The sequence below is a fragment of the Zootermopsis nevadensis genome, unplaced genomic scaffold, assembly GCF_977971745.1.
Source record: "Zootermopsis nevadensis isolate Lab colony 2312 unplaced genomic scaffold, Znev_1.0 Znev_ptg000031l, whole genome shotgun sequence".
Taxonomy (NCBI): Eukaryota; Metazoa; Arthropoda; class Insecta; order Blattodea; family Termopsidae; genus Zootermopsis; species Zootermopsis nevadensis.
The window spans coordinates 4,698,171-5,191,420 of record NW_028259163.1 but is presented as its reverse complement, the minus strand read 5'-3'; the positions used below and the strand labels follow the sequence as shown (position 1 = coordinate 5,191,420).

At 35.3% G+C, this 493,250-nt stretch overlaps 5 protein-coding genes and 1 long non-coding RNA gene across 19 annotated transcripts; 3 read left to right on the top strand and 3 right to left on the bottom strand.

Annotated features, from left to right (window-relative positions):
• Positions 1-1,907: 1,907 nt before the first annotated feature.
• On the top strand, positions 1,908-16,143 carry LOC110834456 (cell division cycle protein 20 homolog). Of its 5 annotated transcripts, XM_087359497.1 has the most exons (9): positions 1,909-2,019; positions 2,719-2,886; positions 8,508-8,727; positions 10,579-10,766; positions 11,258-11,379; positions 12,152-12,377; positions 13,165-13,354; positions 14,656-14,784; positions 15,668-16,143. In XM_087359497.1, the coding sequence occupies exons 2-9, from the start codon at positions 2,719-2,721 to the stop codon at positions 15,916-15,918; spliced, it is 1,494 nt and encodes a 497-aa protein (XP_087215623.1). In that variant the 5' UTR covers positions 1,909-2,019; the 3' UTR covers positions 15,919-16,143. The 5 variants fall into 5 exon arrangements, with proteins under 5 accessions (XP_087215625.1, XP_087215623.1, XP_087215624.1 ...); XM_087359499.1 differs by lacking the exon at positions 8,508-8,727 and having other exon boundaries at positions 1,908-2,019; XM_087359498.1 differs by lacking the exon at positions 14,656-14,784.
• Positions 16,144-21,303: 5,160 nt separating this feature from the next.
• LOC147872023 (uncharacterized) lies at positions 21,304-106,159 on the top strand. 6 transcript variants are annotated; one of them, XR_015538071.1, is made up of 4 exons: positions 21,304-21,778; positions 71,278-71,377; positions 85,603-85,653; positions 98,802-99,443. It is a non-coding gene; the product is annotated as an uncharacterized LOC147872023 (long non-coding RNA). The 6 variants fall into 6 exon arrangements; XR_015538068.1 differs by lacking the exons at positions 71,278-71,377; positions 98,802-99,443 and adding an exon at positions 106,080-106,159; XR_015538067.1 differs by lacking the exon at positions 71,278-71,377.
• LOC110834433 (uncharacterized) lies at positions 46,231-73,164 on the bottom strand. The gene is made up of 2 exons (XM_087359509.1): positions 70,885-73,164; positions 46,231-47,595 (listed from the first exon to the last, which is right to left on the bottom strand). Exon 1 carries the CDS (start codon positions 72,335-72,337, stop codon positions 70,901-70,903), a length of 1,437 nt encoding a protein of 478 aa, XP_087215635.1. The 5' UTR covers positions 72,338-73,164; the 3' UTR covers positions 46,231-47,595; positions 70,885-70,900.
• A 30,116-nt stretch (positions 106,160-136,275) lies between the features above and the next one.
• On the top strand, positions 136,276-493,024 carry LOC110834443 (kielin/chordin-like protein). 5 transcript variants are annotated; one of them, XM_087359511.1, is made up of 6 exons: positions 136,276-136,561; positions 154,054-154,117; positions 275,153-275,208; positions 309,585-309,711; positions 314,183-314,274; positions 490,715-490,869. In XM_087359511.1, the coding sequence occupies exons 1-6, from the start codon at positions 136,502-136,504 to the stop codon at positions 490,730-490,732; spliced, it is 417 nt and encodes a 138-aa protein (XP_087215637.1). In that variant the 5' UTR covers positions 136,276-136,501; the 3' UTR covers positions 490,733-490,869. The 5 variants fall into 5 exon arrangements, with proteins under 5 accessions (XP_087215637.1, XP_087215636.1, XP_021929291.1 ...); XM_087359510.1 differs by lacking the exon at positions 490,715-490,869 and adding an exon at positions 395,744-395,983; XM_022073599.2 differs by lacking the exons at positions 136,276-136,561; positions 154,054-154,117; positions 275,153-275,208; positions 309,585-309,711; positions 314,183-314,274 and adding exons at positions 409,940-410,194; positions 429,862-430,938; positions 491,658-491,864; positions 492,313-492,503; positions 492,609-493,024 and having other exon boundaries at positions 490,715-490,927.
• Positions 178,327-185,139, bottom strand: LOC110834442 (achaete-scute complex protein T3). Its single transcript, XM_022073598.2, has 2 exons — positions 183,700-185,139; positions 178,327-179,601 (listed from the first exon to the last, which is right to left on the bottom strand). Exon 1 carries the CDS (start codon positions 184,783-184,785, stop codon positions 183,802-183,804), a length of 984 nt encoding a protein of 327 aa, XP_021929290.1. The 5' UTR covers positions 184,786-185,139; the 3' UTR covers positions 178,327-179,601; positions 183,700-183,801.
• Positions 400,394-405,122, bottom strand: LOC110834444 (uncharacterized). The gene is made up of 2 exons (XM_022073608.2): positions 404,991-405,122; positions 400,394-401,727 (listed from the first exon to the last, which is right to left on the bottom strand). Exons 1-2 carry the CDS (start codon positions 405,004-405,006, stop codon positions 401,168-401,170), a joined length of 576 nt encoding a protein of 191 aa, XP_021929300.2. The 5' UTR covers positions 405,007-405,122; the 3' UTR covers positions 400,394-401,167.
• Positions 493,025-493,250: the final 226 nt, after the last annotated feature.

Below are 493,250 nucleotides of genomic sequence, written 5' to 3'. Positions count from 1 at the left end.
AGAATTGTGGGGTCTTATTAGGAGTTCCTTTTGTTACGCGTAATAAATAAACATTTCTACCACGAGTCTAACATTGGTAATAAATCGGACATACCACGATAAAAGAAACCTTGTAATACAACGCGGTAAATATGTGTCATTTGCTTCAGTAATTAAATCTGTTAGAATAGCCTTCCTTGGGTCAATGTTTGAACCCGGGACCTCCAAAATACGAAGCAAGAGTGCTAACCATTCCCTACAATGTTCTATATATATATAAAGGGTTATTCGGTATTACCTTTTATAATTTTGAGAATATTTTATGGCCATAAGAAGTAAAAGAATGCAAATACACGTTTCGGAAACTATTTTCTTTTTCTCAGTTTATCCAGTACGTAATGAGAGATACCGGATTGTAAATTTCTTGGTCAGTATGGTACTTGTCATTGGTGAATGTATTCCGGTCATCTCATATTTATTATGGTTTCGGATGCTGGTAAGTTCCTTACCTACGGGGAAGGAAAAAATACGTGTGATCTGGGATGATTTGTATCTCAGTTTGGATGTTGAAATAAAGGTGAGTGTTTCTGTGTAAAACCCTGACAAATTTAAATATAAACACGAATTTTCAGGTATGTATATTCGTGAAGAGCCCAGAAATTCAGCTGATTGTAGGTTAGATTGTAATATATTATGAAAGATTCCCCAGTTGTGAATTAGTACATTTGTATGTATTTCCTTCTCAAATTATCTTTTATTCACCTTTCTTTTCATGTATTACTACGTCACAGGAGACGTCACGCTGGTTTACGACTCACGTGGTTACGATGATGCAATAGTAATTATTTTTGTTAAACAATTATTCAGTTCTCATGGTTATTAATGCACAACTGTGGTTTTTATACCCGAATAAGTTTATTTGCATAGTTGAGTAATTCCCTAAAAATATCTACGTAATAAACGCCCGCATTTGACTACCTAAAACAGGAATACAGCTACATGAAAGGTGGATATATTTATGCACGGTCTGTACGGATAAAGAATTTTGCAACACATATCAATCGTAATGAGTTGTAAATTAAATCAGAATCGTTTCCGGCTTAATAGGTATTTGCATTTTGAAATCTTTCATGATCGTGTAACATATCCTCAAATTTATGAAAGGAAATCAACTTGTATATTTTTATTACATTCATACAAATTGGATGAAGTATTCAGGGTCTGAATGACGCTACATAAATACGAAAACATGTACGAAAATTAACAAAAAATAAATAAAGTCCTTTTGAAGTATTCAGTTGTTTATTGTACAAGATACATTTTACAATAATCCGTCTAAAATACGTTTTATTATAACCTGTTAATTTTGTTAAGGAAACATGTTTCGGTGCTTACATTGCCATCTTCAGGACTTCTTATGAACCCGTCAATTACATGCAGAATTAGATGCAGATTATAGACGCCAGATGTCTATGACTACAAAACAAATCCCCATAGCATACAAATTTATTATAATAAAAGTTCATGTACACTTGTTATTGTAAAAAATGTCGAAACATGGCAGAGTATACGAGCGATCTGTTCTTAAACCGCCTTCTTCTCAAGTTTCAGAACAATACTGAGTAAAATGAAGTGTCGTTTAATGTCTACTCAGGAAAAAAAGGTTAGAACGAACTCCCGGTCAAATATAAAAATTCCAATCATTCCTCTGTACACTCAGTTTAAAGAATTATCACAGTTTATACACGTGGTTCAGAGCATATCTTCCTGTCACAATAAAAACCTGATATGGCCATAATAATTTAGAATGAGTCGCGTTCAGTAACTTACGTCTTATGAGTGTAATGTTTAAGAGCATTCAATATCACGTTCGTAAAGGTTTTAAAGTTACATTTTTAGGGAAAAACTTCCCTTTCAGTTTCTGTGCATGTCATATTTTAAGAGCACTGAACCACTCGTCAAAGTTGGTACGAGTTGATTCAAGGTGCGTGCAGTATCGATCTAAAGACTTTCCAGCACAACAGAAAGATACGTGGTAAGGTAAGGGCTGTTTAATTTGCGTTATGTACGTTTTAGATTCATATTTTGTGTATTATTAAGCAGTTAGGAAATACGACTTTAGAGAAGTTGTCTTTATAAATAATAATTTAGAGATTTATTCATAAATCAGGTGATATTGTAAGTTGTAAAAGTGTGTATGTGTTTAATGATTGTTTTATACATATCGTACATATTTGTAGTTTCGTGATATATTGAATTATTTATTATAGCAGGAATGTGTATCTCTTCCTTACTAATAACTTTTCACTGTCAAATACATTTTCAAACGGGATATTAAGGGTACAATAACCCTATTTCTTCCCAAATATAAATTCTCATGAAATAAAAATTTTCTTTCCTGATCACGTTTAATTAGAAACTAACGTTTACTGGCTAAATTGAAGTGATTGTCAACCACTTGAATTTTCGTATTATAATTTAGTTCCTGGTTACTGATTTTTAAATCACGCTTGGATTTTATTTAAAATATTGATAATTATCTGTAAGACTACACCGTCACAACTCAGAAGACCACAATGAACACGAAAATGTCTGCACCTTTCAGGTATCGAACCCCTGTCTTCCAGTCTATGAGAAATATCTTTTTAAGAACTAAGCTGTACTGGATAAAATAGTTAATATATATTTGTAGCTTGTTAAGTTAGATGGACTGTTCAGTTTTTATTGAAATGTTTACAGATGTTTAACATGCCTTTACAATCTTTTACATCAAAACACGAATGGCACGTTCCTAATTGCCTTTCTGGCGACCGCTTCATTCCTCTCCGATGTCTGCTCAATACAGAAAATTTTCGTTATGCCAAGGCATTATCACAGACCCAACAAGAGGAAGACATCTTGAAACAGGTAAGGAGACGCAAATCATGGAGCAAGGTTGCGATGCATTATCAGTCTTTCAATATTACCATCAGCACCATTGAATATAGTTATAATACATGGAATAATTTTTATAAATTACTCGCAAATGATATGTATCAATATTGTAAAAGATCTGAGACTTTCAAAACAAAAATATTATTTTTACATTTTCTTTTTCGTATATGCATCTAGTTGAAATATTACATTTTTGCATTATTTGTCCTTCGATACTGACCAAAATTTAATTTTTACTGATGTTGTGCTATCACAATTTAAATATTTCAAAATAACAGAAGTGTATTCATTAAATTTGTGGTTTTCTGTATTATTTGTCCTTAGATAGTGACCAAAATTTAATGTTTACTGATGTTGTACTATCACAATTTAAATATTTCAAAATAACAGAAGTATATTCATAAAATTTGTGCTTTTCTGCATTATATGTCCTTAGATAGTGACCAAAATTTAATTTTTACTGATGTTGTACTATCACAATTTAAATATTTCAAAATAACAGAAGTGTATTCATTAAATTTGTGGTTTTCTGCATTATTTGTCCTTAGTGATCAAAATTAAATTTTTACTGATGTTGTGCTATCACAATTTAAATATTTCAAAATAACAGAAGTATATTCATAAAATTTGTGCTTTTCTGCATTATTTGTCCTTAGATAGTGACCAAAATTTAATGTTTACTGATGTTGTACTATCACAATTTAAATATTTCAAAATAACAGAAGTATATTCATAAAATTTGTGCTTTTCTGCATTATTTGTCCTTAGATAGTGACCAAAATTTAATTTTTACTGATGTTGTACTATCACAATTTAAATATTTCAAAATAACAGAAGTGTATTCATAAAATTTGTGGTTTTCTGCATTATTTGTCCTTAGTGATCAAAATTAAATTTTTACTGATGTTGTACTATCACAATTTAAATATTTCAAAATAACAGAAGTATATTCATAAAATTTGTGCTTTTCTGCATTATTTGTCCTTAGATAGTGACCAAAATTTAATTTTTACTGATGTTGTACTATCACAATTTAAATATTTCAAAATAACAGAAGTATATTCATAAAATTTGTGGTTTTCTACATTATTTGTCCTTAGATAGTGACCAAAATTTAATTTTTACTGATGTTGTGCTATCACAATTTAAATATTTCAAAATAACAAAAGTATATTCATAAATTTTGTGGTTTTCTGCATTATTTGTCCTTAGTGACCAAAATTAAATTTTTACTGATGTTGTGCTATCACAATTTAAATATTTCAAAATAACAGAAGTATATTCATAAAATTTGTGGTTTTCTGCATTATTTGTCCTTAGTGACCAAAATTAAATTTTTACTGATGTTGTGCTATCACAATTTAAATATTTCAAAATAACAGAAGTATATTCATAAAATTTGTGGTTTTCTACATTATTTGTTCTTAGACAGTGACCAAAATTTAATTTTTACTGATGTTGTGCTATCACAATTTAAATATTTCAAAATAACAGAAGTATATTCATAAAATTTGTGGTTCTCTGCATTATTTGTCCTTAGTGACCAAAATTAAATTTTTACTGATGTTGTACTATCACAATTTAAATATTTCAAAATAACAGAAGTATATTCATAAAATTTGTGCTTTTCTGCATTATTTGTCCTTAGATAGTGACCAAAATTTAATTTTTACTGATGTTGTACTATCACAATTTAAATATTTCAAAATAACAGAAGTGTATTCATAAAATTTGTGGTTTTCTGCATTATTTGTCCTTAGTGATCAAAATTAAATTTTTACTGATGTTGTACTATCACAATTTAAATATTTCAAAATAACAGAAGTATATTCATAAAATTTGTGCTTTTCTGCATTATTTGTCCTTAGATAGTGACCAAAATTTAATTTTTACTGATGTTGTACTATCACAATTTAAATATTTCAAAATAACAGAAGTGTATTCATAAAATTTGTGGTTTTCTGCATTATTTGTCCTTAGTGATCAAAATTAAATTTTTACTGATGTTGTACTATCACAATTTAAATATTTCAAAATAACAGAAGTATATTCATAAAATTTGTGCTTTTCTGCATTATTTGTCCTTAGATAGTGACCAAAATTTAATTTTTACTGATGTTGTACTATCACAATTTAAATATTTCAAAATAACAGAAGTGTATTCATAAAATTTGTGGTTTTCTGCATTATTTGTCCTTAGTGATCAAAATTAAATTTTTACTGATGTTGTACTATCACAATTTAAATATTTCAAAATAACAGAAGTATATTCATAAAATTTGTGCTTTTCTGCATTATTTGTCCTTAGATAGTGACCAAAATTTAATTTTTACTGATGTTGTACTATCACAATTTAAATATTTCAAAATAACAGAAGTGTATTCATAAAATTTGTGGTTTTCTGCATTATTTGTCCTTAGTGATCAAAATTAAATTTTTACTGATGTTGTACTATCACAATTTAAATATTTCAAAATAACAGAAGTATATTCATAAAATTTGTGCTTTTCTGCATTATTTGTCCTTAGATAGTGACCAAAATTTAATTTTTACTGATGTTGTACTATCACAATTTAAATATTTCAAAATAACAGAAGTATATTCATAAAATTTGTGGTTTTCTACATTATTTGTCCTTAGATAGTGACCAAAATTTAATTTTTACTGATGTTGTGCTATCACAATTTAAATATTTCAAAATAACAGAAGTATATTCATAAAATTTGTGGTTTTCTGCATTATTTGTCCTTAGTGACCAAAATTAAATTTTTACTGATGTTGTGCTATCACAATATATTTCAAAATAACAGAATTATATTCATAAAATTTGTGGTTTTCTACATTATTTGTCCTTAGATAGTACCCAAAATTAAATTTTTACTGATGTTGTGCTATCACAATTTAAATATTTCAAAATAACAGAAGTATATTCATAAAATTTGTGCTTTTCTGCATTATTTGTCCTTAGATAGTGACCAAAATTTAATGTTTACTGATGTTGTACTATCACAATTTAAATATTTCAAAATAACAGAAGTATATTCATAAAATTTGTGCTTTTCTGCATTATTTGTCCTTAGATAGTGACCAAAATTTAATTTTTACTGATGTTGTACTATCACAATTTAAATATTTCAAAATAACAGAAGTGTATTCATAAAATTTGTGGTTTTCTGCATTATTTGTCCTTAGTGATCAAAATTAAATTTTTACTGATGTTGTACTATCACAATTTAAATATTTCAAAATAACAGAAGTATATTCATAAAATTTGTGCTTTTCTGCATTATTTGTCCTTAGATAGTGACCAAAATTTAATTTTTACTGATGTTGTACTATCACAATTTAAATATTTCAAAATAACAGAAGTATATTCATAAAATTTGTGGTTTTCTACATTATTTGTCCTTAGATAGTGACCAAAATTTAATTTTTACTGATGTTGTGCTATCACAATTTAAATATTTCAAAATAACAAAAGTATATTCATAAATTTTGTGGTTTTCTGCATTATTTGTCCTTAGTGACCAAAATTAAATTTTTACTGATGTTGTGCTATCACAATTTAAATATTTCAAAATAACAGAAGTATATTCATAAAATTTGTGGTTTTCTGCATTATTTGTCCTTAGTGACCAAAATTAAATTTTTACTGATGTTGTGCTATCACAATTTAAATATTTCAAAATAACAGAAGTATATTCATAAAATTTGTGGTTTTCTACATTATTTGTTCTTAGACAGTGACCAAAATTTAATTTTTACTGATGTTGTGCTATCACAATTTAAATATTTCAAAATAACAGAAGTATATTCATAAAATTTGTGGTTCTCTGCATTATTTGTCCTTAGTGACCAAAATTAAATTTTTACTGATGTTGTACTATCACAATTTAAATATTTCAAAATAACAGAAGTATATTCATAAAATTTGTGCTTTTCTGCATTATTTGTCCTTAGATAGTGACCAAAATTTAATTTTTACTGATGTTGTACTATCACAATTTAAATATTTCAAAATAACAGAAGTGTATTCATAAAATTTGTGGTTTTCTGCATTATTTGTCCTTAGTGATCAAAATTAAATTTTTACTGATGTTGTACTATCACAATTTAAATATTTCAAAATAACAGAAGTATATTCATAAAATTTGTGCTTTTCTGCATTATTTGTCCTTAGATAGTGACCAAAATTTAATTTTTACTGATGTTGTACTATCACAATTTAAATATTTCAAAATAACAGAAGTGTATTCATAAAATTTGTGGTTTTCTGCATTATTTGTCCTTAGTGACCAAAATTAAATTTTTACTGATGTTGTACTATCACAATTTAAATATTTCAAAATAACAGAAGTATATTCATAAAATTTGTGCTTTTCTGCATTATTTGTCCTTAGATAGTGACCAAAATTTAATTTTTACTGATGTTGTACTATCACAATTTAAATATTTCAAAATAACAGAAGTGTATTCATAAAATTTGTGGTTTTCTGCATTATTTGTCCTTAGTGATCAAAATTAAATTTTTACTGATGTTGTACTATCACAATTTAAATATTTCAAAATAACAGAAGTATATTCATAAAATTTGTGCTTTTCTGCATTATTTGTCCTTAGATAGTGACCAAAATTTAATTTTTACTGATGTTGTACTATCACAATTTAAATATTTCAAAATAACAGAAGTGTATTCATAAAATTTGTGGTTTTCTGCATTATTTGTCCTTAGTGATCAAAATTAAATTTTTACTGATGTTGTACTATCACAATTTAAATATTTCAAAATAACAGAAGTATATTCATAAAATTTGTGCTTTTCTGCATTATTTGTCCTTAGATAGTGACCAAAATTTAATTTTTACTGATGTTGTACTATCACAATTTAAATATTTCAAAATAACAGAAGTATATTCATAAAATTTGTGGTTTTCTACATTATTTGTCCTTAGATAGTGACCAAAATTTAATTTTTACTGATGTTGTGCTATCACAATTTAAATATTTCAAAATAACAGAAGTATATTCATAAAATTTGTGGTTTTCTGCATTATTTGTCCTTAGTGACCAAAATTAAATTTTTACTGATGTTGTGCTATCACAATATATTTCAAAATAACAGAATTATATTCATAAAATTTGTGGTTTTCTACATTATTTGTCCTTAGATAGTACCCAAAATTTAATTTTTACTGATGTTGTGCTATCACAATTTAAATATTTCAAAATAACAGAAGTATATTCATAAAATTTGTGTTGCTCTCAAATGATTTTATTAAAATGGATCTTCGTGAAATAAGATGTCAGGTTATGGGTTTGATTCATCTGTCTGAGGACAGGGTCTAATAACAAATTAAGTATCTCTGAAATGTCATTAATTTTCTTTGAGGCTACGTGACACATCCTAGAAGAACGTTGTCATCTGTCTTAGGAACACGGCATCATAACACGGCTTAGTATATGAAATGCTCCGTGTGGGTAAACATAAACATTGATCCTTAATCTTTTATGAATGTCCCGAACTTAGAGTGGCTCATCAAGTGCTTCATCCTTCGGACACTTCTGTTCGCATATTACTCGTTGTATTGTTTTAGGATATCACCAGCGTCTGCCTTGAAGAGTATAGGAAGAATCTGCAGTTTGCTTTAAACCTTGGCACTCCCCATTCTCGGCTGTTAAGGTTTTCCTGTTCGTCTCCATCGACAGAGTTACCACTCAAACAGGCTTATCACTGGCCTGTCAGATGTCGAAAACGCCCACTCATTAAGCAGCCTCATCATTTATTGGATTTACCAAACTTCAGATATAATTTTTGTATGTGTTATATTTTTGTTATACTATCTGTTAGTTCGTCTCTGTTTAGTTTACTTAACGACGCCTTCTGGTTTCAGCTGTAGCGATTATATAGCGCTGAATGGGAGAATGTAATAAAATAGTCAAGGCCTATTTTAATGTACCGTCCAAGCTGTGAGGACAGCATGTCCATTGACTAAGGATCAAATTTAGAACTACAATTTTACAAATTTGAAGCAGGAGTGCTAACCACTCAATCACAGTATTAGAAGTAATCTTTTACTGTTAATAACACTGCGTCTCCGTAATTTTAAAATAAATTTTAGTATAACTCGTATGTTACAGATATTGGCAGTGTAAAATATAAAATTTTGCATTTATATGATCTATATAAAATCATATATATATATAATAAAGATGAAATTATGATATTAGCCGTTCTAAATAGTGTACTTGTGGTAAATTTCGTACCAAATTCAGTAAATTTTGAGGAAGTTAATGCCATTATACAGGATTAAATCAATGGCTGTGATAAATTTTGCTGTCTTACGTTCTTAACATAAAGTGTTTATATCTGTTTTCTAAATGTTTTTGGTTATTTGCTAGTCCAAATCCCCACCAGATAAAACAATTTAAACATTTCTTTAAAACACTGAAGTTAAGATAGAAACGAGATAACTGAATTGTAAATGATATTTTGATAATTAATTTTAAATGACAAAGCTGTAAGGTATAACTTTCGGCCACCAAAATTTTTAGGTTAGAAAACCAAGGAATAGTATAAGGAAGACAAAAAGTTTCTTATAAAATATAATGAAACAAATGAAGCATAAAATATTTATTGCATTCCACAGAATTTTTTATGATTTGATTTTATCATCAGCAGAGATTTTACAATTATTGTTAAAATTATTTCGGTGTCACAATAATAATATGTCTTATAATAAGCATTTACAAATTAACGTACCTAAATAATATCTGAAATGCATCGAATTTTAGCTATGAAAAGTACATCTTGGGTTATCTTCATTATAATAGGATATTTTTCATTCAAACATTTGCGTAGTATCACGAAAGTGCCTATCATAAATAATATTTTATTATAAATACGCGTCTTTTTGGTAATTCTAGATTTTTCATGAGGGTACAGAATTTGTTTGTGATAATTCCAGTGCAAAACAGAATTACAGTAAACCTTCAATTATCTCTTAAATTGCACAGTTCCTTTTATGATGCCAATAATGTATTCTTATAACATAATTTTCATTAGGAAAACCATTAACCTAAAATTACGCAAGGCTAATTAAATCACTACAGTGTAAAAAAGTTAATTAAAAAAATGCAAGTCATTAGTGGACTTTTTAAAGTTTTATTGGATGAAATTTGTTAAAACTGAAAATGTCCATCAATTACTCATGTCCGGAAAAATAATTTGGCAACACCAGACAGCGTCTTCTAAACCTGAAATTTATTAAATCACAGGTTCACTCTACTGGAACTATATTGATGATTTTGGTGATAATTGCCTTATCGTTCTTAGGGAATATATGTTTTGTTACTTTTTCTTGAGATTTTTGTATATATTAAATCTTATTTATTGATTTAAATCTTTATATAATTATATACACCTGAGGATGGTTCTTTTAGGAACTGAAACATGAAAAATGATGGTCTAATGTAAATCGAATATTTCGATAAAGAACATCATTTAATATTTTAAATATTTTAAATGTTAATTATTGTAATATTTTAATATTTAATAAGAATTTATTGTGATTAGACGGACAAGATTTAATATATACTTATTATATCACAATATGACGCAACTTTACCATCTTATTGAGATTTTTGGTTTAAAAAATGTTGTCGCAGTTCTCAATCTGCTAGACTGGGGGCCTTCGAAGTACTTAGCCGCTGCCCTCTACAATTCCGTTTACCTCTACGCTAATGGAGAGAACACAATTGAGCTCACTGCCTTTACAGGTAGTTACTGTTCGGCAGTCAAATGGGATTCTAATGGAGAGACATTGATAGTAGGAACAAATAATTCTGTAATTCAGGTGAGAATTTTGTTAAAACAGTTGAATATTCATAACATTTTTTAAAAAAAAACAAGAGAGATTTGACAAAGCCGGTCGCAGTGGGCACGAGATCTGAGGCATAGATCTCATGCGCTTCGTCGCTGAGACCGTGGGTTCGAATCCGACTCAAGCCAGAGATATCTGCCCTTGTCTTTGTGTTGTGCTGTCCTGTGTACAGGTAGAGGCCTTACGACGGGCCGATCCCTCGTCCAAGGAGTCCTACCGAATACGTAATAAGATTAAATAAATGAATTTGTACCTCGACACCTGCGGGTATAAGACGATAAAGATTTTAAAAAATATATATATTAAAATATCGTGAATACATTGTAGAATTTGCTGTTTAGATATTTTGCTGAAATTTATTCTTACCGTAAAAGTATATATAAAAAAATTAAATAACAATATAACCTCCGAGTTGTTTAATTTAATAAAATTGATAAATATCAATGTATGTTTTTTTTCTTTAGGTATGGAATACGGAAAGCAGAAAACTTCTGGAAGAAACAGTCTGTAACTGTACGAGTACATTATCTATCAGTTGCGCTATCAATGCTCTCGCGTGGCATCCCAGTAACACATTATTTGTAAGGTAATATTAATTCAAATATACAAATGGGAGAGATGGCTTATTGACAGATAATCAAATTAATTCAGTGTTTATTAACTCCCTCATATTTTAACTTCTCCATCTACTTGTTTACTAACTCTGTTCGGTACACGCTGAAACTAATACCTTTGGTTGAATATTAGTGTGAATAATACAAAATTGCATTATTTTATGTGTTATGACAGTGCCTTAAAGTTTCGATATTAAAATATTTTTTTTCCAAAAACTTTCAATGTACAATCTCTCCTGCTAAAAAGCTTCGTTAAATACATCAAGAATTAATCAAATTTCATAGACCTTTGATGGAAATTTAAAGGATGTTTTTGATATACGAATTACCATTTAGGGTCATATTGTGTCGTAAACAATAAAAAATTTGTTTCTGAGTGCGGGTCGTAAGATTATCGTGCGACAGTCCTTAACGAGATGTACAGCAATTGACGACACCGTGAATTTTCTGTATTATGTTAAAAATAGCAATTCGTAAACAAATATTTTTCTGTGGTTAGATCTGCAATCTGTATCCTTCTCCTTCCAAAATTAAATAGGCCTTAACTGGAAGATAAAACACCTAAGGAAACGCGTTTACAAAAACTTTTTTCGGTGCTGCGTAGAACACGTACCCAAAGCGATACTCTTTATTTCATAAACACTCCGTGTAATGTCTCAGTTTGCCCAAAAGTAAACACAGTATATTTTTATATTTGAGTAGAATTTTAAATTCCACTCGGTTCTGGGTATATTTTTTTTTCAGTGGTTGCTCAACTGGAACTCTGCTTCTGATTCCACTTTCATCCTTCCAACTTGAGTGCGAACAGATATCTATTTTACGTGCACACAAAGGTCAGATTTCCAGTCTGCGATGTTCTCCGGATGGTCGCTTCCTGGCGTCGTCAGGTGAAGACAGTGCAGTCAGACTCTGGCACTGGCCCCATCTAACACCAGGAATGGAAATTACGAGCTTCGATGACCCAGTACGAGTAAGTTTGACGATAAATTTTTGCCTTGTCGTCTTTTAGAAGTCTTTATTGGTCTTCGTGCGTCGAAGCAGGCATAATTACAGGAAATGGAGAAGTTTATCGACGTTTCGGAGGTCCTTGTCGTCTCCCTAATCACGGCGTACCTAGGACATTCTTCATTGCTGTCAGAAGCTAATACGAAGTCATCGGAGCTGTAGACGTCAACATCCCTTAGAATTATATTTCTTGTCTTGTTACCGTAGAATTTCTTCAGATTCGTAATTTAAGATCTAAATTTAAGAACAAATGGGAATCAAAAGGTGGTACAGACTAAGATTTATAAAGAATGCGATGGAAGGAGATGGAACTATACGGTATGAATATCACGCGAACGGTTGTCGTTTTACGATTTCAAGGTCATTGTGGTTCGCAAGGATATGGAGGGTTAAGATGAAAACTATAAAATGTTACAAAGTTTTTGGATGTATAAAGAGAAGTTTTGCAGCGACTGAAGTTGATGAAAGGTTCCTGGGTTACGATCCACGTCAGGTGGTGAATAAACCTCATCTTCTGCCGACATTTCGAGAACAATCTCTGCTCATCCTCAGGGTTTCTGGGTAACAGATTTATTACCCAGCAACCCTGAAACAAAGATACAAGACTAAAATTTTAGAAAATATGCTCCTGGTAAAAGGTAACATTGCATTTCGCTGGTGTATACGAAGTAGATGACTTAACCGTCGTGTTCCTTAAGACGTGACGCTGATATTACTAGAGACTTTAACTGAATGAACGAAAATGTTTTCAGACTATGGCGTGGCATCCATGGAAACCCTCGTACTTGGTCATTGGGGGTAGCATAAGCGGATCTATCACTTTATGGAATGTTAATAAATACACTCAGGAGGCTCGTAAGACGTTAGATTCTTCAGCAGTTCTTTGCAGTTTGGAATGGAGTCCAATTACGGGAGAACTTGTAGCTGGAATCTGGGTTCCGGGTGAGTAAAAGTTTTAATCTCCTCTACTGACTTGTCCCTAGCACAAATTCTTTTATTCTGAGATATATAAGAATAATCACCAGATTCACGTATTATTAAAATTCCGATACGAAACTCGCATCTGATTAGATATTTCAGATAAATATTTGAATATTTTATTGTAATCCCAGAATTTTAAGATTTATTAGATCTGGGGAGATTTTAGATTATCGCAGTGGCAATTAAGGCTTCCGTGTAGTCTGGTAGAAGTTTAACGACATTTTATATTTCCTCGATGTCTTCATTATCAGTGACAAAGCTTATTCAACACCCTGATTATGAAGGCAGAAAGCAGTTCAGGAACATCGATCAACTTCTGTCGGACTACGTGACGCAAAAACATCGTAGTAATTGAAGACATTCGACTTATTGTATAATAAATGCGTACGGAATTCTGATAATATTAGTGGTAAAACATTTGTGAAGGCTGAGATAACCAGAATCTTGTATTATATAACCCGGTCACATCGGAACCTTGATGAAGGGGGCGGAGACAGTCCTGAAACATCGGTTTTATTGTTTAAACATTTGACGCAACCGATTGGTCGAGATGATTTTATAGATTCATGTCGCCGTGAAAGTTTCAAATCGTAAAATATATCCTGTAGTTTACACAAAAAATATCTAAGTCTCTCACCATGCTAATCTTCATTTATTACGACAAATTCTGTTGTAATTTGTAATATTATAATATAATATAAGAATGGTATAATAATGTTTTAAAAAAAGATCCTGTGTAGGTTTTCGTGTAAAGTTTCAATTACTCTTGTCACTAGGATGATAATGATAATTTTTAGTAAAATTCCCTAATATTAAATGTTATAAAATCTATTAAACCATATTTGAGTTTGAATTTTCAGGTTTTTGGTCTGTGTACGTGGTTTGATTTTATAGAGATTAGATCATTATAGCAGAACCCACAGCAAAGGTGCACTCGAGAACATGTCCAGTCCTAGAAACGTGTAAAAATATAAAATCAGACGACGGTCAAAATCCGATAACGTAACCGACCGGATTATATTACGCCATTGTCAGAACACTTCAGAATATATTTTTGAGTCGTTAATTGTATACGTACGTCTGAATAAATTGATTTATTGTTTTCGACAGGAACTTTTGCAAGGTCGTGAAATGCTGTAGAAAATAATATATTCACGTTCTTAAGCCTTCCTCTTAAACATGTATATTATATTCATTAACATTTATCGTAATGCGTAATATTACATCTATGAAACAAGCGAAATTTTATTTTTACGTAATAGGTGAGCAGGGACTATTGGGCCGATCTGTTCTTGTGGTTTTGGCAACACTGAACAAGGTTGTCGACAGATTGGACTATTATGCCGGCCAAATCTACTATCTCCTGTGGAGTCCAGACGGCAAACAAATCGGTGAGGCGTCTATATTTCTAGAATGTAACACAGCCAATAAATTATACTACGAATGCAGGTGATGAGAATTACTGACCTTGTGGGTATACTAATTAGGATTTGAGGTTATCACAGCAGTGAGTTGAAGATGACTGTCTTCTGGTTGACGTTTACCAGACTACACAGCACTAAAACCTATATAACAGCCATCTTAATACGATTATACTGTCCAGATGTCAACATTTCTTCAAGACGTCAATGACAGTTGATGAAATAATTAATATCTTCTTCATCTATGGCTCTCTGGTCCGTATTCGGTCCACGTCCTCCTCAATTCTCCTCTTCCATTCGGTCCTTCTGTTAGGTCCGTCTGTCCGAGGTTGAGGTTTCGAAACATCTTCCTTTTTACGGTGCAAATTTGTTAGCCTTGCGACCAACCCCCAACCTGGAAGACCTTAGTCTGCCCTCTCCCCCATCCAACACGTCATCTAATTGCCATACAACCTTCACAGATAATGATACAAACTTTAAGGGGAAAATTACGTATTTATTTTGAACGTACGAGGTCTGTTCGAAATGTATCGGACCTTAATTTCTCCCACGGAAACAAATGAAGTGCGGGCGGTGTCCTCCGCTGGGAGAAGTGTGTGCAGTGCCAAGGAGAGTACTTTGAAGAGGATTAGAGTTTCAGACCTCCAGGCGAGTAGTCGTATTTTTCCCGGCCGAAGGTCCGATACATTTTGAACAGACCTCGTATACTTGAAGGAGGATTTATTTTGTCAGTAAAAATTCCATTTTTGACTCGCTGAGCATATTATTAGCTTCTGAAGAAGGATTCTGGAGTATTGTTAGAGACTTTTCCTGTAAGAAAATGTAATTTTTTACGTGATTTACTTATTTATAGCTACGGTTGGCTCTGATGAAACGCTTCGAATCTGGTACTTCCTTGGACCATCATCAGCGAGGGAAAAGGATATTTGGAGGTTCTTAAAACCAGTGGTTCCTGCTACTTTTAGCATGTCACTGTGTAACAAAAGAAAGAAAGTGGGTGAAAGTTGTCACGCGTCAACAAACGACAAAGGAAAACGAAGTTCATTTAAAAAGGAAGATGTTTTCAGTATACACAACAACAGTTTTGGCTGCGTAATTCGTTAAATATTATTGAATTAATTATGTAATTTAATGTAAATGTTTTCTTTTTAATTTGTCTCGATACGGAGTATGACTAGGGCCTAATACGAGTCCGAACGACTATTCTACGGCTCTAACTTTCTAATTTTTTTATATAATTCTATGGTCATTTTAAATATAATTACCAGACCATGCAATGTACAGTTTTATATCACGATACTCGTCATTAAATAACAGTTTTCTCGTAAATGATCCATTTTCATTTGCCTCGGTGTTACGAAATTATTATAAACTGACATCTTAACGATAACCGATTTAATCATAAGTCTGATGTGCAAAGTAATTTATTTCTTTAAAGATATATTTATACAGTCTCATGTTGTGATGTTTTAATACTAATTACCGCGTAAGAAATAAGGTTTCGTCAGTGAAAGTGCGATAAATACCACAAATATTTTGCTGTTATTCTGTTATCGTATTGTATATTTTGTACATTTTCGATAATGTCACAATTTAACAAAGAAATCATATTATTAGAGTTTATAGGCAGTATTTTTAAGAATATCATGAAAATATTAATATATCTGATTAAGCAGTAACCCACGAGGGATTTCTTGAATAAGGATCCGTGAACTCGCTCTTAACTTACAAGCCGATTAATACATTTCTTCGTCTTTAATGGGAATAAATCGCTAGATCAATCGCAAATAAAAAACGGATTTCTTCAAAGAAATATCGAGATATTATAGAACATTCAAAATCCGATTTTACGTGCAGTGCATACAGTTTTTTTTTGTTAAAATTATTTTATTCTGAATAATTTTTCAGCTAAATAAATTAAATAATGTGAATGAGGCATTTTAATGTAGTGTACTGATTTACGTGTGTTAAGCGTTAACTGCTGTAGTTACTAGAAATAATGGAGTCATGGCTGAAAATGTGATAATTTTTAATGTTTCCAAGACAACATAATACATATAGATTTTTATATAATTTTTAAATGATTTAAAATTAGATGTCGCAAACCTTACACACCCAAATGCCTCATAAACTTTTATTTCTTTATCACAAAAGTAGCGTCCTCAGTGATTTATAAACGGCATAGAATTTGTTAAACCATGAACGTGGTATATTTTATTTGAAGGTTGGACTTCTGAAATGTGAAAGTTGGTATGCTTTTAAATAAGTGGGTGGATTGGTTGAGACGACAGAGTTACATCTTCCACCGCTAGGTGGGAGGACACGACTGTAAAGTCTTTACGTAATTCAAACTGCTACCGCTGTAGTGCAGCACTAGTATCGCTATGCGTTCTGTTGTGTTCTTTCCCACAACGAAGTACTTGAATTATTTTGCATTTTAATAAGTTCAATCGTTGTCTGTTTTACTATTAGGACTATTAGAACGGAACATGTTTCTGTACGCTAACGATTAGTTGGTTTTATTAGATCGACAGTTGCGTAACCAAATACTGATGTGGTAGATTAACAGAATTACGTTCAGTTTTTGTCGAAAAGCTTCTAAACATTTCGCTTTGGAATAATTTTACAGAAGGAATTATCATTTTCAGACAGGATTCAATAATTTTGTATCTGTTACATTTTTAAATAATCTTAAATTTGTCGTTTTTTCTACATTATCTGTACTAACTCTATTACTCGTGTACCTATAAATATATTAATCCTTTAAAACCGAAGCTCGTCTAAATAATATTTAAGAATTCAGTCCGTACCGCAAAGAAAACACGACAACTCACCATTACAAAGATCAGCTGTTTAAGGAGATAATCGCTTTTTACAGTAAATATCATACGAAACTTAATTACAAAATTAAGAGTTACTGAATATTGGAGAAGACTTAAACAAACACAGGGCTAGATATGTACCTGTTAATTATTTACAGAAAAGATTGATTTTCGTATAAATTAATTTTAATAGAGCGTTTTCAGTGGTAACTTCTAGAACATTGAATATAACGATGTTACGTGAAATAATATAATACATAATACATTTTTCGGTCTATTTTGCATGACTATACGTGAGCTTGGAGCATGTTAAGGTGTGTATGAAGTCTGTATTTCCATTGTTTTAAAGCGTTTATTAATCTTTTATTTATTTATTTAGTGTTCTGTCTGACGACAGGTCCATATGAACAGGATCCTTCCATCCTTTTCTCGGACTGGGACCTGTTCATATACGTTCTTGGCAGATGATCCAGAAGTGGTTTGCCATTGCCTTCTTCTGTGTGTGAATGGAGTAATTGTTGGGATGCCACGGAGGAAAACTCCGTGTTGCCTAGACCACGGCCTTGCCCAACACAAGTTATAAATTCGGGCACCGCTGGGAATCGAACCCGAGACCCCAGGATTACAAGGCCAGCGTTCTAACCGCTAGACCACCTCATCTTAGTTAACAAAATTTACGTACGAAATACGTGGCCCTCACAGTAGGCTACTGTTCGCCTGTTTTAATTTGATTAATGCATAAGATCACTGTCTTAATCGTTGTGCAACTACGCAGGAAGTTGGTCTTATAAGAGTTTCTGTTTCCTGTTAGCTCGTATTAAATATGAATTCCTGGAAAGGAAGACTCATGATGAGAATTACAAGGTGAAGGGCTAAATCGAGTCATACATAATGACATCGAGGCCTTTAACCGATGCAGATGTCCTTGAATATTGTTGAAAGGGATGTCTGTAAAGATATTTCAGTCTCGAAGAATGTCGTGTGTCACAAATGGCTTGTTTCAAGTACAATGATGTTAATTAACAGTGAAATATTTACATTTACCACGCCTTTAAAAACAATTACACCAACATCGAAAGATAAAATTTCCTGATGTTGACGTAACTAAATCTATATTATCACGCCCTGCTCATTTAATATCAATTTATCCTCCATCTACGTCTTGGTTTTCTAAGTTAGTATCTTACTTGTGGTTTTTGAGACTTGTATTGTTACATTCGTTCTAAATGCCCTGAGAATGTTTATCGTTCTTGGTTCAGTCACCCTGGTGATATTTTATGGCGAAGAAAGCCAGTTACAGGCGCTGTGAGATGATGTTGCTTGTGGTCCAGATACAAATGATAAAAATGAGCTGAGTGGCAATTGGGCAGGTGAGGGAAGGAAGGAAGGCAGGTAAACCGAGGCTGGTTGTTCATCTGTGCAACCTAAGTCACAATGTCTGCAGGCAGGCACACGTACTGAGAGAGACAGAGTTGGAGACCGATTCTTTTGTTGGCAGGGACTCGTGCTTCGCAAGTTGTTTCTTTGCGTTCGTGTGACCACCAGAGCTAAGGTTTCTTCATCTATTTGCGTCACTTGTGATCTGTAAGAGCCGGTTCAGTGCTGAAGACTTTTCTCCTTCTTATTTCTACACTTTCACGTCCTTTCTTTCCTATTTATTCTCTCTTTCATGCTTTATCTTCGTATTTTCTTAAATCAGACCAAGACCTTTTCCTTCCTAATCCTTTCCGATGTATTATAATCCTCTCATTCGACGATATATAGTCTGAGCTGCTTTAAAAGCTATTATTATTATTTTATTTATTTAGTGTTCTGTCTGAGGACAGGTCCATATGAACAGGATCCTTCCATCCTTTTCTCGGACTGGGACCTGTTCATATACGTTCTTGGCAGATGATCCAGAAGTGGTTTGCCATTGCCTTCTTCTGTGTGTGAATGGAGTAATTGTTGGGATGCCACGGAGGAAAACTCCGTGTTGCCTAGACCACGGCCTTGCCCAACACAAGTTATAAATTCGAACTCGAGACCCCAGGATTACAAGGCCAGCGTTCTAACCGATAGACCACCTCATCTTATTATTATTTAGTGTTCTGTCTGACGACAGGTCCATATGAACAGGATCCTTCCATCCTTTTCTCGGACTGGGACCTGTTCATATACGTTCTTGGCAGATGATCCAGAAGTGGTTTGCCATTGCCTTCTTCTGTGTGTGAATGGAGTAATTGTTGGGATGCCACGGAGGAAAACTCCGTATTGCCTAGACCACGGCCTTGCCCAACACAAGTTATAAATTCGGGCACCGCCGGGAATCGAACCCGAGACCCCCCAGGATTACAAGACCAGCGTTCTAACCGCTAGACCACCGTGGCAGTTTTTAAAAAGCTACAAATAAATAAATATTTTTACTCGTAAAATATTTTATTTATTTATTCATTCTCTCTCTCTCTCTCTCTCTCTCTCTCTTACTTCCTACACCCACACACCAACACTTCCTGTCGAAAATAAAAGTGTCCGAAATAATTGCCAACTCTTGGATGATGAGTAATCCCTGAACAAGGCTCCACGCTTCGACTGTCTCACAATAACCACGCGAGTACCGTGGGAAGATTCAGTCCCGATATCACGCGAGGCCTTCAGCGTGTCAGTAACACCATTTTGTAACTACGAGGGAGAGATGAACGTTATTTATCTCTTTATTTATTTCTAGAATATTCTTAAGCATCGTCCAGATGACGTGTACGTACGCACAGAGACCAGTGAAGTTACTTCGGTAATTTAGACATTCGATACGTGTCCTCGGTTCGATTCTTGCCAGAATTATCTGGTGTTTTGTCTGAGGCATCTATCAGACATTACAGCCTTCGTCCAAACACAAACAGAGGACTGTAGGTCATATTCCACAATTTTCATCGTGAATTTTATACGAAAAATATTATTATTTCGTTCTACCAGAAAGAATAATTGAGAGTTTATTTTTATTTAGGTTAATATCATTATTATTATGATTAGTGGTAGTAAAATCTACATGGGAACATGATTTAAGTGTCGGAAATATCAATTATCTGAGCCAACGTAATTTTATGGTATACAAATTTTGTATTTGAGAGAAGCCGTCTCTATTAAGCATAAGAAATTCCGACTAAACTAATCTTAAATCTATTAAAGAAACTTTGGTCTTGGAGCTGTTCTGTTATCAAACTTAGTTTCCGAGCTACAACAGCCGCCCTTTCAGAGACTCGAACTCAGGATATTTTTCTAGAGTTACGACCTTAGTAAAATATCTTTCTGATCTCAACAAATAATCATGCGAAGTTTGGTTTTAATCAGTATATTCATTCTCGTGCTGTAAGCGAACATACAATTTGAATTTTATGTACGAGATATTAAAATTATGATTAGGCCTATGTGAACCTTAATTTGGTCGATTAAAATTCTGCCGTTTTTGAATAAAGTACGACGTATTTTATATACATATTATTTGGGGATTATTTTTAATCAGGCAATTGTAAACGTGTTACTTTAAACGTTTACATGTATAAAACGATCTGAATGAAATTTCGTTATCACAAACTTATAAGATTTAGTTACAAAAAAAACCTGTTGGCAGCGCGACTATACGTAAATGAAATAGTAATTGATAATTTAAACGTTAGATGTCACTAATTTGTCTTGACTCTGAAAGCACCCGACATTTTGGAATCACTGTCGATTCGTGCCGTTCTGAAGGTTAATTGTTCTTCGATTTATATTCTTATTGGTGTTGTGCTGTTTAGTTGTGAGTGTTTTAGATTATATTAATCTGTGCGATGAATGTTAATAAACTGTTTTGTATAAGTCTGGATCGAAATTTCATCGGGTATGATATTAAACAAGTGTGTTGATGACTTGCACATTTCAGAGTAGTGCAAGGTCACCAGAAACTGTATTACGTGTTTGGTTAATAATACCTTACGGTAATTACTTGTGGAAATAAAATATTCTTGCTGATGTATGGAGCAAACTGTGAAACGTGGATAAACGGAGCTCATTTCGTGTGGATGATGTAGGTTAGTGGCACAACGTGGAACATCTAGTGGTAAAGGTTTGCAAGCTTACTCCAGACGCCATTGGACTTTCGTGACGTCATGGGTGCACGTGTACTTGTAAGTAGACGATTGAAGTAAACAAAAGTGTTAATTAAAATAACACAGATTTGCTAGTTACATCAGAGTTGACATAATTATTCCCTATTTTGATATCTCTAGATAAATGTATTTCTGAACTTTATTAATATTAAATTATTTTAAAGATGGAATGTTTATTCAACTCGTTAGGTGGTTAATTACTCTTGTCCGTCTAATCACAATTTAAAATTTAAAATTAAAATTAAGATAATTAAAATATTATGTGATGTTATTATAGAAACATTCGATTTACATTTAGAACATCTTTTTCAGAAATGTAAATCGAATGTTTCGATAGGAACATCACATGATATTTTAATTATCTTAATTTTAATTTTAAATCTTAAATTGTGATTAGACGGACAAGAGTAATTAATTAAATATATTTTCACAATATGACGCAACTATACCATCTAATGAATCGTTAGGTGATGGTTGGTATTTATACATTTTAAATCAACTTAAGAAAAAAGTGTGTTAATGCAAATCGTGAAGACAGTAGATAGAATTTTTAATTTGAAAAATAGAATTTATTCTGTTTTTGTTGAAGTTTTGGCTAAATTTGCGATCTATTTTAAAATTTAACTTCATTTTATATGTATCATTAATAGCACTTGTGAGCATTTTGGTGGGTAATTTATTATTTTAAAAGGGAAATAAATTATTAGATTTAGGTTTTGGTTGCAGGTAGATCCTTAAATTTTTAAACATTCTTTGTTATTTGGAGAAACTATATTTGTGAACCGTAATGAAAGTTATATTTATTATTCTGAATTGAATCAACTGATGAAGATCAGACTGGTGTATTTCACGTTTTAAATATAAGGAATTCTATCAATTCTGAATAAAGTTAAGGCTCTGTAAGATTTTTAAAGTTTCAGTGATACTGAATGACACGAAATATTATCGAGCGATCAACCGCGTAAATATGGAGTTGATGGAAACAGAGACAGTGATTGGTTAGCCTGGCACTCCGTACTTAAATGGTTGACCGCCTAGAAATGCTCCGTTGCAAATTTGCGTTCTGTTTAGATTTTGATGATATTGCAACTGAATTTAAACTACATTTTCATGCTGTATTTGATAAATGACACGAAGATTTAATTCTCATATTATCCTGAAGAATTTGATAAGGGTTTTTCTTTAGATTTTTAATATATATTCACATTTAATTTAAAGAAGTCTTGTACGTTATAAGGATTGTGTTTGTGATACATCATGACAATATTTTTATTTTCATCTCTGTCTAGTACCGAAGAAAAGTTTACGTGAAACAATACGTCCACTTCTCCTTACGTATGCATGTCATAGTGATTAGTTAAATACTGGGGAAAAGTAAAATAAAGTTATCTTTCTAGGCGCGCCAGATGGGCGCTCAGGGGGAGAGAGAGTATAGCTCCTACTAATTCTTAGCCTCGGCACTAGATGGGGTGAGTGGTCAGCGTCACTCCCCGGTTGGGCCCCAGAATCGGTCTGGAGGAAAATTCTCTCGCTTGTTAAATGATTCAAGAAAGATAAATTTATTTTTAAATTGGTCACCATGTTTTAAATCTGAAGTTCCGCTGTCAGTTCGTCGTTTTTATCTCGCTTTCCTGTTTATTGTTCTCATTGACTCAAGATTTTTCTCACGATGCTAATGATAATATTTCTTCGTAACATTATTCTGTAACGACGGTAATGTCCCAGACCTTGAGACGGCGCTGGAAAATGTCTCGACGGAAATTCCAGCAAGTGGAACCAATTACTGGTCATAGACCGAACTCTCTATTCAGTAAAAACTAAAGGTATCTCTGGGTTGTAGGGCCATCAGGTCTTGTAATTTTTAACAGACGTTTCAGAGAAACGTCTTGCCTCTGCCGTCCGTAATGACAACTATCTTAAAATTCGTCACCACGAAAAACTCAACTTTCAACCGTTTGAAGCCAGAAGAGAGAGAGATAAGAAGGATAGCAGAAGAGTAGGATTTGCAAAGAGGAAATTCTTAGGGGGAGACGTGAGAGACACTTCGATTTTAGGGGGTAGAAAGAGCATCTTATAGTTAGAAGGTCTCCAGGCAATTCCCGCTCGTCCTGGTATGATAACGGTTAAAGTAACCGTTAAAACAGTTAAAATAATAGCTAAAATAACTGTTAAGTAACGGTCAAAATAACAGTTAAGTAATGATTAAAGTAACCGTTAAAACCATAGTTAAAATAACTGTTAAGTAACGGTCAAAATAACAGCTAAGTAACGGTTAAAGTAACCGTTAAAGCAGTTAAAATATTAGTTAAGATAACTGTTACGTAACGGTCAAAATAACAGTTAAATAACGGTTAAAGTGACCGTTAAAGCAGTTAAAATAACAGCCTAAATCCAAACTGAATTTGACCTATCGGCTGGACTGCGTAGTGCTAAAAATCACTGTCAGTTTATGTTTGCATGCGTTACTGAATCTTACCTTTGTATTCCTTTGTGTTGACTTTTAAATCTTAATTTTATAATTAAATTCCACATTGAATCTGCTGCTAATAACATTATAACTTAGTTTATATAAAAAATGACTAGACTTTTAAGGGCATTACGTGCGTAAACATCACAAAATTTTTGGGGATGATAGAATCTCAGTATTTCTTCCAGATACTCTCACTTACTATCGCAAACCGCGTGTGGCGTCGATTATGGAACGATTTCGGGTTGATGATCAGCAGGGAAAAACCGAATACCTCGGGGGAAAAAACTACCCAGTTCCACTTCATCCACCACGAATCTCGTTTAAACAGTCCAATTACGTCTTCGTCTGTGCCGGAGTACGTCTTTGTCCAAGTGCGACGTCATTCCGTTTCACCGATTCGGCGGTAGATGCCACCCCAGTCGCGGGTCAGACGCGTAGCATTGCGGTTTCGCCTGCTAACACGTACGAACTCGCTTCGACACGGATACACCCACAGTCTGCGATTAATGTGTGCGGTACAGTCAATTCCGTAACCTCAGGCTTTCGCCTTCAGTACAGACTTCATCACGGTATTCTATTTCTACTTTCGCGAATATCTTCCTGGAGGTGGCATAGAGAGGTTTCTCGTTCTTCACAGTCTTTTCAGCCATATTCTGGCACAAGTAACTAGATTACTTTTTGAGAAGCTTATAGTCGCTCAGATAACCAATAAATCCTTGACCATGTATGAAACACGAAACTTCATTACAGTGTTCACAAGATTTTGTCACTGGTCTCGGTTCTGAACCAGAAGAATCAGTTCATATCCATCGAGTTCCTCAGGTAACATTTTAATATTATCCTCTCATCTACCCTGTAATCACTATCTGGGGTGGCTCAGTTAGTATAGTGACGGGCTGGGATGGGGTTCGATCCCCGACAGGGCTAGAGGATTTTTTCCTCTAGCCTCTGCGTCCAGACCGGCTCTGGGGCCCACCCAGCCTCTGCTACAATGGTTACCGGGGTCCTTTCCCGGGAGTAAAGCCAGCCGGGGCGTGATGCTGACCACTCACCCCCATCTAGTGCCGAGGTCAAGGAAGAGAGGAGCTATACCTCCACTCCCCCCAAGCGCCTACATGGCGTATAGTGGGACAAACTTTATTTTGCTTAATTACCATGCCATTTATAAAACGAATACAACCAACATCACATTCTACTTCTGATACAACAGCCACTGCATAGTTTACTAAATGGATATTATACATCTCAATGTATTTGATTTATTGTAAATTGTGAGTTGACCTACACGTGTGACCTTTAATTAGACAAATTTATGTGCATCTACATGTTCGGTGTCGCAAGAAACTTCTTGGGTAAACCAAAAAACTTCTCTGCTCTCGTCCACGTGGCTGCAAACACAGCAGATATAAAATATATTATCACAGTAACCAAAAACTTGGATAAATTCGACTTGGAAGACTAATGGTCAATTTGGTCTTAACCCGTGGTCACGTTCGTTCATCAAGACAGACTAAACTGGACACCCGTCCAGAACATATTTCCTCCTCGAACCACCGCCTTGTGTTTTGGTGGTACATACAATTCTCTGATTCTATGTCGTTGACCAACTGTAAGCTTATTCCGGCAACACACGGTCCCCGTCTACCCTGGCAACTTATGGTGTTGCCAATGGTATACCTTGTCTTTGTATAGTCCACAATAATTCATATGGATTCGATCAAATATGTGATATATTTCACGCCTACAAAGGATCTAAGTAGCTCAGTCAGTATAGTGACTAGCTACGGGCTGGACGACCGGGGTTCGATCCCCGACGGGGGCAGAGGATTTTTCCTCTAGCCTCTGCGTCCAGACCGGCTCTGGGGCCCACCCAGCCTCCTCTACAATGGGTACCGGGGTCCTTTCCCGGGGGTAAAGCCGGCCGGGGCGTGATGCTGACCACTCACCCCCATCTAGTGTCGAGGTCAAGGAAGAGAGGAGCTATACCTCCACTCCCCCCAAGCGCCTACATGGCGTATAGTGGGATATCTTTGTTTTTACGTTACGTTACACTTAAAATCTCATCATGCATGCTACATGATCCGTTATTAATATTTTTTATTTGATTATCGTAATATTTTGTAATATTATCTTAAAATTAACAATTACCGCCTACGTCCTGCCCAATGCATTAATATTAATTAAATACACTGTCATTTCACGCTGGATCTCAAATTATACGAGAAATCGTAAAACTAAAGACATTATCAGAATATCGCGGGTTTGAACCTCAGTCCTAATACTTTGTATCGTAGCATAGAGTTATCAAAATTTCCTCAGTCACTCCATTCAACTGCTGTGATAATTTTTTCCTTCGACGTCTATTTAAAATCTTCATTTATAATCACCGAGTTATTTAAATCTATATAAGGCCTAGACCAACCTATGTATTTGGTAAAGCGGTGTTTAGTTCTTAAACAATAACAAAGAAGCCCTGACGGTTTGTAATCACTAGATTGTGAGTTGTCGACTTACTCCACAAACTTGTCCAAATTCTGAGTCATATAGATATTAATTTTAATATTATCTTCTCATCTGGATATGTTTAGGTATTTTAAGTGATGTCTTCCTTTGAGTTTAATACTATCTGTCCAATTAATTAAAGAAATTTTCCCAAGATTAAAGCATCCGCAGATTTAAAATTAACTCGCAACATCATTTAGAGTTAAGTTGAAGAGTTCGTGTAGAATGACATCCATTTCTCCAAACGTTCTGGTTGAATTGAATAAAAAAATTTTCTTGGATATTATCCATCGTCTAGTAAATATAAAACGTAAAACGACGTTTCGGAGATGGGTCTCTATCTCAGTCTTCAGGTTCCTACACAGTTGGACCCACTAGATAGAGCTAATCCCTATCTCCGTCGAATAAAAATTTCCTTGGATATTATCCATCGTCGAGTAAATATAAAACGTTAAACGACGTTTCGGAGATGGGACTCTATCTCCGTCTTCAGGTTCCTACACAGTTGGGCCCGCTAGATAGAGCTAATCTCCGAAACGTCGTTTTACGTTTTATATTTACTAGACGATGGATAATATCCAAGAAAATTTTTTTATTCAATTGACTCTTCACCATCGTCAAGAAGTTTTAGGTTCTGGTTGAAGTTCCAGTCGCAGATTTGCAAATCGTCTCTGACTCTGCCGAAGAACGCTCTTAAGACGTCCGACTTTATCCTAACCAGCGGCTTGTGACGAAACCTCAGCCCTTCAACTTTATCCTTGTTATTGTAACCGGTGGTCGCCTTTAAATAGATGGAAATCATTGCACCTGTAACAGACAATGTCAGAGCGCCCTGCAGACGATAATGTATCGATGTCGGGACTTCGGTTGACTTCAGGGTAGATACCGACGTTTCGGAGGGATATACCTCTCTGTCCACACGACGTTGCAACCTAGCAGACCAACAGTGACGTATTTGTAGATGATATTAATGAATCTCTGGGTTTAAGTCACTTAACTGACCTTTCGCACTTAAGTCGGTTTTATATTCCTGGGTTATTTGATTACACCTTGTATCACCTAATGTGTGTATCTCTGTACGATTAATATAATGAACAATGTCCGTAATGCGTTGATATTTCAGAGCAGGAAAAGAATTAAATTAAATTCTGACTGTAGCGACTCTGGTAACAAGAAATGTAAACTAGGCTTCAGTCGCCGTGAAAATATTTTTGTGTTTTAAACGCGATTTACAAAGGTTAGGTTAGGTTATTGTTTAACACAAAAAATGGTCTAATTCTCGTCAATTTTGACGGGTCGTAACACGCCTAAACTGTATGTAAAATTAATTATAAAGGCTGAAATATTTTAAAGTCATTTCACAGCAGATTCCTGGAGGGACTGAGGAAGACCGTAAAAGCCTGACTTAGAGTAGTAGCTCTGAGTATCATTATTCGGTCCCTGGACCTCTTTTATTTGTAGTGTTCTGTCTGACGACAGGTCCATATATTATGAACAGGATCCTTCCAACCTCTTCAAGTTGTCAGGGACCTGCTCATACATATATACATTCTTGGCAGAGATGATCAGAAGTGGTTTGCCATTGCCTTCTTCTGTGTGTGAGTGGAGTTGTTATTGGGATGCCACGGAGAAACCGGGGAAGCCCCCGGAGGAAAACTCCGTGATGCCTAGACCACGGCCTTGCCCAACACAAGTTAAAAATTTGAGCACCACCGGGAATTGAACCCGGGACCCCAGGCTTACAAGACCAGCGTTCTAACCGCTAGACCACCGTGGCGGTCCTGGATCTCTAGAAAGCAAAATATGTTTTGTCAATTCAGTCAGTGTCCGTGGAAAGATCAAATGTTACTCGGGTAATGATCGTGTGTGGGGGGAGTCTGAAGACGGTGTGCTGAGGAGAGCAAGGCCTCTGGTAAAGGTCGTGCCGCTAGGCTGGTCTCAGCTTCCCACGGTGGAGAGAGAATGGAAACCAGGCGCTTTCTATACGCATCGTCGGTTCTTTGGCCAGGAGACACAAACAGCGTATATCTCTCTGCATTCTACTATCTATATACTGAGTACAGGGCATACCATCACATAATAGACTGGCTGTTATCAAAATCTGTGAGTGAATATGTCGATGTTGCCTGTGACACCGATCAGCCCTGAAGAAGGTGGCAGTATGTTTCTCCGAAACGTTCGTATATACCTACAAATCCATATGGCCAAGGCCAAAATGTGCTTCAACATCTGTGGTCTGTTCTGTCTACTATTAACCCTTACCGTGTTGCTGACGAGATATGTCGTTCGGAAGTACAATCTAATTACTGCTCTGAACATTTGTAGTGTTGGATTATATCAGTGTAAATGTTTTAAATCGTTTTATCTCATGATACGTCAGCCTTAAAGTGTGAAATGGTATTTAAATGTATAAACAAATTATGAATTTTATTTCGTTTATAAAATTAAAGCGATTATTTGTTTGTATCATTTCACGATGCTCAACACAGAAGCTTTGATCACTCGACGTCAAAATCAAATTTATGAGCTGTCTTACTTATAACGACTCATAAAATTTATTATGACAGAATAACCTTTCCACTAGATGATTTTAGGATCGAACGAAAACCTTTATGGACAGACGGCAATTTGAAGTCTCTCCAATGGGTTTGTGGCCTGCCTGTTGGTGTCTTCCACGTACAACAGATGGCAGGATATCCTTCGGTGTGTGTATGAAGGTTTCGTCACGAGACAAAAATTATTCTGGAACTGTCTTATAAAAATTTCAAATCTGTCATTATATTGGGTAGGTTCAGATGATTATTTGAGTGTAAAAGAAGCTACTAAAAAGACGTAAAAATCAAAACGACTAAGCTACTGGCAGACAACCGCGATTTAAGCGTGCCAAGCAAGTCTGCTTTGCCGCAGAGAAAAAAGATTAGTGTGGGTGGTTACTGTTTTTGCCGTCCGCGCGCTTCATTTCACGGTTTGTGATTCTGTTGAGCATCGCTAGATATCGGTAGTGCGCACGAACCATCTCGCTTCGATACACACCGTGGTCCAGCGGATTATGTCAAATGCCTCGTGCAATATCGGTATAAGTCACCTTTTTTAACGTGTTTTTACTACGGACGCTGATATTGAATGCGGGAACATGGCAGAAGCCTGTCGTGGCCAAAGTAACTGACGAAGACCACGATAAAACCAATCCTGGCGAACATCAGACTAGAGTAGTGGTATTCAACCTGGGGTAGGCGTATCCCCGGGGGTACGCGAAGACATCTTAGGGGGTACGTGAAATTTAAAAAAATATATATATATATATTATTTTATGATAAACACTGAATAATCAGTAATGTAATTTATTTAATTTATTTTAGATGTAGATTATATACTATGTATAACTTGAATTATACACCAACAAATTTGGGGGTACAAATTTGAAGAGAAATTATATCTGGGGGTACGTGAAATTTTAAAAAATATATATTATTTTATGATAAACACTGAATAATCAGTAATATAATTTATTTAATTTATTTTAGATGTAGATTATATACTACGTATAACTTGAATTATACACCAACAACTTTGGGGGTACAAAGTTGAAGAAAAATTATATCTGGGGGTACGCGAACAAAAAAGTTGAATACCACTGGACTAGAGCGTAATTTCTATATTGATTCCTTTGCAAAGAGATTTTATATGTTTTGTTGGTTAGTTTACGACGCTGAATCAACTGTGAGGTTTGCAGAGACGTCCCTCGGATGTTGAGGTTAGTTGTGATGAAGTTTAATAAACTGTTTTTGGATATCACAAGCTATGGTTGTCTACAGGAAGTGTTTGAAACGGAGATAACAACCGATATCAGTACAGGAAACCTTACACAAACCGTGAAGAATTAACTTTACTAAGGGCAAGCTAAATGCCGGGTCAGAGGTGAACCCTCTATCTCAAGACAAAGGGTATGACGATGTAGTGTTTGGTCAGGGGTGTAGCACATGTAATTGGGGGGGGGGGGTGATATATGAGCGTGGTCAAACTGTGGGATGAATAGATGAGAAATTTTAGTTGGAAGGTCCCGGATTTTAATCTCGACTCACAGAATAACTTTCGTAGCGTCGTAGTTTTTCTCGGGGTCTCTATTTTTTTTCCGGTGATAAAATCACAGATGATTCCGTGTCCTTTACATAACCAGTCGTCAAAGTTGGTGAAGTGTTTTAAAATAAGTATGGGAAATGTAGTGCTTATACTGATTTCTGATAAGCGTATCTTTTTTTTTGCTTCAAAGATAAATGACCTCGGTCTATATGGATATTTGCGAGTATTTCTAGTTCTGTGCGTTCGCATTAAGACCCCGTTAAAATAAATAAATATATATATATATATATATATTTCAGATCCGCCGCGGTGGTCTAGCGGTTAGAACGCTGGCCTTGTAATCCTGGGGTCTCGGGTTCGATTCCCGGCGGTGCCCGAATTTATAACTTGTGTTGGGCAAGGCCGTGGTCTAGGCAACACGGAGTTTTCCTCCGTGGCATTCCAACAATTACTCCATTCACACACAGAAGAAGGCAATGGCAAACCACTTCTGGATCATCTGCCAAGAACGTATATGAACAGGTCCCAGTCCGACAAAAGGATGGAAGGATCCTGTTCATATGGACCTGTCGTCAGACAGAACACTAAATAATAATAATAATATATTTCAGACTTGATCCTAGCCACCGTATGAATTTCTAACTATTGTTAGCAGTAATTTCGATATATTTATTTATTGATTTAAACGTTAATAAAATTATACTTTGAAAATATAATTCTTTCTTAGCTTTTACGTCTTCATTTTTTTGGTCTTTCTTTTGTTTTTAACGACATTTTACATTAAGATTTGTTCACAGTAGATGGCATTAGTGTTATGGCAAAATGTACTTCAATAACAACGTTGAAAATGATTTCTTTTAAAAGTCGGAACCGATCTTGGAACAAAACTCAAAGCTTAAAAAGTACGACGTTCCGACTATGGTCTTCTGGGAACGTTTAAGAATTCGCGAATTAATGCCTGTGGAATATAGTAAAGCTACAATGTAAAAAAAAATGTAGTAATGTTGCGTGTGGATGCAATGACCTCGGTGGTATTTATTTATATGGTTGGGTTTTTTTTTATTTGGTATCTGGACCCCGTAATGAGAGTCAGCAGGTGGCAATCTGAAGCCGAACTTGCCCGATCAGTGTTCGGGTATCATCGCACGAGCCGGCACGCGACTGCGCGTGTCGCTGTCAGCTGTCTCTTAGCCATGCGCCGTGCGGTACACGCAACCCTCCACACTCCACCAACATCAACGAATTATTTCTCGATCTTGATTATTTAAATGTGTATCAAATATAAAAGTTCGTGACGATGGTGAGTTATTTAAAAAAAAAGTTCTTTGGATATTTTCTATCGTGTAGTAAAATAATAAAATAGAAAAACGACGTTTCGGAGATAGGGATTAACTCTATTTATTGGGCCCAACGGAGTAGGTACCTGAAGACGGTGATAGAGCCCCATCTCCGAAACGTCGTTTCTATTTTATTATTTTACTAGACGATGGAAAATATCCAAAGAACTTTTTATTTAAATTATTTAAATGTGCTTCGTGCTTTAAAGGTCCTGCATCCGGTAAATAGATCAAAACTTTCCGTGGTTTATCTCAGTCCACAGCAGATTGGTACCCAAATTTGACGATGCTGTCTATGTCACTCATGCATTATTCACAGTAGTTACATAATCACGTTTCATCTGGCATTTTCTTGAAGGAGTGACGGAAATTACAGCAAAACCTCGGTAAAAATAGTTGGTTTGCAGACCGAGACTTAAACCTCTAACCATCCGTGTACGAATCAAGAACTACTCATCCACGACGTACTAAGCCACCGGGTTCACACACCTTGGGTCGTGACCCAAAAGTGGGTCCCGAGGAAGTTTTATGGATCGCGTTGCGAAAGCCAAGACATACATGAAGATTTTTGTCTTCTGGGTTGTTGCGCTGTGTAGTCTGGTCGATGTTAACCAACGTTTCAGAGGTCATACTGCCTCCATCATCAGAGCGACGAATACACAACGCAACAACCCAGAAGACAGAAATCTTCATACTCACTGCTGCAAAAACCTCAAATCTTACAAAACATACGTCTTTATATTATTGTTAATTCAGTCAAATAAATATTACCGATGGATTTTTAAGTCTATCTTTGTAGTTTTATATACACCTCTATTCATAAATATCAATAAAATATAATAGTTGTATATTTACAAAAAAAAATTGTTTGTAATTTGCGCGTAATTGACAAATTATGGGACGTCAGGCTGAATAATTATAAAATGTTGAGTCACGAACATTAAAATTTGGAAATCGCTGTTTTAGGCTACGTTTTTCTTTGTGTGGTTGGTACTTCTCGTTCGGACAAAATTACGTTTCTTGTTGTAGAATTACAGAGTCTTTGTTTTCATTGCGTCCTTAAGAAAGTAGCTGACCTTGTTAAAGGATATTTCTGTTTGCCGTTCGGGTAACTTCCTGTGTCCACATGCGCGATCCAGAATCTGTAATGTGATTAATACTTCGCCAACGGTTGTGAGCACGAAAGAAAACATTAGTTCAACGGTTTTCTGCCGCCTGCAACAAGTGAGCTAGTTCCCATGGCGACGTCTGTCGGTTGGAGTACGTTTCATGCTACAGGAAGTTCGTTCTACGTAATAAGGGCTTAAAGCCAGGGCTGTCCACTTCACTGTCCGGAGGTATTAGCGATGGTTCACAAGTACAGTCATCAAAAATTTATCTGAATTGTTTCAACATACATTTAATAACACAGCCACGGTGGTCTAGCGGTTAGAACGCTGGCCTTGTCTCGGGTTCGATTCCCGGCGGTGCCCGAATTTATAACTTGTGTTGGGCAAGGCCGTGGTCTAGGCAACACGGAGTTTTCCTCCGTGGCATCCCAACAATTACTCCATTCACACACAGAAGAAGGCAATGGCAAACCACTTCTGGATCATCTGCCAAGAACGTATATGAACAGGTCCCAGTCCGAGAAGAGAAAAGGATGGAAGGATCCTGTTCATATGGACCTGTCGTCAGACAGAACACTAAATAAATAATAATAATAATAATAATAATAATAACATTTCATAAGAACTAAACAATATACATTAATGAAATATAAACAATTAGAAGCGAAGATTTTGATGTGTCAGTAAAATGGCGAGGTACAATGTACAATTTGTAACGAAACCCAGCAACGTTCAACAGAAGCTGGTACACCCACGTGTAATATACTCTCCCAACTTACCACGTGGCACCAGAGTCAAGGTCATTTCAGTTGCTAGGCCTCTGCTAACTACAGTTGCGCAGATGTTCAGGTGCTAACATGGTATATTAAAAAATACTCTGCTTCTGTTCATGAAGTATTTATCAAACGCGTATCCTTACAAGGAAGTTGCTAATAGGACAATACACAGACTGGTAAAAATATTTCGGGTGATTGTTTGTCTTCTAGAAGGCTGTGGGTATTTTTAGTAAATGCTGTAAAACTGTTTTGTAACTTTTCTAACAAATAAACTAAAAAATAGCATCTGGTTTTATGTTGTTATATTAATGTTACCGAAACATACGTAAAAATATTGTTGTAGTTGGGGTTAGGTTATAAATTTAACATTAAATGTGTGTTAATGTATTTTATCTGGAAGGGTCGAAAGCTTTCTTAGGAACTATTGCCCTTCGGTTTTTTGTAAAAGATTTTCAGAAAATGATGTAGCTACTTTAAGCGAATGCGTTATTATAATATATCCTGTTTGCAAAGAGAATGTATTTTGTTGTGATATGAAGATGGAGTTCTTTAGGACAGAACACACATTGCTGTATTAAATGTTTTAAGAGTAAAAGGTTAGCATGACGTAAGACAGGTTGTCGAAATGTAAGAGATTAAGAAAGAATATAAGAAAATAAGATACCCACGATGTAGAGAATAAGAATATGTTTTATTTATATTATTAAAATGTTCTGAAAGAAGGAAATTTAGAGAAAAGTTTTTAAGTATAAAATGGCTTATTGTTTATAAATACGTAACTTAAAAGAGAACATAATAAATTTTGCAGAATTAAGTACTGTAGAAAAATATTTACATGGTATACGTAAATGTGAGAATTAAATGAGTAATATATAATTGTAAATGGAGAAGGGAGTTAATTAGAGCTGTGGACCTCAGTGAACTCAATAAATGATTTATGTGTAATATAAATATATCCTATCCAATGGGTACCTGGATCCTTTCCTGGGCGTAAAACACGACCGGAGCGTGACGCTGACCACTCACCCCATCTAGAACCGAGGTCAAGAATGAGTAGGAGCTACACCGCCTCTCCCCCCAAGCGCCTACATGGCGTATAGCGGGACAGGTTTACATTTTACTTTTTTAAAAAATATATCCTACATGGCTTTTGCTCAACTAATATCATTGTTACAAAAGTTTTAGCGGAAACATTGAAAACAAATTCTGTTAAATATGTTTTACTTAACAATATCATTTCCTCTTCGATAGCGTGAATTATTTCGGATGACTGAATGGCTGATTCATTGGGTGCAGGTCTTAACAGCAATGATTAGCGTCTGTCCTGTGATCAACTGGTTTTTGGGTCGACATATTATCCAACATCGTTCTATCGGCGATGATAATAATGATGATGTTCTGGGTTTTGGCACTATGTGCCCTGAAACCTTGAAGATGAAGACAGTGCGTTTCTCTGGCACGTAGCCATCTACCGAACAGTCCCCACGACTCCATAAACTCAGAACATCTTCAATACTTATCGCGGTAAATGAACATTCTTACGTCGTAAAGAAAAGTATAATTAAATAGCTATTAATGTAATTGATGTAAAATATGTTTGAAGTTCGTAGCAAATAAAACTTGGATTGTAAGAGTGTAAATGTTAGGCTCAGCTGTCATTTAGCGATTTCTTAAAACCGCGTCTCTTAGTCAAAGAAACCCGCGTTGTCCAAGTCCTGCTTACGCTGTAACCGTGGAAACTTGTGTCTTACTATTTTGCTGTATTTTTCTCTAAATGATATTGTCCTTAGACGACATTTTGGAATCGAAACGTAAATGCGAAAGTGTAATGAAGCAAAGAATAGTTGTAACTTGATGATAAAATACATTTTAATTAATTTAACGCGGTGGAATCAGCAAATCAGCTGTTGGCCTGACATTCCGTTGGTATTTTGTTTTAAAATCTAACATCCCGTATATATTTTAGCTTAATGCACATATTTCGTATGATATTTATATGTGTGATATTTATTAACTTTGACTTCCGTGGCCGTGTTCCCATATCATCATTAATTCCATACAGTATTAAGTTTATACAACGCGGATTCGCCAAATGTACCGTTGTCGGGGAATGTAACCCCCGCGTTTGACTTCTGTTTTCTGTTTACGAATGCTTCAAATTTGATCTCGACATTTTTCTATTTGACAGCCCTGCTTCAGAAAAGAGATTATGAAGAGAGATGGAGAAAAATGTAAAGCGAGAGAATTGTGTGCAGGGGGAGGTTTCAGGGTCCCCTCCACCCTCAACTGACAGCTAGACAACCCTCACGTGGGAGTTGAACCATCTGTTGCCAAACATCGGGGTAACCAACCCATGCAGTTTGGATGAAAGAAGGGTGGATGGCCTATATCTGGTGGCGTATAGTAATTTTAAAGGTTGCAGTAACGTATTTACCGTAGTTAATGAAGCAGAAGGCACATTACAGTCCTCTTTGGTGTATTTATGACGCAGTTTAATTGTGAAAATTACGTAGAATTGCTCCGGGATGTTACATTCACTCCAGCTGCTTTTAATGCGAATAGAGTTTTTACGTGTGTAACAGGGAACGGTTCAAAGGAGCTGCGAAATACAAGGATATAAAAAAGATTTATTTAAACTTTAGTTTACAGGTATTAGCAAATATCTTCGCTTGTGGGTGAAGACTGTTTTAAGAAATTTAAGGATATTCTACTGCTAGTAATTGAAAAAGTAGTTCACCTCAAGAAGGTAAGCATTTGAATAAAATATAGCACACAGATGGAAAAATGTTCAGCAAGGCGTCTCGAAGAATTTTACTGTGACCTTGACGAGCTCACGCGCAAAGTATCTGTAAGCGGATTGCACTGAATGATCCTAACCTAACCTAACCTAACCAAACCTAACCTAATATAACCTTAACTAACCTAACCTAACCCAATCTAACCACACCTAACCTGACCTAACTTAACCTAACCTAATCTAACCTAACGTAATCTAATCTAATATAACTTAAACTAACCTAACCTAACTTAACCCAATCTAACCACACCTAACTTGACCTAACGTATCCTAACCTAATCTAACCTAACCTAATCTAACTAAACCTCACCTCATCAAATATAGCCGTACCTAATCGATCTCAACCCAGTCTAGTTAAAAAGATTATCCTAACCTAACCTAACCTAACCAAACCTAACCTAATATAACCTTAACTAACCTAACCTAACCCAATCTAACCACACCTAACCTGACCTAACTTAACCTAACCTAATCTAACCTAACGTAATCTAATCTAATATAACTTAAACTAACCTAACCTAACTTAACCCAATCTAACCACACCTAACTTGACCTAACGTATCCTAACCTAATCTAACCTAACCTAATCTAACTAAACCTCACCTCATCAAATATAGCCGTACCTAATCGATCTCAACCCAGTCTAGTTAAAAAGATTATCCTAACCTAACCTAACCTAACCAAACCTAACCTAATATAACCTTAACTAACCTAACCTAACCCAATCTAACCACACCTAACCTGACCTAACTTAACCTAACCTAATCTAACCTAACGTAATCTAATCTAATATAACTTAAACTAACCTAACCTAACTTAACCCAATCTAACCACACCTAACTTGACCTAACGTATCCTAACCTAATCTAACCTAACCTAATCTAACTAAACCTCACCTTATCAAATATAGCCGTACCTAATCGATCTCAACCCAGTCTAGTTAAAAAGATTATCCTAACCTAACGTAACCTAACCAAAGAGAGTAAAGCAGCCGAATCCAACCTAACAAATCCTGACTTGCACCACACGACGCGACACTAGCAAACCATCGCTGAGCGTCACGACGACCGTCGCTGCGACGCCAAAATAAATGTTTACTCATTTGTAAGCATTTATCGACCTGAATATGAAAGTAGTAAGCGCGTCTGAAACGTCAGTCAGTTTTTAAAAAAGCCTTCACGACGTAAAATCCCATAAACCAGACGCGTCTATTATCTGTTTATTTTATAGATTCTTTACCTTTTTCTCGTGATGCCGCCATCTGACGTAACTTTATCAAACTTGGTGATAAGTAAGAAATTAATGGGACATGTAAGTAGTGGTAACTAAATGTACCACCTGCTTTAACGACAAACAACTCAACATTTCTTTCATTTATGAGTTTATTATGATTTTTAGAATATATTTCTCTAAACAGCCTTAACCAGTTAATTTTTCTAATGTGAAGTGGTGTGTTTACTTTGCGGTACGGACCGAATTCTTAAATATTTTTAGAAGAGTTTGAGCTTTAAAGCGCTGCGACCGGCCATCTTTACACAGGTTTTCCTTGGTTTTCCTCTGTCTTCAAGCAAATGCTGAGATGGTTCCCACGTTCCAAGTTGCCACTGCATGATTCTGATGCAGCCCTCCCGATTTAAATTAATCAAAATTTACCACCCCTTAAAGCCGTTAAAATTTACCCCCTCCCCTCAGTGAAACCTCTAAATTATGTACCAAACTTCCAAATTAATAGCCTCAGAATTTTCTAATACACAATTCAAAATTTCGTCGAGCTTTAAAGGGTTGAACAAATATACGGATAAATTTAAAAACCGTCTACTTATTTGAATTAATCGGTTTTTAATATTTGTGTATATTATTAATAAATATAAAGTGAAATTAAATTATGTAATCGCACTGGTAGTGATGGAACTTATAATGAAATAGTGTTTCAACAGTTAATTTATCGAAAAATATCTGTAAAACATATAGGCCTTCACGTGCTAAATGTCGATAGAAAATATATGGAAACGTTTGCAACAAAGTTAAATAAGATGGTAAAGTTGCGTCATATTGTGATATAATAAATATATATTAAATCTTGTCCGTCTAATCACAATAAATTCTTATTAATATTAAAATATTACAATAATTAACATTTTAAAATATTTAAAATATTAAATGATGTTCTTTATCGAAATATGGTCTAATGTAAATCGAATATTTCGATAAAGAACATCATTTAATATTTTAAATATTTTAAAATGTTAATTATTGTAATATTTTAATATTTAATAAGAATTTATTGATATTAGACGGACAAGATTTAATATATATTTAATATAATATATATACAGTTAACTAAGGAAATATTTCCTTGTGATATAAAAGTGATATTAAATGCGAATACTTCAGCCATCCATAAGAATCCATAAGCCCGCTGTGAATACAAGCAAACCGGGCCAACCAAGTATGACGTCGTGGCTTGATGTAGGACTGGTGATGCGAGTTTCCCGGACGCTATCACCACAAAGTCCGTATCACCACGTGTTTTGTACGGGCCATTGGCATTGCTACGGAAATGTACATTGTCGCACTCTACTCTACAACTTTCACAGGACGGTCGGAAATTTATAATATCTTGTTCTTCTTTTACTGAGAATTACTTTAACGAAATTGCAGCATTAAATTATCGTGTTTCCCGGATTTTAAAACGCAATTTCTTAACATTTTAAAATTCGTATAATTGAAGTCTTACATGGATGGTGTCTTAAGAATCTTTTTTCTTTTCCTGAAACCCGTTACTAAGTCGAAAGTGTGTCTTAAAATCGAGAAAACGCGGTATTAGAATTTGGTCCTAAATTAACTTGCGATTGTATTTAATATTTTTCTAATAGCTGATAGCTGACAAGGGATGTTTCTCAATCAATGCTCCGAAGGCTGGCATAAACTTACCTTAAAAATTTCGACGTAACTTATTAATTTAACGGTTTGACATTAGTTTATGAACCAAACACGTAAAATGTCTCTTAAGGTGGGTGTATCTGAGGAAAAAGTTACATGTGACGTTAGTGTACACTTTAATTGAAGGTTTATGTATTTAATCAATGTTTTTCATGTGTAAATATTCTATTCTTGGAACCATCGTTTGCTTACTCCAAAAGAATTGTTAATGTGATTAAAATCTAAATATCGATAATAAAATAAACAAAACGTTAATCAATACATGTCTAAACAACAAGAGATAATTGAATCATCCTGTGACCCAAAAATACAAATAAGACTTAAATAAACAACAAACAGAATTAAAAATAATTACGTCAGAGTTTATAGTGTCTTCTGGACTCTGAAAATAATTGGGATATTTTGTTACTAAAAATCCAGATTCAGTATTTAATTACATTTATTAAAGATGAAGTGTTTAAGAAGGGGAAATGAGAAATGTATAGAAGATTTTTGTTCGAATATCTCCAGACCATAAAATATATGTGGAGAGTAGATGAGAGGATATTATTATAACTGATCTTGGAGACGTGGCATGGGAAACTTTGCACTGTGGAGGAGGTTAAGTTGCTTACCCGTAAGTGAGTCATTAACAAACATGACGCATACAGAATTTTATAAAAAATAAATACCTTTTGGTTTTGAGACGTGGTACGTTCTGTCTATCAGCAGATGTACAGAACAAATCATTATGACGTTAAAGTGATACAGAATTTTAAAAAATATTAAGATGCCGACGAAATTTGGATCTAATATTTTAAAAGAATTCTTTGATAAACATTCATTATTAAATATTATAAAAACTCCCTGCATTGATTAACGAATGTAAAGATAATTGTTTTTGGATATTGCACCATGTAGTATGGTAGATAATGACCGACGTTTTAGAGGTTATTATTCTTCATCAGGATGATTATTTGTAGCCCTGATGATGGAGGCAGTAAATATCTCCGAAACATCGAGAAATTTCTAAAAGTCTACAGGATGAAATACATTCATTTTCATACTCGTCCCTGTGACAATTTGAGATATTAAGAAATGTGAAACATTTTGTAGCGATTTTAAAAAATGTGGAACAATATTTGTCTAACTTCCTGTGATGACGTTACGGGTTAGTAAACACGGGGCACGTGCCCCACTGGAGTAGAATGCTTCAGTTGACACTCAAGCGTTCAAGTGGGCGCAGGTGAGGGAATTGAAATAGCTGACAGAGCAGTGTTGGCGCGGAAGTTGCCAGTGGTCACGATTGTTGGGAAGGGCGTAGACCTATTTCCGTCAAGTGTCTTATTCCCTCCGGCTCTGTCCGTTTAATTTAAATTGGTTCCTTTAATAACTCGTTCATTGGTTGCGAATTGGGGAGGAAACTGTCATGGAATACTTCATCCATTATTTTTTTACTCTATAACTGTTAACCCTTTAATATACGAGCTTATCTCTGTCCGTACCGCAAAGAAAACACAACACTTCACCATTACAAAGCTCAGCTGATTAACGCTGTTTAAGGAAATAATCTCTGTTTGGACAAAACGCAGGTGGTACATATGGTTTCTGCTAAGCTTAAAGGGGTTAATTACTAATAAATTAATAATTTATTTTTATATTTTTTATCGTTTGTTGATCCGTTCGAATGATGGAACATCTTTCGTAATCATTTATAGAAGAAGACGTTTAAATTACTCAGGTGAATTTGATAAACTGAGGTTTTTCCTAATCGTGGTTTAGAAGAATCATAAGAAGGAATAATTTACTTTGCCTAACAATATATTTATTACATAAACTTTTTTATCTAATCCCGGCCATGCAACGCAGTTGATTAACCTTTTTTTTTGGAACGGAAATGTTACTTCAGTTTCTCGGCTGAAACTGATTGATTCTGACTCGTATTGGTGCTTGGCTTGAGTCACGTGTTTCCAGCCGGGAACTGGGAACTGGCATTTGCGTTCAACTTTATCAGTGAACTCACGTATATATTGATGTAATGACGTTTTATATTAGAAGTATATAATCTATTTAGAATAATACGTGTTCCACTGTATACTTACGTGGTTTTTGTCTCTTGAAGCCGAAAGCTGGTGTAATAATTCAGATATTTATTTGTCGATATTAGGGAAGAAGGTTTACACCCAATATAAAACATAAATGGTGTAAAGGAACAAGGCAACTAAGGAAAAGTAGACATAAAAATGTTAAAAATCAAAATAACGAAAATAAATAACAGTAAAACAAATTTAGTGTTCAATTTGTATCTTATATGCGTCATGTTTGTGTTTGATTAAATATATTTATTTTGTACAGTCTATACACAAAACGTTTGAAGTTTATTGGTGTTGTAAAAAATTATATAATATTAAAACATTTTGTTGTGTAAAATATTATATTAGCGCTCTTAATCGTAAATACGATTTTACATTATATTTTTTTAGCGCTTTTATTAAAATGATTAAGAGCGTTAATATAATATTTTACACAACAAAATGTTTTAATATTATATAATTTTTACAACACCAATAAACATCAAACGTTTGTGTATAGACTGTACAAAATAAATATAAATAAATTTAGTGTTATTTATAAATACAATGCATATTAAAGAATGACAAATGCAAAGTTATAAAATTAAACATTAGTTATCCAAAATGTACACGCGTCTTGGAGCATAGAAATACGCTTAAAAACAAATGACAGACTGAAATGAAGTTTTTGGATATTCCTAGTTGCAACACTGTTTTTGCATTAAACATTCTAAGCAAAGGCTTGCTTTTAATATTAATGTTATCTTGGATGTGATAAGAGAAATGAAATTTATTACGTTCTGTTTATTTTTGTCAGACGTGTCTGTTAAAACATTACATTATGTACAGTTGAAACTTCATAATTTTGGCAAAGTCTATATGTTTCCTGATATTAAAATTTAATAGCTTCATTGAGGCATGAGTTGCAGTTTTGTATAGGAAACTTATAATACCGCTGGCTTGATTAACATTGTGCAACCATCACCATGGCAACTACGAGCGTGGCTTCTCTGACGTCACGTGCGCCCAGGAAGTGACGGTATAGTTCAAGTTCTGGTTGAGTGGTGGCAGCACAAGCCATGCGTCTGCTTCAGGTGTTGCGTGTCCTGCCCAGTGTTATTAGGTAATGACGTATTTCCGCCGGAAGATAATATTAAAGAAGGCAGTACGCAGATAAAAAAACATTTTTATCAATTGCACAAGTTCTATTGCAAAACCGGAGATCGATTCATAATTTTGTTGTCATGGACAGAGATCACAGCTTTGTTACGTCGTTTAATTTATTTTTTTTAGAAGTGAAATTAAGGTAGTATATTTGCGTCATATGTGAATTAGGTTAATATTTTAATATTTTCCGTCAAATCACAATTTTAATAAGATAATAAAATATAAAATATTTAAAATATCATTTCACGTTCCGCATCGAATGATCGATTTACAACAGACGTTCCAATTTGTAAATCGATCATTCGATGCGGAACGTGAAATGATATTTTAAATATTTTATATTTCATTATCTTATTAAAATTGTGATTTGACGGAAAATATTAAAATATGAAGTGAAATTGTAAGTGGACATCACCATTCCTTATTTCAAATTTAAGATAAGATACTACAGTTAAGAGTTTTATAATTCGTATTCCATCAATATTATTAGTACTGAAAAATTAAGGGCAATGAGATTGCCTGGACGTGTAGCGCATATGGGTGAGAAATGTGTGTAACATTTTGGTTTGAAATAATTTTTTGAACTTAAATGGAAAGAATTTTAAAATGTTGTGTATTTGTTTAGGTTTTTAAATTATTTTTTTAGAAGAATAATGAAAGAATTTTAGAAAATAAATTTTGATTTACAAAAATTTAAAAGTACTGAAGTGTTAACTGATAAGGAATTTAAATCTCTGGGGAATGTCATTGTTTACTTTTGTTTCCATTGAAATTCGTAAACCAACATTTTAGACTTTAATACTCGTGATGAAAATTAAGTAGATCTATGCATTTCTAAGTGAAATTCGAGGTTCTCACGGCTGTGAGTACGAAGATGGCGGTCTTCTGTATTATAAGGTCGTTTAATGTCCTAACTTATTACTCTGTAGATGAAGGCAGCATGTACCTATGAAATATCTTATTCCATACTTTACAGGTCCAAACCTATGTAGAAATTATACAATTACTAATGTATAAAATTATTTTTGTCAGAAAACGTGAAGGAAAGAGACAACTTGGAAGAAATAAGCATAGATGGTAAGCAAATTTTAAAACTGGTCATAAAATAAGATAGTTTGGGCTGGGTTAATTATGCAGACTTTCATTAAAACTGTAATAAGTTTCTGGGATTCTGTAAAATACATAAAACTATTTACTATGTTAGCAACTGTTAGCTTCTCAAGAGAGAATCTACTACATGAAATTAGTTAATTAATATCGTCGTAAACATTCAATCATTGGGCATTAAAATCTTGATCAAAGTTTGGTAGATAACGAGATGCAATGTAATATGTCCGTCACTGAACACTCGGTTGGTAGAAGTGACAAGTGAATGAATTTGATTGACCTTTGTATACTAACGTACCAGTTAGTCCCCTACACCAACGCACAATTGAGATCAACCCTCAACAGTCTGGCTCGCTTATAATTTTAGTAACTTCCGGGCTTAAAATGTCATGGACAGCTAACGTTTTAACTTTTACTCCAGAGAGAAAAAGAGAGAAGTGTTTGTCTCCTATCTGAAACCATATTTCTACATCCGGTATTGGACAGGCATAATGCCTCACCCCCAAGGAAAAACAAAAAATAAAGGAATCACCCTTCGTAAGGTAAATTCATTCTATGGTAACTTGGAAATTGGGTGTAGTTCCGTTAGACGAAATCATTTCCCCAAAAGGGGTTCAGAAGCTTATTGGACCCTTCAAACGTACAACCAAGCATGACAGGGATATGATTTTTAAATGATGAATCTATGTGGGAAGTATCTTTTGGTGCAGACGTCATCTAGACATCTAGAACAGTCGTATTGAACCTGGGGTACGCGTACCCCCGGGGATACGCGAATGCATCTTAAGGTATACGTGAAATTTAAAAAAAATATTATTTTATGGTAAGCACTGAATAATCAGGGCCGGATTTAATACATTATTTTGGATGTAATTTATTTAATTTATTTTAGATGTAGATTATATACTATGTATAACTTGAATTATACACCAACAACTTTGGGGGGTACAAAGTTAAAGAGAAATTATATCTGGGGGTACGCGAACAAAAATAGTTGAATCCCACTGATCTAGAACAGTGGTATTCAACCTGGGATAAGCGTACCCCTGGGAGTACGCGAAGACATCTTAAGGGGTACGTGAAATTTAAAAAAAAATTATATTATTTTATGATAAACACTGAATAATCAGTAATGTAATTTGTTTAATTTATTTTAGATGTAGATTATATACTATGTATAACTTGAATTATACACCAACAATTTTGGGGGTACAAATTTGGAAGAGAAATTATATCTGGGGGTACGCGAACAAAAAAGGTTGAATACCACTGGTGTAGAAGACCCGATGACTGGTGACAGACGCCATATTGGTTGTCTTAAGATGTGGTACCCTCTGTTCTGCTACACATGAGTGACGTTTCGGAGGGATTTACTGCCTTTATCATCAGGGTTATTGAAGATGAATTTTGACGCGAGTGTTACTGGGTAGGTTGGGAGAGTCTGTTGCTTCTGATTTCAACCTCCGCCATGATGGTAGTGATCTCTGTTAGCATGACGTTATATTCAGAGGGAGGACCCGGGTTCAAAAGCGTTAGCAAAAGAAATATCATAGGTCCGTGGCTTTCTGTCTGGGTGTCGCCTTACTTCTATGATAACTAGGCAACCCGAATGACTCGGACTCGTTGCAACAATTGGAATATATATCATTGTTATAAAAATTGTTTTAACATTGGAAATGGATGTAATTTTTGGAAAACTTAGGTGGATAACAATATTGACATCGTATCAAATTATTGCAGTAATAACCTTGGACAAAATTGTTGTATATCTTATACGTTTCAAGTAAATATTATATACGGTCATAGACTTTGAGGCTTAATTATAAACGAAGCAACCCTCTGACGTTAACTCCCATGATATAGCGTGAATAACACATTTTTTAATTATTGTTCATGAATTTCCTCACTGTCTAAGGTAAATGCAAAGGATAGTGCTTTAAATTATATAAATATCAGTCCTTTAAAATGTTCAAAATCGTTTAATCAATCGTCATTGTACGTTTTCTAAACTCAGATATTGGCAGTGTTGTTAAATGAATCGATTAAGATTTGAGCCTGTATTCTGGCTGTATAAATGTGAACTGTAGATCTTCAGGTCTGAATTAATAGAATGACATTTTAATAGCATTAACACTTTATTGAAAGTGGTACATGTTTTCATAACTGGATGTAAAGTTTACAAATATTCGATAGAAAAATAATTAACATTCTACTAAACAGCAAGCATTTCATGAAATCTGACGCTACGTTACAACTTATCTACTGGATAAACAGTTTGTAAAACAAATGTGTTGCCTAAAATAAATAAATGGAAATATTAAATAACTTCTCTTAGTCATATAACTTCTTAAGACAGATTTTGGAAGTCTTCATTCAGCAACTTTTGTACGAGATCAAACTTAAACATTTTTAAACAAGAATATTACGCAGTCTGGAATTAATTATAATTATCAGAGTAAGGGGCGAGGGGTGAATCTTAAGGCCTCTTATTCTGCAAGTTTCATGATTAACACTTTTCCTTTGACATTGAAATAAATTTTCTGATGTCAAATTCTGCTCCAGTGAAGTTCGTTCGAACACAAAATAAACTCTTTTTTATTTTGTTTTAATTTCCTTTCTTTGTGTCTTTCTCTCTCTCTCGTTCTACTCATTAATCAGTTGTGTCAGAAAATATTCAGTTTCTGGGGTCAAATTTTGTAAATCTCTACCACTGCTTGATTACAAATTCCTTTCTTTATAAGTAAAATTTTCTATAAGGATTTTCAGATTAATGTGCCAGAATACGTGTTTTAATTAACTGTACGTATAGAACTCCAAATAAATTTTGACTTTGTTCAGAGTTACTCGATTTTAGCCTCGCAATTAAAGTAACCCAACACATTAATCCATTTACAGTACTTCTAGACGTAAATGGGAGAAACATATTAAAATTCATCCCACATTAATTAAATATGAACGTGTGGACTGAATTCGGTAATTAACCTTCGTGTTCCAAGAAAGGTACATAATTTCTTGGCCAGATGAGGGACTATTAGCTTCTCGAAATTACTGCCGCATATAATTATTTTCATTGTTCAATTGTAGGTACATTCAAGCTTAAAAGCTTTTATGGTTTAGACTCTTGTTCTAAATTTATATAGATAAATAAAAACAATGAATAATTTTGTTAGTGAGGGCCTTTGTATAGGAATTTAACCCCAGTTTCTTTAGTTTCGTCTCCTGGAAATAAAACAAGCTACTATTTACTCTATTTTACTTTTCTCGAAGTTACCAGCTATGTAACTACGTCGTAAATTTAAAAAAAATTCTATATCACAATTTACAAAAGGCACTTGACAGTTATTCACTTCTGATAACGTACGTATTTTATCTTACAAAGGTCTGTTTCATATCACTTGCATTAGCAAATCTTTATACAGTTGTCACAACCATAGATGAGTGTTTTCTTGTTATTCGCCCCCAGGTTGTCCAACCAAACAGCATTCCATTCAAAAACCTGAAAAATAAAAGAATAATGTACTCATAGTTTGAAACGTAATCAACATATTAATATGTGGTGGTTACTGTAACATTTCTTTGTTATTTTATGTCTGTTATAAGTTATAAGTGTTATGTCCCATCTCCAGTGTGGAATTTGTTAAAAGCAAGCCGTGAGATACAGGGTGTCCCACAAAGATGTGTGCATATATTCAATGAATGAAATTCGTACGTTTTAATAAGCTGAATAATTATGTACGTCAGCTTTGGCACTTAGTGAGTTATAGAATGTAGTGTTGGTGTTCAAAATGACCATCGTTAGATTCGTGGCACATTTGACAGCGGAGAACAAAGTTGCTACTTTCTGTACATATTTTGGGACACTCTGTATAAGACAGTTGTTTGAAAGTTTTTTTTTCTTTTTTCTAGAAATACTAATTGAAATACTGTAAGATCATAAAATGGTTTACCGCATTAAAACATGCTATTTATAGTCATGCTACTTTTTAGCTCTACACTTTGTCGACATCCTGTTAAAAATTTAGAAACATAGAAAAGTATATTTCAACCTGTTGCATTGTGATTGTGAAATTTGATTTTTTTCAAATTAAGGAAGGAATGTTGATTAGGGATATTTCAAAACGGGATATTGAGAATATTTGGGCTTTAGAAGGGGTAAATAGCAAGAGGTTGTAGGATAATTAAAATTTGTACTCTTTAACAAATTTTATTACAATGATCAAATAAAGACTATTGAGATAGGTAGGGCACGTAGTACGAAACGAGGGGATAAGAAACACATTTACATAATTAAACTTAGTCTGTAAACCAGCAGGGGAAAATACCATCTGGAATATATAAACGTCGATAAAAACATAATATTAAAATGTATTTTATAATAGTAATATTTGCTGCCATATAAGAGAGGATCATATCATAATCGGGGTATCGAACCGGGACTGTAAGATAGAAATCATTCCGGTGTTCTGGTCGTTGTCTGCATCCGACTCTGAAGGATGACTTGTTCTCTGTCATACAGCGAAAGTTCCTAAGTGCTGGCAGACATAATGAGTGACCGCCTCACTCCTCATTACAGAAAGGTCACAATTTCCGTTCATTTGGAGCAATAGCTATGCCAGTTGTCGCCACAAGTTGACAGACGTTGTATTATCCTGTCTACAAAACATGTGCTCTCAATGTGCGGACCAACAGAAAAAAAAGACACATGGCTTCCATCCGCAATTAATGCTCAAACAAATTTGTAATACTATTTTTGTAAATTTTTCCACCAGTTCAGAAAATTCTCTGTTCATATTCGACTATTAACATGGACATATCATAATTAGATGAGCCGGGATAGCTCAGTCAGTGTAGTGACTAGCTACGGGCTGGACGACCGGGGTTCGATCCCCGACGGGGGCAGAGGAGTTTTCCTCTAGCCTCTGCGTCCAGACCGGCTCTGGGGCCCACCCAGCCTCCTCTACAATGGGTACCGGGGTCCTTTCCCGGGGGTTAAAGCCGGCCGGGGCGTGATGCTGACCACTCACCACCATCTAGTGCCGAGGTCAAGGAAGAGAGGAGCTATACCTCCACTCACCCCAAACGCCTACATGGCGTATAGTGGGACAAACTTTACTTACCATAATTAGGCCAGTATATTATAATGAGGATACATAATTAAGTCCAGTAGACCGAGTATTTTACAATTAATGTTGAAATTATACCATTATCTGACTTTATATTCGTCAATCTCTCCAATAATTTGTCTAGAATGACAATAAAAATAGATAACGCATTGAAATATATCTCGATGGCGTCAGATAATATGAATTTATTTTTCCGGGCGAAATAACGTTTGTATTTGAAACATCGTAGTTAAATAACTGATGAGCCTTATAGTATATAATTTGTGGCTTTGGCAAGTTAGGGACTGTACAGAAGAAATGTATTTGGGCAAAAATTGTAGCCAAAAGCAAAATTAACTTCGAAAATAAGCCACGTATTATTATAAAAGTCTGAAAATATAAACGTGTTTACTGACTTCAGATAACGGACACCCCTTATTGGTCGATTAAAGAGCGAATCTTACTATAGATGTTCAAAGTCTATACAAAATAATTCATATATGTGAATAGAGACAACTTTTTTTCTCTCATGGCTTTGTTATAGCATATAGTAACTGTTACAAAATTTCATGTTTTAAGGCCACGGTAGGGTCTTCCGACTCGTTACAGCACGGTTATACAACTGTCCTATCTTTGCTACGCTGCAAGTTTTGAGCTGTGTTTACTCGTGTTGGGCTGTGGACTTAATTCTGTTTTGCTGTGATCTTGAAGCATGCAGTTTGGTGACGATTGTGGTTTGAAATTCAGAGGGGTCTCGTTGTCTTCTGGGTTATTTAATCGTGACTTACTGACTTTTCAGAGGTCCTTGCTGCCCCCATCATCATGGTTTATCGCCCTAGCAGATTACACGACATAACCCAGAAGAATAAATTTCAATAAAGACCTACCATTAAAATTACGCTGTTATTGAGAACCTTAGTAGAGGAAACTCCCGAAACGTCGATAAATGTACCATTCTATTCTCGTTTTTCCTATACCACGGACATAATAACCGCTGGTACTATTATTCAAATGTTAATAACAGTCGCGTTTGGAGGAGTGTTATTAAATAACTTTAGAATAACTTTGCATAGGTGGAAATAAAAGAACGTCATTGAGAGGATGATTATGGATTTGGATTTAAAATGTATTTTAAAGGAAGTGGTTGTGGCTTGTTTAAAGTTACTGTTCTAACTTTTGCATAAAGGTTCTGTTGAAATTACGATAGTCTATATTTTAAAATGGGTTTGACGTATTGTGACTGACAGTAGTGTAAAATTATTGATTTGTTGATTAATTTGATCGGATGATTAAGATTACCGTTTAGATTAAACACTTGAAGAGTTGACCAAGCATTTTCTAGACTACTTCTCTGGCAACTTGAAAGTTTGCCGATGTTTTTGAAGACGCAATAGAGAGCAGTGGCTCGTGGCTTAAGAGGGGAGGGGAATACATGAAAAATAAGAAGAAGAAATAAACTGGTGGCACAAGGCCTGAAAACCTGTGGCGCGAACACCGGAAACCACATATGGCCCACGATTTCAGCAGCTATGGTTAATGCCATATGCACGTGCAGATCTTAGAGAGGAGACGATTCATATGCATGGCTTCTGTTATTCATATGCAAAAGACTTCATTGTGATACGACAATCATTCAACAGATTTGAAATACAATGACAGTAGGGCAAGGGTGCGTTCGGGCTAGTGGCTTCTTATCAGACAGGTCTGGAGTTCGATACCAACATTGTTTATAGAATCTATTTTTCTTGTAGTGGACTTACTGTTATCATGAAACTACTTTATTAACTGATTAGAATTAAATAGATTTTCTTTAGAGTTATAATTGCAAATAGATATATAATATTCTGGTATAGGTTTCATTCTTGTTATATATTTACAACGCACGATTCTTTGTCTTTTTATATTCTACATATATTTTACCAAAGATACAATACGATACAATGAAAAGATACATGAGCTTGAAATATAACAGGTTTGTTAGTAGCTGAAGAAATTGGTGTTTTTAACCGTGATATTTTGTATATACCACGAAAGGAGTTAAATGTTACTCCTGGCATTTATAAGACTACAATTTTTGTAATGTACACTGTATGGGATTATGTTTTCTGTGATGAAGTGGCCTATAATGGCGTGGAGTTCCTTGTTAATTTATAGAAAATTAACGAATTAATCATGTCAAATACTATCATAGTTATATATATATATTTATTTTCACAGTCTATACACAAACGTTTTAGTTAAATTATGTTGTTAAAATTATATAATATTAAAACATTATGTAATATAAAATATTATATTTTGGCGCTTTTTATCGTAAATACGATTTTACATTTTTACGTTTGTGTATAGACTGTGAAAATAAATATATATTTAATCAACATAAACATGACGCATTTAAGCTACAAATATCATAGTTATGTTAGTTACAATCTTAAACCCAGAAACAAGTATCAGTCGCGGACATTATACAATAGGTCTCTACTTTATTATCTTAGAAGAAAAGATTAAATATAATAAACACGATGAAAACAAATATGTCGCTCTGATTCGTTGTAATTTGTCGAATGTGAATGTAGTTTTGTTATTTGAAAAAAATAATTTTATTCTAAAGATGACTGTCTTCTGGGATATTGAGCCTTCTAATCTTGTGGCATGTACATCTGAAACGTCGATAAACGTCTATCAGACGTCACATAATCCTAGACGATAGTCGTCATCAAATTCGACTCCATGAGAAACTGAAATCTTACGTAAAAGTTTAAAAAAAATAGACTTACCCCCATTTGCTTCGTGGCAGTATCGAATTGTATGACAATAAAAAGGGCATATTTATAGCATGAAATTGCTATGGTAACCCTACAAACAATTTTTTGCGAACTATTTTTTGGTCCCAGTAAAAGTTGTATATTATATTGACAAGGACAGAACGTTAGTTAAAAAAAGAGGTTCTATCTATGGAAAGAGAAAATCAGAGAGAGAGAGAGAACATACAAGCAGAATCAAGTATTGAAAGAGAAAAGTTTTAACGGTATTTAACTATGATTTATTCTTGACAAGTCTTTCTACTTCTGTATGTGTTTATCCGAGAGCCATTATGTTAAAGAAATAGCAAAGACCTCGCAGACTAGTCCTAACTTTTCTACTTGTTACCTTTACTTTAAATTTTCTCTCCTTTTTCATTCCTTCTCAACGATAAATTAAAATTGTCATAATTATATAATTCGTTAGATATATTTTAATTAGTATCAGTTGTTTTCAGGAGATTTATAAGCCCTTTTATACGTCAATTAAAATTATTCCATCTGTCCGTCCGTGTTCATGAAGTAACTGAAATATTTTCAATCGATTTTGATTGAAGATAATATTAAAAAAATAACAAATAACTGTGGAGACACTGAAATATTAATTTAGATCGGATAATTTTAACCACCAATTTACGAAAAAACACTTCTCTGTGCTTATGGGCCAAAATTCTTAATATTATATACAAGAATAATTTTGCAATCTTGTTATTTAAGGGTTTAAACTGGTTCATACATGAATCTTCTACGCGTTTCCTTTCTTGATATTATTAAAGTAGAACAGAATAGTTTGGAATAATACATGCTATATTAATGTGCTGACAATAAAATTATATTACGATACGGAATGGTTAGACTCTTTGTATATCTGAAGTGTTATTTCAGTGATTTTTTTTTTGCTTTGTATAAAAGTTTCATGTAATATTTGTTTTTGTTATTCGTATGTTCTGGGCTATAAATTTAAATTTTGCATTCTGTGACATATCTCATATCGAACTATCTGGTATAGATTCATTTAGTGGTTGAAACAAATGGTAAAAGAAACGATTAACAATTAAAACTCCAATTATTCAGCAAAAAATTTGTACTATCTTAGAAATGTTTCTCCAAGAAAATATTTCTTGAAATACAAAACCAATGGTTGGTCTGCTCGCCATTTGTTAATATATCACGTTCTCACGTTTGAAGATGTATATATTCTAGGATGTTGCACCGTCTGGTCTGGTATAAATTTACTCATGTTTCAGAGATGCTTACTACAGATGAAGGCGGCAGGAACCTATAAAAAATTGTTATACTTCTGTCAGACTACAGGGCTATTTTGTGAACACTGTTTATACGAATTACGTTTATTTTATGCGATGTATTAGTGTTTTAATCGTCTTTACAAAACTCGCCAATCAGAACAGCGAATTGAAAGTGTACTTGTACGACAGGAAAATGAAATGAATGGATTCTGGGAGGTTCCGGTTGAAATTAAGCCTTGAAGTTTGACATCAGTCCTAATTTTATCCTGTAGCATTATTCAATTCTTCAGGAGAATAGTGGAGGAAGGTATCCACCTATTCATTGAGCAGAAAATATGTAAGTTCCTTAAGGGCCTACTGAATACGCAGTTTCTCCTCATACAAATCCATTATTTTTTTGAAAAAAAAATATAAAGGCCATGAATACGTCGTTACACCTCATAATTCAATACATTAAGTCTTACAATATCACATGGCTATTTTGTGTTATGAAATGAGATGCATCTGTGTATCAGAGAATCGCAGATCCACCTCTTCCTTTCAGATCCACCCTTTAGGAGGAATAGAAATGCTTCAGGTATAAAATAGGGGATGATACTAGGGGAGGGGATTTGGAAGGAGGGGGGTTAAATGCGAAAAAAAAATCTTTTATGTTGCTAAGTTATGTTAATGTTATGCAGAAGGGACCACGTTTGCATCACAACCAATTCTTACTTACGGTTTACCAGACAGGAATATTAATCCAAAGGTGGCATAGGTAGTATAGATTAACTATGGAATATTCCTCGAACTTAAAAATTGTTATAGCATGTTTTGTTACATTACCGAATATTGAGGACAACTAAGAAATAAATACATCTATTTCAACGTTTTTAATAAATACCTTGACCTCTTAAAAGAGAAAAATTAAGCCAAATACCGAGAGACATTACATTTTAAAGCGGGGTTATAAATGAAAATTTACAGCTACGAAGGTCCCCAGGCAATGCCCGTTCGTCCTTACAATAAAAATAGAATAAGAGTTTAAACGTTACGGCGGTAATTAGTGAGAGGTTAATAACAGATACAGCGAATTTGTATTTGCATGTTTTGAATGTTGAAGCTTTAATTTGGAACGTTAAATAATAAAGTAACTTAATAGATTGCACGTAAAGGGATAACTTTTTGATAAATTTAAATCGAAAAGGCTGTATGAGAGGAAGGCAAATTTCGTATAAATAATATCTAAGAATTTAGTCTGTATCTCAAATAAAACACATTACTTTAACATTATAAATATCAACTAATTAACACTGCTTCAAGGAAATAATCCCTTTTTGCAGTAAGAACCATTCTGATAGAATAAATACAAATGAAGTACTATTCATTGTTTAAGCAGATTGAACAATTGGGTTTTGAATGTTCCTCGAAATATTGTCACGTTTACAGAACAAATTACGGTTCATTTAATTTCTCGTGATTGTAAAATTCATCATCTGTACAGTAACACATTTAAACGATTTAATCGATAAAGAAACAATAAAATGTTACATATATCGATTGTTATTACGTCCATATAGACCCAAATTCTTCATTGTAGTCACGGGTTGTTGTGACGAACTGGTATTAGGATCATACAGATAAGTTGAAGTTTCTTAGGAAAGGCGAAATTATATCGCTAGTTTTTCAGGTATATTTGCGTGTTTCAGTAAACTTTCCTTTCAAATTTTAGGAGACTTATTTGATAACAGAAGACTGAGTCAATTTTCTTGGCGTAGTTTTGAGAATGCATTCCGTGGGAGGGGGGCGAGATTAATTAAGATCTAACTGTACTGACGTCTAATTTTATTACTCTAATAGAAAATAACCACTTTATTTATACTAATTAAGTTTCGATTGATTTCATTTCAAGGTACAAAATATCTTTATTGTATTGTACAAAACTTACAATTGTTTTAAGGACATTAGAGAGGTTTATTTGAACAAATTGTTTAAGTTTTTTAATTGTCGTGTTTTAAATCGCTACCCCTCTTGCACACCCCACTTTTAGACTACATGTTTCGACTGTGTTCTGTCATCATCAGGGCTTTATAATTATTATATGTGGGTTAATAGGAAAGGTGGTAAATAAATTTAAATTTAAACCTGCATACACACTACGATGCTGCACTACAGAACTTATTAAAGTTTGTTTAACATTGTTTTTCGCATCGTCATATCAGACAGTTTTAATATGTGTTCTTGGTTTTGGAAAGAATTGAGAAGGATATTTACCTTTGTATATTAGAGTAATTATTTAAAATACATTGAATCCATTTACTGAAGAATGGTAGATATTAGTAAAGTTGAATGTAAATTCCTGGACATTGAACATTTTTTTTTTCATGTGTAACTCTGTGACGAATTGAAAATTGTACGTCTGTGATTCAATGGCAGTAATTTATGTGTATCTTTCTCTGGGGGAAGTAAGCATTGAATAGAATCAGACCAGTTCTTTAATACTCGAAAGGTAACCATAGAATACCGAGCCAGAATCCACAAATTTGTGACGGCTACTTTCAACTCCCGGACTGTCGACATTTTTTGTATGGTCCGGGCATATTTTTTGTAAATACTGTTGCACTTTGAATTAATCAAATATTTCCTCGATGTCGGGAAACATTTTCTTAAAATAAATAACACTGTGAGCAAATGTTTATCTTAACGAAGAACGCCAAATCAAGAAGTAGAACCTGTCTTACTGATGAATACTAGGAGTGTTTCCTGCTGATAGTAGCGATATAAAGTAAACCTGATTATAAAAGATTATTAAAGCAGAAGCAATGTCAAATATTTTATTAATAGCTGAATTGTTAATTAAAACTATCGGAGTGATACGCGAAATTCTTTGCACTATTAAGTATAATTTAATGGCATTTTAAATTAAGTGACCTTCCGATTAATTGTCCACATTTGTCAATCTTGCGGTCCGAGGATCGTTAATAGAGAATAAACGTGGCCCCAAGTCTGGGAAAGGTTTCGAACCCCTGATCTAAAATCTTTTCCTGGTCTATGTTCTTCAGAAATTTGCTTCAATTTCGTCAGCGTCCTACCCGTCACCCTTTCCTGGCTTCGATCCATCTACATTTTTGACTCCGAAGACGTTACTTGTAAATTCACTACCCGAATTATCGTTTGAGGTTACTCCAAACAAATATCCTATTTGATAAATTTGATGAGGGTAAGATTGTTGGGGTACGTGGTACATTTTAGAGTGCTGAAAAATGCGTACGCAATTTTAGTCAGAAGACCCCAGTGGAAGAGATAACTCCTGAGACCAAAGCTTAAATCGAATGATAATATTAAAATGGATTTTAATAAATATTTTCGGAGCGCTTTGAAATTATTCAGGTGACACTAGTGGCTGAATCTGGTGAATATGGTAATAAACCTTCAGATTTCATAAAATGTGGGGAATTTATTGACTATCCGAGCATAATATTACATTCACAAGACGGATTCTGCCCCAATTACTTTGATACTTATTTGATATCTTTGAAGACCTATACTGATTTACGCACACGTAAAATCCCCAAATATCTACTGGATTATAGATTGGTTTGACTGTATAGCTGTTCCAGGCTTGGCTCAGAAAACAACTTCTATACACAACCTGGAATCGATCCCGGGTCTTCATACCCGTAGACAGTTACGTCACTGACAATTGGTATGTTGGATCATAGAGATTATTGTAAAACGTTGAAGACAAGAGATTTCTTGATATCCGGTCGAAATGTTTCAGTCTCTTACGTATTGTCATTTCATGAAACCGGATATCGTATTCGTGCGACTGGATTTTGAATATTTCATCCCCTGAGGTAGAAAACGTTGTGTCCATTCAAACTTTTCTTCGTGTGACTATGGGTTATTACCTGAATTCTGTTGGTCATCTGTGGTGAAAAACGTTGATTCTTACAGACACTAGTAACACAGGGGTTTGTGAAACGGAATCAGACAGAATGTGTATAATCTGCCCTGACCCCGTAGAAAACCTAGCCTCCCTTTTGAAAAGACCTGATGAATGGTTCATATTTTATATCCGCTTTGAAGGGATAAACTTTGAGAAAGGAACAGCTTTTATGAGAGTTTCCCTTACTTTTGAAATATTTAATGAAAGCTATTGAACGAAATTGGTACGTTTCTTACTAAATCTATATTTGAAAAGATATCAGAAAGCTGAAAGTGGTCCTATTTATACACAAATGAATAAAAGAGGAGGGGAGAATTTTGAGTGTGCAGTTCTAGAATTTTGTGAAAGGGAACCGAGTCTTTTTATGTGGATAAACTTCGAATCTGATCAGTTTGAATGGAATTTGAAATGTGAAGGTCAAATATTCCGGTACAATAAAGAGATTTTTTTTTTGTTCCCAGATCTGAACTAAACTGAAAATAATTAAATTTTTAGATTTATTTCTTTCTTTCCGTGAACTTTATTAAGTGAACGCATGTAAGATAAGCCGTTTCCGTCCGCGTGTTATAATTCGAAAGTACCGAAAATATTTTCGATGTGTAGGAAGTCTGAAATTAAAATTTACGGAAGGAATTTTGATTTGGTCTACCAAAGCTCTTTACCTCATCTCAAGAACGAATTTAAGCATGTTGCTTTTCTCACGTACGTAACGTAAAACAGACATAGGCGAAGGCTTTGTAACGCCAACAGTTTTATTTAAAACGTATTGGACAAGTAAAGTATTTGAAGAAACACATTTGTTTAAAAATCTCCATACAACAGATAAGCAATTTGTTAGATTACAACTTAATGATAATGGAAACGTGGCTATTTTTTTTGTCTAGGTTGGTAGCATAGATGTATGAGAGTCTATTATTGTCAAGAAGTGCTTGCAAGTTAATGGATATTGTTCACAATATTTTTTTTGTGAATAACGTAAATGTAAGTAAATGGTTTGTTTTCTACTGTACATAAATTTTTTTAACACTTTGTATAACGAAAAATAAAATCTACTTTCCAATCTCATATCTACAGTATGACTGGCTTTAAATGCATATTAACTAACCAACTAACTACATGGCTTAGGGAACCCGTAGGTTCATCACCGAATAAACCAAAGCCCTCCACCGGACCCTGTCCTGGGCCCACAAACTCCAGTCCCCTTCAACTCCTATCTCCCATAGATCCCGCCTGAGATTATCCTCCCATCTACGTCTAGGTCTCCCCAGAGATCTCTTCCCCTCAGTCTTCCCAAATAGTGGACCCAACCAACTAGATGGCTTACGGAACCCGAAGGTTCATCACCGAACTAACCAAAGCCCTCCACCGGACCCTGTCCTGGGCCAACAAAATCCAGTCTCCTTCAACTCCTATCTCCCATAGATCCCGCCTGAGATTATCCTCCCATCTACGTCTAGGTCTCCCCAGCGGCCTCTTCCCCTCAGACTTCCCAGGCAATACCCAGTGCTCACCTCTTGCCCCATCCATGCGCGCTACATGCCCGGCCCATCTCATTCTTCTCGACTTAATCACCCTGACAATATTGGGGGAGGAGTACAGATTTTTAAATATATATATTTTGGATATATTTTCATAATCGTGTAGTGGAAAAATATGTAACTATTTAACATGTGTTAAAATGTGAAGGCTATGTGACGTAACTGGGCTGTTTATTAAACGTAGGCCTAAGTTATTGTGTTCCATTTAAAACACAACCCTAATTGCTGTAAACGTAACCCTTCACGCACGAAAAGACTATCCAATGTCAATATTTAATTCCCGCAGCATTTTCCCATTGTAGCAGCTTATAAAAGACAGGGCCCTAATTCCAGCTGTTTCGTCGCCCGACGAACAATTGTCACAGATAAAACACCTCCCTTGTCTCGAAATTTTGTTGATATTCGGCGTCTTGTCGTCTTATTGGGTACTTCCTTGTGAGGATAAACGTTTAATAAATGCATCACGTACAACAGAAAACTATTTGGATGTGGAGTAATGTTCAAGTACACAACCGCGCAACTGGCTTTATCAGCGGCCTAGCAACTAGGGTGACCTCGATTTGAGTGTTAGTGGGGAGGTATTAGATCTCTTACACGGGGGTGGACATGCATGTTATTTCATTTTTTGATCATAGATTACGTTTAAAATTGTACAGTCTACATGTAAAATGGTGCAACACAGACGCATTTAACGTGCAGGTCTGCTGGTGGAACTTCTCCGTCGTTAAATCGATATTTTCTTGGAAACAAGACTACTTCAATTTTACAAAATTCTCAGATTGATAATATTAAAAAAACTGACATTTCTTTTGCAACTGTTCGTTGTGCTTCATAATGAAATGTTTCAGTATCGATAGATTACAGCAATAAATTATCAGGACAAGGAGAGTCTAAGGACAGAAACATACTTTGTTTAGTGTAATAAAATTCAGGGGTTTATTAATTAAGAGCAAAGTATTTTGCCCGAAATCGAATAATTTAGAAATTCCACCCGTTGAATCATGCGGCAGACAGACAGACATGGTCAGCGCCATATGCGTTTATTTTATGACTCGTGCAAAAAAAAATAACAAAGTGTCTTAGAAATAAGACTGGCTACTATAAGCTAAAGAGTAATGTTGATTTGTGGATAACAGACAATAGTAATCATGGGCTATTCAGTTCTGATGAGTCAGGGTTTCTTAGAAACATGTGTATATGAAAGATAGAGCAGCAAATTCTTAAACTAAAAGAGAAAGTCTAGTAGTAATAAGTAATCGTGAGAGAGAAGCATTGTTAAGGCGCTTACTAGCCAGCCATATGTTGTGCTACCGTCTGCAATGTGTCGTACACACAACGGACATAGCGTCTCCTGTTGGCGGCTAACACCCACAAAGTGAAGATACAGACCGGATCGTAACATTGAACTACTTTGTCAGACTACAGTGTGCTTACTGCTGTCAAAATGCTGCAAAACTTGGCATATGGCGCATAACTATTGCAGAGAATTCGTCTGTACGCCACGCGAAATCGTCACAAACGAACAATTGAACCACACTCGCAGCATGCCAAAATGTGACCTTGAGTTAATGAGTGTCCAGGCTAGAGCGGTGTTGCCAAATATGTAACGATAATACATTTGGCTATTCGGACCAAAACTGAACCACACTATTAGAATTCGAAAGCTTGATCTTGAGCTAGGATATTATTTCTACTGCTCATATTATTGTTATATTCGCCCTAACGATTGAATCCTTCTGGAAAACGATCTCTAGGCAGACCAAGAAGGAGATGGGAGGATAATACCGAGATGGATGTTAGGGAGGTGGGCTGTGAGGGTGGTAAATGGATGTAGTTAGCTCAGGATCGAATCCGGTGGCGGGCTTTAATGTTGTCGGTTTCTGCTACCACAGAGTTAGTTTTTATTTATCCTGACGATGGAGGCTGCATGCAACTGTGAAACAATTGTAAGCCTACACGGGACAACCTTTTGGAAGACAGCCATCATAATATCTGCCAGCATTAGAACCTGAACTCTCACTTATAGTGATGTTGATTGTGGAATAAGCTAGTCGCGTAATTTTATACAATTTAGACAAAAAAGGCTTTTACCATACTTCAGTTTACGTGAACATTAAATGAATACTGAGACATACTAAAATATTAATTAAATTTAATCTCATCATCTGAAATTTATTTAAGTCAAAAAACAACACCATCACAGCTAATTCTTGAAGAGGAAATACTGTCATGCTTATGCCCTTGAATCCACAACTGTTAGCACAGAGTGCTAAGTCGATTAAAGTCGATAATGATATAGAAAAATGTAAATCGTCTTGTCCGGACAGGGACCAGATACGAATCGAAAAAGAATAACGAAATATAGAACGTCTTCCATATTGAATTTTGAGCGGAAATAATTTTACGCGATATCACACACCTTCTATAACTTTGATAGATTATTTGAATTTACAGGCGGAGACTATGGCACAAGTGGGGAACATAAGAATGTGTACAAAATTTCTGGTAGGAACAACTGAAGGAAATGGTCGCTTTTAAAGGTTAGGCCCCTACAGTGGAGGATAATATCAACATGGGTTCTAAGAAAATAAGGTAAGATTGTGTGAAGGGGAGAAATCTGGCTTAGGCTAACGGCTGGTGGCGGGACCTTGTGGGCAAGGTAATAAACTTTGTAGTTACTTAAAAGATAGTGGAGTTTCTTGAGTAGCTGAGAAACTGAAAGTTTCTCCAGAATTATTGTACTCCAAAGAGTTAGTGTTGGTAAGCTGATAAATTAGCTGTATTTTATTTATTTAGTGTTCTGTCTGACGACAGGTCCATATGAACAGGATCCTTCCATCCTTTTCTCGGACTGGGACCTGTTCATTTACGTTCTTGGCAGATGATCCAGAAGTGGTTTGCCATTGCCTTCTTCTGTGTGTGAATGGAGTAATTGTTGGGATGCCACGGAGGAAAACTCCGTGTTGCCTAGACCACGGCCTTGCCCAACACAAGTTATAAATTCGGGCACCGCCGGGAATCGAACCCGAGACCCCAGGATTACAAGGCCAGCGTTCTAACCGCTAGACCACCTCATCTTATTATTATTTAGTGTTCTGTCTGACGACAGGTCCGTATGAACAGGATCCTTCCATCCTTTTCTCGGACTGGGACCTGTTCATATACGTTCTTGGCAGATGATCCAGAAGTGGTTTGCCATTGCCTTCTTCTGTGTGTGAATGGAGTAATTGTTGGGATGCCACGGAGGAAAACTCCGTGTTGCCTAGACCACGGCCTTGTCCAACACAAGTTATAAATTCGGGCACCGCCAGGAATCGAACCCGGGACCCCAGTATTACAAGAGATCCTAATAATTCCAGCGAATTAAGGAAAAGAAAAATAAGTTAGTGAATTAGCAATGATGAATATAAATAACTTTTCTGATTATGTAAGCTTATCAGAAGCGTCACGAAACGTAAATGTTATAATATAAAAGCCCATAAGTACGAAATTATGTCGGATTTACTTTAAAGAACTCATGCTCATCAGTATTTATTACATCCTGGACGAGGTCCACACACGTGTGAACATAAACGCGTCTAACTAATCCCATAGAGCAGAGTTTTTCATAAGATGATAATATTACATTCAGCATTTTATAGAATTTAAAGTTTCATTACCGTGTTTACAGCCACGTATCTCTATACTGATTTTGATAAATACAGTTCACATATTTATTCCATATTTTAATAAGATACATTTTAATATTATTCTTCTCATTTTGTCTAGGTATTTTGAATGGCCTGTTTCTTTTGGGGTTTCATATATTTACAGGATTGCTCAAATCCCCATGCGTGATTCATGCTCTGTCCACTAATCCACTCAATTTAATTTTCCTAATAGTATTTGTTGAAAGATATAAAAATGGAACTTTTCATTATGTAATTTTCTTCAATTCCTGTCACTTTACCCCTGTTAGGTCCAAAAATTCTCGTAAGCACCCTGTTTCATATTACCCTCAATCTGTGTTTTTAACGTGAGATTTCACGTGTATTATATTTGTGCAAAACAACACGTAAAATTATAATCTTGTATATTCTAATCTTTACTTATTCACACAGGGTAATCAAAGATTCTGGACCACCAGGTAACAAAATTTCCCCTTAATTAACAGGCTCTTAATTTCTTCGTGAACATAATTTTGATGTATTATCGTCCTTGAAAAATATTTATACCTTGTCATTAAGAAAGAAAGTAATTTCATCAGATTTCGGTAAATAAAATTATCCCGTCTCCTATCTCTATCGAAGGAGGGGGGTATTAGTCTACGTCGATTATGCCATGTTATCATCTGCTTGTAATAGGACAGACAAAATAATACGTCGTTGAAAGTCGTTAGAGTGGTTCGTGTGTTTGTTTGTCACCTTTTTTTTGGAAGCCCTGTGTGTACAACCGACAATTCTTTTCCGTTTGAATGACAGCTGACTCAAATTATAGAGCACGTTCTGGACAAATGAGGGACTGAAAACATATTTTCTATGATAGATGATGTCTCTCAGACATTTCGTCATCATTCTAGATGACAGCTACTTAAATTTTTTTCACTTTATTGTAATAAGACAATGTATTTCGAATGATGTATATTTATCAGTGGGAAAAGAAATCAGGAAAGAGATGGATTATGGATTTTACTATTTGTGTCGGATCCGCTCTGAGCACTTGAAATTGTTAAATAAGCATTTTTCTTCAGGGGTCAAGGCGGCCGGATGGTGAACATTCCAAGGTCAATATATTAAAAATTTAAATTCAGTTACTGTATTATTTATTTAGCCAGTAACCGTGTCTGAGGCTTGGACACAAGGACCGTGGGTTCGAATCCCACTCAAAGCATGGGTGTTTATTCGCGTCTTTTCGTGCTCTGTACGGATGGAGGTCTTTTGACGGGCAGACCACTCATCTAAGGAGTCTTACCAATGTCTGATTACTGAAATATTTTTTAAAAACCCTATGCTTCGCGTATGTTTATTATATAATCCATTTGCACCAGCTACATTGTAATTTTTTTTTAAATATTAATTAGTAAATTGTTTTTCTCCCAATTTGTTCAACGTTAAATATGTCATCTTTTGGTCACACTTGTATATTACAAAGCAATATTTTGCGCAAATTTTAAACACGTATAAAAGTCTGAATTTAAATTATTTTTATGTAGGTATATGTGTACTTGTATTGATCAAGTGTGTTTGAATAAGTTATTTAACAATGCTATATCAGGTGCTCGGTTGCGAAAGCTTCGAAATGATACAGTAAATCATCGTGAGTCTAAAGTAGGTAAAGAATTGTAATGATGCCGTGGCTGATTTTATTGCTCTGTCCCGGAATTTGTCATGGGAAAGTGAGAAGAGTAGAAAACACTCAGTGACACGGGGCAGATTTTTTTGATTAATTGATTCATTGGCTATTTCTGCGATAGTGTCAAAATGTGACTGGAATTTCAGCATTAAGTTTTCTGTTGGGGTTCGTAATTTTCTGCCGAAACTATGGCGTTTGTAAGCCTTCGGAAGGCCTCATAAAATAACTCCGTCCGTGTGTCTGTAAGCAAGAAAGAATTCAAGAACGGAGAAATTGATTTTCGTGAAATTTAATAATGGAAATTTCTACTAATATTTGTCAACACATTCCAAATTTGGTTAAAATCAGACAAAAATAACGGATACTTTACATGAAGACCTGCGTTTTTACTCGTCTAAGTTTCTTGGTGATAAATATCAAGGTTAATTTGATTTAAATTCAAAGGTAAATTATGGCGAATGCTCCGGATTTGTTAAGCGATAAATTTATCACTTGTAAATCGCACGATTACTCAAAACATTCTTATGGCTTTGACCGGGATGTTCTTTTGTTAAATCTTATGTGATACCGCCTGATTCGACTTCTAATGGTTAAGTGAAGTGTTTTCTTCGCGGTACGGTCTGGATTCGTAAATATTATGAAGACGAGCTTCGGCTTCAAAGGGTTAACCAGCTGATTTTCGTAATGGTGAGTGTTTTCTTCGCGGTACGGACTGAATTCATAAATAATATTCAGACGATCTTCGGCTTCAAAGGGTTAATCAAGCAAATTGGAGGTAAAAATTCATGTAAAAATTTTTTCCCGAAAGGACCTAATTTCTGGCCGGATTTATCTAGACACATTTGGTTGGTGCCTTGCGCCGGGTTTGAGGCTATGCCATCGTGCACCGCCCGGTTGTTTCTGGTCATCGGATAACCTGTATTGAGCTCTCGTCGGACGTTGGTCTGAATAGGAGTGAATATAAACGTCTTACAAGAAATACCGTTGGGCCCAGACAAGCAGTTGCCTTCGCTTCTCTCTCCAGGATTAAAAGAAATGGTTGCCCTACGGAAAGGCAGGTATGAGGGATTGAAAACTAGTTAGAAACGGGATCATGTGATATTCAGGGGGTTGTTGACAATACGTCGAAGGTTTTGTTGAGATGACTGAACTGGATACGAGGTAAGTTGTTAAGTTCGTTATCTGGTGCAAAGACCGCGCTGGGATAGTGATCAGACAGGAGAATTAAGCAACGGAATTAGCATTTTTTTTTAAAAAAAAAATCTAAATGTACTATAAATATTTTAACATTAACACATTTTGTCCTCATTGTCGAAAGCGATTTTCGTATTAAAAAATATCCAGTGTTTCGTTTCTCAGACATGAGACCTAATATCCTATGATGTTATTGTATACACTAATTTTGTACTTGTAACGACTAAATTTTAAATTTAAATAACTCATGGTCGTTTATTTCCTGATTCGTCACAGAGAAATGTACTCGGAATATTTCCGTTAACATTTCCCATTCGACATCTTGACTTACGCAACTGATACAGCGTTGATAAACAATCTATGATCCATCCCCATTCGACGCTGTGTTCAACTTATGCGGATCTATACGTTTTGTAGTTGATTAACTGCCAAAAAATAAGTATAAACGTAGAAACAAAAATAACAGATATTATGAAGATATCCGTCTTCTGGGTTGTTGCGCTGTCGTCCTGATGATGGAGGCAGTATGACCTCTGAAACGTTGGTTAACATCAGCCAGACTACACAGCGCAACAACCCAGAAGACAGAAATCTTCATACTCATCGCCCTGATGACGGAGGCAGTATGACCTCCGAAACGTTGGTAAACATCGACCAGACTACACAGCGCAACAACCCAGAAGACAGAAATCTTCATACTCTGATGACGGAGGCAGTATGACCTGTGAAACGTTGGTTAACATCGACCAGACTACACAGCGCAACAACCCAGAAGACAGAAATCTTCATACTCATCGCCCTGATGACGGAGGCAGTATGACCTCTGAAACGTTGGTTAACATCGACCAGACTACACAGCGCAACAACCCAGAAGACAGAAATCTTCATGCTCACCGCTGTGAGAACCTCAAGTCTTAAACAGATATTATGTTTACATCAGAAAATTTTAAATTTTAGTACACGTAAGCGTCTCTAGATGCCCGCAAATGTAAAATTTGCGTTTTATCGCATTTCGCTATTCGTTTGTTTATAATATAGACACACGCAAACGATAGTGTAACAGTTGTACCATGTTGTAGACACCATGGAAATTTTCGTATATTTTGTCCACCAATAGAGAATCTCAAACTGCCAGAAATTAAATTCTGAATTTCTAAAATAACTTCGTAGTCAATGTGTTATATTGTATTGAAAAAATGGTGGGTTTTTTCCAATAATATCACATCATATAATTGTATTAGTTCGTTTCTTAAACCCTGTTTAACTATTTGGTGTTTAACTTTTGTAATAGCTCAGTCAGTATAGTGACTAGCTACGGGCTGGACGACCGGGGCTCGATCCCCGACGGGGGCAGAGGATTTTTCCTCTAGCCTCTGCGTCCAGACCGGCTCTGGGGCCCACCCAGCCTCCTCTACAATGGGTACCGGGATCCTTTCCCGGGGGTAAAGCCGGCCGGGGCGTGATGCTGACCACTCACCCCCATCTAGTGCCGAGGTCAAGGAAGAGAGGAGCTATACCTCCACTCCCCCCAAACGCCTATATGGCGTATAGTGGGACAAACTTTACTTTACTTACTTTACTTTAATACATAGGGCACAACGTATTCTAGGATTATGATTTTTTTGGAACGCGTGTATTTTGTAAAAAATTGCCCGTCCTCGGAAGCAAGTCTTAATCATTGCATGAATATGTATTTTACACTGATACAGCCAGTCATTGAAATGATGACTCTAGTGAAGTGGATGATTTATCTATCATTATCGGTGCTGGTGTATTCGGGATATCCTCGGTTCGAATCTCAACTGTTCGTGCCACAATGCACGTAAATTTTAAAATATAATTCGTTTTATATTTCAGCTTAACATCTGTTTATAAAAATTACTGACAGAAAATAAAACACATTGTTCTTGTTCATGGTAAATAAATGTAATTTGAATGTTATTTATATTTTTCACGTTTATAAATAAATGTTTTGAAATATCCGTTTGGTATGGGAAAGAACGACAAATGATTGAATATCTCACGGCTTATGGAAGGATAATATTAAAATAAATCTTAGAGAAACAAGGTAAATGATTGGTTTAGGATAATGTCAGATAAGGCCGAGTCCTTAAACTAGATAACAAATCTAAGAGTTTCTTAATAGCAAGGAATATCTAGGCTAGTCGAATAAATTTTAAATCGAGAACAATATATGCCTAGAATGTAGTTGATACAATTTTCTGAACAAACTAATGTATTAACCGGCAAACCTTTTAAGACATATTCTGTAAAACATTTCCCTTGAAACATCAATCCAATTTTGGTTACATATGAGCAGGGTCTCCGCTCTCAAAAGAGTTAATATACTGCAATTTATTTAATTTCTGTCGTATTAAGAATCTGGTACGGCACAGTGACCACATAATGTACGTAGGTCCCATTCTACTGCCCTCTAAAGGAATGCAAGGTCGATTTTGCAGTGTGTGTCTTTGTGGGGTGGGGTGGGGTGGGGGGGTTTCGGGAATGTATTCAGTATTTCCAAGACGAGACAGGGGCATTCCCTCTCCCATTTAAGACGTTAGAGAGGGGAATAAAATACATAATACAGGAGAAAAGCTTGTTCTGTGTCACGGCTGGATTTATTTCCCTTTGCAATGTTCCTTTCAGACCTACTTACCCAGTAGGAAACACATATGAGCGAAATCTGCGTGGTTGACAAATTTATTTTATTTTGTGATGTTGCCAGTTGTATTAATTTTTACTGTACTTCTTTGTTATATTTGTAATGTTATTATTTCAAGGTCATTGCTTGTTTTAACCTGTTTGCTTTTATATATATATATATATATATATATATATATATATATATATATATATAAGAGGAAATTCATAAAGACAATTTTATGTTTAAATTCTGTGATTTAAAATTTAAATATAGGGATAGTATCTCGTAGCTTCGATCCCCTCTTAAACTACCTTATGTTGAGATGAAATCTGTTTTTTTATTCGTAATAGCGAAAATTACTCTGGCGTCCTGACGAAAAGAGGGTTTTACTGAGAAAATACACGCGGGGCTGTGTTTAGCATACATTTCTATTCTTCCTGTTTTAGTTTAAACAAGTCTGAGATTATATGAATGACCTTCAGTTTATGGACTGCTTGGGACAAACACGTGGTAGGAAGCAAGTTTTGGATAATTTATATTCCTTTTAAAATAATTAGTTACTTTGAACAGAATTTATTGGCTTGTGTAAAGCAAACAAAAAATATAGAATTAAACTAAGATTATAAACAATGCATAAATGTTATTTCCTCATCTGTATATTACACATCTTTCGTCAAGTAGACTTCCTTCATCAGCAGGTCTCAAAAATTGTGTATGTGATTTTAAAGGAAAAAAAACATTAGACCGATTACAAAGACAATAGACCGGTTATAAATCAGTTTATTCGAATTTTAGACGTCAAATTCGCTTTGGGAACCCCCCGGGCCCCTATCCAATGACACTGATCTCCAAGTGGGTAAATTTTTCCATTCGTTTTTAAGTCTCAGCCCATTCGTATTTCTTTTAAGGTGCCTAGAATTTTTGTTGTATGTTCCGATATACCGGGTTCGATTCTTTGTCAGGGTTTTTGTAATTTTCCTCAGTCCCTCAAGTAAACGGACAGTATCTGAAATGAAGCCGCGACCACTGCTAAAGTATCCAAAACCTATTATATAACAGACTTTTGAATGCTCGTATGTTAGTATTAGTTGGAACTTCTTAACGCCTCTGAGATCAGTTCACAGCTTCAAACAGCTGGTTCGTATCGAGCACCAGATGTGATCTTGTAAGGGTTGGTTTATGTTCCAACCTCAAGGATGTTTGTTAAGAAAACAAACCACATAATCGTGGAGAATTAACTCAGGTTCTCGAATCAGCCCATTTCTTCGGACTGAAACATCAAGAACCATATAAATACGACGCCTCTCTTAGTGCGTGGTTTGTATCCTGGAGTTTTCTGGAATGCGTTTTCTTATTTTTCGCGGTAAACCTGTCTTATTTATATCATTTATTTGTTGTTTGTTAAACGTTTCTGTCAGTAGCTGAGACTTTTGAATGAATGTGTCATTAATGTAAGAAGGAAGGAAGTCATCGTTGTCTGCTTTGAGGTATTCCTGTTGTATGGAGGGACTGAGAAAAACCACAAAAAGCCTAAGTCAGGAGTGTTTCATATTATTGATGTTTCCTATGATATCCTTTCGAATTCATAACTTTTAAATATTTTTTATATTTTGTTTTATGATAATGTGTAATATCAAATCTAAAACTTCTTGACGATGGTGAAGAGTCAATTGAATAAAAATTTTCTTGGATGTTATCCATCGTCTAGTAAATATAAAACGTAAAACGACGTTTCGGAGATGGGACTCTATCTCAGTCTTCAGGTCCCTATCTCCGGAGATAGGGATTAGCTCTATCTAGTGGGCCCAACTGTGTAGGAACCTGAAGACGGAGATAGAGTCCCATCTCCGAAACGTCGTTTTACGTTTTATATTTACTAGACGATGGATAATATCCAAGGAAATTTTTATTCAATAATGTGTAATGTTCATCTTTGATGTTTTTTAAGTTCTATTTTTTAGGCGTGATCTATTTTTGTAATATTTTGATTTGTTTCTCCAGGAGTTGAAGGAGACTGGATTTTTTTTAATTCGGTGATGAACCTTCGGGTTTTGTAAGCCATCTAGTTAGTTAGTATGTTAGTTGATTATGTAATAAGGCTACGTGTCAGCGGAGAGTTGTATCAGGGGCTTAACGTTTCTCGTTCATATTTCTTGTGATTATTTCAGATAATCCAAAAATATGGTTAACCCATAGGAAAAGGCTAGACTGATTATTGGAGGCATTAATTTGCTTTATCTGTGAACAAGATTATAAATGTCTTTGGTCTAATTCTCACATTTCTGTAGTCAGTAATCCTTCTGTTACGAACGCCCTGTGACTTACAAACAAGCATGAAAGCTACAAACATAAATTTTATTTATGCTAATGTTTAAGTTTATGTTGAGGATACGGTGTTGTTTCTTATAATAGTGAAAGTACACAAAGACTTTATTATGAAAATTATGAAAATTTTATTGTTCTTAATCAACGATTATTGTGGTAGTAACAGGTAACAGAACTTAAATTGGTTAAATAATTATTATAAATTTTCGATTATTTTATAAAAAAATATTGGTCCTATGTCAGTAAAGTAGAGAGCTTCGTCTCCGTTAAAGTTTGTCTTAGGTGCTTAATTTAACACAGCGTTCTGTAGACACTCGGTAGTAATTGACTTTTTCCTGCCGGGAATCGAACCTCGGTAACAGCCGACTTTTAACCAAATTTGGATTCAGGTACGAATATTTCGCTTCAGTATAGAATTATTCGTAATAATCCATTTAACGTAAGAAACAAATTAAAAATCGGAAGAAATACCTGTGAAGCTGTATGAAAAATAACCGAAGTCTCGTAGTTTGGATATAAATCGAAGAAGGATTTGAAATCGTCTATGAACCTACATGAAAGCGTAAAAATTAACGTTAAATAAACTTCATAAGAAACAAGACAATGTTATCAATCCCGTCGGAATCCATACGTACAAATTAATTAAGCAGTAATAACTTTGAGGAAGCCTACCTTTTTTCCCATCTCCTCATGACGACGAAGTGGCTACAGACGTGATTAATCTCAACTTCTGTTCATGTTCCCACCAAGCCATCATGTCCATCACATCTTCTCCTCCACCTGCTATAACATCCTCAGACACACGTTCCTCCCCTCTTAACCGTTCCTCCATCTTTACATGTGTTAACACACCGGCATTAGCCTGAAAACTCTGATGATGAATTACTGACGTAGAATTAAAACTGGCTGCGGTCGGCGACGAAACGATTTGCAGAGTTGGCGGTGATGTTACGAGTTGAAGGGTCGTCGGTGGTGATGTCTGCAAAGACGTGGGAAACGATGGATGGTAAGATGCTGAACACGTGGCTCGTAACATGGCAATATCGTCGATATTTGTGGTTTCAGGCGACAGGGATTGTTCACTGTAGTCTCCGGGTGATAACGAGGACGTTGGGTGAGGTCTGATAGTACCGAGGATAACAAGTTCGTTAGAAGATGGCTCTTGGTAAGTGTTAATGGATGTCGTCACCAGAGGATGTGTCTGAAGTTGATGAAGATGGCTTTCTGAATTGATATAATGTTCGTCTTTACACACGTTTGGAAACGAAGGAGATATTGGAGTAAAAGAATCTTCTACGTCATAACCGGAGTTTTCTACGCTGTTGGTAATGTCTGATTGAGCTTTTACAAGTTGGATGAAAGTGTTCGTGCCTCTTATACGGTGGTATTGAGGAGCGAAACAGGGGGTTGTCAGATTTGATGATGACGACGGTGATGTTGGATCAATGAGGGATGTATCATCTTCGTCTTCAATGAGGTTAGGTGGATTTGTGAAAGAATTAGCTGGTGACGATGGTGATTGAATGATGATAGATGTTTGTGATGATGTATCGGATGAATTTGGTGAATTGCTAGCTTGGATGTTGGTATCTGAATCATTATTATCATCCATTGATAACAACTGTTGAAGGCTACGTATATAATCCACAGCCATTCTGAGGGTTTCAACTTTGCTAAGTTTTTTGGTTGAACGACCACCTGAAGGTGACGCACCGGATGAATATGTTGATGATACCGACAGGGGGATGTGTTGTCTAAGGGTAGCGAATCCGTTGTTAACCTGTTTAACCCTGTTTCTCTCACGAGCATTCCGACGGGCGACAGCCACAGGAGGAGGCTGATGGTGGCTTCTGGGGAGGTTAGCACCCAAAAGGGCCGGTTTCTTTCTTATCTTAGTCGCACTGTTGACCTCGACAGTGCCGTTGCCAGTCATGGGTTCGTTGCTGTCTGATACGCTCTCTACTGGCTTGGTCTTTTTCCTTAAGATTAAAACTTCATGGCGTTCGAGATGTTCATCAGAACCACTGTTATTTGCACTGTTTGTGGTGTGTTGAAGAATCTGAAGTTTGTTGGAATGTGATGACGTCATTGTATTAGAAAATGGCACGACACTCAAAGTAGCCATGACTTGAATTTATATGTTATTCAACTTAATAATGTCACTTCCTAACGCAAATCACAATTGTTCATATTTGTGTGTAATTAAATGTATTATTTTATTTATAATATAACTACATGACGTTACTGCAGTTAAACTCGTCGTTTTAGTATCATATATGTAGCAATTAAACATTTCACTGTGTTCTTGCGTCTTGTATTTGTACATGATTAAGTACCGTGTACAGTGTTATGACGTTACATCCACCATGTTGGTATTAGTACGCACTGACATATTTAAAATAACACACAGCGTTCTTCATGTTATCATTCATCACTAAATACACAGAAAGAAAATTTAATTACTATCGTAAACACAACGAAAAATAATCTTAATGAATGGTGTGACAGGAAAAGTAGATTTTTATTTATAATATTCAAAACACGTTTTACGAACCTCACTTGTTTTTTTTTTTATATATATATTCGCCGCCTGGTTCAGTTTACCGCCACATACGCCACCGAGTCCTATACACTCAAGTATTCATGAAGTGTCTTAAATTACACAGTTATTCGTCTTGAATGACTACGACGTTGAACTTTTTTTTTTTAATTCCTAATTTCTCGCCACTTGCGGCTACCAGTTAAGAGATTACGTCATCACAGTCGCGTGCTGAAACGTATTCATCGCTACTGTAAACCCACGTCTCGCGAACGTTTGAACTCGTACAGTTATCGACACTTTAAAGCAGAGGCTAGAGAAATCGAACCATCGTCTTCATACACAAGAGACCCAATAAGGAAGTTTTTCCGTTCTTAGACCAACGCAACCGACGGATGACGAAAGCTAGAGAGAGAAACATAGGGAAAAAAAAGTTTCCCCTACTAATCCAAACCGTCCCCCCCCCCCTCCCCGTGTGTGTGACTTGGTCTGAGGGAGCTCTTATCCTTTCATTCTGTGTAAAAGAAGTGTGGCACATACATTCTGTCGCATGGCTCTCGCGTCCTATATTTGGGTAAGAGGGGTCCGCGGGGGTTGTGGGGGGGGGGGAAGGGGATTTCTGAAGGGGAGAATATGAACAACAGAAGGTCTGTTGCGCGCATTGTGCGTAGAAACTGTGGTGAGGGGAGAAGTGAGGTTATGTCAGTTGCGGAACGGACATTTTCGTACGTCCCGTTTATCTGCAGGTACTAAACCCAATTACGAAGACTTACATCAGCAGTATTCGATTAAGTTTACAAAATTCTAAGTTCGTAATCATTTTGCAATGAATCCGTAACGATTTATAATCTGTTATAATTAAATCTATAGTTTATATAATAAAAATGTTTTAACTAAATAAAATAGTGTCGAATGCAATGGTAATACACGAAGTTGCTTAGACGAAGGGGGGATGAAGATTAAACTCCACGAATTCTTAACCCGGGCATTAAATGGTGATGTTATATTTTATCAGGCGTGAAGTTTGTGGTATATTTGAAGTAAATGCCACAGGATTTACGTGGAAATAAACAGAAACTTCGTCTAAGACTCGAAATTCATAACCTAAAGAAAGTATCACAAGGCTTGAGTATGAGCTCTATAGTATTTTTAAATATGCCACGACATTTTTAACCTAGTTTTATATTCTTCGACGTTCAAGAATCTGTCAGAAACAAAAGTAACAATTATTTTTTTCAGTTCTTAGCTAATAGGAGTTACGATTGGTGGTTTGGATGAATGTCCAGTGTGACGTTATCAATTAGAAATCTGAAAGTAATTATGACACAACCGTTATGAATTGGTGCCACCTAGAATTGAAAATGGTGGTTTATGGTAGAAATGATACAGGATTTTATTTTTATTTTACATGTTTTCTCGACTACAATTCGAAATTAAAAACTTGTAACTAGATTTACGGAATTCTATTTTCAAGGTCGCATCTAACACGTATGATTTGTTGTTTTAATTCGATCTATTTGTTTCCTGGCTACGAAAGTGTGTTATAACGTCGACACACGTATTACAGTATGAACTATGACGTCCGGAATTTATTATTAAGAAAGGAAGTTGCAGTCTGATTTTAACCAGTAACAAATACCAAATTTCATTTGGAGGTCATGCAGTTTTAGTGAGGTAGGTACACACAGCTGTTAGAATTTGGAGTGTGGCTAGAGGAAAACAAGTTTTTTGTATCCAGTAAATAGTTGACACTGCTTGATTCTTACGTCATGATACTGATATATCATAAATGTATAAGAAATTAACGCATATAAGGCTGGTCATGTCTTACTGCGTGTATGATTCAACTCGAGAACTGCTGGACAGATTTTGATTAAATTTGGCTTTCTTAACCTCGTTATCAGAAACTTATGTGAGGTTTACTACAACCGTCGGAACGTAAATAAAAGAATTCATAACCAATGCATGGGAGATTATGTGGCCTGGGAAATGACTTGCAAGTTTTTTCGCCTTTGTCGGAAATCGAACCAAGATCATTCTGCGTCTAGCCAATCATTTTATTCACTGAGCTGTCTAGTCGCAACAAATACTGAAGAAAAAACAAAATTTAATTAAAATTGCTGATTTAAGAGCCCTGATGATGGAGGCAGCAAGGACCTTTGACTCTTCTGCTAACTTCTACCACATCTTAGGACTCACTGCCGTGAGAAATTTAAATTTTAGTAGAAGTCTACCAAGATACCTCCTGGAATTATTATTTATAACTGCGAGAGTTTTATCAGTTCTGTCAGGAAACCAGAAACGTGTTGTTCAAGTAATAAGCAGTTGAAATTCACATAACGTACTGAGATTTTGCACACGCTTTGAGGTACATGCTGTGTGCAGTCGAGGGAGGAGAATGGTCCACTGTTCGTGATAAGGAAGTAGATAGTGGGTTTCGAGCGACTGGAACCGAAGGGTTTGAGGATTTACTTTTCATGTGAGGAAGATAAGTATTAGACTGAAAAACAGGGTGGTTCGAATTTTGTCTTGTAGTGGCAATCTGTAGTCACTCCTGGTACTATTTTTAAAAACAAATATTCAGTTAACATTTTTAACAGTATTTAGACAAATTATTATAATTGTCTTCTAGGTTGCAGTACCGTGTAGCCTGGTAGAAGTTTACCGACGTTTCGGAGATGATTGTTGGTTCCATAATCAGGCCCCTGATGAAGATGGTAAGTAGCTCTGAAACGTCGGGAAACTTCTATTGGAATACACGGTGCTGCAACCCAGAAGACACCAAACGTCATACTAATAATACTTATTTAAATATATTTTATTTAAATAGTACGTAGATTACTGTAGAGTGGCGTAGTATTTTAAATTTGGTTTGTATCTAACACGAATTTTACCCGAAAATTTTTGCGTTAATGTTTTAAAGTTAACAACAAACATTTTACACATACTTCAAGCAGCAGACGAGATGTGAACCATAATTTTGTTATCATTAAAATCATTGTGTGTCAATGAATAAAGAAGCTTGTAGAAAGAAATTAATAATTAATTTCACGAGACTGCGTAAAAGTGGTCTCTGGCCCGACGTGGCCCGCGGTCCGCAAGTTAAGAACGCTGCTCAGGACAAAATACAAAGACAAGGATAAATAATTGTTATGTGCTTTCGTATGAAAAGGATGGTCTCTGATGAACGTATTTGAATGAGGACCTTGGATGAGGGAAGTGTCAGTTTTTTTTGGCTCGATTGTGGGGCCGGGTTTTTTGGGGTTTGGGTGAGAGGGGCGGGGGGGGGGGGTACAACGACGTGCGCGAGGAATGGGGCGCGTGGCTATAAGCGTGGCAGACAAACCGCCTGGTTCACTTTTAGCTGGTCCCTTCCATACCTTTACAATCCCCATTCAGACAAAAAGTAAAATATAAAATACTGATGGTTGTTAGAGGTATAAAAGGTAGGCAGAGGGGGGGGGGGTGGTAGTTGTACAGCAGCCCAAGATTCTCAACATCTGTCGGCATGTGCTAACCAAACCTACCTCCTGTTCTGTTAGACGGGTTGCCTTCACTTCACCCCTCTGCCATTTGAGCCACGGAGCTAAGATTTAGATCAAGAATGACGTAAGTGACAGGGTTCTAAAGTAACCATTAGATCCGATACGAAATTTTGCAGCCTGTTGCTGTGTCTTGCTTTGATGGTTCATCAAATGCGTAGGTTATCGTTAATTGATATTTCTCAGCTGGTCCAGAATTTTGTAACTGCTTCTGTTCTTAAGTTGTTTATTTAAACACGCTTCATAGTCTATATCAGTGATGTTCAACCTGGGGTACGCGTATCCCCGGGGGTACGCGAAGACATCTTAGGGGGTACGTGAAATTTAAAAAATATATTATTTTATGATAAACACTGTATAATGTGTAAAGTAATTTATTTAATTTATTTTAGATGTAGATTATATACTATTCATAACTTGAATTATACACCAATAACTTTGGGGGTACAAAGTTCAAGAAAAATTATATCTGGGGGTACGCGAAGACATCTTAGGGGGTACGCGAAGACATCTTAGGGGGTACGTGAAATTTAAAAAAAATATATATTATTTTATGATAAACACTGAATAATCAGTAATGTAATTTATTTAATTTATTTTAGATGTAGATTGTATGCTATGTATAACCTGAATTATACACCAACAACTTTGGGGGTACAAAGTTAAAGAGAAATTATATCTGGGGGTACGCGAAGACATCTTAGGGGGTAGGTGTCTGCTGCATGGAGTTAATTTATTGAAAATGACAGCGCCTTGTAGTGTCATATAAAAGTTTGCCGACGTTTCAGAGATGCTTACAATCCCCATAAGCGCAGTACACCAGAACTCTGTCATCTTTAAATTAATCACTACAAGATACTGGTATCTCACCAGATAATTTGATTTATCCAAAGTAACCCTAAAATTCTGTACAGAAAGTACTAATACTTGTTTAATTATTACAAAATATAATGAAAGATACATTTCAGTTACTCAAAAGGCAAAGAAATATGTTTAAGTGACCTAAATGGTTAAGTAAAGTAAAGTTTGTCCCACTATACGCCATGTAGGCGTTTGGGGGGAGTGGAGGTATAGCTCCTCTCTTCCTTGACCTCGGCACTAGATGGGGTGAGTGGTCAGCATCACGCCCCGGCCGGCTTTACCCCCGGGAAAGGATCCCGGTACCCATTGGATAGGAGGCTGGGTGGGCCCCAGAGCCGGTCTGGATGCAGAGGCTAGAGGAAAAATCCTCTGCCCCCGTCGGGGATCGAACCCCGGTCGTCCAGCCCGTAGCTAGTCACTATACTGACTGAGCTATCCCGGCTCGACCTAAATGGTTATTACCCTGTTTACAAAATTTAACTGTTGGACCATATTTTGAGTGAGTTGAAATACCCGACTTTAGACCGTAATTATCTACGTTTTGAATTTATATTATCGCCCCATCTACACATGGATCTTCCGAATAGACTCTTTCTTTGAGATTCTCTATTCAATATCTTATATGCCTTTCTCATTTCACTATGATTAAAATGTATTCTCGTACATTTCATTCTCGTGTTTATTATTATAATTATTATCGGGCATTGTTAATTGTTATTCTATACCTTATAAAGATTATTTCCGTCCTGTGTGGGACAGAGCTTATTTACCTTCACTTTTACGGATCCAAAACGTAACACTACAAGAGACACGTGTCCTGTGATAGTAACCAACTGAAATATCTTAATTTTGTGATTTATTCCGCTGTTGCATTAAATCTATCGAAATGCGACCCTCTGTACCAGCTACCTTGCTCCTCTCTCACCCTTTTATATTCACAACTGCTTATCGGTCTGTGCAAAGATCCCGTTTTGAGAGCACATGTGATCTGGCACCGGTATTCAGAAGGGATTTATTATTTTATAAGCGAGGGGGTGAGGTGTTGGAACGTGTTATGGGGTGGAGAGTGGACACTTGCGAACTGGGGGTTCACCCCATAATAACGTTAGCATTTGCAGCAAGAATTTTCCACCTAACAAGTCTGTACGTAGCGTTGTTTTATGATCACAGAGCAAAATGTTTGAGGAATCATATTACACAAATAGAGGAAAATGGATTTGCTTGAAGGAAATATGTAAAGTAGATACAATGATCTTTTATGTGTGAATTTTGTCTCGTCCTGTCCCAACACATTGAAGAATATTAAATAAATTGGTAGTTGTAAATAATTTGCCCGTAATGTTATGCTTATAACATGGGGATATAAAACTCTTGGTTGTTTTATATGGACGTGAATGTGAATGGACAATATGGAATAATGGATCTCGGGAACAAAGTCGAATGAAGAATAGTCGATTCGGACTCAAGAATGAGTGAGTAACATAAGGATTATGAAAATGTCATGACGTATTGTAGGCCCTAATCTTAACATAATAGTATTAGAACGTTAGTTGGGGTGGAGGGTTATGTGGCAAGCAGGAGGGGAAATAAGAAATACGTAGAAAATTTTAGTCCGGAAATTTAAGAGAACACTTGGGAAGGAATAAAATATAAATGAAAGTATAATATTAAAATGGATTTAGTAGAAATAGGTTATGAAATTTTCGTCGTCTCCACCTTCAGGGTTGCATGTTCACGTGGTATTAAAACCGAGAAGCCCTGTTCATTTCCGTGAGATAGCCAGGACTTAAAGTTCGTGAAGTTGTAGAGTTATTCAACTGGCTTAAGATGGAGCCCGATTGTGGGATTTTGTCAACGCGGTGATGAAGCTGTGGGTAACTATTCTTCGGTTTGTTGATCACCAGAGAAATTATATAAACTTTAAATGAGATCTCGCAAAATTAGAATTTTGGTAGCATTCACAAATAGTTTTAAATGTTTAATTTTCTTTTTATTTCAACAACAGTGTGGTATATTTAACAAATGCTCTACGTTCTTTGCTGAACTATTTCTATGTGCCTGCTAGATTTATTTATTTATTTATTTTAGTTTATTTAACGACACTAACTCAAACTATATAGCCTCGAACCAGGGGATAACAGTCAATAATGAACTGGAAGAGATGTGGAAGGAAGCGATAGTGGCCTAATTCAAGATACTGTTTCGGAATTTGCCTGGAGGGACTGAGGAAAAACACGAAACACCTCAGTCAGGTTAACCGGACTCCGGGGCCGAAGTTTGAACCCGGGAGCTCCCAAATTCAAGGCAAGTGTGCTAACCACTTGACAGCGACGTTAGGAATTCTGGGATCTCAGTGTTAGAAGTGACGCAGGCGTCTGTGGCCCCGCGGTGTCAACCCCTGATGAAATGTTTCGCCTTTCCCGTGGCTCGCGTCACTAATAAGGAATTAACTGGCATCACTAGTACCTTATAGTGCGTGGAAACCAGCCATGGCCTCTTCGTTGTCTTCCACAATTCCACTTTCTTTCTTATCATAATTCGCAATTCTTTTTTTTTTTTTCAAATCCCTTCGTTGTTCTAACTTTATACAGAATAGGACAGGAAGACTGGGGTTCGATCCCCGACGGGGGCAGAGGATTTTTACTTATCCCATTTAGTGCTGAGGTCGAAAATGAGTAGAAGCTATACTGTCTCTCCCCCCAAGCGCTTACGTGGTGTGTAATGGGACAGATTTACTTTATTTACCTTACTGTTAACTGTATGTACCAGCTGCGGTAATAATAATTTTTCTTTATTTTGTACTTTTGGGGGGGGGGGGTCTTTTATGATTCTCGGTGTGAAAAGCGATTATAGTTAAGGAATTGGTCTTTGTAATGGTGATATGTTGTGTTTTCTTTGCGGTAAGGACTTGAATTCTTAATTATTATTTAGATGAGCTACGGTTTCAAAGGGACTGACGTATTTGAACTGCGATGATTATGTGTATGTCAGTCTCATGGGGGATAAGATTGTGTATGGTGACTACGTATGGTTTTGGGGCAGGGTTTTTAGTGCATTAGACAAGCGTCAGACGATAGACAGAGTCCAAAATTCGGCAATCGAGATTAATTATTCGTGCTCTGTCCGAAAAAAAAATTGTCACACGTTTCTGGAAATGAAGTTTAAGCAAATAAATTTTGCTTTATTTTTATTTTAAAATAATAAAAGAGAATTCACATATATATTTATTATTCAAGTCATATACACAAACTTTTAAATTATTGATGTTAAAATTTAAAATTTAAAATTGATATTCTGCGCCATTCATCGTTATCTCGATGTTACAATGTGTATATAACTTGAATAATAAATATATATGTGAATTTTAAACACAAACATGACGCATCAAAACTATAAACTATAAATAAAAGAGAAATATCCCAAAATTAGTGTGTCTATTCTCCTGGATCTGAACACTGTAACGCAGAATATCGTGACATGAGATCGCGCGGGAAGTGACTAATTTCTGAGCCGCCCACATCATTGTCATCGTCATCATCATTTTCTACGCGGAATGTTTTTCTTTTTCTTTCTTTCTACAAAGCAACGATGAGACCTTGAGACATCCCATTATTTCCTCTTTTACGTCGTTCGTTTCCTTTAATACACCGAGTAATTTCGGTTCCTCACTTCTATTCTTTTGTGTTTGACTAAACTTGGTATTTATTCTCACTTCTCCTTTGTGGCCACTACAATTCTTTCATTCTTCCTGTCTTATCAACTCTTGTAATGGGTTCCAGAGATGTTGCTAGCTTCTGGATTTGAAACACTCATTGCGTGAAGCACGATTCATATGGTCCAATTTGTGTGCAATAGAATCCAGCGTGATGATGCGCAGAAGAGCTAAACTGTCTTTCTGCGCACTAGCATGCTAGGTACAGCAGTCAGGGTAAAACTGCTCGCGCGATATTCGTTACAAGTAGAAATCATAGATGTCTCAGGGTTGGGAGGGGTAGCAGATAAGGAAACATATACTGTCCATGCAACAAACATTATTTCTCAGGTCCTTTGTGGTTAATGTATTTGGTTTATGTAGTATAAACGTTTGTATTGCTTTCTACAGGGAAGCTAGTGACGTAAGCGAATCGTAAGGTTTGTCTCTGAGTACCGTATATATTACGAACTCGAATTTGCTTTTCTCTCAGTCTGTCGGACTTAAAAAATGCTGCTTCCATCTTCAGGGCGATGAATTATTAGATAATGGAGACAGCACCTCTGAAACATCGACAGACGTCTATCAGACTACATGACGAATCAACTCAGAAGGCAGCCAACGTCATAATCTGAAATATCACTATTTTTTTTTTCGATTATGAAGAGACAGTGATCTCTAGCGGCCACTGTTGACAATACTAGTACTTGCGGCTTCTTGGTTAATTAGGAGGTATTATAATTCTTGCTGGCCGCCTGCCTTGCAAGTGGTCATTTGTAAACACTTGTTGCGCCTTTAGTGAAGAAGAAGAATAATAAAAAAAGGCCATCAAGTTGGGTCCGTCTGTCTGCCTCTATGGCAGGTGCAGGTGCAAGGCGGGCTGCCAAAATATGGTGATTCTGTCAGAGCAAGAACGGAATATAGTTACGTTATAGTCTTAGTAATTCGGAACAGAGCTCTTCGTTTGTTTATATAGCTCAGTTCGAACCTAGGCGTCTTCTGATAGGAAAGAATAATTATATTCAAATAAAAAAATACTGTAAGTGGGATTTTGCGCCCTGTAGTGTGTTATTAACCATTTGTATTGAAACACAAGACTGAGCGTGCAACTTCTGGTTTTTGATTTAATATGGTGATATTTGTTAAGCTAAATCGATGTTTTGGAAATTTAAATTGTCCCGAGAACATTTTATGAACACTTAAAATAGAATATTTCATTGGAAATCCATTCAAGTAAGTTACCTGTGTTGATTCGTAGATAAAATATGTAAAAATATGCGACATTTGTATTACGCCATAATTGTATTGAACGCACTTTCGTACAAAAAGTGTTTTTGTCTTAATACTACTTTTAGTACGTTATAATTGCCGACCTGAACGTGTTCTACATTTGAAAATTATTTAGCTGCAATTTTTTTTTTAAAAAATTTACAATTTCTTGTCGCTGGACATCAAATGAGAATTTTAATGCTACTGTTCTGCCAAAAAATTTGCATGGTAATATGTTAAAGAGTTGTAATTTTAATTCTATTTACTGTACTCTTCAAGGAAATTCCATTAATACATGCAAGAGGACAGCAGCTGCAAATATACATAACCTCCATTCTGACTGTCTGCCTTGTTTCTCCGTATAAATTTTCTGTTTTCTTTATCTCTCTTGTTATTGTTATCTCTTGTAACTGCTGCCAAAGCTATTAACAACGAGAGAATACTTGTTACACTACAGTGTTTGGAAATTGAAGAGTTAAGTAATAACGTATTTAATCGATTTTAAGACGCCATCGATTGTAACACGTTCCTCAGTTTAGAAATAGCAAAGTTATTTTTATTACATTAAAATTATCAATATGAAACATCTGTGTGTTAATACTTTTGAAATATTCTGTTTTTTCTCTATTGTTTTGTTGTGTTCCTTCAAAACGTTTGTAACCACCTACGAGATTATACGACGTCATAATCCATAATCCAATTCAATTCATTTATTTACGTTCTTGACAAAAGCCAAAAATGCCAATAACAGCCAAGCACTAACAACAATACAGAATAAATTATAATAATAATAAAAGTAAACATTACAAATACAAAAGCAAAGTAACAAATGTAACTAAATATATAAATGTACCATATTAATAATAATTCAATTCATTTATTGCATAATTATTAACAGTAAATGAAATAAATAAATTTCCTAAGTAATATAATAATTAAATTAAAATCAGTTCAATTATAAACAATACATAGATAACATACAAAATAAAATATTAATATTAATAAAAACAGTAATAATAATAATGCTATAATCTTAATTAATTAATAAACACAAAGCGTTTCAGATTTGTCTGATATAATTCCGATGATTGAATTCAGGTCTGTGAACTGTCTTTACAGTAGATTTTGTAAGTAAACTTCGGGCACGTGCTGTGTCGCTTGTCCCAAATAACCCCCCCCCACCAAAACTCCCCCATCCACAATCAAACAGGACCGAGGAAAAGAAATCAGAACGATAAGAAAGTGAAGAAGAAGGAGCCTGAGTTTGTTCAGAAGTAATCAGGTGCAACGGAAATTGTCATCGTGGCTATGTATTTGAATTGTGTAGAATTTTTGTAAGGATTAGATTAATTTCTATTGCCGTTGACTCGACGAGGTCTAAACAGAAGGTATTGGTGACATTTTCAAATGTGACGTACTGCTCCGTTAATCGTGATATACAGTCGACTCTCGATTATTCAATTAATTTATTTAAGTGTTTGCCAACAGCAAGAAGCCAATAAGAGGCAAACACTGATAATACATACAATAATAATGAAATAAAAATGAAAAATATTACACAAACATAATAATTAAATATATACATGTACAGTATTAAATATAACAGCCAAATACAGACAAACCCAAAATAGAAACAATATTATACCAAAAGAAAAATAAATGAAATATGAATAAAAACAAATAATCCACCTAGGGAACAATAATATAAATGTAAAACTTTAAAAAATATAAAAAAACAGATAATGAAGCTAGATCATTTCCCTTATTGAGAACGTGTCCTCAAGGGAGACAATGTTTATACCAAATACGTCCAAAGATTTGGCAGGAGATTAACCGTGGTCTGTCTGGTTTATGCCTTCTGAACATTTAGAGTCGCACTTTTTTGTAGATAAACTTGAAGTAATAATATTTATTTGTTACTCTTATTATGAAGTCAAAGTAAATATAAAAATAGTTTGATTTTGAATTTACAACTCTTATTACTAAATCCTTCTGTTTAATTAATTTAAAGAAGGCTTGTATTTTTATCTACTTTAACCTTGATTCTTTTTGAATAACTTTTATCAACTTTAAAACTTGTAAATACTTTATTTATCACCTAAACCAGATCCACACTTTAAACAAACCAGTCGTTTGCGTCTTATACTAATAGCCAATCAGACTGGATTTTTATATTCAAATACAAGTTTTAAAAAATTTAAGACTTCATTATAAAATCGGTCACTGTTTAAAAGAGTTTTAAGGTTCAATTTAATTTTCATGTCGGCTTTAGAGGATAATAAATTATGGCTTAATTTCTAGATAAAACGTGGCCTGACATGTGGTTCTGCGAAACACACTTCAGTACGTGACGCGTGTAACAGTATCACACTCACCTTGGCTTTTCTACGCTTCTCACTTGAATATAAATCGTGAACTCGGCAATTTATTACGGTATTTCGCAACTGAACCCCACATGGAAAAAGTTTTTAGTTAAATTTCTAAAATGCACTTCAATTAGTCTTGTCTGATGTTCAGCTGGTGCCTGCATTAAGTACTGTATCTAACCAGCAAATAGGTACTATTTATAAAATAGTGTAGTTGCGTCATATTGTGATTTATTAAATTAAAATTAAATTATTTGGTTATTCCGTCAAATCACAATGTATTTAAAATAAGATAATTAAAATATCATTCTTTGTTCCATATCGAATAATCGATTTACAATTGTAAATCGATTGTTCGATAATTTAATTTTAATTAGATACTATTTACTAAAATTACTATTTATTGTCATCTACAAGGGTGTATTTGTCCAATCTTATTTTTATACTTAATATATTTATTATTTATTGACCTAACATAAAAATTTTAACTGTGGCGGTATCTTAATATTACCTTTATTAATAACTTCGATTATAATTTCTCAAAGTAGCCTAATTTAATTTAAATTCACTATATAATACGACTTATCTTTAAAGTAATTACTTGTTACATTTATAGATAACTTCAATAACAAATTTCTGCACGTTTAAGATATTTAATTCAAATTCATTTAAATTTATTATACGATATACAAAGATTTTAATTTCATTTCTGATCCAAGGCTTATTTCTGCATTTCTTTATTTAAAACAGCCTCTTTAAAATGAGCATTTTAGGAAGTACCAACATCATGCCTACCAATTTGCCTTTGGAAAATATTATATTTCTTAAATTACTGAGAAAGATTATATTAAATTTCGTGTTCGATATCTATTCTCAATGCAAGTTATGTAGATTTAATTTTGGCCAATAAAAACCGTAGTTCATACGAAGATAAAATTTATCATAATTTCACTCTGGAAAACTTTTATTTCAACTTTCAACTTTTCAATGTGATGTAGGTCTGTAGTTACGTAATTGCTGTGAAGTGGTTCATTAAATAAACGCACAACAATAAAGTATTTTATACAAAATATTTGCTACATATTATAGTAACTTCAAATTTATTTATTTCATTCTTTGCAGGAAGAAGAAAATGGATTTTGAAGAATCAGCGGGTTTCTTAAGAAGTTTGAAGTAAGTAGTCTACTAGCTTTCTTATAACTGGTCACTAGCACAAAGTAAAATAACTGAAATTTTTGGTATAGCCAGGAGTTTATGTTATGAAGCTCATCCAAATTAACCACTATAAAGGACCCACGACTACAAGTCTGAATTGAGCTTATATTTGGGACTTTAAATAATATATTTATTTTAGAGCACGAATATTTTAAGATAAAGTAGTATTAAATATTTTAATAATAATATAGAGTATATGCTTTGACCAAAAGATATGATAATGTATTTATAAACAGCGGTTCCTTTGTGTTACCAACTTTCGCAACATGTCTGCTTCGTAATTCATTTGTTTTCTAAACCCGCCTTTCTGTTATTTTAGGAATTATGTCTTTTGCGATTCTGATATGAAAAGTTTGCATGTATATTTTTCTTCTTGCACGCAGAAAACTGTGCTGAGTACACGCGTTTAGAATTTGTGAAAAAACTAGTTGACATCTTGTGTAATCTAAGATATCAAATGCGATAAAAACACCGCATGTCATTGGCCAGTAATGGAAGTATTAATTTTAATATTAATATTGTATTTTATCTGTTGTTTTTTGTTACGGAATCGCGTTCTTTTCTTTGATACAGGAATAAAATTTTAAATATTTATATAAATATAATGCTTCATATACGATCGTGAAGAACGGATTTATACTTCTTTCTGCCACAAAGTCTTTAAATTCGTTCTACCTTTATCTGTAAGACGAGCGAGCAAAGTCTGGGAACCTTCTAACAAAATTTTACTTATTCTCCCCATAAATATTTTTATTTGGTTCTACTATTCAGTTCTAAAATGTTAAACGAAATACTTTAACACTTAAGACAGTGAGTACTTAGTAATTCTGTTAATATATACACATCACGAACATTGTGGTTAAGTGGTTAGCACTCCTGTTTCGTATCTAGGAGGTTCCGGGTTCGAATGACTCCCTGGAGGCAGGCTCTCGTGAGGGTTTCGTAGTTTCTTTCAGTCCCTCGAGGTAAATACCAGGATAGAACCCTGAATTAACTCACGACCGCTTCCTTCCACATCTTTTCAAATTCATTATTCACTGTCTTCCTCTCATTAGACGCTGCAAAATCTATCATGCATCTAAATTACAATATACCTTTGTTTTATGTTAAATTGAATTTTCCGTCCTTTAAGTATAAAATATTATATTTAGATGTTAGTACTAGTAAAAACAATTCTTATGTATTAATATATAATTTTATATTCAGTGTAAAATATTCTTTCTATCCACCTGTAAGTATATATATATATTTATACAGGGTGATTCAGAAGTATGTTTACAAACTTCGTGTTCGTGTTCCAGGATCAGAAATAAGAAATAATGTTCCTATGAACAAGGGGTCGCAAATGTTTCATTTTCTAAATAATAGCCAAAATTAAGTTTCAATGAATTGACTTTATATCAAAGCGAATCCAACTTCCAGCAAAGAGTTTCAATTAAACAAACTTCTGACTCACCCTGTATAGTAATTTTCATTTTCGTGTGCACTGAATTTACCTGTTTAACTATTTGCACTCGCGTTGCCTGAGAGAAACATGACTTTAATTTCGAAACATTAAAAAGAAGTTTGTTTTATGACTCGAGGAAGTAATTAGCTGGGGCTACAATTGGAAGACAATAAAAATGATTTGTGTAAAGTGCATTTGGAACCTGTAAATAAGCTGAATTAACACTTGCTTCACACGCAAAGCGATGCACCTGATTCTATACTGAGGGAAGAGGATAATGATAATTGGGATGAGAAATACAGGAGGAATGTTTTATTTTATCTGTAGCACGAGATGACGAAAGGGAAACGAATGGAACTCGTAAAAAATTGGGATAGGGTTTAGATTAAGGTAGGTTGGACCACAATAAAGGCGCCACATTTTATGTTCTTGAAGTTTAGTATTTCCAGCCAGCGTCTATAAAAATGTCTCTGATTATTCGTAATGACTTCGCATTCTTTAACAGATTAGTTATCGTAATGTTTTGGCTGTTTAAACAACTTTCTTCCAACTACTGTTTTTTGGAGTTTATGCATTAATTGGTTTAACGGCTGTGTGCCAATTAAATTTTTTTTTAATTGTTTGAGTAAATTGCTATTTACTAATAATGTTTTATCAGGTTTTTATAACTTCGAAATTATTTCCAGTATGCTTAAATATAAGTTTAAATCGTAAAGCCTGAATTTTCGAATGTATTTAGGAGTTAAGGAACGCCATTACGAGAATTATTCATGTGTTGGTGAACTTATTGAGATGAAAAATAGTCTAAATGCCTTAGAGAGTTGAAGACAAGGAAACTAAATAAAGGACCTGGAAGTAAGAGAAATAAAGCAGAATACTCGTTAATTCAGTTTCTATTTGTTTCTGAGATTGAGATTAAAAGCTGCTGTTGAACCCAGGCTTAGGTTTCAGAGGTACTTGCTGCCTCCATCATCGGGACGATGAGACAGTAAGGAACTCTTGAAACGCTGGTACGAACCTCAAATCCTAATTATTTTTTCATTTGATATTATACATTTAATAATTTATTTTCACTTTACTCTTTTTAGAATGAAATAAACGTGTCCGTTGACTTGTTATAAACTTAAAAAAAATGGTACAATATTAAATTAAAGTGAGAAAAATTAGATTTTTCTTTTATTTATCCCTTGTAGAATGATGTTGATGGAATTGATAATGTGAACCATACATTGCTTCAGCATGAAGAAGTCTAGAAGTGATTTGCGTATTTAATTAGTATTTCGAAGTCCAAATAGAATACCTTCAAAAGAAAGATTGGCTTCACATCCACTTATGAATAAAATAATTGTTTACTGATCTAACAGGGTTTAGCTTTTGTTTTATAATTCATCGTAAAATAGCAGAGTGCATATAAATTATTCGTTATTTCAGTAGATTCTATTAATGAATTTAGACTGATGTTGTGATAAATATTACGTTCTTTCTGTAAGACGTAGTAACGAACACCAAACTCTACGAAATGACATAATTACGACGTAGATCATTAAAGGCCATGTCAGTTACGTTAGAATTCATGTTCTAAACACTTCGAATATAAAGATGTCACTCTTCTGGGATAGTGATCAGTATAGCCCGGTAGATGTTGATCGACGTTTCAGAGGTGTTTACTGCCTCCATCATCATCGTCCTGATGATGGAGGCAGTAAGCTCTTCTGAAACTTGGGTCAAACTTTACTATACTACGAGGCGTAGTACCCCTGAAGGCTATAAGCGAGTTGTTAGAGATAATTTTAAATTTTTCTTTGTCGTATTTCGACGATGAGAAAATGTATTTTTCGATACATTCCTAATTAACCAGATGAAAGGTTAATACTTCGAAAAAGGTGAGTTATGAGAAAGATATCAGAATTAGTTCTAATAAATTTCAAATGCGAAATTGTAAATCGAAATGAGTTCTTTCTTACGTCAGGACGTGTTGTTTGACTGGTCGACACATGAAGTAGCTTCTTCTCCGTGAGTTGGTCCAAAGATACTTTTTAATATTGTCGTGAGGTTCGACTTCTGCTGCTTTTAAAGGGCCTACTGTTTATCCCTCAGGTGATTCATGCGTGAATATGGAGCAGCGGAGGGAATGAATTAACAGTGGAAAATCGAACGACTCGGAAAGAAACCTGTCCTATAGTTCCTTTGTCTACCACAAATTTGACAGGTCTTAGACGAGAACTCGTGTCTCTCAGGTTAAGAAAATTAGTAAGTAACAGGTTATTTACAAAGAATCTGTTATTTCTGATTAATTTTAGGGTTTCAACAGGCTCTCCTTTCATGACAAACCCCAGCTCCTGAATTGTTGACATCTGTGGTTAGAATTTCGTCTCAATCATACACATGGTCTGGCCATTGGTACATCATTTTGGTCTCATCCGTTATGTCATCCATTTTCCTTTTATTATGTCCAAGTCGTCTTTATCTTGTTTAGTTAATTTTTCAAATTTTCTTTAGGAATCTTTATTCTTCGATAGGTTAGGTTAGGTTGGGTTACGTTAGGTTAGGTTGGGTTAGGTTAGGTTAGGTTGGGTTGGGTTGGGTTACGTTAGGTTAAGTTGGTTGGTGGACACAGTGAAGTCAATTAGCGATCTAAATATGTTTCTCCTTCACGCCTGTAACCATATGCTTAGAAGATTAGACAGCAACCAGGTCTATTAATTCCTGATATAGAATTTTCGATACCTTTTAATTAAGGTAAATTAAACATTGATTAACAAGACCTAGTTACTTACTGAATATTTATGAAAATATGAACGTGCTTGTAATTTATGATATAATACTTTTACAGCGACTGACAGTAAATTATTCTGAAGCTGTCTGCCTTGTCACTTCAATAAAAATCGACGTTTCAGTGTCCAGCTTTGTCCCTGTCATAAGGATTTGACGTCTGATAGCCAGAGAATATTTTATTAGTGTTTGTAATGACTTAATGGTGCTCTTGCTTTAATGTATCGTGAAGTGTAATGGTATTATTATGTAGGGCTTCTTTAAAGCTATAAATCAACGGTTAGATCTCAAAACCCCTATCAGCATTCAAAGCCATCGGCCTTTCTACCCAGCAACTGACACGCCAGAAAAGGTGTTAAAATGATAAAAAAATTGAGGTTCAGCTAATTTCTTACATTTATGGAAGTGATATCAGTATTGAAAATAAAATCCACGACCACAACAATTTAAATTTAGATTCCCTGATCATTGTTTCTCCATCTTCAGTAATTGAAAATTTAATTCAATTCAGTGGTAATAATATAATATATAAACGTATTTCCTCGATAATACGCTATCGATTGTAAGACACGACCTTGATTTAGTAGAACGTTTTGATGAAAAGAGTTATGTCGATTCTGAGACGTCAAATGTAAATCACAATCAAATTTTAGAAATTTTGAAATTTTAAATATTGCGTCTTAAAATCAAGGAAATAAGTTAATAAATTTGATATAAAATATTACATACTGTGTCAGGTTATATTATGGGTTTAACGTATGGAAATGTTTCATAATGACAAATCGAATTTCGCTGTTCTGAATACGTGTAATTAATATTTTCAACACCAGTTACAAGCTTCTCACAAAAGACGGCTGAATTTTGTGTAATTTATTAGTCATATTTTAATACGCGCCCCGAAATCACGCGCTATAAACGTGAGTTACAGCTGTATTTTCAACAAAACTTATTTCACCTTTCAATTCGAATGACAATCCCTTTGTGAAATAAAATTTACAACACAAAATTTATGTTCCTAAACACGCAGTTCATAAACATAATGACACACTTAATTTTACATTCCCCTTATGATAACATCTTTCAAATTCTTTGACCAAAATTTTCTAAAGTACAGAAGTGGACACTTTTAACCCCTGTAACATTTTATTTCACTGTTATTTGTATCTCATCTTATCTCAACTAGAAAGGATTATTAAGAGAAATTCAAGGTCCTTGATGAATCTCGTTCAAAATGCACCCAAAAATAAAAATAAAAAAAATTGTTGCCTGTTCGATGGTACAGGGAAGCATTCTGTCACCCTTTTGGTTTAAAAGAAATAAGATTTTTATCTGCAGCCCTTTTTTTACTAAGGGTTGTTCGTTCGTCGTTCTTTTCAACACCATATTTAAAATATTCTGCCCGAGAGATTTAAAGCCTTTCTCGGCACAAACAATACACAGGCGGGTATGAGAGGAAATCTATGGGCTCCGGGTAGCCAAAGGTCGAGATTGTGATCGATTGGGACTGTGGCAAACGATTTTCATTTGTTTATTTTTTTGTTTCGTACAGAGACTTCCGTCCAGCCGAATATTAGAGACATCCAAGCAGAATTAAATGAGGAAAGTTATGGGTTATATTCTTTACGCTAATTATATTTTACCAGTTTTCTAATTTTTTTACTTTGAATGGAAGACAAATAACAAAACAATAGCTGTCTACTACAGCTACTTTGGTAGAAAAAGGAATAAAGAATCTTTAGCTATGTTTGTAATTATATACGTGATTTGAAACAAATAGTTCTGTGTCATACTATTAATTACGCAGTTAATAATGTTCTAATATTTGTTTTTGTCTACTTAGGCCTAGTTTTTAATTTGCATTGGCGTAACAAAAGAAAATGATTTTATGTACGAGGTGCGATCGGAAAGTTTCCAGACTGCGCGTATAAAAACCCGTACACTTATCTCAGGTATTAAATTCATCCATCACCCTCGGAAGTAGTTCCCCTGGGAGTGAACACAACGATCCCAGCGCCGCTGCCAAGCCTGGAAGCATCCCTGGAAATCTTTCTTTGTCAGCCTGTCAAGCACCATCTGCGATTCTGCCTGAATCTGTTGCCAAAGACTCGCCAAAACGGCTACGGAAACCTATGAAAGGCTAAAGCAAGCATTTGGGGAGTCCGCAATGGGTCGTGCACAAACTTTTGTGTGGCATTCACGTTTTAAAAATGGCCGAACCTCTGTAGATGATGACGAGCGTTCTGGACGATCATCTTCGAGCACAACGTCCGAAAATGTTACGAAGATTCGGCAGGCCATTCACGAAGATCGACGTCGTACCATCAACGACTTGTGCGACATTGTTGGGATAGGCTATGGGACCTGTCAGCTGATTCTAAAGGAAGAACTCCACATGCGACGCATCATGACAACGCGCCAGCGCACACCGCCCTCAAAGTTCGGCAGTTTTTGGCCTCAAACACCATGGCCGTCATCCCGCACCCTCCTTATTCGCCGTGTGACTTCTTCCTCTTCCCAAAGATGAAAATTCAGCTAAAGGGAAGGAGATTTGAGACGATAGAAGAGATTCAGACAGAATCGCAGATGGTGCTTGACAGGCTGACAAAGAAAGATTTCCAGGGATGCTTCCAGGCTTGGCAGCGGCGCTGGGATCGTTGTGTTCACTCCCAGTGGAACTACTTCGAGGGTGATGGATGAATTTAATACCTGAGATAAGTGTACGGGTTTTTATACGCGCAGTCTTTAAACTTTTCGATCGCACCTCGAATAATGAAATTTTAATAATATATTATATATTATTATATGTTTTACCTTCGCTGACATTCTACCTGACAGCCCACATTACATTGTCAGTACACGAAGTAGTAGCATTTGAAACGCAACGGTACTTTACCAAAAATTAAATCAGAAGCAGTTCAACTCCCTTGACTCTCCCAACTCCCTCCGTGACAATAGAATCAAGGTCACCTCAGTTGCTAGGCCGTTGCTCACAACAGTTGCGCAAAATCTATACAGGTGAAGATTTTTTAAAAAAAAACATTCATACGATTTAGTAGTAACTCGATACTTAGTGGAGTAGCTATATTATAAAAGGCATATCACGTGTCTGGTACAAATTCCCTGGAGTAAAAATCATTTAGACCACGAGTCACGTGTATACATTATAGTGTAATTACTTTTCAGTATCAATTGAAGAATAAAGCAATTAAGGAAAACGTGGTTTTTTTTTCATCAACTTAAATTTTTGACGACAGAAAAGGCGATGCTTCGATGATACGGTCAGTTACCTTTAGATTATATGAATCTAAATCGCTATAATTATAGAGTTTGAAATATATTCCCGAAGTTCCCTGTCTGTTACGGTAGAATACATTACATAATCTATAATTATAATGCATGACTTCAGAATGTCATGTAATTCTATGACGTGTTATTTAAAGACATCAAAAGAAGTTTCTTGTGGACTTTAGTATTATAGACGTTGATACTCAATATACAGTCGTTTAAAACCTATGTTAGGTTTGCTCGTCAGTAGTAAGCTTAATTTGAGAAACGTGTGGGTAAGAAGGTGGTTGTCTTCTTGGTTTTAGCGCTGGGATAATAAAGGCTGCAATGATCTCTGAAACGTCGGTAAACTTCTACCAGACTACACGACGCTATAACCCAGAAGACAGCCATCTTCATACTCATCGCCGTGAAAACCTCAAATCCTGAGATAGGGATTAGCTCTATCTAGTGGGCCCAACTGTGTAGGAACCTGAAGACGGAGATAGAGTCCCATCTCCGAAACGTCGTTTTACGTTTTATATTTACTAGACGATGGATAACATCCAAGGAAATTTTTATTCAATTGACTCTTTACCATCGTCAAGAAATTTTAGATTTGGTACCTCAAATCCTACTATGAATATCAATATTTGATTTCATTTTGCGGTATTTTATAAGTTTTGTGAAGAGACTTTAAATAGTATTGAGCCATGTTTTAAATTCCCAAGACGCACTGCCTCTAGTATATAAATATGTTGTGTGTTTATGGCATTCGTCCATGTTTTTTATTACTACATCTTTGATTCTTTAAGTTCTAAATTAACTTATGGGTTTTCATGAAAATTTGTATGAACGTCATAGCATTAGAGACCGCCAGACATATTTATATTTGTAAGACTTGAGGTTCTCACAGCGGTGAGTATGAAGATATCCGTCATCAGGGCAGGACGGAGGCAGTATGACCTCTGAAACGTTGGTAAACATCGACCAGACTACACAGCGCAAGAACCCAGAAGACAGAAATCTTCATCGCCCTGATGACGGAGGCAGTATGACCTCTGAAACGTTGGTAAACATCGACCAGACTACACAGCGCAACCCAGAAGACGGAAATCTTCATACTCATCGCCCTGATGACGGAGGAAGTATGACCTCTGAAACGTTGGTTAACATCGACCGGACTACACAGCGCAACAACCCAGAAGACGGAAATCTTCATACTCTGATGACGGAGGCAGTATGACCTCTGAAACGTTGGTTAACATCGACCAGACTACACAGCGCAACAACCCAGAAGACAGAAATCTTCATACTCATCGCCCTGATGACGGAGGCAGTATGACCTCTGAAACGTTGGTAAACATCGACCAGACTACACAGCGCAACAACCCAGAAGACAGAAATCTTCATACTCATCGCCCTGATGACGGAGGCAGTATGACCTCTGAAACGTTGGTTAACATCGACCAGACTACACAGCGCAACAACCCAGAAGACAGAAATCTTCACACTCACCGCCCTGATGATGGAGGCAGTATGACCTCTGAAACGTTGGTTAACATCGACCAGACTACACAGCGCAACAACCCAGAAGACAGAAATCTTCAGACTCATCGCCCTGATGACGGAGGCAGTATGACCTCTGAAACGTTGGTAAACATCGACCAGACTACACAGCGCAATAACCCAGAAGACGGATATCTTCATATTTATATTTAATTGTATTCAACCTAAAATATCAAAATGACTAAAACCTAAAATGTCATTAAAGTATTTACCAGGGCATAATAATGTAGGTTTTTATTGAAACGTAACCCACTTGCGTTCATGTTCTGTTGACTGGACTCAAGAACATTCCAATTCTATGGTAGACTTATTAATAGGTAATCAGTGCAGTGGTAATTACACTAACAAGAACTGGCTTACAATTACATCATTTGCTGTCCTAGAGCCGTGTGTAATTGCAGCAAGAACATAGGCGTTCTTTACCTGAGGTGAAACTGCATTCCAGAACAATTTATTTTAAAGTAGAAGTTAAGTTGACAATAATTACGTGCGAGGTATTTCTTCGAAGACATTTATAAACACGTCGAGGGACTTCAGTCGGCAAGTTATAATTTAGTAGTATAAACAGAATTGCATTTAACTGCCGATTAATATAGTGTAAGTAATAGGGGAAGATGTGGCGCATTGCAACATTTAAATTTATGCGTTTTTGTAATGTAGATCGCGCCACTGTTAGCATAAGAACTGATGTCACGGTACGTTCGACTACAGATAATAAAAAATTATCTGTAATTTCTTTGGCACGTATAACGTGGTTAGTGAATTTTTGATTTTTTAAATGTCGAGTAGCTTTTAGCGTTTAATATGTTGTAAAGTTGTTCTTGCTTGCTGAGAATTGTGTTTAAAAGCGATTTTCTGTCACCTATCATTTGCGTAATTTGATCGATTTGGTGAACAAGAGTGACTTTGGGGCAGGTTGCAAAATGCATTGAGAATGGACTTGCAGTTTTCTCAAAATGTGTATTTAAATATTTTAGTTAATTAAATACTTCGACTAAAATGAGGCATGATAATTGTTAATGCGATAAAATAATATTATTTTAAAATTTAGAATAGAATACTGAGGAAATTAGTAATTTTTCGTACACAAATTTATGACACCATGAATATTTGCATGCTTAATGTTGCACCCAAAATTATACCACTCAGAATATGGTATTCTGCAAAGCATCATAATATTGCAACATGGATTACTAGAGGGAACATTTGCAGTAGTTACACTTGTGTTTCTTGTAATGTTATTACTTTAATATTACGGAAAAGTAATGGTTCGTATTTTTTGTATAGCTACGTCTTCATAGAATATACTATTAATATGCATTACGAGTTTTAACATAATCACTAAATACTACTGAGAAAGGGATTCAGAGTTAAAATTTGTTGCAATGTGCCCCTGTTTCCCCTACTACTTTGAATACTTAGGTTCTGAAACAAAGAGTGCATTGAATTCTGGGAATGTTTATTGTCACGCTATTCGGAATAACTTGTCTTTTCTTTTGCTGTATAAAAATTTAAAGAATGAAATTATCCCTGTTGTTTTGTGTGGGTGTAAAACTTGGTCGCTCACATTAAGCAGACAAAACCGGTCAAGGGTGTTTTGAGAAAAGGGTCCTGAGGACAACATCTTGGCGTAAGATGTATGAAGTAACAGGAGGATTGAGATAAATGCGTAATTATGAGCTTTATAAGTTTTACTCCTCGTCAGATATAATTAGACTGATCAAATCAAGGAGCATTGGATGGGCGAGACATATAGCACGCATGGGGGAGATGAAAAATGTATCGTAAAAAAAATTAGGTTGGAAAGCTTGAAGAGACGAAAACACTCTAGAAACTTTATCTTAGATGGAAGGATAATATTAAAATGTATTTTAGGGAAGTAGAATTTGAGGGATTTGATTCATCTATCTCAGGACAGGGACCGTTGGCGGGGTCTTTTGAAGACGATAATAAACCTTTTGGATATTTCTTGAGGAACTGAGCTTACTGTTAATTTCTGAATAATAACTCCGTTCCATGAATCTGTTTGCTTAGTTTCTTAGTTGTCATACTTGGGTTTATGATCTCAGGGTGCAAAACCTCCCCCCCCAAAAAAAGAACACCATTGACGAGTACTTCCTAATTCTAATCTTAATCTAAACTTGTTTCTAAATTTTAAGTCTCACTTTGTGATATTCGCAGGTCTTATTTGATATTGATATATTGTTGTTGTTATTGTAGATCAGTGGTTTCAACCTGGGGTTCGCGTACCCCCGGGGGTACGCGAAGACATCTTAAGGGGTACGTGAAATTTAAAAAATGTATATTATTTAATGATAAACACTGAATAATCAGTAATGTAATTTATTTAATTTATTTTAGATGTAGATTATATACTAATGTATAACTTGAATTATACACCAACAACATTGGGGGTACAAAGTTGAAGAGAAATTATATCTGGGGATACGCGAACAAAAATAGTTGCATATACTACTGATGTAGAACAGTGGTATTTAACCTGGGATACGCGTACTCCTGGGGGTACGCGAAGACATCTTAAGGGGTACGTGAAATTTAAAAAATATATATATTATTTTACGATAAACACTGAATAATCAGTAATGTAATTTATTTAATTTATTTTAGATGTAGATTATATACTATGTATAACTTGAATTACACACCAACAACGTTGGGGGTACAAAGTTGAAGAGAAATTATATCTGGGGGTACACGAACAAAAAAATTTGAATACCACTGTTGTAGATTACTTAATGATATATCTAACTTATTTATTATTGAGCGTCGAATGAATTTTAACGAATTTTGAATCGAATGAACTGAGAAATTATCTACAGTGGCCTAACTTAAAATAATATAATTTATTTTGTATATGTCTCAATATACTAGCTAAACTTCAGTCAAGATATCCGGTCTGTTCTCGGGAATCGAAGCGGCTATATTTTAAACATCGAATCAAGTAGCCATGAGGCTTTAACCAATTACTTCAGTACGTGCTGAGTTATCATGACTATTAGTTCGTATGTGAGAATTTTGTATGCTCTTGGAGCCAACAAAACTAACGACTAATATTATGTTGCCACGAAAGCGAGGTATAAAGAATGTTCTAGAACAGCGGGTCATGCCGACGAGGCAGCTGTTCGTACAGAAAGAGAAGACGAATGAGAGAAAGGAGGAGAGGAGATTCGGTGTGTTTTGATCCTTTCCCTTCCCCCGCTACACCTTCACAGGATCCCTAGAACTTTCAATGCACCCCCTCCCCTCGGGGTTACATTTTATAATACCCCACACCACTCGAAACACCCTCCAACCGAAGTAACCTCATGTTTTTAAAATCACCATTGATAAAGGCCACGTGTAGATGTGATAACATACGTGGATTAAGTGATGTCTTCTGGTATGTTGCACCTACCCTCATGATGGAGGCAGCAAGGACCTCTAAAACGCTACTGAACGTGTACCATCTTCATACTAACTGAACTTCGTAATCGATTGGTTAACACTCTTATGTCGTAATCTAAAGGTCCCGGGTTTGAATCTCGGCCTGGACACCGGTTAGCCTCACTGAAATTTTTAATGTTTTTCCTCAGGACCTCCTGGCCAAGACCGATTCTTTCCAGATGCTTTACAGTTTCATAATTTGTTAGTCTGAGAATGGCTTTTTACAATATGATGTTTCAGACACGTATTTGCATTTTTAAAATATATTAATTTTAAATATTTGTCAGGTTAATTATAATTATAGGTGGTGGTCTATAGTTTTTTTAGCAACTCTGTGTAATATTTTGTTTAAAAAAATTCACTTTACACGATTTAAGTTTTATTCAAGGTCACAGTACGTAAATCATTGAGTAATAATAGGTTATGTTTGTTTATATTAGCGGAAAACTTACTAGACGTTTAAGAAAGAATCTTGAAGCAAACAACGAAACAGACATACGTAGAATGTAGGATTTGAAACGTCCAGTATTTTGTAAGGTTATTACATTCGTACGCAACCATTTCAAAGGTACAGAAAAGAAGTGGCTTCATGCTGCTTATTATTCCGTAGTTTCGAGAATCTCCCACCAGAGGCGCGCGCGCAGCTGAATGGCGTGTGTTGGTCGCGTGGCTTCGAGTGAAGAAGACGGAACATTTGAACATCGCGATGCGGAGAGAGACGGATATAGGACAGTGACCCAGGATACGCAACAGCGAGAGTAGAAATAGAAAGTGATATAAAGGAGAGAAGAACGAAGGTGTTAGAATAAGGGGTTTATGTATCATCACTCAGTTTGTGATGAGACACAAGAATATGTACAATTTGTTGAGATGTAAACTCTTTGTTCTAAAGTTGGTAATTATTAAGCGTACGAAGGTCTGTTTTTACGATGGGAAAAATCAAATTATCGCTTTATATCGGTGGTGGTCTAGCGGTTAGAACGCTGGCCTTGTAATCCTGGGGTCTCGGGTTCGATTCCCGGCGGTGCCCGAATTTATAACTTGTGTTGGGCAAGGCCGTGGTCTAGGCAACACGGAGTTTTCCTCCGTGGCATCCTAACAATTACTCCATTCACACACAGAAGAAGGCAATGGCAAACCACTTCTGGATCATCTGCCAAGAACGTATATGAACAGGTCCCAGTCCGAGAAAAGGATGGAAGGATCCTGTTCATGTGGACCTGTCCTCAGACAGAACACTAAATAATAATAATAATAATAATAATAATAATAATAGCGATATGAAATAAGATCCTTTTATTTTACATAATATTTAAAACCAAGACACTCTTTGCTGATATAATTAACAACCTGGAACACTTGCCACACTGGTCCTCGCTTCATATCAGTAGGAGGATATTACACAACTGTGCCAGTGGAAACTACCGCTGCACAACATCACTGTGTCGGTTACCGTGTCTTCTAACCCTTGCGGCACAGCTGCCAAATATACTTGCTATGTTTTGTGATAAAATTGTGATACAATGCTGTGAAGGAGATTCTGGTTTTGAGTATTCGGTTAAGATCCTTATATTCTACCGACCAAATCGGATTTTGAAGTCCGGTAACACAGAATGAAATCCACTTATATTTATTTGTCTTGAGTGTTACCTTCTAAGGTTTTCCAGCCCGAATAATTATTATATTTTAGTGTCAATAAATCACATGAACTGCACGTCATTCTTTTAACCATTTAAAGCTTATTGGTGATTATATGTACCACCTGCTTCAACAGCCAGCGACTATTTATATTTTTGTTTTATACGATTATTATTGTAAAAAGTGATGATTTCCTTAATTATCATCAACCAGTTGATCTTTGTAATGGCAAAGTGTGTTCTCTTTGCTGTACGGACTGAATTTTTAAACAATATTTAGACTACCGTTTCAAGTCTGTCATACAGCCCTCCAGTGCTAATATCAAAATTGGGTCCTAAATTAGCGTCCCATATCAACATAAATTTTTTGTACTAAATTCCGCTCTTACGAGGTATATTATAAAATTTAAAAATTGTGTTTTGAACATCGGTAAGACCCTAACCAAGTTCTCCCGTTATCCATTTCGTATCCCACCTTTTCCAATTCCAAATTCCTTATCTTTACAAACCTATCTACACCAGTAGGACGAGCGGGCACTGCCTGGGGACTTACGTAGCTGTAAATTAAAAATTGTGCCCCACCTCGTTGAAACAGTAATGTCTATCGCTAACCCCTCCCCTAATTTCTCAAAGGTGACAATGGGTTAAAATACCACAACCTTCTCCATCCCATTACTCACACTTAAAGATAATATTAAAGTGGCTTTTCAATTAATGCTACGTCAACAGCGCTGTAGGTCCATTTTCTTGTGTGTTCTGAGTTGTCCTGTGATCCGGCCGGCACTCCGAATGCATTCAAAAGATTCGATCAATAAAAACTTGGGGAAATTATCCCAAGATCCCAACTTTTGTCTTCTGTTCTAGATAGAACAATGAGATACTGCAGATAAAAAGTTCTTCATTCACAAAAGAAAAGGCATTGAAAAAGCAGGGACCCTGTTCTTTTCGATAAGATTATGGCGGCATTTTAAAGTGCCTACCTGACAGAACTCTTGACGCAGGGGTGTGTAAACAGTATGATTTGAGGTTTTTATGGCGGCTGAGTATAAAGATGGCTGTCTTCTGGGATATTACCCCTTGCATTCTGAGAGAAATTTACCAACGTTTCGGAAGTCTTTTTTGTCTCCATCATCAGTGCCCTGAAACGTTGATGGCCTCTACTAATCTATAGAGTGATTGCTGTATAATTGAACGTTCCAGCAGTGAATTATTAAATTACTCAGTGCAAGAGTACTCAATAAGTAGTTAAACATACGGTCAGATAGTCAAGAAATTGATTGATGTGATGAATGTAAATAAATATGACGTACTGTAAGAGTACGTGGTCTGTGTAAAAATGAATAGATATTTCTGTAGTCTGCATTTTGAATCTAGTAAATATAAAATTTCTGGACATAATAAGGAAGGAACTACACTTACATTCTAAGTGAAGGAGAATCAGTTAGAATTTCTGCTTTGTGTTCTAGATGTCCTGGGTTTAAATCTAGGCCGACAGGCTGGCTAACCTAACTTATATTTTAGCGGTCCTTGTTATTCCCACCAGGCAAGTACCTGAATAATGCCTTAAATTTAGAAATTTCCGCTTATTTTTATGTTATTTCAAATTTATTCTTATTTTATCTTATGATTCGACTCTGTATTTGTGAGATAATACTCGTTAAAAACCATATGCAAACAAACTCTTATTTCAATGATTGTGCATGAAATAATTTAATTGTCCTTAAAATGTTTCGAACGGGACTGGCTATTATCAGTGTTTCTGAATGAGATTTACATTGCCATAATTATGTATCCTTACCCTATAAGAATACAGGCATGTGAAAATAAAATGTAATACGTGTTGAATAAAGTTCTGGATTACGAATCATTCCTCGCGTTCGTGTTACTTGTGTCTGTGTATTGCAGTTTATTACGAATTCTTATTACGAAAAAGAAGATAATTTCGTTGCACTCCTGTCGTGAAACACTGGCCTACAGGAATTTTACCACCAGAGCTAAGATGTCCGGAACATTTCACTTGGTATCCAATTGACAACCTTCAGTAAAATAAGCCTAATTATCACCGATAATATAGCAACTGGCTACAGACTGGATGACCGGGGTTCGATCCCCTACGAGGGCTGAGTATTTTTCCTCTAGCCTCTGCGTCCAGACTGGCTCTGGGGCCCACCAAGCCTCCTATCCAATGGGTACCGGGATCCTTTCCCGGGCGTAAAATACGGCCGGGGCGTGATGCTAACCACTCACCCCCATCTAGTGCCGAAGTCAAGAATGAGTAGGAGCTATACCTCCTCTCACCCCAAGCGCCTACATGGCGTATAGTGGGACAGATTTACTTTTAACTTTAATCTTATCACTGATTGTAAAGGAATTATTTCAGTTGCAGAAAATAACAGTTCCGATGGATGTACTTACGAATGTTTGTTTGGTGGATAAGAACTCTGAAACTTAACGTCGTGGCCTATTTTAAGATGCGTCTCGTGGAGAAACTGGGGAAAATGCAAATTACTTATCAGGTTAACTCATTACAGCGCCGGAATCCGAACCTAGTACTTCTTCATATATTAGATTATCACAGCGACGAGTGTGTTCTGGGATGTACTGCATAGTCTCGTTGATACGGAAGTTTCACAGGTATTTACTGTCTCCATCATCAGGGCAGGCTTTAATCGTACTGTTGATGGAGTTAGTAATCACCTCTGAAACGTCGGTCACTGTCCATCAGACTCAGTATTTGGGACGAGTCATCTTGAATACAAGTGTTAAGTTGTGTTTGTATTGTAGATTACTCAGACGATGGTTTTTGGTACGGATGAGACAAATGAAATATTCTGTCCCTCATCTAATGGGATATATTTTTTTTTTTTTTGAGTAGCGGCTGCAGTTGGGAGGAGATTTGAAATGGATGGACAAAGATTTTTCTAGATTTATTAATTTTCCTCCCCCGTCCGTTCTCGTATTTACCCCCTGAGGCTGGGTTTTGTTCTGTTTTTTTTTTACATCTGTACCTGCCTGATAATGTGTGTGTGTGCGTGTCTCACCCGGGCCAATGACCACACAGCTTTGACCCTAAGTGTGTCTATACAACTTCTCTGTTCCTTAACACGAAGTTCCTATCGTCTAACACAAGCCTAAAGTTTTTGGTTTACGTAAGCATTACCAGTAATGCTTACACATAACCAGTGGCTTACCGTCTACTCTGATGTACTCCGTGGTATTTATTATTTATTTAGTGTTCTGTCTGACGACAGGTCCATATGAACAGATCCTTTCATCCTTTTCTCGGACTGGGACCTGTTCATATACGTTCTTGGCAGATGATCCAGAAGTGGTTTGCCATTGCCTTCTTCTGTGTGTGAATGGAGTAATTGTTGGGATGCCACGGAGAAACCGGGGAAGCCCCCGGAGGAAAACTCCGTGTTGCCTAGACCACGGCCTTGCCCAACACAAGCTATAAATTCGGGCACCGCTGGGAATCGAACCCGAGACCCCAGGATTACAAGGCCAGCGTTCTAACCGCTAGACCACCTCATCTTATTATTATTTAGTGTTCTGTCTGACGACAGGTCCATATGAACAGGATCCTTCCATCCTTTTCTCGGACTGGGACCTGTTCATATACGTTCTTGGCAGATGATCCAGAAGTGGTTTGCCATTGCCTTCTTCTGTGTGTGAATGGAGTAATTGTTGGGATGCCACGGAGGAAAACTCCGTGTTGCCTAGACCACGGCCTTGCCCAACACAAGTTATAAATTCGGGCACCGCCGGGAATCGAACCCGAGACCCCAGCGTTCTAACCGCTAGACCACCGTGGCGGTCCACTCCGTGGTAATCCTCAGTATTTCCAGTTGAATACCTTAGAAAAGATAAAAGTTGTGTTTTTTTTCCGTGTTTAAGATTTTAAAGCCGAGTGATACAGACTAAATTTTTATATGTGCTTCAGTCTTCAGAAAGTTAAATTTTTATAAGACAGTCACAGAAAATGAAAAGTAAAAGTTAAAAAAAGATTATGTTAACCTAAATTACACCTACATTTAAGGGGAACATTTGTTTTTGTATCTGAACATTGAGCATAAAGATATCTCGTGTAGAAGTTTATGGTAATAAACATACGCAAATCGTCAAGTTCATTCTACTGCACCACCCCATCAAAAGGCACCATGTAACAGGTCCCTTTACTTGTCACGATTCAAAATTTGGACGTTTATAATAATTAATTATCTGATAGATTACTCAAGATGAAACCTTACATCGAACAAGTAGGTTCATGTGTAAAAAAGTACCTGCAGTTTACAGTAGGATTTTGTAGTGATATTGCACGTTTATACGAGGTGCGATCGGAAGGTTTCAAGACTGCGCGTATAAAAACCCGTACACTTATCTCAGGTATTAAATTCATCCATCACCCTCGAAGTAGTTCCCCTGGGAGTGAACACAACGATCCCAGCGCCGCTGCCAAGCCTGGAAGCATCCCTGGAAATCTTTCTTTGTCAGCCTGTCAAGCACCATCTGCGATTCTGTCTGAATCTCTTGCCAAAGACTCGCCAAAACGGCTACGGAAACGTATGAAATGCTAAAGCAAGCATTTGGGGAGTCCGCAATGAGTCGTGCACAAACTTTTGTGTGGCATTCACGTTTTAAAAATGGCCGAACCTCTGTCGATGATGACGAGCGTTCTGGACGACCATCTTCGAGCACAACGCCCGAAAATGTTACGAAGATTCGGCAGGCCATTCACGAAGATCGACGTCGTACCATCAACGACTTGTGCGACATTGTTGGGATAGGCTATGGGACCTGTCAGCTGATTCTAAAGGAAGAACTCCACATGCGACGCATCCTGTCTGAGGACCAGAAGCAGAATCGACTTCTCGTTTGTCAGGAGCTCAAAGATCTTGCAAGAACCGACCCCAACTTCCTTTCTAAGCTCCGTGTGACTTCTTCCTCTTCCCAAAGATGAAAATTCAGCTAGAGGGAAGGAGAGTTGAGACGATAGAAGAGATTCAGGCAGAATCGCAGATGGTACTTGACAGGCTGACAAAGAAAGATTTCCAGGGATGCTTCCAGGCTTGGCAGAGGCGCTGGGATCGTTGTGTTCACTCCCAGGGGAACTACTTCGAGGGTGATGGATGAATTTAATACCTGAGATAAGTGTACGGGTTTTTATACGCGCAGTCTTGAAACTTTCCGATCGCACCTCGTATCAAGACCTCAGGATAGAATCTCCGTTAAGATCCGGCATTGTTTAAGCTCACGTTTACGCCTTGGTCGTGCCTATCTACGCCTGTGCCGTGTTACTGATGCTACGGCTGTTTGCGGACGTGCGTTGACAATTTAACTATCTCAGGTATGTCTCGCGGTCTAATATTCAAAACGAGAGACTGTATAATTATAAGAAGCAGAAGAACTTCGGAATTTATAATCAGAACTCAGTGTAGAGCTAAGAAATATGCCTCCTTGCGATGAAATAAATATTTTACTTTATCTCAACCTTCTTTTGCGACTTTTAATCTAATTAATGTGTAGAATTCGTCTATTATCTTTGTCACGTTTCGTCTGTCTGTCTGTCCGCATGCAAAAACTCGTGAAATCCAACTAGAATTTGATGTTTTCGCGGCGGTGGACTAAAATTTGTCTAAACATATCAATTTTGGTAAAATTCCGGCAACAGTATCAGGTAACTTCTACGCATAGAAATGACTTTGTTGGGAATCCCCGTGTTTGAAATCATTAGAAATACAGGTTCCGAAGGAGGATAGTTAGGGAATCCTCTGAGATGACGTCCTCCTTCATGCCATCACCATGTTTTTTGAAGATTTAATATTAAAGTGAATTATGCTGTCTTCATCACTAGGGTGAGTAAGGACCTTTGAAACGTCGGAAAAATCAGATTACACGGCTTAAAATTCCAGAAGACAGCCATCTTCATACTCGCAACCGTGGGAACGTAAAATCTCACAAGAGTTGAAATTATTCAGTTTTATGAATCTTCCGAACAGTTGTTGTGTCTTAGGTCTCATATTTCGACTCGATTACTCTCAATTTTATCTTTTTCCTTTCCGAGTTTTACAATTAGGCTAAAAAAGCAACAATTAAGCTTGTGATTTTGCATATTTTATCCGCCGAGCTTTCAGACTGCAGACGAGTAGACAAAACGATTATCTTGTAATTAAACGTGGTAATTATTCTGATGACGAAGATGGATGTAGAAGAAGCTATTATTAGTATATTATCCCTTCTTTCTGATGTAGAGATGCGAGCTGTTAGTGAAATGACTGCAACACTACGTCGTCTGATTACAGTCACTGTAGACGACCAACATCTTACTGTATTCCTCTGACGACATGGACCAATAACCACTTTTAGTGAAGACAAAATCTTGTATAAATACAATCGGAAACTAATGTACTGTTTGTTAACTTTATTTCTGCAAAATTAAAAATAATCAAATAAAAAAACAAAGTTATTTAAAATTTGATGATTAATTGTTCGCCACTCTGTATTTGTTAACCGACAGTAATTAACTTTTCATTGTCTTGTATGTAGTTAGGAATTTTTGGTCATCATGTATGATGTTCCGTGCAGTCTTACGAAGACGAACAAATAATACCTAATTTAGCAACTTCGTAATTTAGACAATTATTAAGATTTTGAATAAATATGGCCTAGTTTTAAAACCAGAAATACCATTCTTTGTTTCGAATTTATTCTCTGGGATAAAAATATATTTCCCTTTTCATGTCTTTCTCAGATTATATACAGGTTTGTTCCAATTTTATAGACATTTTTGGAATCCCTGTCTACAAGAAAGGTAAAATTTTAGAAGCCTGTCTATACCATTAAAATGAATCAACAAATTGTCTGTCTATTAATCTGGTTTTACTTATTGGAATACTAATTCTACTACTTATTGCTAATACTGCCAATACTAGAGTATACGATCTTTAAGAGCTGGTACTTTTGTTTCTGAAGTGTTACATATCTTGAAGAGTATTTCCTATAGGTGAAAATGCATTATCGATTGAACTAAGCAGGAACGGACAGACTGGAGACTGGTCTTTCAGATAAACTTTTGCTTTACGTATTTATTTCAAATAATGTATAAAATGATTACCTTTTTGTTATTTTTTAAATGGGAAATACCTTTGGAGATTTAAACTGATGGATAGAATTGCAACCTATGTTTTGTACACTGATTTTTCAAAATTAATTGATTTGTTGGTAAGAAGAAATTTGTTTTAAGAAGAAGGATAATTAAAAATATATAAATTAATAAAGAGAAATAAGTTTAAGGTTTACATGCGTCATGTTTGTGTTTTTTGATTAAAATATATAATAAAATTCAGGTCAATACACAAAACTTTATTTAGATGTTAAAATTTAAATGTTAAAATTTAAAATTATATATTGAATATATTGAAAGACATGCATTAAAATATAAAATAGTTTTAAAAGACAACACCTGAAGATGATGTATTACATCGAAACATGTTGTGAAGTGAATGAAAGCGCTCTATTGTAACATCCTTATAGTGATGAATGGCGCAAATTTAAAATTTTAAATTTTAACATTTAAATTTTAAATTTTAACATCTAAATAAAGTTTTGTGTATTGACCTGAATTTTATTATATATTTTAAAGAGAAATAACTCTAAAACGATGAGAAAAGAGAAATCGAAGAGGATGAGGAAGTTTGGGTAACAAAATTGAAGATCTTATTGTGTGTACAGATGCTGGTTGTCCATCATATCAGGACAAATACACTTATGTTAACTCCGTGTAAATGAATCTGGACAGAATAGAATAATATACATACACAATTTACACGTCTAATGGATGTATATGATTCATTGTTCTGTTAGTCAGACCTTTGTGTTGTGAGGTCACTAAAATTATAATTTATTTCCTCATTAGTGAAAAAAATATCGTGACGAATTATTTAGCTTGACGATCCGTGAAAAATCTTTGAAAGCCTAACGGCGACTACAAAACCAATGAAGGTTGGAAAATGAGATAGTCATATTTTGAGATTATATTTTGGGGCCTTCTTTGCGTGTATGAGCAAAAAATAACTCTTTCTGACTAAACCGCGTCCTGTTGATTATTTTTCCACTTGAACCTTTCCAAATCTTATTTCATGCTTCACGATAAGAAAAAGGAGGTTCTTAAACCATTAACTCCTATTGGTAACTATATATACCACTAGGATATTAATAATTCCATGTTTTGCTCAAAAGTTTATTTATCTCTTTTATATGTTTGTCATTTTAAACAGTGATTATTTCCTTAAACAGCGTTACTTAGTGATTCTTTGTAATGGTGAAATGTTGTGTTTTCTTTGCGGTACGGACAGAAGTTTCAAATATTATTTAGATGACCTTGTTCTTCAAATAAATTCAAAATTAACGCAGGGTCCCTGATCAAATTCCACCCCATATTCCATTTCTTATCTCACCTTTTCCACTAAACCTATTTCTACCAGGAGGACGAACGGGCACTGCCTGGGAACCTTCGTAGCCTCAAACCAAATTTATGCCCCACCCAATTTTCGCGGTAGTGTCCATCAATACTCCCCCAACTCTCTCTTCTCTCTCTCTCCCTCGTCTTCAAAGGGTTAATTAGCGTTCTTTATCATATTATTATTACGATGATCAAATCAAGGACCATGAGATTGGTGATTTGCAAAAATGAGAAATACAGTAAAACCCCTCTAGTTGGACACCCCTATATCTTGGACACCCCTTTATATTGGACGCTTTTAATTGGAACCGGCGAATATCCTATAATTTTACATGTCCACAATACCCTATATCTTGGACACCCCTTTATATTGGACACTTTTAATTGGAACCGGCGAATATCCTATAATTTTACATGCCCACAATACCCTATATCTTGGACACCCCTTTATATTGGACGCTTTTAATTGGAACCGGCGAATATTCTATAATTTTACATGTCCACAATACCCTATATCTTGGACACCCCTTTATATTGGACGCTTTTAATTGGAACCGGCGAATATCCTATAATTTTACATGTCCACAATACCCTATATCTTGGACACCCCTTTATATTGGACACTTTTAATTGGAACCGGCGAATATCCTATAATTTTACGCGTCCACAATACCCTATATCCTGGACACCCCTTTTGTTGTAAGTTGGACAGGTTCATGCACTTAGCTTCGATGCTTTTCAGGGAAACTTTTTCAGTTACATATTTTGTTATTTTGAATTTCTGACTGATGAATGCCTCCTCCCTGGAGGATTATCTTATGGACATTGAAGCCGTCATTGGAATGCATTGCAAGTGTTTAACTATTCTTTTGCTGAAACCTTAACTGGACTACAGTTTTGCAGAAGACGCAGTTTTAACTCCATCAGTTCTGTGCTTGCATTTGAGTTCAGACTGTGTTAACAAAAATGGAATTTTTCTTTTTGCGATGGGGAATCGAAAATTGGTGGAATTAACTTTAGAAAATGTTATTGAGGCTGGGGTGTAATGTGCAATGCATGGGAGTGGGCTTCAAAAGATTATTATTAATACTATTGTCATTAATACAGTAGTTAGTGTATATAAGTAAATAGATTATATTGTCATTATAACACAATCTGATTTTTCTGTTTCCCTCTATCTTGGACACTTCTGTAAGTTGGACACATTCTCGTGGAACCCCAAGTGTCCAACTTAGAGAGGTTTTACTGTACATAGAAAATTTTGGTTGAAAATCTGAAGGGAAGACACCAGTTCAAGGATCTAGGAGTGAATTAAAAGATAATATTAAAATGGATTTTAAGTTAATAGAGCACGAAGTTACGGGCAGGTTTTATCTGGCTTAGGATTGTGTTCACATTCAATTGAGTGTTGCGGTGTTACTGATTCAGTTGAGAATTCCAAGAAAGAGTTCAGACATGTTCTCTTTCTCTTATTTCAAAAATAAAACCACTGTGCTTCAAGATATATTTAAATGAAACGTAATTTGGGTTTTGTAGTGACGTCTTTCCACTGAAAATACTCTAAAGCGTGCTACAGAATTATACACAGTTCAGTTTAGAGAAACAAGATAACACAGTGAAGAAGGGTAGAGAGAAGTTTGGTATTTAAATTATTGTCAAGTTGGTATTTCATTTGAGAATGGGAAGAAAGGTTGGGTGCTTGATTTAACTCCTGGTAGGGGCGAGGTATGAGTTTGAACACCTGCAAATGTGTTTTCTGCAGGAGGCTTTGACCGACTGCCTGGCTGGCTCGCTGGCCACTTCAGAAAAAGAAGGGGTTAAAACGCCCGCCAGGAATGAAAAATAGGGGGGCAGGGGGGCACAGGGGGGGACCATGGAATGGGAAGACGGACGAGACACGTGCCTTCTTTTGTCTTTTTTATTTTGATTATTTTTAGTTCTTTTTATTTATTTTTTTATGTTTATACATATTCATCGGTTCATTCGGCTGGTCTTATAAAATGATACTACCATTTCGGAACATATTTACCTCGAAAAATACTGTAATACGGACGTTTATGATATCAAATGTACTGTGATTTAATATACTTCCTGTCACCGATTCAGTATCAAGTATTTAAATTTTATCACATTTATTCGAAGATATTTTTAAACTAGGTCATCGAGGTTTTTCAAGTTGTTTAATTAATCATTAATTTATAGAACAAATTCTGTAACAGAATGCCTCAAAACTGTATGCACACATTCATTGCATTAAGTTAAACATTTTAATAATCTGAACGGTTACATACGTTAACACTGGCATGTTATAAAGTAACGAATCTAGAGTAGGTGTTCGAAGTGGCCACCTTTAGCTTCGTGGCACAGTTGACAGCGGTGAGATACAGATTTATAAGCGACCACCCTCTTATAATGTACATACGTATTTTTGGGATACTCTGTAGTTCATTTTGTAAAATTAGTGCCTTCTGGCTGGACGACCTGGGTTTGATTTCCGAGACGACTGGAATATTTATTTCCGCTTCTAAGTCCAGATCAAAAATTATCCTGAAGATTTCTGTCTTCTGGGTTGTTGCGCTGTGTAGTCTGGTCGATGTTAACCAACGTTTCGGAGGTCATACTGCCTCCATCATCAGGGCGGTATTTGAAGTTTTCACAGCGGTGAGTCTCAAGATTTCTGTCTTCTGGGTTGTTGCGCTGTGTAGTCTGGTCGATGTTTACCAACGTTTCGGAGGTCATACTGCCTCCATCATCAGGGCGGTATTTGAAGTTTTCACAGCGGTGAGTCTCAAGATTTCTGTCTTCTGGGTTCTTGCGCTGTGTAGTCTGGTCGATGTTAACCAACGTTTCGGAGGTCATACTGCCTCCATCATCAGGGCGGTATTTGAAGTTTTCACAGCGGTGAGTCTCAAGATTTCTGTCTTCTGGGTTGTTGCGCTGTGTAGTCTGGTCGATGTTTACCAACGTTTCAGAGGTCATACTGCCTCCGTCATCAGAGTATGAAGATTTCTATCTTCTGTGTTGTTGCGCTGTGTAGTCTGGTCGATGTTTACCAACGTTTCAGAGGTCATACTGCCTCCGTCATCAGAGTATGAAGATTTCTATCTTCTGTGTTGTTGCTCTTTGTAGTCTGGTCGATGTTTACCAACGTTTCAGAGGTCATACTGCCTCCGTCATCAGAGTATGAAGATTTCTATCTTCTGTGTTGTTGCGCTGTGTAGTCTGGTCGATGTTTACCAACGTTTCAGAGGTCATACTGCCTCCGTCATCAGAGTATGAAGATTTCTATCTTCTGGGTTGTTGCGCTGTTTAGTCTGGTCGATGTTAACCAACGTTTCAAAGGTCATACTGCCTCCGTCATCAGGTCGTAGCCGGAGGCAGTATGACCTCTGAAACGTTGGTTAACATCGACCAGACTACACAGCGCAACCCAGAATACAGAAATCTTCATACTCATCGCCCTGATGACGGAGGCAGTATGACCTCCGAAACGTTGGTAAATATCGACCAGACTACACAACGCTACAGTCCATACGACAGCCATATTCTTATGAAGCTTAACCTTTTGACTTCTTGCATGTATTTGATTGCCTGATTCATATAGTGTACTCGTAGTTAATCTAATGTCTGGACCACTTTAAATTGCTGTGTGCTTACTAACAGAATATAAGCGAGAGATTATTTCTAATTCTGCAGTTAGTAATTGTATTGTTAACTCAGTACCTATTAATCACTAGTCTAAAATAATAAACCAGTTATTAAATATTTTTGAAATTCATAAAAGCTCTCTCCTCCTACATCGCCTCTATTAGTAAGCGGCTTACAAAATACGCAATTACAAGTAATTATGGAAGTTGTATTGGCTACTTTAAAGCGGTAACTTTATACCTCATTTTGAAGATTTCAATGTCTGGGTAGAAGAGTAATCTTATATGGATTTTTTTATTATGAAAACAATTTAGCGCGTGGAAAGAATGGTGAGTTGATGTTTTAGAAAATTCTTTACGCATGGTTGATTGCAGATAAGTAATCTAGATTCCAGTCGGTAGTTAATAGACTTAAGTGATTTGCCAGAATAGTAGATCCAATCCCGAGCAATTATTGGTAGCGGTGTGCCTTAGAAAATAATGAGAAAACCGAATTAGAATAGGGAGAGGACAAGCCGAATTCTACGTCCACACTCCATCCACAGGCCCACTGTCATTTTAGAACTCTCTTTTATTTTTCGACACTTTTCGGACTATAAAAATTCTATCATGCACCTTTCTTACTGATGCATTATTAATCCACTGAAGACGAAACTCGTCTGAATATTATTTAAGAATTCAGTCCGATCACAAATAAAACACCAAACGTCAACATTACAAAGATATACCTATTAAAGCTATTCAAGGAAAAGATTGGTGATTGAACTGGGAATCGTACAAAGCTGTAAAAGAATGCCGTGACACAGTGTTAAGGAAGCTTATAGTTGTCGCTCGAATTGAAAGGTATAACTTATAATAGTAACCACAACTGACGTCAGACAAGCATATGAATAAAAAAATAACACATTTTAGATAATGTGTATTAGGAATTATAATTACGAAAGATGAGATACAGTCTTTTTTTACAAAAATTCGCGACACATTTAAAAATTAGTGAAAGCACACTAGTTACGAAACATTTTTCTAGTATTTACCACGTATAGACCTGCTTTGATTTCCACTTGGCCTCAAATACCTAGTGCCGAGGTCAAGAAAGAGTGGAGTTATACCTCCATTAACCCGTACATTTTCATAGCTTGGTGCTTAGTTACCCACCAAGGATAAGTTTATCTTACGTTAAAATATTCTAAAAGGTGTCCGCACTTCGAGACCAGGTTACACAATTGTCAGTTTTGTCATTGGAAATACCGCTAAAACCACAATGACCTCGGATTCTGCCCCAGACACTGAACAAATGAAACGATAGTAAAAGGCGGAAGATTGCCTGGAAACGTAATACAATTTGTCTAGAACTTAATACAGTTTGTCCAGAATTTAATGCATTTTGTCGCGAACTTAATATAATGTGTCCAGAACTTAATGTACTTTGTCAAGAATTTAGTACCGTTTGTCAAGAACTTAATACAGTTTGTCCTGAACTTAATATAATTTGTCCAGAACTTAATGTACTTTGTCAAGAACTTAGTACAGTTTGTTCTGAACTTAATATAATTTGTCCAGAACTTAATGAACTTTGTCAAGAACTTAGTACAGTTTGTCCTGAACTTAATATAATTTGTCCAGAACTTAATGAACTTTGTCAAGAACTTAGTACAGTTTGTCCTGAACTTAATATAATTTGTCCAGAACTTAATGAACTTTGTCAAGAACTTAGTACAGTTTGTCCTGAACTTAATATAATTTGTCCAGAACTTAATGAACTTTGTCAAGAACTTAGTACAGTTTGTCCTGAACTTAATATAATTTGTCCAGAACTTAATGAACTTCATCAAGAACTTGATACAGTTTGTCCAGAACGTAATGCATTTTGTCCACAACTTTCACTGTTAAATATATTTATGTTTATTGATATATGAGACTGTGTTAAGTAAAAGTAAAGCTGTCCATAATACTTGTCAGGCAAAACGCCATGAAGGCGTGTGGGACGGTGGAGGTATGGCTTGACCCTTTCTTGACCTTGGAGGTAAATGTAAGTGAGGGGTCAGTTTCAGGCCCCAATCGCTTCAACCTTTCACCACGAAAGATTCCCTAGTGCCCCATGGATAAGATGCTAGCTGAACCCCGGGCCGGACATCGAACCTCGGTCTTTCAACCCGTGATTAGTCACAAAACTGCCTAAGCTACCCCCAGCTTCCCTCAGGCTATTTTAAAAATTCTGATCTTTGTTTAATTTCCAGCATTACAGGTTTTTCACCAACGGACAGACAGATGTTTTCAAAAGCTACTCTTATGCGTGCTGGACCTATTACTCGTTTAATTAACTGTTGACAAGTCACACGCAGCTCAACCACCTGTAACTTTCATCATTATCATCATCATCATTAAATATATCGAGATTCTCGTATTATACTAATTTTCTTTACGTCTAAATTCTTCTTCCAGTTCGTCTCTCTCTTCTTTTCGTCTTTTCCTTTCCTATTTTTCATTGTATTCTTATCTTTCACCATCTTCTACTTATTTCTCCTTTGTAACTTCTGTTCGTAAGATTTGAGGTTTCCACTGCCGTGAGTCTCAAGATGGTTGTCTTCTGGGTTGTTAAGCCGTGTAGTCTGGTAGAAGTTTACCGACGTTTCAGAGGACCCTGCTGCCTCCATTATAGCCCTGATGATGGAGGCAGCAGGGACCTCTGAAACGCCGGTAGACATCGGCATTAATGTTTCCTAGGAAACGTTACATTGCATTACATTTCATTACCTTACATTACATTCAGCTACCACAGACCCATTTTAAGCGTAACTAAGTTTATATAATTTTATACACCTGAAGATGGTTAATTTAGAACTGAAACATGTCAAAGTGATATTCTAATGTAAATCGAAAATTTCGATAGAGAATATCATTTAATATATTTTTAAATATTTAAATGTTAATTATGGTAATATTTTAATATTTAATAGGAATTTTATTGTGATTAGACTGACAAGATTTAAAAAAATATATATTTATCACAATATGACGCAACTTTATCATCTCGTAACTAATTGAAGTTGAATAATCAATGTCTTAATCAAACTTATCTGAACTGTAAAGCATGTATGAAGGAAATATTTAGAATAAAGCCAATATATAAACTTCCTTTCCGTATAGACGTATTTACGTCAAATTATCCTGAACCGTGGTTCCACTGACAACTTTTCTTGTTCTTATAAGTATCCACTCTTCGTTTGCTATTTCTTCTGTCCACTTTGTTTGTTCAGAAATTTTAGTTCAATTTCTTAACATTAATCTCTTCTGAAGTAACATAGTGCAGGTGTTTTGGTAGAACTATAGTTTAATGAAAATAAACATCTTTATGGATTAATGTCTTGGTAGTACACTTAACAAGTATCGTATAATTCTTAAATTTAAATAGAAATTGTATAATTAATAAAATATACACTGGTCACTCGTCGGAATGACTTTACAGACTTGTTATTAGCGTCATCACAGCTGGAGGTAAGGACTGATTTATGTCTGAACTCCGAGCTTTAACCTGCAACCAATTATCGTTCTGCACGTGGCCAAATTGCTTAACCAAAAATTTAAATAAACCTTGGAATTAAACTCTTACGGTGTTTCATGGTATTTGTTTAAAATACCTTTAAATTAGCGAAGATTTTTTTGTTCTATGGACCTCACAGTTTGACTTAGGTCAGCGTACAGACCTCCCATACAGTAGAAACGGGTTCAAGACCAGACAAGTTTATTTGGTATTTAATTTATGATTGAACAGGTCTTCATTATTCGTCTTATTGATCGCACAGGGCAACTGCCAGCTCGAACTAATCCTGTTTAACTACCGGTTTCAGGAAGACAGGTGTCCATTTCGAATCTTGATTGCAGTACGTGTTGTAGAGTTTGAGCTTTCTTTAATTTTTCTGTAATTTCATGAGGGCTGGGGGATATTTAGTATGGAATATGTCTTGAAGTTTTCTTTACTACCCCTAACTCCCTTAACACTCTGTTAACTCATTTCCCGAAACATAACCTCCACAGAAGATACAGAATCGATAAATGTTGATCAAGATTTATTCCTCAAAATCAGGTTCATAAATGTTGTTGACATTTTGGAGAAATTTTTGAAGCCGATATTTATAATACGTCGGTCTACGGCGAGGTAATTTCTTAAAGTCTCTCTCTCTATGTCCGTCTGTCTGTCTTAATTTTTAACGCCTTAAATAACATTAGAGCCACGAAAATTCTTTGCATCGAGTAAGGACATGTGAACTCTAATAAATAGAAGTAAGTTGTTGGCGGGGGAGGGGAAGGTAAGGGGAGGGGAAGGGGCCCCCTTCGGGCCGGCCGGCTGTGTGTCTCGCTGGCTGGCTATCTAGGAAACACGTCCTGTTAGTCCGGGCAGCACTTTTATACCTTCAGGGCATTCTTGCTCGAGCCAGAGAAAAGGAGATTAATGTCTAGTACCAAACATGCAGGCTGGCAGCTTGCTAGTCGTTTGGACTGCTGAGATGCTCGCCAGCTAAAATGCGTCTGTATCCTAGCCGAAACATTCTGCTAACGTGTGTGTAAACCTAGGAGTTCCACTAAGATGTTATGAAACCAGTCAGGTTTTGTTTCGTGAAGGTTTGCATTAAGAAATGTAGCTCATACGAACTTTTTATGACGAAGCACGTACCGCTAGCTTCAATTGTCACCCGAACGCAAACGATCTTAGCCGAAATTTTACGAACAAAGCCGAACGCTTAATAATGGAAACACAAACCATTAATTAATTTTGAATGTTGTGAAAGATTCCGTTGTTTAATTTAAAATTAATGTGATTTGTATTCTGTAAAGAATATTTATCTTTTAATTGACTTTTAACTAATTTCTTATTATTTTATAGAATTTTTCATAGGTTGATGTTTCCGTTGCTTATATGTTTCGTTTCAGGAAATGAAATTGTTAATTTCTATTCAATTCTTTATTTTGTGGCTATTTTTATATTGTTCAGGAACATAACCTTCGATTATAACATTGTGCTTGTGGGAATTAATTACTCACTTTACGAACTGTCTTGAGTAACATAACTCTTTGTAAGACCGAAAACTAACTGTACACATGGTTTTATTCTCATAAACGCTAAACTCTATGCAATGTCTGGAAACGTAGGAGTCTCCCTCAGAAGAGGAATTAGACGAAACTTTTTCGTAATGATCACAATTCGACTGTGTGTGTATATAAAATTAGCAGGTGATTTATCATGTAAAGAAATTTCTGTAAAACGCGTAAACTCTTAAATAAGAACAAATAGTTGGGACATACTTGCATTTTCTCTTTCAAATAAAAAATTTAAAAGTTTAAATTCCTCTGGCATAGTTTTATAATTAATTTCTGCATAATATGAGCATGAATTGAGATGTGCTGAGCATTATACAACCAAAAATTTATTTACAATCTTGATCTCTTTAATATTAACCTATATGTTAATTGACAGAATTGGTGTATTTTTTAATATAGTTATATTTAAACTCAGCGCCGTGGAAACCTGATATTTGTCATAACAAGTATGTGAATTGTGATGTGTAGCAACTCGGTCAGTGAAATGACTTATTTCTGACAAAATACTAGTGTTTAATCCTCATATGTTCCCATATTTGTTGAATACCTTCATATGTTAATATTTTCTTTGTTAATATACTATAATAACAAATAGATAATCTAACTACAGTAATTGTCGAATCAAAAGTTATAGTCTATAAAAAGCAGTTAGTATTTAAAATTATTATGATTATAGATCTGGCAATGGAATGACTATCAAATGGAGACAAAGGCAGATGAACCACTCACAGCGTCAAATATAAAAAATATGCCTCGGAAAATGGGCAACGTCTAACGTAATTAGAGTTAATTTAATAAAATATTGTCACAGATCTTACAGATTCATCTTAATATCCTCCATTGTTAATGTATGTTCTTCGGAAAATATTTTAGACATTTAACAATAATATTATTTATTACGATCTGTTGCGTTTATATTTATGATTTTTAGCTCTTTTTCTATACAAGGAACAGCAAAAGTCAAGAAAGAGTTTGCAATATGTCACCATCTGGGACCTCTTCGTAAATTTGTGTTATGAATTGTAGTTTAAACCAATCTTCACTGTACTTCAAAATTTTGTCCAGTAATAACAGCGGGAATCCAAGCGCATAATAAGAACAGCTTATAACATTCAACACTGAGGTAGAGCAGATGTTTCTTAAATTTTTTTCTCTGTCCCCCCCCCCCTCAGACATGTAGGCCCATTTATTCCATTCTTTACCTACATCGCAATTCAGGAAATATCTTAAAAAATTCTAACCCTTATTTAAAAAAAGAAACAGTTCATACATTGTCACTGTAACCAATCGAATTTAATGCTTATATCATAGCAAACACATCATTGGTTCACCCTAATTTTTTTCTGTTGCATGTGCAGTTCTCATTGGCTGCTACAAATGGCTCCACATTCTGGTCTTCAGCATATAGTGTACATATCAAACCGATACCACCTTCTAGTTGATGTTTGATCAAGTCCGATGTGTTCTGTAGATCATCTGTTTGATTTGAGTGTGACAGGATGTATTCACTGACGTACATGATCTATTAGTTTATGTGCAGAACATATATGAATAGTTATTCTTTACAAAGATAAAACTAACTAACCAACTAGATGGCTTAGGGAACCCGAAGGTTCATCACCGAACTAACCAAAGCCCTCCACTGGACCCTGACCTGGGCCAACAAAATCCAGTCTCCTTCAACTCCTATCTCCCATAGATATCGCCTGAGACTATCCTCCCATCTACGTCTAGGTCTCCCCAGAGATCTCTTCCCCTCAGGCTTCTCAAATAGTGGACCCAACCAACTAGATGGCTTAGGGAACCCGAAGGTTCATCACCGAATTAACCAAAGCCCTCCACCGGACCCTGTCCCGGGCCAACAAAATCCAGTCTCCTTCAACTCCTATCTCCCATAGATCCCGCCTGAGATTATCCTCCCATCTACGTCTAGGTCTCCCCAGCGGTCTCTTCCCCTCAGGCTTCTCTACCAATACCCGGTGCACACCTCTTGTCCCATCCATGCGCGCTACATGCCCAGCCCATCTCATTAATCTCATCTTAATCACCCTGACAATACTGGGGGAGGATTACAGATTTTTAGGCTCATCATTATGCAGTTTTCTCCTAGGCCCATCGTCTTCTCTCCTAGGCTAAAATATCCTCCTCAACACCCATTTAGATGCTTCAAAAGACAACTTAGAATTAGTTTCAGATTGTCTTCTGTCCGATTTATTTCGTACATACGTATCGGCTGTGCCTACAAATAAAAAGATTAAATAAAATAATTTATACCTTTCTTTTTTATATCTTTATATCTTTACAAAGATATAAATTATTTTATTTAATCTTTTTATTTGTAGGCACAGCCGATACGTATGTACGAAATAAATCGGACAGAAGACAATCTGAAACTAATTCTAAGTTGTCTTTTGAAGCATCTAAATTTTATTTAAAAATAAAGTCCGCTCGTAACGGCAGCTCACTCGTCAAGAATTTTGCTCAGAACTATACTTAACGGAATTGCAGTAACTCGAATTAAAATCAGATTAATGTCCTCATACTTTGGGCTTGTGTTTAAAATAATGTTTGTATACATAGGTTGATGGAAACAAATGCTGTATCGCATTAATTAAAGTATTATAAATATTTATAAGACATTGGTGTTGCAGAAACTCGCTCGACGAAGATTATAGCAGGTTTGCACCTGCTATAATCTTACGGCTATGTTCCTCTGTGTTTAAGAGACAGTTTCTTTTTACTAACACATAATTCATGACGTCTTGTTAACTTCTAAGAGACAGGTAAGTGGTTAAAAATTATTTTACTATTTGCAGTTATAACATCGATATAGACGTTAAAAACAGAAGAGAAATTTTGTAAAGCAGTTTTAATATTACGTCTTCTCATCTAGTACAAAATTATAATATTATCTGTTGTGAAATATGGATGTGTGTAAATTAGTTTTTCATAATAGGGGATTAATTTTGATCGTGTTTGAGACTAAGGTTGTGAAGAAAATATTTGTACTTTAGAAGGAGGAAATGACAAATACTGCAGATAAATACATATTAAATATATATTTATTTTCACAGTCTATACACAAACGTTTAAGTTAAATGATGTTGTTAAAATATATAATATTAAAACATTATGTAGTATAAAATATTATATTTTCATGATAATAATTAAACATTAATTCCACAGAAAATAAACGTCTGACTACAAACAAACTACTCATCATGAAAATAGAAAATCTACAAGCAAACCACAGATTAATATAATACATTGCATAAAAATATCTAATAATTTTAAAATATTATAAAATTGATATAAACCTGAAGATGAAGTCTTATCCATCGAAACATGTCTTTTAATGAATAAAAAAGCGCTAAAATATAATATTTTATACTACATAATGTTTTAATATTATATATTTTAACAACATCATTTAACTAAAACGTTTGTGTATAGACTGTGAAAATAAATATATATTTAATCAACACAAACATGACGCATTTACGCTACAAATACATATTAAAAAGCTCCATAATTTATGTTCTTAATTAAATATTACTCATTACTTTAGAAAATCGAGGTGAGATTAGGAGAGCATGTAACACGTTTTGGCTCATACATGATCTTCTGTTTCAAAGGTTTAATATTAATGATTTTAGGCTTAGTTTTTGGAGCGTACTTGGTGTATAGATTCTATTGAAACGAAACAAAATGAAGTTACTAGTAACAAGGCCTTATGTTAAGGTAACATCTGATATGTTATATCACTTCCCCAACTGGTAGGAACCATTAGCTGATAAAAAATACATTATCACAGTGTAAGTTTCAGCTTGTATAAATTAACGCCTCTAATCGACTTTTTTTTATCGGCGTGAAAGGTTTCTAAAGGTTCAAAGGTGAAACAGTGTACACTGATTCTGCAGGGAAGAAAGAACAAAGTTTTGTTCATACAACATGACTCTTCATTCTGCCGATATACATCAGCAATTTAAAACTTCTAACCCCCCCCCCGCCCCCATCCCTCATGTATCAAGAAACGGCGCTGGAAATATAATGTTTAAGGGTGATCTGATAGCAAGTTTATTTATATTTTATAGGACTAGTAAGGTACATCCGCTCTTGGGAGGAAACACTTCATTGTCTTCAGCAAGAGATTAATCAAAGTCAGGACTGAAGATGGACGAGTCGTGAGATTATACAGAATATCCCAAAAATATGTATACACACATTTAATGAATGATATAAAGGTTTTGATTTGCTCCTAACCCAATCTTCGTAATTATGATTTATATGGAGCGTGGGGAAATATATTGTGGTGCCATCTGTTAAGTGCATGCAACATTATGTTCCCCTCGTAAACACAACATATTTTAGAATGATAAGGTTAAAATTCCGTTTTATATTTGTATACGTGTTTTTGGGGCATTCTGTATAACCGTACGATAAGTCTGCCCTTGTACACATGGGGACGTGGAAAAGGAGTTGAATATCATGAAGGGAGACGATTAGAAACCGGGTAAGTTACCAGTAGCTTGTCGGTATAGGTGGGAAAAGGTCATACATCTGTCACAGTTGACTTCAGATTATAGATATTAAATTCGTGAAGGAAATTAAGTTTGAATATGAAAGTCATCTCTGGTCTGCCTCAGAATTCGTTGGTAATTTTTCTTAAATTATCACGTTATATACAATTTAGTATAAGTTTATAAACATTTGTAAGACACGAGTCTTAAGGGATTCATCCTGTTGTGTGTTAAGCGTCAGGTTGAATGTCTAACAATTCCTAATTTCAAATGTTTCTTTTTAAGAATCCACTCATGTTTCGACCTGAATTAGTCGTTTTTAAATGGTTCTCTTTAAGTGTTCGAAATTAAAGATGGCTGTCTTCTGGAATGTAGTGCCGTGTAATTTTTTAGAAGTTTACCGACGTTTCAGAGGTCCTTGCTGCCTCCATCACCTCAGTGAGAACCTCAAATCTGACATTCTTTATATTGCTTTTATCTAATTTCTCTGAATCGTACATCATTAAAACAGATTGCAAATGTACTTGTAATTAGCGTAGACTTTTATAGTTGCATTCACAACAAGTCTGAATTACATTACCCTCTGGCTATACATAATTTGGAGGACATAATGTAGATATTATATTACTGAGCAGATCTTATAATTTTATTTGTCGAATGGTATCGCTTATAGATTTACAATTAGTAACAGTAGACATCTGAATTTAAATTATACATTTCAAATATATTCCATCATACTAATTTGGGAACAAATTTTTGTAGAATGTCCGCTGGCTTTTACGTTTTATGAATTATTATCGATTATAATTTTTGTAAGTGTGGATATCCTGGTACTCCGAGCGTGTAATTAATACACTATTCATTACAGACTGCATACCAAATTTGTGTCCCCACAATTTCCAGCCAGAACAACACTTCCACAGCTGAGTGCTATGAACCCAGTATAAAATATAATGTAGCCTGTGAGATGTTTCTAAAAACTTGTTCACGTCTACCTTAATGTGATATTCTGTTACTAATTACATGGAACAGCGTCTTTATTGAGAAGTTGATAATCTATCAGCTAATAAAGAAATCCCCTGTCAGTTACAAAAACCGAATTTTAATTATCGAGTTCACAAAATCCCTCTATCTGTCTTATCTAGAATCAGATGACTTAAATTTCACAACCTAGAACAATACTTTCCTATGGTACATTTTAATATTATACTCCCGTCTACGCTTTACTTTACTCGTCATGAAATTATTTCGATTCCCGCCACTCTATCTCCTTACATCTGAATATTTTCCTCAGTACCCATTTTTCGAACGCTTTCATTCAGTGTTGTTATCGTAATGTAAGAGATCAAGTTTCGTATCCATACAAAACAAAATGTATAACTATTTTTTACGTTTTAGATTGAAGGGAAGATATTTTTTACTGAGACACAAAGTAACAGGCTTAAGCTATAAGAATAAAGATAAGTAACTTACTAATTCTTATTAATTAATGATCTAACGCCATGTTACAAGATGTTATTGGTCCATATTTCAGCTAAAACATTGTTTATTCGACAAATCTGTTCTGGTTACAATTGTAACTTCACAGGCCACTTTCCTACGATAATTTGGATATTTTTACCGATTCAGAAATTTTATTTTTACCCTGAAAATTATCGCCATGTTTAAATGTCATTCTTTATAAAATTTTGCAATTTATCTCCAACTTCTTATTTTGTACATTCAGTCAATGATTCAAAAATGTAAACGTATTATTTAAAATTAAAACAATATTTACCTTTGTTTTAGAACAGAAGGCTAGGCAAATAGGCTGTGTGCTAAATTTGGAAGTTCTATGTTAAATTTTACGTAACTGATGGATATTCACGTCTGTGATTTAAAATTTAAAGTCGGAACGGATAGTATGATGGAGGCCACGTTAAATTTAGGGAAACATCGTGTTTGTTGGTGTTCAACGCAGATGATAGTTTGCCTAAAGCTAGATGGCTCTCGTGAAGCAATTGCTAACACTTGCACGCGATGGGACGAATGGACCAGTCAGCGCGGCCCCACACAAAAAAATCAACTAATAAACACAAAAAATTCGAACTTCTTTGTTTACGTGTAACTGATTTTATAATCCTGGAATAGTATTTTATGTTATCTGAGGAGGATGGAAGTATGTAAGCTAATTTCAGAAGATGTGGTGCATTTGTTAAAAGAGCAAATTCAAATACTGGATATTCCATAACATAAAACTTTTACAATGAGAAGATATTTTGGTTATTATCATTATATTAATAAAATACGACATTTTTGAGGATTGTTCTGTCTGCATCTTCAGGTAAGAGGAACGACACTTATAATTACCAATCTGAAGTTAAAATATTTCCTTTCCTTTTATAAAAAAACGGAAAAGTGACAAACTACTGAAACGTCTTACTATCTTGTCGATGTTTTTAACCAAAAACCAATTCAAATTTTCTATCTGACGCTGAAAACATTAATAATTATTTTCATATAATGGTGACCGTCTTCTGAGATTTAACGCCCTGATAATAAGTAAAGTAAAGTAAAGTTTGTCCCACTATGCGCCATGTAGGCGTTAGGGGGGAGTGGAGGTATAGCTCCTCTCTTTCTTGACCTCGGCACTAGATGGGGGTGAGTGGTCAGCATCACGCCCCGGCCGGCTTTACCCCCGGGAAAGGACCCCGGTACCCATAACGCCCTGATAATGGTGGCATTAATCACCTTTGAATCGTCTGTAATTTTTAAAATCAGTGAATTATGAACTGTGACGAGACAACTCCTGTGTTAATGATACTTAGTTTATTAAGCTTCACATTTACATGCCAGTAATGATTTTTTAAATTGAGATTCAAATGTAAATCTAAACAGCTTTAAATAGGACAGCACTGATAAGACCAAGAGTTAGATGAGATTATAATATTAGAACGGATTTTCGGAGAATTTCATTTCGGTATCTGAATTGGATTATGTAGCTCAGGATAGTTACTGGTGGTAAGATGTTTTGAAGACGTAATAAAACTTTGTGTTCTATAAAAGGCGAGGAATTTGTCACTATTTAAGTGTACTATCAGCTTCTGAAAAAGGGCTTTCTTCGGTGGGGTTGAATTAGTTTGAAAACTGTATTGAGGAAATTGGTAAAAAATTCGAATGATTTTTTTAAGTTTTATGATAAAATTTTGTACGTTGAAGGATTTAAATTATTTTAGAGCTGCGAATATAAAGATGGCTGTCTTCTGGGTAGTGGCACCGTGTAGTCTGGTATATTTACCAACGTTACAGAAGTCTTTTTTGCCTCCATAATCAGGGTCTTGATGTGGATTACAGCGCTATATTACACAAGGCAATCATCTTAATTTTGTACACTGATGTGAATATACTCATAACAGAGCATACGGCCATGAAACGGATTTGAAGAACTACATTGCCTTCAATTATATCCTATCTGGTTTAAATATCTACGCAGCTATGTGAGATTTCAGACGTATATGCCGCTGGGTCAATGGTCTTTGCGAGAAGTCTGGAGAAAATTCTTAAGACATAAGATTCTTTTTTTCTTTATTTCTTTATATAAGTTTATGAAGATGTTGACTGCGAGAGAGGAAGATTACTTAGCTGCTAGTGTGTGGCCTTCAATTCTAACGCGAAAATGTTCTAACCTCCACAAAAAGATCATAAGAAATTTAAAGACTTTTTATTGCGGGCTCAGCGTGTTATCATTATCGTCAAATTAGTTATTAAAATAATACTTCAGACTTTAAATATTTGTAATAGATAACTATTAACAGATCGAGGTGGTAAAATGGGTTGGGAATGAAACGCACATGCATACATGACTTTGATAAGGGTATCTGAAGGGTAGAGAATGTAGGATAATATTAAAGTGGATCTTACGAAAATATGTCGCCATTTGATATCCTCACAAACTTTTCCCTTAGATCTGTTTTAATATTATAACCGCATCTCTGTCGGTTTTAATTGTAAATTTTTTTCAAGATTTCCCAACAGAATTCTGCTGTTTTTTTAAATGTATTTATCTCTGCTGTATGTTCGATCGACTGGAATTTCTGTGGTGTGAATACAGTTATAATAATAGATCAGCTGTGTGTTTCTAACGGGAAAAATTATATTAGCAGAGGTTGATACATTCTCTTCAGCACCGGTTATCAAAAAACCCTTTGGAAGACAGACCAAGTTTCACACCCAGTTATCTCTAGGAGGGGTTGTCGAACGTAATGTCATTTAATTAAACCTTTCTTTTAGACAATAAGAATATAATAACAAGTAAAATACAGTACAAGTCAAAACAAAGTTACTCAAAAAGTGACATTTAAGAAATAAAACCGATTTTTTTCAGTTTATGATTTAATTTAGTTATATTCTGTTCATGGCGTTGTCATAAGTTGATCGTAAGTTGTTGGGAAAAATAATACTGGAATCCAGCGGCTATAATTCATGCATTTTATTTTTTAACTCTAAGTACGTATTTTAATCTTACACGTATTCAGAAATCTATAAGACAAAATATTCCTAATTCATGGCTATTATAAATGGTCATTTAATCCTACATCCTAAAGCCAAACATGTGACAACTCACAAGCTATTATCTTCTTTCAAAACAAAACATCACTTTTCATAACCAATAACCGATACGTTAATATCTATAAATCCATCTGCTTAGGCATTATTCCAACAATATCACGGTTTTGGAAAAAGTTCCAGGATTCAACTTTCAGACGATGGTGCGTGTGTTTCTTAAGTTGTCCGCACAGAGTGATGATCGCTGCTTGTATTTCCCCACACATGCCGTCCTCGTGTTTTGCCTCAGGGCTTTGTACCCCTCCAGCCCAGAGGTCTACACCTCCTTCCCCTCCTACCACAGCCATCAAACCACCCAGAAGGGTAGCTCTCACTTTCTATGACGAACAAAAAGTCGATTACCTGGTGAACCGCTCTGGCCCAGTGCAAAACACATTCCTCAAAACTCAGTACAGACCTAAACTTCCATTCAGAAATACTCTTCGTCAACTGATATCGTCGTTAAATAAACATGTATAGTGTTAGTCTACCGCCACGGTGGTCTAGCGGTTAGAACGCTGGTCTTGTAATCCTGGGGGTCTCGGGTTCGATTCCCGGCGGTGCCTGAATTTATAACTTGTGTTGGGCAAGGCCGTGGTCTAGGCAACACGGAGTTTTCCTCCGTGGCATCCCAACAATTACTCCATTCACACACAGAAGAAGGCAATGGCAAACCACTTCTGGATCATCTGCCAAGAACGTATATGAACAGGTCCCAGTCCGAGAAAAGGATGGAAGGATCCTGTTCATATGGACCTGTCGTCAGACAGAACACTAAATAATAATAAGATGAGATGGTCTAGCGGTTAGAACGCTGGCCTTGTAATCCTGGGGGTCTCGGGTTCGATTCCCGGCGGTGCCCGAATTTATAACTTGTGTTGGGCAACGCCGTGGTCTAGGCAACACGGAGTTCTCCTCCGTGGCATCCCAACAATTACTCCATTCATACACAGAAGAAGGCAATGGCAAACCACTTCTGGATCATCTGCCAAGAACGTGTATGGACAGGTCCCAGTCCGAGAAATGGATGGAAGGATCCTGTTCATATGGACCTGTCTTCAGACAGAACACTAAATAATAATAAGATGAGGTGGTCTAGCGGTTAGAACGCTGGCCTTGTAATCCTGGGGTCTCGGGTTCGATTCCCGGCGGTGCCCGAATTTATAACTTGTGTTGGGCAAGGCCGTGGTCTAGGCAACACGGAGTTTTCCTCCGTGGCATCCCAACAATTACTCCATTCACACACAGAAGAAGGCAATGGCAAACCACTTCTGGATCATCTGCCAAGAACGTATATGAACAGGTCCCAGTCCGAGAAAAGGATGGAAGGATTCTGTTCATATGGACCTGTCGTCAGACAGAACACTAAATAAATAGTGTTAGTCTAAGTGTGTAGCGGTTAGTGACCTGGTGGTTCGTTACAACCCAGATGACAGCCATCTTCATATTCGCAGGCGTGAGAATTTCAAATCCTACGGAGCTTTTAGGAGACCGAATGGATGTGAGCTTTAGTCTCTAAGATCCGTCCGTTACTTTGAACTTTCTTCGTCAAGAGACCTGTCCTAAGCGATTCGTGTTGTAACATGGCGATGGCTGTCAGATGGTATGTCGTAGAATTTGAGGTTTTCATGGCGGTGAGTCTGAAGATGACTGTCTTCTGGGTTATTCCGCCGTGAAGTTTGGTAAAAGTTTACCGACGTATCAGAGATCCTTGCTGTCTCATAGCCCTGAATTTGAAATTATATTTTAAAGTCAATATGAATTTTTATAGTGTAATAGCGCCACTAGATAAAACGGATACTCTACCAAGATTCTGTCTCCAGGTACTCGTTTGTGGAAGCGGTTTGCATCACGTGAAGTTGCCAGTTTTGTTAACATTAACTTTAGAATATTTGTTCTTTATCACCACCTGTTAACGAACGTAAACATTCTAATGCAATTTTTATATAAAATTTAAATATAATGTTGTCTGAAGATAGCTTGTTTAACCGTGCAGTCTGTTGGCCCTGATCGTGGAGGCAGAAATAATCTCTGAGACGTCGTTAAACTTCTACCAGAATGCTCGGCGTAACAAAGCAGAAGACTCATTTTTATACGCGCCGCCACGAGAACCCAAAATCTTACAAACTTTTATCTGCTGTTTTGCATGAATATAAAATGTTGCTTTTTCCTTCAGTAAAAAACATAGAATGAAGGTTTTTGAATGTACCCACCTGAATATTTTTGCCAAAGAATGATCAGAGAGAGATAAAGTGACAAGATTTTAAAGAATATTGCAAAATTTCGAACTGCGTTATGTTTTAGTGCCCCCCAAAAATCATTTGGTTTATTAAATCACCGAGGAACATATGGCTGGAGTTTGGGCCTAAACAGAGTTACATTTAATGTGGAAAATCTCAAGTGAAATGGTCTCTTGGTGAACTTGGTGTAGATGGGAGGATAATATTAAAATTAACCTCAAGGAACTTTTGGTGTGACGATGTGGAATGGATTTTGTTAGGATCCAGTGGTAAAATTCTTCAGTATAGTGCGGTAAAACTGTAGGATTTGATGTTCTCACGAAGAAAACTGTCTTCTGGGTTGTTGCGTCGTGTAGTCTGGTAGATGTTTACGAACTTTTCGGAGGTCATACTGCCTTCATCATCAGGGCGATGAGTCACAAGGACGTATTCGGAATTCATAAACGCTGAGGAATATATTGTCAACCGAAGAAGATTTTAGCTTCTTCAGAAGTACTCTAATAAATTTTAATTTTTTAGAAGTTGAGGTTATCGTAAAGTTGTACTCCATGCTACGTGTGTAATTTCTATGTCATTAATGAAACATAACAGAATACAGTTATCTTCACTGAGGAGAGATTCAATTGTAAGGGCTGTTCACATCGTCCTCTTGATGAGTTTCTACAGAAATGATAAGCATACTTGTAAGAAAATGGCTAATTTTTCTCATGGTAGGTTCTGTACATGTGAAGGTCAACCGGTTTTCGACGAGTAGTCAGGCTACGGTGCTGCATTCTACCGCCAGCAACTCACTTCACTTCATTGGTAGCAGCTGGTGAAATGGCCACATCACAGTGCCTAGTTCCTTGGCCCGTTGACTCTTGTAAATAGTAGATCTAGTACAGCTGTACTAGTATAGTAGATCTAGTACAGCTGTACTAGTATATTAGATCTAGTACAGCTGTACTAGTATAGTAGATCTAGTACAGCTGTACTAGTATATTAGATCTAGTACAGCTGTACTTACGATCGGCTGTACTTATAGCACAAATAATAATTAATAAAATGAATACAGAAATTTTAAGCGGCTATCTCTTGAAAATCTGACACACAGAATGCTTAAAATAAGTTGGAAAAATTATTAATATCGATGGACCACAAAACAGTAACACAAAATGTGTTTTTTGCTTAAATTAGGAGAAGGAATGACCTTGGTTTTTAAATATATATTCTATTTATTTAAAAACACGTGTACATTGTCGTCTACTTTCCACTGCCACTGATCTCCTAAGCCAGTTTATATTTTATATAACGAGGCAGTTTGTAGTTCAAGCAACTTTTTATTATAATGGTAATCGCATGAATGACATTTCGTTATATTCGACATGTGTCTGGGTTCAATCAGACTGTGAATTTATAAAGAATTTTTGAAACGTCTTCTTCGAAGACCAAGAAGGAGATGGAATGACATTAATGTAATGGTGTTTGAAAAGATTGAATGAGCTCAGACTCGTTTATTTTTATATTATATGCGTAAATCATTGGACTGTAATATCAAGGTTAATGTCAGCCAGTTTCTTAGTGAGTTAATATGTTAGTTTATCTCTGTTCTATGAATAAACCGTGGACAGAACAGTTCTGTTTAATTGTGCGTTTAGCAAGTTTTTTTTATATAATCTGTCTCAGATAAATGTTTTGTGAAATAAACGTCTTTTAGGGTTGTTTTTATTTATAAGAACTGGCGTGTTTTTGACTCAGAACAGATTATAATACAAAACTTTGGTGATCATGAAAACACGTGAATACAAAATGCATAGTTGCTGATTTTTGAAGCAGGTGGAACATATATTTACCATGTCTTTGAATGATTTATCAACTCAGAGATCTTCAAACATTTAGGTCATCTTAAGGTTTTCTGTTAAGCACGAATTATTAAGGCTTTCATTAACCTTTTAACAATATTTTACAATAAATTCTGTCCAAGTTTTGTTACATTATTTTATTTTAATAGTTCTCAGAGTTGCAGCCGAGTGGTTCGCATTTCTGATTCGTATTAGTGAAGTCCCTGGTTGGAATCCCGGCTATGCAACTGGCGATCCTGACATGTTGATGTGTTCTTTCTCAGTTCCTGCAGACGAGAGTAGGAATATTTCCCTGAAATTGGCCACGACCTTTTACAAACATATCTTTACCTTGTCTGTATGCAGTAATAATCGAGACACCACATAACACGAGGTACGACACTAATTAAATATCACAAAATTTAAGCCAAGTGAAATAGATTTTGCGTAAAGTATCTTATCCCGAAATAAGATCTTGTTGAGAGTGTGGTGGTTGAGATTAGGCAGTTTGAGGGAATACTGCGAGAAGAGCGCTGGGTACCCAGGATGGCTGGTTTGCTCCTTTGGGGTCCTGGCACGCGAATTGCAGCAACGGACATCTTCCCGTACAAAAAAAGAAATGTCACTGTTCGCCAGACTTCGTGCAAACTTGGTCTAAGGATTTTAATTTATTTGTCGAATTTCCAAAAGTCCTTCCAAACTAATTCGTTTAACATCCTTTATCTTCATTCACCGGGTTTGTGTAGGTTGTTACTAAAGTTTCGTATAAATTTATCGTCCTGATGATGGAGGCATCAAGAACCTCTGAGACGTCGGTAAGCTTTTACCAGATTACAACCCAAAAGACAGCCAATACCATTTCGTTTTCTGTAGACTCAATCTTTTTTTGTGATCAATAACAAAAAATCTCAGAATTACAACTAGAAACAGATGTTGGTTACTGTCTTATACACTCATTGAAATTCCCACAGAAAGTCTTATATAGATCCTCTCCCATTAATACAATTATTTCGTAATTCAGAATAAGATACGGACCATAATTTTTTTTTAAAATCCTCCAGATTAATGAAGATAAAATGTTCTTATGCCTGGGACTGGTTACAGGTGGTCTAGGGCCGGATGTGGCCTGTGGATTGCCAGTTGCGTCATCACTGATTTAGAAGACTTCTATCGACAGGCAAACAAATTAGCAAGAGAATACAGAAAATAAGACAAAATTACGAATGAAGTAGTAAAAGAGTAGGAGCCACGGTGGTCTAGCGGTTAGAACGCTGGCCTTGTAATCCTGGGGTCTCGGGTTCGATTCCCGGCGGTGCCCGAATTTATAACTTGTGTTGGGCAAGGCCGTGGTCTAGGCAACACGGAGTTTTCCTCCGTGGCATCCCAACAATTACTCCATTCACACACAGAAGAAGGCAATGGCAAACCACTTCTGGATCATCTGCCAAGAACGTATATGAACAGGTCCCAGTCCGAGAAAAGGATGGAAGGATCCTGTTCATATGGACCTGTCGTCAGACAGAACACTAAATAAATAATAATAAGTAAAAGAGTGGGTGAGTAATACTTTATAGATGAATAAATTAACTTCTAGGGTATATCCTCTGAAATTGCAGGTAACTTAACATGCTACTTTGAGTAACGTGTTGCAGTTCCCACCGTTGGTGTGATTTTGCTGCTGGCTGAGAGGTAAAACTTCCTTCAATGTGAAAGAAAAGTACATCCCATACGTATAATAATAAATAATGAAACCCAGGAGAAGCGAAGACGTGAGGTAAGATAGGCAGGCACCAAGTCTCGTCTGCCTGTAATTTCCGAGAGGTAAGAAGCCTCTAGGGTGTCGTAGACATCGGTGCCTTCGTTTCAGATAAGAGTGACCCAAATGAATCTTACTGAAACTTACATTTGTAGCCTCGATTAATTTTGAAATCAGGCGATATAAATTTAAGCAGCTCATTTGCCCTTGACTTCAATCCTGTTTCTCATAAAAAGAAGCCCAAGAAGGATGACGTAATTGAAAACCAGTTGAAACCTATTGGTCCTAATCAGAAGTATCGCAGTTTGTCCTCGTAACTAAAGATTATGACATTTACATTATACAGGATATAAATTGGTGTTAATTTATATGTACAAAGAATTCGAACATGAGAAATTTATCCTACAATTTTAGTCAGGTAACTTCGAAGGAAGACCCAGATTGTGTAAAAACCTGTTGATTGGAGGATGAACTCAAAACAAATTTTGAAGAAATAAGATTAAACGTAGATTAGATTAAACTTGTAAATAATGCGCTTTAATATCGAAATTTCAACTTAACCTAACCTGCATTCCTACGATCTATATTAATGTTAGCTTTCTTATCTTCTAACGTAGTCGCTTTCCAAAATATTATGATAGCGATAAGAGTGAATATGTTTTTTGGGTTGTTGCGAAGTACAGTCTGACGTTTCCCGACGTTTCAGAGGTGATTACTCTCTCCATAATCGTCCTCATGATGGAGGCAGTAGGGGCCTTTAATATGGCTTATAATTTTCCAGACTTCATGGCCAAAAAGTCCTGAAAGACTTTTCCCCTTTGAAAACAATATTTTTATGAATACAATTGGCGTATATCAGTTGATTCTTGACTTCATATTTTCTCGGTCTAAGTTTTAGACATCATTTTCCATTTTAAAATCTGTTGTTGATATATGACGCATATTTCGTCAAAAACTACTAATACCATCATCAGACTTGACAAGACGTAAGAATTCTATGCGATATGTGTCTACCATCATGTTGTTCATCCTATAAACTAAATTTTCTACTTATATCAGGACTTTTACATAATTCACATAATTAATAATTGAATCATATCCATAAACAACATAAAAAATTCAGTTTGGAATAATTTATAGTAGCTGTACAAGTAACTTCTTTCTTATTTCTAAGTTAGACGGTTTGATTCTTGTTAAAACTTGGCTTTCAGTTATGTAACATCATCTCATGTTCTCTTGAGTATTAATTTCAGTGTTTCGCAGACGATATAATGCAACATAATGCACTTATTCCGTTCTTACTCTGAGTATCGTCGTGACTTGCGTTCTGTTGGTCTGGGCGCGTGCCACTATATCGTCTTCCCCTCTTCCTCACCTCTCTTGCCATGTAACCCTTCTTTCCGTAACATTCATCTCGAGCTCATGAGGTTACAACGGAAAATTAACTTCTCGCATTTTGTACGCATTTCGCTTACTTATCTTTCAGAATACACATCTAGCTATAATTTCATACAGTACTTAAACCTTTGAAGACAAAGCTCGTCTAAATTACATTTAATAATTCAGTTCGTACCGCAAAGTAAACACATCACTTTACCATTAAAAAATCATCTGGTTAACGCTGTCTAAGGAAATAATCTATGTTTACAGTGAGAGAAACTAACCAAACACATGCAATGCAGCGTTAATAATTACGAAAGAAACTGGAAACATAAAATATATTAACCAACGAAATTTAAATAGTTATTAAAAATAACGTATTATATTCGTGGTAACACAATCTTGCCACCCGAAGTCACAAAATAAGATATTTATAATATGGAATTTAATTCTTTTTATCTTAATGTCACATTGATTTACGTATCGATATTCAGTAATTATTTTTTCGGTTTTTGAATAAATCAATTACATAAAATTAACATCGTACAATGAATTTATGTGTGAGATTTTTTTTATTTTTAATGTAAAATACAATTCTAATTTAACCTCTACCATGATTAAGGGTTGTAAGCCAGAAATTACAACAGAAGTATGATTGGCACTTTACAGACTATATATTTATATATATATATATACATATAATAAATCATAGTTCCTTAAATTGTCACAACAGCCTCCCTTTACATATCGATAAACGTAATTCATATCGATAACATTTTCACGATATATCGATATTAACTAATATATGAACTTAGTACAGGCAGTTCGCTTAATGCAACCCTATCTGCTGTTGGTTCATCAAAGTCGCGACATCCGGGGTTCGATTCCCTAAAGGACATGAGTTTTATTTTCGTCACAACGTCCATGTCACTATGTGGGCGCTGCTGTATCTATTGCCGTGTTCAAGAATACCAGGAGATATACCTCCATTCCTTCTCATCTCTTCATGACGTGATGCTTAATTAAACAAGAGGGATAAAGAATTTTGTGAAATTATTCTAAATAGGACCCGATGTTAAAACTTACTTTGAAGTAGCCTCTTATGGCACTGAGCAAAAATTATGCATCACGCCTTATCAAGATTTTAATACATTTTATTATACGTGCTATGTTTTAGATCACTGTGTCTGTCGTGACGATTGAATGTTTACAAACAAACTTGCAGTAACTGAAAGTGGTCATGTAGATGTAGATATTCAGTTATTTTGTAGCATTCAGAGCGTTAATAGCGAGTCTATACAATATCGACTGATGTTTGTGTTACGGTATGTACAGCACAAGAATAATCTTATAGTATCTTGTCTTTTCTTGTCTCTTACGGTCCATTATAGTCTTGTTTTCTAAATGTAATCATTTAAGTAAGGTTAAGTCACGTGTGTGCAGTTCTGTAAACATTATTAAACTGTAAACAATATTACGTAACCTGGATGTTTCTGAACGGAACATAAAATGTGGGACGTTAAAAGTAAATCACCTATTGGAATTTATTGTTTTGGGCCTTGATTTAAGAATCTTTGTGCCGCGTTGTGTACAAATGGATAACAATTTGCCAGTTTATACATTACAGATGGTACAGTACATTCACATCCTTGTGCGTGACTTGATTCCAGATCTCTCGTTCAGTACTTATTCTATATGTTCTGAATTCCTGAACGCTGTCAAGTAAAAACTTATAAATATCACCCATTGAAACTTGTATTTCTTAAAGGGATTTCATATATTATTATGTAGTGTTCTGTCTGACGACAGGTCCATATGAACAGGATCCTTCCATCCTTTTCTCGGACTGGGACCTGTTCATATACGTTCTTGGCAGATGATCCAGAAGTGGTTTGCCATTGCCTTCTTCTGTGTGTGAATGGAGTAATTGTTGGGATGCCACGGAGAAACCGGGGAAGCCCCCGGAGGAAAACTCCGTGTTGCCTAGACCACGGCCTTGTCCAACACAAGTTATGAATTCGGGCACCGCCGGGAATCGAACCCGAGACCCCCAGGATTACAAGGCCAGCGTTCTAACCGCTAGACAACCGTGGCTACGTTTAGATAATAAGCAAATGCTTTAACCTCGTATGACAGAACTAAACCAGTTTTATTCAATTGAGTTTAGAGACATTCTTAATATCTCTGACGTGAATATATTACCTTATCGTCACTTGTCAAGAAATTTAATGCAGAGAATAAAATACTTCCTTGCTTTTATTGGAACTGCAGAATAATAAGGCAACAAGACGAGTGGTTGTAGTAACGAACCAACTTTGATAATTTATGAATTACGTTCCAAAATTTTGTCCAAATAAATTATTCTTTAACAATTACATTATTAGCAGTTATGTAATCTCATTTATTGGATTGTCGCAGTAGGATTTGAGGTTCTCACTGTGGCGAACTTAAACCTTTTAGACGCTGCTGGTAATTATATGTACCACCTTCTTTAACAGTCAGTAATTCTGTATTTTTCCCCACAATGTATTAATGGGTTTCTTATGATTCTCAATGTAAACAGCGTTAACCAATTGATCTTTGTAATGGTAAAGTATTGTGTTTTCTTTGCGGTACGGACTGAATTCTTAAATAATACTTAGACGAGCGTTGGACGTCAAATAGTGAAATTGGACACAAGATAAAATTTCCACAGCCGCTTACACACCCTTAGATAAATAAACAATTTATTCTCGTCATTTAAACCATCTAATTTCGCATTCGATGCTAAATAACCTCTGCAAGTGATGCAGCGTCTTTTAAGTAAATCAAGACGGTAGAATTCTGTGTATGACTTGTCCACTCATGTTGCCATTTCTGTGTTTCTACCCCCTCTACTCTCCTTCTGTGGCTGTACCGATAATTGTCGAACTGTCTGCCGAATTCATCCGATTAAACGTAGACAAATGAACATCGTGCCTTTACATGCATGGCGCTGGTGCGAAGGTTTCTGTGTTGCAAGGTGAAATGTTTATTAATAACAGTGTTATTTGAGGTGAATATGTTAAAACAAATATGTAACAGAGTGTTTAATTACCTATTGTTTCGTGTGTTATAATTTTCGTGCTTTAAACTGTGCTAAATGAGGTAAAACCAGTGAGATATAAACTTGCTCTAACGACATGGGACATGATTCTGTGTCAACGTAATGGCTTGATGCGCATCGTTGAAGCTGCTTGTTCAGCCGAGGTAAGAAATGCCGGGGAGTAGTGAATATGCATGCAAGAAGGAACATTTATACAGAACGTAGTCAGACTTCTGAACTTATTTAATAGATACGTCCGTAATAAAAGAGGGAGCATAATTTATGTTTGATCAGAAAACACTGGTTACAGATTAAATTCAATGCCAAGGATTATAGAATTATTAAGCTATAAAATTTAGTACGTATCAGAGGGTATGAAATCTGAATTTTACTTTACCATTGTGGGGTGAGGGCCACCGGTGGCTCAAGGGACGAAATTTTTGCCTTACAAAACGTGCATGTGATATGTGTCTTTAGCAGTAAATGTATTTATAAATTATTACCGTTGTCAAAAGTATAGTGAAACAAATTTTAAATTCAGTAAAATTTAGTGCAAGTAGATTTTGGAGACACTGCGTTTTCCCAAATGAAAATTTTCAGCTTTTAACACGAGTCTCGTACTGATTGTGTTAATGAACACAAGTTAAAAAAAATAAAGACGTTTTAATAAACTAAACCATTACATACGTCAACATTGCAACGTTTCGAAGATATTGTTAGTGTTCAAAATGGCCACCTTTGGCTTCGTGGCGCAGTTGACAGCGGCGAACAACTGACAGTCAAGCGATCTCTGAAGTTGTTGCTCAGACGACTGAACAAGGTCGTTCGATTTCTTTGCTGAATTTGCACTGTACATCGCGTTTTGCATGTGACCCCACATGAAAAAGTCAGCTGGGGTTAAATCTGACGAAGTCTAATCCACACTCACTATCCCTATTTCCACAAGATACATTTTAATATTATCCTCCCAGATATGTCTATGTCTCTTCGCCTCATGACCTGTCCATTTTCTCCTGTTTCATTTGGTTGTCATAATAAAATTTGGTGAAGAATCCTTCGTGTACAATAAAAATATACATTTGTTTCTATGTGACGCGTAACTTTGAGTTTCTAGTAAACGAGGTTGTGTTATCGAGTTACTGCAAAGAAAATACGAAACTTTACAAAAACGAAGATCAGTTTGTGGAATTTGGAACAACAGCGGCGAGTACAAAGCCAGCCATCGTTAAACATCAATTTGTTGATGCTGTTTGAGTAATTTCTGTTCACACTGAGAATGAAACAGGGCTCATTTGACAGTTTCCGACTGTTAAATCACGTCGTACCTTTGGCTTTAAAGGGTTAGATTGTTTAGAATCGTCTTATTAGGTTTTGTCGTGTGGATTTGACGGAACTGAAAAGCCGGTTCTGTTATCGGTTTAACCTTCCTGTTGTGATGACATTGCAGTGAGTTTCGAATTAAATCAACAGACACTGATGCACGCTTATGAATGGAGGGATATGGCAGTGTCGGATGACGTGAGCAGAACACAATGACCGCTATTGTTCGTAATCTGTTTCGCCTTACGTGAGTAAGGATATGATTTCCGTGAAGTGTGGGTGTGAGATTCTCTTATCTCGTCCAACTTTACCCCGTTCGCGAGCCATAACTAGCGTTGATTTTTGAACCACGTGTGAGGCATATTCCTTCACAAACAGAAAAAAATATACCGATTTCTTTATTGATGTTACTGGATTGTTTGGGAATATTGTCGAAAGTATTTCAAGATTTAACCAACTGAAGCTGGTGGTAAAGTACAGGCAACTCTCGGTTTACGAACGTCACAATTCATTCAAAATTTCTTAAAGTCGTCAATAGATAAGAGTTTCTTAAAAAACGGAATTTCAAACGTATAGTAAACATAATTGTAAGATTTAAATAAATAAACTTTTAAAAAATTTATTTGTTACAATTGTTATCAGAAAATTATTATACGATAATTAGTACATGGTTTTAATGCTATAAAATGGATGCTAATGAATACGATACGTATCGTAAAAGCTCAGAAATGCAAGAACGTGTTGAAACGGAGCTCGTTCGTAAATCGAGAGCTGCCTGTAAATAGTATTTAAAAATTCAGTCCGAACCGCAAAGAAAACACACTTCTTTATCATTAACGTGCTGTTTAAGGAAATAATCGATGTTTATCGTGAGAATCTTTCGACACTGAAACACAAAATGAAGGCTTCATTTTGTGTTTCAGTGTTTTACTCGGAAAAGTTCTGATGATGGTATATTATATTTTTCCTGATGTTGAACTTGGACCATTGTTCAATTTTTTTTTTAGACGGAATTACTACGTTTCGGAAGCCCACTCTTTTAAGGTGAAATTAATTTGTTGGTAGCATTCTATCATTTAACGCTATACAGTTAAATAAATTATAAATAAATAAATTTCAATTAAAGAGACAATTTTACCTGCCGAAACTTACGTATTTTAATATCCTGATTAAAGTACTGAAGTTCAAATGTACATAATTTATGTTATAATATTTGAGGTTCTCATACTGTCTCCATCTTTAGCCCTGAAGATGGAAACAATATATCTCTCCGAAACACCAAAACTCAGAAGAGTATTATTAAGCCACAAAAAGATTTACTTATTAATTTTTTGTTTTCGTTTGTAATTTGGTGCTGTGCAGTTTTCTGTCAGGAATTTCTGTCCATCGTCGTCTGTTAATATGAAATGCTGTTTGCATATTTACGGATAACGTACATCGGATGTGTGACGTACGTGGATGTCACTGGCAGCCATCAGCGCCAAATATTGACATTTGTTTCCTGTGTTACAATAGCATACGCTGCTTTCTAATGTTGCAACTGTAAAATATTTGTTTACAAACCGAAAAAAAAATGTTACGTTACTTTCAAATGCAGCTGCGTCATTTTATCCTGACATTTATCGATGTTATTATGAGACGTCGTAACACAAAAACGTAGTTCGGAAAGCAGCTCATGATATATATATATATATATATATATATATATATATATATATGGAGATTAAGAAGATTTAGCTGTTTTCTTTAGTCTGCGTAGAATACAGTAAAATATACCACGACATATTTTGTAAACATCATCAAAAACGTACGACATGAAAATGACTCATCGCCCTGATGATTTTGGCAGAAAGCACGTCCGAAACGTCGGTAAACGTCTACCAGACGAAACGTTTTTAACAACCCAGAAGATCATCTTTTTTATGTTTTAATATTCGCCCCCCGTGAGAACCTTAAATCTCACATCGTATGACATGTCACTGTTAGTATACCCCGACAGTTGAAGGGTTATCTTAAAATAGCGTAATAAATCAATGACGTCACAGAGTTTAGATATTGTGAGATTTATCGAATTTTGTGTGGAGTAAATTTCAAGTTGGATGCCATAGTCCGATTTCACTGCAGATTAGTTGTCATATTATTTATATTTTCTCTCGGATTTTCATTCATATGAGTGAAGAATTTTAACGGATTTGAGGTTAATTATTTAATTAATATTGGTATTTAAGAACACTGTATGGTTATTGAGCATACCTGGTGACGACTTTCGTAACGTTGGTATATTCATGGCCATAGAATACCAAAGATGGTAAAATATCTTCATAGATTGTAGGGATGTAGCCTCTGAAATTCTGTGATAACAATTTAAAAAGAACAATGAACTTCATGTTAAAGTCAAATTATTTTAGAAAAGAGAGCAACATTTTTGAACGTCATAACTTATTTTTCAGTTCGACGAACGAAATCATACAAATCAATTGTAATTCAAACGTAGTCATTAAATGATAATAATTACTAGCGATAAACATTTTTTTAACCCTTACAGAATAATTTTCAGGGCCACGTCTAGTCCTTTGAACGTGGTAGTAAAATATATTTCAAGGATATAGGGTCTAATGCTTTTGAAGGAAATTAGACATTGATTTTTGCGGTAGAAATTTTTTTTTATCTTATAAGCAGTCAAATAGGGAAGCTGATTTTTCTGTACATATGACCACGTGTTTTCACAAACGTCAATCTGTGCTTTTTATAATAGTTGGGGCATGTCAGTAGCGTACGTCTTAAAAATATCTCGTTTCCATTTCTAATTTCGAAAAACCACGAAACCACTCCCGTCTTTATATGGTCCAATTTCGAGGAGAATCGACAAAAAAAATTTGTATTCATTGTAAAGAAATACGTAAGTAGGCTTACATGACCGAAGAAATATAATAATAGTTTGCTGACTTTTCTCGACGTGTTAACAGGAAGAACGTGCCGATAAAGGACCACTTTCTAACATGAAATTCATGTTCCCGTTAGGTTGTGTCATATGGAGTCCTTGAAAAAGGGACGGAGGTAGACATCTTCCCCATATGTTACGGTGCAACGAACCCTGTATTCATTATTTTTTGATTTCGTGTGTGAAAAGTGAAAAGAAATATTTTCAAGGCCACAGAAGCGTGCTTAGAGCGAATTGGATAGGACGACGTGTTATGTGACATAACGGTGCAGGAAACGTCGACTCGGATGTCAAGACCGGATCGCGAATTGTAGGAAATTGAAAGTGGAGAAGAGATGTTGCAGGAAGGGAGGTCCGTTATTTATGAATCTGTAGGAGTGTGCGCATTGTGTGAACATCATAACAATGCTTACAGTTGTTCTTGAATTGTTTGTATGGCCCAACCTCTCGGCTCTTAACAGATAGGAACTTCCCACATCCACAGCTCGTGATAGGATAAAATGATATATCGGACTTACGTAACGAAAGGAACGAGGAATAGAATTAAGTAAAAAACGGACAAAGAAACGAAATATATAGGAAAAATATTTTCATTTTGACACGTATATTTCGAGTGAAACATTGTGCTACTCAAATTGCAATTTTGAGTAATGGAAATAAACGTATGAAAACACGAGAACATAACGAAATGAGAAATTAATCCATGATCTCTTCTATTTCATTATTAGTTCGTCATTTATATTTTTAATGAGACGCTACGAGGTGCGATCGGAAAGTTTCCACACTGCGCCTATAAAAACCCGTACACTTATCTCAGGTATTAAATTCATCCATCACCCTCGAAGTAGTTCCCCTGGGAGTGAACACAACGATCCCAGCGCCGCTGCCAAGCCTGGAAGCATCCCTGGAAATCTTTCTTTGTCAGCCTGTCAAGCACCTCCTGCGATTCTGCCTGAATCTCTTCTATCGTCTCAAATCTCCTTCCCTTTAGCTGAATTTTCATCTTTGGGAAGAGGAAGAAGTCACTCGGAGCTTAGAAAGGAAGTTGGGGTCGGTTCTTGCATGATCTTTGAGCTCCTGACAAACGAGAAGTCGATTCTGCTTCTGGTCCTCAGACAGGATGCGTCGCATGTGGAGTTCTTCCTTTAGAATAAATCAGCTGACAGGTCCCATAGCCTATCCCAACAATGTCGCACAAGTCGTTGATGGTACGACGTCGATCTTCGTGAATGGCCTGCCGAATCTTCGTAACATTTTCGGGCGTTGTGCTCGAAGATGGTCGTCCAGAACGCTCGTCATCATCGACAGAGGTTCGGCCATTTTTAAAACGTGAATGCCACACAAAAGTTTGTGCACGACCCATTGCGGACTCCCGAAATGCTTGCTTTAGCATTTCATAGGTTTCCGTAGCCGTTTTGGCGAGTCTTTGGCAAAATTTGATGCACACGCCATTCCGAAATCGCAGGAGGGTCGGTGTAATGCACTACCAAAACGCCCGTAACTAAGAAAGAAATGCTAATTCGATGATGCCGGCTGGTACACTGATTCACTATGAATGTAGGCCGCACGCCCTAAAGGAAGAAGCTCGTACTACATCCGGTTCGCCCTCTATTGACACAGTCTTGAAACTTTCCGATCGCACCTCGTATATGGTCTCAGCTACTGACAGCGTCGTTAAACGAACAATACATACATAAAAAATGAAGAATAGAAGAAATATTTGAAATCAATATCTAAAGACCGATTCAGAAAAATATCGTTATTAATCAGGGCTGTGGAGTACCAACAGTAAACATTTTTTTTACTCTAAGGAATTCCTTCTAACTTTAGAATTATGGAGGTCACGAAGTCATAAAATAATATAATTAAATAACAATGCATTAAAATGTGTACATAATATGGTAGTAATGAGTTAGTACGAATAAGAATAATATTTTATTGAAAACGATGAACTTAGATCACCGTGTCAATGTAAACAAGTATTTAATTACTTAGGTGTGTTTATTATCCAAGGCCATGCGTGTTTTAACTCCTCATGTGGCCTTAGAATACAGGTTGATCGAACAGTCTCGCAACACATATTAAATATTTGTTGATAGTTGTATTTCAGTACGATTAGATTCGATTAATAAACGCACAATAGCTCACGCAGGCCACGTCATGTTATATAACCTGCTCGCGCCAGTCCGTCATTTGTCTTTTTCAAAAATCGAAGTGCAAGTATGTATTTTTCTTAAGTGCAATGAGTGTTCAATGTCGAACACTGCCTGGCGTCTCATTCTTACTTAATTTTCCAGAATGAGTTTAGGGATATATTTATCGATTCTCACGTGACATCGAAATCGATAATATATCGACTGGTAAATCGTTTCTGTAACATAAATTCTTCACCGGGTTGAATCAGATTTGAGGAAAACAGCGAATGTATTATCACTGAACGCCGAAGACATCTTAACACTTATTATAACACTTTTTTGTTTTGTGATTTAAATATAAAGTATTTCTTGACACATAGAACTTACGTCAGGAACGGGTTGCGTGACTTTTAAATCACCTTGTACTATTTATTAATAGTACCTGTTTATGAAGGAATGTTAAGCCCTGCTTTACTTTCTCATAATTACTTAAAGTTTAGGAACGATAAACGTTTGTCTAGACTGAGTTGTAGGAACGGCGTCTTCTCGTTATAATTAATTTGTTAATTTATTAAAACATGTTCTGCTTTTTAGTTGGAGTTATCTGAATTATCATTTATCATTTATTTAAACCAGTTAAGTATTCAAGAAGAAATTCAGTAATAACTTTATAGTAATATCATTCGTTCTGAAGATGACGCGAGAGTTTTCGCCGAAACGTTGATTACTACCTAAAATACTATAAGTTGTCATAGTCTATCCCAGAAAAATACGATATAAATTTACACAGATGTGTATACTTAAGAATCTCAAATAACGAGATCACCATTGCCTTAATAAAATGATTACTCGTGTCAAAAGAGTTTTTCATTATTTTTAGACAGGATTGTGGATTTCTATAAGAATCTCTGCATTCGGTTTTGAATCATTGTGAGATCTGAATTTCTTACGGTAACAAAATATAAGATGGCTGTCATTTGGGATGTAGCAGACACCCGAATTTATAACTTGTGTTGGGCAAGGCCGTGGTCTAGGCAACACGGAGTTTTCCTCCGTGGCATCCCAACAATTACTCCATTCACACACAGAAGAAGGCAATGGCAAACCACTTCTGGATCATCTGCCAAGAACGTATATGAACAGGTCCCAGTCCGAGAAAAGGATGGAAGGATCCTGTTCATATGGACCTGTCGTCAGACAGAACACTAAATAAATAAATAAATTCACTTTGAATCTACGTTGCAATACGAACATATCGATAACCAGTTTTTTGACCTAATTTAAAAATTAAAAGGGAAAGTGTTTAATGAAATGTAGTGTCTTCCGAAAGACATGCATATGCTATACGAAGTTGCTATTCGTATAACTTTGAGCAGAGTAAAATAATGACGTATATTTCCTGTACTTTTCTTTAGGTTTTCGCTGCTGGAGTTCATTGTGTAACTTCGGCTTTCAACAAACATTTTATTTGCCATCTTCAAGGTAAATCTGAAGTGGTCGGTCAAAGAATGACATCTCCTTCCCATTCCCCTCTCAATGCGCTTACCAGAACTTGTCACATTTTCCTCACCACGTGTTCCTGAAACTTTTTTATTACTTTTTGTTTCCTCAACCACATGTTCTTCTTCCATTGCATAGCTTTTCGATGTTCCATTCCACCAATCATCATCATATCCAGCTCACAATCTACTGCGTGCCATATATAAGGCTTCCAAAAAGGCCCATCCACTATATATTCTCCCTGAAGATGGCATCTACAGTGTTTGCCGAAACGATGGGTAATTCTTAATTTTCTGCGTCGATAATCCAGGAAAATTGAAGTTACAGGTGTTCTTTGTTAATGAAGATGAAGAAATCAACCCAAGTTTACAGGCTTAAAATCTTACTTCTTTGATTAGACTAACCACAAAAGCTATCTTACCTGATATTAAAGCATGCACAAAAGTCACATAATTCCATTATTATAATTTTATTTCTGGCTACACACTTCCTAAATATATATTTACATAAATTATTTTATTTGATAAGAGGTTATTATTTTTTATTATTAGTTTTCTGTCTAATGACAGGTCCATATGAACAGGATCCTTCCATCCTTTTCTCGGACTGGGACCTGTTCATATACGTTCTTGGCAGATGATCCAGAAGTGGTTTGCCATTGCCTTCTTCTGTGTGTGAATGGAGTAATTGTTGGGATGCCACGGAGGAAAACTCCGTGTTGCCTAGACCACGGCCTTGCCCAACACAAGTTATAAATTCGGGCACCGCCGGGAATCGAACCCGAGACCCCAGGATTACAAGGCCAGCGTTCTAACCGCTAGACCACCTCATCTTATTATTATTTAGTGTTCTGTCTGAGGACAGGTCCATATGAACAGGATCCTTCCATCCTTTTCTCGGACTGGGACCTGTTCATATACGTTCTTGGCAGATGATCCAGAAGTGGTTTGCCATTGCCTTCTTCTGTGTGTGAATGGAGTAATTGTTGGGATGCCACGGAGGAAAACTCCGTGTTGCCTAGACCACGGCCTTGCCCAACACAAGTTATAAATTCGGGCACCGCCGGGAATCGAACCCGAGACCCCAGGATTACAAGGCCAGCGTTCTAACCGCTAGACCACCTCATCTTATTATTATTTAGTGTTCTGTCTGAGGACAGGTCCATATGAACAGGATCCTTCCATCCTTTTCTCGGACTGGGACCTGTTCATATACGTTCTTGGCAGATGATCCAGAAGTGGTTTGCCATTGCCTTCTTCTGTGTGTGAATGGAGTAATTGTTGGGATGCCACGGAGGAAAACTCCGTGTTGCCTAGACCACGGCCTTGCCCAACACAAGTTATAAATTCGGGCACCGCCGGGAATCGAACCCGAGACCCCAGGATTACAAGGCCAGCGTTCTAACCGCTAGACCACCTCATCTTATTATTATTTAGTGTTCTGTCTGACGACAGGTCCATATGAACAGGATCCTTCCATCCTCTTCTCGGACTGGGACCTGTTCATATACGTTCTTGGCAGATGATCCAGAAGTGGTTTGCCATTGCCTTCTTCTGTGTGTGAATGGAGTAATTGTTGGGATGCCACGGAGGAAAACTCCGTGTTGCCTAGACCACGGCCTTGCCCAACACAAGTTATAAATCTGAGCGTGTTTGGTAAATATCATAAAAAGTTGGTTATTAATTGTTTTGCCCACGTTATATGACATTTTAAAATAAATAGCCCAATTAATGCTTCGCAGATAGGTGGAAATTTGGCAATGAGATTTTTGCTTCATGCCATCAAGGAAACTGACTAGATAAAAAATACCAAATAAAACAAAATCCAGCATTAATGTATTCTGGTTCCAGTCCGACCACACACTTGTGAAGGTCGGATAATTTATTTATAACGACAAGTAGAAATATATTCAGCTACAAAGTGCCGTTAGACAAACACAAAGGCCTAGTTAAATTTTAATACAACTAAAATTTCTTTACGTATTTCACTATCAATGCAGTAGGAAGGCGAAGCACTTAGATTGGTTTAAATCGGACTGTTTAACGATGCTGTGAGTAGTTTACGACTATACAAGTTCGAATGGGAGAATGATTAATGAAGAGTTAATTGAAATTAATATAAAAGAATACAGGTACGGTATAATTTAAGGTAATAATATTCTGGAATATATCTGTAGTGACCAAGGAAAATCACGAAGAAATCTGTGTCATTAAAGCCGGTCTTTGGGCCAAGGTTTGAAACTGGGAGCTACAGAATATGAAGCCGCGATATTTGGCCAGAGGACGTGGGAAATTGTGTAATTTTAAGACCAAGAGAAATGTGAAGATGATTACGAGGTGCGATCGGAAGGTTTCAAGACTGCGCCTATAAAAACCCGTACACTTATCTCAGGTATTAAATTCATCCATCACCCTCGAAGTAGTTCCCCTGGGAGTGAACACAACGATCCCAGCGCCGCTGCCAAGCCTGCTTGACAGGCTGACAAAGAAAAATTTCCAGGGATGCTTCCAGGCTTGGCAGCGGCGCTGGGATCGTTGTGTTCACTCCCAGGGGAACTACTTCGAGGGTGATGGATGAATTTAATACCTGAGATAAGTGTACGGGTTTTTATACGCGCAGTCTGGAAAATTTCCGATCGCACCTCGTATGTTGAATATCGTGGACATTTAAATACAACGAAATTCTTATCGTGTTTAAATTTGTATGAGGAATACGCGGAATAAATTTGTATCTGCAGTGATTAGACTTCGGAGCTATCGCGTTATCCAGAATTGCAAAGAAGGGTTGTATTTGGTATGTTTGTGTATGTACTAGGATTCCAGTCTTGTTAAAACATAAAGCAGATCTTATTCTGATAGGACTAACATGTTTGTCACGTCACCATGAACCCCCACTGAGGTAACTGTTGCCCTCAGATGGCCCCTACATGAAGGTTTCATACGTGTTCAGCACTGTATGGGCTCATTATTCGGACAAAACGCCCCATAGATGCTGGAGGACCCCTGAAGTGATCGATGAAAACTTTCTCCACAGTTTTTTTTAGACTAATCTCACGTGACACGCATTTAAATTCTCATTTTTTTATCATCCTTCATACTTTATCATTCTCCTGATGATATTTTCCTCACGGCACGCAAATAATTCCATTGAGACTTGAGCTGAATTGAGACCGGGAAAAATGTTAATGTTGATTTCGTATGCCGTGTTTAGATACACGGTAGATTTAGCAAATATTCTCTTCATAGGTTTACGTTTGGCTAATCTATGTCTCTTCCTGTCAAAAAATGTGTATTTACCCATCGAAGCCCTAAGAGAGATTTAGCAAAAAAGTAGAAACAAAGAGAAAAATATGGGGCAGAAGTGAGAGACATTATTTCTGGTGGTAGGAGAGCATCATGTAGTTAAAAGGTTCCCAGGCAGTGCCCGCTTGTCCTTCCGATATGACTAAAAAATATTGAAGACGTTAAGGATTTAGATTTGGTTATTAATTAATGTAAGTAAAGTAAAGTAAAGTTTGTCCCACTATACGCCATGTAGGCGTTTGGGGTGAGAGGAGGTATAGCTCCTCTCTTCCTTGACCTCGGCACTACATGGGGGTGAGTGGTCAGCATCACGCCCCGGCCGGCTTTACCCCCGGGAAAGGACCCCGGTACCCATTGTAGAGGAGGCTGGGTGGGCCCCAGAGCCGGTCTGGACGCAGAGGCTAGAGGAAAAATCCTCTGCCCCCGTCGGGGATCGAACCCCGGCCGTCCAGCCCGTAGCCAGTCACTATACTGACTGACCTATCCCGGATCATTTATTAATTAATGTAGAAATTATAATTTGTTGAGTAAGTGATTTAGAGGCATTCACAGTAGAGAGTAAATTTATATAAATTGATATCGGATGTGCCGAATTAGAAGCAGGTTTGAAGCCGAAGCTCGTATAAATTATATATTTAAGGATTTCAGTCCGGACCGCAAAGAAAACGCAGTTCTTAGCCGCCACACTCATCAATTTATTAACTCCGCTTAAGGAAATAATATCTGTTTAAGGTAAGAACGTTACGAAATACATAAATGCAAAATAAAATAATATCCGATTGTTAAAACAGGTGTTATAGACAGATACCATTCGGCTTTAAGGCGTTAAAATTCTGAATTTATACATACGTAATGACAGCAAATAGGCTGAAAGTTCTTAAGCCAGCATTGCCCCGAAGCCGATACAATTTTTGGGTTACAGTTGGCAGGCAGGGAGGCTACTGGAGAATCCTTGTTTGTGGCAGGAAGTATTAAGCTAGAAGCGTTTATTCAAATGTTTATTATGGACTACGCCATAAAGACTTTATGACGTTACTCTGGGATTACAATAAAAATGTTATGTTTCGCCGTGTAGTCTGGCAGAAGTTTACTGACGTTTCACAGATGCTTGTTGCTTCCATCTTCAGAGCGATCACTCATATCCCTGATGATGGAGGCAGCAGGCAACCATATATCGTCGGAAAAAATTGTGCGAGACTCCAATGTGAAACATTTCAGAAGAATCATCTCAGTAATTGTTATCGTAAAAACCAGAAATGTCACAGAATTAAATATTTTTTAAGATGTTCTGTCACTGTAAGGACTTCGTAGGATATATTATCATCGATAGTTTTATTCAACATGTATCGTGTGATTAATATTTTTGCATCTTATGCAGGGTGGTTCCGGGTTTAAAGTTTAGACCGGAAATTCGCTGTAATCGCTGGTATTTTCCTGGTTTTCATCATCTGTGGAGACAAATACAGAGATAGTAGCTTATATTAGGCCCTGACTGATTCTTTCTATATCCTTTCTAGTTAATTATTAATATGATACCACCATCCGAACTTATATAATATGAGCTATTGATAGCTTCTTTAAAAAGGATTAAATTCGTCAACATATTTGAAGTGTGATGACAAATATAGAGATGCTAAATGTTAAAGTAGGTGGTAAGTGTAGCTAAGGCCATGTTTTGAAGGCTTAAAATGTAGGATTCAGACGAAATATCAGCTTGTCAAATGAACTTGGGATTTGTGAGTTCTTGGTAATGTCCTGGGAAAACGAAATTTAAACTCGTACATTTGAAGTATTTTTGTACTCAAGGTGTTGGGTAAGCCAGTTTGTGTTCTCAAGGTCCAAACCACTTACAGTTATTAGAGCAGATGACCCACATGTTTTTAATTTGCATCGTCATTCAGGAAGTAACACCCCCCCTCCTCCTTCATACGTTAAAAACTGATAATTACAGAGCATCGCGTATTCACGCCGAACGAAATGTGTTTCTCAGTGCGAGAAGTGGACTTAGTAACAAAAGACAATACTCCGCACCTAATTGAAGAGCCATCGCGGTTTTTTTTAAAGGTGTAACAGAGTCTTTCATACAATACGTGAATATCAGCAATTAAGTAAGTAACTTATTAATTAAGTCACTAAGTCAGACGGGCACTTAACAAAGTTAGAACAAAAGAATTATAATTCATTTTTGTAGATTTGCAAATGAGGATGTACTGTTTCTAACTGCAATTTCTGCAGAACAGTTTCTTAATAAATTTTGATGCAGTTAATATTAATTTTGCGCTACAAGTGTGCGTACAATATTAATGTGCCTGAGATTAATGCATTTTCACAGTTATTTAATTTTTTATTGTTTACTGTATAAAGTATGCCAAATAACATCTAACAACATGTTAGGCCAATTGCTTCATCGATGTTATGTGTAACATTACATGTACTGGACCAGATAACCAAAGGAAAATAAGTCAAACATACTCAGCTTAATGTGTGTTCTGATGAGAAGTCTCTAGGCAAGTTGATACAGAAGACATTATTGTACGTTTGTCGTGTGTTTTATTTTCTACAATTTGTTGTTTCATTACTAAACCAGGAGAGTATACAGTCCTGATGAGACCGAGGTTTGAACCAGATACCCCTCAAGTATCTCTTAGACCGTCAACACAACACTAACCATCTCGTTCATTTTCTAGAAGTTCCCTTTTTCGAATCTCGGACGGTAGCCCTGTTGTGCTGCTAAGGTTAATATCAGAGGAATTAAAATATATACGAATAACTAACCAACTAGATGACTTAGGGAACCCGAAGGTTCATCACCGAATTAACGAAAGCCCTCTACCGTCAGCTGTCCTGGGCCAACAAAATCCAGTCTCCTTCAACTCCTATCTCCCATAGATCCCGCCTGAGATTATCCTTCCATCTACGTCTAGGTCTCCCCAGAGATCTCTTCCCCTCAGGCTTCCCAAATAGTGGACCCAACCAACTAGATGGCTTAGGGAACCCGAAGGTTCATCACCGAACTAACCAAAGCCCTCCACCGGACCCTGTCCCTGGGCCAACAAAATCCAGTCTCCTTCAACTCCTATCTCCCATAGATCCCGCCTGACATTATCCTCCCATCTACGTCTAGGTCTCCCCAGCGGTCTCTTCCCTTCAGGCTTCCCAACCAATACCCGGTGCACACCTCGTGTCCCATCCATGCGTGCTACATTCCCCGCCCATCCAATTATTCTCGACTTAATCACCCTGATAATACTGGGGGAGGAGTTTAACAAGAATATATATACGAATACTTTTTTTAAAAATTGAAATTAAGTTGAATTTAAAGTTGTAACGTAATTGAATCTCTACACCTTACATAGTCTCTCGTCAAAGGTTATTACGCGATTAATGTTTTTTTCAAATATTAAGTGTATTTCCACGCTCCAGAGCAAAGTTACTTAAACCACAAACACTAAAATGAAAGTTTAAAGGTTATTATCCTACCAGAGACGTTTTGACATCGCTCACTAGGAAACAAGAAATGGTGGGACCACGAAATATGCAGACCGCGGGGTACGCACGGTCGAGACCTTCCGTGCTTTGAATTATTAAAAACGTCTGTCTTCTTTTAACGAAGTGTCTTGAACGACAAAAACTCGGGAAGATATAAGAAATAACTTGGCCATACGACGACGGGCTGAAGTTATAAGAATAGTGGGTGAATGTATACAATGATTTCGTAACTTCGGGTTTGAGGCTTTATTCCTATAGGAACAATAATACTGACTGCGTTGTTCGCTGTTATTTATTCGAGACAATTTTTATGAGAGTAACGTGTCGGTTACATATTTTTTTTAAATTATTTCAAGAGTAAAAAATATTATAAAATACATACTTTTGAAATGTTTCCGCTGATATTTTGCTTACGTAATTGATCTTGAAGTTTATTACATTGTATTTTTCTTCAACCGCCTGAAATTTCATCCCGTTTGGATTAAAATATTTTCATCAGTACCAACATTTCAGAGGTCCGTGCTGCCTCCATTATCAGGGCGATGAGTGACGTTGATAAACTTCAATAGAATAGCTATTTTAATATAAATCGTAGTTTTTGTTCTATAAATGAATCCGCTATGTAACTTGTTACAATGTTGCAGGTTATTGAATAATTAAACGTTATTAATGTCGCATATAAAGTTAGGATGGAAAGGACTAATAGGTTTATATTGCTCTTGAGCTAAGTGTATGATTCTGAATAAGGAAAAGGTATTAATCTACATATCAACATGGAACTTTGTGCTATTTAGCTGTGACCTTGACGTATGAAAATATGACGATGGATACTACGAGGTGCGATCGGAAGGTTTCAAGACTGCGCGTATAAAAACCCGTACACTTATCTCAGGTATTAAATTCATCCATCACCCTCGAAGTAGTTCCCCTGGGAGTGAACACAACGATCCCAGCGCCGCTGCCAAGCCTGGAAGCATCCCTGGAAATCTTTATTTGTCAGCCTGTCAAGCACCATCTGCGATTCTGCCTGAATCTCTTGCCAAAGACTCGCCAAAACGGCTACGGAAACCTATGAAATGCTAAAGCAAGCATTTGGGGAGTCCGCAATGGGTCGTGCACAAACTTTTGTGTGGCATTCACTTTTTAAAAATGGCCGAACCTCTGTCGATGATGACGAGCGTTCTGGACGACCATCTTCGAGCACAACGCCCGAAAATGTTACGAAGATTCGGCAGGCCATTCACGAAGATCGACGTCGTACCATCAACGACTTGTGCGACATTGTTGGGATAGGCTATGGGACCTGTCAGCTGATTCTAAAGGAAGAACTCCACATGCGACGCATCCTGTCTGAGGACCAGAAGCAGAATCGACTTCTCGTTTGTCAGGAGCTCAAAGATCTTGCAAGATCCGAATCCAACTTCCTTTCTAAGCTCCGTGTGACTTCTTCCTCTTCCCAGAGATGAAAATTCAGCTAAAGGGAAGGAGATTTGAGACGATAGAAGAGATTCAGGCAGAATCGCAGATGGTGCTTGACAGGCTGACAAAGAAAGATTTCCAGGGATGCTTCCAGGCTTGGCAGCGGCGCTGGGATCGTTGTGTTCACTCCCATGGGAACTACTTCGAGGGTGATGGATGAATTTAATACCTGAGATAAGTGTACGGGCTTATATATATATATATTTATATATATATGTATATATATATATATATGTATACATATACGCACATATACGCACGCGCAGTCTGGAAACTTTCCAATCGCACCTCGTATGCAGTATTAAACGTACGCGTGTGGTTAGAATTATCTAAATATCAGCTCTGTAATTATTTAAGTGACAGTAGAATACATCTTACGAAATCGTTTTGACTATATGAAGTAAGGTAGGCTATATGATTAAAAGTCCTTGAAATAAAATAATATTTATTGCAGAGGTATTATGAAGATTGTAAAACATGGATTATTTTTTTTTTATAATTTTCGGTCAATCAAAAATTATGTTTTTGTCCGTTATACTCATTGGATGTGATCACCCATTTAACCAAATGTCACTGCTATGTGTGTTTTACTCTCTGGGACAGTCTACTGTCTGCTGTTTATATGCTGTTGCTGAAGATGGTTGGCAGATGTCAGGTAGGTCGACCCACTGCTGTTACAGTGGTCAGATATTTTCCTACTGCAAATTTGACCACATCTGCTATGAAATGTCATGTCCAGTCTCGTTGATAAATGAAGGACGGTTATTTATTTTGTTGAAACCGAGAATTCTTCGCTTTTCCTGCTATTAATTTAAAGGAGTAGCTTGCCGTGAGTTCTGAATTTTGGTTGCCAAAAGTAATTTCACTTTCCCTTGTGTCTGTACTCAACGTCAGATTTTCAATAAATTTCGCGTAAATAATTTGGCACTAGAGCCATGCTGCTTTCATATATTTAATTATTTCAGTAATACCTTAAAGGTGGTCTTACGAATGTCTGAGAGCGACACTAGCGCCACGTAATATAGGTTCTTAAGAGGATCATCGCCCAATCAGGAAATATCCTTAAATATTATAAATAAATAAAAAATAACGAACTACTGTAAACTAGGATATTCATATCATAAAATGTATTGCCATAGCTTGGTTTCTGGATTCTGTAAGCTTAATAAAAAGAGTCCAAGTTTTCGAATTTTTCAACTCCTAATTAAGACCATATAGTGCCGTCTTCATGTAAATATGGCGTCTGTTCGTGTAATATAATATAATGTGTTTGTCTAATATAAAACACCATAATATATAAATGGTACAATAGGATATAATACAAAATAATTCAAAATGATGCAATTTCGTGCATGGTAAGATATAATTTAATATAATGTAATATAATACAATAAATACCTTTATTGGGGAATCAGTCAGAATTTACTAAGATAATTATAATATAATATAATTTTTATATTATTGTTTATAATTATTTGTAATTGTTCCAGAACATCTTTCGTGCATCCTACCAGCGAATGCGAGAGATTGATTACGTTTACAGAGACGTCAATGGTAAGTTAATGGTTTACGTAATTAAACAATAGAAACTCTTTCTTAATTTGTGCAACGTAGCAGAATCTTTAACCCGGATGATCGGGTGATAAGGTTCAAAGTACAAAGCATTTCTTTTCACACATCGAGTGAGGGAACAACATTTTGTCGCAGCGTGTACTATTGTGTTGTTGGGTCGTTTGCGGTTATATATTCTGGCACGAAGGATTGAGATTTTTCAACAAGAAATCGAAGGGCCTCTATATCGATGTCATCGCCTTAAACCTGTCCATTGATGACTATCCACCCATTTTATTTCAGTCAGATTCGCTGAGGTTCATGAAGACATTAGGTCGTACCAGTTTGTACTGTCGCCTAGCAAATGTAGGTTTAAGCTGACGAACATTTCCCAAAGATTCTCTGTGTCTTATCCATCGGTCCTGGGAAGTTTTGTCGAAATACGTCCTGACATCGGGATTATAATGTCTTGTTGATATGTCATGTCCTCGTCTACGTACAGCTGATTAACGGCGGTAATAATTAATTCTTGAAAGCGTATACTTATTTTTGGGGGCGCCTATATTAATAACCCCTTTTCGCATATATTTACAGACAGAACTAAATGCGAAAGCCTGTGTCACGAAAAATAAAAGTATTATCTGGTATTCATTTGTCATGGTTGACCACAAAATGGTAAGTTCGTGGACAAATCTGCAGGCCTGATGTGCAAGAGAGTGAGTGAGTGTTAACTTATTTGTTACGCGATCACAAAGCGGTTTCTGTTTACGTGTGGTCAGCGTGAGACGTGTCTTGAAGAAAGTGTCGTCAACCCTTTACCGATGACAGGGGTGTTGGAAGGGTTCCGTAAGTGTATAAAACGTAGAAACTTAAGAAGACAAAAAGTTTTAACCTTTTGACAGTTTGCTAGCAGAAATGACGGAAATTTTTGAATTGTGAAAAGAAAAATTTTGAAGTTGTAATTTGGAAAGTTGAAGTAAATAATTTTGCGGTATTTTGGGGGTAAATTTTGACGAGTTTAAGGAGGTAAATTTGGATGAATTTAAAAAGGGGGGACTGCACGACAAACATGCACTGGAAACTTGGAACTTAGGGAACTATCTCAGCATTTGCTTAAAGACTTTGTAGCTGTAGCTCGTCTCAGTAACAATAATTGTTACAGAGATAAAATTGTTAACGCTGTTCAAGGAAATAATCGCTGGTTAAAATGAGAATCATATGAGACTTACGAATACAAAATGAAGTGTTATTGAGTGTTTAAGCAGGTGGTAAGTATAGTTACCACTGGACTTTAAGGGATTAAAAAAGTGACGGAAAGCGAGGAGAATAAAAGGTGGGAATAAATTTGTGGAAAGCTATGAAAGACGAAAGAAAGAAAATTATATTATTATTTTATTGATACTGGAATTGGTGATGCAAACAATATGAACAAAAAAATCATCGTTATTGAGTTGTCTCTGGTCTGTCCCAGTTTACAAACTTTTTTGTTAATCCTCTATATTTCATCGATTATGTTTAATATAAGTTGGCTCCTACTAACTTTTAAACATTTATATGTAATGCTATTATAAGTTATTTTTATCTACTGCCTACAATCTTTGCCTTTGAAGATCTCTCAGAATCGTATCTCGGCATATAAACAGAAATCAAAATTTTTAACTGTTTTAAGCCCGAACCGATTCTCACGTAAATAAAATTTAATATTCAGTAATTTTTACCCTTATTTATGGATTTCGAATGATTTTATCAGTAAACAGCGATTATTTTCATAAACAGTTTTAAACTGTTTGTCTGTGTAATGGTAGGTTGTTGTGTTTTCTTTGCGGTACGGACTGGTTTATTAATTTTGTTTGAAAGCACAGTTATCAACGTAAGATCATCTTCGGAGTCAGAACGCTATGTTACAGACATGAGAAAATTAAGTTTGGTTTATACGTAGATCTAGGTCGTGGGTTATGCTCTTTCGACAGTTCACATAAAAGGATTCTAATGTGTAATTCCTTGCCCTTTTGTGGGTCTCCCACGCTCTGTGCCCCGTTCTTTTGTCGTCGTTGCCAAAGGCACGCTCCCGTGGACAAATAGCCAGGCGTTGTGTATTACCTTGGAAATGAGAGGGCGCATGGCCCGAAATAGATGCTGCCTGTGTTATTTATTCTTTTACTCACAGAAATACAGACTATTGACGAAACTGCTGGTTGTGCATTTGCAATATCACGAGTTTATCCGTTGTCTGCCTAATATTACGTCGAAACTCATCATTTTGATACACGGTTAGTGAAATAGGGCATTCTAATTCTTTGTATTTGGATGTTACATTATTATACTACTTGTAGGTAGTTACTAAATCATGGCAGAAACGTACCACACCCTGAAGATGGAGGCGATATTTTACTCCGAAACGTTGGTTGCAACCTATGAACTATACCACTTTAAATCCCAGAAAGCCGCAAGTGATAATATTGTGGTCGATAAATGAGGAAGGGTATTTAACAATGCTTTATCAACTGCTTAGTATAATACCTTGGGAGGAAGATACTGAATGCGGTTTGAGGTATTGTCGATTGTGATGTGGATTGGATTTATGTGGTTTAGGATGGGAACCGGTGACTGGCTTTTGTGGATACTGTAATGAACCTTTGTGTTCCATAAATTGAGGGGAAATTTAAGACTAGGTGAACATAATATGTGTTTTCTCGAGAAGGACTCGTTCCATATAGTAAATAAAACTTTAAGTGGATCGTTGCGTGGTGAATCACTGGGAATTAATTTTTGTCGTGTCTGTAACACTTCAGGAAAGTTCGTTGGAAATTAAACTAAATTTAATACCGATATAAGTAATGCGTGGATATTTAAATTTGCACTCCATGTACCCCTTGATTGCATAATACTGAAATACAGATATCATTTATCGACAACCAACACCTTAGAATAAGCTTCATGGAAACCTGATTTTTTTTCAAGAAATTGCCTGCTTTTGAGACACCGAAAGGTCTTATCAGATTAAATGAATACATTTATATGAATTGACGAGTGAGTTACTAATGACCATTACAAAAGTTATATTAAGAGCGGAGTAAAATTACGTTTTTGTGCTGTGATTAGGCAGTATAGAAACTTCCTAGTCTTCTGACCGCTGTGAAGATTGAAATGTCCACAGAACTCTTCAAACTGTCCAGCCCTTTTTTTTTTTTTAGGAAGAATGACCAACACTGGTCATAACAATACTTCACCTTCGACCCCCCCCACCCACTCTACAATTCCACACCCTTAGAAACCACCCCCTACCCCCTAGTGTTCTCTTCCTGGCCTAACAATCGAACACGTACCACGAAACAGAGAGCTAACTTTTGTTGCACTGATCTGTCAATAGATGTCCGTAATGGTCATTTTGTCTTTGGAAGTTCCTGATCATTATCGACAGCATTTTCAGTGTCCAGTTTTTAAAGTAGAGGAATTGGGATTCTAGAGATAAAATCAGAATTAAATTATGTGGACTGACAGTGGACTTTCCCTCTCGAAACGAGAAGGTATAATTTATTTAAGCGAAACAAATACTTGTGAGTAGTAATCCGCCACTGTTTGTACCGGCAGAGAGTAGGCTGTATTATTTTTACGTAAAGAAGACTTTCCCCCCCCCCCTTTTTCAGGAATCACCAAATTGGCGAAATAACTCCTCACAGACGTAACGTATTCATTTATGTTTCGATATCCATCACAATTCATCGTCTCCCAGGTTTTGTGGGCCGTGTTATTTTTTTACGACGTGCAACCGTGTTTTCAAAAAATGAACTACACACATGAGCGGTGTTGTACGGCGTATTTTTGTTTTATAAATAATTTTGTTTGGTAAAAGCCAATGTTGTTGTTGTTATCTGTGTTGGATTTGTGTTATTTTTTAACCATTTCTGTAAACAAAGAACCCAACTCTTATTAAATCATATTTTCGATTAAGAAACTTATTAACCGTCATGTTTACCCAGGTTAAGCGGATGTCCGTCCGCTCTATTGTCTTCATGTTATGGACGTCATTTTAATATAACCTCAACGTATGAGTCCTCTTGTAACGTCTTCCTACGTCTCTTTATCCTTTTGGTTTGTACTGAATAGCACGTTTTGGATGTCTGTCGTTGTCCTCTGAATTTAGTTTAACAATTTTTGTGTAGTATTTTATTTTAGTGTTTTATATATTTCATTCCTCCCATTTATGTAGACCAGTGGTATTCAACCGGGGGTACGCGAAGACATCTTATGGGGTACGTGAAATTTAAAAAATATATATATTATTTTATGATAAACACTGAATAATCAGTAATGTAATTTATTTAATTTATTTTAGATGTAGATTATATACTATGTATAACTTGAATTGTACACCAACAACTTTGGGGGTACAAAGTTGAAGAGAAATTATATCTGGGGGTACGCGAAGACATCTTAGGGGGTACGTGAAATTTAAAAAAAAACTATATTGTTTTATGATAAATACTGAATAATTAGTAATATAATTTATTTAATTTATTTTAGATGCAGATTATATAATATGTATAACTTGAATTATACACCAACAATTTTGGGGGTACAAAGTTGAAGAGAAACTATATCCGGGGGTACGCGAACAGAAAAGGTTGAATACCACTGATGTAGTTGACGAACTTTAGGGAATTTGTGTCGAGTATTCTCGTAGAAGTTTACCGACGTTTCAGAGACGTGTATTGCCTCCATACTCATCGTCTTGATGACGGAGGCAGTAACAATGTCTGAAACGTCGGCCAAGTTCTACGACACTGCACGGAGCAATATCTGTGAAGTCTGGTATCTTACCTTCGACCTATCTTCATTTTTAGTTTTCTTTAAGTAAATGTGTTTATACATTTTTCAAAAATTTATTTCCACTGCTAGAGTTTTGGGACTATAAATCTTTTTAAATTTTCTATTAAATTTACTTGTGTATGAACCTGGGTATTTCCACTCATTCGCTTGTTATTTTAATTCTGTGTTTGTTATCCCAGCTTTTCTTATTATCGTTCTATAGAATTGAACTGTTTTCAAAGGTTTTGTAAGTTGACGTTGAAAAGGGAATGCATTTTTGTAGTGACATTAAAAATCTACGTTTTATATGCTTAAGACGTTTGTCTGCAGCCTGAATAGGCTATATGAAGTAGTACGTTGCAAATTGGGCAAACTTGAATCACTATATTTCGAGGTAAAACAAGGCTTTCAATGGTACTGTTGGACAATTTTCGCAAAATCAGGGGTATCTAATATATATATATATATATATATATATATATATGTTTTATGTTATTCGTTACGTCATAATATACGTTATTCAATGTTTTTTCCTTTTGTTTAAGGTCTTCGGGTAATAATGACTTTAAAACGAATTATATTAAATGCAACACTCTTATACTTTTATAAAAAATAAAGTTATAACGGTGACTCAAGTTTTACATATGAAATGACATTTAGACCCATGAAATAGATAAGCTAAAGTTATGGAGTTTAAGTTCCGATTATAAAGTTTCATCAGATCTGTCTTGAGATGCTTTAAGGTTCAATTACATTCTTAAGTAAAGTATATTTTACAAGGAATTTATTTAACTTAAAGTTAGAGATGGAGATACGTAAGGTGTAATTTAATTAAATAATTAAATAAATGTGTTTCTAAATACTTACCGCCTTCGTACGAGAAAATAAATGTACGCAGACTTCGAATATTATAAGGAAGAGTGCACAAACACGAATTTAAAATCAGTGAAATATATGCAGAATAAATAAGCAGATCGTAAATAAATAAGACGGGCATGTGTACATCTGCTGTTTTCGGTCAGCTGCCGGTCAGTTTACGCTCTTACTTCCACCCTCAATATCCCCCACTAATCTTGTTCGTATAGAATCCTGCATCTGTCCTGCGTTGCCTTCCATTGTCCTAGACCCATGATTCTTCATTTGTCCAAGACAGGCCTTTCGAACTTTCAAAGCCTAAGACTAAAGGTTTGAACTGTGGAACACACTGTCTCTCAAGATAGGGCAAAGAACAATTTATTTATTTTATTTATTTGGGCTCATTATGGTTTATTTAACTACATTGTTAGTACCTCAGCTCTTAAAAGCCCCGATAACCTCGAATATTAGGATGGTTAATTAATGATGAACTATAAAGGATATGGAAGGAAGAGTCGGATATTTAATTTAAGGTACTGTCATTGAATTTGTGTAAAGAGATTGAGGATATCCGGGATTTGGATCGAAATATGAACCCAGGACCTACCGAATACGAAAACGTGGCTAATTATTGGGCTGTAACGTTCGGTATCAAAGTCAAATTTTATGAAGATATCCGTCTTCTGGGTTATTGCGCTGTGTAGTCTGGTCGATGTTAACCAACGTTACAGAGGTCATACTGCCTCCGTCATCAGGGCGATGAAGATTTCTGTCTTCTGGGTTGTTGCGCTGTGTAGTCTGGTCGATGTTTACCAACGTTTCAGAGGTCATACTGCCTCCATCATCAGGGCGATGAGTATGAAGATTTCTGTCTTCTGGGTTGTTGCGCTGTGTAGTCTGGTCGATGTTAACCAACGTTTCAGAGGTCATACTGCCTCCGTCATCAGGAAGACGGAAATCTTCATACTCATCGCTGTGAGAACCTCAAGTCTTCAAATTTTATGATTATTTTTTTGGATATTTCGGCCCTGTAATAGGGGAAATTTGTGACGAACTGAGTAATTATCAGCTGGTTTGAAAGTATCGTAATTGTACAATAAGTGGGTTAGTTACTAAAAGTAATCTTTGTGGTACTGGAAACAACCGCGATTATGATCTATTTGGCTCTTAAAGAGATGTCGTAAATCGAAATCTTGTTTCCCGTAGGCGCAGTATTATATATGGCAGTTTAGCTAATTTAAATACATGTAATTCCCTAAATATATAAAACATTTACCATTCAGATGGAGGGGAAGCGAATAAAACACTAATATACCTTTAAAAAATATTTGTTTACACTAAACAAACTTTAATTATGAAAGCAATGTGTAGAAAATATATTTGAAAATTCTAAAATTTGCAGTAGGGTTGCTGTAATTATCGCAAGTGTGCAATTTACGAAGTTCTTTAAACTCTGCTTCGTAGAACGTCGTAAATTCTCGCTGTTGACGTAAATTGGGAGGTTTTAAGGCTATATCTCGTTGGAAAGTTATTGTCGTATATGCGGTGGGCTAAATTCGAGGGTCTTTTTGTATATGGAATGTATTAGCAGAGAGGCCACATGCGACAGACAGATAGATTTGTGATATTCCTGAAATTTTAAAATTTTGCCACCGAGGAGGAAAATAAGAGGCTTGTGTGGACAGAACATCGGAGTGCCCTGGGCCTCTTCTCGCGGCTTAAAGAGACGAGAAAGTAATTTTTGATTAAATTCTGTGGGGTCAGAACTCTGATAAGCCCGTCTACACCTTAAAGGACCCTTATCCTAAATGTATAAATACTTAACCTGAATTTTGTTGAAAATTTTCGTGGTTTTATAAGTCTACGTCAGATAGATTATTATCAGACCCTGGCGGTAATTTAATAAATTGACACTACGTGATAATGAGTGTCCAGAAATGTAAAATTTTATGTTTCCACTGCGAATCTCACTATTTTCTGGATCGTTAAGCCGTTAAGTATATTTTGAATGTATGGCAACTTTTTAGAGGAACGCAATGTCTCCATCAACAGGTCTGAAACGTTGGTACAGAGTCAAAGTTCTGACCGCATCAACATACGAGAAGATTATCAGAATGTTTAGTAATTTAAAAAAAAAATATTTCTGTTCCTCGTAAATTGTAAGTACGAACACATTGGTGCTACAGTACTCGTTCGTTAATACTTTCGACCAAGCCTAACCTAACTTAACCTCATTTAATTCTACTTAACTAAATCATTGTCACAGTTAAGTAGTGTAAGAAACATAAATATTAAGCGAGATTTGGGGTTTTCAATGCTGTATTTATGATTATGACTGTCTTCTGAGCTATTGTGCCGTGTAGTTCTGTGGACGTTTCGAGATTGCATGCTGCCTTCATCATCAGGGCGATGAATCAGTGATGTAGGCAGCATGTACCCCCGAAACGTCGGTTTACCTCTATCAGACTACGTGTCGTAATGACACATATGACACTGGTTTTTAACAGAGATGTTAATTAAAGTAAATAAAAGTAAAGTTTCTGAAAAAAATGTTTTACATGTTAAAATTTTGGTGTTAGCGCCTGATAGCTAGATATGTTTTTCTAACCGTAGATGTGTCAATTCTCAGATTTTAGATACGTTTTATAATTCAGACCCTGCAAACGTGGGACAAATGCAAATGGGAAAAAATTTAATGACGTTTTATCAGTTGCGTAGATTTTATATAACGTCAAATTGGGATCGCCATTAGGATTATTAATGATAAAATGGATGTGCTGTATAATTAAACGATCATGGGTTATTTTAAGGTATTTTGTTCACAAATTCTTGGAATGACTGAGAAAAACGCGGTAAGTTAATCGAACACTGGTTCCTCCCGATTTCGACGCAGACGATATAACCGCCATATTGTGACGTTATTTTCGTCTCTTAGTCTCGTTCACTGCTACATCAACTTATGAAGTTTTTTGAGTCTGCTTATATACACATGAACGGTAAATAAATTCGACGATGCTGAATGTGAGAATAACTAAAACTTGTGTGAATGTTCAATGCAAGCGAACAGTTTCAAAGAAGCGAACATCGTGTCGATCACTCGAATTGTGTCGAGGTCGAGCTCGAGCTGTGGATTCCTGTCTGAAATGATACGATCGAAACAACCATGGTCAATGACCTGGGTTTCAAGGATTCGTTTCCATGGAAGCTGTCAGAACTGAGAAACCTTGATTGTTATCTGTGAAATTTTTCTGGCTCTAGTTTAAAGGGTTTTGACGTAGCAACGTGCAGAAGGAAACGATAACTACATATTTTCTTGATGTCGAGTGAGACTTGTTATGTGTACATTGAACTCCACGCCTCCACCCCCTCGAAACATAAGCATACTTTGAGAATATCTGTGAGAAAATTAGCGATTTATTTTATACATACACACATTATCGTACAGTATTTGTCAATAAACGTGTTTAAACCATGAATAAAACGTGTTGTTCTCAAAATCTTTGTTCGCTGGTCACCTGTAAAATCAATGTTTTTGTCTAGTTTCAAGTAGCGAACCCAGTCTCGTAAAGTAGTGGTAGGCTTTTGTTTTAGGATTCTGTAACTGTACCATTCTAATAACGATCTGATGACAAAACTTTTCTGACTGATGTTTGAGTTTTTCCTCAGTCCCTCCACGCGAATGTCGGAACTGTGCCTTAAAGTCAGTCATACGATAACCTGGAACAGGGCAGAAGGATTAAACTGGCTCAGGATAGAGATAAGGAATGATGAAATATTGTGAACCCAGAAATTAATCTTAGATTTCCGTACAAGGCTAGGAATTCATTGACTTGTTAAAGCAACTGTTAGCTTATCAAGGTATACTCCGTTTCATGATGTTATTTAATATGATAACCTGAAATAATACAGCAATAGTAAGGAAATTCGCATATATTAATTATATAGGAACTTTACAGAAACACTGATAAGTTTTAAGAATCTTAATAGCGAAAATTTGTTAGTTAAATGTAATAAATGTATTTTATTCCTTATATGCGTGTAAATAATTTTAATTATTCCTTCGAAGCAGAAACAATTCTAAATAATATTTCAGAACCGCGGAGAAATTAGAAAAAAGTGTTATGTTTTCTTTCGGTACGGATTTAATTCTTAAATATTATTTAGGTGAGCTCCGGCTTCAAAAGGTTAATTAGATTTGTATAAACGCGTTTGTTCAATATGGTACTAACAGATATTTTTTTAAAAAAATTCAGTCTCTGTCACAGAACATCTAAAGTTTGTTTTAAGGGGGGGGGGGGGTAACATTTCGACAGATTCCATACAATCAAATTTTGTTGGGGAAATAATTTATCGGACCAAATCTTTTATAATAGGTACGTATATTTTTTGTAACCCTGTCATTTACGTTTCTTGTGGCTGAGGGACTTTGGGTTTAAGCATCCTTACCGTTAGATCACTAACGCAAGTTTCAAAAGGAATTATCTTTTCAGAACAGAACGTGTAATCCTTTCATGCCCTACTGCTATTACCTGTTACATTCCACCAGATGGAACTACAGTCGAACTCTGAGGCTCGAAAAGAACTTAAATTTTTGTAAGCGTTCTTTTTGAGTATCATTTCTGTGAACACAGAAAATGTAGATGTTCAAATGTAACTTATTTTTGTTTCTTTGGTTTATTACTTTGCCCAAATGTTTCATTTTTCATCCCTTATTTATCCCTATGTTACTCTCTTGATTTTAAGGGTTCCAGATTGAGTTTTACAGAAAATCTCAGTTGCCTAATAACACTTCATGTGATATTTGTGGGTGAAGGTAACTTGGAACTACAACTTGCTAGCAGTTGACGTATTCACACAAAAATTTATTTTGAAGAAATGTTTAAAAGTATACATAAAATTTGGCTGTTGAATAACAACAACTACTCTTGATGATATTTTAAATACTGCCTGTCCACTGAGTAAAGATTTGAAGGTTCACGATACATTACCTTAAAAATGTTACATGATATTTAGTTTTTTATATATTTAATTTTGTATATTTTAATTGTTAATAATTTATTTTTGTTTATTTACGGGATAGCTCAGTCAGTATAGTGACTAGCTACGGGCTGGACGACCGGGGTTCGATCCCCGATGGGGGCAGGATTTTTCCTCTAGCCTCTGCGTCCAGACCGGCTCTGGGGCCCACCCAGCCTCCTCTACAATGGGTACCGGGGTCCTTTCCCGGGGGTAAAGCCGGCCGGGGCGTGATGCTGACCACTCACCCCCATCTAGTGCCGAGGTCAAGGAAGAGAGGAGCTATACCTCCTCTCACCCCAAACGCCTACATGGCGTATAGTGGGACAAACTTTACTTTACTTTACTTTACTTTACTTATTTACGTTTATTTTATTAATTATTGGGATGTTACTAAATTATGTATTACGTAAAGTTATGTTGAGTATTAGATATAATATTTAATTTATTTTGTAATTGTTTATAATGTCTTCAAAGAAATTTAAAGATAGCCTTAGAAATGGCCACTTTCTAGGAGTTAATCCACACAAATTCTGAATACATTTCTCGTTTCCTTATTATAAAATTAAATTACAGTCATATGTAAATAAAAACCCATTACCTTTGCCTTTTAATTTTCCTCTTGTGCTACTAATTAATGGAACATAATCGGATTTGATATATCAAAAAGACTGTTAATATTCGTGATAGGTTAGGTTAGGTCAGGTTAGGTTAGTTTAGGTTATGGCAGCTTAGGTTACGTTAGGTCAGGTTAGGTTAGGTTATGTCAGGTTAGGTTAGGTTAGGTTTGGATAGGTTAGGTCAGGTTAGGTTAGGTTAGGTTTGGATAGGTTAGGTCAGGTTAGGTTAGGTTAGGTCACGTTAGGTTAGGTTAGGTTAGGTCAGGTTAGGTTAGGTTATGTCAGGTTAGGTTAGGTTAGGTTAGGTTGACTTGATACTTGTAATAGAGCCACATAGTCATGTAATGTAAAAGATTATCGGAAAATATAAACCTTTGTTTTAATAATTTTTTGCACATTGTAAAATATCAACATGGCCACTGTATGACGGAGAAAGAATTTCTGGCTTCACCAGAAATATACACTACATATTAGTCCAGTATATTACCACAGAGCCAAAGCGCCACATTACGTGTCAGTATTGATTTACATTACTTAAAGAAGACATAATTCCACTTGATTAATGCATTTCGAAAGTAAAGTTGTCCAGGTATGATAAGTGACCTAAAAATATACATCTTGATTTCCCAACGAGATGTGTTTCAGCCTCTCTATAATGCATTGATTCAGTAATCAGAAATAGAAAGACAAAAAAAAAATTATTGGAAAAACAATTCCTTGTACTCCATCAAAAGAGAAGATAGTTCTTAAAATAAAAAAATCCATTTAGGTATCACGCACGTAACTGTCCCGGAAATAAAGTTTTCACAATTCTGTCTCTCGCTCATGTTTGGTAGAGACTTTTTTAAATCATTTGAATAAAAATTTTATTGGATATTATCCATCGTCTAGTAAATAAAACATTAAACGTAAAACGACGTTTCGGAGATGGGGCTCTATCTCCTTCTTCAGGTTCCTACTCAGTTGGGCTCACTAATTAGAGCTAATCCCTATCTTTTTTAAAGATTAACTTGTCCTTACGAATTTCACTTATTTTTTTTTATAATCCTGTCTAATATTTTATCATCAAAACCCGTGCCTTTTTATATATTTTTTTAGACACACAACCTTGAAAGCATCTCATTTTCGGTCGGGGTCAGACGCGGTCTCCCGTTCCCTCTAAGATGGAAGCTGTTTAGACCGATGTAGGAAGACGGGGTGGGTTAGATTAAGGGAGACGAAGGGTTAGTAATCAAGAGGGGAGGGAGACCCGACGTTCAGTGTTTTGAGCCGACATGCTGCCAGAAGATTTTTTTTCCTCCAAAGATATGTTGTGGAAAGGGGGGGGGGGGGTTCTGTAAAGAAGCTCCGACTTGAATAACGGGGTAAAAAGTTGCAGTTGTAGGGTTAGGTAATAGCATTTTTATACGGCTGTGCTCCCACGGGAAGAACACGTATTTTGTTACTTAGTTCCAGGGAATTGTTTTGGTATATTTGAATATTTGGATACAGTGAAATCATGACCACACAGTGGAAAATTACAAACGTGTCTAGAATTTAATTTTTATATAAAAAAATAAGATTTTTATGATATTAAATATGTCAGCAGCGTATGATCTAATGTTTTTACCGTATTTCTAAGTGAATAATTTCTCTACAGATGGCAGTTATGACTGTTAAGGATATGAACGTATTTGATATGTTGTGATATGATTTGATATGAAGTAACTTGCGTTGTGATTTGATTTCTGTATAAAACTACCTCATATTTTGTGCTCGTTCACGAGTTGGCCTCTTGCAATCTTTTATGGAACAATTTCTCAAAATGTACGTTTTTGAATTCGTAGATGCAATATAATTATGTCGTAAAGTTTCAATGTTTTTAAAGTAAAAAAAAAAGTACTTCAACTGAATAAGATTTCTCAGATATAAATAGTTTTTTTTAGCGAGTAAGCATAATTAATTTTTGATTTATTTAACTTTACTATCGATAGCCTAGAATGTATAGCGTTATATGTTAGAATTATTAATGAATTGGATATGAGATGGAAGGAAGCTGTCGTGGCCTGGAGTAAGATAATGTACAGATGATGAGGAAATGTAGAAAATCGCCAAAAGACTGTCAGTCTGTAGGTCGGGATTTTAACCGAGGACCTCGCAGATATTAAACATGATTTTTAACGATTCAAAGGGGACGTTCGGTGAATAAAAATGATGATCATGTGTTTGGAAATGTTATTTTATGTGTGTGACCTTGAAACTTATCTACACACGCGCTATAAAATTCACTATCAGTATGACCATGCCTGTTTTATTGGGGTAACAACCTTTTGCATCTTTATACTTGTGTTTAGAGGGTAATTATAATTGTATATTGAATAAAAAAGAATAATTTATTTATTTATGTAAAAGCTGAGTAGAGTTTTCGTTTGATTCGCAATGGTCAGATACGTGTACACTTGTAATATTAACTATTACCATCTGAATTTCGTCTAGAATTCTATCCGTACCGCAAAGAAAACAAAGAATAACTGGTTGACGCTGTTTAAGGAAATGTTCCATTTTTAAGATTTATAGATACAAAATGAAGAATTATTTATTTCTAAGACTGGTGATACATGTAATTACCACTGGCGTTTAAAAGGAAATAAATGGTGATTTATATTAAGCGGTGATAGCCTAATTTTAAATAATATCACGGCGTTTGCCTGGAGGTATTGAAGAATATCCGGACTCCGGGCGGAGATTTTAACCTGGTACCTTCCTAATATGAAACAGCTAATATGCTCGGTAGTATTATTGGTATGTAGTCTATGAACCTTTAGCAGTGTCTGCCGTCTTTTCGAAGTCTTAAAATTCTTTTACATTTCCGGTCGCCTGCGTTGCGGGGTCCTGTTCAATGTCCAGTGACTAAGCATGATGCTGTTAATAAGGTTTCGTCTTTGGTCCGTTGTTAAGCATTGACATGGAATCGTCTATGGCTCTATGGCACATAATTGAAGATTATTAATGCTCCCGTGTTAAAACGGGTGTGTAATGAAGGCGGTTTGTGTATTGTCATAATTACGTCTTATTATGTCTCTATGTCATTAATATTTCTTACTGATCATTATGTTAGACAAGACAAGAGGAACGTGAGGGAAAAATGTCAGTCGGAAATGAGGAGCAGATGGTAGAAGATTTTTACATTTTTTTTTAAAGGAATGTTTTTAATGAAACCATGTATACATGTTTCTTCTGTTGCATAACAACAAAGTCGGATTATGGAGACTTATTTTTAATGTCGACTTATTGTAGTGTATTTCATCGTAAAAACAAACCACAACCATACTGAATACGACCCCCCTCCCAAACTCGTGTTTAGAATCCCTGTTTCCATGAACAGGATTAATCTTTGCAGAAGCGAGAGTCTCTTAATTCTTTACTGTTACTGATGATGGCGACAAATACAAGTTATTTCAAGCATACTTCACTCCATATTGACATGGTTGTTCGAATGTTGATAAATAAACTGACTCTGATTGGTGGAATTTTATTTAAATTTGATGGCGTCTAGTCGTCTTTGAAGACATATTGCTTATAATTTCCTTGAGAACATCAGAGTTTGTAATTTGGCAAAAACACGACGGCATATTTTAACATAAAAGTCCGTAACCTATAATGTGTGTTACAGGAAAAATATATGAAGCTCACATACACTCATTTATAAGGACATTTAAATACAGCACGCCCTCTCTGTTTGAGGGGATTACATTCTTGGAATCCCCCCTCCCAGGCCCGTGAACTGTAAAATTGCGTGAAGTTTAAAAAGTGAGGTTAGCGTACAATAGACACACGGATCATTACACTTAATATTTACAGTAAAGTATTAATTGACATGAAAAATTAGTGTTGTTGATGTTTATTGGGATGACGTCAGCGTTTCTGGCTGGAAGTTATCAGGGTGATAAAACACAAGGGCAGCAATCGGTTAGACTGGAAATGGTTCTTCTGTTATCCTGTTACTATCAGATTGACTGAAGATGGCTACTCTGTTACCTTGCTGTTACCAGATGTTGGACTCACGATGGTGGTTCTGTTATCCTTTCGGTACCATCTTCTGAACCAAAGTGGCTGGCGTACCCGTATTTAGGCATCTTGAAGTGTACGTGAAGCCTTCAGCACTCGAATCTCGTTCAGAAACAAGCTATTATTATATTACAGTATTCAGGTTGGCTTATGTCTAAAGACGCGGCTTGAATTTCTAAACACGAGGGTTTGAACCCCCTAGTGACAAGCCAGTATTGTTATAGTGGGGTTGCAGAGTACACTTACCTCACTGTTCATCCTGTTACTAGCCACTACGATAGCTGAATTGTGTGTAAAACTGTTGTAAGTCACATCTAAAATGTAGCAATACGAGAAGCACAATGTAAGTTAATATTTGTATATTCCCCCATAAATGTTGAAGTATTTGAGTAAGGTTGCATGTTCTCTGTTGTAGAATTTCGTTGTTCTGTGGAGAAATATGCACAAGAGAAATGTATGGTTTTAAGTTGAGTGTGACTTCAATCCTGAAGATGTAGGCAGAATGTCCGTCATTAACTTTGGCGTGCAATAAAATTAATACGGGCTACAACAGTACAGAAGACTACAATCTGAGTACACTGTCGTGGAAGTTTCAGATAACACATTTTTGGTCGTACGCCCTGAATAAAAGAAACAAAGTGGAATCCTATGTATTATGTCCGAGTCTCAGGATTTTTTTGTGGGCACAGTAATGGAGTTCCAAGATCCGAAAGGCAGGGACTTTTATCACCAGCTGAATAGTACTAGTTTGGAGCCTGATAGGTCAGTCAGTACACTGACCGACAACGGACTGGACGACCGGGGTTCGATCCCCGAAGGGGGGGCAGAGGATATTTCCTCTAGCTTCTGGGGCCTACCCAGGTTCCTATACAATGTGTACCGGGGTCCTTTCCCGGGGGTAAAGTACGGCCGGGGAACGACGCTGACCACTAACTCCCATCTAGTGCCGAGGTAAAGAATTAGTAGGACCTATACTGCCTCTCCCCACAAGCGCTTACATGGTGTGTATTGGGGCAATTTTTTTTAGTGGTATTAGTTTTCGTGAAAGATACTGCACCATGAAGTTAGTTAATTACTACAATTATGTTCTGTTTAAACACGGGAATTGGAATTTTAAAAAAGAGTGGGTTGAGTGTAACAGCGTTACGCGGGGTCGTTTTAGTGCAGTGCATGTAGATAAGTGTTCCCAACGGCTGAGTGCTAACCACTCATCCGCTACATTTAGTGAACCACGGAGATGAATAAATGCTGGAAGGCACTTACAAGCTTAGTTAATACTGCATAATTTACGTCGATGAGCCTTAATCTGTGGATAATCGGTCTATCCTCAGAACTTTTTCATTCATGATGCAATTTGGATTTGTTGAGGTGTTAGATTCTCAGGGCGACGTCTGTCTCCTTAGATGTTGCGACGTGTGGTCCAGAATATATTGACCGATGTTTCACATGTGTTTACTGCTTCCATTATCAAGGCGCTCTGTTAAAATTTGCAGTTATCACCTCTGAAACGTCGGTCGGTTTCTACTGGACTTCACTATTTAATTCCCAGAAGACGCCCATCTAATGTTTGGACGTTTTAAGGCGATGAATGACAGTTTTGCTTCGTATTCTGGAGGTACCCTGTTCGAAACCCAAAAAATATGCACCTGTATTACATGAATTGTGGTTTACAATTCTCTAAAGACAAAAGCTGGGATAATATTAAAAGCAGGCAAGCTATGATGTATATTTTCTTGGTTTTGGGGCCGTGTAGACTCGTCAGTAGATAACAACGTGTCGGATAAATATATTGTCGTCATCTTCAGGGTGAAGGAGAGCAACATAGTTCTTACCATCGTGAAAACATTAAATATCACAAAGTTATCTTACCTTTTATTTTTTTTAAAACAGTGACGTAATGTAATATTTCTAAGTCCGGATCTCAAATGAACATGCCAGAATTCTTAAAAAAGATTTGTTCTAAATCATGTTACAAAGAATTTGTTGTGGTAGGATATGATTTTATAACAAGAACAAACAATTAATTAAGATTAAAATTACTGTTGATTTTATTCTAATTTATCTTTAGTGTGAAATGGAAACGTTTGATTTACGTGGTTCTTCAAATTAGTAAGTGGCATTTAAAACAATTCTCAGTATCTGAAAGATCTTGAGATAGAGAAATAATATGTAGCGTTTTTTTTTTTGAGTAAATGAAAAACAGTTACTGGCAACTGGAAAGGGTTACGATTTTGTGCTAAACACATGTTTACGAACGAAGATATGCTAAAGTAATTTATGGGAATTGCAAATTGTTCCATGTGTCTTTCTTTCTCTGATGTCCGTCTGTTTGTTCCTCTTTGCTTCATTATCGGACACGCGCGTCCTCACAGACGCTGCTGCCTGTAACAAGTACAGGCAAGTCCATAAGTATCCCAACATAATCCTCCAATAACATGAAAGTTATACTAGAGTTACGAAATACAAATATTCCAATAAAATTCAAGCAGTAAAAACGAAATTTTTAAAATGTTTCAAAGGAAGAAAATTTTGATTAGAAAAAAATATATATTCCAAAAATAAAAAATAGAATACTGTATTAAAAAAATTGTTACTGAGAAAACTTCCGAAACTTGGTCTGGAAAAGAGAATAGAGACAAATACAGCTGAGTATATATGGCGACTCGCAGGGAATGATATTTGAATTTCAGCTCTAGAGTATAATAATTCAGTACAATTTAGTTCATTAATTTAACTTACTAAATTGCCAGTTACAGGGATGTTGTCTATAATAATGGGTTTTAAAATTTAAATAGCTAAAAATTAAATAATGATTACGTAATATATGAAAATGAAAGAAAATATAAGACAAATTGGCAAATTTCGTTTTGTATAGAGACCTTCGACTTACTTAACGAGACAGACAAATACTCTAGCTTTGACGTAATTGAAACTCTTTACAAAACAATGTAATGATATTTCGAGGTACCACAAATTTCTACATTCAACTCAAAAATTAGCTTTTCACATCACGTAAATTCTATATGTTAATATAACAATATATACGCTTGATGTTTGCCTAAATCCAATTTAACATCCCACACAGGCCTATAGTTTTTGTTCATAATCCTGTAGATTTGTGAATATTTATTTCAAAAGCTTGGTTCATACTAAATATGTCAATAAGTTGATATATGTTCATTTTTACATTTTACCTTCCATTTTTATTTATTTTTACCTTATTACATTTTGTCTTCTATACTCGTTCTTTCAAGTTCAGTAATATTTAAAAATATTTTAAATTATTTACGTTACAGGCCAATGTTAAACCACTATCACTTCAAAATATACCCTCACTCCAATGAATTTGGAAGCAAACATCATCAGAAGTTACACAACAACAGTAATTAAGTTTTAGTTTATAAGATTATAATTTTTAACTTTTAACTTTACACCTGAAGATGGTTCAATGTAACCGAAACATGTGGTAAAAAGTTGTACCAAATATGTAAATGATATTTTAATATCTTATGTATAATTTTATTTATATACAATTGTGATTAGACGGGAAAAAAACACGAATAATTAAATATGTCAAATTTATCGTCGTTAATTTAGGGATTAGATTTGTTTCTTCCTGCTCTAGCAGTATTTACCTTAAACTGTTGTCGTTGAATCCATTTTCTCATTGTATTTCTTTATAAACTTTGTGTTACTTATATAACGTGCGCGTGTTACATTTGTTATGTGTCAAGATGTACTTGTGACTCTCTCATTGAATAGTCGTACGTTCAACAATACGTCGAGAAGGAACCAATAAAAGAATTTTCAGTGAAATAGAAGTCAATCTTAAGTGAAGCATGAACATAAAGTCCCTTACCTTATTCTTTTTTTTCGACTCGTACGTATGGTTCTCCATATTTCAATACCCACAAACAATTCTTGCCTTGGCGTTCCCTCTATCGGGATCGGCCGTAACTAAAGTTTAGCTGTGCATGAAAGCATTTGGTGCAATTAGCTGTGAAATCTCGAAGTCTGTTCTATTCTTATTTCGGTGGTCTTGAAATTATTTCATCGTTGAGTAGATTCTGTGTTAGTAACCTTTGTCCGTGAATTTGTGCTTGAAAATTGTGGTGATATAATCGAAATCTGCGAGGTACATTAATTTATAGTTTTATAATATATTGTAGGTGCGTCATATTGTGATTTTATTTAAAAATAGTATTAAAATATATTAAAATTGTCCGTCAATCACAATAAAGTAATATAAGATAATTAGATGGTTAAAATATTATCCTTTGTTCCGTATCGAGTACTCGATTTACATATGGAACATTCTCGACATGTTTCGGCTTTCATAGAGCCGACATCAGGTGTATATTATAAACTCTTAATTCAATTACTAATTTTTAATTTTTTAATTTTCTTATCATTTCTTCGTTTTTCCTTGTATCAACTTATTTGATGTGTTATATAACATTGATGTAATCGTATTGTCGGAGTGATGTTGATGCTGCGTATATTGGTCAGAGAAGTAATATCGAAGTTGTAAGAGGAGAGATCAGATGACGGCTCTATGAAAGCCGAAACATGTCGAGAATGTTCCATATGTAAATCGAGTACTCGATACGGAACAAAGGATAATATTTAACCATCTAATTATCTTATATTACTTTATTGTGATTGACGGACAATTTTAATATATTTTAATACTATTTTTATAGTTTTAGTTTAACCGGTTCTAACACTTGGTTAAATTGTTTCATGTTCAGGGCTCCACAAATTTTATATAAATTTATAAAATAAATGCAAGAATTATTAGCCATAAAAATCGTATCAGAAATGGAAATAATATTTCAGGCAGGATTTGAGGTTCTGGCGGATGTGAATAAGAAGATGGCTGTCTTTTGGGTCTGATAGAAGTTTACCGACGTTTCAGAGGGCCTTGCTGCCTCAATCATCAGGGCCTTGAAACGTCGGTAAACTTCTACCAGACTACACGGCGCCATAACCCTTAGAACCGTCATATTTTGCTGTTTATAATGTTATGAAATACACAGGTTTCCACAATTAAAATGAGAAATATCATGAATTTGAGAAAATAATTTTATGATATGTAAAAATAAAATATATCATAATAATATGTATAAAATGTAATGTGCTAAGGAGACCTGGAATTTTCGCAGGCCCGTTGAATCTTACGTAGCTTATATAATTTATTTATATATCTTTTAATTGAAGCGTACATTTTTACTTTCGTATATTCGTTTATAGTTTTAATTTGTAAGTCTATTTTATCAGTCATTCACATAACTATTCAGAGCCAGCATGCGACTTGGAAAATACCTTAATAAATCCCAGTTAAGGCAGATGATTATGTGGTTAGAAACGTAAATAACCCACTCGTCAGTCTACGTAGTTATTATCTAGACGTGGACTTGAGCTCTCTTTTGGCCTTTGGTGGAATGTGATTGCTGTATTTAAATCAGTATTACAATAGACCTTAAATAAGGCGTAGGGTTTTTTTTGTACTAAGTGTCCGGAAGGAGCTATTTTGTAATACCCACGGATTTCTAAGTCTAGTGAAAAGGCTTATGTATTTAAAATATAATTTTAAATAATTATGAATTGTTTGTAGTAGCTGAACATATGATAATCGTAATTTATAGACAGATCAATTTTTAAAATTATATTTAACCCTTTAAAGTCTAGTGGTAACTATATGTACCACCTAATCTGAAAATCATTAACTCTGTATTTTGTACTTAGGTGTTTTGTATGTTTTGCAGAGTAAACAAAGATTATTTTATTAAATGTGGTTAACAAATTGATCTTTGTAATGTTGAAGTGCTGTTTTCTCTTTGCGGTGCGGAATGGATTCTTAAATATTACTTAGAAGAGCTTCGGTTTATTAAAAGAGTTAATTATAATACACCTTTATTATTACGGACTTATATATTTTTTAAATATATATTAAAATTAAACACTAAATATATGTGTAGTCATTTGACGTATTATACCTTGTAGCCTTGTAGATTTTTATAAACTTTTTGTGAGAGGTGTTTTCTCCATATTCACTCGCATCCATTCGAATTTTTCAGACTCAGGACTAAATATGATAAGTAAAATAATAAATGGACGCCAAAATTTGGATTTATTCTTAATATTACTATTATCATAATAACATATCTTTTCATTTTTAATATTACTGTTATCATAATAACATATCTTTTAATTTTAAATCTAACCTACATCTAAATCGTCATAATTTTGTTAAAACAAAATCTACCACAAATGATTTAGTTACTTACTTAATGTTTTATATTCTTAAGTTGATATAATTGCGTCATATTGTGAATTAAAATTTAATTTTTCGTGTTTTTTTCCGTCTAATCACAATTGTATATAAATAAAATTATACATAAGATATTAAAATATCATTTACATATTTGGTACAAGTTTTATTTTATTTTATAAGATTATAATTTTAACTTTTAACTTTACACCTGAAGATGGTTTTAATGTAACCGAAACATATAGTAAAAAGTTGTACCAAATATTTAAATGATATTTTAATATCTTATGTATAATTTTATTTATATACAATTGTGATTAGACGGGAAAAAACACGAATAATTAAGTTTTATAGTCTGTTTGTTCTCTGGAGTTGTTTCACTCTGTATTTTGATCTTACGTAGGCCTTAAATGAAGTTTCTCGTATTATTTTATTAGCCAAGCGTAATAATTTTTGACCACATTAATTTCGTATTAAACCAAAGCTACATGTCAAATAGAAGTTCCTTTATTCGTATCTTAAGAAGGTTTTCTTATCTTCTCCATGTATCGTCTGCAGTAACGTGATTTTTCTCTCGGACATGTATTAAAATATATGTTAACGACCTTTCTGATAAAATTGACAATTCAGAATTTCTGTTTTTTTTTCCTGATAATCTGAAAATACACAAAGCCCTTTGAAGTTTGCAGATCAAAGAAAACTAACTCTTTGGAGAGGAATAATGTTTGAGAAGCTAATTGTACGTCCTGTTAGTCAAAACCTAACCCGATGTCTATTGAACTAGAAGGTACAGTGCTATGTTAATAAGAGCCAACCACAGGTCCCTATACTGAGCCATATGAATCCAATCTACACCCCCAAAATCATGTTTTCCTAAGACCAAATTTAATATCTGTCTATCTCCGCCTATTTTTCTGAGTGGTCTCTTGTTTTTAGATTTTCCAAGTAGAATTCTGTACGCATTTATCAGCTTCTGAACTCACGCTGCATACCCATATTTTATCATCACAATAATATTTATTATCGAGTACAAATTATGGATTTTTCTTAATACAATTTGTTTAAAATCCATCTCACTTAATGCTTTTTAGCCAATATCATCGGTCTCTGTTCGAGGTCTTATGTAGAATTTCGTCATATGCCAGGTATGAACTTGGAATTATGGGAATTATTCTTTAAGTAGTCGAATATATTACATAAAAATACCTTCAAATACGGAATTACAGTCTCACGAATGGTTTGGTGTATAAAACTTTATATTCCGGTGTTATTTAATTTTGTTCTGTTGGTACCTAAATTCTATTGTAACGTGTTGATTCATTTGTTAAAAATACTGATGAGAAATGTTAAGGATTTATTTTATAGATTTTATTATTACGCTCTTAAATCAAGGTAAGAAGTACCACAGAGTAAAGGAAATATATAATTACGTGTTAGAAAATAGAATTTGTCAACAGAGTTGAGGTTATGGATACTTCGCGCCACTTCTGAGTGAACAGTTTGTGTACTACTTGGAGCTTGAAACTTCTTCCTGTCAAGTGTTGACGGTTAAGATAATGCACTTGGCTGGTCGAGGAGTGTCGCTACTAGCTTTTTTTTTTTTTTTTTTTGTATAGTTACGCCGATAGATTGAGAAACCGTGTTTCCCATGCAACACACGTGTTCCAAGCGAGACACTTGTGTTTCTGCAGAATGTCGTTCGTACTGTTAGCGTGGGAACGTCTGCTGGCAACTGCACAAATTTCGACCATGAATTCAGTTTATCGCCAGACTTACGTTACGTACAAGAAACTTTCTTTTCCTTATTTTGTAATCCCACGTCATTCAGACTGAAGTTTTACGTTTCTTTCATCAGTAACTCTATGAAAATGACATGACACCGGGTTCAGGGTTTGATTGTAATCTTAAATATATACAATATTGGTTGTATTTTTTTTTGTTTGCATTATTTTCACGATAATTATAAGCTAGTAGCTCTCGATATTTCAAACCAATTACTGTCACAATTCGTATTCACCGCCCTGATGATGGAAATAGCAAATACCTCTGAAACGTCGGTCGACATCAAACCAGAAAAGTCACCTAAAACATTTTTATCAGTACCCTGTTATCAAATACACTCAAGTCTGTTGTTAACTGTAGATGTTTATCAACGTTTCAGAGGTCCTTGCCGCCTCCATCGTCAGGGAATTGAGACGATGGTAAACTTAGACCATACTACACGATCCTACAGCCTATAGGAGAGCCAGCTTCAAATGTAAAGTTTTAATAACATCAAATCTTACCCTCAGTTTATTTTGACAGTGTTTGAGACGAAATGTTAACAGTTATAGAGTTGAATCATTCGATTCTAGACGTGTAATGGAACAGCTTTTAAAGAAATAGGGTGGAAAGACGATGTTCAAGGTGAAGTTTTAAAGTCGGTTAAGGACAGAGCTTATGTTTCTGGGTTCGTAAGATAAAGGTTTAATTTTTATCGTAAATCATGAATATGGAGTAGCAGAGGAATTACAATTACGGGAGAAGGGAAAGACTGAAGGACTATTGGCGTGATTAAATTACCTGAAAGAAAGACAATAATGAAATTTACGTAATACAAAAAAAATTATGTATTCTCAAAAATGGCATATAAAAATGAGCAGGAATATAAAATTTGCCCTCACTTTTTTGAACATTACCTTTCATCATAATAAAGTACATATTTACAAACATAACATTATAACAAACATTGGAATGCGTCATGGAGAATAATTTTTAAGAAATATTTCGTCCGAGTACAAGTTCTTTTAAGGCACGTCGTCTTATGATATAATCACAAATGATGTATAAAATACGTAAATGACCAAACAGTCAACAAGATTAACTTAAAATTATACAAGAAAATGTTAATTATCGGAATGTATGTGATGTGTTACGTTTTATCTCCACAAAACGTACATGCCTAGTTTTTGTTCGTTACCTGTAAAAAAAAAAAAGCTTCTACCTATCAAAACAAAACCTACTTACACTTTCATTGTCTTTGAAGAGAGAGATCATATTTTATAGGGTGAGTGTATGTTTTATTACTATACCTAAGATAAATCGTACACTCTTAAGTAAGAACAGATACCACGTCACTTTCCTGAGTACGTACTTTATGGACGTATTTAAATTTTACGAAGTTGTAAACATATTCTGCAAGTTTTTTTAAACAAATGATATAGAGTAATTTGTCAAAATAATTATCAAAATTAAATATATTCACTGGTGGTTCAGACATTCTTAACAAAAGACGTTATTTGACAAAGTGATTCCAATAACATTAAATTACTCGTGATGATTAGTGAAATATTACTTAATTAATTTAATCAAATACAATACTGAGATATATGGCAATATGTAAATTTTTCCTTGAGGATTTCGAAAATTGAACTGTAAACAATACGCTGACAGTTTCGTGTTTGTTTTTTTTTCTTCTGCAAACATTACGTAACAAGTATTAATTACAACTTTCTAAATGCAACTAATATCATTTTATATTATTTACAAATGTACAATATTCTATAAAATATACTTGAAATCTGACTAGATAAATCAACGGTTCAAAATACGCGAGAGACATTTGTAACAGTTATCACCTAGTTTCGATATATCAGTCAAAATATATATTTTATTAAACATAGTCTCAACTTGGAAACATAATAACCGATGAGAGATTTCTCATCTTTATAAGGCACGCCTATTCTGAAAGACAGCGAAGAATTAAGCTCTTCCTAAGGCTAAGTCCATGACTCAGTCCGCCAAGGCGTTAGTAATGTCAGACACATTCAATTATCACTTCATCTTGTGGCTCTGTGCTGTTTGTTCAAAGACGGGAAGACGAATATCTGAAACAAACAGAAGATTACGTCACAAATCTGTTGGAAATGAAACGTATTTGTTTTAATATTCGGATTATTATTACGCAAACGGTAAATTAAACTAATTCCACGGACAGAGTCCTTTTTGTGAATATAAACACTGCTCTCAGCTAATCAAGAAATTCCCCGTCTTATATATAACCCAAGGGTTCATTACCTTGTTCAGAAAATCCCGCTATTGGTCCGAAACCCGAGCCAGATTAATTCATTCCACATCCTGTAGCATTATTTCCCTGTTGTACATTTTAATATTATCCTTCAGGGTTTCAAAGCAAGACGTACGTATTTCTTATATAAAATTTTTTGTTGTTGTTGTTGAAGGGGTCATTCTAATTGTGAGTTTTGCTAACACGTGCGAAATTGTAAAAGGTATAGTGTGACCCAGCGTTCGGTTCTCTGTGTCCCGGGTACAAAGGTGCCACGACAAAAACCTCCCAAACCTCCGTCGATCGTAAAGGTTCAATTTGAGATTTGGGAACACTTAAACTGTTTTTCCACTCCCCTATACGTCATGGTGCTTAATTAAACGTAGATATAATATGATTCACATCGTCCGTAACTTTATATATATTTTAATTATTTTACTGATTTTATTCAATATCATAAATAAATTTTGTTCTGTTTTATGAATTATCCTTCAAATATAGGAATATGACGTCAGTAGAAATATGTTTATGAGTTAAGATCCGATTCCAAGGGTTTTTTTTATTAAAATGTTGTATTAAGCAATAAAGATTTATTTACGAGATCTAGATTTAAAAAAAAGTTGAATTTTATACGTTATAGTAGTTAGTAATAATTAGACGATAAGATAGTGTAATTGCGTCATATTGTGAATATTATAACAATTATTTATTTTAATCCGTCTTATCACAATATTTTAAAATTTCTTATAATTAAGATAATAAAATATCATTGATGTTCCATATCGATTGATCGATTTACATTTCGGAACATGTTCCGAAATGTAAATCGATCAATCGATATGGAACATCAATGATATTTTATTATCTTAATTATAAGAAATTTTAAAATATTGTGATAAGACGGATTAAAATAAATAATTGTTATAATAATTAGACGTTGCATGCAGACTTTATATTATGCAAATTATCAAAGGTTATATTTGAAATGGTTAATACATGGTGTAAATATTTGTTTTATTTATTAATTTCGAATGTGTCCTAGGGTTTCGTTTCTAAACTGTGGCCTCAGACACCAAAAATTCTTCATAGACCTGATCCTTAGCAATAAGGTAATCATTGTGCAAAGCCACCTTAGGCTACGTCTGGTAAGAAGAATCTCTTTTGAAGGCCGTGGTTTCTTTTATATTCCTTTTAGAAATATTTTTAAAATGTCCTTTCAAAAGCTTCTAGAAGGAAAAAGGGACGCAGACGAAAGGAAAAAGAAGTTTCTTATGCTTTTTTTTTCGTCGCCTTGAAAAGAACTTTTAAGAGCGACGTAACGTAAGAATGAGTTTTCTGAATGGGGGTTATGGAATACGAGAGCATTGAACGCGAAAGTTGCTTTACAAAGATCGAAGTTGCTTGAATTCGTTATGTACAGGTAGACCAAGATTCTTCTACCGGCAAGGAAGCCCCAAAGTTGATAGATGCTCTGATGTAGGATGTTATACGTCTCTCCTGCTAAATGAACTCAGTCCTATTTCAGTTTTATTAACGCTGTATCAAATTCGTAAGAGGATTAAGAAAGTTAGGTTATAATTCTCTCCAAAATTTATACTTGTTACGGTATTTAATAAATGCGTACATTTTTTTAATAAAATCATTTCAAGTAGAGATTACGTTGGTGACTTTGACGTGGGAGGATAATATTAAAATGGATGTTACAAATAAATTTTGTAGGAAGTTTTAAAATAAGCGCGACTGGTCTTGGGTGAGATACTTAAGTTGGGATTTTAAACAAAGATATGAATGAGATGATAATGTTGCGTCATATTGTGTTGAATATATACTTGTTAAATTTTATCAGTCTAATCACAATAAAATATTATTATTAAATATTAAAATATTACAATTAACATTTAAATATTTAAAATATATTAAAATGTTAATTGTAATATTTTAATATTTTAATATTTAATAATAATATTTTATTGTGATTAGACTGATAAAATTTAACACGTAAAGATATGAATATTCAGGGTAAAAAATTAGGGAATTTTATGACGAACTTAGAGATCGTAGGAGGTAGGATATGTCTCATGCAAATTCGAGGAATATTTTATAATCTAATGTTTTACATCGCGTCCTTGAACTGTTAGACGTTTTATAAAATCAACAGAATATTAACATTTTTTTTTAAATGTCTATAGATTTTTCTTAGAAAAAATATTTTTTTTTCAAAAACAGACTTGGTTTTTATTACATCCACTCTGTTTGTTGACGTTTATAGATGTCATATTTTATGGATATACTTTAACGCCTTAGTTTTTCTGTTAACGCTCGTCGTCTGTCTCTTGTTTCGTAAGTTTTAGCGTAACCTATGAACAATCACTGACTTTGGAAACACACTGTAACAACAGTTACCGTTTTATACACCTTAGGAGCTGTAGGTGTATAGGGGATAAAGGAAATTTCTCCCACACATTTATTTATCACTTCCTCGTCTTTACACTATCCATCTTACCTTCCCACCCGAAACTTAGGTTCTTAAAGCAACCTGTCACACACTTTTTCATTCTACCTGAGGTTCGGGAAATATATCTTTCACTAACTTCTTTGCTGCGTCTGTGGAATTTCTATAAGCCTGAATTAGCAAAGAATCCATCGAGAGATATTAATCGATATTTGGATATAATTCTGAACGTCTTAACGAGTTTACTGCGAACTGTGAATTTTTGGTGATTGGTTTAAGTTCGCCTGGTAAAAATGTATTGTTTTTAACAACATTTATGTCTCAAGGCAACGGTTTGATTTAAGTTAAATTTATTTATTTATTTAGTGTTCTGTCTGACGACAGGTCCATATGAACAGGATCCTTCGATCCTTTTCTCGGACTGGGACCTGTTCATATACGTTCTTGGCAGATGATCCAGAAGTGGTTTGCCATTGCCTTCTTCTGTGTGTGAATGGAGTAATTGTTGGGATGCCACGGAGGAAAACTCCGTGTTGCCTAGACCACGGTCTTGCCTAACACAAGTTATAAATTCGGGCACCGCCGGGAATCGAACCCGAGACCCCAGGATTACAAGACCAGCGTTCTAACCGCTAGACCACCATGGCTCTCTAAGTTAAATACTTATTATTAAAATCCGCACTGAAATTTAGTAACGGTCGTGAGTATTTTTTGTTTGAATTATTGTAGGATGAGGGTTTAAAAAACATGGGAATATAAGATTGTGTGTGAGGCGTACGAACTTTTATTATTGATGTATTTTAACCGGCGTTTTTTTGGTTTTATCGCATGTCTGGGCAGGAATTTTTTGTTAAGTTACTGAGACATGACGAAACTCAACGTCTTTCTTCGAATTACGTCTACCGTAAGAGTTTACAAAAAAATGTTGTTTAGAGTTACAAGGAATTTAGCCATGTAAGAATAATTCTGGATTGTTTTCTTGTTATTAAGGAAATAAATTTTTTACTAACCATCGTAAGGGAAATATTTTTTTATATCGATTGTATTACATGCAGTGGGTAAGAAGTGATTTCTGTTACAAAGAACATGGCCTTGTTATGTTTCTTTTCGAGAAATATCGTGAACGATATATCTCGAAAAGAAATATCGTTCACGATGCTTTCAGACATGTTCTAACAGTCCTGCCAACTTTTTTTGCATTACGTCAGCTAAACTAAATCTGATTTTATGTTCATTAAAGATGAACTGAGGTCAGACTGTATAAAACTGTCCAATAAGTAATGTTGGCGTTGTACAAGCAACTAGAAACGTGGATGTGAAGTACAAAGGATATTCTGCCATTGAAATCTTTAAAGGCGAAAGAGTGAGACGATAGATTGTGTGTCAAGGCCATAGCACACTCCATGTGAAACTGGTCCGGCCGCTTTATAAGAAACATTATTATATAATGGAAATTGGCTTACTTACCTTTTCGTTGGGTTTTCCTTTCCTCGACCATTCTTCAACGTCTGCCAGATTGATGTCTCGTCTCGGCAGGCTGGTTCCAGAATCAAGGGATGTGAGTAACCGTCACTGGCTTTGTTGCCACCAAGAGATAACGTCCAAGAGTTCTTCATCCTCCGGACTCATCGGTTCGTAGTTCTCGTAGTTTTCCTGTTGGTACAAGGACGTCGGCGCGTACGAAGACACAGCAGAACCTGAACCTTCGGACGCGTAAGATGGCGTCGGCGAGGAAGACGCTTCTGAACAAGGCGGTGACAACGAGGAACCAGTGAGAGGTGCCTGTTGTTGGATCAGAAGGGGATGGGTGTTCCCAGACGTGTGATGACCGTAATGTTGTGACGCGACTGGTAAAGTCGTGGTAGCTGTAAGGATCGTTACAGTCGATTCCGGACTACCGGAATAATACCCCGTCTCACTTGTAGTCGTCGTCAAGGTCGAAGACCCTGTTTCTGGTATTGAGGAAGTCGTTGAAGATGTTTCTGCAGCGTGGTCGTCCAACAGCTGCTGAAGACTTCTGATGTACTCGACTGCCATCCTCAGGGTCTCGACTTTGCTTAGTTTCTTGCTCGCACCGCGACTTCCAGAACCGCTGCTGGACGCTGTCGATGAAGACAAGGCGACGGCTACTGAAGGAGGGATGTGGGATCTCAGGGTGGCGAATCCGTTGTTGACCTGTTTCACCCTGTTTCTCTCGCGAGCATTGCGACGTGCCACTGACGCCGGCTGATGTCCTGGAATACCGGAATATGTGAGATGAGTGTTGTGCGAGAAGTTTATCCGACGTTTACATCTCAACGTATCAGCTGTGTTGTTGACCACGACGCTGGTCCTGCCGTTGTCTGCCATCGACGTGGACGCAGGAGTGGAAGTTCTCTTCTGTTGGACTAGGACGGTCTTAGCTGCTGTACCAGGGTGGTGGAGAGGTGAGGGGAGGAAGTGTTGGGGGTCGGAATCACCCGTCGTCGAAGCGGATGATGGCTGAACGAGATTTGCCATCGCCTTTTGCTGGTGTCCGAGTGTCATAACGCTTAAGGTTGTAACTGCTGCCATGAGATGAACCGATAAGAGACTAAAACGCACTTGAAGAATTCACTGAGTTCATAATCTTCTGCTCTGAAATGTTTATAAAGAACCGTTCTCACGTTAACGTCAGTCGTGTTTCCATAACAACTAAGACGCGAGGTCTTTGCAGGGGGGTTTTCCAGTACGCACGTTCACTTGTCTTTTACTTATCGTTACAAGTCTAAATAATGAACAGGATTCACCGCCACTGTCTCGCGCGCACCGAACTTATTCTATGATTTCGCTATGCAGACGCGTGTAAGAAACTGACACTGGCTCTCAACGACCTTGTACCTTCGGTTACAACTCCCGAAATGCTTCTGTCTGCTCTGTTACACTGGTCTATGTACTAAACCAACCTCTACCCCCCCCTTTCCTCCCCACCCCTCCCTACCTCACTCTCACGCACGCACACACACACACAAATACCCCTCCTCTACGTTCTAACATAAGTTTTTCTTCTCTACTTCTGTTCACTATTTCCAATCTTCCTTCCTCTCTTTCACCACATTCAACTTCCCCCTTTTCTACACCAGTACCACAAAAAAAACATTTCAGTCTCGCTCATAAATCCGTCTCTCTCTCTGTCTCTCTCTCTTTTGGTTCGCCGCTCATCCCAGCTGAACGGTGAAGCAGTGGATGTTGGATTCCCGCCTGCACCCCCCCCCCCACCGCCACTCACACACATAGCAGAGTTGCACGTTGATTTTGGAAGGGGGGAACTTTTCAGGGGCAGCTATTGTAATGTGCATGTGCTCAGGCGGTTTGCTACGGTATACTGAAGAACTGCGTTATGCGGACGTTTTGTTTCTCACGCACTGCAAATGTATGCAGTTACTACTGAGTTATATTATTTTTGCAACAGTTTCTTTATATGAATATCAGGTACGGGAATTAATGAATAAAGAGTTCAGTCATGTGTTCGAGTCCATAGTGTGAGTTAAGTTGTTACTTTTTTCTGTGATTAAGTATTATATTTTTTATTAAGTTGGTTCAATTCTTGAGGTTAAGTGCGTTTTTAATGAGTAGTAATTTCACTGTAAATTTTCTGAAATTGTGACGTCATTTCTTCTCACGTGAACTCGAGAATTTTTGTAGGATTTTATGTTTTGATAAGTATGTAAGTCTGTATTGTTCTGTGAGTGTTTGCCCCCGCCCCCGGCAATCTTATGGTTGTATACCGGCTTTTTTGAGGTACATGTTGCCGCCATTTTCAGTGTTTAAATGAAGGTTCGATGCTAAACAGTATGAGCTATAGAAAAGAGTTGTTGAATAAATTAAGTGAAGGTATCCAAGCAAAAGACTACTTAAGGCTGCAGTTATTATAGTGTGATAAGCGCCTGCTGTTCCTGCATGCCCGCTTTACAGACGTGGCGGAGATGTTGCCGAAGAGTGTAGGCGATAACAAAGAAACACTTTATTCTGGCATTACTGGCTAATGCTATTTGATGAATTTGTTGTTTTGTTTTTTGATAATAATACGAAAGCCATAAACGCAGAATTGAGAGGTATCGACTGTTGAAACAGGTGGTACATATAGTTACCACTGGGTTTCGAAATAAATTTTAAAACTATGTAATTGTTCTGCAGCACGCGTTCCTGCAGTGTGTGATCAGAATCCTTGGCTACGAAGGGAGACAAACTGAGGTAGTATTGGCCGGCGGCTGGCAAGTTTTGGTCCGATGCTGAGGCGGCAAGCCACGTCGAGAGGGAAGGAGGGAGGGAATATAAGCATCCACCCCTCTCCGACCCGCAACAATCTACCTTTCTAACCTTACCTGGCGAGACAACCCAAAACTCCGAATTCAGAGCAACAACGGCGAACAGCCTTGTTTCAAGTATCTCAGTCAGAGTAGCATAATTTGGCTGTGGTGTTTATTTGTATTTGGGTCTGATAAATTTATATTATTCCATTTATTCACAATGCGATGTATTTATTTATATGTATCTGAGACAAACCTTGCCCCTGAGGTACAGCAGCTATTTCTGAAATACATTTTGTTTTATCATACGTGTTACATGCATTAAACGGATTTCGCGTGAGGTATTATATATTTTACATGAGTTTCTTTCGAATGATGTTTGATGTTTCTAGAATGACTGTTGAAGGCCCCTAGTGTCGTGTTCGCACTGGATGTTGGCCAAATATTTTCTGAGTGATTGGAAACAGTTCCAGTTGCGCCTATAAAGTAAAGGTAAGTAAAGTAAAGTTTGTCCCACTATACGCCATGTAGGCGTTTGGGGTGAGTGGAGGTATAGCTCCTCTCTTCCTTGACCTCGGCACTAGATGGGGGTGAGTGGTCAGCATCACTCCCCGGCCGGCTTTACCCCCGGGAAAGGACCCCTGGTACCCATTGTAGAGGAGGCTGGGTGGGCCCCAGAGCCGGTCTGGACGCAGAGGCTAGAGGAAAAATCCTGCCCCCATCGGGGATCGAACCCCGGTCGTCCAGCCCGTAGCTAGTCACTATACTGACTGAGCTCCTATAATCATTGTAATTGTTTTGCATTGTCTACGAAGAAGAAGAATCAGAATAAAGATATAAAGAATAGATTTTCCCCAAGATTTACGCTTTTATTTCAGTTAACGCTGTAATGTATTGACGATAATTAAAATTAATAATTAATTAAATAGTGGCTTGAAAAATTTTTAGTCTGTTATATGTATAAATTCTTTAAATATTAAACTCTTGAAAACATAAGTTTGAAGTGACAATAAGTTTACTTCGAATTTGACTGAAGATTTGATAGAAGAAGCAAATGGTACTTAGTTTGAGTTAGGCCGCTTGATTGTTATTAGCATATTTTGTTTTAATTTTATTATATTGAATATTTTTTTTTGTAATTATTCAATCTAGATGAATATTGATCCATGTCTGTTTATTAAAAATGACAAAAATTCAATATTATAAAGAAAATTCAAATTTGAGAAACAGCCTGAAAATTAACTTATCAAAATCGCATTATCAAGACTTTTACGAAAGCTCAGTTACTGCTAAAATTTTCATGTAATGTATAAGAAAGATTGTTCATAACCCACTTTTCATAGGCCAAGCTCACTGACGTACACGTTTCCGAATCAGAAAGATAAGACATTTTAGAATATAAAATTCCATGCAAACTTTATAAATAATTAATTATCGAAATCGTAGTAGGTCTAAAGCAGACACTGATAGAGTTTCAGTCAGTATTGGAAAATAAATAATATTTTTATATGGTTTACGTTGCTGTAGGTAATACGGAATTCGGAATTTTTTAATTACTAGAGCAGAACGCAACCAACCTTGAGTAAGAAACTAAACTAACCCCCGAGAATTGAGGGTTAAAACAATTGACCAACTCCCCATTCTGGGGGGGTTGGTTGCGTTTTGAAATCTTGAGTAAGACACTAAACTAACCCCCCCCCCCCCGAATGGGGGGTTAAAACACTTGACTAACACCCCCCTTTGGGGGGGTTTATTGCATTTTCAAATCTTGAGTAAGACACTAAACTAACCCCCTTCGGGGGGTTAATTTAGTGTCTTTGAATGAGCAGTATGACTTGGATGAATATTATTATTAGTATCAGATTACCTTTTTGGTGTTGGCAACGTCTTCTTTCACTTTTCTTAATTTCTTAAATAGTCTAATGTCGGTGTTCAGAGGCGATGTGTTGCTTGTAGAGCAGTGATAATGCGACTGGCTTGGTACTAAGCGTTATTTGTTTACTCGGCATTGTTGTGTTCCACAACAATGCCGAGTAAACAAATGTAAGGTGGCATTGTTGATGACGTCATTTTTTGACGACAATGACTAATCACAAATTTTTATAGGAAGACTCGGCATTGTTGTGTTGTACTCAGCATTGTTGTGTTCCACAACAATGCCGAGTAAACAAATATAAGGTGGCATTGTTGATGACGTCATTTTTTGACGATAACGACTAATCACAAATTTTTATAGGAAGACTCGGCATTGTTGTGTTGTACTCGGCATTGTTGTGTTCCACAACAATGCCGAGTAAACAAATATAAGGTGGCATTGTTGATGACGTCATTTTTTGACGATAACGACTAATCACAAATTTTTATAGGAAGACTCGGCATTGTTGTGTTGTACTCGGCATTGTTGTGTTCCACAACAATGCCGAGTAAACAAATATAAGGTGGCATTGTTGATGACGTCATTTTTTGACGATAACGACTAATCACAAATTTTTATAGGAAGACTCGGCATTGTTGTGTTGTACTCAGCATTGTTGTGTTCCACAACAATGCCGAGTAAACAAATATAAGGTGGCATTGTTGATGACGTCATTTTTTGACGATAACGACTAATCACAAATTTTTATAGGAAGACTCGGCATTGTTGTGTTGTACTCAGCATTGTTGTGTTCCACAACAATGCCGAGTAAACAAATATAAGGTGGCATTGTTGATGACGTCATTTTTTGACGATAACGACTAATCACAAATTTTTATAGGAAGACTCGGCATTGTTGTGTTGTACTCAGCATTGTTGTGTTCCACAACAATGCCGAGTAAACAAATATAAGGTGGCATTGTTGATGACGTCATTTTTTGACGATAACGACTAATCACAAATTTTTATAGTAAGAAGTAGAAGAAGATTTTATAGTAGATTAAGATTAATTGTTTACATTTATTGTTATTTGGATTTATTTGTTTAATTAGTATCTTGATTTTAGTATTAGTTAAGCCTACATTTTAATATGTAGGCTTGCATAAAGTTATCATTCAATTCTTTCTTAAAGGTGCATGGTTATAAAGTTGATTTCCTTAAATAAATACATTCGCGAATTTCAGAATTTCTTACAGTTTGTAAGAAGACTGTGAATTATATGCCTGAATTCCCTTCAGGAAATTTGTTAATTGGCGTATCTCCGTGTGGAGTGCGGAGAACATAGAACGATATAATTAGCAAACTGTAATAACAGCTGAATGTTTGGCAGGAAGATAGAATAACTTCTTCTTGTCCTCCAATGCCTACAAAACGCTTGAATTAAACTTTTTATGATAATTCCGTGTTTCTGTAAACTGTAGATGGTAATTTATACCGTACTCGTATTACGTATGGAATGTGAAATATAGTGTTCGTAATTTTAAATTCGTAATTCCTGTCGAATTTTACAAGTTAGAAGACGCCATTTTGAGGCAGTTTAAAATGTAGGGTCGAATATATCGATAGAATCGATTAGATCGATGTTCTTATCGATATGTCGATAAGTCTTAGTCGTGAAAAATCCCAGTTAATATTAATTCCGATTGAAAGATGTCCAGTTAATAGTCTTTGTTACATTTGCACATATGTAGGGCTAAAAGACTTTTGAATGTTAATATTATCAAGAAATTTGAACACGTGTCGGACACGTTATCATCGGGGTGGAGGCAGTAATAACCTCTGAAACGTTCTATTTCTACGACATTACACGGCTCAACAACCCACAAGACATTCATCTTTAACATAAATACATTTACAAATATTTGAATTTAAAGACGAATTTATTGAATAAAGTATCACGGTAAGCCATAAGTTTGTTCTGCCTTCATGTAACGGCTAACGTGATCCAAGCCTAGCGTAAAAGAAGGAGAATATTATGGACATGATTTGGCAGACTGTGGAAAGGAAATTTGTAGATTTCTGTTGGAAACCTTCAGAAGAAGCCACCACAGGGATGACCTAGTCATAGATGGTAGAGTACAAATAGTATTAAAAATGGATCATGCAACTTCTGAAGTAACAAGTAAGACTTTCATATTAATGTTTTCGGAAAAGTTCACATTTCCGAATTTTTAATACAAAACTTTAATGTCAACGTTGGACCGTATAAGACGTTTCATGTAGAATCTGGCTGAATGTCATTACATTTTAAGATCAGGTGTGTAGAATAGTTTATATGCCTATCAATTTATTGGTTTGTTTTAATATTTTTGTTTATAAATTTTTGTACGCTGAGCAAAATAGGGGTTACAAAAATGAAATGAAAATTAACAAGAAATTGTTCTAGAACTTGTCTGTTTATATTCAGTTTGGCAAGACTGTCATTTATACTGTGTCTTATTCAGTCAGTCCAAGAGTAAGATTAATATCAGGGTACCGCAGAAGGACACCCGTTGACGAAAAGAGAGTTGTTTGGAATAATTCCACTTTCTTCGTATGCAACGTGATGCTTGTTTGTACAACTGATTTCGATTCGTTATGTACACCCATTACTTGGTGACATCAATTTTATTTGAAATTAAACTTTGTTCCTTTTGCTATACGGGGTTAATTCACAGTAACTTTATATTTTTTATTGTAGTTTTACGTTATGCAGACTTATCGTAACATTTATTGTTTGTAATAAATTATTCTTCCTTTTGATTTAGGATTGTAAATTCTGGAGACAAGGTGTGGTTACAGAGTCTTGTAGAGGAAATATCTTGGAAGTTAAAACAAGACTAAGATGTGTTTTAAAAAAATGGATGATGGATGCAGTTGAAATTGGTTAATGCTATTAGAGCCATGAACTTGCGTCTAGCTGATGTTTGCAGTTCGTTGATGGTTAGGTCTGCTATTAAGAATGAGTGTTTTAAACGAAGGCTGTAAGCATTTTAAATTAATTTTATTGTATCTCGCATTATTTTAGTTAGTTAAAATAGCATATTAATAAAATTTAAAATTAAAATTTTAATTATTTTGTTAACATTTAAACTGATCAAACATGTGTCAATACCAGAAAATGTGATTTTTGCCTTATTTTTGTTAATTTTTAATATCCTAATAAAATATCGGGTAAGGAAATTCTTGAGTTGAGCGTTGAGGTTCTGAGAGCTTTAAAACGTGCAGGGGTCATGGTTCGATTCCTGTCCGTCTTGACATTGAATTTATAACATTGCGTTGAAAACTCAGTAACTTCCAGTGGTAACTTTTTATACCACCGAATTTAACAGTCAGCAATTCTTCATTATGCCCACTTGCATATTTGGTATGAATCTCACGATAAACAGGGGTTATTTCTTTTTAAAAACGTGAACCAGTCGATGTTTTGTAATGGTGAAATGTTGTGTTTTCTTCGCGGTACGGACTTAATGCGTAAATGTTATTAAGGTAAGTTTTGGGGGTTTAAAGGATGACGTACGAAGCTTGTATGTAGTCAGTCCTCTTTTACAGTCGTGGTCTGTCCGAGCTGTAATCTACGATTACACGTTTTTTGGACTGACCTTGACAAAATCTCCTCGCGACTTGGAAGACACCAGAAGTGATCGGATCGCGGAGGTTTGGACACTGTTGCTCTCATGCGTTGTAATGTCCTCTTTTCTCTTTCCTTCTTGTGACCGCACAGAAAGGTAGATGAAACGAATGGTTGGATAAAGAGATGGAATGAGATGGATGTAGGGTCGCACGCGAGTTGCTTCCCCAAGCCGCCAGGCGGCAGGTCCACAACTTCAGAGCGCGTGCCTCGTACGCGAGGCGCATGCCCGCAACAGTCTCTCTCTCTCTCGCTCGCTCGCTCTCTCTGTATGCTCTCCCTGTAATCCGACGTAGGTTTACTGAGGGCTGCCTAATCTCAGGGTATCAATAATACGAGATACAGAACTTAAAGGCGCGGACGTAGGGATCGAGGTGACGTCATGTACAGTTTTCGTTACAACGCTGTACGTTTTGATTTCACAATTTACACGTTTTTTTTCCAGAGGATCTATTTTAATATTATCATCTGAGTGATGTTTTCGCTTAAGGATTTCCGGACGAAATTCAAACTTGTTTGTAATCACTGACATGTCTTTGTGATTCGATAATCCTATTTTTTTTTGTTTTTTACTAATTTATCGTCTCCTGTCACTTGATGAAAATATTTATCTGTATTTTTCCTTTAAAGTGAGAGACCAAGTTTTGCAACCACACAAAAGAAGGACGAAGAGATACGGAAATAATTTGTGCCGGTGGTAAATTTAGCGGATAGAGGTTGGCAGGAAGAGACTCTAAGGTTTTCCATTGTTACGCACAGCAATGACCTTGGATCAGTCTAGTTCACCAATGGCCTTGCGAGATGTTACTGAGGAAGACCTCTAGAATGTCATTTCAGTATTCGCGTGGATTATGTGTTTATGAATTATGTTTACGTTTTGGTTATACCTATGTCTTCCTTTGTGCAGATTAAAGTGGCTTTAGTGTCTTTGTTTGAAGTCTTTGTGAACATATTTTGAGGAGACGTTAGTAATTTAGTGATCTAATGCTTGCTGTTTATATTTTTTGTGTAATTATTTTTCAGAATTGAATCAACAATGAACGAAAAATGTAAAATTAGATTTATAAAAAGATATACACCTATAATTTGCGTGTGCTTAATATATGTGTAGATTATACAATATTAAAACTGACATATTAGAATTTATTTCATAATGAGCAGGTGGTAATTAACTATTTTTATATTTATTTAGCGTTCTGTCTGACGACAGGTCCATATGAACAGGATCCTTCCATCCTTTTCTCGGACTGGGACCTGTTCATATACGTTCTTGGCAGATGATCCAGAAGTGGTTTGCCATTGCCTTCTTTTGTGTGTGAGTGGAGTAATTGTTGGGATGCCACGGAGGAAAACTCCGTGTTGCCTAGACCACGGCCTTGCCCAACACAAGTTATAAATTATTGTGTTGGGCAAGGCCGTGGTCTAGGCAACACGGAGTTAATTAGTTAATTAGTTTCTTTAACTTACAGCCCTCGTAACCATCGAGTTTTGTCGTAGGTTTATTGACAGAGTTTTTATACTGAGTCTGCAATAGAGAAATTTGGTAATATATTAAGAGCTTAGCGTGATTTTGTAGGTCGTTTGGTGTCCGTAATGTGTCTTTTATAAAGAATTAACTTGTTTACACTACATGTTAAGGTGTGGTTACATTTATTTCACGTTCGCATATTCCTGAGATTAAAATTTATTCTTGTAGTCAAGTCGTAGGTTGTACGTACCCACGTATTCATCCAGCAAGAGAATGCACGAACGTAGAAGAGTGTTACAACCGCTTGGGATAGTGTAGAAATGAGTGGTTCTGCTGGATTTATGTTTCTCGCAGTCCCGATGCTTCGGGGTGGAAGGTAAAACGGAATAGCAGAGAATGAGGCCGGTGGCTTTGCCGATGGTTGTTCATCGCGTACTGCCTACCAGCTAAAATACGACACGCCGTCAGTTTCTAAAGTAAACTATAGGAAGGCTACGGAAATAGTTGATTTATCGAGGTTTATTTCTTGTTGTTACAAACGATACGTAAATGTTTAAACATTTCTGACAAAAAACACCCTCTTTTGAGGACATTTTATGAATACGTGAAATTATGTTACGTTGATTAATGCACGAGTACAGATGTTTAATATTGTTTTAAATTCTTTTGTTATTTGTATATATTAAATATTCTTACGCTAATTCTGTACGTGAAATTATTTATTAAATTTCCTCTGCGACTGTAATAGTATCGAATACCATTTAAGGATGTTGATATCAGAGAAGAATTTCAGGTTTTGAAACAAGTTGAAGAAATACAAAAATATTAACAAAATTGGAAAGACAATTTGCAAAGCATGGACTGAAATAGGCTTCCAGAACTGGCATTCCGTTACCAACCACGAGGATATAGAGATGTGTGACGACTGAAACGTCGATTGAATAAGCAGGAACATTTGTATTGGGATTCATTGGAACAGACCATAAGGCCTAAACCCTAAATAGTTCATGATGATGATGAAGAATTTTGGGAAAAAGGTTGGTTAAGAAAACAATATGGGAATCAAGAAAGAATTGTTTTTATTGCCTGAGGTAGTTATTATATATATTATATACTAAAAATATCTTCCGCCAAAAATTTAGTAATTCTCTTATACAAAGCAAGAAATGAGTATTAGGATCCATCAGCTTTTAGGTGCTCTCGATATTTTTGCATTTAATTCTATATTATTTAAATTTTGTATGAATTTCTATGTTCCTGTCTATTACAAACCGCATCCGAAAACTAGAAATACTTTGAAACTATTGACTGGAAACTTTTAACGGAAGACGCCACTCGGAAGACATCGGCGTAGATTAGAGGATAATATTAAAAAGGATCTAGCGTGATACGGTTGGAAAGTGTGGATTGGATTGGCTCGGTGTTTGGTCGATCTTATTAACTCGGTAGTGAACCTGTGGGATTCATGAAAGGCGTGGAATTTTTTGACTAGCTGAGCGACTATCACCTTACTTCATGTACAGGGATATCACTTCACTTTTAGGATAATGTATTGGAGAGTTACATCATTTTCAGAATAATACAGGATACTGAATGTCATTTCTGTGTTAGGTTAACCCACTGGTGGAAAATTGATTTTTTTTAGGGCATTACACTCGGAAGTAGTTTCTTTTGTTATGCCCTGGGATTACATTTCGTTTTTAGGATAATATTACAGTAGAATACTGATTATCCTGTTTGTTAATCCTCAAAAATGAAAAAAAAAAAATCACGCAAATGTAACAAATACACAAGTATATTTACAGAAAATTATTTTTTTAATTTTCGTTTAAACGTGACATACCCTGGTTAATCCGACCCCGGATAATCGGGAGTCCAATGCAGTGCTGAAAAATTATTATCACGTAGATTATATTTTATATAATATTTGACATATGTTGTAACTTCTCAGTGGCCTGTTCATGAAATGCTCAACACAATTTTGAATTCCCTGATTTTAATAATCTGTTCTCTTTCACTCAGACTTAAAGGCTGTTATTTTGTTGTTATTTTGAGTAAAAATAATGCAGGAAATAGGATTCACTTATAACATCACGTTCTCTGTAATTTTAAATCCGTTTTTACTACCAGTTCTCGCAGTGAAGGAATGTAATTTTGGATTTGATGTAATGGTTAATAAGACCAGTTAAGAAAATTGAGTTGTTAGGAAAAGTACATACTTGCTAGATAATTTATGAAACTTGTTATTATACGAGCGATGATTTTGCGGAAATTATACTGTTCAGGCCGTACCGAAAAGAAAACCCGAAACATATTTGAGTAATCACACGAATCTGTGTCCCCTTGGGAAATCTACAGGCTATATTTATAAAATCTGTTAAAGTTAAAACCACTATTAGATTCATTTCAGTTTATTAGCTGAAGATTTATTGTAATTGTGTCACTCTGTATTCATAGACGTTAGAGATCTGCCCAAATACTTGAAGGAAACAGATAGACTGATAAGCAAAACTGATGTTAATATCTGCAATTGAGTTTAACAGGTCAGTGATAGCTTTTTCCTGCTACGTGGTTAAATTAAGTTCAGAAAGTCCATTTGCGGGTATACGCCTTGATTCATAGTTCCCATTTTGACCACCATATCGTAGCACCTTAGTGATCACCTCACAAATTTCCTCATCCGTACCTGTAAGATCCATTTTAATATTATCCTCTTGTCTGAATTATCCTTGTGATATCTTCCTTCCTGGCTTCCCAACTAAAATTTGCTCGAAATTCTTATCTACTCTGGTGCTTGGTACCGAAATTTGTTGTTGAGTGGTTGGAGGTTCTGGGTTTATATCTAGGCTTCCGTAACGGATGTACTGACCGAGGTTTTTTGGCAGGTTTTTCTAAGTCCCTCCTGGAAAATACCGGGATATTATCTTCCTTTCATATAATTTTAAAATTGTTATTTATTAGCCGTCCTGTCATTCGACAATAGCCCTCGATTTACGCCGGGGATGCGTTCCTGGACGAACCGGCGTAAATCGAAACTCTTTTATAATGTAAATCAATGGGAAGTCAATGACATGCGTTCCCGGCACCCAAACATTGACGAGTAATATAATGGCATTACATTTAAAGCTCTGAAATAACGTAAATAAAATAAAGGGAATTAAAAAAAAAAATATTTTATTCACTTACAATCGGCAATTCGTTGGTCATCTCTGCTGTTATGCGATAGTTGCATTCATGTAAGACGCCGACCTATAGAAAATCGCGTAGTAAAAATAACCCCGGGACCTCCGCAGAGATTAAATTAGTCCTTTGAAAGTTTATAGCGCCGGGAATGAAATTGCATAAGAGCAAACTTGCATATGCAAAAGTTTGCGTTTCACAAAAAGCTTTTACCGATTCATCGATCTCATTGGAGCAAATTCGCGTTAACGAAATATACGTAATTGCAGAGATGACTGTATTTATAAATTTTATTCAAAATCAGAGATGTAAGAATTACGATTTAGTATAAGAATCAGTACTAGAAATATTGTAAAATGTTGTAAATAATAGTATAATATATTCTTTTCCACTTTTTGACTTTCTGGTTTCAAAATCGGCGATATTCTGAATTGGCGCAAATTGAACCGGCGCAAATCGAGGGATACCTGTACAGTCTGAACAAGTGATTTTGTCGTCAAACAAACCGCAATAACAGTGACTGTAAGATACACCACCTATTATCATCCATCATTTCATCTGTGTAATAATATTTGGTGAAAAGCAAGCTCATTGTTTTATTCTTTAAATTTGTGGGGCGTGAACTCTCATGAGGGTGATTTGAGGTTCTCATGGCGACGAGGTTAAAGTTGTCTCGTGGTAGTGTAGTCTCGTAGAAATTCACCAACATTTCAAAGCTGCCTACTGTCGTGATAATATTCAGTATCTATCTCCGAAACGTCGGTTAATTTACGCATGACTACGCTGCGTAACATCATAAAACATTGTCTCCCTTGAGCGAACGTTCTCAACAAGGGAAATGATCTAGCTTCGTTATCTGTTTTTTTATATTTTTTAAAGTTTTACAATTATATTAGTGTTCCCTAGGTGGATTATTTGTTTTTATTTATATTTCTTCATTTTTTGCTCTGTGTTAATATTGTTTCTATTTTGGGTTTGCCTGTATTTGGCTGTTATATTTAATACTGTACATGTATAAGTTTAGTTAATCCGTTTGTGTAATATTATCCATTATTATTTCATTATTATTGTATGTATTATCAGTGTTTGCCTGTTATTGGCTTCTTGCTGTTGGCAAACACGTAAATAAATTAATTGAATTGAATTGAATTTTCTGGATCATTTATAATGGAAAAGCTTGTTAAATTTCAAAGCTTTCGTAAAATTTCTATCTTTAAAAAATATTGACTTTTATACGAGTACTAGTTTAGAGACTTTATGAACAGGTAGACATTTGGAAGGAAGAACGCGCACGTATTTCTTTTGTTTCCGAACACCTTCAAGTGTCATTTTTTATTTCCTGGCAAAGATAGTTTGTGTTTTGTTTTGGCATGAGTTTCGATAAAGGTCGATTTTTATCGTTGTACGTGGCCACGTGAGAAACATTTATTCTCTAGGTACAGTATCGCACGGACTACAGAATTCACTTAATCCGGCAGTAAATTACACAACACGTATCTTTCCTCGTTTATTTAACAGTACGCAACAAATTTCCTCCTCTGAAGTAGGAGCAGATTTAATGATCGCTTTCACTTTTTTGTACAGTAAAAAACAATGGGAATATTTTCTAGTATTTATTAAGCAGAATCTAAATGAGAGATAGAAATGATGCTTAGAACATTGGAAGGGTAACCTAACTTTGTATCCCATACAATACGAGGTGCGATCGGAAAGTTTCAAGACTGTGTCAATAGAGGGCGAACCGGATGTAGTACGAGCTTCTGCCGCTAGGGGGTGCGGCCTACATTCATAGTGAATCAGTGTGCCAACCGGCATCATCGAATTAGCATTTGTTTCTTAGTTACGGGCGTTTTGGTAGTGCATTACACCGACCCTCCTGCGATTTCGGAATGGCGTGTGCATCAAATTTTGCCAAAGACTCGCCAAAACGGCTACGGAAACCTATGAAATGCTAAAGCATGGGCTATGGGACCTGTCAGCTGATTCTAAAGGAAGAACTCCACATGCGACGCATCCTGTCTGAGGACCAGAAGCAGAATCGACTTCTCGTTTGTCAGGAGCTCAAAGATCTTGCAAGAACCGACCCCAACTTCCTTTCTAAGCTCCGTGTGACTTCTTCCTCTTCCCAAAGATGAAAATTCAGCTAAAGGGAAGGAGATTTGAGACGATAGAAGAGATTCAGGCAGAATCGCAGATGGTGCTTGACAGGCTGTCAAAGAAAGATTTCCAGGGATGCTTCCAGGCTTGGCAGGGGCGTTGGGATCGTTGTGTTCACTCCCAGGGGAACTACTTCGAGGGTGATGGATGAATTTAATACCTGAGATAAGTGTACGGGTTTTTATAGGCGCAGTCTTGAAACTTTCCGATCGCACCTCGTATATAACTTTTGAGACTGATTCATGAAGCTTCAGTAGCTGATGTTTTTTGATGTAAATCGTCTGTCAGTATGGAGACACTATCCTGTAAGAACATTAGTATTCTAACGAAATATAAATAAACAATTTTCGTATGCTTGTCTGATTTCAACAACGAACATCTAGGTGCCATTTGGAAATCCCTACTATTTTAAGAGACAGATTATGGATTGTCCACCTGTAACGAATTCCTGGAATTACAAGGTTATTCTCAATGCTTGTAGACTTCTGCACCTGACACCTTGGTACTTATTCCGTACTTCAGTCGCGTTCAAGTAGAATTATAAAAATGTATCCATTTGCTAAGCAATGTCTACGTGTCCGCATGTAACACATTCAGTATATGACATTTGGGAGGATTACTATTTGTAATCCATTCCAAATTTTCTTAATATCTTACTACAATAATAAAAGAGTCTAATGCAGACGTAGTAGCCAAGGTGGTCTAGCGGTCAGAACGCTGGCCTTGTAATCCTGGGGTCTCGGGTTCGATTCCCGGCGGTGCCCGAATTTATAACTTGTGTTGGGCAAGGCCGTGGTCTAGGCAACACGGAGTTTTCCTCCGTGGCATCCCAACAATTACTCCATTCACACACAGAAGAAGGCAATGGCAAACCACTTCTGGATCATCTGCCAAGAACGTATATGAACAGGTCCCAGTCCGAGAAAAGGATGGAAGGATCCTGTTCATATGGACCTGTCGTCAGACAGAACACTAAATAAAATAATAATGTAGACCTACGATGATTAAAGTACGCGATATTTGATATTTGGGTAGGGGATCCAAGCATGGAGAATCCCCAGTGGTATTTTCATATCAAGACAGGGGTATATACAGTAACGTGGTGGATAAATCGCCAGTGATGACGTCACCCTGTCAGACACCTGCTATCAGAACTACGCAAGGAACACTGGATTTTGAAGTCACTGGTCACATGTCAAATCCTTCGGAACACGTCAGATTGTAATGCTCTGCGTATGTCTTAAGCTTTCAAGTTAACGGAGTTTTTTTGCGCCCTTGAATATGTAGGCAAAATGACGTCATTAGGTCTTGTCGCGTGCCCTTTAACCCGCATATAGGGTAGGAGGAAGGTCACTTTTTTAATAAAGAGACGCTATCTAGATTAAGCAAGGTCAGAGCTACAAATACATATTCTGACGGACCGAAAGGTTTAAGAACGAGATTTATTTTGCTGATTTATCCTGTAAAGAGTTTACTGAGAAGTTAATTTAGAAATATTGAGAGTAATATGGATATTTACATGATGATTTTGGTAAATTACCCATTAATTCTGCTGCCTAATTTCCCGTTTGAAGGCTAAACATTAAAGTAGGAGTTAATTTGATTTATACTACAGGATTCTGAGGTCGTAATTTAAATATATATGGTCCATGTCACGAAAATTACTTTTACTAAAATATAGAAATAATCTTATAATAATAAGTGTTACGTCTTAAAATTGAACAGTATTGATGTGTTTTATTGGTGGGAAATTACGTTTATATTTCTAATTCTTTCTTCTTAATTGGTTTCATTTAGCACGGTGGTTCTCAATCTGTGTGCCGCGAGTTTTTGGCAAGTGCGACGCGAATCTTCGAATAGAATAATGATTATATAAAATTAAATATTTAAATTAAAACAATTAAATAATCGTTAATATTAAACTATCATCCATAATTAAGTATATTTTGTTGTTACTTAAAGTTCGTCATCTTTGTGTTTTGAAATAATTTTATATTTTTTATATAATAAATAAAATTACTTTAAAACGTTGTACTCTTATTATAAATATTATTAATATGTTCTGATATGATACGTTTCGCTTTCGGAATACTTCGATACTGGCATAAAACTAACATCTGATGACAGTTGCATACAGAACGCAATGTTGGACTTCGGCCAGCACGATTTCAGAATATTGCTTAGGATCAAATATTTTGAAAACGTACAGAACCGTTCTTCAACTGATTTGTATTAAGACCTGAACCAAAGGCCATATAACCTTTACTGACCGCTTTCTCCTGTGTAGAATGTCGAAGCATTTGTTTTCTTTGCAATGACCTTGAAATGCAATATGTGTTACGACACACAGGAATCTTACTCGATGGAAAAGATACAGTCAAATTACAAGCCTTTTATGAAACAAGATTAATATAGTCTACGTTTTTGAATATTACTTTAAAGTCTATTTTAATATTATACCCTATTATAGACTTTTATACCAATTTTCTTTTCTTGACTTCTTTTACTGACATTTTGTATGCATTTCTCAGGTCTCTTATCGTACATGCTTCGTGTGTCTTATCCTGTTTGATTTAATGCTCATCATTTTATATTTAATGGAATATTTTAATATTTTCCGTCAAATCACAATTTTTAATAAGATAATAAAATATAAAATATTTAAAATATCATTTCACGTTCCGCATCGAATGATCGATTTACAAATTGGAACGTCTCTTACTAAATCGATCATTCGATGCGGAACGTGAAATGATATTTTAAATATTTTATATTTTATTATCTTATTAAAAATTGTGATTTGACGGAAAATATTAAAATATTAACTTAATTCACAATATGACGCAAATATACTACCTTATTTAATGGAATATTATCGAGCTCCTAGTAATGCAACTTTGCAGTGCCTTCTTACCTCTGACTCTTAATAATGGTTTTCTTATTATTATTCTGCTATCAAATACCCTCAGGGTTAGAGACAAAGTCTAATATCTGTACAAAGTGCAAGTAAAATTAAAATTTTAATAACCGTGGACTTGTAGGTCTCCATCATTAGTGCCCTGATGATGAACGCGGAAGGGCGAAATGTTCTGAATTTATTTTTATTCAGAATTATCCCAGTTATTTTATTTGTTTTTATGCAATCAATAAAATTATACTTTACTGCGTCTGAAAGTAGTAATGAATGAGGAAGGCCACATAAACATGAATACAGAAACAAAATAAATCAAATAAGAATGAAAACGGAAAAATATGGAGAAAAATATATTAATCACAGACAGAAGAGAAAATACATGTGTAGGAGGTGTAAAAAGACCCCCAAATTTGTTGGTGTATAATTCAGATTATATATAGTATATAATCTACATCTAAAATAAATTAAATAAATTACATTACTGATTATTCAGTGTTTATCATAAAATAATATATATATATATATTTTTTTTTAAATTTCACGTACCCCCTAAGATGTCTTCGCGTACCCCCGGGGGTACGCGTACCCCAGGTTGGATACCACTGCTGTAGTCGATTGAAGTTGACCGAAACGTCCCATTCCCTGTTGTATGAACCTAAAATCTCACAGTAATAATGGAATTAAGAACGAAAGAAAGCTAGATGGGAAAATGAACTGGTATTACAGCTTCAGATGCGGTAAATTTAATGTAGTTTACCAATAAATCAAAACGCAACTGATACGAAATCTGGTTTCTTAGTTGTTTAAATATTTTGTGTGTATTACTAATTATAAACGTGAGTTTCTGTACTCAGGGCAGTAATGTTAATGTAACTGTACATATTTCATGCTCTGTTACTGGCCGCTAGAATACCGGAATAGACGATCCATATACGTCTCGTCAGTAGCGCTGTTAGGTTGGTAGTTAGCGGATAATCAATCAAGCGACTTAATGGATTGTATGCAGGTGCTCCGGTAGTCGCTTGCCGTGTGTGACCTTACAATTATTTTTCTTGTATACCAGTCGAGATTTTAACTTTAAATTTAATACATCGACTGTAGTTTTTAAAGCATCTTACTTGTATTTGGTGTTAGTAAATATTGCCCAGATATCCCATCATTGCATGATTAACCCGTTGAAACCGAAGCTGGTATAAATAATATTTAAAAATTCAGACCGTACCGCAAAGAAAACACGAGTTACCATTACGAAGTTCAATTGATTGACGCAATTTAAGGAAATTATCTCTGTTTACAGCAAGAATCATTCAAGACACGTAAATATAGAATGTAATGATTGTTAAAGAAATAAATTAGGTGGTACATATAATTACCACTGGGCTTTAATAGCTGTAATTAAACGAAGTAAAATCGAAATGTGGTTTATTATATCACGATATGGAAGGTTAAGTTTCTGATCTAGAAAATCAACGATTTGGATTTGTTAATCTCTAACAGGTATCAGATTTCTTATAAACTTATAATAATTTTGGTTCTGTGTTCTAGACTGAAAAATGCCATGTTCTACGTGATTTAAGATTCTGTTAGCGGTGATTATATTGATGTTAGTATTCTGTGTAAGGAAATCTTGTGGAATTGTAGAAAGATAACCAACGTTTGGAATGAACGTACTACCTCCATTTTCGTGGGTGAAATTCACACTATGCAGAAGACCAACTTCGCAGTGTATTTTCCGTGTAATATATATGAAACTGATCCTATGTGATCCTTATTATGTTGACTGTGGCGTCTCTGGTAGCAAAAATGTTCCATAGGCAACTGTTAGGTTCTCAAAATGAACTTTGTTTTATAAAGTCAGTTGGTCAGTTACATGTGTAAAAGTGATTATGATGGCGCCTATGGTGGGGTCTGGCGGAGTCTGGAATCAGGTTGTTGATTATTTGTTGGTGCGCTCGGTAAAAATCTGGCTTCATTCGCCGTGAAGAAGCTTTTGCATTTTGTTTAAACAAAAAAAGTTTACAAATCTTGTACTTTGAATGCTATTTTAAAAGGTAATGCCGACAAAATTGTGTTACTCTTCAAAACTAAAAAGGTTTAATTCCCGTTATCCTTCAACGGTCGTACTAAATTATTAAGCATAAAATATAAGAGTCACAGAAGATGTCACAATAGTAAAAATTAAATTTTAAAACCGGTTTCAGATGTGATTATGTTTGGGTAATTAATAAATATGGATTTCTTGGCACGGAAGAAAAATACTTTACTGAGTACAGAAATTAATAACCATGGATATTTGATATCCACGGAGACGAGGTATATAGTTTCGACGTTTCGGGAGATGATTCAAGTCTTATTTTCAGATAAATGTTTATAATTATGATATTTATTGTTTCTTTTATTTTTGATGTTAGTTTTGTAGATCGTTATGAAAAATAATCCGATTAATTTTATTCAAAATTTAAAGCTAAACTTCAACAAAAATTGTGTGTTTAAGGTAGCGTACAAAATAATTTCGGTAATTAACGTATATATATAAAACATTTTGTTTGATGCTATTACGAGGCGCGTCCTCAAAGTAAGTTTCCCTGGGGCCGTTTACAGAAACAAAACACAATTTCATGGAAATTTTTATTGCAACAGATACAGCAAGTGTCCAGCTATTTTTCAACATATTCGCCACCGGAATTGAGACATTTGTCATACCGTGGGACCAACGTTTGAATACCTGTGTCGTAGAAGTCTGCCGCCTGGGATTGGAACCACTGTATGACAACCATCTCCGCCTCTCTGTCATTCTCAAAACGCTGTCGCTGACCGGACTGGACAGGAATTTCTTGAGGTGTAGGAAAAGATGGAAATCACTGGGAGCGAGGTCCGGGCTGTAGGGTGGATGATTAAACACCTCCCAGCTGAACTCCTGCAGGAGACTTGCTGTCCGTCGACCCGTGTGCGGCCTAGCGTTATCACTGACCGCACTTCACAGTCGGCGGGAGCTGGAATAAGAACCTCCATCTTCAACAGCTGCAACGATGCTACTGTGAGAACGCGGGAGGTGCGGTTAGTGAATGCGCCATGCTACGTCATTGCTCTATCACGTACGCACAGTCGCTTCGCGCAATATAAGGTTTGCTAGCTGTGGGACGAGTGGGAAACTTACTTTGAGGACGCGCCTCGTATATTGTTGATTCGATTCACGGACTCCCCGGATGTAAGTCAGACGACTTAAGTAGCTTCAAAAACATTTACTTAACATAATCAGTGACCAAACTGCGCGCGTGTGTGTGTGTGATCTGAATGTCTGTCTGTCTGTCTGTTAAGCCCCCGACCTGTTAAGAGAACCTGCCAATAGTAAATGATATTTATTTACGATAAAAGTTCTGCTCTCCCTCACCACTTACATTTGTCGCCACATTCCACAGCTTCCGCTTAAGCATATAGATTATAGACTGTATAAAAAGTTACTTGATATTCCTGTGGTACGAGGGTCATCTATTCTACCATTCCAGAAGCAGCTGCAAAACCACGGGCATGTTACCACCTTAAACCCACTCCCCATGTCGCGTGCCCGCCATATTACTACCTGTTCAGAAAACATTTGTCACTTTTCTTATTAGACGAATAGCTTCATCATGACGTTGGTTGATTCTGTTTTAATCCGAAGCGTTGTGCGACGAACAGGTGTGTTATCCACATTTAAAGACCTTGGTTTTTATATATTAACCAAGATTATTAAAATCTGATTTTAATATATGCTATTGCGTATAAACTTGGTAATTTATTTTTATCTTAACAAGCAGGTCGGATTTATCTGTGATGTGATTTATCTTCTAATGTTTTTACTAACCAACAGCTTTTTTTGGTCATTTTGTAGTATCCAATTTTAGTACAAACGTCTTCAGTTTTCTGCAAACATTGGCCACATTCTCCTGCAGTTTGTCTTTTCACATACGACGTTCATGCATGTTACAACACTTCCATCTATTCGTGATTGCCGTTATACTAAGAACGGCTACAGTTGGTCTATCATCGTTAAATAACTTACTGATCTGTTATTAGTCTGTGTAGTGAAATAAATCTTGTCTCTGAAAAAACTTTATAGCTGATCCAGCGTCATTAATCTAGAAATCATCGACATAGTCAATTGATGCAACGTCGTTAAACAACGTATATAAACTCATGTTTTGTAGCGGAAGAAAACCTGTTCTTTCAAATCTCCCATGAGATCTAGCGTCTTTGAACAATTTGTGTATTAATCGATATAATTTTTTTTTTCATTTGATCAAATACCCGTCTAAACGTAACATTCCACAGTTGGTTCAGCACCTTTAAATAACATGTAAATCAATCATTCTTACTTTTTGCAGCGGAACAAATTACTATGTCGGATGAAGATTGCGTCAGCTAAACCTGATTCCTTCTTGCAGCCTCCGAGTACATGTGTTGCATATCGATATCAAATTGTCTGCGACTATCGATAAAATCTTCGACATGACGGCCGAAATACTAATTTACTGACATTACTGTTTAATTCTTTCCAGACGCCATAGAGAGAGAGAGAGAGACAGTCTGTGGAAAGAAATTTACCACACACGTGTAATACAAATTATTTTATGTTTTCGTTTCTTTGTCTAATCGAAGACACACGATCTGATTCTATCGATATTGAGATCTAACCGATTAAATCAGATAACGAAGGGATATAATGGAAAAGTTGGGGGGTAGCTATAGACACTGTGTTTAATGAGAGGTGACAAATTTTGATTTGCAGCTACTAAGATCCCCAGGCAGTGCCCGCTCGTCCTACTGGTGTAGATAGGTTAGTAAAGATAAGGAATTTGGAATTGGAAAAGGTGGGATAAGAAATGGAGTAGGGGAGAAGTTGGTTAAGGGTCTTACTGCGTTAGTGGACAATTTTAAATTTTGATATTAAGCCTCGGAAGGGTGGCGTTTAGTAAAAGTTTTTATGTTGATATTGGGCGCTAATTTAAGGTAGAATTTTGATTTTTTTTAAAAGAGGAAGTCTGCATTTGGTAATAATTTTGCCGAAAAAAGATCTTGACAGGAACTACATGTTTACACTAATAGCTAACGTATTGTGTGTGATCTGAGGGATTTTAATTCAATTCAATTCAATTAATTTATTTGTGTGTTTGCCAACAGCAAGAAGTCAATAAGAGGCAAACACTGATAATACATACAACAATAATGAAATAATAATGAAAAATATTACACAATAATTAAATATATACATGTACAGTATTAAATATAACAGCCAAATATAGGCAAACCCAAAACAGAAACAATATTGAACCAAAAGAAAAATAAATGAAATATGAATAAAAACAAATAATCCACCTAGGAAACACTAATATAATTGTAAAACTTTAAAGAAATATAAAAAATACATAACCAACCTAGATCATCTACCAAGACAACCTATCTAGATCATTTCCCTTATTGAGAACGTGCCCTCAAGGGAGACAATGTTTATGCTAAATACGTCCAAAGATTTACATACGTCATTTGCAGCGATGACGCACCTCGCTGAAGGACTATGCCTTAGTGCACTGCTCACATTAAAAGTAGAAAATTCTCTTATTTGCCTCGCCGGCACACGTAAACCAGCAGCGTCCATAATGGAATGGCAATTTATTTTGCCCTTAAAGACATTAACAAGAAATAACGCGTCGAGATGTCGTCGTCTGGAATAAAGTGTTCTAAAATTTAAAGTAGATAAGATCAGTTCATATTTGCGGGGGATAATAAACTGGAAAAATCGGTAATTGCATAAACTGGCAAATTTTCTTTGAATATTTTCTAATTTATTAGAATCTGTCTGTGTAAGATTATTCCAAACGACCGAGTCATACTCAAGCTTTGACCTAATTAAAGCTTTATATAAAACAACAAGGCTGTCTAGAGAGGAAAAATTATAAGTAATAAAACGAATAAGCCCTAAGGTCCTTAGTGCCTGGGAATGAACACAATTTACATTACAGTGAAAATACAGTTTACTGTTTAAGAAAACACCAAGATCTTTTATACAATTAGTACGCAAGATTAAAAAGTCACTAACAACGTAATTAAAATGGATACATTTGGTTTTACGTGTGAACGATATAATTTTGGTTTTCTCAATGTTAAGTTCCATATTGTTAACATCGCATCACTGATGTACGGAATCGATATCTGCTTGAAGAGCTCTGCAGTCATGCACAGATTTAATATCACAATATAGTTTCAAATCATCAGCAAATAAGAGAAATTTAGAATACTTAATTTTATCGCAAAGGTCGTTAATAAAAATATTAAATAAGAGAGGTCCCAAGGTAGAGCCTTGTGGAACTCCAGATAACACCGAGTAAAAAGATTAAGACTGTCCTAAAATGCGAACAAAGGCAGATCTGGATGATAAATAATTTTGGAACCATTTGACATGTACGTTAATTTAACTTTATATATGTTGTTGACAAGGTCCTAAAATATAATATTTCAGATGTCGAAATCAGCAGGAGATTAAAAATGATGCAAATAAATAATTTGTTTTACCAAGATTTTATGTACATAAACTTGAGAACTCAGATATAATTCATGCCTCAACTAACAGTTGTGTTAATGGATTGTGGTATTCTGGGTTGTAACGCTGTGCAGTATTGTGTCTCCGAAAACTATAGTAACCACATACAAGACACCAAAGCCCATCAGATAAAGAATCTTATCTCCTTAAATACTTTAAAATCTCACGTATTTCTGTTTAGAATTACAGTTTCATTATGAAGGCAAACAAATTTGTCGCTAAAAGTCAATTTTAATGCAGTTACATTACCTTACGAGTTGTGATTGCTGAATTAGCTTAAATTAAATTTAAAATTAACTGTTAAAATACGCATGTAATCATATCGTACAGTTAATGCACAGATAATGAATTTTAAAATTTTAATACAAATATCATAACGAATGTGTACTGCTGGTAAGTGAGGTATTAATTAACTCATCCTTCGCTGTTTTATTCAAATAATGGGGCGGGTAAAGTGTACTTCTGTGGTTTAAAGTTTAAATAGTTGACATCGACATAGAAGTGGATGGAAAATAAAAGACCAAGATTTAAAATGTTAGGAATGCTATAATATTCAGATGATATATCACAGTGGCCTCTTTAATATAATTTTATCTATTTTAGTAGTCACAGAACACTTGCAAACAAAACTCACTGTAACACAAAATATTCCAATAAAAGTAATAATACATATTAATGCTTAACCTTAGATTTGTATGAATTTTATGAACGTGGTAATGAACATTCGTGTAAAATAACGAACACGGAGTTTCGTGACCAAATGAGTGACTGTTAGCTTTAAAGGAAGATTTTTTCATTGAGTTAATTAAATTAGATACGAACATTTATCTTCTGTTAAATCTGGATAAAGATACAGGAGATTATTAGAGCAGAAAGGCAAATTTATCTTGCACGTAAAAACTAGATCAAGACGGCTTAGTTACTGCAAAGTAAATTTATGGTTCGTTAGTCATGAAACTAACGTACCTGGACAATCTACTTAGAATTATGTTGTGTTTTATTGATCCAATATTTTTATTTTCCGTCTATACAGAAACTTAAAATAATGTTGTTTAAAATTATCTAAAATTGTAACATTCTCAGTAGACACTGCATCATGCATGCAGTTGCAGTTTACCGTCTCTTAATATCGGACACACAACACATCAATTACAACCCGATATAAAACATCCAAGTACAACCTCCAAACCATAAGGAAGAGACAAAAAACTTAAAATTAAACAAATTAAAATATTCAATAAACGCAACGCAAAATGTACTACAGTTTTTAAAATATATTAAAATTGATAGACCTGATGATGATGTAATACACATCGAAACATGTCGTCGAATACAAAAAAATGTAACATGATGCAGTGTCTACTGAGAATGTTATAATTTTAGATAATTTTAAACAACATTATTTTAAGTTTGTGTATAGACGGAAAATAAAAATATTGTATCAATAAAACACAAACATGACGCAATTAAGATATAAATTGTGTTTTATTGTTTCGTTATTGTTTATATTTAAGATCTGATGACCTTATTGGTGTAAGAACAACAAGTAATATCTGATAAGACACTTCAACAGAATCCAATTACCATACGAACAAGATTTCGTCTGTAGTAACTTTATCATACATCAACGTGTAAGAGAAAGGTTTGCAGTACCAAAACTATTGTTTCTGTGTGTTGATGTTTTTTCAACACAGTTTGTATTGTGATTTAATTGAGATGTCATGTTTTTTTGCGATTCTAACGATGTTAAAGCCTGAGACAAAGTTATAGCCTCATAGGTCATGCTAATACCTCGATTTTGACGTAATATCTGGGTCGTGATAAATCTATTCATCGTTGAAAGGTGAAAATATTGGTCTGTAAAGGAAATCTTAATTTTATATCTTGTTAAACCCACATATTGTGCACTTCACTTATGTACCACGCCTATGGTCGTATTCGCAGTCCCGAGAGCGTCTGTAAGAACATCATTATTATTATGTAGTGTTCTGTCTGAGGACAGGTCCATATGAACAGGATCCTTCCATCCTTTTCTCGGACTGGGACCTGTTCATATACGTTCTTGGCAGATGATCCAGAAGTGGTTTGCCATTGCCTTCTTCTGTGTGTGAATGGAGTAATTGTTGGGATGCCACGGAGAAACCGGGGAAGCCCCCGGAGGAAAACTCCGTGTTGCCTAGACCACGGCCTTGCCCAACACAAGTTATAAATTCGGGCACCGCCGGGAATCGAACCCGAGACCCCAGGATTACAAGGCCAGCGTTCTAACCGCTAGACCACCTCATCTTATTATTATTTAGTGTTCTGTCTGAGGACAGGTCCATATGAACAGGATCCTTCGATCCTTTTCTCGGACTGGGACCTGTTCATATACGTTCTTGGCAGATGATCCAGAAGTGGTTTGCCATTGCCTTCTTCTGTGTGTGAATGGAGTAATTGTTGGGATGTCACGGAGGAAAACTCCGTGTTGCCTAGACCACGGCCTTGCCCAACACAAGTTATGAATTCGGGTACCGCCGGGAATCGAACCCGAGACCCCAGGATTACAAGGCCAGCGTTCTAACCGCTAGACCACCTCATCTTATTATTATTTAGTGTTCTGTCTGACGACAGGTCCATATGAACAGGATCCTTCCATCCTTTTCTCGGACTGGGACCTGTTCATATACGTTCTTGGCAGATGATCCAGAAGTGGTTTGCCATTGCCTTCTTCTGTGTGTGAATGGAGTAATTGTTGGGATGTCACGGAGGAAAACTCCGTGTTGCCTAGACCACGGCCTTGCCCAACACAAGTTATGAATTCGGGTACCGCCGGGAATCGAACCCGAGACCCCAGGATTACAAGGCCAGCGTTCTAACCGCTAGACCACCTCATCTTATTATTATTTAGTGTTCTGTCTGACGACAGGTCCATATGAACAGGATCCTTCCATCCTTTTCTCGGACTGGGACCTGTTCATATACGTTCTTGGCAGATGATCCAGAAGTGGTTTGCCATTGCCTTCTTCTGTGTGTGAATGGAGTAATTGTTGGGATGCCACGGAGGAAAACTCCGTGTTGCCTAGACCACGGCCTTGCCCAACACAAGTTATAAATTCGGGCACCACTGGGAATCGAACCTGGGATCCACAGGATTACAAGGCCAGCGTTCTAAATAAGAATATATTCTAGCTGGATACAGTAGTCTATGTAGGTGTTGATCTTCTGGGTAGTGAAGCATGTGTAGGTAGGTACCAAACTTTCGGAGTAGCACGCTGTCTTCCACAAAGATGTTTTTCGTCCGGACCATTGGTTTCTACCCGCAAGGCCACACGACAGCTATTTCAGAAATGTAATATCGAAGTCTTCACCGCTGTAAGAGCATTAAAATTTACAGTCTAATTTAATTTGTTAGTTATTTATAATATCGACTGTGTGGCACTTCGGTTTCTACTTTGCGATAAAATGCCTTTATGAAAATAAATAGAATAATGTTTTGATATCTACACGTCAGGAAGTTATAATTGTATTTCGCTACCGATATTTTATATTTTACTCTGAAAATCTAGGTTGTAGACGTCTAGAAAAAGTAAAATTTCTTCCAGCACCACGAGGTGATAAAACGCAGAAGAAATGTAATAAGAAACGCTTTATGAGTCACTTTGCACTGCCTCGGTCGAGAGTTCTAAATCTTTTTCTTGCCCAAAGCTTCTGAAAGCGGTAATGAGGCGGAGAACTTGCGATGGTGCTGCCACGTGAGCATTAAATAACGATGGAAACATCCCGAGGGTTGTACGGGACATTAACCACTTTGCTGGACCAAGTGGCATCATCTGAAAATTACAGTTCTTTTAAGTTGCCCATTCCTCACCGCTACCGGACATCGGCATAGCAAATTCTGAATACGTAATGATTGTTTAATTTTTTTTTTCAGTTGTACAGTGTTTTGGTACATGACTCGTTGAGTCGCGGGCTGTTTAATGACGTACCGTGTTAACCTGTTTTTTTTTTAAATTTTTCTTATTGTCTCTGGTTGAATACTGATTGGAAAAGTCTTAAAAAACATAATTTTGCTGTCTTTCTACGATCAATCCATCCATCCATCCAATGGCAATACAACAATCATTCTTCATTAACGTATGTAGCTGTATTAAAATGGTGTAAAAATAACAGTTAAAATATTACATTTGCATATTATATTTTTTCCATTTACGTGGCAGGAAAATATATATATATATATGTATATTATTTAAATCTTGTCCGTCTAATCACAATAAATTCTTATTAAATATTAAAATATTACAATAATTAACATTTAAAATATTTAAAATATTAAATGATGAATTTATTGTGATTAGACGGACAAGATTTAAATAATATATATTTATTATATCACAATATGACGCAACTTTACCATCTCAGGAAAATATATAGTTTAAAATATATTAATATAATTCCAGCGAGTATAGTGTGATAAATATATGTAATTCAATACAATACATGTTGCAAAATATGTAGTCTAATAGTATAATATAATGTAGTTTTAATTTGATAAATTGCAGTAAAATGTATTACATTCGTGAATAAGTTAAAAGCGGACTGGGTTATCATTACCAAGTACAGAGAGAAATTATTTTCTCAGAAATTAGCAAACTGTGGATACAAACTTCAAGTATGTTGGTATAATTTAAATTTTAAATAATTAATTAATATCCGCGTCTTCTAGATTTTTTGCCAATTATCTTATGTTACAAATTATACAATGTTTCGAGGAGTGGACTCGAAACATTTTGTTAATTTTATAACATGAGGCGATGGCCAAGGTCCTGAAATGTAACAATGCAGATTATATTATACCGTTATCAAAATACTTCATAACAGATCCTTATTTTTGTGCATTTCAGAGTTGTAATTATTTTTTTTTTTAAAATTCGGGACCTAATTTAACAGACTCAGTAGACTGCAAACGAGATTAGTCTGTGCATTGCAAAAACAGAGCACAAAATTAAATTCATTAGCCAGAGACTGACATCGGCACCCTCATGTAGCTGAACACTAGCCTTTGTCGGGATGTACTAGGCCCCTTAGCGCGTGTTTGTAGCCATTAGTTGCGGGATCTTCCACTGCTATCGGGCGGCAAGCCATTAGACTAGCTTGTGTCCTCGATGTTTGAAAGGAACGTTAATTGGCAGTTGGACTGGTTTCTGTAGTTCTATTAAAATTAACCCTTATTGGGCAACAAACTGAAATATTGCAACCAGTGTAACTGACAACATATTAAGAACTATGAATGTTGATTCCGTTAAATATAAAGAACCCTGTTACTGTATCCGCTGATCATTTACATAGTTTATTGGTTTTCAGTTCAGCTAATAATTCTGTTAAAGGTATATTTATATTTACTCTTTTAGAAGCGTTTTTATCGCAGAATTGTTTTGTAAGAAGTATAGAATCTATATTACTGGAATTGATCCTTGAAGGAAATACTGTGTGAGCCTCACAGCTGGTCTGTTTGTGATGATAGGACGCGGAATGACCCTAAAAAACCCCGGTTATTCGGTCATTTGTCAGTAATATCAACAAACGTCTTATTCAACGTCGTAATTTTTGGTAAACTCTGATTGTCATTAACTGATTTTCAATTACACCCATCACTCGATAGACAAATTTAATTCATTCGGTAAAAACTGCGAAATTTCGTAAAAAGAAACTTAAAATAACATTAATTTAAATGTAAAATTTCGGGCTGGTTCCCGATTTCGAGAAATATTACGTAGTATTTTTCTCAAATTTGTTATAATAATATGCAATCATATAAATAATAACAGTGTTATAATATGTTTAAATGTATAAAACATTATTGAATTAAATAAAATATTAATATTGTGCAGTAGTTTCTGTAGTAAAGGTAAAAACTTATTTAAACAAAGAATAAATAATTGGCTTCATTAAAAAAATTGATTATTTTACGTATAATAAGCATGAGGAGTCGAGTCAGTGATTAGAAATTAAATCGATCTTCGTTAAAGCGAAAATAATTTTCGATAAGTCATAAAAATGGTATAAATATACATGGTTCGTTGCTTAAAAATTATAAATTTGAGGTTTATTAGTCGGTATACTGCTCTGAATCTATCACTCACTTGATTCTTAGGAATTTTATTTAAAGAGCCTTTAGTACGAACAGATTAAAGATTACGACACTCTTGTCTAATACTACAATAAAGTTGTTTGTAATAGTGTAATTTCCATTGAAAATACAATAGAATGTATTCTTATGTAACACGAACCGTAAAACTCGCAAATGACTACCATTTATATGTCGTCTCCACGCTGGATATCGTATAATGATGTTTTTTTTTTTTTTTAGCTTTTGTATACTCTGGTGGCCCTCATACGAACGAAGCGTTGCGTGTAGGATTTTGATTGGCAGAGGAATCTCGTAGACACAAGAAAAGCGACCGAAATTGAAAAAAAGAATAGAGTTTTGATAATAGTGGCCTCAACTGTACCAGTTAACACAAGACAGGCGTGAAATTTCGGTTGACAGTGACATCTTTTGAACATATTATATTAGTGAGCAACGCAAACACACAGAGTTTATAGACCCGTAACAAACTCAGTTTCAAAACGACGTAAAGACGATGTATCAGCTACAGAGTTTATTTAGCGTAGGATGAGTAGATGAAATTTTGTAGTGGCTGTAATACACCGGAAGGAATAGGAAAGGAGTAGTTTTTGAACTATTTGCAGGGATTTTCTCGATATTTGTTCAGAATGACTGGATAAAATCACGGAAGCTTCCCTCGGGACATTCGGTTTTTGGGCCGAGATTGTGCACATAAACACTCGGACAGGTAATGAAGTTTTAAAATGTGTACATGTACTGTAAGTAAGCTTATGTTACGATTCATTAACGAGGTTCTACCAATATCCGTTTTAATTTGTATTACACTTTCACTTTGTTAATATATTAAATTATTCAGTTTTAGATATAAGTAAACCTTTAAAATATCAGATAGTAGGATTTTAATAAAGTTGATATAAAAAAATGTAATGTGTTATGTGATGTGTCTGTAAACAAACATTATAAGACATTTCTAAGAAATATTCTTGTATTGTCTGACTTTGTTCTGAGTTAAAGTAAATATCTAGTACGTAGGACCAGTGGGTGGTTACGTAGAAAATTCTGTGTACCAAGAACACTTTACAACTAGGACTCTTCAGTAACTAAAAACTTATTTGAATAAAAATTTCCTTGGATATTATCCATCGTCTAGTAAATATAAAACGTAAAACGACGTTTCGGAGATGGGACTCTATCTCCGTCTTCAGGTTCCTACACAGTTGGGCCCACTAGATAGAGCTAATCCCTATCTCCGAAAGGTCGTTTTACGTTTTATATTTACTAGACGATGGATAATATCCAAGAAAATTTTTATTCGACGGAGATAGGGATTAGCTCTATCTAGTGGGCCCAACTGTGTAGGAACCTGAAGACTGAGATAGAGTCCCATCTCCGAAACGTCGTTTTACGTTTTATATTTACTAGACGATGGATAATATCCAAGAAAATTTTTATTCAATTGACTCTTCACCATCGTCAAGAAGTTTTAGATTTAAAAACTTATTTGTTTGATAGTTCAGGTCTTACAAATTTTAAAACGAAACTAATTTAAGCTCATCTCATATTTAGATGGCTGTCTTCTATGATGTAGCGTCGTGTAGTCTAATGGAGGTTTTATCGACATGTAAGAGGTTCTTGCTGCCTCCATCATCAGGGCAATAATCGTCAGATAAAAATTCGCGAAAATTCAAAATACAACCATATTCATACTCGCCTATGTGAGAATCATAAATATCACTTTAAATATTTACGTAGTATATTTTTGGGGAAAGATATTAATAATTGCATATGGACCCGGAACATTCTAAAAAATACAATCTGTGATACTGTTATGAAAAAATTATCCTTGCGTATGGCCAGAAAAAGTACGTGATTGAGTTAATGGCACGGAGGTTTAGTAATTTCAATGCTGGAGTAGTTTCTAACAGCGGTTGAAGAAAAGTAGAGTTAATGATCAGCTCTAACCCGCGGGGGGAATATCACGAAAGCTGGTGCCCTGATTTTCAGTGCAAGAGACACGCGGTAATGTTACTGGGGAATAGTTTTTATTTTTATTTTCGGGGGGGCCTTTGGTGAATCTGGCCACTAGGACAATTTGCTCCACCCCACCATAGATTCTTTGATGTGCTCAATTATTACGCATGCCCAGCTGGAAAAGGTATTCGTCACTTGGGATAAAATGGAAAACGCATTGAGTAAGTCTAAACCAGCTCCGGGCACTTTCGTATTTTCTGATACTGGATCAGTCAGATGTTAAGGTCGGCAGATGTTAAGGTCGGCAGATGTTAAGTTTTACTCGCAGGTGGTTTCTCACCAAAAAAAAAATTAGTTTACAGACGAAATAAATCAGAACAGATTGAAATATTAAAAGCGTTACTCTCGATGCTAATGAGTTATACCACTTATGACTTTAATAAACCTGATATTTGTACGTCTCGTTTACACATTAGAAATTTTTTTGCGTTCTATTCAGCAGCTGCAATTATTTACCGTTATGTGAAACCATAGCAAGTATAGAATATTTGGTTAATTTAACTCACGTATGTGGGGGATCTACCTGCTAAAGCTCACAGGCACAAATATAACTTCAGAAACAAAAACTAGATAGACAAGGTATTAAACGGTGGACTTGTATGAAAATTAATGATTCCAGCACATGCGTACATAATCGTATCGAGATCTTATCCTAGTTGAACTAGATTGTATCTCAGATCACCTGCTGAAGCTGCGACAAAGAGGTTACTGAATAAAGTGGTGATAACAGGACTAGCACTTGTTTCTAAAGTGTGGTTTAACAAGCAATATTGTGAATAAAGTAAGAACTTCCGGCTGTATAAAAGATGATTGTAACCTTTCATGTTTCCAACGGTACCTAAACGTCTTAAGGGGGTTCAAGCATTTGATGACCGACCACGACTTAAAATATTTGCATTGCCGTTTTGAGACGTACGAGGTGCGATCGGAAAGTTTCAAGACTGTGTCAATAGCGGGCGAACCGGATGTAGTACGAACTTCTGCCGCTAGGGGTGCGGCCTACATTCATAGTGAATCAGTGTGCCAGCCGGCATCATCGAATTAGCATTTGTTTCTTAGTTACGGGCGTTTTGGTAGTGCATTACACCGACCCTCCTGCGATTTCGGAATGGCGTGTGCATCAAATTTTGCCAAAGACTCGCCAAAACGGCTATGGAAACCTATGAAATGCTAAAGCAAGCATTTGGGGAGTCCGCAATGGGTCGTGCACAAACTTTTGTGTGGCATTCACGTTTTAGAAATGGCCGAACCTCTGTCGATGATGACGAGCGTTCTGGACGACCATCTTCGAGCACAACGCCCGAAAATGTTACGAAGATTCGGCAGGCCATTCACGAAGATCGACGTCGTACCATCAACGACTTGTGCGACATTGTTGGGATAGGCTATGGGACCTGTCAGCTGATTCTAAAGGAAGAACTCCACATGCGACGCATCCTGTATAAGGACCAGAAGCAGAATCGACTTCTCGTTTGTCAGGAGCTCAAAGATCTTGCAAGAACCGACCCCAACTTCCTTTCTAAGCTCCGTGTGACTTCTTCCTCTTCCCAAAGATGAAAATTCAGCTAAAGGGAAGGAGATTTGAGACGATAGAAGAGATTCAGGCAGAATCGCAGATGGTGCTTGACAGGCTGACAAAGAAAGATTTCCAGGGATGCTTCCAGGCTTGGCAGCGGCGCTGGGATCGTTGTGTTCACTCCCAGGGGAACTACTTCGAGGGTGATGGATGAATTTAATACCTGAGATAAGTGTACGGGTTTTTATAGGCGCAGTCTTGAAACTTTCCGATCGCACCTCGTATAGCGTTCTAAAGTTATTATGTCAATTGCGTTTAGTTTTTATAGTTTATGGCTGATTAAACTTGTATTAATTACGTATTCTTTAAACGAAGTGCGTAATATTGACGTATAATAATTATGCTTTTCAGTATATTCTAACAGAATAGCTGACTGAGTTAATTTCAATAAAATGTGAAATTTGGACTTCTACCAGGCTACAACGCAGGAGGCAGCGATCGTCTTGGAAAAATTTTGTCTCCCTCACAAGTTTCTGCGATAAGCCTTTGCTCGGAAAGTTACTTTGTGACAGTACGTAAATGTGACTTGACAGGTTAATTGCTGTTGAATTTATAGTCACTTGTTGCTCACGGATGTCATACGTCGTTAATGTTCTTATTTTATTAATCGTTTTTTGTATAAATTAATATCTGTACCTAAGGCCTTTTATCGAATGTTATGAATTATCGTTATGTAGTTAATTATGCTTTTTGAAATTTTTTGAAGATATATGAGAACCTGTTTTATTAACAGGGCCACTCCTTAAACGTACCACTGAATGACTAGTTAGTGGAGACAGACAGATGTGTAGTCCTAATTAAAGTGTTTATATTTATTATTTATATGAGAGCCCTATGTAAATAATATATTTTTCTCTCAAATTTTGCTACATTTTCTCTGGATGAAAAGAACTTTTAATTTTCTTACAGTAATTTGAGAAGTGAGGACTTAATTAGATATGGATTGATTTGGTTTAGGAATGTGTTTTGACCGAATGAATTACCTGACATTATCAAAAAGGTTCTCTGTTTAATGTAGTTAATAATGCCTTTTTTCCATGAGAAGAAATTAATAAAATTATATGTATTTATCCACGTGTTTTATCTACGAAAGTACTTGGAGAATTTAGAATGATTTTCGCATTGGTAGGTCTCCACGTATAACTTTGGTTTATGTTGGTTGAACTTGTACCGTGCATGAAAATATTTGAGATTTTTAGTCAAAAGCGCCTTAGGCCAGTCTCCCACGAACTTTGTCCCTCGCAATACGTTTTAATTTATCAGAGACACACCACATAATTTCGCCTCACGGAAAGGGAGTACGAATTTATACGTGGTTATAATTATGTATCTACATATGAATCGATGCACTATAAGAATGTATTCGTATGGAAACAAAGCAACACGTGTTGTATAAAGATGGTAACCTGTGTGAATGTTTGAATAAATCTGATTAAGAAAGATAAGAGGTTTGTATTTTGATAACTGTAAAGTGCGAAAATGAAGTTTACTGTGAAATTCACGGGGCACCTGTGAAGTTATTGTATACACTAATTACGCAACACTTAGAGTGAAATTAACTTAAAATATGGACGTTATTAACATATAAATATTTATATATTAAATCTTGTCCGTCTAATCACAATAATTCTTATTAAATATTAAAATATTACAATAATTAACATTTAAAATATTTAAAATATTAAATGATGTTCTTTATCGAAATATTCAATTTACATTTCAAATACAATTTTCATATATTTCATAATGTATGAAAATTGTATTTGAAATTATTTATCGTTTTGAAGCTTTATATAATTATATACACCTGAGGATGGTTCTTTTAGGAACTGAAACATGTCGTGAAACATGAAAAATGATGGTCTAATGTAAAATCGAATATTTCGATAAAGAACATCATTTAATATTTTAAATATTTTAAATGTTAATTATTGTAATATTTTAATATTTAATAAGAATTTATTGTGATTAGACGGACAAGATTTAATATATGCTTATTATATCACAATATGACGCAACTTTACCATCTTATATACATATTTAGTTTGAAAGAATAGGCTTTATTTATTGTGACACCTATTATGGTTTATTGTTTATAATCATCCATCCATTCTGGACTATGTGACGTAAGCAGTCGTAATTTACGCAGCGGAATAAGATCCAATATAATTTACTAAATTGCATAAAATATGGAAAGATTCTGATACTTTGATATTAAGCTCTTAATCTGAAGATATACATCAAATTAACCTTCTTTGTTATGTGAATATGAAACCTAAATTTACAAATCTTCTTTATATGTAATTCTGGTTCACGTGACTTTCATCATGCGCGCTTTCGCAGTCTGTTTCTTAACTATCGATAGAAGCATCGATATATACGTTGTCGAATTTTTAATATTATTACCTGCTTCATAACTTTTCCCACTCATATCAGAGAATGTGATGTATCGACGACTTTTTCGCCAGTTTAACAACAAAATGAAGGATATTATACGATTCCCGTTTCACGCGTTTTGTTTATACGCGGTGATCAGCTGGAAAGTAACATTCGCTTTCTGGAGAGTCACATGTACTGTACATAAAATCATCACATCATCATTATTTGGCAGTCAGGGAGGTGTTGAACCGGTCTGTTCTGAGTTTTCCAAAAGTTTCTTCAAAGGAAGGCGCTTGTGTTTTATCGATGTAGTTTATAATTTTTAATATTTTATTTATATTCCCTGTCGCTTGGTATCCTGTCTAAAACTTTTGAATCCAGTTTGTTTTATAATATAAATTTTGTCACATACACGTCATGTTCTTGGCATGCGTAATAGATGTTGGTTTATTTTAAGGTCTCTCCAAATGTATTTCGTAGCTCGTGTCTTGAATTACATGCAGGAAGATGTAGTTCTCGATTGCCCTTAGTGTTCGGTTTTCAGTCCTGTAAAGACGTGTTTGTAAAACTATAGTATTATATATTTTAGTGTGTTTCCGGACTATATATTTTCTGAAGAAATTAATTATATGGTATATAAAATGTATAATTTCGGTTTTTTTGGGGGGGGGGATGAGTCAAGTTTTCTCTTTCGGCAAGCATTTAAATTTGCCGTCCTTTTACCCTTCGTGGTTTGCTGAAATGTTGGGAGAATTTCGGTATTCGACACGGCCCATCCTCGAAAGCTTATATCATAGATTAAACTCCAGTCTTGGAAACCTAAGGACTTGAAACAACGTTAACAGTTTCAGAATTTAGAGATTTTAAAATTTGTAGTTATTTTTATGACATCCTGTATCTCTTCTTCTGGTATTAATTTCTTACTGTTTTACTTTGTACTGGTTTTCGGACAAACAATGCCATTGATTTTTGATCACGTGTCCTTATATTAGCGGACCATTAGAAATGATTGTAATTATTTATTTGTAACGCACACGAAAAATTTAAATACTACAGAACAGACATAATATTAAAGGTAGAATATTTGCGTCATATTGTGAATTAGGTTAATATTTTAATATTTTCCGTCATATCACAATTTTAATAAGATAATAAAATATAAAATATTTAAAATATTTAAAATATCATTTCACGTTCCGCATCGAATGATCGATGGTATTTTAAATATTTTATATTTTATTATCTTATTAAAATTGTGATTTGACGGAAAATATTAAAAAATATAATATTAAAGGTTTTTCCACACGTTAGGGAAGTTCATACATAAGTTTTACGTTAAGTTTTCAAATCGTCAGATAATTTATGGACATCTTCATTTTTATATCGAAGTTTTTATCATGTATTTAAATGACAATTTCTTGAGTTTATGAGCTGATTATTTCATACTCTGAATTTGACATTATCGTTTAGTTGTATAAATGTAGCACTAAGTAATAAGTAAGCGAGTTTGCAAATTTATTATTTATTTTTATTTATTTCTCACTATTTCGCAGTTAAAAATGGTAAAATTAAATTCAGAAGATTATTACATAAAATTTACTGACTGCATTCTGAGTATTACATAATTATTCTAACGAGATGTTCTGTTTTCGTATGACAGATGTTCAAGGACTTTAAACTTGACTGAGACATGATTCGGTTTAGTCTAATCATATTTCTTAGAATTAAAATTACCTAATAGGCCACTGTTATAGCAAATAAGTCGTTTATCTTTACAAACCAGTAGTTTCAGATCTTTTCAATCTGTAGTTTGTAAAAGCACTTCGAGTATATTCAATCACTGTCAGAATTCTTTTTCGATGCTTTTTCAGCATAAAAAGACATTACTCGGTAACCTTCTGCATAATCACTTGAGTATATGACGCGTTTCGTGTAATAAAGGCATAAGTCGCGTTTTCATCGCAGACTTATCTCAGCTTTTACATTTTACGTGTGACTGAAATAGGTTGACTGTAGGTTGTCGCTTTATGAATGAGTATATGTCGTCATATCTAGTTTCTGAAGTCACTGAAAATATTATTTTTAAGTTTTACGCTAGGTTTCTACCCTAAACATTTTCGAATAATTTTAATTTTTGTTTATATCTGTGGATCATAAACTTTACGTTATGTTAAATTTATGTTATAGATTTTATAAAAGATGGTTAACCGTGAACAAAGTTGTACGTGACATAAGATGATTGCGGCAAAGAATTCTCACCGTCAGATGACGCCATTACAAGATCATCGGCATCTGAAGATAAAGAGTTTGTGCCAGAAACGTTGCCTTCTACATCTCACAGAGTAACTCAAAGTAAACTGAATGATCCAGCGAGAGATTTAGACTCGCCTAAGTATAAGGCAGAGTTGCTAGGATCGCGACTTAGGCAATGGAATGTACTTAAAGAAAATGTTAAAATATCCTGTTATCGCGTTCGTCAGATTCCTTTACAAAATATTTTTTCCATGCAAGATGATCTCGTATTTTGTGATGACGAAGATGGTCTTATGGATGCCCTGCATATAGAACATAACCCAAATGAGTGGAGGAGTTTTCGTAGGTCTCCAAATAAGAAACCTGCTTGTTGATGAACATTTTGTTGACATTTTGATGGGAGGGGAGAAAAATTCATGGGAATCCTTCAAGTCAGTTTTTAGGAATTTTCTTGGAGACAACAGGGCGCCAAACTATAAGGAATTAGTAGACAAATTGTTGAAAGCATACAGTAAAATGGGGTGCAATATGTCTCTTAAAATGCATTTCTTCAACACTAACTTAAACTTTTTCCCTGATAATTTTGATTCGGTTAGTGATGAACTTGGCGGACGATTTCACCAAGATATTTCTAATCTTGAAAGGCGTTATCAGGGGAAATGGAGCTGATTACTGCTGGTCCGTGGTAAGAGATGTTCCTGAGGTAAAATACAAAAGAAAGGCCAAAATATAGGTGAAAAGTTTTAAACATTTGCATATCATATGCATGAATTTATTGGTGATATTTTACAAAGTACAAAATATCTTCAAAACGCGAACTAACTAAGCTTTTTTATTGTCATTTTCGAATTTAGCGGACGAAAATACATAAGAATTGAGTAGTTTCATTTCCGATATATACAACTCATTAAAATTTGTTGTCTAGTGTAATCTGATGTCTCCAGTGGATTCTTTAGTGTAATGATGTGTATATCAAAATATTTTATTGATGTATGAGCATATAATGTTAGTCTATTAACGTATTACATAGGATTAAGGACATTATCTTGTTGAGAACGGTCAAGGATGTCGATCGTATCCATTGTATTGCGTCATAATTTGAGTAAAACACAGTTTTAACTTATCAGTCACTAAAATAACGCTTCTCCATATGGGTTAACCGAGGCAAGTGACTTAGGCGTGAAGCATGTCGGCCATTTTGGATTAATATCAATTTTTAAATGCGTTACTCATTGAATTTCAGAACAATATATGAGGTCAAATTGATTTATAGCCGCGGTTTCCAGTGTGATGTTTAAACAAGGAAACATTGTAAGACTTGAGGTTCTCACAGCGGTGAGTATGAAGATTTCTGTCTTCTGGGTTATTGCGCTGTGTAGTCTGGTCGATGTTAACCAACGCTTCGGAGCTCATACTGCCTCCGTCATCAGAGTATGAAGATTTCTGTCTTCTGGGTTGTTGCGCTGTGTAGTCTGATCGATGTTAACCAACGTTTCAGAGGTCACACTGCCTCCGTCATCAGAGTATGAAGATTTCTGTCTTCTGGGTTGTTGCGCTGTGTAGTCTGGTCGATGTTAACCAACGTTTCAGAGGTCATACTGCCTCCGTCATCAGAGTATGAAGATTTACGTCTTCTGGGTTGTTGCGCTGTGTAGTCTGGTCAATGTTAACCAACGTTTCAGAGGTCATAATGCCTCCGTCATCAGGGCGATGAAGATTTCCGTCTTCTGGGTTGTTGCGCTGTGTAATCTGGTCGATGTTAACCAACGTTTCAGAGGTCATACTGCCTCCGTCATCAGAGTATGAAGATTTCCGTCTTCTGGGTTGTTGCGCTGTGTAGTCTGGTCGATGTTAACCAACGTTTCAGAGGTCATACTGCCTCCGTCATCAGGGCGATGAGTATGAAGATTTCTGTCTTCTGGGTTGTTACGCTGTGTAGTCTGGTCGATGTTAACCAACGTTTCAGAGGTCATACTGCCTCCGTCATCAGGGCGATGAGTATGAAGATTTCTGTCTTCTGGGTTGTTGCGCTGTGTAGTCTGGTCGATGTTAACCAACGTTTCAGAGGTCATACTGCCTCCATCATCAGGGCGATTGGTATGAAGATTTCTGTCTTCTGGGTTGTTGCGCTGTGTAGTCTGGTCGATGTTAACCAACGTTTCAGAGGTCATACTGCCTCCGCCCTGATGACGGAGGCAGTATGACCTCTGAAACGTTGGTTAACATCGACCAGACTACACAGCGCAATAACCCAGAAGACGGATATCTTCAAGGAAACATTGTTTCACATAGTAATTATACTTTTACATTATCGAGCTATTTCTTCACCATTAGAATTTAATGTATTTTAAACTGTAATTTTGCAATTTATTTGGTACATATTGTTTTTTTAAACGTTTTTATATTACGTTATTTTCAATTCCCTTCGCTGTGTTTCAGATTGTCAGGAGCGTTTGTTTTAAGACTTGGAATTTCCGATGGATAAACTCGTTAATTTGTTAGAGTTGATAATTGGGACGAGTAGATGGCAGGACTATCTAATCGAGATTTAGGGTCTGGTAAATGAATAGTTAAGTAGGTATTTCGTTACATGCAAATTAAGTTGTTATTGAATACAATATTATAGAGAGGCTGGTAACAAATATAATTTGTATGACACAATCAGATTATGTGGAATTCAGATGTAGCAGTAATAATTGTACGCCTGTCTCGTCTCGAGCGAATGCACTGTCCATTACAGTCGATATTAAATTGTGGAAAATTAATGCAAAGTAAAACCTGTTTTCGCTAGAGTTATGCGGGCGTATGCCCTGAGAAGCCATGATAAGGTACAGTCAGTCTTTACAGTACTAAGATTCGCGTTTCGAAATATCGCTCATGTGAACTGTTCGTGAATTCGCTCATTCGAAATCTTATGAACTAACCCGAACACGTGCTAACGGACGCAAAGACGACCTGTCATTGAAAACAGAGAACGTGTATGAGGAAGAACACGTTACTCTCTTCTTTGGTGTGCGTCTGATGAAATGTTTTGCTGTTTTGTAGTTTGTTCCGTAAATTATGTTTAGTTTCAGGGAATAAAATGTTTGATTTATGTTTTGTTTTCGTAAATTTAAGATCGTTAAGGGAGTATAATCCCAAATTATAACATTGCGCTTATGAGAATTAGCTACTCGCTTTACGACGTCTCTCCAGGAACGTAACAGTTTGTAAGCGCGGGGACTGTCTGAGTTGTAATAAGACGTTAATGTGTTTTTTTTTGGGGGGGGGGGGACTGAGACAGTCGCACGATGACAGAGATATTAATTATTCACCGCAAGAAAAATTTTAAACTAAATGATTAGGTATATACTTTGATTTATTTGGTGGAAAAGTGTCATAATTTCCATTTAATCGTGCGGAAGATGATTTTAAACAAATCATTGCTGTGATATGCCTTATATGAGATCAGTTATTCCTAAATTAATTTTAATTAAACTTGGTTTGAAAACCTAACCGTCAAAGTCCTTTCCGAATAGATTCTTGGTTTTACTCAAGACGAATACCGAGAAACTGTCTCAAGGTAGACTACTGTGATCTACTGTTCCTCGTCTGATCACCAGATTTTTTATAACCATTTTCACATTTCTCATTCGACTATTCATTGTTCCTCGTAGTTCATTAGTAGCGGTAGAGTTATCAGAAATTCTGCTTCCTATCTGTGAGGTCTGAGTTTCGAATCTCACTGGCTATCCTGAGTGAAGTCCTTATGGGTTTTTCTTAGTCTCATCAGACAAATGCTGAAACAACACACTTGTAGTGTAACGTGAGATTTAATATGATTATTTTGTTATGGGTTGTGACGCCGTGTAGTCTGGTATCTGCCTGTGAGTCTACACGTCGTCACAACGCAGTAGCGGAACTATATAAGATTTAAAATATTCTCGGTGCGTGAATATCATAAAATTCTCTCTGACAAACCATCTACGTCAGTGTCGAGTCAGATTCCAAAGTTTCGTACTCAAGAGTCAGAGATGTGACCACAAAATCTGACCTCATCCTCTGGTCGTATAATGTACCATTTGAATGAATATTGAAGATTTTATAACATGGCAGCAAAACATTCATCAGCAACTATCTAAGAGTCTGCATAGCATGGAATCTAGACCAATGACAAAGTAACGGAACATTCAACTACCTAGGAGTCTACACAGAGCCGCAACATAATAACGGAACATTTAACAACTACCTAGGAGTCTACACGGAGCCACAATATAGTAACGTAACATTTAACAACTACCTATGAGTCTACATGGAGAAATATGATAATAACGGAACATTCAGAAACTACCTAGGAGTCTACACAGAGCCGCAACACAATAACGGAACATTTAACAACTACCTAGGAGTCTACACGGAGCCACAATATAGTAACGTAACATTTAACAACTACCTATGAGTCTACATGGAGAAATATGATAATAACGGAACATTCAGAAACTACCTAGGAGTCTACACAGAGCCGCAACACAATAACGGAACATTTACCAACTACATAGGAGTCTACACATAGTCACAACATGATAACGGAACATTTAACAACTACCTAGGAGTCTACACGGAGCCACAATATAGTAACGTAACATTTAACAACTACCTATGAGTCTACATGGAGAAATATGATAATAACGGAACATTCAGAAACTACCTAGGAGTCTACACAGAGCCGCAACACAATAACGGAACATTTACCAACTACATAGGAGTCTACACATAGTCACAACATGATAACGGAACATTCGACAACTACATAGGAGTCTACACAGCCGCAACATAATAACGGAACATTTACCAACTACCTGGGAGTCTACACTGAACCACAATATAATAACGGAACATTCACCAACTACCTAGGAGTCTACATGGTGTAACAAACCCAGAACAACATATTAACGGAGAATTTGTCGACAGCTGATCGTCTACGTGTTCCTTAACACATTTCGTGGCAACTTAGCAATTCCCCCCACTTTGTGATTTAGCCGGAAGCAGCGCCTCGGCGAGTAAGTTAGCAACGACAGGTGTTTGTGGGCGCCGTCAGAGGTACGGCACGCGCCATGTTTATGCAGCACGAGTCGAAGCTGGCGGCATCTAGGACCTTGACAGACGCTGCGAGCAACAACGTCGCAAGCAACATTTACAACTGTATTTTATAATTATTCTTGATTGGGGAAAGGAGTTCACTGCCAGTAGCCTCAAATTTTTTTCGGCGTTGTATCTAATAGGCAGTACTTGAATGAAAAGAGACAACTTATGATTTAAGTTTATTTTTTCGTAATACTAACGCAAGTATTTGTTTGTTTGTTTAGAGGAATATCTAGTTGAGAAGCAGATGTGTTGTAAATTTTCTTTTATAGGATGCAAGTGTTCAGTAGGCTGGTAAACACAGAATATCGTATTTCATGTCACTGAAGTCTTAAATCTGATGGGAAATCGTATTCATACGTAATTTTAAGTGTTTCCTGGCTTTCGATAACCTTCATATATTTTTAGACGGTGAGAAATGTGATATATGAAGGCAATATTTAACTATTTGTTCTGTATGTAGTTCGTGTATTGTTTATTACGAATTATATAAAAAATGCTCTGACCTTCAGTTAATTTGATATAGAAACATCAAGAAATTTCACTTGATATATTTATTTATATATTTATTTAGTGTTCTGTCTGACGACAGGTCCATATGAACAGATCCTTTCATCCTTTTCTCGGACTGGGACCTGTTCATATACGTTCTTGGCAGATGATCCAGAAGTGGTTTGCCATTGCCTTCTTCTGTGTGTGAATGGAGTAATTGTTGGGATGCCACGGAGGAAAACTCCGTGTTGCCTAGACCACGGCCTTGCCCAACACAAGTTATAAATTCTGGCACCGCCGGGAATCGAACCCGAGACCCCAGGATTACAAGGCCAGCGTTCTAACCGCTAGACCACCTCATCTTATTATTATTTAGTGTTCTGTCTGACGACAGGTCCATATGAACAGGATCCTTCCATCCTTTTCTCGGACTGGGACCTGTTCATATACGTTCTTGGCAGATGATCCAGAAGTGGTTTGCCATTGCCTTCTTCTGTGTGTGAATGGAGTAATTGTTGGGATGCCACGGAGGAAAACTCCGTGTTGCCTAGACCACGGCCTTGCCCAACACAAGTTATAAAATAATGTTCAACAATTAACACGCTATATATTGTTGAAAACAGCATGGCGCTTCGTACACAAAAAAGTGGCTAAACACCAAGGGAAGCAAAGAAACATAGTTAAACCAGCAATGTGTTTACTGGTTACAGAAAATTGAAATTTCTCTATAACACTGACGAAATATTTACCTTTGATCTTCGAAGTGAGTTTTTGTTTGGACATTCCGTATAATGTCGTGTTTATTAATATTCTGGTTATTAATTAGCTTGTTAATATGCGCTCTGATACAACTAAAAGCTTTACAGTTCGTTTTAAATTATATGTCATTAAGATTCATATCGTGAACACAAGTTTTATTCTTATTAAGTATATCTTCAATTAAAATTAAAACGTTGGCAAATTTGAAACAAGATTTCTATCATCTTGACCAGATGACCCATTGGACAGCAAATGATTCTTCGCTATATCTCGAGCAAGGCCAGTGGTTATGTGGCGTAAAACTGAACTTTTGGCGCCAGCATCCTATATGTTAGCCAGACACGGATACCAACGCTCTCATTTGTCTTAGAATACAAAAGTGTTCTATTTCAAGGACAACATGTTATTTTGCATTTATTTCAGTTTGTAATCATAAGAAAATTATATAAACTCTGTGATTTGTTTAATAATGCGAGATACTAGGTTTTCACGGACGTGTGAATGATGGTATGGGTTTTGGCGTCTTGTATCCTTCGTCGGTAAATGACGTTTCGGAGAAACATACTGTGTTTGGATCTGAAGATGGGAGACAGTTTTTTCTCCGAATCATTATGTACCGATGGGTCTACATGACACGAAAACCCACTAAACGACCTTTCTCACCACCGTGAAAACCTAATATTTTAAATCATATTTCACAGAGAAACATCATAATTTTCAATATTTTCTGCTATGTTTATATGAATGTATAGAAGGACGAATTTTCTTAAAGAAACTAGCGATTATTGTTCACGTTACCAAAATTTTGTTGGATTATGTATGTTGTCCGATCATATTTAATATATTACACGACGTTTCGGTGGTGTATTTATAGTTTGTGGTCTAATGGATAACATAGATTTTGGTAGTAGGCCGTATAGAAATTGTTCTAGGTTTGATTCCAACAGTTTCCAATAATATCGAAAAATAATTAAGCTAGAGTTGTGTTTATTAATCCAAATTACCTTAAGACAGCGTTAGAACTAAGTCCCGAAACGCTTATTACAATCTACGCATATATCTTAAAACTGGTAACAATATTGTCCAGGATAATTATTGAGTAATATATCAATATTTACCACAAACCTTTAGAGAATTGTGATTTTTATGAGATTTCGTTCTTCCGTAAAAATTTGGGTTCATTTTCTACAAACAGAAGTCTTAAAGTAACAAGTAATGTAAAGTAATTGAGTTCGGTTATGTTACTTCACTGTAGGAGGTCCAAAGTCGTGTGGGACAGGTGCACTGAGGAGAGATGAATGCGTTCATGTGTTACAATGCACACGCGTGTGTGAGGAATCAGGGTCAGTCTTCGCTGTCAATGGACATGATCAGACTTCGTCTCGTGTTGGATAAGTCTCTGTTTTATTTTTGAAGACAAGTTCACTCATGATGGCTGTTGATTTAGCTGTAGTGTGTTTCTGGCCTTAGATTAGTATTCAACGAGACGACCTTGAAATTTGTTGGCTTATAACTACAGATCGTGATTGGTTTTAAATAAGGAAGTTACTCGGTATGAAAACTGATATTGAATACATATAAATCTCTTATCCTTTAAAGCTATTTAACTATATTTGGGCTGTAACACATTATGAAACTCTGTTGTAATTAATTTTAAAGGTAACTTTTGGTTCACGTTTAAATAGATCACGATTTGTTCCCCATCAGTATAAAAATTACGAGGTAATAACAAGTAATAAAATAATAATATTTTCCTAATATAAGAGCTAATGTACGTCACGCTTAAAGTCACTAATGCGCCGTTGGTACAATGCGGATAAAATTGAAACTAATATTTTAAGGTGTTGACTTTGGTAGCAAGTCATTAGCACGAATGAAATTCAATTCAATTTATTTATTCAAGCACTAACAGCAATACAAACATTACAATACAAAAGTAAACAAACAATGAACTAAATATATTAATGTACAATAATAATTTATTGCAAAATAATTAATAAGTAAATGAACTAAATATTATGCATAAGTAAAATAATAATTAAATTAAAATCAGTTCAATTTTGGAAAAAACAACATACAAAATGAAATGTAATACTAAGTAAACATTAAAAACAATAATAAATAATAATTTTTCGTGTATTTAAGGAAACATTTATAAGGACGCATATCATTATAATTACTGACATGAGATAGATTAGTCAGTCCGTCCTGAGGTGTTTATGTACATTTCGTGTGAATAACGTGTTTACTGCGTGGGAATATTTATATTTTTCAACACGTGATTTGACGGTAGTTACTACTCGCGGACCAGTAAGCCTTAATATTGATTCTAAACATTTACGAAGCTACAGATATTTATTAAAATTCAAAATAATTTAAACCTGATATAGAAAACCAGTGCCATTTATTTCTCTTACAACTAAAGAAATTCGATGATGTTGTATGCGCTGTCCTGTTTGCTTTGATTTCACACGCTACGATTTTCATGTTACATTGAAATTAATGTGAGTGAGATCCGGTGACATCGGTGGCCAGTCCTCCGGACAATCGTAACTGGTCACTCTTTATAAAGTAACTGGACACTATATAATATAACTGGACACTCTGTATAATGTGACTGGATACTGTATAATGTAACTGGACACTATATAACGTAACTCGGCACTCTTTATAATGTAACTGGACACTATATAATATAACTGGACACTCTGTATAATGTAACTGGACACTGTATAATATAACTGGACACTCTGTATAATGTGACTGGACACTGTATAATGTAACTGGACACTGTATAATGTAACTGGACACTATATAACGTAACTGGGCACTCTTTATAATGTAACTGGACACTCTGTATAATGTGACTGGACACTGTATAATGTAACTGGACACTGTATAATGTAACTGGACACTATATAACGTAACCGGGCACTATAGAATATAACTGGACACTCTGTATAATGTGACTGGACACTGTATAATGTAACTGGACACTATATAATATAACTGGACACTCTGTATAATGTAACTGGACACTATATAACGTAACTGGGCACTCTTTATAATGTAACTGGACACTATATAATATAACTGGGCACTATAGAATATAACTGGACACTCTGTATAATGTGACTGGACACTGTATAATGTAACTGGACACTGTATAATGTAACTGGACACTATATAACGTAACTGGTCACTCTTTATAAAGTAACTGGACACTATATAATATAACTGGACACTCTGTATAATGTGACTGAACACTGTATAATGTAACTGGACAGTGTATAATGTAACTGGACACTATATAACGTAACTGGGCACTCTTTATAATGTAACTGGACACTCTGTATAATGTAACTGGACACTATATAACGTAACTGGGCACTATAGAATATAACTGGACACTCTGTATAATGTAAGGAGACTATCCAGTTGGAGTTGAGGCCCAGAAGTTTTAACTTCCTGCTGTCCGAGACAACCTGCTGGCAGGTGGAACAGAACTTGTACGTAGCGAGGAAGACAACTGGACCAGTCGGCTGGCTCTTAAAGGAGTCCGTATGCAGCATGACAATAAAATTGACCGAGTAAATATATCTGCTTTTTGAGAACCCGATGTTACAGTAGTTGCAGGACGGACAAGTAAATCTATCAGAAACTGTAACATGCGCCGACATTTTAACGAAGTGCTACCATCTCGTCACTGTTATTTCAAGTTGTTGCACCATCTGGTAGAGCTAATGAATAAGACCAAAAACGTAGTGGTAGATTATGTTCTTGAAGATAATGTGTAATTCTGTTCATATCTTCAGATGTTTTTCTTCGTCTGTTAACTTAAAAAATATGACATTTCGGAAGCCATATTTCTTCCATTATAAGACAAAATTATACAACCTAACCACTTGGGTTTATTACATAAAGCCAATCAAGAATGTGTCTTCTGGACGTTGCGCTGTGTAGTCTGGTAGAAATTGGTTTTGTTTCAGAGGTACTTACTGCTGCCATCATCAGGGCTATGAACCGGTCTTAGTCTCCGGACAATTCACTGTCGAATTCACTTCAGAAATGTTTGCAGATGTAATGAAATGTATTTCACAGTGCAAATGTGATTGACACGTGTTCTTAAGTGACGCTGTACCATGCTAGATTCATGAAGGTAGTGTATTAATGAGATACATAGGTATTTTAGTTGTTTTACAAAGATAAGGGATGATGAACAGCAACTGTATAATTAACACAACAAGATTCCATGGTATAAGATTATATATTATATTCTTGATCAAGGAATGGACACCTGTAGTTCATTAACGTGTTCATCAGAGCTCGCCACCATGACTTATCCTGAGCCATTTTAATTTTGCAACTGTATTTCAGGTTACTTTTGACTGTCTTCAAATTTACGAGATCTGAAATTTCTCACGGAATTAAAGATGTCTATTATTCAGGGTTATAACTCTGTGGGCTAATCAGGTTGGTACCAATGTTTCCGATGAATATTATGCATCACTAGTCGGTATCTCTCTGCAGTCTGCGTGGCGATACTACCCAGAAGTTCGATGCCTTCAAATTAAACCTTTTAAAGCCGAATGGTAACTGTATATACCATCTGCTTGAAGGAACAGTTTATCTGAATTTTATATTTATTGTTTTTGATATGATTCACACAATAAAGACAATTTCTTGTTATTTGTAGTAATATTTTAATATTTAATAATAATATTTTATTGTGATTAGACTGATAAAAATTGAACAAGTATATATTCAACACAATATGACGCAACATTATCATCTCAAAGACAATTTCCTTAAATAAGGTTAACTAATTGAATTTTGTAATGGTGAAATGTAGTGTTTTCTGTGCGGTACGGACTGGTTTCTTAAATTATATTTACATCAACTTTGGACTTCGGAGGTCTAAACGGGTACCAACTATACAAAACATCGAGAAAACGTAACGTAAAACTTTCATTCCGTGGCATTTATGAGTATATAGATATATTTATCTGTTTCATGAGTCGCTCTTGCCCTGTATGTTCGCTACACGACCTACGCTGTAGACTGCTAATTCTATAATAAATTACATACTTAAAACAGCAGTTATTATATACAGCGTTCACACTCACCCACACAAAGTCTGACGTGTCTTGAAATTATAAACAAGGCTGAAAAGGTGTAATTCATACCGAAGTGCATATTTTCTACGTATGTTCTTTGTACCTCTGCAAGTCTGAAGGTAAAGACAGACTATAGTGTGGCCCTATATAGTACACAGACTTAACCATAAAGGATTCACATAAACGTGCCAGTAGATCACAAACGATTTAAAAGTGTGAGAATATGTAAGAACGTAAACTAAGATTTATTAATGAACTTTGACCTACTTATCGTCTTATTCGCTAGAAAGGAAGTACATAACGAATACTGAAGTGGATTTAAATCAAATTTTACACACTTTCCAACGTTAATGTCACGAAAACCACATGGATATAAGTTACAAACCGTTCTCTCTGTCGTGTTCATTCGTCAAACGCAAAGTCGTTCAGAGGGAACCATAGCGTCGATATATCGAACTATTTCGATATGTCGAACTGTTTCGATATATCGAACTGTTTGTTACGTATAATACGTACAGTTGGCACTGAGATTTCTCTTAACTTTTTGGATCTCGAGAAACGTATTCATAAAAAAATAATAATAATTATAAAAGAATTTTACTCGTTTAAATGCACAAATATGGTAAACGTAATTTAAACGAGAATTCACTAAGAAGCAAATGAAGATTCTGCCGGGGAACATAACCTAACTTTTAAAATGCTCTCTTTCATCTACCCCCCGGAAATAAATTGTTTCTCACTTCTCCTCCACAATTTTCTCTTTGCATCCGCTCTTTTGATATTATTCTTAATTCTCTGTCCCTTCTTCGGCTTCAAAGGGTCGAATGAATCAGAATTGTGTTTAAAAACGTCTAAATATAGGCACATTCATCAATTATCATTTATTCTTCTAATTGAAATCAGCTATTGATCTGGATAACGTCTGTACATTTTAGTTGTGTTGTAAATGCTACGACATAACCCACTCTTCATTGTCAACTTACAAGAGCTTACCTAAAACATCTGCCCCATTGTTGAAGCTCGTTTCACGTCCAAGTGTAGAACGTGATGTGATGAAAGCAGGAGACAAGGACGGAAAGCGGAAGGAGGAAACTCCGACGTAGAAACAAAGAACGAAATGGAGACACTAATAATTACGTTCTGAAATAAAAGTAGAAATATTGAACATAATATACGTGATATGAATAACTAACTAGTAGATGGCTTAGGGAACCCGAAGGTTCATCACCGAATTAACCAAAGCCCTCCACCGGACCCTGTCCTGGGCCAACGAAATCCAGTCTCCTTCAACTCCTATCTCCCATAGATCCCGCCTGAGATTATCCTCCCATCTACGTCTAGGTCTCCCCAGCGGTCTCTTCCCCTCAGGCTTCCCGACCAATACCCGGTGCACACCTCTTGTCCCATCCATGCGCGCTACATGCCCAGCCCATCTCATTCTTCTCGACTTAATCACCCTGGTAATATTGGGGGAGGAGTACAGATTTTTAAGCTCATCATTATGCAGTTTTCTCCATACCCCATCGTCTTCTCTCCTAGGCCCAAATATCCTCCTCAACACCGTGTTCTCAAACACCTGCAATCTGTGTTCCTCCCTCTGAGTGAGAGACCATGTTTCGCACCCATACAAAACAACAGGCAAAATTATTGTTTTGTTCACTTTAATTTTCAGGTTCTTAGAAATCAGACGGGAAGACAAAATATTTTGAACTGAGAAGTAGCAATCATTTCCGGAATTTAGTCTCCTCCTAAGTTCCTCATGAGTGTCATTTTGATTTGTTATTGTTGTTCCCAAATATTTGAACTTAGTCACATTTTCAAAGGAGGTAAGAATTAATGACAGAAATGTAAGGAATTTTGTTATAGGATTCATCAGTTTCGGTTTATTTAACTGTTTATAAGTGACACTACGAGTCCTTATTACAGTAATAGGATGGAAGCGGTGGTTTCGTTTGTATTAAGATACGAGCAAACATGTTTGTGGAAAATGGTCCTCGTAATTTTAGTTTCAAATATGAAACGGGACTTTTATAGTTCTTCAAAATGAACTTCGGCATTTGAATGTCTAATGAGAAGATTGGTTTTATAATTAGTAATCAAATGCAGCATTGCAAATAAAAATAAAGTTTGCGAGTTGAGAATGTTGAACTTTAGCTGTGTTTATTGGAAGGAAAATAAAGTCATGACCCAACTTTGATAATTTAAATTTATAAAGGAATTAGTATCTTAAGGAAGTGTAAATAATATTTAAAAATTCAACCCTTACCACAAGGAAAACACTATACTTTACCGTTAGAAATATTAAATTGTTAATGATTTTTATTAAAAATAATCTCTGTTTAAAGCGACAATCATTCGAAACGCAAATTTAAACTAACTGATTGTTAAATGAGGTCGGACATACAGTTACCATGGTGCTTTAAAGGATTAACATATACTTATATAGCCAGTAACATTCTTATAATATAATACAAATTATGATTATTAATGAAATTTAATGTGTTAAATGTTCTATGGAATTTTTACGAATAATTAAGTTAAAACGTATTATGGGATTTTATATTACCTTAGACGAAATGAAGGTATCATTTTCCAGACAGAATTTTTGCTGACTCTTAAATATTCCTTACCAAAATTATGTGATGAGGAGAGTTTGTAAGACCGAGTGCATGTACTGTAGTTTACCAAACTCAGCCCGGAAGACGGAAAAAGTAGTTCCTCCGAAACATCTATATTTATTTAGAATCTATATGCATTACGACCCAGAATAACAACATTGATGTCTTCACCATCTTAAGAACGTCAGATAACATATAGTGTTTTGTATCAGACTGAATGCGATAATTTTTAAACTTGAATGAAATCTATTTGACTTAGCTGTATGTGGTTTTAAAATAAATGAACTTGTCGAAAATCACTTCGTGAGAATGTTTTACTTGTCTTTCAATAAATATGTTGTTCGTGGCCTTGTCGAATGGTGATAGAACGTTTCATGCAGTGAATTGTTATTAAAATGTTAACCCAAACTAGATAATGTCACGTGTCCATAATTATTTTTGAAACGAATAAATAGCCTCAGATATTAGGGCGTCTGTCTGTAACTACTCAAATCTATTTCATTGTCACTGGTTTTGTAAATTATCGTGCTTGAATGATGTAATATGGTTTTCAATTGATACTTTCAATAAGAAAGATTCAGCTTTTAACAAATAATAGCAGAATTAAACATCAGATTTATATTCAACCTTGTAAGTTACGAGATATTTGACAATAAATTCATATGTTTCGATCTGTTGAGTCTTGTAGATGGCTACAAACGTTTCGAAGGGATTTATCGTCTAGATCTTCAGGGTAAATTATAGTGGCAATACGCGAGTCAGTGTTGTAGATTATGGAATAGAATTGATAACGAAATAATGAAAAGGAATCGATTAGTTTTCCTTTATCAGGAGCGAGTGAACATGGGATCAGGTAATCGTGGTTAGCAAATCGAACCAATTCGAAGCTGTTTCGTTAATGACGCTAATAATTTTAGGAGAAATAATTGGACTGAAATAAAAATAAATCAGACGAGAGGAAGTAAACAAAATTTTGGCGTGACACGAGCCAACACATAAACATCGAGTGACACCAACTTAAAAGCAGGTGTTAACAACTTCCAGAAAAATTGCATTATTTATGAGTTGCGTCATTTCGCCTCAAATCTGCAGATGGCCTACGAAGCAGAGGAATTCTTGCGTAAAACGATGAATCATTAAAGAAATCAGAGACGCCATGGAATTAAAGTAAAGAGATTTGGATGTCTATTACAGGCAACTCTCGGTTTACGAACGTTCACTCTAACGAACGTCACATTTCTTACAAAATTTCTTAAAGTCGCCAATAGATAGAGTTTCTTATAAACCTAAATGCCAAATGTTTAGTAAACATAATTGTAAGATTTAAATAAATAAAATTTTAAAAAAATGTAGTTATTAAAATAATTATCAGAAAATTATTATATGATAATTAGTACATGGTTTGAATGCTTTAAATGGCTGCTAACGTATACGAAACGTATCGTAAAAACTCAGGAATGCAAGATACACATAACGAACAAAAACTTGTAACCAACAACGTCTTGGAACGGAACTCTTTCGTAAACCGAGAGTTGCCTTTATATGCAGCATTCATAAGGAAAACATAAACTTATCCTACTCAGTTTTGGTTGGAAATCCTGAAGGAAATGGACTACTTGGTAGATTTAGAAGTAGATGTGAGAATAATTCAAAATAGGGGAATATAATGTTTTTGGATTGGATTTAGCACGTTTATGATTCTGTCGAGAACAAATTATTGAACCTTTGGGTTCTTTAAAGTAGCAGAAATTTCTTTACCGGGTGATAACACCATTAGATTCTCAAGCAGGACTTTGCTGGATGAAGTACGGACGAGAACTTAGTTCAAAATTATCGCACAAACAATAATTTACAATGAATATTTCTGTCTTCTGGGTTGACGGAGGCAGTATGACCCCTGAAACGTTGGTTAACATCGATCAGACTACACATAGCAACAACCCAGAAGACAGAAATCTTCATACTCATCGCCCTGATGATGGAGGCAGTATGACCCCTGAAACGTTGGTTAACATCGATCAGACTACACAGCGCAACAACCCAGAAGACAGAAATCTTCATACTCATCGCCCTGATGACGGAGGCAGTATGACCTCTGAAACGTTGGTAAACATCGACCAGACTACACAGCGCAACAACCCAGAAGACAGAAATCTTCTTACTCATCGCCCTGATGATGGAGGCAGTATGACCTCTGAAACGTTGGTTAACATCGATCAGACTACACATAGCAACAACCCAGAAGACAGAAATCTTCATACTCATCGCCCTGATGATGGAGGCAGTATGACCCCTGAAACGTTGGTTAACATCGATCAGACTACACATAGCAACAACCCAGAAGACAGAAATCTTCAGACTCATCGCCCTGATGATGGAGGCAGTATGACCCCTGAAACGTTGGTTAACATCGATCAGACTACACATAGCAACAACCCAGAAGACAGAAATCTTCATACTCATCGCCCTGATGATGGAGGCAGTATGACCTCTGAAGCGTTGGTTAACATCGATCAGACTACACATAGCAACAACCCAGAAGACAGAAATCTTCATACTCATCGCCCTGATGATGGAGGCAGTATGACCTCTGAAACGTTGGTTAACATCGACCAGACTACACAGCGCAACAACCCAGAAGACAGAAATCTTCATACTCATCGCCCTGATGATGGAGGCAGTATGACCTCTGAAACATTGGTTAACATCGACCAGACTACACAGCGCAACAACCCAGAAGACAGAAATCTTCTTACTCATCGCCCTGATGATGGAGGCAGTATGACCTCTGAAACGTTGGTTAACATCGACCAGACTACACAGCGCAATAACCCAGAAGACAGAAATCTTCATACTCTGATGACGGAGGCAGTATGACCTCTGAAACGTTGGTTAACATCGACCAGACTACACAGCGTAACAACCCAGAAGACGGAAATCTTCATACTCATCGCCCTGATGATGGAGGCAGTATGACCTCTGAAACGTTGGTTAACATCGACCAGACTACACAGCGCAACAACTCAGAAGACGGAAATCTTCATACTCATCGCCCTGATGATGGAGGCAGTATGACCTCTGAAACGTTGGTTAACATCGACCAGACTACACAGCGCAACAACCCAGAAGACAGAAATCTTCATACTCATCGCCCTGATGATGGAGGCAGTATGACCCCTGAAACGTTGGTTAACATCGATCAGACTACACATAGCAACAACCCAGAAGACAGAAATCTTCATACTCATCGCCCTGATGATGGAGGCAGTATGACCTCTGAAACGTTGGTTAACATCGACCAGACTACACAGCGCAACAACCCAGAAGACAGAAATCTTCATACTCATCGCCCTGATGATGGAGGCAGTATGACCTCTGAAACGTTGGTTAACATCGACCAGACTACACAGCGCAACAACCCAGAAGACAGAAATCTTCTTACTCATCGCCCTGATGATGGAGGCAGTATGACCTCTGAAACGTTGGTTAACATCGATCAGACTACACAGCGCAACAACCCAGAAGACAGAAATCTTCATACTCTGATGACGGAGGCAGTATGACCTCTGAAACGTTGGTAAACATCGACCAGACTACACAACACAACAACCCAGAAGACAGAATTCTTCATACTCATCGCCATGATGATGGAGGCAGTATGACCTCTGAAACGTTGGTTAACATCGATCAGACTACACAGCGCAACAACCCAGAAGACAGAAATCTTCATCGCCCTGATGACGGAGGCAGTATGACCCCTGAAACGTTGGTTAACATCGCCCAGACTACACAGCGCAACAACCCAGAAGACAGAATTCTTCATACTCATCGCCATGATGATGGAGGCAGTATGACCTCTGAAACGTTGGTAAACATCGACCAGACTACACAGCGCAACAACCCAGAAGACAGAAATCTTCATACTCATCGCCATGATGATGGAGGCAGTATGACCTCTGAAACGTTGGTTAACATCGATCAGACTACACAGCGCAACAACCCAGAAGACAGAATTCTTCATACTCATCGCCATGATGATGGAGGCAGTATGACCTCTGAAACGTTGGTAAACATCGACCAGACTACACAACACAACAACCCAGAAGACAGAATTCTTCATACTCATCGCCATGATGATGGAGGCAGTATGACCTCTGAAACGTTGGTAAACATCGACCAGACTACACAGCGCAACAACCCAGAAGACAGAAATCTTCATACTCATCGCCATGATGATGGAGGCAGTATGACCTCTGAAACGTTGGTAAACATCGACCAGACTACACAACACAACAACCCAGAAGACAGAATTCTTCATACTCATCGCCATGATGATGGAGGCAGTATGACCTCTGAAACGTTGGTTAACATCGATCAGACTACACAGCGCAACAACCCAGAAGACAGAATTCTTCATACTCATCGCCATGATGATGGAGGCAGTATGACCTCTGAAACGTTGGTAAACATCGACCAGACTACACAGCGCAACAACCCAGAAGACAGAATTCTTCATACTCATCGCCATGATGATGGAGGCAGTATGACCTCTGAAACGTTGGTAAACATCGACCAGACTACACAACACAACAACCCAGAAGACAGAAATCTTCATACTCATCGCCATGATGATGGAGGCAGTATGACCTCTGAAACGTTGGTAAACATCGACCAGACTACACAGCGCAACAACCCAGAAGACAGAAATCTTCATACTCATCGCCATGATGATGGAGGCAGTATGACCTCTGAAACGTTGGTTAACATCGATCAGACTACACAGCGCAACAACCCAGAAGACAGAATTCTTCATACTCATCGCCATGATGATGGAGGCAGTATGACCTCTGAAACGTTGGTAAACATCGACCAGACTACACAACACAACAACCCAGAAGACAGAATTCTTCATACTCATCGCCATGATGATGGAGGCAGTATGACCTCTGAAACGTTGGTAAACATCGACCAGACTACACAACACAACAACCCAGAAGACAGAAATCTTCATACTCATCGCCATGATGATGGAGGCAGTATGACCTCTGAAACGTTGGTAAACATCGACCAGACTACACAGCGCAACAACCCAGAAGACAGAAATCTTCATACTCATCGCCATGATGATGGAGGCAGTATGACCTCTGAAACGTTGGTTAACATCGATCAGACTACACAGCGCAACAACCCAGAAGACAGAATTCTTCATACTCATCGCCATGATGATGGAGGCAGTATGACCTCTGAAACGTTGGTAAACATCGACCAGACTACACAACACAACAACCCAGAAGACAGAATTCTTCATACTCATCGCCATGATGATGGAGGCAGTATGACCTCTGAAACGTTGGTAAACATCGACCAGACTACACAGCGCAACAACCCAGAAGACAGAAATCTTCATACTCATCGCCATGATGATGGAGGCAGTATGACCTCTGAAACGTTGGTAAACATCGACCAGACTACACAACACAACAACCCAGAAGACAGAATTCTTCATACTCATCGCCATGATGATGGAGGCAGTATGACCTCTGAAACGTTGGTTAACATCGATCAGACTACACAGCGCAACAACCCAGAAGACAGAATTCTTCATACTCATCGCCATGATGATGGAGGCAGTATGACCTCTGAAACGTTGGTAAACATCGACCAGACTACACAGCGCAACAACCCAGAAGACAGAATTCTTCATACTCATCGCCATGATGATGGAGGCAGTATGACCTCTGAAACGTTGGTAAACATCGACCAGACTACACAACACAACAACCCAGAAGACAGAAATCTTCATACTCATCGCCATGATGATGGAGGCAGTATGACCTCTGAAACGTTGGTAAACATCGACCAGACTACACAGCGCAACAACCCAGAAGACAGAAATCTTCATACTCATCGCCATGATGATGGAGGCAGTATGACCTCTGAAACGTTGGTAAACATCGACCAGACTACACAACACAACAACCCAGAAGACAGAAATCTTCATACTCATCGCCATGATGATGGAGGCAGTATGACCTCTGAAACGTTGGTAAACATCGACCAGACTACACAGCGCAACAACCCAGAAGACAGAAATCTTCATACTCATCGCCATGATGATGGAGGCAGTATGACCTCTGAAACGTTGGTTAACATCGATCAGACTACACAGCGCAACAACCCAGAAGACAGAATTCTTCATACTCATCGCCATGATGATGGAGGCAGTATGACCTCTGAAACGTTGGTAAACATCGACCAGACTACACAGCGCAACAACCCAGAAGACAGAATTCTTCATACTCATCGCCATGATGATGGAGGCAGTATGACCTCTGAAACGTTGGTAAACATCGACCAGACTACACAACACAACAACCCAGAAGACAGAAATCTTCATACTCATCGCCATGATGATGGAGGCAGTATGACCTCTGAAACGTTGGTAAACATCGACCAGACTACACAGCGCAACAACCCAGAAGACAGAAATCTTCATACTCATCGCCATGATGATGGAGGCAGTATGACCTCTGAAACGTTGGTTAACATCGATCAGACTACACAGCGCAACAACCCAGAAGACAGAATTCTTCATACTCATCGCCATGATGATGGAGGCAGTATGACCTCTGAAACGTTGGTAAACATCGACCAGACTACACAACACAACAACCCAGAAGACAGAATTCTTCATACTCATCGCCATGATGATGGAGGCAGTATGACCTCTGAAACGTTGGTAAACATCGACCAGACTACACAGCGCAACAACCCAGAAGACAGAAATCTTCATACTCATCGCCATGATGATGGAGGCAGTATGACCTCTGAAACGTTGGTAAACATCGACCAGACTACACAACACAACAACCCAGAAGACAGAATTCTTCATACTCATCGCCATGATGATGGAGGCAGTATGACCTCTGAAACGTTGGTTAACATCGATCAGACTACACAGCGCAACAACCCAGAAGACAGAATTCTTCATACTCATCGCCATGATGATGGAGGCAGTATGACCTCTGAAACGTTGGTAAACATCGACCAGACTACACAGCGCAACAACCCAGAAGACAGAATTCTTCATACTCATCGCCATGATGATGGAGGCAGTATGACCTCTGAAACGTTGGTAAACATCGACCAGACTACACAACACAACAACCCAGAAGACAGAAATCTTCATACTCATCGCCATGATGATGGAGGCAGTATGACCTCTGAAACGTTGGTAAACATCGACCAGACTACACAGCGCAACAACCCAGAAGACAGAAATCTTCATACTCATCGCCATGATGATGGAGGCAGTATGACCTCTGAAACGTTGGTAAACATCGATCAGACTACACAGCGCAACAACCCAGAAGACAGAAATCTTCATACTCTGATGACGGAGGCAGTATGACCTCTGAAACGTTGGTTAACATCGATCAGACTACACAACACAACAACCCAGAAGACAGAATTCTTCATACTCATCGCCATGATGATGGAGGCAGTATGACCTCTGAAACGTTGGTAAACATCGACCAGACTACACAACACAACAACCCAGAAGACAGAATTCTTCATACTCATCGCCATGATGATGGAGGCAGTATGACCTCTGAAACGTTGGTAAACATCGACCAGACTACACAGCGCAACAACCCAGAAGACAGAAATCTTCATACTCTGATGACGGAGGCAGTATGACCTCTGAAACGTTGGTTAACATCGACCAGACTACACAACACAACAACCCAGAAGACAGAATTCTTCATACTCATCGCCATGATGATGGAGGCAGTATGACCTCTGAAACGTTGGTAAACATCGATCAGACTACACAGCGCAACAACCCAGAAGACAGAAATCTTCATACTCTGATGACGGAGGCAGTATGACCTCTGAAACGTTGGTTAACATCGACCAGACTACACAACACAACAACCCAGAAGACAGAATTCTTCATACTCATCGCCATGATGATGGAGGCAGTATGACCTCTGAAACGTTGGTAAACATCGATCAGACTACACAGCGCAACAACCCAGAAGACAGAAATCTTCATACTCTGATGACGGAGGCAGTATGACCTCTGAAACGTTGGTTAACATCGACCAGACTACACAACACAACAACCCAGAAGACAGAATTCTTCATACTCATCGCCATGATGATGGAGGCAGTATGACCTCTGAAACGTTGGTAAACATCGACCAGACTACACAGCGCAACAACCCAGAAGACAGAAATCTTCATACTCATCGCCATGATGATGGAGGCAGTATGACCTCTGAAACGTTGGTAAACATCGACCAGACTACACAACACAACAACCCAGAAGACAGAATTCTTCATACTCATCGCCATGATGATGGAGGCAGTATGACCTCTGAAACGTTGGTTAACATCGATCAGACTACACAGCGCAACAACCCAGAAGACAGAATTCTTCATACTCATCGCCATGATGATGGAGGCAGTATGACCTCTGAAACGTTGGTTAACATCGACCAGACTACACAACACAACAACCCAGAAGACAGAATTCTTCATACTCATCGCCATGATGATGGAGGCAGTATGACCTCTGAAACGTTGGTAAACATCGATCAGACTACACAGCGCAACAACCCAGAAGACAGAAATCTTCATACTCTGATGACGGAGGCAGTATGACCTCTGAAACGTTGGTTAACATCGACCAGACTACACAACACAACAACCCAGAAGACAGAATTCTTCATACTCATCGCCATGATGATGGAGGCAGTATGACCTCTGAAACGTTGGTAAACATCGATCAGACTACACAGCGCAACAACCCAGAAGACAGAAATCTTCATACTCTGATGACGGAGGCAGTATGACCTCTGAAACGTTGGTTAACATCGACCAGACTACACAACACAACAACCCAGAAGACAGAATTCTTCATACTCATCGCCATGATGATGGAGGCAGTATGACCTCTGAAACGTTGGTAAACATCGACCAGACTACACAGCGCAACAACCCAGAAGACAGAAATCTTCATACTCATCGCCATGATGATGGAGGCAGTATGACCTCTGAAACGTTGGTAAACATCGACCAGACTACACAACACAACAACCCAGAAGACAGAATTCTTCATACTCATCGCCATGATGATGGAGGCAGTATGACCTCTGAAACGTTGGTTAACATCGATCAGACTACACAGCGCAACAACCCAGAAGACAGAATTCTTCATACTCATCGCCATGATGATGGAGGCAGTATGACCTCTGAAACGTTGGTAAACATCGACCAGACTACACAGCGCAACAACCCAGAAGACAGAATTCTTCATACTCATCGCCATGATGATGGAGGCAGTATGACCTCTGAAACGTTGGTAAACATCGACCAGACTACACAACACAACAACCCAGAAGACAGAATTCTTCATACTCATCGCCATGATGATGGAGGCAGTATGACCTCTGAAACGTTGGTTAACATCGATCAGACTACACAGCGCAACAACCCAGAAGACAGAAATCTTCATCGCCCTGATGACGGAGGCAGTATGACCCCTGAAACGTTGGTTAACATCGCCCAGACTACACAGCGCAACAACCCAGAAGACGGATATCTTCATATTCATCGCCCTGATGACGGAGGCAGTATGACCTCTGAAACGTTGGTAAACAAGACCAGACTACACAGCGCAACAACCCAGAAGACAGAAATCTTCATACTCATCGCCATGATGATGGAGGCAGTATGACCTCTGAAACGTTGGTAAACATCGACCAGACTACACAGCGCAACAACCCAGAAGACGGATATCTTCATATTCATCGCCCTGATGACGGAGGCAGTATGACCTCTGAAACGTTGGTAAACAAGACCAGACTACACAGCGCAACAACCCAGAAGACGGAAATCTTCATACTCTGATGATGGAGGCAGTATGACCTCTGAAACGTTGGTTAACATCGACCAGACTACACAGCGTAACAACCCAGAAGACAGAAATCTTCATACTCATCGCCCTGATGATGGAGGCAGTATGACCTCTGAAACGTTGGTAAACATCGACCAGACTACACAGCGCAACAACCCAGAAGACGGAAATCTTCATACTCTGATGATGGAGGCAGTATGACCTCTGAAACGTCGGTTAACATCGACCAGACTACACAGCGCAACAACCCAGAAGACAGAAATCTTCATACTCATCGCCCTGATGATGGAGGCAGTATGAGCTCCGAAGCGTTGGTTAACATCGACCAGACTACACAGCGCAACAACCCAGAAGACGGAAATCTTCATACTCTGATGATGGAGGCAGTATGACCTCTGAAACGTTGGTTAACATCGACCAGACTACACAGCGTAACAACCCAGAAGACGGAAATCTTCATACTCTGATGATGGAGGCAGTATGACCTCTGAAACGTTGGTTAACATCGACCAGACTACACAGCGTAACAACCCAGAAGACGGAAATCTTCATACTCTGATGATGGAGGCAGTATGACCTCTGAAACGTTGGTTAACATCGACCAGACTACACAGCGTAACAACCCAGAAGACGGAAATCTTCATACTCATCGCCCTGATGATGGAGGCAGTATGACCTCTGAAACGTTGGTTAACATCGACCAGACTACACAGCGCAACAACCCAGAAGACAGAAATCTTCATATTCATCGCCCTGATGATGGAGGCAGTATGACCTCTGAAACGTTGGTTAACATCGACCAGACTACACAGCGCAATAACCCAGAAGACAGAAATCTTCATACTCTGATGACGGAGGCAGTATGACCTCTGAAACGTTGGTTAACATCGACCAGACTACACAGCGTAACAACCCAGAAGACGGAAATCTTCATACTCATCGCCCTGATGATGGAGGCAGTATGACCTCTGAAACGTTGGTTAACATCGACCAGACTACACAGCGCAACAACCCAGAAGACAGAAATCTTCATATTCATCGCCCTGATGACGGAGGCAGTATGACCTCTGAAACGTTGGTTAACATCGACCAGACTACACAGCGCAACAACCCAGAAGACAGAAATCTTCATACTCATCGCCCTGATGATGGAGGCAGTATGACCTCTGAAACGTTGGTTAACATCGACCAGACTACACAGCGCAACAACCCAGAAGACGGAAATCTTCATACTCATCGCTGTGAGAACCTCAAATCATACACAATGATTGACAAAATAAACGCAGAATTTAAAAACTTAAAAGAAGTTTTCGCCACGACGAAAGGGTGGAATTCGTTGTTGTCGATTAGGCAGTATGTCGATACAGGAGATGGCGTACAAGTTGTCACCATAGGAGCCAAACGACCAGAGCACAAGCAAGCTGCTAACAGCTCGGGCAGGTGCAACTATCAGCTGTTCGTATTACAAGTCCACGCGCCAAAGCCAGCAGCTGTACGACTGGAATCTTGCATTCACCGACGGAAAACAAGCACAGACTTAGAATGCAATTAGTGTCTACAGTTGTTTATAAACATCGTCATTCCACGAGTCTGATTAAATGAGTTTATGTGGAAATTCGGACGCTGACGGGACCATTGATGGTTCATGAGTGAATTTGGGGTTGCTGTGGAATTACTCTGACGGGGAGAAACCGAAGGTCTCGGAAATAAACCTGTCCCGATGCTATTTTGTACATAACAGATCAAACGTTTAATTCCCCGGAAGAGATTAAAGGCGTGTGTTGTCAGAATACGCGACTAGCCACGATGTTGAAAGCTGATAGTTACACAGACGGTCTGTACTCGTGGAACTCACAAGGTTCGTCACAGTTTTCACAAAATCCCACGGTTGGATTCTGTTCTCAAAGAAATTTGCCTCCCTAAATTATAGAGTGAATATACATGATAATATTCGAATAATTTGCGTATAAAAATTTTAAGTGATTAATTATCTTTGCCTAATTATAAATGATACAAATCATTAACACATAAAAACATCTGCTTTGCTGCGTTGTGTAGAAGTGAATGTACACTGTAGGCCACCGATGGGTAAACAGTCTTTTGATACAATATTTTATTTTCCGTCTATACACAAACTTAAAATAATGTTGTTTAAAATTACTTAAAATTATAACATTCTCAGTAGATACTGTATCTTGTTACATTTTATATTGACGACATGTTTCGATGTGTATTACATCATCATCAGGTCTATCAATTTTAAAAAATGTTGCACATTTTGCGTTGCGTATATTGATTTGTTTGATTTTACGTCTCTTCCTTTAAATTTGGAGGTTGTGCTTGGATGTTTTATATCTGTAAAATTAATTTTTAAATCGTGATTTTGGATATTGACATAGGAAATATAATAATTTACTAATTTAAAGAGTTATTACGTAATATAACGTAATAGAATGTAAAAGAATCATAATAAATAGTAGTAAAAAGTAGTAAAACATACCGGGTTGTAAGTGATGTGCAACAGTTTTTAAAATTGATAGACCTGATGATGATGTAATACACATCGAAACATGTCGTCAATATAAAATGTAACAAGATACAGTATCTACTGAGAATGTTATAATTTTAAGTAATTTTAAACATTATTTTAAGTTTGTGTATAGACGGAAAATAAAATATTGTATCAATAAAACACAAACATGACGCAATTAAGATATAAATTAAGATATAAACAGTCTTTTGTTTAAGTGGATTGTTACCACAAAGCAAATATCAATTTTAAAATTCAAAATTGTTTTTAAACAAATAATAGATTATTATTTCTCTCACTTTAATTAAAAATTTAATAATAGTTAATGTAGTGTAAATTTAAATATATTCTAACGTGGATGTTATAACAACTCACACATAAATATTTTACCTTAAAGCCCGGTATTACTTAACAGAAAATTATCCCCGATAAATCATCAGTGATACCAATATTTGCTTAATAGGTATATTGTAGTTTAACGTTGATCAAATGGCAATGTGGATATTTTTTCTGGGCGACGGACAGTATAATTGTAGACTTTATTGTTGACGTTTCATGACCTTACTATCTGTATCTACCGAAACGTCGGAAATAAATTCTACATCTGCATGATATCATCACCCAGGATAGAATCTAATTTAATACTGATAATTTAAAAGTTAGATATCATATCTACATTTATCGTAAGGAAAGAGTAAACAATTATTTTTATTCAACAAAGCAAGAAAGGACGTGTTATGAAACTTTTTGGGGCAGTCCTAAGCAATGGAGGTAAAGATTGCCCCAAGACCACATGCCTAATGCAATTAAATGTACACAAATTTTACATAACAGTTTCATGTGATTATAGGTTTAAACAGCGATTATTTCATTAAACATCGTTAACCAAATGATGGATTTGACAAAGGCATGCAGATATTTCGTCAAGAAAGTTTAAAGAAGGAGATGAATAAACGGTAGACCTAGATGTAGAGGGGTGGATAGAATTAAGATCAGTACTGGACTATCACATGACATCTTTCTGTGGCGAAGCCCCTGAAACCACGATAATTAACTTCTTGGGTGATTTAGAAGACAAGATATTACTTAAATAATTGTCATGATATTAAGATTACCAATTCTGGGGTTTTGCACCTTGTAGTATCTTAGAAATCGGCCGACGTTTCAGAAGTCCTTGCTACCACAATTATTAACATCTCAGAAGACAGTTATATTTATATTCGCCCCTGAAACAAACTCATGTCTCACCAAAAAAGAATCCTTTCCAAATGCCAGCGGTGTTTGAAACTTCGTGCGAGGGTTAAGGCACGTCCACACTAACTGGTGTTCGCCATGAAGACTCGTGGTTACTTGTCGATGTGTACAGAAAACTACTTTACCGACACTGTAGAGAATCGCATAAACACATGGATACGTTTGATCGCGTTGTTTGGGCTCGTGAAACCGTCTGACATGTACGGAGACACACGAGCACGAACACGACCGGTGTGGACAAACCTTTATATGTGTTAAGACACTGGAGTCTACCGCAGTAGCCGAAACTGGAAATTGACTTTTTTTTATCCTCTGTCCTCGAAAGGTTTAAAGTGAGAAATGTTTTCGTGTTGCACCACAATTAACCTTCGTTAAAATATTTTAATAAAAATAGAATGTCGGCTAGTAGAAGGCCAGATAAACAAGTTAGTTGATGTTTATATAAATTTAGAATACGTTATTACATGGATTTCCATATAACATTAAAACGACTCCCATAAATCAACAGTTTTAAACAAATTAAAACTCACTCATCATGAAAGCTGACGTTCACGTTCAGTGACGGACTGTAACGTTGAAGATGTCAGTTCTTTTTTGCAATTTATTTGTGGGTTTCGTATGTTTCTCAGTCAACGATGGCTATTTCCTTAAACAATATAAGCTAGTCGACATTTGTAACGGAGACGCGTTGTGTTTTATTTAAGTAAGGAAATTAATTTTGATACTTATTTAGATTAACTTCGTGCTTCACAATTTTTAACACTGCCTGTATTACTTTACATAACTGCAAATACCGAAAACAAGACGTAAATATTTTAAAAATTAGTTTTTCGCGTCAGAGGAACATATATTACATAAAAGACTTATCACGTTATAATATTTTATTTCATAAATTTTGGAACAGAATATTATTAAAATGATAAAGATAAAGAAGGAAATAATATATAAATAAAAAGGTAATCAATTCGTGTAGAATAGTTTTTATTTATTTAAAATATTAGTAGCAACCTTCTGGTTTTCAAAAATACCGAATTTTAAAATTTCAGTGATTTTATATTTGTTTTGTATGTACTTGAACCATTGTATCCTCCTTATTTATTTTTCATGTTCTGCCTACGAGGACACTTGGAACTTTTCCGATACTGAAAACTGTTTCGACCATCTTTACTGTGATCTTCCAAATGAGTTTTATTTTGTGGGGGAGGGGGGTTGTTATAAAATACCCCCCCCCCCCTGGCAAGTCGTGTATCTTACGTCTTTCCAAAACATTTTAAAACTTCCTTTTACAATATTTTTTTCTCAGAATTGAAGACTTGGTCAGAGAAAGAACTGTTTTAAATATTTACTATTGAAAGCAGTCATGGTGATAATTTATTTAATTTTATTATATAGATCTATTTGTCTCTTAGACCATAACACAGGGCTTATTTTTTCCTATTTTAATAATTTTAGAAACGGAAAGATGAAATTCTATGTACCTGCCATTTGACATGAATAAAAATAAATAATTTTAGCAACAGAAAAAATTGATTATTTGGAGTCGTCATCTTTTTGCGCTACTCTTAAGTTATTTTCTAATAAAATCATCATTTAAATGGACTCTACTTGAAGGACGTGGAAGTGGTCAGAGGAATTTTGCATGCTTAGCTTAAACAATCTTCTTCTTTCTTAGCGTTCAGCTTTTAGATCTAGTCATATGTTGCTTTACATACCAAATTGGCTTATTTTAAAGCGCTAACATGCCCTATTTCTGTCGCAAATATACCGCCGTGTTAGCGAGTAGTTTGACGTATCTCTCCGAATAGACAAACAAAGTGACAACTAAACTTATCTGTTCGTTTGTTTCTTAGGCTCAAGGAGGTTTTGTCCTTCGGCGTTCACAACTCTACGTCACTGTGGTTATTAACTTAACCGACAGACGTATTCCTACCTGCATAGAATTTGCTTCTATTCACTGTACCCACATCTCACTCAATATGAGGGCAGGGCACTTAAGATAAAAGAGAATTTCTTTAGTCTAAACCATTAATTAGATTTCTCAGTGTGTTCCTGCAAGTCCTTATAACTACCCGCATTCTTATGAGCATTAACCGGGTGTTTAAGAAAGTATTTTATTTCTACTGTTCCACTAGATATTCTACCAGATGTAGTTCATTGGAAAATGTACTCCAGAGGAGCATATGCATGTTTTTTCAAATACCTCCCCTGTTGTTATTTTTCGTAACTGACTGGTCTTCGTGTAAATTTATTACTCGTAAAGATGTGTTATTTCAGGGGTAATTACAAATATGACATTACTTAGTCAAAATATTTTTAATTTTATTTCGTTAAATAATTGTGCACTGAAAAATATTTAAAATGAAATTCCTTGATTTTAATATGATTTTAGTGATGATGACCTCGAATTAAGTTGGCAAAAAAAGTACATTTGGAGCTGCAATGGAAAGTATTTTATGTATCTATCGAACTTTTTTTTTTCATAATGAGATATAATAGCGTGAAATCGACCACTTCAGTGACGTTCCTATTTTGCCTATAATTTCCCACAGTTGTCAAAAATCTGTTGAATAATTTTCAATCAGTTATTTTAATTTCGTCATCTGAATGATGTACATCCCGCTTTGTATTTTGTAGGCCTTGGGCTGAAATCTTTGCCCGGAGACTCGAAATCCTCTTATTTTGAAGATATCCGTCTTCTGGGTTGTTGCGCTGTGTAGTCTGGTCGATGTTAACCAACGTTTCAGAGGTCATACTGCCTCCATCATCAGGGCGATGAGTATGAAGATTTCTGTCTTCTGGGTTGTTGCGCTATGTAGTCTGGTCGATGTTTACCAACGTTTCAGAGGTCATACTGCCTCCGTCATCAGAGTATGATGATTTCTGTCTTCTGGGTTGTTGCGCTGTGTAGTCTGGTCGATGTTAACCAACGTTTCACAGGTCATACTGCCTCCGTCATCAGGGTATGAAGATTTCTGTCTTCTGGGTTGTTGCGCTGTGTAGTCTGATCGATGTTAACCAACGTTTCAGAGGTCATACTGCCTCCGTCATCAGAGTATGAAGATTTCTGTCTTCTGGGTTGTTGCGCTGTGTAGTCTGGTCGATGTTTACAAACGTTTCAGAGGTCATACTGCCTCCATCATCAGGGCACTCACTCCCTCACTCCCTCTCAAATTATGTTATGACTACTTATATTAAACAAGAATTAATAATATCCAGTTCTTTGTTGATTAATTATCACGTCGTTTGATATATTTTCTGGGTTACTAAAGACATGGTTAAATAAACCGTAAATAAATCAAGTTAAACTAATTTTTATTTTACGTCAATGCTAGTCTATAAAATCTGTGTTTAGATACGGCGTGTGGCGACAAAGGTAAATCCTCTCCTCCCCCTAACACAGAAGGTACTTGGATGAGTTAACGCTGAAATAGTATAACCCTTCGGCGTGCCAGTATTTGTCACTTGGAGGGCTAATGACGTAATGCTCCTTACGTAACGTGGTACATATGCGGGTCCTACTGTGGTAGAACATTCCTGAGGACGACGGTAATCAGGGGTGACAAGATTTTCTTTACTATCTGCCTTATAGGTGAGATTTGAGGCTTTTACGTCGGTGTTTATGAAGGTTTCTCCTCAGGGTTGTAGAACCGTGTAGTCTGATGATTGAGGCAGCAAGTACGTGTGAAACGTTGGTGAACTTCTACAAGATTAGACGGTATACGCAACTATGAAGACCGCAATTTATAACTTCACTGATTTAGAAAACCTTAGATCACACACATTTCTTATGGGTAATTATTTTTGTAATTAATTTAATTAATGATAGCTTAAGGAATAAATTGATATGGCAGATGTCTGAGACGCCGCCATCTTAATGCTTCAGGAAGGGAAAGTCTTAACTGGAATGCCAGGTGATAATTTTTTCTCCCATTACAGACGTAATGAGTAAGATCTCATTATACCTTTAAAATGCTTTAACGACATTTGGTTACCAAACTGAAGCGTATCACAGATAACAACCTGTTCAGAACGTTGTTAGGTAAATACCAAAAGGCTTTCGTTTAACCTGTGGAACATTGCAGCCTGTACTACTCCTAGATGTAACCAGTTATTAGGGCCGTGAAGTTCTTTAAGAAATTTAATCCACTTTTTGGAAACCTTAAGTTTGTTATCGTGTTTAAAAAAACTCGCTGACGGTTTTTATCATGAGTTAGATGAATTCAATACACTCACTCCCCAAAGCACTCCATGACCTATTTACTTCCTGTGCAGTAGTCTTAATGCTTCAGAAAAGAAATGTTTATAATTTTTTTTTAGAGGAAACTGCATTTAGAACAACGTTCATTAAGACAGAAGTGTGATAAACACGATAGGATGAATGCAATACTAAGCATGTGTATGTGTGTGTATGTCGACTGCATAACTTAGTAACGTGATTATGTTTGCAATAAATGTTTCGGGCTTACAAGACTATATTCAGTGTGTAACTTAAATATAAAAAAAATATTGTCGTGGTATGTATAAAGATTATGTAACTTATAAATGTACGTCTTGGATCAACAGAGGTAATTTTATTTTCAGTAGATTTTGTAGATACAGTGTCTCTACAATATACATTTGAAATTCGATATGATTCGATTTTAATCACTACTTTAATAAAATAAGTTACAGGTTTCAAAGTTGTGAGGGACAAATTATTTGTCTTCAATAACTTAGATACTTGATAAAGTCTGGCGGTAGAAAACATAAAATTTTTGGTAATGTTAAAAGAATTATAATACGTTATGTACTTTTTAAAATAATATCAGGCAACAAACCTATCAATTCAAGATAGGTGCTCAGCGTTTCGGAGACCTTATCCGCCTCCATCTTCAGGTGAATAATATTATCAAGGAATGATGATACAATTCTCCTGATGATGGATGCGGATAAGGTATCCGAAACGCTGGGTTCCGTACGAGGACTGACAAGATTTGTTTTCCGAGTGGATTTTATTGCGTTTACTCGCCGTTAAAGCTTGTTTAACATAAACAGAAAGACGTAACGTATTTTAGAATTTGTCTGTACGTTCAAGTTTCGGTCAAAATCGGACACCAATAGTAGGCACTTAACTTAAACACTTGAATGCGTTTCTGCGCCCCGAGGTGATTGGGTGGGGAAATCTCCATCTATTTAGAGGTCAAAGATCAGGAAAAATTGCGTTTCGGGATCTCCGAGAGATTAATTTCTCGGCAACTTACAAAGGTCAAATTCTTTCAGAAGGCGGAGTTAGAATTTTTATGCAACATTTAATTGTGTGCTATTTTCTGTTTTACGACATCCATCTTAAAATTGTGATAAAATATTTTCGAGTTATTAAGCTGGTCAGTCCATATTTTGACGTGAACGATGATAATAAATTAATTTAAAAATTATTTTGCTTCGTATCTATTACTTTCGGGGCGTTAATTTTAAATTTTACAACAAAATGTAACTGCACATTATTATTTAGTGTTCTGTCTGACGACAGGTCCATATGAACAGGATCCTTCCATCCTTTTCTCGGACTGGGACCTGTTCATACACGTTCTTGGCAGATGATCCAGAAGTGGTTTGCCATTGCCTTCTTCTGTGTGTGAATGGAGTAATTGTTGGGATGCCACGGAGGAAAACTCCGTGTTGCCTAGACCACGGCCTTGCCCAACACAAGTTATAAATTCGGGCACCGCCGGGAATCGAACCCGAGACCCCAGGATTACAAGGCCAGCGTTCTAACCGCTAGACCACCTCATCTTATTATTATTTAGTGTTCTGTGTGACGACAGGTCCATATGAACAGGATCCTTCCATCCTTTTCTCGGACTGGGACCTGTTCATATACGTTCTTGGCAGATGATCCAGAAGTGGTTTGCCATTGCCTTCTTCTGTGTGTGAATGGAGTAATTGTTGGGATGCCACGGAGAAACCGGGGAAGCCCCGGAGGAAAACTCCGTGTTGCCTAGACCACGGCCTTGCCCAACACAAGTTATAAATTCGGGCACCACCGGGAATCTAACCCGAGACCCCAGGATTACAAGGCCAGCGTTCTAACCGCTAGACCACCGTGGCTCCTAACTGCACATAACATATATTATTTATTTACGTACATAATCCCGAACATCTTACAGTGCTTTTGCCGTTGAGATGTTTCTAACATAGTTTAGAAACACTTCTAGAGGTCGGCCTCATATTCAGTTTGTAATCATAATTCTGGAACGGAAGGCAAGTGAGCTTACAAAGCGTACCTTACTTGCATTAAATTTACGCATTAATACATTATAAACAGATATACCTGAACCACAATGCAGCTGCAAGTAGATTCTGAACATAACGCAAAATGCCGTGGTTTAGGCGTGGACTCTTAATTATACAAGACATGAAGGGTTGAAGGGGTTTGGGTGTACCTGTACAAAAACCCCGCACGAGTTTCTGTCAGGGTTAGAATTCATAATGAGGAACAGCATCTTAAAATAATGTGCAATACATGGCTCTCAAATAGAGCAGGTCACAAATGCTTAAAGTGAATATTTATGGGCAGGCTAAACTACCTCTTCTGAGTTTATTTAATCCATCAGGTGTGACGATTTTAAAAGCACCCTTTTCCACTACTCAACCCCTTGAATTCTTAATCAGACCCTTATTTATATACCTACTAACTAAAGTAAATATATCGACCGTTAGAATGTTTCCTGTTCGGACATGAATAAATGAAACAGCCGTTATTAAATAATATTTTTAAAAAATATTTTCAGAACTTTTTATAAACGGGATTTTCTTTGTGAGATCATTTTGGCGTAGTTTATAATATTCCCCAAAACTCTGTCGAAATTATGGTTTAAGGGACCAATGTTTTTTTGTAAATGGTATACCATAACTTTGTCACGGTATTTGTATATTAGTGGTATGAATGTGTGTAGATTCAGCATACTTTTCGCCCTAGAACGTAATTTCAAAAAAATTTTAAGAATCTTACATCCCAGAAGACGTATCTGCATTAGATATTCTGCAGAATAAAATTATTTATGGAGAGGAGATTCTGAAACATTCTAACACTTTATACAGAGTGATATTTTAAATTACAATCTTTATAATATTAAAGGTTGATTAAATTATATATATAACTAAGGTGCCCTACTTGTTTAAGTCGGTAGTTTCAGCGTATCTGTTTGTAATTCACCCTTCGTAAAGGATGCTGTGTTACATATCAAATCTAAAGTAGGTAATTCCAGTGTTCAACCCTCCATAACCAAACCCTTTCTTTTGTTACAAAATGTCAAATGACCTTTTCATTTTGACCTGTAAAAGACGACCTAGAATTTTGGTTCACGAAACAAAGGAGAAGTGTAAATGCGGATTTGATGCTGACGTTAAAATCTTTTTGTGTCATGAGACCCAACGTTTTTTTTTAAAAAAAAATATTTATTAATGTCTGCGCAGTGGACTGCGAAGGGATTATGTAATCGTACTGATTCTTCGTCTACCTGAGATGGTTTGGTAAAGAATAATCCAGTTCAGGTCAGGTTAGTCTTTGAAGACTTAGGCAAACATTTATTGCCATAACTTAACTGCAGCAGAATTCATTTAATAATGATATTGGTGTTTAAAATATACAATATGAGTGGTTTATGTCCTTCTGGTATTTTATAATTTTATTTTTATCAGAAAATGCTTATTTTTTTTAAAATTCTGGCACTGATATCTCAACACACGTTTATTTTTAACTTTTTTTTAAAAAAAATTGTTTTGGATTTACTGTTGGCCAGTCAACACATTTTTCAGTTTACCGGTGCATTATATAAATAAGGTGGAGTCAGGAAGACGTTTTCAAACTTTGGAATCAATGCTATTGAAATTATGAACATAAATCAAATTTTAAAAAAAGACGGTGGGAAATAACTTATTTATTCTGGCAGTTAATATGTTATGTACAAATTATTTATATTCACACGTTTTTATTCCTTGCCTCAAATATAAAGTGATTTACATTTAGAACTTCGCCATAACACTGGTTAACAAACACGAAATTACCTGAAAATCGTCTGTATTATATAATACACATTTTAATGATTTTTGAATGAGAGAGAAGATAAATGGATGGAGAAAAGTGAGAGACACAACATAACGGAAAGAACAGAGGTAAATTTGTGTTCATGAAGGTTCCGATGCAATGCCCGTTCGTCCTTCCGTTAAAAAGAAGGTTAGGCTTTCGGAAATGGGGGGAGTAGAGAGATAAGTCTATTTATTGTTCAATTACGCTCTGTTTAAGCGGAATACGTTCAGGTAACTGAAAACGTTGCACGGTTATGTCTTTCATTGTCGTTGGTGTGTGTTAGTGTGTTTTGAAGAAGGCAGATTAAAAATAAGCGAAATAAATAAGGTTGTATACGGAATAAAGACACAAAAGCTTTTACATTTGAACTCTAACGGTTTTTCAACGCGGAGTAATGTATAATTCATTCTGTTAACTTAGACGTGGTCTTTACTAGCTTTTCTCAGAATTTCTTTCGATGTTTTGTGGACATTGGATTAAATAAAAAAAATGACACACATCGTTGCCAAAAATTACATATGTATGTCGTGTCGAGTTTAAGGTGAGCAAGGTTCCCTCCAGATAATGCATTCGTCACCAGACTTCCTTATCACCTGCTGGTACAATAGGTAGCGCCAGCAGCAAGTGTTTTCGAATTAATATTTTTAAATAATTCTCAAGGTAAAAGAAGCAAACAGGCAGTGCCTACTATTGTTTAAGGCCCCGAAATGTTTCTTGGGCGTGTTTTGGTTAGCGTATGATGGTTCATGTAATACTGACTTACGTACAACACGGGTGCATTATGTTATTAGTTTTGTGTACGAAATACATACCTAGGGCACTAAAAGAAGGGATATTTCTTGGCGTCACAGATCATATTATCGAATGTCTTTCTCTTTTATCGGCACAGTTAGTAACCGTCGATTTGTCGGCACTGTTACTAAGCGCGGATTTATCGGCACAGTTAGTAACCGCGGATTTATCGGCACAGTTACTAACTGCGGATTTATCGGCACAGTTAGTAACCGCGGATTTATCGGCACTGTTGCTAACCGCAGTTTTATCGGCACAGTTACTAACTGCGGATTTATCGACACAGTTACCAACCGCGGATTTATCGGCAGAGTTACTAACCGCGGATTTATCGGCACAATTAGTAACCGCGGATTTATCGGCACTGTTGCTAACCGCGGATTTATTGGCACTGTTACTAACCGCGGATTTATCGGCACAGTTACTAACCGCGGATTTATCGGCACAATTAGTAACCGCGGATTTATCGGCACTGTTGCTAACCGCAGTTTTATCGGCACAGTTACTAACCGCGGATTTATCGGCACTGTTATTAACCGCGGATTTATTGACACTGTTACTAACCGCGGATTTATCCTTACCGACCTATTATGCATGTATGTGCTTATGTGCCAATACATAGGCGTGAATGTAGATTAATTCTGGAGAGACATAAAAAGTTATGTATCTTAAAAAATCATTATGGTCGCGTATGACTGATAAATTAGACGAGAAATTAAGCTGTTGCGTCTTACGCGGACTGACAAAAGCCAGGAAGATCCTCATGCAGTGACTAGGTAGTCGCCGTCTGGTCCTAGACTCCAAACCGGAATCCCCAATTATTATGTATTTATATATTCTATGTAGATGTGTGTGTGTACAGAATAAGTAGACGTATGTTTAATTACAAAGTGTTTAAACCCAATGTCTGATCGCTGTACAACGTCGTATGCTTTTAGATAGTTCAAATAACATTCCGCATGTATGATCAGGTTCATCGGCATAAATAAATGAAATAAATTAATAAGCTCAGGGAGTCTGTATTTTTCCGTTATGTAACAGTTCCCTTCCATTTTTATTCCGACCTAAACCAATAACGGCATAAGTACTAATAAACGTAGTTAGTATTTAAATATATTTATTTAAATATATAGCAATTTCGTTCTAAATATAGTGCAGTATGTACTGATGAGCAGTTGCAGATAAAGTTTGTGATCTTATGCTGTACACGTTCGTCTGTCTGTCCGTCCGCCAATGAAATATTACATACGTGCGTAACACAAGAATTAAAAAACATCTTCACAGTACAATCAACATATAAACAGTGTTTATCACAGAAATCAACTCACGTTATTCAAATGTGAGACTCGTATTATTAACATACTATGATAGTTGACTGCCTTCGGTGCATTAATTAAGAAATACGCAAATGATGCAGATGGAAATTTGCATATGGACCAACTTTACTGTACGTGATATTACAGGTGAAACATGCAGTCAGATCATGCCCAAGGTCTTCTACTTATCCTTATAACCTTACCGCCATTTTAGTACACACAAATCACGTATAGATGATATCAATCTAACGTATTTGATTCTACGAAACATTATATGTAAAGTATCTTAAATTATTTAACTCTATAGAGCACAATCTTTCTTATGAGAAATTACACTCAGTTAGTTATGAAATTTACCTCCGTTTTATAGAACTTGAAGATGTATGAACGTATTCAAAAGAGACCGCCAGCTGCCCCTGTCCTAAGTCAGATAAATAAACTTCTTAGATATATTTCATTAGTATCCTTCCTTCTTCACCTTTGCCTTTGCAGTTTTCTCTTTTCTTCACGATTTCCAACCTGTTTCTTAAGCATTTAAAACCTCACTCATGAAAGCTACATGCGTACATTTCTTTCGTAACGTCTGTAAGCATGGATTTAACACTTTGTAGTCGTAGCTCGTCGTAGTAATATTTAAGAATTCAGTCCGTACCTCAAAGAAAACACAACACTTTACCATTGCGAAGAATAATTGGTTGTGCTGTTTAAGGAACTAATCCCTGTTTACGCTAAGAATCATATACGGAACAAATAAATACATAATGAAGATTTGTTGATTATTAAAACACGTGTTACATTTAATTACCACTGGACATTAAGGGGTTTTGTTACAACAAAACAGTAAAATTTTGAGGTATTTTTTAATAAACGTTTTTGATCTTGCTACCCAGAGCAGCTAAGTCGGTTCTTTTAGCAACCGCTTTCAGACTGGTTCTGGGGGTCTACCTAGCCTCGTGTCCAAACGGTACCGTTCTGTTTTCCCCAAGGGCAAAGCAGACGGGGCGTGATGCTACTATTCACCTTGATATACTGACAAGGTCAAAATAACCTTGAAGATGGGAGCAGTATTTATCTCCGAAATTATGATACACGTGTTCATATGGTTTCATAATCCATCGTGGATATAGTTGAGTTATGTTGTGGTATGGTTATTATATACGAGTAAATTTACCTTCGTACACCGCGAGAGAAATTTAATAGTTTGTGTGTTATTTGATCTGTGTTTATATCTCCAGGTGTGACCACTGACTTAAGTTTATTTGGGAACACACAGTGGCCCAGATAACGGCTTATTCCCCGGTTGACATGATGAAATTTAAATTGATGGTTGCCGGCAGATCTTACAACGGCTTAACACGAGATCACAATCACCACGGGAGGTCTGATTTGGTGATATTGATAAGATGAGTATAAGATCTATCAAGATGACTTTACTGTGACGATGGAAATGTTACTTTATGTTGGTAATACTTATGATGATTGATTGATAAACAAACAATGCGCATTATAACTAACAGGAAGAGATAAACACAGCTTGTATTTTATATAGGCTTCTTATCACGAAGACCAATCAGTATACAGAAAATCTGGTTTTGAAGCAAGGACCCCATTAATCAATCTGCCATCACATGTGTATAAAGTAGACCACACCACACGAAATAATGAAACAGAAGTACTGTTAACACGTGACTTTATTATAAACATTTGTCCCCCGGATATTTATCAACAGTTATGATTTGATGTTCATTAGCACTTATACTCTTTAATAGCCTCGGGTATCGTGTTTAATTAATTATATAAGAGATCCGTTAATGAATGACTTGGAAATAATACGTTAAGTGACAGGTAGCTGGATTGCTTATGTGGATGGAATTTCTGGGGTCACGACTTATGAGGTGGAAAGACTGTCAGTTAGTTATCTGTGTGCTGTGAAGATCTTGCTACAGGAACCAGTGTTATGTACAGGAGATGAAAGTAATCACTTAATGTACAGTTATTAATCAAACGACTTAAGTGGGATTTGCAATTATAATATTGACTCAAAGATGTTTAACCCTTTAAAACCAGTAAAGAGAGAGAGAGAGTATAACGTTGGTGGACAGATATTGGCACTACTTTTTTAAAGGGGGAGGGTCTTAAATTTTGATCTGAGGCTACGAAGGTCCTCAGGCAGTGCCCGTTCGTCCTTTTGTTAAAGATAGGTCTAGAGAAATTTTGGCGGGTTTTAAAGCCGAATATCGTCTTAATAGTATCTAAATACGTATTCGGTACGTACCGCCAAGAAAACAAACCATAACCATACAAAATATCAATTAGTTGATGCTGTTTAAATAACTAATCACTGTTTACGCTGATAATTATATGAATCCGATAAATGAATCATTTCGGAAAACTCAGAATTTATTTTAAAGAATTTGGTATATATGCTTACCAGTAGATTTTATTAAATGAGGAGAAATAAATGCAAAAAAAACAATAACAAAATTATGACTGTCTTATGGGATTTTGCGATTTGTAGTCGAAGTTTACCGATGTTTCGGAGATGCTTAATGCCTCCATCATCAGGGCGAGGCCAAGATGACATATCAGTTTAGAGTATACAAAGGATTATTTAAAATTCTGCCAAATTTAGGCCTTATTTGGGTGAAATATCTTTGTACCTATACTCCAAACTAACAAGAGATAAGAAGTAATTCGGCCCTAATATTTTGCTAGAACACTTTATTACAAGTAATGTTTAGTTAACTTTAACAAGACCAACAAGGTGTTTGTCAACTTTTTTCGCTATAGAAATCAAATCAAGATCATTAAGGTGGAAAACAAGGTCTGGTTCGTCTCACTACACATATCTTATAACGTACAAGTGCTCTCTCTTATTAGTAAATTTAACGAAGTAAATGCTTCCTACACCTGCCTGAAGCAGGTGTTTTGACATCACCTAGGCACAGAAAAAGTGTCTGCTCAGTGCCTTGGTATTTATTGTTTGGTGCAGGAATTATCCCGTTATATATTTAAATATTTTTGTCAGTTTCCTTGAAATAAAATTTATAAAAAACGTAATATGAAAAAATGTGGATTGGATTCATGGAGAAGTTGAACCTCTTGACGGAATCAACGACTAATAGCCACTAAAGATGGCATTAATTAATACATTTCAAGAAAATAGAATATAGAATTATGTTACACGTTAGTTCTCATAAATCGGTTTTGTGCTAAATAAGACTAGATAATAAATACAAAAACAAATCTACAATTTAAATTACTGGGATAAAATATTTGAAACTGTTTAAAACATAAATATGAAGATGTGATTTTTGAAATTGCCAGGCAGTTGAAAGTTTAATTTGTTTCTTGTAGATTGTAGCCCGTATATAGTTATCGACGTTTCGGAGGATTATATAGTCTCTATATTTTTGGTATTATCACAGTATATTCGTAATAATTTACAAGACTTACATAGGATAAATGAACAAAATACCACAATACATGTAGACTGAAATATTATAGACGGACAGATAAAATACCAAATTAGCATTAACAAAAATTGTGAACTACAGATAGAAATTGATTTGTCGAATTGATGATTAACTGTTTGAAACTTAATGGTAACTGTATGTACCATCTGCTTTCACAATCACTAGCTCCTTATTTTCTGTTTGTTTATCGTAACGGTTTTAAATTTAAAAAGAGTTTACCAGTTGATCTTTGTATTAGTCAAGTGTTGTGTTTTCTTTGAGGTACGGACTGGATTCTTAAATAACATTAAGAGGTAAAAATTTTATATTTCTATGTTGTAACATTCGTGTTATGTAAAAACTTCTTGTGATCTATAATTTAACGATTTTGTTTAACTACGTGTATTTTCTTCTCAAAGAAAGTTATATCACCTATTAAAGCTACGAAGTTTGTTAATATAACTGTCTTCTGGAATGTTGCGCTGTGTAGACTGGTATAAATTGATTTGCGTCTCAGATATGTTTATTGCCTTCAAAATATGGGCGAAGTTTTGCAGAACACGGCTTGGGAAAGTGCTTGATGCTTAATACTTACCTGACTTCAGAACATCGGTAACTGAAATTGTTACAGCCACTAGACGTAAGACAGACACAGTCTTAAGTTAGTACTTTGAAAGAAATGCTAAAAAAAATATTAGATGTTGTTATTCTTCCGGGTTTCTTTCCAGTCATCTTCAGAGCACAACATTGTAACGCCAGCTCTGACATCGGATTACCTCTGAACATAATTTATCATGTTTGTTATGTCAGGCATTAGAACCTCACACAAGTAAATTGCCTCCAGCCCTTCATACAATGGCAGTAACATTAGAGATATTAAAGGGTTAAATTAGTAACAGCTTCTTACTGTAACGATAATTTTAACGCTTTGTCTTAGTGACTTGAAGTGGAGAATTAATCGTCTTTACAAAGACGCCTGTCTTCTGAGTTACAGCGTCATGAAATCTCGTAGAAGTTTACTAGAGTTTCAGAGGTCCTTGATGCCTCCATCATCGCAATTCATTGATCTCTGAAACGTCGGTTAAAGTTCTTCAAGACTACACGGCGCTAGAACAGACATCTTCAGACTCACCGCCTTCAAAACCTCAAATCCGTCTTCAGGAATTTTATGGACAGTTTGAGCTAGTGAATAAGAGATTATTAGGTTGCTCGTGCAAGATATGAGAGATATCGTGGAAATTGTATTTAATTTTTTAAAAAAAAGTTTAAACAGTAATGTAAGATTAAATCAAATCAGATGGTGATGAGTCATTTGAATAAAAATATTCTTGGATGTTATCCATCGTCTAGTAAATATAAAACGTAAAACGACGTTTCGGAGATGGGACTCTATCTCCGTCTTCAGGATCCTACACAGTTGGGCCCACTAGATAGAGCTAATCCCTATCTCCGGACCAATAAATAGTCCGGAGATAGGGATTAGCTCTATCTAGTGGGCCTAACTGTGTAGGAACCTGAACACGGAGATAGAGTCCCATCTCCGAAACGTCGTTTTACGTTTTATATTTACTAGACGATGGATAATATCCAAGGAAATTTTTATTCGACGGAGATAGGGATTAGCTCTATCTAGTGGGCCCAACTGTGTAGGAACCTGAACACGGAGATAGAGTCCCATCTCCGAAACGTCGTTTTACGTTTTATATTTACTAGACGATGGATAATATCCAAGAAAATTTTTATTCAATTAGTGAATAAGAGATTATTAAGTTGCTCGTGTAAGATTTGAGAGATATCGTGGAAATTATATTTAATTTTTTTAAAAAAAGTTTAAACAGTAATGTAAGATCAAATCTAAAAGTTCTTGACGATGGTGATGAGTCATTTGAATAAAAATCTTCTTGGATATTATCCATCGTCTAATCAATAAAATATAAAACGACGTTTCGGAGATGGGGCTCTAACCTGAAGACGGAGATAGAGCCCCATCTCCGAAAAGTCGTTTTATATTTTATTGACTAGACGATGGATAATATCCAAGAAGATTTTTATTCAAATGAGTAATGTAAGACATAAATCCATGGTTTTATTCATGATCATCCTTGTTATGTTTGTGCTACAAATTTTATGAATTTAAATATGATTAATCCGAGATAGTAACATCATCGTTAAATAATCTACCAATATTTGTTAATGTATTTTTATAATGACGTATTCTTTTTAGTAAACAAAACGAATCGACCACGAGGTGAAATCTTACATTAAGCACACTATTAATTATAGTACCAAAATTTACCATTTGTCATCATTAATAAAATCTTAGTGGTTGATATAACGAATCAACTAGTGACGTCACTCAGCACTAATCACAATGTTGCTACAGATTTTTGTGTGGGATGTAATGTCGCATGGAACAAAGACAGTGAGACAAGACTCCACCATAAAAATTGTGTAGGATTTTATATAAATCAACTCAAGGCAAATTGTCTCTGCTATGTCATTATAGGTCGGGGACATTCATAATTATGTTTCTGGGTAAATCGTATTAAACTCCCATGGGCGTTTGTTACTTAAGGTAAGAATGAAATAGATTATATGTAACGTATTAAAATTAGTGCATATTTTTGTTATTATGAGAACAACCTAGTATTATAAAGATAATTACTTCGACATACCTATTCAAAATTGTCTTTAAAACTCTTACAGTACGTAAGATGTTCTTAAATGTGGGCTCTATCCAAAAAAAATATCAATCTATCCAAAATATCCCACAATACTTCCCTAAGATTTACTTTAATATTATACTTCTCATCTATACCCACGTCTTCCAATCAGTTTTATGAACATTTCTAGTGTTTCACATGTGTGGTAAACCCCGACTCATATTATCCTCGTGTATTTGAGCATCTTGATAATATTTGGTAGAGTACAAACCATGAAAATCCTCATTATATAATTTTATCTAACTTCCTGTTTGTTAAGATAGTGTAGTTGCGTCATATTGTGATTTATTAAATTAGAATTAAATTATTTGGTTATTCCGTCAAATCACAATGTATTTAAAATAAGATAATTAAAATAATTAAAATATCATTCTGTGTTCCGTATCGAATAATCGATTTACAATTGGAACAGTTACAACATGTTTCGGTTTTATTAAACCATCATCAGGTATAAAATTATATTAAATTTAAAACTCAATTACAATTTTTCGTAGTGTAGTTTTTTTGGAGGTCGTGTCCAGATATTTTCATATAATGGATCAACTTTATTGTTTGAAGTGATGCTTTTGATGTTTACATCGGTCAGAGATGAAATAGTAGACAACACAGTTGTGTCTGGAGATGATCCAGAAGTATTACCGTATCCGATCAAGGTTGAATTCCTGTTTGTTATCACTCTTAGGCCTAAAGTATTTTTCGAAACACCTTGTTGTCTAACATCTTCAATGTCTGCAGTAGTATAGGGTACAATATTTTATAAGACAGCCATTTTTACTGTCAGTCTAAATTAGATTTAATTTTATTCAAATTTAAACATCTACATATTCCATCAAAAATGTCTAAGCACTTATTAAATTTGATATATCAGGTTGCTGTAACCTTTATGAGTGATTTGAGGTTCTCACGGCCGTAAATATTTCGATGTTATGTTGTTTTTTTCTCTCGAAACGTTGGTATCTCTTTGCAAGCCCATACGGTGTCACCAACCCAGACGAACATTTGTCCCATATGTTCGTATTAGTGTTTATCTATCTCGTACTGAAATGCGAAAGTCTACTTCAAACTTAAGTGCACATGTCAAAATGTTTTATATGTATTTTTACACCCTCAAAGGACTCAGAATGATTCAACTGCACACGCATATCTACGATAACTTTACTTTGAGAGGCCATACTCCAAGCTGTGTCTTTTATTGAACATTCAAGATAATCCCATACCATCTCGAACCAGGCTATGCATGTAATTCAGTAGTTGATAAAACCCCGTAAATATTACAATATAAAAACAACATAAATTGAGTACAGAGTTAGAAAAAGATGCTTAAGTTGTGCCTGCTGTCTAGAAATAAAATTTTCGTATCCTTAAAAATTTAAATACAAATTTATAGGTCGAGCAGAATTCTAGAAAATACAGAGCTTAGAGTATCACATATTTCTTAATTTTAAAGAAAGCCAATCTCTTTTAGGTTAACGTATACACTTTGGTACGGTTTTATGTAAGATTTCACTTCCGTCTTGGACAGTAATTAAATTTGTACGTGTTTTAACATGCCGGTTTAATCCTCATTCTAAAAACAAAAAATCGTAATACTTTAATCAGAATGTTTTAATTTATGACGAGTAAATGTTTTATATGTTAATATTTATCCTAAGAACTTGTGTGCGATTCATTAGTGATATAAAATGGTCAATAGAACATTAAATTCTCCACACTTTTAGTTCTCTGGATTCAGAAAGGTGTATTTTAACCTTAACAGTTATCATTAATAGCGGGGTGGGGAATTGTGTTCGTTACCCACTGAACCAGGCGGTACAGTTGACCTGAATAGTTGTGGCGGATAAGAGGGAAATTCTATACGCGCCTAGAATCAATCCTCAGTTGTTCATTTGTTTCAAACAAAAGAAAAATAATTAAGTCACATATGTACTATCTAATTTAAAGTGTAATTCTTCGATGTTTTTATCACTGATTTCAGTGATAATGCATTTATTTACGTTTGTTAACTATAGTTGGAGTTAGACTAGATTCCTGAGAGACGTTTCCTTCCGAATGAAAGAGTCAAGTTATAAGAATACGACGCTGAGAATTTTTTTCCTCACAAAATATTGTCATAGATTGTAATTATGAAAATATTGTACGTCTGATTGCATATGATATCGATAGTGTGGAGGAAATTAGAAATAATTGAATTAGAAGGTAGAGAAAATACATAACAAAGTCGAGGAAATTTGATTGAAATAGTTTGGAAAGGTTAAAAGAATTGATAAGTAAAAAAATACGTAGAATATTATTGGAAATATAGATGAGTGGAAGAAGACACAGGGCTAGACCAAGCACACGATGGATATACCAAGTTAAGAGAGTTACAGGGACGATAAGACGAGGCTAAGGGAAGTGGATGAAATGCAAGAATGGGCATATAGTGAGAATATTCTATGCGACAGTCGACCTACACGTGTCGAGGCGACATTAAAAGACAAAAGAATATTTTTATTGCTGTCTGATACTTTTACGTCGTCCGTGTGGTGAATAATTTGACTGTGGTCTTCTGAGTTGTGACGTCACGTGTTCTTGTGTGTGGTTGCCAACATTTCAAAGGAACATATTGCCGCTATGTTGACATATCAACACTGAAGATGGAGGTGTCAGTTCTTTCAAGGTTCAAACGAATTTTGAGGCGATGTTTTTTTTCGAAATGTTGGTAATTATTAGAATATCTACACGGCGTTTTAAAGCATAAGAACAAAACCAATTTTTAATACTGCCTTGCATTTGTTTGTAGGAATACTATGTTGGAAATTTTCCTATGTTTGAAGTATATTTGATGACGTTTCGAGACTTGTCTCTGCTTCCTTCTTCAGGTGATCTGTTGTCATAATTGCCTTCTTTTTTGTACTGTTAGTCAAGGTGGGCGAGATGTAACCCGAGACGGATCATAACAACCATTTATCTGAAAACTGGAATGAACTCCAGAAACGTCGTGTTCCTCAAATACATCTTTATATAATTCATCAAACATTGTCACAGACGTTTAGAAAATAGTCGCATTATTTTACCATGTACTTAGGCTGAAGCTTTGTAGACTCTGTTCAACTCTGATGACGTCACAGTTTGTACTACGTCGCAAACATAACCCTCCAATTCACAATAAATTCTTATTAAATATTAAAATATTACAATAATTAACATTTAAAATATTTAAAATATTAAATGATGTTCTTTATCGAAATATTCGATTTACATTAGATCATCATTTTTCATGTTTCACGACATGTTTCAGTTCCTAAAAGAACCATCCTCAGGTGTATATAACTATATAAAGCTTCAAAACGATAAATAATTCAAATACAATTTTCTATACATTATGCTAGCGTACATTTTTATCAGATTTTTACCACATATCAAACGATGTTCTTTTTCAGATTTTTTTTAAATATTTTAAATGTTAATTATTGTAATATTATAATATTTAATAAGAATTTATTGTGATTAGACGGACAAGATTTAATATATACTTATTATATCACAATATGACGCAACTTTACCATCTTATTACCCTTAAAATTGATTGATATTGTACGACAGTGTCACTGCTGACATCTGTCTTTGTTTATTTGTGCTCTTTATATTTTTAATCGTTTATGAGCTAACGTGCTTATAGAAACCTTATGATCATGTACTTTTCAAAGTAGCACGTGGTAAATATTCTCGGTCGACCGTGGAAATTTTTCAACATTTTTTCTTCGATTTGTGTGCTTTTAAATCAGTAACCGTTACATCCGTTTGGCGGTTAAAAATGGCGAGATTCGAGTAATATTGTGTTTTGGTATTATTACTGGTTCCCCCGTGAACTCTTGGGAGCAGGCTAATGCGTGGGAAAGGGACCATATGGTCCTCAGTCTACCCTATGTCCAGCGCGCAACTCACAAAGCAAATGGAAAACCAGCCATTGGAACTGCAGATTAGTAGAAATGCCGGAAGTTATACGACAGGACCCTACATTGCTTAATTAAAGTGCGCTCTGTTCTCTTCAGAACGCACAATCGAGTTTTACGATATTTAAAAGGCGAAACGAAATAATATTTAAGAATTCTGTCCGTACCGCAAAGAAAACACTAAACTTTATGATTAAAAACATCAGTTCTTTGATGCTGTTTAAGTAATAATCTCTGTTTATCTACGAGTCAAACGACATATAAATATGTATGCTGTGTGGGCAAGATACTAAGTTACTGAAAATGAAATGAGTACGTGTAATTGTCATTTAACCTGAAAAGGTTAATTGGACATTGCCCAGGTACGTTGGATAATGAATCAAACTAATCTCGGAATGGGAAATGTTCAAATATTATTTATAAAATGAAATAAAATTGTATCACAAATGTTTAAATTAATAGGTTTTGAGTAGAATTGTTATTGAAAATTTATTAGGTATCGAAAAATCTTAAACATAGAATCGGTGGGAATACCTGAGTTAATATTTAAAGAATCCGTAAGTAACTTATTTGAGAAGTTATTCGTTGCTAAAAAATTCACGAATTTTACTCTTATGGAATGCAATGGTTCATTACCTTGTTATAAACAACTTGTTAACGGGTCTCATCATATGCAATTTACATTTATATAAAATTTGATATTGTAATTCAATCTCGTACAACTAGTTCTTGCATGTGAAATTTTCTTCCCGACTAATTAATTTTATTTTTTAATCATGTTACGTCCTCCATCTTAGTCCTAATTGTTCTCAAAGAGACATATTTATTTGTCGTAGACTGTGGGAATTTAAATAGGTCTAAGTGAGATTTTCTGGTAAATACTTCAGCGTTATTATTTAGTAATATTTTGGTTTCTACATACGATTTGTTGTTATATTTTCTTTTCTTTAGGGTAATGCTTGTAGGGTACATGCGATGTAGAAGAATATTTACATAGAAAAGACCGTTTTAGAATCCAGACATTACAAATTGTTATAATATAGAAGTAAATCTTAAGAGGAATAGATAATTAGAATATAAAGTTTAATACGTGGGTTGAAGGTACATTGAAGTAAAGGGATTTTAATAAACGGTATTAAATCTTACTTGTTTAAGTACAGATAATTTGTTGAACAATTAAATTGTTTTCGACGTATGTATAACCCGTCTGATTTCTTCAGAGGGCGCAACTGACCGTTTACGTCGTGCGACGGCAGGGGGGGGGGGGGGGGGGCTGAATGCTATACTATATAGCTTACGTCACTAGTCAACGAGGTAGAGTTTCCAAAATTCGTTACTGGTGGGATATAATTGTATTACAGAGGCGTTTGATTTTAAACACGCTAGGACTAATGACATTAACAACGCTATATTTAGTTAATCAGCCAATCTTACGTGTCAGACTGAAAATTATGAACTGGTTTTTAGTACTCCGATTGAAAATCTCCCCCATTAAAAATTTTACCGGACGTAAATAAACATTTCAAATTCATATCTGATACAATATACAGTGTACTGTCCAGAAATGTAATATAATATTTAAGAGGGGAGATTTTATGGCATATGAGAATGTGATAAACCGGTATATCAGTAGAGATCGAAACGTGATTAGTTAGAGGTTTATATGAATCTGGTACCAGATGTTGTTTTCGGTTGGTGGTTTGAATGGGGCGACAGATGTGAACCGGACAAATTAGACCCCATATGGCAGAGGATGCAGACATCAAGCAAGTGTTCTTGTAGAGGTTATGTTCTACCGTGGTTATTTAGAGACGCTTTGACCTTAAATTAACGTCAACTAATGGTGATCCCAAAAGTTAAGGAGGTGTAAAGTGAATATTTAAAGATTATTTTCATAACGGTTGTTAATTATTTTCACCTTTTCATTTTTAAGAATTCCAGACTGTCCTCCCCCCCTCAGTATTTTCTTTCGTTTTCTAAGGTTTTGTAAATAAAATATTTTTAGACCCTAGTTCAATTCCCACATTGTTTTTTATCTAATAGTTTATATGTCGGAGTACAGATAACGTAGAAAATTTTTATTAAATGATGTAAAATATAAAAGATATTTAACCCTTTAAATCCCAGTGGTGACTGTAACACCTGATTTTTAAAATAATAACTCCACATTTTGTTTTTGTGAGACTTGTTTGATTCTCACTGTAAACAGAGATTATTTCCTTAAACGGCGTTAACTAATTGATGTGTGTAACGGTAAAGTGTGTTTTCTTTGCTGTACGGAATGAATTAGTAAATATTATTTACTATGAATAAAGGAATTTCAAAATAATTGCATAGTAAATTTTGGGATTGGGAAGAAATATAAACGTATCGGATTATTTTGTCACATTTGTGTACTATTGCAATTAATGACGTCAGAGCAAAATATTTCGGGTCCTCGCCATGTTTATTTTTACCATTTTGCCGAGATAATTACACCAATAGACGATGGGCAATTTCTTCCATAGATTTGCATTTTTTTTTTCTGTACTGTTCGTGCTAAATGTCCCGCTCATCATCTTCAATGTGATGACCGTAATTATATTTAATGAATAATACAAATTATGAAGGTCTTCATTTTACAAGTTTCACCAGACTTCTGTCTGTGGTTTAATTTATTATATTTATCCTTTGAACCAGTAACTTATGGTCATTTTTCCCTTATCAGAATCGAAACAATTCTAAGTGTTGTCTCCTTTCCATATACAGGGGTTTATTATTATTATTAGTGTTCTGTCTGACGACAGGTCCATATGAACAGGATCCTTCCATCCTTTTCTCGGACTGGGACCTGTTCATATACGGTCTTGGCAGATGATCCAGAAGTGGTTTGCCATTGCCTTCTTCTGTGTGTGTGATTGGAGTAATTGTTGGGATGCCACGGAGAAACCGGGGAAGCCCCCGGAGGAAAACCCCGTGATGCCTAGACCACGGCCTTGCCCAACACAAGTTATAAATCTGAGAACCACCGGGAATTGAACCCGGGACCCCATGATTACAAGGCTAGTGTTCTGACCGCTAGACCACCGTGGCATTATAATACATTATAATTAAATACGTCACTAGCAGTTGATATTTTTATTAATCTTCTACGTCTGTGTAATAAAGTATGGTCTAGTCGTAGATAAACACGCTTTTACGTCTGTAATCTTAACTAGGAAACCGGATATTTGACGTCACTAGGAATTTATTTAGATTGTTGATAACAAGACATTTCATTCACAACTGGATTATCATCAAAAGAGTGACACGTACGCCATATTTTTCTGGTCTGACTGTCAATAAATTGATTGACTGAGATTAACTTGCTCTAACGGGACGTTCTGTTTACGTTCCAACACTCTCTGTCACGCCTGATGACGCAAAAGGTCTGAGTTTGTGAAAAGTTGTCCAACTCGCGCGCACAAAAAACACGGTTAATAATTACCAAAAACGTAAACTGTTGTAAATATAAAATTTTGTAACTTTTCATAAAATTATGTTTATTTTATTTTAATTTTGTAGGTTATTAAGACTACGTGTAGCTATGTTACACCATTTTCGACATTTCCATAGTTAACCTAATTGTCATACCAACTTTTCGCGACTAACTTACGCATAATATTTAAAAATTTTGTTGTTGTTTAAATCTTGTCAGTCTAATCACAATAAAATTCCTATTAAATATTAAAATATTACTATAATTAACATTTAAATATTTAAAATATATTAAAATGATCTTCTCTATCGAAATGTTCGATTTACATTAGAACATCACTAATGTAAATCGAATATTTCGATAGAGAAGATCATTTTAATATATTTTAAATATTTAAATGTTAATTATAGTAATATTTTAATATTTAATAGGAATTTTATTGTGATTAGACTGACAAGATTTAAACAAATATATATTTATCACAATATGACGCAACGTTATCATCTCATTTAAAATTTTCTTGAAGCGATGGACCAATGATTGAGATTAACTCATTATAATGGACTTTACAGAGCAGCACCACTCCTGAAGACAATGGCAGATCCAGTCCTCGAAACTTTATAACTAATTTTCATCCATGTGATTGTCAAAAATATTAATGTTTTGTTTATTATAAAGTGTTAAATTTTATGGAGAATATTTATTGATGTTTTCTGTTCACTTTTCTTAAAATAATGACTTGTAGATGATTTATCTAAAGATTATCGAGGTAGAAATCCATATATATTTATAAATTCGTAAACTGGACCATTTATAATCAGATCATAAACTGTTATTTAACACTACATTAACTCAGCACTTAATAAAATATTGTTACACGAGTTAAATTAATAAGAAATATTATTTTTCTATCTCTTTCAGATTCCTCTTACATGCTGCGAAGTGTTCTGTCAAATTTGTTGGCATTTTATTTGAAGGTAAGTGAGTACAAAATTTTATTATTTCGTAATTTTGTTTCGATGTAATAATAAGAGCAGGTGAAATTTATCCTTGGTCTTAAAATCATTTGATGAGGAAATGCGTTTCTGGTTAGGTTAGATGGCGTATACGAAGTGTTATTGAAACAGCAAATAATTGAGACAGAAATTGTTCCATTTACTATAAATAAAATGAAAATTGCCAACTGGCACAGACCTTATGTCGGATAACAGAGTGATTACACCTCAGTCGATTTGTAGATTAGTTTACAAAGAACCCCGCCCACGTATTTTTAGAACAATACAAAGCTGATTATGGCTAACGCTGTTCGGTGCAACAGCGGCTTAAAGTTAAAATACGTATTCCTGGAATTTCTCATATAATACCTTTAATTTCTGGAGAGAGATATTTTTAATCAAATATTCCAGATCATTTCTGTGTTCCAATAAGTTTTATATCCAACGTGCCACTGAATAGAATAGCCCATTCATGAAATGTAACTCATTTCAATGTGGTTCGTAGCTTAAAAATGCATAGAGCTTTACCTGAACTTCCCAATATGAATTCGAGTAAAGAAACTTTGGAACATGGACAGCTACACTTTTAATTGACACACGAGTCTGAAATCGGCTGAACCAAATTGTACATTAGCTGTAATTAACCTGGGACGGTGATAAAAACGTAACGTTAACAGGACAGAAATGTAGCACATCTTTGCCGTCCGTGGAGGCTACATTCTTGAGAATCTTTCCTGAACCTCTTGAATCCATTCTACATTCTCCATCTTCACAGTATATTCAGTTTCCATTTTAATATTATCTTCTAATCTACGTCTAGGTCTCGCAGGTTTTTTTCGGGATATATATATATATCCGTGTGTGTGCCCTATAAATTTCGCCTTCATTGAAATGATCGCTAAAATCATTTGACGAAGATTGACAATTGTGGAGCTGCTTATAATGCAGTTGTCTCGATAGAAGACAAGACCACTGTTTTGAAATTAGTGGTAGCAAGACATCGAATTTTATCTACATTTAATTTCTTTATGAATTAACTTTTTATTTCTAAAGATATTTAAATAATATCACTCCTAATGATATTATTATTATTATTATTATTATTATTATTACTTCCAATAGCAGAGGTATTACTGAAATTACTATTAATAATATACTAATAAAATTATACAATACGAGAAAAAGTGTTCTGTTTGAAATTGCAAGAGTCTTTACTTTGTGGATTTACATGCACGATAAATACTTAATATAATATATACCTTAATTATTCGGTTTTTGTCCGTCTAATCACAATTCATATATAAATTTACAATTAAGATAATTAAAATATCATTTTATGTTCCTCATCGAACAATCGATTTACAATTGGAACATCTTTTTACAACATGTTTCGGTTTCTATATAAACCATCTTCAGGTGTAAAAGTTAAAATTATAAACTTAAAACTTAATTACAATTTCTGATATGCAACTTTTTGGTGATGTTCCGTCCAGATTCGATTGTTCGATGAGGAACATAAAACGATATTTTAATTATCTTAATTGTAAATTTATATATGAATTGTGATTAGACGGACAAAACCGGAATAATTAATTAAATTTCACAATATGACGCAACTATATCATCTTATAATATATACCGTAAAAATTTGGTCATATTTCAATTGATTTTTAAGCTTGTAACAAGTAAAACGCTTAACTTAAAACGATGTCCTTTTGGTAATAAATATAACCAGTGTTACATGTCGAAATTAATCTATGGATTTGTACTTATAACAACAGGATTGCATGTTTCTTCCATTTGAGTTATTAAAGTGTCCTCAGTACACGGCAACAAGCTTATAAATGTCATTTAACACCAGAACAGAAGCCAGAAGCGCCATGACCTCCGTCACAGGTCAACTGCAGGCCGTAGAAAGATACCTCTTAAGTATACGACTATTTAACTCTGGTCATGTAACCTTAGGTTAACCTTGGTCACGAGAAGTGTTATCTTGAGATTAAAAACGTCGTACGTAACTTGAAAACCACTGCTAGCAGACGGTCTGTGGTTTTGTGAGGGGCGTAGGCAAATGTAACCGCCATGGTTACCGACTGACGATGTGTGTCTGGTCAGTGATCCCAATGCCCCAGACATCGATTCCTGTCAGTCGAAAAATTGATTGTCGTTCGTTGTTATAATTATAGGTGCTTTCTTGATTCTTTGAGTCTTTGGTGGGAATGACAAAGCAATTGGATGTTTCTAGCCACGTTCTCAGTCCTGTAGAGCTTTTAACAATTCTTTTCATCTGTATCAGTGCAATTGCTTAAGAAATGCCCGATGGATTATCATAAAATTTTACATTAGGGAAATTTATTAAAATAGACTCGTTCCAATTCTCGTTTAGATCGGATAAAATTTACGTAAATACATATATATGTGCGTTTTCAAGTTTGATTTTGTTTTCTGTACGTTTTTGATCAATACATGTACTTAACTGAAACATTTAGAAGGTTTTAAACTTTATAAATGCTACACTTATTCATTATTTGTGTCGGTATAAAATATATTTGTGCTATATTCGTGATCTGCAGTTACAGAATAGTACACGTAAATGTTTTTATTTGTAATATATTAATTAATTAATTTATTTTTGCCGTCGTTTCTTACTTTCTTCAGCAATCCAGTACCTTATACTGACATTTTGTCGCCTGTCAGATTTCATTTGTTTTGTCATATGTTTATACGAATATACTGCCATGAATTGTAAGTGACTGTACGGAATAAAAAAATCACGTGAGGAAAAAACTACAGGCATACCAGCTGACTTTTCCTGTATTCACAGTTAATTTTATTTTGTTCATGTATCTAACAGCAAATTTATTTTCGTATGAAACTTCGTTCCAGTTAATTCCAATTTTGTTTTTCCATCTACGTCCAGGTCACACGATTGCTCTCTTCCATTCAGACTTTCCGACAAATTCAATATAAATTTAACATCTATCCCCTGCGTTCTACATGCCCCACTCATCTCATTTTCTTTGTTCATTCTAATATCACTGACAGAAGATTATAGTTTAAGAAGATATTTACATGTCTTTGGTATTTGATACGTGATATTAAAATAGGTTCAAGAAAATTAACAACTTAATTATAATTGATATTTAAATTTATGTTGATTAAATCCAGATGACTAATAGAGTATTAAAATTTATTATGTTTGTAATTTATTTTAGAGTTATGCCATTTCTACGTAGAGGTTGTATGGTATCGGCATTACCTAATGCAAATATATTTAATGAATTTTCTTAGAATGTGAGTACAAGCAAGACAACCATATATGGAAAGGTTGAAAAGTGATATATGAGTTTTTCTACTGAAGGTTTCAGTCTGGCTTCTTCCTGTTTATTACGTAACATAAATACTCCTGTAATAAGGTGTTGTATTTTATAGGTAGGCTCACACGTGTGTATAATAATAACATTTATTAAACACGTAGGTAAACCTAGGTTTTGCTTACCCAATCACGTATGCCGGGTTCGAAATTATTTACTTTCTGTGATACAACCTCTTTGGATATGAAGGTTAAAAAAGGGAGCCGTTATTAATCGTCAGACGTGGAGTTACTGGCTGGAATGTTGGAGTTCGATTCTCGAAGAGAGATTGGATTTTTCTTTTCGACATCGATTTGAACTTTGATAATGTTTGTATTTAAATAGATACTTTTTGGGTTTTGTAGACAGGAACAGGGGTTATTTTAATTAATGACGTTTTATTAGTTGGTTAGACTATATTGCTTGAAGTGTTAGGCCAAATATTAATGAATAAATACGAAGGATTTGGACTCTTAGTGGTTGTTATGTGTTTGATAAATACTACAAAATTCTGAGACGAAAGACTGAGGGAAATCTTTGTCAGATTGTTTGACTTTGGACGTTGGATGGAACTTGGGACTTTTAGAAAACGAAGTGTGAATTTTTATCTAAGACGTTTGATATCACGTAGTCAGAAGGTGGGAAGATGGTTATCACTGGTTGGAGAGGTATTGTTAAACCACGAACACTTTTTCAGGACAGGCAGTAACCAGGTCTCCTCACTGGAGTTAGAGTTACGTCAACTTGTTCGATATATCAAATGGAACGAACCGTGGAGGTGTGATGTCTGACAAAGACACTGTTTTTCAAACTGTGTCCCGACTGCCTGACTCCAGACACTTGCAAACTCAGATCCCGCCACACCCCACAGTAGGCGCCACCATAACTTCATTTGCGTTTATTGCTACCAGAGTCACCATATTCGTACCTTAATTTCAATTTCTTCCGCATAATACTAACAGCGCTGTTGTACAGTCAAGTGTTACGTGAAATGGCAGTTGTGTTGGAAGTACTTTGAAGGTTTGTGTTTAAATCAGTATTAGTATTAACAGAACCTTAGGAACAATTGCAAATTCCCTAAAGGCGAACTGAGATTGTAGAGATAAGTTTGTGTGTTAGTCAGAAAGTGAGATCACGTGCTCTTGAATGCACGGTGGAACTTAGTTGTAATTTACGAATACACTGGCGCTGTCACGACGTAAGAAAAAGAGATAGACGAAGTGTGTATGTGTGTTCCGATAGGGGCTTGTAAGGCGTTCAAGTCAGTAAGTCAGTAGGTTGTTGGGTCACCCGTATAGACAGCACCTGCAATGCGAGATTTTCTTGCAGTATCCGAAAGATGCTGGTGTCTCAAGGACTAAAAGGTTTATTTCTTTTTGAAACAGAACCTTGGAGAGGCGCCCCTAGACACGCGTCTTATAAATTAAACATCTACACTTTCACCTGTTAACGGCTGACCACTGTGCCTTATTTTATAGACAACGTACGAAAAACATCTGCATCTTAAAAATTACGTGATATGACAGACTGTCGAATATTCAGCGTTGTGCAGATAGAGTAAATTTATTCTTGAGAAATTCTTTGAATTTTTATGGAACCCCGAAGATAAAGAATGAAACACCATTGGTCCATGTCGTGAGCAAGATAAATACACTCCATATATTTGTGTTGCATTTATTTAAGGGTAAATTTAATATTATTCCATCATTTGTACTTGGGGTTTTAGAAGTGATCTTAAGGGTTAAAATTTTGTACGTATTTCTTATGTCATCCTGCAAAAAACTTTAATTTATTAATTCTATTATTGCTTGGATATGCAAATAGATTAATGCTGAAATGTGAAACAACGTATTAGTTAATCGATTACTACTAATTGGTGATGTAAAACGATTAAATTTAGTAGGCGTAAATTTGTATCCCAAAGAAAGTAGTTTGACTGATGAACCATTTATTTATTGTATTAAATCTCAGGTGACTGGACGATTGGGTTTAATTTAAAGGCAGTCCATGTTAAATTTGCACTGAAACGAGTTGACCTCCGAGTATAGGAATCTAGACTAATCTGTGCGCTCTATATGAGTTAGAATAAAAGTCAGGGGGTCAAAGGGGAAGGATACACAACAGGTATATAAGTCTATACTACCCACGCTGCAAACATTATCTCTTAGCGATAGCACTTTGTAACTCACTGTCTGAGTTTCTGTGTGGTTAATGTTTTTGGTTTACGTAGTATGTGTGTTTTGCCCCTAATACTGTACTTCGGGCTTTCCCCGCCAATCAGCATTCCACCAAGATTCTATTTTCATTTTAATAATATCCTTTACGTCTGCGTAAGGCAACATGGCATTACGGACATGGTCCTCACTAGGGGATTCTCGTGTAAGTAGTATAGTTGACTGTCGTCATTAAAATTTAATTCTGTCGTTAACGAAAAAAGCAAGTGAGAAGTGTCACTAATGGAACTGAACATTAGCCAGGGTTACGTAACGTATTCACTTAGTAAAGTTTTAATTTACCAAAATGCATGATAAAATATAGTAAAAAGTAACTAACAAATCCTTCGAAAATGCGTCGAATTTTAATTTTAAAATTTGGGATCCACAGTAATAAATCAAAATTCCATTGATGAAGAAAATATAAAATAAATTTTGCTCATATCCGAGAAATACTTGCTATTTCAAGACAGTTATCTTCATATAAAAAATATATAGCTTACAAAAATTCTAGATAACGTAAAGGGGACAACTTGGGAGACCTAGTTGTAGATGGGAGTAACATGATGTGTGTTGCGGGTCGTGTTTCGTTTGGAAGGTAAACCTCATATTTCAATTCATTTGGTCAGCTTCAAGTCTCAGTCCGAATACTATTATTTTCTCCAAGGTTTCTCGTGGTTTTATTCCGTCCCTTCGTGCAAATGCCGCGATAGTATGAGGACACGATCGTTTCTTTAAATGTACTTTCCGATACTGTATTTATCAGTCGGCCTGTTTGCTTGAACACTGGGACCCCTGGTTCGAATCCCACACAAGGTATGGATATTTGTTTTGCGTCGTTCTGTGTTGTATTTATCACTCGTCCAAGAAGTCCTACGAGATGTCAAAAGAAATTAAAAAACCTCCAGTATGTGAGGATGCCAAGGTCTTTCAAGGACCCCAGAGGTAAATTAATTGTTAAAACGTCGTTAAAAAGAAGAAGAATGGTATAAATGACTATTTTGTCGCCTAAAATATGTAGTTGAAATTATAAGTAAAATAAATTTAAGATTTAATACGAATGATATTTCACGTTCTCAAGGCGGCGAGTTTGAAGGTCACTGTGACGTACCACCGACGTTTCAGGGGTGTCGTGAGAATGTTCTAATACAGTTCTTCAGCTGTTATTTCGTAAATTTGAAAATTAATTAATTATTTTGGCATTGCCTTGGTAGTTTCGTCACGGGATCGATTCCCAGCTGATTAAAAACTGTCTCTTTTAATTTTTTCCAGAATACATGGAGATTTATTCCATCTTCCATGCGTCTGTTGCTAAATTAAGCGTCAGAGGTAGGTTTGGTATTTTTCTTCATGCGGGTATAACTTTCGCGAAATAACGTTCGTTCGCCTGTTGATGTGTTACATACAGGAAATGCGTGCAACAGGTTAGAACTGTCAGAATGATGGCGGGTGTCAACAGCGCTGATAAGACATACTGACACCTTCCTATTGTCACAGCACACCCACAGCCAGTAACTTGTGCTAATATTTGAACAGGAAGAGACTGTGATAAAGTTTAACTGCATAAAAGATTATGTTATATAGTCCGATGTTTGTATTCAGAGAAATAAAGACATACAATTCTGTCTGTCCTTGGGTTAGTTGGGTCCCTAAACCGGATTAAAAATGGCTCTGTAAACCTATGTATGTGATTCAGATCAATAGAAGTTCCAGTGAGAATAACCAACAGAGTTATAAAATAAGTCATTTGCTGTAAGACACGTAATGGAATTTGATATGTGTTGTCCCGGGAACTATTGTTAACAATGCATTCATCTACTTAAAATAGTTACTTTCCTCCTTTGAAGTCAAGGATTTTAAAAACAAGCTCGGAAAATGTATTCCCAGCCGGAATACACAATATATTCTCGTTCATTCTTTTTGGCATATATTTAAAGTTATTAAATGCGTCTTGTTCAATTATTCCCACTTTGACCACCAGATCGCAGCACCTTAATGCCCACCTTACAATTTTTCTCCTTCGTCATTTTGTTAATGCCTTACGTATGACATTCGGAGATTCGATTCCTAGGTCGGGCAGAATGGCACAACATGTGCGCCAAATTTCATCCATATCCGTCCAGTGGTTCTCCAGTTGAATCGCTTGGACAGACAGACTCATGACCAGCTCGTAAAGCGTTCTCGTTATCCACTTCCTGTAATGAATGCGTAATGATATTTAAAAATTCAGTACGTACCGCAAAGAAAACATTGAACTTCATCATTACGAAGGTCAAGTGGGGATCGTGTTTAAGGAAACAATTTCTGCTTTATATATATATATATATATATATATATATATGTGTGTGTGTGTGTGTGTGTGTGTGCAGTTGATTGGAAGGTCACTGAAAATTTGAGATCGTGTTACCCGCTTTGAGGCAGTGATATAGACGACCCTCATTTTTAAGAACTCACTACATCATTGTCTGCTTTTATGGATGTGTCATGTGGGATGGAGTAATTATATTAGAAATTTAATGACACTGATGTAGGATAATAGCTCTGTTTCAAGGCTAAAGATTAAGGTTAAGACGATTTTCGTGCTAATTATCATAGACTGCATATATCTGCTTATATTATGAAACATGGCAATTTAATTAGAATTTGTAAGAGTTTTATAAAATAAGATTTCTTCCTCTGTATCACTCGTCTGAACTGTTTCCATAAACAAATAATGTCCGGTTCTTATTTTAATTTCTTTCAAAACAGTTGGAGACATTTTCTTAATGTTGGCCAAATATATTCAAATTTTTAGGTGGGTTCGCGAGTAGACTTTGCAAAATTATGTCTAGCGTCTTTGTCATACCTATATGCCCGTCTGTCCACACACAAAGAAATTAATGAACCAACCACTAAGTGGATTTTCGTGAAATCTGATATTAAAATTGTTCGCTAAAATTTGTCGTTACGTTTTGTTTTCGTTTGAAATTCAGACGGAAGTAACCGTCACTTTTAGTGAAGAATTGCACGCGTTTTGGTTTAACATTCACCAACAAGCAAATAAAAATTTCCGTCTCTATTTATCACAATAACAAATTAGTTAACAACTTAAAAAATATTCATGTGATAAGCCAAGTGTAATCAGAAACACCGGAAATATTTTTTTTGTACAGTACTTTTCAGTAAATTAAAATAGTTTTATTTTGAGTTATGTTTTCAGTTTTGTTTATACCTTTGACCTTACTCAATGAAGTAACATTCGATGTAACTGTTGTCAAAATTCGAGAAATTAAAATATGTAACAAGATTTATCAGAAAATTAATTTTAAAAATGTATTATTTAAATAAGTGATTTTCGCAGTTTTAATTCCTAGATTGTCTTTGTAACATGTATTACTTTTGCGTTATTTTACTTACCCTAAATGTTATTTGTCAAAAACTAGTCTGCCTTAAAATTAAATGTATATAAAGCAAATGATTTTTCTATGTACTGTCTAATGTAATGTTATAAATATTTATAACGAAGTAATTAAAATATTCTGTGCCTTTACACAATATGTTTCGACAAAAATTTCATCATCTTGAGAGTTAAAGTCAATATCTGATTTAATGAAGGTTAGCTTTAATTATTCTTAAAATTTATACTGAACTGAAAATTCAACTTTTTTTAAACAAAGAACATATTACCTTTGAACATTGTAGATTTTAGTGTTATTTATCGCATCAGCTTTTTCTAGGTTTCTAATTTTTGTATCTTTGTTTTTGAAACCTGTATTACAAATAGTAACTTGAATTGTAGGCGTCCTTCACACGCAGATTGAAAGCCGTACTTTTTTAACGCCTTACAATTTGCAATACCAACGTAACGGATGCACAAATTCGTGAGGCGGGTAGATTATCATTTATGATGAAGTTAATACCCATGATTCTTTGCTCTAAGACAGTGGTATTCAACCTTTTTTTGTTCGCGTACCCCCAGATATAATTTCTCTTCAACTTTGTACCCCCCCAAAGTTGTTGGTGTATAATTCAAGTTATACATAGTATATAATCTATATATAAAATAAATTAAATTACTGATTATTCAGTGTTTATCATAATTTTTTTTTTTAAATTTCACGTACCCCTGGGTTACGCGTACCCCAGGTTGAATACCACTCCTCTAAGACACGCGTCTTATCTCTCTCTCTCTCTCTCTCTCTGTACGATATTTACCATGATATTAAGACGTAACAGTGACCTCCCTGGTGAGATTTCAGGTCCTCAAGGCGTCTTGTATGAAGATCACTGTGCTTTGGGATGTTGAGTCGTGTAGGTTTGTATGAGTTTAACGACGTTTCAGAGATATTTTCTGCTTACGTCATCGGGGCATTAATCACATCTGAAATGTAGGTAAACGTCTACCAGATTATAGTCAATAACATCTTAGAAGACAGTCATCTTCGCTTATTTGCATATCCCTACAAAATTTGAGACTTTGAACAAAAAAATTTTCTTTCACTGTTGATTCCTCAGCGTAATTTCTCATTGTTATACAACAATTTATGAAATTTGAAGAAAAAGTATAGTGTTTTTTGTGTTGTCCGTGTCTTTGTTATTTTTACCATAATTCATAGTTTTATTTCTGTTTAATACGACGTTATAAATCTCTGGAGTTGAAATAATTTTGAACAATATAAAAAAAATTCTTTGACTCAGCCACAGTAAAAATAATTAATTTTTGAGCTAATGAAATCCTGGACTAAAATAAAAATTGTGACAACAATAAACTGTTTGTACAGCCCTTAGAAATAATATGGCAATCACTCATAAATATAGGGTGCAGTTATAAAGCCACATAACTGGGATTTAATTATATTACGTTACATATATGGAAACGTTCAAGCGAGATACAAATGTTTTTTACCACAGTCAAATACAACTGAAAATGTTAGAGAACACATTAGGTACTTTGTGTATTATAGGAATGGTGTTTAGTAATTTAACAGGTTGTCATTATAGAAACAATCACAGTTCTGATTAGTAATTTGTTTTAACTGTCGTATTTGAATAGATGGTAAAATAATCACTGCGTTCTTAAGATGCCAGAAAGAAAAGTAGCTGTGTAACTGTAAATTAAATTAAAAACAATGTCATTTTGTCTGTTAAATTGAGTAAGAGGACCAAATGTAAGAATATTTGTTTAAATCTTGTCAGTCAAATCACAATAAAATTCCTATTAAATATTACTAAAATTAACATTTAAATATTTAAAATGATGTTCTCTATCGAAATGTTCGATTTACATTAGATCATCACTTTAAATCATTTTAAATATTTAAATGTTAATTTTAGTAATATTTAATAGGAATTTTATTGTGATTTGACTGACAAGATTTAAACAAATATATATTTATCACAATATGACGCAACTTTATCATCTCACAAATGTAAGAACTTAATATAAGAAAGATTGAACGATGGTGGAATAACTATAAGACACATGGAGATGAAGACGGTAGGTACTCTGTGTTGAGATGCTGTCGATGTATAGCCGCCATATATTTTTCTCTCTAATTTCTTTCGTCTTTCAAGTCGATGAGAGAGAAAAGTGTGGGGAAGGAAATTTTGATTTGCGGCTAAGAAGGTGCCCAGGCAATTCCCACTCGTCCTTCTATTAGAAATAGGTTTAGTGAAAAAGGTGGGATAATAAATGGAGTAGGGGAGAAGTTGGTAAGGGAATGTTTAAGTTATTTATTCCATACCGCAAAGAAAACACAGCACTTCGCCATTACAATAATGAACTCGTTAATTCTCTTCAAGAGATTAATTACAGTTTATATTAAAAACCATGCGATGGCTATTAATATAAAATGAGCTATTAAGAGTTAAAGAAAGTGGTAGATATAGTTACCACCATGCTTGAAAACGTTTACAGAGTACATGACCTTGAAAATCCTGAATTGTAAGGGGTAGTTGCAACCAACCCCACCGGTTCGTAATACAGCCTGTCACAAACGTTGTCATGGAGCTCAAACAATGGGTCTGTAACCGTCGCGTATCTGAAGGCTTAAATGTCGCGATTTAATACGAGATAAGTCATTGTGGTACAAACATTGCGTCTAGTATGGATGAACTGTCGCTACCAATAATTAAACTTATTTACGTCTGCGCCCAAAAAGTAGTTCTCAACAAGGGAAATGATCTAGATAGTTTGTCTTGATAGATGATCTAGCTCGGTTATCTGTCTTTTTATATTTCTTTAATGTTTTACAATTATATTAGTGTTCCCTGGGTGGATTATTTGTTTTTATTCATATTTCATTTATTTTTCTTTTGGTACAATATTGTTTCTATTTTGGGTTTGCCTATATTTGGCTGTTATATTTAATACTGTACATGTATATATTTAATTAATCTGTTTGTGTAATATTTTTCATTATTATTTCATTATTATTGTATGTATTATCAGTGTTTGCCTCTTATTGACTTCTTGCTGTTGGCAAATACTTAAATAAATTAATTGAATTGAATTAATTGAATTGAATTTATGTTAATATTTGCGTGTAACTTCTGTTTAAAAGCATATAAATTTGTTAGGCAAATATTTAATATTCTTTTCCAGATTTCAAATTTATATTTAATTCCCTCTTTTGGGGCTGAGAAACTTAAGTGACTTATTAATTTCGTGGAAAAATGTGTTTCTTGAGATGGATAAATGGAGAAACTTCCACAACTCCGGATTCTTATTTTTCTCATTTATTTAATTATATTGCCGTACGGAGAATAAATTTGGCAGTCGCATTTTTAACTGAATATTTACAGAATTTACAATTGTTTTAATAATTTCTTTTAGAAGTGTAATCTGATAACATACATTAGGAAAATTGGGTTTAGGTGTGTGGATTGGACTGATTTGGATGAGAATATAGACCGGTGGTGGGCTCTTTTGAACATGATACCTTTTTAATTATACAGAATGGCTTACGAAATTATACCCGATTGAAAGTATAAATTGAAAATTTAATATTCTTATAATGCTACGTATATATTTATGAATACGAAAAGGAATTTATTGGGAATACGAAAGTGATGTCGAGCGTTAAATCCCGTTGGAATCATGGATAAATGTTCGCATTGTTTTGTACATGTAGAGGTTTTATGGGAGACAGATTCTTCGTCAAAGAAAATTAGAAATATGAAGTGGTATTTCTAAATTAAATATTAATTATGAAGGCCAGAGGGCTTACCAAACCTTGTACAGCTGAAGATGTGGAATTTTGAACTTAAATACAACTTTCTTTAGTTTAAGGACAGGTTGAACGGAAATTTATTGACAGTGTAAGTTGTGGTATCTCTTAGCTACACCTTCTGTTGTGTTTGTGTCTGATACCCGAACGTTATTTATCAATACACAGTATTATTATCAGTGAATCCACTGTTGTGGACAAACGGAAATATTTTCTTATCACTGAGTGGTACGTGGTTCCGTCTCAGACATGAATCCTTATGTAAACAGCTAAATACCTTAATTAACTATATAAATAAACAAAGAATTTAGTAACTTAATAATTAAATGATAACTTATTGACAATAATAAATAAATGTATTCTTATCCTGTGCGTAAATTTATTGTTAGAATAAAAATGAATACAGTTTTATTGTAATACCAGCCACAGTGTTAAATTTCGTATCTGGATAAAAAATGGTACAGTCAGGGAGGCTGGAAGAAAATTTTTCGAAAAATCTGTAATGTCTCTTGCTGTTTATTGGATTTAACGTAATTCTTTACATGCTACGAATAAAATAAAATGTCTTTGAACTTAACTTCTCTGAATTGATTTGCTTTATTTGTAATTTTATCAGTCAAAAGAGCGTGTTACTTGCCACAGAAATACTTCAATATAATAATTTTTAAATTAAATATTTTACTACTGTAAAATTGCCAAATCAATAATAATGGGGGATAATCTAAGGTAGTTCTTAAAAGACACATTTGTATTGACGAGTGTAATAATGCAGTGTGTAAAATTTAAAATTATCAATAATTATGTTTAATTACAAAAGATACAAACCTTTAACATTTAAATATCTCTTTTGCTGCATTGCATAGAAGTACATGTAAATAGCAGATCCTGGACGAGTGATATTTTTCTGTATCAGTGCTTTGTTTTAAAAAATCATGGTATAAAATTAAGTACTGTTTAACAAAAAATTCAAATCATTGCTCAATTAAATGATATAATAGGATTTAATGTACTTAAATCTTAAGTGTGATATTATATCTAGGTTTTAATAACTGTTCATAGTAAGTTATGTAAAAATGATTACTAACAGTTACCTGCTCTACAGACGGATAAAAAGTTTAAACCTCTAGTCAAACCTGCTAACGCGGAATAACAGCAAAATACGACGAGACTAATATTCGTTACTGAAGCGTCTATTTTGAAAAATATTACATAATGCAAATTCTTAATTCAAGCGAAAATTCGTAGCGCCTCACTGAATTCTGGTACCAAGATTACTAACACACAGACACCTACACGTTTACAGGTCAAAGCTACCTTTCTTCCTAACCCTGAAGCAGAAAACCTCTTTCCTTTCACCCTTTCGTTTCTCGTTTTTAAAATCGGGGTGAAGGACCTAATAAGGACTTCTTCTTGCCCTTGAACTGAACCAAAAGTAACATCTCTGTTCACATTCTGACTGGGAGGAAACTGTCAATATCTATAGCACACATTTCAGTTAAAGGGTTCCAGAACACTGTCAGTGTTAAAGCAAGAACGGAATAAAGTCATATGTGAGGTTCTGGGTTAATAATGACTATTCAAACCCACTGAAACCCTTTGAAACCAAATTACGTCTAAATAATGTTTAAGAACACCAGTCCGTACCGCAAGGAAAACACAGCACTTTAACATTACAGTGATAACTTGTTAACGCTGTCCAGTGAAATAATCGCTGTTTGCAGTGAGAATCATAACGAAACTCATTAACAAAAAAACACAGAGTTATTGATTGTTAAAGTAGGTGGTACATTACAGGGTTAATTAGTCTTCAATTAATCATTAATTTGTTATCATTCACAGTAGGGGCTTCATAATTTTTATTCTTCAAATATTATTATCATTATTATGTTTAATCAAATTATGGCGGATAAGATAGATGGAGATATTATGAAAGAGTGCATTATTTTGTTTGGAAAGTCTGAAGGGAAGAAAACCACTCGGAAGACATATGCATAGAAGGGAAGATAATATTAAAATTTATCTTAGAGAAGTAGGTATTGAGTTAATCTGATTCATGGAAAGTACCTGTGAAGAATTGTGAACGCTGTAATAAACTCGGTTACGTAAAAGTAGGGGATTTTTTAAGTAGTTTTCTTATTAATAAATTCTTAAAAACTTCACTTCATAGGGTTATGGAGTTGGAATGATTTAATCAGTGAAATGTATGTTGCAGATAAAGACCCTGTTGATGTTTGCACTCACGTGTCGGAAATATACTTTACAATTTTTTTATGTAATAAAAATCGACTTTTGTACATAGTTTAATTTACTCAGATACCTTCCTATGCTTTCGTATTTTTAATTAAAGATTTAAATAGAATATTTTCATTCTTGTAGAAGTTTAGAGGGGTCGCATGTTGAATTTAATTTATTCTGAAAATAAAACCTGTTATTCTTTTATATTCCTTAGTGTAAATCCTGGCCACGGTGGTCTAGCGGTTAGAACGCTGGCCTTGTAATCCTGGGGGTCTCGGGTTCGATTCCCGGCGGTGCCCGAATTTATAACTTGTGTTGGGCAAGGCCGTGGTCTAGGCAACACGGAGTTTTCCTCCGGGGGCTTCCCCGGTTTCTCCGTGGCATCCCAACAGTTACTCCATTCACACACAGAAGAAGGCAATGGCAAACCACTTCTGGATCATCTGCCAAGAACGTATATGAACAGGTCCCAGTCCGAGAAAAGGATGGAAGGATCCTGTTCATATGGACCTGTCGTCAGCCAGAACACTAAATAAATAAATAAAAAGTGTAAATCCTATCGTTCTATCTATTATCATTTCTTTGTATCAGACACATTAATTAATATTCCAAAACGTCCGTCACCTATTCACAGACATATTATTATTTATTTAAAAGTTATAGTAAACGTACATCTAAAATAACGTTAAGTGAATGTATTATCAGCAAAGCACACATCACAACTTTGGCCTGTCCTTGTCCGCCGCGTTACTGTATGATAGTCCCTTTTTGAATGTAGATCGATCAGACTTGCATAAAAGGGTTGCAGTGAACTTTCCCCCTGGGTACACTTCGAAGTGGCACTGATGTTGGGAGTTTTCATCCGCCAGCTTAAATGTGTTCGTATGAAGTAAAAAGGCAAACTTCAGTACTTTTCTCTTGTTTACTTGATGTGACGGAAAACCAGACCTCACTTCAACCCTTCTCTTGAAAGACGAGAAACATTTCTCGCGAGATAGAACCCCTAACCCTTTTCAGACCTTCAGAAATAAACAAACCCCCTTTTTCCCCAGTTGATCGTCAGATACGAAAGTTACCTTTTCCTAATGTGGCATTGATGAAATCAGAAAAGCGGAAGATATGGAATCCATAACGTGAAATTAGGGCTAAGAATTCTGCCCGAGTCGAATTTCTAACATAATATGTCTAGTTTGGTGCAATTGTTACAAAATCTGATAAGCGATTTCTCAGTATGCTACTTTGTGGAATCTTAAATTTCTATGAATTCAAAATGTCCGTTAGAATTGGTTCAAAACATCACAGAAATATTTCTTTCATTCCATTTTAAACTTCCTTTTCTCAGAAATTAAAGAAAACATATTCCTTTTCAAACACGTATCCTATTATGCGTTTCCAAAGTTCATATATAATACTATCTAAATGGACTGTTTACAGGACAAAAATATGTCGTAATTTGTATTATATAGGGTGTCCCATAAGCCTAGGACCGTCTGCAACATTGGAGTATTGCGAAATACATTCTCTATGTCTCAGTGATTCATTCTCTTTGAAATATGCAAACGTTGTTGCCAGTCGGCGTGAATATATTCTGATATTGTCTCATTGCAGGCTGTGAAATTTCGTTCAATAACCCGCGTGCTTTCAAGACAAATATATCTACGTTTTGTTTGGTCTCTGATGTAAATATTGAGAGGTGTAAAGTCAGGAGATCGTGGTGGTTATTACAGTGGTTACTTACATTAAACGCTTAGCTTTCTCTCAGACGTTCTAAACTTAAGGTCACTTTGATAATTAGAGATTATCTTCGAACTTTTCACATTTTGTGAAGTTTATTAATCTTTGAGCACTTGGAAGGATTCGGGGGGTAGTTCAGTAGATATAGTGACTAACTACGGACTTGGAACATTTAGTTTGACCTGAACACGTGTCAGCAGACTGGCAGTGGAGAATTGTTTTTCGACAAAATGGCACATGGCCCGTCCACCCCATTGCCTCGACACCCCATTCAACAACCCTCTCATCTCACGCCTATATATATCAGATTCAGGGATGCCCACTGATAACTGATTCCATGGAACAGAAATGATTTTGAGGACCTAACAGTCACATGGTGAGTCAAGTAATTACTATCCTTTTATGGAACAAAATTGTTCATTACAGTACTCACAAAACCCCAAAGTTATTTTGTCCTGCTAATGAGGAATGCAGTCCATATTATTATATCCTGTGTCATTAAAATCGGAATTTGTATCACCGTACCAAATTCGATTAGATATTTTAAGTGACCCTGCTTTCAAGATGCGGTTATTAATTGGTTTATTTTTTTGTGATGTGTGCTACATGTTCAACCCAATCTATCCTCTTTGAAATTACAGCCCAAATAATTTTACCTGAAGATTACAAATCATTAAGTTTGTTCATAGGAAAAATTTCTCAGATTTGAAAGTGCTATTTTTTATATCCAAATATTATCTTCTTGAACCTGTTGTCAAAGACAATGTCTGTGTGAAATCTGAAATTTTCACGGTGTAGAAAATTTTGACATTGCTTTTCTTAATTATAGGGTCGTGCTTCTTTGTAGTTATTTATTATCATCGTGAAGGAACGTATGGTCTATATTTCAGCCCTGAAGATAGAGGCAATATATTCCTCCGAAACGTCGGTACTCACCTGCAAGACTACGTGGCGTTATAAGCCAGAATACAGCCCAGACACTGAAACTGCGTTTCACCTTTTGGTGAAAGACCAATTTTTACTCTCATACGAAATGAGACAGAATTAAAATTTCGTAATTTTAATCTTTTTATTTATAGTAATGTTGTGTCTTAAAAATAGAACATTCTTATTCATATTACAGCAAAGTACCAGACTCTACAAATAATAAACGAGGAAGGTTAATTAAATTCTGGAACCTTCGAAGACATCAAAACTAGTCTGCATGTAGTTTATAGTTCCAGAATAATTTGTGCGTTTAACTTGATTGTGATCGAAGTCGCTTATCTGATGATAACATCATTCAGGGATTAATACTGTCACGTAAATGCATTATGTTAAACTAGATTAAACATTTACTATTCCAGGAGACCACCAGTAGCGTATCGAATTCTATAATCACTTAATCGACAAGTTAATAGCACAAAACAAATTTATGAATATGTATGTTGACTTTATGAAATAACAACTTTTATTAACATCAGTGTAGACCTATCTAAGTTTACAGAATGAAGTATAAAGCTGTGGGCTTAATTTATTATTGGCTAACAAAATATCGGAACCTGAAGTAAAATTAATTTGCATGTAAACATTTTATCAGTGGTTCCAAATTAGAGAGGGTTTTCAAACTTATTGCGTCTGGCAACCTTGATGATGCTAAAGGCAAAGTGTTGCGCCTAATTCAAAAAAAGGAAACTACACTTATATTGCTGGTAGAATTAAATTGTAAACAGATCTTGGTTATAATTGTTTAACTTTAACCGTCTAATCACAATAAAATATTTTATTAAATATTAAAATATTAAAATATTAAAATATTATTACTACAATTAACATTTAATATTTAAAATATTTAAAATATATTAAAATGATGCTCTATCTATCGAAATGTTCGATTTACAATTAGAGCATCATCTTTTTGACGACATGTTTCGGTTTTCAATGAACCATCCTCAGGTATACAATCGATATAAACTCAAACGTAATATTCCAAATGCAATCTTTCGTCAGAATGTCTATTAAATATCAGAAAGTTATCTAAGTTTCTCTAAGTTCTTAAAGTATCTGAAATAATTGTAGGTTTCAAGGAGGTTCATTAGTATAACTAATGCCGTATGTATGTATGCATGCATCTATATAAATTAGGATTTATGACAGGCTGGAAAGCATCTCTCGTACCCCAATGGGTACCAGTATCACAGTTTTAGAACCGCTGAATTAAACATGTCTGGCTGAAGGGACCGGTGATTGGATTTTGTAACGAAATTTAGCATTCAGTTTCAAGCGAGGAATTTATTTACTGTAAAATAAGCTGTTTCCTTCTTTAAGTGGGCTTCACATATAGAGATTTATAGATTTAAAATCTCGAAATTTTCCCTTCTTTGGTTTGCATAAATTAGTATCTGGCCTTCGACCAAATTAAACTTAATTCTGAAACACAACAGTTAGCAAAAGAATAAGTATGCCTCGTCCTAAGACCACTGCCTGAACGGTATAATACACAAACGTACAGACCGTGCTCTAAGCGTGATCGGATAACACATTTCTAAACTCAAGAAATTAATTTTGTCGTATCTGGCGAAAATATTACTTCAAAATGACAACTTTATATGAGGGTGTCTTTAAAATTTTCATTGCTTTATTCATTTATGAAACTATTATTTATATTTATAGCTCTCTAGTGGTCTAGCGGTTAGAACGCTGGCCTTGTAATCCTGGGGTCTCGGGTTAGATTCCCGGCGGTGCCCGAATTTATAACTTATGTTGGGCAAGGCCGTGGTCTAGGCAACACGGAGTTTTCCTCCGTGGCATCCCAACAATTACTCCATTCACACACAGAAGAAGGCAATGGCAAACCACTTCTGGATCATCTGCCAAGAACGTATATGAACAGGTCCCAGTCCGAGAAAAGGATGGAAGGATCCTGTTCATATGGACCTGTCGTCAGACAGAACACTAAATAATAATAATAATAATAACTTATATAAAATTCCGTTTGAGATACTCATATAGAATATCTACCAAACAAAATAACACCTAAGATACAGTCAGTACATTTACTTCTCTCAAAATGGCCACTTTTGAAGTTACTATTCATTGACCAAACACCAGAGAAATATTTTTAAAATTTACATTTCTTATTTTGATTCCTGGATTGATATTTGAAATATCATTGTGTTACACTGTTTCTTTAACCTCATTCATGACTTTCATTCCATTATTTCTGAGCAATTCTTTTGTAAAATAATTTATGGACAAACGTGTTCCACACAGATTTTATCTCCAGACTTCGTTGTTGTCTGTTATCATCTGTAATTTTTCGTTGCCAACTATATTGTTCGTTACAGCGTGACATTTAACAAAGCGCTTGGAATATGTCAGTTGATAAAACAGCAGAATACCACTGTCTCATTGAGATACGTAGATGAGATACAGTTTTGTTTTTACAGATGTACGAGGCGCGTCCTCAAAGTAAGTTTCCCTGGGGCCGTTTACAGAAACAAAACACAATTTCATGGAAATATTTATTGCAACAGATACAGCAAGTGTCCAGCTATTTTTCAACATATTCGCCACCGGAATTGAGACATTGGTCATACCGTGGGACCAACTTTTGAATACCTGTGTCGTAGAAGTCTGCCGCCTGGGATTGGAACCACTGTGTGACAACCATCTCCGCCTCTCTGTCATTCTCAAAACGCTGACGCTGACCGGACAGGAATTTCTTGAGGTGTAGGAAAAGATGGAAATCACTGGGAGTGAGGTCCGGGCTGTAGGGTGAATGATTAAACACCTCCCAGCTGAACTCCTGCAGGAGACTTGCTGTCCGTCGAGCCGTGTGCGGCCTAGCGTTATCACTGACCGCACTTCACAGTCGGCGGGAGCTGGAATAAGAACCTCCATCTTCAACAGCTGCAACGATGCTACTGTGAGAACGCGGGAAGTGCCGTTAGTGCATGCGCCATGCTACGTCATTGCTCTATCACGTACGCACAGTCGCTTCGCGCAATATAAGGTTTGCTAGCTGTGGGACGAGTGGGAAACTTACTTTTGGGACGCGCCTCGTAGCATACACATTTCACGACTTTTTGTTTGTGAAGGAAATAATTATAACGTTATTGGACACCCCTATCGAGAAATTCGACGTATTTCTCCTTTTTTCACGCAAGTTTTGCTTCGAAAAACTTTTGAAAATCTGAAGTACCAGTAAACAACTTCATTATTTGGTATAGCGTCGATTCTTTTGCAGAAAGTGATCGGTAGGGGTTATCTGTCATAAAAGGGTTTTAGAATCTTTCGTCATCATGACAGATGCAAAAATGAGTTAAAGGGTGGGAGTGAATGGCAGATTGAATAGTTTAAGAAAGAATAATGAATATTGTGAATGATGATAACAAAAAGCCATTCTGAAGAGGATTTGAAGACCGCGAATACAAAAGTTTAAAATGAAAGAAAAGGGTTGAAGTTTGAAGAAAGATGTTTCTGGTGTGTGTAACGTGAAAAACATGTTTTCCGCTTTCTGACATCTCCCTTTCGATAAATGTAAACTGGTGTGTGAGAATTTCTCGCAAAATCAGGTCGGTTATATATTCTGTCCAGGTAAAATGTTGGTAGACTAAAGCCTCTACCTTGGTCGCCTACAATATACGTGATCCAGAAACGCAGGTATTCCTCGGTTAAAGTGTAAATAAATTCACGTGCATACGTAAGTAAACAGTCGGTTCAAAGGACACATAGTTTAATATAATATAATAATGTGATTTTCGTATTTATTAATGTGGAATTTCAGAGTAAATAATTCCTTACCTAGAAAATATGATGACAGTTTTAAATTAAGTTAATTACATTAAAATTGAAGATTTCCGTCTTCTGGGTTGTTGCGCTGTGTAGTCTGGTCGATGTTAACCAACGTTTCAGAGGTCATACTGCCTCCGTCATCGCCCTGATGACGGAGGCAGTATGACCTCTGAAACGTTGGTTAACATCGACCAGACTACACAGCGCAACAACCCAGAAGACAGAAATCTTCATACTCTGATGACGGAGGCAGTATGACCTCTGAAACGTTGGTTAACATCGACCAGACTACACAGCGCAACAACCCAGAAGACGGAAATCTTCATACTCTGATGACGGAGGCAGTATGACCTCGGAAACGTTGGTAAACATCGACCAGACTACACAGCGCAACAACCCAGAAGACAGAAATCTTCATACTCATCGCCCTGATGACGGAGGCAGTATGACCTCTGAAACGTTGGTTAACATCGACCAGACTACACAGCGCAAGAACCCAGAAGACGGAAATCTTCATACTCGCCGCTGTGAGAACCTCAAGTCTTACATTAAAATTGTTAATTTTTCGGGTTTTTTTTTTAAAAATAAGTGGTGATAAATTACCAACATTTACGTAGTAACGCATTGGATTTAATTAAACATTAACCTGTAACCAGAAGTGTCTCACTTTTATAAAGTATTACAATTATTAACGCTATAGGATTTGAGACTTTCGCGGCGAGTACAACCAATGAAATCTTCTCGGGCAATGAGCCGCGTTAGCTGGTTACCGTAGTAAACCGACGTTTCGGGAACAAACTCTGTCCCCATCTTCAGGGTTCTGATGTGACTGGATCCTCGGAAGGACTGGATGGATGGACGAACGGGGTTCGATCCCAGACGGGGGCAGAGGATTTTTCCTGTAACCTCTGCGTCTAGACCGGTTCTGGGGCCCACCCAGCCTGCTATCCAATGGGTACCGGGGTCCTTTCCCGGGGGTAAAGCCGGCCGGGGCGTGATGCTGACCACTCACCTCCCATCTAGTGCCGAGGTTAAGAACGAGTAGGAGCTACACTGCCTCTCACCCCAAGCGCCTATATGGCGTGTAACGGGACTATTTTACTTTTTAAAATTGTTTCTTTCTTTCTGTGCGTAAAGATGTTTGTGCGTGTGGTAGTTAGGGTTGCGTTTTAAATGGAACAAACTGTATTTCAGGACACGTATCATACAAAATGCAACTGTACATTGTTCTACACGTTTATCCGTATTGATTTTCGGTTTGTTGTGTTCCGAGGCATGTTATGAAGCTCGAAGAGGATATAATTCAAGTAGTAATATTCTCTTTGCAAAAGAAACCTGTTGAACATTACACGATCCTACGTTATTAAGCCATTGTATATGGATCAGTCTGTGTTACGTTAAGAGACTTAAACCGATACAGCTAATGGTCTTTTATATGCCTCGTACAATAGATGTTACATAAAAATTATACAAAGGAATGCTGAGAGAAAATAAGCAGAAATTTGTTCCTGACCGCAAAATTGTACGTTTAAAGGTATCGGTATCTTTCTGATGCAGTCAGGCTTGTACGGATTTTTTTTTGTGTGTTTACGTTAGAGGTCCAACAGTTACAATACATCTATATGATCAGTTTCTTTTTAGATGGATCTCGGTGGGCGATTTTAAATTATGAAACTTAGAGAGGATGAATGTCAGTTGTTTCGTATCGAATTACTCGTGAAATAGACTCAGTCTGTAACTGCATCGTGCATAAGCTGATACTCGCTTAGCTGGTCAGGAAATTTCAAGTCATGAAACTACAAGTTTTGTTACCATGTTGACGTAATGTAAAAACCTGTTACTGAATTATGTGCCAAGCTAGTTAATCCAGTCCATAATTATATTTTTAATATACAGTTTAATATTATCCTCCCATTTAAACTTAGGTATCGATAGTCGTATGTTATGTTCATATTCTACTGTATGCGTGTCTTAAAAGTACTTCGTGTTTTGCGCAATATCTGGGTTTTTTTACACTAATTTTATTACAGAATCACATTGGTTTTCTATATAATTATACACGGATTTTGAAAGTCAGATTAGAACTTTATAACTCATTCATAATGCGTACTAAACGTGTACCTTATAATTCCAGTATATACGGTGTGTTTCAAAGGTCGTGCAGTTTAAACGTTACGTGTGATTGGGAAATTTAAACATTTTTAGAGCGGAGTGGTAACACTGAGCGCTTTGTATTTGTTTCACTTGATTTAACTATGTAGGCAACAGTCGTGGTGTTTTCATCATTTCAGCGCGTTAAAATATTTTCTGAGACAGTCGCTTGAAGCAGATAAACTCTCACTTAAAATTTCAGCTTTCCTGATTCTGAAAATCAATGACTTTACCTTTCGCAGAGTTTATAATAATTCGTACCTCCTTCGTCAGGGCGAGACAGCAACGACCTCTGAAACGTCGTTAAACTTCTACCTGACTACACGGCGTAACAAACCATAAGACAGCTATCTTAAATTTTAAGTCCATTTGTAATAAAAAGACTCCTGGTTATGGGATTCCGAGTAATATCCCGAAACGTCGTGTATATTAAATAAAATGAGTGATTATTAACATAATTGTGGATGAACGTGTAATTTGTCGACATGGTCCCTTGGAAAATGGTAAGATTTGAGTTTTTGAAGGCGACGAATATGGATGTGGTGTTGTTGGAGACAGTAGGCTCCTCTGAAACGTCGGTCAGATTAGACTGCATTGTGCAAAATATTAGAATATACCTGGACAATGACTTGATGGTTAATGTTTGTTACGACCTGTGTGAGGCCGATTTTAAGATTCGTGTGCATACGAGGGAGGAGACAGACAAGGGGCAAACGATAGAAGGGCATATTTTGATTATTGTGCAGTGCAACACGACGGGGAATTATCGCCCAAAGAATAAAAACAGCAACACATCGTGAATGAGAGAATTGGGCAGGCAAACCGCTCCATCAATGTCCAGTGCTTTCTTTTGAAGCTTACTCAAGTCTCCAGCGTACCTTATCTCACTCATTATTCAACCCAAATACTCGACTGACCCTCGGTGGGAATACATAAACGGACAGGAGTTTTGTTTATTTGTGGGTGGCGTAGGAGGTCCCACATATTTTACTTTATATCTTTTGAATATAAAATATTTAAATTCTCGACGTGTTTGACTAGCTCTGTCTGTACATAACTGCCTAATTCAAGTGCCTGTAACTCGTTAAGCAGAGGCTCTGTTGAGAAACTAACAGTTGCTTAGCTGTCATGAAGGTTCGTTGCCGTGGTCAGAAGAGCTTACCAATGTTCCCTGTCCTTAGCCAGATGAATCCAATCTGTTTTTAATAATCATTTATTTTTACTTAACGTGTTGAGGTAATTGTTTATAATTGTTTAATTTTAACCGTCTAATCACAATAAAATATTTTATTAAATATTAAAATATTATTACTACAATTAACATTTAATATTTAAAATATGTTAAAATGATGCTCTTTCTATCGAAAGTTCGATTTACATTTACATGTACTTTTTAACATATTTTAAATATTTTAAATATTAAACGTTAATTGTAGTAATAATATTTTAATATTTAATAAAATATTTTATTGTGATTAGACGGTTAAAATTAAAGAATTATAATTCATCACAATATGACGCAACATTATCATCTCATTATCATCTCGTGTTGAGGTAAATTTTCTGTATTTGTCCAGTTGCAAGTTATTTCTACATTAGTTGAAACTATTCTCAAATAAATGTTTTGATAAATTTTGTTTTAAATCGTAAATTTGTTAATGGCAGTACGGTGAACACGTGACCATATGAGCCGAATTGTGGAACAAACATACATGACGTGTTTGAAAATTCCCCAGAAGTGTTTGTATCGGGTATAAAGAATAACAGAATCCTTTGTTTGGTGTCCAGCCATGTTCTAGCCGAGGCTAAACCAGTTACAAGTCGGAATCTTTAGGACTCGTCACAGAACAACTAACCTTCTCAGTCGAAAGGTAAACTGCTAGAGCCATGATTATAGTTAATCTGATAGGAAAATTTGTTGACATGTTTTGGTAGTAAAACTTGAGTTTAGTGCTGATAGATCTTATAAATTTATAACATTATGTGTTTTTTAAAGTCCGCGATATAGCTCAGGTGGTTACTCATACACTTCTCAACACTGATATCGGTTTACGAGCCCAGGATAGTCCATTTGTGATTTGTGGTGGAAAAATTTGTACTGGGACAGACTTCCTTTGTCAGTATAATTTCACCGCTGCTCCATTTTTTGAGGATTAGACAAAGGGTCCGTTAGTGGTCGAAGATCCACAGAGGTTTAATCTCCAGTTAATCCTCTGTAGGTTAGTATTTGCCATGAAATACGTGTCCTGCTTAGCAGGATCTCAGTGAAAGCTCTGTGCTAAATATCTCATTTTTGATATTAATAAAGGACTCTCTGCAGATCGCAGGACGTATAAAATCCACGATCCGTTATAGCATATAATTTACACAGTATGAGGGTATAAAAATTATTTTTAAATACTGAAGTACTTAAAAGAGACGTGAGATCAGGAAATAATCAGTAAATATTTCAATAATTGTTAAAAAGTAGGCATTTATTCGGTCTGGTTAACCGTAATTAAGAGGCCTAAGTTATGATAATACATAAAACGTATCATTGCGTCTGACAGACATTATATCATGATCTCTGATTCGTGTTATCATGAGTTAAATACAATATAAAGTGAGCCCCATTTGACACACAGTAAATTACAATATTAAAAACTTATTCTGAAACAAAAAATAATCCTCATTTCCATAAATACGTATATTTTTTTTTCTCTCTGTTACGATACATTTTCTGTGAATCGGCCTTGTTATGAAAAATACTTGAACAAGTTTTGTCTGAACGAACTAGAATTTTTGACGACAAGAAGTTTGTGCACTCCTGCTTTATACGAAAATGAGATATAATGTGATTACATATTTAATTAATGACTCCTAGTATGTTACTGACAATTCATGTAGACCTTCACATTTTGTTTTATAATTTACAATCTTTGAAATGTTTTGCAAAATACGAGATATGGGCTATTCTAACTATACCGTAGCCTTCAAGGGTATTACGTGATTTTAAGTAATAAATTTATGTCTTCATTGGCACATAAAATACATCAAGACTAGTAAAATATGGCAACAAAACAATTTGAAGGAGTGTGTACTTACGCCATTGAACACACCTGATCCTCATAAGGTTAAAATATATGTACGATACAGTTGTGTTTTAAAGTGTAAAAATTTATTTGTATATGTGAGTTCATATAGTGACACCTGATATATATTTTAAAGATGGCGGTGTTCACAAGCTATTTAGTAAAAAGAATCTCCCCCTAACTGAGCTCCAGCTAACTGAACCTAATCACAGCGAAACAAAATGGTGGAATAAGCATGTTTTGATGCAGTAATTAGACGGATACAGGTGTTTTAAGTTAGAAAAATCTCACAATAGATCCATTAGACACATTAAGTATTGTAGTATTACGCAGCTCGTGTTTATGTTCGTAAGTTGCGTGCATTTCGACATGTTCCACAGTTGTATTTCACGGGACAAAATTTTTAAAGGGATCATTACCTGTAGATATATCATAAGCACACAAAAAATGTCATTCATGTAATGTACTCTGCAGAACGGAAGCGATTTAAAAGATTGTCATAACGTACTTTCATCGGAAGTAACTTCTCTTCACGTACTGTTAATATAACTATAAATTGCTATGAAATATTCGCGTACCTAAATTATACTTTACTTTAACACAACTTCCGTTTGTAATTGTGTTGAAACCACCCCTGCACTTTTAACTGAGTTATATTACAGCTTACACACCTGTTCAGTAAATCACACTCTTCTAAAAGTACGAATTATGCTTGCTAAATAATTGTCCTCTATTTTTTTAGACGTGTCAGTATCACGCACATGCGCAGTTGATTTTTTTTCCTGACAGCTCAGAGTACTCAGTAAGATCACTTACCATTTAGTCAAACAGGTGATAAGGAATTTTAAAACAGTAATTTAACCCATTATAGAGTAGTGGTAACTATATGTAACAATTTTTTAACTTTCAATAACTCGGCATGTCGTCAGATAGTCTTATTATAAGTTTAATTTTCATGAGATGGTAAAGTTGCGTCATATTGTGATATAATAAATATATATTGTTTAAATCTTGTCCGTCTAATCACAATAAATTCTTATTAAATATTAAACTATTACAATAATTAACATTTAAAATATTTAAAATATTAAATGATGTTCTTTATCGAAATATTCGATTTTTATTAGACCATCATTTTTCTAATGTATATCGAATATTTCGATAAAGAACATCATTTAATATTTTAAATATTTTAAATGTTAATTTTTGTAATATTTTAATATTTAATAAGAATTTATTGTGATTAGACGGACAAGATTTAAACAATATATGTTTAATTTTGTTGTGAAATAACTTCTGTTTAATATATCACACGGTTCTACAGTAATAATCTTGATTACGTCCGGGTTTATTAGCAACTGAAGAAAATATCCCCAAATTTATAGTGGCTTATAACCTATATAATATCAGGTAGCTTTTTAGGGAATTTGATACTAATATATTTTTCCCAAAAAGGCATCTCAGTGTCTGATCACGAAATATATTTACAGGAGGTGTTTCAGACTGTTTCCACTATATTAAAAAAACATGAAATTCACTGGCTGAATGTGTATGAATTTTTATAAATAAGACAGCTCGAATTATTTTTAAAAAAGTAGGCACATATATCAGTAAAATTTTGTTTGAAGCATTATAACTTCTTATTAACAATTAACAAATGGAGACTTTTAACAAAACTGTTTAATTCTATGTTGAATATGAATTTTTCTTTACAAATTTTATTGATTAAATTAAATTACTTTTTATGATATCAATAACACAATAGATGACGTATTTTAAACGCAAATGTGAATATTAATATTTTTAATATAGAATATAAATATTTAATTTTAATACGGGAGTAATAATGCATAAATACAAGGAAATAAATGTTAAAAATAAAGGGTACATTCAACAAGTGGGCTTAATAAACATATAAGTATATGGATGCGTACGTTTGGAAAATACGTGACAGATAACCTAATAATAAGCAATGGAACTAAAACATTTTGCCAAGAAGAAAATCCACACATGAAAAGTGAAAATTATTGTGATAACAGAATAAGTATTTGAAGTAAGTAACGTAACACACAGGGGTGTCCAAATATATAATTAATTATATTTCTGTGGTAATGTGAAAATAAAATTAATATTCACCATAGAATAAGACTTCTCCATTTGTTATATATTAATTAGACGTATAAACTCTAATGCTTCAAACAAAATTTTACTGTTAAATTTTTATCCTTTTTGTTTAAATTGGAGCTGTCGGATTTAAAAAAACCTCATACACACAACTAGTTCTTTACAAAATGCATACAACGTAAATTTCTACTTCTTTTTGAGCTTACAAGTCCTCATACGTTTATAGTAAGCTTTTATTTCTTATCCCCGTTACAAACACATGCCAATCTTGGACACAACACTAACCAGTGGATACCCGATCTTTTGTTACATCCTGTATCATGAACAATAACTCTTCACAGGGCCTCAAAGGTACATTTCCACGTTTTATCATCCCCCCTGTATACCTACGCAGTTCAACAATAGATTATAGGGCACAGGGGTTGGGGAATAAAGCAGGGGGTAGAGGAACAGCCGAGGATGGGAGAATTGTATAATTTCTTAAAATATAATAGGTTAAGGCTGCGAGTCCACCATCTACTTTTAGGTCATGTATATATTGCGGAGTACTTTCTGTCTCTTTATTCTGAACCCTCTCGCCCCTCGATTCAACCCGAGGCACGAGCTCATAGCTACATAAAAAACTCGTTTTGAAAAGTGAAGAGGAAGTGGCTTCCCCAAATCATTTTCCTTTCTTACAGCAATACTTGTTTTTATGCATACATCTTACTATTTTTTTTTATTCCTGTCATATTGAATATAACACCGCAGAAGATTTGCAATATGTATGCGTGCTATTATGAAAAAGAAATCACCGCTGTCCAGTTCTGCATCCATCTGCTGACAAAAAGAGAACTAACCACAAATTACGCATCTTAAGATAACTTTCATGAGATGTAATTGGTAGTGAAAATAATGGCTGTCGTAATTATGCTTCAGTTTTGTAACGGGATTTAAAACTACTTTGATATTCTTAAAATTATTCATTGTCAGGACTTTTTCCATCGTCTGTTCTTTAAAATCACGACGTTTCGGAGGCTGGTTCTGTCTCCGTCTTCAGGTGAGAGTCGGGTCCCTTAATGACAGAGAAGGAGACAATGTATAGAAGTACATTTTTTAAATAAATTATATTATTATATAATTGGTGGAGAGAATTGCCTGAGGATTTTGTTCAGTGACTAAATTTGGTATTAATTTTGATCTGGTTTTGTTATCATAGGGTTAAAAAATGTGTTATAGTGGAAAGGTCATTGATAGTTTGGTTAATTCAACAACCACGACATATAATTATTATTTTATAATTACCTGAGATTAATTTTTATGATGGTGAAGATATCAGATTATGGTCTTCAGCGTTGAAGACTGAGGGGATAATTCTTTTTCGTAATGTTGGTAACAACCTGTGAGACCACATGGAGTTACAGCCCGATATTAATAGACTATTTTGTAACTGAATTTGTGAAGGTTTTTCTCTTAAAAACATCAAATTCTTTATAAGATATTGTAGGTGCGTCATATTGTGATTTTATTTAAATAGTATTAAAATATATTAAAATTGTCCGTCAATCACAATAAAGTAATATAAGATAATTAAATGGTTAAAATATTATCCTTTGTTCCGTATCGAGTACTCGATTTACATATGGAACATTCTCGACATGTTTCGGCTTTGATACAATGAAAAACGAAGAAATGATAAGAAAATTAAAAAATTAAAAATTAAAAATTAGTAATTGAATTAAGAGTTTATAACATACACCTGATGACGGCTCTATGAAAGCCGAAACATGTCGAGAATGTTCCATATGTAAATCGAGTACTCGACACGGAACAAAGGATAATATTTTAACCATTTAATTATCTTATATTACTTTATTGTGATTGACGGACAATTTTAATATATTTTAATACTAATCAAATTCTTTAATTATACAGTTATTACCGTGGTTATCATTGGTAGATGAATAGTTTTCGGATTAAAATAGTTTTCGACTGATATTGTTTCCACAAAAGAGACACGCAGGCTTATAAATAGTGTGATTGGTTTGGGTGTTCTGACTTCAGTTGTTCACTGACATAAAAACTTATTTCACCTTTGGCAGATATATTTTCAAAGACTCTTTTATATCGATTTTCCTTCCGTTAAGGACACGTAAAGGACAAAATGGCAGTTGACAATGAAAATTGTTGCTTTCTGCGAGTCCTTTAACAGGAGCATTTCTGGTGAAACGAGAAAGAATCAGCTTGGTGTAGAAAATAGGATAAAAAAAGAATGAACACTTACAGACCCAAGGGGGGGGAGGGGGGTGTGAAGAAAGAAAGATAGATCCTAAAGAGGACAAAATAGGCGTGAGATGGGAATTGTGGATTCGCGTCCCAGGGCAGAAGAAGAGATGAATATGGGTATAATGAATGAAATTGTAAGAACACACCTTTCATAACGAGAACTTGTCATTCAAGGTGTGACAGATGTCAACATACATAGACGTCAATTCAAGTTATGAACTGTCATACAACACGAACTACTGTATCAGAGTTGATGGAACAATGGATTTGACTTTACCTGAAAGTCAGAGACCCACTTTCGGAATTAATACCTGTTTTCCTCTCCTATAGTTTGCATGTGTTGTGACGTAGATTTCTGTAGTCGAAACTCAAATCTGTTTGTATATCCGGGTCACAGATTTGGGGGTACAAAATCACAAGTATTGTCCCACCGACTTGAATAATGGGAACAAATATAATTACAGAAGTGTTTTTTTTTATAAATAAATATTTATAATGACCGTTTATTTTAAATCAACTGTTTTGGAATTTAATATCTCATTTACGAAGCCACTCAGTTGATAAAACACATTTCAGAGAAAATTTAAGAAAAATTCTAACAAACACACTATTTGCTTTAAGATTGATTGATGTTTACCGAAGATCAGGATAATTACAAGTATTTCAGAAACATTTATAATTCATTAACTTATTCTCGATTCAAAAAACTTTATCTAAAGTTATTTTTGCTTAGAGTATAGTTAAGCACTGTTCATATTACTTAAGATTCGTAGAAGAGATCTAAGTTCAAATGATAATAAGAATATCTCGTCATAACTGACTTACCCACAAATTTTTTTAAACCAATATTGATAAACGTAGAATATTTAAAAGTTACAAAAGAACAATAACAAAAATTTATAAACAATCTTAGAATCTACTTAATAACGTAACTTCGTATATAAAAACAGAGTCAGAACAAATACTATACCCAAACTGTACAGAAAAACTATTAAATTTGTCTGAAAATTTAATTTTCTGTTTACTGTTTTAATGCTGAAATAAATTCTGAGAATAAATTCCCTTATCCTTCTATATTCTCTCTACACGTTATGATAATTGAGCCAGCTTAACACTGACATGTGACGTTGACTCCCCTAACAAGTTAGGGAATCACTTTGCAAGACAATAAGTTGCTAGTAAAATAAACACAATACGAATATTCAAAAGCAAACTAGTTAACACTGTTCCACTAACCGGGGCTTTTGAATTTCTCCTTGTTTTCAAAGTTAAAAAAAAATAAAAGTAACACCACATGTGACCCGCTAAGCTACCTTTTCTGACGCGTCAAACAACAGAAAACCGTGAAGGAAAAATTACATATTCAACAGTTAGAAAACACTGTAAGGGAGGGAAAGTACATTTTTCTTCACAAAGATTAACTCCATGCTCCATATATATATTTTTTTTTACATTGTCAATAGGAAATTCAGTATAAACTCCCCTCATTTTTTTTACTAGTCTAAAAATTTGTGAACTTCCCTTATGCAGTATTTAGAGCATTTTAAATGTGCACTGACCCGCAATGAACTTTGATTCTGGTACCAGTTTTCTTGCCAAAGTTGTTCCGTTCTTTTCTTCAAATTGAAACTGACATTCTCACAGACTGGAAAAGGAAAGAGTAAGAAGGCAAGATCACACATGTTGTTGAAACTAACAAAAAGACAAAGCCACGAAAACCAGTCCAGTACAGAAACACAGCTTTGAAGACTTTCAGAAGGCATTATGTACTTTTGAAAAATAAATTTCATGAATTTTTAACAACACTTCCAACCAATACGATGGCTTTACATCGCTTTTAAGTATAAGAACACAGTGATGTAATCAACAACTCAACTTCTGTATCGATTCTTGATTGTATTCGCTGTTTGATCGGTGCGTAAAATTAAAGTATGTCTGTCCGTCCGCCATCGTCAGTCTCAATGTTTTTCGGTCTTCATGTTTAATCTCCAGAACAATTTTATTAAATTTTGGTCTAAGACTTCTTCACTAAAATCTGTGAAGGAAATTGAATTCTGGTTCAGACAAAATCAGTAGAAGCCCAACACGAAAGCCTTCAGCCGCATTAAAGCTGTGTTAAAAAAGACGTTTCGGAGAAGTGATATGCTTAATTTACACATAAGCCCATTTATTGTTTGAGCATCCGATGCCTGGTCTATCTTCCGTTTCCCGTGAAAATAACGTAAGTTATGGACTCATGTTGTTTTATTAGTAAATTTTATTTAGATTTTGACCGTAAAGAAACAACCGCGACAGGTCACCCCAACAGTGACAAAAGACATATAACCACACAGCTAGTCAGGAAACTCGCCGTCTTTAATCGGAATCCGGCAGTTGATTGACATATTCACCAGATGATTTCTGTCAACACGATTTCACCTATTTCCTTAAACAATTTTTATATTTTCGTCAATTGTTAAACTAGGTCTTCCAAGTCACCATGTTTTACGTCCAACATATGTTCTAAGTGATTCATCTTTATCATTAATTTTTATTTTGCTCTGTGGACCTAACATTCGACGAAGGTTAAAAACCTGTGGATCTCGAAGAAGGATTAATTTTGGTAAAACTTTCCTTAATGAAGGTCAGTCAATTTTCTGTTTGCCTTCCCTACGCAAAACTGTAACTGTACCTGAGATTATTAGTTTCTCACGGTGGTGAAAATGTCAGTCTTGGTCTTCAGGGTTGTAGTTACGTAAAAAAGAACACAAGTGTAATACTTCGTTATAAGTTGATTTTAATTTCGCTGTGATGAGGCTATAGATTAATCTATACGACTTCAATAAACTTCAGAATATCTGTTGTCTTAGGAACTTGTTCTTTGTTTTGAAAATTCTAAGCAGTTTGCTTTCGAAGACAGGAAACATGCCCAAATGTTGTGGGATTTCCCTGTCTTACCTGAGGACTACGAACTTTCTTACATGCATCCACAAAGTCACTTACCCTTGAAAAACACTTTTAGCTGACAGACGACGGGGAGTAGATACACGCGGCAAAAACTACTTTTAATTGAATTTTAAATATTTGCGGTAGGAAAACTTTTAAATGTTAGGGGGGTTAAGGGATGGAGAAGGAAATAAGAGTGGTTTGTGTCAGGTTACACCACGGAAGGCCTGTCTGTCTATGTTGTGTCAGGAGCGAACTGGCTGATGGTTCACGGAATACATTTGGTAATGGTTCTGCCTCTAGGTTTTGGGATGCGTCAAGACAAATAGTGTGGCCAGAGATACCAGAAGCCGGTGGTCCTCGAGATCTGGGACCCGCATCGCAGATCACTGTGTAACTGGGCTCCTGAGTTTGAATCCCGCTCAAAGCTGTATGTCTGTCTTCATATTTCTATGTAGTTCTGTCCTTTGTAGTTAATGGTCTTACTCGTCTAGGGAATCCGACTAAATATCTAAACAACTTAAGAGACGAAGATGGTTATCTTCTGGGTTGTAGCGCCGTGTAGTCTGGTAGACGTTTATCAACGTTTCAAGGCCCTGATGATGGAGGCAGCAAGGACATCTGAAACGTTGGTAAACGTCTACCAGACTACACGGCAGAACAACCCAGAAGACAGGCATCTTCAGACTCACCGCTGTGAGAATCTCAAATCCTACACAGCTTAAGAAGCGACCAAGATCCTTTAATGGTTGTAGAGAAATGTGTGAGAGTAAATTCTACAAAAAGGCCATATCTCTTTAACATTATAGGTAACAAGAAAATATTCCTTACTTCTGTTTTCCTTTCTTAGGTAAAGAAGTTGAAAAGATTAAGGGTTGAATGACGTATAAAATGTGAGAATACATGGTATGGATTTCCAAGCGTTAAATTAATATAAATATTGCAATACTTTCTAGGATAACAAAGAGTCTTTACACTATTGTATATTATTAAAATAATTGATTCACCGTTTTTAAATTTATAAGCCCGCCTAAATAATATTTAAGAATTCAGTACGTACCTCAAAGAAAACAACTTGTGACCATCGGCTAGTTAACACTGTTAAAGGAGCTGTTCGCTGTTTATTCTTAGACTCGTAGAAAACACAAATACAGAATGCACAGGTGTTGATTGCTAAAAGCAGATTGTTCTACAAAATTTATAAACTTTGTTATCTGAGAAAAAAGTCCTCTCTGTGAAAAAATTAGATGTAGTAAGGCTGTGTTCTTCTCATATGCCATAATTTTATCCAAAAGTGACTTCGCCAGTCTCTGAGGTCTACGTTTTTTGTATTATTTTATTGGTTTTAATATTTAATTATTCGTGTTTTTTCGTCTAATCACAATTGTATATAAATAATTAATAATAATTAAATTTTAATTCACAATATGACGCAATTATATCAACTTATGGTTTTAATCGTATGTTGCGTCAAAGAGTTTACCGCATTTAATGTTCGTTGAATGTGGTTGACCACTGAAGTCGTTCACACTTCTTATGTTTTATAATCTGCAGTAACAAAATTAAAGATCCAAGAAAATTTGACTTCCAGTTGGACGTCTGTGACGGACTAAAATGAACAGCTTAATAGACCTCCGAGTTATAAACCCATACGCACACTTCGACGTGTGCAGAACGTCTTTGTATTTTCGTAACTTTAGGTAATTTTGACTGGTATAAAATTTCATTGGATGAAATTAATGTTATTTTACTTATTATACAATAAATGGTCTTTGCTAAAATATTTCGTTGTTGATTTTTAAATTCATTTTAGGGTTGTTTTGAATAGAAAAATTAAATAGTATTCCAGTATTGTATATAAATAGATTTGTATCGCTGTAAAAAGAAGAAGAGTACTTGACATTGAGTGAGCAGAAGTTGAAAATACGTTGTGCGCAATCGTCGTACGTTACAGCCATGTGCGCACAGTTCAAGGTCATGTCCGAACTTATAGCGATTCACCACTATCTACTTTTCAAGACTTATCTTACAGAATAAAGTTAGATCTGTTGATTAGTAGTAGCCACGGTGGTCTAACGGTTAGAACGCTGGCCTTGTAATCCTGGGGGTCTCGGGTTCGATTCCCGGCTGTGCCCGAATTTATAACTTGTGTTGGGCAAGGCCGTGGTCTAGGCAACACGGAGTTTTCCTCCGTGGCATCCCAACAATTACTCCATTCACACACAGAAGAAGGCAATGGCAAACCACTTCTGGATCATCTGCCAAGAACGTATATGAACAGGTCCCAGTCCGAGAAAAGGATGGAAGGATCCTGTTCATATGGACCTGTCGTCAGACAGAACACTAAATAATAATAATAATACTAATATACGTGACGTAGTTTTACATTTTATTCCAGTGGGGTTGTAGATATTTCCTTTGACAATCCACCATTTTAATATAACAAACATCAGTTTTGGATCTTAATGAAAATGTCCTTACGTTTTTATATATTTTAACAACAAAAAAACTTGAAATGTTGTCTCAGGAGTTGGAGGATCTACTTCAAACATAATATCCCTTTTCTTAATGTTTGATCCGGTCTGGAGTCGGGAGTCATGGCTTCCTAAATTCAAGGCATTACAAGTCAGAAGCACGAAGAGACAATATCCGGCCGAAACTCCTGTGTTCCTCTCGTCATTTTGGAGTCAAACTTTTCCCTCCCCATTATTTGCTTTCGGAATATTTAGTCTGTGCGCTTGTTTGTATTATTTTTTCGCTTTATTACTTCTACCCTTGTTCTACTCCCCTCTGTGTTTCGTTGATTGTTTTAGGTTTGTTTTCTCTCTTGTTTCTAAGTTTGTTTGAAGTCCGTTTAAGCGTTTTCAGCTAACATTGTTCCGGTTTCCCAAGCTTTGTCTCACAAAGGGGAACTACAGAAATACGTAGGGGACAGGTAAGCTACTGCCCTCACAGGGCAATTTGTATATGAGGGTACATGTTTGAATCTCCCTTACGTGCCTGTCATCAAATGAAACAAATTTAAGCTATTTTTAAAGTAAAATATGATATATAATTGCACGAATAATGTGATTTGAGTTGAAAGAATGAAGCGAAGAATCCACCTGGTATAACAAGTCATAGAAGGGATGATAATATTAAAGTGGATATTGAAAATAGATTTGGAAAATTTTGAATAAATTTTTATACCGCAGTGGTGGACACCTGTACAAATTTAGTCTGTAAATATTTTTACTCTGAGAAGTTATTAGCTTGTCGAACAGTCTATTTAAACGGAATTAATTTTTGAATACATTAATATAATGATTTTAATAATAATATAGCTTATGTAACAAATGTAAGTTTAATGCGTCCTTTATGAAATGGGTAATGCCACATCTGCATCTGGATCACAAATATGTCTACTTATCTTAGTGTTTATATTTTCTGGTGGAAATGTCAGACGGTGTATATAAAGCCTCGATCTGTCGAATATTTTCGAAAACCGACACACACGCACGTGTAGTATGTGCAGAGGTTATAGATTATAAAAAAGTAAAGATGCTAAAGTGGAGATGAATTTATCTGATTTTGTCTGTTATCAGTTCTTCCACGTGTTTCGTCCTCGAATTTAACATATATTTTTTTAGTCTGATATTAACAGCTTTGATATAAAATCACAATTTTACATCAGTATGCAAAGTCAAAATTTATAAATCTTCGCAGTTTTTTCTATGAACATGCCTGAACATGGCATAGGCGTTTATAAACATAATTAATACCTAACTTTTCTGTTGTATCGTCACAAAGATCGATTTGTTAACGCTGTTTAAGGAAATAATCCTTGTTTACACTGAGAATAATATGAAATCATTAAATACAAAACTTAGAATTATTGATTGTTAAAGCAGGTGGTATATATAGTTACCGCTGGGCTCTTAAATGGTTAATATTTAGAGGAGCGTAGTTAAAACAACCAGGTAACCAACAAACAAACTGATTTGACCATGTAACAAATTATCAGAACTTCAGTCTCTGAGAACAGAACTTAAACTGCTTGTGTTTTTGATTTATTGAATAAAATAAGCTTAGTTGTCTCTCTTACGAGGAAATACGATTTCTAGGGGCGATATGTGTTTTCATGAGAGTCAGCTACGAGTATACTTCGCCTCACACTGCTTTAAACTCGCAGACGATAAGACACACAACTCATCATTAGGTGCGCTATTCATCCGTTTGCTCTAACAAGCCACAATCCATAAAACAAATGTACCTTGTATGAGGTAACAGTATGAAGTTATCCCCAAAAGTTATATGAAGATGTTTTTTTCTGGGCTGGCGGCTGTCCTGAAGAGATAATCGAGCCAAGGAACCCGTAAATCACGTCTGCCTTGCTGGAACATATGTTAGGTTGTGGGAGGTTATTCTCTCTTCAAAAGAAAGGGTTGTCCAAAGTTTCATTTCCATCTGCAATATGCAAAAACGAAATATGAATTCGAGACTTTTATAAATAATATTTAAGAATTCATTCGATACCGCGAAGAAAACAACATATTTGACCATTACAAAAATCGACTGGTTAACGATGTTTAAGTTAATAATCGCTGTTTACACTAAGAATCATACGAAAGTCATAAATACTAACGCGGCTTTGGTGATTATTAAACGACATGGAACATATAATTAACACTCAGGTTTGAAGAGTTCAATTAGTTGTTTTAATATCTTAAAATAAATATTAAATTATATTTGTTGTTATTTTTTTTTTATATTACGTATTGACTTGTGTCATTTAGTTACATGTTTTGTTATCAGTAAAGATGACTCTGAGATGAACTAATCCATACTCGGTTATTTAGCGAGAAATTAGTTACGTAAGTTTGTCGTATTACGTGTTAAATGTTTTCTCTTATATCTGACAGGTGCTTTTTTGGCTTCAATGTACCCCTCACCCCTTGCTACATGTGAGCTCCACGTAGCAGTCATACTTGAGAATCTGACAGTAACTCATCTGGTAAGTAAATGATGGGAATATTTCTCATTATATATTAGTATATTGAGTTAGTTAGAAATTATTAGGACTGTTAATGCTAAAAATGTTCTGCATTCATAAGAGTTGATTTTCATTTCTAATTCCATCTCTTTCTTACCTAAGATTTGCAGGTTTTATATTACACAGTTGGTTACTCGTGTACTTAACAGACAATAAGTTTTGTAGCATTTTCTAATCTTGTTTTGTTAAACATCCTACATTTGTGCTCTTATATAGTATATCACTTCTGAACAATAGGTTAAACCCCATTTATTGACAGTCTATTGGTCTGCATCAGTATGAGATGGAACAAGATAAAATATATTCAGTTTCGAAACTAGCCTTTTTGTACAACGAATTGGATATCTTATCTAAATCTCACTTTACGTATTAAAACGATACTGGATAACATTTCATCACACGATAAAACGATACAATTTGCTTTCAAAAAGATAAAATGAAAAAAAAAAGTATCTAGGCGTATTATGTGGAGGTTGGTATGGAGAGGTGATGCGCGCGCACATTTCCTCGTTGTTAAACCCACCACCAGAGCTCTGCATCGTACAAAACCATGCAATTGATTATGCATTTAGAGCAACATAAAGGTTGCAAGGGATAAATGTAAAACCATTCATACAGATCTGCATAGGATGCTTGTTCACTGCAGGCAGTTGGTTTACCAGCTACCTAGCTAAGCTTGCTTTCTTTGCTTTATTTTGTATATAATAAAATCTCATCTCTCATACATCCATAGCGATAGAATATCAAATCTCAAACCCTCTCGACAGCAAACAACGAGTTGTATTAGCATGAGTAACTTGTAATGTACAGTCAACGGCGTAATTCAGTATTTTTTTTTCTTAGCCGTATGTAAACGAAATGCATTGTCTCTTTTGAAACTGTTAAAACGCTGCATTGTTTTTATCAAAATTATTTTATTAATACGAAAACGTACCTTTTAAGTAATAGGAGAGCGATGTCTTCCGATAACACATTTAGTTGAAATATAGTAATATTTTCTTGTTTGTTATTATCGATATTATTATCAGAAATTAGATTACAAAATCTAATGAAGTGACTAACTGTAGCTAGCCTCGTGTTTCATTTATTTATTTATTTATCGGAACGTGAAATACAGTGAAATTTATAGTCTTGATGGCTGTAAAATTATCCTGTCCTATGATACAATAATAGGCTTATAGGTAATTATCAATGAATTTTTGAAGTTTGTAACTTATATTTTCTACCCTGAAAATGAAGGCGTTGCTTGTATTGCGACTACTATGTCTGGCGGCGTGTTTTGACATGTCTTCACTAAGGTGTTTTATAAAACCTTATTTGTACGTCGTAGTTTAGAATCTCTATCATTTATTATGAAATTAATGGTTGCCTTGTGTTTCCATTAATTATAAGTATATGAGAGTAAAATCCTTCAATATAATCCCACAATTAAAAGGGTTTTTTTTTTGTAGGTAAGGTATTGCAAAATTCTAACCTTGAAGATTAGTAAGATATAACCTGACTTAAATCTCACAACTTGCCTTGAAATGGCTGCATTGGCGTTTAAAATCCCCGAGAATAATTTTATAAGCGTAAAATCACATTCAGGTTTTATACGTGACAGCGTCATACTTTGTGCCATTAAAATATATCAGTCTTAAAAATGATTTTGCTTAGCTGTTAATGGCGTATAATTCCGGCGGTGATCGGATATTTCAGCTACATAATATGTTGAAAAGAATATAGGCTTTACTTTTGAATTTATACATATACATTTATTTCGTAAAAGTATTAATATTACATGATTAATATTTCCCGCAAATTCGATCGATGATTTGTTGCAACAAGTTTTTGACTAAGATTAGATCATTGCAGAAAATTATAACACTGCATATAATAAATTCAAATTAAGCTACGTTTTAGAAATAATTTTGAAAATGGCTAGGCACAAATAATTTGTGAGGTAGTTTGTAACCGATTCTGTTATTTTTGATTCGTTTATCGTCGATTTTAATTTTAATTTCATTGTGGTGGTTTAATAAATTTACATGTGCGTACATAAACGGAAATAGTGACTTAACGAATCTATTCTATATACTTTATTTTTTTGGTTATTTTTCTGTATCTGAACCACGTGTCATAATCGCACATATTTCGACAGGAGTCTGTACACGAGACCCATGTTTGATTTGCCCATCGGTTTAGAACGTTGAACTCTGGTACTTGCCCCGGTCTTCACTATGAGTCACGCTCCAAAATGGGAACACCAGTTCTATCCCATAAAATCTAATCACAACGTAATTTCAAGCTCGATATTAATTGTTAATTTGTTACTCAATTTATCAGTCAACACGTTACTAAGTTAGTAATTTACTTAATTAATAATTAAATCGGTAATTTTTAACTGGACTGCGACTCCGTGATTTAATCTTCCTGAAGAAAGAGGAGATTTATTCCTCCGAAACGTTGGTAACCAACCGATAGATTCCATGGGGTCATAACGTACAAGACGATGAAAATCTCACCGCTCAATTAGTATCCTAAGTTTGTTATAAAGTTAAGTTACTTATCTGTGTTTAACGTATATTTACCTTCTTCAACCCAAGATAATTAAGGTAAGTGGAATGGTTACATCGCGTTATATTTCTTTATGCTTTATTAAGCAAATGAAATTATTATTGATTCTAACTTCATGCCACGTTTACTAGACACAAACGAACTACTTGCTGAACCACACTCGCAGCATATTACCGTTTGACCTTGAGCTACAAAATGACTAGGCGTAAGCAGTGCTGCCAATCGTACAATTATAAAATTTAAATATTGTCTTTTTTCTTTTATTGTAATGCAATTGTTTGTTCTGGACAAATATTTTGACCTTGAAAGTGAGGATAAATGTTGTAAGGGAGAATATACGAACTTTGTAAGGAATATGAGAATTTAATTGTACAAAATGCTAGTCACAGATTAGATAAATGCTTTTATTCTTAGCATATATAGACATTGTTATTGATACTCCGTATTATTTGGGTATATTTCACATTTACTGGATAGTGATTTCGTGACTTTTCACTGAACATGTTGCATTTTTGACGGATTTTCGCGGAACCATAGTCTTTTTTTTTTTTTTTTTTTTTTTTTTTTTTTTTTTTTTTTTTTGTGCTTCATAAGTATGGAGAATAAACTGACCCTCGTGGGAACATTTCTCGAACATCGCAACCAACACGCGATTTCTCTGATTCCAACACACATGCCTGACAGAACATTTCCCTAGGCTATCGCTAACAAACCACTATTTTAACCGCCTGAACGCAAGAGTGACGCATGAGTTCGCAAATATTGTATAGAGTGTCCCGTTAGTCAGGGCCATAGCGGAACCCTGTTTTTTTTTGTGTGCAAAATACGTATAAATTTATCAAATGTTGGAATTATTTTGCCAGGGACGAGCTGTTACGAAATCGACTTTGTACCTCGTATTTTAATAATACAATATCAATAGCAGCGAATCTTGAAAACTTAATAATTTATGTATAATACAAATAATAGATATTTTCTTATTAATAAGTAAGTTACTTTGAAATATTATAACATATCTCGCTCTGGAATTATGTAACTCAGATAATGAATAATATGGTCGAATAAAATGCAGTGAATTTCTTGACAAATAAATAAATATCAGCTTCTCAAAAACGACTTTGCTCCACGAAGTTTGTTTGATATCGGTATAAAATAAAACACGACGTATGATTATTTAATTATATCTCCGCGTTTCTTTTAGCTGAAATGTCTCCAGCAGCAGGTGGTTAGGAATCCAATATCTGGGTTAGTTTATAGAAACCTCTTAAGTGTATTCACAGATTGAAACAGTCGTTCGCTCCTATAAACTCTGCAAGGCTTCCTTTCTCATTTTAACTTACATGTTCCACTTAACACTAATGAACTACACAATTACTGTAACCTAAAAAGTGCAACCACGAGGATCGATGCAGAGTGTTAAAAATACAGTATTAATTGTTTCCACGCTATGAACGATATTTCTCGATTAACAACGTCGGAAAATTATCTTAATAACTTTGGTATTTAACACTTTAAATAAAATATTCTTATCATAGCTTATCATTTTTAATTTATTTGAGTTTTTTATGAATTAGTTACTATGGAAAATATACAAAACGAAATTAGTTCTTAACAAAAACATTAAAAGGTTTCGAGCGACAGATATATTTTGCGATGTTTTAAGGCAGTTTATCACTACATTTTATTCACTTGAACACAACTTCGAGATATTAATTTATGTATTGGTGGTTTATTTTATCAACCCCTAAACGTTATATCTTGTAGTGTACTAATCATTTATTATATTACTAACCAAATACAGATTTTATGACAAAATTGTCCCGAAAATTTATCGACGCACTTACAGAAGACCTCCATCGGACACAATCTTAGGTCAGATGCGTGACACCTCATCCTCGAAATCTGTTTCCCTGACGTCCAAACCGAAGTTATCCTGAGGAAAAACACGACAGATCTTTAGGATAACCTGTCTCCTGGCCGAGATTTGAACCAGTGACATACAGAATACGATTTTGAAGTTCTAACCCCACGACTTCCATCATCAAGGCCTTGATAACCCAGTGGTAATTATGTATACCATCTGCTGTAATATTTAATAGTTTTGTATTTTCTCCCACATTGTTTATCGGTATTGTATAACTCACAGAATAAACGACATTAATCAGATGGTCTTTGTAATAGTGAAGTGTAGTGTTTTCTTTGCGGTACGGACTGAACTCTCATATAATATTTAGATGAGCTTTGTGCTTCGAAGGTTTAGGAGTTTTATTATAATTGGCTTTATTTTTAAATGGTTACACAAAATCCATGTGGAAAATACGTAAATTTGAGATAAGCTGGCACTTAATACTAGTGCCACTGGCAACTGCATGGTTCCTGGAGATACCAAATGACATCACTTGACTCCGGACCGATCAATACCAAGAGAAGGAACCCATCAGGGACGCCTATGGTATTAGACCTGATGGTCAGAATTATCTGATAGCTAGTCGTTTGTGTCGACAATTGTCAAAGGATTGTTCGTGATGTACGCGCAACAGAAAGTATTTTAAGCCTTAGCATGACCGTCATTAACAACCGTCCTCTAGGGATTTTCGAATCCGGGATATGAAAAGTGAAGACGATGTTATTAGCCCATGTTATAAAGAGTAGGATGGTGAGATGATTTACGAAAAAAATATTATAAAGAGTGTACAGCGTGTCCCAAAAAGAAGCAGGTTTGGTGGCCCGTTTTCAGTAAATTTCTCACGGCTGTCATCTGTGACACAAATCCAACGGTGGCCATTTTGAACACCTATAATAGATTTTGACGTATGTAATGGTATAGATAATTAAAATGTCTTTGAATATGTACTTCCATTTTGTTATGCCTAATTTAAGATGATATTTCCTGAAGGAAGTAAGAAATCTACGAAATTTCTGTCAGAATATGTAGTTTCCCATTCCAAATTTGAACTCCTTACCTCATGATGCAAAGTAGATGTGTTAACCACTTTGGCGTGATGTATACTAAGACGCCCGGGCCAGCGGGATGTTCACGGCCCCCTCGGTCGGTGAACTTCAGACGGCTCAGTTATGCTTCGAGGCATCGAAAATATAATATTAACGATTTTATAAGAATATATTTTAATGTCAATCAAATAGATAAAATGTAGTAAAGTACATTTGGATAAATACGTAGTACGAAGACATTATATATAATATGATTTTACTTGTATCGAGAATATTTTTAATTTAAATTGTTAACAAAGTTAGAATGATGTATTCCGTACCTGAATATACGTAGTATGAGCAATTTTTACGTGTCATAATGGCGCTAACAACGCCGTGTAGAATTTTTGCTGATGGATAAATACCTGCTTTGCTCTTACCGTTGTATATATATCTATCAGTGACGAGACGAGACAAATTTACTTCTATGGAGTTTAATCGCGGATTAAACCAATGCGGATAAAACATACTATACATCATAATCTTCTAGGCATATTTGTCGTTCTGGGATTTCTTCAGTTACATGAATAAACATTTTTAATTAATGTGTCAGCCGGTCAAAGCAAGGGATTCGCGACCCACTGTTTGATTAACAAAGCCGTATGGAAAGCAAGTAATTCTTATTCCTAAGCTATGGCAATTGATTCTTATAAATCAACATAATCCCATGTAAAGTATCATGTTACACTGGCACAATACGGCTTCAGAATGCTCATGCCCTGTATTTCGCGTTTTTACCAGAACCCTCCTCACACGTGGCAAATGCGAGCTTCATAGTTCTTCATCTGTTGTTTACGTCACCGCCAGAGTACCAGTATCAGTTTCCAAAAGACACAGCTCTCCCCCCTTACCAAGAGAGGGTCACTGGCGGTCAAGAGTAGAACCCCCGTCCACTTGGGCCCTTATTTATTCCATCGTACACCTGGTGTGTTCCCCTCTCTCTCCCCCCCCACCCCATCTACGTACAAAAAACGCACCAACCCTTTCACAACACGAGAGGTGTATCCTAGCATTTCACGTATCTTTGTACGGACTCCAGACGCTGGGGGGTTTTGAACTTCACGTTCTGAATACAAACTTTTGCAAGTTTGGAACGCCGATGCAAATTAAGGATACACCGAGATGCGCGGGGAATTAAAATTTATGTATGACCCCCCCCCATCCCCCCCCCCCCCCAAGAACATCGTCTGCCATCCAAGAATCTTTAAAAGAAATATTAATATTACAGTATTTTATCGATTTTAAAAAGACGTCTCTTGTAAACGCAGATTTTGATTTAAAAGTGAAAAAAAGAGACGATTTATCTGTTGTTTGACGCCACTAAAATTTAAGATGCACGCCGATTAAACAGATTTTAAAACGTGGAAACTTGAGTCTTAAAAATCTAGAAAATAAATAAATCATCGTCATTACCTCATGTTACTGAGCATATGTAGACGAGAGAGGGTTAAATTTTGTCCCCTCAGTTAATTAGATAGAACTTCCTGGGGAAAAGAATATTTTAAATTTATGTACACATTATTTATTATTAATGTTGTTATAACAATTTCCACCAAAGTACAAGGTACGTTATCTGTCAAATTTTCATGTCTGACGCATATCATATAATTGTGTATGAAAAATTAATTTGAATTTAATAACTTCGTATTTCACTCAAAAAATGTTATGAGCCCGTAATGGCTCCATGTTTTTGTTGTTAACAGTTATATTGGTAAATAACAATATAAATGTCGCATTGTCAAAACCCAAACCGTATTGATTTAAATCTTAAATTGTATTTATTTAAAGATGACTATGTTCTGGGTTGTTGCGCCGTGTATTCTGGTAGAAGTTTACAGATGTTTCAGAGGGCCTTGCTGTATCCATCCTCAGGGCGACTATACAACGTAGTAACCAGAAGACAGCCATTTTCAGACTCACCTCCGTGAAAACCTCAAATATTTTATTTATTTATTTTTAATTCGATAATAAACTGTAAAATCTCTTCGCTACATTTAAATAGTTTTTACTTTCAATTATGTATCCAGTGTACAGTCGACATAAAATTCAGTAATGGTAAAAGTATTAACAATCAGTAGATGTCGTTTCTGTGTCAAATTTGCAATTAAAAACTACAAAAAAACGTACATATTAGCTTTACCCTATATATTTGCGTCTTTGTTCTTCTGTTGAATCTGCTGAAAAGATTTTAATTAAATTTCTTATTGGGAATTTCAATAAAATTTCTTAACATATTTCAATTTTGTCACTAAATACACAATTATTAAATTCTCTTGTTGGTTTCATCTATTCGCCTTTATATTCTGCTATTATTCATTAGATTATTTTATCTGTTACAGTTCAAAATGTGTTCTGAAACAGTCTACAGGAATTATTCACTGAAAATCATCTCACTCCAAGATATATTATTTTGTAGGAATATGTTGATAAAAGTAATGCTCTCATACACCCATTTCTCGATCGATATTATAACTCTGGGTATCATTACCGAGTGGTTTTAAACTTTTATATTAATAATTATGGTTCAGTCATTGACATATACAGTCACTTACCTTGATCAGTCACACGCCTTAAAGACTTAAAAACTTCTTCGACTTTATTGGTGGTACAGGTTTATGAAGCAGCCTTGACAGTGCTGAAGTTATTGACGTAAACATTGGATAACAAACCTGAGATTTATTCCTTCTACCCTACAGCAACAAGTTAGAGCATTAACATTCTTGGACAAATAACTCACGCTGAATTCAAATTGATTGTTACTTTATAATCTATGTCTGGGCGAGATGGCAAGGTGATGATTACTTGAATGTTTTTTTTAATGCAAATACGTGTTTGTCCCTAGGCAGTCTCGCGCGTTTACGAGGTGTAAATATCGTCCAAGGTTCTTTGGATTAAAATTTTATGTTTCGTGTCATGATAGGCTTCAAGCTGTAATCGTACCTTTTTTGTCATAACAGTTTATATAATTGGTGAATGTATTTAATTCTATGTAAATTATATCTTTTTTTACTTAATTTCGTATTATTCTGGTTTATTTATTCTGTTTGTTATCGCAATCTGTCGTTTCATAATTATTACTTCTGATCAAACAAATTGATGTTGTAACTAGCTTTATGTTAGGTTACTAGAAAAATATGTATTGATGTCGTTAGCTCTAACTTGAGATTAATAATAATATAATATAATATTAATAAATATTAAAAAATACAAGAAAAGATTTAGAACCTGCTTAGTTTTTATATACCAAAAGGCAGAGTGGAATGAACGTCTTCCAAAGAGACATAAATGAATGTTTGATTCCTTGTAATCGGAACAGACGAAGATATTAATTCATGCATAATCTAGAACTTTGGCGACGACTAATTCTAATTGTTTTCTTGGGCAGTCAACTGCGTCAAATTGACAAGAAACCGACGTTTCGAGAACTATCTTGGTCCTTATCATAAGGATTCCTGGGTTTGGCAAACATCTGATTCTCTGGTGATGAAAACCGAGATGGTTCTCGAAACGTCGGTTTATTGCGACTACCTAGCGCAGTTGTTTGCGCGAATAAACTTCATTCAGATTTGTTAATGACTATGAAGATTATTTTTGTAGTATATTTATCTCATTTTAAGTCATCATCATGTCTCATTACTGTTACTAGGTTAATATTTTGTTGAACGTCAATCTAAAATTGTTTACTTATGTGAACAGGTTAACCTTTAACAAAACTTAAACTTAACAGGTACGTAATGTTGGACTTTAAATGGTTAAATTAATTGGTGTTGTATTTTAATAATTTACATTCCTTCTACCTTATCAAATTTTCGAGGTTAAAACTGTGATGCCAAATTCTTTCTAAATATCTACTTTTTAATAATATTTAGGGAAGTAATCGATGTATAATGTTTTGTAAATCCGGTGAATAAAATATGCAGTGTTATTTATTGTTAAAGTAAGCGGTACGTATTGTTACCACCAGACTTAAAAGGGTTAGCATGTTAATGAAGCAACATACACAGTTTAATTTTATTTAAGCTTACTTATGCTACTTATGTTGTTATTCCTCTCATATTATAATCAATTCAGTGGTTTATGCCACGGGGGATGAATCTTTTCAAAATTTAAAGAATAAAAATAATAAGAGGAGTTGGAGGTAGGGTGTAGAAACCAACTATAAAAACCGGAATATGCGATACAGAACAAAAAGGAATTGCAAAACTGGACTGATAGATATCATCCCATTCAAAGACTTGAATCTATTTAGGATAAAGAAACAAGGGAGCAACTTTGCATCTTTCCCAGCGAATAAAAACTCTTAGAATAGCTTCGGGGGTTAGAAATGATGATATCGCATTGAGCATGACAGATAACGTTGCTCGTATCTCGATTGTTTGCTGAGGGGTTTATACCGTCGAGTTATTATTTTATTATTCAACGGCGCAAGTTTTGCACCCACCACAGACACACAACACAAACTTATGCAATGTTATAACACGCTGAAACCAAAGATAATGTATCATATTAACCCACTGAAGTAAAAAGAGTATCTGAATAATATTTGCGAACTAAGTTCCTACCTCAAAGAAAACACAAACACGTAAATATTACAAAACAAATCAGTTGGTTATGTAAATAAGACTGGAAAGGTGTTTTCCATACCGGATACGTGCATTATTTTGGAAATACTCAATTATTAATAAACAAAACCTTGAGCAGAAATTGTGGGAAATCGTATCAGGCAATGAACGTTGATACTTTTACAAATTTAAAAATTTTACATTTACGCAATTACGAAGTCCGAAGTAAACAAAGATATTTAGAAATTAATTTCATAAACCATACATGTTCATGTGACGATATTACATTTGAGTTATGACACTGCGTGTACTCCTACAATGATACCAACCTTTCGGAGAAATATACCTACTCCATATTCAGAACAAGGCAGATAATTTCATGAACATCTGAGTCATCGTTAATATTTTAATGAAAATTACGTGTTACTTAACTAATAATTAAGATATGATGATGAAACTGATAGCAAAGATGACGTCATAGTTATGACAGCATTAAATACGTCGTATTTCAAACCATAATACGCGTATTTCTTGTCGCACTTTGCAATACGTCATACAACATTCTAATTGGACAACTTGACAATTCATATATAGCAGAAGTGCCTCGTTAGTACTAATGTAACTACATTAACACGCCACGAGATGTTATTAGTGTCAGAACGAAGCACGAATAATGTTTCGGTGAAAAGACTTTATACCTTTTACTACGATTGGAATTTATTACACGACGAAAGATAAGTCACTGTGGTTGCTGGTCCGAAACAATGAAGCAAGGACCCCTACCGTTCTAGCAACATAACCTTAGCAACAAATCTGTGGACGGCCATTAAATCCGTGTTCACAATGGCGTTTAAATTACGTCATGTAATTGACACACACCTTCCAGTTTTCGACAGTACTTAGTCACGGGAAATATTCAGATGAAGACACTCAGTTGTTGATTTAAATTAAAATTAAAGACGACTCTTACGCGATCTTGCGCTGTGTATTCTTATAGCAACTGGCCGACTTTCTAGAGGTGCTTGTTGCTTCCGTCGTCAGGGTGGTAAGGGCATTGTCCCTGATGATGGAAGCAGAAAGGACCTTCGAAACGTCGGTGAATTTCTCCCACGACACGGCGCTCGGTCCCAGAAGACCTTCATCTGTTTTGCTGACGTTGATATAATGCATATATCGCTCTTACAGCAGAATCGGGAGATGATGAGACTCTGTCAGTTTGCAGCGTGGTATAGTCTGGTAGAAGTTTACCAACTTTCGGAGGTATTTTATGCTTCCATCATCAAGGAGATTAAACACACAGAGTGGTTTGGAGCAAGGTTTTGAGGAGAATATTCGTACACTGAGAAAATGAAGTGACACGGGAATGGAGAACATTACATAAGTGGAGCTTTATAACTTGCACGCCTCAACTTTTGAATGTCTGAGCAATCAGATGCTTCTAACTAAGTGGTCAGCTTCGTGAAATCAAAAAATATATTTTTGTCTATCAGTGTATTCAGACGTTTAATTAAGATAAATTTACAAAGGTTTTATTTTTATGTATTCTGACATTACGTTTGGATATAAAATACCTTTTCATTCATTAATACAGGTTAATTCTTTCGATTTCGAAGAAATACTTTGTACCATGTTGCCAAGTTTATTTACAACACATAAAAAGATAGAAATATTAAAATTAATTTGTTGAATTACTGATTTTACCTTCTGCGACAACTACAATCAAAGGTATGTCCAGATCAACAGCTGTACCGAAATTTTTAGTAAAAATAATTGAAAGACGCCCCTAAAGTACATCCAAATGGAAGAGCTACTAAGCTGGGATTTGATTATACCTCCGCCCGCAAATGACGTAGCATGACCCAGCACTGGCTGAAGAATATAGCTGTGTTGTCGCACCCTAATTTAAGTATAAGAATGCTTAAAATACGGACAGTAAACCTCTGTCACTTCACGATGGTAGAACAGAACTGAAAAAAAAAAATTCACAAATGACATTGTATCTGAAAACACGTAAATCCCTGCCAGCGCTGGTCTCTGACAGGCGGAACCTTCAAAACGAGACCGGAGTGTGGCACCAAGAATAATACGAAATCACCTGGTGCAGTATTTAGAGCCAAATCAACTGAGACAGGGTATTTAGAAGAGATCTTGACACCTGATACGTAGGTGGTCATGTCACTAGGCGGTCAGCTCATTAGAAACATCTGGGCATTGTCATCGGCGTCTCTTTAATGATGTCTTCTGTTGGCCACAAACAGTTTTTAAAGCTTGACAAAGCCTCTCCAGAGTTTAGTCAGGCAGAAGGGCTTAACATGCTTAAGGTTACACCTCGTTTTAAAATGCAAGAGTGGTTTAAGTTCTGTTACAGTTAAGTTCTCAAAAAACATCTTCAAAACATTCATACCTAAAATTAAAGTATAAGCTCCAACAGGGTGTGTCCAAACGAAAAGAGCATTTTTAAATTTCAAATTAAGCATAAAATATATTAAATGACCCAGTACAGTGGTATAATATTTTCGTTGTTTCCTGGATAGGGCTGGTTCAAAGCTCGGCCAAGTTATCAGATATTCTGTCACAATTTATGTGATTGATTCTTCTTAATACATCCAGTAGAACAGACCGAATTCACGTCTTCAAACTTTTCCGAATTCAATGTTCAAACTTAAATTTTGAGCACTAAAGAAATTCCGATGAATGAAATCGAATTCAAAGTGACCAAGAAAGGTCTCTGTTCGCATATCTGAAGACACTTTTCAAGGTACGTCTTATAAACTTTGTTGGAAGTTCCAAGTGATAGTATTTATTATAACAAGGTTTACGACAATCTATAAAGCGTTGGTCAGACTGATTTTAAAACCCTACTGTAAAAGATTTCCTGCTAAAATTTGTTAGATACAAGCTGTAGTTAGGAAAAAAAATTAAAATAATTTGTAATTACAATATTTTATTCACACACATGAATGAGATTTCATCTTAGGGAGTACAGAGCTAGTCTATCAGACCAACAAGAATTTACCTACCTTTATGGAAACTGAAAGTTCATTACAGTGTTTACAAAAGCCTGCAACCTGTCCTTGCCCCTATCCTGAGACATTAATGAAATACATAACTTATCAGACTATTTAATTAATAACCATTTTAATATTATCCTCCCTTCTACGCTCTGGTCTACCTTCAGGATTTAAGACAATATTTTTTTATTCATTTCTGAAAATATTCGTGCATAATGCGGTCTACATGCCCGATCCATCTCGTCCTTGTTTATTAAATTATTAAACTATTTCTCAGTTATATGAGTCCTTCTGTTAAGTCCTTTGTCGTACGACCAAATAAATTATCTTCTGCGCTCTAGTCTCGAATGTCCTTCCTTTAATGAGAGAGATCAAGTTTTGTGTAAATATGGCCTGGAACTCTGGCCTAGAATTTTTGGCTAGCAGAGCGGTCAGGTTTTCTATAATTCTGTTAAGCGCGTTTAGGTTTTAATAGCTATGTCAGGGTCTTTTGTCTATTCTAAAACTCCGACGTTATATTATCACAAAGCGATAGCTTTCGTACCACGAGTCCGTCACTACAGGTGGCACACTTCGTTTTGTATGTATTTTACACAGCCCCCTGCAGTGTTCTCGAGTGTCCTAACTTTTGTATACAAAATATCAGGCATTTATGACTGATGGGCCTTGCTAATTGACTCTCCTTAGACGAATAACTACCTATGTACATTTACAAACGTCACATTATCTAGCGCTAAGAATATTTTGAGGTTTTCAAGGCGGTGTGTCCGAAGATAGCTGTCTTCTGGGTTGTAGCGGCGTCTGGTAAAAGTTTACCGACGTTTCAGAGGTCACTGCTGCCTCCGATGTACAATAATATAGAAAATTTGTCCGACGTTTCAGAGGTCACTGCTGCCTCCGATGTACAATAATATAGAAAAATTTTAAACACAATTTTATTTGTTATATTCTGATTAATATTTTAAGGGCGTTGATTAGGCTCCACTCATAACACTGCATGTTTATGTGACATTTTTCCATGTCGAAATTCTTGAGGTATTTTATCTTTTTCTACTGTCTGATATCTCCTGGTCAGTTGGTTTAGAAATTTCCCTCCCTTTGTGGGACAAGAAAGCCAGCAACCGACCCCTGTATGAACCCTAAATGATCCTTAACTATATGAATCGAAATCCACGTCCTATATTTCTATTTATCTATGTTCCATTTTAATATTATCTTCCCATCTGCGTCTAGATGCTTAGAGTGTTGTATTCCCTCCAGGCTGTCCAAACAGAAGTTTATACAGATTTATAACCTTTCCCATGCGTGCTACATGTCCCGTCTATATCATTTTCCGTGAAAAGTACAAATTTCTTTATTAAGTAATTTTCTCCATTCTGTTGTCATTTCATTCCACTTATGTCTAGATGTGAACGTACAACCCAATTATTGAAACTTCAACAGTGTTCATTATTTAATGTAAGAGACCAGGTTTTACAGCCATACAAAACACCTAAATCACAAAAGATTACTGTATTCTGGATTGCTGTGTCGTGTAGTCGATATTTATCGATGTTTCGATTGTACTTGTTTCTGCCTTCATCAGGATGCCACATCTTCGTACACGACGCCGTGATAGCCTCAAATCCAGCAACGTAAATACTAGTAGAGATTGTGTGATGTTAGAAACATGGACTTGAGTAGTTGTTGACGTGAGTCAGTTATCACCGACCACCGGAATAGAGAAATCTTTTTAAAGTAAGTGACAAAAGAGTTACCCGTGGCCGACAGACACCTTGGGTCTCGCTTAAATGGCCGCTCCTGCCAGGTAATTATTGCCACTGGGCAAGGGAACCCAACCATCTTGCCACTTCTGTTCAACGCCAGTCTTACGTGTAACGCGGAAGCAACCAACCATCTTTAAATTGATGGTTTAAACCACTTTTGGCTTTATATCTTTCTGTTAACATGCTAATAGAATGTTACGATACCTGTGATCTCTGATTCTAGTTATCATGTCTTTTTCGAAAATTGGTTTGAAGTTACAGAAATAATGTAGTGTAGTCATTTCAAAATAGCTGACAAATTTATACCAGAATAAACACAGACTTCGTGTCTACAGGTTACGGAAATTTTACTCAAAGAATTCATAAGATAATGACATAAAATGTTATTGGAATCATATATAAAATAATAATGATATTTTATGTTGTTTTGTAGGTATGTAAAATGTGGTATATTATTTTGATAGAAAACAATTTGTAACGTCTGAAATAAAGTGTTTTGTAAAATATGTAAATTTAAGAAGAATAAAGAATAAGTTATCACATGGAGAAAGAATTATAATTTAGGTTCTATTGAACTGAAATTAATAGAAATGATCTATCCATCTCAAATGCAGTGGTCATAAAAAACATTCCTAAAAATACCCTTCAACGTTACAGTACTATTTAAACTTCAATTTATTACGTTTACTGTAAAACGGACAAATCAACTTACAAACAAACTAAACTTAAGACACGTGTGTGCAAATAATGACTGACCGAATTCTCAGTCATGGTAATAGATTGAAAAAGTTTTGTTTTGGAAGTGATGCTATCATTAGGTAGGTTTTAGAAGTGCTGCAATAAGAGATAGAGTATTTAAAGAATTAAGTATAGAAATAAAGGAAGAAAAATATGCAGATACAAAATAAATATTCACCCTCTTGTTACAGCAGGCCTCTTCCAGTATTTATTTATTAATTTATTTATTTATTCGCGTCGTTATGGTTACGACAGGTCAACTTGTCGTAGTTAATAGATTTGTATCTGTTTTACACGAGCATTTAAACCAAAGTTGCATACAAATGCGTCTCTTCAGGTTTGTATGCTTTTGAATTAATCTACTTGCAGACGAAGTCTTTGTTACCAGACCTATTTAAATACAGCATATTTTCAACACTGAAGATTAACTGATAGTCTCTTATTTTTTATAATTTTTTTAAATTAAAATATTAACGACAGCTTAATGAGATTCGTTGTTATAATGACTTCTTTTATCTCCACTTCAGTGGATTCAGTTATTTTTCAATTACTTATTAACTTTATAATCTGAGTTTGGTTCTGTTCTTTTTCTGATATTATGAAAGAACATCAAATCTCTTGAGTTTGATTTCACGAACTTAGTTTTCTTATGATGTGTCAATTACTAACAGAGACAGGTTTAATACTTGACTAGAGCGATAAAATGTAGTTGGTTGTGATGGGTAGGATATACAGCACGCATGGAAGCAATAAATACACAGTATTAATTATAAAACCGGAGGATACGCCACTATGATTTGGTCATAGTTGGTACGATAATATTAAAATGTACCTTAGCAAATCATTCAACTGTATTCAGCTAGCTGAGGCCAGTATAGTGACTGATGTGAAGACGGTTATGAATCTTTGGGTTCCTTAATATGCTTTGAAATATTTGAGTATGTCGTTTTTAAGATAGGATCTGCTATGTTGCAGATAACACTGCAACCTGCATTCCCACCACTTAGACTTCGTAACTGTTCTGCATAACTGTAGGAATTATAAAAGAATGTACTAATCCCTTGAGGATAGCCTAAATGTGTACATGAATTCTGGAATAACTACTCTGTTTACATTAACGACGTACCGCGAGACGGTTGTGTTTTTATTATTTAATTAGAAAAGTGCTTTCAGAAACTTAGCCTCGTATACATTGTATAGTATCTTCATGAGTGATGCCACATATTCTAAGACTCGGTGGAAGGTTGGGGGGGGGGGGAGATTTTGAATGAGTACGTTTGGATCCCGCCTTTTCGTTTTTCAAAAGGATGAGTTACGCGGTTGCAACTTCTTTTGTCTGATGATAATAAGATCGGTAACTAGACAGCGGACACTTGAGACAAGTACTGTAGCTTTCTATTCACGTCATCTGCTACATAAAACCTACTTTTGAAAATAAAAAATGTCGGTATTACAAAAAGTACTCCCTTAGTGATGAAGAAATTCTTTTACCTATCTTCATGTCGTGTTAATACAAAAATGACGTATATCCAGATTTATTTGATTGTACGACAACGCATAAAATTGTATTTTAAGTTAAGTTCTTTTTAAGTTTCAAGCTTCTTTTTTTTCTGAAATACTGGTTAACAAAAGATTACGAAATATTGTACGCCTTACAACACAACAGAACGAAAAAAAATTTGGATTTCAACCAAACTCAGTGGAAACAACACAAAATCGAGATTACAATGACACAAATTGTAAAACAGCCATTTTTTTTAACTTAAAAATTTTAAAGTCCATTTATCATTGTATGGACGACCTGTTTTAACACTTTGTAGTTCTATGTTTTGTTCAAATTACGTACGTAAGAAGCTTGATTCCGATGTAATAATTAGCAGTTATTAAAGGATTTTGTTCTATATGGGATAATATAACATTTGCCATAGTAATTAATGAATATCATTTTTGTTACAAAATTCAGCCACTCTACTTTAATTTGTATATGCTGTTTGTAACTTTTCAGAAGAGATTTGTTTTCAGACACTGCTTTGGACTTTCTCCTCTCTCTGAAGTGACAGTTTTCTATCGATTCTCAGAGTAAAAGTAGATTATTTTATTCAGCAACATTAATTAACTTATCTTTGTAATAGCAGAGTATTGTGTTTTCTTTGCGGTAAGGACTGAATTCTTAAATATTCTCTCGAGCCATGAGGACAATCGGGCACTAAAGTGTTAAAACATGGCAATTCTTTAAGCAGTTGTCGTAGAAATTTGCAACTGATACTGCATTCAATGGCGGAACTACTCAATTTTGTTTCTGTCCTATGTTCAAAGACTTTTCCTATCGTCTTACGCTGCTTTGCAACTAAACTGCATAATGGAAATTAGATGGATAAGTGCTTCACCATATGTTAACACAGCGCTTTGCAGCCATATTGTGCGTTAGGTTATGTTGTTGAATTAAGAACGTATCAACTTGTCTTTTTAACAATATTTCTGTACTTGTAAAAAAAATATTTTTAAGAGGATTCCCTCTTCAAATGCCCTATTTAATACTTTACAAAGGAAGTGGATGATCGTTCTTATGCACGAAGTGATTTAGTATCCAGGTAGAGAATATAAAAACGTAATTTGTTGACCTAAACTTCAGGGTCTGGCATATACTTACTATTATAAAATAATTAAATTCGAAGGGTACGTTATGTAAAAATGGCTGCTTTGTGTGATGGTGAGTATGGTGTTTTCTTTGCGGTACGAACTGAGCTTTTATTTAGATTAGCTTCAACTTTCTGTAGTTTCTGCTAGAAAACTCATTAATTATCGTCCAAACGTCTTCACTTTATCCTTACCAGAAGGACGAGCGGACATTGCCTGAGAACCTTCTAAATTTCGATTTTTTCTCCCAGCAAAAAACCGAAGTGTCTCTCTCTCTCTCTCCCCACAAATTTTCTCTTTGCAAATTCTACTCTTTTGATATTCTTATCTCTCTCTAAGATTTAAAGGGTTAAATCTACATGTTCCTATGCCACTTTTAGAATATCGTACAGTAGTTTATCATTTGTCATTTGCAGTTTGAGGTCATTTTAAAAGAGTGGTCACGGAGGAATGAATTGCCAACTGTAATGAATTTCTCTCCCCTAAATTATAACAAAAAAAAAAAAGTCTGCAAGATCAAAGCAACGTCCATTACTGTCGTATGAAAACAAGATATAACACACTCAACTTAAAACATATTTTGTGAAGGGTTTTCAGTGGTTCATAAAGTTTGTCTTTTATATTACTCGTGACAGGCAGGCCTCTACGATTGGGGGGGGGGGGGGGGAGAAGTGGACTTCTCTTTCTGTTGAATATCCCCACATCTTTAACGTTCATCTTACGCCATTGTACCATCTCGACCACTTGAGCTGATAACAATATGATATGATACTAATATATATAACACGCAGTTAACCGCATCTTGTAAAAAAAAATGTTTCCCCTTATAATATGATCTTCCATCTTGTATAGTCTGAATATCTTTTCATAAAGTCGTATCAGGTTTGTCAATTTGTTCATCATGGTCGGGTTAAGAAAGGTCATAATATTTTTATGATTTTTAAATTGGTGTTTAAAAGTGATGTAAAGTGGTCACCGGTCCAGATATGTGAGAAAAGTAGGCCATTTATCTTTGTAATACGAATTTAAATTTAATCCCCCTAACCGGCCACATGCAACCAGAAATTTTATCGACTGTTTTATTACTTGTATTGTAGTTGACGGCTTCTAAATGAAATGTAATGTTCCACGATAAATAAAAATATAAAGAAAATTGAAAAGGTATATTTACACCCATAAGGTTGTTTCAACGGAAGGAAATATAAATTTAACGAATAATCACAAGTAAACTTAAATTAAATATATTTACTTTGAAGTGACGCATGAAAGTAAATTTCGTAAATAACTGAATGATAAATACTATAACGGACTCTTTTATTATAAACAACAAATTCAGTGTTATTTTTTGCTGTTATGTAGTACTTAATTATAGAGATTAGAGAGAATTAAAAGAAATATATACTGGATAAATATATAAACAATAAGAAAATGTTTCTGAGTTGTTGTCTGGTAAAACTTTTCATAGGTCTTGCCCTGATGATAGATTCAACAAGAACCTCCGAAACGTCGGTAAAATTCTACCAGATTACACGGCGTAATAACCCTGAACATAGAAATCTTTCTGCTCATATTATATCATGCAGACTGACAGATGGACGAAGTTATTTCAATAGTCGCTTTGACGCATAACATTCGAGTAAGCCATACGTCTGAAAGAGACTTATTAACGTACAATTGAACATTAGTTACAATTCCTCAAACTCGCAATGTATTAACCAGTTGCTGTATTCCCCTTTAAACACATTTCTCTGGCCATAAGGCGGTAGTTTCTTGAGGAATCATGAAAAGGCGGTTTTATGTCAGTAATTAGAAGGGTAGGTTGAAGGTTCCCATAAGCTGCTTGTTGCTGCCTTATTATCCATCTACTCACCCTCAGTGGAATACGTCCGTGGGTCATTCATTAGTGTCAAATGCCCGGTGGTCAGCGCTGTCCCAGATGTGCGACACCGACGGATGGCTGTAATACTTAATGTAAGAGAGGACTAAGTGAGAATTGTTTTGCAGAAATGTGTAGGTCGTAAAAGGGTTTTTATCAGTCGGTTTAAACCATTGAAACCGAAGAAGAAGAAGAAGATAAAAGAGAATGTGGGGGAGACACGATATTTAACGGAGGGAACATAAATTTTCGGCAGAGAAGTTTCCCATGCAGTGCCCATTCGTCCTGGTATATGTAAGTTGAATAAAGGATAAGGTTTCTGGATGTGGAGAAGTTGGGGTTAAAAATTGAATAAAGAAATAAGTTTAGTAGTGTCTTACAGTATTTGATAGGTATTTTTAATTTTGATATTTGTCTTTTGAGGGTGGAATTTGTTAAAGAATGTTAAAATGACTGAGGAGCTACTTTAAAGCGGAATTTTTATGTTAATGTTGGAAACGTCGTATGAGAGACATGTTTTGCAAAGAAATATTTGAATTTCAACACAGCATTTTCTCTAGGATGGGAAACCTTGATTCATTTGGCTCGTTGGTGGTCTTTCTAGATAAGCACCCTGGCATTTAAATACGCGAGCTCCGACGTTAGACCTTATAATATGAAAACTAATTAATTTAGCGACAACAGATTTTGACGAATTTAAGTCTGGAGGGTTGCATGCGAATCATGCAGCGACGACTATCAACTTTGGAACTATATCAGCACTTAGAGACTGAGGAAAACCAAGGAAAGCTTCGTCGAGGTAGCCGGTTAGAGGACCTTCTGAATACTGGTCAGCAGTCTGGCAAACACAAGAACGTAATATCTCCCTTAAGGTTCCCTAACGTGTGTGTCGTAAGCCAGTCTCTATTTTATGTAAATAATATAAAAGAATTTAGGCAGTGTAGCAAATAATATAATTATTCTCCATTACGAAGGTTAGTTGGTAAACACTGTTTACAAAAATTAATCCATGTTTAAAGCGAGAACCACACGAAAAAAGTTTTACAAAAAATATATTTACCTTTTAAAAAAGTGGGCTTTGTAAAGGTCTAATGTAAGAAAATTTTTAAGGCAGTGAAAATAAAATACAAGCATATGTATTTGACAGAAATTTGTCGATAAACAAACATAATAAATAAAGTCCTAAAGAAAGATAATGCAAAAATATATTAGCGTAATAATGAATTATATTTAATAAATAATAAAGCAAATTTTGTCGATTTTGGTCCTCTGTCTATTATCGTACGTGCGTAATGTGGTCTTCTTGAAATTTACTTGATTTTAGATATGCTTACTGCCTCTGTCGTCACCCTGATGATGGAGGCAGTAAGAACTTCCCAAATGTCGATAAATTTCTGCAAGATTACTCGGTGTATCATCCTAGAATACAATTACCCATGTACTCGCCGCCTTGAAAACTCAAAATGTGACCAAGACTATTCGTAATATCATAACACAAATTTAAAATCAACCTTTGTAGATTATTACATGCAGATGGAATTGAATTAAAGGTAGTTAATTGATGTCAGTAGTATTAAATACAAGAAATATTTGTGGGATATTCTATTCTGAAGTTTGTAAAGTTATCGATGGTTTTTCTCAGTTGTGACTACGTGTAGACTTGTAGGTTGATACAGCCGTCATTGACCCTGAAGATAGAGACAGTATGTTCTAAGAAATTTAATATCTACCCACAAGTCCACACGGCTTCACAGCCCATAACAGCTTCGACATCGTCACATTTAAGTTATTTTTGGTTAATTTATGTCGTGCGTAAAAGTAAAATTATTTAACGTGTTTAACTAAGCACCACGACATGTGGACGTATGGGATAATGGAGGTATAAAACCACGACATTCATAACTTTGTCGCTGGAAGTAAGTGAGAAAGTAGCTTCATACTTTGAGGATTTTAATTCCTGAGATTAGAATCGACTTGTATGTTAGATAGAGACTAGATGGGCTCTAGAACCGGTATAGAGGTTGTACAGAAGAGAGAAATGTCTGTCCCTGTCGGGAATCAAATCCAGGTCTTCAAACTTCTAGTTACCCACAGGGAGAAAAAATTCATTCACAGAATACTAAACTGTGCATTTGGAAACTAAGTATATGTCTTCCTGTTGTGTTTCGTGACCATTATTTTTTTATATAAATTCTTAGTGGGGAAAACCAGCTACGAAAATGCAATTAGAGAGTTTCGCCCCTGGGTTAAAAAGATTGAATGTCATCTTCAATAACTTATGTTTGCTTTGTAATATTGCCTCGTGGCGGAGTGATACACTTGTTCCTGAAGTGGTAACACTGGACTATCACAGCGCTGCCAGCCATAACGGAGTTAAGATCTGTAATACGCCTGTTTAACAAACGTAAATAATTACGTAATAAAATTAATTATACTGAACGTAACTGAGACAGACAAACTGGTTTTATCTTACGGTAACATATTTCAAGACATGCATTGATTATGGGTACAAAGATTGTGGTAAAACAGTATAGTATAACAGTGTGTATGAAACGTATTTGTCATCTATATATTATATAATGAACAATGTCCGTCACGATAGTATGTACTGTTACTAGAACAGTTGCTATAGTAACAGAGACAAGCGGTTTTCGACCATATGGTACAATGTTTATAAGACTGTATGTGTCCATTACACCGATGCCATGTCAAGGGATTCTCGTCCTTATGACTTGAATTACTGAAATTTTATAAATTATTATAGAGACTGAGATGGAAAGCTGCAGACATTTGAATAGTTCCCAATTTAATGGTAATTTTAAATAAAATTTCAGTTACCCACCGATCACGTTAATGTTGTTGTAAAGAAGTTATATTTTTATTTGTATCGTAAGAACGTATAACACTCAAATTTTCAAGAATTATTAAATATAAAATATCTTATGTTAAGAATCATTGTGGCGACTGAAATATATCGATACGCGAAAAGTGTATGAGACTTAGGGATGTCATTCGATATCGATAATCTTAATTTACAGTATCACAGAAGCATATCCTAAATATTTAAAACCCACCAGTAAACTCATTAAATGTCAAACTCCGTGATTAATTTACTGTTAGTGTATTAAGTTACACGCGTGTTTTATTAAAAATAGGGTAAACGAATTTGAAAAATATATGAATTATTGATATAAATGCTATATCATCAACATTAATGACCTAACAGGTCTTGAACGTCCTGTAGGGATATTTCATAAACTGAGGCCCTGTCGAATTTTTCTAAATCGCTGTGAAAACAGGCAGTTCTCTTAATGGAAACGCTGACTATGTTTCAAAGCATACTGAAGGGGGAAGACCATCCATTATTTTTGAGTTGTCCTTTCTTTTAACATTTTATCACCTGCCTCTTTTTCGTAGGACTTTTCTAGGGAGAAAAGCTTGGATTTAGGTTAGTGGTACGTTCCACAGCTTTTGTATAAAGTGGAACATTGAAGTGTTCCACTGATTTCAAATCTGGAGGTAGCATCATCGCATCTGCCAGGGTACAAGCAGATGTTGATGTCCACATATAGAATTACAAGGCCTCGGATTGTGTGTGGAGTAGCCGCTGGTGTACGGTACGAAAATCACGTTTAAAAGGCTTTTATGATTTATGTTACCTGTCGAAATGCCTGTTAAATAACCGGTGAAAGCAATGTGATATCAAAAAATAGTTAATTTTGGTATTAGTCCAACGTTTAGAATCCGAATTTGAGTAATATCAGTGGGATGTCTAATAGAAAATGTGTTTTGATATTAGGGGATTTCGGTATGAAGATAAAATCGTGAAGATTGTGAAGAGATGAATCGAGTGGAGATAATGTTCCATGTATTCAAATATTCGCCGTTTTATGTATTTTAATGATGAACTTCAAGCTAAGTCCACTTTACCCCGTTCAATTGAAGGCAGGGTGAGGCACAGAAATTTTACATGAGATGTGTCGAAAATAAGAAACGTATTCCACCCATATATCACCGTATTTTAATTATAAGTAGTAGAGTAATTTTTAATTTTATAGATAACCTATAGACTTGTGGCATTATCATAATTAATTTTTATACATGTAAGTTAGATTATTCGACCTAAACGGGTGAAATTGACGGTAGGGTAACGGATAATGCCGAATACTAGTGAAACAGACGAGAGAAAATATTCAATTCAATTCAATTAATTTATTTACGTGTTTTCCAACAGCAAGAAGTCAATAAGAGGCAAACACTGATAATACATAAAATAATAATGAAATAATAATAAAAAATAGTACACAAACAGATTAATTAAATATATATATATGTACAGTATTAAATATAACAGCCAAATATATGCAAACCCGAAATAGAAACAATATTATACGAAAAGAAAAATAAATGAAATATGAATAAAAACAAATAATCTACCTAGGGAACATTAATATAAATGTAAAACTATAACAAGTCAATTATAACACATTTAAGATATTATTAAATAAAGAAGAAAATAAAATATGACATAAAATAAAGAAATCTCGCAATCATAAATAATATTTAACATTACGTAAAATTGTAAATAAAAAGACATTTTTTTAAAAGAAATTATTCTTGGGTGTTTGGTTACTCTTAGTTTTAGTGTTTAAGTTATTTCGGAAAGTGAACATGCCGATATACCAATAAAGGATAAATATATCTTTAGAGAATCGTGACTGGTTAACTTTGTCATGTTTACATTTCAGACGCTTACAGTAGCTTATCTTCCTTCAATAAATCAACGCTAAATCTCAAAGGCATATGAATCACTGTACAACTTAATATATTACAGTAATCTGTTACTTTTAAATAAGATATCAAGTTTTTTTTTAAGCACTCGATAAAAGTTGAGATATAGTTCTTGATATGTCGTGACTCTGTCAGTGGGTAAGTGAATTCTAACAGCGCACAAGTCACGCGCTGCCAAAGGCTTGGAAATTCTAGTGTAATTCTACTCACGAAGCTAGTTTCAGAAACGTTGGAATCAATGGAGCTGTTAACGGACCTAGCTTTAGGCTCACTTACGGTATATATGTGTTAAAATATGCTCTGGATTCTTCGGAGGCTAAGTGGGCGCTGACTGAAAGTTCAGAGTTTGAAAATATGGCCCTTAGTCGTACATATAGAATGACAAAACTCTCGTTTTGGTTGGGTCTCATAGAATATTGGTAGAATATATGACCAGATACTTCTCCATACGAATTTTTTAAAACTATGTATCCCATGTTTGTTTACAATATACGCTGCACCTGGGATGTCTACAAATTACATATAAAAATTGACCACTTTTTATAATTGTCTAAGTTTAAATTGAGAAGTAAATGTTACATGGAAGGTGTGAAAATAATATCTGATATTTTGGTATCTATTTGTGGTATTTAGGAAATATATTACAAAATTTTAATAGGAAAACTTGAATGGAAATGACTGTTTTAAGACGTAGATGTACGTGAGAGAATAAGATTAAAATTAATCTTAAAGATGTGTGTAAGGGTATGAAATTGATTCGTCTGACTCAAGATAGGGACAAGTTATAGGCTTTTACTCATCTTATTATTATTTAGTGTTCTGTCTGACGACAGGTCCATATGAACAGGATCCTTCCATCCTTTTCTCGGACTGGGACCTGTTCATATACGTTCTTGGCAGATGATCCAGAAGTGGTTTGCCATTGCCTTCTTCTGTGTGTGAATGGAGTAATTGTTGGGATGCCACGGAGGAAAACTCCGTGTTGCCTAGACCACGGCCTTGCCCAACACAAGTTATAAATTCGGGCACCGCCGGGAATCGAACCCTAAACCCCAGGATTACAAGGCCAGCGTTCTAACCGCTAGACCACCTCATCTTATTATTATTTATTGTTCTGTCTGACGACAGGTCCATATGAACAGGATCCTTCCATCCTTTTCTCGGACTGGGGCCTGTTCATATACGTTCTTGGCAGATGATCCAGAAGTGGTTTGTCATTGCCTTCTTCTGTGTGTGAATGGAGTAATTGTTGGGATGCCCCGGAGGAAAACTCCGTGTTGCCTAGACCACGGCCTTACCCAACACAAGTTATAAATTCGGGCACCGCCGGGAATCGAACCCTAGACCCCAGGATTACAAGGCCAGCATTCTGACCGCTAAGACCACCGTGTCTTAACCTTTTACTCATACAGAAGTGTTAGTGGACTGTGGTAAAGAGAAAGTCGATTCTTTGTTCAATCGATACTTAACTCGAAAATATTTTATTTACATTCCATGACCGTGTTTTTTTTTATAAAAGTAGTATTAAATTTCAGTTGAAATTAAACGAGAATTATTTCCTTCGTGTCATTTATGCCTCTCCTTTGAAAACATGACGTCACAGACGAATAGCAGCGAAAAGCAAAGTTATTTGAAAATTCGCCACGAGATATAATCCCATTTAAATAGACCGTAACGAATCGTGGAAGTGCGTATTTTACAGCTGATTTTCTCTGTTCTTGCTCCTGGGGAATCCTTTCTGCATCATTAAAGACGATGAATATCACATGCAATTGAAATCGTCTAAAGTGGTTAGAATATCCTTAAGGCAGGTTAGTTGATATGATAATGAGGTAATGCGATTCAGGTTGTTGATGGTTTGTGGACCACAGCACATGATTCCGATGCCATAAAATAAATCGATTTAAAATATCACGATAATTTTTTCCTCGGTTTGTCGAGTGTCGTAAAATAATACAAAAATTTTAACAAAATATCTGGTTGGATCATACAAGTGTTCATGATAGCTTTTTATATTTATTAATTTCCCTGATTATGTTAACTTGATATTCCCGCTACTGGCCTTAGCAATAAAAGTACATACACATCATAAGAACATTGAGAAAACAAAATAATAATTTCTCCTTTATTACTTTATTTTTCTTAATATATAACTTTTACTATTTCACCGTTGGCTATTCCCTTCTAAATTACTCTCTTTATCAGTTATTTGTACTTTTCCTTCCTAATTTTCTGTTTATCTTTCCTTAATTCCTTCTGAAACGTAACACGTGAGGCTCAGATGACCTGTGGATGCCACCACAGCGCTGAGACACGTTCTGTTGTTTTTCATACCCAACGGCAAGTATCGACTTGCCTCGTAGCTTCCGACTAAACCAGCGGTGCAGGATAACGTGACCAGTCCTACTTTCTAAACCTGTCACCAGGTGTACACGTAGTATCGACAGATGGTCGATTAACACCTCGATGACATCTGGCGAAACTTAAACGTGACAAAATGACGAATGGCAATGCAAATTCTGTGTTTGAATGACATTATTATTATTTAATTATATTTCATATCTTCATGTACACGTAAGTTGCGATTTGATACTGCGTTCCCAGTGCACCAAGGTTAAGCGTGCAGAATACGTCTTTTCTGACGAAAAGCTGAAACATCTTTTTAAATCTAACCTCAAAGGAATCACATCCCGTCTCCATTACAAATGTCATATGGTTATGGTGTCAAGGAAACTATCTGTGTTTATTCTGAGAATCGTATTAATAAAATAAATTCACTCTGTGGACAAGACACTAGACTTTTTGACTGTCTAGAGGTCAGAACGCTGGACTTGTAATCCTGGGGTCTCGGGTTCGATTCCCGGCGGTGCCCGAATTTATAACTTGTGTTGGGCAAGGCCGTGGTCTAGGCAACACGGAGTTTTCCTCCGTGGCATCCCAACAATTACTCCATTCACACACAGAAGAAGGCAATGGCAAACCACTTCTGGATCATCTGCCAAGAACGTATATGAACAGGTCCCAGTCCGAGAAAAGGATGGAAGGATCCTGTTCATATGGACCTGTCGTCAGACAGAACACTAAATAATAATAAGATGAAGTGGTCTAGCGGTTAGAACGCTGGCCTTGTAATCCTGGGGTCTCGGGTTCGATTCCCGGCAGTGCCCGAATTTATAACTTGTGTTGGGCAAGGCCGTGGTCTAGGCAACACGGAGTTTTCCTCCGTGGCATCCCAACAATTACTCCATTCACACACAGAAGAAGGCAATGGCAAACCACTTCTGGATCATCTGCCAAGAACGTATATGAACAGGTCCCAGCCCGAGAAAAGGATGGAAGGATCCTGTTCATATGGACCTGTCGTCAGACAGAACACTAAATAATAATAAGATGAGGCACTTTAAGGTCTACTCTTTAATCGGAGCAACTGAGTTAAAACCTCCTTCATGACAACCGGTCCCCGGGTCGAGATTATAACTACATACATTACGAGTACAAATGGGAGTTTTATATACACACACACACACACACACAGTTCAACGCTGTTAATTCATAAAGTAGTTGTAAACGTTTTACTACATTCGTGTAGTATTTGATATGTCAGTTTCTACAGTGGGCTATCATATGTTATGATACCGAAAGAGAAATACTGATTACGCTGTCCCAGAGTTTTTGTGTCATATTGTACAGAAATTGACGGTATTAAACCTGGTTACATGGTTGAATACTCTGTACAGAGACAGATAGACCTATAAAGATAATAGGTAATACGATGATATTTTGGAAAATTAAGCGCTCTCAGATTAGATTACCTTCAATTGAAACTCGTTTATGCAGAGAATTCGTAATTTTTTTAAACCGTTTTAACAATATTTTTAGGCAGGATATGCAGATATAAGAGAATGAATAAAAAATTAGAGAGACGAATAATACTACAGAACAAAAAAGACCTCTACCATAATTAACAATTAGACTAATTGTGAATAAGTATCTGTATTCCACGTAAATTATATTTTTTAGGTTGTCTGAAGATTACTGTCTTCTGTGACACTTGTCAGTAGAAATTTAACGACGTTTCAGAGTAACGTAGTTCCTGCATTATTAAAGGTATAATACAGACAGTAATCACCTCATAAACATCTATCACTTTCGCGATTATACAGAGAAACATGACAGAAGACATACTTGTTCAGTAATAATTCAACATAAAATTTTATAAATAAATAATTGATTATATAAAAGTGTAAATACTACCTCAATACTAGGCTTTAATGACGCTGTTACTCTCCCAAGGCGTAATAAATCTTCTTTTCTATTTGGACAGACATAATAAAGACGTGCAGAAGATTTACGAAAGCCCACTTATATTAAAATTACCTGTTATATATTATTCGACTTTATCCATAACACCCACCCGTTTCTCACAAAATATCTGGTTCAAACATTAAAGTATGATTGATGCAGATGGTATTCATCCATCAAAATAAACGTCTGACTTTATTTTTATATTTCGTCTTTAGTAAAATCAGAATGCTCCAAGTGAACCCCTAGATATAAGTTCGCTGTGAAACAAATAACCCGAAATAAAAACTTACATAAGAGGGATCGGCCGAGTTTACTCTCGAGCTCTTTAATTAATATGAGTAATGATGATGAAATACTTGACTTCTCGGACCACCGAAGACGATTGTCAGGGCTGGGCGAGATACAAACTGCTTTACTCATGAGCCTCAGAGCGTGTTCCATCGCCTTAAAACGTTACGCGAAATGCCTTAGTTGGATGTTAACAGCCGAACTCTTAATGCCCACGTGACAGTTTGTCGTATCTTATTTGTACACTCATTAATTTGTTATTTATATAACGAAGGTGGAGTACCTCGGATTTCATAGCGCTGAAAAGAAGTGATAACATGAATAATTAATTTTTAAGGACGTGGTGGAAATCGTTCATGGCATATTATTATTATTATTAGTGTTCTGTCTGACGACAGGTCCATATGAACAGGATCCTTCCATCCTTTTCTCGGACTGGGACCTGTTCATATACGTTCTTGGCAGATGATCCAGAAGTGGTTTGCCATTGCCTTCTTCTGTGTGTGAATGGAGTAATTGTTGGGATGCCACGGAGGAAAACTCCGTGTTGCCTAGACCACGGCCTTGCCCAACACATGTTATAAATTCGGGCACCGCCGGGAGTCGAACCCGAGACCTCAGGATTACAAGGCCAGCGTTTTGACCGCTAGACCAGAAACTGGTCGAAGGCTCGGTCTGGAGACCGACTGTCCTAAGATTAATAAAATATTCTCGGGCAATCAGCAGCGTCAACTGGTTCCCGAAACGTCGGTTTACTACGGTGAACAGTTGACGCGGCTGGTTGTCCGAGAAGATTTTATTGATTGTACTCGCCGCGAAAGTCTCAAATCCTATGTCCTAAGATTTTTAAGTATTTTTATCATTATCTTTTGACAGACGTAGCGAATTCTTTTATCAATTAACGCGGAAGACATTTACAACACTTATTATAAAACATTTTATTATTTAAGTTTAGTTTAATCTTTGACAAATAAACCATGGGTCAGAAAATGGTTGCGTGATTTTTTTCGAACATCCTGTATAATCGTATGCAAAAAAAATACCTGAAACAGAATTTTCATGTTTTAGTAACTCATTTATTTTAAATACATTGCTCATACCTGTGTTGTAGTTTTTAAGACGTTACGTCTCACACAGTATTGTTCTCCGAGGCAAATTGAAACAAACTCCGAGGTCCAGAGACCTTGAAAAGATACAGGTCGTTCTGAGGTCAGAAGATTTCCCTCAAATTACGTAACCTGAAAGTTCGTGTTTATACCAGTTTACCATTGGACTCTATTAATCCACTCCACAACATTCTATCTCATTCTTAATATCTATTTAACACAATCATTTACTCTGTGCCTGTGGTTTATACTGTGCAAGTTTTCCACGTGAATGTGTTCTTCTTACATTCCACATGCATTCTATATCCTCTTTTAATAAAATTTGTCAGTGGTACAATACGAAGTTTTTCGAAATGCATTTCCTTAAATTTCATCTTTCTTAGTTATACGTTTTAAATGATGCATACTGTACTAAGCGGCCCGTAAACTAACTTTATGGAATATATTTATTTTAAAAATATTATTGTTATATAGAAAGTAAACGTTTATTGTTGTTTTCGTCATTAGATTCTGCACTGAAACAGATGAATTCAATTTACATTGTCACATAATATTTCTTTAGGAGCCCTTTTAATATTATCTTCTAATTTTGCTTAGGTATGTAACATGGCTTTTAGACATATTTTATATAAATTTATTTTTTTTCCCCCCATACATGCTACGTGCCCTGTCAATCTCACCTACATTGATTTAGTAATCCTGTTAGTATTTCCTAAAAATAACCATTAAGAAGCTTTTTCTTTTGAAATTACGCAAATTTACTATCAAACACATCCAATAATTTTGTTCGTTTATGGTAGAGAATACGTATCTGATACACAATCGGTATTTCGAAATTTAAATTTAATTTCTTAAGTATAAAAATATTGAATTTCCTTTTTCATATATTGCACCTGATCTCTGAAAGAAATATGTAACAAAATTTGTTTTAAAATTATCTTTGCACTGTAATACATAGTATTAAAATATATTAACCGAACCTCGCTCCGATACGATGTACTTCTGATCTCTCCTCTTACAACTTCGATATTACTTCTCTGACCAATATACGCAGCATTAACATCACTCCGACAATACGATTACATCAATGTTATATAACACATCAAATAAGTTGATACAATGAAAAACGAAGAAATGATAAGAAAAATTAAAAATTAGTAATTGAATTAAGAGTTTATAACATACACCTGATGACGGCTCTATGAAAGCCGAAACATGTCGAGAATGTTCCATATGTAAATCGAGTACTCGATACGGAACAAAGGATAATATTTTAACCATTTAATTATCTTATATTACTTTATTGTGATTGACGGACAATTTTAATATATTTTAATACTATTTAAATAAAATCACAATATGACGCACCTACAGTATCTTATAAACTGTAATACATGTTCATGTTTGCTTTATATCTTGTCAGTACACATTTATTTTCCTGTAATTAATTAATTTTTGTAATAAAGACGGCGTTTAATATGATACACTGGATGGCTGTCTTTAACACAGTAATTAACCTACACGATTCCATAAATATCGAGGTATATTTTGACTAGCTGAGTAACTAGCAGCATCCCAAACAAATATGCTCCTTGCAGTTGATCAGATATGGAATGAATTAAACTTATAGGCCTTAATGTGGTATTATATCCGATTAATTTACGTAATATGATGTACGTTTATTGCCACGGGGCAAGAATGTGTCTTAAAAAGAGTTTAAAAAACTACAATGAATACATTTGAATAATATGTCGTAAATATTGAAGCAGAAATTTAATGGAAATATATGTAATCCCCCATCTCGTATTTTACAAAAAAAAAAAAAAAAACATAATACTTTTGCACATCTGTTATTTAAATTAGCGCTTTTATCATGTGGAAACAAAATTTTCAACAAACGTGAACCTCGTTCCTTTTATAAAACAGTACTTTTTAATATCCTTCCGCGTGTTCATCAGCTGTGCGTGATAACGTGAACTCATTTATTCTCACAATTTGTTTATAGGCTATTTTGTTCAACAAGTTTTTACCTTTCCGCAACTCTCTTGTCTGCAGTTGGAAGGAATTTACATAAATATTGTTGTAAATGTAAATGAATTTCTAGTAACAGAGATTGACTGGCCCTACCATAGTTACCATGTTAGTCACTAGCTTTTCATAAACAAGTATGGAATTGTAAACACAGCGCAAAATTCTGTCGCGTTTACCACACTTTTATTTCTTTAAATTGTCATTTAGAACTGTAGTGTTGCTTATCATTAATTAATCTCTTAAGAAAGCAGAAATAAATATGGAATTTTGTATTTGCAATGTTCCTTAGCAGCTGTGCGCTTAATTTAGGGGTTCAGATGCTACGTATTTTTTTCTACAAGTAAATACACATACTAAAACATTTTGATATCAGTGACTTTGTAATTGATTTATTTTATTCAACAAAATACGTATATAAACGATTGACATAATTTCACGACTTCTGATCGTCAATATATTGTGGTTTTAATAGTTAATTTTACGGTTATGAACACATCTGGATAAAAATATAATTACGTTTAGCTGACTTATTACGCATTATTTATACCCATGTAGATGTTTACTGGTACATTTGTGGCTTTATATTGGGTAAATTTTGACATCCTACATACAGCCAAATTATGTACTCGAAGATATAAATCATTGGTTTAAAATTATCCACTTCCGTATATACAAGATGGACACTTGAACCAAACTACATATCTAGCTGGTTAAGGAGATAAATGAACTCAAATTAAACCCACGTCAAAACATTGCCACTTACCTCAAAGTACATGCAAAATCACTTCTACTCTGAGACACAAATTAGAGGCTAGAATTTTTTTAATATTGCCCTAGGGTTGAACGGTTTGTAAGATGGATTTAAAAATGCAAATGTTTTAGCCCACACAGATTTTTCTACTGTCAGTTATAAAGAGAGATTTGAATGCCTCGTTTTCATGAGATCGATTCACAGAATCCTGGTTTGCTTAGCTGTATCTTCCAATTAGTCTAACTGGTCTGAAACGTATTAATGTATCTGAAATGAAAAAAAGTAGTTAGCGATTGGACAAAGGGTCACTGGGATGGGCATATACATAAACCATCTTCTACTGTCCACGTAAGAGAAGAAATACAATGTGGGACTATACACTGACAATGTACTTTGTCAATTAGCTTTCTCATCGTGTTTTGTAACTACAAAGCATACCGAAACAACAAAATAAAAGAAAACATGCCACATCTGTCCACTCTTAATTGGCACAACTCGACTCAAGGTGCAACATGCATATGCTTCAACCCGAAGGACTTCTTCGACTCCCAAAATGCGTCTATATTTCTCGCGCAAACATTTTAGTTACCTAAATAAATCAAGACGGTTACTGTTACGATATTAATTAGTTTCATAATTAATTTTTGTAGTGCTGAAAATAAGATACTTTTTTTTAAAATAAATTAAATATAAATATCAACTCTTTAAGAAGTATCCAGGTTTTAGTGTAAATTGTCTAATAATTTAAACTGTTATTTTATTGAAGGAAATTTATAACAGATTAAAATGTGGTGATACAAATCACAATCAATATTTCAGACAAATGTTTTACTAAATACACTACATACTACATGAAAACGGGGTGTAGACTAGCTTTAGATGTAAGAAATAGGTCACAAAAGATGAAGATATAAAATATTTTAGATAGATTTTAAGATATTTGGATATAATGCAAGAAACCAGGAATTCTAGAATCCTTAATACTGAATTCCACGAATGTCTTGATGTGTTTGCAATTATTCAGTGTTTATTTCTGTCGCAAGGGGACACTTAAACTTAGAAATATTCAAGAGCGTAACAAGCATTCATTTAATATGATCTCAAAATGTATTTGTTCCTAATTACTTGATCTGAAAGCGACTGAGTTTGATATTGTGTCAATATTATTTACGTTAAGTACATATAAGGATTTTGATATTTAAAGCAACTAAGTAATTCGGCTTACTGTCAGGTTTACAAACATTGTGAAAATAAGACAGAACGAGATATATTATTTAATGTATTTGTATAAATATTAACACATTCAGAGAGTAAACCAATAGGGGATAATGTATAATGTAATATATAGGACATTCGTAATCCGTGGCTAGTAATTTATTAGATTACTATGTCAATCGGAAATATATTTAACTAATTTTAAATTAATGGTTTCATTAATCTGTTAATATATTTTCTCCTCCTAACTGTATCAGAGAAATATATAAATTCAAATATAAAACTAAGACAGGATTTCTTTTATAATTTTGTCCTTTTTTATTCTCGTTGGTTTATTCGTAACTTTCTTTACTTTAATCGAATTCTTTAAAAGTTCCAATTAAAATTCCGAAGTTTACGTCAAATTAATTTTTTTGAAAAACAGGTTAATGATTGTTTTTGTCGAATTCCTGTAGGCAGCTGAAGAGGGTAGGTCATGGCTCGAAAATATAATTTACCCCAAGCAACAGTACGTTAAGTTCTGGAGTGTTATACCATTCAGGGTCATTCCAAATGTTTTACCGCTTAGCTGACCTAAATTGTTCGACGTTTTTACTCTACAGTGTTAAATTTAAGAACAACACAAGTCACTTAAAAAAAGACATGTCGTCTCCTCCCTTGTATTCAGACTCTTGACGAAAATTTGCCAAAATTTCTTCGTCCAAGAATTAAGATTTCTTAATTATAGTCATCCAGTTTTATAGCCGGAAATTTAATCACCGAGGCAAGTTATAATAAAAATTTAAGAGATCGTATAAAATGTCACTTGTTTTACTTATGAATTCAGATTTAAGTGGGCTCACAACATCTGAAATGTTGCCCCAAGTCTAATCAAACTTGGGTGGCCCCTGCCATTAGTCATAAGTACTTGATAATGATAGCATTCCGTCATGGGGAGTTGTAACAGTTATAATTATTAATAATAACGTTAGTAAAACAAGAAATGTAAACCAACGCTATTTAAAATTATTTTATTCATAACTGGTTATAAAACATGTCTAAGGGTCCACATTTTTTTAATAAATAAATGTTCGAAACGGAATCGATCCTGTATAATCAAGTAATCAAGGTTGCTATGGACATGGCACACTTTATCTGACAGTTTTTAGTGGCATGTCGAAATGATCGCTTATTGAGATGTTTTTGTTTTAAATTATTTTTGAATCTTGTATTAGAACTTCTCAGTCTACTTCAAACGATATTACACATAACTGATGTGTTCATGATGAACAGAATGTACTAGGGAAAACTTACGATGTGTAATTTCTTTTAAATATATCAATATATGGATTAAGGGACTATGAATTATAATTAATTATTAATTATAGTATTTGGCTCTTTGGAGCTGTTCCGCCACGGATTTAATTTTTAATTTAGTGATATATTTGATACCGTTATTTCAACCAAGACAGTTTCTACTACGGTAAAATTGTTAATTATAACATGTTAATTACACAACACTATCAAGTTTAAAATTTTTGGTAGGTAAACAGTAATTGGCTGTCACTTACCTAGTTTAAACATAACAGAGGGTAAGTGAGGTTATGTGAAAAAAAAAACCCGATCAATCAAGTCCCCTTGAAAGTCTAATTTTAACTGTTAACACTTTCAGAAGCGAAGTCTTGCATAGAAGGATAATATTAAAATAATCAGTAAGGTCTATACATTTATGACAATTATCAATGAACGCATTTTAGACTGAAGTTTTTGTGTCACGATTGTGTTTTAAACATTTCATTACATATTTTAATGGCGACGATATTAAAATTATATTCTTTCAGAAACAATAACGGTTTGCCAAAGGCGCTGACTGGAATACGTTGGAAACCAGTCGTTTATATTTATAAAAACAGTTCCGTTGTTTGAACTTATATGTTTCTGTATAGTTTTTGTCATTCGCCATTCGTCGACTTGCATGCCGGTCTCCTGAGTGGTCTTGTTGACAGATACCAGTGTTTCGGTGGAAAATACTGCCGTCTTCTTCAGGGCTTAATTTTATATGGCGTTAAATCCAGAAGACCAACATTGACATCTTTACCGCTGTGAGAACCTCAGATCTTAACTAGTGGATCACCTGTATGTAGCGGGTTTTTTTAATTAGGGTCCTAAATCTGGTGAAGATTCCGTATTAATTACGAAATTACTCGTGTTTTCCTAAATTCGCATTTGTCAGCCACTAAAACCTTTAGTGAGCTATTTGAAATCAGTCCATACCCTCAATGTTTTTATTCGAGATTCATTTTAATATTGTCTTCCGATTTAAACCTACGTCTTCTAAATTGCATCTTACATTCAGACTTATCGTTTAATGTTTTATATAAATTTCTGGTATTATATCATCACGTTTTAACATCGAACACTGGTGCCAAGCCATTGGTGTAATGGAAATCACGAGATTATATTTTGCATTAAAGTCTACAAACAATTGATATTCATGTGCCAAAAGACAGCTTCGTTATTTTTGGGGTGGATTAAAATATTTCACTGCTTTGGTTCGTTTTAAGTCAGTTTATTTCAGCGGAGTCAGTTTACATATTAGTAGGTCTTTGCTCCTTGTCAAGGTTACTAAGTTACAACTGGTTGCTATAACATGCTACATATATAACATTTAAGGAACCAAGCACATCTCATCCTAATCTTGCTATATCGTGTGTCACGTAAGTTTAGACTCCTTTGACAAGATCTTACTACATTTCGATACATTTGGCGTGAGACTTTTTAATCGAATACAGTCATATACTAGGGTTATTGCCGGAAAAATCCTACTAATATGCATGCGATTATACAATATTAACTTTATATTTCTTACATTCTTTTGTGTAATATGCAGATTAGCTACACTGTACTAAATGAAACATTTATTCATAATATTATATACTTTCATAAGATGGTAAAGTTGCGTCATATTGTGATATAATAAGTATATATTAAATCTTGTCCGTCTAATCACAATAATTCTTATTAAACATGTCGTGAAACATGAAAAATGATGGTCTAATGTAAATCGAATATTTCGATAAAGAACATCATTTAATATTTTAAATATTTTAAATGTTAATTATTGTAATATTTTAATATTTAATAAGAATTATTGTGATTAGACGGACAAGATTTAATATATACTTAATATATTCTATACTTTGTTTAGTTGTCTTATTTTTATAAATTAACTGAATTTTATAATGAAGTCTGTCTTCTACTTCAGAGAAAAATTCCCTTGCAAGGTTAGAGGGAAATTTCTCTTTTCTTAGCTTTATTCCTCATCAAAATATGATTTAATATCACAGAAGACAGCCATTTTCAAAAGTTACTTCTTTATTTTTTTTTAATTTCATGCGTTACATAACATAACTTAATTTTTTTTATTTGAAAAAGTTTTTGCAGTGTGTTAAAATGAGTTTACAAGTATCGTAACAGTTTAGTTCGCAATTAAGTAAGTTGGCTGCCCTGACCTTACATTTGTCGATGTCACACGTCTTCTGCATTTTCATTTGTTTTCTTAATTCCATAATTCACCGCTAGATGTAGTAAGTAGTTATGTGGAAGGAAACAGTAGTATAATAAGACGTAACATTGAAGAAAGGTATGAAATATTATTTGTTCTTACCTTACTGTCACAAATTACTTAAGGTATGACAGCCCCTAAGATACATTAAAATGTGTTCACAAATTACTGCACTTTGAAGCCGAGAAGATTCAAATGGAAAATTGAGATAAGAAATATTAGTATGTTTTAATGATACGAACGAAATACGTAAATTGTCGAATTTGTAACAATCTCAGAATACCGAAAAACATATTCACCATAAATTTGTTTTGTTCCATCAGTTAAAATTGGAAAGCGATCAAGGTTGTTATGTTCAACAGAAAATTTTATAGAAAACTTGAAATTGTGAGTTTATAACATCAGGTATCGGATGGTTCAAGAATATTTCCTTCTTTAAACCGCAGATTAACATGAAATTAGAACAATACATATTATTAATTATTTTTAAATTATAGCCTACAGAATCTTTGTTTTCTTATAGTTTGAGAGTTCGCATAAATAACATAATTTATCACATTATGCAAGATTTGAGGTTCTCATCGGGACGAGTATGAAGATGGCTGTCTTTTGAGATAAGGTTTAGTATAAATAGACCGACGTTTCAGATGTGATTTTCTATCAAATTAAATTGAATTTACCCAGTGACTAGAATTCTACTACTCTAGTGGACGGAAAGAGTACGTTTTATCAGCTGGAGGCCGGGGTACATCCAGTTAAAAAAGAACTGGATTCATTTTAATATACTAAACGATGGATTTGGTCCAAATTCATTCATCGTACACTGTCTTCTATGAATGCTAAGTTACACAGCCTTCGTGGACACTGAAATTTCATCACAGTGTTTACAAAATCCTGCTATTGTATTATATTACAAGTCAGTTGAATATTACCACGGACAGATGATAAGGGGTGGCCCTCGGACCCGGGAATTAGACAAGCAGGAAATATTCTTCTAAAATCTAGCCTTGTGTAGGAATGTATAGACTATGAAGTTCTGAGTTTTGGAACATGCTTTATAAAGCTTTATGTCTTAATGGCTACCGGTTTGGTTACTTGACAATAATCGCGTAGCATCGCGTGATCCGTGAGCCTAATTATATGAGATATATGCAGGAATATACGATCTCAGGATCTCAGAAATGTATCTGAACTTAACATGCACTATCAGTGTATAAATCAAATATAACCACTAGATGGATTAAAAAATATCAAAACTGTAAAATACGTAATTTACATAAGTATGAGAAGGACGGATAACAAAAGATTTTTAAGAGATAGTGGTTTTTCTCCCATAATTTCTGTGGAATTTTTGTCCTCTAACAAGATTCTTACATTTTGTTTAATAGGGAGTTTTACGATTCCAGAAGAAATGTAAATTGTAACTGGATCAGATCCGTCAGAACCAAGCAGTGAAATGAAACTTATATTTTAAGATTCCTCTCTGCCTGACTTTCGTTATTTTTGAAGTTAACATTCCGTAATAAAAATTATTTATTATCATGTTTGAATGACATGTAATTTATATGCTGTACTAAGTCCAATTATTAACCCCGTTTTGTGGGGAGCCATAAATTGCAATATTCCACATATATTATTAGAACGATATAATAATTTATGATGAGATGGGCCGGGCATGTAGCATGTTCGGAGTAAATGCAAGATGTACACAAAACGTTTTTGGAAGTCCTAAAAGCAGTAGATCATTCGAAAGTTCTATAGGGAGGTGGTAGAATAATATTTAAATATATTATTAAAATAGGATTGATTAGTATGAGGTAAAGTCATCCAGATAAGGATAGGAATCAGTAAAGACGGCGATAAATTGTTTATTTTTTTATTACCTGTTGGTTTTTTATTCGCCAGAACTTCTTTTATATAAATATTTACTTCTAAAATAATATTTTTGTTTTGTGTGTATTTTATTTATAGATTACGTTACATTTTAATATTTTAATGCCAGATTTATTAATATATTGCATATTGTAACTTGTGGTTTGTTACGCAGACGATATACTTAAGTACCTATATGTGGAATGTTTAATGAATTGAATTAAATTAAATTATATAATTATTCAATTCAATTCAATTATTTTTATTAGAGTGCTGCATCAACAGCCAGACAGATTATTTATTTGCATGTTAATTCGGATAATATCCAGCATATGCTTGAAATTACGTAAAATTGTAAGGAGGAAGATATTATTCAGAATTCTCTGCTTTATGTTGTTAATTCTGGTGTTCTGGTTCTGTGCGGAATAGTTTTTAAATTCTGATTGTGTGTACAACTGATATTTTGAGAATTTGTAATTGAAATGCCTTGATTGTGTGGACTGTTATAAAAATATTGTTTCGATATTAGTCAATGTCAAGCTGCTAGTTAGTTCAGTGTAGCAAGTCTTGATGAAACAAATGGGTAATGAATTCTAAAGGTCAGTTGACAATTCGTTTCGTAAGGTAAGTCTACTTCTTTGTCATTTGAACAAAATTTTTTTTTGGAAAGACTCCTATTGAAGGCATAATCCTCTGTTGATTTATTTGCCGAAATAGTTAATGTATTGTCAACAGGATTACTCCATTCTCTTTATGATTGATTTTAAAGGGAAGTATTTGTAAAAAGTTTGTTTTGTGGTGAATTGATCTCTGAAACAAAATTTTAGAATCGGTTTTAAACGATGTTGCTGAATAATAAGCTGGTCACATTTACAATTTAATATAAATCAGAAAAGTACTAACTGAAAGGTATAATAAGAATCACTGAAAGAAAAATAATTCTTTGAAACCAAATTGAGTAATATAATTTTTATCTTCTGGCCACCAGTAAATACCTAACAATATTATGCTAATAGTATAATATAATAAATATGTTGTGTACTAATTCTAAAATATCGTCTTCGATCGAAGCCGTGAGTAAAACCTGGAACAATTCAATTCAATTCATTACAATAACAGCCAAGCACTAAGAACAATACAAATCTTACAATACTAAAGCAAAGAAACAATGAACTGAATATATAAAGTACAATATTAATTTATTGCAAAATAATTAATAAGTAAATGAGCTAAATGTTATGGATAAGTAAATTAAAAATTAAATTAAAATCAGCTCAATTTTGGACAAACAACATACAAAATAAAATATTATACTAAATAAATAATAAAAAAGAAGACTTAAATAATGTAATATTTTATGGAAAATATTGAATTAGGCGTTGGCCAATAATTGTTTTTTTTACGTTCGACCTAAAAACCAATGAATTCTTCCTAGTACTGTTTTTTAATTAATAGCTAATATTCATTATCCTTAACAGTACTTATTAATAAAATACAAAGTATTATTGTACTTATTATTTTAAAATTTCTCCTCTTACAATTTTTACCTAGAAACCTGACGTTTTATGGTAAGGTTTTTTAAGTGTGTATCACTTATACGTAAACCAATTACGATATAACAATATCGATTTTTTTTTAAAATTCTTTCGAAGCAATTTTGTTAATGGATGAGAGAATCAGGACTTGAAGTTGTGGATTGGATTGAACTAGCGACGGGCTTTAGTCAGCGACAATGATCATATATATTATGCAAAGATATATATTCCAGCGGTATAATAAATAGACGTATAGTAAGTAATCCAAAGTACTCCGTAGTTAGTTAATTTCTAGGTTAATTTAAGTTTAAATAGCTTCGCGGATGCAACTGGAATGTACAATGCATGCGCACACAAGGTCATGGCTTACGTTACAGCGATGAACTCTTAGCTTCTCCGCCGCTGAATATGGAGACAAATTCCTATTTCGCGTATAATTATTACGGTTAAAAGGCAAAAGATGAAGACTCCAGAAGACCAGCCCTGTGATGGGGGGGGGGGTGTTTGTTGGATGTTCCCAGTCGAACTGACTTACAAATGCATGGCTTCTCAGGTTGCACCTGCTCGCAATTCTACTCAAAGATACATTACTTGATATATTTCAACCAGCCATAGGGACATACGCAAACTCTTACACCACAAGCAGTGTTTTTAAAGTAGATAATACTTATGACAAAGGTAACAGCGACATTTTAAATACATTTATGATTTAAAAGGTAGATAATTTTAAAATAGTACCTACAAAAGCCTATTTAAATATTGCAAGAATTATATCACTACAAATGTTTTGTTGTTAATGTAATTTCATAATAAAACTGCAAAATGTAATTACTACATGACTTGTTTTGCAGATGGCCATAAGATCGAATCGTAGTCGAGTTGAAATTTATTGCAATTTTTAAACAATTTATTATTAAAAATTTACGATAATAACTTTAATGTTTCGCACAGTCGTAAAGATTCTAAATATTATTTTTCGAACAGAATTTAATATCTGGTTTTGTAGATTGGTTTATGATTTATCTCCATGACAAATGTAAAATTATTAGTTTCTGTAATTCATTATTTGTGACCATCAAACAGAAATATAAAAGCAGTTTTTAATTCATCCGCCATGTTGTCATGTTGCGATCAGAAAACTGATAATATTTGAAGAGATTTTAAAGATCTGAACTTCCAAATTCGAAGCATTATTGTTATCTACGCTTCAGAAATGTTGTGTAAAAATAAGTAAGCCTACCAGACAGAGAAGAAATGTTTATTAGAAACATAAAATTATGCTGTATATTCATTCTGAAAAATGCGAAGTGTGGACGCGCATGCGCAAAGAATCATTATAAATTACAAAGTACTTCAGATTAGTCCTTATCACGATAAGAAGTTTTGTGTATTTAATTAACTACATTTAACTACCAAACACGCAGGGAACTTGAATTTGAGTGCACCTAAAAAGCAATGATATGAAAAATGCATGGTACCAGCTGAATGAACTAACATTTATTTAATTTTCTATAATAAATATCCTGTCAAAACGAGGTAATTGGCTTTTGTGTGGATTTTATCAAGTAACCAGTATCCTGTAACAGTTCTTTGCTGGTTTCATGTAGTCGTCTGCAAATATTCGGGGTTTTTTTTTATCTTTAGAACAAGTTCTCTTCTTGTCTGATTTATAGCAGATGGTATTTTATTTATGTTTTCAAAATTATCAGGACTTTTTAAAAGTAGGGATTAACTTGGGATCTATTTATTGTTTCATGTTCCAAAAACTTGCATTTCCTACAAAGTTACGTTCATTTTCGTATCATTAAGACTCTTTATCTGTTCTATTCATAAGAACCTGACAAGTTTTTAAAGGATCCTTTAGATAAGTCTTAAAGGAGAAATTTTTCACCAACACTGAGGAAAGACTACCTCGGTTCAGTTTCCGTGTCGTCAGACAGAGAAAATGATGATGACGTAACCAAATAAGAAAAATAATTTTTTCATGACGTCATAGCTGAATTAATCACACAGCGGATGCGTATTCGTAAATAATTAAATATAATCTAGGAAAATTACTGGTCTTTCTACGAGATGAGTCTGTTTTGTGCATGAATAGGTAAGTGATGTTTCGTTCTATTTAAACGAGTAGTAGGCGTATATAATTTAATCAAAATCGACCTCCGAACAGAGGAGAAACAAATGAGGTTTACAATTGATAATTAATTTGTATATTTGATTTATATAATGAGAAACCTAAATGTTTTAACCTGTTCATAACGTAACTTAAATCCTTTGAAGCCGAAGATGGTCTGAATTATATTTAAGAATTCAGTCCGTACCGCGAAGAAAACACTGCACTTCATCATTACGCAGATCAACTGGTTAACGCTGTTCAGGGAAATTATCATCGTATACACTGAGAATCATACAAACATATAAACGGATTAATTAAATTTAACGACTTCAAATATGGAAGACTCCAAATATGGAAGACTCAAGAAGGTTCATGAAACTCTAGAAGTTCAAAATCTTCGACGAAACTTCGTCTGAACTCAAAGAGTTAGGGCACATTAATGCATGGTTGTACGCGCACCTGCCACTGGTATTCGCAGAAGTGAGCCGACAGGTTTCGGAACACCTTACATTCTCATCTCAATTCTTGTCAGGTGCTAGAAATTGTTCCTGGCGCGTGCCTACTCTCCCCAGCTCCCTGCAAACGAGACCCTACCTCAGTCTACACGGCCGCGTTAGTTCGCAGCTCATCTAAAACGCCAGTGTTTTAACCCATTCTCTCTAGTTTTGTTACGTCTTCGATTGGTTATGAAATTAAATTTTGAAGAAAATTATGTAATTTTTGTCATTTGTTAACGATTTTCCGTGTTCTCGGTTATTTTTCGGGTATGTCTGGTACTGTTATTGTGTCATTATCGATTAGATCGTATGAGAAAAGCCTGAAATATTCCATTTTCGATATGAGTGTAATTTTGTGTTGTTATAAAGAACTGTTCTGTAGTGATACAGACGAGAATCGTACTTCAATAATAGTGAAAAATACAAACATTTCATTTTTGTTACCCCACATAATTTTGTAATTTTTGTTCCACAGTTTCTATTGTATTGATTTTTTGTGGATATTATTATTTATCGAAGTTGATAATCGACAGTTTACGTTTGTATCCCTTGACCGATCACTGTTTATCTTCGGAGTTAGAGATTTCAACTTTTTTCTGTAGGTCCAGTTAGTTACGAGGTGCGATCGGAAAGTTTCAAGACTGTGTCAATAGAGGGCGAACCGGATGTAGTACGAGCTTCTGACGCTAGGGGGTGCGGCCTACATTCATAGTGAATCAGTGTGCTAGCCGGCATCATCGAATTAGCATTTGTTTCTTAGTTACGGGCGTTTTGGTAGTGCATTACACCGACCCTCCTGAGATTCGATTTCGGAATGGCGTGTGCATCAAATTTTGCCAAAGACTCGCCAAAACGGCTACGGAAACCTATGAAATGCTAAAGCAAGCATTTGGGGAGTCCGCAATGGGTCGTGCACAAACTTTTGTGTGGCATTCACGTTTTAAAAATAGCCGAACCTCTGTCGATGATGACGAGCGTTCTGGACGACCATCTTCGAGCACAACGCCCGAAAATGTTACGAAGATTCGGCAGGCCATTCACGAAGATCGACGTCGTACCATCAACGACTTGTGCGACATTGTTGGGATAGGCTATGGGACCTGTCAGCTGATTCTAAAGGAAGAACTCCACATGCGACGCATCATGACAACGCGCCAGCGCACACCGCCCTCAAAGTTCGCCAATTTTTGGCCTCAAACACCATGGCCGTCATCCCGCACCCTCCTTATTCGCCGTGTGACTTCTTCCTCTTCCCAAAGATGAAAATTCAGCTAAAGGGAAGGAGATTTGAGACGATAGAAGAGATTGAGGCAGAATCGCAGATGGTGCTTGACAGGCTGACAAAGAAAGATTTCCAGGGATGCTTCCAGGCTTGGCAGCGGCGCTGGGATCGTTGTGTTCACTCCCAGGGGAACTACTTCGAGGGTGATGGATGAATTTAATACCTGAGATAAGTGTACGGGTTTTTATACTCGCAGTCTGGAAACCTTCCGATCGCACCTCGTATGTTGTATGGTTTCACGTAATGACTGAAGTGCAGTTAGCTGTTTTTTTTAATTAAAAGGAAAAAACTTCGAACAATATCTAGTAGTGGAAGGTTGTAAAAATAAAATAGATAAATCTGTACACGATGGAGATTTTAACGCTGGACTGTGTCATCTGTAAGACAGCTGCAGGTCCAGTTCATGACCAAATTCGAATTCTGCTTCGGGTCATTTATACTTTTTGTGGGTTCATAAAACTGAGACGCTATGTTCTCACTGCTTCTTGTTAATTAGGAGACATACTGAGTTCTGCACGCAATGACTTACTTACCCATTTTTAGAATTGATTAATGTGTGACTGAACCTCGCAGTAGAAAGAAAAACTTTGAAAGGAGCTGAATGTTAGTCTCGTACGTGTAGAAAAATAACATAACCGAACTTGTCCACACCTATGATCGTGTTGATATAAAAGTGTATTGTCTGAAATACTTGGTTACACTTGAAAGTAAGGTCTTACAAAGTCAATGACGGAAATCCCTTCTTGGGAAGTCAATAATCGCTTAGATAATCACGTATTTCCTATATATTCATTACCGTGTTGACAACAGTCTGCCATTGACACCTGTCGTAAACCAAATTGACACAAACCACATCCTCCAATCTATTTCCCTAAGATTTATTTTAATATTGTTAACCATTTACTTCTAGGTCTTTCAAGTGGTCTGTTACTTTTATGTTATTTATTTTATTATTTATTCAGTGTTCTGTCTGAGGACAGGTCCATATGAACAGGATCCTTCCATCCTTTTCTCGGACTGGGACCTGTTCATATACGTTCTTGGCAGATGATCCAGAAGTGGTTTGCCATTGCCTTCTTCTGTGTGTGAGTGGAGTAATTTTTGGGATGCCACGGAGGAAAACTCCGTGTTGCCTAGACCACGGCCTTGCCCAACACAAGTTATAAATTCGGGCACCGCCGGGAATCGAACCCGAGACCCCCCAGGATTACAAGGCCAGCGTTCTAACCGCTAGACCACCTCATCTTATTATTATTTAGTGTTCTGTCTGACGACAGGTCCATATGAACAGGATCCTTCCATTCTTTTCTCGGACTGGGACCTGTTCATATACGTTCTTGGCAGATGATCCAGAAGTGGTTTGCCATTGCCTTCTTCTGTGTGTGAATGGAGTAATTGTTGGGATGCCACGGAGGAAAACTCCATTGTTGCCTAGACCACGGCCTTGCCCAACACAAGTTATAAATTCGGGCACCGCCGGGAATCGAACCCGAGACCCCCCAGGATTACAAGGCCAGCGTTCTAACCGCTAGACCACCTCATCTTATTATTATTTAGTGTTCTGTCTGACGACAGGTCCATATGAACAGGATCCTTCCATCCTTTTCTCGGACTGGGACCTGTTCATATACGTTCTTGGCAGATGATCCAGAAGTGGTTTGCCATTGCCTTCTTCTCTGTGTGAATGGAGTAATTGTTGGGATGCTGTTGTTTGTAAACGTTTTTTCGGTGGTCAATCATGTGACAATGGCGTGGTGATTGAAAGTTTTGCAGATTGTCCCTGCCGCCATAATCTGGATGGGTTGAATTTAGTAATATCTTCTCTGGTGATTACTCGTTGTGATTACCAGGATTAAGACTGTTTTTGAAACAATGGATTACACTTATCGACCGCGAAGACATAATCGTGTAGTATCTACAAATGATCGTTTTCAGGAGGCTCAGAAGTTGTATAACTGCCCGTCCCAATCGACTTCCAATAGCCCAAGTTGTGTGTGGTTTGTGATGAGGCTAGTCTACCTAACAAAAACATAGTCCAGTAGGCATGGCAGCTGTAAACGTCTCTCTGTCTTACTTTTTCTGTCTACTGAAGACATGTGGTTTGAGACTGACGTATTCAGCGAAGCAAACGTAGCCAATTAGCGCTAGCTTAAGCTTAATTCTATCATTTTGGCTAGACCGAAACGATCATAAATGTTGATGTTCTATTATAAATGCTCCTAGCGACTCATAGAAGTCTTTTAATGCCCCTAAAACTTCATCTGAATGCTGCAAAAGTGAGAATTTTGTGAACAGATGTTGTTAAATATCTCATATTACTTTATATTTAATTGCTGTATTAAGACATGACTTAATTCCATTCCGTAATGTAATTAGAGGACCATATCTAACGTCTGTAATTTGTATTCTTCGTCAGATATTACCAGGATGTTTATTTCAGTACGAAATGGCTGGTAAATATAGCACGCATGGGGGAAATGAGAAATTTATGTAAATTTTAGTTGGTAAGCCTGCAGGGAATAGATTGCTAGGAAGACTAGGTGGTGATGGGAGTATAATATTAAAACGAATATTATCGAAGATGTGTAGGAACATGGGCTGGATTTATCTTTCTCTAGGAATATGGTCCAGTGATGGTCTGTTTTGAACATGATAATTAACCCTATATCCAGTGTATGGACATTTTATCGGGAATAAATGACTAGATTACGCCTTATTGAGTAGCTATCATTCACAGATGGCACTGATCCATAGAATTACTTTTTATATTTAACATTGAATGATTTAGGTTTAAATGCGTCATGTTTGTGTTTTATAATTAAAATATATAATAAAATTCAAGTCAGTACACAAACATGTAACATGTAGTGAATGAAGGCGCTCTATTGTAACATCGTTGTAGCGATGAATGGCGCAAATTTTAAATTTTAACATCTAAATAAAGTTTGTGTATTGACCTGAATTTTATTATATATTTTAATTGAATGATTTACTTATGAGAGATAGACTTATTAAGTTTTCTTTTATAAATTAGCCTCGAAGCATACGGTATTCGCCAAAAATATGTTTTATATATATATAATGCAGAATATTACGAGATAATATTGAAGTGGAACGTAAATGGTATGCGACGATGTTGATTGGATTAATGTGGCTTGGATTAGGAACCATTGGCCAGCTCCTGTGAATGGTAATAATCCTTCATGTTTATTTAAACGCGTAGAAATTCGTGACTTGTTGAATAATCACTAGCTTGTAAAATATGATGGATGAATGGAATTATGTCATATAGTGTCATTGGCTGTAACGGAATTGTGACACCGAATTATACGCCTGTTATTTACTTAAGAATGTGTCACTCGCCAGATTAAGATATATTATAGGAAATAAATTAGGAATGGTGCAGATTAACAGCTATCTTTCCTGTCACATTAATACAGTGCTCTAATAAAATTGATATTTTTGTAATTAAATAATCCCGACTCGTGACCTGCATTTTTATGTTATGGGTGTAGTGAGGATAAGTAAGTGAACTGCTTCAATTTTTATGGACGTACTTAACGTATGATTAATGCCTGTCGGACAAGATACGAACCATTACCAAGTTTTGATTTCTCTCACCTTTGGATCACGTAGTCCTTTGTTACGAGGAATAATCCTGTAAGATTGGCTGGTGATGGTAAGAAAAGTATTTAAATAACAGACGCGCATCGCTGGAGTGTGATAAGGGGGCCATTAGCTAACAAAGAACTATCCCAATGCTTCATAAAACAAAACAAAAAATATATACACGAAAATTTACTTCTCTGACATAATTATGACTTTAACATCGCCTTAAATATTAATAATCTATAAAATATTCTTCCATTTTTAAGGACGTACAAATATTAAACTGTGGTATTATAGTAGAAGTTAAGGTAAGTTTGTAATATTAGAGAAGATATTTAGAGAATTATAACCTATTAAAGTGATTAATTATAACCTGAACTATGATTAAATAGTCGTGTTCCATTACTTTCCAGTCTAGAGGCAAAGGTAGTTGACCTTTAAAAAGACTTTTTATTTTTAACGATGCCAAGGCGAGAAAAATTTCTTTGAAATATCCAATTGTACACTACCATTCTATAGAGTAGGAATTATTTGATTTTTAGGTAAGTGAGTGACAGTCAGCTTATATATAACTGTTGGTTGTTATCTGAAATCAACCACAAACGTGTTTATAGCCAGTTCAGTTTTTATAAGTATTAAGAATTTGTACGATTTTAAAAAAGAAGTTTAATAGATTTTAATTTTTCATTGGGTTCACTAGTGTACAGGGAGAATAAATTTTAAAGTCAACTTTGCCAGTTAACCATTTCTTTTACAATTTCTTAGTCACGCTCTGAAGATGGCAACAGTAATGTTAGACGAAACGTTCGATAAACGTCAGGAATCGAATATATGTATCTTGGGAAACCGTAGCTGTGTAAATATAAAGTGGATAAAATACAAATTATCGTCGAAAATATATTATAAATATAATTCTTGCAATATAAGTGCATGACCATTCAGTCAGGAGGTGTAGCTGTTTGGTGGCCGCCATTAAAAGTACGGGTTAAAGTCTTGATCAAGGAATCAAATTTCATGATAAGAATTTTCACGATTTACCTCTGTCCCTCCAGGCAAATGTCAGAATATTGCAGGTTCCTTCCCAATCCCTCTTTCAACGTCACCATCCTGTTAAACGTCCTACACGGAGGTATGAAATTTATGTAGTTGGTAAAGCGTTGTTATGGTAAGAAATAACCGATTAAACTTTTCATTAAATGTTTTTTTCGGAAACATTATTTGGAAAAAAGCACAAATTCAGAGGGTCTAAACTTAGTATTGCAAATTGTCAATAAATTCAATATATAGCAGTGGTAACTATATTTACCAGCTGCTTTAATAATCAGTAATGATACATTTAGTATTATTATTTTTTAGAATTTAGACAGGCGTCTGTTTCAGAAGTTTAAAGAACAATAATTAATATACGAGGGTCGCTCATTAAGTAATGCCCCACATTTTTTTTCTCAGCCAATAATGAAGATAGAAAAGTGTACTTTTACATGCTTGAGATTTGATGTTTCCCGCGTTCGTGTACGGAGTTTCAAATGATTCCAACCGATAGCGGAGCTGTAGTGAACTGTTAAATTGGCGTCTGTGAACGACTCTCGTTACAAGCAACGAGCTGTAATTGAATTCCTTGTTGCTGAAAAAGAAACGGTGGTGAACATTCATAAACTTTTGTGTGCTGTGTATGGAAGCTGTGCAGTCGATAGGAGCACCGTTGGTCGCTGGGCTAAGAGAGTTAAAGCTTCAGGAAGTGAAGAAACCGAGCTCCGTGATCTGCCGCGCTCTGGGCGTCCTGCCACAGCCACCACTCCAGACATGTTGAACCGCGCGGATGCCATTATTCGTGAGGATCGGCGCATCACAACTCGACAATTGGCCCAACAGCTTTCAGTCAGCAATGGAAGTGTGATTGCAATTATCCAGGCTCTCGCATATTCGAAGGTGTGCGCAAGATGGGTTCCACGAAGTCTCACAGCAGATCACAGGATTCAAAGGAAAACGATTTCTTCTGAATTGTTGGAGCGTTTTGATGCTGAGGGAGAGGTCTTTCTGTCCCGGATCATTACAGGTGACGAAACCTGGATACACCACTTTGAGCCAGAGACAAAAAGGCAGTCAATGGAGTGGCATCATCCTCAATCACCGAGAAAGAAGAAATTCAAGACAACTCCCTCCGCCGGAAAAGTCATGATGACTGTCTTTTGGGACAGTGATGGGGTCATTCTTGTGGATGTGATGCCAAGAGGTGCGACCATCAATTCAGACGCGTACATCAGGACCCTGAAAACCCTCAAGAAGCGTTTTCGACGAGTTCGGCCTCACAAGCATCCAGCAGAAATTTTGCTCCTGCACGACAATGCACGCCCTCACACAAGTCTGAGAACCCGGGAAGAAATCACCAAATTGGGTTGGACGGTGCTACACCATCCACCCTACAGTCCAGATCTGGCACACTCCGACTTCCATCTCTTTGGGCCACTTAAAGATGCTATCCGCGGAACAAGATTTGAAGATGACGAGAGCGTGATTCAAGCAGTGAGGACATGGCTACGTGCACAGGACAAGAGCTGGTACCGGCAAGGCATGCATGCACTTGTTCCACGCTGGCGTAAAACCGTACAAGTTGATGGGGACTATGTGGAAAAATAGTATGTGTAAAGGAAACATTGATTTATATTGTCACTAAATTTGAGCCATCTTGAATAAATATGTTCTGAGGAAAAAAATGTGGGGCATTACTTAATGAGCGACCCTCGTAAGATAATATCAGCTATCTTAGTTTGACATCTTTAATTTCTAAGAGTACGTATGTACTACAAAAAATTCATAAGCTTTTGGATTATTTTTTTACCAAAAAATTGCTTTCTCGTACTCAGATATCTCTTGCGTTATCAAAAACAAGCTTAGATATTAATATACCATTGAGACTGAGGGAAATTTGTTCTGACATAATAAATTTTTACCTATAAATATATTAATGAAATATTTAACGAAATTATCTTAATGAAAATTGAAATCATATTTGATAATTCTCATTCTGTAGATTTTATTTTCGATAACATTTTAAGAATCTAACAATTGAAAAGATCTTAATTTAAATTTTAAACCGGATATTAAACTTTTTCATTTATAATACGAGCTTGAAGATCATTGACGTCACTACTCATATGTTAGTGAATTTAGGTGGGAAATGTTTAATATTTTTCATCCACCTTATCAACAATAACACGTATTGCATTTATATCCCGTTACCAAACTGTCATCTAATCCAGAGTATAATTGTTGATAATATTTCAGCTTTATAAAGACCTGTCTTGCTTACTGCCAGGTACATATCTCAGGTAAATTTTGTTAGCCCCATGTGGTAACATGTTAAATTACGGGATGTAGTGAGCTAATGTTGAGGCAGTGAGAAATTTCTTGTCTCCAACACCAGAGTCAGCCTCTTTGTAATACCTGTTAATGTAGCTCAGTTAATTCTGTTTTCCATCTAAGATACGACATTCTAGATTAGCAAGTTTTCCACTTGGATAAAAAAGAATAATAACTAGTCGAGACAGTCGGAAGGTTATATTTTGTAATTTTAAACCGATCCCACATTACAGGGAAAATTTCGTAACCTTCCCGTGCTACGAAGTAGACACTTCATTAACAGAAAATTTCATGTTATTTGTAATATCAGTCCTGTTTTCTGTATGAAATTTCACGTTTTTTCTACGGGCGAATATGAATATGATCGTATTATAGGATGTTGCGACGTGTAGACTCGTAGAAATTTACCGTGTTTAAATTTTCTGCTACGTGCATTATCAGGGTGGCAGCAAGCTCTTCTGAAACGTCTGTAAACTGCTAGCAGTCTACATGGTGTTAGGACTCAGAAGACAGCCATCTTAATTTTAAATTACTGTCTTGGAATCGTACTGCTTAAATTTCGTAATTTTTATTCCACTAACAATACTGCTGAATTTTGATAAGTTAAACAAAGATTTTTTTATTCAGATGTTTTGGCGCCATGTTTGAAATAAGTGGCACTTTATGTAACCACTTAAACGTTATTTGTATTTCAGTGCTAACGTTCGCCGTTAAACTGATTTACAATAATTTGTATCTGTAATACTGCGTTTTACAAAACTTTAAAACTAATTAGTTTTCTTCAGGTACTTGGTTTAAATCTCTAACGGAGACCTGCTAAACTACGTCATATTACGGTGGTTTACTCAGTTCCTCCAGACACTTGCTGGTATTGTACCTCAAGTAATATAAAGATTGTTTCCTTCTACATGACTTCAAAATCCTTATCTATTCATTATTCTTTTATTCAACGCATTTTAATCTGAATTACTGAGAGCGTCGTTAAATAAACCGTACATAAATACGTTTAATAAATTTTCTTAAATAAAGCTATGCATTTCGTTAAGTTTATTTAAAATATGCTATTTCGAACCTGACATGACAATTTAACCAAAGAATAGATTCTTCGACTTTTTACATTTTATTTATCTTAATTTAATGAACGACAGTTTCTCATCTATTAGTATAACTAAAGACGCTACGGTGGTCTAGCGGTTAGAACTCTGGCCTTGTAATCCTGGGGGGTCTCGGGTTCGATTCCCGGCGGTGCCCGAATTTATAACTTGTGTTGGGCAAGGCCGTGGTCTAGGCAACACGGAGTTTTCCTCCGTGGCATCCCAACAATTACTCCATTCACACACAGAAGAAGGCAATGGCAAACCACTTCTGGATCATCTGCCAAGAACGTATATGAACAGGTCCCAGTCTGAGAAAAGGATGGAAGGATCCTGTTCATATGGACCTGTCGTCAGACAGAACACTAAATAAAATAGTATAACTAAACAAAGGAGAACTTTAATTCTTGAAAAGCTAACATTACGCTCGGCTAATCAAGAAATTGGTCGCCTTTTGTGAGACCCGGAAGTTCATTAGTGTCTTCACAAAAGCCTACCACCGGCCAATATCCTTAGGCAGATGAATCAGGTCCACATCTCTAAACCCTTTTTCCCTAAAGGGTTGTGTAGCTTGCATTTCAAGAAAAGACTAAGTGACTGAGGAAGTTCACGAAAAGCCTCGGTCAGAAGATAATTTAAGCAGGGATCTCCCAGACGTGGAGCAAGTATGCTAACCACTCAACCGCGACGTATGTGTTTTTTCCTTGTTTATTCCGCTGAACAATGTTCTGGTATTGTGTTGAGCGTTGTCCAATTTTAAACGCTATAGGTCTAAAGGATGTTTTGGTTTGTGGCTTTATTCCCGTCTTCAGGTGATTGATTATCATTATTTTAGTATATATTTTTATATCCTATTTTTGATATTGTATTAGAAAAGTATAAAATAAAGGATCTACTCCCATGATACGAAGTTTTCCTTGAAAGGTTTACCAGAAGCTATTTAACTTGTAAAAAGATTTCGTGTTTTTGTAGACCCTCCAAGTCCATTACTGCGGTATGAAGGGCATGTAATTGGATTCTAATCAGTCCACCCTTATTCCTGTTTTAATATTATCTTCCCATCCGAATTTATTTCTCGCCTTTAAGTTTACCGACCAACATTCTCTCTGAATAAGTAGAGTTACCTGAAGATGGAAGTACAACCGACTATCGAAACACCATTTCAACCTACTAGAGAAACCTCATTCAGTGAAAAGTGTTAATTTCAATTACAATGTAATAAATCTATCACTACTATACCTTCCCTTTTATCATACCTGAAGATGACGTCAGATCCAGTCTTCGAAACATGTAATTTTTTAATATCAGATGGTAGACAGAATCTACAACTCCATAAATTTTGAATGTTCTTATATACCGCGGTACCTGGTATTGTCGAATTAGCTCAGGTCTCAATGCTAAACCAATGGAATTTGTTACAAAACAGATTGAATTTGTATAATTGCAGGCCTTCGTAATGTCATCTATGCAACACGTTAATACCCTCTTCCAGTCTAAGTGTAATTAAAGAAATTTTCCATCATCGTTCGCTTATTTAATTGTTGTTTACTAAGTTATTTTATAAAAATTCGATTAAATAATTAAATCGGATGGAAGACAAATTTTAAGGAATTGTTGAACAACACGATTATAAATCAAAGTATTCAGAATTTCGAAACTGGATCCGAAATTAAGTTTAAAAGATAGACTTGCACTCTTAAAAATCGATCTTGATCATCACGGGAAGATTGTTTTATATATAGAGACTAGAAAATAATTTTGTAACAGTTATACATGAAATTGGCCATACGAAATAATCATGTAATTATGATTGCCGAGTTACGAAATCCAAAAGGCTTTTGTTTCGTAACAAAAACAGGCTGAAAGTAAACTTTAATTTATCGCTTGGTTTATTCTCCAGAAAGAGAAAAGAAATATTAGAAGGAAACTTATTGGTGTCAGAAGAATGAAACATCTATATCTAAACTTAAAATTAATTGTCTCATTTTCGATTCATATCAGAGATAATCACATGTTTATATCATCCACAAGGAGATACTGAAACCAATAATTATCTGTATTGATGAGTAATACTATGTTATCTTAATTGCTAAGAGCTTTTTCACTATTGGCGCCAGGGTTCAAACCTCGAAAGTCACGTGATATAATCTGCAGGCAATTTTTAAATTACATAGCATAGCCTTTATTTCAGATTATTTTTTATATAAATCTGTCTAAATAAAATTATTATATCTGAGTTTCTCAAGACATTCTTTTACCTAGTCTTTAAAGATGCTACTTAATCATTTCGTTTTTCAGGTACGGGAGAATGAGTCCTCTGGATATGATGATTTACCATAATTTTATGAGTGTATTTAGTATTTATCAACCTCTTTTCTACCATCCGAATTGGATTTCTCTTTTAATTTATTCCATGTTAGGGCTTACCTGTCATCACCCCACGTGTTGTGCGATACTTTCATATTCTCGGAGTAAAAATAATTCGATTATTGTCCATAAAAGGTGATAAGATGGAGCTATGTATTTCTCACTGACTCATTCGGATATTTTCATACATTTTCTTCAAAAAAATTCTGATCTATTGTTTTCATTTCCAAATATTTGCGAAGAAAACTCACTCTGTGTCATTCGTATTCGACTCATAATTACTTTTATTACATAGATATTTACTAGTTTACGTCTTATAACTTGATTTATACTCATTTTTTTAATATTTAGAAAATAATGAATTTAAAGACGTGGAGATACAAGCAGTTTCCTAATTATAAACGAGATAAAGCTACATTAAACTAAAAGTGTGTTATAAGCAACTAGGAACAAGGTTTATTCGTGTATCGTATCTTACATACGTCACTCAGCTTTTGATTTATAACGTAACACAGCTGGTAACTTTAGGTCATTATCAAAAGGAATAAAATAAGGAACATATTTCTTACTGAATTAAAAAAATTGTAACAGTAATATCTGAAGATACACCATATTAGTTTGTTGTACAACAGACAGAACATTTTTAATTTCATTTAATACCGTTAAATTCCTTATATATATAAAAAGTAATTTTTTTATATGTTTCAAAACATTTTTGTGAGCGTATTTTTATTTCAAGGTCATTGCGACACTCTTCGCTTGTTTAACTTCGTACATGCTTTGAAATTTAATTTGCTACAGTTCGCTTTCGTGTAGTTTTAATTTCGAGTCAACATGTAAAATTTTAAGTGACATCTGCTTAACATTTTACTTAATGATCCCTTTCTTAATTTAGCCTCTGAAAGCGAAAGATTCTGTGGATTTTGTACTTGTGTTCGTATTACACATATGTCACTTGTTCAACGGGTGATGTGTTTTCACAGCTGATAATAACAACGAAACCCATAATTCAGATGAATATTTACTGATTTTTAAAGTAGATGTGACATATAATTACCAGGATAATGGACGTAGTGTTGACGGTGTGACGTAATTTGAGTAATAAAGAAATGTGTTATTGTTTAATCTTCCGAATTCACATATTCTTAGACATATAAGCCTGTAGTGAATCAGGTGGATGGTGTGAATAGTTTGGTATATTTTGAATCATAGTGTCTACAGACGAAAATTATAGTAACAGTAGTTATTAGCATGTATCAGTCCAAAAGGGGCATTAGTGTCATTTGTATATGACGACCTCTGCAGTTTACAATCTCAACCACATATTTTTGCTGTGATCAAATCACGGAGAAAGATATAGGATGGACATTTATAATTTTGTTTGTCAATCCATAAGGTATGAGACCTCTCAGAAAACCTGGGAGCGGATGGGAGGATAATATTAAAATAGATCCTAGGGAAGATGAGTTTGCGTTGTGCGTTACATTCGTCTGGTCCAGGGCAGTGACCGTTGGCAGGATTTTACAAACATGGTATTGAATTTTTGAATTTTATAAACTACTCAATATTTTTTACTGGATGAACATAGTAGCTATGTATGTCTTTAAATACCTCATACTGACCTTGATGAAGGAGACAGATTTAGTCTCCGAAACGTTGTTATTTGACTCAACAATGATGGGGCTGTTCAAACGAGAACATTTTGTAACAGAGTAGCTGTAATTAACGTGAATGAAGTGAATCTGTTCTGTATTATTACGCCGTTCTTAATATGGAGTTTAACGAGAATCGGTTATGCAGAAGAAATGTTTTGGAATACGATAATGAATACACGGTTATTCATACATATATCAATCTCAACATAAATGCATGTTTGAAGTTAATTGGTGAGCATTTTGAAACAGACTAGATATCAGGTGTCAAAATTACATGTTTCAGGAAACTTTAAAGAAATAAAAGAAAATCAAATTATAAATAGTATAATTTTATACCTTCAGATGGTGCTGGAAATAAAGTAGAAGCAACTGTTAATACGTTATGTAAATGCAGTATTGAAATGGAATTTTGAAGCAATAGCATCGATTAGGCACATTATTCAATTCAATTCAATTCAATTAAAATTTATTTAGTTTCTAGACTACACATTCTGCATATAATAAAAAGAATCAGTGTGAGATTTTGGTTTATAAAAAAATAGTCTACAAATATAATCAGTGGCGTATCGTTAAAATACTTACTGTGTCTGAAACAGCTTCTCCGTGTAATTATTCCATCTAAAAGGAAATTTTGAAAACTAACGCATATAAGCCAAAATATGTTATTTTTGGGATATTATTTTAAAACGTATTTGTACTACAAAATTAATTTATCAGTATTGTAAAAAAAACAGTGTTTTAGATATTATTTGTGCTACGTATTTGAATTGTTCACAGTTCTTGTCCAAATGGGGAAGGTCTCTGTTTACGTGAATTTTACCATTCTATCTCACTATATTTGCAAGAGAATGCCTAAAAAGTATTTCATGTTATTCTACCCACATTACTATTCTTTACCATACTTAATTGTCCTACTAAACGCTACAAATTTTCTAAATTTATAACCGAGTCGTTTAATAATTAAATTAGAAATCAGTTACTCAACAATGCTTGTCACATTATCTTTTATATTTTTAAGAAGTCTTAATACATTTTGGTTCTTATTAATCTGATTCATCTATTATAATAGAACTAAGAGGTTTATTACTGTTAGGAGGTAAGACTTCTCAGCTTAGTTTACATTTTCATAAAATATTTCTTTGCCAACCATTTTGTTAAATCACCTAATCTACTCGTCTCTACGAAAATCCGTTTTACTACCGAACTTTGTGGCCGAATGGTTAGCACTCCTGCTGTGTATTCGGGAGGTCCCGGGTTCATATTTTGACCCGGAAGACCGGCTATAATGATTGGTTTTTTGGTAGTTTTCCTCAGTCCTTCCAGGCAAATACTGGGATATTACCTTAAAATATGCCACGACCAATTCATTTCACTTACTTTCCAGTTTATCATCATGTCATTTGACGCTATATAGTCAGAGAACTGAATAAACGTCGTTAAATAAAGTACAAATAAATTATTATATTTTGCCACATTTCGTACTGGATGGTAATCAAAACATTACGTTTGGCAGACGTGTGGAACCATTGGCAGGTTACTGCATCCGTTCGTTTCAGTCTATCAAATGAGGCATTTACGCTCAAACTGTCATCACACGCATGACCGATATCGGCACATGCGCCTGATGTCACTGTCAGTCACGTGGCACGGAATGGTATTGTGCGGCTGCCTAGATAGCAGGGGATGGCAACATGTTGGACACTGACGTGGTACAGTATTTAGCAGGTGGAAGACACTAGTCCCCTCTGGCGACACGTTAAACGCAAGAGAAATCTGTAACTGGCTAAACAACGCTAAATGTCCATCTTAGGGCGTGTTAAAGTGGAAATGAAGGCATGATGTCTGTTCTGTACGTACATAGTGATTAGGGAGATCATCAAACAGTTATAGCTTGATTGGCAAAAAGTCTAGAGTTTTCGACCCTTGTACTCTTTCAGATGCAGACCTAAATACGAGGCTTTAATATTACTGTCTAGTGTGTCAGTAAAGATTAGAGTTTCATTATAACTGTAAACCAGATCTTTCATATAACTGTGTTTACTCTAATTCTAGGCAGAATTGAAACAGCTTGTGTTCTTAGAGTCAAACGCAAATTTTATATGTTTTTATCCGTGTCTAATGAAGCGTGTAATTCTGGAAATAATTTACAAATTCTTCATCATTTTCCCTTGGAATATGTATGTCCAATTCGGTAAGAAAGTATGAATTAATAATCGTACAATTTGTTTTTATTCAAAATTTGTGTAGTTTACTATTAACATAAATTTGTCTTACATAACCTCAAACTAATCGTATCGGCTCCATGTTTTAATTTATTTGTGTATAAAATGTTCGTGGAGAAGCCTGCAAGAAAGACAACATATAGCACACGTAGGTATAGGTGTGAAGATAATATTAAAAATATGTTAAAGAAATTGTGTGAATTTATGGACTAAATTTATCTGGCCCAGGTTCACAGTTCACAGTTTTGTTTTTATGCTTTCAAATTATATCTTTCTAAGTAATATTTAAAAATTGTTTATCGTAATTGTTATGAACACTCTTTAAAGAAGAGTACAGATATCGTTACAGAGGTGCGAACAAGGCATTTTAGGACAATATGGCAGATGAGTTTTTATTTCGGCAAGGTAGAGTGATAATAATAATGCGTACAATTAATATTTTCCCTTTACCGGGTTTTAAAGACGCACTTTTAAATAATAATTCAATTAAATTCAATTATTTATTTAAGTACTTGACAACAGCCAAAAAGCCAATAACAGCCAAGCACTAAACCAGAGTACAGGATAAAATATAATAAATAATTAAATCCTTGTTAATAATAATAAAAGTAAAACAAACAAAAAATGAAACTAAATATATAAATATATCATGTTAATAATAATAATAATTTAATTCATTTTTTAAATAATATTTCGCAAGTAAATAGGGTAATACGATACCTAAGTAATATAATTCAATTAAACAATACTAAATAAAAATATTAAATAATAAAAAACAGAAAAACTTACAAAATTAAATACTACAAAATAAGATGAAGTCAGCACAGCAAGTAAATATTAAATTCAATTAATTCAATTCAATTAATTCAATTCAATTAATTTATTTACGTGTTTGCCAACAGCAAGAAGTCAATAAGAGGCAAACACTGATAATACATACAATAATAATGAAATAATAATGAAAAATATTACACAAATAGATTAATTAAATATATACATGTACAGTATTAAATATAACAGCCAAATATATGCAAACCCGAAATAGAAACAATATTATACCAAAAGAAAAATAAATGAAATATGAATAAAAACAAATAATCCACCTAGGGAACACTAATATAATTGTAAAACTTTAAAGAAATATAAAAAATAGATAACCAACCTAGATCATCTACCAAGACAGCCTATCTAGATCATTTCCCTTGTTGAGAACGTGCGCTCAAGGGAGACAATGTTTACGCTAAATACGTCCAAAGATTTACATACGTCATTTGCAGCGTTGACGCACTTGGCTGAAGGACTATGTCTTAGCGCACTGCTCACACTAAAAGTAGAAAATTCTCTAATAATAACAACAACAGATATAAACAACATGTAGAAATAGCGTTAGAGAGCTGTAATTCTCCCTGGTCTACAGTAAGAAGTTCTACGTAATTTCAGCAGGTGGTACTGTTGTTTGGACATGCGCTGTACACTAATGACTGAATTTCAGTGTACCAGACCAGTAAACGTTTACAAGTAAAAACTGACGTGATAAATCAAACTTGAAATAAAAACGTAAGGATATATTTCAGACTTACACTTAACATAATCAACCTACATCGTGTACAGACACATGGTATTAGTTCCTCTAACAAGATATACGTTAAATGCAAACCATACGTAGTTTAACACAATATGAATGCATCATTAATTTTGTATAGCAGACATCTTCAGAAATACTTTTAAATACTTTTATCGTCTTTTATTTAACTCGAAGATTTATTGCCGGTCACTGGCCCTTATTGAGAGCCACCATTTAAATCTATTTTATTTGATCTGTTTTATTATTAGTTATAGAAATATTACTACACTTGGATAAAAATTTTGAGAGGCTGAATTATTCTGTCGCGTTTACAGCCCAGAAGACAGGCATCTTCGTAATCATCGTCGTGAGAACCTCGAATTCTACTTGATATAAATATTATTTAAAAATTCAGTCCGTACCGCAAAGAAAACATAACAGTAAGACTTGAGGTTCTCACAGCGGTGAGTTTGAAGATATCCGTCTTCTGGGTTGTTGCGCTGTGTAGTCTGGTCGATGTTAACCAACGTTTCAGAGGTCATACTGCCTCCATCTTCACAGCGGTGAGTATGATGATTTCCATCTTCTGGGTTTTTGCGCCGTGTAGTCTGGTCGATGTTTACCAACGTTTCAGAGGACATACTGCCTCCATCATCAGAGTATTAAGATTTATGTCTTCTGGGTTGTTGGGCTGTGTAGTCTGGTCGATGTTTACCAACGTTTCAGAGGACATACTGCCGCCATCATCAGAGTATTAAGATTTCTGTCTTCTGGGTTGTTGGGCTGTGTAGTCTGGTCGATGTTTACCAACGTTTCAGAGGTCATACTGCCTCCATCATCAGGGCGATATTTGAAGTTTTCACAGCGGTGAGTATGAAGATTTCTGTCTTCTGGGTTGTTGCACTGTGTAGTCTGGTCGATGTTAACCATCGTTTCAGAGGTCATATGCCTCCGTCATCAGGGCGATGAGTATGAAGATTTCTGTCTTCAGGGTTGTTGCGCTGTGTAGTCTGGTAGATGTTAACCAACGTTTCAGAGGTCATACTGCCTCCGTCATCAGGGCAGGACGGAGGCAGTATGACCTCTGAAACGTTGGTTAACATCGACCAGACTACACAGCGCAATAACCCAGAAGACGGATATCTTCAAAACATAATAGTTTACTATTAGAATTATCAGATCGTTAACGCTGTTTAAAGAAATAATCCATGTTTAATCTGAGATTTATGCGAAACACATAGGTACATTTCTCTGGGTAAAATGCATATTTATTTGTTATTAAATAAGATGGTACATATGGTTTCCATTGGTGCCTGTTGAGCCACAAATTATTTTTTTCCGGACAATATTATGTTTATTTGTATATATGTATTGTTGTTGGTGTTATTGGCTTTTGTCAAGCAATTTAATAAATGAATTGAATAAATTGAATTGAATTAAGTGTCGTAAATTTGGCACGGGACAAAATCACGCGGAAGAAAAATAATGAGATTTCTGTTGTTTTTTGTTTCCGTAGTTGAATTTCTAATTCGTGTAGTACAAACTTGTCGTAAATGACAGACTGCCTGGGAATATACGCAACGCATTGTTCATGGGTCAGTCGTCTGGTGACGATGTAAACCCCAAATTCAGGCCAATTAGTTGACTTCGTATGTTTTCATATTCGAAACATGTACAGAACACAAGGTACCGCACGAAATTTTGATTGTAAAATCTCAGTGTAGGTGATAATATTAAAACAGATGTCAGAAATGTGAGAGAGAAATCGGACGAAACATCTCGGTATACTTGATAAAACGTTTGCTTTATATCCTGTGGTCTTGCTTTAGAATCGAGTGATGGGTTATAGTGAGAGAGAGAGAGATGTCTCAAGGTTTTAATCAGTCCTTCTCGTGAAATGCCTTAAGCAGACTTCAAAGAAGGGTTGTTGCCAATTATTTTTAATTTTTTTTACGAATTTTCAATTTACATTTAAGCTGTGTGTAGTATGCAGTTGGAAGGGCATCGTTCAATAAACAAAAGGTTATTTTATTTAATAATGCATACTGGTTTGAAGGTAGTGAAGTTGTCAGGGGCACGTTTTGCTCGAAAGGAACTTTGGAGAACATCTATTTGGAAGACCAAAAATCAGTTGTGATAATATGGGTTGAGCATAAAATTCATTTCCATTTGTTTGTTTGTTTGTTTGTTTTCTAGTGTACGTAAGGACTCTGTCTCAGGTTAAAAATGAAGATGGTGTGAATAATGTATTCAGAAGGATATGGAAGGAATTTTGTCAAGATGTGGTTTAGGGCCATTTTCTAGAAATTTTGTCATTTATTTTTCTGGGAATATAACTTGTCCTTCAGTTTTTACGATTGTCATTCGATGTAAAAACCTCGACTTTATTAAATGAATCGCCTCGATCGTTGAGAATTATCCAACGTTTCGACAAGAATTTTTGCTGCCATCTTCATGGCGAATATTTAAGTATACGTACAAGATATTTCGTTTATCTCCTTGCACCCTCATAAATAATTTAACTTTTTATCGGCTTCACATTATGTTTTATGCTTTCTTAAGGTATCTTTTCTTTATAGAACTTTCTACCTCTGATATTGGATGTGACAGGTTGTAATTTGCATCTTCTTGTACTGGACCTTGCATCTGTGGTTCAAATGAGAAGTGAAATATGAGATAAAGAAATGAACTTTACTGGGAGATTTTTTGGGTATATCAATCATGTATCTGTGTACATACTTTTTATATGGTTTTCAGTATGGTAATTCGACCAATATATTATTTCCAGACGGTGTAGAAGGGAATATATTGCCTGCGTTATAATTATTAATACATTTGTGGTAACTCGTCTCCCATGGTTTATCCCGAATGGACACATATGTTTACACATGCTTCTAAAACTTTATTATTGTAAAATGCTACAAGGAAAAGTATAATTTGACAATTGTTCCCCGAATAATAAAGAATAAAATCTAAAATTTAATTCGTGAATAGAAGAGTTACAGACGAGAATAACTGCTATCTACACTCTGACAACCCTAACACATGACGCAATAAAGAATTGTCCAATCAAGTTCTGCTGTAATAGTTTGAACAATTTTTCACTAGATTTTTATGTGACTTGAATATAAATAAATATATCGTCTTTATTTATTTTTTTTGGAATTACCTCTCACAAGAAAGTAAACTTTACTAAATGTGTCTTATTCAGAATATGAAATATTTTTTATGGTCGGCGCAAGTACATTGTATTAGCATTTTACATAATAAAGCGTCTTCGTAAAATTTGAACATTTAAAAGGTTCATCAGAATTGTCCTATTTAACGACGATATATTAAATATTATATTTTATTTATTTGTAGTTTATTTAACGACGATTTGTAATTAGCTCAGACTATAGTCGAATGACAGGATGATAGTGAATAATGGAATTGGCAAGGATGTGACAGGAAGCGGTCGTGGCCTAATATATACGATGGTTATTGAAGTTACACGACTATGTTCTGAAGTTAACTTTTGTTGTGCTGTGAACTTGGATATTTCAATGTGTTTTGATTTGTAAATAATAGGAAAGTGCTGTGTTTTAAGTCTTCTTCCTGTGTGAATAATGTCTTGATGAAATTACAAGCAATTGGAAATTTGATATTTATTTATTTAAAAATTGTCATAGGACGACTAGTTGCTTATGTAACTCATTTATTCATTCGCTTAACATTACAGAATACATGCAGTTACACATTAAAGGCCAGTGTTTACCAACGTTTCAGAGGTCATACTGCCTCCGTCATCAGAGTATGAAGATTTCTGTCTTCTGGGTTGTTGCGCTGTGTAGTCTGGTCGATGTTTACCAACGTTTCAGAGGTCATACTGCCTCCATCATCAGGGCGATGAGTGTGAGGATTTCTGTCTTCTGGGTTGTTGCGCTGTGTAGTCTGGTCGATGTTAACCAAAGTTTCAGCGGTCATACTGCCTCCATCATCAGGGCGATGAGTGTGAGGATTTCTGTCTTCTGGGTAGTTGCGCTGTGTAGTATGGTCGATGTTAACCAACGTTTCAGAGGTCTTACTGCCTCCATCATCAGGGCGATGAGTATGAAGATTTCTGTCTTCTGGGTTGTTGCGCTGTGTAGTCTGGTCGATGTTAACCAAAGTTTCAGCGGTCATACTGCCTCCATCATCAGGGCGATGAGTGTGAGGATTTCTGTCTTCTGGGTAGTTGCGCTGTGTAGTATGGTCGATGTTAACCAACGTTTCAGAGGTCTTACTGCCTCCATCATCAGGGCGATGAGTATGAAGATTTCTGTCTTCTGGGTTGTTGCGCTGTGTAGTATGGTCGATGTTAACCAACGTTTCAGAGGTCTTACTGCCTCCATCATCAGGGCGATGAGAATGAAGATTTCTGTCTTCTGGGTTGTTGCGCTGTGTAGTCTGGTCGATGTTAACCAACGTTTCAGAGGTCATACTGCCTCCGTCATCAGGGCGATGAGTATGAAGATTTCTGTCTTCTGGGTTGTTGCGCTGTGTAGTCTGGTCGATATTTACCAACGTTTCAGAGGTCATACTGCCTCCATCATCAGGGCGATGAAGATTTCTGTCTTCTGGGTTATTGCGCTGTGTAGTCTGGTCGATGTTTACCAACGTTTCAGAGGTCATACTGCCTCCGTCATCAGGGCGATGAGTATGAAGATTTCTGTCTTCTGGGTTGTTGCGCTGTGTAGTCTGGTCGATGTTTACCAACGTTTCAGAGGTCATACTGCCTCCGTCATCAGAGTATGAAGATTTCTGTCTTCTGGGTTGTTGCGCTGTGTAGTCTGGTCGATGTTTACCAACGTTTCAGAGGTCATACTGCCTCCGTCATCAGAGTATGAAGATTTCTGTCTTCTGGGTTGTTGCGCTGTGTAGTCTGGTCGATGTTTACCAACGTTTCAGAGGTCATACTGCCTCCGTCATCAGAGTATGAAGATTTCTGTCTTCTGGGTTGTTGCGCTGTGTAGTCTGGTCGATGTTTACCAACGTTTCAGAGGTCATACTGGCTCCGTCATCAGGGCGATTCATTCATAGTTAGTTAGTTAGTTAGTTAGTTAGTTAGTTAGTTAGTCAGTTAGTTAGTTAGTTAGTTATGAGATAATGATATCAACAGGAATTATTATTCCTGAATTGTTGTATATAAATTGTAAACAGGGATAAATTAATAGTGCTCTGTGTACGTTTCCTCGTATTTCATTCTTAATATAAAATGCTACTATAATCTGAAAAAAATTCACATGACTACTTGCGGTCCGTAACGTTATAAATAATCCGCAGAAGAAACCTGTTACGATCCTGTAATAAGTTGCCTGGAGGGGCGGGAGTCCGACGCATCAGTACGCAAAAGTTAGCTGAATTAATATCACTGACCTTTGGTAGTCTGCTGCTTGTCTTGTCGCGTAAAACTAATGACGTGAGAGTAAGAAGTGATTCATTTTAAACTGGTTCGGAAATTTGGTACTAGACTCCACCCGCCATGACCCGCTGGATTTATTTGGGTCAATTAAAAGCTTCTTAACTTTTTGTTCGTGCATTCTTTTACGATAAAAATCTCTTGTCCGTTACTATAAATATTGTAATGAAGATGTGTACCAGATGGAGTTAGAAGTTTCATCTGATATCGTGAACAGACGGAGGACGTTAAAAGAACTTTGATAGTAAAGGAATTTCTTTTAGATTGATTGAGTGGTTGGCAGGAAGTAAAACAGAACAGGCGGGGGTTGTATACCGCTTAAAATAATTTATATCAGAATAAATAATACAAAAAAATGTTCAGGTTTTATATTTGTTGTCCTTTCTTGTCCGTTCATCTGTTTCGTGTTATTTCTAAGAAAGTACGAATAGTTTAACTTTTTCAAATTTAAGATTTGTAATCAATAAATAACTGAACGTTTCATGTTCGGCCACAGGAGTTCACTCAGAATGAATATGAGGTCAGTATATCTAACAAAGAATTAAATTTACCACCCAGCATTGTCTGGAAAGTTTAAAACTACATTATTCGGGAACACGTGATATTATTATTATTATTATTAAGTGTTCTGTCTTACGACAGGTCCATTGCTCTGCCCAAAAAGAGCTCTCCAGTTGTCCCTATTCTCGGCTTCTCGCTTTAATTCCTGGAACGTCATCTTCTTTCCTTGTTTAAGGTCGTCGGTTAGCTGTATCAATCTTCTTCCCAGTCCTCGCTTTCCTTCAACCTGGCCTTCGGTGATATCACTCATTAATCCATTCCTTCTCATAATATGTCCCAGCCAGTTAGCTTTCCTTCGTGTAATCGCCTGCAGAATGCTTCTTTGCTCGTTGACTCTCCTCAATACTTCTTCGTTGGTCACTCGATCCGTCCACCTGATCTTTTCTATCCTTCACCAACACCACATTTCAAAACTCTCCAGGTATTTCTGTTCCTTCTTCCTGAGTGTCCAAGTCTCTGCTCCATACGTAACACTTCACTAGTTTCCTATATCTCAAATCTAAAACTTCTTGACGATGGTGAAGAGTCAATTGAATAAAAATGTTCTTGGATATTATCCATCGTCTAGTGAATATAAAACGTAAAACGACGTTTCGGAGATGGGACTCTATCTCCGTCTTCAGGTTCCTACACAGTTAATCCCTATCTCCGGAGATAGGGATTAGCTCTATCTAGTGGGCCCAACTGTGTAGGAACCTGAACACGGAGATAGAGTCCCATCTCCGAAACGTCGTTTTACGTTTTATGTTTACTAGACGATGGATAATATCCAAGAAAAGTTTTATTCAATTGACGTGATATATCGTTCAGATAACATGCCAGTAAGAACTTATAAAATATTTATTAGTAATTAAATCAGTATTTTTTGTCAACTACCATGTTACACACGAGATATCTCGGTTGAAAGCACTGGTATATTTAGCTTAAATTTCATAATTGTTAAGACATGTTCAAGGAACGTTCTTCGCTACTTCCTAACATCGAAGGATAACTATTAATGGTTTTTCAATATTTTGCAATAAAATGGTGTAACCTAATGCAGTTATTTAAATAAAGATAAGAATAATAAGGGTTAAAAATTACGTTTTATTTTTTGTTTCTGATAGAGGCGAGAAAATAATTGACCCGGTTAGTAAATATCGGCTTCGTAAACACTGTTGGTTAGTTGGTTAGTTCCAGTCTCTTATTGCGCGAATTATAGTCACCAGTACAGCGTTATAAGCTTCATTACGCTGCGAGTTCTGAGCTGTCATCACTCGATAGAACTTTTGTGTTCGTATTGCAGCGTTGTGCAGTTTTGCTGTGACCTTGAAATATATAATTTTCTGACGACCACTATAGATATGTGTCTGGCAGTTTTAAGACGATTTTAAATCATGTTTCTTAGGACACGGGGCTCCTCAGCCTTAAGTCGGTGTACACCTGCTGACAGTAGGCTTATAGCACAGGTGCAGGGCTGCATTTCTTACCACTACATGTCCGATCAAGAGAACAGCCTGCACTTAAATCTCATATAAATTATATAAATACTAGCTTAAAAATCTCCACCTACCGCAACTTTTCTGTACCTTAAAAAGAAATAGAGAAACAGCCAGGACCTGAAGGACATTTTGAATATTTTGAACTTGCCTAAGAACCTAATCGCTTAAGTAACATTGATGAATTTAGTTTGTTTCATTAATTTAAGTTGTCATATGAAGCTAAGAGCACTACGCTGGCCTTGTAATCCTGAGATCTCGGGTTCGATTCCCGGCGGTGCCCGAATTTATAACTTGTGTTAAGCAAGGCTGTGGTCTAGGCAACACGGAGTTTTCCTCCGGGGACTTCCCCGGTTTCTCCATTCACACACAGAAGAAGGCAATGGCAATCCACTTCTGGATCATCTGCCAAGAACGTATATGAACAGGTCCCAGTCCGAGAAAAGGATGGAAGGATCCTGTTCATATGGACCTGTCGTCAGACAGAACACTAAATAATAATAAGATGAGGTGGTCTAGCGGTTAGAACGCTGGCCTTGTAATCCTGGGGTCTCGGCTTCGATTCCCGGCGGTGCCCGAATTTATAACTTGTGTTGGGCAAGGCCGTGGTCCAGGCAACACCGATTTTTCCTCCGGGGGCTTCTCCGGTTTCTCCGTGGCATCCCAACAATTACTCCATTCACACACAGAAGAAGGCAATGGCAAACCACTTCTGGATCATCTGCCAAGAACGTATATGAACAGGTCCCAGTCCGAGAAAAGGATGGAAGAATCCTGTTCATATGGACCTGTCCTCAGACAGAACACTAAATAAATAAATGAAGCTAAGGGTGAATGTGATTATTTACCAAGCAACATTAACTAAATTAGAAACAAGTTTGGGTTGTAAATTCAGACATCAATGAATAATATGGATTTACGTCTTGATCATTGTCGTTAATACTAGTTATTATATAAGATTATTCTTTACAAGGTTTTAATTTCATTCCGATCACTAGTAGTAATATAAATATAATAAAATCAATAATAAAATTATCGATGTAATTCAGTCACTTGAAGAATGTAGTAGTTTTAACACAGTCTTTAAAATAAATTCATTTTTGGTGTTTCATATTCGTGGTGTGTGTTGCCATTTTGTTCTGTAAGCACGTCATGCTAAGCGGTCATTGCATATTTCCACTTGTCTCTAATTCACTAATAGCATGTCTTTGTTGTAATTAGATTAACATGAAATAGAGAAATGATCATAAAAGACCACGCGTCTACTGATACACATTGATTTTGAAATACCGACAAGCGAACATTTAGTTTGTGGGTCAGACCAGTAGTATATAAAAAAATATAATTTTACTTGTCTGTTTAGAACTATGCAATTATACATAACTTTCGTATTGAAGGAATGTAAAAGAAAAACATAATGACGTTAAATATATATCAGGAACTGAGAAACACTTGGGTAGACAGAATTAAAACTTATTTTTCTTTATATATAAGTCTGTGCCCACGTAACATTTAAATGTATCGGACGGGATTCGAATGCGAGAGGAGTCCAACGTTTTACGTGGAATCATGGTAACCTTACCAAAATCTTGTTAACATGGTTCGTAGTTAAGGGCTCAGGCTGTAAGAATAATAATAGTTGCTGGTAGGCGGTCGAGTACAACGATTTATGAACAAAAAAGAAATAAGGTTTGGAAAAAGTGGCTTCTAATGGCTCTTCAGGAGAACCAGATCATGGACCTACGCCAGTCTTTATTTTTAAGAAGATTCTTAATTTTTTTTTATAAAATAAAGCGTCTGTAAAGATGTTTTCATGGAAATGTTTAACGCATGAACACCCAAGTTCGATTTTATAACAGAAACAGGAAACATAGTCTTTACCGAATCTGAATTAGGAAGTTATGAAATATATTAAAGGCGAATTATAGTATTTTACGTTGCCCGTGTCTTGTAACAAGTAGAAACGAGTTTTCTAATGATATACAAAAATTTGCAAACACCGTAATAAAATTTAACGTTATAAACAAAATTGCATGATTCAAGGTCAAAGTATTTTGAGGTGTAGATCACGGATTCTTGAACTCGGAATTATTGTCATCAGCCAGATAGAAAGATTTGCTTTCACTTTAAAACGGATTTGATCCATTTGTGGACTGCTTAATTTGTCAGAGTCAGAAAGAGTTCGTAATTTTAATGTTCAATTTAAATTACGTACATGTTGCAGACTTTAAACTTCAGTGGGTCTAAGATCTTAAGTGTAAGTTTAAACCCTGTTTAATCTGATTTGTTGTCTTATATTATGACACGTTACAGAGAAAAATATAATCTCTTTCGTCTCTTTAGATGGCGTTTGATATAAACTAATGATTTTGAGTTGATAGCATTCAAGAATATACCAGCGACAGATAAGATGTTAATGAAAATGCATTTTTATAACATATACTTATTTCTCTGCATCAAAGTACTTGAGAATCATACAACTAATCAGCCAGATAAACCATCATCATCATCATAATCTGTAGCTCTACATACATCCATGCCTTGAGTGGGATTCGAACCCACGGTCCCAGTGACCAAACGGCACTAGGCCCACGCCTCAGACTGCGCTCGGCGGTCAGCCAGATTAACCGATGCGATATATTGGTTAGTCTATAATCCTTTGTCGTAATAAGTCATTTAGGTCTGTACGAATGATTAGGAATATAATATATCTGTTGATGAAGTGTTCATAAATATATTTGGGTTTCCTATTAGACTTAGGCCCTTCTATCATTCATATTCAAGAATTATGTATTCTATCAAATAATACGAAACGTGTTCAGGATAGATGGGCGCTTTCTGGTGATGCACATAAACTTGTTCGTTTTTAAGCTGGACCGTGCTTACTATGTAAATTAACATATGAAATTGTAAACGAACTGGTATTAGCATTTCGTGAACACGTGACCTGTTACAGCAGTAAGAGTTTTGGCTTCTTTCTTGAAATTACTTTATCCGATTTAAAGATAACTAAGTTCTAACGAAACTGCGACTATAATTATTCTTATTTCTTCGATCGCTGTCTGTTCAGGAAGAAGTCAAGAAGTGTTAAGTGTTCAAAGTCGTTTGTTAAGTTACAGGACGAAGGATTGTACAGTTCAATTATTTTGTCATGACCGCTGAACTAATACTGAACGTCACGGCTGAGTGATAAGACACTAGGCTCTTTCGATCAGGGGCCTTGGAAAAGCAGAATTTTGCCCAGTCTTTGGTCGTCTGGACGTTGAATTAAAACCAGCTTCTGAAACGTTGCTTTTTAAATTAAGTAAGCTTATAAGATATTATAATTGCGTCATATTGTGAATCAAATATTAAATTAATTATTCGGTTTTGTCCGTCTAATCACAATTATATTTAAAACCGAATAATTAAGTAAGCTTAATTAGACTCTTGTTAAGGTACAAATGAATGATAATTTACACATTGAGATTTAAATTTGAAATTGTCATTCTATTTCATTTGTTGCATGAGATTGTCTCACCCACAACGTAAATTCCTAAATAAAATAAAAGTTGAATTAATGTTTCATTATTAGGATTGCAGACTCCAATTTTTTAAATCAATGCTGAGTTGAGATTGTCATGAAAGTTTATGTTTACTTTAAATTGATTGATTTTATCTACTGAAACAGTTTACCTCATTACTTTTAATTTATCAGTTTAATTATCTTGTTTAAACTATCAACACACTCAGTTGTATTCAAGATAAACATTTTCTTGGAAGTAAAGTCAGGTTTCGAATTTAATGTCATTAATTATTTAATTACCATTTTAAATTTCTGTAAGTTCACTGGATTGGTCTCAATTAAATAAACTTAAAACCCAGTTATTAATTAGAGTAACGTAACATAATTGTCAAAATCTAAGTACTTCTAAGTTTTGTTACTTAGCTGTCACGTCCTTGACAAAAAGCTTAATGCGTTTTTGAAAGTCGATAATTTTCAATATAACATCGTTTTTAGTAACAATTGTAACGAAGGATGAAGTAATTTCTCTTTTATTTAGTTGAGTGTTGAATTCGTCTTGTGACGCGCAAAGCGTATCTCAGACCGGATGCGTAAGATAAACTTAAAGCATTCAAGAACTATGCAAAATTATAGAATTGAAAATAGACTGAGCACGTAAACGGACGAGATTATAATTTGCATAAACAAATCTTAAAAATTTTTACCCCAAAACAAAAGGAACAATGTTGGAGTATGCAAGATGTTATTATAAATATTTTAAAACCATGTAAATTTAAAATTATCTTATGTCAAAAGTTCTGAAGATTATGGCAACAATAATAATGACTCTATTATTTACGGTAGTCAGAAATAGTAAGGAAAAAATTGCAGGCCACCAAACGTAATCTTATCTTATTATTATTCATAAAACACCAGTGTAAAAAAAATTAAAGTATAATATTCACACAGAGTTTGCTGTATACAAGAAGTCTAAATAATCCTTTGACTTCAGAACAGGAAATTGGCCTGCGGTTAAAATATTATTGTCTCGAATAATGGCCGATAGAGTGGGTTACCAGATCACGAGCTCCGAGAGGTGGTTTATTAAAAAACAGGCCTTATATTACAAGAATAATAACAAAATACATATTTAGAGTTGCATTAATGTATGTTAATGTTTTAGAATGTTAATCCTCGTCACCCAAATTTTGTTCTGGTCTACATGTTATTGCTAGGATACCACTTGTTTGCATAAAGCAATATACTTATTAAAATATACTTTAGGGAAATAAGGTGGGATTATTTGCAGATTTTATTTACATATCTTAGGATGAGATCGATGGAGGGCTTTTGTGGACAGGGTAATGAGCCTTCGAGTTTCATAAAAAATGGGGAATTTCTTCACTATAGAGTGTGCAATTAGCTTTTCAAGAATTACTCTTCTCCGTGGAAATAGGTTAGGTTAGGTTAGGTTAAGTTAGATTAGATTAGGTTAGGTTAGGTTAGGTTAGGTAGTGTGTTTCTACGTACTGACCTGGTAAGCGTTTAACACCCCTAAAAGACAGTGTTAAATTACTTTGTGGATTATTGATTAACTGGGGAAAACCAAAGTTGTCTTAAAATCCTTATTAATTATAATTAATAATTCCAATATTCTCTATAGTTTAATTAAAATATATGATTTATCATTAACATTTATCTTCTAATATTAATTTTAATATTATCTTTTAGTTCTTCCGAATAGACTTTTTACTTCAGGTTTCCGGACAAAAGTAAATGTAGTTTTCCGTAAAATTCCGGGGTTTTCATGGCTAGGACGATTTTAATCATATCAAAGAATACTCTTGTCTTTTTTTAGATATAGCTAATGTGTCTAGTTTAGATTTATGGCTATGTTTCCAAATCGTGTTTTTGTATTAATTGAATTAATGAGCTTACACGCCACTGTGTAAAAATCTGTCGAAACAGAACACCCATGATGAAAGATTCTAGCAGACATAAATATACATTGACGTTTATTAAAATTGAATCATAAAACTTTTCTCTTATGTGTTTTACACTAACAGCAAACTATACATAAAAGTGTCAGAAATATTTAAAGTTGCAATTACGAGGTCGCTTTACGTATGCATAATTTTCTACACAAGGTTTTCATATAGCCCATTTATATGGCTTCCTGAGTGACGTAATCCACGTATATCTGAGTATACGCTTAATATAATGTGACTGGTAACACAGAAACACTTTAATATTTTAACTTTATACAAGCATTTGACTAAACCATAACATTCTTGATGAGAACGTGTCTGTAATGTAGATTATTCAAAGATAGTCTCAGAAAGTTTAAACTATTTTAAACTTATAGAACCTGTCTGGATCTCCGTACAGTATTACGTGCAATAATAGTAATGGAAAAATCAACAAATTAAATAAACATAATTAAATTAATTTAAATTTGACAATTACGAAAGGCAGTGTTTAAAAACAGAACTGGTTGTAAAACCTTGCTTATCAGTTTTGAAGTTTATTTTATTTTAAAAGTTAGTCAAATAGTATTATTATAAATGATTATTTATATATTTAAAATTGCTACAACGCTGCAAAAAGAAACCTTTTGTGACAGCTTCCCAACATTTTGACAACATATGGAATAATAAAAATAGTTTTTTATTTACAAGAAAATCTTGATAAGAAATATTAAGATAAGTTCTGTTTTTTCGTAAGTAGAAACCCCTGCTTTCTCTGATAGTGTGTAATTATTTATTTTGAATTTTTGAACGACTTTTATACATCTCCCTCATTGGGCATGCACATTTTTGTTACAGGTCACCTTACTGTCTCACATTTGACGTTATAGGTGAGACGATAGACGGAATAAGAAAAAGAGAAAATAAATATATGATATTAGCGGTCTAAGGCTCCGAAACGTTTATGAGCTAAAATAAATGTGTATAAATCAGTTGGAAACAGAAGCATAATTTTTAAAGCAGTAACTACAAAGAATTATTGTAAAAGCTACTAGGAATTTCGCGGGTATTTAATTTCGCACAAAATATTCACGGTGTAGATTTGTTTGTTTCCGATTTAATTTGATCTCCAAGTTCTCTTCTGGCGTAAAACAACTTGAAACTACTTTGTATCTTATATGCGTCATGTTTGTGTTTGATTAAATATATTTATTTTGTACAGTCTATACACAAACGTTTGAAGTTTATTGGTATTGTAAAAATTATATAATATTAAAACATTCAAATTCTCTTCACCAGCTGTCAGACGCACGTTACTCTACACAACATCTCTTGATAAATATAACGTCTGACTACAATAAGCAACTTACCATGAAAATGGAAAGCTACATACAGAACTACGGATCATTATAGTGTATTGCATCAAATATCTAATAGTTTTTAAAATATTTTAAATTGATAAAAACCTGAAGACGACGGTATTACCAGTCGAAACATGTCGTTTTAATAAAAGCGCTAAAAAAAATAATGTAAAATCGTATTTACGATTAAGAGCGCTAATATAATATTTTACACAACAAATGTTTTAATATTATATAATTTTTACAACACCAATAAACTTCAAACGTTTGTGTATAGACTGTACAAAATAAATATATTTAACTAGAAACTACGTTCGTCATCGACTTTCGGGGATTAGCTGCGTCTTGTGTAGAAGCCGAGAGCGAAAACACATGAATTGTCTTGTTCGGCTTGAATGTTTACCTCCGAGAGACGTATGAAACTATTTCTCGAAAGTTCGTTATGCGTCAAACTATGGTTGAGAAAATTTATGAATTATAACTCGAAGCTAACTTTTTGTCTCCTGTAGATAGAAGTTTTATCCATAGCGTACAATATGAGTTTGTCATAATCTTTGAACTCTGTTGTCCTTCAGGAACAGCTAATAATAATAATAAAATTTGAAGTGTTCAATACATCATGTTACAAATATTGCGGTTTAGAGGTCATATCATCCTATACCAACTTTCTTTACATGTGCTTGGCTCATATTTGAAATATCTACCTCATGTACCAATGAGCATATATTATTACATGGTATATGTACCATCTGACACGCAAATTTAAACCGCACGTCTCAACCTACGCCGTGAGACTCAAATCAAGGTCACCGTTAGTTGCTAGGCCGCTTTTCATGTACAGGTCGTAGCCAGTGTTACACTGACTGAGCTATTATACAAAAATTTAGAATTCTAAAAATTAATATTACGTATTTTTACATTTACGTGTTAAAGACAATAATTCGGGCACGCAGTAATATTCTCAAGAAAATTTTCATTCGGGTGGTTTGACTTCTATTTACGTACCAGTATTTAGACTCTAACCCTTTAGTGGTAACTATATGTACCACAAACACATTAAATCTGTATTTTCCCCCGCAAATGTATGGCGGTTTTCGTATATTTTTCCTAACGAACAGTTATTGATTTCATAAGATGATAATGTTGCGTCATATTGTGTTGAATATATACTTGTTCAATTTTATCAGTCTAATCACAATAAAATATTAAAATATTATTACAATTAGCATTTAAATATTTAAAATATATTAAAATGATATTCTCTATCGAAATTTTCGATTTACATTAGAGCATCATCTTTTACACTACATGTTTCAGTTCTAAATGAACCATCTTCAGGTGTATAATCCATATAAACTCAAATCCATATAAACTCAAATGTAATATCCTAAGTGCAATCCTTCGTCAGATGTCCATCAAATATCAGAAAGTTTTCCTCTTCCAGACCTATTGTATTTTAATATCGCATTCAAGGTCGTTTCGTAATGTATAGGATATTACATTTGAGTTTATATGGATTATACACCTGAAGATGGTTCATTTAGAACTGAAACATGTAGTGTAAAAGATGATTCTCTAATGTAAATCGAACATTTCGATAGAGAGCATCATTTTAGTATATTTTAAATATTTAAATGTTAATTGTAATAATATTTTAATATTTAATAATAATATTTTATTATGATTAGACTGATAAAATTGAACAAGAACAAGTTATTGTTTTCTTAAACATTATTAACCAAATGATATTTTTAATGATGAAGTGTTGTGTTTTCTTTGAGGTACGGACTGGATTATTAAATATTATTTAGACGATCCTCGGATTCTTGTGGCTAATGATCATTTTGTATCAATGTATCTGTTTTGAGGGCCATTTTTCTTGCCAATTCAAAATATATCTCAGACATATGTGAATAAATCACATTTCTCCTCCCTGTGTAGTAAATAAACAAAACTTTTTCATTTCGTATTTTTAAAATATCCAATCTTTCTAGCAATATGTACTACATGAACTTAGGTAAAGCCACATATTTATTTTCTAAATTAGCCCCGTCAGAAAATTGATAAAAACTTAATGGACTCTTGGTGAAGTTCCTTATGTTCAGGTTTAAAAATCAGACCCTTACAAAAAGATAAAGGTTAGAGCAACCGTAACATTGCTTTGACTTACTAAACTCTTCGGAATAAATACGTCTAAAAACAATAATTTTGTTCTCCATTTTTAGACAATCTTACTTTTATTTTTCCCACTTCCTACCCTTAATATTATAGTTGTCTTATTTTGGTGTTGCATTCTTAAGAAATTTAAGGTCAGTGACCGTATCAGATGGATGTTTTTTTTAAAGAAATTAATAGTGGGTGGCTAGCAACAGTTATCTGTAAAATTTTCTTCTATGGTCTCAGACTTCGTGTTTCTATAACGAGTTAATAGCATACTGCTCGCACGTCTCAACGTTTTAAAAAACTTTTTCTATCATTTCAACCGAAATACATTAAACGTTCCGTTAGATAAAAGTGGTTCCTGATTTTTACATCACTTTTTGTTCCGGGAATAAAATTAAACATATTTGGTTTTTACAAACTGAAAAGCTGAAGTAGAGATTACAGTGGTTATCAGCGTTGTTACTGAGCAGAAAGACTTGTATTATTGAGAAGGTACCCTGTTCGAATCCTGATCTGGACACCAATTGACATGATTTTTGTTGCAACACGAACAGCGGAGTATAGGCGATTGGAGACTGCTCAGAATTCTCACCGTAGCAAAGCTGGTAATGCTGTACTGTTGTAGGGGGAGTGAGAGGGATAAAGATCTTACGTGACCTTGAAACATGCCATCTCGTGGCCATGAATAAATAAAACTCAAAATAGTTTACTTAACCTATAATTGTTAACTTTAAGTGATCAGAAATTAATGTAATTAACGAATTATCGCTGAAAGTTAAATCACAATTTCTATACTGTGATTTTTTTTAATTTTAAGTAAGAAACCTCAACTGGCTGGACCATGGATATTTATTTATTGTTATTTAACGACGTTTTACCAGTAACTCAGATACTGCGTCGAGTCGCGTAGTGGAAGTTACATTTAAGGAGTGTGTTTTCCAGCGATAAATCAGAATTTGAAATTGTACCACGGTCGACTCAGATTGAACGTTATACCACTCTGCACTGTAAAGTGGTCATTATGCGTGGTGGGGAGGAATCTTTTTATGACGAAAGTTTGGGGGAACGTGAATTTGAATGAAATTATAGGGCAAAAATATCACACACGTGGTGCTGAGATTGTGTTGGATAAAGATCAATACATCACACTTTTTGGTAGATCGCTGAGGGTTAATGTACAGATGTATTCATAAATAAATGCAGACAAGTGAAAGTTAATTTGTCTTACAAACATCAGTTATATATTTACGCCATATACAAGACGTGATCATTTGTATATTCATAATATAATACCCAGTGTCCGTCAGGCAGTGGTAGCGCGTACGGTGGGGTCTGGCGGAGTCTAGAAACTGGTATCAGGCGGTAAGTTTTGTGTTGGTTCGTTTGACAGGAATTTGGCTTCAAGAAATGTTCATTCTAGTTGACTTTGACCGGTTTTCTTGGTAATCGAGACGTACAAAGATTGTTCAGCGCACGTGTTATAATACAGGCGAATATGTCATGTTATTTAAATTTATCTAATATCGAAATTTCTAATGTCGTCACTTCTTTGAAGAGTGTAATTTCTGATATCTCCTAGTCAATGAATTTCTGGTTTTTAACGAAAAGTAACTGTTGATTCATGTGTTAATTGAAATCAGCTGTTGTAACCTGACCAGATGAATATAAATCAAGTTTACATACACAAACCCTGTTTCTGTTACATACATTTTAATATTATCTTCACAATTACGCTTGTGTCTCTCAAGTAATGTTTTTCCTCAGATTTCCTGTTTAAAATTTTAGTTGCATGTCTCAACTCTCCTGTGCGTTCTACACGTACCGCCAATTTCATTCTCGCTGATTTTATGACCCAAATAATGTTTATCAAAGTCCCTCATTATGCGACATATGAAATCAAATATTTTGGGTTAATTTATCTCGGCTGACAGTTACTTCGATTCCAATATGGAAATTCTCCAGTATTAAACAGGAGTACCAACCACGAAACACGACTTTCGTTAAGAACTTATTCGCTCATAAAACAGTGGGTTTTTATAACATTTGTTAACCGAATCATTTATCAGTTAATCGAGATATTTGTTAACGAATGATGAATACAGAACAGTTTCTGAGTGTGTTTACAGTCCTGATTGATTGTCGTGCAGGTTTTAATTAAATATAATTCGATATATGGCTCAATATTTAGATTTATTACAATGAATTTCTTTCCACTCGGATATTTTTCATTTTATTCTATATTCTCAAATAGAGTTTCGAAATATTCCTCTATCACAAATGGTAAAACCCAATCAGCTGGTTGTACGTCCAGTCATGATACTTGAAAGATCCCCTTCCTACCAAAAATAAATTTTTTGTTTCTTTTTGTTTTGTTGGTAATTCTGTATTTACTCAGTATCTTTGCCTCAAGAGGCAGTTTCGAGAAATGTCTTATCTGATTGTAATAAATAAATCATAGTTAAATCTTCTTATCGACATAAAATATCGTAAGTACATTTACGTAGCTTCAGATCCTGTCTTAAGTAAATGTAGGTCCTTGAAATACTTTTTGTTTAATTTTCATCAATTCTAAATTATATAAATTCTCAAGTTTTGTCATATCAGGTACATAAACCACACCAATTCTCCGTCTAATATATTATTACAATAATGTGAAGGAGCCCTGAATGTGTAGTTGAACTAGAAATAATACCATATCGATCAAAACACATGGCAATCGATTATCTGCACGAATGAAAGTGGTCTATGTCCACGTAAAAGACAAAGCATCCCTTCTGAATCTCTGGAAGACAACAGATTGAAGAATTTTAACGGTTAACACTAGGCCTTTATTAAAGAAGTTTCTCTCTTTCTTTTTACAAAAATTTTGATTAAAAGTTCTTTGACGTACAGAACTGAAAATGTTTATATATATATATATATATTTGATAAATATATATTATTTAAATCTTGTCCGTCTAATCACAATAAATTCTTATTAAATATTAAAATATTACAATAATTAACATTTAAAATATTTAAAATATTAAATGATGTTCTTTATCGAAATATTCGATTTACATTAGACCATCATTTTTCACGACATGTTTATATATATTTATTATATCACAATATGACGCAACTTTACCATTTCATATATATTTGAGCTAAAAGTTTTATTTTCTCTATTGTAAATCGTCAGTACCCTGTAAAAATGCCCAAAAAATCTGCCGGTATTTTAATTTTTAGATGTAAATTATTTATAAATACTTTTGAAATTACTTATTTTTTAAATTGCTTCGTTAGACTTAATACAGAATCTGTGACGTAGTAATGTGTGTCTTTGAATGTACGCTACTTAAGAGTATCGGACGAGACTGTATTCAAATAAAATGTATCTCACATCACCAGTAAAAACCACATCGAAAACCTATGAACAAAAATTTCAGTTTTGGAACACCTTTGTGGAGCAATTAGTTTTAAAATATGCTACGTAATTAAAAATATATAAACCATTTAAATTTCACTTTTATTTTGTGGTCATTCTGTACAATTTACGAGTAAAACACGGGGAATAAATTTAGTAGTATTTTGTGTTGTAAGTTAAATCGCTTTTGTTCTCAGATTTGGCGTTTTAATATAAATGATACTTGTAGGACCAAAGAGTCTCCGACTATAATCAGCGATGGATTATCTACAAGTTGCAGTTGCCTTCTGGAGCAGACTGGTAGCGTACCAAGAATAATTACGTTCGGTAACCGTGTGCGTTACCTTCTTCAGGGTAATAAGGCAATCATATAAACCACCGACACCTCAGTCAGAAACGCCTATTTCTGACACCCGATAAGGAATCTATAACAAGCTGTAATACAGTGATTTTTGTACTGCAATGTACAAAAATGTATGCAACACATATAAGTAATTTATATAAGTTCTTTGCGTGATGTTAATACAATCTTTTCGTAATTCGAAAGTCACTATCGTCAGGTGTACGTCTGTCTGTACATGTTTTATCTCTGAAATTACTGAAGTGATTTTATAAAATTTATTACGCGATTGTCCATAAAAACGCGATATTCGTGGAGGGTCTCCATGAAATTGTGTGAATTTGTAGACCATCTGAGAGCATGTTAGCTTCTCAGGAAAGGACCCTAATACATGTGGAGTCTTCTTTTTAGCTGTAACCCCATTTTAAATAATACTCATGTTGAAATTTTTCGAATGTTTCGAGATCGCTTAATTGTAAAACTCATTTTTAAATGACGTCACCTGTACATCTAATAAGTAAATTTTGCTAATTTACATATTATTCTTTTTTAAAAAAGATATTCTGTGTTGTAAATATTTAAGCACAGATAAAATAATTCACGAAAGTGAGCAATGTAAAAATATTTACAAAATTGCTGGGCACACTTTAAATTATTTAATATTTTACAGTATGCGTAAGAGAGACTTGTCACAGTAATGGAAGGAATTTATTATTTTATTTATGAATGATTGACGCATATTATTTCAGTAATTATTGAATAATATCACTTTTATCAACTATGAATACCATTTTATCCAGAATTCTTTCTTGAAGTACTTAAAAGATTATTTTGAGGACAGTAAGCTTGCATTTTTATGTGATGGCCCAGCTACTGTTTTGAATCTCTCCATTTGTAAGATTCTGGTAAAAAGTACAAAACACTATATGTTAGTCCAGTGGTATTCAACCTGGGGTACGCGAAGACATCTTAGGGGATACGTGAAATTTAAAAAAAAAAATATTATTTTATGATAAACACTGAATAATCAGTAATGTAATTTATTAATTTATTTTAGATGTAGATTATATACTATGTATAACTTGAATTATACACCAACAACTTTGGGGGTACAAAGTTGAAGAGAAATTATATCTGGGGGTACACGAACAAAAAAGGTTGGATACTTGATATTCTCTTGGTAGCAAGAATTTATTGGTTTCAGTACCCAGTAAAAAGAGGGTTTTGACTTATTATTAATAGCCTTTCGTATAATCATAATAGTATATTGCGATAGTCTTAAAGGATAAATAAAGAATGTCCCAAGAAGATGTATAGATATTTTAATGCAGAATATTTATCACGTAACTAAGTTTCTAATCGCTGTAAACAGTGTCAGAGAGCTAAAGGTTGTCAGTTTGAACACTAAATTAGATAAGATAATTCACTAAGTGGCAATACTGACGTATGTCATGGTTTAGTTTATTAAAATATATTTATATAATTATTTGAATACGTGTATACATATTTTTGGGGCATTCTGTATAATGCCTCCATTTGACACACAAACGGTAGCTGTTAGTTCAGATTAATACTTTGTTCTACAGACGCGGTCGTTACTAATGTATATTTTAATAGTAAGGCTGTTATGCAAAGTAGTGTAAATGTTGCTCCTGTGTATGAGGAGACGATACGAATCTACGTTGGGTCTCGGAAGTAAATATTAATACAAGGTTTCCGGCTAAATGAATTATGTAATATCAACACAGAGACTGCCCGCTGAAGTTTATTATGGGAACAAATTTTTGTGTTAAATGACGTAGTGTACAACGAGTTATGGAAAGAGTTGGTTTTAACAAACGTATTTTGAATGTTTGTCTTCGCCATTTGAAATTTATATTACGTACTGACGAAAGGGAAATTAACTATCATTTCTACTGTTGACTCATGATACTAAGTTTTGTCGAAATCCAGACGTAGAAATTTTATCTTAAATGCCACCGACTTTGGGCTCGAAACACCGCGATGTATCACATCCGCCGTGAGACGGAAGTTCCTGGACGCACCAGAGACTACAGACACCTGCATCTGTGACGACAGAACACCTGTTGAAATATTTACCTGGTCAGGAAGACATCCTTTGATGTCTCTCATAAACATACATTCGCTGTGTACCTCTCAAAATATATCGGGATTAACATTTAGATCGTACAAGGCCATCTGTGCTATATTTTTGTCTTCCTGTTTTCCGTGAACTTTCTGTGAACTTTTATAACAATTATTTATTTATTTAGTGTTCTGTCTGAGGACAGGTCCATATGAACAGGATCCTTCCATCCTTTTCTCGGACTGGGGCCTGTTCATATACGTTCTTGGCAGATGATCCAGAAGTGGTTTGCCATTGCCTTCTTCTGTGTGTGAATGGAGTAATTGTTGGGATGCCACGGAGGAAAACTCCGTGTTGCCTAGACCACGGCCTTGCCCAACACAAGTTATAAATTCGGGCACCGCCGGGAATCGAACCCGAGACCCCAGGATTACAAGGCCAGCGTTCTAACCGCTAGACCACCGTAGCGGTAACAATTATTACCATGTTTATAATAATTTACTGATGGTCCCTATTCAGAGCAAAATTATACCATTCCCACTCCATTCAACCAATTGAGATTCTTTTTAATATTATCCTTTCATCTAAGTCTGTTTCTCGAGTGGTCTCTTCACTTTCATTTGAACGTTACTGAACACTTTCGAGTCTGTTGGAATATAATTTTCTCACAGATTTCTACAACGTTCTTTATGTCGTATCACGTAGATCATTTTTACACGCATTTAATTCAGTATAATTGTTGTGCCTTGTTTCGATAACGTTATCCGAGGTAATTGTTGCGAAAATTTGCTTCGACTATTTCCATTGTTGTACAACAAAGATCTCTGGTCATGCAAGTTGCCTATACCCTTAGGAAGAACGCGACAGGTAGACAGACAGACATGGGCTGTCCTATTATGCGTTCTTTGTTGACGCTAGATCGTAAAGAACGCCTAGAAATGGGTTTCTAAAATCGTTAAGCATGTTTATTTTGAGTCGTATAATTGCAATAATGGGTTTTAAGTATCCAGTTTTATTGTCCTCATATTTGTCTGCTCATGCCTCAAAAGTTACACACTTTTGTAGCTTAAAAGGAAATGAGAATTTGCTACGAACGTGCGGTGTGTCTAATGAAGTATCCGTACTGGGCCACGTTGGTTTACTTCGATAATTCCTTTCAAAGTGCTTTGTGCTACCATCTGGTGAATGAAGTAGAAAGTAGTAAGGTCGTGTTCCTAATAGCCACGGATATTCGCTGATGTATCTCTTTTATGCATGACTACAACATGCAAACTGTATTTGCAGTTGTGGCCAATATGTTAGCGTATGCAATCGTTTATTTCATGTTCCTTCATATTGTGTAACGTGGTATATGTTGCAGCCGTCTGTCTCTTGTTCCAAGAGACCCGTTTTCGATTCCACAAGACGATGGTTTACATTGCAGTTCTTAGAAGCAAGTTCATGCAATTTCGGCTATTGGGAACACGACCTTACTATCTCCTACTTCATTCACCAGGTGGTAGCACAAAGCACTTTGAAAGGAATTATCGAAGTAAACCAACGTGGCCCAGTACGATGTGTTTATAGTATGTAAAGTCACCGCTAGTAGCACGACATTCGGTTCCTCCAGGTTAGCCAACACCTGCGGACTCGCCACCAACCGCTACGAGCCAGTTATGAATGTAAGCTGTATTTTAAGCTACTTTAAAAATTATAATCTAAGTATGTGAAATATGTAAGACTTGAGGTTCTCACAGCGGTGAATATGAAGATTTCTGTCTTCTGGGTTATTGCGCTGTGTAGTCTGGTCGATGTTAACCAACGTTTCAGAGGTCATACTGCCTCCGTCATCAGGGCGATGAATATTCACCCAGAAGACAGAAATCTTCTTATGTGAAATATTTTTGGGGAGAGATATGCGACTCCAGAAATTTTAAGGAGTGGAAGGGTTTGTTGCACCAGAAACATTGAGAAATAATATTTAATAGTATTTTGGGGAAATATAAGTCATGTAACTAAATATTTATATGATTTTTTTAATATGTATTCGAACACGATACAAAAACTATTAAACTCTGATAATACTAGTAAACTATTACACTTCATAAAACAAATAACAGTTTGGAAAAAAACTACCTATATTAAGGATTTCTACTATCTTAACCTATTTGTGTCATCCTATCGTGATTTTTTGACAGAGGAACACAAAAAGATCTACCAGAGTTTATAAATGAGCTGTCTAAATTAATGATGCAAGAAAAATGACACAGTATAAACCTTTTCTCGTAGCAAGAGTTTATAGATTGAAAGATGACTAGGCAGTTTTAATAAGCTGCCTGCCATTACTACACTTGCCAACATAACTGTGAGTAAACATTTATATGACTCAATGAGCGTCCGTGCTGTACAACTTGAGAAAAGGGATAATGTTACACTGAAATGGTAGTAGAATGCTCAAGGCAGTATGCCCCCCCCCCCCCCCGGGCACAACTGCCCCGCCAACTACCAATCTACGGACAATAATCGCGTGTCTTGATATTATTCTGGGTTAATACTCGTTACTGATCTGTCCCGTCTCTCAGTTTCTGCTTCTGTTACATTTACAAGATCGTGTATAAATGTGTTTACTTTTTTTGCAGTCTTCAGACAACAGAATACATAAATGTATTAAAATAATGAGCCCACATGCTTTTTCACTGTATGTTACTGGACACTGGGCTACGTGTTTCAGGTGGCAAAGTACATCTTCAGACCCCTATTTGAGGCACATAGTAAAATATTACATTAAAACACTTCATAAATTAATAATATGTTTATAATAAAATATCATCTGTGCACTTAGTCACATTCGTGATGTTTTATTATCGCAATGTTGGCTTCCCATAAACTGTTTTTAATGTGTTATTTTATTTGTTTTTATACTATTGTTTAAAGTATTTATTGATATTATGAAAATATAATTGCAATTTAGACGTCCATCTGGCAGCCTGTGGGCCACATACACTCGACACGACATTTAACGAGGCCTGTGAAATTATTTGTTACTTTGTTACTAGGTGGTAGATAATTTATTTTATATCCTCCAAAAGATTTACAAATAAATTGTTCAAATCTCGCCCATGTAACCGGCTGTATTGAGATTTTTCATATTTTTACTCCGTTACATCAGGAACATCTTAAAGTAGACCACTTTCAATTAATTATATATTAATAAACGGATACGCGTTATTAAATTATAAATAAAGAAGTTAATATCTACACAGTTGTTCTTCTTTGAGAAGCCCCTGGAGGTGTTTTATATACACGATGGCTGCCCGCAACACATCCACTTTACTAAACCGTCTTTTCTGGTATCGCTTCATTTTGTTGGTAGATGCCACCACATACGCCGTCTCGTCCTGACACAGATGAGTTATCGGGAGAAATTTTCGGAGACGTTCAAATCCCTCGTTCACGCTTCGAACTCTCTGACGTTCCCTCTCGTTTCTACGTCTCTCGTTAGATGGCGACTGTAGTGCGTAAAAGAATGCGCTGTCGTGACCTTCACCATTGCCGATCACTTCATAATCGATGTTTTCTGTCTTATTAGAGTGTAATTTTGGTAAGGGAATGCGGTTTTCTGGTAAGAAGGGGTCTGCTCTTCTGATATATAGATTTCTAGTAGCTGAAGAGTTGTTTACTGGTGTTGATGGGTTAAATGGTCCCTCGTTTTCAAAATTCGAATGTATCCAGTGTTGACAAGTCGTGATGTTCTGGTGTTCGTTGACTGGGACACACTCTCTCTGATGCATTTCCGCCTGGCGTTCTCCTGAAAATAGACTTATACCAGTAAATTGTGGCACACAGTTTCAACAACTTTGCGAATGAGAATATGGATTTTTTTTTTAACGAAACCCCGAAGACCAAACTATGCGGTACATTGGTTAATATTTATGTTTGTATTCAGGAGGGTCGTGTTTGAATCTCGTACATAAAATAAGTTTTCGGGAAAATATTTGTGTTTTACTCTGATATCCTCTGATATATTTTCGGACAGGCCATGATTCATAGCCAACCGTTTGGAGCTATATAACTTAATTTAATTGTTTAATTTTAACCGTCTAATCACAATAAAATATTTTAATAAATATAAAAATATTAAAATATTATTACTACAATTAACATTTAATATTTAAAATATTTAAAATATATTAAAATGATATTTAATATTTAAAATATATTAAAATGATATTTAATATTTAAAATATATTAAAATGATTTATTTTAATATATTTTAAATATTAAATGTTAATTGTAGTAATAATATTTTAATATTTTAATATTTAATAAAATATTTTATTGTGATTAGACGGTTAAAATTAAGCAATTATAATCATCAAATATGACGCAACATTATCATCTCAACTTAATTTAAATTAACTTTATGATTACTTTCGTTTATTTAAATTAATTAGCTGGTCTAAATTTTATTCAGATTGATATAAATTGGGCTACTAATTAATTAGGGGATGGATATTTGTTGCACACGAACATTTTTACATACACCATAGGCTGTTTTCAGCTACGCCTACGTTATTAACCCGAAAATTATGAAAAATAACTGAATATAACTGAACTCTATGTTTGGATGATGGAGTACACACAATGACGTAGTAGTAAAAACAGCGTGAGATTTAAGTACAGGCTTTAACCCAATTTGTATGTTTTTCTTTGTTGGTTGAATAGGTAAGTAATTTTCACAAATTGAGACTGCAGATATTTTTTTCTCTGTTATATTATTTCGTTGTAACGTAGTTAACTAATAAGGAAATGAATTAACTTTAATATTTTAATATTTTAATATTTTCCGTCAAATCACAATTTTGAATAAGATAATAAAATATAAAATATTTAAAATATCATTTCACGTTCCGCATCGATGCGGAACGTGAAATGATATTTTAAATATTTTATATTTTATTATCTTATTCAAAATTGTTATTTGACGGAAAATATTAAAATATTAACTTAATTCACAATATGACGCAAATGTACTACCTTATAAATTAACTTTAATAAATATCCTGTACGTATCGATCACTAAACGTAGACGAGGACATGTTTACACCACAGTTTCTAGAAACACGTCACTTACATGTATTCCGATTGTAATATATAGCACCATAAAAGTAATACGAGAAGAAAATTCTAAACAACAGACTTCTACAAATAGAACATGTGCCAGTTGTTTTATTATACGTTCCTGGGCCTTCTACGAAGATTTCTATTTCCACACCAGTTCCTTATATCTCTCTAGACCTACAGAGTTTCCGCCTTTATGGAGAATCGGCTGTTAACCTAGAAGACCACGTGACGTCATAGACCATAGAACAGAATTTGACCATATTTTGAGTCATCTTAATGCATGCAATATGGCCAGCTAGGCTTGAAATATTATTATCCTAAAACATCTTATATTGGCGTCTATATGTTCACCAAATATGATGATAATAATTAAATAAAGAATGATAAAAATGGATGTGATATGTTGGAAAATAAGGAAGTTGAGAAAAGCTACAATGTTATCTGAAAACCTGTAGTAAAGAGACTATTTGAGAGACCTAGGTTAGATGGAGAATAATATTGATTTGTTTCCAACTGTCTTTCAGGTTGTAGCAACCCTGGAATATGTTACACCCATTTAAAAACTGAGGAAGTCAGTATATGTCTGTGTCTCAAAGTCTCCACTCTGTGAAGACACGGGGAGACAAAGCTTAGGGTATTATTAACCTCCCGCCGGAAATCAAACCCAGGTTTCTGGCCCGTAGCCAGTAACTTTTCTTTCTCATTTCGTTTACACTGAGGATATTTAGCGACTGTGCCGGTGACACGGGCTTTCCGCTATGCGCTAGTGCGGCTTCAGTTGCCGCGTCTCCAAGTCCTAACGGAACAGTTGCCAACTATCCATACTCTATTTGATAGTAAGATTTAATACAACATTACTAAATCGAAGCTTATATGATGTTTGTATTGAAAATGTAATTAAATATATGTTAAAATCCTTTGTTAAGTGTTATTTCATTGCCAGTTTACAAGATATTGTGATGCGTAAAAACATGAATTATTATGTTGAACTTGAGACGTGTAGTTTTATTTAGAACGTAATATTCTAGTTAGAATTGTTAATTTTTGTGAGGGTCGTTTATGATAGAATAATGAAACTTGAATTGCGAAAGGCAACGGCGAGCATTTTACAAGATTATAATTACATTTTATTCAAATACTGGAATAATTTTTCCCCTCACGCGTAGATGAGAAAAAAACTAGTCTAAAACACTAGGAGCGCAGTGACCTTGGACGTCAAATTTCGAGAAAAAAAATTCTACATCGTCTGTCCCTCCGATTATGAGAGAACGAACTTGGAGTAATTGTTCTTAATGGATTTTTGCACAGAATGTTTAAAATCAAAGCAAAATAGGGTGTTGTATCTCTCCATCCCTACTTATGCTCAATTTTCGAAGACGCAGAACGAATTTCGATTTGAATAAGTCTACAGTAAGAGTCGGTGAGATAATTTATATTGGTCTAACATGGTCACATAAATCTCAGGTGAGATTTTATCAGTTTCTATGTTCTATCTTATGATAAAATAACACACGATAAAACTTAGATTTAATTAACATCTAAGAGTTTTAGTTAAAACTTTTTTACACATAGTTAATATTTGACGAAACACAATCAGTTACTCGTATTGATATGTGGTATATTTAAATTGATTAAGTTTACAGTAGTGTCATATTTGTATGTGAAACAAATTAACAAAACGTCCAAGTTATTTAAAAAGAATTTCGAGAGAAACATTAAAATTTATGAGTATTCCGTTAGAATACGTTTCTACTTTTATTTATTTAAATTCTGTACGTAGGAACTTCATTTATAAGCCTGTCTATTGTTTGTTTGCCGAAACATTGGAATGTTTTATTCAGTAAAAAAAAAAAGGTCGAACGGAGAAATCTTTGTTGTTTTCACATGATTGCGCACTCCCGTTTCTACAAAACTAGTCTTTGTCTTCATATATCAGTTTCCACTCACCCGTAAATTGAAACATTTCAGTTTCTGTAGGAACAGAAAACTTTTGTTACAGATGAAGCGAACACATTACTCATACAACTGATATTTCTTGTGCGTTTCGTCTGTCCAGGAAGAACGGATACAAAGCCATTATAAACACTGATCACACAACAGCCCGCAGAGGCAAGGCTTGTAGGTTTTCATTTATTTTCATTACAGCGCAGGTCCAGAACAGAATATGAAGGGACTCTTACTTGAATAAACATTTATGTTCTTTATTCACAAACAGTATCTTCCGATAATCCATTCAGTTCTGTTATATAGTACCATACTAACAAAAAGTTTATACACATACCGTGGTATCATATCGCGCTAAACAAAAATTGTTCCGAAACTGCTTAGGGTAAATAGTCTTATGGAATTTCCATTAAAGATTTACAAAATACTCGAGTATTTTCAATTTCAATGTTATTTTATACCTCTGTATGCTACGAACGAGTTAAATCGCTTCAAAATCGAATTATTCTGACCTAACTGATATCTAAATTTCAAGAAAACTCACGTCCTTTTCACATTTAAAGCAATGCAGTATCTTTTTTCAGGCTTTGTATGATATAAGTCGCCATAAAAAAACTTCCAACGAAATATTTGTCATAGATAAGTGTTTCCGCTCAAAATGGCTTGGCTTTGACGATGAAGGAAAAATCTTCCATGTCGGAGAGTGCTGCGAATTTATTTAATAAATAGTCAGGGACAGCCGAAAAGGGGTAGTGGTAAAGTGCGGTGTTTACTATGTGGTTCTTAATATTTTGAAACACAGAAAAGGCATTATAGACACTTTAATATAACATATAAGTTGATATAAATAGTTTTATATTCATCGACAGAGAGTGTCAATAAAGTAGCTTACTAATTAAGAATCAGAAAGTTTAAAGGTAAATTTCAATCTGTCGCCACTAATTTTCAAATAAAAAATATTTCAATAACATCGAGCTATTAATTGAAAGCCAAACACCCAAAATGTCTTGTATCCTCCTATAAAATAAACGATTCAAACAATAATTTCGGAAAATAGGTGTGATTTCTGGACAGTGTAGTAAAGGGACCAGATTTGACGGGAGGATATATTAGATTCCAACGTTTCAGTCATCGCTTTCCAAAGAAACGCACTGTAGAGACGGAGTTGCGGGTTTCACCACGGAATAAGGGACTTCACCGCCCAGCACTCCACGTGAGTGACAGTCGATATTCAGATGCCACTACAATCGACACGCCCGCCGCGTACAGTGCAAACACTGAACTTCTTATCTCATAACTACACAAAAGCCAGGGAATGGTTCTTTGCAAGTGTTAGATTAGCTGCAGTTTTAGATGGCTGGAAAACATGTTAGAAAAACGTCTTACAAAGATAAAATACTTTTCCCTACACCTGTCAGTTTCGAAGTGTCCACAAAACATACATAATTATTATTTAAAGCCTTCGTCTCTCGTTTACTGTTAGGGGAAGAGAGACAGATGATTGTGTGTATTTATTGAGGCTCAGCCCCTGGAGTAATCAATGTCCAGCCAGAGTTAGTTCTGAGTACAGTCTTCGACAAAACCGGAACGAATTTGACACTCAACGTGTCTTCCACCGTTAGCAGATCCCCCCCTCCCCCCCCAAGAATTGGAAAAAATAATTTCTTTGAGTAAATAATACTGTTCATACAATGGTGGATGTCCACTTGTATCTGGTGTTTACGAATATCTGTTTAAATTAAAACTGCAATGAAGCAGATACTTTGTTCAGTCTTTATCTGCTCTGATTTTAGGCTTTTAAAACCTGTTTCATGAACTATAATCAAATATGTAAGACTTGAGGTTCTCACAGCGGTGAATATGAAGATTTCTGTCTTCTGAATAATCGCCCTGATGACGGAGGCAGTATGACCTCTGAAACGTTGGTTAACATCGACCAGACTACACAGCGCAATAACCCAGAAGACAGAAATCTTTATAATCAAATAATTTTTCCTTCCATCTGTTTCTTCGTTTGACTCAAATACACTTTAGTATCCACACAAGAACACTTTAAAACAGTTTGAAGTGACATCTTTTAATTGAATAAAAATTTACTTGGATATTATCCATCGTCTAGTAATAAAACGTAAAACGACGTTTCGGAGATGGGGCTCTATCTCCGTCTTCAGGTTCCTACTCAGTTGGGCCCACTAGATAGAGCTAATCCCTATCTCCGGAGATAGGGATTAGCTCTATCTAGTGGGCCCCATCTCCGAAACGTCGTTTTGCGTTTTATTACTAGACGATGGATAATATCCAAGTAAATTTTTATTCAATTGACTCTTCACCATCGTCAAAAAGTTTTAGATTTGAGACATCTTTTAAGTTTGTTATCAAACGTAAAGAGATCGCATTGTAATCCAATCCTTTCGTGGTAAGCGTATTTCTTCTAAAGTAGATTTTGGTTTACTAATAAAGTTTGTGTGCGTAATTCCTACAAATTTAAATGAGACCATGGATTTTCGGACACAGCTCGTGACGCCATCTTTTTCCACTGCACTGAACTCTAACCTTACCCTTTTTTAAGATGCTCGTACATTTACGTAATATTATTTATTAATCCAATTTCCAAATGCAGTTTCGTTTGTGTACATGATCGAAGGATTTATTTATATTCTAATGAGAACATTATTTTGCTTTCATTGATAAATAAGAATTAGTATTAGTGTGATATTATCATTGTTACGCCCAGTCGCCATGTTGTAAATGTTGATTAAAAACATTACATGCGTAATTTGTAGGAAATTTTATAAAATCTTAACACAGTATTTCATATTCCTAGCTCCAATGAGCCATTAACTAATTCTATGGGTTGATGTTTGCCCAGAAGCTATCAAAAGCGTAGATGTTTATGCAAACCGAAAGTTAATTTCCGTGTTTATAACAGCCCCTTCCCACAGGTTCTTACTTAATTAATAAAATTAATCTGATTTACCTTACATCGTATTCATTTTGGAACAACTTTGATATTATCCCCTCACGCTTGTCTTCTGGTCATTTTAATGTAAATCAAAAATGAGGAATCTAATTAGCCTGCGTGACGTTCAAAACGTAACGAACAATGAACTTAAAAATTTACGCAGTAAAAAAATATAACCCATCTGACCATGGAGTGACGATATCCTGAGAGGGCGCTCGTGACTTTTACATCGTACGATGGCTGAAAAGGGGGAGCAGAAAGGACAAGGGAGAGGCTGCATATGCAGTACTGTATAACTATATAGACCTTTTAAGTAAGGATAGATTGATAAAAATTACAAAGTTTATGTTGAGAACTCTCCCAAAATGATCTGTAACAAAAAATACTTTATACAGGATGTATTTGAAAGGTTTGTATACATTTTGAGACCATGTTTTATGCCGCAAAGTATTATTAAATGTTCGTAAGAATATTAGAAATTTACTGTCCAGAAAGAATTACATATTTTTATGACTGTGTAAGATATTCCATATAATAAAATTACCGATTGAGAGGCCAAGGACCACGATCACCTGACTTGCATCTCTGTGAGGACACTTGAAAGGCCCTCCTGAAAGATTTCTCCAGGCATGATCATTCGATACGTATGTTTAAAAATCATAGACAGAAATATTATTTTAATCCCCAGAAGCAACATACTTATCGAGACTCGAACCCAGGACACTTTTCAGAAGTTTTGACCTTTTATATATTCTTCCTGGTCTGAAGGAATACACGCGCCAAATGTTTCTTCTAGCTATATGTGTACATATATTTCACGAACGAATATTAAAGTTAACCCGAAATAGTTGCATTTACATTTTCAGTCATCCGCTGAAATATCTTAAAATATTTATCGTTGGGGAATCCCTCGTAACCTACCATGAAAATTCCGTAACCATAAATACAGAAGTTTTTAAATTGCTAACACTAAAATGTAAAATGATACCCATGTTTAATGTAAACTCTCGTAATTTATTTTGCGCTGAATATGAAAACGAAAATGGAGAACTTTTTTTAAATCACGCTAGAACACACACACGTTTTAAAATCGTTTAAAAGTTTGTGAAACACTTTGAAGCGTGAATGTTCTTATCTCGCGTTACCATTTCGCTGGTGTTTTACTTTGTTCTTTTTAGGGAATAAACTTAATGTTAGCACGACTATTATTGTGCTTAATTTTTTAGTATTTATCGCAGTTTTATCAATTACATTTATATATATTGCCAGTTAGAACTGAAGTTTTATTATTAACTTTTTACATTTTCCAGACCTTGCCAAACATTTTAGATGAACGTATACTATTAACTCTGGTATGGGGTTTACGTCGTTTTGATGTCTGCGTTTAAATATCTCGGTGAAATTAGTATAAAGTCGAAGATGACTGTATTATGGAAATGCTACACCGCGTAATCTGCTAGAAATCTTCATACGTTTTGAGTTCTCCACCTCTCTGACCATGGGGGAACTAATCACCTCTGAAACGTCTGTAAATTTATTCCAGGCTCTTACCGCCATCAGCACCTGAAATATCACCAATAATGAAGTCAGTATTTGGTTCGACTTGACTCAATTTTACACGCAACTGCTATTTGTGATTTATATTTTCCATAATTTTGTATTAAAGTCGTGTACAGTTCAATGGTTATCCATTTTCATCAGCAGTAAAATACGCTGATATCAAGAGATAGATATAAACACTGCATCTGTTTTATAATTCGTCTTGTTGTCCGGCGTGAACACAGCTTAATACGAACAGCGAGGCGACGACCATTGTCGCATTGAGAGTGCAGGAATCGATTATATTTACGCGGAGCATGCGCATTGCGTCTAGTTTGTCACAGTAGTTCCTGTAGTCCCGCTACGTGGCGTTGCCATCTTCGCGCTGGCGCAAGAGATGAAAGTGACTTTTAATAAAGGCTAAAAAAAAGATAAAAAAAGTCCATCTCCTTTTCCTTCTTGAAAGTGTTGGATTGTGCTGCGGTTCTGACACTACTGTGCTTGGCTGATCAACATACGGAGCCGTCCTGTGTGTTGTAGAAGCAGCAAGGTCGCTGTTGTCGAGACGGCGTTAGTGTTTTGTTTGGGATTAACATCGAGAGTACACGGTACGTTCGATTGCTTGGAATCAGTCGTCCGCGGAGTGGAAAACTGTGTGTGTCGAGCTACGTGGAACCTGGGAGCTGATGTGAATGACTGTCACAAGGTGGGTATCATGCTTGCTAGAAGCACGGAGTTTTGTGTACAGGACGTAGAGTATACACACACTGTTCTTGTGTTCAAAATCCATTGTTTTTGTGGTTATGTTTTTAATGATTGGCGTGTGATACGTGTGACACATAGTCTACCCGTTTACAATCGTCTACAAGTTTGGTAGTTTAAGTCAGGAACCTGGTCATTTCGTTCGTGAAAACATGAATGACTATTAAACATTTATAGCCCAGTGGTAACTACATTTAAATAATTAATAACTTGAATTTTCTTAAACAGCGTTAACCAGTCGATCTTTGTAATGGTGAAGTGTTGTGTTTTCTTAGCGGTACGGACTGGATTCTTAAATACGATTTGCCGAGCTTCGCGTTTAAAGGGTTAATAGTGTATAGTGTAGAATTTATTTACAGATGATTGCATATAAACTTGTTTAGCTGACACATGTTGACAATCTATGATAAATGACAGGTACAGCCGTGTAGAAAATATAGTTTCTTTTCTATATTTCATGCCTACACGGTGGGTGTTATAAGGGTGTCATTTGTGTGTGCCTTTCTAAATTTTACTTATTTTAACTGTTGTCTCCTTCCCTTTATCACGTTTTTTATATTTTTTATTTGTGGCTTATTTAACGATGCTATCAGCATCTTAGCTTATATACAGCGTCGGATGACAGGATAGTTAATGAATGATGAATTGTGAATAATATTTATGGAAGCGTTCGTACGTAATTTAAGATGCTAGCAAGATTATACCTGTATTAATTAAAAATACAATTGGGCCGTGTAAGATTATAATCTTCATGAGAATTGGTTGAACATTTGGTATGCGTTTGAAATTCGGAAACTTTATTTATTTATTTAATTCCTTGGTTTTATTAGCAGAATACTTTAAATAGTATTTAATAGAAGGGTGATTATGGATTATAAATTGTGACGGATGTGGTGAGAGTCGATCATTGCTTGTTTTTAAATAAACCTGTTTGCTATATGTGAATTTTTACTGAGTATCTAAAAGGAAACAAATAAAATTCGTATTTGATTATCTTGCCTCTGAACCCAGGAAGGCTGTAAAAATGTGACGAACTTCATCTTACGTCTTGAAAGCCGCGCTTATACAGAATTTTTAATTTACAATGGACCTCTAACTACAATAATATTTGTAATCTTTGGTCATCAACACAAGGGGAACGAGTTTTTTTTTACATAAAATACTGAAAGTGTTCAGCAACTACTCAAAGATTAATATCCAACCTTTAAAGCGTGCTCCTTATGACTTTTCGAAGTGAATTTCCTCAGACAATTTCCTTAGTTTCCTTTTTAAATTATCACACTCTTGAACCACGCAAAGCAATGAATTTAATATACGCAAGTGGAGTGAGTAGAGGCCTAGCGACTTTTGTGACCTTGACTATAGTGAGACGGGTTTAATTTTTGGATCGTAGTACGTGTTTTTTTGTTCTGTTTAGTTTTAAATGGTGTACTCCGTATTACACTGTCTCTGACTCTCTGTATGTCTACATTATCACCTTTAGGTTATATCGATTCGCGTTATTTTAACCCGTTAAAGCTGAATGTTAAATATATGTACAAGATACTTTAAAAATCAGTAGCTGCACGTTTTGAATTTGGGTTTTACATGATTCCCGATGTAAACAGATATTATTTCCTTAAACAGCGTTAACCAGTTGATCTTCGTAATGGTTACGTGTTGTGTTTTCTTCGCGGTACGGACTAAATGTTTAAATATTATGTACGCAGCGCGTGTCTCATTATAAACAGAGATTATTTCCTTAAACAGCGTTAACCAGTTGATCTTCGTAATGGTAAAGTGTTGCGTTTTCTTCGCGGTACGGACTGAATTCTTAAATTATGTAAGAGATTCGGCTTCAAAGTTTAATTAAGATCCCAGCTGATTATGGAACAGGGCGTAGAACATTCTTATCATTCCAACCTAATTGAATCTTACGAAACGTTTGACCTTGGTATTTGAAGAACTTTCCCTATCGATACGAGATTGTTTCTCAGAGTCGCGTTAACCTGTTCGATTTGATTTTGATTATTCCAATGCAATTTTCGTAGACATGATACTAAATTTTAATTTTTTTAAATTAAAAATGTTTTGCTAGTTTTTCGTGATTTTTTTATATTTATATAACTAATTGATACTTGTAATGGAGAAGTGTTCTGTTTTCTTTGAGGTACGGATTTAATTCTTAATATTATTAATATAGAATTAATTAACTCCATATTCTATTAATTATAAAATTGTTTATCGACAATGACGAGAACATCTAAATTAGTTATTAAAACATTTTTCTTGCAAACACAACAGCGTATAAAAATTTAAATTATCTTTGCTTAATTACGTAAGCTGCAAAGCATTAACACGCAAACATCTGCTTTGCTGTGTTACACCGAAAGTAGACCATGGGTGAGTGAACAGTCTTTTGTTCAAGTGCATTGTTTACACAAAGCAGCTTACAGAAGTTAAAAATAAGTATTGTTGTATAACAAAACATTATCATCATTACTTACCTTTGTTTAATTAAGGAATATAATGCGATTTCATGTACAGTAATCTCAAATATGAGCTTATGTGGCGACGAACAAAATTCAGAAGAAAAGTTTTACGTATTCTAACGCAACATAGTCTGATATTTTCGGGCTTCGATGCCAGACATGTTTTATTGTTTGTTTTCTCCCCGTTTTTTATCTTTCAAAACTGAACGATTGTCGTATCTTACGTGGGCACATATCGATATTTCAGATTCGATCGTGATCTTGAAGTAGACTAAAGCAAGTCCCTGTATCTTCTGCGGAGAAATGATATTTTCTTCTACGTGTGGACTAAAGGACTGCTAGCCATGTTTACAAACAGAACTGTAGTTACAGTACGCGACTGTAATCTTGAGACTTTGCTAGGAATGCAGTAAGTCTCAAGATTACAATCGCGAACTATATAAATATTAAGCAATAATCCTGTTATAAAAATATTTATATTTAAGATATCTATCGTATTATCTATCACATAAAACAAATGACAACAAAGGCTATTGATAGACATATTAGAGTCTCTAAAGTGTATTTTATATAACTAATGACGTTTGGGTAGTTGGTTCTGCTTTTGTTTTAACATTATTGGCGACTTGGGATAATGATAGTAACATTGCGTTGAAGGATCCTACAGATTAACATGGGATCCGAACCAGTGTGGGAGTTTGAGAATTTTTTTGTTAGATAATCCCTACTGGGTCTCTCTGGCCTCGGTCTAGAGACCTGTATGGAAGTCCAGCGTCTTAACAACAGACCATTATGTCCCCAAGGCTTGTCTAAATATTCGAAAATAAATTAATCTTATTAAACGTTCGTTTGGCATTGAAAGCAAAGCACGAGTTGGTAATCGATTTATTGATTTCCTGTTATCTCTTATTACCACATTTTCTGGGAGAATTGTGACATTGGTCTTAAAATGTGAGCTGAGGTTCTAAGACGTCTTTGCCTGAATGCGTCCCTATATACCAGAGACACGTGAAGCGAAACCTGTGGACCGTGGGCCGACCCTGATTCGCGAGGTTTAATTTTTATTTATTGTTACGATGGGGTAAGTCCGTGTTTATGGAATTACTACCGCTGACAGACCAATTATCCATCCACAGATGATACATAAATGAATATTGAGCAGTGGTAGATCGATTCAGACAGAGGCAAACAGGACTCAGAGAAAGAAAACTTGTTCCAGTTCGAATTCGTGGATCTTAAATCAAATGGGACTCCTCCGGGCTCTCACTCAGGCCTCCGAGGTGAGAAGACCTCCAACACGTGGCGGCGAAGCAAGCAGGATACTTTTTTTAATGGAAAAACTAAAGTTACGTCTTAATACTTAACAATCTTTTAAAATAAAATGTATATATTCTTTCGTAAATTACATTTGCCCTGATGATGGAGGCAGCAAGTACCGTTGAAACATTGTTTATTCAGTTTGTTGATCTACAAAAAAAGGCACAACTGTATTAACTAAACTATAGGATGTTTAAAAGGAAATGAAAATATCAATTTTGTGGGCGCTCCAAGTAGCGAATACTTGTACTAACGCATTTTTTTAATGAATAATTCGTGGGGAATTTCTGGTTTTTATTGGAAAGTATTAATGATATATCAACTGAGTCAAGACCTCCATGGTTACTTCAGCTGCTTTCAGCTGCATATACGCAGTTTAGATAAGATAATTGTTAAAAAAATCATTTGTGATGGTGTTAATGATCGATTACTCGAAATTTGTTGGGTTTTGTTCCACTCAACATTTCCTGGATAAACAAGCACTGAAAAAGAATTTACATTTAACAATCAACAGTAACAAAAGCTTTTTTTTTTGTACGTGTGTAAAACTTCTCGTTTCTGATAAAATATATATGAAGTTTGATATGTGATTAAATTGTTGAGTTGACTCCCCGCGTAACCCGTTCTATTTTTTTTTTCAAATCGATATTTTTTTTTGTAAAAATCGATATGTTTCGATTTGAGCTTCAATCGAAGTATGCCTACAGGGGAATCCCACGTAATCGGAATTAAGGAGAACGAACGGTAAGGAGATTAATCAGAAAGCAGGTTAAGTCGGCGTTGGTGTTTTTCGCTTTGACAGATAATTAACTGGAAATAAAATTCAGCATAAAGCGAGAAATTATCTCGCGTATATACTAAGCATAACAGTGATTTGTTACTTATAATATGCCATACAACCCCCCATTACTTTTCTTTTCGCTGTCAATTTTTAGGAGAGATTTTTTTTTTATAAAATCGAAAAAATCCTTAAAATCGACGTGTAACAGTGAATAAGATTTCGTTTCGACCAAACGATTATGTAAATTCTACTGAATTTATATTTAATAAGGAACATAATTTTATCAATAATTTACTTGCAAGATTAACTACCAAACATATGCAGAAAATTATAAGGAAATTGAAATAAACTTACTTGATGACAGGATTTATAACGAGGCTGGTTTATGGCAGACAATAATACGTAAAGCAACTTGGTTGACTCAGATGTATATTTGGTTGCCGTTGTATGTGCTGTTGTCGTCGTAGTTCGTTCAAAATTCAAGTGGTACGACTTAAGCACTGGTACGACTTGAGCAACCTTACCCTACATGAAACAGTATTCGGCATGGCTTTGTAGGTTTCTATTTTTATGCATTTTGTCACTTTGGAAAGTTAACGCTTTTCATACGTCCACGGTAAATTTTAAAACCTGTCGATATTTTCCCTCCGTACAGAGCGAGTAACTGATTTATTACGTGAGCTTTACGAAATTCGTATTCTTTTCGTGCGTATAAACGCTGCGATTTTTATAAGATCGGCCATAATCTTTTTTCAACGTGAAGGATTAATCTTGAAGAATATTTTGGACTATATATCATCCGCACAGTTTAATTTGAAAACCTACGTCATAATTCTACTGCCTTAACCTGTCAAATTTGAAGTGCGTTTTTCGTCATAAAAATAACAAAACGAAACAACGTTCTATATTTTGCAAGATATTTATTATCAGTCTCTTTACATCTCATGAGGGTTTTTGATAATATTGCTGATGATTGTTATGGATTATGTGTTCTTTTAGCCCGAATTAACGGTTATCATAACTTGAATTGTTCGTTATGTTATTCAGTATTTATAGGCAAATACCAAGATTGTACTTTTAGATAAACCACCACGGCTTCTTTCCGACTTTAAATCTATGCTTATATTTCCATAATCTCGTGGTATAACACCTGAAGTTGAAGGCCGATACTAAATATAATTTAAATGAACCGATAGTATCTCTTCCGAAGACTAGCTGATTCATGATTTATATCAAGACTTCTAGACAAATAATCTGATAGTATCTTAAAATTGGCAGCAGCAAAATATTAGTTCTCTTTTAAATTCAATAATTTTGATTGCCCGTTTCTCTGGTGTAGTTGAATAAACGTCGTTAAATAACTGCACAATAAGTAGATAAATTATAGTGAAATTACCGTATTTTAAATATTTTGTACTGTATTGCGTCTGGAAATTGTTAAATCAATGTTAACTAATTACTACTGTATCCGTCAGATCGACGTTGATATAGATTGAACAAGTCGACCGATTTTCATTAAATTTGTTATGTGTGACGTGTTACGAAAGACCATCCAGCTGAAGCTGTGTATAGTGGATCATCTAAACTTTAGGCGTAAGTCTATGGGTAAGTTTTGTTTTTATAAAATGGTATGATAATTTCCCTGGTTATGACAGCCATCGTCAATTTTTTTCATTATTTTCTTAATTAAGTGTTTCTCAGATTTATCTCCAAATACGTTTGATTTTAGAAAATTGTAACGAACTCACACTGAAAATAAAAAAATTATAATAGACCTTTTTTTTTGCTGTAATTAACTTTGTATCTGGAACGCAAATGGTGTTGAATTACAGACTTTTATAGATTGTGTTCTTTAGGAAATTGCACTATAAACTTTGGTACTTAAATCACGATTTCTCAAGTGTGATTTATGCAACTATGTATCTAGTCTGATGACAGAGTTCCTTTGCCAAATTTCATTTAACGGAATTCATGGAACATAACAGATCTCCGTTCCTTGAAGTAATTCCAGGGTATTCCTTTACGAAATAGTAGGTCTGATATTTCACACTCGTCAATAATGTCGTTTATTCCTTACAAATTACGTTTTAGGCATTTTTCGAAGTCATTCCGTCCGTCTGTACGCTCGTAACTCGAGAGCACCTGAAAGAGTTTTCGTAAAATTTTATAATGTGGAGTTTTACAAGAAAAATGTTACCAAACCGTTTCGGTTTTAATTTACATATGACAATTTTAAAGACCACTTTACATAAAAGCATTTTATCCGTATAACTTTAACTTAAAACAGCATTAACGAACTGGTCCTTCTAATTGTACTGCGCTGTGTTTTCTCTGAGGTAGGAGCTCAATTTTCTGGTTGTCATGACAAAGTCAGATAAACAATTATTTTGCTGAATGTCTGTGAGCTTTATCACATGTCGTTTGTAATAGAAATCAAAAGCTTGCACGAACAGAAAAAACTACAGGCAGTATGAGAGAGAACGCTTCGTAATTGTTACGCTATGCGTACATTTTCTAACTTGTTCTTTCTTAATTCGTTTATTTTTTATCTATGTTTTTCTTTCATCCACTTAATAATCAAAAATTATAACTATTCAGAAATGCGGTGGATTAAATTCTGTAGAACTCTGTCATTACTTGGTTTTAACTTTGTTCGCTGAAAGTTGAAGCTTCTGTAAAGAGTTCTACCAGTTAATGACAGAGGACGGAGTTTAATTAATTAACTGTGCCAATACCGCTCCATAAAATTTCGACAGAGACGGGAGTTACTTTTTCTGTAAATACAAGCCATTAAAGGAATTAAACCTTTTGGTCCATTTCCTAACACATTAAAGTATATATTAGTATAATATTAAAAAAGTACGATATCGAGGTGTGGATTATATTCATCTGATTTCTATACGGTACCCACAGAAAATTCATCAACACGATAATATAACTTCGGGGTTCCATATAAGGCGTTTAGGTGGGTGGAAAGTAAAATGTCTGTCTTACCCGATGCTGCAGTGCGTAAAGACGTTTCAGACGTGAGTACGAAAATGGCTGTCTTCGTGATTGTAGCGCCGTGTATATATTTCGTCGTCCTGAAGAAGACAGCTAGGATCTCTGTCGATAAACATTTACCAGAGTACACGACGATAGAACCCGCAAGACAGACATCTTGCTGTTATTCCTATGTCCAGATTAAGGAAGATGAGTGGGGAATTTAGTACGAATGGGGGAAATGAGAAATGCTTACAAAATTTTGCTTGGACATGATAGAGCAGTGAGTCTTGTGAACACGATAATGAACGTTCGGGTTTTATTAGAGCAATTTTTCGAGTAGCGTAACATTTTAGGTTTTATGAAACGCTAGGCCTTGCCACAATTGTTTACCTCAGATGAGGACCGCGTTATTTTTAGAATGAAATAATTGGCTTACGTACGAACCAATTTGTAATTAATTTCTATCACACATCACACACATCTGTTACGAGTCGCGACAGTACAGTCAGCAAAGAAATTACTTGCGTTGAAGAATGACCCGGCGTTCGTTACATAACGCGCATAAAATGAATCCATAATGTGGAGTTCCCATATTTCGTTACCAAAAGAACTCGGTAGATTATTTTATAATACTTGTTGCTGGTGATTGTATTCGAGGTGCGATCGGAAAGTTTCCAGACTGTGTCAATAGAGGGCGAACCGGATGTAGTACGAGCTTCTGCCGCTAGGGGTGCGGCCTACATTCATAGTGAATCAGTGTGCCAGCCGGCATCATCGAATTAGCATTTGTTTCTTAGTTACGGGCGTTTTGGTAGTGCATTACACCGACCCTCCTGCGATTTCGGAATGGCGTGTGCATCAAATTTTGCCAAAGACTCGCCAAAACGGCTACGGAAACCTATGAAATGCTAAAGCAAGCATTTGGGGAGTCCGCAATGGGTCGTGCACAAACTTTTGTGTGGCATTCACGTTTTAAAAATGGCCGAACCTCTGTCGATGATGACGAGCGTTCTGGACGACCATCTTCGAGCACAACGCCCGAAAATGTTACGAAGATTCGGCAGGCCATTCACGAAGATCGACGTCGTACCATCAACGACTTGTGCGACATTGTTGGGATAGGCTATGGGACCTGTCAGCTGATTCTAAAGGAAGAACTCCACATGCGACGCATCCTGTCTGAGGACCAGAAGCAGAATCGACTTCTCGTTTGTCAGGAGCTCAAAGATCTTGCAAGAACCGACCCCAACTTCCTTTCTAAGCTCCGTGTGACTTCTTCCTCTTCCCAAAGATGAAAATTCAGCTAAAGGGAAGGAGATTTGAGACGATAGAAGAGATTCAGGCAGAATCGCAGATGGTGTTTGACAGGCTGACAAAGAAAGATTTCCAGGGATGCTTGCAGGCTTGGCAGCGGCGCTGGGATCGTTTTGTTCACTCCCAGGGGAACTACTTCGAGGGTGATGGATGAATTTAATACCTAAGATAAGTGTACGGGTTTTTATAGGCGCAGTCTTGAAACTTTCCGATCGCACCTCGTACACTGAAAAAGTTAAGCTAATTAAATTGTGGTGTTGTTTACGCAGCTTAAATTGAACACCGTCCCCCCCCCCCCAAAAAAGAGATAATATTGCGATAAATGTATTTCTAACATTTGACAAAGTACAGATATATATATAAAACGTTTATAGAAATATTTATCGATGTGTTATGTCTTTAAAAAAAGTACAATATAATTTTGTTTATGACTGTACAGTGGTGTAGGTATAGAGATTTGCAGAGGTAGATCTACATCTACAGTGATTGCGCAAACAGGTCAGTGGTTTGTACAAACCGTTTACAAATCATTTGAAGTATTATGTTTGTGGATACATGGCACGGCAGAGTAATTATTAGACAAGGTAACACAGTAGTACATAAAACGGAACGGGATAATCGATTTTAACCGTTAACTCGCTGCCAAATTTTCTAGTTTTGTTCTTGAACGTTTATTTTTCAGCATTAGATAAATACTTTACGATTGTGATATATTTTTATTATTTAAACATAAATTAACACTATAATAACCTACATAACTTTTTTAAAATGTAAATAATACATAAAATAATGAGTTACCGCTTTAAAGTTTATTATAACATCGTTATTTCGAGGCCCTGTGTAATACTCGCAACACGGTACCCGGTCCAACTCCAAAAAAGTTTAAGACCACCCCTTGTCTGCTGTCCCAGACTTTTTATTGTTCAAAATATCCGAAGCTACATCTGGAGGCTGTATGCTCTAACCACAATTTGAGAACTAGATATGTTGTATTGGAAAGGTACCCACGTGACGTGACTAGCTAAGGGACTATCAGCTTCTCAATAATAACTCATCTTTACTTCCCAAAGATGCGTCTAAATATCGCTTGGAGTAAGGGTGTTGGAGATTAAACACAGAAGATGAAAGATACAGGGTTATTTAAGGGTTACTCTGACTTCTGGTCAACAACTGTAGTTTCTAAAGCCGATGAAGATGTAATTTAGACGTCTCAACTTCCGTGTTATGTGTCTTTAACAAGATAATGGATCCCAGATAATAAGGATTCGATCTTGGGATTACGTGCAGGGAATTTTCTAGAAAGGACTGAAACTTATGTACAGAAATACTCAAACTAGTGACGGGTTTGTCGTGGTAAACCTGTAAGAATTCTTAATGAAATGGTTACAATGGACTTAGAGAAAACGTATTGTCTCCTGAGGATAACATATGTAAATCTACATACCTTTTTGTACATATTATATTAGTAAGATTAATTACCAGCGAAGATGTTTGGTTATGCTTTTGAAACGAACTGCATGTGACGTCATGTTCTTGGGGTTAATCGTCCACGTAACTGCGACTGAAATCGTAGATCCACATCACAGAATGCGTCAGAATTTCGCCCGAAATTTAATAGATTTTTCTCATTCCGTATTGTATTTTTAGACAGTTATGATGTGGGGTGTTGTGAGCGTTTTATTGTGGAGATATTATCATTTAACTTATTAAAATGGGTCGTGAACTTCGTCGAAATATAAAATGATTGCCCCCCGAAGCTGTGTAAATTTTATAACAAATTTAATCTCAACAGCCCCATGGCATTTCAAACACAAAAGAGGGAACTTGGCTAAAGAATATTGAAAATTCTTCTGCAAATTCGCAAAGGAAGAAACGAGCCCGCTGGCCAAATGAACAGTGGTTTATTATTTTTCAGTTTTCGATGTGATATATATTATTTCTTGTATTTTCTAACAGACATATCTTCAACGTCGATTTTTTTTTTATTTTCAATTCATCGAATACTATGATGAAAGCGGCTATGGTGGAACCAACAAGTAATCTGTATAGTATTTACTGTGATATTTGGAAGGTTGGTACAACTGTACTCCTCTCAGTTTCTATTTTGGAGGTGCTCGGATAAAATCTTGAAGAGTCACCAGATATTCACACGGATTTTCGTGTTTTTACTTTCATACAATGCGTTTCTGAATTTAAAGTGACATTGAATTCCATATAATGACAATAAAATTATGGTAGGACCTAATATGTGCATATTTTATAGGATTTTTATTAAATGTCTTTCGAACGAACAGGTTTTTATTGTGATCTTTGTACTTTTCTTAGTTATTATGTAAATTATATGTTTTCTGTGGAATACCAAAATAGATATAGCGAAGCATTAATAGGACGAACCTAACCTATCTTCGCCTGACTTAACCTAAAGTCCCTAACGCCCTACCTCGACTTCTAACGTAGCCTATCCTAGCGTAACCTAACCTAACATAATATAACCTAACTTAACCTAACCTAACCCAACCTAACCTAACCTAACCCAACCTAACGTAACGTAACCTAACCCAACCCAACCTAACGTAACCTAACCTAACCCAACCTAACCTAACCTAACCTAACCCAACCCAACGTAACCTAACCTAACCTAACCCAACCCAACCTAACGTAACGTAACCTAACCCAACCCAACCCAACCTAACGTAACCTAACCCAACCTAACCCAACCTAACCTAACCTAACCCAACCCAACCCAACCTAACGTAACCTAACCCAACCTAACCTAACCTTACCTGAACTGAGGAGAGTATTGGACAGGTAATACGAGTAGAATACCCAGACTTATTTCATATTAAACGTGCGTGTAACGTTTAACACATTGCCGACATTTTGTCTGGCATATTATAGGATGCCTAAGTTAACTTACAAGCTAAAACTAATTCCACAATTTATCTTGGAATTTTATACACTTCTATGATTTTATATAATACTGGATTAGACACTTTGCCTGTAACTTATATGTAATCCTATGTGCTTATATCGCTCGATATCTGCCTGATCGAGTATCGATTTTACACGTAATATTCCATCTACTTACCTCTGATGAAGTCAAAACTTTGTGAATTGTAGTAATATTAGCTCCATGATCTGGATCTCACGTTAATATGTAAACACCCTCTCTAGGCTATCTTAATTATCATCCTATTAAAATGGAAATTCTACTCTGTGTTCTGTCTGAGTTACGTATTCCACCTTCACTACTGTCAGGGTGATTAAGGAGGTGTGTCACAGCCAACCGATTCTATTGTACTTTGACGCTCTGGTTTGTAATTCGAATTTACCAATTTTGAATATCACTGAACTACCATTTACCCTGATTGAGACCTATAATTAATTACTTATGTCTTCAGGCGAATAATAACATACTACCATAAAATACGTCATGTACGTTCCCTTACCAATTTTAACCTGCTCATAATTTATGTAAATATTTTAATAACATTCGATGCTAAACTTAAAAACGTTGAATAAGGTAAGAATTTTTGACAACATAACTTCACAATTAAATCTTTTGTTGATAATATTATATCAGTATAAAGAGAGAAACCATTATTAGAAAATAACATTTTTTTCTGTTGTATTGGACAAAATTAAGTTATAAATGGTTATGCAGAATACAGTTTATAAATATTTTTAGGATTTTATTAAGGATTTGTATTTTATTTGTTGTTTGGAATTTAGCTGGGCCTTGAGGTATGACATTTGGACATCCTTACGTTTAGGGCATCAATTGAGCGATATTTTAATTTTGTTTTCGATGATGGGATGTCAGATAATAAGAGAGCAGGGGTGATCAAAGGCTCGACGTGATATTAGAATCCCGGTGGACCGGGTTTGGTATTTCCCGAACACGCAAAAAAGAAATTCCTGTTTCTAAGTCCCACAATCTAAAAATTAGTTTGATCTCTCGAACTTCTTCAGGTATAACCAAAAGTTTTAATCGATTATTTCACGATACTTTATAAACGTTTTGAGTTTATGCAGCATTGGATATTTAATAAGATGGTATATGGAATGAGGGATGGAAAATCATTTATTTAAAGACTTTTGTAGCATCGAATTGGAAGTGATATGTAACTAAGTAACTTTAGGGTGAAACTTGCTTGGTGGTACTGAGGAAGAACACGAAAGACCTGAGCTAGCCTCCGGGACGAAATTTTAATCATGTACAAACCGAATAGTAATTCAGAATGGTAAGCATTCTACCGTGACGTTTTGTCTAGAGTTCTGAAAATAACTGACTTGATTAGTCTCCATAATCAGGGAGATGCAAATGGCGGGAGTAAGCATTACTGAAACGTCTGAATTTTTTTTGCGAGAAATTCATTTTTATCTTTAATTCCAAATATGTCGAAATCTTATGTAATTTAGTCATGATTCATCATCATTTAACGAGTACAAATGAGTAACTAGTTTTTTTTATTATCCAAATTTCACAACCGTAAAATATTGGGCACACAGAAAGTCATTTTACCGTTAATAATAAAGTCACTCAGTTGTGCTGGTGGAATATAGTGATTCAGTACATCTGAAAATGTCATAAAATTCTTTACAAGAGTAGTTTATTTAATATTACACACGCAGCGATGCTGTAGAAAAAGGTCAAAGATCAAGGAACGTAAATGAGGTTTGCTTATCTTAGTTCAACTAGCAGCTTAGTCTTCGTTTTGACATGGTTCATGTCTTGGGGCTTTGAACTCTACTGATCAGGCCTGGGCACAGTACTTAACCCCCACCCCCCCCCCAGGAATATCAGACGAAAATTTGTCATTATAACATATGTACCCTGCTGTTTTCAAAGAAAATAACCATCTTTAATAGTTATCATTTTCAATTCAGACTCAAGTCTGATTTACGAGATGCAAAATAATATTTGCGACGATGTCGTATTTATTTTATTAAGTATAAACGAATAGTGTTTTAGATGTAATTGTATGCCTGTAAGAATGCATAATCCATTCGGATTCTTTAATATGACGACTTTTACTTCATCAAAATACTTGTCTGTTACTACAGGAGCCATCACTAAATTGCATGATTCAAGGTCACGTTAGGGCCTCCTCCCTCCCTCCCTCCCTCCCTCCCTCCCTCCCTCCACAAGTTTCTAAGTCAACATTACGTCATCGCTGGCTTCGCTGCGCTGCGATTTCAGAGATGTCTTCACTCGCATGGGCTTTGCTGTTCGTATTTCAGCGTTGTGTTGTTTTTATATGAACCTGAAGAATTGATGTAAGCTACTGTAGTATAGCATTTTAGATTATTTTTAAATCCGGTGTTGTGATTCCCCGGAGTTAGGGTAAGGGGAAGCAAGTCTTAAAAATTAAGTATTTTTTTTTATTTATGTAAATTTGATAATAAATTGAGACATGAAGTTGTGTTGTTTATGCGATATTAGACTTACAGGTAACATTAGAAATAGGTTATGTAGCGGGATTATTTTTGGTCCTTTACCGTGGTTCAAGGAGAAAGATCTGTGAAATATGGCTGTACATTATTCTATGTTCATGCGACGTCCATTAGGGATGGTCACGTGTATACAGCCCCGTAAATTTATTCTCAATTATGTTAAATTTATTATGATTATGAATTATAAAACATTTAATGTATGCGTACATTAGTGTTACATTATTCAGTATTGTTACATAGCTTATTACGTCTGTATATTAATCGTGAAGTATTTTAATTTCTTCGAAATGAAAAATATTTCCATTTGTTCACCTTTTTGTCAATTTATGCATCTGTCTGTCTCTGCCCTATATTTATTCATGTCTTCATCACATCCTATACGTATCTTAACCAAGGCAAAATGTTACACGGTGACGAAAGAGATTTTTAATTCAAAACATATTTCTTTGTGCCCCCGGGTTTAAATCTCGGCACCGGGGACCCTCTGTCATTACTGAGGGTTTTTCGTGGTTTTCCTCAGTCCTTCCAGCCAAATTCCGGGATAGTACCTTAAATTAGGCAACGAACGCTTTCTTCCAAATCATTTCGTATTTATTATCGTTCTCTCGACGCTGTATAGTCTGAGCGTCGTTAAATTATTTATTTATTTATTTAGTGTTCTGTCTGACGACAGGTCCATATGAACAGGATCCTTCCATCCTTTTCTCGGACTGGGACCTGTTCATATACGTTCTTGGCAGATGATCCAGAAGTGGTTTGCCATTGCCTTCTTCTGTGTGTGAATGGAGTAATTGTTGGGATGCCACGGAGGAAAACTCCGTGTTGCCTAGACCACGGCCTTGCCCAACACAAGTTATAAATTCGGGCACCGCCGGGAATCGAACCCGAGACCCCCAGGATTACAAGGCCAGCGTTCTAACCGCTAGACCACCGTGGCGGTTGTTCATTAAATTAATTACAAATAAATAACATCGTGTTTGTCATTCAGACTTCAGCATCGTCACAGTGTAGATAAACAATGGTATAGCTTGGTATATTTTTTTTTCTCCGAGTATATTTTGTTCTGTGATGTTTGTACCTGTAGTTGCTTGTTATTACTGTTTTGTCTGTCTTTATTTGTATCCGTTGTTCTTTTGTTTTGTTTCTGTTATACTTTATTCTTTTGTTATTTTTTTCCCAGTTGCTTCTTTGTTTTATTTCATATATCGAACATTCTTTATGCAGGTCACTCGCCGATTTCATTTCACGTTTTCTTAAACATGTGAACGTCATAGAAAAATAATTTAATATGTATTGTGGCGATGTTGACTGTATCTTTGTTTCGCTGCGGTCACTCCAACAGTGGTGGAAATTGACTTCGGAGAACCGAAGGTCTCGGAGATAAACCTGTTTCAATGTCGCTTTGTTTCCCACAAATTACACTAGATAGCTCTGGGAGCAAACCTGTATTGTGAGTTGCTGACGACTAAACATCTTTTTTGCTGTTTCATTTTTATAATTGATTTTTTTCAAAGAACAACAGTAGTATCATACGAATATTACGTCCAAAGTCAACACCGTGTGTTCGATTGTAATACAGGCGTGTCTCGATAGTCTTAAAACATGTCGTAGGCGCAAAGATCACTGGGCATGCGCACAGAACGTAGGAACTAGTCCATTGCGAGCAGATGTTGAATAGACAGTGGATTTATATCGTTGTGACAGTTCTCTCAGGCCAAGGTCAGTGTTGTATTATACTGGACTCCTTCGACCACAGCAGGTGTGTGTGTGTGTGTGTGTGTGTGTGTGTGGGAAAAGGCAATATGCAGTATGAACGATAAGTACTAAAATATTTTATTTTCCAGTGATTGGAAACAGACATCGTTATGTCGATTAGATTCAAATACGTCATTAAAAGGTCCTATTGCATGTAACATTTCAGCAGTTTATTTTACCAGTTGAGTAAATATCAGAGTTTTAAATAAATCTCTACACCGTAGAGCTGGGTGTTTTTTTTTATAATTTATCTTTTGCGTTATTTTAAAGCCGTGAGTTAGGAAGGACAGAATTATCTCACTAATCCAGTAGAAATGCGAATTCAAAACTTTGCCTGATAAAACCTCTTACAAGCAGGTAAAAACACGTAACTATTTACATGAAACTGGTTTCAAGCAGTTTTTATTCGAAAACATTCAGACCGTACCGCAAAGAAAACAATACTTTACCATTATAAATGTCAACTGTTAAACGCTGTTTAAGGAATAAATCGCTGTTTATTCTGAGATATGATACACATGTATTTTGTTGGCAAATTAGAGATGTTGAATGTTAAAGCCGGTGGTACATATACTTACCACTAAGAATTAAAGGGGTTAATTAAGTATTTAAATTTGACTGTTCGTAAACCCGTTCTTTCAGGGTGATAGAGTACTTAATTTTTCGTGGTCCGCATAAACATGTTGAGGGCCTTGGGTTGAGAACTATTGTAAAGCTTTATCTACAGTTTTTATGCGTTTATGGCGTGTAACTGTAGTACAACGGGAATTTTATATTCTTTCCAATATCAGATAATGGTTATGGCGCCATGATTTGATCCACGGCATATTGCACGTCTAGAATAATATGGTCACAACAGAAACATAAAGAGAGATGTTTTATAACGCTGTTTGGAAGCCAATGTGGCTTTTCGCGTAGCGTAATAAGGTCACATCTGTACTTATAGTAATTTCCTTTAGATATCAGTTACAGGGTGTGCAATTTAAAACGAAATACATCAATACGCTGTGCTATAAAAATTAAATCAAAATCAGGTACATCCTGTATAATAGACTCTTCCAACCTTCCCCATGACACTAGAATAATTGTCAACCCAGTTGCTAGGCCGCTACTCAAGCGACTTGCGCGAAAGCTGTGCGTGGCTTAATATAGTGTATTTACGAGATGAACGTGTATTTCATGTGGCATAGAAATTGTTTGCTGACGTTCAAGAAGAATCTATCAGTGAGTGTCCAGACAAGGAAATATCGAATATGATACGCCGCCAGGTAACGTTTTGGGGTACAGAAAACATGTCTGGCGTCGGACGTTGTTGACAGCTGAGTAATGTAAGGTTGAAAACATTGAGAAACAACCTATTTGTGTTGTTGTTGTCAGCAAAGCTTACGAATAATGTTGAATTTTGGGTTGAGTTTTAAATAAAACACCCTGTATATTCTGTATTTTTACTTATATAATGCAAAATTGTATTTGTTGTTTTATAAAAGTGAGATATTTTGTGAAAATTGATTATACTATGGACATGAGACATGAATTACGAGAGGTTTTATGTACTACTACATTCTACCCCGTACAACTCTTAAACACGAAATTTAATTAAAATGAATTGGTCCTGAGAGTGTCATGGAGATAAAGCCAAAGTGTCATCGAAACATAAAGAACTCGAGCATTATAACGAAACCAGCCCCTGGAAATGATTCGACTTAACAGAACCGAAGTGGGTAAATGAAGATCGACCAAATGACAGATCAGAACCAGTAGTCAAATGGGGCAGATCGTAGAGGAAAATGGTTGGCTGGGTTGCATTCTGCAAGTTATTAGGATGTGTGTTGATTGCTTTTGGATAATTCAGTACGTGCCTTATGTATAATAGATTGTGCCATAATTCGTTATATTAAATTCTGAACACAAATGCGTACTGAAGTTGGTTACTTATTTAGTAAAGGGATAATAGATAAATACGAAATTTGGACTCTTAGTAGATAATTTGTCTGTTACAGTGTTGTGGTTTTATGGTTCCTGATACCTTGTAGTTCATGCGTCTTTATGAACCTTTCGGAGGAACATATTTTTTCATCTTCAGGGTATTGAAGGCAAATATAACTTGGGTATAATATGTTAACATTTTTTTTTTAAATTTATACATGTAAATAATTTTAATTTATATCAGTGTTTCGTTTGAGATTAAAATGAATTTATTTTTAAGAATTTGTATCTTTCTTGGACTCAAGGGGGGGGGGGGGGGGGCGAAGTGACAGGAAAGTGGATAAAATTACATAATAATATAGTTTTTGGCAATAAATCATTGAGGATGGGGTGGGCGGAGTATGAATACAACAATTTTGGTTCGGAAATACTGCAGGAGAGAAACCACTCGCAATACTTCAACGTAGATGGGGGATAATATTAAAATGGATATTAAGGATATAAGGACATGTGTTAAAATATTCATGTAAGGTACCCGTGATCTTGTGAACACGGTAATGAACACTGGAAGTCAATAAACGTTGGGGAATTTCTTGACTAACTGAGCGACTACTAGCTTTTCAAGGGCTTGGTCCCGTCGAACTGTGGATTAATCCGAACTGCATTACACAAATTTTGTTTTTTCTTGAGTTGTTGAACGACGTCTTTTAAATGCATTGACCGAAGGTGAATATAATAGGATTTGTTGTGGATTATGAATTGGAATATATAAGGGAATGAATCGTGGCTTATTTTAAGGCGTCGTAGCTGGAGGGACAGAGGAAGATCACGCGAAACTTGCTAGGTTAGCCCATATTCTGTTAGAACACGTAGCTGACGGTACCTGAGACAATAGGCCTGAAGCTAGGATTAGTCAATTGAAAAAGAATGTGCAAGAAAGCTTTGTGCCCTAATTTAAATACCTGTCACAGTACTAGCCTGGAAGAAGTAAGGTAGACCACGAATTATTCAGAATAGCCCGGTTATTCGGCCGAGATACGAGCCAGAGACTTCCACATACTCGACCGAGGCTTTCGATGGCAAGAAGATATTCCAGTATCTTTTCCACATAACCTCAGGAATCCATATCCCGACTAACATGGCCACCAAAACTTCTTACTTCTACACTTTAACTCTACACGTGTTCATAATACAAATTTTCTCCGCATGTTTTCCTAAACCCCAAGCTCTTTTCTCGTTTCCACCAATCAGGAACAATCAGGCTTCCAGAACTCACCACCCACAAAACATTCTTCCTGAGGATGGCAGTTGCAATGTTTGCCGAAACATCGGGTAATACTTAACATTCGATGTGACAGAAAACTGCATTGCAATGAACCTTAATTATTATAAGTCATTGGATTGGTTATATGAGTACGAAGATGGCTGTCATGGTTGAAGCACAGTGTAGTCTCCTAGAAGTCCCGATGATGGAGGCAGCAAGGCCCTCTGAAACGTTCCGTCAACTTCTGTACGGTGCTACAACCGAGAAGACAGATATCTTCTATTGGTTATTTTAGGAGAGTTAGTAAAACGTTGTGGTACATTAAATAAATTTGGTTTCAGGCTTTGACATCTGATCCAACAAGGACATGGAACATGACTCATGGTGACAGGTGCCACTGTAAGCGTTCTTCAGAACTCTACACCCAGCTGTGTGTATCATCATCGTAAAAACATAAGAATTTTATCTTCTCGCGTGTGGTACTTTAGGTTGGCAACGTGTGTTACGACGGGTTAAATTTGGCAGTGCTGTTAAGCGAGTTGGAAAGAGAATATTAGGAACTTGACCTCGCAAGCGAGAGAAGGAGACAAGTACCACGAATAGATCTTGTCGGTACTGCTAGCAGTTCTGAGTGTCTTGTCTGTTGTTGGCAACTGACTGACGAAAAGATTTCCTTTGCTTGGCCTTGGTAGTCGAATGATAATAAAAAGTCTTGAAACAAAACATCCGAGTCTGAATCCGAAATAATGTCAGGAAAGAAAGAAAGAGAATGGATGCTTGTAACTCTATATAAGAGAACATAGGAGGATGTTTTAGTATGTGAGTGACTTTGTTCGTAGTATGAAGTGTCTCTTCTTTTATGGCGTCGTGAAATGAAGCTTTTAACGAAGAGATAAAATGAAGTATTGTGATTAATGTACTGTTTTGTGTGTTTTAAAACAGTAACTGATCAACAGTGTACTAACTGAAAATACAAAGTCATTTATATTACAAGATGTTACTAAGCAGTTCGTCGCCTTGATACAACGTCGAATGTTGTTTATCGATACGAACTCTACAGAATGAACCATGATATCGATGTGTTGTATTAATGACAAGATCTATATTAATAATTACGTGTTACGACGGTCTGATCTTTTATTAAATTAACAATTCTTTGTGCGTGTAACGGACCGGTGTCTGGTTAAAAGAAATTGTCGTTTTTTTAATATAAAAAATTGCGCAGTATCTTTTGAACTTTATAGACAGAATGAAAATGGTTATTAACTTTTTTATGATATTTTTGTTGGCGTCCGACAATTCTGTATCGGCCTGGATCACGTGGTATACCACGACACGTGAATATTCCAACACGACACCTGGGGCAGGTGACAGCAATGAAATAAGTCATCAGACTGACAGTACGACAAGTATTCCAGGTATGTAGTCTCATATCTGTGACTTATCCAGTGTTAGAAATGGCGGTATACAATTTTTGTGTTATTTTGCTAAAATAGTTTTTTTTTTTTTAAATGTGTTTCGTCGGATCTGGGAGATGGATAATGTCCAGTAATTAGTTTATTTTAAAAGTCTTCCCCCTTTTCAGCCACTTATATCCGTCTGTGGTGTATGTCATTTCGAATCGGAAAGTTCCAGTGTCGCTGAATGGATTTTAACAAAATTTGATACTGGAGGGGTTACAAAATTTTATCGAGACATTCGCTTTTGGTTAAGTCCCGAAAACACCACCGACCAATTTACGTGAATATTTTTAATATTCTCTGCGCTCGGAAGTAGCTGGTTGGGGGAATCCCAGTATGGGGAATCCGTAGGATCCCCGCAGCCATTTGAGGATTCCCGACTTTGACATAAACGCGTCGTAATTGTTTACGCCGTACCTGCGTTTTTATAATTTTAAAATTAAAAAGTCCTATATTCTGGACCTCGGTTCTCGGTTCGTCTCTCGTTGATCCAGAATGAAACACAGAGGGACCTTACCCAAGCGAAAGGAAAAATCCTTGAAACTGCGTAAGAAGATAATAAAACATTTTATCTGAGATTTAAACCTAGACGGCGTAACTCTCTAGAAGTTTGAGAGTTACAATTCTCGATGTATCGTCATAATTAGACTAAATTAGATTACATAAAATTTCGTTGAGTCTACTTATCTCTGTCATTAAACTTTTAGATTTATGTAGGATTTATCAATAATGACACTATTAGTCTACATCGAGAAACGGGTTCCAGAAAGAAATGTTTCTCCTCGGGAAGAAACTATCGTCCATTACGTAAATAAACACGTTCGTGTGTCTTGTGGTTTCATGTTGATTTGTAATTACGTACGGAAATTTTTGTGATGAAGTAGGTATTAAGTTTTTTCAGAATGTCTGATAGACACTTCGTAATAAGATATGAGCCTCTAACCCTGCCATTGATTTGATTTTTGATGATATGACGTCATCATCATAGAAACGTCTTTCTGTCTCCACGATAATACGTTTTCAATAATGTACGTGGCGTTAGTGTCATTAAAAAATGGGCCCCCCACCCGTCCGTGTAATGACTTTTCAGGACGTGTACAATAAGAATAAATTTTCGGATTTCTGTTTACCATTTGTGAACGATACATTCCTTCCTTTAATTTTAAACCGAAGCGTATAAATACATTTTCAGGTCGTGTTGTGCTACTCATTTTTGATTTTTAACTGAAGTCACTCAGACAGAATCATTCTGGAGAAAATGATGGTCACTCAGCTAGTAGGATGATATTAAAATGGATCTTACGGATGTAAGTTTTGGACGCTGAGATTTTGTGGATTGGATTAATCTGGCCTAAGGCAGGGATCGCTGACGGGGTTTGTGATCACAGTAATGAGTCTGAAATTTTTAAAAATGGTAGCTTTTATCTTAAGTAGTTGAATGTGCTGTTAGTTTCTCAAGGATTCTGCTAAATGTTGGTTCATTTGTTAATTGCAAAGTTGTAAAGATGGATTAAAACTTATTCGTTTCGTATTTTCTTTTGATTAAGCTGCTGTGTAAGATAATTAGCTTAGATTTTGCTGTTCACGGGTCGTATCACACTTTTGTTTTTCTTTGAAGTAATACGTAGGATCATTTTTCTTCTCTGACGTATTTATTGGTGGAACTTTCGAAATAGTTATCTGCCTCGCGTCGACATGTTATTCACTAGATTCTCCGTTTAATCCCTTGGATATTTAAAATTTCAATTTCGTAACAGAGTTCAAATCATTTTCTTTATACCAAGATAATGATTTTAGGTTCATAACATTATTTATAGTTTATTTATCTGCTTGTATCTCAAGTTGGAAAGGATGTGGAAGGAAACGGTCGTGTTATAATTTGAGGTTTCCTCCCGGAATCTGGAGTTTTGAGTTAAACCGCTTAAAACCCCTGTCGGGATATCCGGTCTCCGGGTCAGGTTTTGAACCTGGGGCCTCCCGAATAAGAATCAGTAGTCATAACATTCAGTTTTTACGGTTATAATAAAACGTATTTAAATCTCAAAGAGTTATACGGTTTATCTGATTTTAAAAATTAGAAGGCAGTCAGGTAATTGGAATTTATATTTAACTATGGATTATAACCGTTTGATGTTAAGTATGTGATCTCTTATTTTATGTAAACATCAGGAAAAGATGATGAATGTCTTATGAGTTGTAGCGCCGTGCAGTCTCGTAGAGATTTGCCAACGTTTCGGAGGTCTTTGCTGCCTCCATCGTCAGGGCGATGAGTACGGAGACAGAAACGTTGGAAAACGTCTACCAGACTGCAGAAAGCACGCCGTTATCTGGTGTTTGGTATTTACATGTCTTATCACTTTACGGCAAGGCGACTTAAAAGTAGAGAAATGTATGACGTCACTTCCTTTCGTTGTATAGAGCCTCCGTATAATGAACGATAAGCAGGAATAGTTTGGTGTCTGACTCTCGCAGTGCACTGACCTTTCTGGTATCAGCTAAGAGGTTATAACATCTTTCATGTTCTAAGAAGAGCTTAACATATTTAATTACAATCATAGGGTTTGTGGTATGAAAAATACGCAGTTTAATTATTTAAATGCAATTAATTTTAAGAAACGAGAGACAGTACCGATACAGTAGTTAATTAATTTAATAATAATAAGCAAAAAAGTGGCTAAAGCAGTTGATACGCCTTTTATGGAACCAGAACGTTCATTGTCGTCTTCACAAGAACTCGCCACTGGTCCCTATCCAAAGCCAGATGAAACCAATCCACATCCTTGCACCCTATTTCTTTAAGATCCATTTTAATATTATTCTTCCATCCATTATACGTTTTATCCTATGTTTTCTGAGTGGTAAGTCAACTTCTTGCCACGGTGGTCTAGCGGTTAGAACGCTGGCCTTGTAATCCTGGGGGTCTCGGGTTCGATTCCCGGCGGTGCCCGAATTTATAACTTGTGTTGGGCAAGGCCGTGGTCTAGGCAACACGGAGTTTTCCTCCGTGGCATCCCAACAATTACTCCATTCACACACAGAAGAAGGCAATGGCAAACCACTTCTGGATCATCTGCCAAGAACGTATATGAACAGGTCCCAGTCCGAGAAAAGGATGGAAGGATCCTGTTCATATGGACCTGTTGTCAGACAGAACACTAAATAAATAAAAAATAAAAGTCAACTTCTATACGAATTTTATTTAACCGTTTTAGTCTGTTGATCAGTTCCTTATATACTCGCCACTCTCTTTTGTCACGTGGTTCGTATCCCATAATTCAGACAAGATTCGATAACATTCAGTGACCTCGTATATGTATTAATTAATTAATTTTATCAGAGTCCTGACGTCACAAAATTAATGTACGCCTTTTAAATGATCGTGTGTAGAGTTCTTAAACATGAAAAAATATCGAGGCATAAAAAATTAACAGTTAAACAATTATAATATAAAACAATTTATAATAATTATCGCCACCATCACCATAATAATTTTATGCTCGCGTAACTTTGTTTTGTGTGTTTCCGAAACAGGTGCAGAATTAATTTTCAGTCTGTTGGTCCTTGTCTTATCAGTCAGTTACATACTGCGTTATAAACAATATTTATGCTAAATAACATTCGAGGAAGACAAATGTGTGGTTTATTACTGGGTTACTGACATAAAAAATAGTCTGTCCAGTTCCACTACTATTGCTAAATAAATTGTAATAAAAGGTATTATTAATTTATTTTCCCTAGTGGGAGTCATGACAGATAAAGAAATATATTTAAAATTATCCGAACCTGACTTGTGTTCAAAATTACCCCTACGTTGTTATATCAGCCGTCACGCACAACAGGTTAACATATCGATCGATGGTTAATATGGCGGAAAATTCATTTAAAACAAGTGTGGTAATTTAAAGTATGGGATGTGTGAAATAATCATGTTTCTTTCTGATTAGAAACGTATTTAATAATAACGAATTACAGTAAATAAGAGTGCCAGTTATCGAAATCAACAAGGTGTATTTCCAGTCGTTGATCGATCGTGATAATCGAACAGTTGGGTAATCGAACAATACGTTAACTGTAGAGTCGATTATAGGTACATTCGAGTAATGGGACATCAGTATTATATCGTATATAATTGTATTTATATTTTCGAAGCCCTAATTTTAATACAATATATATTTAATTCGTTTAAATATATTAATTATTGTTGTTTAACTTCTGATTCAGACTTTCTTAAAGTTGAATATTTTGTTAAAGTGTTATTAATAAAAGAACCTTTTCCCAAATATTTTGTTTTTATGATTTTGATTCGAAATCATTCTTTGGCCACTTGGAAAACTTTAACGTAGCGTAGCGTAATGAATGTGGTGTAGGTACACCATTTCACGTACCGTGAGAATGTGACGCATCTGAGATGCTGTTTGCTTTTCATCCGTACGACATAAGCAGAACAAACATGGATACTAAAATGAACGAAAAGTTTCAAAAATATAATTTGATGACATGATGATTTAGATACTAACTACACATCTACATAAATGCAGTAGACATATTCATCTGTCTTGAACGTCTTCGACATTGAATTTAGGTCATAAATTTGCATTTAAATCCGTTTAATTAACATTTAGACTTACAATGACGTCAGGTCGGTTATTTCGGATTCGTTTAAGTTTGATTGGGATAAGTTACATTGGATTAGGTTGCGTTTTGGGTTAGGTTGGGTTAGGTTTGGTTAAGTCAGGTAAGTTAAAGGGTAGGTTATGTAAGATTATTGTTTTACGATGGGTTGGGTTGTCCTCGAGAATTTCTATTGTGTTCATCGGGATGTCGTGGGGATGTCCTGGAGAAGTGCTGGAATATCCCGGAAAATTCCAGGAAGATTCCTATAGAAATCCTGGAAGAGTCCTAGAGTAATTTCGGAGAAATCCTGCGGTATTTTTTTGTCTCGGAGAATTGCTGGAGAAATCCTGGAAAAGTCCTGGAAGGTCATTTGGAAGTCCTTAAGCGGTGGTGGGTTTGATGCTATGCGGGTCGTGTATTTTTGATTCGTTTAAATTTGTTTCGGATAAGTTACATTGGATTAGGTTGCGTTTTGGGTTAGGTTGGGTTAGGTTTGGTTAAGTCAGGTAAGTTAAAGGGTAGGTTATGTAAGATTATTGTTTTACGATGGGTTGGGTTGTCCTCGAGAATTTCTATTGTGTTCATCGGGATGTCGTGGGGATGTCCTGGAGAAGTGCTGGAATATCCCGGAAAATTCCAGGAAGATTCCTATAGAAATCCTGGAAGAGTCCTAGAGTAATTTCGGAGAAATCCTGCGGTATTTTTTTGTCTCGGAGAATTGCTGGAGAAATCCTGGAAAAGTCCTGGAAGGTCATTTGGAAGTCCTTAAGCGGTGGTGGGTTTGATGCTATGCGGGTCGTGTATTTTTGATTCGTTTAAATTTGTTTCGGATAAGTTACATTGGATTAGGTTGCGTTTTGGGTTAGGTTGGGTTAGGTTTGGTTAAGTCAGGTAAGTTAAAGGGTAGGTTATGTAAGATTATTGTTTTACGATGGGTTGGGTTGTCCTCGAGAATTTCTATTGTGTTCATCGGGATGTCGTGGGGATGTCCTGGAGAAGTGCTGGAATATCCCGGAAAATTCCAGGAAGATTCCTATAGAAATCCTGGAAGAGTCCTAGAGTAATTTCGGAGAAATCCTGCGGTATTTTTTTGTCTCGGAGAATTGCTGGAGAAATCCTGGAAAAGTCCTGGAAGGTCATTTGGAAGTCCTTAAGCGGTGGTGGGTTTGATGCTGTGCGGGTCGTTTATTTTGGATTCGTTTAAGTTTGATTGGTAAAATGTATCAGCGTTCAAATATTTGACTACGGTATCAAATTATAATTGCTTTTACAAGGAAATTAAGAACAGACCAAAATTTGGAGAGATCTCCCTGTCACTGGTTTAAAATTGTATTACATTCCTTCTGCTATCGTCTAACTTGAGCGCCAAGCAATGACATTCATCCTGAAAATGGCAATTGAAATGTGTGCCGAAACGTTCGATAATTCTCAAGACTCGACGCTGCCCAAATTTATATTTAATGTTGCTTGCAATAGTTTTTAGTTGATAATTATATGAAGTAAACAGATGTATATTCTCTGCATTGTAAACTTGATGTACGCTGTTCTCATCGTTTCGCCGCTTAACGAACTGAATTCTTAGTGTTCCATAAATTTTACCTGCATTTTTATGTCGTGTAATTTCAGCCGTGCAGACTAGTAAATTTTCATTATGTAGTAGAATACTTAATGAAAATATCTGTTGTGTGCTCCAAATATTCTCTGGCAGCTTATTAAGAGCGGAAAATATAGTTTCATAGTGTAATTACTTCATACTTCATTGACCTTGGTTTATTGCTCGTGGAAATAAATTACTTCAGAGCATTTTTTTCGGTACAGATTTTGAGTCGAGAAATATTTTTCTTGTCGTTTGCTAGACATCTATTACATTGCTGATAAGAATCAATTTAAAGCTGTCTGCCCTAATGATTTCGTGGCTAGCAGTTCTCATTTTTCATTTGATTGTCCAGTTTTTGAATAAAATTGATGAAGTTTCAGTTTTAACTTTGTGAAACGTAACAGTTATATTTGAATGATGCGTCTCCGTGGTACATAAATTTTATTAAAGCTGATAGTCGTAATTACACACGCGTATGGAATTTGGGCTTTAATTAAAGTGTTCACTAGAACCAGTCAGATGTGTGTGTGTCCTGAGCTAGATGAATCCAATTCACATCGTTCCACCGTAATGCTTCCTTAAGATTTATTTTAATATTATCCCATTTACTCCTAGATATACGAACCAGACATTTTATCATCGTGTTGTGAGGTTATGTATTAAAATACGTAGATCTTCCAACACACAGAACAAATTATTTTATTATTTTAACACACAGTTATAATAACATTTATAAAAATAATGCAGCGATAAGCTTCTTATTAAATTTGATTAAAACGTGATTTTACTGATGTTAATATTGTAAAATATAGGAAGATGTTATCAATATATGCGTATGTGTAGAGTTGGAACACTTTTAAGTCATATTTAAAGTGAGTTACGTATTGGAATCACAACTTTTATCCAAATTTGAATATTTATATTAAAGATGGGGATATGTTTTGCTTTGTAGTTCTGTCTATCGATTTTTTATTGAAATCAAATTTGTTATGTTGCAGCTTTTGAACCAGCTGATTACGAACATCAAACGGTTGATAAAGAATGCAGAATTATGTGTTTATAGTAAATAAACTGGATGTTGAAATAGACTAGCTGATGAGTTTTTGTTATGTGTGATAGAAAAATAATATATATTGCTGTGGTAGCACTATTGTCGAATACGTTTTGGGTATTAACTGTTTTGACTGACTTACTTATAAACAGAAATTCATTCATAATAAAAGTTCGTTTTCAAAAACTGTTTAGTGTGTACATATAGACGAATTGGCCGTCACTGAAAGACGAATGTGTAATTAAGTGGAAATTACAGGTAATTCAGCTCGTATTATTAGGTTCTCCGTCACTGTACGAGTGTGCTACTAGTGTGACGAAAATCAATTTCAATTACCATTTTCAACCTTTCACCTCCATAATAAATTATGCTGTTTTCATAATTTTGTTAAATTCTCCAGTACCCACGTGTTGATAAGGGGTGAACGTGTCATGTTTAAATTGCATTTCAAGTATTAATGCAATTCTCCATGTACAGGATATCCGGTGATATGTTGCTTTGTTGGATGAAAGTATAAATAGGGTTTGCATAGATATAGTTCAGTTTTTTAGGCATGGTCGCTGTAAATTCGGTGCGCAGTAGATTTACAACTTATCTAGCACGCTGCACCTTGAATTTAAACTCCCACTACTGTATATCCCTCCATTTCCCCTCACTCGCTGCGCAGTGGCCACGTCTAAAAAATTGAACTGTTGATACGTAGACGCATTAGTAACTGGAAAAAGGAAAGATATGGAATATTTCATATATGATATTTGTGTTGGTCTTCTGCTTTGTTATGGCGTACAGGCTTTGGGTAGATTCGAACGTAAATGATCCAGTGGCTAAGTTCAAATAAATTAGGACGACGGTAGATTACTTAAATTCACGATGGAATTAAGAGCACATTCGTGAAAACTTGCTAATTCCTGCCTGATATTCTTTTTCTGTCTGTTTTTATGGATTTGAAAAACTCTCTTTTGACATGAATGAAGAACATTGATTGAATGTGTTTGAAATATGGTGCCGATGAGAATATTCGGACCTGATACAGGGGAAGTCACAGGAATGTAGAGAAAATCTCTTAATGAAAACTTCGTAATTAAGGAGTTTGTAGGAAAAGCGAAATTAGTCGAAAATGGGTCATTTTTAGTTCATGTTGATATCTAATAGGATAAATCTGTAGTCATCAGAAGGTAATACCATTCCGGCAAAAATGTTATTCTGCAGGAAAGTTGGCGGTGATGTTTAGGCGTTTTTGTGTCTAATTCTTTGCTTTTTTGTCTTTCAAATAAAAACAACTTTTCTATATTTGTTTTTGTTTCTGTGTAAAGATAATCTCCCCGCGTAACTTTTGAGTATTAATATATTTATATGTCGCGACACATACAAACTCACTGATACAAAATGAAAATGACTCAGATTCTGAAAAGATTTTACCTGATTTTCCAAAAAAAAAAAACAAAAAAAAACTTAATTTAGGTTTATGTCATTTTGATTCAGAACTCCCTTAATTAATTCCTTTCACCAAACATTTATACGTGAATCGTGATTTACTGAGCTGTGATGCCGTGTGATCTAGGTGTTTACTAACGCTTCGGAGGAACATATCGCTTCTATCTTCAGGGTAGTAAAAATTTCAAACATGACGCCGATGAAATTCAGAGAGATGACAGAGAATGGGGCATATGGCTCTTATTTGACTATTGAGAAACTCATTTTGGTAAATATAAATGTAAGCTGTCACTTCGCTGGTTAGGTTTAGATGGAATGATAATATTAATATTGTTTTCCTATATTTTTTTAAGTCTGAAATGAATTTAAGTGATTTTGGATATTTTATTGACGGAAATTTTTGAAAAGGGCAATGAAGCTTTGATATACGGGTATATTAAAAGGCGAATATTTCTTGACTAATACTGTTGAATTTTAAAGAGAAACTCTGTCGGAAGGGGTTTGTTATAAGCCGACTTGTTTGCATGAGATCATTCATGCTTCGAATTCCTGCGATTTGCCATGAAACTTATAGTAACTCTTCTCATTTTAAATTCTGTTGTGTACTTTATCAGAGTTTTAAAGTAATTCCTGGAGACATCCTATCCATTAGGAGGAAGCGTTTACGAGACAAGTTTTTCAGGTTTATTCTTAGTACCTTAGGGGATTCAAAAGGTAAAGTACTAAGGACATATAATTATTCAGATCGTATTTTTCTTCTGTAAAAAGTTTTGGGTGAAGAACATGGCGTCTTTGATTCATATTTTGCGATTTTTATATCTCTCAACGCTCTGATCAGAACAGTTACGATAGATGTAAAGTTTACAATAGATTTTATCTCACATATATAATTAGCTTATATTACGTAAGGCTTATCGTTTAAAGTACTAGTATTAAAAATATTAAAATTACCCGTCAATCACAATATAATATAATTAAAAGATTAAAATATCATTTTACGTTCCCTATCGAGTACTCGATTTACATGTTCCACATGTAAATCGAGTACTCGATATATATATCTAAACTGTTGACCATAAATGGCGTAAAAAACAAAACTCACGCGCAAACAGAAAATGTACCCACAAATTCAAATAGTAATTTCACTTAATGCTTTCAAATTTACTGCAAGGAAAACATAACTGCTAATCTCAAATTGATGAAATTTAAAATTAAAATTTTGAACTTTTTTTCCTCTTTCAATTTCAGCTCACGTCCAATGCAGGGGCAAAACCAAGCATGTGAAACACTGAAGATGTTCGGCAGCCTTGTTTGAGTGAAGAACCATGAATATTTTAATGCTAAATACTGATAGATATATATATGACACAGAATTCAGAATTGATAAAATCAGTTTTCAGATATTTATATGTAGTTTGACAAGGTACACAAGAATTCCTCTTAACGTAGAATACGTAAGATCGTATAAACGAGAGCATATTCTTTTGTCAATGTACGTCAGTGCGGCCATACGCGGACACATTATGATTTTGGTGTGGTCCTTGAAGTTGATTTGTAGGGTTCCATTATTCAATAGCATAACAACTGCAGATGAGGTGGAAAACCACTTAATCAAGTATTGATATTTTAATCTTTTAATTATATTATATTGTGATTGACGGCTAATTTTAATATTTTTAATACTATTTAAATAAATCACAATATGACGCATCTACAATATCGTTTAAAGTACTGCTTAATATATTTTATTTGAAGATAATTCCGATGATTTAGAGGTATTAATAGACTTATTCACTGAAAATGGTGTCAGTAGGTTCCTGTGAAACTTAATATTCTTCCGAATACAATACAGTACTCAAGTAATATTCGGCGACTTGTACTCTGATGATGATAGCAGAAGTTCACTTGGAATTGTTTTTTTCTCCCGAATACAGAGCAGTGTTGAAGTAACGTCAACTTCCACTCTGAAAAATGTGGCAGAAGTTTTTTCCAAATACATAGCAGCCTTGAAGTCACTTCAGGAGGCTTGTACCCTGAAGATTGAGGCAGACGTTTCCTACGAAATACCAGAAGTTTCTTCCGAATACATCGTGTTTAAGTGTTAATGTCTCTTGGTGGCAGAAATTTATTCTGAAATGTCATTTATTTCCGAATACAATTTATTGTCAAAGTCGATTCAGACGTCTCTAGTTCTGAAGATCTTGGTAGGGTAGAAATCAGGACGTTGTCACAATTCAGAATTGTTTGTGTCTTCAAGACAAATATATTTTTCTCCCAGACATTGACAAACACGTGCGTTGTCAGAACCTAGAAGACTAAAATATATCATATCTTATATTTCACCTCGGTATAAGATCTGAAAGAAATAATTTCAGTATTTTTTCTGAATTATCTTTAACTTTTTTACGTATCTGTTCATTTGATGTACTTCATTAAAATATATAATAAAATTCAGGTCAATACACAAAACTTTATTTAGATGTTAAAATTTAAAATTTAAATGTTAAAATTTTAAATTTTAAATTTGCGCCATTCATCACTATAAGGATGTTACAATATAGCGCTTTCATTCACTTCACAACATGTTTCGATGTAATACATCATCTTCAGGTGTTGTCTTTTAAAACTATTTTATATTATAATGCATGTCTTTCAATATATTCGTCTGTTATATGTATTACATCGAAACATGTTGTGAAGTGAATGAAAGCGCTATATTGTAACATCTTTATAGTGATGAATGGCGCAAATTTAAAATTTAAAATTTTAACATTTAAATTTTAAATTTTAACATCTAAATAAAGTTTTGTGTATTGACCTGAATTTTATTATATATTTTAATCAAAAAACACAAACATGACGCATGTAAACCTTAAACTTGATGTACTTTGTTGAAGGAGAACAGAAATTTATAACTGGTACCAATAACCCTGTAATTTGCGTTCCTTTAATTGAGTCTATTACATCTCCGGGCGCGATCACGTAACAAAACTCTCCCATTGATTATAGCCCCGAATCAAGTCATCAACTCATCATCATCATCACATCATCGACTGGCTGTAACAAGGACACTCAGTAACAATATACTCCACAGTTATAAAGTAATTGCAATGGTACATTTACATTTTAAAATACTAAAGGACGTTACACGGTTCCATTAGATATTTCCTGTGTGTTAAAGTACCGGATGGGTTATTAAAGGGGATGGAACGACATTAATTTATCTCATTTTTATCCCGAATTCATTTTTTTCTGTGGTTTATCTGTAGTGCCGAGTACCGAATTACATACATGTGGCTTAATTTAAGTTACTGGAAGGATTGAGGAAAACCACGAAAGAATCTAGTCAAGATAGAAGGTCCCCGGGCCGAGATTTGAACCCAGGACCTGCGGAATACGAAACATTTTTTAGTGTGGTATTTAACCGTTCTGTAGTACGACTGATAAGGCAGTTATACATTTTGATAATCGCGTATGACGGGTTGCTGTGAAATAAGGGAATTGTTAGTGTAGCTAAAAGGGAGATTTTCGTTTGCTTGGTAAGCCTGTGGGGGGGGGGGGGGGGATTAGGGAGGCAACTGTCGTGATGATTGATCGTTTCAAGTCGAGCTACCCCGTAACAGGCATCCCGTTTCCATTAACGGGCCCGCTTACAAAGTGATGTTTGAGTCAAGCTTAACATTTCATGTCACAAATCTCCCTGGCGTTCTCGGGGGTGGGGGGGAGTGAGAATCAACTGTTATGTTGTTTTTAACTTTATCCGTCAAAATTGAAATGTATTTTGATTGTGTTTTTCGATTTATACAGTGTGTTTTCATTCGTACACTCATAACATTATTTTGCGTCTCATATAGGAATGTTTTGATGATACAAATGTTTATTGCGTCTGATATCTGCAGTTATTACAAAAATTAACAACAAATTCCACGCCGTTCATTGAATTTGAAATGTCAATACGTATTGAGTGGACTGGCTAATAGGCTCTATCCAAAATTACATTAATCAAGTTCATACATTTACATACTATATTTTTAATATCCATTTTAATATTATCCTACCGTCACGTCTCTTCCTGTAATCAAAGTTTTAAATTAAAAATTTTTATGTTCACATTAACCTTACTTTCAAACTAGACAGCCATATTTATTTTTATAGACGAATAAACTTCAAGTAACAAAATATCGGTTCATGGAATATATCACATGGTGGTCCCTTTTATGTATAATATTGATGTTTAGTACATGGAACAAGATTTTAAGGACATTCCACTTGGTGGATTGTCATAGAACCTAGTTTATGAGATTTCAGGTTGTGACGGAGGCGAATATGAATATGGCCGTCTTTTTGAAACATCACATCGTGTAGTCTCGTATAAATTGACCGATGTTTCGGAGATGCTTACTGCTTCCATTATCAGGATCGCCTGTTAATGGAGGCAGTAACCTCTGAAACGTCGTTTCAGTTTCTACCAGACAGCATCTTTAACTCGGTATGTGGAAGTCTTCTAAATAGGTTGTCATCGAGTTCTGAAGTTAACAGCGTGGTTCTTCTCAAGCCTTTGGGCCCCGAGCCAAGTTGAGACTTTAAGCGTCCAGACAGAATCATTATTAATGCCAGAAGCGAACTTGTGTGGCGTGTTAGCAAACTTCTTTTCTGTTTGTCACGTCACCGTCCAGAATCTTGTCTTTAAGATCGAATGCTCTTGTTGATGTCAGAAGATCTTGTTGAAAAAATGTCTCTATTTCCTCCAGTTGTGACTCTGTTTAACCTGTAGGTGGATATAGACGTTTCGGAGGGACGTGTTGCCTCCATCATCTGGTTATAATAGTCCGTATTACATTTGTTTCTGTTTTCCTTGTCTCGTGTAATAAATGCTTGAATTACTAATACCCTGTAGTACAATCCGAAGGATAAACACTGCTAATTCGGGGATAAAATCTTACCCTTGAACTCCATCTTCTGTCAATTTTATTTATCTCGTCATCACAACGTATATTCTTAGAATCCATCTTGGTACTTCCAACTACTTACCTGTCTTCGAAGTAGCTATTTTCTGATCTGATATTTTCATCGCAGTGAAGATGTCGATGTTGGCATCTGGGCTATGACGCTGTGTGAAATTTTAGGTATATGTTAAGTAGGAACATACTGTCTAGATCTTCAGTGCTGAAGTCAGGGTGTTAGGAAGTGAGTTGTTTGTTTTGTGTAATTGGTCAGCCAAGACTAGGGGTAGGAAGGGATAGAGAGATGTTTAGGACCAATGAGATAGTGTCCTGTGGAGAGAACAGATGAGGAAGGTTGGGTCAGGCGTGAGAATTAAAATAGCCCTTTTAAGGGCCGTCATAGAGGATGGAATTAAGGGGATGTTGGGCCGATGTATCCGGTGTGGATAGAGAAGTTGGCCCTTTAGAGGGCCGTAATAATGAATCGAAGATTGGTGGAAGGGGGAGAACGGAAACGATAAACGAAGGTGAAATGATGTTTTACAACAGAACTCTTGACGTTTCGGTGAGGTTTTCGTGAGTCGTTCTAACTGAATGTGGAGAATATTTCAGTAATATCACTCCAGATTTAAAAACAGTGAATGACACAGGCTTTAGAACCTGATAACATAACCATGAAGTAACAGCATAACCTAAATAAATTTTTTACACTTGTAAGGGCAATGCGAAGTGTGACGTCTTTTAGCAGCGATATAAAATGTGTCAGGTGGGCGAAACGATTAAAAAGTAATGTGAAACAGTGATGACTAAATAATACCGTCGCTTTGGAGCTGTGGAGTTTTCAAAATGTTTCCCCCTCACCACTTACGAGCCGATTTACAAATCCAGGTCACGTCATTGCATTCTGATGAATCTGTAAACGCCATGGTCCTGCCACCTTCAGGACATGGCATTGCTCCAAAATGGATGGCGTTACATTGTGCAACACTGAGATTTCGTCTTTCACCTCAACCTGTACGAAACTGAAGTCTTCTGCCATTTCCTTTTACACTTCATTCGTTATTTCTTTTTCTTCATTTCCTTTCTGTTTTCTGTATTCTCTGTTATTTTATTTATTTATCCCTCTTTACCTTCCTTCTTTCTTCTCACGTATTTCCCTCATTCTTTTCATGTATATTTCTTTTTAATTGCTTGCATCTTTCATTTCCTCCATTCTCTCCTTTTTAATTATTTCCTTCATTCTCTATTTTCTTTGTTTTCCTCATTCTCTTCTTTCTTTGTTTCTCTCATTCTCCTCTTTCTTTCATTTCCTTAATTCTCTATTTTCTTTGTTTTCCTCATTCTCCTCTTTCTTTGTTTCTCTCATTCTCCTCTTTCTTTCATTTACTCAATTTTCTCCTTTTTATTTATTTCCTTCATTCTCCTCTTTCTTTGTTTTCCTCATTCACCCATTTATTTGTTCCCTTCTCTTTCTTTACCCCCTTCATTCGTTTCTTCATCTCTCCTTCTCCTAGTCACTGTTTCCTGCTTTGTTTCTGTAATTCCCGAAATTTCCACGCACAGACGCCGCCATTTGCAGGGCTCGTGTGAACAAGATGGCGAAGTCGTCTCGGTTACTGACACGAGGAGACGAGACGCTTTTATGTTGGCAATATGGCGTTGCTGTTGCAAGCCACTTACAGACCCAGCTGATTAGCTGAAGGAAAGCAGCTGGCGACAGCTGGCGTCATGGAACTTGTACCCTAGAGACAAACAATGCTCTGCGACTTCTAAAGAAACTGGAAACACTTCAAATGAAGCGGAACAATTATATAGTTTATAGAACGTACAAAGGAAAAACCTTCAGAAAGTAGAGGGGGAACTAATGAAATAGACTTAGCCATCCTATGGCAGTTGAGTGTTTAACCACGCTGTCTCAACTGCAGAAATTATAAAAGTTTAATGAAATGAAAAGTCTTTATATAATATAATGGTAGGTTTTGAAATGATGCTTTTATGGATTTTTTCCTTCGTGTTATTCGTCCGTAAATACTGAGTAATAACGTGGACATCTTCAGGGAGTATAGTCGTTAACGTGACAGAGATTCGAACATGTGCCTCTGAATGCAAGTCTAGACAGCAGTCGCTACACTCAGCTTGCCCATACCGAATTTCATTAAAATTTGCCGAAGCTTTTTCGAGTTCAATCATGCGGACAGACATGATTGAACTCGAGAAACACTGCATTCGATCGAAGTTCAGTGTACAACGTTTCGACAAACATTATAATTGCTTTGTATAAGGTGAATGTGTGATGTAGTGATTTACAACTATCCTCCTTCTACCTGTTCTGTACAAAGCTTCAAAACGCACCAGCCTCTACACATTCGCCCTGAAGATACCAACTGAAACGCTTGTCGAAACGTTGGATAGTTTTCAGCATTCGACGCGGGTTATCACGAAAGCAAAAGTTAATTTTACATTTAAATTACCGTTCGCTGAAACTTCTTCAGTGTGGAATCTGTTTTTAGCCGATTGCTTTCCAAGAAAACTTTCATAACGCGTGAAACTTTGTAACAGCTTCCGAGGAAGACATGACAAGACCAGGATATCTTTACTTTCAATGTGATGCGTTCTGCCTCGAGCAGAAGACGTATAAAGAGAGAAATTCATATAAAGTTGCAAGGAAAAGTTGTATAGAACATCAAAGTCAGAATACGAAAAATGCAAGTCTACAGGACACGTATGAGTGGTCCTGTTAGACTTGTAAGTACAGCCCTGTAAAGTCGACGGGTAAAATATCTTCAGAAATACCAAAGTCTGGCCTCAGGGCTGCAATAAACCGACTCAGATTCTTAGGTTGATTATAAGTTGTTAAATTACTCATTACATACATAGGCTTTATACAGGGTGTTCTATGAGATGATAAAGTTGCGTCATATTGTGATAAATATATATTTGTTTAAATCTTGTCAGTCTAATCACAATAAAATTCCTATTTAATATTAAAATATTGCTATAATTAACATTTAAATGTTTAAAATACATTAAATGATGTTCTCTATCGAAATGTTCGATTTACATTAGATCATCACTTTTTTACACGACATGTTTCAGTTCTAAAAGAACCATCTTCAGGTGTATAAAATTATATAAACTTAAATATAGTTTCTTAAATGCAACTTTTAGTCAGATGTTTATCAGATTTCAAATGATGTTTTCTTCCAGATTTTATTGTATTTTTAATATTTTATTCGAAGTTGTTCTGTATTTGTACGTCGTGCTTAACATGATTTTGTGTGGGTGAACGTTTTGTTGTTGTTTTTTGTATCATCCTGTAAAGTAAATAATATAAAGACTAATGAATATTAATAAATTAGAAATAGAAAATAAAATAATATATTTGATAAATTTAATTTTGAAACATACCAGAAATGAAGTATTCTATTTAAAACTCAGACAGAACTTCTGTGCGTGATACACTTTACACACGAAAGGATTTAATAAATGGTAATACTTTAAATTTTTGTAGCCGTATTTCGTTTTGTAGTTCGATAAGCAGTTATCACTGATTTTCTTTGCCCCGAAATTGTGTTACCGGTCTGTTTTTATTCTTATTCACTACTTCCTTATGTGTTTGCACGTTACGAGATGCTTCGCGAACAGATGCAAACGATTTTGATGCTAAGTAATTTTCGTGAGTTGCGAGCTAGCAACCAGGTGACCTTGAGTCGATTGTAGCGGAGATGTTGGTAGGACCTGCTTCTAGTTCCATGTTTGTCCGCCGTACGTGTTTGTATTTGGGTTGAGTTTTAAAATGTACATCCTGAAACAGAATTATTAGTGTAATGTAAAGAGCATGATGGGTTGTCCCTTGTTTAAAAGATATCTTGTACAAAACTGCATCGAGTAAGTGTTTACAGTAATGTCGGCGTTTGTCTTAAGGGTTTTAAAATTGTGTAGTGTTGATACCAACGTTTCGGACAAAAATATGAGTTTCGTTTTCAGCCGTCCTGGTGAAGACTGTATCTTCTGAGATGTTACGCCGAAGCTAGTAGAAGTTTACAGACGTTTCGGATGTTGTTGCTATTTCCATCTTCAGGATGATGATTGGGTATCGAGTCAGTAGTGATCGCCGTGATGATGGACGCAGGAAATCACCTCAGAAACATCTGCAAACATGTATCAGAATACGTAATACAACATATAGAAATACAGTCATTCTCAAGAATAATAGAACACGTTTCGTCAAGAATGTTTCATATAAATTAATAGCTCGGGTATGGATCAGATAGGTGGACTGTTTATAGAAGCTCAGTTTACAACTACAGTTGAATGCGTAGGGGGTTTGTTAACAGTAACAGAGAATTTTACAAAAATTTAGTGAATTAAATAAAGCGATTTTAGTAAATTAAACCATTACAAAAGGCAGTATTAACACTGGCAATGAACTGTATAATCTAGTGTGTGTTCAAAATCACCATCGCTTGTTTTCCTTCGTAAACACAACACATTATAATGTGTATACATCTTTTTTGGACATCGTGTGGCAAACACGTACACGCTGTGGAATCAACGAATAATCTGGGGAATGTGGTAACACTTTTATAGAATCACACTACAAATTGTTAATGACTGTGACTGTTTTTGAGCTCACTGTAAATTTCGTTTTCCCAACCATTCTGTATAGTTATTTTGTATATTTTTTTTGTTTTTGTTTTAAAGTGTAGCCTGTGCCATGGTGAAGTGATATCAGCCCCTAAGTTCAGGAAACGAAAAGCAATATTGAGATATTACTCAAAGTTTTATTTATTGATTTCTGAAAGTTGTGGTCAGAAAGTTTGTGTTTGAACGTTGTACTGCCAGCCCATAATAGTAGTAAGCTATTATGAAGATTACTGTCTTATAGGACTTTGCGCCCTGATGATGGATGAAGTTAGCAACTCCGAAACATTCTGTTGGACTATAGGTTCAAAATCTCACCTGTCATCTTCGTACACGACGTCGCGAGATCCTGTAATCTCACCGATATACATTTTATTAATTCGGCATACAGCGAAATATTTATCCATTCTTAAAGCCTTGTGGTAAGTATTTGTACCACCCGCTTTAACGATCGGTAACTGTGCATTTTGTATTGATGTGTTCTCTCTGTAACCAGGGATCATTTCCTTAAACAACGTTAACCAGTTAGTCTGTGTAATGGTGAAAAGTTTTCTTTGCGGTACGAGCTTAGTTCTTAAGTATTATTTACGTGACATTCGGCTTTAAATTACCGTGATATTTTCTTTATTCGAGCAGAACAATTATATTTGGGGATTTAATATATGCAGAGTAAATGACCCAGACATTGTACCGAGAAAATTACTTTTGTTTCACGAACATACGTGATGTGAAGTCATATATTGTAGTTTTATGTTCTTACTTAAACATGTAAATATATTTATATATACGTGAACCTGACTTGTAAGCAAAATTGGTGTAATAGTCATTGAAGTATGAATAGTTTTCGAGTTTTCTTTTATGCGCAATAAAATTGAAAATATATTATTGATACAAGAAATTCTGTAAAGAATTTACGACTCGTATTTTCATTTACATATTCCAGTCCACGTCGTTAGACTGTAAAGAAGTTTTTTATTTGTCTCTAACTATTGGAGTTTAGGTTCATAACGCCTTTTACATTCCGATTAGTACACTGAAGTTGTTTCTTAGAGATATTTTAATTATTGTTTACCAACTACGTTCACTAACCCATTGGTGGTTATCCAGATGGTAATTACAAAGAGTATTCTACACCTTTTCATTGTTCGTTTTACAGTCTAATTAGGAAATGTCTCGAATAGGGCGTGACCTAAAATTTCCGGACAGTTCATCATGTTAATCTAAGTCTTGTGAATAATGTTGGGATATTATAATAAACCATGTGAACTTCCTTCACGCCAATTAGATTTAATTTTCAATTATCGGGAATTATATTGTTTCTGTAGTTAAAATAAAGTTCTTAAGTAATTTAAGATTCATTACCATTACTTACATACAGTTATGTAGAACGGTAGAATAAAATACAAATTTATTGAAGATTAATACAAGACCATAGATAAATTTCCATATATCTGACAGTTCGCCTCTGATAAGTAGGAATTGTAATAAATAAACACGACTTCTGGCAATTTCCCAGTCTTTGTTTACATTTGTATCATAATCAAAAGCGAGCACACAGACCGATCGACCGATCCACCGATCCGTATCCTGGTTCTAGTCGTGGATGCGACAGGTATGCAAATAAAAACAAATTCCCGCTCGTCGGATAAATGTTGGAAGTACAATGGATTATATTCGGTAGTAGAACATCAAGTATCATTGTGTTACCGGTATACTTTGTACAGTCATTTGTTATTCGCATTTTACACTTTATTAATTACAAATATTGAACATCGAACGTCCGAAATACTGACTGGTTTAAAATTTCGAGGACAGATACAAAATAGTATTTCTTATTTCCAGTAATTTGCTATAATCGCAATTGAAAAGTTTATAATTATTTATACGAATCAATATCATGTTTTAAAACACCTAAAATTTTAATATCCTCTTGACTAAATTTCTGTATCACTCGGTCCTTAACCCATCTTTAAACAAGACGAAGGAAAAAATTAAAAGGAATGATATTTGAAGTTTTCTCGACTTAGTTCATATTTTTTATTAGTGTGCATACATATTTTTGGAACACCCTATGAACCCCTTACATGTTACCATCATGAAGTGTAACGTACCGCAATTTCAGACTACTTTAAAACACGAAACTCTCGTGACTGTTTGACGTGGACAGAAAAAACCGACAAACTTTTTATTTTTTCGTCGAAAGGTATTGATTTAGTGTTCTTAAGAATATTTTCCTAGAACGTTTAAATATAACGTATATTACTTTTACATGTATTGATTCCTAGAACGTTTCTATTATTTATATACACAATCTTAAATAAACCTCGGCAATATCGAAAGAACTGTGTATCGACATTCTACCTACTTAAAGATTATTGACGTTCATAGAGGGATGTGGTAAAGGGAGTTGCTATTTCCTATGCAATGTTATGAGAGGTTAATTTCCTCGGACGACAGAAAATATTAGAAATAAAAGAGTTTTGCTGCCCCAAAAAGTAACACGTTTAATAATTAATACGGCATGAACCACAAAATCAGTTAAAACCAGTAAAATCACAGCGCGACAGTGAAGAGTGGGTGACGTTGCGTCTTTGTTTACGTTTTTCGCTACCACGTATTCGGCTTTGTTCGGAATATTTCGGATGACTAGCCAAGCTTAGGGTTAGTGCTTTAGTACAACAGTTGGTATGAGTGAAATTTCGTAATGCGAATCACTGTATAGTAAGGATCGGTTGCAGGCGAATTTGAGGTTAAGTTAAAAGTTTAAATCGGGAATTAACTGTGACTCATACTGTATATTATTGTGATTGATTACGTAATTCACCTCCGGCATTTATTCAACACATTACATCTTTCAGTAAGATTTTTATAAATCCATTTGTAACTACAATGAAGATTTTTATTTTGTATCGTTACTGTGAATATATTTTATTGTTGTTGATGCACCGTGTTTAGTAATCCCAGTAATTTGTCATATGTTTCAGTTAGAATGTATTAGGAATATAAGAATTTTTACAAATACGCAGACAGATAGCTTCGTTTATAGTAACTGTATCGCGTATTGATTTGAACGCCGTTAGTTTTCATGTTACGCTGTAGTAGTAAAACTTGATGAAGTATCTAACCATTCCCAGAGGTCACTGTAGTCACGCTAAGTCCCTACAACAGCTTAAGGTTATAACGCACGACATGCATCGGCATTTTCAACTGCACACAGCGAAATGAATTTACGAAAGGAGGATTGTGTTAGATCGCTAGAGGCCGCGGTTCTCAAGAGCGGAAGCGACCGGACATGTTGATGAGAGCGGTTCAGAGCACAATTTTTGGACCTGATAGGGTTGAAGTGACGGAGATTTCATAATTTGTAGTATTTACCAGATAATAGAATAATTAAATCAAGGAGACTAAGAACGACTTGTTGTAAAGCGTGATCACTCCGAAGACCTAGGAGTATATGGGATGATATTATTAAAATGGATGTTATGGAAATACAGTTTTTGGTTGTGGACTTGATACGTCTGGTTTAGGATATTGATTGGTTACAGGCTATTCTGAACGCGGTAATTAAAATTTGGTTTTCATAAAAAGATGGAATTTCTTGGCCTGTTGAGCGCACTGTTAGTTTCTGAAGAAGAATTATGTTTCCTGGATTTAATTTTAGTCAATATTAAATGAAATACGATCGGTTCGTTCCAAGTTCCTCAGCATTTATCACAAACATCCTGTATCTTTATGCTCTGTGAACTGTATACGTGACAAAGGATTATTAACCTCTGAGGCACAGAGGTGTTCTTGGGTAGTTTATATAAGCCTAATTAAGAAATTCCTTCCTTTTGTGAAACCCAAAGATTAGTAGTTCAAAAACTCATCGCCCTGATAATGGAGGCTGCAAAGACCTCTGAAACGTTGGTAGACTTCTACAAGACAACTCGGCGCTGTAACCCGGAAGACAGCCATCTTCAAAATTCTCCCATTTGACCCTATCTTGAATGAAATTCGTCCACTTCGTCACCCCCAACCTTTTTAATATAAATATTATTATTAATTTTGTTTCGTAGAGATTTTCCAAACAAAACGGTGTGCGCAATTTATATTTTTCCGAATTTTCTCAACAAATGCATTTACGTTTCTGTAATGCCCACATAATTCTGAGCTATCAATATTTGTTTGTATGGCTTGAATCACGGTGGGCTAGCGGTTAGAACGCTGGCCTTGTAATCCTGGGGGTCTCGGGTTCGATTCCCGGCGGTGCCCGAATTTATAACTTGTGTTGGGCAAGGCCGTGGTCTAGGCAACACGGAGTCTTCCTCCAGGGGCTTCCCCGGTTTCTCCGTGGCATCCCATTCACACACAGAAGAAGGCAATGGCAAACCACTTCTGGATCATCTGCCAAGAACGTATATGAACAGGTCCCAGTCCGAGAAAAGGATGGAAGGATCCTGTTCATATGGACCTGTCGTCAGACAGAACACTAAATAATAATAAGATGAGGTGGTCTAGCGGTTAGAACGCTGGCCTTGTAATCCTGGGGTCTTGGGTTCGAATTTATAACTTGTGTTGGGCAAGGCCGTGGTCTAGGCAACACGGAGTTCAGACTATTATGTAACGATTACGAAAGAATGTCATTTGTCCTCGGTTTTTGCGTTAAGTATCGGGGATGTGAAGGGTTCAGACAGTGGTTAGAACTGTAAATAAATTATTTATGACAGTTTTCAATTTGATTTAGCGAAGTGGAGTCGGATACGGGTGACATTGGAAGGGGAGTAGTGTGCATTGTAGCCTTCTGTTGTTTACGTAGGAAAAAGACGCCATTTTGTCGTCTGAGCGACTATCCTTTACTGTCCAGAGTTAGAAAGTGTAAATAAGTTAACAAGAGGTTTTGATGCATGTTTGGAACATTTCCGTGTTTGGGGTGGCGGTATTTCGATTTTTATGTGCGATTCTGTAAATAAGACTCTGGGAGAATGCTTTAAATGTTTTTTTTTTGGCCTGGTTTTTTCTATACGCTTTCGTTGTAAATGTATTGGAAAATAGTCTGGCTTTCATGTTTATCTTCTTACGTATTGGTTTCGCTGTTTGTTCCTGCGTTTAGGAACTTTAGTACCCAGTTCAGAATTCGATATATTTCAATTATTTAAGACGTGTTAGCGTGACCCAGAAAACTTCGCACGCTTAAATAAATGGTTACTACTTGGATGACCGTTGTTCGATTCACGATAAGAATGGAATTTAAAGTTTTTTCGCTGTGAATATGAGGTTTAGAATGCGTGGATATATACCTCCGTTTTCCCCCATATACCTTTTTGGAGTGGTTATTAGGACAGGGAACTGACTACGGGTTGGACGACCGTGGTTAGGAAGAAAGATTTTTATCTTAGTCTTAGTGTCCATACCGACCCTGGGGTCCATCCGAATTCCTACCCAATGTTTACAGAGGTGAATCTTGCCTCTAACCTCCACCTATTTTCGAGGTCTAGAATAAGTGGAGCCGATACCTCCACTACGCCATACGTCTTTGAGGGGTTTGCGTTTTGTAAGTACCAGGGAAATGTTTATAGTACACCTTCGGCAATTTTTTTATTAGCTTGGCTGACAGGCTGTGATGAATTGCGTATACGTGTACGAGGTGCGATCGGAAGGTTTCCAGACTGCGCGTATAAAAACCCGTACACTTATCTCAGGTATTAAATTCATCCATCACCCTCGAAGTAGTTCCCCTGGGAGTGAACACAACGATCCCAGCGCCGCTGCCAAGCCTGGAAGCATCCCTGGAAATCTTTCTTTGTCAGCCTGTCAAGTACCATCTGCGATTCTGCCTGAATCTCTTGCCAAAGACTCGCCAAAACGGCTACGGAAACCTATGAAATGCTAAAGCAAGCATTTAGGGAGTCCGCAATGGGTCGTGCACAAACTTTTGTGTGGCATTCACGTTTTAAAAATGGCCGAACCTCTGTCGATGATGACGAGCGTTCTGGACGACCATCTTCGAGCACAACGCCCGAAAATGTTACGAAGATTCGGCAGGCTATTCACGAAGATCGACGTCGTACCATCACCGACTTGTGCGACATTGTTGGGATTGGCTATGGGACCTGTCAGCTGATTCTAAAGGAAGAACTCCACATGCGACTCATCATGACAACGCGCCAGCGCACACCGCCCTCAAAGTTCGGCAGTTTTTGGCCTCAAACACCATGGCCGTCATCCCGCACCCTCCTTATTCGCCGTGTGACTTCTTCCTCTTCCCAAAGATGAAAATTCAGCTAAAGGGAAGGAGATTTGAGACGATAGAAGAGATTCAGGCAGAATCGCAGATGGTGCTTGACAGGCTGACAAAGAAAGATTTCCAGGGATGCTTCCAGGCTTGGCAGCGGCGCTGGGATCGTTGTGTTCACTCTCAGGGGAACTACTTCGAGGGTGATGGATGAATTTAATACCTAAGATAAGTGTACGGGTTTTTATAGGCGCAGTTTGGAAACTTTCCGATCGCACCTCGTACGTGTATGTCACCTTTCTTATTCCCTGGTGTGTCGCTGTTTGTAAACACTGCTGTAACATCCTGTCGTCTGACCATTTCCATTGCTTTTCTGTCCGTGTTCACAGCGACGTCGTATTTGAACAGTTGTGCTTACCAAAGTGACGCGGCTCTGAATCAACGTCTGTGGTAACTGTGGAATAGCTTGAACAAGTTCGGTTCACACAGGGTGTGCCATAGATCCGACAGTACAATTTTGGATTTATGATTGTACTTTCTATTGGCAATGCCTGCTGTCGAGTTGAAGTGCTAATGGCGTATCGAATACTAGATGGTTCTCCGTCTTCGAGAGGTCGGATGAGTGGTAGAACGAGATGTAAAGATTAACATCAGGTCTCAGATAGTTTATGTGCTTTCAAACATTTGTTTTGCATTTTATGTTTCGCCTATTTATATTTCAAGTCTTGAATCCACTTTTTTAACTGTCTTTATTCTAATCTAACACTTATCAAGTATGACCTTCGAGATCTATGCAAAGTTTCTTAAGATATATTTCTTGTAGAAATAAAAAATTAACGTGGCAGTCATGTGAAATTTTTTATTTATATTTTAGTTTGACAGCGGTAACCGATGCGTCGTTTAAACTAGAAATTTGAAATTCTGTATGATACTTCAATAACTGTAGTACAAATCAGGCCGTTGTTTAAAAGTAAACGATTAAAAAATACGAAGACGTGAGAAAATATTAGCTTACGCCAACAAATGTAATCTAGACAGTACCTGAATGCATGTAATAAGGTCTTGCCAGAAATAAAATAATAAAAAACCTGAAAATTACAAGCGGATAATTCTGAATATTATTAATATTAAATTCTGTAATTATCTCTGCAAGATCGTAGGACGTTAGCTATGGGCCGAATTGAAGTTGATTTCAAATTTAGGTTATGGAACATGGACTAAAATTAACAACACGAGATTTGAAGAACGATAAATCCTGGACTATGATTTGTGCACATATTTTAAACCGCTCTCATGTTTAAGTAATACTAAAAATATGTACTGCGGTTGCATATAAGGACGTAATTGACATAAACACGCCAATCTGTAATTAGAAATCTCTCCGTAGATAAAAGATTCCAGTCACATTAATGGTGCGAATTTCTGAGGTGACCTAATAAATACTACGTACCATATTTGGTATACAAGCCGTCTTAAATTATACGCATAAATGGATAATTGTTTTATTTTTAACCGTCTAATCACAATAAAATATTTTATTAAATATTAAAATATTATTATTTAAAATTAAATATTATTATTTTAAAATTAAACAATTATAATCATCACAATATGACGCAACATTATCATATCATAAATGGATAATTAATTTGTATAATTTGTTCGATTTATATTTTATTAAAATGATCAAATTCAAGACAATGCGATAGACCGGAACTGTTAAGCAGAAGAGATATTAGTTATCTTAAAGGGAGGTTACTCTAAGACGTATTAGTAGATGAAAGGATATTACTAAAATGGATCTTAGTGAAATAAGTTACGGGGGTGTTGCCTGGAGTTATGTGACTTCAGATACGAACCGATGAGGGGGGGGGGGTTGTGAACACTGTAATGAACGTTTGGGTTCAGAAAAACGAGGTATTTCTTAACTAGCTGTTTGAGCTGTAGCTTCTAAAGAAGGAATGTTTTCTGTGAAATTTGTTATAATTTGTAGTTTTTATAGTTTTTTTTACTGAACGCCAGCGTGCAGGCTTTTAAATTGAAGTAAACAAAATACAGCAGGAAAATGAACTTGAGCTCTAAGTATTAAAGGAAATTACGTGTCACTTCATAGAATTTCTTGTTTATGTTCAAGATATGCTTTGTACTGTAAACAAAGGGGGTGCTTGTGAGCTTATATTTGATATCCTTAGTATGCATAATCTGTTCAAAGACATTTAGTTACCGTCCTCTGTTTGAGTCTAGGGACTTCTTGATTGATTCCATTCTAGAAACCAGACGTTGCCATGGGATTTCCGAAGTACGTTCTGCTTGCACAAGAGAATTGTAAATGTACATAGGAAGGCTTTCTTTGGTGTGTTGTTGAGTCCACAGACAATAACGGCTTAACAGGGTGAATATACATCGCACTGCACTGAATTATTGGACATGTTTTCGTATTCAGTGATACACATTTGGCTGCCATTATGAAATGGAGTATGTTAATGGCCTTTGGGTATGTGAGTACATCTTGTAATGCCATTTATTATCCATAATATCCAGTGTCAGAACTTCGATATCTTATTTGTGAGATAATTCTCAATAAAAATGTTATACGAAACATGAGTCCGTTATTTAATAGTAACGGAGCTACGGATATTTGAAATTCTAGTTTATTTGAAATTTACGCAAAATATCAAGGTTATTAATGAGTCTGGTATTATCGAAAATTTCGATATCTTATTTGTGAGATAATTCTCAATAAAAATGTTATACGAAACATGAGTCCGTTATTTAACAGTAACGGAGCTACGGATATTTGAAATTCTAGTTTATTTGAAATTTACGCAAAATATCAAGGTTATTAATGAGTCTGGTATTATCGAAAATTCGATGACATATCTCTCTTCTGTTTACTTTGTCTTCAAACATCCTGTTTTTAATGCAACCCTGGGGAAATGAGGTCCGGTTCCCGTAGTGGCAAGTTCTGTTGGTCACCGCGACCAATCCACCATTCAGAGATCCATTCATGCATTTTTACGTGTCAGTAGGTGTGGCGTGCCCCATAAGAGTAGAAATATATCTGTAATCATGTCTTGTGTCGTTTAAATCAAATTTAATTTTTATATACAGTTCCATAACCATTATGACTCAGACCAAAATTTATGTGATATTTCTGAGTGTGAATAACCTCGAGATTGAGATTCTGACACCATAAATTCATCAGTAGGTTCCTAGTTTTATATTTAGGTTAACTTATCTCTCCTCATTTCAGCTGTATTTAATTTTATATTTAAGTCTCATAGCACATGCAATTAATACCTCCAAAGGCGTCTTTTGCGATAAGGAGGATTCTAACCCCGCGCTACCTTGGATAGACTGAGGAAGATTATAAAAATTGTCAAATAGGATAGTCGATAACTTTCCAGAAACTAGTACCACGTACCATCTGAATAAAAGGCAGAACCACTTTTCCAAATTGCTCTCCGCGAGTTCATAAAATAACTTTGGGCAGGTAATGCAGTCTACTGCATAGACGTCTCTGTCTGTTACTTGTGTATTCATGGCACGACGAAGACGTTTTATTGTCTTGCAGATGGAAGGCCGCTGAGTAATGTTAGAACACCCTTGACCCTTGTCAGGACGTTTGAGTTTCGATGAAATTCTGTTTCTTTCCTTTTATCTTTTCGTTTTTACATTTCTTGTACATTTGTACACAGAAAGTTTCTGAATATTTTGGAACAAAGGGTTGATAAATTAATATCACTCAATACAGAATAATAGAGATTTAATAAGAAAATCTCATGTATATTGTTCTTAAAGGAATCATCAAACGAAGGTGGCGTGTTTAATCATACATTTTTAATATATGCGTTCAAGACATGTTTTTACAGATCACGTCGGATAGAAAAATAACCCGGAAAGAAATCTGACGTTTGGCGTTCGTACACCTTGTTCAGATACCTCGAAAATGGTGACGCTGTGTCCATATTACGTATTTTATGCGTATATTTTATCCTATTGTGGTTTTTTTAACAAGTTATGCAAAAGGTACAGATTCCGTCTTATTTTAATATTTTGACTAATAAGTTATATATTTTTAGAAAATAATTATAGGACCACAATTTTATCGCGATACAAAATTCTACTTCTTTTTATAAATTTATTTATTTATTGCGATTTGACGGACATGTAAGGTAAACTGAACGAATATATGAGAAAATAAATAAATTAAGACAGATAAGGAAGAATATGTTGAAGAAATTATTCCTTATTTAATTTTAATGGTATTTATATATGTATGATTTCATAACAATAGCTTATAAATGTTATTTAAAGGAATCAGGAGAGTAAAATAATTGTAGTGTGTTATTTGCATGTATCAGTGTTGCCTAAAAGCACAGGCTTATTATCAGCAAACATTCAATTAACATTTGAACACTCCAAAGTCAAGCTTCGTGGTAGGTGATTCGTGAAATGTTGAAGTTATTGGCTTCTGGGGGTGTCAAGCTGTAACTCACTCAGGCTTCAATGTTATGTTTGTAGTTGCATTCCGTAAGCATCCATTGTATCTCTGCTGTGCTGTTTCGATACTCTCAAAGGAAACTTACAGCTCAAGACAAAAGCGAATCAAGTATATTCAGTACTAGTCATAATAATACAATTAACTGGCTTTTTCCTTCGTAGCTCCGATTCAAATGACTACTTTTCTCGGTAATTATTAACCCTAGGAATCACAATATGTACCACATTTATTTCACATTCTACAACTTTGAATTTTACCACATGATGCATTTATGGGTTTCACATGATTTTTTTTTAAAAAAATTATTCACGATTGTTTCCGTAAGTAGCACGAAACAGCTGATTGTGGTAATGGAGATGAGTGTTTGTTTTCTATGAGGTAGGAACTAAATTTATAATTATAATTTAATGTGAACTTAGTGCACTAAATTATTGATGGTTTGCGTATGTACAGATCAATTTTTTTAGATCTGACCGCTGTGTACACCTCGCGCCGTAGGTTTGGTGGTAATTTATTCTTTCAAAATTAGCAGCTTACTAGTTTTCCATGTATTGTTAGATTTGTGGCGATATTCTTTATTCTGAATTATAAAGTAATGCAAAATCTATTTTTTTTCCTCAGATTATATTCATAAACATAATTTTACCTCTTTGTATTCCACGCTATGTTAGTTTTATTAAACAAAAACGCTCGTAGCGATTTTAAAATTTGACTTTATATCTGTCGTTTGCTTTAAATCCTGGCGACAGATCAGTACAGAAATTGTGTTTGTCTCTTTTTTTTAACATTTCTCTGTAACATACTCAATATTCATTACTTTAAATGAATTCAAGTATATTTTTTGTTATGTTTATAGTTTTTTTTTTTGATAAATCCAAGCGTCCTTTTACGTAACATGTCCCTTGGTTGAATTAACTTTCCTAATGTACAGGATGACATAAATCGGATATGAGTGGGAGCTATTTCTACAGTTTTAAAGGGTTTTGATGACCGGAGTTTACACTTAAAATTATTCGTTGTCAGGACTTTTTCCATCGTCTATTCTTTAAAATCACGACGTGACAGAGACTAGCTCTATCTAAGGGGCCCAACAGATTAGGTACCTCTCACCTGAAGATGGAGACAGAACCATCCTCCGAAACGTCGTGATTTTAAAGAATAGACGGTGGATGAAATCCTGACAACGAATAATTTTAAGTGTTTCTACAGAATTATTTGAATATCTGTTTTCGTTTATATTTTTCATTGTATCGATAAGTCATCTGTTTATTGAGAAAAATTGTGTATATAACGGCTCATTCTGTGTCAAAGTCGTGAACATCTGAGACCGAAAACAAGTGTTTTTCAACTTATTCCTCTTTATAGTTTTCATACTTTGACAAATAAGAGTTCTCCTATGTCCCTTAATGTATGGGACACGCCCGAAATTCGATTTTTAAGACCCGCAGTATACACAGGTCTCAGATATCGTTATAATATTCAAAATTCTTGCAGAGAAGTCCTTAGGAATGGGTTTTTCAAATCCACTTTCTCTGCGACTGTTTGGTTGCATACGTAATCACCTGGAACACTGCACTGAAATTAGATTACCCGCCTTGCAGCAGAGACAGAGATGTTGCCGCACTAACACGGCGAATGAATGCTTTTTTTCTCTCTCTACTGTTAGCTATTTTCCGTACATCTGCTACAGTGTCTTTAATGCCTAAGTCAATATTATTTAACCTTTGAAATCTTAGTGGTAACTATATGTAATATTCTCCTTGTAAACAGCATTAACCAATTGACATTTCGGGTTCTCACTGCTGTGAATGTGAATATAGCTAACTTCTGGGATATTTCACCGCGTATCCTCATAGGAATTCACCGACGTTTCACATATGCTTACTGCCTCCTTTTTTCAGGGCTCTGATAGAGTCGAAGTCACCTCTGAAACGTCGGTAAACGTCTACTAAACTACGCTGTGTAACATCTCAGAAGACAGTGTTATTCTATTTTCATGTGGTAAACATATATTACATACGGGCTACGTGTATTGTGAAATTTTGGAGATTGCTTACGTAACAGATTTATTGAAATATGTTTTCTTGATGAACAATTTGAGATATGATCGTGTTACGACACACACACACAGGATTTTAACTGCTGGAGTTTGTTTTATGCTTTATTTTGTATGAGCCTCGTGATAAATAGCTTACCACAAGTAAAATAAGGCTTTATTCAAAGAAGTCCTTGACGATTTACTCTAAAGGAAGCATTTACTTTGAAAGAGAACCATTAAGACTCACAACCTTATTCATCAAACTAAAACATCCTGTCAGCTCGGCTTATTTTACCTTTGTCTAGGAATAAGTGTCTTTGAGATTCTGTTCTTGCGAGATAAACAGAGACCTAGAATCATAATTGCCTGTTACAAAGGTGGAAGCCACACAGAATGTCATTTAAATTAGTTTCTTAGTAAATATGGTTTAGTCTTTTATTACAGTTACTGACAATCCAACTGCAAAGGAGATTCTGAAGTAAGGAAGAAGTAGGAATATTTTTATTGTCTGGTTTCCTACACTGCTGAGTCTTGGTAATTTGATTAAGGTGAGGAGGTGACATGCTGCGAGTGTGGTTCAGTTGCCCATTTTTGTCACTGTGTGCATGGTGTAAAGATGAATTATCCATTAGAAGTTTGCACCAACGACAAGAAACATCTAATAGAGCTTTTGGTTTTGTGTCTAAGGGAATGAAAGTGGTAGAGACCTGATAAGAATAAACATAATTTTTTGCGTGGATCTAAATGTTTAAAGCATCCGAACCAGTGTTTGGTGTAGACAGCCAAGGACGTGTATGCACGAACGAACGAAACATGTAAACTCTGGCCTACGTTTTGCAGAAATTATTACAAGGTTGAACATTAAACATTGCTCGTCTTTCTTGCAAATGTCTTACGTATCAACCACCTTAACGCCACAGACGGACTACGACCGAACTAAACTCACAGCAGGTTACTCAGTGACCTTGAACGAATGTACGGCCAGACTTCAATAGTGTTTCTAGTCATAGGATGAAAATATTGGCACAGAACCCTTACTCTATTAATCTACCACGTAGTTTTGATATTACTCAGTTAGATATTCGCACATTTCATATCATGCACATCTTTTGGACTAAGTGATACTGGAATCGATAAATAAACTTATGCTTTGTGATTAAAACATTGGCATACGTATCATTTGTTTGAAGATAGAATAATTGTAATTAATTAATTATCTGGGATTTCAAGGAGTGTGTTTTCTTGTATATTCGAACAATGAGAGAATCATAACAGGAATAATGATTTTAAAATAATTTTAAATTCCTCCTTGAACAAATGCCATTAGAAAAGTCTGTTACATTAATTCAGATGGTAGGATAACTTAATAAGATACGTGTTTCCTTTGGATAAATTTAGAAATATCTCACTTTAATTGTAACATTCCCAAAGTTCGTGCACATAGGACGTTACAGCCTGGAAATTACAGAAATATTTTTAACAGTAAAATGTAGACAGGAATAAGAGAAATTAATTTTCTCTCTATTCTTTTAGAGAATCTTTAGACATGGAAAATAACTACTTTGTCATGCCTTAAAGGTCGATTCTACATTGATATTCTAAATGTCAGAGACTTCAAACAAGGCCCAGAAAATTAGACCTTGGAAATGGTATGCCTGTATCAGAGAGCGTTTCTTTTAAGATTAGAATTGGGAAATGTTAGCAGAATATTTGTATAAATCTAAAAATAAATGACAGAATAAATTAGTGGGATACAAGTCGGAATAGGGAAGGAGAGAGTACTTTGTGGATATAAGAACAAAGTATGTAGCAAGATAATATTCAGATACACTATTTTTATCTTTGGTGACGAATTTAATATCGAGATCTTGCACTTCGAGCCGTAGTTTAATGATCTTAAGGAAGTGGCCCTAATTGATGTTCCATCTCCAATGTCAGTCGCTTGAACGTCGCTTCAAATGGGACATTACAGCTTAATGTTTTTGTTACTGGGTAGAAAAAAGAAGCAAAGAAGTGTCCAAAATGTGATAAACGATTATAAAGAAAACTTAGCTCATTTGAAGCGAACTTTGAAAGTAATAAAAAAGTCTTAGTGTCTGCACCGTCTCTAAAGTTAGGTTAACTTTGTGAAAGTGTACATAACTCAAACAAATTTTGAATTAAAAATAAAATAGACGGTGTGCTATTTTTAATGTTTTTGTGGTATTGATTATTTATCTGGTTACACAATTACGTTATATAAAATCTTTAATTTATTTAAAATCTTAAGTTGCAAATCTATTATGGAAACTCGTCAGAACGCTGGGAGTTATAAACCTCGCCGTGTTGTTTGTAACCGGGTGTTGCTCAAATAGCAAAATGAATTTTAAATTCTACATCTCAACTTTAGATTGATGTTCGTTTTGCCAACCACCCTAGGTCTTCGTGGATTTTAATTCAGTTTAAACCGAAAATAAATTAACTCTATGAATTATTTGTGTATTATTACCAAAGTTTATCGATATTTCCTTAGTAATATGATATTCCCATGATACATTGATTTTTCGCATACGAAGCACAATATTTGGAACCTTGTAGTTACTCAACTCTTCAAGAAATTCCTTACGCTTTATGGAAAGGGGAAATGCGTTATTGTCTACGTAATTCCCCGCTACCTAACCTTATCCTGAGCCATATTAATCCAGTCCACGTCTTCGCATCCTCTACTTTAAGATTCATTTTAATATTACTCTATCATATACGTCTAAATATTCCCTCATGTTCCACACTAAAATTTTGCGTGTGTTTCTCATATCCCCTATGCGTGTTATACCCCCTCCCATGTAACCATCTTTGACTTAATCACTCTTGTCTCTCGTCTATTCTACTTGCTACCTCTTCTATCTTAGACAATTCTTTTGTGTTCACCCTGTTCTAATACCGTAATTTTATCAGAGCTTTAATGATCTCATGATTAGAAGTAAGTTTTTGTCCTTTAAGCCGTAGACTATTTTAAGTGATTGTTAACGATTCTGAAGAATATTTGGCTTCCGTCTTCAACCCTTATGATGGAGGTCGTACGTTCTTACGAACATTTGCTACCTCCTAGAAATTGTATGGCGTTGCGAACCAGAAGTCCGCAACTGACAGATACTTATTGTATGTTCTTCTATACAGTTCCGATACCAAGTTTTGTACCCATACAGATGAATGAATTAAGTTAGTAGTTCTGTCAGACAAAAAGCAAATTGTATTTATCGAAAACATGGTTTAATCTGAGTAAATTTCTCGTCATTAATGGCGGTGGTATCTGAAGTAATGCTTTAATCACAGTTTTATTGAAAATTTTAACAAAGGTGGTTACAAAAATTAAAATAATTGTTTATGTTTACTTTTGTTTTAACTTGTTCTTATTTATTTATGTATTTGTCAGTGTTTTTTCTGCCATTGGCTCATTGCTGTTGGCGGATACTTTAATAAATTAATTTAATTGAATTAATTACGATAAACTGTGAGTTTTTAGCACGGTATCATGTTTTGCTTAGTTCTATACAAGTGAGTGTACATATCAGGCCGTAGATGAGTGAAAAATATTTCTTATACTGCATTATTTACACAGAATAATATAAAAATTACAATTAAATAATGTTATATAATAGAAGAATTAAAATCATTACTTATATTTTATTTTTTGAAGAATATAATACGATTTAATGTAGTGCAGTTTGAAATGTGATTCTTATATCGATATTATAATAACTTTACATAGTAGGCCACGGTTGAATAATCAACGTGCAATACTTTACAGTTATGTAGATAATATTTCTATTTGAGGTCCAGTGATGAAACTCCGGTTTATATTTGGCCCACGTTCGAAAGTTGCTTTATTTCCGCGATCTGCCACAACTTTGAAGAATCTGATAAAACAGGGCACATCACTGCGTGGAGTTTAAAATGTTTGCTTACGTGACATTTAGGCCGTGTCTCTGCATTTAATCGAAAAATATTACAGCAAACCCCCACCCTCTGAATCATCACCGCGTGTAATCCCCTAACATTATCAGATTTCACGTTCGCATTTACAGGGAGTTGTAATAACATGGCCGCATTGCGCATTAAAGTCGCTTTACCAGAATTCATTGCTCGCATTTAAATCAGAGGTTTTTTGGGTGTTTGAAGCCATCTTTTTAAACCGATGTTATCACGGAAGTAGATGATTATTTGATTTAAAATATAGTTTAGAAGTCCTTTTTAATGTTTTATCACATATTAAATGTTCATAGCACGAATATTATAAAATAAGTAATTTAAGTTGTGAATGCAAAATACTTTTTGGAATATATTTTTCAATATTTGTGTTATTTAAATATTTATTCTGTACGTAAAATAAAACACAACCCATATACATTACAAAGATCAGTTGATTAACGCTAATTTGCTACAAAATCATATGAAACATTAAATATAATAATATAGAATAATATGTTAGCCGAGAAGTCTACTTAACGTTCATGTATTTGTAAGTACATGAAATGACACTACATTTTTTTACACAGACATGCGAATATGAAAAAATAAATCTGGTGTTATGAAAAATTTAGCATGCGAACTTTCGTTCCACGTACATCCACATAACTCCTCGTTAGTTTGTAATAAAATGAGTTAGAATAGCAGACTTTTTTTTACGAATTTTCGAGAATTGAACATATTCCGACATATTGTTACTTCTATTAAATAAAAAATGGTCGATCGATAATGTATTTGTCGTATACAAGGAAACAAAAATTATGTATAAATTATACGCCGACCATCTGACAAATCTATTAACACTTTTCGTAATTCGAATGATAAATTCCTCTGTGTGATATCAGTTAACAACATCCTGTCGTGATATATTTTGACACATTGAATGTAGTTAATAAGCTATCTGTTTCACGAATATGAAACAGTGGAATGTTTTTATGTTGAAAATTTTCACGTGAAAAGGGTTACCACCCTCTGTCAATTTTATTCAAAAGGAGTATGTAATCATTTACCATTGCGCTTTAAAGGGAGGATGATAATTTGATGTGAAATGTATTTCCCAGGAAAGGCAAAAATATTATTTCTCAGTTTTTTTATTCAAGATGGTTTTATGATAAAGTAACTGTCGCTTTCATGACATTTTTACAGTAATGCCAACATTATATAAATGCGATTCAACGTCTTTTAATGCGGCAAGTATCAAGATGGATGCCTTATTGATATTGTCTAGCAGACGTTTAACGACGTTTCGGAAGTCCTTACAGCCTTCATCTTTAAGACGATAATTCTACCAGACTGCATGTCGTAGTAATCTAGAAGGCAACCATTTTCGTGACATAAATGGTTTTAAAACGAAGGGTTTATGTAGAAATTTATAGTTATCAGTATTTTATACTTTTGACTCAGAACTTATTTGCCCCTAAGTTTTTATATGTATCTTTTAATTGTGTTTAGAAAATTAATATAATTCACAGTAAAATTTTTCTTATATTTAATATTTATTTTTGAATAAATAATTTTTTTTTTTTGAGCGTCAGAACAAAGATTTGGATGTGGATAGCTCTTCAGTGTAACCCTGTCTTCTTCTGTTTACCCTTTACGCATTTACGATGTGGACACGAACTCATAAACTTTAAAAGCGCATTTTTTTTTCTCTGCAGAGTGAAGGAGAGGGAGAATTGGACAGATATGTATAAGCTATTATTTCACTTCCACTCTCACTCAATATTCATCACCGTTTCAACACTCTAGCATCCAGCGTGGCATCAAATATTCAAATGAATTTAAACTTTTAACATATTCAGCAGCTCGAAACTGTTATTATTGTCACCGTCTGCTTTTATGACAGAGTGTGTCTAACCTAACCTAACGCGATATGTCTTCGTCTTATGGATTTTACCAAAATTTTGTTTTGGAAGCTTTAAATGAAGAGAGAACTCTCAGTACGTATTCGTAGATGGGAGTATAATATTAAAATGGATATTATGAAAATGTTTTATGGTGGATTTATATATCTAGGGTTAAGGTTCTGTTAACGGGCTGTTCTAACCATGGTAATGGGCATTTCTATTCTGATTATCATCATTTTAAGGACTATCCCCGTTGAGTTATGTCAAAGATAAAATGCAATGCGATAATCTGTGACAGGCACAGGAAACGCTGTACAACACGCGAACTTCTGTCATGCAACGCGGTTTGATACCGGAACGTAATCATTGTGAGCGGTATTTGCACTGAAACAAAAGAATGTATATTTCTGTAAAAATAATTTTTTTTTCGAAGCAAATTATGTTATTTGTGGGCCAAGGAACTTCTATGCTTGGTGTTGTTAAAATTATATTAATTTTGAAGGGATATCATGTAGTCTGGTAGAAATTTACGGACTGTTAAAAGTGATTAATGCCATCTTCAGGGCGATGAACGGAGGCAGTAAGCATCTTGAAACTTTGGTGAATTTCTACTAGAGTAGAAGATGCGGTAATGTCCTGAAAACTCAGTTAAACTATAATCTTTTACTATGTAATAATTAAACCTGTAAATTAAATTATCTTGGAACATCTATTAAGCTGAGGGTAAATGTTAGGTATTTGGGTAGTACATTCTGTTTAATTGTGTCCGTAGAAATACGTCACCTCTTGGTAGGACGAACAAGAATGTTACTCCAATGGAGTACACGTATTTTAAAAATGTATTCTTTGTGATTTTGCGTATCTCACAAGTTATGATGTTCGTGCAGTTAAAATATAAGTCTGTGAACAGTTATATGACGTGGAAATGGGATAAAAATTATTTACGTTATGTTTTAATTAATACTCGTAATGATGATTAATGTTGCAAACATAACGTGCTCATCTTAATAAGATGTCATGTTAGGTATAATCAGATAATTTCGTGTGGGACAAATCGTTTTAATGAGCTTGATAAATTTTGATTTGATCTCCATATAAAGTAAGGTAAATTTAATTTATCAGACAGTATTTAGCATAATTCTTACCCGTACCAAATACCTACGAAATTCCTTGAGTTTTAGATGTGTAAAATGTTTTCGTCTTGATAAGTCTATGTTTTTTCTTAACAAGTTTTATGTACATTATTCACAAAATATTATAAAGACTTGTTATATCCATTTCATAGGAAATTATATCCGACATTTATCTCACAAGGTTAACTTGATATGTAGATGAAATTATCTGGGATAATCAGATTGTATGTCAAGGTATTAGTTAAACTATACTGATCACATAATACATATCTGTTATATACTATTTATTTATTTATTTATTTGTTTTTATTTATATTTCATTTATTTTTCTTTTGGTACAATATTGTTTCTATTTTGGGTTTGCATATATTTGGCTGTTATATTTAATACTGTACATGTATAAGTTTAGTTAATCCGTTTGTGTAATATTATCCATTATTATTTCACTATTATTGTATATATTATCAGTGTTTGCCTGTTATTGGCTTCTTGCTGTTGGCAAACACGTAAATAAATTAATTGAATTGAATTAAATTGAATTAAATAGGAATACAGTCGGAATATTTTTGTTATTTACAATATTTATGACATTCAGACTTGTTCCGAGGCTACACATATTATTTCCACCATCTCATTCGTGGTTTTCACAAGTTTCTCTTTCCCTGATGTCTGTATATGAAATCTGTTCTTGGTAAATATATAGTCTGACATCAGGGTAACATAACTTTCACTTCTTTTATCCCTTAAAGTCATCTGTCGTTTTGTTAACTTCATATAAAATTTTTATATCTTCAGTTCGCCGTCTGTCTCTCTCAGAGTTACGCCTTTAGATCTACTTAAAGATCTTACATTTTACGCGTCGATTCTCCGTTTATATTTAGATCAAAGGTTTCAAAATTCACTTTTATATAGGATTATGAAGTTTGTTTGTGAGACCTCAGTATGAAATCTTAAACACACACAAAAGGATAGTTTATCGGATATTTATGGACTTCAAGGAAGCCAACGACTTAAAAATAATTATTGCATAAAATTTCCTTTGAATTTTGTACTCTTAGACGTTTGTCTAAAGCACTTTCTGTTCGTGGCGTTCTAAAAAGGACATCGACGATAAGAAGACTTTTTTCGATATTGATTTTCTTTTAAGCTACATTACGTGAGTAAAAAGGTCTAAGATATCTGGAAAGGCTGTAATTAAATATTACATGTCGGCTTCTGGGTTATTCTGATTTTAATATATTATTTGACACAAAAATATATTTAATGTAGACTAAGAAGAGTTATTAAGGAAGTTGTTCTAAAAGTGAAGGCTATGAGAATTAAACGTTGTGTTCATGTCTCTTTATCGGGTTCAGGAGATAAACTTAATAGAAAAACAGGTTATAAATCCTTCAAAAATGTGGGAACTTTACGATTTTGGACAATTTTAAATTAAATTTTAAATTTCAGTCGTGAATAAATTAAGAACTGATTAAATTCGAGAATATCTGTTAACCGTTCATCACACAACATTTCCTCTTGTTTGTTTCCTGTATAGAAACTTAAGTAATTGTAATTATCCATTTTACTTTCTGTGGCAACATACTTAGTGTCTCAAATAAGTAGACGATTTTTAGGATGCTGGATAGAATATTTACGCTTAGAAGACCGATAACAGTAGATTAATAAAAAGTACATATTTAGCTTCGTAATATTCTTAAAACTATTAAAAGGGAGAAGTTGGCGCTTGGGAAATGTAGCACGCATGAGAAAGATAAGAATTTAATTTAACATTTTAATCTGAATGGCTAAAGTTAATTGGCGTAGACTGAAGGTGATAACGTCATCACGGAGGATTCCCGTATGCTGTTGCGCTGTTATATAGGGATTCCCCACTCAGCGATTGCAGAAACGTACGTAAGTATTTTGTGTGACGCGTTTGTTATAAAATTTAAACCAACATTTGAATTTGGTAACAAAATTTGGTAAAAGTCTCTAATATAAATTGTCATAGATATTCGTTCGGTGGGTTTTTATGTTACGTAGGAAGGATAGACATACGAATTTAATAGTCTTGTTATTTAACTATGAGTTTCGGATATACTTACAAACGGATATAAACTATAGACCTTGGTTGTTCTTCAACGTAATTATCATGTGACGACCGTCAAGAGATTTTCTATTACTGTGCCTAAAAAATTGGAGCCACATTCCTAGTTGAGAACAGATTAACAATATCAGATTTTCCACCAAATCAAATTTACGCATCGGGACACAGTTTATTACGTCAGAAGCTTTATCTGTGTTTGGTCTTAGTGAAAGAAAAAGTCACTTTGCATTCATTGAAATACTTTTTCAGAAATTATTCATTGTCCATTGGCGTATCGACGTTTCACAGACTGAAAATTATCGCCTCGCCTACTTCCTTAACACATTCATTTTCTAAATACGCTCTGACTGACAAATGCAGGATAATGGATTCTTGGCTTGATAGATAATTTGAACGGACATCCTGCTACTTTCTGATTGTGGCTAAAAGTAGTTTTACTTGAGTGTTTATTAGCTTAGTTCCAAGTACTCATTTCATTCAGCACTGATAATGTTGTAATGAATAATGGATGTATTTAATTGAATTGGAAAGGAAATAGATGTTTAGGTATCAATAAATCTTTTCTACCACAAATCTCAAATGAAAAGTCGCTGTATTTTGCAAGTTAAAGAATAATCCTTTACCATTAGACGGTACTGAATAGTATTAAGACAGTTTCCCGTTAATTTCTTATGAAGACGGCTGTTTTTATTCTCCGTGGTTAAAATAATATCAGTTCTTTAAACATTTTCTTCATAATGTTACAATTTTATCCATTTATAAGTCCCCAGAGTTACAATTCATTCTTAACTTCGTATATAATTTTACAATTCTTCATTTTAACATTTAATATTGTATCATGTTAATGTGTTGTTAATCTAAACGGAATCTGTGTTACCAGTTCTTTTGTAATGAAACAGATTTACGAAACTATTCTTAAAGGAACTTTTAACACATTTCAAATCTTAAACAGTTAAACGGGTTTTTCATGTAAAAGTTACGCTACTGTCTGACGAACGTTACCCGTTTACCGACGCCTTAAGTTAAACCACACAGAAATCCTCTGCACTAATACGGTTTTAGTTAGGTAAGTCTTCATACTTCTGAATTAACTGTTAGTAATAATGATTCACTAGTCACGATGTAACTTCTGTAGTTAATTCGGTGTCGTTAAATCTGAAGGTAAAAAATTTGATCCAGGTAATAACCGAAGATTGGATATCAGAATTTTAAAATAACAAATTGATATCGGCTGATTCTTTGAAATGTCATTACTAGTTTTGATTGGTAAACCAAATTTGTGTTGTAAACTGTCTAATGTACGAGATGTAATTATAACGCGACGTTTCGGGAATTAACTAACCGACGTTTGGACGTTAGAATTCTAAAAAAAAGTTACATTATTGTCTGATTTTTAGCATCGTAACAGTATTTGACTGGTATGGAAATTTTATGTATGAGGAATATTTTAAACACGACGTTTCGGGAGTTAACTTTTACTCCCATCAGGATTAAACTGTAACACTGTCAGTTAAATCTAAAATTTGCTAAATATATGTTGCTAAAATGGCAACCAATTTAATATAAAGTGGAGTACAGTCAGTTCCCGAAACGTCGTGTGAAACTGTCCAGCTTAATTGTGGGGCAAAATGAAATGGAGCTAAAAGGGAAGGAGTTATTCAAATTTTTGTGCGTACCTTTGGTGGCAATTATCCTTTCCTGTAATTTTTGTGCGTTTTTGTTGAAACTCCGTATGTAAGCATCGTTTTTCATGAAAAAATAAAGTAAATATATTTTATACGAAGACCACTTCTATAGATAGCCGAGTCTCTGGCAGTGAATAATGGGATCTGTCGCTCCAATCTGTCCTCAGAATGTGTCAAAACAGAGAGAAATTTCAACTTAATTTCCCTCGGGAATTTTCTAAGCCGCTACTGTGTCTCTGAAATACATTTCTGGGCACTTATATAACCACTCCCTTATTTCAGGGATTTTATAGAGTTTTGAGGACCCCAAGAAGGTTCTATAGGCACACATCATTCTAATCCCATAGAGATTCTCAGAATAATATCTGTGTATGTGATTACATGAATATCGTACATTTCATACACCTGATTTGCACGGCATTTGCTATAAAGTTTTAATTTTTATTGATTTCTAATATTTTCGTTATGTAGCCACGTTCAAATAGCCACGGTGGTCTAGCGGTTAGAACGCTGGCCTTGTAATCCTGGGGTCTCGGGTTCGATTCCCAGCGGTGCCCGAATTTATAACTTGTGTTGGGCAATGCCGTGGTCTAGGCAACACGGAGTTTTCCTCCGGGGGCTTCCCCGGTTTCTCCGTGGCATCCCAACAATTACTCCATTCACACACAGAAGAAGGCAATGGCAAACCACTTCTGGATCATCTGCCAAGAACGTATATGAACAGGTCCCAGTCCGAGAAAAGGATGGAAGGATCCTGTTCATATGGACCTGTCGTCAGACAGAACACTAAATAAATAATAATAAATAGCCACGTTCAAGCGTCATGTATTCCTGTACGTCACTTTACTGCATTACAGTGTTTTTACAGAGGCTGTATACATAAACCAGCAAATGGCTTTTACCCGATTTATGCCAGAACAATAAAAAATCAACATTATTTTGCTTATTTAAATCTGTTTTTATCTTTTTATTTATCAATGATTTATTTCTGTGTATTGAACATAGGAGTGACGTTATTTTATAAAATATTGATTTTACATATATACGAGGTCTTCCTATATTTTTATCTGTTTAATTAAAGTCGTTTAGCCTTATGCTTTTCGGTGTAAGTCTTCATGATATGACAGTGCACGTCCTAAAATTTTAAATGTGTTCGTATTTATTATATTTTATTACTTTTACCTTATGCTAAATACCACTGTTTCACTGTTTGTTTTGATATTTACAATATTGTACTGATATTTTTTTAGTTTATATAAATATATAAATTGTTTAACCATTAATCTACAATAACTGACTCCATGATCTTTACAAAGAAATTTATAGTTACTGACCTTTTCGAGAAACACCCTAGTTCTAATTAATCTCAAATTTAAGTACTGTATTTAATACTGTCCTCTTTGGTCTGTATCGTAAGCCAGTTTAATATAATTTATATCCCCACACCATGTCTTCCAACACTTTTTAATATTATCCTCATATACGGACAGGTCTGACAATTTTACTCCATTTTTTAGTTTTTTCAACAAAAACATTGTTACTATTTATAATTTAATCCTATTTTGCCTATTTAATTTTTTGATTTAATTTGAGTGGGGAGTACAAATTACGAAGTTCTTCACTGTGTCCTCTCAGCATTTTGATTTTAAAGACCCTCAGTTGAAGTTTTAATATTAATTAATTATAATTTTTAGCCCTTAAAACATTTTATTTTTCACAAAATTAATGATGCTCATGACAATGCCATTATGCTTTTTAAAATTATTTATTGTAGGTTATAACTTTTATGATATGTGCCACGAGAATTAAGGGATGAAAATTATAATTAATTAATATTAAATGTGATTACGTTATTGATGTATGTGTCCTCCAAACATCGTCTTCCATATTTTGTCGTTGTCAAAAATAGTGAAAGTTTTTATGAGCACTGGCCCGTTATTATACGGTTTTGTTCAAGCGCATTCTGAAGGACTATTTCATAACTACGTCGTATTACTGACGAATGTTTGAAATTCCAAGCCAGAAATGCCTTTCATAAACTCAATCGAGGGAAGTTTCAGATAATGTAGATGAATTTCTACACTCAGTAATATATAAATTCTTCTGGGGATATTCCTGTCAGGTGATTTACATATCACGTAGAATAACAGATTAAGACAAATTTTGAATTTTGTTGTTCTTCTGAATTTTGGAGCCGTGTACACGGAAAATGGTAATAGGGATATTGTCTTAGTGAACAGACTTTAACAATTTAAATTTCTTACACCTTCATTGTACAAGTAAAGTTTTCTGTTATTCAGTTTCTGAAAATTTATTCCAGGAAAATGGGCATACTTTGAAACACGCCATGACAGTCTCCTTCCAAATCCTTATTTACATCTCTTCACAATATTCCGATCTCTTTCAGCGTTACAGAATTTGAATCGACTGATTAAGTCATTTTACGTATCTCCATCAAGCACGGTTTTTAAAGCTAATACATAGTTACTAATATACATATATTCCCCACGTTTTAATTATACCAAATGTTCATTTCGGTGTTTACATCAGCCCCCAAAGGTTCGCGCCCTCATAAACTATTGTGTAAATTTCATTTTAATATTATCCTCATACTCACGTGGTGTGTTTCTAAATATATATTTCCTTCTAGTCTTTGTAGCTAAATTTATTTTTTGAATATCTTCTCTCCTTTTTTATGTTACAATCATAACTCATCTTATCGTAATTTTATGACTATATTAGCATGCTAAACTGCAAAATACAGGTGAAAGACTCTAACCTCTTTATTTGATAACAAAAGTCAGGTATGTTAATGCTGAAACAACTATTTCGTTCATAACCTTAAGAAAATATATCTAAACACATTTTTGTAGCTGGTCAAAATTGAGCGTTCGAGTTACGAACCCTTGTTACTTTGTACACAATCCATAAGTAGCTTTGCCTCATTTATGTGAATGTTTCAAACATAGTTGGTCGCAGTTTGTACACCCCTGTTGCTAATGCTTGCTAACTGGGTTTTGTGATCATCTAAACGAGGAATTTAAGGAAAGTTATTAGTAAGGTAAATCGGGGGTAGTTGAACACTTGGGGATATGATACGATCTCAGGCTGACCATATGTTGCCATGAGTACCCAACCATCACACTGATGAATCTGTTGTTTTGTCATAATTACGTATCGATGAATTTGTACTAAAATTATGGATAACACCCAGAAAGTCATTTCCGGTCGGCTAGGCACAAACGTATTCTGTTTAAAACTAGCCATTACCAAGGCTTGACCGCAGAATTTCTCATAGCGAACGAAATGAAGAAACTCAATTATCATTTGTGGTTTAAAATCCATCATGACCACTATTTTATATGTGGTTATCACTTTATTCGATTTATTTATTTGTAGGATATTACGTGGTGTGTTACAAGCCCGGATTATTTCCAGTATTACACAATTTGGATCTCTGAAATTATTTAGTTAAATGAAATATTTAGTTGAATTTAAAGTAAAAGAATTGGGATTAATCTCTTGTATATAATATTTATTAGTTGTTCCTAAAATTTACGTATATTTATACTCAGTCCAATGACAGAATATTTCGGACATTATGTAGCCACATTCACAAGTTAGATTATGTTAGGTTATGTTATGTTCAGTCAGGTTAGGTTAGGAACAGTAGTCTGCAATATTAATTACAATTGCCACCGAACTTCGATCCTCTTAATCTTTGTCAATTCCATGGTTCGATTCTTGGCTGTCATGACTTAAGATTTCGTTGTTTTCTTCAGTACATTTAAATATTTATTGGACAAATTTTTAAATATTTCGAGACCATTTTCTTCGCCATTTGTAATTCATAGTCATGTAAGATTTGAAGTTTTAACAGAGAATAATACACTAAATTCTCTTCCGTAGACATCTGTTTTAAAGTTGAATTATAAATCTACGTTTCGAAGACCTGCGTTGTCTCCATCATCAGGGTCGAAGCTGGCTTTAGGTTTTGAGTCGAGTTTGACGGAATTGATCACATAGGAGGATATTTATGCGTTATAATTATTACGTGTGTACTTGAGAAAATATTACTTATGGAACTTTGAATTAATCAGTAACTCAGAGTTATCTTAGCCTCACTGCTATTGCGTGCTGGCAACCTAAATACAGATTACAGTGCATACCTTAAAGTTATTAACTTCGTTTTGAAACTTCCGCTACATCGTTTCGTACCGACAAACTTCTTACGACCTGAACTTTTTTTATAATATTACTGTCATGTTTTTATATGATGTAAAAACACGCCGATTGGCTGTTTAAAGATTCTTTTAAGATTTTATATGCGTTAAAACTGTTTAAAACGATGGAAAGGCAATGTATACTGAGAAATTCGATAATGCCTGTCATATTTAACCAGTGTCATAAAATGTCTTCGAAGATCAGTCTTGATAATTGAGTCCCTGGAATGCATAAATCTGCTTCTAAATTCTGAAAGGTGTTTCATGGATTTATGTTTGTAAAATCAATTAAATTAATGCTTATCTGCAAAGTGACAAATGTTTGTGTCAACAAACAGAATTAAACATTTTGCCACTGTAATAAATCGCGGTTTTATGCTCTAATGTCACAAAGGACTTAATGGTATATCACGTCTGTTCATTTAATTAAATATACCACACCTTTGACATTTTTAAACTAAAATTTTGTACGATTATTTTTATCTATCCATAAAATTAATTAAATATCAGGTTATTGGCGATGAGTACAAATATGGCTGTCTTCTGAGTTGTAGAGCCGTGTAGCCTGGTAGACGTACCACCAGGCTACACGACCATTTGAAAACGAAGCTACTCTGAGTTTTATTTAAGAACTCAGTCCGTACCGCAAAGAAAACCCAACACTTATGGTTAATGCTGTTTAAGGATATAACAGCTGTTTACTTTGGGGATCATGCAGAACCTTTAAATATATTCAGTGGGTAAAATGAAGAGTTGTTATTTGTTTTAAACAGGTGGTACATATAGTTACCACTGTGTTTGAAAGGCTTAAATATGTCCGTTATGTTGCAGACCACAAGACCATGGCCTATACTCTTACTGCCACAAAAAATATTATTATTAGTGTTCTGTCTGACGACAGGTCCATATGAACAGGATCCTTCCATCCTTTTCTCGGACTGGGACCTGTTCATATACGTTCTTGGCAGATGATCCAGAAGTGGTTTGCCATTGCCTTCTTCTGTGTGTGAATGGAGTAATTGTTGGGATGCCACGGAGGAAAACTCCGTGTTGCCTAGACCACGGCCTTGCCCAACACAAGTTATAAATTCGGGCACCGCCGGGAATCGAACCCGAGACCCCAGGATTACAAGGCCAGCGTTCTGACCGCTAGACCACCGTGGCGTATATTTATTATAGAGATTTATTTATTTTTGTGTTGTGTTGTTAATGAATGTAGATGCTATGGACCGATAACCCCATTAGGGTTCCTGCAAGATATTTACTTAATCCTTTAAAGCACAGATAAAATATGTAGTACCCAATTTAACATTCACTACCCCTACATTTTGCTCACAGAGTGTATTTATGGGTTTTGTATATGCTCAGAATAAAAATGTAATATTTCTTTAAACAGCATTAAATAACTGATGTTTAAATTTAGAATCGTCGTATTTTATTTGTGGTAGAGACTGCGTTCTTAAATATTATTTGCATGTTTCAGCTTTCGTGTTTAGAGGCGGTATAATCTGTGATAATTAACGAGGAATAAGTCATTTGGATATTTTAACGTATGATTTTCAGTAATAAAAATTTCCAGTTTATCTGACAGTTGTAAATTTGGAACAGTAAATCTGATAACATATTTAAGTATAAGACACGTGTCTTATACACAATTTATAGACATTTAGTGATCTTTTTATTCTTCAAGGGCATAGACCACAGGCCTTTTGAAAACTTTGAGAGATTGCGTCTTCGATATTGTGTCATCCTCTTGGTTTATAATTTATCGATACTTTGTAACTCTGTCTGTTGTCATTTATATCAATTTTCTTTTAGCATTTTTTTTATTTTTTAAGTTACATTGATCGAATTATTTTTTATGTTTTCGTTAGAATAGGTCATCATGGGTACTGCCAATGTTTTATAAAATTTTAATTGTGTTTGGCAAAGTTTTATTTAGTTTAATATTTATGATTACGAAATATTATAACCTAAATGTTTGAAGAATATGTTATGATATAGTATGCAGATTTTCAGATGTAGTCCTATATGAATTGTACTTGTGAAATGAATGTCATTTTATATTAAAAAGAAACCAAACGTAAGTTTCCAATGCTTGTAACAATAAAACAGTTTCAAACGTTACAGTAAAAACAAGGGTAATAATATATTTTCCATTTATAAAAACGTAAAATGTATTTAACTTTAATTCTGAATTTATCCATGGATTTAAACATGGTATACACTAATTCCTGTTTTTGCTATTATTTCAGTCTTCTGTAATTCAATTTACGTATACTTGTAAGTTAATATCATGTTTTTTGTTTGCATCATAAATTGAACAAGTAGGAGAGAGCTTTTATATTTGTATTAGATATTTAAATGAAACTCGAGAATTTTCTCATATTCCAACTCGTAAAAGCGAAAGTGGGTGTAGTCTGAATGTCGATTAATGAATACTGCCTTGACTGTAAGGTCATTTAAATACCCTGTATCAACTCTTTACATCAGACGACAACGTAAGATGATTGTGCTAGAGCCATCTAGTAGTGAATCATGAGAGACTTGGATGAGAAATGGCCACTGAATTTTGCTTACGAAACATCTCGTTTCATGCTCGTAAGGTTCTTTTACATGCCGTAAATCTACGAAATGGGACCGCTGGCTTCACTTCCCCTCCGAAGGAAGTTGTACTACGGCTTTTTATCACCCTTAAAAATCCATCGACCTCGACCGGGTTCGAACCCACGTACCTGACTGTTGGAACTTTGGAGCGTTAAAATAAGCTTCTTATTTCCAATGTCTGAGCTGCTGATTTAGTGAATTAAGGATCAAATAAAATCAACATTAGTATATGACAGAGTTAGCGTGTTTTCGAATACGTCTGAATGTGAGTATATGAGCTGTTGTTAAGGTTTTTGGTTATTTTCCAATTTCCTATGCATGTATTTGGACATTTGAATTGGCCACGACGTCTTTAGCTTACGTTATCCACAGCTTATCATTTATAAAAATTATTTATAATCTTCGCTGTGTTAATTAAATTGTTGCTAGAGTGTTCTTACGTAAATTAAGACAAAGTTATGCAAGTTACTTGGACATATCAGTTGATTTATCAAAAAAATAAAACAGTCTATTTTTCCGGCTTCGAAATGTGTTATTCTGTATGAATTGTATTTACTAGAAAACACTTCAGTATCTTCGTGTTTGTTCCAGACTGCTTTACGTGTAACAAAGCCAGGATGGAGTGTAAAAGAGGGTGGAGGACCCATTAAGAGTGAGGATTATTTATCACTTAACCTCATGTTCAGTATCTTCCACTCACCAGAGTAGCTATTCCCTCTCGGATACCAAATCGCATGACATCGCAAATTCTTGGAGAGGCGCTAAGTGCTGGTACGAGAAATTGCAGACGGGGAAAAAAAAATTCACGACGAACGTTTCTGTAAAGGGATATCCAACATTTTAAGAATGGAAGACTTTTCATATTTTGAGCTAGAGCATTAGGTATTTTTCTCTATATTTACCGCCAGACCTCACCATAGGCCCCCGAATATCTTCGTTCGCATTTCTTGTTACCAGAGTCGCCTTACATTAGAAATATATGGATTCATTTTATTTATTTAGTGTTCTGTCTGACGACAGGTCCGTAAGAACAGGATCCTTCCATCCTTTTCTCGGACTGGGACCTGTTCATATACGTTCTTGGCAGATGATCCAGAAGTGGTTTGCCATTGCCTTCTTCTGTGTGTGAATGGAGTAATTGTTGGGATGCCACGGAGAAACCGGGGAAGCCCCCGGAGGAAAACTCCGTGTTGCCTAGATCACGGCCTTGCCCAACACAAGTTATAAATTCGGGCACCGCCGGGAATCGAACTCGAGACCCCAGGATTACAAGGCCAGCGTTCTAACCGCTAGACCACCGTCAATTTAAAATATCACAGACGAGTTTCATTTGTCTTTTAAGGGTAAAAGTATGGATTACTACATCCCTGGAAATAGCCCTTTTGCGTATTGTTTCAATGCATAGCACCTGTGAGACAGACCTTTGCAGATCACTGCTCGACTACTCATCCACCGGGGGGGGGGGGGGGGGTCTCACAATCGATATTCCGGTCGACCCATCCTGAGTTCGTGGTGACATCTGCCTTTTCGATTATCTCTTGTGTTCCGTGTACCCCCACATTCGCAGAAAACACATGCTAGTTAGATATTATTGTATTTGTAATTCACTTTGCTTGTCGGTATAGGGTGATTGTGAAATTCGAAGACTCTTTTTTTTTTTAAATGTAGCAGATATTTTGTCTTCAACGAATTTGTATTTTATTCAGTCATTTTGCGATGTTATTATACGACTCTGTATTAGCTATACAGGTTATTTGTCGTCGAATTTCATTTGGCGAGATGACTATGAATAATTAATAAAGAAATCGTGACAGTTTTAAACCGCGAAGCAAATATTAACGTTAGATTCTGATGATTTATGAGTTGATTGAAACGTTTTTGTTAAGGAGTAAATGCATTTTGTTTTATCCTTGCAGAATGTATTTATTATATAAACTATAATTTCTTTTATATTTGGTTGTTTAATCGAATGAGAAAACGAGACAGTTGAAGGGTGTAGTGAGAGATGCTGCATTTGACAGGCTGTGATGGTTCCCAGGCAGTGCCCACTTGTCCTTTTGTTTATGGTATGTTGAAGAGAAGTGGTTATAGTCCTTGATTTGATGAACGTAATTAGTATATGGTTTATTAAGATTTTCGTTACGAAATTGTTGTTATATTCTAGTCAGATATTCTTCTCAGTAGACTGTTCTCAAACCGCTTTTATCCAAAAATTCTATTCTGCCCTCTGTCAGACAAAGTTTTTCATCCTTATAAAAACAGTCTAACTACCCTTTTGTCTACGAAATGATATCCGATTTCAAGTTTCAAGTTCCTGCGTCCAAGTTTCAAGTTCGAGTGTCACCCTGTTAGACACAGGCAGTTTATTTATCCCGTGAGACGACCTCTAAGAGTCATCCTTTGTCCAGTTGTATCACTAATCAAATTCCACCCGTAACGCAATATAACGTTTGTGGTGGACAAACGAAACAGTGGGACATTTCTAGAGCCAAGAGACAGTGAATCTAGAGCTTATGACAGGATTATCGTATTTGCTCTGGACTTTCCACATAAATTCCAAGTTGGGTCGTTATAATACACAGCTGAACTATAGTTTAATACTGTTTTATAATTTTGTTGAAACATAAGAGGGCTGTAATGTCTGATAAATCTGTTTTTCTCTGTGTCTAGACGAGACGAATACAAATAATGTAATTAAAGACAGATAATGTTATAAGTAATAATGATTTATATACCCATATTTTGAAAAACATTCGAATTTCGTGATAATTTATTGTTTACTTTTTAAAATTGTGTACGAAACATTTTTTTTGTTATTTGTAAAGCATATTATGATGTTGACATTGTGGGTTTTTATGTGTCCCCTAGAACGAAAACAAATACACCGATTTGCACCAAACTTGGCATGTATGTTCTTTGAGACAAGAAAAAGAACACAGAATGGTAAAAATATCGGGAAATTGGACTTAGTTCGAGTTCCGGTGAGGTCTTTACCATCTGGTTAATCCTGTTTAAGGATATAATCGCTGTTTAAATAACCATACGAGATCCATCAATACGCTATATAGGTAACTTGCAGAATTGCTAATTGTTAAAGAAGGCGGTGCATGTTTATAATTATTTAAAGTTTTTGCCTTTGGGGTATCATATTTTTAGGTTAAACCAGTTGATTGAGAATATTAACGAACTAATAATGACTATTATTTTGGATTTTTGTTCTGTGTAGGCATGAGTTATGACATGGTATATAAGGAAGTTGTGTGTCTGAAGGCTAATTTTGTAATGAAATATTCGTTTCTTGCATCAAAAGGACTGTAATGGCGTCATTACTGTAACGGAAGAGGTTTAAGATGGGATATGGTGGGGTGGTTGTTAGGAAACTTGATTTTATGGGTGCACGACAAACTGACTGCTGAATATGGTGACGTGGAATGTAAATGAATGTTCTGTACAGATATTTTTTACCAACTTTTAATAAATATAGTACACGTAAATTTGGCATCTGTTTAATGTTATCTTACTTTCGCGTGAACATTTCGGTTGACGTATTCAAAATTAACGTATTCAATAAACAATTGTAGACCTTTGGAACTCGTATTAAAATCTTTCCATCTGTATTACATGTAAAACTCGAAAATCGACAGATCGATTTTAAAAAAGTTTTAAATTGTAGGATTTAACTAAAATATTTAGAGGTATTTAAATTTTAATTTAATTCGGACAACGATTATTACCATGATGATGGAGGCATTGAATACCTCTGAAACTCGGTATTCTGCCACGAGACTACACGATGCAATATACCTAAAAGATACCGTCTTCCTGAAGGCAACTAATAACTCTGGAGACTAGCTGTAAATGGGAGGATAATATTAAAATGAATCTTAAGGTTTTTCTAGGTTGAATGGATTTGTGTGCCTCGTTTAGATCCAGTGTCTGGATTTTGTGAAAACTGTAATGAATTATCGGGTTAGATAAAAAAAGAGTTTTTAACTCTGCAACAGAACTTGAAATCGGTAACTTACATCTATACAGTTGTTCTTGCTGTATGCATTCTGTCCTTATTTCTCTGCCAAGAAAGAAGGAAGGTGACTTCAATAACTTAAAAAAATACTGCTTCCTCTCTGTGTGTAAAAATACGTAGTAAATAACAATTCCTGTCTTCTATGGTTCGTAACTTTTGTCCTACACAGCGATTCTAAAACTTTTATTCTTCAGGAGCACTTCCGAAACTTTTGAAGTCAATGTTGATTGCCGAATGTATGTTTCAACTGCCACCGCTGCTTTAGTTAAATTTAGAAAATTGATTGCGAGTAAGAACAGATAAGTAACCCTTAGTAAGCGAATATCCCAGTGCTAGGAGAAGGATACTTTGAGGAACAAAGGACTAAAGAAATTTTAGAGCTGCACAAAAGAAAATACTTGTTTTCCTTTTCAAGTTAAAAATATTTCAATACATTACAGATGTAATATTGACTATCGGATTCGATAGTGAATGTGTGAACCTATTTTATAAGTTGAAAGAAATCTCTCAGTACGTAAATGTGTTTTTTACATGAAGGGAATTAAAGTCATGAAGTTTTTTTTGTAATAAACACGAAAGTTTAATTGGCTATTTTACATACCATTCGACTAAATCAGTCGTACTGTTATTATATCGATATTGGTAGTTGCATATTTTTACTAGTGTTGTCAGTCTGTTTTTGTTTGCATTGCTACACTTTTTTTTACAAGTGAAGCCACATTGGCTGGAAAAATCAGAAATTACCAGATATAATGTGTGAAGAAATTTCTTAAATTATTAGGATTTACATTTTCGTCTGATTAACGTGAAAAAATTATCTTTTCCCAGTGTTTGAAGCTCTTTATGTGTTTTGGAACATCTACAGAAATTCAAAATTGAATTTGGACACTGAAATTCTTTGTTCGTAGACGATAATTTGTTACGTAAATTTCATAAGTGTGTACCGTCATTTTATATTTTGTCTGTGAATATTACCACTGTGATTATTCGTAAATGCCGTCAGCAAATATAAATTTATCCCTGAACACTGCCAAACCATATTTTTGCCGTGAAATCGTTTATTCGTTAGTGCCATTATTTTACTCGAATCGATGTCCCCTTTGAAATTTCTGTGTTATATAATCGCTCTCTACCACGTGTCTGCTGCTTTGCCTAATTCATTAGACTCAATTAAATGTATTGTTACTGCTGCTATCGAAATATCATAGTATCTGCATTAATTAGTGTAATGGCGGTAGATTTGTGTTCACGATGAGAAGAGTCCTGTAGGCTATTTTCAAACACAGGAATGCAATTCATTTTGAACTTCAATCAATTGGGGAACAATGTAATTTATTATAGGATGTGATAAATTGTTCTCTGTACGCTTTTGATGTTTGCAGACGTATAATGCCAATAATATTTTATTTTTGAATTTTTTTTTCGAAAAAACAAACTATTTATACAGGGTGTTCAGTTTTAATTTTAATATATTTCTACCTATATTTTTTTATTTTAATTTTACTTTGATTTTATTGATTTTGTTTCATTATCTTTACGCTGCTGCCTCAGATGTGCTTATTTTACTGTATTCTAATGTTGTTAGTACGGAGAATTGGTAATGCGACAAAATATAGCGGAAATGAACGCAATCGGATAAGCAAATGCCTTTGACCACCACATATCCTACATTCACTGACCTAGAATTGATCCCATACCTCCATAATGAGAGACCGGTCAGGTGGTAGTAATGTTCTTGGTATATATTATGCTAGTACCTTGATCAATTACCGGCCGAATTATCGGCCGTCCCCAGTTGTGATTTTACTCAGTCTCTCATAGCCGTTAAATCATGCCATAGCCATGGTAAATCAGCACAGCGTATTTCCAAAATTATTATTCTTTATAATCGTATTTCTGCTTCGTTAAAGGTTTCACAGTGTGTTTAGTTATAAACTAGATTATGGCAGGAACTGCATGAATCAGTGCCAAGCCCTAATTTTTTTATATACTATTTAAGTATGTCTCCATAACGATCATATAATCAACTTACCTGTGTTATAAGATGTGTTGTAAATTGTTTGTCACGTAACCTTTACGCACCGTACGCCAACTTCTATGTCATGAGGACGAAGTTAATCGATTAGATATGGATTAAGTAGATTTTGTGATTCTCACGGTGGCGAGTATAAATATGGTTAGATTATGTTATGCTATGCTACGGTGGTCTAGCGGTTAGAACGCTGGCCTTGTAATCCTAGGGTCTCGGGTTCGATTCCCGGCGGTGCCCGAATTTATAACTTGTGTTGAGCAAGGCCGTGGTCTAGGCAACACGGAGTTTTCCTCCGTGGCATCCCAACAATTACTCCATTCACACACAGAAGAAGGCAATGGCAAACCACTTCTGGATCATCTGCCAAGAACGTATATGAACAGGTCCCAGTCCGAGAAAAGGATGGAAGGATCCTGTTCATATGGACCTGTCGTCAGACAGAACACTAAATAATAATAAGATGAGGTGGTCTAGCGGTTAGAACGCTGGCCTTGTAATCCTGGGGTCTCGGGTTCGATTCCCGGCGGTGCCCGAATTTATAACTTGTGTTGGGCAAGGCCGTGGTCTAGGCAACACGGAGTTTTCCTCCGTGGCATCCCAACAATTACTCCATTCACTCACAGAAGAAGGCAATGGCAAACCACTTCTGGATCATCTGCCAAGAACGTATATGAACAGGTCCCAGTCCGAGAAAAGGATGGAAGGATTCTGTTCATATGGACCTGTCGTCAGACAGAACACTAAATAAATAAATAACAAATAATACTGAAGCTGCTGCCCTCTGTTTTTATCTTGATCATTTGTGTCGACCTAATTTTTTCTTCTATTAAATTGCGTGTTCTTGTTTCATCGTTTTTCATTTGGATGCGTTTTCCTTCATGTATGCGCCTTGTAGGGCTGTCCACACCGTTTGTAATTCGTCATTTATAATCACTGTACCGGTGGATGCAATATAACTTAAAGCATTTTAAAGGCTTCGGTAAATAACCGGTCTTTTTCATCCAACGTGGGGCGCATCCTTGTGGCAAAATTTGACACTTAAAATGTTAATATATAAGATTAGAGATTATTCGATGACAAGCTACTTGAATATTTCTCGTTTATTTATAACTTATTATGGAGACAGAAAAGAAATTGACATGCGAGAAGGTAGTTTCTGCATTATAAAATATTTATATGTCCTGCAGTCGGGGTTTCTGCACTAATGTTCACACTTTTCGTTAATTTATAGAGGACAAAAATTGAGACAGTTCAGTTACAGAGCGTTACCATTTGTTGTTAAAAATCATTTCTGTGTAAATAATGAACCACGGTTAATTTTTTTTTGTACAGAAAAATCATATTTACTTGAAGTCGAACCCAGGACATATTCGAGGTTGTGGCTTTGTTCCTGTAATGTGTCATCTGCTTCTGTCGGAGGCCCATGTACTCATGTCAGTTCTCCGCTGTCGAGTTAGGTAGGAATCGATTGACGGTGGTATTATTTATGGTCGAGAGGGTACAGTTCCAGCTCGATATTAGTTGAGGGATTTTGGGATTAATTTCGAAAGTGGATAATCCTAATCTGTCCACTCCCCCGGAAAACTGAAGGCGTAGTCCCTTGGCCAAGGATTTTACTGTCCTACTCTGTACGAATTCCCGTTTGAGAGATTACTTTATGACTGGCTATCTCTCTTACTTACTGACTGATAAGCTTATTATACAGGATGATCCAAATATATCATATGAACTTATGTTGGAGGATCATTTGGAGCAGAATATGTAAATAAAGTTTTATTTTTAACTCCGTTTTCAACTTACGAAAATTTACTTTGATATCGATTTCAGTATTATGATTATCGATTTTTACAAAATGTAAACAGTTCATTTTAACACAGTATATCAGTTGAGTTCCTTGTTTGCAATAAATGGGAGGAAGAGTAATTTTATGTTCGCGTTGGGGACTCGTCAGGCTTATTACCAGTCCGAGTCTGATAACTGCGCTTCAACTGTTTATGTTCCCAAATTCCCTCAGCGCGAAGACCCCAAAAGGATCAGGTAACACAAAGGAACAAGAGGACAGATTTGATTTTTTTAAGAACCCCCATAAGAATTTTACCAGAGCTTAGAATCACCCTGTATAACTTACGTGTTTATTGTTAATTTGAGAGCTATTGGACATAAATTACATTTTTCCCCGATGGAACCCAAAGTTTCGTAACTATACGTACCTACGTCCTTCCAGCTACCACTAGTTTTTCCAAGTGTTCATTTTCTCGTCAGGTTTACCAACATAAATGTTACACACGTTATTTTCGACATGCACAATACATCCTTATTAACGTACTATATGACGTATGTAACAGGTTATAAATTCATACAGAATTATAGAATTTTAATAGAAGGACATGAATTTAAGTTACCATATATGAAACCCGGTCGTAGATGTGGGTATAATATTAAAATTGATCTTAAAGAATTAAGATATGTATGAGTGTGATCTGTGTTGTTTAGTTATTATCAACTGATGAGCTCAGATTATGAAAATTCTTACTTTGGATTTTTTCTTTCGTGACTTAATTCTCCAATTTTCTTAATCCTTAATCTGTGTATAATTTCCGAGACGAGAATTAGATATTTGTACGTCCAGTTGCATAGTTTCCAGGATGTTTTGATTTAGCCGCAAAAATTAGAAGGCTAATTTAAATAATTCCACTTTGATATTCAACACAGGCTTTTTGGAACAAGGCGACGGAAACTTGTAGCTTTATATTCTACGAAGAATTATATTAACCTTTACTCTAGCCGGCTTAACAATAGCATGGACTCTCCGGGGACCTTTTCGGTATAATAGAACATAGCAATGCATGGTTCAGGGCAAGAATGTAACACGTACTTTCTACCCTGGCTGGTTAATTACAATTTTGTGAAATACTTCACAGGTGGCGTTTGTAAAGTATCTTAATGCTGTTGTGTGAAATTCAAATATCTAGTTCTGTTAACCCACTCCAAAAAAAAAAAATATAGAGTCCTCGTTCAGAATCTGATAGTTTCTCAGCGTGTCAGAAATATACCTTCTTTTACGGATCCAGAATTTCAACGTGATCAGCGTTAACGAATGATTATTCATGTGTCTTATTCAAATGTTCGTTCAGGTAAGCTAAAAAAAATCAATTTTCTGTGAATTTGTACAAGTATTAGAGATAAGCTCATAAAATGTATACGTGTATTCTCTTTTATAAGGAGATCGATAAAATTTTCTAGTCTAAATAATAACTTAAATTCTTAGATATTTCTCGTAAAAGGTGTACAATATTTAATTATAATCACATCCGTTCTGCAATTGATCACTGCGTCTGATTGAACGTGATCACGCTGTACGTCACATCAGCTGTACATAAACTCACATCTACCTTGGTTAATACAGTTTATGAAAATAAAATATATTTTAACATGGCTGCCTTTTGGGATGTTGCATCGTTTAGGTTAGGTACTGACCGACGTTTCAGAGGCGACTACAGGATGCTAACCGGGATGACAGCCATTTTCATATTTGAAGCCGTGATAATAATTTTTTTATGAGAATGATACGAACTATGTGGTTAAATTACTGAATATTAAGGCAGCTTGTACCATTTACATCTCGAAACATCTGTTACTGACACGTGACATTAGAGATATAATTGACAAGTTGGTTTCATAGGATTAGTATAGGAAACTGAACGTTCAGTGCGTTGTTTATCTGAGCTAATCACATGTTGACACATGTGATTAAATACTAAACGTGGGAGAACATTAATATCCTAACAGGATTTCCAGCCAACAAATTAAAATTTATCGGACATTAGGATTCACAAATTTGTTCAACGTGTATACACGTAGAACAAAAAATTTTTTACGAAAAAATTTACGTATTTAAGTGTTTATTTTATATATATTATATAATATAATTCAGATTTTCCTCTTTAATTTTCTCCGCATTTATCTCATCAGCATGAGATGCAAAAAAAAATGTGATCACAGAACTTGTCTTACGCCATTGTTGCACGTTGCAATACCGATGGCAACAATTAAATTTTTGTGAGCTGATTCATTAATAGCTGCATATGCAGCGTCTGTGTTGACCTTTTCCGTAACACGCCGCCCCTGGAAAGAAGTACGCCCATGGGAACTCTGGAATATACGAACTCGGCTGACCTTTAAACCTTTAAAACACATTGGTAACTGTATGTACCACCTACTTTAATATCCACAACTCTTCATTTTGTATATGTATAGATCTTGCATGATTCCAAGTGTGAAGAAAATTATTTTCTTAAACAGAATTAGCCACATGAACTTCTTAATGGTGAAGTTTTATTATGATTATTATTATTAAATAAATAAATTAATTGAATTAATTATTATTATTATTTATTTAGTATAATATTTTATTTTGTATGTTGTTTGTCCAAAATTGAACTGATTTTAATTTAATTTTTAATTTACTTATCCATAACATTTAGCTCATTTACTTATTAATTATTTTGCAATAAATTAATATTGTACTTTATATATTCAGTTCATTGTTTGTTTGCTTTAGTATTGTAAATTTCTGTATTGTTGTTAGTGCTTGGCTGTTATTGGCCTTTTCGGCTGTTGTCAAGCACTTTAATAAATGAATTGAATTGAATTGAATCGTATCTATTCACCATTTTTGAAGTGTATTTACTTCTGTGTACCTGAGACAAAACTTGTCCCTGAGGTAGATCGCTCAGCAGCTATTTCTGAAATAAATTTTGTTTTGTATTATTATAATTATTATTTGAGGTACGGACTAGATTATTAAATCATCCACAGTTTAAAAAGATCTAATCGATTAAATGTGTTGTGGTAATTATATGAATATCCTACTTTAAAAGTCAGTAAATTTGTATTTTGTATTTATGGGTTTCGTAATATTATCAGAATAAACAGCGTTAACCAATTGATATTTGTAATGGATACGCGTTATGCATTATTTGTGGTAATAAGTGATTTTTTTATTTAAACGAGCTTTGGCTTCAGAGAATTAAATGTTTCTGTGTTTCAGCGGAACTGGACATCCTGAGGCTGTTGAACGTGACAGGGTCGACCCCTGGTGTGAGTGAAGTACTGGGTCCCTTGTCACGTGTCCCTGCCTACAAGTTCCGGCCAGGATACAATAACGTGCTTGTACCAGGCCCTGGGGCTATTGCAGCGACCCTGACGGCCCCTGAGGGATTCACACTTCTCTTTGTGTATAGGCAACACCGCAAGACTCTCGGTGAGGACTTCGTGGAACATGTGAATGTCCTGTATGCATTGTAATTCTATAGAGATGAAACTTCAGTATAAGAAGCGTATACCGCTGATTTAACCGCTAGGAATAGTAAGTGTTCTTCCAGGGCGAAAAGTAAGGTCAAGCGGCCGGAACGTGAAACTACCCATGTAAGTCTGGATATTGCTTAGGTTAAAAATGCATGGAACTATATGTGGGGTTTTAGTAAGCACCATTGACAACTTTATATGATGGTTTAATTTGTTTAATTTATGAGATGGTAAAGTTGCGTCATATTGTGATATAATAAATATATATTGTTTAAGTCTTGTCCGTCTAATCACAATAAATTCTTATTAAATATTAAAATATTACAATAATTAACATTTAAAATATTTAAAATATTAAATGATGTTCTTTATCGAAATATTCGATGGTCTAATGTAAATCGAATATTTCGAGTGAAAAATGATGGTCTAATGTAAATCGAATATTTCGATAAAGAACATCATTTAATATTTTAAATGTTAATTATTGTAATATTTTAATATTTAATAAGAATTTATTGTGATTAGACGGACAATATTTAAACAATATATATTGTTTAATTTGTTGAAACATTTATTTAAACGAACTTTAAATTATACGATAATTGTTAATTGAAAAATATAATAAATATTGATGTTTAAGTGGTTATTCGGTTGAGGTCCGCTAGTTGTAGTGTTGTCAATTTCAGGAACACTACTGTCAATACACTCGCCAGGCCGGGTGACACCTTGGTTCCAAGCTACATCTAACCTCCGTACGGGTCACTTGGTTTTACACTACAGGGTCACGTCGGATTCGAAGCTGCATCAGAATTCGTGGGCCTTGCAACAGCAGCACGTCCCTTCGCAGCCGCTGGCCCGAGGCGTTAGCGTGCCTGCAGCCGAGACCAAGAAAGGTAAACATTCGGTGAAACGAAACCATAACACACTGTATAAGGACCGAGCGTGTATCGGCAGATATTTTAAGTAAATTTCCCTCCAGAGTAGGAAAATGTCTTCAGAGTTTTTTTATGCCGTGTAGTCTGGTAAACGTATGGTATTTTTTTTGTGAAGCGAAAAACTAACACCTGAAATCTGAAATAATATTTTACATGTTTGTAAAGTAAATTTTCGTACATTTTCCTGACACGGAAATGACATTTAGGGCACTAATGTATTGAATTTATTATTTATTTTCAAGAACAAATATGGAAGGTTTATCTTTTCTTATGTTTCTGATACAGATGTGCTTAAGATTATATATTTTCGTCTCCAGGAACGTGTCACACTGCTGTAATATAAAATATTCCATGTTTTCCTTGTAGTGTTGCAATATTGATTACTCTGTCATAACCGTGTTCACAGGAAATGGATGGACACATCTTGCTGTCGTGTATAATGCCACTTCCAGCACTTTGACTCTTTATATGGATTGTCAGAAACCAAAATCGCAACCAGTCGCGGGAAATACAGGGGCACGGACCCCAGGTTTCCACATACCACACGATTCACTTGTTTATTTCAGACAAGAACCAGGATTCAAAAAGAAATTCCTGGTACGTCTACATTGTAATAAAATTAATAATATTAAATGTCAGCCCTGCAGAAAATGAAATTACTCTATTTTTAAGAACGTAAGTCTAGTAAAAATCTTTCCACAGGGATCCATGCAGATGGCAAAGATCAAGTCGTATCCAGTCTCCAGAAAGGACTTTGGTTGGTCCTGCAACCCAGTTCCTTAGCAGCAGAAACATTTATTCCAGAAGGCGTAGGGCAGCTTCAGCCCTAATCATCATTTCGAACGTGTTTCATGATTTTATGCAGTGAACTCTTTTTCTTTTGGATCTGTTTTATTTCTAGCCAGTAGATCTGATTAGGTAATTGCCTGTTCTAAATCAATATATTAATTTAATAAACTGAACTGGGATCGTGTAAAAATCATACAGTACAAACAGAAGGTTCCAGAACTTTGAATGGCACGTACTGACGTAATGAATTGTCAGTTCACTCAGATTTTCAGTTAAATTCATCTTTATTATCAGGATATTAGTTTAAATAAAAAAATATTACAATATAATTTATTGAACTCTTTATACTATTTATTTATATGTATATCCCATCTTACCAAATCCATTTTCTATAAAACAATATTCCAGTTATTTCACGTCACATTTGAGGGTATTTTTTTTTATTTTGTTTTACTTGTCTTGTGAATATGATTATTTGTGAATTTATAAAAATATGACTGAGACATGGAGGAAATTATCGATGTATATTTAGTTAGGATGACTGAATCCAGATTC

What these genes read in the sequence shown, in the direction of transcription:
- LOC110834456 (XM_087359497.1), top strand. Translation starts at nt 2,719, where the DNA reads ATGTTTAACATGCCTTTACAATCTTTTACATCAAAACACGAATGGCAC. An exon ending in AGTAACACATTATTTGTAAG is followed by an intron (nt 11,380 to 12,151) that starts GTAATATTAATT and finishes TTTTTTTTTCAG; the next exon opens with TGGTTGCTCAACTGGAACTC. An exon ending in GCTTCGATGACCCAGTACGA is followed by an intron (nt 12,378 to 13,164) that starts GTAAGTTTGACG and finishes AAATGTTTTCAG; the next exon opens with ACTATGGCGTGGCATCCATG.
- LOC110834433 (XM_087359509.1), bottom strand. Translation starts at nt 72,337, where the DNA reads ATGGCTACTTTGAGTGTCGTGCCATTTTCTAATACAATGACGTCATCA.
- LOC110834442 (XM_022073598.2), bottom strand. Translation starts at nt 184,785, where the DNA reads ATGGCAGCAGTTACAACCTTAAGCGTTATGACACTCGGACACCAGCAA.
- LOC110834443 (XM_022073599.2), top strand. Translation starts at nt 430,770, where the DNA reads ATGAAAATGGTTATTAACTTTTTTATGATATTTTTGTTGGCGTCCGAC. An exon ending in TGCAGCCGAGACCAAGAAAG is followed by an intron (nt 491,865 to 492,312) that starts GTAAACATTCGG and finishes CCGTGTTCACAG; the next exon opens with GAAATGGATGGACACATCTT. An exon ending in GATTCAAAAAGAAATTCCTG is followed by an intron (nt 492,504 to 492,608) that starts GTACGTCTACAT and finishes ATCTTTCCACAG; the next exon opens with GGATCCATGCAGATGGCAAA.